Source organism: Pygocentrus nattereri, chromosome 7 (assembly GCF_015220715.1).
Source record: "Pygocentrus nattereri isolate fPygNat1 chromosome 7, fPygNat1.pri, whole genome shotgun sequence".
Lineage (NCBI taxonomy): Eukaryota > Metazoa > Chordata > Actinopteri > Characiformes > Serrasalmidae > Pygocentrus > Pygocentrus nattereri.
Genome location: NC_051217.1, coordinates 8,032,861 through 8,470,659, shown reverse-complemented (window position 1 = coordinate 8,470,659; position 437,799 = coordinate 8,032,861). Strand labels below are relative to the sequence as shown.

At 39.4% G+C, this 437,799-nt stretch overlaps 17 protein-coding genes and 1 long non-coding RNA gene across 31 annotated transcripts in view; 7 read left to right on the top strand and 11 right to left on the bottom strand.

The window, feature by feature from the left end:
- Positions 1-1,644: 1,644 nt before the first annotated feature.
- Positions 1,645-26,639, bottom strand: plcg2 (phospholipase C, gamma 2). Of its 4 annotated transcripts, none has more exons than XM_017681560.2 (34): positions 26,496-26,639; positions 24,739-24,830; positions 23,958-24,154; positions 21,799-21,948; positions 21,310-21,403; positions 21,166-21,213; positions 20,915-20,999; positions 20,691-20,774; positions 20,541-20,584; positions 19,566-19,638; positions 18,900-19,001; positions 18,707-18,825; positions 18,510-18,595; positions 17,233-17,353; positions 16,264-16,432; positions 15,702-15,797; positions 15,439-15,522; positions 14,586-14,764; positions 13,203-13,403; positions 12,831-12,950; positions 11,220-11,400; positions 10,847-10,915; positions 10,335-10,444; positions 9,772-9,868; positions 9,578-9,644; positions 9,189-9,355; positions 8,921-9,023; positions 8,567-8,770; positions 7,209-7,348; positions 6,122-6,236; positions 5,783-5,962; positions 5,609-5,697; positions 3,682-3,878; positions 1,645-2,898 (listed from the first exon to the last, which is right to left on the bottom strand). In XM_017681560.2, exons 3-34 carry the CDS (start codon positions 24,133-24,135, stop codon positions 2,856-2,858), a joined length of 3,795 nt encoding a protein of 1,264 aa, XP_017537049.1. In that variant the 5' UTR covers positions 24,136-24,154; positions 24,739-24,830; positions 26,496-26,639; the 3' UTR covers positions 1,645-2,855. The 4 variants fall into 4 exon arrangements, with proteins under 4 accessions (XP_017537049.1, XP_017536970.1, XP_017537132.1 ...); XM_017681481.2 differs by lacking the exon at positions 26,496-26,639 and adding an exon at positions 25,876-26,394; XM_017681643.2 differs by lacking the exon at positions 26,496-26,639 and adding an exon at positions 25,876-26,394 and having other exon boundaries at positions 24,739-24,826.
- Positions 26,640-26,983: 344 nt separating this feature from the next.
- meak7 (MTOR associated protein, eak-7 homolog) lies at positions 26,984-31,439 on the bottom strand. Of its 3 annotated transcripts, none has more exons than XM_017681840.2 (8): positions 31,302-31,439; positions 30,973-31,150; positions 29,833-30,060; positions 29,230-29,374; positions 28,606-29,004; positions 28,400-28,518; positions 27,775-27,957; positions 26,984-27,578 (listed from the first exon to the last, which is right to left on the bottom strand). In XM_017681840.2, the coding sequence occupies exons 2-8, from the start codon at positions 31,144-31,146 to the stop codon at positions 27,462-27,464; spliced, it is 1,365 nt and encodes a 454-aa protein (XP_017537329.1). In that variant the 5' UTR covers positions 31,147-31,150; positions 31,302-31,439; the 3' UTR covers positions 26,984-27,461. The 3 variants fall into 3 exon arrangements, with proteins under 3 accessions (XP_017537329.1, XP_017537408.1, XP_017537489.1); XM_017681919.2 differs by having other exon boundaries at positions 28,400-28,458; XM_017682000.2 differs by lacking the exon at positions 30,973-31,150 and having other exon boundaries at positions 31,405-31,436.
- A 14,971-nt stretch (positions 31,440-46,410) lies between these two features.
- On the bottom strand, positions 46,411-51,980 carry cotl1 (coactosin-like F-actin binding protein 1). Its single transcript, XM_017682194.2, has 4 exons — positions 51,592-51,980; positions 51,009-51,091; positions 48,089-48,246; positions 46,411-47,383 (listed from the first exon to the last, which is right to left on the bottom strand). Exons 1-4 carry the CDS (start codon positions 51,666-51,668, stop codon positions 47,273-47,275), a joined length of 429 nt encoding a protein of 142 aa, XP_017537683.1. The 5' UTR covers positions 51,669-51,980; the 3' UTR covers positions 46,411-47,272.
- Positions 51,981-54,845: 2,865 nt separating this feature from the next.
- Positions 54,846-62,269, top strand: klhl36 (kelch-like family member 36). Its single transcript, XM_017682308.2, has 5 exons — positions 54,846-54,989; positions 57,193-57,276; positions 57,594-58,667; positions 60,999-61,156; positions 61,251-62,269. The coding sequence occupies exons 1-5, from the start codon at positions 54,987-54,989 to the stop codon at positions 61,831-61,833; spliced, it is 1,902 nt and encodes a 633-aa protein (XP_017537797.1). The 5' UTR covers positions 54,846-54,986; the 3' UTR covers positions 61,834-62,269.
- A 5-nt stretch (positions 62,270-62,274) lies between these two features.
- Positions 62,275-69,303, bottom strand: LOC108411019 (aldose reductase-related protein 2-like). The gene is made up of 10 exons (XM_017682417.2): positions 68,993-69,303; positions 67,306-67,476; positions 66,989-67,105; positions 65,872-65,949; positions 65,663-65,779; positions 65,432-65,544; positions 63,165-63,252; positions 62,977-63,060; positions 62,618-62,700; positions 62,275-62,517 (listed from the first exon to the last, which is right to left on the bottom strand). Exons 1-10 carry the CDS (start codon positions 69,074-69,076, stop codon positions 62,484-62,486), a joined length of 969 nt encoding a protein of 322 aa, XP_017537906.1. The 5' UTR covers positions 69,077-69,303; the 3' UTR covers positions 62,275-62,483.
- A 6,519-nt stretch (positions 69,304-75,822) lies between these two features.
- LOC108411105 (aldo-keto reductase family 1 member B1-like) lies at positions 75,823-82,758 on the bottom strand. The gene is made up of 10 exons (XM_017682533.2): positions 82,586-82,758; positions 79,220-79,390; positions 78,880-78,996; positions 77,657-77,734; positions 77,460-77,576; positions 77,208-77,320; positions 76,899-76,986; positions 76,734-76,817; positions 76,183-76,265; positions 75,823-76,076 (listed from the first exon to the last, which is right to left on the bottom strand). The coding sequence occupies exons 1-10, from the start codon at positions 82,667-82,669 to the stop codon at positions 76,043-76,045; spliced, it is 969 nt and encodes a 322-aa protein (XP_017538022.1). The 5' UTR covers positions 82,670-82,758; the 3' UTR covers positions 75,823-76,042.
- A 10,301-nt stretch (positions 82,759-93,059) lies between these two features.
- LOC108411178 (aldo-keto reductase family 1 member B7-like) lies at positions 93,060-103,436 on the bottom strand. Its single transcript, XM_017682656.2, has 10 exons — positions 103,280-103,436; positions 98,129-98,299; positions 97,808-97,924; positions 94,894-94,971; positions 94,697-94,813; positions 94,444-94,556; positions 94,165-94,252; positions 94,001-94,084; positions 93,371-93,453; positions 93,060-93,264 (listed from the first exon to the last, which is right to left on the bottom strand). Exons 1-10 carry the CDS (start codon positions 103,361-103,363, stop codon positions 93,234-93,236), a joined length of 966 nt encoding a protein of 321 aa, XP_017538145.1. The 5' UTR covers positions 103,364-103,436; the 3' UTR covers positions 93,060-93,233.
- Positions 103,437-109,871: 6,435 nt separating this feature from the next.
- On the bottom strand, positions 109,872-120,938 carry tat (tyrosine aminotransferase). Its single transcript, XM_017682771.2, has 12 exons — positions 120,853-120,938; positions 119,810-120,193; positions 119,213-119,317; positions 118,527-118,594; positions 118,250-118,408; positions 116,091-116,229; positions 115,870-115,922; positions 111,943-112,095; positions 111,710-111,838; positions 111,541-111,624; positions 111,284-111,382; positions 109,872-110,588 (listed from the first exon to the last, which is right to left on the bottom strand). Exons 2-12 carry the CDS (start codon positions 120,174-120,176, stop codon positions 110,448-110,450), a joined length of 1,497 nt encoding a protein of 498 aa, XP_017538260.1. The 5' UTR covers positions 120,177-120,193; positions 120,853-120,938; the 3' UTR covers positions 109,872-110,447.
- A 2,321-nt stretch (positions 120,939-123,259) lies between these two features.
- LOC108411334 lies at positions 123,260-129,883 on the bottom strand. Its single transcript, XM_017682887.2, has 7 exons — positions 129,444-129,883; positions 127,524-127,747; positions 126,684-126,782; positions 126,450-126,551; positions 125,902-126,015; positions 125,625-125,733; positions 123,260-125,539 (listed from the first exon to the last, which is right to left on the bottom strand). Exons 1-7 carry the CDS (start codon positions 129,550-129,552, stop codon positions 123,972-123,974), a joined length of 2,325 nt encoding a protein of 774 aa, XP_017538376.1. The 5' UTR covers positions 129,553-129,883; the 3' UTR covers positions 123,260-123,971.
- Positions 129,884-130,540: 657 nt separating this feature from the next.
- Positions 130,541-131,604, top strand: zgc:112052 (protein C19orf12 homolog). The gene is made up of 3 exons (XM_017692995.2): positions 130,541-130,704; positions 130,908-131,090; positions 131,185-131,604. The coding sequence occupies exons 2-3, from the start codon at positions 130,931-130,933 to the stop codon at positions 131,448-131,450; spliced, it is 426 nt and encodes a 141-aa protein (XP_017548484.1). The 5' UTR covers positions 130,541-130,704; positions 130,908-130,930; the 3' UTR covers positions 131,451-131,604.
- Positions 131,605-132,271: 667 nt separating this feature from the next.
- Positions 132,272-134,699, bottom strand: LOC108411498 (cytochrome b-c1 complex subunit Rieske, mitochondrial-like). Its single transcript, XM_017683131.2, has 2 exons — positions 134,474-134,699; positions 132,272-132,953 (listed from the first exon to the last, which is right to left on the bottom strand). The coding sequence occupies exons 1-2, from the start codon at positions 134,634-134,636 to the stop codon at positions 132,343-132,345; spliced, it is 774 nt and encodes a 257-aa protein (XP_017538620.1). The 5' UTR covers positions 134,637-134,699; the 3' UTR covers positions 132,272-132,342.
- Positions 134,700-134,888: 189 nt separating this feature from the next.
- Positions 134,889-144,455, top strand: rxylt1 (ribitol xylosyltransferase 1). The gene is made up of 6 exons (XM_017683007.2): positions 134,889-135,090; positions 138,857-139,027; positions 142,112-142,214; positions 142,350-142,664; positions 142,787-142,957; positions 143,710-144,455. Exons 1-6 carry the CDS (start codon positions 134,952-134,954, stop codon positions 144,110-144,112), a joined length of 1,302 nt encoding a protein of 433 aa, XP_017538496.1. The 5' UTR covers positions 134,889-134,951; the 3' UTR covers positions 144,113-144,455.
- A 590-nt stretch (positions 144,456-145,045) lies between these two features.
- On the top strand, positions 145,046-273,742 carry srgap1a (SLIT-ROBO Rho GTPase activating protein 1a). 3 transcript variants are annotated; one of them, XM_017683241.2, is made up of 22 exons: positions 145,046-145,946; positions 180,951-181,146; positions 192,680-192,842; positions 200,404-200,466; positions 208,349-208,531; positions 210,075-210,203; positions 214,258-214,479; positions 215,632-215,733; positions 224,154-224,351; positions 224,613-224,697; positions 226,861-226,888; positions 231,104-231,137; positions 234,347-234,407; positions 236,210-236,287; positions 237,023-237,157; positions 243,520-243,625; positions 247,589-247,813; positions 250,049-250,128; positions 261,196-261,376; positions 263,597-263,731; positions 266,043-266,424; positions 270,631-273,742. In XM_017683241.2, the coding sequence occupies exons 1-22, from the start codon at positions 145,877-145,879 to the stop codon at positions 271,015-271,017; spliced, it is 3,243 nt and encodes a 1,080-aa protein (XP_017538730.1). In that variant the 5' UTR covers positions 145,046-145,876; the 3' UTR covers positions 271,018-273,742. The 3 variants fall into 3 exon arrangements, with proteins under 3 accessions (XP_017538730.1, XP_037395842.1, XP_017538805.1); XM_037539945.1 differs by having other exon boundaries at positions 266,043-266,488; positions 270,631-270,769; XM_017683316.2 differs by lacking the exon at positions 231,104-231,137 and adding an exon at positions 229,198-229,300 and having other exon boundaries at positions 145,814-145,946.
- LOC108411699 lies at positions 188,561-198,445 on the bottom strand. 2 transcript variants are annotated; one of them, XR_001856591.1, is made up of 4 exons: positions 198,391-198,445; positions 192,498-192,597; positions 191,918-192,037; positions 188,561-188,683 (listed from the first exon to the last, which is right to left on the bottom strand). It is a non-coding gene; the product is annotated as an uncharacterized LOC108411699 (long non-coding RNA). The 2 variants fall into 2 exon arrangements; XR_001856588.1 differs by lacking the exon at positions 188,561-188,683 and having other exon boundaries at positions 191,706-192,037.
- Positions 273,743-275,075: 1,333 nt separating the features above from the next.
- Positions 275,076-283,956, top strand: LOC108411777 (protein mono-ADP-ribosyltransferase PARP12-like). The gene is made up of 12 exons (XM_017683553.2): positions 275,076-275,469; positions 275,553-275,688; positions 277,911-278,208; positions 278,316-278,426; positions 279,132-279,264; positions 279,412-279,580; positions 279,669-279,789; positions 279,891-279,987; positions 280,267-280,342; positions 281,133-281,263; positions 281,678-281,829; positions 282,898-283,956. Exons 1-12 carry the CDS (start codon positions 275,153-275,155, stop codon positions 283,179-283,181), a joined length of 2,025 nt encoding a protein of 674 aa, XP_017539042.2. The 5' UTR covers positions 275,076-275,152; the 3' UTR covers positions 283,182-283,956.
- Positions 283,957-295,883: 11,927 nt separating this feature from the next.
- parp12a (poly (ADP-ribose) polymerase family, member 12a) lies at positions 295,884-307,393 on the top strand. Its single transcript, XM_017683670.2, has 12 exons — positions 295,884-296,254; positions 300,853-300,988; positions 301,134-301,413; positions 302,217-302,315; positions 302,401-302,533; positions 302,756-302,924; positions 303,883-304,012; positions 304,104-304,200; positions 304,617-304,701; positions 305,049-305,179; positions 306,409-306,560; positions 306,681-307,393. Exons 1-12 carry the CDS (start codon positions 295,962-295,964, stop codon positions 306,932-306,934), a joined length of 1,959 nt encoding a protein of 652 aa, XP_017539159.2. The 5' UTR covers positions 295,884-295,961; the 3' UTR covers positions 306,935-307,393.
- A 13,858-nt stretch (positions 307,394-321,251) lies between these two features.
- On the bottom strand, positions 321,252-409,813 carry tbxas1 (thromboxane A synthase 1 (platelet)). Of its 4 annotated transcripts, none has more exons than XM_017683788.2 (14): positions 409,748-409,813; positions 405,948-406,077; positions 379,561-379,654; positions 368,530-368,582; positions 364,665-364,761; positions 361,469-361,585; positions 351,916-352,004; positions 350,996-351,144; positions 350,579-350,709; positions 350,129-350,479; positions 323,770-323,858; positions 323,401-323,538; positions 322,459-322,621; positions 321,252-322,312 (listed from the first exon to the last, which is right to left on the bottom strand). In XM_017683788.2, exons 2-14 carry the CDS (start codon positions 406,043-406,045, stop codon positions 322,214-322,216), a joined length of 1,668 nt encoding a protein of 555 aa, XP_017539277.2. In that variant the 5' UTR covers positions 406,046-406,077; positions 409,748-409,813; the 3' UTR covers positions 321,252-322,213. The 4 variants fall into 4 exon arrangements, with proteins under 4 accessions (XP_017539277.2, XP_017539355.2, XP_017539427.2 ...); XM_017683866.2 differs by having other exon boundaries at positions 405,948-406,074; positions 409,748-409,797; XM_017683938.2 differs by lacking the exon at positions 409,748-409,813 and adding an exon at positions 406,208-406,230.
- A 1,239-nt stretch (positions 409,814-411,052) lies between these two features.
- The window catches only part of hipk2 (homeodomain interacting protein kinase 2), a 122,725-nt gene continuing 95,978 nt past the window's right edge, over positions 411,053-437,799 (top strand). For all 3 annotated transcript variants that reach the window (XM_017684584.2, XM_017684500.2, XM_017684424.2), the window contains exon 1: positions 411,053-411,420. In XM_017684584.2, the coding sequence (XP_017540073.1) occupies positions 411,402-411,420 (19 nt within the window). In that variant the 5' untranslated portion in view covers positions 411,053-411,401. The remainder of the gene's footprint in view (positions 411,421-437,799) is intronic.

The window sequence follows — 437,799 nt, the reverse complement described above, 5'->3', positions numbered from 1 at the left end:
CAAAATGTTCTGCACATTTATAACACATCAGACGTTAAGCCATCATTTGTTTTACAGTCTTGAATGAACAGTTATATTTGTTATTTTTCCCATCTTAATGTCATGAAATGGGCCTAACATTTCCAGATCTGTTTTACCATTGTTAGTTGATAAGTCAGGTGTTTTTCAGCAGTAGAAGGAAGAAATCACCAACTATGTTATTGCTTTGTGACACAAAATGTCTCCATCCATATTCAATATGCAAATGTTAACATAGGTAGTGGGCCTAGTCATTGCAGTTTGGGCTAAATGACATGCTTTATTTAGAAGTTATACTTCGATTACGAAGCCCTTAGAAGGTGTATAAGACTGCTTGCTTGTTTCTTCTCTCCCTTCACTTCCACCCACAGGCAGTCAGACTGTACTCTGGTTTGCTACCCCAGTCTGTGTGTCAAGTCTCTGATTGAACTATTTTACTTTGTTTTTTTTGTTGTTTTTTTTAATTATTATTGTTATTGTTGTTGTTATAATAATTATTATAATTATTATTATTATATTTTTTTTGATTAGCCAAGCTTTTGTGACTTTGTCCAGAAGTGGAACTATGCGGTAGCTTTAAACTGAGCATGGAGATGGACGCCGTCCACTGAGAGTTTAATACTGTGTGTGCCATGGATGGTAGTGGCACCAAGCACCATTGTGTTCTGCCATCTCGGGTCCTGATCAGGTCCCTGCGTGGTTGCATTCTGTATAATGTACATATAAGTGTATATAATTTCCCTCCCTCACTCTCTGTCTTGTGTATTTCTGTCTCTTTCTCTCATGTTTTTGGGAGATTGCTGATGCCTTCATTTTCAGGGTGTGTGTGTGTGTGTGTGTGTGTGTGTGTGTGTGTGTGTGTGTGTGTGTGTGTGTGTGTGTGTGTGTGTGTGTGTGTGTGTGTGGTCAGCCCCCCTCCCCCCCGACCAAGTGCACTGTAATTACCTTCTAACTGTCTGTGTTCAATGGTTATCTTTTAATTGTTTTTGACTGATTATCACTTTAATCTGTATTTTGTTGCTTGTGTTTTTATTATTTTTCTCCTCCTTACTTTTGTGCATGTACATGTTGCATTAGCAAAAGTTTTCATTTTGTAATATTATTTTGAAGGCTTAAAAGGATCAGATCACTAGCTGAGATGGGGCCCCCTCACCACCCCAACCCTGATTAATCAACGACAACCACTTAGCACCTAGATAATGCATATATAAGTAAGGGAGAGGCAGAGCAAGTGTGTTAATTCGAGACCAAGCAATTCATAAGGTGGTACCCAGCAGTAATGTAATTAGTTTCCATTACCATTTTAAATAAGAGCACAAGATGTGGTAGTGAGTGAACTGGATGCTACAATGGTAGAATACGTTGTCAGTTCAGAGGTGGAAATCTCTGCTCCTCCGGAGTCCTCATAGAGAAGGTGTTCGGGATGGTTCTAAAGGCCAGAGTGCACCATCCAAACAAAAAAGTTCTAATGTTTGCAGTTGTCCTTCAAAAAGAACAGACAAAAAGTGAATGAGTGAAATTGTACATCCACCCAGCCAACCCAGGTAAATGTTTGTGTCTGTATGACGGATGTAATCTGGCCTTATGACTCTACTCTTTGTTGTGGACCATTTTTCAGTGGGGGAAGTGAGGGCTGAAGGCATCCAGGTAGCTAGAAGGGTTTCGTAACCCTTTTTCTGCAGAAAGCATTTAAAAATATACTGCAGTTTTTATAAAGCAGGGGAGAAACAGGCAGAGGGGCTAGAGTAAGCAGGGGAAGTCACTTTTATTTTCTATAGTACATGGGGGAAACTAGATTTACAGAGCCGCTCATCCATTTGTCATATTTCTATCCTGTGTAGCTCACTGTGCTTTTTGCACTTACGTCTATCCTCACAGCCTCCTACTTTTACTCCTCTCCGAGATATTAGAACTTCTCTTTTTCTGCATTTTTTTTAAACAAGCTTTCTATCATTTTGAATTGTGACTGAGTCTTAATGTGGTGAAGATTGGGACGCCTACCACTGCGGTCCCCTCCAGGGCGCAGTCATGTACATAAATGAACTACATTTCCCATGATTCCTGGAGTTTTTGCAGATAGAACTGCCCTTATTTCCTCCTGTCTGTGTTTATCTGCTTCTACAGCTGGGTTGCTGCTGCTGCTGCTCTGTGGCTGTTGTAATGACAATACAAGACCTTCAACAGGAAAATAAGACAACTACGATGTGAAATAATTTCAATCAAAATAAACTGTCTGTGAATATGTTTCAAAAAGCTTCAGAATTCATCATTTTACTTAAATTCACAGTATTGATGCTGTTGTTTCAAACTGCAAATGACTGGACAGCAAGATCTTTATCTTTTTAAGCCACTATGGAGAACTGATGGGAATCATACTTTCTGTTAGTCTTGCATCAAAATTCCTCAAATGCTGGGGAAATCATGTATCATTAATCAGTTAAACAATTGGCAGCAATGAACCAAAACTATTTATTATGTTGCAAACAAGTGAGAGCTGATGGATTTTGATTAATACAATTCAGCCATTTTTTATTTTTTTTAAATTATAGTTGATAATGTCCACATTCCTAGCTCTGTGCATAGAAGCGAGGGTCTTCATCTTGGACTCTTCTTGCTGAAATCACTGTTCAGTGTCCTGCTCCAGCAGGCGTCTCAGCCCTGCACTTTCCATCCTGGATGGCTGAAAGCAAATATGGTCACAACTCCATGGAATCTGCTCTCGCCTGCCCAGTCTGCAAGAGCATCAGCAGTAAAGCAGCGGAGCCAAGGAGGGGAATCCTCATAAGCAGAAGTGAAGTGAGTGGGTGAGGGGCTGAAAGCTCAGGTGCTCTCTTCCCTCATGAGTAGAACCTGCTATTGTTGATTTTCTTCTCTTTCATCCTGTGAGACGGAAAGGCTAGACATCAATAGGTTTCCCACTAAATATGAAGTTTTAATAACGTGTTACAACTGTTTTATAAATGAATGTGTATCAAATGTTGATTTAGTACATTTACAGTATGTCTAAGGTCTCAGCAAACTTGTCAATCTTTGTTCACTCAAATGATAAGGTACATCAGACATGGCATTTTATTACTAAGGTTCAGACACAGATTTAGAATTATCCTTGTAGCAAGGAATCAAACATAAGCTTTGACTTTGACTTTGACTTTGACATGACTTTTAAGTAACATCCAAGTTGCCTGCAAAAATTTACATCTCAAAATAATCACAGCATGTCCAAAACTGACCTTTTTGCACTCTTTATATTCAGAATTCTAACATTTACTTAGTAAAAAACATTGAGTCTAAATCTATGCTGGTGGTGTGCTACTGTATGCAGACACCTCTAGTTTTGCTGTTGCACTTCTCCAGCATTCTTAAACACTGTTATATTTAATGTCCCTGTCTAAAAAAATCCTATAATGTAAATTAATAGAAAATGATTATACTCTAAACACATTTGGGAAATTTCTATTGGTCCATTCATCATGAAATGTTCACAAAATGAAAGGACAGCTGCTGTGTTCAAGCGATGTAGACAAAATAAAAAAAGAGACTTTTTTTGGGACAGTGATGATGGTGGTGTTCAGATATATGCTCTCTCCTGGTATCTTTTCATGCTGAATGTTAAGGCAGAGTGTGATTGGTTCGCTCAGGGGCTTTCCTGTACAGATCACTCACTTCTGTTTGCATGTGTCGTTGATCCTCTGGAGTTGTTTCTCATTAGAGCTGAACTCCTGCATAAGGTCATCACGGCGATGGGGGGGCGCTGAACGCTGCAGGCCGGAATGAGTGTCGTACAGGAAGAGCTCGTTGCTGAGCTCGGCCTGTCTCTTTCGCAACTGGCTGGAGGAGGAGTATAACTCCTCTTCTGCTTTCTGATAATGAAACATTTGGGCAGAACATTCACTTATCTAGACACTTGTTTGATCACACTTTTTAACACATCAAAAAAACACTGCACAATCATAAATTATATAAAGTTTTCATATGACATATCACCTATTTGGCTCTGACATTATATGAAGATGCTCATTTCAGATTTTCTTGATGTAAAGGTTAAAATAAAGACAAATCATGTCATAACATCACTATCCTCATGACATTTTTCACCTTCAACATTCTGAAACATGCAATGTTTAGGTGCAAACAAACATTTTAAAGCATCTGGCATTCTTTCTGGTGGAATTGTAACATGCAGAGGAACATTTTGTATCATCAGTTATGCTTCGGATCCCAGCAAGCAGATGAATCTGATGATTACAAACGCTTTGAAAGAGTATGCAAAGAGGACAGTGCAGGACGTTTCTTTTCAGAATGTAAGCAAATTATCTACAATTGTCATCATATCTTCATCAGTATACTGCAGATTTTGCATTTGAGATCTAAGCATCAAGTCAGACCTTCCTTCTTAGTCTGCACATGTGACGTTAATATGTGAAGAGGTTTGAAAAACTCCTGTGAAATCTGTCCTGACAACTCTGACTTTTAAATTACTATTTACAGGTTGACTTGTAGCAGCATACACAAATTATATTTTAGAGAAATATTACAAGATTTACAAGATTATATGGTTGAACGGTTCTGATTAGGCAAAAAGAGTTAAATAATTGAACTAGTTTTTAAATATATCACAAAACATAGTAAAGGTCATCATTAAGAAGGTCACAAATATTGATGCGAAGCATTAAAAGCTATTTGACTGCTAATGGTGCCCCCTTGTGGACAGTGTTCAGCCTGTTAAATGTGGCTCACTGAATGAGTGAAAGAGAGAGTTACACACCAGTTCTACGTGGTTTTAAAAATAAAAAGTGTAGCAAATATGCCACCACCATGTCCTTCCACAGTTGAAAACTGGGCAATGAGAAAGCTCATTAAGGAAGCTACCAAGAGGTCAAAGGCAACCCTAAGGGACCCTCAAGAATTTATGGCAGTAAATGGCCACTGACTGCATATTATTTCTCACATAAAATACTGCCCAGAATTTACAAGAAAATAAATCCAAAACAAACTCTACAAAACTATGTGGAAAATTTGTTTTATGGTCTGGATAGGCTAAGGTCAAACTTTTTAACCTTAATTCCAAAAATACATTTGGCAGAAAGACAGCATAGCTCACTCCCCAAAGGACACAATGCTTATGGTCATGCACTGTAGTAGCTGCATTCTGTTTTTTTTCTTCATCAGTTAGAGCCACTAGTTAACCCAGAAGGGAAAGTGAACTCCTCTAGATAAGATAGTTTACCCCACGGCCCTCAGCCAGAAAGTTTCAGTTAAGTCAAACAAGTAGTGGCTCAGGAAAAGGAAGAACAGTGGCCTTCAATTACACATTCAGAGCCCCAGCCTCAATCCTACTGTAAAACTATGGACTGACACTAATGCAACAACTGCAACGAAGGTGAAAAGTTTTTTTGTCTTGTTCTGTTTCTACATGACAGAATGTGACATTTCCATATCTGCTGTATACCCTGGTTTATAATTAATGAATTACATCAACTCAGAAAGGTCAGCATTTACCATGCTGCTCTACTTTCACCTCTTTTTGGTGTAACATGAAAAGTCAATCCCAATCTGGGTGTAAAGAGGATGTAGAAGGTGGTTTTCTTACCTCTACCTGTTGTATGTCAACATACACCAGAAGTGAAGCGAGCTCCAGGTTCTCGCTGTAACCATTCTTCAGAGGGACAGAGCGATATCCTGACAGACAGAGGACAGTTTAGACCAGTGTATGTGTGAAGGCCATGTGTGTAAGTCCATCAGGGATATCAAATGAGCATCCTACCTGAGCGAACTCCTTTCACAGGGAAGGTAGCCTGGGCCAGGAAGTTGGGATCAGAGAACATGTCTTCCTCAAAGACAACAAAGCGTAAAAAGCTGAGCTCTGGTTCATATACTGTGAATGTAATTGTTTCCGCATCCTGTCGATGCGGCCCAAGCCACACGGGGTTCAGCCCGTTATCATCTGTGGAGACAGTTACATCAAAATACTTTGTTACAGACAAGCAGGCAAGAAAAACAACTAACGACTACAGCCCAACCTTTTAAATATCAATCACTTTAATCTTCAGTGAAATACATTTTTCAAATCAGTCTCTGTTCCCTCCCTAAACCCATTCCTTACGACAGACTGTGGTCTTGAACTTGGAGCAGTCATCAGTCTGACCACACAGCTCAATCTCAACAAAAGGGCTGACAATACTGCGACCCGGCTTAGGGAGATGCCTGGCTGCTATCACCTACAAGGAACACATGCAATTACCAAAAATGTAACAGTCCTGTTTTATAGGATAATTCCAGTAAAATTACATGAACTTTCAATTACACAGTACTGTGCAAAAGCCTTCTGAGAAAATTAAGAGTTTCATTCCAGAAGTGTATGTCAATTTGTACAAAATTTGAATACAATGAGTGAATGAAAAGAATAACAGCTGATGTATAATGGAAAACACCTTTTTTCTAATAAGAGGGGTATTAATCATGATGTATAATTAATATTTTTGTTTATGTAAAGCTCACTGCCAATAAGAAAAAATCTTGAAAGTGATCTATAATGTGTTTGTAATGAAACTCATATGTTTGTAATGAAATTCATATGTAAAGCCATTTTTCTGGCCTGTAAGCATTTATTTCTTCAAAAACACTAACACTAGCATAAATAGTAGGAATCTCAGCACTTACAGTTACCATGTGATACCTAGTTCAGCTAGCTGATCCTTCATTAAATGATATCCTGTTTACACTGATAGAATTTAGCAAATCCATTCAGTTCCTAGAGTGCACCAAGAAGCCAGGAACCAAACCAAGCTACATGTATCTGAAGTACAGCTACTCATATGCACCATATAGAATATGCAGGTATGTTCTGAACTATAAAATGTCCCTGTCAGAACAAAGTCTCTAAAATAAAAACTTTTCAGAAGAAAGAAAAAAAACATTCCTAATTTAAAATGGAAGTTACTGTAAAAAGATTGTTTTTAAGTGATTTTGGCCCATATCAGTCCCTTCATCATGAATTTTCACACAGGGTGAAGGGCAGCTCATGGTTTGGCTCTGACAGTGACAATATAATGATTAGATCAGAGGTAAGATAAATCAAAAGTTAACAAAAGTTAAAAAAGGAATGGCACATGTGTTCAAAAACATTGACACTTTTTTATACATTAGTGGTAATAAGTAATATTAATAAGGTAATAAGAGTATTGTCTTACTCGAACAGACAGGGTGAATTTGACGGTGTTGTTATCCTGCTGAGGTTCATAGCTTTCTGAGCGCATGAGCTCAGGCTGCAGAACATAGCCTGTGCCTCCATTCAGACTGAAGAGGGCGCTGTTCAGCTGTGTAAACTTATCTGAGGAGAAGAGAGAGGGTGGAGGACAGAAGTTGGTCTTTCTACACCAGTCTGAGGTTAAGCTTAGGGATTTGTAAGTCTCTCAGTGTGTTTGTTTACTGTGCAATAACAAAATTCTGACTTTAAATATCAACTAAAATTTACCATGTAGATGACTCCACAGTGATTAGTTCATGATTTGCATGATGATGAAGGACATTTATTATTTTCCTACTTTACAGTAAAAAAGGCCTGATGGACACATTCATGCACATGCATATTGAGTCACACAGTAACTGTATATTTTTTAGGTCTTTTTAAGGCTTTGTAATAAGCTATTTTTGAGTCTCTATAAGGCTACGCATGGTGTACTCTCTCAAGTGCAGGCTTTTTAAAAAGAAACTCGGATAACTTAACTATAGAGACAGCACACATTTTGGTTTTTGACAAGTATTTTTAAATTTATTGGAGAAAGATTCATAATTTTCTCTGCTACAAACGTAAACATGAACATTGTTTTCAGCTCATGCAGTTTATGAATAGCTCATCTGAAAGTGGAGCAAGCACAAAAGTGGTCTGAGGACCTAAAATGTTTAGTAAATTGATTCAAACCACAAGTAATTCTTTACAGTACTATGCTGTTTGAACCAGATGAACGTCAAACCTAAATACATACAATTATGTGCGTTATTAGTAAACAGAGGCTGTGCTGAATGCAATTTATTGTTGACCACAAAGCAGAAAAGCTAATATCAGAACAATAAAACTGAAATATATTTTATGTGCATGACATCTATGATGTATTTTTGATTAATATGTGCATAAAAACAGACAGAATAATTACTGTTTTGAATTTATATGAGGAGTATGGACTTTTTTCTTTTTTCAGGAGGCTGTGTAAAGATGATCCTATTAAACTTAAGTCTGGCTAGCTCTTACCGTGAGTGGTATATTGGTATAAATGGTGCTATATTGCAGGCAAGAAGATAGGGATTAAAAATATAAGGTTGCCGAATAAATAAACGATATCTGACTGCTGTCAAAATTCACAGATAACGTTGATATGAGAAAATGAGTACGTGACTAAAAACACATTCTACTTAACCCTGTGTAGCTACATAAAATACCCATATTACACCTTGTTAGTTTGTGCCTTGCTCTCCCCTAAAAATAACATTGATGGTGATGCTCAAAAGTAATGGTAAAGGTGACAGCCCTACGCTTTCCTGTCTCACTCACCAGAGGTTTGAAAGTTGAGTGCCACCATGTGACAGCCGCACATCCACAGTGGATGAGGGTCATAGTTGGAGGAATCTACCCGCTGACCCTTGGGGTAGATGCGGCTAAGTGCCCTGCGGTTATACCTCAGAAAGTCACTCAACTTATTCTTGCTGGGAATTTTATTCTCCACAAAGGACCGGATCTCTTTATAACTAAAATTGTCTGTTAGGAAAAACAAAGACACAAGTTGAGCTCAGTTGAGTTTGGGATTATTTTGAACACATTACTATAGATAGCTGTTCATTTCCTGGTTAAACCACAATCAAGAATGACACACATAGGTTAAAAAAAGGGGTGACAATATCATCATACCAAAACGATCTTTATCTTTGCTGCGCGGCTGACAATATACCACCAAGTCAGACATCTCTTTGGCCACCACATCAGTTTTTTCCAACTTCTTTTGATTTGTTTCCTGCAGAGAAAGGACAAAGGCATGAGATTAGCTATTAAGAATACAGAGTCGTGCTTTCCTTTTGATCTGTCTAGATCAATCTGCCTAAATCGTGGGATCGCAAACCTCACACCTTTTCTGATAAGTCAACTGTTGGTGCTTACAAATAGTTTCTAACATTGTTACCTCAAACTCCCGGTTCTCCTCTCTTTGTGTGATGTCCCAGGCCACCTGATACCATTCATACAGCTCCTCTGTGGTCTCCGTGGCCAAATCGAATGGCATCATGTTCTCTTTACAGTCTTTATTCTGCAATGTTACCACCACGCTCTTGCCATGCTTAGCCGAACGCACTGAGGAGAAACAGCATGGAAAGAATATCAGTTCATTACTGAGCCCAGTAGCTTATATCATACATCTTTCCACAACTTTCCACAGTGCTTCATTGACCACTGTACTGAAAGCATTTTAAACACAAAGTTTTCTTAGTGCAAATTGCTGTATTCCTCGCATCTTTTTAGTGTCATGAAATTGCATTGCATTTTCTTCATCAGCACCAAACGTTACAGACTTACCAACGTTGCACTTGGAAATGTCCACCACACCTTTACACAAGTCACCCAGTGGATTATCTTCATCAGCCTAAAACAGAAACACATTAATGTGTAAGTATACAGTTCAATTATTTTACACAAATATACAGTGGCACATTTCCCATTGTACACTAGTTTAAATTAAACATATGAAGATTGCTCTGCATGTGACTCACAAGGCCTTTGGCCTCAGCTGCAGCATTGTTAACGACCTCTTCCACATAGTTAGCAGGGAAGTAGAGCTGCATTTTCCCACCAAAATCACCTTTCCACCTGTAGGGGTCAGCGGAGTGAGTGAGAGAGAGCAAAAATGAGAGAGAGTCAACCTAAAATCAAAATTTTGTTTTTTAACTTGTTAGTTCAGGTCTCTGGTCATACTAAGCATGATCAATCCCATCATACCACTTAAAAATAATCTTGTATTAATCTTCCATCAATGTAATGACTTTTGTCATCTCTAAAACATCTTCTGATTTTTGTCCTCCTTGTACAAGCAGGTGGGAAAAAATTATATTAACCAATAATATTCAGTTTCTCTTTCCCCTCCCATCCCCCTTCACCAATCATCTACTTTTCAGCTGACTCAAAGACCCTCCCAAATGCCTCCCACATGGTACAGAAGGAAAATCCATTTCCGATTCACATCGACTTTAAAACTTATAGAACATATGACAGCGTGCACAAAAACAGCCATAACGTACGGTATCTCTCATCACAAAGACATTTGGAAGTGTCTCACCATCCGTTGCTCTCTTTGATAACGTTGTGGATCACAGCACCTTTGCAGAAGCTGAGCTCATCTGCCCGCATGGCCCGGTAATCATACAGGGCTTTCACTGTGCACTGAGTCTGCAGAGGAACATATGACGACAAGATTACTAAGACAGAAGAACAAGCTGTATATTTCTACAACACTAAGTCAACACTGTCATTCTGTGTTTTTAAGAGTTGTCTCAAACTGAAGCTGGCTCATTACATCCCAGCTTAAAGACATTTTGTGAATCAGTCTGACAAGGCAAATAAAAGTGGACAAGTGAAACTGCGATGCAGCACAGATGTAAAGGAAAATATAAACTAAATACACTCAGGCATGACACTGCTGTATTAGCTGGTGCTCATTTCCTCTTTAGTGAAGATCCATTTCCTATCTGAGAGACAGAGATAGCAAACAACTGTGTTTCCTTTTTGAGTTGCTGCTAATAATGCAAATGACCTCCAGAAAATGCAAGTGTGGTACATGAATGTGCCTACTAGAGATGGTTCAATTTCATTGGCCTCCACATACTGCGTGCTGTCATAGAGTAAAGCAGATTTACACTCCTGCAATAAAAAAGGAAATGCATTTAACAGAAAGCTACACTTTTAATCCCACACTGGACCAAAATTAAGTTCTTCACTACCAAAACTATACACACAGAAAACATCCAGATACTTTGAACTTACATGTTAGTTGTTACTGAACAGTTTAAAGTAATAACAGAATAATAAATCCTAAGACTGAAACTGATAACTGAAAAATAATGTCAGTATTTAAGGAGATAACTCATCACATTGTCTCTGTCCTAAGACCGTGTACTGTAAATCAGGTTTTGAAACTTGAGATCTTTTCCACATAAGCACTGACCGTGCAGAAGCGCTCCACTAGCTCTGGCGTGACGGGGTAGCGGAGTTTGATTTGGCGATAGAGAGGTTTCTTGCGGAAATAGTTGACCAACTCCACCAGGCTCTCAAACTCGCTGGAGGTGCCCAACACGTACATGGATCCCTCTTTGTGGATCCGACAGTGCTTGACCATGCCTTCACCTCTGCAGCACCACAGAGACCCAACAAAAGAAGTTTTATTCCTCATCTGCTCTCATACCCAAAAGTCATCAAAGCATCTAATTTTTCCACTTGTCAATATACGTAAGAGTACACAAGTAATGGGGCTTCTTCTTTTATTAGAGCCAAGTCAAGAGCTGAAAAATCATTTTAATATTGAAATCATAATTTAAAAAGTGATATATTTTAAAAACACAAGAGCTGCCTTATTTTTCATAGCTTGCATTATAAATAATGTTGTTATTTATCCTAATAACACAGAGCTTGTGAACTGCCTGAAGATGAGTTACGGTACGTGTCCACTTGCAACTTCACCTCACCACATCCCACACCACATTTAATTTCAATACTCTGCCACATCACGCAAGATGGTTTGCGCTGTGGAGTACTCTGCCACACCATGCAGCGAAAAAAAGTAGACTCAACTTTATGCAAATGACCGCAGATGCAGTTGGGCATCAGTAAACTGGTCTTCATCATGAACGCCAAACAATATATAACTTTCTTCAACAGTACACAGAGAAAACATGGTCTCTCTTTCTCTTCTTTCAATATAAGACTGTTTTAGATATTTATTTATATTAGATATTGATTTAGATGTTTTGAAAATACCTTATTTGATTTTATGCAGGTAAGACATTCCTTTGGACTTACATTGTGTGAGCGAAAAGGAAACATTTAGAACATATGGAGCTCATATGTTACTTGCTGAAGTAGCTAGATTGCGAGAAACAATGAGCTACCTTACTGTCTTGCTTGAGTGGACAACTGATGCATTCTGAAAATTTTAAAGGCATAAAAAGCATAAATCTGTATTTTAGTCTCTTTGTGAACCTACGTACAACAGGAAACAGTGTATAAGACTGTTCACTGCTCCACATATGCTCAGTTAGTTTCCTTCCTTTTGACAATGAAATAGAAATGTTCAGAGGGATCCAGCACAGCGGAATGCAGTGCAAAAAACATCCAAGTGTTGTGACATCACAACCACAACTAACAAGCAGTCTTGCACACACTGTTCCGTGTTCAAACCTCAAGCCAGTATGGATTACAAAAGTTGATGTGCTTGTCTTTGTGGCCAAAATTACAGGTCTGGAGCTTAATTTATACAAAATAATCACAATTTAAATGACTATCTTGATATTGGTCTGGAAAAAAATGCAATTCAATATTTTCCCCAAATCACTCAGCCCTAGCAGAGCCTATTGCGTTTGCCAGTCACTGCAATAAACGCAATTGAGTCTTCAATGACACTTGTACAAGTAATGAGCACTTTACACTGTGTACTCTTGGCATTTGGGGGAAAAAATGACAAATTTGGCATCATTGCCTATCATCATGTCCAACTCTTCAGATCCTTGATACACTGATAATGAGGAGGAAAAGTGCGTAAGCAAGGGTAAGAGAGCAACACCTGAAGGTGATGGCGTAAGAGTCTGGCTCTTCTCTCTGTCTAATCAGGAACGCTCCATCTCGAGGGATCCTCAGCAGGTGGTCTTCTGCCTCGCCTCGACTCAAGTTACTATAAAACCACCTATGCAGAAGAAAACCACCACTGCTAAAGTCCTACAACACTACAACAATGAACACATTTGAGATCATATTCAAATAAGGTATGTAGGAAGGTATGTTAATAGATTTCCTTGGTATTGTACACATATGTGTGTACACTACCAGGAACTTCTGTAAAATTACAGCGAAACCTAAACAGCAACCTATTGTCTCATATTAAAAGGCATGGTGAGAGATTTTGCTGTGCATATGCATGTCTACTGTAATCACTCACCGCTCAGTAAGGTGCTGATTTGGCCGGGGCACAAAGTCGGTGAGGCGCAAGTTAAAGTCATGGCAGCGGAGAGGGTTTTCTCTGTAGTGGTGGATCAGGGCATACACACTGGGAAAGTGCAGGTTGTCCGTCAAGAAGAACACAATGTGGCCGTCCTCTGAGGCTGAGCGAATCCGGCAGTGCTGAACTCTCCCACTGCGCCTACACAACACAAAAACACACACACACACACACACACATTGTCTAAGATGTTTATCCTCCTGGGTCGCAGGGGGTGCTAGAGCTTATCCCACCAGTCATAGGGCTGAAAGCAGGTAACACCCTGGACAGGTCGCCAGTCCATCACAAGGCAGACACAGAGACATTCACACCTAGAGGCATTTTAGCATCTCCACTTTGCCTGACTGAATGTCTTTGGACTGTGGGAGGCAAATTGGGGCACCTGAAGGAAACCCATGCAGAGACAAGGAGAACATGATACACAGAAAGGACCCTAGTTGCTCCTGCTTTATATGAAATATCTCTGATACAAATACGTACATATCATTTATATAATTCACATCATTCAACAGCATTAACAAGTGCATCTATTTCATTAATCCAGACAACTAACAGGCTCTTGCACTATGGTAACAACCACCATTAAACTACCCAGATCAGGCATGTCTTATTTTACATATGACCTGTTGAATATACAAATAACACCAAACCAAGCACAAACAGTATAAAATTTACATATCTCACACATTTACATGTACTCATAACTGAAGTTAAATAGGACATGTTAAGGAAGTAAGGATAAAGAATGACTGTACACTGTAAAAAAAAAATGTGCAAGGACTGGCTGGTCTAAAGATCTATTAATCCATCCATTAATGCAAAAATTCCTCTTAGATTTGTGAAGCGCCACTAGATCCTTTGGAACTACTGCCACCACAGCATCATTGGACATCTTAATGCATTTGAAGGACTGGCAATTCTGTTATATCAGCAAAGCAGATGTTAGCAGTGGTTAGAATCGGAATGAGTAATGGGGAGAAGGAGGGCCATTCTGTTCACCCAGAGAGAGCTAGTTCAATTATGCACTCTTGACCTCCCGGCCATGAATCAAAATTACAATCACCAAACAATAGAGTCAACGCTCAGACCAACACTCATGAAATTCACTAGCCTAACACATTTTCAAAACAGCACTATGTATGATTGTTGAAACTAGCAGCATTACTGGGTCAGAAGACAAAATTCCGAGGGATCTGAAATACAACTGATTTCCACCAGAGAGGTTGTTAAATTCCCAACACTTACAAAGTAAAGAATTAATTTAAGCCAAAAAAAATGTTTCTCAAGGTATGAAGGAAAAGGAAGATAACAGAACTGTCATACCAGAAAGAGAGGGTGCAGTCAGTAACGAAGGTGTCACTTTCTCGCACCAAAAAGGTTCCGTCTTTGCCTCCAGACTCAGTGCAGAACTCCTGCAGCAGCCTCTCTGCCGTCTGCCTGCCTTCAGACAATCGTCCATGAAACCAGGGCTCAGATTGGTGCAGGTCTGTACAGCCCTGAGCCTGATCAGGAAAAGAAATGGGTCATTTTGGTTCCACAAGTGACATTACACACACCCCATCGGCGACTGTTTTTAAATCCAAGCTCAAAACACAGTTTTATTGGCTAGCATTCATCAGCTGTGATGTATGCATGTTTTGTGTGTGAAAGTAATGGCCACAGGGTGGAAATCTTCTTGTATTTTATTGTAAAGAATTTTGGCTTTAAATGTGGTAAATAAATACAATTTACAATTGACAAATTTTACAAGATGTAAGGTGAAACTCACTAATTGTCTTAAGCTATTTTTTTCCTTTAAACCTCTTAAGGTCACCATGGCATTACAATGGAGAAATTATGTCAAAATGCAGATTCTAAACATTCAGTTGTCACCAAATTTGTGTTTGTAAGCAGAAGAGGAGGTATTTGTATTATGATTTGAATTTGATAAAATGCTATTGTTTTGCAAACATCCACTACATTTCTGCAAAGTTTTTTTTTTCTTTCTTTTAACACCAGTCTCAGTCACAGCAGGCTTAATCCTGCTGATAGTATATGAATGTAGGTCATTATTTAACCATTTAATTAATCATGTCATTACAGATTACACATAAATAATTATGTAATGTAAATCAAATGTATAAATGTTTTAAAAAAGCCAGCAATAGAGAACCACTGTAGTGTCCAGGTGCCATACCTTCCCAAGCTCATCTTCTGGCTCATTCTCCTCTGCATAGTACAGCTTGTTTCCTGAGACCACGCAGTAGTGCTTATACCAGCGCTAAACACACATACATACATCAGAAACACATTTATCAGTAAAACAGCTACAATAACTAACACTGCACAAATGTATACAGGGCTACACCTACACAGCTCAATTTATTTCTTCAGGGGTTCATTTAACACTGGCAATTTTTCTGTAAAACTACAGAGGTGGCATGAAAAAAACCGATGTACCTCATCTATGGGGTCCCAGATGAAAAGCTCTCCCTGCTTATCCCCCTTACGCAGGTTTTTTTGGCCAAAGCTCTCACCAATATTCAATTTTTTGTGCTGTTTGGAAAAAAGGAGCAGATAGGCACAAATTAGCATGGTTGCACCCCAGCCTGTGACTTCACAATACAACCTCTATCCATACATCAGATAAATACTGCAAATTATATTTTATTCTGTCAAATGTAAAATAATACAGTTAATTTATGACTTATGTGCCTCCTGACAACATTAATCTCCATGTTTCTTCATTTAGAAGAAACGCAAAGTATTAAATCTCCAGTTCATGCCAATAAACAAAGAAGGCTACCATGTCCACTGGTCTGCAGAGATTAAAAATCAATAATCATAAAATAGTTGATTTGCATTCTGAACCAGTGACTGAAATTTACACTAAAACTACTTTCATTACATAAAGAATGGTCATTGCTATCTACATAATCAGATACACAGGACTGCTGAAACAGATCTACATTTGAACACATACTATCTTATCAGTATATCCGACCAGGCATTTAGTGCCCACCTTGATGATGATCTTGCCCTTGAGTTGATTGGGAGAGGGCAGCTGCTCGGCTTCCAGCTCCACAGGCTCAGTGAGGAGCTTGTCCTGGAACACTTCTCTGAACACCAGTGCCATCAGCTTCTGCTGCTTCACATCGCAGTGCTCCTCTATAGACAGCACTAGAGGGTACCTAGCCATAGCAGCAACACCCAGTAAACGTCTACACCTCTTTAAAATAAACTTACGTAAGTTTTAAATACAAACTGAAAATGTCGAATTTAAATAAACTGCATTTCATGTTTAGGTAACAAAGTCTGTACATGCTGTCAATTTGATCGAAATGGAAATTGGTGGCATACATAAACGTAGTTTATATGATTTGTATATGACTGCTAGCTTGATGTACTTTTCACAAAGATTCTGACTTTCACCAGTGTCTTCTTATTTGGGATTTGATCTTAGGTAAGAACAGAATCTACACACAATCAACAGCACAAAGATGTGAACTATTGTGTGCTTTAAGAACACATCATTAACCTGATGTGGACTTATTTTTAGGACCTTTCTCAAGTACAAATTTAAGGAAAAACTTAGGAAAATACTGGTGAATGAGGCCCAATGTTATTAATTTACCCACTTAAGCCAATGTCGCTGACAAAAAGGGCTATAACTAACACTGCAGTTCTTGCCATTTAAAAACTGCCCTCTTCCAAATTGTGATTTTGATATAAAACCAATTAATATTTCATCCCTACTATGCAGATTATCTAAACCATTTTTTCCTCAACAATGTTTGCTCAAACCTATCAATTATTCAACTCTACCAGGTGTTCAATGTTCTTAATGGCTTGGTTCAAGAGTGCTAGGAGCTAGCACAGAGCAATGTGAGCCCTGAGGACTGGGTTAAGAAACACTGTACTAAATCATATTCTTAAACCACAGAAAAGCAAATGTTCTGCAAATGTGTTAGTGTGTGGTTGAAAAACTCACTCAGATGCTACAAAGGCATGGTCATTGATGGCCTTCACCACATCTCTAAACTTGATCTTGGTTGTCCTTGTCCAGCCATGGTATATAATGGGCTCATCTGACGGGCCACCCCAGCAGTCCACTGCATCACCATTAAGCAAAGCAAAGAGCAGCTCTAAATTGCCATGCAGTTTTATACAGGGCCATATAGCACTACATAGTAACAGTGTACAGTTAATTATCGTCACTGTTATGAGAAAGCCTTGTATTTCTGTAATAGTAACTCTAAAGAACCCATATCATGGAAAACATTTTTTGTAAAAAAAAAGTTCCTTTAAGCTTTAACAAAGTTTACATACTACTTTTAACTCCTGTATTTATAGAGTCCATAGAGTCCATATAGCTGAAAAAACATAAATCATAAATTTACTGTCTTTGAGATAACATAGAAGTCAGCGCATTCACATGCACTAAACAAAAATATAAATGTATATACAAACAACTTTTTAAAAGAGTTTACTGAAACCCTGCAAAAAAAACAGGGTGGGTCATGAAACAGAATTCCCACATCAGTATCTGGTGTTACCACCACTTGCTTGTAGCAGTGCAGCACATTTCTAGACAAAATCATGTGTTCTTTTCAACAAACTGCTGCAAAATGGGAGCAAAAATAAAAATGTTCCATTCATATTTTTGTTTAGTATATATCAACCTATTCAGCCTACAACAATTTAGCCTTGCCTACTAATGCTGTAGCTATAAGGGGTGTTTCAGCCACTCTTACGAATAATGCACAATACAGGGCAGCCAATCCTAACAGGATTACAATATGGGCCCTTTAAAGCTGAAGGAAGATGTTGTCATTAATGTAACTTATTGTTGGCTGTTCTTTCATTATTTTTCTGTTCTTTTACATTTACGGCATTTGGCTGACGCTCTTATCCAGAGCAACTTACAATTTGATCATTTTACATAGGTAGGCCAAGGCAGTGTTAGGAGTCTTGCCCAAGGACTCTTATTGGTATAGTGTAGGGTGTTTGCCCAGGTGGGGATTGAACCCCAGTCTACAGTGTAGAAGGCAGAGGTGTTAACCACTACACTGTCCAACTACTGCTGTCCACCACTTTACATGATTCAAATCATGTAAAACATATGATGTTTTCAAAAGGTGCAAAGAATTAAAAAAATCTAAAAAGTCTAAAATCAGAGCTACAAGGTTTTCTTATGATAGTGTCATTATAAAAAGCCACTGTAGAAAAAGCTATGAAACAGGATATCTGAGAACTGAGGTCACTAACACTCAATACAACGGCAGCCAAGTCTCAAGCAGCGAACATAGGCCTCTGTGGACGACTCACTGCGCAACTGGTCACCAGTCAGATAGCTGCGAAGAAAAGTGCACATCACACAAAGTCACAGGAAGTGCATAATAAAAGGAAGGCAGTGAGTGTGAGTGTGAGTGTGGTGTGTGAACTCGCAGTGAGGCCATACTGACGTGTTGTGAGAAGAGTTGATCCAGTAGTGAGACAGAGGGTTATTCATGTCCAGGCTGGACACCCCTGAGTACTTCTCATCCCAAATGGAGTTCTCTTTGGAGAAGAGAAAGTTGAGGAACTAGGAAGAAAAAGGTATTAGTATGCATTGATGTAGGTTCATGTAACAGAATCACAGTGAAGCAACTCCTGTACCTCGCCAACTGTGAACTCTGGGTCATTGGTCTTCCTCATGTTGTCGTCGATGAAGGTGGTCATCAGCTCTCGCACCTGATTCGTGTTGTTGGCCCAAACCTCCTGCGGAAGACGTGTATTACATTTACATTTTTTTTTTTTACTTTTATAATATAAGCCCATTTATATAACGCATCTGATAAGATTAAAAGTGTGAAGTAAAGCATGACGCTTGACTACTCAAATTCCAGTTGCCCGTTGTGATGTAGTCAGTTGGCTACAGTTCACATGTTGGCAGAACAACTAAATAAACTGGAATTAGCCAGAAACTAACATCATACAATTAAGCAAAAAAAGATGGGCTGCGAAATGCCAAACAGATTGGCTGGAACAATAACGACATTCAGATTAATCTGGCAAGCACTGAAAAACCTAACCTGAAACTGATTTTGTCAACGGAATTGCCAATATTAAAGCTCATTTGATACAAAATTTGGGCGTTTTTGCTGTACTTTTTTCTCATTTTACAGAACATGAATAAAGCAATAACAGTATGACTTACATGAATACTAGTCATACACTATGAATATTAAATAAGTCAAATTAAGAATGACTGCATTTTAGAAGCATGGATGGATGAATGGACAGATCAATATAAAGGTATTTACAGAAAGATATAAATCTTACTTTCTGCTGATAGAGAAGGAATCTTTGGAAGTCATACAGGAGAACTGCTGAGGAATCTGGCTTATCTGAGTTACTACAGGAACAAACACATAACAGTCACATTATAATCAGAGAAGGGACCATTCTAAAAGTCTAAGAAAAAGCTATTGCTCCTTAATGTACAGCTTGCGCTAGAAACACTATAAAAATTCTTTTTATAGCTTAAGGTACAGCAGATTTATGTAAAATGGGTACATTCTTGTCAAAAATTTTAAAATGGCAGATTTTGCAGTAATTAGCTGTTATTTGCAAAACACATAGGAAAAATGGCCAGTATTTCATACAGTTTTGAACAGGGAAGATCTTCACAACATTTCTTGTGGTTTTTAGTCTTTGCTTTAATGTTATTCTTATCTCATGGTATAGGTTTGCATGCATTTCATATTTCCACTATGATGGTGCTTTGTGTTTAAGATAACTGGTTCATGCTGCAGTGTTGTATTGAAAGAAACATTGAGTTAAAGTCAGCAGTGTCATGTAACCAATAATGTTTTGCATATAATGCATGCTTGTAAAGAGCTTAATTAATTAGAGTGTACTTAATAGTACAATCTCACTGTTGGCATTAAATATCTAGAACTAGCTGAGATTCAACAATACATAAAATGTCCATAAGCTTCTGTCAGTAGTAAGGCATGTAATTACAGTATAACTATAAAAAAAGGAATTACAATACAGTGTAACAGTGCTGCATACAAATGATACTATACTGTAAAATAACAAAACAGTTAACTTCTGTAAATATACAGTTATAACCCTATATTTGGATTACAGTAATATGATATAATTATGAATATCAGCATCAATACTGTAAATAAACAGCACTATACTATTTAAACAGCTTCCAGGTAATTACTGTAATTTCACAGGTACTTTTTTACAGTACAGTTATGGGACAGCAATCATTGGTAAAGGAAATCAGGAGTGATATCTCACCCCATGATGAAGGCACAGGACTCCTTTTTAAACTCATCCAGTATCTAAAATAACATACAATGCACATGCACAAATCAGTAAAAGAATTACAGTATATAAACCTGAATGCCTCAAGATGAATGTCTTTTTACATATAAGTGTCATACTCACCGTCCTCTGGTTTTCAAATATCAAATCATTATAGAATTTGTGAAACTGCTCAAAGTCGAGAACATCTTTCTTCCCTCCAACAGCCTGAAATCAAGATGCAGACTTAAAGTAGAATGACAATCACCTACATTTGTCATCAACCTTTTCTTTGTAAGCCGATTGAACAATGGTGGACGGAGGATATTGCACATTAATTATGCTATACAGCTTAACATGCTTCCTACCACCATTTTTTCCTTGAGAAATCTCCCTCCAGGCACTTTAAAGTTGATCTGAGGCAACAAAGACTTGATCTCCTTCAAAGTGATGCTATAGACAGGGCAGACACAGATAGACTATGCTTCAACATATTATTTAAAAAATGTTTTAAGAGAATAACAGTAGCAACTTCTTGCAGACACATGAAAAATATAGAAACCATATATTTATATAGAAATTTAGTGGAAGATGATAGGGTTGTAAAGTAGAATCTTGCCTGTTCTTCTTTGTCTGATCAACAGAGTACATCTGCTTTCTCAGCCAACTATGGAGAAGAAGAAAAAAAAATATATGAAACTGGAAGACAGAGGCAGAAGGAAGGAGAATGTGTGTGTGTATGTGTGTGTGTGTGTGAGTGTACCTCTCTATAATCTCTGGAGTATGAGCATACATTGTCTCTTGTCTGAGTAGCTCCAGCCCTGTTAGCCATTTCTCTGCGTCTTCTGCTGAGTCAGCTACAAAACAGCACATACAGTCCTATTCAGATTCAGACCAATTCTGCCGTGCCCAATGTACATTTAATTATTAATAATAAAAGGGGGAGATCACAAGGAAGGAAAAGACAGGAAAGCTGTCACACAAAAATCATATAACTATATTTGAAAAAGCCAGCTGAACATTTCACAATGAATGGTCAAAATTACTTGGAAAAATCTTGGTAGGTTAACATACATTCACATTAATAACATCAATAAGAAGGTTTTAATATCACAGAAACTAAAATGCTTTGGTCTTTCCAGCATACCCATATTTTTAAAAAGTGGCATACATATTTACAGCTGACTCGTATTGCTCTTGATTCAAAACCTCAAAAATGGCGTAGTGCACAGTACACTGGTTATACACTAACCTCCCAGGCTCAGTGTGTTAAGGACAAACTGGTTGCCGTAGAATATTGTGAAGCATGTGTTGTCTGGATGCTTGTCCTTGCTCTCCTTAAATCTCTCAAAGTCTTTGGAGTTTTTTCCTGAACGGACCTCCCGGATCTCAAAAAGTTCCACTACAAAATAAGGATCAGGTTAATTATTTTCTGACTGGAGTTCAAGGAAAAATAAGCACACAAGCACACTGACTGAAACAAAAGACAAGCCTGACAAATACATTCATATCATAAACAAATGATACTCAAAACATTTTACATTAAACATTTAAGGTAATTATTTTAAACAGTTTTTAGCTTAAACATATATTTACATTGCAGCAAACAGAATGTGAACTGTGAGCATCTGTTGGGTTGAGGCTAAATACATGCAAACAAAAACAAGCAGAAAACATATTTACTTAGACACATCTTGGGTCTTATGAAAATTACAGCTGTTCCAACTTCTGACTAGGGCTATAACACCTTTATAGGGCAGTGTTGAGTCATATTTCTTTTTTGGGACCGGAGCTGTTTCTGCCATGAGTTTGGAGCTATTATGTATTGACAGCTAGAAAGCAAGATAGCTAGTCAGTTTGTTTGGCCATTTTTGGCTTGTACTTTAATAGTTGCATGAAATGAACAAAACAGCATAAAATGTTAATCGCATTTATTTATATGGCAATTCGTCTTCAGCTAACTTTTCACAATTGTGAAAGCAAATAAATAAGCCAGATACAGGCTACTAATAGTCCCACAAATTATAGAGCCCAACAATAACAGAGCCCAACCAAAAGAAACTCGAGACTGAAACAGTCAGGTGCAAAATCTGAGAACTGTTGCACACTATGCACTCTTAAAAACAAGGTTCTTCAAGAGTTCTTTAGCAAGAATAATGGTTCTATATTGAACCATGGACACTGAACTATGGTTCTTCTGATTGATGGAGAATGTGTTGTACATGGTTCTACATAGAACCTTTTTGAAAATGGTTCTACATAGCACCAAAAAATGTTCTGCTATTGTTACTACGTCAAGTTTTTAATAATAGAAGAACCCTTTGTGGTGCTATATAGAACCATACATTATACCTTCTCCATCAATCAGAAGAATGATTTCACAATGCAAAGAACCACTTCAGAATGCAGATGGTTCTTTGAGTGTAAAAGTCTATATAGAACCTTTGTCTCTACTACAGAACCTGAAAAAACATCTTTTTTAAGAGTATGGACAAAAAACACAACAGGGACAGGCTTAAAAAAGCAACAGAAGACATGGTCAATTATGGGGGGCAAGTGAGGTGGGTAGAGAAAAATGTGAAGTAAGACAAAAAGTGAGAGAGAAGAAAAGAGTGCAATGTAAGGCGTGAAATTTGAGATAAAGGTGTAACAAGACAGTGTGCAGCAACACTACACCATCCACTCTCAGCAACATTCATTCTAAACTAAGGGCTGCTTCCCAAACATGTAATACACTGTCTCAAAAAAGAACCTACTATTAGTCGACAGGACATCCTACATCATTTCTGTTTTTACAGATGACTCACCTCTTTCTCTCTTAGTATGCTAAGATGATGATAAGAAACAAAGGAAAGTTTAATGAAAAATAATAATAATACTCATCATTATAGGGGTAACTAAACTTGTTCTTTTAAAAAACAAGCATTTATGTTGAGATTAATTATAGGTTTATGTTATATTAATTGTTATATGAATTGTGTGGCCAATGTTTTGCCTAGAACTGAAAACACTGGCTAAGGCAACTAGGGATGCGCTGACATGGGAATTCTGAGATGATGCAGATATCCAACACTTTCTGGGTACATACATGCTGGCGCTGATATGAAAACACTTATAAAATGCAGAAATTAGAACTACATTTACCTGAATTAGCCTTAGATATCTAACATTTATTTGTAAAGGGTCACAAATACAGTCAATGTAGATATTATAGCGTAGTAGACCAGCTCTGCTTAAACATTATACTCTTCTTCAATAAATATGTCTTAAGTATTGGTTTGAAATATTGGTGAAATCTAAACATCTGTACAAGTCATACAATCACATTGTGTTTTCTTTGATATTCTTTACTTAAGTCCCCACCAAAGTTAAATAAGGAGTCAGACTAATTGAATTTAGACTTTTACTCACACACTCCATCAATCTTGTCGGCAGTGCGTGTCCAGGCCACCTGTCTGGTCTCCATAATAACCTGTACAGTGAGTCTCTCCATCTTCTGCCTATATACTGTCATCACAACGCCCATCTCCAAGTCTCGCTTTATGAGACTCCTCTTATACTCCGTCAGGTCTCCGTGTCGACCTGCCATCTCTGCTTCTGGTCACACACTGAAACCAACATACACAGGTATGGGTTCAAAGGCACACTGGTGTAAAGACATTTAAGACATGCGTTGTACTCTCTAAAGCATTTTGATGTAAGATTAGTGGCTTTACTAGTGGCCTTCAAACTGCTGATGCAAGACAGAGGGTTTCAGTTTCTCACACTGTCATTTCTAAAATTCAGGATTTTATTGCCATCACAAAATGTCACTAAGAAAATGTAAGCACACAGTTTTCAGGTTAGATTACACAACACATTCCATTTCCTTAGGGTGCTGTTAACATTGACATTCATGAAGCAAAGAATGATTCATCAAAAATGTGGCTTAACATGGTGCTATTAATGGTCATGATTAAACCAATGCATGAAGATACTGTACCCACGTTTTTCTACAGAAGAATATTAATAGAAGACATCTGAGTTTGGGGACTTAATTAAACAGTACTCCTTTTTACACTGAAAAGAGATAGATGTCTGTTTTTCCTAATGCTTTACCAATGGCATGCAAAACAGAAGGTGACACTGTTCCTACAGTAGCTAGTATTTGCATTGCAAATGAAAGAGAAGAGCAAATCATGGAGGGACTGACCCAGAGAGTTGGAAGATTAGAATCCTTCAGTTTTAGTAAAGCATTAACCCAGTGATCTCAATGTTGCACCAGTAGAAAACTTTGTACTCTGCCTGCCGAGGACAGAGAGAAACAGAGAGAGAGAGAGAGAGAGAGAGAGGGAGAGAGAGAGGGAGAGAGAGAGAGAGAGAGAGAGAGAGAGAGAGGGAGAGAGAGAGAGAGAGAGAGAGAGAGGGGGAGAGAGAGAGAGAGAGAGGGAGAGAGAGAGGGAGAGAGAGAGAGAGAGAGAGAGAGAGAGAGAGAGAGAGAGAGAGAGAGAGAGAGAGAGAGAGAGAGAGAGAGACTGAGTAAATGTGTCTGTATATAGAAACAGTACATACTTTACATAGATACAGTACATAGTGTAATGAGACAAGCAGAACATACAGCAATAATGTTTAACAATAATCTTTATTTACAGAGCACTTTTTATGCCAGTGGCAGCTCAAAGTGCTTTACAGACAGCTGATAAAACTTACCAGTAACAGAAGAAATTATGAGCATTAATTTAAAATCACATATGAGAATGACACAAAATAAAAAGATAAATACCAAGGAAGAAAGAAATGAAAGGAACAGACAGAAGGAACTTAGAAAGAAGAAGAAAAAAACCAAACAAATAAACAAACAAAAAGAGGAAAAAAATCAACCTGACAAGATCAATTTTAGGCCCACTATAATCTACCTTTCTGTCCTTGTACATGAACGGCTGGTTTCTCTGACATATATTAAGCCTTATGTTGGACTACATTGCACTGTCAGTGATGATCCACCATTGAGAATTCTCTGCCGAATAGCCTTAGTCTTAATCTGGGTCAAACCCATCTGAACTAATCCAGCTAAATTAACAGGCCACAGCATACCCTACATTCTTAACCTTCACACACACCACCGCAGAGGAACAGCTCAAAATAACGGCTTCTGTGTACAAGCTTTTCAAAAATCTCCATCATCATCTCTACTCAGTCTATACTGCCCTATGAAAAAGTCCCCTGACCCGTCCTATCCTGCATTCAGTACAGTTCATCCAGGCTGACCTACATACAGTCTACGAAAAGCCGCTCTTCCCCTTTCACAAACTCTCCTGTCCTCTCAAACACTTCAGCAGTTTAAACTTACCCGCGTCTGAGGAAAAACTCGCTCACATCGAAATACAGTCCTTCTGAAACGAGGGAATTCACATTTTAATAGGGAGAAGAGTGGAGAAAACAGCCTGTTAGAGATGATAAACGACCAGCTCAGTTACAAAGTGGTCAGTTCCTCTATTCTCTATACACAAGGAAGTAAAGCGAACCTTATAAGAATAGCCTTCATAAAAAGACACGGAAGTAAAGATGCTATCAATGCAAAGTCCCCAAGGAAGCCACGGCGCTGTGGGTCTCACACTTTCATATTCTCACACAAAGTTCGCTCAGAAACAGAAAAGGTGCCTGGAGAGAGAACAATGCAGTCTCAACTCGTCAGCTTGTTGTGCGAATTGTTCCGTTCCACCTTAAATGGTGCAGCAGGTGCATTCCCATAACGGTGATAAATAAACGGTTAGATTCTGTGCTCTCAGGCGCCAGTGTGCAACCATTTAAGGTGGAACGGGACAATTAGAATAAGAAGATAACCCTCGTGCGATATTCTCTCTCTCTCTCTCTCTCTCAGAATCGCTTCCCGGCTTCCTGCACTCTGTTTGAAGCCTCTGAGGGCAACAACTAAACCACCACGAACAGCCGACGTGAAAATGAAAGCACCTGTTGGCTTGCCCGCTGCTTCACCGAGACGTCTGTCCAAAAATTACCAAACAAGCAGCAAAGGACTAGTGAGAATAGCCTCCGCGCTTTCTGACAAGAAAATGCTGGCAGAAAACGGGAGCTTGTAGCAAAAAACCCGCACTGAAAGTGAGGTGACACAATGTAAATTTCGAGTCAGTATGGAAACTCATGATTTACATATCTAACGTCACTTTCCCCATGATTTGCATTCTCTAAGTGAAGCAAGATGAGCCAGAAGAAAGGAGAGAGGGCTGTGTGAACGACAGACATAGGCAAAATAAATAAATAAATAAGTCCCGCATTGTGGCCCCCTAAATGTGGCTGGAAACTTTGTCACGTTCGGATGTGGGTGGTGACATTTCAAAGCACTTAGATATGAATCAACTCTAACCAGTAAACAATTGTGCAGCAAACAATGTAAATACATGCCCCGCTGACACCTGATCAGGAAAAAAAAAACACTTGAATTCATCAGATCATTTCTCTTTTAATCAATAAAACACTTCTTCACACGGAAATTGTAACACTGCTTTGTAGAAGTATGCGTTTAAATACTTTTGAATATCTATATCCATTAAAGAGTGCAATCTTTTTACATGTTTATCATTAGTCAGTAACTTCTCAGTACGTCACAATTTCTTAGAAAGTCTTCCACAGATCCTATAGTGCTTCACACAGTAGGAATCCAGCTCCACTCATCTGTAGATCAACATGACACCTTCACCCATGCCTAAGTAGTACAGTTGAATTGAGTTTTGCACTTTTTCTGGAACATGGTCACACATCACTTGATTAAATTTTGCAAAAAGACCAAAAAAAAAAAAAAAAAAAGACCCCATGTTTTCTGACCACTAAAATGTCCATTTAAAAGCAGCAGTGCAGGTTTGTTATCCTTTCTGTGTTGAAAGAATTCATCCATTCTCTGGACTGTTCATCCTCTTCTTCTCATCCCTCATCGTCGTCTGGCTCTCTGAGGCCTTGGCTGTACAGAGTTTTTCCAGTCATCTCCATAATGGCCTGCACCTCAGGATCCATATCCAGAACGCTCCTCTTATTCTCATCCTGTAAACCAATTGCCCAAACACAAAACACTGAAGTTATTCTCCTGCACAGCACAGCATAACAGTTTTATCCTAGCTGAAACACTGTCTAGGAAAGGGAAAAGCAAGCAGACATAGAATGATAATACAGGACTCAACAGACAGATCGGAGTAAGGAAACTATTCTAAACATGTAATAATGCAGATGTATTACTGACCTGTTCCTGTTCCTCAGGGGGCAGACCAACCCCCCACACCTCTACTGTGTCTACTGTGAAGTCCTCATCTCCTGAGAGCTGAGGGCTACCATACGTGGTGCAGCGTGGTCGAGCCCGACTGTGACCACGACCAAAATCATAGTCCAGCCACAGGCCAAAGTAGCCGTGTTGTCCACCCATACCCTAAAACAAACAATGAGGAAAATGTATTCAGAGCAGAACAATGTCTCTAGTGCCCATTTTATATTTATTAGTTTAACATACTGGAAGAAAATAAAGTATAAGGCCAAAATGTATGTTTATTTTTTTCCCCCATTATGCTAAATTCACCAAATAAACAGTAACTGTGCATTAAAATGAGAAAAAGTGTGTTCTCTGTAGAGGATGTGCTAACTTGTTTTTACTTTTAGAAAATGAACAAAACATAATTCGACCAGGGGCACTCAATGTTTGCATACAACTGTACATTATTACTGAATAAAATAACCAGTGTTATTAAGTTGTTATAAAATAAAACAACAATTATTAATATGTCAAGTGATTCCAAACACTCAAACCATGGTATATGGCTGATTAGTAGCTACCCATCAAATGCTTTAGAATGAACAATGACAAACTGCCTCACCAGACCGTTCGGCATGGTCTGCTGGCCCTGGTTCAGGTACATGTAGTGCTGGTTGTAGCCTGTGCTTGTGAATATATGCATAGATGGGAACACAGAGAAGAGGAAGCACCTGGAGTCACCTGGTCAAAAGAAATCAGCATGGCCCACTTATACAGTAAAAACACAGTGATTACAATACTTTTGACTGTTCTGTTCCCTTTACTCACCCTGAAATTGAGGTTTGATCTCCCAGCTGTGAGAAATAAAGCCACCAAATATGTGACCCTTAGTGTCTTTCACCAGTAAGACAGTGGGGCCTCCGCTTTTGCAGTTGCCAACCAGGCGAGTAAAGCTTTCCCCGTGTATATTTGTGGAGAACAGCAACCTCCACTGAGCTCCGTATCCTGCAGGCATCTGAGGGCTCAGGAACATAAGAAGAGGTAGATCCAGCAAACAGCGGAGCTCACTCCATGGAGCGTCTCGACACTGGGGCAAGAGAATGGGCAATGGACATGAGGTCAGCCCAACCTCGAGACCCTCACCAATTAGGAGCTCCAGGAATGTGGCCACTCCCGAGACTCGGAAAAGCCAGTCCTCTAGACAGGCAACATCACATGTGTTCTGAGCTATAGAGGAAAAAGAGAGCCTTAGTCAGATACTTATAGATATGTTTTGAAGAATTAATGACTTCCAATATTCATAAATGTATCAATTTGAGGTTTGTCTATGAGGATAAAGCTGACAGGTCCTAAATCATCACTCCTATTCTGAGAAACTTTATACAGGACCACTGCGGCACAAGTGTAACATTTTAACTCAAAAATCTAATGCATCCAAGGGACACCACCAACCTGAAGGTTTTAACTCTGAGCTCAACTGCTCAGCCAGCAGCTTCACTCCCTGGTCACCATCACCCATGCGATCTGGTCGCCAGCCTCTAAGTCGCCCCCTATGTATGAGAATCTGCACCACAGCTGCAATCAAGTCTTCCAAGAACTGTAGAAAAAAAAATACTTTTAAGTCAAAATGAAATGTTCCCAAGACATCAAAATATCAAGAATTCAATCACATAACTAACTATAAACTAAATATGCTACATCTGGTTTTATGCAGGCCATTTCCAAAACATTAGAACTTTTTTTATGCTTTTTTCTCAGCTTATTTTAAATGAAGTATAATACACTAAGCTTTTTCAATGTTCTAAAGTTCCATCATTAGTGTTCAAAATCAGAGGCAAGCTATTGCTTTCCTCCACAGTGTAGGAACATAACAATAAGTACCTGACTCTGCTGCCTGAGCAAAGATTTGCCTGAAAGTCTGACTGGTACATTGCTCTGTCCTTCTACTAGGGCACAGACAGAACATCTGTGATTTGAATCAGAGGCTGTGACTGACCAGATGAGAGCCACTCAGGGCCAAGAGGAAAACATTTTGAAGTGTTAAATCATATATACCCCTCTAATCTGATCAGGGGAAGCAGTTCCCTTTGTCCCATGTGCCATTGCCATGACAAGTGGTGCCCGCTCCTCTGCTGTTCCCCGAAGAGCATCTGCCAGGAAGATCACCAGCTGCTCTCGACTTGCCCCACCACCAGGAGGCAGTGACACTCCGGGGTCAACACTACACATTCCTTCAAAGACTCTCCTAATCATCACGTCTGAGACCATTTTACCCATGGTTACCTGTGAAACATGAAATAGTTGTCAAGCATTAACCCAGAATGCGTGTAGCCTGTAGTATTCTATTAGTGATGGACAAAAGTCAAATGGTAATCAGCAAAGCCATAATGACACAACGTACTCTGGACAATGTTTTTATGATAGACAATGAGAAGTATATCCACAGTATAATCCATATTATTATATAAAATAGTGGTATTCCTGTTGCCAAAGATTTGTAAATATTTTTCTATTTTGCTATTTATTCCTGTATATTATGCAATGTATGCCATTAAACATATTACGTCCTTTCTGTAAATATTTGTTTGTAATTTTACTTTGTTATGATCCCTCTGGTGTAATTTCAAGTCATTCCTTGTTCAACGTTTGGGATTAAGATCCTTTTTGGTGTCGACCACAATGAGGTTTCACTTCTTTACAATTCTCAACAGTTTTTATGTGTGAATTATGTGAATATGCTTCTTTAGAACATATTATTTTTATGCCTATACATCCAGACACATCACATTGATTAAAAGGCTCTACTGAATGCACAGAACATATATGAATGTAATATTTCGAAGTGAATTTGAACATATTTTACTTTCAATCGAGCCGTCTCTTCGCACTGAATATCCGTTCCTGACACTATTAGCCTGTGAGGTCACATCACGTGAGCACGTGGGTTTCGAAACATCAGACAGATCGTATTCATTCATTTTGCTCGAACGGCTCAGTTTGAGCATCTCTAAAGGAAACGGAGTGCGAATCGCTGAATGAGATCTGCTTTGCTATCTGCGTGCCTTGATTTCGCCTGGTCTGTTGGCCATGGGGACCCAAATAATGCAAGAAAAGCAGACACGAAAGAAAGTTTAATTGAACTATTTGGACACAGCCATTTACTGTATTGCTGTGTTGACAACTACTGATCCCAACCTTGAGCGTGTCCAAGAGCAAAACCTTCCCTGCGGGATTTTTTCCCGAACTAGCAGAGGAGCAAGAGGAGCTCGCACTCTGGAGTCTGTCAAAGACCCCTTCGATAACGGGTCTCTCATGTGGGCGAAAGCGGACCAGCCGTTTGTGCACTACGGCACTCTCTGCATTTCCCATCGCTCTGGAGTAAAAAGAGAAACAACGACAAACAGCTGCAGCATGAACAGCATTTAGCTACAGCAAATAATATAACCCAGCTAACGCCAGCGCACAGCCGCATTATCACTGGAGATCAACTGAGCCAAACGATCGGATATAAAAAGATTTGATACCTGTGCGGCCTGAAACAGAGCGGTGGAAACTGTGAAACATATGTCAGCTAATATCACGGTCACTAAAGCTGAAGCTACAAGAAGTCCTGAGCAAAAACTACACCTGCATTGTGTAAACACACAGTCTCTTCCGGAACCGAGTGATGCGTCATCACCCGGAGACCAATAAGAACAGGGAGAGATTTGAGACGCACTCTGATTGGCTAGACAGCGTCCAATACATTACATCATTGCTTTCGGAGGCAATGATCGATCCCTAAATGTACCGCGCGTGCAAGTCACATTACATAATTTATGTGCATTCCAAATATGTCAATGTCATTCATTCATATGTGGACACCTGTTCATCCAATGCTTATTCCAAAAGAAGAAGGGGGGCAGTCGTGGGCTGGAGGTTAGGGAACTAACCCTGTGGCTAGTTCCGGAAGGTTGCGGGTTCGATCCCCAGTGCAACAGTCCGTGATTGAGGTGTCCTTGAGCAAGACACCTAACCCCCAACTGCTCCCTGGCCGCCGTGGATAGAGCTGCCCACCACTCTGGGCAAGTATGCTCACTGCCCACTAGTGTGTATGTGGTGTTTCACTTCACGGATGGGTTAAATGCAGAGGTGGAATTTCCCCATTTGTGGGATTAAAAAAGTATCACTTAAAATTAAAAAGGAGTTTGCCCCCCTCTGCACCAGTAACTGTCTGTACACTTCAGCAAATGTTGGAACATTGGTGTGAGGATTTGATTACATTCTGTGGACAAAACCAGTCCTGTGTGTTCGTTGATGCAAAACAAATGAGACGAGTAGATCAGACTGAAGTGAAACAAACGGTTGTATTACAGAATTCTGGAGAGGTTACAAACAGAGAACATGCATCATGTATCTCCCAAGTAAGCTCTGACCCCTTCTCATCTGACTCCCTTTTTTATAGTCACATGACAGCTCCTCCCTTACCCAAGATATCAGTAGATTCCATCAAGCCTCCAGTGTGTGCGTTAGCCCAGCTCATCAATCTATACCATAAAAGTTTAAGTATGTGCTCAGACGTGAGCGCGTCTGCAAGGTCAGCTTAAGGTATTCCCTGTGTTTATCAACTCCCCCCTTTTCCAGACAATGGCTGCTTATCTGACCAGATGAACCACATGTGTGGTGTGCTAATCCCAGTGTCTACTACTATTAGCTTTGAGGTATTTCCTGTTATCTGACGTCCTTGTGTATTCCACCGTTAGTCAGCACACAGCCTTATGTGCTGACTCTTAGCTCTTAGAATTGGACAATATGACCATTAAGGTTTCAATGCTAAACATAAGCTTTCTTTAATAAATCTTAAAAGAGTAATATGAACAATAATAAGGCTAATAATTCCGCAATTCAGCAGAGGGAGCACTAGCGAGATCAGGTACTGATGTTGAATGGTTAGTTCAGGTTCAGAAAATACCACCCCAACGCCTTCCTTAAGGTATTGATTGGTGATCCATCACCCTAGAGAACACAGTTCCACTGCTCCACAGCCCAAAGCTGAGTAAATTTATATCCCTCTAGGTACGTTTGGCATTGAATATGGTGACCTTAAGCTTGTGTGAGGCTGCTTCAGAGCATCCTGTTCTCTTGTCAGTGCTTTTCTATGGAGACTATACAAGATGTGTACATTTGAACTCCCGTGTCAGCAGTGGATGCACCTAAATGCAGCTGAATTATCTAATAAGAAGGGGTGTCCACAAACATTTGGACATATAGTGCAGGTCTAGGAAAGGCAAAAGCAAGCTGACATAGAATGATAATCCAGGACTCAACAGACAGATCAGAGTAAGGAAAATATTCTAAACATGTAACGATGCAGATGTATTGCTGACCTGTTCTTGTTCCTCAAGGGGCAGACCAACCCCCCCCACACCTCTACTGTGTCTACCGTGAAGTCCTCATCTCCTGAGAGCCCGGCTGTGACCATGACCAAAATCATAGTCCAGCCACAGGGCCAAAGTAGCCGTGTTGTCCACCCATACCCTAAAACAAACAACGAAGAAAATGTATTCAGAGCAGAACAATGTCTCTAGTGCCCATTTTATATTTATTAGTTTAACATACTGGAAGAAAATAAAGTATAAGGCCAAACTTTATGTTAACTTATTTTTACTTTTAGAAAATGAACAAAACATAATTCGACCAGGGGCACTCAATGTTTGGAATGAGCATCGATATAGATGAAATGATCACTGATAAATATGAAATGAACATGGATATATATTGAAGGACCATTGATACATGTGGAATCCATATTTATTTACAATGAAAAGAGGCATTTCTAAAAACAAGACATATGCTGGCAAGGCTTTCATGTGTCAGCATTGCTCCTAGGTTGAGAGTGGTGCACCATTCAAAAATATTCAGCCAAGAGCAGCTCTGTAATCAGAAACTACACAGCAAACAAATGAGCATCAACAAACACCAAGTGGAGCTTAAAGGGAAGGCTTTCTGATAAAGTGACCAGTATGTATATGTGTATAACAATCCCTTGGATAGAAGTATATGAAAGTGACTGAAAAATAATGTGTAGCTACAGATGGGTGGATCTTCACTATAGGCCTACAATGAATAACAAGCTTTTTACAACAATGTTGTCACAAAACAGCTTTACAGAAGTTTGAAAACATACAGTTATATTATATCCCCCAGTGAGCAAGCAAGAGGCGACGGTGGCAAGGAAAAACTCCCTCAGTCTGGAGGAAGAAACCTTGGGAGGAACCAAGACTCACAAGAGGAGACCCATCTTCCTCTGGTCAAACAGTATTTACAATTTAATTGTAAATAAATACCAAGCTAAATACCAAAGAAAAGCTAATAGGATCTCTGTTTAAACACTGGATGGTAAAGCTTTAGAAACTGCACTGGTAGAGGCAGTTTGTGACTGAGGCAGTTTCTGACTGAGTCTTTATGTGTAACATGTGTATCTCAATGCTGGTGCATCTGAATGGCACAGTGATGTAATGGAGGGTGTTGCAGCACAAATGACCAGGAGAGTGGGTTGGTGATGGTGAGGAGGAGGCCCTGATGGTCAGTCTTCAGCAGGATGGGAGGGCAGTCATTATCTCATGAAGCGTAAAGAGACAAAATTAGCTCTGCTCAGGAGTATGACTGTAATAAATATGATTTCCCCCAGAGTGTGGCTGGTGACACCGGCAGATCTAACTATAACAGCATGAACTAAAAGGAGAGAACCAGAAGGTAACATAGATATGAGAGTACCCTGAGACACTGGGGTCCCTCCACTCCACCGTCAACAAACCTGTTTGATCGTGTGAAGTGGTGAGTCAACAGCACCAACATCTCAGTTTACCATAAGCCTCTATGCCCATTAACCCCTGGATCTCCTGCCTTTATCTAAATGGGAAGCCTAATTATCAAAAGCTAGACTAAACAAATATGTTTTCAGTCTAGACTGAAAACATGATTATATATAAAATTGTATGACAGGCTATTTAGATTCTTTATGAAAAGTACACTGTGCAAAAGTATTTGGACACACCTTTTAATTTGTGAATTTAGCTATTTTTAGCCATAGCATCAGCCAGAGGGACATGAAGCACCCAGCAGGAGCTGTGTTCTCTGGAGTGATGAAGTACCAATATGGGGTGAGCTGGAGTGGCATCTGTGATCCAGAGCTAATCACTCAACTTCAGTTCCTGGCCTCCAGTACGCTCTTGTGGCGGAAAGCAAGCAATGTTCCACAATTTAGAGCCTTCCCAGAAGAGTAGAGATTGTTACTGCAGGAAAGGAGGAGGACAAACCCCCTATTTACCCTTAATTTAGGAAGAAACGCTGGATGAGCAGGTCTCTACAGACCTTTATACAGACTTTTACACAGTGATGACAAAGCCGTTCTAGTGATCGCCCTTCCCTCTGCAGATCTTCCAGTCCACCAAAAGGGGGCAGTCCTGTTTCAGGAGCAGGTCGCACGGTGCCCTGTCCTCATTCGCCGTGTCTTTGCGGCGCTTTTCCTCCGAACAGCGAGCGATGAAAAAACGCCTTTTAAGGGCATGAGATATGGCTGCGAGCTGGGCGTGATGATTGGCTGATCACAAACGCTGCCTGCCTTCAGCAGCTACGGACCAATACAATAGAGCTTTCAGTGACAGGGAGATTACTTATTACAATAGAAAAGAACTGATGTAACTACCGCTGGGTGGTATTGATGAACTCAGTATCACGATATTTTCCAAATATATATGTTTGATTGTGTTTAAGTTTGCGGTCGAAAAGATATCGATAACTCACTATTTGTTTATCTTTTAAAGATTTTAAACTGCAAAGCACATAATATGGAGCCATATTAATACTTTTCAGTAAGCTGTGATGACCTGGATACTATGTGTAAAGTGCACAAAATAGAATTTAAAAAATTTAAAACAAATTGCTTGACCACAGGGACAGTGCTATTTTATTATGTAGCCTATATCATGGATCATATGTAACCTTAACCCCAAGATAATATAAATAAGAGGCAAAACAGAATAAAAATGGGCTTTACATAAGAATATAATGCTCATTATCTAGAAAAATTCCCAAAACATCTCTAAAACTAAAAAGCATGGAATGTCAATATTACCAGCTGTATAGATATGTGTTTTGTCCCGTGTTAAATGTAAGATCCCAGTAATAGATTTTCAGATTAATTAATGCTACAGTTAAAAAAAAAGAAAAAAAGCATGCCTTAATAATCTGTGGCTCATGTGTAGCTCAGCCCACATGACTCTAGGTGGGCTATAACCACCAGAACACACTCAAGCACTTTCAAAGACTTAAATGGGATTTGGCGAGGCTCTCAGCATGTAGTCTTGATTAACTCTCTGGGCTGAAATATCTCCTGAAGGGAGGATTCCCTGCCTGCCTGTGATGTGACTGCTGACTGGCCGGGCCTGACCTAGTCCAAACACCTGCTGTTGAGCAACTGCCACTGGATGAACAAAAATGCTGCTCCAGTCTAGGCAGAACATCCACCTCAACATCTTTGATCTGTGTTTGTGACTGAGAACCAGACGTGTGATTAGATGTAATATGTGTATTTTTTTACAGTTAGATGTCTCAAGTGGAGTCTTGCACCTCCTCTGCAGTCACATTGTCAGCATGTCTCTGCTCTCTGTGTGGGCACCTTATAACCACAGTGCTGGTGCAGTACAGTTATAGGTGCAGAGCTGCATGTGAACAGTGCACCTTCTGCTTTATTTTGGTTGGACTGTTCCAGTAGACACCTTCACATCTACAGTCTGAGAATGCATGAACTTGATCACAGTAGTGAAACAGATATTCAACAGGAGCTACTAGTGAAAGAGAAACAAAATATGCATGCCTTAGCCAGGCCCACACAGGCTAAGCCTTATGCAGTGGTCGCATTGCAGAGGAACAGAAAGGAACAGAAAATGCTGTATTTGCTGCCAGAGAGACACAGCTTTTACAGTAAACCTGATTGGGCAACAACACAAATACATACATATACATACATACATATATATGTAGATATATATATATATATATATGTGTGTGTGTGTGTATGTGTGTGTGTGCGTCCGTGCGTGTGTGTGTGTGTATATATATATATATATATATATATATAAAAACCTCTTATATAAGGTTTACACACACATGCACACACACACACACCTACACACACACACAGACACACACACACACAAACACACATATATATATATATATATATATATATATATATGTGTGTGTGTGTGTGTGTGTGTGTGTGTGACTATATATGAATACTATATATAAACCTCTTATATAAGGTTTACACACACACACACACACACATATATATATATATATATATATATATATGTGTGTGTGTGTGTGTGTGTGTGTGTGTGTAAACCTTATATAAGAGGTTTATATATAGTATTCATATATAGTTTTCAAATAATGCAAAAAAAGACAAAAACAGAGGTACAAAGTTTTCAAATGACAGTGATGATATATTGTATCATATTGTCAACACTATACACTTTATTCACTTTGATGTTTTATACCCCTATAAACCCATATCATCTTAAATTTGTCCATGTATGCCACTGATGTCCTTAACTGTCTTCATTTATACCATTCTATACCTTCATATTTACATATTCTTTATTAACATGCATAGGCCCTAAGCTTTCTTATTGTCTCAATCCTCATTATAGTATCTTCTTAAACCCTATTACATTTCCTCATTTTTGACCAAGCCAGATTCATTTGGTTACTGTGTCATAAACCCGAAACTGACTATTAGTCCCTTATTTCCACTCACAGTGAGTGTATCAAATTAACATAAAATTACAACCTCTCAGATAGTTCATTTTGCTCATCACACTTTAATGTTCCCATCACAACATGGTTTTAACAGTGATGGACCATTATTTTCAGTAAGCAGAACCTCTAATGTATTGCAGATGTCATAAATAAAGCAGCAATAGAAGGAGGTAAGTGCTAGCCAGTAAAATGTCTCCATTTAAGTGATAGTTTGCTACTCTGACTCTTTCATATCTGAGGCCAGTGTCGTGTGGGCCTAGGCAGAAAGAAACGTAGTACAATTTCTGCTACGCACATGTGGATGAGCACATAAAACACTCTTCACTTGAAAGGTATTTCTGTCAGTACACTCACAGTCACAGCCCATACCAGCACCAGGCTGCAAGTTGAGACACGAGAGTATTCTCTCTTTTTTCTTCACTTCTTCTTTCCTCTTCCCCCTGCCTGCCACATTCTCTTCACAGCCCTATATGGTAAAAGGCCTTTAGCACAGCCAATGTGCAGGAAATGGTGAAGCGCCCACGCTTGCACACACACTCATTCATGTAGAACGTGAAATACAAATACAAACACAAATTAATGAACAGGAGTGTACACATATAAACACATGTACGGTTGTTTTCTGGATGGTTTGTGTTTATCTGAGGAAATAACAGCACTGACCAATCACCAGCTGTCATTATTTATTATGGCCAATCAACTGCAGCTTCACATAGAGAACTAAGATAACATTCACAGCACTTAACTTTTATCAATGCCCTTATCTCACATTGGTGCACATTCGCTGTCTGCCTTGAGCAATCTATGGCCTGTAAGGATCACCACACTGTGTGTTTGTGCATAAGAGTTGATTAGAAACGAATACTATCAACTGTCAGACCATATGACATTAAAGGGGAATTCTGATGCTTATTCCACAGTTCTGCACAATTAAATGTTTGGCAAATAAACAGTTATTCAGAGTGGTTTGATGTGAAGTCGTGCACTGTAAGGAAACAAATGTTCTTTACAGTGGTGGTGATAGGAAACGGGTAGCAATGTATGCAACACAAATATAGCCTTTTAACCATTCAAACAACAAGTTAACTTGCACATTTCTTGAGAGTTTTAATATGTTATGTTGAAAATGGTAATGATAGTGCAGAACTACTTTACCAATATCAAATGGGTAGGATTTTGCCATAGAAGGCCCTACTTGTACTGTAGCTCTCCACCATGGACTTCCATTACAGAGTGCTTTTCAAATTGATGGCAGCTCAAAGTGTTGATAAAGTTTAACAGTAATAGAGGAATGTCAAGTTGAGCTAGATTCTCTATTATTATGGTTGCTGTTTGGTAGATAATAAAAGGAAGAAAATGTAAATAAAAGCTAGGAGTATTCATTTAAAATCATATAAACGGAATGACATCGGCCATAATAAGATAAATACAAAAAGAGAGGTGGTATTTCAATTAAAAGCTGAATTAATGAGATAATAATTTGAAATATTTCTTTAAAATATGTGCTGAATTTGACCTTGTAATGAAAAATGGAAACAGGTTTCACAGTGTAGCAGCATATTAACAGAAAGAACGTTTTCTGTATTTTATGGAAGATGCTTGCAGATGGTAAGTATCTGTAGATCTAAGATCACATGTTGAAACATAAACAGAGACACATTCTGTGGAAGTACAAATGTGCTCAAAGGCCTTTTATAAACAAGAAAAGGACCTTTCAAATCTATCCTAAAAGATACAGGCCGCAGTGCAGCTCTTTCGAAACGAGAGTGATATGAGCTTTCTGTTTTGTTTTTGTTCAAGTCTGTGTTGCTGCATTTTGTACAAGTTGTAGAAGATGTATTGTTAAAAGAGCATTACTGTAATCAATTCTGCTTTTAACAAATGCATGAAGTTCTCTGCTTCATTCTGGGAAAGAAAAGGCTGAACTTTAGCGATATTTTGGAATTGATGTTACTTTAGTGACTGCGTTTACATGTGGGATAAGATTAGTTGGACATTGAACATTGTGGGACTCCACAAGAAATGTTAAAATATAGAAAAGGAAGGTAAGTAGGTTTTGAATTTAGTTTGTTTTAAATTGTATCCTCTTTATTTTGTTAATAAAATATGTCAAATTATTACAATTTTAAAAAAGAAAGTAAGAATTTAACAAAATATATATACACACATACAGATATATATACACACACAGAACGATAGACAATTAGACGGATATACAGATAGATAGATAGATAGATAGATAGATAGATAGATAGATAGATAGATAGATAGATAGATAGATAGATAGATAGATAGATAGATAGATAGATAGATAGATAGATAGTTGTTCTCTTATTAAGTGGGTGGAGTGAGGTCAAATTCAGTGTCCTCAAGGACCTACTTTGGCCAGTGGGCCACATGGGCTGTCCTGCAGTAGAGGCAGTAAACATTTCAAACGTTTGGTTCACCAGTGCTGTGAATAATTCTGACTCATTAATCTCTCTAACAAGGAGCATTTCTCATCAAACCACTCTGAATAACTTTATTTACATCACAACCATTTCATTATGCAGAAAGAAAAAAAACAGTGATCCTCTTCATAGATCAAATATCTAAAGATGTGTATGTGGTTTTATTTACTGTGTATTTTCTGTCTTACACAGTGTCTTGTTTTAAGCCTCATCACACTGTGTGTGTCAGAAATAATACAATCCACTTTCAAAGCACTCTGTGCAGTGTGACTAAGGCATGACTAGAGTGTCTCACACAGGATCGCAGGTCTTATCTGTCAGGTAGACTCTGAACCTGAGAGGTTGTAGTTAACCCATTTGCCTTGCAAATCTTTCTGATGTAATGGCCTTTGTTTCAGTCTTTGAGCTCCTCATACGGGTGTAACAGAGGAGAGTCAAAGCCAGCTTGATAGATTGTTAGGAAATTACAGCAGCTGAGGTTACACATTACAAAAGATCGAGTTCCACATCCCTGGTCACATGAGTCATGCTCAGCACAACACCCTAAGGGTCTCTTGATGAAATACTAAACCAATGTAAATAACTATACTATATAGAAAACAAATAGTAACTCATGGGTACTCGCATTACAAGCAGCCCCTTTACTGTGGAACTCTGTATGTAGTGTGCCTTACACATTCGTATTAGATCACTGTAAATAGGCCTAAGCTATTGTGTGATTACGCAATACAGTTACGCAGTTACTTGTGCTGCTTAAAGGCCCTTAGTGACCCATGTTGCAATGTTGTTATACTCCAGTTAACCCTTAAAAATCAAACATTTCCTGAAACCAGTGGATTGACATTCAATGTAAAGTGATTTATAATGTTATCACAAAGGCTAGTGGTGAGATACTTAAAGTGCCATTCCACAGCGCTCATCAAATCCATTGACTCCCTCTGGGACCCTAAAAGCTGACCTTTGTATATAATCTCTGCTTGTGACCTTTCATCCTGTGACATGTCTCATATCTTATTAGTGCATCCAAAGCACAGCCATGATCAATAAATGAGCAGCTATTTTACAAAGCTCATTGATCCATACACACAAGAGTTGCAGTTTAATTAAATGAGCAATGTCCAGAGTGACTACACTGTGTGTGTGTAGTGAGGGATGGGGGCTGTTGGGGACGGTCTGTTTGGAGACCTATAATGTGGGTTTGTCCTGATTCTTAAGATAAGTTGGGAGGCAATTACGTAAACATTCTGTTGGTTGAAAAGGACTTCATATCAAATTAATGCTTTCTTGGCTGTTATGACCTTGTTTACTACTTGTGTGTCTCGGTGGTCCTCTATCCAAGGTCATCAGGAAACAGCCGTAATTCATTTTCACGTGACTTTTAAAATTAAACAGTCTGTTTGTTACTGTGTCTTAAAGACTGATATGTACATGTTTTGTGCTCTGATTGGATACTCTTTATTATGCTTCTTTCTAAAAGCAGCGCAAGCTAAAACATTCCTTATAACTTCAGCATGAATGGGCTGCTGTAGGCTGAATTGGCAAATACATATAAATGCATTGCATTTTGTGTCATAACAAACACAATCAGTTCTTAACAGGTTGTTTTCACAGCTTAGTTTCAAAATATGGACTGTACTGAACAATATGTTTTGATACTTCAAACTCTTTTTTTTTTCAGTGAAGAAAAGTTGGTTTTCCTTGATATGGATCTTTTAAATAAAGTTCTGATAGAATGCCCAGTTAGGAATTAGCAAAACAGTGCAAGGGCTCCACAGCATTTGCATGGAGTTTAATAATAGCGAGTATGGTAAACCTACAGGTTGTCCCCTTTATTTCAGTGTGGCCATATCGGTGAGCATATTTGTTATTCAAAAACGTGTTGTTGAAGTATCAAAATCTGACCTGCGAGATGTAACATTTCCTGATTGAGACTTTCCATGCATAACGTTTCCTGACGTCTGATCATATATAGCACTTTTGTCCCCAGAGAAAAGTACAACATTGTATTACAGGAGGCACAGTTTGAGAAAAGGGGAGGATGCTTATTAATGACATTAATAAACAAGATCATAACTGTCTACTTTGTCTACCACTTAACACCCAAAATAAAGTAAAGGTGCCAGAAAGTGTTCTTTGGAGTGATGCCATTGAAGAGCCACTTTTGATTCACTAAAGAACCTTTCAAAGGATGGTCCTTCAAAGAATCATTTTTGTAAATAGGATGCGAAGAATCTTTTCACAACCCACATAATATACAGGTTATATATAATTTTTTTTCTAGAACCATTCATCCAAGCCAAAAAGTATTTAGAAACCTTTATTTTTAAGCATGTATTGATGCTAAAATTAGTTTTGTAGAGCCAATGCAGGTATACTGAAGAAAATTCTGAGTAGCTCTTCTAGCTTGACTAGCATTGCTTGGAATAAGGAAACTCATTGCACTCTATTGTCCAGTTCAGGGAGGTTTTAGACCAGGTTGCTGATGTATGTCTGTTATGACGAGGCCCTGGCATCAGCAGGTTGAGGTCTCTGCACCAATTTGGTGGCTGGTTGCAGCGCAGCTCGTTAGCTGCTAACAAAAGCTGCTCTGTGCCATAGCTGGAGTGGCACACAGGAGCATTGAGAAGCGACCCATTCACATTCGCATTCTCTCCCCCCATTCACTTGGCCTGAAAAGGTCCCCCCCCCCCCCCCAATGCCTTAGTTCACCCCAGCACCCCTTGTTCTCCCCAAAAAACGCAGCCCATCCAAAACAAGTTTCAAGGCTAACTCTGAAGCAGGCTGCCTCTCAATCCTCTCCTCCAGACCTGCATCTATTGAGCATGCAATGGCATGCCTTAAACAGGCTTTTGCTAACCAAGGCATAGTGCATGTAAATGCATGTGTTTGGGTGCATGCAAATTCCTCATGGACAACATGCCACCAAAGGTTAAGGATTGTAAAGCTTTCATAACAAGCATGCAACTGCAGTGCTCTGCGTTGATTCCTTGAATTTACATGGGAAACACAGCCTGCTGATCTGCAGGACTATGTGATTCATTCCTGTATTTCTTCACCAGCACATCTTAACATGAGTACAGAATGAAAAATAAATTGGCCAGAGGCTGACTCAAACAACTTGTCAGTACCTACTCACTTACTACGCACAGCGATGCAATTATCAGAATAACAGACAAGGACATAGATATATTTCCCTACCACTGTGCATGCACACACAAACACAACAGCAACGCATGACTACAGAAATGTGTGTGGGATATGAAATATTCCGGAGCTGGGAGGCCTCTGGAATGCAGGAAGAATCTGAGCAGAATAGCTAGCAGGGACTTCCTTGTGAATCTCTGTGTGAACATTATGCTAAATAGTCTTTTGAAATATGCGCCTTCTCTCAAGCACACATACAGGTTTGCTTTACAATGCAGAATGTGGGGTCATAGAGTGGGTTCCAAAGATCTGAGTTTTTTTTTTATTAAAACCTAAAAATAAACAACAGAACATAGTTTTTGAAAACTTTATAAAGTTAAAAAATGTTAAATAAAGAAGAAATATTCATGGTTCTGCATTATTTTTAGGTCACTTTTGAAACTGAAACAAATTTGGCCATATGACATTGACCAGGTTTAGGTCTTTGTGCAAAAAATTTCTTTTTTCAGTCTTATTCCTTCCACTGAGGTACATGTCCAGACAGCTCTCTGGTGGATTTAATATTCTTATCAGAGGCTGTTGCATAAACTTGTGCGTACCATGCCACACTGTCATTAAAGCAAAGGGGGGGCATACCAAATATTAAAGAATTCTTAAATTCATGTCAAAATTTTAAGACTGTACTTTTTTGCTCAAATTATTATGCTTGTAATATAAACTGCAAATGTAAAACTTTGTACTAAATTAGAAAGGACTGCAAATACTATGCTAGATTTATTGCATTTGGCCGCAAATTATCCAGAGTGACTTACTGTTTAATCATGTTACAAGAGTAGGCAAGTGTAGTGTTAGGAGTCTTGCCCAAGGACCCTTATTCATAGCATAGTGTGCTTAGAACTCCAGAATTCCTGTGTAGTACAGTGGTATTAGGAAATCTGCTGTACCAAGCCAACTACACCAGTCTCTACTGGTTGCTCTCAGTGGACTTTTGGACCCCACTGCATGTCCTACATATTAATTTCTTATATGTAACTATCTATGTGTAATGTGTATTTCCCAAGCCTACCCCAGAATCTAACCTAGCTTTAACTGCAGTAACCAATGAAAAATAGTTTTGCCCTTTTAAGCAAAAAAAATTAAACATAGCTTTAAAAAAACCACTACAAAGTCAGGACCATTTTGTATATTCTAGTTCTCTCTGTTTTGTTCTCCTTTTTAAGGACCTTTTTGCCACACACATAGATTTAGAGGGGGCCGAAAAGCAAACAGCAAATAAGTGAGGCTCTAGGTAGAATCTGTAGAGCTGTCTGGACATGCATCCCTCTAGAATCTCTGCAAACAAGCAGAGAGATTACAACCAGGCTGCATGTGGAGAGCAGAGTCAGTACACAGCTTGTGAAACTGTGACAAGAGACTAATCAAGGCCCAACAGTCATTAATCTCATTAATATAGTCCCAGCAGGCACGCAGCAACACCTGTCCCACCCCTAAACACAACTCACAACTCTCAGCTTAATCACATACACAGAGTCATATAATTACTCATACACATCGCTGTATTGATCAAGAGACTGTCAGCAACATACTCTGAAATCAAATAAATTGTTCAGGGACAACAATGTCTTTTTATTTATTTATTTTTACATCATTAGAAAAAAATCAGCTGCCTTTTACAGTCTGAACATTTCATGATAAATGGGCCGACAAACATCTTCCATTACCTGGAATCAAATCTTGTTATTGCCTTATGTTGAAATATAAGACTTTTAAGTCTACTATTTTTGAGACGATGATGATATGTAAACATGTACAAGGCACAAGTTTCTCCCACCCCCCAAAAAATTACCTTTAATAAATTACAAATTTATGTACACTTTTTCGTTTACTTGCTGTATTATCCCTATAGGCTGAGGACTAATGTAGACTAATAATTGAAATATATTATGAAATTATATTATAAGTTTTGCAGCTAAATAAGAGGCATTAATGTAAAATCATAGAAACTGGAAACTATGGGCCTGCCTTGTCCTATCTGCATTAGCAGTGCATACACTACTGCTCCACTGAAAAGTGCACATTGATTTTGCACTAGACTAGTTGGCTCGGCTAAATCCTTTCCTTTTGCTTTGCGCTCTCACAGCACTCTATAAGAACTAAACAATTCTAAACACCACAGCTCTAAACAGGCCATTGCATGGGATCATTTTCTATTCATTCCTTCTTCCACTCCACCCATTTGCCCTCTCTTGTGACCAAAACTCGGTGTCATAAAAGCTGCAAGAGGCTTATAGATTATAGATTAAGTAATTAGGTAGTCGAGTTCACATCTGTTGGACTAAATGGTGGACAGGGAGAGCAAGAAGGAGGGATTGGGGGAGGAGTAAGAGAAAAAGGGGGGCAAAATAGCAAACAACAGAGCGAGAGGAGGAAGGAGTGCAGGAGAAAAGGGGGTTAGTGGACTGAAGGGCAGGGGAAAGCAAGCGCCGTTATTGACAGGCTTTGGAGTAGAGCAGCTTGGCCTGAGTCTGTGATTGGCTGTTGGACTGACAGAAGTGGTGACCATGACAACCCAAGGGACTCCCCTAAGTCCCCTGGGGCAGTTAGCATGTGGGCAGTGCAGTAGTATTGTGATGAGCAGCTTGCATTACCTAAGCCTTAAAGGGACATTCAGGACTAAAGCTAGCATTTAACATGTCGTATGTCATATTTGACATTCTGTAGTGAAGCATTGCATCCTTTAGCCTCATCTCACAATGTCCACCATGCATTACAAAAAAAGTGTCATATAACCATTAGAAATCACCACGGTGATCAAGAATTCCACTGATGTACTTGACAATAAATACAGGCACAATACGCAGCTTCTTATAATGTTAGCTATCTAGCTTCCTTCTGAATTAACCGACCCTCATTTATCTTTCCCATAGCACTTGTTACTTCCACCTTCCGGATACATCATGAAAAGGGGTGTTCTTACGTTTTTATCTCACTCTTAGGACTTTTTTTGACACCCCTGTAGGAGAATAGGCACGATCACAACAGATGTAGCAATGGTTAAATGTTTCATTTTGGCCAGAATGTCCCTTTATAATCTTGAAAAGGAGTGACTTTTCAGTTTACTCAAGTGAATTTTTTTTCTGGCCCTGACAAGGTGCCACCTTTACCTTAGTTTTTGTCCTGAAAATGTTTGAGACACATTGCCATACAGACATTGGATCACACACAATAAAAGCACATCTTGAAAACAAACTTTATTCTGAAATGATTGTTTGTGCCCATGTTCATTTTTCTGTCTTTTATGGTTCATAGATGGCATCTGTTTCCAAAAAAAAAATTACAGATTAATTTTGAAAAGTAAATGAAAAACTGCTGTAAAAAACATTCTTGGGGTTTTCAATTTAAATGACTAAAAGAAAGGCTACACTCAGAGAAATGGCTACTCCACCGCTGGGTTGAGTGACAAAAACACAGCCTGGCAAATTGCTTTGAGGGCTGGAAAGTGTCCCAATTCTCACCCCAACCTGGAGACTAAGTGAGTCACAGTGCAGTGTCTGCAAACACATACACACATACACACATAAGCATACATCCAATGATGCCCCTGTCCCCATGAGAGATCGAGGCCGTAAACACAGTGCTCTGTAAAAAGGAAGTAACCAGGGAGAGTGAGATTTGAAAAAAAGAGGAATAAAAACCAATGGTGAGATGAAAGAAACTGTAATTGATTATAGATGTGACACAGTTATGTCCAAACAAAATCCAAAAAGAGGCTTCTTCACTTCAAAGTCAAATGGGTCTAATTACAGTTCGCATACAAAACAAAGCCACCCCTGAAGAAAATGAGGTCCGCACTCACAGCCCGGCTGAGATGAGAGTGAGATGATGCACAGTACAGTAGATAATCAACCATGACCACTGGAGAAAGGACTGAGAAGTGTACATATATATGCATGTATCAACGTGTATGTTTGTGCGCATACATGTGTTTGTGTACATGTGTCTGAGGAGGTGTGTGAGATGAAGTCTTCCCCTTCCTTTCACCCAGTTTTGATGACCCCCCCAACCCCATTCCTCTGTGTGCGCCCTGACAGGCTCTATTCCGCTTGGGCATCGTAGTTGGCACCGCCAGCCTTCTTCAGCTCGTTACGAATGTAGTCTTCTTCCAGCTCCCGGATGTCGCTGACCATGAACTCTTTAGCAAAGTTCTACAAGGAGATAAAAGGCTCAGATCACATCCTGCTGTACAGTAACAAAACCATACATGCTTATTAGGGGTATAAATATCTGCACAATGTTGCTGTTCTGTTATGATTCTTTAAGAAATGAGTACAATTTCTCAACTAAATTTTACTAAAATTGTCAGAACAAAATTTTCCACACTTTCTTTAACTTTTTCTTGATTAATGTAAATTAATGGTGTTATTCCAAGTAATTCTAGACCATGTCTATCGGTCCAATCCTCATGAAATGTTCATACAATGGTGAAGGCCAAGTGTCATTTTTAAATGATGTAAAATATAACAAATGCCAAAAGTTTCATTACAAGGTTTTATGACCTTATTATTTATTATGTATTTGCCAAAAAAAATACACTGTAGTGGAATATTGGCGGTATAAGCAATACATTAAGAATTTTTGATTACTTTAGTGAATATTTTGATAATTGATTGCAGCTGATTCTTAGGATTTATATAGGACTATTCCAAATTCTGCAGATGAATTGCCAGTTTGATCATTCATGCACTGATTCATCCTTGATATTCATACATTATGCCCTGAAGCATTTACGTGTAATTACAGATAAGTTTGCTATTAAGGCAAACAAATGAATCTTTTTGCATGCCAAACACTGTCTTTAAGTACAATACAAGCACTGGACTGAAGAGTATGTGCACATGTTTGAAACACACCTGAACAACATCTTTCACCAGTGTTTTGTCTGTACTGATCTTGGCCCTCTGCAGTCCGCTCACATTCTCTCCAATCCAGGTGATGAGGGTAAACTTGGCCCGCTTGCTCATCGCATCGCCTGTCGTGATCCGCACAAAACCAAACAGACGGACATCATCTGGAAGATGAACAGAAAGCAAAGGGTAAGAAAAAGGTTGGCCATGAGAAAAGATTGTATTGACTATCTGTTTGTGTCTGAGAAAATCAGATGTTATTGTAGAAAGCATTTTCTTATTTATGGCTCTGAGAAATAAACTGCTGTAAATGAAGCTGTTAAGAGTTGCAGGTGTTGTTGATAATAGCACACTGTGTAAATGAAGAAGGAGGGTGAGTAGCTGAGGCAATTTAGAGGTGTAATAACCATGAACCCAGGCGCACTGCTTGCTTGTGAAAGACCAATCTTTGGCTACACACAAAGCTTAAACAAGAAAACACTGAGAGAAAGGGTGAGAGCAAGAGGTATTCAGGTCAAGCAACAGATTTAAGAAGAGAATTAGGGGTGCGATATTTTTCTGAATTAGTCGCATTTCTCTCCATTGCTCCTGCATAGACACACTTGCTAACTGTTGACTATGAGCTTCTCAACTGGCAACAACTGCATTGCAGTGGCTCTGGGACGCAGTTCAGGAAAAAAAAATTCAAATCCTCTCAGTCCTACAGGAGAAATCACCGCCAACTGTTTTTCTTGACCTCTCCACTGCCATTATTCATGACCTGCACAAAACAGTTTAACTCCTTACACTGCAGTCTGGCTTACTGAAGACATCTAATCAGTTAAAGGTATCATTTGAATGTGTACTGACTAATGTGCAAACTTTGTGTCTGTGTTTGTATATCAGCATGCAACTTCTGAACTGATCAATATGCTTTCTTCAGTAGTACACCCGTCAATAGGACTACTTGGTTTACCTAATTACACAATAACCAGTGCTCTTAACATATTGTTAAATGGCCTGATTAAAAAGTACACACAATGTACTAGCATTACAACTGGTAGTACATGGGCACTGTAAACAATAGAGCACTGTAAAATGAGTTTAGTTCACATTAACAACCTTTTGCTCTGCACTGACCTGTGCCTTTAGATGCCATGCCACTGTTTAGAAGAACCTGAGTGCCTGTTCTTGCCAAAAAACATTCCACCCTTGGCTACCTTGGCACCACTTCCCACTGCAGTATATTAGATATTAAACATCGTTGTTCATTGACTGGGTTTAATGTTAACAAGCTTGTCTGTTGAAGAATTAGGTCACTGATGTCACTGTTAAAGAGTTGATTACATCAAGCAGTCAAGATATGAGATTACACTGAATGATGGATGATAACAAAATCTGCCCCAAGAATACAAAATGACTTGCAGTGCAGTCATCCCAAACCAAGTCTAAAACGTGTACAGCATCTAATCAGAACATCTGATCCTACAGTACAAAACCCAGAACTGTAGTAACGAGTGGGACCATTTCTTAGCATTATCTTTCTTTGAAATGGTTCCTGTTGCATTTCCTTTAGACTGCTTAGACCTTTCCTACTTCTACTTCCTTTTACAGTGCCACAGTTTTGAAAAGCGCTTCCCTCCCTGCTTGAGCCAGCCTGTATGCTTACGCTGACGTTGCACCAGCTTGTCCTTAGATCAACAGCGCAACTATGATGATGCAGCGAAAAGAGGTATACAAAGATTTTAACCCTGCCCTGTGATGCTGAGTTGCTAGGCAGTTGGGTAAGTCATGAGAATTATAAACTTTCAATACAGCAATACACAACTGCCAACACTGGCCAAGGCAGCAGCATACAACAGAAAAGACAAAGAGCGCCACACATAAAGGCTTGATGTCATTTACAGATTTACCTTATCAAATCCTAACATCTTCCTGAAGGTTTAGTAACCAAACTCCTCAACTAATCAATGTCACTCAATCAGATATACAGGCACATGCATCATTCTAGGTCTGTGTTTCCCAATCCTGTTCCTGCAGCCCCCTACACTGACTCTGCTCTGACACACCCAATTTAAGATCAGGAAGAATTTCTTAACTGATGAGCTGAGTCAGTTGTTTCAGAGCAAGTAAAACTCACAAAAAAATGCAATTCAGGAGAACTTCAGGTTGGGGGTTAGGAAACACTGCTAGAAGTTGATTACAGCCCATTTGTGCACAGCCAACTCATCACATTTTAGCCTAAACAGGGATTACTGCAGTATCAGAATTTCTAATTACAGAACAGATTGGCTAAATCACAGAATGCATCAGTCTGTCAAACATCAAAAAGTTTCAGCGTCCTTGTAGGTGCCCTCTGCTGCAGCCTTTATTTTGTACACACCACACCCAGATCAGATCAGCAGCTTGGTAATGGGGCGGGGGGGGGAGGGTGTGTGATATCATTCTCTCTCTGAGGGATGACTCTCTCGACTCGGATTATGGGGTCAGCCAATCAGAGATTTAGTCATGTGAACGTATCTTAAAAAGTTTGAGACACACATGAAAGATGATCTTGTCAGGTCCCAGCAAGAGCTGCACCTTCTCTTATCCCAACTGTTCATTTTCAAGCAATTGACTTGAAGCAAATAAGCATATAAGGCAGTCCACTTCCTATGTCTGCTTGGGAAGTTGAGACACTTGTTTTGGTGGCCTATGAAGTGAGAACCTGATACACAGTTCAGGAACGGAAAGCAGAAGTGGCCAATAAAATAATGAGAATATGAGAAAATAATGGGAATTTAAGCATTGCAGTTTAGCGTCAGAGCCCCCCATTACAATTAGGAAACCAATGAGTACTTGATACACTGGCTTCAGCTGTTCAATCTTATATGAGCCATTTATGCATATATCATTTGCAAATGAGTCTAACGGTCATAAAAATGCACCATGTGATCAGGGGACTTACCTGTACATAGACTTTTGAAGTCTGCATAGTCGACTCCGTGACCTGCTGGAACAATCATGGAGCCGTCGTACTTAAAAGCGGCCCTAAGAGCACATTAAAGAAACATACATTCATTCAAAGGCTCGTCACAAAACGTGCAGATCTCTTTACAGCTGTCCATTCACTGCAAGCAGCAAAGCTAATGAGACAAAGACGGTCCTATTTTCTCTCATTTCAGGACTTCTGATGATCAAAAATCAAAGCTAATTCAACGAGGCTGAGACTGGCTTCTAATTCACCACCTTCTTGCTTGAACTTCCCGTTCCACCTTTAATGGGGCAGCCGTTACATTCTAGCGCCTGAGGAAATGAATCGGGCAGCGACAGAACCTGAGGCACCAGAATGTAACTGCTGCACCATTTAAGGTGGAACGGGAAAATTCAAACAAGAAGGCGGTGAATAAGACGCCAACTAAAGCTACGTGCAAATTAAAGCGTATGGCAGACACTTCAATGAAATGAGACTGTCAAGCAGACAGACAGCTGGGAAACAGCCGCTCTGGACATCTCAACACTGAAATCAGCTTATGCTCCGTCACACTTACCAGTTAATGTCTGTGGTATCGTCTCGTACGAGGTTGTACGCTTCTCTGCAAGCCTCTTTGTCGATCCGTGTTGCCATTTTGACGGGCGCTGAGGGAGAGATAAAGAAGCTGGGGGGAGAATAAAACGAGAGGGAGAGGAAAGAGGAGGGCTGTAACGGGTGTATCAGCGGGAAAGGGCAGGTTAAATCCCAGAAAACGAGCCAGGCGAGAGTTAGTTACAGCGTAGAAGGGCAGCGATGCTAGCAGTAGCTGTGGGGAGTCTGTGCTCTCAGCTGCGGGCTGCAGGGAAAGAGGCGACTCTCACTACTCGATTCATTTCCTACTGCCGGTTTATGGGCGTTGGTGATATTTGTCAGTCATGCTGCTGTTCAAATGAATCTGGGTGCTCTGTAGCAGGGCTCACCACCTCCTAATGGCCAAGCAAGGGATTCTGCAAAATTAAATCCACCCCATTCCTTTGTGTGTCAGCTGAGTGAGTTTTTCTGCCATCTTGTGGATCATGACCGGCATCGTTCATGTGTCTGAGAGCAACGCAGAGCTCCAGCCTCTTATACAAGGTTTGGATTAAAGAGTAACCCAAGTAATGGCCATAACATGCGCTGTGAACAATAGACTATTAAAAGGAAAAGAGGGTGCGGAGGGAAACATTAACTATCACTCTGTCTAAGACTCAGATCCTGACATTTTATGGCTTTGTTCGAGCTTACAGTAACTCGAACACGCGCCCTTTGTAACATACTAATCAGAAAGTCATTTCAGAATGCACAGCACACCAAACCTTGAGGTGGATGGGCTACAACAGCAGAAGACCACAGCAGATTCCCCTTCTGTCAGTCAGGATCATCAATCTGAGTGGGCACAGGCTTACCAAAACTGGACAGTTGAAGACTGGAAAATGTGGCCTGGTCTGATGAGCAGTGGGGTCAGAATGTGGCGTTTTTACTGTGTCAACAGTTCATGCTGGTGGTGGTGGTGTAATGGTTAGTGTTGGTGGAATGTTTTCCTGGCACACAATGGGATGTGTAACACAAATCACTCATTGTTTGAATCCCACAGCCTATTTGAGTATTGTTGCTGACATATGCATCCCTTTATGGCAGGGGTGTCCACTCTTATCCACAAAGGGCTAGTGTGGTTGCAGTCATTCCAACAACGCAGGAACACACCTCATTTATTTAATCAACTCTTTTGAAGGCTGGCACCAACTGATTAAACAAGTGGGAATCAGTTGTGCTCCTGCTTGTTAAAAATGAAAACCTGCAGCCACACCGGCCCTTTGTGGAGTAGGTCGGACACCCCTGAAACATGCCAAGAATGGTCTCATCTTCTAATGGCTACTTCCAGCATGATAATGTGCCTAATCACAATCATCTTCAAGCTGGTTCCAAGAACATGACAATGAGTTCAGAAAGTTTGATGATCTCCACAGTCATAAGATGTGAATCCAATATAGCATTTTTTGGGAATTTGTTAGAAAAGGAGATTCACAGCCTGAATTTGCAGCTGACAGAACTGCAGCAATTACATAGTACAGTCATGCCAACATAGATCAAATCTTTAAGGAATGTTTTCAGTACTTTGTTGAATCCACGCCACACAGAATTCAGGCTGTTTGCAGAGCAAAGAGGATACAGGGGTAGTTGTGGGCTGGAAGTTAGGGAACCACCCCTGTGACCAGAAGGTTGCCAGTTTGATATCCTCGGCTGACTGTCCATGACTGAAGTTCCCTTGAGCAAGGCACCAAACCCCCAATTGCTCCCTGGATAGGGCTGCTCACTATCCCTAGTGTGTGTGTTCACTAGTGTGCATGTATGTGGGTGTTTCATTGCATGGATGGGATAAATTTGGAGGTCTGATTCCACAGTGTGCAAAACACAGTTGGCTGATGAATTCTCAACTCAGTATTAGAGTGAAATTATAATAATAAAGAGGCATTGTGTATGTATTTTGTACATTGCAATATTGTAGATTGATTTAAAATGCATGTGCAACTGATCAAAATACAGGGATGTGAAAAGGCTCTTTATTTAGGTGGATTATGGCTTTGGGAATAAAGTATGTAAGTGCCTGTTAGTCTGAGTCTTAACTGTACTTTTTCCAAAAGCTTTGCCATTATTCTCTATAGGGCAGTCATTAGCCTGTTACAATAGCCGCCCCAGTTTGCAAAGCCACTTGCAATGAGCCTATATTAATATGTATTCAGGATTGATTGATTCACTAGTTGACCAAAGACTAAAGCATTGTTAAAATGCACACAATGTCAAATAAAGTGAGTTTTCTCATTTTTCATGAGTGATTTTAATCAATAATTCCATGCGTAATCTTATAAACCTCTGAAGACACTGTCGGCATAATTCACTATAAACGTAATATTGTCTGCTAAAGATTTACACTGACCACTTTTAACAAACAGGTCTGTATTATATATGTGTTTAAATTTCTGTTATTAAATCGATGAATTGTTATTAATCCCCAAAATACAGTTGAGACACTGATGCTGTGGCTAATCAGCAGTGGAACTGCTTGAGTAACTGAACTTCAGTATTATTAAGTATCATTTTGAAAGATATGCATTTTACTCAAGCACTGAGTATAAATACTTGTACTTTTACTTACATGTCCAAGAGAAAATCATATTTTTTACCCCCTGCATTTACTTAGAGCTTAAGTACTCGTTTCCATGGAGACCCGTGTCCGCCACCTCTTGAAAAAAAGTATAGTCCGTCATAATGGAGTTGTTGCATAATAATGACAAAGTTTCTTATAATGATGACTTAAGGTGCATTTCAATCGCCCTCGTATCTCCCTGCAAAGTGTACGCCACATGGTATTGGGACATTTTAAGTGTGATTCCAAACCACAGGGACTTCTTTGGAAGGGAACTTCAAACTGCACATGAAATAGTGAACAACGGTTTGTCACATCACAGGAAGCAGCAGTAAAGTTTACCCATCAGTCATTACAAAGCTCTTGAACATAAGACGTTTGTTTGGTTATGGTGCTGCAGGACGTTCCGAATGAAGACATTTAGCAACTGCAGATCCCCCAAAAAAACAAATAAACAACAACAACAAAAAAATCTGCACTTTCCACTGCATAGGGACCTTGTGGAATGGAATGCTGATTTAGTATCTCATAATAATGAGAAAATTTTGATAAATTATGCTTCCACTAAAGCACAGTTTCTCTGTGCTTTTTCCACCTCCGTGGCTGACACTACCTACGTTCGTTTATTGACATGACTTTTATTTTGAAACGCTGAGATCCAAAAGGGAGCTATGTGCGCTAAAGTGTTGAAGTGAGCTTCACGTTTCCTCATGGTTTTCACGATCGAATTTGTTCATGCGAATTACAGCCATTTAAAAGAGTAATTTCCACAGGAATAAGATGATACAATGGTAAAATGTTTTATTCTCCTTGCTAGCTGGCTGTCATCAAAAAAGATGTGAGAATTATGCCGCGGTGCTCATTATCCAGTAACGCTGCCTTCGCCCCAGCGGGCTATTGTGCTGTCCGTCTGTCTCAGTGTGCGGCTGTATTGTTAGTTTGTGCTCGATTTAACAGCCCAGCGAGCTGAGTAACTAACCTCACTAACCGTCGGTTCTGATAGTTTTGCCAGTAGTGATGTTTTTTGCTGGATTCTGTAAGATTACACGTTCTTCTGTTGTTGTTTTTTATTAACTCGTATGCAGAGTCTGTATACAAACAGGGCTAACTTCCCCAGCCTCGCTGGTTAGTTAGCTAACCTAACCTGGCTAGGTTAGCGTTTGATGCTTGACTGCAAGTTAGTGACTGCAGTGAAAGCTTGTTAGATGGGCGCAGAGCCATGTAACTAGATTAATTTAAGCGTTAGAGTATTTGTGGATCTGAACAGCATGTTTGAGGACACTCTGCTCTTTTGTTTGAAGTTTGAACACTCGTTGTTTTGCGAGCGGCCGGAGAGTTTTAAACGTTTTTGCTCTAATTTATCGGCCTCAGAAATATTTTCATATTCTCATTACTAGTATCGTTAGTGTGAGAAATTATTTTACCCGATACTAACGTGTAGGCTTGTAAACAGCTGGACACTCCGTTTCTCTCCCACCGATTAAACACAAGAACTAAACCCAGTCAAAAGTAACCCAAGCAGCTGCATCTGATAGGGCCTTGGCTACAGGGGCTCCACTAGGGGGACACCGTTTTAGTAAACACACAGTTAAAATGAATTTATTCAAATAAACCTTGAATACTAACATTAAAATGACACTCAAGCCAAAATAAACAACTGTATGCATCACTACATCTGTTGTAAAGATTCTTACTCCTTTCGGATAACGTATCTTGAGGATGGGAATAGGTCTGAAAGCTTTTTTGTTGTGTGTTTTTTGGAGGGGGGGGTATTTTGATTTTTTCATTTGCTGGTGAAAGCAGATGGAAGGCAGATGACTATACCTTATTGCAACTGTATAACTGCAACTGCCTCCAAATAATAATTACATCTAAGAGAATGGATTACTCAAACAACAGAGATGTTGGCTTCTTTTCCGAGGCTGAAAGAGTAAAAAAAACAAAAAAAACAACTCTGATCCCAAAGGATGTTTTATGTATTTGTACAATGCATGCTGGATATTGTAGTGAGAGAACAAAATAGTGAATTCTGTCAAACTGATGAGGGATGTAAGGCTCCACTTCAGAATCCTGCATACCATGACAAATAACATTCAACTCTGAAAGGTCTTGAAGATCTAAAGTCCTATTTTAGCAGCATTAATACATACAGTGATTAAAAAGTATTCACTTCTTCCGGTGTATTGTTATTTTACATTTGGTGTTCCAGCATGGAAATGGACTACTTGTCAACAGTAATTTAAGTCATTGTGAATATTGCAGTTAGTGTTCATGTTCAGTTTTGGTCTCAGGCAATAGAATTTTGCTTCAAGTTGTTGGGCCTCTCACATGACTTTGGGCAAACTCCAGCCAAGATGTGATGAGAGTTTTTCCCCACCAAAGGCAGCATACATTCTTTTGACTCATGCACAGTTTCTGCCATCAGTGGTTGACGACACCTTCATGGCATCCTGTACTACAGCTTGCCCTGACCAGATGCTTGATTTTGGGTGACTGGTCAGTTTCTGGCAGATTTACAGACACAATTGCTCCATATTTTTTCATCATTGCAATGGTGGACTTCTCAGTGCTTCAGGGTATGCTCTGTGCCTTGGAAATGTTATTTTTGTGAATCACTGCATCTGCACAGTCGTCTCCAGTCAAATAAATATGGCTTGGAGAAGTGAGTTCCTACTGCACTGGTAATTAAGGTGTACACCAAGCAACTTGCTTTGTTCAGTTCTTTTTGGGTTTTTAGATTTTATTTAATTTAGTGAAAGTATTATTATTCCATGCTGTAACGCAAAAAATCTTGCATTTAAGTTCATCAGCACAAAATGTTTTATTGTTCAGTGTCTAAAGATGTTGGGATAAATGTCGATATCTGGTGTATTTGTATCTAGCTTGTTCAATAACAACATGAGTGGTATATTTATTTAAGAGCTCCTGAAGTGGTATCACCCACGTGTGACTGGTGATTTTGAAATTTATTGTATTATTTGCTGCATTTAATAGATAGTTCTAGAAGGAGATGACACGATGGATGGTGGGAGGCAGGCTCGTCTTTCACGCCCACACCGAATCAGCGAGTCTTCAAAAGTATGTATTTTTCCTTCTTTGGGCCATGTTCAAAATTCTTTTGAGTCTTTTAACATAGTGGATCTCCATCGAGTGTTTGGGGATAGTGCATGTCTTTTCTATATCCCAGCTTCCAGCACATCTGGACCAGGTATTGAATTCTTCATTGCTTGGTTCAGGTGTATTCAGAGCAGGGACAGAGCAAAATGTGGGCTATTTTGAGAAACAGGTTGGAGAAACGCTTTTTTAGAAAACAAGTGTTTCTTAAATACTTGTTGAGAAGAAGAATATTGGAAAAGTATACATCACCAGCGTCTGTTTTTTTTTTTTTCTTTCAGGTGTATCGATGGGCAGACCAAGCTAGCTATCTCCTACAGGGTTTGAATGAACAAAGAGAGTGTGGTCAGCTATGTGATGTGGTGTTAGTGGCCAATGAGCAGCGAGTGCCTGCACACCGGGCCCTGCTGGCAGTCTCCAGTCCATACTTCCAAGCCATGTTCACTCTTGGCATGCGAGAGGAGCGCCAAACTGAGGTAGAGCTGGTGGGAGCCTCCTACGTTGGTGTAAAAGCAGTTGTGGATTTTATGTACAGTGGTGAACTGCCACTTGACGGTGGAAACATTGACTATGTGCTGGAGACGGCTCACCTGCTGCAGGTGTGGCGGGCAGTAGATTTTTGTTGCCAGTACCTGGAGAAGGAGGTGAGTGAGGAGAACTACCTGTACCTGCAGGAGCTTGCCTTACTCTACAGCCTGGACAGGCTGGACGCCTTCATAGACCGCTTCATCCTGGAGCGGTTTGCCACACTCTCCTTCACGCCAGAGTTTTTAAGGGACGTGCGCTTGTCCAAGCTGTGCTCGTACCTGGCAAGTGAGCAGGTACAGCATGAGAGTGAGCAGGCCCTCCTCCAGGCTGCCCTGCAGTGGCTGAGCCAGAGGCCCGAGCGCATAGCCTTTGCCCGACAACTGCTGTCCCATATTCGCTTCACCCTGATCCCCCCAGAAGAGCTGATCAAGCAGGTGCTGCCAACTGTACGCTCTCTGCTGCTACCAGAATCTGGCTGTGAAGCTCTGGTGGAAGAGGCACTAGGCTACCATGCCCGCGTCAGTGCACAGCCCGTGCTGCAAACAGCCCGCACAAAGCTAAGAGGTGGGGTAGAGCGCCTCTTGCTGGTTGGAGGAGAAGTATATGAGCGTGGGGAGGAGCTTAGCACCGAAGTGTGCTGGCTGGATGAAGAAGCAGGAACATGGGAGGTGGAGACCCAGTTGCCAGCTCAGAGGAGTCACCACTGTGTTGCAGTGCTTGGAGGATTCATCTTCACGGCAGGGGGAAGTTCTTCACGGGACAATGGGGGAGGCGCAGCGAGTAACTTACTCTACCGATACGATCCACGCAACAACACATGGGTCAAGGTAAGCAGCCCCTAATAGTTTCACAAAGCAGTTTAAGTTTGATAAATGAATTGACTAAATGAAAAATCTGATTCTATATATGAATTAACACATCACTACAGAGATGTTGTTTAGAGAGTTGAGATGAAATCTCTTGCTGCAGTTTACACTAATTGCACTAATAAACCTATATGAGCTTGTTGGACATCCCATTCCAAAACCATGGGCATTAACAGAGATCCAGCCAATATTTGCCACTATGTTTGCACATAGAGATCTTAGGCTTGTGTGCAGCTGCTTGGCCATGGAAACCAATTTTAATGAAGCTCCTTACACACAATTCTTGTGCTGATATTGCTTTCAGAGGCAGTTTGGATCTCTGTAGTGAGTTATGCAACAAAGGGTAGGCGATTTTTATGCACTACACATTTCAACACTCAGGCAGCCCGCTATACGAGTTTGCATGGTCTACCACTCTGTGGCTGAGCTGTTGTTGGTCTGAGATGCTTCCATTTAACAATAATAGCACTTATAGTTGACCAAGGCATTGCCATGTTTAAAGTCTTCAGTACAACCCATTCTACTGCCTCTGTTTGTCTGTGGATATTACATGGCAATGTGCTTGATTTTAGCACTATGTGTGGCTGAAGCACCCGAATTCAGTGACTAGGAGGGGTGTCCTCATACATTTGGCCAAGTAGTATATCTTATAGTGATAGCTCAGTGAAAAATCTAATTTACTCAAAGTAAATCAGCTAAAGCATGTTTGGTGTTTCTGAGTTTTACTTTTTTAGTTTTGCATTGGATCTTTGAGGCTTATATACACTATATTGCCAAAAGTATTCACTCACCCATTCAAATAATTGAAATCACATGTTCCAACCACTTCCATGGCCACAGGTGTATAAAACCAAGCACATAGGCATGCAGACTGCTTCTACAAACATTTGTGAAAGAATGGGTCACTCTCAGGAGCTCAGTGATTTCCAGCATGATGCCACCTGTGCAAGTCCAGTCATGACATTTCCTCTCTACTAAATATTCCACAGTCAACTGTCAGTGGTATTGTAACAAAGTGGAAATGATTGGGAACGACTGCAACTCAGCCACAAAGTGGTAGGCCACATAAAATGAGTCAGTGGATGCTGAGGCACATAGTACGCAGAGGTCAGCAACTTTCTGCAGAGTCAATCGCTATAAACTTTATGTGGCCCTATAGATCAGCTCAAGAACAGCGTAGAGAGCTTCATGCAATCGGTTTCCATGGCTGAGCAGCTGCATCCAGAGTTCTCTAGAGTGACAAATCACGCTTCTCCATATGGTAATCTGATAGATGAGTCTGAGTTTGACGGTTGCCAGGAGAACAGTACTTGTGCATTGTGCCAGGTGTAAAGTTTGGTGGAGGGGGATTATGGTGTGGGGTTGTTTTTCAGGAGTTCAGCTCGGCCCCTTAGTTCCAGTGGAAGGAACTTTTAATGCTTCAGCAGACCAAGAGATTTTGGACAATTTCATGCTCCCAATTTTGTGAGAACAGTTTGGGGACGGCCCCTTCCTGTTCCAACATGATTGTGGACCAGTGCACAAAGCAAGGTCCATAAAGACATGGATGAGCGAGTTTAGTGTGGAAGAACTTGACTGGCCAATAGAACACCTTTGGGATGAATTAGAGTGGAGACTGCGAGCCAGGCTTTCACGTCCAACATCAATGTTTGACCTCACAAATGCACTTCTGGAAGAATGATCAAAAATTCCCATAAACACACTCACACTCCTAAACCTTGTTAGAAGAGTTGAAGCTGTTATAGCTGCAAAGGGTCGGCCGACATCATATTAAATCCTATGGATTAAGAATGGGATGTCACTTAAGTTCATATGCGTGTGAAGGCAGACGAGGTAATACTTTTGGCAATATAGTGTAGCTAGCAATTAGTAGAAGCTTATGCGTCACCAATTAGCATAATTAGCATATAGTGGTAAAAAAAAGATCACATACTTGCCTCAGTTCGTGCTGAGTTATTGAATGTTCTCCATGGGTGAGCGATATGTCAAACATATATCACAATGCTTAAAGACACTTTCACAATGTGCATCTCCACATTTTGGCACAAGCTGTGCCACGTTTAAATAATGTTATTGAAATATGAAGTCCATGATTTGCTCAGAAAAACATTGTGATATGATGTAATTTCTCATGGTAATGACAAACATCGTTGTATTGCCCACCCCACAGTAAACATTGTAGTTTCTAGCGCAAAGATATGACGTCTGTATATTCCGGTGTTATCATGTCACTGTCTAATCTTTAGAGTATGTTGCTTCAGTTTGTAAGTCTTGTCAGTTCTTTTGCTGTAGAGTGCCTCTATGAACCAGCGGCGGGTGGATTTCTATCTGGGCACCATGGGGGAATGCCTGATTGCTGTTGGAGGACGTAATGATAGTGGTGCGCTATCATCTGTAGAGGTCTACCATCCTGTTGAGGATTACTGGGCCTATGTAGCAGGACTACCCAGGTCATCTCTCTTCTTTCCTCTCTGTATTTGAAACAAAATGTATTTTGTTGCTTTCTTAAAAGTTACTTAAGCAGTTTTATGTGTCGTTTTTTAGATTCACATATGGCCATGCGGGCACTACACACAAAGATGTCGTTTACATCTCAGGAGGCCATGACTACCAGATTGGACCTTACCGACGTGATATGCTGAGCTATGACCCAAGCTCTGGTGACACATGGACAGAGCGGCAGGCAATGACTTTGGCTCGAGGCTGGCACTGCATGACATCATTGCAGGACAAAATCTACGTAATTGGGGGAAGTGACGACCACGAGGACAGCATGGAGCGCTTTGATGTGCTGGAAGTGGAGGCCTTTGATCCACAGACTGAGCAGTGGAGTAGAATAACACCATTGCGGTATCCCAACAGTGAGGCGGCAGTAGCAGTATGGAATGGCAAGATCTATGTCATGGGAGGCTACACTTGGGAGCACATGGACTTCTCTGAAAACACTCAGGTGTTTGTTCCAGAGAAAGGCCAGTGGGTGATGGGACCCAACCTGCCGAGGTACATTGCTGGAGCCTCTGCGTGTGTTTGCACTGTACGACCTCAAAAATCCTGCAACACAGAACAAAATAGGATAGGACAGAGGGGGAAAGACAAGCAGAATTCCAGTCAAGGACAAGACAGATAACTGTAGCAAGAAACCTTGTTATTTTATTGCCCTGAAAGCAGATGTGTGTTTCTTCCCAAAACGCAGACTTTGGCACTAAGGGCTTGAGCTGATCTGAGATCAGTAATTGTGAACTGCTGAAGGAGGAGATGAGCTGGATTAAACTGCTGTTTTGAGTCATTTCTGAATCAGTTGATTGCAATAATGAGTGATTTTAGAGGTGCCTCTTCAGGCCTTTATAAGAGTGTAGGCAATTATTCCATTTGTAGAAATAATGCGCTGTTGTGTCTGTCAAGCTGCTGGTGAATTTTTCAAAGCACAAATCTGAAGATATGTTTTCTACCACCGCATTGTGTGTAATGCTTGCCTTTGCAGTTAACGTTTCAGATAACTTCATTATGTGGATTAACACGGGCAGACATTTTCAATATTGCATTAAAAAATTGAACACACTGCATATTCTTGTTTTTATTAAACAGAAGTTTATTAACTTGGAATCATTTAAAATCATTTTATTCACTTCTCCCTCAGTTAACACATGCCTCAGATTATTACATTGAAAAAATACTTGTTTAAAATGTTCTTTTATCTGATTGGAACAGCAGCATTGTAGACTCATTCACAATGGAGACAGCCTCCCTGTATCTCAACCGTGCAATACTAACTGCATTTTACTTAAAAGGATAGAAAGGATGATTCTCCAGCCTGTGGAACAAAAGCACACCATTGTTAAGTAGTAAAGAAACGTGTTTTAGACCACATTGTTATACAAATAGTTTAATTGGGCTGAAAAGTGTGCTCTTACTGTTCTAAGATGCAGGCCTTCCAGCCACGATTTAGAGACCTGAGTGCTCTCATATCCTCCTCATCCAGGGAGAAGTCAAAGATCTGCATTTGAATTCATTCAAGACTTTACAGTAAAACATCTCTATATGCTATAATATACTTAATATTTTAAAAATAATTTTGGAGTAGGTCCAATGAAAGTACCCTTTAGTTAAGAAAGGATATGCAACTACTGTTCTACTTGTTCTTTTACCCCATTACAGTATCCAAGTGTGAATCGTTTTTTTTGTATTAGCACTTTTCAATGTACAAAGTATGGTTTGAAAAAATGCAGACCATGTTTTAAATGGTGAGATTATATTGAGAGTGATAAGTTACCTTTGTGTTTTCCAGAATATGGTTGGGCTTAACACTCTTTGGAATCACTACAATGTTCTGTTCAATGTGATATCTTAGCAAAACCTGCAAAACACCCCAAGATTCTACATTTAAGGTACACTGTAATACACATAGTGATGCAAATACAAACAACCATGTGTCTACGTGTTTGAGAGAGGAGGTATGACCTGCGCAGGAGTCCGTCTGTGTTTTGCAGCTATCTCCCCAACCACAGGGTCCTCCAACAGTTTTTCGGGGTCTTTGTTTCCTCTATGCCTGCACAAAAGACATTGTGGGAGAGTTTAATCACTTCAGACCAAGGCTCATATTCAGACTGAGATTGTAATACATGGTCATCTACAAACCTTAATTTCAAAACAATTGAAACTGTATGTGAAATGCAAAAAAACACAGAAAGCAGTGATTTGCATTTACAGGAAAACAGCACAAAGACAAGATGATGTTTTACCTTAACTTAATTGTTTTTAGAAATGTACACTCATTCTAAAATTGATACCTGTAACACATACCAAAAAAGATTAGGAACAATGCGAAATGTTCTATAAATTACTTAAACAGGTGATGCAGCCATGCTTGTTATGAAAGGAGGAAATTCAGGAAAGGCCTAGTTCTTTATGAGCAAGGATGGGTTGAATGCTCAATGCTTTGCCAAAACTGCATCAGAGAATTATTTAACCTGTTTAAGAACAACATTCCTCAAAAGTGATTGCAAAGATTGTGTTTTACCCACTGTGGTGCATAATACAAACATGTTGAAAGAAACCAGAGAAATCTCTGCATTAACAGTAAAGTTGAGTATCACAACTGAATGCCTGTGACCTTTGATCCCTCCAATGGCACTACACTAAAATCTGGCATGCTTATGTGATGGAAATGACCACATGGCAAACGTTGGCAGACGTTAATTTGGCAATGTTAATAAACATTGTTTGTTGCTACATCCACAAATGCAAGATAAAACTGCACTATGCACAGTGACATTTATGTGTTCACTAGACCAGAAAAAATCATCATATAGACTGTTACCAGTATAAAGTTCAAAATCCATCTCTCATGGTATGGGATGTTAGTGTCCATGTCATGGATAACTTGCACATCTATGTAAGTGCCATTAATACTGAAAGATATACATACATTTTGGAGCAACATATGCTGCCTTCTGGATGACATCTTTTTCAGGTACCTCCAGACTTATTTCAGCAGGACAACAGGAAGCCACATGCAAGTGCAAAATATGACAGTGAAAGCCCTGTATGGGTGCAAAGCTGAAAAGATGCAAAAAGTCTGCATTCAAAAGTGGATCAGTTGCATCTTCAGTACCCAAACGATTATCAAGTATTATTAAAAGGAAAAGTGATGTAACACAGTGGTAAGCCTGTTCCTGTCCCAGGTATTTGGAATGTGTTCCAGGCATCCAATACATGTACGCCAATATGTACACCAATCAGGTATGACATTATGACCACCTCCTTGTTTTTATGCTCATTGTCCATTTTATCAGCTCCACTCTATACTCTATAAGTGCACTTATGTGGGTGGTGGATAATTCTCATTATGGTGTGTTAGTGTTTGTTGGGCTGGTACAAGTGGATCAGACACAACAGTGTTGCTGGAGTTTTTAAACATTGTACACTCACTATCTATTAGACACTCCTACCTTGTCAGCCCACCTTGTAGATGTAAAGTCAGAGACAATAGCTCATCTGGTGCTGCACAGTTTGAGTTGGTCATCCTCTAGTCCTTCATCAGTGGTCACAGAATGCTGCCCACAGGACACTATTGGCTGGATATTTTTGATTGGTGCACTATTCTCAGTCCAGCAGTGACATTGAATTGTTTAAAAACTCCAACAGCACTTCTATGTATGATCCACTCGTACCAGCACAACACACATTAACACACCACCACCACATCAGTGTTAATGCAGTGCTGAGAATGATCCACCACCCAAATAGTACCTGCTCTGTGAAGGTACATGGGGGTCCTGACCACTGAAGAACAGGGTAAAAAGGGGCTAGCAAAGTATACAGAGAAACGGATGGTTAACTGTAGAACTACAAAATGCACCTATATAGTAAGTGGAGCTGATAAAATGGACAGTGAGCGTAGAAACAAGGAGGTGGTCATAATGCTATGCCTGATCGGTGTATATTTGTGTGTGTATGTACATTTATAAATTTGTAAAGTAGATTTACAAAAAAGCTGATAAGGTAAAACATCAAATGTCTTTGAATTGCTTTCATTTAACAACAGGTCAAACAGGATTTACAAGTCAGTGCTTTCTGTTTGCTTTAAATTTGCACTGCAGGTTTCTAGTTTGACAGGTGAAACCTGTCCAAGTGTCAGGTCCTTTAAATTGTACAAATTTGTCTCTAGTGATAAATTGAGATCAAATAACAATAAATGTGTTGTCAAATGAGAGGTACAAACTCACATCTCTTTGGGTCTCTCTGGTGAGCCAAAGGGACTGTAAGCTGTGAGAGCAATGTTCTTTGATTTACAATATTCAATCAGATCAGACTGAACCAGATAAGGGTGAAGCTCCACCTACAGATGACAATGTAATTATTTTACAAGACTTTTCCTTAATTATGTACATAAATGTTATTGTTGACACCAGAAGGTAAAACCTCTGTATTACTTTACCTGTACAATGTCTCAATACCTGATTCACAGCTGGAGGGACTTTAGCCACAGATAGCAGCCTCTCAAGTTGTAGGATTGAGAAGTTGGACACTCCAATACTCTTCACTTTTCCAGAAGCCTTCAGAGCTTCCATCCCCTGTAATGTATATACACAGGACACTGTGTAACAATCAGCAACCTGTTGGAATCGTTTTATGGGTTTTTCAGATCACAGGAGTCTCTCCTTACCTTCCACACATCTACATAGTCAATGTCTGATGCGAGAAGTTTTCCATCCTTCTCTGGAAAGAGCTCATCACCAATGTTCTGTAGAAACAGGATGGGAGCAAGTAAAGTAAATAAACATAACCACAAGGTTATTCTTTGTTAGACACAAGTTATTTGATGCAATGCCTACAAAAAGATGAGCCTTTGATATTCAGTGATGTTTTGTATCTCTCTTTTTCTGTCCTCTTGCAGCTCCACAATCCTTTGAGTCTGCCTTGGCCCTGTCTGTGTCCGTCTTTGTGTCCCTACCTCATTATTGTGTTGACCTGTGTCTTATCAAGTCAACTTTGTGTCCAAAAAAAAAACACACAAAAAAAACCCAGTGATCATTCTCTTTCACGCAACACATCTGTGCTGCAAATAAAACAACCTTTGTTAAGAGTACATTGTACATTGTTTTTTAGTAATTCAGTGGTGTAGCCCCATAGTGCAGTCTGTTGTAACAGGCTACGGGGCTAGTTGTTACATTAGCTAGGCCTCAGCCTCAGTCCTGGGGATCCACTGTTCCTCCCCAATACGCCTGATCCAGCTCATTAAATAATTGTGAAGGTCCTCATAAGGTGGATCCAGTAGGTTGGGGGAACAAAATACCTGAAACTGTGCAGAACAGTGGGTACCCATGACTGGAATCAAAAACCAGTGTACAAGACCTGTGATCCCACTCATGTCTCACAGTGTGAGCTATCAGTAGTGATAGCTAACTAGCTAGCTGGCTAGCTCATATTATCTGGTTGAAAATCTAAAAGTATTTGCTTTTTATGAAAGAAACAAGCTCAAGTGAGAGTACGTAGCAGATAATCTAGACATTATTCTTTGTGATCAGCCAGTTAACTTGGCAAACTTGTTGTGGTTGGCTAATGTTAATGTTAGATACAGCATTGAAGTGTTGTTTAAAGTCTTGAATTTTTAAATCATGCAACATTTCACACATGCTGCCTCCCTAAAAAACTGAATTCATTTCTGGTTGCTTTTATACACCTATATTTGAACCTTTTTTATTCACCTTTTCTAATCACTATTCACACTGATTAAAAGGTCTACCCTTGACTACAATCTGAATGCAGTGCGGTTGAGTAACCTGTAGTCCCACAGGGAAGTGCACCAGGTACAAGTCCAAGTAATCCAGTTCCAGGTCACTGAGAGATTTATTCAGGCACACAGGGATGTCCTCAGGGGCAAAATAAGTGCACCATAGCTGGGCACAACAAAACAGATATGCTTTATTAGTCTATTAATCTGCAGAGATTTGCAGAGCAAACATTCAAACCGTATGTAACTTCATACACCAGCAGGCACGGTGCTGACTGGATGAGACTTTTTTAGAGAGTTTATTTTCTTAGGGTGATTTACATGCCTTCTCAGTAATAATTACTTACAGTTATCACAGAGACTCACCTTACTCACAACAAACATGTCCTGGCGCCGAATGATGCCCTGCTGTATCTTGGAGCGGAGGGCCTTGCCCAACTCCACCTCATTCCGGTAGCTATGGGCAGTGTCCAAATGACGATAGCCAGCAGCTATTGCTGTCTCAACTGCTCCTTGACACTGTTCTGAACTTGTGCTCTGTTGACCAAGAAGTACAATATTTCTAGTTTCTGTGTTTATAACATACAGTATAACTATAATATATATGTGCGCAGAACACTACCAATAATATTTCATAAAATTAATTGCTTTCATATTTTAAAAATCCCACAACAGGTTCCTTTCATGGTACTTTTGAGTGGACTTTTTTATCAGAATGTGAAATATTTCAATTTTTAGCTAGGTTCCAGCACTCTTTTTACAGATAGAGTATATCATGTGAACAGTGTTTTCTAGAGTTTTGATGTGAAATGCAGAGAATTGCATTGCAGAAAAATTTCTTTACAGTTCTGGTGATAGAAACTTGGGACTATAATGCCTTTCATGAATCTCTCCCCCAAATACATTTTAGGCCAAAAACATGTCTCAAAACTTGGAAAACTCAGCCATCAGGAGTGTACTTGTAACCATGTCATGTAATAACATCATGTGAGGGTAGCTTATAGAGGCATTTAATGTTTTAAACATCTGGTTCATATAAACACTGTGAACAATTCTGACTGGATATGTTTTTCTAGAACGGAGCATTTCACATCAAACCACTCTGAATGATTTTGTTTGTACTTTAATGATTTAATTATGGAGAGGTTTTTAAAAAATTGCAGATTTCCCTTTTAACTCTACAAGTAGGCCTTGAATCCGCTATTGTATTTTACCATATGCCAGACAAATTCCTCCTCCAGAGGGCCAAGGTCCAGCACCATTTGACAGCTTTTTCCAGCTCAACTCTTTGCCAGGTTTAACCCTTTAGATGACCAAGACCTGCCAGTGGGTCCAAAGTTTTGTTACACACTTTTATAACCTAAGAATAACTCAGCCATTTTGCATTGTAGCCCTTCCAGTTACAACATAATAAACCTTAGAATTTTATTCAAAGTCTGGGATTTGCGATGGACTGGCGACCTGTGCAGGGTGTATCCTGCCTTCCGCCCAATGACCGCTGGGATAGGCTCCAGCACCCCCCAAACCACCACCCCCCGCGACCCTGAGGGGGAAGCAGCTTATAAAATGGATGGAATTGATGGAAGTCTGGGATTTTGAAGGTGGATGTTTTAGAGTTTAGAGCAGGGAAGTAACTAAACTGTGCCAGACTATTCAAATATATGATACCGTCTTAAAGAATATTACCTTTTCAATAACACTATTACTTTCTCAATATAGCCTTTTTACCACCAGCTTTATGATTTTACAGTTATGACAAAGGACTGCCTTTTACAACCTTATCACATGACAATCAATTTGTTCCTAGCTCATTTTGTCAAGGCGCAAGGTGTCTTGGGAATGCTAGGTAAATTCTTTCAAATTGATGTTAAATGGTTCTCTGATTTGTTGACAGTGATATTCATGCAAGTTCATGATTTTGTCCTAAATAGAAGCCAGCACACAGGAAAGTTGCTGTGAGTGAAGTAACTATGGCTAAAAGAGATTTATGATGATTACAAATCAAAGTAAAATGCTTGCTCTACATGCACAATTTACAAAAACGCAATCCTACCTTTGACTTCCATGTTCCCAGACCTAGCAGTGGCATGAAGTTGCCATCATTGAGTTCTATCTTCCTAGGTCGTTCCTCATCCATGGGGGAATGCTTTGTGCAACGTCAAACAAATGCCAGATAAGTGAACTAGCTGGTCCTTCCTGTCTTTTTCTTCCTCAAGTTCCTTCACTTCTTTCTTTCACTCTAACGTCTCCCTTGCTGTGAACTCCCTCTCTGCCTTCTCTCTTTATTTATCTTAACGGTTAATCATTGAACCATACTCTGAGGGTGTGTGTGTGTGCAAGCATAGAATCTTTACCTCTATTGTGCATGTATGTACTACAGCCTGTTGACAAAATTGAGGAAAGTGACCTTAACACCTAAGACCATGTGACACTGCCATTTCCTCCAGAGCAATGTAAAAAAAGAGGAAGTGAAGTTGTTTTTCACTGAAGGAATAATGTAGCACAATTATACAACTACAGCAAAAAAATGTGCTGTTAATCCAAAATCTTTCCATGTCCAGAGCACTCAAATCTGAGGAAGTGGACTGTAGTCCTGGAGGGTTGGATTCCTGCACATTTTGGTGATTTTTCTGCTCAAACTCTTCAGTTAATAATTAGGTTCAACTGTTATGTCAGAACAGTGAAATCAGCAAACTGCTGGACTCTGGTCTAGTGCTCAGGTCCTCATCTCTTTTTTAAATGTATTTCTGTTTGTAGTTCCTATACCAGTCGGTAGAGAGTAGCAGAGTATATTTCATCTAGTTTCATCTAGAGAAATATTTGTGACAACATGACTTTAGCAATCTAAGAAATGGAAATATCTCTCTTTTCTGACTTCTGAAAACAGATCAACTGCATTGTTGTTTAGTCAGCTGCAGCACGATGCTCCAAGATTTGGGGAAAAAGCATAATGTCTTGAAGGAAAACTGCTACACAGCTAAGGAGGCTTTAACCAGGTGCAGGATATCTGGTTGGATGTGAACTCAAGGGGTAGATTTTTCTTTTGCTTAAGAATAAGTTTCTTACACATAGGAATAATAGTTCTTTAGCTTTTGTGTCTCTGCGAGGCTTGTGACATGTTACTTGAGAGGGACACTGCGATAAGGACCTGTTTTTCCAGTTTATTGTACAGGATATGGCAGCTGGCTGGCAGCCTATTGCCCTGGATGAAATGACCATATAACTGGATGAAAGGTGACAATTTGATGGCTTTTGGCCTTACTGAGAGGCTTTGTAACTCCTGCTGACGTCAGTAAGTTGGGCACTTTTTTGACTGAATCTCACTAGTGATGCTGTGTTATGTTTCACGTTTGAGCGAGTATGAGTTTGCATTATAAAACCTTTGAATTGTAATGATGAATCAGCTATTTTATAGACAGACTGGAACCACTCAAGGTCATCGAAGTTAAACAACAAGGTATTCATTTGACGGCACATTTGGCCCTTGTTGATGAATGTCATTCAATGTTGTTTAATATAGTATTAAGCTTTGATATGCCTTAAGTACCAAACATAGAGATAAATATCAGTTCAATTTTAATATAGTGAATAAGAAGTCATGTATTTGATTATAGTTGATGTCTAGAATAATTTGCATATTTGCTTTGACCAAGTCTGTGTTGGAGAGGGAAAACCTGCAGGAGCTCTCAGCCCCACCTCTCTCTTTCTCTCTCTCTCTCGCTCTCTCTCTCTTATGTGTGTTATGTTGGTATAAGTTTTCTGTGTTTTATATATATTTCTTATTTTGTAATGTATTTGACTTTTGAAATTATTCTTTGGAGTATATCCTCAGAAATTGTGAATGGGTTTTTCATACATTTTTTAAACTTTAATTTTAGTTATGCTGTGGTAAATTATCCAACACTATTACTGGGCTTGTTATTTAGCTTTAAGATGTCTGATGTCAGTCAGTTTGCAATATCATAACCTACTAGCCATATCAAACCATTTGAGGGTCCAACATCTTTCAGGAATTAATACCTCACAGCTCCCTGTCTATAGCTAATCAACATTCACTGTTGGTTTACCTAGACTGCATATAGTAAGTACCAAGTTTTTTGTCAGTAACATGAGCCTCTTAGCTCCAGGTCAAAACTAAAGAAGCAAAATTTTGATAGCAAACGTATCTCGGCTGATGGACATGGGGTAAGTGAAAAAACATGTAAATTTGATTTTCATTGAAAATCTATTTCCTTTCAACCAGCAGTTCCCAATCCCAGTCCTGGTGATTTCACACTATGCACATCTTTGTTCTTTGTCTAATCTAGCACACCTAATTCACTCATTAACTAATTAACAAGCTCTTTGCGGGCTGTTTCCATTGTGTCAAGTAGGGAAAACACAAAAATCTGCAGAGAGAAATGCGATTGGGAATACTAGCCTGAAACTATTCAATAATCTCCAGAAGATTTGCCTGTATAGATTCAGACACTATGATGTGAAGTCTATAATTATTGTAGCATTCATGGTGCTGATTTCGCACAATTTGTGGGGCTTTATTTTTCAGCTGTTGTAGGCCACAGCCATGCTGGGGCATTTTCTAGCTCCCCACATGAAACAGTCTATGACAAATATAACCACAGTTCCAAAATTTCCATTTCCAAAAGTATTCGCTCGTCTGCCTTCTCATGCCTATGAACTTGAGTGACTTCCCATTCTTAATCCGTAAGGTTTAATATGATGTTGGCCCACCCTTTGCAGCTATAACAGCTTCGACTCTTCTGGGAAGGCTTTCCACAAGGTTTAGGAGTGTGTTTATGGGAATTTTTGACCATTCTTCTAGAAGTACATTTATGAAGTCAGACATCAGTGTTGGACGAGAAGGCCTGGCTCAAAGTTTCCGCTCTAATTCATCCTAAAGGTGTTCTATCGGGTTCAGGCCAGGACTCTGTTTTGTACACTGGTGCACAATCATGTTGGAACAGGAAGGAGCCGTCCCTCAAACTATTCCCACAAAGTTGGGAGCATGAAATTGTCCAAAATTAATTAATTTCACTGGAACAAAGGGGCTGAGCCCAATTCCTGAAAAACAGCCCCACACCATAATCCCCCCTCCACCAAACTTTACACATGACACAATGCAGTCAGACAAGTATCGTTCTCCTGGCAACCACTAAACTCAGACTAATCCATTAGATTGCCAGATGGAGAAGCGTGATTCTTCACTAGAGACCATGTCTCCGCTGCTCTAGAGCCACATGAAGTTTGGAGGTCTGTAGCGATTGACTCTGCAGAAGTTGGCGGCCTCTGCACACTATACTTTTGGAAATATAGCGTATTTATTCTTGTGGAGCTTTGCTTAACACAGCATGAATCTGTGTAACTGCCCCCATATTTCTGTGAGCATATGTGTGACCCTGCTCTGCCATTTTACGTGGCCTACCACTTTGTGGCTAAGTTGTTGTCGTTCCCAGTCACTTCCACTTTGTTATAATACCACTGACAGTTGGCTGTTGACTATTTATGTGTGTGTTTGTGTGTGTTATTGATAACCCTTATATTTTGAATTTCTAATATTATTCATAGTTGGACTTTTGGAAAAACAAGGAAAAATTCTAAAAATATATTCAGACAATAAATGATATAATAAATATCACATTTATCCACAAGTTACCTATATATTGTTGTATGTTTTTTTTTCTTATTCCAGCTTCTTGTAGTTTTGTACTTCCTTGGTCTATTTTTTAAATACATTTTTTTATATGCTAATGAAAAAGTAATGTTATGTTGATCATTTCTCATGGAGTGATAAAATTGACCAATATCTCAACAAATCAACAATCAAAATTTTAATTACCACTTCACACACACACACACACACACACACACACACACACACACACACACACACACACAAAGCACACAGAGTCTGTGCTTTATAGGACAATTCGAAACATTTCAATGGGAAGCCAACATGTATTTGAATAATTGAGTGTTTAAGACTTTCCTTTAAACATACACACACACATAGAAAAAACTTTTACATACACACAAACACATCCACACACACAAGACACTCCCTATTGTATGTATGCTTATCAGGTGGTTGTTTAGTGTTGTATGAGGCTCTGTTTTATTAGGTCCACCTACTTTATAGCTCCTCTATATAGGTGTAAAATTATATACTCTAGCTCACCTGTTTCACCTGTTGAGAATGGCTGTTAATGAAGAAGGAAAGGGAAAGCTAACACAAACCATGAAAGAAAAAAGATGAGCTAATGATATAGTTAAGTACCAACAACATTGTGTGCCCAGTTGGTACAGTGTATGCAAACCTTAACAACAGCAGTGTGTCAGATACACTTGTACCAGCACAACACACACTACCATATCAATGTCACTGCTGTACTTCGAATGGAACGCCACCCAAAACAGCGGTCCTGTGGTCAGAAACTGACCAATGAACAGCTGAATTTATTTTTAATTGTGACTTGTGGTTTGAAGAAATGCAGAATGATAACAAATCAGTCACTGATGGGTTCACTCATGTATTTATTTAGACATGGATCATTGAAAAAAATAAACAAAAACAAATCCGACAGAATTTGTTTTTGTTTTTGACTAAACTCACTGAATCAACTGATCAGCAGTGCCTTTTTCAGCTCCACCAATTAAATTATTTTATGATTAGATTCAATTTCATTGTCATTTTACAGTACAGGTACAGAGCCAATGAAATACAGTTATCATCTAACCAGATGTGCAAAATACAGTATTATTTACATATAAAGTGCAGGAAAGTAACCATGGTAAGCAGTACTGTGGTTACAATATGTACAATTAAGGATGGTACAGTGGTAAACAAAATATAGATATACAAGAATAAATAAAATATACATATATGCATAGACAGTGGAAAGAATGCAAATGTAGGTAGTATGTACTGTGAGAGCAACATATCGCTGTTGTTGGAAGAAAACCTTGTATCTCCAAAATGGTAACTTTACAGAAGAAGGAAAAAACCTACTTTACTTTCAATGTAAGTCAATGGAGCCAGGCGTCTTTCCAAATCATGTTGTGTCATTTCTTTTAGTCCATCCATCATAAAATTTACATACAATGTAAAGGGCAACAGTCACGTTCAAAACAAAAAATGACAAAAATGGAGATATGATGTTTTCTACCAACAACGGCAATATGTAAAATGATAAGCATGCAAAGTAAAAACATGTACTGTAACTTTGCTAATATGAATAATGCAGTAAAAGTCTGCAAACATGAATAGTGCAATATTACTAAGACATAAAATACAGTGACAGTGCAGTGAGTGCAAAGATAGATGCAGAGTGCAAAAGCTGTCAGCATCTAAGAGAGCAAGTGTTCAGTACTTCTTCATCATGTGGCCTAACATGGAGAAAAATTCAGTATTTCACTAAAGCATTAAACACACTGCATATTGTTTAGAAAGATTTTATTCATAGAATTCTCTCAGAGTTTCCAAGATTATCATAGTATGAATTGCAATCCTAGTGTAGCACTAACATTAATACAGTTATTTTATGAAAATTCAGTTCAGCTGACTTGTCAACAACACTTTAAAACCTGGCTGCTTGAAACAGCAGCACTGCAGACTCATTCACAACAGAGAGTTTCCCTGCACCTCAGCCATGCACTACTAATCACATTTTACTTACAAAGGTAGAAAGGATGAGACTCAAGTCTGTGGAACAAAAGCACATCATTGTTAAGTAGTAAAGAAAAGTATTTTGGGCCTCATTGCTATTAAAGTGGTTTAAGTGGTATTGCGGTGAAAAGAGAAAAAAAAAACAGCCACCTATGGAATATGGAATGAAAACTTTTGAAAATAGTTCCTTTTCAAAGAATTATGATGACAGCAATTTTCCCAGTACATTGATCACTCATAATGTGATGGCTGATGGTAAGATATCCTGAAACATTAGTAGGCTAAATCACTAACAAACTATTTGATATTACTTGGTATAATTACAAATTTTTATTATATCACTTTAATCTTTAGTTACTCATAAAAAAGCTGAATAAACTATGTTTAGTTTATGATAATTGATATAATATCTATTATAATTATTGAGTGCAGATGTCAGCCACACTCATTGCTATCAGGTATATAAAACCAAGCACATATGATGCACATCTCCATAGACAAACACACAGGAGTATGTGTTGTACTAAAAAAATCAATGACTTTAAGCATGGCACTGTCATAGGAAGCTACCTTTGCAGGAAGTCAGTCTGTGGAATGTCTGACATGCTAGATCTGCCCCAGTCAACTGTAAGTGTCATTACTGGGACATGGAAATATCTAAGAGCAATAACTGCTCAGTCACGGAGCGGTGTCTATCCTTGGATCACTCACTGCAGAGCTCCAAACTGCTTCTGGATGCAACATCAGCACAAGGACTTGCATCAGGTGCTTTGTAAAATGGCTTTCAAAGGCTAAACAGCTGCACACAAGCCTATGAGCACTATGCACAACAGCAAACCACTGGACACTGGAGCAGTAAAACATATTCTCTGGAGTGATGAATCACACTTCCTTATCTGGCAGTCTGACTGATGAATCTTGGTGTGGAGAATGCCAAGGAACGCTATATATGGGGTGCTTATTGCCAACAGTAAAGTTTTGTGGAAGCTTGGTGGAAACCAAATTTCTATATTCTATGACCTTTCCTGAAATGTTCTGTAATGCTCTGTAATGTGCTGTTCAAGCTGCTAGTGAATTTTGCAGAGCACATATCTGTCGTTACATTTCCCACCACCACATTGTATGTGATGCAATTAACATTTCAGATAACTTCTTCAATATGTGGACTAACATGGGCAAACATTTTCAGTATTACATTAAAGAATTGAACACACTGCTTATTGTTGTTATAAAAAGATTGTATTTACTCAGAATTCTTCAAGATTATGAAGAATAAATTGCAAGCCCTGTTTAGCCTGAGCATTCATTTTGTGCATTAATATTGTATACAAATTTTAATTCTGCCGATTTATCCATAAAACTTATCTGATTGAAACAGCAACACTGTAGACTCATTCACAATGGAGACAGCTGTCCTGAATCTCAGCCATTTACTACATTTCACTTAAAAGGGTAGAAAGGATGAGACTTCATCCTGTAGAACAAAAGCACACCCTTGTTAAGTAATAAAGAAATCTTTTTTGGACCACCTTGTAATAAAAGTGATTTAAGTGGTATTGGGGCAAAAAATATGTTCTTACTCATTAAAGGGAGCAGCTCTCCAGCCACGATTCAGAGACCTGAGTGTTGTCATATCCTCTTCATCCAGAGAGAAGTCAAAGACCTGTATCCAGATTCATACATGACATTACTCTACAGCAGGGGTGGCTGCAGGTTTTCACTCCAAACAAGCTGAAGCACACTTGTTTCTACCTGTTTAATCATTTGGTCTTAGTCTTGAAACATTTCATCAGGTGACCTCTTGCATTTTACAGCCACACCGGCCCTCTGCAGATAAGATTGGACACCCCTGCTCTATTGTAAAACAACTCTTTATACTGTCATATGCTTAATACTTTTAATTTTTCAACAAGTATTTTCAACGACAGTAGCATTTAGTTTGTCATGTGCAATTACTGTTCTATTGTGATTTGTTAACTTCATTACACCGAGTCTTCTAAGCTCTTTAACATTGCAGTATGCAACCGTGAAATAATTTTTGTGTATTACAACATTTGAATGCACAAACGATGAAGAAGAAGGAGCGAACCATGTTTTAAATGCTGAGACTATACTGAGAGGGATGGGTTACCTTTTTGTTTTCCAGAATCTGGATGGAATTAACACACTTTGGAATCACTGCAATGTCCTGTTCAATGTGATACCTCAGCAAAACCTATAAAACACCCTGAGATTCAACATTGGAGGACATACAGAACACCATGGATGTGTTATCTGTTGAATGAGGAGGTATGACCTGTGCAGGAGTCCGTTTGTGTTTTACAGCAATCGTCCCAACCACAGGATCCTCCAGCAGCTTTTCAGGATCTGTTTCTCCTCTATGCCTGCATCACAGAGATTAATTATATACTTAATCAAAGGCTGATGTTTGGACTGAGATTATACTATATGCAACATTTCAATTTGATGAAGACAAGTGACTCCAGTCCAGGAGCCAAAGTCATTTAAATTCTACTTTATTGGCTCTGGGGCTAAATATATCTTCAAAAGTCTTAATAAAAGATCAAATTACCAAAAAATATGGTCAACGGTTGTGTAAACTCACATCTCTTTGGGTTTGTCTGGTGAGCCAAAGGGACAGTAGGCTGTGAGAGCAATATTCTTCGACTTACAATATTTAATCAGATCAGTCTGCACCAGGTAAGGATGAAGCTCTACCTACAGATGACAGTGTGTTTATTTGATATGGATTTTGCTTAATTATGTATGCACAGTATGGACACTGAAGGGGCTAAGAAACATATTGACCACATCAGTAAAACCAATATTTTACTTTATCACCACAATGTCTCAGTACCTGATTGACAACTGGAGGCACTTTAGCCACAGACAGCAGCCTCTCAAGTTGTGAGACAGAGAAGTTGGACACTCCAATACTCTTCACTTTTCCAGTAGCCTTCAAAGCTTCCATCCCCTGTAATGTATATACACAGGACACTGTAACAATCAAGAACCTCTTTATGGGTTTTATAGATCACAGAAGTCTCTCCTTACCTTCCACACATCCACATAGTCAAAGTCTGTTGTGAGAGTTTTTCCATCCTTCATTGGAAAGAGTTCTTCGCTGACTTTCTGTGATCACAAGCCGTCAGGTTATTCTCTGTGATTAACACAATTATTGATGCAATACATACAAAAGATGAGCCCTTGGTGTTTAGTGATGTTTAATAGCATCTGTTAGGCTACGTAAATCCCACTCATGTTCACCTGTGATAAATGCATGCTAGTTTAGCACCAAACTAGTTTAGTTTACTAGTTAGCTGGCTGGCTTCTAGGCAAGCTACTTGTACTTTCTTGTTAAAAAGTGTACTACTTGTTTTTTGTGAGAGAAACAAACTGAGGTAAGACTATGTAGCTGATATTTTCCATGCTTTAAAACTTGCCGCAGCTGCTGGTGTTTCATTTGCAGCAAAGAATATGGCTCATCACACATTGTCTGTTTTTAGCTAATGCTTTTTTTGTTTAAGTTTTCCTTCATATTCATAACATGGAACAGGCCACGGTGTCATCAAAATGACTAATTAACCTTGCTTAGTTGACTAACTGTTCTGTCAATAAACACCGCCTCTCCCCTCAGTTTTTAACTGCTAATGTTTGTTAGCTGGTAATGTGAATTTGGGCAATAGTATGTATTACCCAAAGTAGTAATTTTTTTAAGTATATTCCTTTAAATAGTTTTAGTAATAATTCTTGGAGATCATTCAGTCATATTCAAAATGACTAAGTTTTGGTTGGCTGATGTTAGTGTTGGATATGGATTTGTCAGGTGTAACACTTGCCCTCGACACCAGAGGTCAGCCACACCTGAGTTCTAAACTGTTTGCTATTAATGCCTTGATTTCATTCACCTGCAGCTCATCTACCTCCTTTTATAAGGACACACACCAGCAGAGGCTCTCTGTGAAGTGTTGTCAGGTTGTCTGCTTACTCAGCCTTGTAGCTCCTTGTTTACTGGAGTTGTGCTTGACTTGCCTTTGGTGCTTTTGCTAGGTTTTGTAAGCTTTCATTGTTTTGTTTTTGTTTTTTAAATATTTTGGACTGTTCTTTGACTCTGGTTTTGAATTTTTTGATACTGTGATTTTAGGTAAACAGAAAATGGATTCAAACACGTATAGAGAACCTTCATTACAGGGGTTATCCATGTTAATGTTTTTTTTTAATTTTTTTTATTTAGTTGTACCCTTGACAGTAATTGGAATACAGTATTGTTGTATAACCTGCAGTCCCACAGGGAAGTGCACCAGGTACAAGTCCAAGTAATCCAGTTGCAGGTCACACAGAGATTTATCCAGACACACAGGGATGTCCTCAGGGGCAAAATATTTGCACCACAGCTGTTCACAACAAAACAGACACTTTATTTCATTAATATTCTTTCATTAATTCATTTAAAATCTTCAAAGATTTTACACAACAAACATTCAATCAAACAGCAGCGTTGACTGGGTGAAAGTTGTGTGAGACATTATTTTCAGTGGAGTGTTTTATTAACCTGCCCTTTGTCAAATTTATTTACTTACCGTTATTGTAGAGAACTGTTAAGTAAGAGTGGCTCACCTTGTTCACAATGAACAGGTCCTGGCGCTGAATGATGCCCTGCTGTATCTTGAAACGGACGGCTTTGCCCAAGTCCACCTCAGTCTGATAGGTGACAGCTGTGTCCAAGTGACGGTAGCCAGCATCTATTGCTTCCTCAATTATTTCTTGACTCCGGTTTGAACTTGCAACCTGATGATCAAACAGTACAATATTTCTAGTTTCAGTGTTTATCTGATAAATATTGGAGTCTCTCTACACCAATTTACCTACAACCTGGCAGTTCACACCATAGATTTGCTTAAAAAATTAAACAAAAATACTTTAATTGATGGAAAGGGCTGAACGTTAAAAAAAAAAAAAAAAAAAAAAAAAATATATATATATATATATATATATATATATATATATATATATATATATATATATATTTCCCCAACAGATTTACAAATTTCCATCGTAAAAATTGAGTTTAACTGCTTGCACAATTTTTCAGCTTAAATATTGCAAGTAAATATGATTACACTATAAATAAAAATATATGATTAAGTAAACACAATAATAACCCAAAATGTTAACTGAATATACAGCTACATTTCCAAAAAAGTTGAGCCGAGGGCATGTTTACCACTACGTTTCATCACCTCTTCTTTTAACAAAACTGTAAGCTTTTGGGAACTGAGAAGACCAAATGATGTAGTTTTTAAAGTGAAATGTTTTCCTGTTCTTGTTTGATACAGGATTTCAGCTGGAGTTCAGGGGCTCATTTGTGGTATTTTTCATTTCATAACCCTCCAAATGTTTTGTGTAATAACGGGTCTGGACTGCAGACAGGCCAGTTTAGGACCTGGACTCTTTTAATACAGAGCAATACTGTTGTAATACCTGCAGAATGCAGTTTGACATTGTCTTGCTGAAATAAGCAAGACCATTCTGCATTAATGGTGCCTTCACAGATGTGCACGTCACCCATGCCATATGCGCTAATGCACCCCTAAACCATTATGAATACTGGCTTTTGAACTGTGCACTGATAAGTTGAGTGGCCTTTAGCCCGGAAGACAGAGTGTCCATGATTTCCAAAATAAATTTCAAATGTTGATTCCTCAGATCACAGGACAGCATTTCACTTAATCTCAGTCCAGTTTAAATGAGCTTGGGCCCAGAGAAGGTGGCAGCATTTCTGGATCTCATTTAAATGTGGCTTCTTCTTTGCACTTTAGAGTTTTAACTTACATTTATGGATGCAGCTACGAACTGTTTTCAGACAGTGGTTTTCAGAAGTGTTTCTGAGCCCATGCAGTAAGGCCCAAAGATCATATATCAGTATATACTAGTTTTTGGCTGTTTCTATTGTATACAGAGATTTGTCCAGAGCTTTAGAATCTTTTAATGTTATTTTGCACCATAGATGACGAAAAGCAAAAGTTCTTTGCTGTTTTACGTTCAGAAACATTATTCTTAAATTGTTGCGCTATTTGATCGTGCAGTTTCAGTTTTTTCTTCTGAAAGGCTCCGCCTCTCTGGGATGCTTATTAACACCCAACCGCTTTACTGACCTGTTGCTAATCAACCACTTTTTTTTAGCATTACACAACTTTACCAGCCTTATTTTGGAACATGTTGTTGGTATCAAATTCAGAAGGGGCAAATATTTTTTAAAAAAGAATAAACTTTCTCAGTTTCAACATTTGATATGTCGTACTATTTTCAATTACATGTAGAGTTTAAATGATCTGCATATTATTGCATTTTATTTTTATGTACATTTTGCAGTGTCCCAGCCTTGTTGGAAATGGGTTTCTAACACTAACAACAATATATCTAACTTTACAATATTTTTAACTTTAAATGAACTACTTTCATATTTATAAATTCCTGCTACATGTGAGTTTTTTACACTTTTGAGGGTACAAGTGTAGAAACTTTGAAATGTAATGTAAATGTAACAGGTGTGTTGAAGTATGGAAGTAATCAAAATGTGCCAGACCATGTCTAACAATGAATAATGCTGGCAGCTTGATAATTTAGATTAAACAGGACTGTATAGTGCTCGCATTTGTGAGTACAACACTGTGTGTAAAGCTAAACATTAACTTGTACATATGCCAGCCTTTTTATTTTTGCATTTCAGTAACGTTTGCTGAAAGTGTAGTTTGTGTGTGTCCCATTTTAGCTAGCTATTTAAGCTAAAATAGGCCAGTACCTAAATGATTTTTTAAGAAGCAATTTCTTCTTAAAACCTACTTAGTCAGTTTTCACAAAGATTCTCACATTCACCAATGTTATTTGGGATTTGTTGTTAGATAAGAACAAAAACTACACACACTTAAGAGCACAAAGGTGAGAACAATTCTGTGGTTTAAGAACGCATCATGAATCTGATGTAGAACTTTTTTTTAGAAGAAATTTTTAAAAAGCACTTGAAGATAGTGGTGAATGAGGCCAAATATTTCTTTTTAAATTTCAATTTTTTAAAGTTGAAACAGTCTATCAAATGTTGCTCAGAAACATTTTGCTTTGTTGGAAAGCTTAGTTATGTTTTATCACTGTTAGTGATGAGTGAAATTTGCTGCGCCACACTGACTTAGCATACAATTTCTCTGACCTACTCCATTTAAGATTCTCCTCCACCCACCTCAGCAACCTCAGACTGGTCAAAACTATTATTATGTCAATTATTGTTGTAGCAATAATGCAAGATCAGTTATTGTAATTGTCTGTAAAATTTTAAAAGGTTATGATGCTGCAACACCATCTGGCCGATTTCAAATACTAGGTTATTTTAGTTGATTCCACCTTTCATTTTTGAGAAACTATAAAATCTGAACGTTTGGCCAATTTAATTTGAACAAAAAGGATTCTGGAAACCTGTTGACATTACCTATCACAACCTCAGGGTAAGTTTCAATGATTAGGCCATCTGCACTGAACATCAAAGCCAGAGGTGTGTTAGAGCAGAGAAGTAACACAACTATGCCGGTCTTTGGCACTCCAGGACAAGACTTGAGCACTACTACAATAGACTTACACTGTGTGTGTGTGTTTATGAATATACTTTGAAACGTTTTCAAATAAGTGATATAAACTTAAACAATATGTTTTATTAAAATATTGCTTTTTCAATATAAACTTTTGTAATCCCCTGCTTTGCGAATTTTACAGTTTTGATTAACTTCTGTTCATACTGTTATCATAATTTTACCTGACAAGACCAGAGGTGTTTATTTGAGATCAAATTTTGGCCCTGAGTAGAAGCAGCACACCAGATCCAAAGATCTGAGTGAAGTAAACACATAGCACACAGCAGAGAATTGTGACACTTTGTGGTTACCAGTCAAAGGAAAATGCTTGCTCTACACACAATTTATGTATGTGTAATCCTACCTTTAAATTGAATGTTCCCAGACCCAGCAGTGGCATAAAGTTGCCATCGTTGAGTTTGATCTTCTTAGCCTGTTCACTGCTCATGATGGAGATGATTATTAAAGTGTCAAACAGCTGTCAGAATGGTGGACTGGTCAACTGACTGGCTTTCACTCTTCTTCTTCTTCTCTGCTTTGCTGTCAACTCCCTCTCCACTTTCTTGTCTCTCTGTATTTATCCTATTGGTTAATCATTGACCCTTACTCTGAAAGTGTGCCAAAATCATTTTCATTTGATCAACATTGTGTGGAAAGATAAATATTAACTCATACACCTGCCATGTTTTTGTATTTTTTAATTCCATACAGTCAAACACTGCTCAGACTAGCACCAGTGTTAGCTTTAGCATTAGCTCATCTAAAGGAGTTTCAGTTGTTGATTTATACATGAGAACACATATGTAGCTTTAATATTAAGTGAATAAATTGTGTTTCTAAATTCATTGATATAAACATGGTTTCTGGAATAATTTGTTCACTTTCAATTGGCCAAATATTCACATTTTATATGTAATCAACCACATATCACTGAACTGAACATTTTTTAATTAAAACTTTCAAATTAAATATTCAGCTTTCAACAATATTTCTGCCAAAATTAGTTTAGCACATTAACCCTACAAATATACCCAGAAAGCACTACTGTGTTGTACCATAGACCACACCAACTGCTGTCCTATAGGACCAAGTCCAGTACAATTTGGCAGTTTTTCTCTGCTCAAAAACTTTACAAGGTTTAATCCCTTCAGACCTGCCAACATGTCCCACCTTGTATTGCTCATTTTTATAATGTGAGAGTGACTCAGCTACTTTGTATTGTAGTTTTTACTGAATAGTAAGAGTTAGAATGTAATAAGCCTTGGATTGTAAAGGTTAACAGGTGTGTTAGAACAGAGAAGTAACCAAACTGTGCCAGATTTTGGCACTCCAGGATAGCACTTGGGCACCCTATGCTGGGTAAATTCCTTCAAATTTATTTGAAATTGTATTTTAAGAGAAAAAAAAAACCCTGCATATATATGACACTGTTGTCATGAAAGTAAAGGGGGATTTTAAAGGGTGGGCTAGAACAGGTAAATAACCAGTCTGTCAGACGTGCTCTGAAACATGTATGACAGCACTAAACATCTTATGAAGCCTGTTCAATTTTAAATGAAAAATGAATGATACTTCATTTGATACTTTTACTCAAGTTGAGGTCTAGAGTAAGGACTTCTACTTTTACTGGAGTAATATTTTACCTTGGGTATCTCTACTTTAACTCAAGTACATGATTTGTGTACTTCGTCCACCTCTGATGAAAGGACATGAATGTTATTTATGTCAATTTTTGTTAATTTAAGGTATTTGTATATGCTACCTGTTGTTTTATGTCAGGCAGTGAGCTTATGTAGCTTGGTGGAGTGTCTACCATGAATCAGAAATGTATGGCTGGTGTTCCTCATGGTGTGTAGTTATGGCCTTTTTTGCTGATGTTTCAATTAAAACACTATTCACAGCAGAATCATGGTCTTCCTTGTATTTCCCTCTGTGACAATATAAGCATATATCTACCACTGTTTTACCAGTATCAACGTTACATGTAACTGACATATTTTCCAACATCATCCTCCCTTTCTTTCAGCGATTTAAGTTCTAAACAATTATCTCATACTCATCAATGCATAGTAAGCCAACCAATTTCTATCAACATCTATTAAGGATTTTTTTTTTCAAAGTGAGTTCAAAGTGAAGGGGTCAGCAACAAATATTTAAGAAAAATTAAGTGTACATTACACTTAAAAATGAATAATTAACATTTAAACATTAAACGTTATAAATTCCACACAGCACAAATTCACATTTAATTAAATGTATTTAAAATATAGGGTAAAAATGAAGAAAATATAAAATAAATAAAACCAAGATGTAGTGATTGGCAAAACATTTGAAACAATATGCGGGCTGTTATACTGTATATGTTATATGTTTATTTTTATTATTGTGGCCGTATAAATTTGGGAAGATGAAAATGAAATCAAATGTCATACTTTGTCTGAAGCTCCTGTTCTGAAGATGGATTTCCATGTCTTTCAAGGCCTGGATCCTTTACATCATCCTCCCTTGCATTTACTAGTGCCAGTGGAGTCTGCTCGAGGCTGCAGTTATAGGCTGGACCTGGAGCCGCAGTTACCTCAATACATCTAAGATGGCCCTCCCAGCTGCTGGAATGTCACACAACAACATTGCGGTAACTGACCAGTCCCTATTTCAACATTAACTAAGACAATTAAGAACTATTTTATAGATGTTTTACTTTAACTTACGTGTGCATTGACTTGGTACTAATCGGCCTGTAGACAGATACATTGGAGTTGCATTTGCAATCAAAAACAGGGAAAATGTGTTGGTCTACTTGTAAACATATATATACTATATATATTTTAAAAGGTATATATTACTGTTGCTGGAAGAAAACTTTGTATCTTCAAAATGTTAACTTGAAGGAAAAAAGCTACTTTACTTTTAATGGAACCAAAGTCAATGGAACCAAACCTTTTTCATCCCCCGAGTCGTTTTAGGTCATTTCTTTTGGTCCATTCATCATGAAATGTACATACAATGTAAAGGGCAACAGGTAGTTTCAAATTATGTCAAAAACTGAAAAATGTCAAAAATAGAGATACAAAGGTTTCTTCCAACAACAACAATATATTTATAATGCCATTCTCTTCCTGATTTGTTTCAGTGCTTTGAGCTTCTCTGGCAATGTTCTAACAACCTCACTGAGAGGCCAGCCAGGTTTTCTAATTAGCTTCTTTAGCTGGTGAAGATACAAGTTTAAACACACTGAAGTTGTGAAGCATCAAGCCTTCTGCCAAGTAAACAAGGTTGTGTACATTGCAGGGCATTCATTTTTTCTCTTGAAAATGTTTCGCAAATAAAAGCAAGTATGCCGTTATATGAGCATGCTGTTTGGAAGAACTGGCCCAGTGTAAAACAAAATCTGTCTGTAACTTTCAATCTATCCAACTTTTGCTCATCAGGAAAATTCCATGTGAATATTTTTCTGAATTTGTTCAAGGCCACTTGAAAGGCTGTCAGCAGCAGAGGCAGGCAATCTGCAGGACAAAGGACCCTGAAGACACAACAGGAGCAGCCTGTTCACAACACCCAGACATACAAGGTGCATGTATTTGGAAAGCCCGTTAGCCTTTTTAATCATGTTCTTTGCAGTGGTAAGGGATCGTACTGATGTTCCTCACCTGTTTCAGCAAAGCATCACTTTCAGGAAAAACAACTCAATTTTTGTATTTGCTCTGCTGGGTACACTTTACACAGCATTGTAGCCTGAGTGGCCTTTGAAGTTCTTCAAAAAGACACATGCCAGAGCATCACAAACCACTATGCACAGCCTTTAAAGACAGGAATTCTTCTTTGTTACCAAATTATATTTCCACAACAGAAATGCCTGACACAAAATCTTTGAGGTGGCCATCCAGTGACCCTAGTTTTTAGTTGCCAAAAAACAAACCAATTATAACAGGAATTGCAAATACAAATCCAGCATTTAGCTTAATGAAAGAGAATGAAAAACTATGTTGAATCCATCAAATGCAAAGCTTATTCTTAATATTCACAGTTTTTTGGGGTGTCATGTAAAGCCATTGTGTATTTTTTATTTAGTGACCTCTGCTACCTTCATGTAAATACTTGATGGAGAAGTCAAAGCAGAAAAAGTCAGATTTGAAATGAACATAACTCAATCTCAATCTAATGTGCAGGTCAGGTTTTATTGGATGGTGGAATCATCAGACTTTGGAACCCCTTTCAGACTTCTGTGAACTTGGGTGATGGTTAGGAGTGACGAGCCTAGAAACAGACAATTGCATGCAGAAGATTAAAGCTCCATCAGGACTAAACAAGTAATAATTAGCTAGTACTTCACAAGTAGGACTGAACCTGAAGGAATACTGGAACTGAAAAACAATTGAACTTACACTAAAGCAATCTCCATGTCTATATTTTTTTTTCCTTGTAAATTGTAAAGTGAATTGCATCTGAAGTGCTATCTTAATTAAATGTGTTTATTTTCTTGCCTCTTTAAGCCTCGGTCTAAGACAAGCACAGCCAACAAGTCAAATATTACTGACTCTATACATCTGCTCCACTAGTAAAATAATAGGAACAAGGGCCTTACCTTTTACATTTGAGATGAGGACACTTGAATGATGGAGCAGTGTGGCAACCTGGCAGCGTTGGTCACGGCCCTCCAGTGACACCTTGAGCTGGTGGCAGAGGTAAGTGTTATGGTTTGGGGGGGCATATCTGGTGTTCAAGAAGGCAGAAGGAGCTGAAATGGAGGAACTGAGACGGCACATGCAGATCTCAACTTTCAAGCCATCACAGCCAAGGCAAGGAGAACCACCATGCATGGGAAGAAGGACACAGCACTCCGTCTGTCTGCTATGGCATCCTGAGAGAGGACTGGGTCGCACATGGCGTCATTGACTTTGCTCAAAGTCTTTGAGGTCACTAGGACAGCTCACCTTGAACCGGGGGCTAGGGAGCTATGTAGCGACCCACCACTGGCTCGTGCTGCCATAAAGCAGGGGAGGCATCGTCATACAGAGTATATCTACCATCAAGGAGAGTTATATGGTTAGAAGTGACCTGCCTGCCCTCTCTCCTGTTTCAGTAGCACTGAGCAGTGGTTCTTCTCTGCAACTGTGTTCAAGAAAAGAACATTTGCTTAAAGCGTAATGTTTCCCCACATGGCACAGTATTATTTAGAACATCATCAGGTTTTGTTGATTACTGTTTGTGTGTTTTGAGCTGTGGACTGTACTCATTTTGACTTTTGACATTTGCCCCCTGGGGTTTCACAGTATTTAGAACATCATCAGGTTTTGTAGGACATTTTAGCCTTATTTTCTAGTTGTCTGTCAGATTGAGCTCTCATCTGATGTCTGAGCTCTAATCCATTTTCAGCAACTCCTCGAGCTCTCTATCAAACTCCTCATAAGACTCGAGTTTAATCAGGCTTTTTGTTTTAGAAATAAACTTTGGAGCAGGAACCTTTGCATCTTTTGGTTTAACATCACCTTGTTTCAGGTTCCTTTGCTTCAGCGTTTCATCAGGTGTGCACTGCAAAATTTCTGAGTCCTGTCTAAGCAGTGACTTCAGTTTCTCACTGTTTGGAAAAGTGACTGGAGGATCACTACACACTTTTTTAGCCTTTTGTTTCCTTTTCTTCTTGTCATGCTCTCTCTCCATTAGCTGATGTTCTTCAAAGCTGAAAGTCATCTTTTCCTGATCATTTGTAATTTCAAGATCTTTCTGAGATGTTTCAAAAGGCCCTTCTTTTGTTTCCTTCCCCTCGTTCTCTGTCTCCATCATTTCACTTTCCTCCCTCTCTCTCTCCACCTCCTGCTCTCTCAGTCGCCTCCTCTGCGTCTTTATCTTTCTTTTCTTGTCTGCAGTCCTCTCCATCTCCCCATCAACTGTCTCAGTCTCTGGTCTCCTCTTTTCTTTCTTTTTCTCCTTTGTGTTCCTCCTCTCCATCTCTGTCTGCATCAGTGGATTGTTTGTCTCTGTCTCTTCAATCTTTTGCTCTTTTGTCTTTTTTCTCTTCTCTGCATGGATCATCTCCTTCTCGTCCCTCTTTGCTTCTGTCACTCTGTTGGTCTCCTCCATCTTCAGCTCCTTTTTCTTCTTTTTCTCTATGACATTCTCCTCCCCCTCTCTCTCCATCTCTGTACTCTTCTTCTCCTTTCCCCTCTTCATCTTCACCAAAACCTTCTTCTGCTCCACCAGTTTGTTGAGAGCACTCTCTTCCTCCAGATTCTCAGACTCTTTCTCTTCTATCTCCTTCTGAAAGAGGATCTCCTCCCTAACAATGGCAAGGACATCCTCTCTCTTCATCTCATTGTGCTCTCTCCTCTTTCTCTCCTCCTCCTCTCTCTCAAGTGTCTTCCTCTGCCTCCTTATCTCTTTCTAGGCCCGCTTCTTGTCTCTTTCTACAGTGTTCCTCTCCTCTTCGATCTTAACCTTCTCTGCATCAATAGCCCTCCACTCTTCTTCTGTTACCATATTTCTCGCCGTCTCCATTCTCTCCATTTTTTTCTTCTGTTTTTGCATGTCTTTCTCAGTCAGACTCTCTCTGTAGACCTGCATCAGTCTCTCCGTCTCATTTTCTTTCTCAAGAGCCTCTTTTTCGAGCTCAATGTTCACCATCTCCATTCCAATAGTCTTCCATTCCTTTGCGATAATTCTTGTCTTTTTCTGTATCATCTTTCTTTCCTCCTCCACCATCTTCTTGTGTCTCTCTTTCTGCAGCTCATTCTCCATGGCGGCTCGCCTTTTCTCTTCTTCCAGTTTCATTCTCTCTCTCACCAACTTTTCATTCTTCCTTGCCTTCAGGAGCCTTTCTTCCATCTCTCTCCATCTCTCCATTTCTCTCTCTCTATCATGTCTCATCTCATGTTGATCTAAAGCAATTGTTTTCCATTGCTTTGCCACTTCCATGAGGAGAAATGTTTCCTGTGCTGCTATCCTCTCCTGTTCCTCTCTCAGTCTTTCTTTCTCTCTCTTGATCTCTCTTTTCTCTGTCTCAATCTTTTGCCTTTCTACCTGAATCTTTTTGAGTTCCTGCTGCACTGTCTGGTACTCGTCTTTCTGCTTCTGGAGCTCCTTCAGCATCCCCCTAACTTCCTCCAGTGTCACATCCAGAGCTCTATCCTTCTGCCTCATCTCATCTTCCTTGATCTGCCTCTCTCTCAAATACTCCTTCAACTCTGCAGCAGAGCATTATATTATGTTAGACCCTCTGAATGCAAGACACAATGGGAAGATCAACCTAAAAGTCAAAGTGCTGACTGTAACAAGCTACTGTTTGTTTACCTCTTGTGTGTATTCATGAACAGGGTCTAAAGCTTTGTGTAAGTGGCTTTTAACACATTTCAAATGAGCTTACACTATTCATAGAGCACTTTTCTTACATGCAGCTCAAAGTGCTGTACACTTAAATAGTAAATTAAAATAGTAAAAGCAGAAAGACAAGAACAGTAAAGAAAATAAATAAAGTTCCACTTCAGAGAACTAGACAATCTAGACCTAAACAATCAACTCCTGATCTTAGTCAACGACCCCCTTTCTTTTCAGCTTTAAATATTAATGTAAAATCTCCTCACCATCTACACAGCTGTTGTTTTCCTCCTCCTCTCTCCTTTTCTCCTCTTCTTTCTTCCAATCTGCCTTGAAGACCTCCATTCTGTGGTCCAGTTCACGGCTCATGATGTTTTGGAGAGCATCCACTCGCTCCTCCAGCCATATTCTCTCCTGGAAGAACTTCACCTGGAGGTGCTCTCTCCATTCCTTCCTCCACGTGTTTGCACTCAACCCGTACTAAGAGAACAAGAGACATTATACATTGAAATAAACCAGAACATTTTTATGTTAATGTGTAAAATATCTTATCATTTTAAATTTGTAATGAGTACCAACCATTTGGGTGAGGCAGTGGTGATGTTGATAGTGGTGAAACTCCGTTGAGGTCCGTCCACTAGACGGAACGAGCATGTTGTCCCTTCATAGAGTGTGACGTCATAGACACGGTCTCATTGTGACGCTCGACAGTCAGTCTTTTCGGTGTCTGTCCACTATCAGACGACCAAGAAGAAATAGAATGATGACAGCAGAGTTCTAGAACTTTCCACGTTTTAATGTTCCTCGGACAACCACCATCACTAAACTCACAGAGCAGCTCAGATATGTTTATTATTTCCTTTTTATTCTATTTCATTACATTTGTTTCCTTTTTATGCAGTTTTTTTATCACTTGTATTTATGAATGTTCTTTGTACTACATAAAAATAACAGTAATAAATATTATAATAAAAATATTTAATTATTATTAATGGTAGTAGTCGTGGTAGTAGTATTAGTTCTAGTAGTACTACTAGATAATAGTACTACTATTAGTAGTAGTTCTGCATTATGACCTCTAGAGGGAGACATAAACCCACTAATACCCACCTACTCATCAATGACTTCAAATATCTTGGGTCAACCATCCAGAGCAATGGACAGTGTAGAAAAGAGGTGAAGAAGAGGGTGCAGGCAAGATGGAGTGGGTGGAGACGGATGTCAGGGCTGATGTGTGACAAAAGGATAGCAGCAAGAGTGAAAGGGAAGGTTTACAAGACAGTAGTGCGTCCTGCTATGATGTATAGTTTGGAGACTGTGGCTCTGTCTAAAAGACAGGAGGCTGAGCTGGAGGTGGCGGAGATGAAGATGCTGAGATTTTCGTTGGGAGTGACAAGGATGGACAAGATTAGAAATGAGCAGATCAGAGGGACAGTGAAGGTGGAGCAGTTTGGAGATAAAGCCAGAGAGGCCAGGTTGAGATGGTTTGGACATGTGTTGAGGAGGAATAGTGGATATATTGGGCAAAGAATGTTGGAGATGGAGCTGCCGGGTAGAAGGAGAAGAGGTAGACCTCAGAGAAGGTTTATGGATGTAGTGAAGGTGGACATGGAGATGGTTGGTGTGAAAGTAGAGGAGGCAATGGATAGGGCAAGATGGAGGCAGATGATCCGCTGTGGCGACCCCTAAAGGGAGCAGCCGAAAGAAGAAGAAGAAGAAGAAGAAACCTACTCATCAAAACATCGGGCACTACTCAGGAAAGTCTTTATTTCCCGTCCGCTCGAATTACTGTCTGTGATGTGTGTGAGGTTGTGGTTTCTAAGCGAAGTTCTGGGGAACACAGAAGGAGGTGGAACAAAGTAAAGTTATATAGGCCTGTGATCACCCATTTTAGCTCCACCTTGTATGTTTGAGAACCTTAAAAATATGAACGTTTCTCCAATTATAAGTGAACAAAAAAGGATTCTGGAAACCTATTTACATTGCACACACACACACACACACACACACACACACACACACACACACACACACACACACACACACACACACACACACACAAGTCTCTGATTTGGTGACAGAGATGTTTATTTGAGATCAAAATTTGGCCATGAGTAGTGAGTAGATGCAGCACACTGGATCCAAAGTGAAAAAATGTAACCCTACCTTTGAATGTTCCCTGACCCAGCAGTGGCATAAAGTTTCGTCTTCTTAGGCTGTTTACTGTTCATGAAGGAGATGATTATTACAGAGACAAACAGTTGTCAGAATAGTGAACTGGCTGGTTGACTGACTGGCTTTCACTCTCTCTTCTCTTTGCTGTCAACCCCTTCCCTGCTGCCTTTACTCCCTTTATTTATTGTATAAGTTACACAGTACTGGTAACATCATGCACTCATCATATAGAGTCCATTTTCATCAAATGCAAACCGTTCTACTCTCCTACAGAATTTTCTTCTTTCATTCTGGTTGCTGTTTGTTTCTATTGGATACACTCATGAATGACATGCAGAAACTGCTGGCCAGTCAGAGAATGGAAGTAGAAAGAGGAAAGATGGAGCCACAGCACATCAGTCCTTGTTTCAGGTTCAGAAGATGAAACGGCTCAAGTTCAGATAATAAAATGTATAGTGATGACAGAATGCTGCAGACACCATGTGGGGAGCTGTACTTTCCCAAGCTAAAGAAGCCCCCTGTTTCTGAGGGTCCCAAAAACACTTTCAACAGTTTACTCAGAAACACCTTTTCTAAGGGTCCTGAGAATGCACAAAATGCAGCTCAGTAATTCAGTAGTTGAAGACAAAACAGCAAAAAGTGAATGTAATTCAGTCCAAGCTGTAACATCATATCATGGAGGTTTTGTCTTTTTAATCTAATGCAAATATGAACTAATCCAAAATTATCTCTACCTAAAAAAAACAAGGACTCAAAAACTTACACAAAATGCCACCATGAGCAGGCACACAAGTTCTTAATTACAGGAAAGAGCATCAGCAACTTTAAGAAAGCAAATTTTAAACCTCTGAATCCAACTCCCATCATTATGCAGCACAAATATGATCTTCCCTATATTCATTTTTTAAACTCTTTTAACACTTCTTCTACTTTACTGACTCCTTAAATCTTAAAAAAGTTAATGTAGCTTTTTTATATTAATCGAGAAAAAGAAAAATAAACATCAGTGTGCCAGTGATACTGGTAATAGCGGCCCTTTGCTGTGGCCTGAAAACAAACTCTGAACAGTAAGAGTGAATTGAAGAATACAAGAACTGAACATGCTGACAGCACATCATTTTATTTTGAGGATAAAAGTCTTCTAAAAGGATCTAACTCAAACACTCAGAGGCTCAATAAGTCAAAGTTTTTAGTACTGATAAAGATTTTAGTACTGATAAAATTAACTTGCCTTTGCATTTAATGTTTGAGAAAGCTTATTTATTATGTGGACTAACATGGACAAACATTTCAATGTTAAATTAAACCATTAAACACACTGCATGTTGTTATTTTAAAAAAGATTTTATTCACACAAATTTCTCAGTTTATGACAGTGTAAATTACAATCCCAGTGTATCTCTAACATTAGTCCAGTTATTGTATGAAAATTTAAATTCAGCTGATTTGTCAACAAAAACAGTGGTCTAAAGTTCTTCTGATTGAAATATCAGCATTCACAATGGAGAAGCTTCCCTGTATCTCAGTCACTAAAAAGGGTAGAAACGATGAGACTTCATGCTGTAGAACAAAAGCACACCATTGTTAAATAGTAAAGAAATGTATTTTGGGCCACATTGTAATAAAAGTGATTTAAGTGGTATTGGGGTGAAAAGTGTGCTCTTACTCTTCAAAGGGTGCACCTCTCCAGCCACGATTCAGAGACTTGAGTGCTCTCATATCCTCCTCATCCAGAGAGAAGTCAAAGACCTGTTTTCACATTTATACAAGACATTACGCTTAATACATTTTGAGTAATTTTCACTGACAGTACCATTTTGTCAAGTCATATGGAATTGGTGTTGTACTGGGATTCATTTACCTCATTAATTGACTCTTTTATCCTTCTTTTTTTTAATTTTGTCATTTTGTTTTTGAGATCGACCTACAAAGTTTTATGTATCAAAACATCATAATTCTTTTTAAAATGATCATATTACAACCTCCCTTTTCCCTTAGAATTAAAAATCTGTTTTTGTTATATACGGTATGTAAATAACCTCTGTTCTGATTGGCTGTTCTGTGTTGTGCCTCATTGTCTCGTCTAGGCTGATGGGTTGTGTGGCTATTTTTGTACATTAATTTTAACGTATGGACGGTATAGATGGAAGTGATGAAAAATGTGAAGAAAATTTGTTTTAATCTCTTTAACCTTATTGCATTATGCAAGCTTGAAGCAACTTTTATGCATATGCACAAATGATAAAGAGCACACAATGTTTTAAATATTCAGCCTATACTGAGAGGGATGGGTTACCTTTATGTTCTCCTGAATCTGGGCAGTGTTAATACCCTTTGGAATCACTGCAATGTCCTGTTCAATGTGATACCTTAGCAAAACCTGCAAAACACCTGAGATTCAACATTGGAGGACATACAGAAAAGCATGGATGTGTTATTTGTTGAAAGAGGAGGTATGACCTGTGCAGGAGTCCGTTTGTGTTTTGCAGCAATCTTCCCAACCACAGGATCCTCCAACAGCTTTTCAGGGTCTGTTTCTCCTGCATGCCTACAAGACAGAAATAGAAGAAGAGTTTAATTAAAGGCTGAAATTTGGACTGAGATTATAATACATGGTGATCTGCAACATTTCAGTTTGCTATAGATGTGAAACCTGCCCTTTATTCATTTATTGCTTTTGATGGCTAAAGATAAAATCAGATTTAAAAAAAATTGTGGTCAAATGTTGTGTGAACTTACAACTCTTTGGGTTTGTCTGGTGAGCCGAAGGGAAAGAAAGCCGTGAGAGCAATATTCTTCGACTTACAATATTTAATCAGATCAGTCTGCACCAGGTAAGGATGAAGCTCTACCTACAGATGACAGTGTGTTTATTTGATATGGATTTTGCTTTAATTATGTATGCACAGTATGGACACTGATTGGTCTTAAACAAATATTTACCACATCAGTAAAACAAATATATTACTTTATCACCACAATGTCTCAGTACCTGATTGACAACTGGAGGCACTTTGGCCACAGACAGCAGCCTCTCAAGTTGTGGGATTGAGAAGTTGGACACTCCAATACTCTTCACTTTTCCAGTAGCCTTCAAAGCTTCCATCCCCTGTAATGTATATACACAGGACACTGTAACAATCAAGAACCTCTTGATGGGTTTTATAGATCACAGAAGCCTCTCCTTACCTTCCACACATCCACATAGTCAAAGTCTGTTGTGAGAGTTTTTCCATCCTTCTTTGGAAAGAGGTCGTCACCAACGTCCTGTGATCACAAGCCATCAGGTTATTCTCTGTGATGAACATGTTATCTGATGGATCACATACAAAAATTCATTGTCGTGGGCTGGAGGTTAAGGAGCCAGCCTTGTGATTGGAAGGTTGCCGGTTTGATGCACTCAGCTGACAGTCCATGACTGAAGTGCCCTTGAGCAAGGCACCTAACCCCCAATTGCTCCACAGGTGCCGTGGATAGGGCTGTCCACTGCTCTGGGCAAGTGTGCTCCTGCCCCGAGTGTTTATTTTCATTAGCGTGCTATATACGGGTGTTTCATTGCACGGATGGGTTAAATGCAGAGGTCTAATTTCACAGTGTGCAAACACAGTGACAAATTCTCAGTGACTCAATGTCTCACTCAAATTAAACAAATTAAAGATGAGTCTTTCACATTTTGTGATGCTTTAAAACTTTCAATCTGGCCTCTTGCAGCTCCACAACTGTCTAAATCTGGCTTGGCCCTATCTGTGCTCTTCTAGCTCCTCACTCATTACAGTTTGCACCTGTTATTTCTGTATTGGGGTGGAATGTTTACCGGTTTTAATTATATAGCACAGTATAAACAACATAAATAAAAAATATAAATAAATAGCTTGTTCCAGTCTTCTACCACTGTCCCCCTACAACCAATGAAAAATTTAACTAAAGAAAACAAATTTTGCTCTGAGTACAATACCATTACTGACGAATTCAGTGTCATGAGTGCAAATGTTACACCTTAGCCCAAAGCAGGGTCACTTGTAAACAGGCTGAGGGGCTTTGTATAACCTGCGGTAAGTTATATAAAAATTCCCACTAATGTTTGCTTGTGATAAATGCATCCTAGTTTAGCAGTGAGCTAATTTTGTTCACTAGTTAGCTGGTTAGCTTAATCTACAACCCCAATTCCAATGAAGTTGGGATGTTGTGTAAAACATAAATAAAAACAGAATATGATGATTTGCAAATCCTTTTCAACCTGTATTCAATTGAATACACTACGAAGACAAGATATTTAATGTTCAAATGGATAAACTTTATTGTTTTTTGCAAATATTCACTCATTTTGAATTTGATGCCTGCAACACGTTCCAAAGAAGTCGGGACAGGGGCAACAAAAGACTGGGAAAGTTGAGGAAAGCTCAAAAAACACCTGTTTGGAACATTCCACAGGTGAAGAGGTTAATTGGAAACAGGTGAGTGTCATGACTGGGTATAAAGGGAGCATCCCTGAAAGGCTCAGTCGTTCACAAGCAAGGATGGGGCGAGGTTCACCACTTTGTGAACAACTGTGTGAGCAACCAACATTGAATGCCTGTGACCTTCGATCCCTCAGGCAGCACTGCATTAAAAACCGACATCATTCTGTAATGGATATTCCCACGTGGGCTCAGGAACACTTCAGAAAACCATTGTCAGTGAATTCAGTTCGTCGCTCCATCTACAAGTGCAAGTTAAAACTCTGCCATGCACAGTGAAAGCCATATATCAACAACACCCAGAAACACCATTGGCTTCTCTGGGCCTGAGCTCATCTGAGATGGACTGACGCAAAGTGGAAAAGTCCAGATTGTTATCAGCGCAAAGTTCAAGTTCATGGCATGGGTAACTTGTACATCTGTGAAGGCACCATTAATGCTGAAAGGTACATACAGGTTTTGGAGCAACATATGCTGCCATCCAAGCAACGTCTTTTTCAGGGACGTCCCTGCTTATTTCAGCAAGACAATGCCAAGCCACATTCTGCACGTGTTACAACAGCGTGGCTTCGTAGTAAAAGGGTGCGGGTACTAGACTGGCCTGCCTGCAGTCCAGACCTGTCTCCCATTGAAAATGTGTGGCACATTATGAAGCGCAAAATACAACAATGGAGACCCCGGACTGTTGATCAACTGAAGTTGTACATCAAGCAAGAATGGAAATAAATTCCACCTACAAAGCTTCAACAATTAGTGTCCTCAGCTCCCAAACGCTTATTGAGTGCTGTTAAAAGGAAAGGTGATGTAACACAGTGGTAAACATGCCCCTGTCCCAACTTCTTCGGAGCGTGTTGCAGGCATCAAATTCAAAATGAGTGAATATTTGCAAAAAAACAATAAAGTTTATCCGTTTGAACATTAAATATCTTGTCTTTGTAGTGTATTCAATTGAATATAGGTTGAAAAGGATTTGCAAGTCATCGTATTCTGTTTTATTTATGTTTTACACAACATCCCAACTTCATTGGAATTGGGGTTGTAGGCAGGTTGTGCACACTGATTAAATTGCAAAGAAGCAAACTCATGTAAGAGGATGTAGCTGATATTTTCCTTACTTTGAAACTTGCCACAGCTGCTGGTGTTTCATTCACAGCAACGACATTAGTGTGATGGAACATGACTCATCACACATTGCTTTATTGACATTTTTTTTGTTTGTTTTTCTTCAAATTTGTGAAATGGAATAAGTCAAGGGGTCAGAAGGCCAAAGTAAGACCAAATTTGCTAGTGAACCTTACTTTGTGTATTTATTGTAATGTCCTAACAGTAAACACTGACTGCCAATGGTAGTTAGTGGAGTTAGTTAAAGTCTGATGTTTAGACTGAGAAATTTGGGTAATAGTAAGTTATGTTTTTTATAGCGTATTCCTTTAAACTTTAGTATTTATTCTTGGAGATCGTTCAGTTATATTCAAAGTGAATAAGTGTTGGTTGGCTAATGTTGGTGATAGATATGGGGTTATCCATCTTAATGGGTTTTTGTTTGTTTTCTTTTGTAATTTTGCTTTCCTTACATCATTAACATTTACAATGATTTTAAAGGTTCTACACCTGACAAAAAGCTGAATGCAGTGCTGTTGTATAACCTGTAGTCCCACAGGGAAGTGCACCAGGTACAGGTCTATGTAATCCAGTTGCAGGTCACTGAGAGATTTATCTAGACACACAGGGATGGCCTCAGGGGCAAAATATCTGCACCACAGCTGCACACAACAAAACAGAGACACTTTATTAATTTATATATAATCTTCTGAGATTTTATACTTCAAACAGAGTTAAACTTCATTAAACAGCATTTGACTGGGTGAAAGTTGTGCTGAATGTTATTTTGTAAAGTTGGGATGTTTTATTACCTCAGTCAAATTCACCTATAGTTATTGTTGAGATGTTTTATAAGACTGGCTTACCTTGCTTACAATGAACATGTCCTCGCGCTTAATGACCCCCTGCTGTAACTTGGAGCGGACGGCCTTGCCCACGTCCACTTCAGTCTGATAGACGATGGCTGTGTCCAAGTGACGGTAGCCAGCATCAATTGCTTCCTCAAGTATTTCTTGACTCCGGCCTGAAGTTGCAACCTGATGATCAAATAGTACAGCATTTCTAGTTTCACTGTTTATCCAGAGATACAGAAAGAGAAACACAGCCGGGTCTCTCTACACCAATTCACCTAGAACCTGGCAGGTCATGCAATAGATTTCCATGAAAAAAAAATAGATAAAAACACTATATAAAATATACATAGTTTTATTTAAATAAAATATTGCGACATTTTAATTCATTGGCATTTTTAAGTTCATGTTTATTCAGAGTGTGGAAACTTAAATGTAAATTTTCAGTCAGTTTTCAACATTAATCTGCACACAGTAGTCCGGCACATTAACCCCTCCAGTAGGCGCAGAAACCGTTTCACAGTACCACCTGTATCCAACTTACCAGGTTTGAATTATTGAATTATAGGCATTGAATTATAAGCTGCACTTATATATTATATTTTATTGTATTGCACTGTGTATGGTAGTTTATTGTATTTTATTGTATTGTATTGCATTTCATTGAATGGCACAGAGTTCTGTGTTCAATTCTGTTCCTTTTTTTCTCTGTATCTACCGTGACTTTTTGTTTCCAGCAGTATCTGAGCTCAGGACTGTCTTTTTCTCTAAGCTATTGGTAACTAGCAAAGATACTTTCTCTACATAGACAAAGCATGTCTTGTAAGTCACTCTGGATAAGAGCGTCTGCTAAATGCTGTAAATGTAAAATGTTTTTCCCTCTTCAAACACGTCACAAGGTTTAATCCCTTTAGTATGTTATTATACACTTGTATAGTGTATCAGGTAGTTTGAACTGTAGTCTTTCTATTCATTACAAAATGAGATGTATAGAATGTAATAAGCCTCAGACTGTTGGGATTGTGTCACTCTTTCGGGTTCTCCTCCCTTGCCTAAAATGCTCCAGGATTTCCCAGAATTCCTATCATCATGACATCACTCCTTGTGCCAATGACAGGCCTTTGCCCTGTTCACAGTCACCTGATTACTAATGCACTTTAAAAGGATTCTGGTTTGTTCTCCTCATTGCAAGGTACTGCCACTCTGTTGGGTTACTGAGCTTTTCTCTTCTGATTTCATGACTACTGTGCTGAACCCATGGCTTGTTTTTCGACTCTTACTCTTTTGGATTTGCCCTTTTGCTCTAGTTGCTTGTGTTTTTGTATGTTCTGTTTTTTTTTTATAGTTTTTGGATTCTGATTTTGGACTTGCCCTGACTCTGTCCTTTCTCCCAAGTTTTCTCTCATTAAACCAACTTTATATTTGAAGATCCACGAGTGTCTTTCTGTGCCTGTTCACCGCTACAAATTAACAGATGTACCAGAGTATGGAAGCAATCAACCTGGGCCAGACTGTCTCTAGTGTCTAATAGTAAAACGTGTTAGCTTGATAAATTAGATTTTGTATTTTGTCTTTGTATTATTTAGTTTAACTAAAGTTTGATGAAAGTATATAAAACTTGTAAAAAGGTGACGAGTCTTCCTCAGCATGCAAGGCTGCTCTGACAAGCTTGTGTGTTAGCTTTAGCATTAGCTCATCTGAAGGAGTTTCAGTTGCCAGTTTAGACATGAAAACCTTCATGTCTCCTTTAATATTGAGTGAATAAATTGTGTTTTGTTTAATGAAGTAATATACTTCTGTGCAAGTGTTTGTGTCTTTCACATTTTAGCTTAAATTGCTAGCTGGTTTAGCTAAAATAGGCCAGTACCTGAAATTATGTTTTTACTTTTTAAATTTCAACTTTTTTATTTAAAATAATCTGAGACAACAATTGTTCATAAACATTTTTCTTTGTTGGTAAGCTTAGTTATTATTGCTTTAACATTGTTATTCCATCCATCCATCCATCCATCCATCCATCCATCCATCCATCCATCCATCATCTTCCACTTCTCCGGGGTTTGGGTCGCGGGGGCAGCATCCTAAGCAATGAGGCCCAGACCTCCCTTTCCCCAGCCACTTCCACTAGCTCTCCGGGGGGGATTCCAAGGCGCTCCCAGGCCAGCTGGGCAATATAGTCACGCCAGCGTGTCCTGGGTCTTCCCCTGGGTCTCCTCCCTGGTGGACTTGCCTGTGACACCTCACGAGGGAGGCGTCCAGGAGGCATCCTAACCAGATGCCCGAACCACCTCAACTGGCTTCTCTCGACATAAAGAAGCAGCGGCTCTACTCCCGAGTCTCTCCCGGATGACCAAACTTCTCACCCTATCTCTAAGGGAGAGTCCAGACACCCTGTGGAGGAAACTCATTTCGGCCGCTTATATTTGCGATCTTATGCTTTCGGTCATTACCCAAAGCTCATGACCATAGGTGAGGGTGGGAGCGTAGATCGACCGGTAAATCGAGAGGTTTGCTTTGTGGCTCAGCTCTTTCTTTACCACAACAGACCAGTAAAAAGCCCGCATCACTGCTGACCCAGCACCAATCCGCCTGTCAATCTCCCGCTCCCTTTTACCATCACTCGTGAACAAGACCATGAGATACTTAAACTTCTCCACTTGAGGCAAGAGCTTATCCCAACCCAGAGAGGGCTCTCCACCCTTTTCCACCTGAGAACCATGGTCTTGGATTTGGAGGTACTGATTCTCATCCCGGCTGCTTCACACTTGGCTACAAACCGATCCAAGTGGTCCCCTTTTTTAAAAAGAGGCACCACCACCCCAGTCTGCCAATCCTTAATGACTTCGGCCTCAGTAATGGACGAGCCTATTCCTGTGTCTCCAGACTCTGCCTCCTCACTGGAGAATGAGTCGGTGGGATTGAGAAGGTCCTCAAAGTATTCCTTCCACTGCCCAATGACGTCTTCAGTCGAAGTCAGCAGCATACCATCTCCACTATATACAGTACTAGTGGCACACTGCTTTCCCCTTCTGAGTCACCTGACGGTTTGCCAGAATCTTTTCAGAGCCGACTTAAAGTCACTTTCCAAGTCCTCACCAAACTCCTCCCACACCCGGGTTTTTGCCTTGGCGACGACTGAAGCCGCAGATTGCTTGGCCTGTCGACACCTGTCAGCTGCCTCTGGTGTCCCACAGGCCAACCATGCCTGATAGGACTCCTTCTTCAGCTTGACGGCGTCTCTCACCTGGGGTGTCCACCACCGGGTTCGAGGATTACCGCACCGACAGGCACCAACTACCTTGCGGCTACAGCTACAGTCAGCCGCTTCAACAATGGAGGAGCGGAACATGGCCCATTCTGAGTCAATGTCCCCCACCTCCCCCGATATCTGGTCAAAGTTCTGATGGAGGTGTGAGTTGAAGATCAATCTGAGAGGTTCTTCTGCCAGACGTTCCCAACAAATCCTCACTATACGCTTGGGTTTGCCTGGTCTGACCGGCATCTTCCCCCACCACCTGATCCAACTCACCACCAGGTGGTGATCAGTTGACAACTCAGCTCCTCTCTTTACCCAAGTGTCCAAAACACATGGCTGCAAGTCCGAGGACATGACTACAAAGTCAATCATTGAACTGCAGCCTAGGGTGTCCTGGTGCCATGTGCACTTATGGACATCCTTGTGTTCATGATGGACAAACTGTGGTTTGCACAGAAGTCCAAAAACTGAACACCACTCGGGTTCAGATCAGAGAGGCCATTCCTCCCAATCACACCCCTCCAGGTCACACTGTCGTTGCCCACGTGAGCGTTGAAGTCCCCCAGTAGGACAATAGAGTCTTCAGGAGGAACACTTTCAAGCACCCTTCCTAAGGACTCTAGGAAGGCTGGGAGCGTAAGCACAGACAGCAGTCAGGACCCATTCCCCAACCCGAAGACGTAGGGAAGCTACCCTCTCGTCCACCGGAGAAAACCCCAACATACAGGCGCCGAGTCGAGGGGCTATGAGAAATCCACAAAGCACCGAACCCCTACTACTGCCCTTCCCATTGGTGGTGGATCGATGGGAGGGGGGCCTCATGTAACCCCTTCGGGCTGGGCCCGGCCGGGCACCATGAGTAAATGCCCGGCCACCAGACGCTTGCTGGCGAGCCCCTCCCCCAGGCCTGACTTCAGGGTGGGACCCCGGTAACCCTGTTCCAGGCAGGGTACACAAGTCCTGTTTTTTTATAGGGGGGAATTTTGGATCACACTTTGTCTGACCTGTCACCTAGGACCAGTTTGCCATGGGAGACCCTACCAGGAGCTTTTGCTCCAGACAACATAGCTCCTAGGATCATTCAAGCATGCAAACCCCTCCACCACGATAAGGTGGTGATCCATGGAGAGGCACTGTTATTCCTTCATGTAAAAATTCAGTCCATTTTCAGCATTATTTCTGCAGAAAAGTAATCCAGCACTTATAACCCTACAAGTATGCCCATAAACCACTAGTGTATTTTACTATAGGTCAGATCAACTGCTGTCCTTCACAACCAAGTTCAGCATAATTTGCAGATCACAGGGTTTAATGTTTTAAGACCTGCCAGCAAGGTCAAACTTATCACACACTGATTTAATATGAGTGACTCAGCTGGTTTGCATTGTACTCTTTGTAGTTACTGATGAATGTGTAATAGGTGTGTTAGAGCGGGAAAGACAAACTGTGCGACACTCCAGGACATGACTTGAGCAACTCTGCGACAGGCCAACATGAAAATGCTTTGATAAGTCTTCAAATAAGTGATACATTATTAAACAATATTACTGTTTTATCAAGAATATTACTTTCAATATAACCAGTTTTAACCTCCAGCTTTCTGAGTTTTACAGTTTTGATTAAGGACTGCTCTTCACACTGTCACAATTTCACCTGACAAGACCAACAATTAATTATTGCCTTATTTTGTCCAGATGCAGAGTGTCTGGCTATTGCTGGACAATTTCCTTCTTCAAATTTACTTGAAATGATGTTTATTTAAGATTAGAATTTTGCCCTGAATAGAAGCAGCACATCAGAACCAAAGATGATGAGTAAAGGAAACACATATATAGACAGCAGAGAATTGTGATGGTTACCAATCAAGGACGCTTGTTCCACATACATAATTTCCAAAAATGTAATCCTACCTTTAAATTGAATGTTCCCTGACCCAGCAGTGGCATAAAGCTGCCATCACGGAGTTTGATGTTCTTAGGCTGTCCGTTGCTCATGACGGAGATGATTATTACAGAGTCAAACAGTTGTCAGGATAGTGAACTGGCTGGCTGACTGACTGGCTTTCACTCTGTGTTTAATGCTTTGCTGTCAACTCCCTCTCCACTGCCTTCTCTCTCTTTACTTATCTTATTGGTTAATCATTGACCTTTACTCTGAAAGTGTGCCAAATTCATTTTAATTTGATCAACGTTGTGTGGAAAGATAAATGTTAACTCATACACATGCCATTAAATTGACAAACACAATTTAACGTTGCTCTGTCTACCGCTTGTTAGCTTTAGTATTAGCTCATCTGAAGAAGTTTCAGTGGCTAAATTAGATATGAAAAGCCATACATAGCTTTAACAAGTGAATAAATTCTGTTCCTGGATTGATTAATGTAAAGAGGTTTCCAGAATCCTTTTTGCTCACTTTAAATGGCCCAAACATTCACATTGTATAGGTACTCAGTCATGTATATCTGCACTAGCATCCTATAAACCTAGTTTATTTTTGAAAGAAAACTTACAATTGAAAATTTTCAACATTACATTTTTGTTAAAGGTTTTAACACACACGCACACACACACAAACACACACACACACACACGCACATCTTTCAAGCAGCTTCTCCTGGCCTATCCCAGCTGTCATTGGGCGAAAGGTCGGATACACCCTAGAGAGGTCGCCAGTCCATTGCAGGGCAAGGTTTTGACAAAAAAGGCATTATTTTTGCTAAAGTATTCACACACTTTAGCCATATAAGTGTGCCCAACCATACATTTAGTTAAAGTTCAAGTACAAGCAATCAAGTAAAAGATACTCAAGTTGTTACATTTGTTAGTCAAGTTGAAATATCACAGTATGTGCTCCTGAATGTTTTTAAGCTACAAAAGCAAAAGTATTTCTTAAAAATTCATTTCTAATTCAGCATTTTACACAGGATATCTTTTTATTGTTTATACTAGAAGTACATCCACAAAAACCCACTCATCTAGAGCACCCAAACACATAGATTCAATAGATTGTTAAAACTAAAGTAATGCGTCTGTTGTGAAAATGTACTGAGTAAAAATACAGATTTTTCTTTTGAAACTTTTCATTTTGTCATGATTGGCTCCTCCCACTCCTCCATGTGCTTTTCTGTTTACTTTTTATCGTCCATGTGCTTCTTTGTTTGGTTTCCTCCTGGTTCTACCCCTTGTCTCTTGTCTCCGCCCTTGATTGTTTCCACCTGTTTTCCACCTGTGTCTTGTGAACCCTCGATAGCCCTCATGTATTTAAGCTCTGTGTTTGCCCTGGTCTGTGTTGGTCTTTGTACTGTTTGAGTGTGCTGGTTGTTTTATGTTTATGCTGGTTGGAGTTCTGTGTTCATTTTTGTCATGTCTGTCCCTCCTGCTGTTCGTGTCGGCTATATGAACCTGCACCGTTTTGACCATGACCCTGGATTTGTCTATAATAAAAATCTCTTATCTCAGCATGTGCATCCACCTCATCGCTCTCCGCCGTTACAAAAAGATTTTATTTTGGGTACATCCAGGGTCATGGTCAAAACGGTCCAGGTTCAAACAGCTGATATGGAGAGCAGGAGGGACAGACATGACAAAATGAACACAGAACCTCAAACAAGAATCAAACACCACGAGAATACAATACATCCAACACAATCAAACATATCAAACAAAGACCAGCACTAGACTAAGGGAATCACAGGACTTAAATACAAGATTTCACAAGACACAGGTAGAAAACAGGTGGAAACAATCAAGGGCGGAGACAAGAATCAAGGGCAGAACCAGGAGGAAACCAAAAAAAGAAGCACATGGATGATAAAAAGTAAACATAAAAGCACATGGAGGAGTGGGAGGAGCCAATCATGACACTTTTGTAATGAGAAAAGTAAAAGTATTAAGTGAAAGAAAATTGCTGTTAACCAAAACCTTTCCTATGTTCACAACCTTTCATAATAATTTTAAGGTAAGTATCTGTCCTGATATTTTTTCAAAACATAATTATTGCTGTCCTACAGGACAAAGTCCAGAACACTTTGGCAGTTTTTCTCTGCTCAAACAGTTAACAAGGTGTAATCCCTTAAGACCTGCCAACAAATCCAAACTTTTATTGCACATTTTTATAATGTGAGAGTGTCTCAGCTATTTTGCATTGTAATCTTTTCTGAATGATGGATTATGTAATAAACCTTGAATTTTAAGGGTTAATAGTTTAGGGAGGCGTCCAGGAGGCATCCTAACCAGATGCCCGAACCACCTCAACTGCCTCCTCTCGACATAAAGAAGCAGCGGCTCTACTCCGAGTCCCTACCGGATGACCGAACTTCTCACCCTATCTCTAAGGGAGAGTCCAGACACCCTGCGGAGGAAACTCATTTCGGCCGCTTGTATTCGCGATCTCGTTCTTTCGGTCATTACCCAAAGCTCATGACCATAGGTGAGGGTGGGAACGTAGATCAACCGGTAAATCGAGAGGTTTGCCTTGTGGCTCGACTCTTTCTTTACCACAACAGACCAGTAAAGAGCCTGCATCACTGCTGACCCAGCACCGATCCGCCTGTCAATCTCCCGCTCCCTTTTACCATCACTCAACAAGACCCCGAGATACTTAAACTCCTCCACTTGAGGCAAGAGCTTATCCCGACCCAGAGAGGGCTCTCCACCCTTTTCCGCCTGAGAACCATGGCCTCGGATTTGGAGGTACTGATTCTCATCCCGACCGCTTCATACACGGCTGCAAACCGATCCAGCGAAAGCTGAAGTTCATGGCCTGATGTCCCCAATAGGACGCAGCACACCATCTCCACTATATACAGTGCTAGTGGCACACTGCTTTCCCCTTCTCAGTCGCCTGATGGTTTGCCAGAATCTTTTCAGAGCCGACCAAACCAAACTCCTCCCACACCCGGGTTTTTGCCTTGGTGACGATTGAAGCCACAGATCGCTTGGCCTGTCGATACCTGCCAGCTGCCTCTGGTGTCCCGCAGGCCAACCATGCCCAGTAGGACTCCTTCTTCTTGACGGCGTCTCTCACCTGGGGTGTCCACCACCAGTTTAGAGGATTACCACCCTGACAGGCACCAACTACCTTGCGGCCACAGCTACAGTCAGCTGCTTTAACAATGGAGGAGCGGAACATGGCCCATTCTGAGTCAATGTCCCTCACCTCCCCAATATCTGGTCAAAGTTCTGATGGAGGTGTGAGTTAAAGATCAATCTGACAGGTTCTTCTGCCAGACGTTCCCAGCAAACCCTCACTATATGTTTGGGTTTGTCTGGTGTGACCGGCATCTTCCCCCACCACCTGATCCAACTCACCACCAGGTTAGTGATCAGTTGACAGCTCAGCTCCTCTCTTTACCCAAGTGTCCAAAACACATGGCTGCAAGCCAATGACATGACTACAAAATCAGTCACTGAACTGTGGCCTAGGGTGCCCTGGTGCCATGTGCACTTATGGACATCCTTGTGTTCAAACATTGAACAAGGATTGTTTTCTTTTTGTTTTCATAGGGGTAATTATGGATCATACTTTGTCTGGCCTGTCACCTAGGACCAGTTTGCCCTGTGAGACCCTACCAGGAGCTTTTGCTCCAGACAACATAGCTCCTATGATCATTCAAGCACGCAAACCCCTCCACCACGATAAGGTGGTGATCCATGGAGAGGAATACTACTAGTAATCATTTAAAAAGAATTCCCAAGTAACAGTTGAAGTATGACTTCCATGTTTTTTCTTTTCAAGTAGAAGTAGTATAAAATTATGTAAATGCACTTAAAGTGAAAAAGTAAAAGAATTTCATTAAAAAGCATTTCTCATTCAAAGTTCTAATCAGGATGTCTGTTTTTTGAGGGTTACAGATACTCATCCATGTTATTGCTGCATGAAACTGCTTATGTAAACAAAATCGTAAACAAGTGTTTGTATCTGAAATTTTCCGTTCTAGAGAAACTTAACAGATCAGAACCAAACACCTGAAGCATTTAATGCCAGTAACAGCTACCTCCCAGGAAGCCAGTACATAAAATGGTTATGGATGCAGTCTGATGCCTAACACCTGAAAATGCTATCTGGAGATATTATTTCACAATAGATTTAAGATAAGCATTTGGCCTGAAACATCCATCCATCCATCCATCCATTTTCTAAGCCACTTCTCCGTCAGGGTCGTGGGGGGGGGGGACAGGTCGCCAGTCCATCGCAGGGCAGACAGACAGTCACTCACACCTAGGGGCAATTTAGCATGTCCAATTGGCCTGACTGCATGTCTTTGGACTGTGGGAGGAAACCCATGCAGACACAGGGAGAACACAGGGAGGGCAAACTCCACACACTCCACTGTAAGGCAACAGCGCTACCCACCGCACCACCGTGCCGCCCACAATTTTTTTAAAACACATTCATGGCAAGGAGGTACATATTGCTATGTTCTGCAAATGGCTTGTGACTCTGTACAGGCCTTGGCTATGCAGAGGGCCAGGTGTAGAGGCTAATGGGAGGTGTGTGCTCTCCATATAAAATAACTTAAATATTGTTTGTCATTTTTGTTAGTTTAAGTTACATGTACATGTTACCTATTATTAAGTAGTTTGGTGGAATCTACTGTGAAGCAGAAATGTATGACTTGTAATGACTTCCCTGCTGTTAATGGTGTCTTATTACAGGCTTTTCTGTTGGTGTTGCAGTATCAAGAATGCTATTCAGAGCAGAATCATGGACTCTTTTGTGTATTTCTGTATGCCAATGCCACAATAAAAGAATAATGTTTTCAGTATATTATCAATATTATATATACTCAGGGATCAGTAGTTCAAGCTCTGACATCATACCCAAAATGTTCCACTTGTTCGAACTCTTCACTTTGCTTAAACGAGCAGCAGAGCTGTCCAGATAATTGCAGAGGGCTTTTACCTTCTGGACCTGAACAACTCAACTCTGAATAACTAAGATGAATAAATAAGATGTGTGTAGGTTCAGTTGTTGTTTTATTAAATAAAATGACTATATTTCTGTTGTAGACAGTGTGATCCCTGCTACCACAACTGCAAGTTTCTCTGCAATGAAACATTTGTTCATTCTGTGTGTATTTCTTAGACCAGTCAATAGAGAGTAGCAGAGTTCTATGAAATCCAAGACATTTTTCAAATTCCTATGACTCTGTTGAGGGTAAAGCCATAGCCATATTTCAACTTGTGTAAAACCACTGAGACATTATGCTAATAGGTTTCATTTAGAACACAGGTTTCCAACCTTGGTCCTGGAGTATTGCTCTGAAGGTTTTTGAGTTTTCAGTGCTCTGGCACTTCCATGTTAGCACTGAAAGGACTTGCTTATGTGCTGAGTAATTGGATCGGGTGTGCTGGGAGCAGGGAAAGCATTAAAATGTGCAGGGCAGGGGATTGTCCAGGAACAGGGTTAGGAACCACTGATCTGGCTTCAGATAATGATTTCATTTTAGCACTTTAAGAGACGTAAATCCTTTCTTTTACTGATTGAAGACAAACAAACAGCATTGATTTGTTCGTTAGAAAGGTTATTGGCCTATAAGCCACATTCAGTTACCTGCAGGGCAGGACTCCGAGATCTGGGGAAAAAGCCTTACATAATGCTTAGTAAGCATGTAGCTACAAAACTAGGGAGGCTTTTGCAAGCCTGGTAGGATGTCTGATTGGATATGAACATATATCCATATCTTAAGTAAGATTCCAATCTTGTTGGTAAAAGCCAAATTAATTTTTACAGACATCAGAAAGCACAGTCTGTAAAAAGTTACATACAGTCTCTGAAAAAGGTATTAAACTGTCACTGGGGTGGTACCACTCTGGGTGGTACACTCAGGGGTAGATCTTTAATACCTTTAGTAAGAGAACAATTGTTTCATATTCAATTGTTAAGCTATATTGACTAAACACACCCTGCTTTGTCTCTAGGCTTTTCATGTTGTTGTTCCTTTTAAAAATGTAGGAAAAGGTATATACATGAACTACAGCTAGAGGTTATACATTTACTTTGTCTGTAAACACAGGCAAAAACTTTAATAACATCATGCATGCAGAAATCTGTAACTCAGTCGCTATGCAAAGCCATTATATAAGTTATCAGTCACACTATTTAATCAATGGGGTTGTTAGCTGTGACCCAAGATAAGTCTGGTTCACAAGGGGGAAGGGGGGGCCTCCAAGGTACAATTTTGTCTACAGCCTCCTATAGTCTAGAGCTGGACTGGTCTCCAGTGGCCACTCTTATCTGCAATTAAACTACATTTTCATCAGTCCATTAGTTATCTGCATTTATTGTGAGGTTCCTCTGAAAGTGTGATCGAACATTAAGAATGTAATAATGTCTAATGTTTGAATTATAATAACATAACAAGAATAATTACAAGCCTGTTGAATGTAAGAATATATCCTGTGTTCTATACTGTTTTACCAAGTATTTGTAGTAATAATTTTGTTTGTTGTGCTTAAATCTGCACATGCAACTGAAAGACACACTTAATCCACCAGCAAATATTTCTCTTAGAAAAGATTTTATTAAATAGCTGTTACATAATACTGACACAAAATCAATACAATATAAACAGAGGCATGTTCCTTACTATATAAAAGTGGTAGAGCATGCAAATAATGAAGTACACCAAGATAATATTTTCAAACACATTGCCACTGTGAGGTGTTCAAAGACAAACACTACTACTGAAAACATAATGCATGTGTTCTGTGAGGCCTAGAGGGCATGGCCAACACTGTTTGGAAAGGAAGACCCAACAGAGGCACTTGATCCTGCGAGCTTATAACACTGCGACAGGCTCTGCAGGCCATGTGGCCTTTCTTTAGGAATGGATTTGAAGTGGGATTAACATAGTTTACAATGATAAAAACAAGATTTACATGACAGTTTACTTGTCCATACAAAATATAAATATAGGGTTTACATAGAATTGTGGGCTTCCACTAAATAAGGAACTCATTCAAACTTCCACAAGTCCACTTCTCTTTTCTCATGTGTAAAATCTCCTACTTTATGTATCACTTCAGTTTGTCTTCTCTTTGGATTTATGTTGCTTTCTAGCCCAGCCAAAGCCTTTCATTGGTCCAGGTCATTGCTTTCTTGGCTGAGAGGTCTGTAGTGACGCGCACAGAATTCCCTGATTCGCCCACATGCCTCCACCATCATTTCTTCTGGAACTGTCACAACAATCCGGAAAAAATTTGGATATTCAAAAGCCTGGAGGTAAAAGGATGGCAGAAATCTTATTATCAGGGTTGGGATATAAAAAACAGGTATTCAGAATACAGAAATGAAGTATCTATATTCAGTCTAAGCTACATTATGATGGGTGATGAAACTGATCAGGACATGTTTATGAGTAATAAGTTTAGCATTGGTGTTGTACTGGACTTTTTAGCAAGTTGTATAAATAAATCATTAACTGAAAATCACATAGCCATACATTTTGTAATTACATTTGCAAGATGCTGTAATTGAGTTTTGGCGAATTGTTTGCTTAGTTCATGGGACAACAGTGGGATTGTGGGAGCAGCAGTGGACTGAAGCAGGTGATAAGAGCCAAAATAATGTTGAGCATTTTGTAACTTCAGGTACATTTTTCATGAAATATATTATCAGAGGAATTACACGAAGAAACCTGACAACAGCAAAGAACACTGTGCATTGAATAAGCAGTTTTTCCCATGTGCTTTCTCGATATGTATTCTAAATGCATTCTGAATACATTCATTTTAATATATTGTAATAATATTTGTGTGTGAAACATTCAGGACAGTGTATTCAGTACTTAGCCATCACTACTTTTTCAAAGAGTGCCAAACTCTGCTCACTATGTATAATGAACAGATACTGCAGGTAGTTTTAAATCAATATTCTTTGTTTATAAATGAAAAGAGAACAGGGTTATGTACCGTGGCAGGCAAGCAAAACACAGATTGTTCGGTGACCAGTCGCTCAGTGAAATCCACATCATTCTGGAATTCTGGAAAGTGCTCCATTTCGATTCCGACCTAAAGTTGGACACAGATGCATTATCATCCTCCTTATTAGCTTTTTTGACACTGTGGACCAGGATTGCATCACCAAAGCTTAAAAACTATAAATGAAAAGTGTGATCAGTGTCACAGTCTTTTTGGACAACATGTTCTAGAGAGAAAATGGAACTCACCATGAGGTACATGGCTCCAGATGGCATCACTGGATTCAGCCCAGGAACGGTAGACAGCTCTGCGAAACAAATCTCTGAGTTGGACTGGTGGAGAAGATGACAAGTGTTAGAAAGCCATGTTCGCTCAGTGAAACCTCCATGGTTCATTCATATCCATAGCTTTTCTTACCTTAAGAAAGCCGATTGTGCTCTGGTAGAACTCTGCTTGGGTGTTGTTTAGGATGCTCTCTAGAGCTCCCTGGACAACAGTGCACGCACCCAAAATGCGCTGGCTGAGCTTCACAAGAGCTTCTCGAATCTTAGGAGGAAATCCAAGAGTAACATTACAATGTTTAGTAATTATACTAAATATGTAATAATTATATATTTCATACAAGGTCTTGGTAAGGAATGGATGGGCACCTCTGATCCAAAGATGTTGTTGCGATCATGGATGAGGATCCAGCCCATTCTCCAGCCAGGAACGAGCCAGCGCTTAGCCAGACCACCACAGGATAGGATGGGAACATCACTGCTGAGATTGGCCAGGGAATGAAACTCACAGCTGGGAAAGACCTAAGAAATTATCAGATTACATCATAGACATATTAATTCCATACAGCAGTATCCCAGTATTATAAGACATGTACATCATATCAAAGCAATGTTAATAGGTTATGTAACATTTTAAAGGGGTATTCTACCCTAAAACTAGCATTTTTTGTCATGTAATATTCTGTAGTATAGCATGGCATCCTTCAGCCTCACTGGTTTAACAGAATTTATCATTTTGTATCTATCAGTGTTTTTTAGCAACAATTCTCAGCATGCATTATATACATCATACAAATACATCATCAGAGGTGAACGAAGTACGCAAATCATGTACTTGAGTTAAAGTAGAGATACCCAAGGTAAAATATTACTCCAGTAAAAGTAGAAGTCCTTACTCTAGACCTCCACTTGAGTAAAAGTACAAAAGTATTTGCCTTCAAATGTACTTAAGTATCGAAAGTAAAAGTACTAAAAGATTAATTATGACTCTGATGTCCTGTTATCATTTTTATAACAAGACTCGCTTCATGAACTCATTTCAGTTGAAAATCCTCCAGTGTTTCTCTTGGTAAACCAGTCTTTTAATAGAACATCATTAATTAGTGACGCTGATGTCTATTAAAATGATCATAAGCACAAAACACTGAAGATAAACAGTTTCCATCAGGGAGAACCGAGTGGCTCTGAAATCACTTTTTGCACACAAGCAAACTTTCAGTTTAAGATTACTTTGTAACTTAGTTACAAATTGAATAAAAACTTGTTTTAAACTCAGGATCACAAATAAGTTTTCCTTTACTATGTTGATCTGTAGGAGTCTGTTCATAAACTGTTGAAAACTAATTTACTATAAAATGAAAGTGTTTGTATGAATTCAGAAAAAAAGAAACAGGCCAGTCACGACTGCATATGTGTACATATTTCTATATTGTGGTCTATTTACACAAAGTTAGGTTAGTTCCATCATTTAGGTAGACGTATGTATTTTTACGCTGCTGCACACACATTGAACCATGTGCTTGCACTGGGTTGGTATGACTAACAGGTCAAAACAAGCTCTAAACAAAGTGACTGCTGTGCCCTGATTGGTGACATGTTACGTTTTTCTACACATACAAACCAAAACGAACAACAGATTTCTCAAAATGTAGTGGAGTAAAAAGTAAGATATATGACTTTGAAATGTAGTGGAGTGAAAGTAAAAAGTCGCCCGAAATGGAAAAACTTAAGTAAAGTACAGATACATGAAAAAACTACTTAAGTACAGTAACGAATTGCATTTACTTAGTTACCACCACTGTCCACCACTGTACATCATACAATTTTTGAGCTTCTCCACACTGTGACAAAGAAATCCTGACTGCAAGCCTAGCCAACAACCTAGAAGATAATTCATACAGATGTGATATTTGGCTTTCTATCAGTACTAATGTAACATGCATGAAAGCAGTTGTAGTTTTTCAAAAAGTTCAAAAAGGGTTTTTTGTTAGTTAGTAAACTGTACAATTCCACTACGTTGACTCCTGCAGCACTGCTGTAATGCAAGTATGCATGTTTACAATAGATGTAGTAATGCTTAGATTTTAAACAAAGTTTTGTAGTCTTTTTTTCTTTCTCTTGTGCATTGTCTGTATTTTAGAGGGTTTTTTGCCAAAAGAGGGAATGAGAAGAAAAAAAATTACAATGAAAAGGGAAGGGAGAGAAATTTACTGGTATAGTCTCTGTGGCTGTCCGTCTGGCTTTCATTAAAGTGGGGCCTTGATGTTGGGTGGATGGATCCGCCCCACCTTCCATTGGCTGAGACAGAATCATTGGCAGTTCTGGCAAACAGCCCTCTTGCAAGCTCATTTACACATATCAGAATTTCCTCTGTGTGTGCGTGTCTTTTTCACAAGATCTAACAAGCAAGAGAGCCGGAATGCTTTAAGACATCCTCGGCCATAATAAAACCAGCACCAGCGGACGTACAATTCAGCTGCCTCCAGCAAGTTAATGCAGACCACACTATTTAATATGGCTCCTCCCTCTTCTCAGCCTGCCGTCTCTCAGAATCCACATATGTGCTAATCACAAACACATGCGATGAAAAATGCAAAGTCATTGTGGTATTCTGCACAAGATCCTTCAGAGACACAAACAATATAATTGTACATAGCAATGTGCAAAAAACTTTCAAAAGGTTTTCAAGAATACAAGCTCCTAAAAAACTTTACACAACAAGAAGAATCTTGTGCACAACAAGAAAATGATCATGTAGTGAAAAATAATGAAAGCTGCACAGTCACTGTGGAGATTCCAGGATGTTTTACAGCCACATCAAATGGACTGCTGTCCCTGTTTACCTGACATGAGTCTATAATATACTTTATGTACTGGCTATGATGTTCCTCTCTACATTATACTGTCTTCTTTCTTTACACTGGTCTTCAAGACACATCTTGAGCTGAAAGCTTGAGCAAGCAATTAAAAAACCCAGTTTAAACTACAACTCATATTGAAAACATGAAAACAACAGTAAAGACACTGAAAATCATGTTGACTTTTGGCCCCTAAAATATTTGTGCTCTTTAAATATGTAATATTTGAATATATGACGCCATTGTGAACTCAAAGGTGTACAAAAGCTTTTTGGACGCAAGCCTGCAAAAAATCTGCACAGAGTGTCACGACTGGCTCCCCATGTGTTTTTTGTTTACTTTTGATCTTCCACGTGTGTTTGTTTTGGTTATCAGTCCTGCCCCCTTGTTTTCTTGATTCTGCTCATGATTCGTTTCACCTGTTTCCCACCTGTCCCTCATCATCCTTGTGATTATTTAAGCCCTGTGTTTAAGCCCTAGTTTTCGTTGGTCTTTGTTTGTTTGTGCAGTTTGTTGGATGTATGTACTGTATTCTTGTGTTTGGTTCTTGTTTGAGGTTCTGTGTTGGTTATGTTTGCACCCCGATCTGTTCACGTTGGCTCTCTGACCATGGACCGTTATGACTCTGATTTTGGATTTGCCCACAGTAAAAGTCGCTTATCTCAGCATGTGCATCTGCCTCCTCGCTCCGCGTTACACAGAGGTCTCTACAATTGTCTGTTTAAGGAATAGCTCATACAAATAATTTGAAATGTGTACATTTTGAAGGATAGAAAATATTCTTGGAACCAGTGCAGATTAGATTTAAGACTATGTGATATCTTCCCATTACACCTGAAAGACATTTGCTACGATTCAACCTTCCAACAGCATTTTCTTAAGGAGCCAATTAGCTTTAAAGCCTAGAGCTCCTTCACAAGGGACAAATGTACTGTTTTTGATTTCAGCTCTCTCTGTGTGCGGACCCAGTACCCTGTGCTCATCCTTCACTTGTTCTTGATGACCTACAGCTTTGCGTGGCCTGGTGTATTGCCAACCTTCCGTTCATGCACACTCTGCTCTAATCCCTCCTGTGCTGATGTGGTCTCCAGCGCTGAGCTGAGCCAGGGAAAAGCTCTCAGCCCTCTTCCCTCTCTATTGCTCTGTTACAAAGAATGTGCCTTGCTAGTACTAACTGAGGTTTGCTCCAAACTGAGCCAGCACCACCCTGAAACTTGTTCCCTGAGGCTATCACCTTTCTTCTTTAACTGCAGCCATGATATGGACCAATGTTGTCATAGCTTTAAAACGCAACTCAGTCTGAAATTATTTTCAGGAGGTGAGGTTTGAGTGATTTGAGTGTTTTTACACATCAAATTGCTGGATTTGTGGCTGGTATGATATTAAATAGTAGAGATCCAAATCAGAGATTGCATGATGTTATGCACTCCTGACTCACCATGTCTCCATAGATTTCATCAGCAAGGATAGGGATGCAGTGTCTTGATGCAACTGGACCAATGAGGAAATAAATGTTAGTATTGTAGAATGTATACAAATATACATTCATGCATCTTAAATCCACTACAGATTAAAAAAGATAAGCAAATACAAACATAAGATTATATGGACTGAGGTGCAGCAAAGTCAATGTATTGCATAATTCTGCACAGCACACACCTGCAAGTATGTTTCGTAGGTGCTCTTTGGTAAACACAGAGCCGCAGGGGTTGGATGGGTTGTTGACGATCAGGCACGTCGTCCGGTCATCGATCAGACTCTCCAAATGCTGCAGATCGACCTCCCAGGATTTCTCTGGCTAAAGGCACATTTCACAGACAAAGAGTAAATGATTTGTCTGGGAACCCCTGCAAAACATTAATCTAACCTGATCTGATTCTTGCTTGCATGCATGTGTTTGACTGCATTTGCCCTCATTTGCAGCAGAGACAATCTCAGTTGTATTGGAAGTTTGAAATCACCATATCTGCAGTAGCCCTGCACACTTACAATAAAGCTGAAGGCCACCTTTTGGGATTCAGTAAAGCAGTGTGGACAAAACCTATCGAGCTAAGGACTGTATTGGTCCATGATACACCTTTGCACACAACTCATGCATCCATAATTTCAATGATCAACATGACCACAAACTTTTTGGGAAGACTTCACTGAAGGGCAGCATTTGGCACCCTTGATACCCACATAACCCTTTTTATGATAATCTACATTAACATTTATAAAGGTTTTTTCCAGCATAAGTTGCATAGAGCGCCCTGTCTGAACCCTGCCTAACGGTAGAATGAAAAACAGCCCTGTTTTGGTTCAGTGCAAATAATTTATCACATAATATGCACATTTCTCAATGTGGTCAAATCAGTTGTAATGACCGTTAGATACATTTTATGCTGTCTTCAACTCTTGATATTTTCATCACTGCCTGGTGAATCACTGAGTAGGACTAAATATACATACATTGCTGTGACATGATTTTTGCTGTTTTGGCTACATTTCAATAGCATGGTCATTCAAAAACATTCTACTTTTTGGTATTGAAACATCTACAACTGCTTTTATGGTATGTTTCTTGTCATTGTCATGCTGCACCTTAAATTATGAGGCCCTGTGGTCTTAGCAATTAAGCTGCTTCTCTGAACTTCAAAATTTATGCTACTACTAGTGTCAACCATCGTATAATCAATAAAATAAAGTGAATCAGTTCCACTGGCAGCCTACATGCCCTTGCCACCATGGTTTAGAGATGAAGTGGCAAGCTTTATATCATGAGCAGATTATTTATCCTCAATATTTTCCTCATAGCGTTCTGCATAGTGTTCTTGATCAAACATTTTTCTTCATGATTCTGCTGCTGTGGTGTTCTGTGGTCTGCTGTGGTTGTTCACTACTGCTGAGCTCACATGTGTTTATTTTTCTCGAACAGTTAGATTTTGCCCCACTTAACATTTTGGCTCTGACTCTGATTTATTTGTTCTGTCTTTTTTCAGCCTTATGACTGACATCTTTACAGCATTGACACTCCTCTGTTCTGTATGTATAATCTCAGAAATAATGGTGAAACCATCATTGGGGTGGTACCCTCAAGGGTACATCTCAGTACCTTTAGTGAGGGAACATAATAGCACCATAATCCATTCAAATGATATTTTCTAAGTTGTATTGACTCAACACACCACCTTGTCTCCAGGCTTTTTATTGTATTGTTCTGTTTTAAAACATTAGGTTTTGAAAAGGTAAAAATATGTAGGTTTTACCTGGGTAAAACTTATTTAGGGTACACAAGTGGACTTTAAACCACTGTTGTACCTTTGAAGGAAAATTTCACAGTTTGTACCTTGATCAACAAAAAATGTACCTGCACAGAACCTTTATTTAGAACAGTGTAGAGAGCAGCCAACTCCAAATGCAACTGCCACATCGACAGTCAACTCCAAGGTCTTTTGTGAATGAAATAATGATGTAAGACATATAGCTGGCCAAGAAACTGAAAATGTGTGGATAGTGCCTAAAAAGGGCTGTGAATTCTATAATGTTTACCTAATATTGAGTTAAATACACTCAAATCAAAATTCTTTCTGGACTGTAACCTTGTATCTGTATCCAGTGTGCTGGAGCACAGAGCCAAAAATCTGTATCACTGTCTGGTTACTTATTGACCTCACTGTATTTATGCATGCATATGTGCACGTATAGAATTAGAGTAGCAGGACCAATCGCCATGATTTAGCACAGCAAAGTGTGACCCACTTTTTTAAAAAACTTTTAATGCCAACTTTTACAGTGAAACTCTTGTGGATTCTGTGGTGTCAGCTGCAGTCACTCACCAGCAGGTTGTAAAATTTGACCTGGACACCCACAGACACTGCCAGAGTTTTGTAGAGGGAGAATCCAGGGCAAGGAACCAGGATGTTGTCTCCTGGGTTACATAAAGCACTGATGGCCAGCTCTATAGCCTGGCTGCAGCCACTGGTCAAGATCACATCCTGAAGACAAAATACAACAGAGTTAATTTTCTCATTGTTGTGATAGATTTGTAAAGTTCCTGTAGAGTGACTGAACACATTCAATTGGAAAGATAAGAAATTGATCCAGATGGCACACCTTAGCCTCCAAGGGGGCTCCTGCTTGACTGTAGAAGTTCGCCACAGCCTCTCTGCTCTGCAGATAACCTGAGAATGTTAATATTAAAAGTGAAAATAGTTATTCATAACATCTAGTTGTACCACTTTAATGACTATGTTTATAACTTTGTAACTAATGTCATTGGTCTGCAGTGAGAAGAGGGACTTATTAACCCTGTTATGCCAATAAACATGGAGTCAAGATTATACAAAGCATTTTGCTACGTCCTGGTAAGCACTTTGTAAACGCTTTAACAAATAAATAAAAATTGATCTTTGTTTGGTTTTGTGTGGTGGTGACTGTCCCTGAAAAGACACATTAGCTTAGTTTGTGCAGTTTCTGATATGAATGGTTGGTTGGAGAGTTTTAATAAAAGCAAGGGAGAAAACAATTCTTGGCCTTTAAGATTTGTAACATGAGTTTTGAAGGTCTAAATAAAAATGCAGTGAGTTATTTGTCTTGGAAATGTAACTGAGTAAAAGTAATGGTAAAAGGATTCAGTTTCAATAACATGCAAGAAAATAATAAACCATCCAAAATTTACTGTAGTAATGAGTGCAATTACTCATACTCTTCTGTGCCTATAGCTTACTATAACAAATGATTACAGTAACTCAAAGGTCTGATGTATACTGCCATCATTGATTTGATTTTTGCTGTCTCACCTACTGAGGGGGCATAGCCATTGAATTTGTGGGAATCTATCGCATCCTTCATTGCCTGGAGCACACTATCATCCGTAGGTAAGTTTCCAAATACAGTGGGATCACCTGAAGAAAGAAAAGATATGAGAGGCAAAAGAAAATAAGCAAATAGATGAGACTTTATGAATGACTCAGCACTGCCAGGGTGCTCCATAATATTACATCACACAAGTGAGCTATTAAAGATTAATAGATTGTGGTGTTAGGATAAGTAGTAATGAATGGCGTATTGTAATTATCCAGCTGAACATGATGACTTTCTGATAAGGACGTGAGTAAAAGTTTTCTATAGCATGTGCTTCACAACCTTAACACAACTTGTCACAAAAAGCCCTTTAAATGAATGGAAAAACAAATTTTCATATTCTACTGGGTTTGTACTTAAAATAAAAGGAGATTTTGGCCTTAAAGGAATACATAGACTGTTTCATTGTCTTTGGGCTTGGTTGCCTTTTTTGCTTTAACTGAGACTGAGGAACTGGAAAAAGTAGCTGTAGTTAAAAGGATTGTATATGGATTGAGCAAGCTGGGTGTGAGACCCTCTGAGTGTGTCTGTACCAATGGACAGGGCGATCATGGGCTTCTCTGGGTTTGGGGTGAGCTTCATGCCATCCACAATAGCCCGGATAGGGTTCAGCGTGTTTTTGGACATCTCGGAGGCTCTGACATTCCAGCGCTGTCTGCGTGCCTTCAGCTTTGCCGCGCTCACCGGGACACGTGCACTCACATGGTGAACTGAGATCCCTTTGAAACCGTTCCCATCAAACCCGTTCACACTGAAACTGTTTCCATTGACGCCGTTCTTGCTCACACAGTTTCTGTCAATGCCATTTTCACTGATACCGTTTCTACCAATGCCCTTTCCATTGAGGGCATCTTTCTGAATGCCGTTGCTGTTTCCATTCATTCTGATCACATAGGACATTTTCTTTGTTACAGTGACTGCAATAAAAAAAAAAAAGTACAAAGGTGAGATGAAAAATTAATACACATATAATAAAATACCATACATAACTTAAGTTAGAACACATAACGTGTTATTATGGACATGGTTTAAGAAAGAGCAGTTCATCAGTTACAGCATTCAGGCCACTGTTAGCAGAATTATTCAGCCCTTCTACAAGACTTTATGATAATGCAATGAGATACACAAGGAAATAACAGTAAGGACTTTAATGGACTCAGCCTAGGTTGCTTCTCTGTTTCCAAAGCACTTCTCTGACACATAAGTCATAAGTTAGAAAAACTTCTCATGTTACAACACGACATCTTTTTAAAGAATCCAGTAAAATTTGAACAAAAATGTATGCAATTGTAAAAAGAATAATAGCTCCATCATTTGTCATGAATCATAGCCGCAAAAAAGCAACAGAACTTAAAAGGGATGAATCAAGAGATTATTGCATAACACAATAAACCACTCTAAAATAACTTTCAGAACAGAACTTCAAAAGTGCTGTGATCTTCAGAAACATACAAACACACATGCTTACTTTATTAGACAGAAAACTGTTTTGTGTACTTTGTGCGTTTTTTTATTCATTTCTGTATGTGTGTGTAAAATTGAGTGTATATGTGTTTTAGTTATGAGGGATAAATACCTTCACAAGTGGTCCAAAAAGAAGTTCACCTTGCGGATGCAGGGGCAGAGATCAGACACAGAGCAGTGAGGGGGGAGCAGGATCTCGGCACCTTTATGTAGAGCCCCCCACAAATGGGTGTAGCACCATGTCCTTTCCCCCATTGGTGGAGACTGAGGGCTGTTCCAAACAGCCCACTTACATCACAGACAAAAACGTCTAACCCAAGTTTTTAATCTGAACCCCATCAATTTGGTTTAACTCTTTCCAGGCTTGGTCGTTTAGCTTTGCCACGAATGAGCAGGTCCCAGTTCGGTAACTGCTGTCCACTTATAACATTTTCCTCTGTGGCATACCGAGAGCCTACAGTCTCAGTTTGTCTCCACTTCCCAAATCGCACAGTTTGCAAGCTGATCAGACTTTGCGCCTTATGGTCTGCCCGGCGGAGCGGGGGGGGGCAGTTCAGATGTTTTCGTTTTTGTTATTTGACTCACAGACCTAACAAGAATTTATATGTTTTCAAATTTGTATAGAGAGATGCTGCATTACAGGACAAGATATTTTGCAAATCTGTGGACAGGTCAGGGAAAGTGGGAGGGCAGTGTGTCCAGTGCAAAACAACTAAGCAGAACATCTGTCCTGCACACTTACGTCAGCCAGCCTTAAGCAATCTATAACAACAAAGGTGCATGACCTGCACATAAACAGCTGTACAGTACAGTGCTGTCTGGAGGCCGTATGGAAGATTTTTGAGTTAGATGTGCTTATGAAGGTCAACTTGCCTTTTAATATGCATTTCTAAATAGGGTTTTAAAAACTCCATTAGGAGGAATAATGTTCGCAAGTGGCATGTCACAGACCATGGCTGGTTATGAACATTATTGGACATAAAAGAGACACTCACACTGCCATATAAGGTAAAATTCCAAAATTCCATTACATTATGTCACAATGTGCCTTTCTGAGCACAAGGTGGATATTGTCAGCACTTAACATTCAGCAACTGCATGCTTCATTAAAAAGAGAACATTATATTTTGCTACTTACAGTACTGTGTAGTCACAGACCACACTTTACGTATATTATTGACAATCAAAATAAACATTAGATACTATTATTATTTTTCAGGAGATATTTCTGAGGAGATTAGGTGTAACATAATCCACTTGCATAAAGAAGAGGAAAATCTGAGGAAAATGAGTGAACATTAGTTTCCTAAACTGGATTTAAAAAGTGATTAAAAGGTGCAAGAGTTGGCAGACCCCCAAGACCGTCATCATCAGATACACAGCACTTAAAGCTTCCATCTTTGAGAGAGGAGAAAGTCAAGCCCCACTCTCAATTCAGATCTGAAAAAATCCATCCTTCAACAGTCTGAATGGATGTGTAGCTATCAAGAGGTCATTACTGAAAAAAAAGGAAAGTCGAGACCTCAGCATCACTGTTTGCATTACTCATGTTGTGAGAGGCAAAAACAGCAACCAGGTTCCAAGACTGAAATTTGGAGGTGTAGAAAAATATCCCTGAGTATTTCTTTGAAAAACAGAAGACAAGACTCTTAAAAAGAAGAAATGGAAGCAGTAATAAAGGCAAACAGTGGACACGATACATACTGAAAAAAAATAGATTTAGTTGTTGAAGCATCTGTTTACTTTTCTGTGTAATTTGCTGAAAAAGAATCTATTTCAACTGGAAATTAAAAAAAGGGTGGTCTCTGCACAATACTATATAATTATGAAGGCTCACAAAAACAATCATGATATATGTTATGCATCAAAAAAAGGTATTGTGGTAAAGTTTTGCATCAAATCTACCTCACAGAACAAAATCAGATTTTCAAAATACATGAAGGGAGCATAAGATTATACGGAAGGTGCTGTAAAGAAAAATAGTAGTCTTTCCAGCAGGTCTTGAAATGTGCTCCCCTTATCTCGGCAGTCCTTTAATTAATAAACAATTAAATAAGGTACGTTTGGAATAAAAAAGGGACAAGCAGTGAATCAAAGAAATTGATGATATGTCTCATTACAGAAAGTGTGCCCTTGTTTGCTCATAACAATAGAAAATATTTTGGAAACTGTTTAAATGGGACTTAAGAAGCTGTTAATATACTTTGGGGAGGGTGCGTGAAAGCACCGAAGTAGGGGAAATAGGAGGGGAAACACTGTAGAAAATGTATTTTTCTTTTCCAGGTTTACTACTTTACCATTATTAACATTACATTAAAAAAACAACAATGCACTATTTCACATCAAACGAGCCTCTTTACAACTCAAAATTTGCATTATGGAAAAGCTAGGAAAATTAGTGGAACTCTGCTTTAATCATTTAAGTCAGTCAGTGCTAATGTTTGGTTTGGGTCTTTCTGAAATAGCAAGGATTTGAGATAATGTGTTTTTAAAATAAGCACACTTTGAAGAGGATGAAGTACAATAAAACCAATTTTATAGAGACTGTAATAGAAAGGTAGAGAAACGTAAATGAATAGAGAATGACATGATACTTACATAACAGACATTGCATCATATACTTAAACACTAGAAAACAAATTTACTCATTAGCCAGATCAAAATCAATACCGCATTAATGGTGCAAGATTCACAGGACTAACCTTGAACTTTCACTCTTCCAAAACATGCCCACTTCTCTCCTATTCTGGTTTGGCATCGTGTCTATTTAGAGTGACTAAGTCAACATCACGTAGCAAATGATAAAAGAGAGGGTCACTATGGCAATGATTTTGAATGGAAACTTAACGTATGCTTTAACAAGTCACAGGATCTCACAAACTCTTTTTCCCCAGAGGCAATGTACATGTTGGTAGGTCATGGTAGGAATAAATAAAACAGCATGAGGTTTAAAAAATTACATTCTTGTGACTTGCCTTCATCTTGTCTTGATTAAAAAGTCTTTTTTAAAAAACATGTTTGAACATCAAACTTACTGCATATTGTTTTGTTGAGCTATCCATACAACTGAATACAAATCTAACAGATCTTAAGGCCTGCATTGTGTAAAGCTGCCAGCATGGAAAACTGACAGTATCACAAACCTCTGGTTAATGATCAATAAGAGCTTGATATTAAGCAAATTATACAACTGCATGTGTCCTTCATGATACTCCTCACCCTGCAGTCCACCTAAAACTTGAGTCTCTTTGACGGAACATAATCAGGATCATCAGAGTCTAGTGCGTCAGATTCAGAGTCTGAATAGAGTATGTTTACATCAAATAATTCATTTTCTTCCCCATCTTCATCCACCTCTTCGTCAGATGACTGACTGGTGGCTACTTGTGGCAGCGTGGTCATTGAACAATCCTGCTTGCTCAGTCTGCAGAGCAGCACCTGAGGCTGTAGCCACCTGTTCAACAAGAGGAAGCCCTGCGTCTCCAAGGACAGTTTCAGCTTGCCTCCTGGGACACTGCTTGATTCAGATAAGACATCTCGATCTTGCCTTGTTGTAGGATGAACCTGTATACAATCGGAGCTTGAGGTGGGGGGCATTAAGGATAAGGGGTTTGAAAATGAACAGGGCTGATGGCGTAAGGATGCTGGGGAACCGGTGGTGAAAACTGGTGAGGAAAACTCCTGCTGAATTGAGGATGAGGCTGTTGGTGAAGGCAAGATGTCATGATCTTTTCCAAGAGTGGTCTGATTTACTGGGAATGCTAAAGGACTGTCCGAAGATGATATTTGTGGTGAGGGTGACTGGAGTGAGAACAATGGTGAGGAAGACTCCTTCCTGGCTGAGGATGAAGCTGTTGGCGAAGGTGAGATCTCATGAGTGGACTCAATAGTGATTTGGGTCACTGGAAGGATTAAAGGACTGGGTGCAGATGACAATATTTGTGATAAGGGTGGCTGAAGTGAAAACACTGAGGATGAATCTATTGGTGAAGATATCTGTGAAGATATCTGTGAGAAGGGAGGCTGCACTGGTCGTGGTGATGATGCGATTTGCTTAAGGTGAGAAGGTGATAGAGATAGTTCTTCTGAGATGTTCAATTTTTGGAATGAGGATGTTCTAGAAGTATTTTGCTGAACTGGGGGTATAAGCAAGGAAGAGGTTTGTGAAGAGCTGACTGGTTGGATTTCAGACCCTGAAAGATTTGTGGAGTCTGGATGAGAAGACAAAGATATGTTTGTAGAAGAGGAGTCTTGGAGTAGAGATGCAGAGGACCGTGTCAGCCTTTGAGGAGTAGATAGGAGAAGGGGTGCATTAGGTGATGGAGGAGTGCATTCTGAATGAGCTGCAAGGATGTCCCTTTCCTGAACCTTGAGCTCCTCAGAACATTCCAAAAGGATACTCTTCATTTTCTTACCATGTCTGGAGCACATGGGCTCAGTTGTGACCTCCTCAACTTCCTTGTGTTCTGCAGCCTGTTGTGGCTCTGCCCTCTCAGGATGCTGAGGATCCATACATGAATCTATATCAGCCTGGCTTTTTTCAGGCACCAGAACTGACCTGTGCTTCAACATCATCATTTGTCTGTCCAAATGAATCTTCTCTGAGCCTTTCTGGATCAACAAAGGTCTCTTATCTCTACTCAGCCATGAGCCCTGGGAGCATGCCTGCAATAGCCCTTCTTCCTCTGCCCTTGCCTGAGATAGTCTAAGAGCTATGCAGAAATGCCCAAGGGAAGGTCTATTAGCTTCAGCTTCATTCCCTTGCTTGGTATCATTATGTCCATAGTGGGTTGCCAGTGCTGGAAGAGAGGAAAATATAATGCACCATGCTCCAATATTTCACAGATTATTAGACACATACTTGAGTGAGACCAAAATCCGTACCACATCTTAGAAGCCTCTTCAGAGCTGTGGGCTGGGACGTAATGTTACAGGTAAGTAACTGCTGCAGTATGTCCTCTCCCTCCTCCAACAGCAATGGGTGTTTCAGTACCTGACATGACACACACAAAATCACTTAAATAGACAAGGATGGACAACAATGCAAACAATCTTTAATCCACACATACACTACCATGCAAAATCCAGAGACCACCCTTCATTTCTAAATTAAGTAACTGAATAGTGGTCTCTGACTTCTGCACTACATGAATGCCCATACCTGGTCAATACGAGTTGGTTGACGAAGGGCTTTGTCCAGCTCTTCTAGGTATTGTAACAATCGCTCTTCCAGTTTCAGTGCATATCGCTCTCCGTACTGCTCCTCCATCAAATCCTACAAAGTACAATAATAAAGAAAATGATGTAATAACTACATATATCTTGGAACACATATCTACATTATGATATTTTTCCTTTGAGTGGACTACTATTCAAAAAGCTACACCAGCTACAATACTTGCATTGGTACTTGCAATTAATATTGTCTGTGATAACCCACCCTGAATACTCGTGCTGTCTTTCTCAACTAGTGTGAGAACAGATATTTGTAGTTTTATTTTCCTAAAACATATTCATCTATATTGGAAAGAGAAAATTAATCTTCATAATTCCTGATACTTTGAATTGTTAAAATATGTAAAAATATATAAACAATCAGGAACAAAAAAAAAAAAACTCTTCTTCGGTCAATCAAAAAGAACAGGATAATGGATAAAAGTGATTATAGCACTGGAATGACAAAAGCATAAGCAAAAGCTGTTCACTCACTCTGATATAGGTTTTGCGCATGTCTAGGTTTCTTGCCAGAGACTGAGCAAAACTCCTAAAATCCTGCTGAGTCCTCTGCATTAGCTCAATATGTCTGTGACTCTAAGTGATGTAAAAAAAAAGAGGCAGTTCAGTTATGTTGAAGACAACAAATATCAATAAATGGCAGGTTATCTTTGCTAATCTCTGAGGCTTTGGTGACCCCTGGAGGACAAGGACACAAATTGCACTTACACTTCTGCGATACTGGGGGAGATGATCGGGAAAGAACCTTGCGATCTTGTCAGTGATGCTGTCCATGCTCTGGTCATCCCACAACATCCACATAATAACCTGAAATATAGAATGTACGGTCATACAAATGCCTGCACTGCATTAGCTAAGCATTAAAATAATGCTATGAGCTGGTTAAAGACATAGCATTACATGTACGACACACTGACAATCACGCTGTCATCAAATAAGCACTTCTCTCCTTCAAAAGTACTTGCTCAAACATGCAGATAGTAGTTAGCATTTGTACATCATTTTTGTTACCAAGCCCATGTAAAACGATACAATGACCATAAGAAGAAGTGCTTGTGGAAAATCTGTCCATTCAACATCTCTGGACAGTTATTTCAAGTTAAACAAGACCAGACTGCTTTCTCTTTGAATGATGAGAGATGTAGAAACCCAAAACAAGCTATGCTATTTCTTCAAACTAGTGAACTGTCCCCTCCTCCCTAAGAACTTTGGCTTTAATTAGCTTTATGCATTATATGTATGCATAATCACTGTAGTGTAGTCCCTTTGCAGTACCTGCTTGTTTTGGGTGTTACTAAGTTTTGGCTTTGTAATAACAACATGCAGCTGGCCAGAAACTGAGCAACCAACTGTCCAATTACATTTTGCCCCCTAAAATGGTAGGACTGTGCACAAAAAGGGCTGTAATTCTCATAAAATTCACTTGATATTGATGTTCACTTTAGTTTCATAGCCACTGTTTCATTTTCAATATGCTATGCTGCAGAGCCAAACACATAAATGGCCAGTGCATATTAAACACAGCACAGAATCCCAACAACGTCTTACCAAAGTCTTCAGGCCAAATATTATCTTCATGTGTTTGATGGAGGTCACTAAATGAGGCAGTAATGTGTGAATGACATCTAGGAACTCCAACACTCTTTCAAAGTGTTTAATGTCTCTGGCCCGCACGACCATCCAGGCTTCAGCCGCCACCACACGGATACTGCATGGAACCTCAAGACTCAGATGGCCCCAGTCACCTTCTAACCACAGTGGGGGGCCTAAAACTTTTACAAAAGACAAAATAAGACAAAGTAATGAGTAAATGTAGCACTGAAGAAGTATTAAGCACAAAGCTGTCTGGAAGGTAAGAAAGCATCTGGAATGAAAGAAACAGCAGATTTGATTTTTTTTCATAATGGTACATCAGTACTAGTATTTCAGTGCTATCAGGAGCTCTTAACCCAAGCAAATCATCACAGTGACCCACACAAATTATTAAATTCATTCCTCTCTGATCTCACCAGATTATATGTAGGTTAACTGCTCATATACAACTGATCAGACATTACATTAAACATCCTTGATTCTACACTCATTGTCCATTATATCAGCACCGCTTACTACATAGATGCACTATGTATATGCACAATTACAGACTGCAGTCCATCTGTTTCTCTGCATCCTGTGTTAGCTGCGTATACTCACAGAGCAGGTATTACTTGGGTGGTGGATCATTTTCAGCAGTGCAGTGACACTGATGTAGCAGTGGTGTGTTAGTGTGTGTTGCACTGGTCTGAGTGGGTCAGACACAGCAGTGCTGCTGTAGTTTTTAAACACCTCAAGAGTCACCCAAAAATATCCAACCAACAGTGTCCTGTGACCACTGCGGGAGGACTAGAAGGTGACCTACACAAACTGTGCAACATCAGATGAGCTACTCTCTACGACTTTACCTACAAGGTTGACTAACAGGTTAGGTGTGACTAAAAGAGTGTTTAAAAACTCCAGCATCACTGTTGTGTCTGATTCACTCGGACCAGCACAACACACACTAGCACACCACCACCACCATCACATCAGTTTACTGCAGAGCTGAGGATGATCCACCACAGATGAACTACAGTCTGTAATTGTAAAACTACAAAGTGCATTTAGGTGAAAAGTGGAACTGATCAAATGGACAATGAGTGCAGAACCAAGGAAGTGGTTTTAATGTTACAGCTGATCGGTCTATGACCGTGTCTGATAAGGTCTGTTTACATTCTAACAACGAAGCATAGGCATAATAGTTTATCATGAAAACATCGTTATTATATCTTCATAACATCATTTTAAATATCTTGGGTCAACCATCCAGAGCAATGGACAGTGTAGAAAAGAGGTGAAGAAGAGGGTGCAGGCAGGATGGAGTGGGTGGAGACGGATGTCAGGGCTGATGTGTGACAGAAGGATAGCAGCAAGAGTGAAAGGGAAGGTTTACAAGACAGTAGTGCGTCCTGCTATGATGTACGGTTTGGAGACTGTGGCTCTGTCTAAAAGACAGGAGGCTGAGCTGGAGGTGGCGGAGATGAAGATGCTGAGATTTTCGTTGGGAGTGACAAGGATGGACAAGATTAGAAATGAGCAGATCAGAGGGACAGTGAAGGTGGAGCAGCTTGGAGATAAAGCCAGAGAGGCCAGGTTGAGATGGTTTGGACATGTGTTGAGGAGGAATAGTGGATATATTGGGCAAAGAATGTTGGAGATGGAGCTGCGGGTAGAAGGAGAAGAGGTAGATCTCAGAGAAGGTTTATGGATGTAGTAATTACCCGTAATTGTACCCGTAAATGTACCCGTAATTACACAATTCTACACACGAAACTACGTATTTCTACACAAGACTCACATTTTGAAGTAGCCAGATTTGAAGCAGGCGGGAGGGGGGGGGGCGTCTTAAAGATCATTGTTTTGCAAAGTAAAACAGAATTCATCTTATCTCACCCTCTAAAACGTCCTCCATTCGATTACTCCAGGCATATTCGATGATCCACAGAGGCAGGTCAGAGATGAGGCTGGAGCAGGTCTTCTCTGACCACAAACTTTCATCCATCCCCTGAAGAGCCCACCAAACCGTCCACCACTACGTTCCTCCTACAGTCTCATCCCCATAACTGCTCTGCCCCCTCTAATGTCCATTCTGGGGGACTTGTACGGACAAGTTCTGCCAGCTGACTCAAGGCACCCCTCACATCCGGGTTTCACGCAAGTTTCGTGTAATATAAGACTGACTCCGAGAGTCAGGAGGTAAAACAAAACAGTTCTTTTACTTTTTAACAACTTTTCGTGCTTGTTCAGAAAGTTCTGTGTGAAATCAGCTCAACAAACCGGTCCAGTAACATACTGAAATAACTTCGGCAGCGTCAACCGCGCATTTTTAGAAATGGGGTGATGAAATTTTTCAAAATAAAAGTACCTTCAAAAGGGCTTGCAGAGGAACACTCAGAGGCGTTTATAAAACAAAGCATATCTAAACTAATATCTTAAACATAGACGGGACAAAAAAACATGTTTACACAATTAGTAGTTTAATCGAAAAATCTCATAATTAAATGATTTAATAAAAATCCAATACATACGTAGGTTATACCATTTAAGGATTCACACAGATTTACCTTTTTTTAAGAAGTCGAACTGAATTCCACTCTAAGTGGCTTTGCTGTAATCCAAAAGTATGGCCATAGCTCATGTTATTTGGCCGAGAAATTGTGACTTAGAACTTATAAAGAATGGCTTCGGTATTTCTATCTGGAGTATTACCAGAGGGTTTGTTTAGGTCATCAATCATTTAAAATATAAAAATAAAGTATGAATTTTATCTTGTGACCTTTTCAAATACATTTTGCCTGTATATAATTTTGAATATACTATTAAGGGAGCTAATTGACGTTTTTCTAATTTAGGGTAGCTTATACACTACTTGATATATTTCGATGATGTTTCATAATGACACCAAAGACAGCTAGAAGTTCAGCTTCAACGTTACTCCAAGACTTTTGTTTTGCAAAATATTGTACGCATGACCAGTGCAGCAGACTTCATGTGCATGACGTCATGACCAGCACGTAACGGTTTAGGTTATTTCTAGCAGTGATTCTGCAGAATGACTGTTTTGATGTAGCCAGCTGACCAGAATGGACATAACGCCTCGTCGCGTCGCCCAGAAAGGCCTGTAAAGATCTGTGAATGAAGTCTGAAATCTAAAGTATGTATAGGGTTTTTGTCTCTGTATTGATTGGTTGTGGGTTGGGCTTATAATAAAACATTATTGTAGAAGTATTGAATCCACTGAAAAATAGAGATCTATTTTTTCTTTTCCTGTGTTTGTTTTTTTGGCTTTGCTTAATGAACAGGTTAATATGGTCTATATCTTTGAATGTTTATCCTTCCATCTATCCCCCTCCCCAGAAACAGAAGGTCTGCTATCCAACATGTCCCAGCGTGTCGATGATGTGATGAAGCTGTGCTGCGAATTGTCTGCAAATCAACAAGTAAAAACCGCAGTGAAGCATTCCGGGAAAGGGGCATTGACTGCTGGGGGCCTTGCTTTTGCTGGTGGTTTGGTTGGGGGTCCGCTTGGCATTGCAGTAGGTGAGTATTCTTCAGGATTAATGGTAACTATATAGATTTTAATATAGACGTTATCCTTCTTGCTGTGAAATTGATCATTGTTTCTTATTGAAAGGTGGGGCTGTTGGAGGACTTTTGGGATGCTGGATGACAAGTGGTCAGTTTAAACCACTACCTCAAGTCATCATGGAAATGACAACTGAGCAGCAGCAGAAACTCTATGAGGACATCATGGCCATTGTGGGGTCAATAGACTGGACTGATGTAGCACAGTTAACTACCATAGTACTGGGAAGTGCATCACTTCAACAGCAAGTGACTGCTGCTTTACTGAACTACATTCACAAGGAGCTTCAAGCAGAGGTTCATTATATAGACTGAAACCAAAGCATAAAAACTAGATTAAGAAGGGTATTCAACTTTACTGCTGCACATACATTATGTATTGCCAGTCTCTGAGCATTAAGAGTATTTGTGGTAAAAAAAAAAAAAACAAACAAAAAATAATAATAAAAGAAGTGTTGAACTTTTAAAATGTAAATGATCAATTTAGATACATTCCATAATAGCATTATTTCAGTAGGAGTTCAGTGATGGCGTTATAGTTTTTCTGTGGTAGTGTGATATTATTTAGATTAGTTAGATGTGCACCACCAAGGCCATTATGCCTTACTTTGCTAGATCTCCTTCACTACAGTAAAACTGACTTGTATTTGAAAACTAAACCATTTCCTATAAATTGAGATTATACATCGCTGCTGTCCGAACAAAACCTTGTATCTTCATTTTTTACATAATTTGAAAATGTCCTATACATTGTGTGTAAATTTCATGAGGAATGGACTAAAAGAAACAGTCCAAAACTACTTGGGATAAAAATTCTGGTTCCATTGACTTGCATTGAAAGTTAGTAGCTTTTTCCTTCTCCTGTAAAGTTACCATTTTGGAGATACTAGGTTTTGTTCTGACAGCAGGGACATGCAGCTGAAGCAGATGCTCAGGAAACTGCATGGGGGGAAAAACCCATTTCACTTTTGAATTCAAGGATTCAAGGAGATTTTATTGTCATTCGCATCACATGGTACATGAGGTGGAACGAAATTAAGATCTCATGGTCCAGTTTACACCCAAGAGCTGTTATTAAAATAGATAATAAATAGAAGTACACATTACTGACCCAAGAATATGACAGGAATGTTTGATAGTTTTAAGAAACATATTTATTACATGTTTTGGCCAGACAGACATAAGAATAACTAGAGAATGTCCATATCTATCCAACAATCACTATGTTTTCATCAGGAAACTCATAATAAGGCACCTCCAAGTTGAGGGGTGCAGGTCCCTTTCTGATCCTGCCCGAAGCATCGTAATGCGACCCGTGACATGGGCAGTAGTACCCACCATAGTCGCCAGCATTCGCGATGGGAACGCAGCCAAGATGAGTGCACACACCAATGACAATGACCCAAGAAGGATTGAGGACACGGTCTTTGTCATGCTGTGGGTCCCGGAGCTCCGACAGGTCCACGCTAGCCTCAGTTGTGATCTCCTTCTCAGTTCTGTGGCGAACAAACAAGGGCTTGCCTCTCCACTTGAAGGTCATATTCTTCCCCTCTGGAATATCACTCAGCTTGATCTCAATTTTGGACAAGGCCAGAACATCAGCAGAAGCACTCATTGAAGAGACGAACTGAGTAACTACCGTCTTAGCTGCGTACACCCCCACTACAGCAGTGGATGCTGTCACCAAGTAAGAAAAAGCCCTTCGGTTCTCACTGCTGTCTTGAGCAGACTTCTTAGGGTCCATCACCTCATGACGGCGATAGTCAGAGAAATCGGGGATCCTGATATCAGTGTGGGCATAACGCACTCCAAAATGCCCTACCAAAAAGATAATTTGAGAGGGTCAACAGAAGTAGGATACAGATGTTTTTATGTAAAGAAATAACCCAAGAACAGACAACATAGCCACATTTTTTGTTCCAAAACATACAAGTTAGTTCACTAACTCAAATGTTTTCATATCCCTGGCTGAAAATATAGCTCTGTATATACAATGAGAAGCAAAAATACTGAGCCAATAAGGTGAAAAAAATCCTCCAAACAACATTGCCCATACGGTTTCAATTAGGGGTCACCTGTTGAAGAGGAAACTGAAGAGTGAGAACACTCAAAATAAGCACCAACTGAAAGAGTCTACCATAAAGCTTGGTCGAGTATTCCCATCTAACAGGAGTCTGGTGAGGTCCGTGGACTATAGACTATCTTGCTTTACTTTGATTTGTTCCAAAACTTAAGCTCAGCTAAAAATAAATAAATAAATTTTTTTTTTCTTCCATATGGATAATAATGTACAGAAAACATTGCACATATATAAAAGCAGCTATTTTGCGATTTAGTCTGGAATCTTTTGAACTGGAATACACATTTTATGAAGAACTTTATTTTTAATTGCTTACAAGTCCGTTCAAACTCCTGGCAACCATATGGGCGGATAGTGTTTCTACAGAACAGGAGTGCCCGACCCTGGACCCACAGATCTACCACCATTGAGAGTCCATCCAACACAGCAAGCTCTTAGTCAGATGGCCACAAAAACCTCCCATTACCTGGAAGTGCTAGAACAGGGTTGGAGATAAAGCTGTGGTAGATTTCCTAGACCAGGATTAGCCATCCCTGCTCCAAAAAATCCAGTTTTCCGTTTGGGTCTTGTTTGTCTGGCTTGTTTGTTATTACTCTGACTGTCTCCATCCACCTCCTTTTAGTTAACCGCTCCAAGCATAATTGCATTTTCCTATTAATTCACTCCTCTCATCATATTTCCAAAAGTGCCCAGTGACACATGAGGCTTGATTTGTTCAGTGATCCAATGAATAATCAGCCAACAGAGTCCTGTATAGTCCTGGATATTTTTGGTTGGTGGACTATTCTAAGTCCAGTAATGACACTGAGGTGTTGAAAAACTCCAGCAGCGCTGCTGTGCCTGATGCACTCAGACCAGCGCAACACACACTAACACACCACCACCATGTTAGTGTTACTGCAGTGTTGAGAATGATCCACCACCCAAATAGTACCTGCGCAGTGAGGGTCCTGACCACTGAAGAGCAGGGTGAAAGGGTGCTAACAATGTACGCAAAGAAACAGATAGACTACAGTCCGTAACGTTAACGCCTGAACTCCCAAGTCGTGTGGTAAGAGCTGACAAAATGGACAATGAGGTTAGAAACAAGTTAATGTTACGGTGCACATGCAGCACATTTTACAAAACATTAGTTTTTTTACAGATATCACTGACAGCTAAAGATAATTTACGCCAAAGCGCCCTTTTACCCCGTCTCTCTGCCTGAGCTAACTGAGCTAAGCAGATGTAGCCCGGTAGCTGAGGGCGCAGTCCGTACCGCTGAACAGAGCCGAGTCTCCGCTGCTTCCTCTCTGCTTCACCGCCGCATGTCCACTGCTCGCAGCTGCGGGCACTACAGCCTTAACCTGCCTGGACAGGAGGACCTTCGCTGTGTGCAGGTAAGGGGACAGAAAGCCCGAAGGTCCGGCTAAGGAGACCATCTTCTACAGACGGGAAAGCTGCGGTCACAGCGACCCCTTAGAGGGCCTTTCACAGACGGAAACCGTTTATGTAAGACTGCGCAGGACGCCGGATTAAAATGTGACATTTACCTGGTCTTTAGTTAGAATAAGCTGATGTTTGAAAAAAAGAGTTATAAAAGTAGTTACAAAAACAGTTATGTTTTTTGGATACCCTACTTAGGGAAGCTATTTCACTTATTATTGTGTACAGGCAGTGGATGGTACAGCTTTCTCGGGTCCGGGCTTCTGTCAGTGTTTACTGGAGCAGGATGGGCGCTCAGCTCGGGTTTAAGAATGAGATTAATCCGGAGAAAGATCGCGGTAGCTGTGGTTTTGGCGTATGTGTTTTTCTCGCTGTACGCTGCGTACAGCGTGTTCTTCAGTAAGAGGGTTATTTCTCGTGTTCACCGAGTGGTGAAGAAGAGCTCTGCAGGTGCGTTAAGCCGCGTGATGATCGCGTCTGATCACTTTACATCCATTCACTAAACCAGTGAGCGCAATAAATATTACACTGAAAAACGTTCATTTATAGATCAGAAAACATTCCTCTCACTTAAAATAAAAATAAATCCAGCACCTGTTTTTTTCATTAAGTGAATTGCTTTGCCATTATTATATATATATATATATATATATATATATATATATATATATATATAATAATGTCTCTCTCTCTCTCTCGCTCTCTCTCTCTCTCTCTCTCTCTATATATATATATATATATATATATATATATATATAGAGAGAGAGAGAGAGAGAGAGAGAGAGAAACGATTTAATCTATTTAAATCTATTGATCTAATTATTTTGAGAGCTCATTAGGCAGTATCTCAAAATAATGATATAGTATTGCGTAATAATGGATTTTTTTTATTCTTAATTAAAGAGGTAGGAATGGGCTTCCATAGGAAAGTGTGGACATATGTATGGACATTTGGGAAATGTTTTGGAAGAACATCTGTGTAGATCTATAGAGATTTAAGGTGCAGATGTGACTAAATATTCCCTTCTTCTCTGCTCCGACTCTAAAATGCATGTCACATTTCATACGACATTCATACTGAGTTTTTCCTATGTGCTGTAAAATTTGTAAAATTAGTTCTCTACAGGCATCGAATGAGGCTGCAAAATAGGCTTTTGAAACTATCATCAGTGGCTGTACTACTAACACAGTTGCTGTATACTCCACCAGTTATTATCTCCATCTAATGGTAAGGCCTGATAAAGAATAGAATGTATGTAATCCCATGGCCCTGGGTAGTAAGGTGGATTTATACATCATCTGCTGCATATTTCCAAATTTTACAGAGCAGGCTCAGTCATGCTTGATGATTTTGAGCCCAGTGTGAAGGCTGTGCTTCACCCCATTACATATTGAACAGGCTTGACTTCAGACTTCAAATGTTATGCATAATTGATTCTCTAAGATGAAGTCATTATAAGTGGTCTGATGTGAAATGGTGCGCTGCAGAGAAACGTATTGACGTTGATTTTCTTTATAAAGGCAGTGATCGCAACCAGGGGTTACAATATCTATAACACAAAAAGCCATTTTATTTGAGATCTGAAACAGCCTTTGCAGCTACATGTGTCTTGAGTTTTTTAAGTGTACTGCTAGTAATGATAAAATAGTGGTATATCTGAAAAAAAATCTTTGGGTACTATTTTGCCTTATAACAACTGGCATGTATTTTATTTTAAAATTCATTTTAAGTCACAGCTTCATCACAAAATATCTTTAAAAGACAGAAAAACTCAGTGAGGTTGCTTTTAAAGGCTGAATTTCTGAGATCGCCAGATAAAGTCTTTGTCCTTGACATGGATGTTTGTTATATTAGACTCATATAAACATGAGGACATTAAACATGCCGATAGACTGTGTTTAGAGTAATGTGGAAAATTGGGATTTGTTTTTGGTGAACTTCTTTAAAATTAAGCCCCATGGTTCCTGTTCACTGGTCTCTCCAATATGTTTCTCCTGAGCCCCTGTTTAGTGTCAACTTTATGCTGAAGATTTTTGGTAAATAAGTTAAAAGGTACTTATTGTATAATTCCTACAATAACCCAGAGCCATAACATTGTTTATTGTTTTTATTCTGAACCTGGAAGTAGGGGCAGTTCTGTACTCTAGGGAAAGTCATTTTTGTGCAGTATCTTTATTTACTTTAGAGGCATGTGTTATAAGGAAGTAAATCAATAAATAACTTGAGGAACATTTTTAGACTATTACAGCTGTCATGATCATGACATTTTGGCTGACGATTAATTGTCATAGAAATAATTGCAACTAGCAAATGAATTGTCTATCATTGTTCATTGAATGCAACTCAAAGTGGCTGATTAGCCATCTTGCTTCCAAGCTGTGTTTGATTAGTAGATGATGCTTGTTATACTGTCGAAATGATACACTAATACAAATGCTCAAATGCTCACACATATGGCAGCAGGTACACAGATTCATGCTGTGTTAAGTAAATTCCACAAGAATAAATACACTATATTTCCAAAAGTATAGTGTGCAGAGGTCGCCAACTTCTGCAGAGTCAATTGCTACAGACCTCCAAACTTCATATGGCCTTCAGATTAGCTCAAGAACAGCGTAGAGAGCTTCATGGAATGGGTTTCCATGGCCGAGCAGCTGCATCCAAGCCTTACATCAACAAGCGCAATGCAAAGTGCCGAATGCAGTGGTGTAAAGCACTGCCACTAGACTCTAGAGCACTGGATACGTGTTCTCTGGAGTGATGAATCATGGTTCCCCATCTGGCAATCTGATAGATGAGTCTGGTTTGGCAGTTGCCAGGAGAACGGTACTTGTCTGACTGCATTGTGACAAGTGTAAAGTTCGGTGGAGGGGGGATTATGGTGTGGGGCTGTTTTTCAGGAGTTTGACTCGGCCTCTTAGTTCCAGTGAAATGACCTTTTAATGCTTCAGCAGACCAAGAGATTTTGGACAATTTCATGCTCCCAACTTTGTGGGAACAGTTTGGGGACAGACCCTTCCTGTTCCAACAAGACAGCGCACCAGTGCACAAAGCAGGTCCATAAAGACATGGATGAGCGAGTTTGAGTTGAGTCCTGACCTCAACCCAACAGAACACTTTTGGGATGAATAGGGCATGGAGACTGCGAGCCAGGCCTTTTTGTCCAACATCAGTATCTGACTTCACAAATGCGTTTCTGGAAGAATGGTCAAAAATTCCCATAAGCGCATTCCTAAACCTTGTGGAAATCCTTCCCAGACGATTTGAAGCTGTTATAGCTGCAAAGGGTGGGCCGTCATCATATTTAACCCTATAGATTAAGAATGGGATGTCACTCAAGTTTATATGCGTGTGGAGGAATATAGGCATATTTGACAATATAGTGTATATAAGCAAAAAACCCACATTCATTCTGCTAGCATACATGCCAAACATGTAGAATCAGCAATATAGTTAACAAATACTCTAACATTACTCAGCATTGCCCTCTAAACATGTTAAAGCACCAAATCAGAAGTTGTAACTTTTTGTTTTCTTCAGCCCCAGTGTACCCAATTCACATTCTACTTGCTGCAGAAATTACTGTATTCCTGAATAATTAAAATCATTAAAAAAATTATGATCATTTAAAATAAGTACACTTAGTTGATTATGTTATGAGTTTCATGTTTTCCAAGTGTCTGCATGGGTTCCCTTTGGGTGCAATCAGGCCAGTTGGAGATTCTAGATTGCTCTAGGTGTGTATGTGTGTGTGGCTGTGTATGTCTGTGTGTCTGCCCTGTTTTGGACTGGCAGCCTGTCCAGAGTGTTTCCAGCCTTTAGCCCAGCGAGTGCTGGGATAGGCTCCAGCACCCCCCCTAAAACTCAGGCTAAGCGGCTATGATAAGTGAGAGAGTGAGAGATTATGGTATTATTTGAACAGCCTTTTTCTATTACTATTACGTAACAGGTTTGGTTCAATAGAACTTTCTCAGAGCTTGATATCTCGTGATTTTGCATTGCATGCTTAACCTATTCATGCACTTAACTGTTACTTAACTCTTATTAGCCTGTGATGTGTTCCAAGAGAGAGGAGACCACTTTGCATACATGATAAGAATAAAAAGAGATGTGCCTGGCTAGTAAAATGCAGATTTGGCATTGTATTATTATCATGAGTTGGAGTTTGTGTGCATAGTTGCATTTTATGATGATGTGGGGTTTTTTTGTTGACAGACAACACCAAAGCAGGAGAGGAAGAATGGAACCCATGGGAGGAGGATGAGCATGCAGACTCTATCACTGTACTACAGAAACGGAGGGAGGCTTATAGATCATATCAAGAGCGCGTTGCTAAGAGTAGGCCTAAACGATACAAAGTTCAGATCTTGGGAAAGGCAGCTATAGGTAAGTGCCCAGTTATCTTACTGCCTGCACAGTATACTGATCACTAGTGTTGTTACTGTGTGACTGCCTACCTTTTACAAGTGCCTTAATTCAGCAGAAGATTACATCTTTCTGCAGTGATCAGTTTTCAATAAAATATTGTATTTAGTAATGAATAACTGTTATGTTTTCATGAGAATCCACAAACACATTACATGTATTTCAACTGAATTTAAAGGGCCTATTTCCATTTTTCTTATTGTATTTTTTTCTCCTGAGGTCCACTTATACTATATGTGTGGTTTTATATATCAGTCATAATTCATGTTTACATGAGCATCTCCCAACCTTTCATTCTTATCTCTTATAATTAAACAGCCTGTACCTTTAAGACAGATACATGTTAATGAACACTGTTCTGATTGGCTGCTCTGTATTGTGCCTCATCCAAAAAGCAGTCTGGACTGCATCACTCCTTAAAACTTAGCATGATAGGGGGGACCTAAACTGCAGTAGGCTGAATAGACAGATGTACACTAACCAGCCACATTAAGTGCACCTACCTTGGATCTATACTCATAGTCCATTTTGTCAAATAGTCAAATAGACAATTTTGTCAATGTCAAATAAATCTGGTGTACATACTGTAAATTCTCTATATTGTCTTAAATTATTAGTAAAGTGTTTATTTTTACATAAATGGTTGCAACTGTAACAACTGCAATTTCCCCCTGGGATCAATAAAGGAATCTGAATCTGAATCATATAGGTGCACTATGAGGTTCTACACTTGCAGACTATAGTTTGTTGCTCTGCATGCATACTGTTCTTTATCGGTCTGGACCTGCACAGGACCACAATAGAAAAGTATTATTATTTATTATTATATTGTTTGGATCAGTCTCAGCTCTGCAGTGAAACTGACATGGTGGTGGCATGTTGGTGTGTGCTGCGCTGGTACGAGTGGACACAGCAGTGCTGCTGGAGTTTTTAAACACTGGCATTTACCTTACACCTACCTTGTTATTCCGTCTTGTAAATGTTAAGGCAGAGACAACAGCTGATCTGTTCCTGCACAGTTTGTATTGGTCATCTTTTATCATGTTATATCAAATGTTGAAACTGAGAAATGTTACTGTTTTTTTAAATATATGGCCATTTTCAATTTGATTCTGACAACACTTTCCAAAAAAGGTGGGATGAGGGCATACTCACTACTGTGTTACATCACCTCTTCCTTTAAAAACATTATGTAAGTGTTTGGGAACTGAGGAGACCAATTGCTGTTTTCCTATTCTTGTTTGATATAGGATTTCAGCTCCTCAACAGCTTAGGGTCTCCTTTGTCATACTTTTAATTTCATAATGTGCCAAATATTATCAGTGGTGACAGGTCTGGACTGCAGGCAGGTCAGTTTAGCACCCAGACTCTTTTAGTATGGAGTAATGCTGCTGTAATACATGCAGAATGTGGTTTGGTATTAACTTGCTGGAATAAGCAAGGCCTACCCTGAAAAAGACATCGTCTGGATGGCAGCCAGAACATGTATCTATTGTTCAGCATTAATGGTGCCTTCACAGATGTGCACGTCACCCATGCCATGTGCACTTATGGACCCCTATACCATTATGAAGTCTGGCCTTTGAAATGTGCACTGATAACAAGCTAATTGGTCTTTAGCCTGGAGTATACAGCGTCCATGATTTTGTGATATGGTAAGTTACCCTTACCTATCACCAGCCTTCTAAACGCTCAGTGCAGAGACAATTTTAACAAAGACATTCAAATATAGACTGGGCCCTTACTTGTATCCTTTGGGAGTGGCAGCACACGGGTCACCCAGCTTTGATATCCTTCACTGGACTGGGGGAAATCACTGGTGCAGGGGGATCCAGTTTATCTGAGGAGAAAGAAAACGATTAACATGTCTCTTCAGTATATAAATAACAAACAATATTTACCTGCGATGTTAAGGAACAAAGTAACCCGGGGGGGTTATTTTGGAGAAGAGGAAGGCTGAACAGATATATGGACGACTATGTCGTGTTGACCGAACGGCAACAAGCTCGAAAGACTGTTATGGATTGCGGTCGAGAGAACCTTAAGGTCTAAATGGTGGTAGCTACCTTGCTACTTTAAAATTCGGCCATCTCCAAGCTAAAGTGAGATTTTCTGTTTATATATGTTTTTTTTGTTGTTTTCCAAAATATACAGTACATACCAATAAAAACAAAAAAAAAAGGGGGTCGAACTCTTACCTGTTTGTGGATATGCTTTTTCGGGTGAACAGCTGCTATTACCTCCAGACTAGCCGGTCCACGGTATCACAGATTTCCAAAAAGAATTTGAAATTTTTATTTGTTGGACCACTGAACACTTCCCACTTCACTTCAGTCCAATTTAAATGAGCTCAGGCCCAGAGAAGGTGACTGCATTTTGGTATCCTGTTTATATATATATATATATATATATATATATATATATATATATATATATATATATATGGTTTCTTCTTTGCGTTTTAGAGTTTTGACTTGCGTTTGTGGATGCAGTGACAAACTGTTTTCACAGACAGTGTTTTTCAGAATTGTTTCTGAGGCTGTGTCCTAGATAATCATGTTTGTTTTTAATGCAGTGCTGCCTGAGGGCCCAAAGATCATGGCTGTACTGCTTTTTGGCCTTGTCCCTTGCATACAGAGATGTTATTATGTATTGTAGATGATGAAAAGCAAAAGTTCTTTGCTGTTTTACATTGAGAAATTATTCTTGAATTGTTGCACTGTTTGCTCATGCAGCAACCCCTCCTCAACTTTACTTCTCCTCAACTAATTGGCATATATTTAAAAAAAAACAATAACATTTCTCAGTTTCAACATTTGATATGTTGTCTTTGTACTATTTTCAATTAACTAGTTGATTTAAATGATCTGCACATCATTGCATTTTGTTTTTATTTACGTTTTGCCCAGTGTCCCAACTTTTTTGGAAATGGGGTTATACATATTTTTGAAAAAGCAAGGAAATTTTGAGTTAACTGATTTAACACATTACAATGAACACATTTACAATATGTTTGTTATACATATTATTTTTGTTTTGTTTTAGGACTGTACTTATGGGAACATATTTTAGAGGGGCCTTTAAATCCTACTGACAAAACAGGTCAGTGGAGAGAAGGAGAGATCCAGTCAGGAAAGATTAATTTCAGGTAAGCTGTCAGCAATACAGTCAACAAAGGTTGTTTTCCACCCATATTATTATTAGCATACTGACTGTCAGTTTTGTTACATCTTAAAAAAATTTTGACACATGCTTAAAAAACAACTGTTCTCTCTTCTCTCAGTTTCTACACAGGTCCAGCGGTAGTGCAGGGTCATGTTCCTCTGGACACTGACAGTGTGGTTTTGGTGTTGAATGGACGAGAACAGCAGAAGATCTCCTACTCCATCCAGTGGCTGCAGCATGTCCAGGCTTTATTCCAGGCCCACACAATCTCTAAAGTGGCTGTAGTCTTACTGGGCAGTGAACAGTGCACTAATGATTGGATCAGCCCCTATCTGAAGAGACAGGGGGGGTTTGTGGATCTGCTTTTTCTTGTGTATGACAGCCCCTGGGTCAACGATAAGGACGTCTTCCAGTGGCCTCTTGGCGTAGCCACGTAAGATCCTGTATAATTGTAAAATTATTAAGTATTTGGTTCGTGCTTAATTTAACATTCAATTCTCTCTAGATTCTCAGCCTTTAGCTTAGTATTATTATTTCTTTTCTCTTGGTTATCAGGTATAGGCACTTTCCAGTCGTAATGCCAAACACTCAGATGGTAAGCTCTGCAAGACCCTACATCTGTAACTTTCTTGGCACAGTCTATAAGAATTCTTCTCGGGAAACTCTCATGGGCATCCTGAAACAAAATGGCTTGGAAAAACAATGTCTCACAAACGCTCGAGAGAAGTAAGTTTATATGACAGTTCTATCCAATTGATTTTGAAGGTCTATTAGGCATTCAGCTCATCATTACGGATAACTAGATTGTGATTAAACAAATTTTCTTAGTTTTAAAGCCTTTATTTATAATGTACCTTCTCTGTGAAACTGTGCGTGTGTGTGCGCGTGTTTCCAAAATTTCGGTCTAATTTAATCTTATTATCTTTAATCTTAAGATATAAACAGAATCATGCGGAGTGTGGAGGACGTTATTGACACTGAGTCACGGTGTTCACAATGCAATTAGCCATGTAATTTACTATGAACATAGACGTGTTTTTATATGTAATGCTGATAATGATAAAATAGTGGTAAATCTGAAAAATGTTTTCTTTGGTGACTATTTTGCAAATTAATGCCCTGCATGTACCTCTGCCATGAATGTGTTTTAAAATATTTGTTTTAGGCCAAGATCTTAACAAGTATCTATCCTAAAACATTGTTATAGGCATTAGGTAATGTATTCAGAACCTTTTCGGGTCATAAATTTATGTATAGCTTTTAGAGGCAACTCTTTAGACGTCTTGTTCCTATTACCGTTATGAACAATTCTGACTGTATGTTTCTTCAGAAGAGAGCATTTCACATCAAACCTGTCTGAATTGTTTGTTTGTTTTCTCTTGGGGCTGGCTTATTGGTCATACCGTTTAAATAGGCAACACTATTTCCAACACGATTGTGTTCTTAGTGATACAATGCTTGTTCCTCTCCTGTGTTAGGTGGCTTCCTCAGGAGACAGCGGACACCTCCCGACAGTACCAGATGGCTCTGGCTCAGAGTGACCTGACCCTCTGCCCAGTAGGAGTCAACACTGAGTGCTACCGCATCTATGAGGCGTGTGCATATGGCTCTGTGCCTGTGGTGGAGGACGTCCTGACTCCTGGAGCCTGCGCAGACGGCCGCAGCTCCCCACTCCGGCTGCTCAAAGACGCAGGAGCACCCTTCATCTTCCTCAAAGATTGGAAGGAGCTGCCAGCCATCCTAGAGAAAGAGAGAGTGATGAGCCAGGCAGAGAAAACAGAGAGGAGAATGAGGCTGCTAGAGTGGTACACTGGATTCCGTCAGCAGATGAAGGACAAGTTCACAGAAGTCCTGGAGGAGGCCTTCTTTAAACTGAGCTAAGACGTCAGCACATTTGGACAAAAAACATTGTTCAGTTAAAGCGCTGCTTCGTGGTTATGACTCAACGTCCCTGGTTTTAGTGCATCATGCCACATGACCCAAGATGCTGCATGTCCAGAGAAAGTTATTTATTCAGTTGTTGAAATTTACTGTACTTTTGGTGTTGAAATGCCTTGTAAATTATTTTATGTTGTTTACCTTTTACATACATTTGCTGTTGTGCAATGATGTTTTTTATGGTCGTATTTAAATTGTTTTGCTTTCACATAACATTTGTTTTTTTAAAACAATTTCCATGCTTTGCAGTGCAATAGAATTAAAAAGAATTTAACCTCTAATGAAATGAATTGTGTTTTTCATTTAGAGGAATGTGTTGTGACTGACGTGGAGTACTGTATTGTGCACATAACAAACATAATTCATATTAAGGGGACCAATATAGAAAAACACACTTTCCTCACCTTTTTTAAATAGAAGAAATTGATGTAGTTTGTGAAGTTTCAAGACATAACATTCATTCCACAATACATACAGTCAATGTATGGAAAATGAGCACATAAGACCCATTTTGAAATCAAGGCCCACCTATTCGCACGTATGTTCTGAGTGTTTCAGCCTGGCCTGCCTTTGATTGAGACGCAAGACTGGGCAACCAATTACAACCCAGGTAATTTACATATGTCAGTGTTAAAGGTTGTAAAGGGTCATGTAAAAACGAATTATGACTGGTTTTGGTACAGAGCCATGGACCGCAGGGAAGATGTACGATATGGGCCTTTTAAAACTTCAGATAGCGCCGTCGCCTGAGTGAGAGAGCTTTGCTGAAGTGGTTAGTGCAGGAACGGTCGTGTCCACTAGGGAGCAGGTTGAGCCCATTTGACACTGGCCTGTAATGCGATACGTTTGGCCCCAGGAGGCTCAGTGAGTTACAGGCGCTACTCAAGACTGTTCGTGAAGATTTAAGAATCGAGTTTTAACGTCAAACCTGCGCTTTCTGTCGTCCTAACTGTCGTTATGCCGTTAGTCCAGCGGGGTTATAAAGGCTCAGGAGCTCGTGTAACCGCTATGGAGAGGTCGCTTTTTAAAAGTATCGGCTAGCGGCTCGTTTTGAGCGAATCCAGACCGTCCAGTCTCACTGTAGATGGAAGTTTTGAAGTACTTTGCTTGTGTGTCTTTTTGTGTAACTGGTTGGGGAAGTTGTGAATCCATGGAGTGTTTCCGCTCTCCCCTCTCCTCTCCTCCCCTCCCCTCCCCTCCCTTCCCTCCTCCCTCTCTCCCTCCCCTGCTTCTCCCACAGAGAGAGCTGCTCCATGCTGCCCCTGAGCCCGAGCCCGACGCTGCTCTCCACGCTGCTGCCCGCAAACTCCCGGACCACTCGCGCTTTTGGCCCACAGCTCGCCGCTGAGAGGTGCCGGTGGTCTGTTTAGGCTGTAAGAGCAGAGATTTGTCCGTAGCGAAGTCACACCGACCACCGGGGGCTTTCTGCGGCGAAGGGGAACCCAACACTCTTTCTCAGGCGCTCTGTGGCTCAGCCGTGTTTCCCCCCGGTGTCTGCGCTGCTCGGTTCCGCGCCGTTGGAGCGCCATTCCCGGGCTATTTCAGTCGGATCTCCGCTCGTGTGTAGCTGTGGTTTTTTTCGCTCCAAACTCGTGCAGATGTCCGGGATGCTACGGCTGTGTTAGAAGTGTTCGCTGTTAGCTTCTGGATCGGACTTGCCGGCTAACTCACTCACTCTCCCTCCCAAAGCCGCAGGAGCCGCTGAAAATGTCGCATCCTCCTGCCAAGTTTAAGAAGGATAAGGAGATCATCGCGGAGTACGAGAGTCAAGTCAAAGGTAAGCAAATGCAGGAGAAGAACGGCTTGGATTTGGCGCAGCACAGCCCAGCTAGAGCTCTCAGTGGAAGAAAAGAAAGAAAGGGAAAAAGTTCATTTACAGTGTCCAGTGGGGTCAAAATGGGGGAAGATCTAACAGTTTGTCTGCCTCACTATTTCAGCATTTATCTCCAAGGCTCTGAGCTCATTACTGAAATACACTGCAGTGACTTATTTATATATCCAAAAGTACTTGATATCTTGTGTGCTAGTTTGAAAACCAAATACTTGGTTCCAGGTTTCTCCTCTAAAAACTCCAACGTCACTGCTGTGTCTGATCCACTCGTACCAGCCCAACACACACTAACACACCACCACCGCGTCAGTGTCACTGCAGGGCTGAGAATGACCCACCTGCTCTGTGGTGGTTCTATGGGGTCCCTGACCATTGAAGAACAGGAAAGGGGGCTAACAAAGTATGCAGAGCAACAGATGCACCACACTCTATAAAGTGAACCTTTTTGGAGAGTGCAGCTGATCAAATGGTCAATGAGTGTAGAAACTAGGAGGTAATAATAACTTCCCCCAGCCTTTCATACTTCAAACTGAACTGCCCTGTCTCTGGACAGGACGGGATGGGACCATGAGAACATTGGGTTCTATAGGGCTGATACTGAATACTCTTTATTCGTATAGAGAGAGGGTTTCTATAGAGATGTCTAGTTGGAGGGTTCTGTGTTATGTTAGTTTAGCAGTCTCACATGGCAGGAATGTGCTGTGATGACCAAGTCCTTTAATAGTAGTGTGTCATTCACACAGCAACTCATTAGGCATGGACAGCAGGTCAGATAATAAGCTAATGACACTTCTCCTGTGGATCAGTAAGCTCTCCAACACCAGTGTAGGAAACAATAACAATAGAACAGAACAGATATTTTGGCTTTGTTACTAAGTTTAGATCAAGGGCTGATTATTATCCAGATTAACATGGGTGATTTGTCGGCTAGGTGTATGTGTGCAATTAGCTATTTGTATGTGATTTGTTTTGCTCCCTGCAGTAACGTGTCCACTGTAGCTTTGTTTATTTGCTTTGTGTCACTCAGATATCTGGTTCTTGAAATATACTGGCGCAGAGAGTGATACTGTGGGTCTCTGCAACACTGTGGATAAATATAATACAGTAAGACAGGGGCTTTGTGCTATGTTATGTCCAGCAAAGGCTGACCAGAAATTTGTCCTTTTTGGATCCTGGCTTTTTGGTACAGGAACATTTCTTACTGGCCTTCTCACCATATTCCTCACTTCAATTCTAGATGCTTTGAGATTTCGCATTATGCTTGTTTTGGTATGTCGTGGAACTAAGTTGAGTTTGCATATCAGGATCTCTATCAGAACAGTCTTATCAAATTGGATGTGAATATTGAGTAGGAACATATGTGTGTCTAGAAAGGCCAGGACACATTAGTGGTTGCATTGGTCGGATTGCCGATGGGACTAGGGTTGCATAGAACTAGGGTTGCACCGGTATGAATTTGTTGGCTGATAGCAATGCTAATATTCTGCTTTTTGAAACAAGTTCACTGTATAATACAAATAGAAAGTGTAGTGAGTATAAGACAACTTAAAATTCTGGAGATGCTGGTAGCTAATGCTAGCTCCTACATTTAGGACATGGGTCTTCAAATCTGAACCTTAAATCCAGTTTTTGGTCTTGGATTTTGTAATATAAAGTCATTTTTATTTTTTTATTTTTTTTTAAACTGAAGTGGTGATGTATTTGATGGGCCACCAATTGCCATCCTTAGTAGTGTTTATGAAGACTAAAAACAGAAACTGGATTTAAGACCTTTTGATTTAGGCTAGAAAGGTCTCTGGAATGATTATTTTTAAGAAGGATGTGCCGATATGGGAATAATGCCAATAGCTGATCATTTTCATATACATATCTTTCAGGGTAATAATGATGCCAATCCATAAACATTTATAAAATTTAGAAATTGTGACTAGATCCACCTGGATAAGCACTACAGAGAAATACAGTATCCCACAAAAGTCAGTACACCCCTCACATTTCTGAAAATATTTGATTATATCTTTTCATGGGACAACACTATAGAAATGAAACTTGGATGTAACAAAGTAGTCAGAGTACAGCTTGTATAGAAGTATAGATTTACTGTCCTCTGAACACACAGCCATTAATGTCTAAACAGCTGGCAACACAAATGAGTTCACCTCACAGTGAATATATCCAAATTGTGCCCAATTGTGTTGTTGTCCCTCCCTGGTGTCATGTGACTCGTTAGAGTGTGAATGGGGAACAGGGCTATTAAATTTGATGTTTTGGGTACAATTCACTCATACTGGCCACTGGATATTCAATATGGCACCTCATGGCAAAGAACTCTCTGAGGATGCGAGAAACAGAATTGTTGCTCTACACAAAGATGGCCTAGGCTGTAAGAAGATTGCTAACACCAGGAAACTGAGCTATAGCATGGTGGCCAAGGTCATACAGCAGTTTTCCAGGACAGGTTTCACTCCAAAATAAGCTCGCCAGGGTTGACCAAAGAAGTTGAGTCCATGTGTTCAGTGTAATATTCAGAGGTTGGCTTCCAAAAATAGATGAATGAGTGCTGCTAGCATTGCTGCAGAGGTTGAAGAATTGGGAGGTCAGCCTGTCAGTGCTCAGACCATACATCGCACAATGCATTAACTCGGTCTGCATGGCCGTCGCCCCAGAAGGAAGCCTCTTCTGAAGCTGATGCACAAGAAAGCCTGAAAACAAGCAGTCCAAGAATGTGGATTACTGGAACCATGTCCTGTGGTCTGATGAGACCAAGATAAACTTATAAATAAACTAGCTCAGATGGTGTCCGGCATGTGTGATGGCGCCCTGGTGAGGAGTACCAGGACAACTGTTTCTTGCCTCCAGTCAAGCATGGTGGTGATAACATCATGGTCTGGGGCTGTATGAGTGGCATCGGGGAGCTGCGGTTCATTGAGGGAAATATGAATTCCACCATGTACTGTGACATTCTGAAGCAGAGCATGATCCCCTTCCTTCGGAGACTGCTCCACATGGCAGTTTTCCAAAATGACAACGCCAAACACACCTCCAAGATAACAACTGAATTGCTGAATGTAAAGATGATGGACTGGCCAAGTATGTCTCCAGACTTAAACCCAATTGAGCACCTGTGGGGCATCCTCAAGTGGAAGGAGGAGGAGTGCAAGGTGCCTAATATACACCAGCTCCGTGATGTCAACCTGTGCAGCTCTGGTGAATTCCATGCTCAAGAGGGTTAAGGCAGTGCTAGATAATAATGGTGGTCACACAAAATATTGACATACTTTGAGCACAGTTTGGACATGTTCACTGTGAGGTGAACTCACTTGTGTTGCCAGCTGTTTAGACATTAATGGCTGTGTGTTGAGTTACTTTCAGAGGACAGTAAATCTATACCGCTATACAAGCTGTACACTGACTACTTTAAGTTATATCCAAGTTTCATTTCTATAGTGTTGTCCCATGAAAAGAAATAATAAAATATTTGCAGAAGTGTGAGGGGCATACTCACTTTTGTGAGATACTGTATTTATTTGTATTACCTTGAAAATGCAGGGAAATAAATAAAATGCATTTATTTTAGCTCAGTAGCCCAGCATTGACGGAATGTTGTGCTGTTTCGAGGAACAATAAACACATTTAAATATTGGTTTGATATGTTAACCAAATCTAAATATCTTTCTGATACTGATATTTTTTTAAAAAACAAATATCAGATACTGGTATGAAACTATGCATCTCTGATTTAACTAATTAGATTAGCGTTATTGAAAGCCTCACTGTCCATAACATCTGTTGCATACTGAAGTTCGGTTGTCCTTTACTGAAAAATTGGAAAACTTTGCTAAATTTTGTATGACTGTGCATTTAATGTGCTGATGAGCAAAAATGAGGCATTAAGCTATTGCTTGTAATTGTTGACTGTAATTGATTCCAACTTCAGATCATTGACACTAATCAAAGTTTTCCGATTATCAGCAAACAATTATGTCTCCTGTATGTTTTCTAGCCCAGACCTAGAACACACTGCTTTCCCACTGTCCCATCACAGTGGATTTAAAAGTGAGATTAACATCACTTTATTGTGTGTCCTGGAGTCCTCTCTTCCCAGTATCCATTGACGACATTGATTTCATGGGAGAACAGCACAGCAAGCACTCTTAGAGGGCGAGGGTGTATTAGGTTTGGCCTGCTGGCATGCAGTCCCCTCCTGGGAGGAAGAGGACATGCAGTACGGTTTCTGCATTTAGGACAGGGCTCTTGTACTACCTTATCCTGCCTCACTGAGCTTTGAGAGAATCCACACACCCTGCTTCATCAGCACATGGCCCTGTCTTATCAATCAACCCACACTCTATGCTGTGTGCGTGAGTACAATAGAGAGGAAGAAATGTGTCGCTTCAGTCTCACTCTGTGCCCTCCTCAGTTCTTGCAGACGGCTGTGAAAAGTGTCTGGAGAGCTGACGGAACAGTTTGCAAACTTATTCGGTAAGTTTCAGAATTGCAGTTCTGCCCTTTAATCGCTTGTCACTCATGGCCATACGATATAGGGGCTGTTACAATGCATTGTGGCATCGTGAGATCACTGTGACAGTGCACTGTAGAGAATGGATGTCCTATTAGTGATTTTCACCTAATACAATTACATTGTTTGAAAACCAAAGTTACCACCAAGCATCTCACTCCAGCACGCCTCCCAGCTCGAGTGTTGTTAGTAAGTCGTGCAACATCATGTTTCTGAGTGCATTGTTACACCCTTAAAATAACGTGATGTTGAGTCAGTGAGGGTGTAAAAACGCACAAACTTAGTAATTCAACTGCACTGATTTTATAATGTTCGAATCAATTATAGTCATTTATAATACTATTTATTGTTCAGATTTTCTGGATATCTTCAAACATATAAATTCAAAGTTAAGTCTTGTTTTTTTGTATTGTCTATTCCATTAAAATGTGTGTAGTTCCTCCAGTCACGTGTGTGTATTACAAATAATTCAGAATCATACTAAAAAAATCTAATCGTATACAAGTGCAGTGAAATTTGAGGTTTCATGATGCATTGAATCATTTCCTACAGACTCATAATACAATCAGATTATTCTTGAATCATTACTAATCGGGGTTTTGGGTTTGTCTCTCTCTTTCCCTCTAATGGAATGGGAGGAATGTTTGAGATTTGTTAAATTATATCATATGTATTATGTTCACATTTAGCTTTTATGCATAGGAGAAGGACTTCTGTGTGTTCACCAGATAAAGTTAAAATAGTGAAAAGAATTAGTTTCATATTTGGCACAATAAGAAAAGCCACTATTTTTAACAATGGACATTTCTGAGTGCTTATTTCTTCAGATGCAGTCTTCTGACTGAGTATGAAAACACTAATCTAGGCTACAGCCACTGTTTTGTACAAAGTAAAGTGAACGATAGAGATGCCACTGCCAGCACCCGTCTGGCCACATTTAACACGTGTTAGCTAGCTGTTAAACTAAGAAGCTTCTAGCTGTAAAGTACTACTGATTTTCTTCTAAGGTCAGTTAGAGTATACTGTGACTTTGTGACCACAGTCTATTCCATTTGCTGTCATGCTTTGAAAGAGGTAGTGGTCGGATGCAGTCTGCAGTCAGTTCAACAAGTTCAGTAATAAAAGTGCTTGATCAGCACTTGCTAGCCTGGCGGCTGAAGCTCGAGAGAGACAGTTACTCCATATCAGTAACTCAGCCATGAACAGAATGACACTGTGCTGCAACTCTGCTGAATGGAGAGGCTGGACTTTATCAAGCCATGCTATACTCTATTTCCCAAACAATGCTATCTCCAGACTTCATATGATTAAATCTTTTCCTCATAGGAAAGGTTTCCCTGAAAGTTATTTATTTCACGCAGAAAACTACACTGATTCCTAGATCGTTAGCCAGGAAGTTGTTGCTTTTTGTTTAGCTTGGTCGCTTTCCCCTGCAGCAGGTGCAAAAGAAAAGTACACGTGTCCTGTGGTGCTCGGGCCAGCTGAGCGGAATGCTGCACCGTTGTTTTCTTTTGGCCGTTAGTTTGATGTCACTTGGATGGCATTCCATTTGTGACTGTGGGTCATGGCCCTGCTGGCTGCTGACAGGGGCGCTGTCCCCAGCCGTCATAAAACCTGCCCTTCTGAACTTTGATATGTACTGCTTTCCAATAAGACTCTGAACGCTACTGAAAGGAGGTTTTAGTTTAGTAAGAGCATCTTTGCCATCTAGTTTTATGTACTTGGCACAAGTTAAATGGCTCCTGACGTTATATTTATCAGTCTTAGGAAAACTCCACTGATTTTTCAATAGATCCATGTGATGAAATGGTTGAAATGTAAACCTATTTAGAGCGGATTGGTGTGAAATGCTCTAGAGAAACGTATAAAGTCAGAATTGTTCACAGTGGTGATGGGAACCAGACATCCGAAGATTTTTTAATGCTTTGAAAAGCTCCCTCACAGAAAGTTATTACATGAAATTTATAGACAGCTATGTGCTGCCTGATGTCTCATGACTCATGTTTTGTGGTAAAGTTTTGACTTAAATGTATTTTAATCTATTTATGGTATAATATAATCTTTTCCCCCCAGATTTATTGGTTTTGGATTGTAAATAATATGCCTATATTTGTGAACATGGCGACCTCTGTTTCCTATCACCACCACTGTAAAGAAATCCGTTCTGAAACAGTTTCTCTACAGTGAACCTCCTTCATATCAACCCACTTGAATGACTTTGTTTGCATCTCTAGGACTGAATTATTCAGAAAATTAAAAAAAAAAAGTTGGAATTCTCCTTTAGTGACACAGTAACACAATGAAAGATTAAGCCATACATATATAACATACATGTGCTTTATGTTGATCAATAAAAAAAAATTAATTCAAAAAGAAATGTAGTACATAGCCCCTTTAACTACCAACAGTAGAGACCCCTGAGCTTTAACTTTAGGATGACCTCATGTGTGCTAAACATCAGTGTGGTGCTTGCCAGGGCTTTGTTTAACTGAGCTTTTAAGGGATGTCACCAGCTCCACCTGCAGTTTTTCGTTCTGACACAGACCTGTCTGAATTACAAAAGCATTGTGAGCACATTGTCTAAAAATGGCTTAGTGTAGTGTAACAGATAACGTTAGACTCTCTGTATGTGTTAGTCATTGGTGATTTTTTGGTTCTGATGTAATGTCAGTTGGGTTGCCTCATCACTCCTCACTGTGGTTGGAGATGAAGCAGTAGTGTTTGGATCATTATAATGGCATGTTAGGCACTTAAAGTTAGGTGCCAGTACATCACGTCCCCATGAACACTTCATAGCACCGTGTGCTGAGATGTTGCTCTGTGTTACAGAGGAGAATCCGCTGCAGTTTTGGACACATTGATTACTCACAGCATTTATGGCAGCTCGGCATAGCTTTAAATACAGGCATCTCCCTACAGACTGAGTCAGTGTAGTATACTGCTTGGAGCTAGTGTTTTGTGCAGGGAACTTAAGTATCCTAAAGCTTCAGCAGTGAAAGTTTTGCAGGCCTAAAAATAGTATCCTAAACTAAAAGAGAATGATAGCTAGGTATTGTTTGGAAAAGTTGCATTATTGAATGGACAGTCTGGCCAAAATGAAGTGTAACCATTACTATGTCTGTTTGCACCTATACAAACTTTGCACCTTCTACAGTGGGGTAATAGTGTCTAGGGTGAGATTTTCTGATTGAAAGACTAAATAAAAACCCTTGATGTGTTTTGAAGGTTGGAGGACCTTTTCGAAAACTATAAGCACATTTGTTCTGCTAACTGGATAATGTCAAAGTATGATAGAAATCTAATGTGACTAGGAAGCTGAATGTGCTAGCGGTCAGGATTTCTTTATCACTCTGGATAGGTTTTCTAATGGTTTTATCTGGGTATTGTAGTATAAGAAGACTGATTTAAGGAGAACGCAATTCTTTCAAACTAATGAAGGTTAGGGATGTAGTGCAGCAGTACAGAATACTCCAGTGTATGACAAATAACATATTAAATGCTGCTTTCAGGCTAAAATGCACATTTCGCATTTCTGAGCAATAAATTCTTGACTGAATAGTTTTAATTGCTGTATTTTTTTTGTGTTCAACTAGGATTTATTGTGTAATTTTTAGTTGCATTGAAGCCTTGTCTAAAAATGATTCATTGATGTCAAGAGTTTGTCATCTTTTGCTGATGTCGGAGCACTGTGGGCGTATCTGTTGCTAACATGTTAAATGGAAACAGCACTGAAATTACTTACTGGACAGCGAAAGGGTGTAATTAAAGCAAAACACTGAAGTCATAGCTTCATCCTGAGCTCTAAGTACTCTCTCAGTAATCTCTCAGTAACTCAATTAGAAGCAATTAGGCTGACATCACTTCTTGACAACTGTCCTCATCGTTCTTTCGCTAACAGCTCCGAAGTGCCTTGTGACCTCTATGTTCAACTAGCTTCATACTTTGTACGCTTCCTGCTGTAGGTACTTCAGATTAACTCTTTACTGTTACACACACCTACCATCTGCTGCGGCCAACCCCTCAGGCTTCCTACTGCATTCAAGTGCTCTTGGCGTGTTTGTTCCCTCTTGGTGGCTTGGTGGAGGGCATGGGGGTTATTGACGGGACCATCTGTGGCCACTCTCTCTCTCTCTCTCTCCAGTGTTTGATAGACTAAGCTGTGTTTCTGCCTGGATTCTCCACACATGCTGGGCTTTTAACTCTGGCCTATTAAAGCTGCTTCCCCCACATACTCTGGTTCCACTGTGGCCCCACTAGATAACCTGAGTTTTTTCTTTCCTGCTAGCATTGTTGCAGGATGCTGACATTCAGCAAAAGCTGACTTGGTCTTTGTGGTGACTTGAACTACATACATATTTTTTTGGATTTAGTGAATGTGTTAAGTACAGTATGCATATGTTCTACCTAATACTTTAATTTTGCTTTTAATACATTCAGTGTTTTTATTTTTTGGCTACTTCTTTTTTAGAGTTTTCTCAGTGACAGTGTCCTGATGGCTACACATGCTGGCAGACCCATTGCTTTGAGCTGTTTTTTTAATTGGTTCTATTGACTGTTATTGGTTAATCAGTCCATTGTGCCATCTGTGGTTTCCTCTCACCTTGCCCCCTTCTGAAGTTCTGTCTCTGAACATTATAGAATAATTATTTACACAAATATAAATATATTTCTTTATTTAATCTAATCAGCATTGCCATAAATAAATAATGAAGCCTTAAATAGGTTTGTGCATTTCTCTTGGATTCATTTGCACTTTATAGAGGTACAGCAGATTTGAAGTCTTGGAGATTTGCTGCATTGATTTCCACAGTGAGGAGCAGAAATGTGTTTCACATTGTGAGCAGAGCTGCTTGGGTTTTTCTCTGGCTCCTGTGACTGGTGATTCCTCTTGCTGAGAGGGACAGTAGATAGAGCCAAGAGCAGAATCAGGAGCTGGAACGTTTCTCCTGGAGGTGCAGAGGATCTCCACTCAGTGTTTCAGCTTTCATTTCCAACTCACGTTCTGAGGTTAAGTTGTTTATGTGTTAAGTAGTGCAGTGCCTCTTTGAAAAGGTGACTGTAAACATCCTGGAAGGCTAGACCCTCCCCATTTCCTCCATTTGCTTAAACAATTGGCTTCCTATTTCCATTTTTAAAGCCTGACTGACCACAGCAATCTGTCCACAAGCTGTTTCTCTTCCGCCCAGGTAGGCTGTCTAGCAGTCTGTGTTAAAAGTACTCAATCTTTGTAATCTTTAGAACAACATTGCCTCTCTAAGCCTTTTGAACGTTTTTGCAACCGTCTTAACAGGCTATACAAGTTGCTTACTGTGGTCAGAATGTCATATCTATATTAATTTTATCTTTGCTAGCTCTACACAATTCATTTTGTGTTAGATAGTCTTGTGAGTTTGTTTGCAGATATGAACCTGACCTCTAAAAATAGTTCATTTACTATTATGCTTGCTTCATATGTGTACTAATCAGCGCTGCTCACCCAATTAGCACAACCTCAGACTTTCTTGCTGAATGACCAGAGAAATCACAGGCCATCACTCAGCCTGCTGCACCATAAGCACTTTGGCATTGTGCATTGTGCCTATTTCTTAAAATGCGCCAATTACAGTTAATGACAATTAATAATCAGTCACAGTATTGCGTAGAATAATTATCATGTTTGAATTGCTTCATTGCTAATCACTTCATATTATGATGTACCACCATGAATTAACACTCCATCCATGGAATGAGGTTCGAGAGAACTCCTCCTGACAGAAGCACTTGCACATTTGTCAGACTAAATGAATGCCTCAGACTTTCTATGCACATCAGTCATAGGGAATATCTCAGATTAATCCTCCTGCTCACGCTGTACTCTGTAATGAATGTGATTTCTAACAGACTCACGCTGATGTGGTTGGCAAGAGCTGCAGTTGTTTTTAAGTCGGTTCAAATCAATTGTCTGTTACTCTGCTCCATTATGTCAGTTCACAGCTGTCTTCATCACTCGGTATGCTGTATTTATTTGATGAAATCCTGACTTCAAATAAGCAATTAAACATTCTAAGACCATCATAAGGCCTCAGCCTCATAGGTTAACTAAAACTGATTTAGTCACTCGTACTGCATCCAGGTGGCATTTGCAAGATGACTGTTTAATATAAATAAGCTATCAGGTCTAATCAGCTTTGATTGCCTAATTTATTCTGTCCAATCAACACTATAATGAGCAGTGAAGAATCAAGATAAGCCAGTTTGTGTGCTTTATTAGGTAATCATGATGGGCATCTCGCTCTGTCTCTCGCTCTGTCTCTCGCTCTGTCTCTCGCTCTGTCTCTCGCTCTGTCTCTCGCTCTCTCTCTCTCTCTCTCTCTCTCTCTCTCTCTCTCTCTCTCTCTCTCTCTCTCTCTCTCTCTCTCTCTCTCTCTCTCTCCACAATAAGCAGGTGCTGATGGTTGTGTATGTTTCCTAGGCAACCGTGTTGATTACCCCTGCTTGTTTCTAATCTGTTTCTCAAAGCAACCAGACATGGCTCAGCAAAACACCTGCACTGTTGCACTGTTCATCCCCCCACAGGCCCTGACCATACCATTGTGCTGGGTTTGCTCCACAAAATGATTAGATAGACTACATTAGTGTGTATGGTTGCTTTGATTGCTAGGATATTTGTACCAGTCTCGTCATCAGTGCAAGTCTGTATCCCTTAATGCCGTCTGGGTGCAGTCAGCCAGGGTCCACTAACTCTGTTGTTCCTTCAGTCCTCATCTTGGCGGTCTGCCCAGTCTGCCTCCCGCTACGCCGTAGACGTAAATGAATGCAATTTCAAACAATCAAATGTTTGTCAGGCACAGCGACCTAGCAGCTTTTATTGTGCTAACATGACTGCCTTTATCAGAAAGGTGGTCATATTTCATCAAGTCAACAAAGAGACAAGCCGAGAACACTTTGAACGCTCAAGCAATTTGCCCTCATTTCATGGTTTCACTTTGGTTTCAAATGGAAGAGTTAGACTGTCCTTGCCAAGCGAAGATTAAAACCTGTTCTGGACATTGAACTTGTAACAATTTTGCTTCTTTGTTTTTTCTACCATGACAAAGACAGCAGGTACAGTGAAGTGTAAGATCTTTTGTTTTCAGTGGTTGAGTGTAATAGACATTGGAATCATAGATTTCTTTACCCATTAGGCATCTGACCAGCAGCAGATTTCCACTATATTTAACTTCACAGAAATGATTTCTTTTTTGTGGATTAGGACAACTAGGGGAGGTCTTTGTATACAGAGATTAGGCCTGTCACAATCATGATATTTTAGCTGAGGAATATTTGTCATATAAATAATTGTGATTCGCAGATATTTATTTATTTATTTATTTATTTTATGCAGCTATAATAAAGTATAAGCATATGCTGCCTTTTTTTAATTTTATTTATTTGCCTCAGCCCAACTAATTAAAACACATCACTTTTAGAATCAGCTTAAAATATTTTGGACTGACTATTTCAGATCAAGGTTTCGTTTCAAACCCAGCTTGCATGATAGAAAAGAGATTAATCTACAGCCCGGTCACCTCTGACACACACACCCCCTCCTTTTTCTTGTGCCTTGACCTTTTGAACCTTAAAGGGGGCTAGGGGCTTAGGTCCAGCATAATCAATAGCCAAAGGCCATCTTTTCAGCAAGGCTGTCTTTAAAAGATGTCTGGGGCCTGTGCACTGAGTGGATGGGGGAGCTGATCCTTTAGAATGCAATAGTCAATGAAATGGCAGGTGAAATGCCTTCCCCCTCTTTGTCTGTTTTAGGCCTGATTGATTATCACTAGAGGCAGAGGCGTGGCCCTTGCCTTTATTTATGTAAGCCATACAATGCAGTGTCACCCCGCTGTACATAGCAGAATGTCCCCAGCATTTTCAGAGGCTGTCTTTGCCCCCAGACTTGAAGTATTTGCCATGGGCCCTGCCTATCTCACACTAAATTCTCCCTTTGTGGTCTAGAAATAGAGCTGCAGTCTTTGGCAGAGTCATACTACGCCCTCCCCACAGGGCAAAACTGGAGCTGGGGTTTGATTTCAGCTGCAAATGTGTGGGGCACTCCCATATAAAAGCCCTTCTGCAGATCCATTCAGTGCTCCATGCTATTATCCTCAGCATCCTTCCAGTATGTAGTTCTTGCTCTGGAAGAATCTTTAAACAGTCCTTTTGGCATATGGTGTTGGTCATGTATCATTCACAGAAGGTTTCTATTAGAGATGTGTCTTTACACTTCTTGTCCTCTGTGCTCCGTGCTCCGTGCCCCTCCCACGGCCTACACTGGGCTGCAGATGGCCCATTCAAACCTTTTTCATTGGTGGAGGTAATGGCAGTGCTTTTTCATTATGAGGAAACCGGGATGATTCACATGATTGGCCAACCGCAGAGAGACAGGCTGTGATCGTATTTTAAAGTCTGAGCACTCTGACAGTATGGAAAAAAAAAACTTGAAAATCTATTTAATTGTTCTATGATCTCTGCAGTGTCTGCTCTCCTCTTGAGCTTTCTGGATTTGTAATATTCTGTTAAAAGGAAAAAGATGCTTTTTTTTTTTTTTGGATGACCAACAAATGACCATGACAACATTTATAGGCTGAAGATCTACCATTCTGGAAAGTTCAGATTGAGCAAACCTCAGAGGCTCCTTTTGCCCCTACACTTGGAGAAGTATCTGCCATGGGTCCAGTCTATCTCACACAATAAATCCTCTCTTTGGTCAGGGGGTAGAAGAGAAGTCTTTGGCAGAGCCATACTTCGCCCTACCCATAGGGCAAAACTGGAGCTGTGGTTTAGTTTCAGCTGCAAACGTATGGGACACACCCACTTGAATTCAGTAAGGCAGGGGTGCCCAGTCCTCGTGCTGGAGATCTATCTCCCTGGAGAGTTTAGATTGAAGAAACCTGGGCTGTGTCTAGAAACTTTTTCTACTGCTCCTGTCCTCCCCTTCATTTCTACTAAAACTGGAGAAATAGGACAGCTGACCCAACTCGTTAAAGTTGATGTTGACTACTAATTAGCTGAGCCTATCACAACATTTGCTTGAAGGCGCACCCCTGATGCAGCTCCCCATTGGTGGCCTAGTCACATTTGTGTGTTTTTCAAGTACAAAGTACACAGTATATGAATATAAAAATGCAAATGCAATACAGACTTTGAAGTTTAGTTGGCTTGCTCCATGTTTGTTTGTCCTCCCTGGGCATGTCTGCAGTAATATCTCTCTAAAATCTGTAATTGTCTTCCTGGGTAGCATATACTCGTGTGTCCTCCACTAGAAACTGCTTCAGTGGCTGCTTTAAGCGGCTTCTCTTGTCTCTTCGGTATTCAGACAGCCTGTAAGATGGCATCACAAAAAATGGTTTTCGGGTCACGGAGGAGACGAGGAGGATTGGTAGGAAAACAGTCAAATTGAGGGGTTCCAGGCAGAGCCAATACTTGGATGCACTTGAAGGCCTTCTTTACCTGGATCAGGTGTGTTAGATTAGACGGAGCTACACTTTGCAGGGTAGAAGAGCTCCAGGACTACAACAGAAAATTAACTAAAATCAGCCATGGTGTTTACTGTGTAGCCTACCAAGCAGTACTCAGATAAGGATCACTATGCCTGTATGTTTTCATTTTATTTTTCTGCATAATTTAAACACAGGAGCTGCTCTTGACATTGTGTGAACATTTCACAATGATTGGACTAATAGAAATGCTCCAAAATCATTTGCAATAAAACCTCTTTAAAAAAAAAATCCCTATACTAAAAGTTAAGAACACTTTTGCCTTTTCCTGTAAAGTTACTACTTTAGAGATGTTTTTGCTTGGACACCGGCAGTGTTTTGAGATGTTTCATCATTCTTGTCATACCTCCTTGATTTACCAACCTCTTATCATAAATTTTGCATTGAGCATTTGATGGTTGTGTTATAGGCATGTTTGATCTTTTAACTTCAGTGGCCATGTGGAATGGTCCACGCACTTATTTGTACATTTATCACCTTTCTGATTTCCATTGTTCCTTAAACCTTTTCTAACAACTAGTTCTCTGTTTTCTATGGACCACAGAATAGAGTGACTCAGAAATGCTGTCAGTCCAGCAAGTGTTTTGTGACTCTTGAGTTGGACAGTCTATTTAGATGACAGTCCATTCCATTCAGTTCCATTTGGAGTATGCTTTGTTTTCCAGCCCCCACATAGAGCTCATAAAGGCTGGAATGGAACCTACGTAATTCTATAATAGACAGGCCCTCTGGCTACCAAGTACCATTTAGAGCAGTTGTCCTTATTTCTGTTTGGCTCATTGTCCTATGCTCTGGCCTCGATGTTTGCCTCCTACCCATGGGTGTTGCCTTGGGCATGGACAGCTGTGGCTGTGGATGTCCTGCGGTCATCCATATGCATTATTCATCACGTCTTACATCAAGTTTGGTACTTATCCAACAAGTGCCTTTCTCTCTTTTGGTTTTTCTCCCCGTGCATGAGTGAACATGAAGTTCCAGAGGCTCATGAAGTTACCGGACACCTTTCCTAATCATGTTCTCTCTGCTCCTTTTCTGCTGATTTCACTGTAAAACTATACTGAGCGTTGAGGCCCCAGCATGAGAAACTGAAGTGAGATGATACAGCTAGTACCTGCCGCATCCTCCCTGCTTTTATGTAGGTCTCTGTTTTTCAGGTTAGACGGAAAAGGAGCGCAGCTACTTTCCACAGCAGCTCCCTGAAGGCCTGGCTCATTTTCGTAATGGCTTTGAGGAGTGAGGATGACGGCAACACGAGCACCAGCTCTGAACAGTTGCTCAAGGACGCTAGAGCAGCGAGCTCTGAAAATAGACTGGGCTTGACACCTAGTTTTGCGCTGGAGTGCTCTGCACTTACTCATAACCCTGTTGCAGCGCTGTTCCTTTTTAGCTGGAGGAGAGACTCTTTAGTGAGAGGGAATAGAGCAGCACTACAACTTGTGCAACTCGCACTCCTCTAAAGAGGCTGAGCAAAAAAAAAAAAATGCTTTGTGTTTTGTGAATGTGACTTATATTATCTTTATGAGAAACACTCTTAAAGGTATAACCTTTATGTAAACCGAATTACTTCTAGGCGAGTTATCTCATTTAAATGAAAGCCTTTCAATGCCTAAGGATTATAAGTTGCAGGTGTAGTGCCTGTAGCAGAGGAATCCCAGAAGGTGCAGAGCCTGCAGTCTCAGCGGACCCACACCTATCTAGGTCTAGATGGAATTGGGTTGTTTTGCCATTACAATAGCAGAGGATGAAGATACAGTGTTTTGCTTGAAGCCACTTATAGAACCCTTATGCTTAATGCTTTCTTTGTGTTTTTTTTTCTTCTTCACATATGCAATTTTGTGTTCCTTTAATACAGAGACTCTGTATCGCAAACTCATACATCATACGCTCTTTCATCAGTACACGTCAAGGAAGCGCCACCTCTCCTGGGGCTCGGCTAATTTGTTGTGTTTAAGGATGTGTCAGTCTGGTGATGAATGGTCAGCTGGCCCACTGGCACATGTGTGACACAGAGGTGTGGCACATTGGCAGCGAGAGAGGGAGAGAGAGATGGCAGCCCTGTTGATGTATAGATCCTTCCATAAAATAGGCTGGATGTCCTGCCCGCCTTGGGTGAGAGAATGTGTCCGACAGACTAACTTTTGCTTGGGAAGGTTTGATTTTAATGTTTTATGTTTAATATTTTGGAACAATATGCATTAAGTATTAAACAATCTACTTTCAAAGGTTCTACAGATTTGACTGTTGATGTATCATGCAGTGTTTGGTAGAGCTGGCTTGTTCCAGAGGAGCATCAAGCATCCAAGTTAATCACAGCAGGCTTTAAAAAAAAAATGGCCTTAAAAGGTTTTTTATAAACTGAAATATTAGTTTGTTGTTTTATTTAAATATAGTATTAAAAAGATAATGAAATGCATGAAACTGTGATGTTTCATCTTTGCCATTTTATTGACCAGTAAAACCAGCAAGAGCTTGTCCTGGTTGCAGAGCCATCAACTTTGTAAAGCATTCCTCAAGCCCTGATAGTCAAAAGCAAATCTATTTGGACTTTCTCTTTGACTTTGTGATTTAACCAATATTTATTGTTGCTCTACACTTTTGCTATTAACAATATTCTTGTACGTTTTTATAGAAATCAAATTGAGTTTGGAGAAATTGGCCCAGTATGATGAGTAAAGCTTTCAGTCATACATGGATTTTTCTGAAATAAATTAACTAAAGATAAATGAACTTCTAATCACACCGTTGCACTTCTTAGTCAGAGGGAACATAATGTAACATATTAATGTTTGAATTATACTAAAATTGAGAATAATAATAATAATAATAATAATAATAATAATAACAGGTTTGAATGTCCATGTGAATGTGAGAAACACCGAATGAACCTTATTGCTAGGTCAGTTAGGTTAACCTGTCATTAGGTTTCTCATGATCATTTATTGCGCCTTGAACAAAGAGGAGGAGGATTCCTTTAGGGAACATTGTTTTGTTAAAGCTGTCTAAATGGGAAAACCCACATCAGCCTTTTGGTGAGGACCCTGCTTGTGTTAGCACTGCCCAATTTCTGTAGAGAGAATGTTGGCAAAATACATCAGCCATTTAGTGGGCATTGGAAAGTTATTCACTGGATATATTTGGTAAATGCATATTATCTGCCCACTAGAGCAAGATTAACCTACTTGGAAAGAAAACAAAGATTAAGGTTTCCTGGGGCTTTAAAACTAAATGTATTAAGACTGTAAAACTTTCACAGTAATCGTATATTCAGAGTGTTTTTAAAAATAATTCTGTGCTGTGATACTACCCTGACCCCACATGTGCTTCATGACAGCCTTGTTAGCTTCAAAGGAGAAGCTTCTTCCACATACACTCTACCTTGCTTCTGTTGCTCATCTCCAAAATAGGGTGTCAGATATTCTGCTTTGGGTTTGCTAAAGCAATGAAAACGAAACTCAGCAATAACAATGGTTTAGTGTTGCTGTGTATTTGGTGTGCAGTTTGAATAAGATAAAGTATTCAGCTGCTATATTAAGACCGAGATGGCATTTTATAACATGACTGTAGCATTTGGTATGGTGTCAGCCTTATAGCTCTACAGCAAAGCTGTCGAAACAAATGTTAAACTTAAAAAAATCTAACAATCTTAGGCCTTATTTTTCAGAACTACTATAAATTATTCAGTAATGTATTTGAAACTAGTATGCAAGTATGAGGTTTTGGTTTAAGGATTTAAATGTACTGATGTGTCTCGGTGCAAAACTAAACCACCAAAATAATTTATGCTGCCTTGTCTTGTTTAATTGCCCTGACTTGTTTTGCTATATATAGTGTAGTGATAGTAAATACAGTAATCGGATAATAGCTTACAAGCTAAGGCAGTCACTATCAAGAAAACACTTGTGTAATCTAGTATCAGGTTTTAGAGTGTAAATTTTCTATTGAGAGTGGGGTTTCTAAGTCCTTCCAAGGGTCTACAAGTCCATGGGAAAGAGGGCGGAAGACAACAGAGATGCTGTGAATATGCCCTGAAGCGACAGTTTCTCAAGATAAGAGGATGTGGGTTTTCTGTCACTTCCTCCATATTGCTTTCCACTGTAATTACCTGGGAATCCAGCCTGGCTGTGGCCTCTACAGATTTCTGGAGCCGGACTGGTGGGAGTATTGAGTGGAGGATGGGCCTGCCTTAACCCTTTAATGGCCTGCAGCGGAGGGGTCTCAACTCTAGTCTTGGAACCCAGTGTCCTACATAGTTCTCTGCTACGTTTCCCTGACTTGCACCTGATTCAGCACATGAAAAGCTTGACAATTAGCTAACAAGTTGGATGAGGTGTGTTAAGGCAGACAATACTTGAAACTGTGCAGAGCAATGGCTCCACAGGACTGGAGTTGACTGGCCTGCAGGAGCCTGCCTTTATCATGCTCACTGTGCCTCAGTTCATGGTCTCAGATTCCGACTGGGAACTTTATACCACTGTGGGGAGAGCACGTCCTGTGGTTTGCAGAGAGAGATGGATCTTAATAATCCAGAGAATGCTTTGTGACCTTATTTAAAATTGACTCTGATCAGTGTGGGCAGTATGGAAAAAATATAATCAACCTGTACCACAGTACTTCGCTTTTTGTAGTTTTGCAGAGGCCTGTCATGATTGTGGATTTTTTTTTAATGAGGACTTTCCATAGCAATAATTGCAATTAACAGTTTAAATGTTTTTTTTTTGTAGTAGTTGATTGTATTCAACAGTTAAAGTACAAACCTAAAGTGGCGAAGTCAGCTGATTAGTGTTCTTGCTTCCTAGCTGTTGATACTTAAAAGCTCCTTAATAGTTTGGGCTGTTACTGATGACAGTAACGGCCCAAGCTCAAATAAACAAACATTAGTCCCTTCTTTTAGGATGGGTTGTGCACCAGTCAGATGTTAGAACTTCTGTTGTTTTCATAACTTTCATAACCTGCTTCAATAAATACATTTTCTGCTTTCTCTTATCAACATGAATTTACCTCAGCCTAACTGATGAAACATATGTTGGTGTGTACACAGGTTTGTGAAAGCTAGAAATTGTGGTCAGCTTCAAAAAATGCAATCAACTCTTAAAATTGTGATGGAGTGATCGTGTAATAACAAAAGGGACAATATGCACAAAATTAGCACCACATTGCTGCTTCTTACAGTGCATTTACTGTAGGCTCATTGTTTGTGTGCAGACTAACTGGAATTGGTCTAAATCTGTTTTTTGTTTCATATTTTGATGTGATATGTGCTGTTCTTGAAGTGTAATATACTCACAAAAGCATATATTGTCATAAATTATCAAAATTGTTATGACATATTACCAAATTGCCCACAGCTCTCAGGAAACTCCATTCTTTTGTGGGAAATTTGCTGGCCTGTCCTTCACAAGCTCATCAGATATGTTCTGTTTTCTCGATCAGATCGAGGTTCTCATGTTCACAGATGGATAGACTGCTCTTTGTCTCGGCTGAAAGGACTGTAAATATTAGCATGCACCAGAGGATGTAATGCACCTGGGTTGCTCACTGTGCTTATACCACCAAGAAGGGACCATGGCACCACTGCTGTCTCAAAGCTTTATTATATTTGTGTCAACTCATGAATTGCCCAATCATGAGTCATCACACTGGCCAAATATAGGCTAATGAGTATGTTGTAGTTCTGTGGACATAAAATAAGGCGACTCATTCTCAGTCAGCGCTGAGATTAAGGTGCTGCTTGTTGTGGCATTGTAACAGACATGCTGATGGACACAGGCATTATTACACTGCAAAGTGTCTGTAGAACACCTTGAATTAACAGTGGACAGTTCATGGAAACCTTGACTTTTTTAAGAAATCCATAGTCAAGCTTTTTTTTGCTTTTTCACATATTTTCAATGTAGATCATTTGAGATCTGTGGCTTTTTGGAAGATCGCCTGAAGACAGATAATGCAAATAGTCCTGTATTGTCTAGGTGGTGTTAATTGGCCGGCTATTTGAAAGAAATTTTAAAACTTGTTCACTGTTTTTAAAAACCGCAAACACATGCATGTTAATCTCATTTAATAGTAGGCAAAAAACTTTTCCAGACATACTGATAGAGTCCAAGGTTGGTGAGCGTTTGTTCTTTAGGCTACTTCTTAAAGAAAGAGAGAGATAGGTGTGCATATCGTGGTGTGTGCATTTTTGTGCAAGGACATCTGTGAACTGCCTGAGGCTCATCTCCCAGCTGCTCCTTTGAGATAAGAAGTTTCATTCACATCAGCCCAACCTCAGAAAAAGCCCTGTCCTGTAAGATCAGCCTCTCACAAACTTTACCACTGCACAAACACAACGCTTTTTCATGCTACATGCTACATTTTTTTTTTTTTTTTTTTTTTTTTTTTTGTAGTTTTGAACGGAAACAATGCTTCTTTTTGTTTAAATAACAAAAGAAAAAACATGCACAGCCATGATGCAAAGTTTTGTACTGTCTGCTCCTGTATGTCTTTCATGGGGGGAGAGCAACTGACAAGAACTGCAAGAAACAAACTTCCCAAAATGTAGTCCGCCAGTAAAGACACGTCTGGTGTCAGAAGTTTGCTTCCTTAGTTCGTTCTTCAGTTTGACTCTGGAACTACAAGATTTAATAACTAACCATTAATGGAAGCTTGTAGTTGCCAGGTTAGAATTACACAGCTGACCTTCAAAATCATTTATCACTTGCCTTTAAAGAATTGTCCAAAACAAATTTGCATAAATGAACCAAACTTCTGAATACAGTTGAATAAACCGGTGTTTTACACAGCAGGAGTTTCTGGCAGATGTATGGACACTACTGATTGTGCTACAGGATGGTATGATTGTAGAATTTTTAGTGTTATTTTTAATGTAACTAATCATTTCTATAAGTCACTTTGATGCATTGTTGAATAATCTCAAGGATGCTTGTTTATACGGCTTCTGATACAATGGGGTATACTGTTATAAATAAAAAGTCACAAATGTGATCCAGTTTGGCGTAAGTGTGTGGTGATGTAGGCATTCAGTTTGCATTAATGTTGATAGGTGAAGTAAAAGCTTCCATTACTTTAGCTTTGTAGCTCCAGTGCTGAGCTAAAGAAGCAAGAAAACAAATATGTCTTGGCTGACCAACTACATTTGGGGAAAGGGAGTAACTGTGGAAAAACTTGGTCTTTTAAAGACCCTTCAAACAATTCAAAACAATTCAATGAGATCTCCTGCAAAATCATGTGGTTTCCTCCAGGCCTTCGGGAATGTGTAGCGACTTTGCTCCTACCTGCTCATAAGAATGTGCCCTTTTCAGTCTCACCACAGAGAGAGTCTCCTTTCCCACATTTCTTGCCCTGTAGGACAGGAATTCTGTAGCTTCTCTCTTTTTACCTCTTATAATGTCCCTGTTATTACTGTGAATCCCCCCCCCCCCAGGCTAACATAGCATGACAGATACTCTTGGGCTGCTGTATGGGTCTTGAATACAAACATTGTCCTAGGGTTGCTCTCCTGCTTTTGACTTATCCTGTTCAAAGAGACACAGAGTGTTTTTGTATGCGGGAGTGAGAAGGGGGTGAAGAATGTAGAGATGGGAAGGGAGACAGAGAAAGGGAAATGGGCTGCTTTTTAGACTAGGCCTATGGTAAATGTCCTGTTGGAGAGCCTTAATGGCTCTCATGTGGCCTGATGGTATTCATGCACTGTTGTTTCTCCTTGAAGTCTGTAATGATGTACTGCACTGTGTGGTTTGAGGTTGTCTTTCTGCCCCACATGCCGTCCTGCTGTGCATATTTTTGGGTAAATAGCTGTAGATAGTAGTCTCTAGCTCACATGCTATTTTTTGCCCAGACTTTGTCTTGGTACTCCATTGGGGTATTCAGTATTATTTATGCTTTGTGAAGTCACGCCTTTTTAAAGGTTTAATAACATCAGTTATCATTAGGCTAAGTACAACTAAACTAATTAAAGAACCCTACCAGGCATGATCTGATTAGACTGACTGATACTGCTTAATATTGCATAACACCTCACTGAGGGGTCGCTAAGGACCAGTGGTTCTGATGGAAAGGACATTAGGGGTCAGGAAGAGTCGCAATAGTATTTAAACACAAACAACACAATGGGCAGCCATTTGCTGGGTTAAAGAATAGGTACATGGCTTTTCTTTGAGCAAGTTGCCTGTAATTCGTAGGACGGTCATTAGACCTTTAAAGCGATATGTCTTACAAAATTAGTTTTTGGAATCATTCATTCAGTTAGTGTTATTCTCTCCTTCGTACAAATATAGTTAGCTGGCACGTGTTTGCTTCTTTCGTTTTGTGCAAAAGCTCTGAGGCTCATGTGGCTAACAAGTAATGGAAACCTATAGCCACTATTAGCGTAGTGCAAATTGTAATGCAAATAATCATGCAGTTGTTTCAAACCACATCAAGCGGAATCACTTGCTTATGTTGTTTCTGTCACTGTAATCTTTACTGTTATCTCTAACCACAGTGAAGCCTGAATTTACTCCCTAATATTGTCCATTGAGTATGCACAAAGCTAATGGGTGTCTAAAAGTTTCCATTGTTTGTTACCCACTGTAGCTTTGATGCTCCAGAGAAGCAGTTTTTGGACATCCATTGTATTTTGGCTGAACATTTAAATGCACTTAGATTTGTTAGTTCATGTTTACACTGTCCAAAGTTTGATTGTATAAAGTCCTACTGAGTCTAGCACAAAGAATATGACACCTTCCCCATCAGCTCTCTCTCTCTCTCTCTCTCCATGCTCTACTGAAGTGTACTTTTGTTGGCGCTCTCAGGTCGAGGCAGGTGGACCGCTCTTGAGTCTCTTGGGGCTTGTCTTTTACTGCCTGGTCAGTGGAGCAGGAGGACAGGGAGCAGAAACTACTGATCTCTCAGAATCTGTCCACTGATCAACAGAGGAGAGAGAAAAGTAGAGAGCCCTCTGTGAACTATCAGGAGGCCCAGCTAGTTCCACATCTCCAGTCTTTTCAGGTTTGGGCAGGGTTCAGACATTTACTCAATGAATTCAATTATTTCCAGTTTCATACACACAGGCTTGAGAGCACTTGTAGTCATCGAGTGCACTGATATTAATTTAAGTTTAAGCAGCTTGTGTAGTCTCCCTAGAAAACTTAATCAAAAGAACAGGATGCTCTGGAGTAGCTGCACGTAAGCCAACACTCACCATGCCTAATACCATGTAGGGTATAAAGCCTTGGGCTGTGACATAGTGGAACTGTGTTCTCTGGAGTGATGGAGCACAAATGAATACTTTTGAGTTGAGTTGGAGTGTCATTTGGGATCTAGAACTAATCATTTATTAGTAACTGACCTCAGTAATGCTCTTGTTGCTGTATGCAGTCTTTACAGCAGTGTACCAAAATATAGAACGTTCTCAAAAGAGTAAAAGCTGTTACTGCAAGAAATGAGGGGAACAAACTCCCTATTAAAGCAGTGTTTCTCTGGGGGCTAAAACAAAACAAATTTCTGCTTATCCTAGATATAGTCATGTTTGGTGTTAAATAGATGTGTTTGGTGTTCAAATTTAGCTACTTTAGCCCTGGAGCTACGAGGCTATTGATAACAAACAATAGAAGTCAGTAGTCACCAAAATCTTTTTTCATAAGTAAATGCCCAGAACGTCTCTCAACTCACTTAAATGTAATATGAGAGCTGTAAAAATGAACAAAACTTTACTTAAAATACGCCCCCAAACCTTCTGTCAGCTTGCTTAAACTGCATCCAGGTCTTCATGAAGGTCATGCAGACTTTCAGGCACAGTGTGTCAATGCTTTCAGGCGCAGTGTGACTTGCTGTGAACTATTAAAAAAAATAAATGAAACTATAATTAAATGCAGCAGGCACCCCTTTTGGACAGCTAGTGTTATGCCAAATTCCAACTTGGTGAAATAGTGTAAATTTAGATTTTTCCTCAAATATTTCCTTTAATGCCCTTGATTTCAGAAGAAACGGGTATCTACAGATTTTTCAACATATATAATACACAATATAATCTATAAAAATGTGAGGTGCACATTTTAAGGTATTGACTGAAATGGGTAAATTTGATGAATTTGTTCAATGAGTTGATTTCTGATTGTAAAAATGAAGCTTTTTGAATCTACACATTGAGTTGGAATAAAATCAAGTGAAATAATTTTAACAAAGTAACTTTGGTTACATTTGTGTTGACCCTGTATGAGATGATGGCCTATCAGATTTAAATAATACTCTTATAAGGACCAGATGTTTGGAGAAGTGCAGCTTAATGTCATGCGTGTGTGTGTGTGTGTGTGTGTGTGTGTGTGTGTGTGTGTGTGTGTGTGTGTAATGGGTTACCTGTTGTGGTATGTGGCAGTGATTGGGGTGTGATGGTGCTGCGTAGATGAAGCTTCTTAGAACTGTACAGGTGTAAATTTGATAGATGGTGTGAGAGAGAATGTAGAATAATGGAACTAGACAGGTGTCTGTGTGTAAATAGGTGAAAATATGTCCTGTGTGTGGTCCCTCTGGCCTGTAGGCCTCTCCAGGGTTCCTCTGGCACTGAACAACAAGCTTTTTTGAAACCATTCCTCATTTCAAACGATGTGCACTCTGTGGCTTTTGGAGCTGCTTGAGCAATTTCCTAATGACCACTGAAGTGCTCTGTTTAAGAGCTGCTTTTTTCCTGTCCTGCTCAGAGCATCCTTTTGATCTCTGGGTTATGGTTGGTTGCGTGGTTTTAAGAATGGAAGTAAACTTCAGGATTTGTTTATATTGCATGCAGGCGTTTTAAATGCTGAGGGGAAAACCCCAGCTAATTACAGGAGGACTGTCAGTTTTTCACCGCAGTGTAATTTAGCTCATAACATCAGCACAGAACTTGTCCTAACAGGCTCTGTCCTCGGTGTGGCCAGCAAGCAGTTTTCCAGGGAATGAAATCTGATATCCAGCCCCCTAATCCCACTTATCTCACTGACAAAGAAAGTAAATGAATTACTCCATCATGTAGTGTCCGTATTGAGCAAACATCATACAAAAAGAAGTTTCCATGCTCGTGTTTATTTTGTATGTATGTGTGCACATGTATTGAGTTGCAGAACTGTAGATTGCCAATGCTAATACGCTACACATTACCACAAAGCTTGCATGATTGTGTGCACAATTACATAATAAAGGTTTGATGATTTCAATACAGTAATGAAAAAACAAAACATGCTGATATTCTCAGTATGCCACTTGGTCACTTCCAGGGGTCTCTTATTTTCTGTCATTTGAGGAAACCACTGTGAATAATCAAAACTGGGCAATTTGGTACATCAGAGTAAGGCGAGTGGGGAGGAGAGGGGCTTATGCAACTTTGATTAGCTTTTTATTGTAGTGCTTGTCAGGTCAGGTCACGTGACTGTTCTCTCCCCCCCCCCCCCCCCTTTTTTTTCTTTTCCCCTTTTTTTCTTTGTCCAACTAGTCAGCACAGTGTAGAATTAGAATGCAAAACCAAGACATATTTAACGCATTAAATATTTAAAAATCTAATCAAATTTTGATTTGACATTTTGAAAATCATGTGAAAATGTGTATCATTACATTTAGAAATGACACTGATCTCATTCCAGGTATTGATATCGTGGTAATGTCAGAGGAAAATGCTGGATCAGATATCGGAGGGTGTGAAAAAAAAAAAGAATGAATCCAATCCAAACCTGTTTAGTCCAGTCCAAAACACATAAAATGGCTTACTTTTAGAAATCTTGGACTTCTGTCAGACTGAAAGAGTCCATTTAAACTCTGTAGCAGTTGATGGGAGGAGATAAGGAAAGCTACTGTATGCCATATGTTGGGCTAACTGTAATTTTAATCTGCACCCTGTTATGTCGCCTTGCTTCGTGCTCTCGCCTTCACCTTTCCCTTGGCTGAAAAGTTGAAGGATTAGCCCTCTCCAGCACAAACAGACCCTGTGGATATCGCACAGCAGCTGAATAAACACCTTCTCTTTTGCAGTCTGCTTACTTCTCCCGCGTCTCGTGCCTCTGTAGCTCTCCTCCTTTATTTGGCTTGGATTTGACTGATGACCCTTATGGGCCACTGTAATTATATGCAGTGATTGATGCTCCACACATCTGCCTGGACTTCTGCTGTCGGCCTAGTTTTTATTATAACCACTTGACAGTTGGCAAGTATGCCTTTGGAGCTAGGAAAACCTAATGGTGACAAAAATCTGTATAGTTTAATTGCAGTACTGTTTTTCATGGTGAGCGTTTTCAAACTGTTTGATGCTTGTCGAGTTGCCAACTGTGCACTTTTCACCTGGAGAGTCAAATTTTCAGACTGTCTTCAGGTTTTGACTGTCATTTGTCCATTTTTTTTTGCTGAGTTCTCTGAAATGAAGTGGGGAAAAGACAAGCAGTACAATCAGTTTGGTCACTTTGTTAAGCACTCCCCACTCTCCCCATCTCAGTGGCAATTTTTGGCCAGATGTGACATTTAGCATAATTGACATTTTGTGAATGCAATGACCAAGCATACTGAGAGCTACCTGAAGTCACAGTGTCCGTCTAAAACAAGGAAGTGCAAAACTGGCCAAAGAAGAAAGCTTCAAAAGAAAGTGCTAGAGCCCTTTCCTAGAAGAATTCCAAAATGACGAGTTCAAGCTGTGCATTACCAGATACAAATAGTTCAAAATATGTAAAATTAACAAAGTGTGTAATTTCTCCTTCACTGCAAACTTTGGATTAACATAAATGGAGCTGGTGTCCTCAACAGTCTAGTTGCACTATGTCAGCTACTAATCTCAGGTTAACTTCTACACACTTATTTGGAAGAACACAGCATTGCTGACTGCAGCAAAGTCAAATGCAAAATACAATTGGAGGAAACATTAGGGATTCTGATGGAATTTTGACTTCAAATATGTGTCTTGGCCAGGGGGCTGTCTGGTTTTGGCTTGTTGAAAAGGTGGCAACCCTAGATGTGTGAGAGGGTTACTGCTCTAGAATTTGATGGCCCATAGGCCTAATTTGTACCTACAGAAACAAAAAAAGCACTGTGAATCCGGTCTCTCTCGCTCTCTCTCTCTCGCTTTCTCTTTCTTTCTCTCTCGCTCTCTCTCTCTCGCTCGCTCTCTCGCTCTGTGTGTGTGTGTGTATTCATGCAAGCTTGTGTTCCTGCAGACATCTCAGGAAGTGGTAATGAGCTAATAGCCATATATACCCCCTAAGTACCTGCCCTCCCTATGCATGTCAAGTAGGCCAGCACTCAAACAAACAAACATTTTATCGGACACACTTTGTTCAGAAAGGTAGTCTGTGTTTATAAAAAGAAACTGCACTGCAGAGTTATTTTAGTCTACAGAATATGAAAGATAGCAAGAAGACTTTAGATTTGGTACTTTTAGAGTGTGTCACGCTATTGTGTTGCCTTACATTCATAGTTTAGCTGAGGAATAAGTGTTGAGTATAATTCCGGCTTCTGCAGTGTATTGCTAGATCTTTAGGGGAGGACTGTGGTTTGGCAGTGTTATGTGGCCCTGTCTATAATACCAGCATGTGACAACTGTTTCCATTTGAGGAAAAATACAGAAAGGGCCGTGACGTTCCTCTTTTTGATTTAGAAAATGCTTATGATGGTCATGAAACTCAGTCATTAGTGGGAAACTGCTCTCAGACAGTATGCCACCAAATTTAGAAAGTAGAAACACTCCTTACTTTTTTTACTGTCTTCTGTTGTCTCAAATTGGTTTATGACCGAATGGTCCCACCTACCCACTCATTTGTAGCTGGGCTGGTCTGTAATTGTATATGGCCTAATAATATGTTTTTAAAAAGTAAGAGCGTTTAAAAGTTTAAAAGTAAGAGCGTCTATTTCAAATGCAAGTTGTCGTTTTGTAATGTCAGAATCTTATCCATCTCAGAAGGTATTTAAAAAAGGGGGGGGGGGGATTATGTGTGTGTGTGTGTGTGTGTGTGTGTGTGTGTGTGTGTGTGTGTGTGTGTGTGTGTGTGTGTGTGTGTGTGTATGTATATATGTATGTATATATGTGTGTGTGTGTGTATATATATGTGTATGTGTAAGAGCAGAATGTATAGGTGAGACAAGGCTACTAAGCTGAATTGTCATTTTATTTATTTTGTTCTGTTTGTAACCCTCTACAAACAAGTCACGTTTCTCCGCAGTGCTACTCAAAGTAGATATAATTGCAATTTTGATGTTTAAAGAGGCTTTATGGTTTGGCATCAGCAGGTGAAAAATATTGAATATCAAATGTTGGAATTGGCCCATGGTTCTCATATCTGCTCAAACCCTTTGTTTCCAGTGTATAATGTTAGGGCTATCACTGACTCTTGCAGCCAGTTAGGAACCCATAGTTTCAAGTATCATAATGACTGAATGAATGTTACTCAGGCCTTACATGCCAAAGTCATGATGGGAGACCTTTCAGCACCCTAATGACTCAACAGTGATGCTGTATTACTGTTTCTAGCTTTAGTCAGACAGTGATGCCAGCCCACCTCCAACTGCAGGAAATAAGCTCTGAGTAAAGTACCCTAAACGACAGGACAGCGCACTTCTCCCTGACTCCCAGTGGAGGTGCAGTTAATTCAGGGCTGTGCTCTAAGCCCCATGTTGCGTGCAGAGAGAAGGCTATAATGAGGCGACCCATGAGAAGCACAACGCAGCCTCATCTGCTTCTCGTGCTGTCAGAGCTGCGTGAAGGTGATGAAGCGCCGGCAATCAGCCTGGCTGAGGGGAGCTGGGAAAGATCAGTGGGCGCGTGGGTGTTTTGGCCTGCATGCATCTGTGCTACGGCGTCCTGGCACCCAGCCGCGCCAGTCACAGCTCTGCAGCTGTTCTGAACTGACGGAGAAAGCAAATTTCCCAGAGCATGGTCTGCTTGTCCGTTTTCTCAGCTACTAAGATCATGGGTTTAGTATTAGTATTATTATCATTATTACAAGAGATGATTTGTTTACCAAATCTGTAGCTTAGTTTGAAGAGAAAAACGACGAAGCAGATACTTTATTACATTGTTTTTCATGTGTGTTGTAGTTTTGACAAGTAGTACCTACCTTCACATCTTTAGACTGGCTGCTCTGGCAGTTTAGTGTAGGGCAGGGGAGCTCAGTCCTGGTACTGAAGATCATCCACCCATTCAGATCCAGCACATGTAGCTTTAATATTCAGATGCCCTTGAGGATCTTCATTACCTGAAACAAGCGTGTTAGAGTTAGAGCTACACTCTGCAGGATGGTAGATCTCCCGAACCAGAATTGAGCACTGCTTGTGTAGTAGGTAATATTGCTGCCCTCCACGCAGCAATATTACCCCCAAGTTGGGGTTTGATTCCCTACCCAGCCAGGCACCACGCTATACCAATAAGGTGCTCTGGGAAGACCCTTCATTACAATATTATATAATTCAATTCATTACATAGTATACTTATTAGGTAATTTTGACACACTTGCTAATGTTTGCTCCTGCCAGTTTTGCTACTTAACGTTTGTTTTTTTCACCATACTGTTGACTTTGGACTTCTAGTGTTTGTTAGCATTGTTATACTCATAGCTCTGGTTTTCTATGACTGATTTTCTTAAAAAGCTGTTGCGTGTGTGAGTAAGTAAGAAAGTGTGGGCTGTATTCTCACAAACTGTTGTTACATAGATGGCAGTGTAGTGCTGGACACTGTTGGCCCTCTACATTAACTGTGATAACTGCTGCTATTTCAGGTGCTGTTGATGAGCCTCTTTATCATGAGGAATTCTGGTACAGTATGGCCTGCATAACAGTTGGCACCAACTTGGATGAGCCTGTGCAAAGGATGCTTTTGGTCCCAAACAGCAGAAGTTAATGATCCAGCTGGAAATGAGAACTTCACTGGGAGCTGCACTGTAGACCAGAATCCTTGCAAAAAAATAGAAGCTTGGTGAAGTAGGATACATTCTCCAGACCCCACTTCTTCATTCTTACTCACCTCAGTATTCCTGTGTTTTTAGCACGAGCATAAAGGAAGTGCAGTTTTGCTTTCCTGACAAGGCAGTTTTTTTAATATGCGCCATGTGAGGAAGAGGCAAGTGGTCAGTGGCCCCGTATCCCAGAATAAAAGGGGTCGTAGCAAGATCCCCTTTGTTTAGTGTAGTCTTCAAAGGACTGTGATTGCCTGCATTCAACAGAACAAAAGGCCTTTTGGTTTAGTGTCATATGCTGAGTGTCTGCTAAAGCTGGGCGTACACTACACCACTTCTAAAACCTTAACAGATTTCAAAAAAGGATAAGCGTAACAATGTCACTCTTTTACAGAACTTCTTGTCTTTTATTGGTGAGGGCGTACGCTAGAACGTAGTATCACACTCTACAAAAAAAAAGGAATTTAAATGTCCAGCAAAAGGAGTGCAAGACAAAACACAATAAGTAACAGTAAATGTATGTTTTCTCAATGACGGTAGATCATCTGTAAAATTAGTCATTTAAATAGTGCCTCTTACTGTACTTCAGCAGTTTCACTAGTTCTACAACAGTAGTGGCCATCAAAACAAATTCAAGTGTATGTGAAAGAGGTGATCATTTGTCTTTATGAATTTACATTCTATTTGATTAACAACAGTAGTGTTAACAAATTATACATTATCTATTATTTACATAAGCTTTCTTTAAAACAGTGCAGACATGATGAGTTTTGGCTAGGAAAAAAATACTCAAATCTCCAAATGTTACTTTTATTACATAATACAAACAAAGCTAACCTGGACCAGACCTATTTGAGCTTTTATGCACATACACAAGAAGCCAAAATGTAAACCTGGGTTGAATATGGGGTTAAGAAACACACATCACAGTGAGAGTTGGAGAAATATTGTTCTTCAAACGTGCAGCTCTTTGCCTGTTTTCAGCAACCAGCTCCTCTATCTCTGTAGTCCATTGCGTGCATACGTGTCTCTTCTCCTTTTTTTTTTTTTTTTTTGGACTCTCTTTCAGCTTTCTCATTGGCTGCTGAATCTGTCTTCAGTTACTTCGCTGACCATCTCACACTACAGGACTCATGAACTTTTTAGTTGTTTAAAAAAACAAACAAAAAAAACCCACCAGATGCTCAGCTTCAGATTGAGCTCCTGTCCTGTCAAATCTTCTTGGAGTGTGAAAATATTTTGGATGGAAATCAGGGTTAAAATCATACTGAAACGTCTTGTACTGTAACTGCAGCTGAAATGTACTGCCTTAATGGTTGCTTCTCATAAATTCGCTTCTTCATTTAGAGCCTTTTCTCAACTACATCGCTCGCCCTGCTGCACCCCTCAAGATCCCCCCCCCTACAGGCACTTGTAGGCCATTATCTTGAGTAAAGCCCATCAGTGATGTTCTGATTGCTAACTCTGGAGACTGAAGCAGAGCGACTCGTTAGCCTGCACTGCGGTTGACTCTTCTTACAGGTCTTGTTTGTGTAGGATTAGACTGGAGCACAGGTGTTCTCATCTGTGTCTCTTTTTGAAGTGGATCACAGGGGGCTTTGATCACACGCGCACACACACACACACACACACACACACACACACACACACACACACACACACACCCTAGAGCATTATGGCTGTGCACAGATGTTTACCATACAGATGACCTCACAGGTTGAGGAATTTTCTTTGTAATCTCAAGAGGGTCACTTGATACCAAGAGGTGATGAAGGAAGAGGGACAGAGAGTAAACCTTACACCAGCACTTTGAAGTGGTGATACAAAGCCTGTTTTGACAAAACACAGTTTGTCATGCTTAGCTTGCTTATGCAACAGTGTAGGCGTACCTGTTTTCCCCTTTTTTGTTAGTAGACTTTAAAGTTTAAAATGAGCCTTTGGAGTTTGTATATATAATGTTGATGATGATGATGATGATAATGATGATAATAATAATAATAATAATAATAATAATAATAATAATAATAATAATAATAATATCATTATTATTATTATTATTATTAAGCCTTTTGGTTAAATCCCCCAAAATATTTTGGTCCTAAACTTGTACTCAACGCTATTGTAAAACAGTGTGTCGGGCATCAGGTAACGTATTCATATCTATTACGTGATAAGATTTTGTGAGGGAGCTGTTAGAGGCATCAAATCATTGGTAAATGTCTGGTTCCTATCACCACCATTGTGAACGGATGCCGACGTAGTAAATTATTGTAGAATGTCACATTTCCCATCAAACTGCTCTGAAGTACTTTGCTAATGTCTTAATCATTAAATTATGCATACACTTAAACTGTCATCCATCTTTTATTACATTTGAGCACTTTGGTGCTGTGGTTTGATTTAAAACAAAATGACTAGAAAAGACATCTGGACAGTCTTTTGATCAAAGGGCTAACAGTACCTCGTTTCTCAAGAATGTGGTCATTTGAGTAGCCATTGAACTTAATATCCACTTTTTTATCCTCTCTTTCAAATTTCAGTTCTTTGTACTTATTTTCAACTGTCTTTATTCCTCATGCTAACTTTCTTGAGTATTTGGTCGGTGCCATTCTCAGCAGGTTGCAGACCGTAGGGTTGGTTTTAAAACGTGAGCCAGATTGGAGAATGAATGTTCGTCGTTCTGCCTTTCTTGAGTCCAGACACAGTGTGCATTTTTCCCCTCATAATTTTATCTTCATTTTTCTGCTAAATTACATAATTAAGTTTTGAAGTTTGTCTCTCAGTGAGACTCTTGCTGGCACAACACTTTGAGGTTATTAAAGCATGGAATGTAATTGTTCATTATCCAAAGCATGCGAAATAAGCTCACTTTCAGATGCCAAATGTTTTGAAGATTTCTAACATCATTAAGAAGCTTCCAGTTGAGCGCGTCTCTGTGGTAGTGTAGTTTGCCTACCAGAACTGGTGCTTTCCTATGCTTTGACAGAGTCTATGCCTGTATTTCACAGAAGAGATGTTTTTTGCCATTAAATTACTTGGAATGGGTACTTTTACCTTACGGAAACAAATATCTCTACAATTCTGTGATTTTTAAATAGTCTATGGTGAACGTGTCCCCATTTTCTTTTTTCTTCAAAATATTCCGTACTGTGTAAAAGTCCAACCTTTTGGTTTCCAGTCAAAACGGCCCTTAAGTATGAGTCATTCTTGTTTGTGTCAAATAAACATCCTTAACAGTAAAAAAAAAAAAAAAAAAGCCCCCAACATTATCTATAATATCTATCAGTACTTATCATGCCTATTCTCTTCTGTAAGTACTGTCTCTTTACCACTTTCATCCCTCCAGTCCTAAGGGCAGTGTTTATAACTGTGTCCTGACAATGAAAGCTGTTCCCAAAGGTGTTCCTGACATTGTTACCTTTCAAAGAGACTCATTCAAGTAACAGTCCAAACAAACTGTAGAAGCCTTGACTTCTTTCTCATGTGCATCAATAAAAATAAGAACAGATGTGGAGAAAACGGGACTCGTGCCAGCCATTCTAACAACCATGCAAGACCTAGTAGACCACCAAAACTGTCACCATGAGATAAACAGTCCTTAGAGCTTTCATCCTTGAGAGAGAAGATAAAATCAAGCTCCACTCTTGCTTCTGATCTGGAAAAAAATCTGGTGTTTGTCCATCCTTCCAGTGTGAGAAGACAACTCCATGATATGGGTTTAAAGGGATGTGTAGCTGCAAAAAAAGTTACTGAAGAAAGGAAATAGATTAAAAATGAGTATTTCTACTACAATGAAACTCAAAATCGGAGATGTAAAATAAGGCTATATGTACCCATGTGTCTAAATTTGTAATTAAGGTAACTAAGAAAATGTAACCAACTTCTAAGCCTGATCTTTGGAGATGTGGGAAGATCCCTGTAGATTTCTTTGACAAACAAATAAGAATGGAAGCTGTAATAAAAGCAAAGTGTGGACATAGTAAATAATGCAAAAATGCACCAGTGTGAGGTTAAAAGCTAATGGCAGTTAATTTTTTACAATTGTTGATGCTACTAAAGAAATGAGCTTTATTAAACTCCCACTCTTGGAATTTAGTCATTTTTTCTTTTCCCCTTTCTCTGAGCCTGTGTGCGTTAGGATCACCTCATTAATCTGTTTCCTAGAGTGGAAATGTCAAGGCCAGATATCCCACATTATGAGAAATGCATGAAACATGGCGTTCCTCTCAGGGGAGCTGTGAGAGGAAGTGCTTTTAGTATGTGGAGATCACTATAGAGCACTGAGGCCTCTGAAAGCTGCAACCTTAATGAGCTCCGTTTATGACAGGTGAGCTGTTACATGAGAGAGAGGGAGGGAGTTTTGTTTTTTAAAAAAAAAAAAAAGCTCTTGTTAAGTGTGGTTGTGTCTTGTTGCGTTGCAGTCGCCATGTTACTTTGGGGAAATGCACACCGAATAGAGTCGGTCAGGGCTGCTGCTCTGGGTGCCTTGTGAGACTGATTAGTATTGGGAAACATTCATCGTTCTGGTTACAGTACATGATGAAGTACTAAAGGGGAAGGCAGCTTCTACAGGGGTACATGCTCCAGCTAGGGCTGTGCAGAGCATTTGCATTTAGTCAGTAGCTCTGAAGTGTCGAATTGAGAGAGCAGTTGCTTTACTAGATTATAGCTCGCTCTGTATCACAGGGCAACATTTTGTTGATGTTTTGATGATGTTTTCATGTTTTGTCCAACCGTGAACTGGAGGTTAGGCAACCAGCCCTGTGAACGGAAGGTCGCCAGTTCGATCCCCTCGGCTGACAGTCCATGACTGAAGTGCCATTGAGCAAGGCACCTAACCCCCAATTGCTCCCGGGCGCCTTGGATAGGGCTGCCCATCGCTCCGGGCAAGTGTGCTCACTGCCCCCGTGTGTGTGTGTGTGTTCATTAGTGTGCATGCATGTGGGACTTTCTCTGCATGGATGGGTTAAATGCAGAGGTCTAATTCCACAGTGTGCAAATACAGTTGGCAAATGGTTCTAAATTCTGTTTGATTGTGTTTGCGCAGAGATTCGAGCTCAGCTGGTGGAGCAGCAGAAATGTCTGGAGCAGCAGACGGAGATGAGGGTCCAACTCCTGCAGGACCTTCAGGACTTCTTCCGCAAGAAGTCAGAGATTGAGATGGAATATTCTCGCAACTTGGAGAAGCTTGCAGAGCGCTTCATGGCCAAGACCAGGAGCACCAAAGACCACCAACAGTATAAGTAAGTTGGATTTTTCTGTATATGAGATGCTGTAGATTGGGTCACCACTTCAGTGGACCCTGTAAACCTGGTAATTATATTTGTTGAATAAGATGCATTTGATTATAGAACTGACTAAACAGTGTTGGTCTTCGATACCCCATGACCAGATGTGATATGAAGACCCCTGCCATAGATATTAGTCTATGCAGATTGTCAGTGTCTCCCCCACAGTGTTGGGTAATTACGTTTGTGCACTTTTTGAACCTATAGTGAAATTGGCTTCCATATGTGGATAAGAACTTTATTCAAATGCAAATAACAGACTTACAGTAAGCCTTCACCTCAGCTTAGGCATATTCTTTTAAAGCCTGATGAGGGACAGCACAATCTAGTTTGTCATCTATTACATATTTACTAAATGACACCTCCTGAAATTGCACTCTGATGCCACACTGCTCATTTCCTTGCCTGAGCTGACTGAAACGGATTTTGAAAAGTGGTTTTCACTCAGTTTTGAAAAATGTATTTATTCCTTTATGAATAAATAAATGTTGGGGAATTGAATTGCAATATTCTGTGAGGACAGGCATGACTATTTGGCCTCACACTATGAATCCATATCCATATTTTAGCCTTTCCTCAGCCTTATTTAACAGGCCTTTGTGTTTTTGTAGTTTCTTTTTGCAGAAAAGAAAGGCGGTATGATTTTCCCCATATTGACTTTTTAAAGATTATTCTTTTCCTCTCCCTTCCATAGCCTTTACTCTCAAAAATGGCAGACTTGGGACCTGTAAGTTTCTAGTGAAGACAATTTTAAAGACCATGATGGTATTGTCTCCACATTAGGCCACTGATTTATGTGGCTTTTACTCACTTGAGGGCAGCACAGATGGTATGGCTGCCACATTGATTACGGTATATTCAATACTGTGTTTTGGGGACTGTGGTCAATTCTGCTTCATCTTAGTCCAGTTTTCTTTCAACATTAGACTGTCAGAATCAGTAAAAGATCATGCTAAATGTTGCTTTTTCAGTAACGTGCTCTGGTTTATTTGACTGTAAGTAGATGTAAAACTTACTTTAATGGGCTGTATTTCAGTTCTGTCAGATCCAAGTACATTTTGTTTATTTATTCTATGCTAGGTGCTCTTCTCATTTTGTAATTTTTCATAATGTATTGGTCAATATTAGTAGTCCAGAATTACTCTGAATAAAATTTCTGAAGTTAACACAGAACCTTTTTGCTGTTCTTCTTTACACTCACCATTTTTGAAATATTATAGGATTTTATGCTACAGTACAGTAAGCAGTTCCCTTATAACTGTGGTAAGTTATTACCTACTATGGACTGCCAGACTATCCTGGGGTTCACTAGTTCAGTTCTCCCATGATCATATTCCATGGGTGGTGCTGCGGTGGGCTCCAGCTCGGATGGTGGACCCGCTGGAATGTTGACATGCATTTAAAGTAAGCCTGTGGTCTCATTACCCCACTAGAGTCCGCCATCATGGAGAAAAGCAGGTTTACATTTGCATAATGTTTGAACTGGTAGGATGGGGGGAAAAAATCTGTTGAGTGTTTGCCCTGCGCTTCTGTAAATAAAGCAGGCGGCTGACTGCCGACCCAGATGAGTCCAGCAGCTGCGAGTTGAACTGGAGCAGCACAGAGGCTTGGCCATGGTCCTGTTCGGTTGCATTGCATGATATACCGGTCTGTCAGAGCACAGGCACTGTGAACACTGACATTGTTTGCCAGCGTAGTTGTGAGATCTCGAGAAAAATAGGATGCTAAATGCTACCTGTGGTCTCAGGAACTTTTAAAATCACTGTTCAAAAGTTTGGAATTGACATTTTCAGTAATATAAAATTAATTTTAATGCCAATGAGTGTGATACTAGTGTGGTGGTGATACTGTGCCACAAGTTGCAAATACAATATTGTGTTAAAGACCGTCCTTTGGGTTCCAAAATGATCATTAACTACATGTTATTTGTGTTTCAGCATCTGAAAAAAGGACGAAACTCATTGAACAGAAAAATAGCCTAATTAAATATATATTTTCACTGTTTATTTGCCTTTAATAAAGTTCTCATTGTTTTTGGGGCAACTTGCTTTCAGGAATATTTTTCCACACCACCATAGTTTTGTCTTAAAAGTTGGTTACTCTTTCTGCTTCTCACGTTCCAAGTCATCCCAGACATATTCAGTGATGCAGAGGTCTGGACTCTGGGGTGGACATTTCATTGTTCTGAGAACACAAACAAGTTCTTCGGTTGATTTTCAAATGCTCTTCTTTTTTGTCTATTTCCTGTTTTCAGTAAGAGCTTCTTTACAGCTACAGCCTTTCTCATAGACTCATAGTGTTGAGTTGTCTTCACAGTGGAATGGTGAACAGAAACACCTGTGTATTGTTTAATACCTGAAGCAAGAGTGGAGGTTGATTTTTCTCCTGTCTCTCAAAGATAAAATCTTTACGCTCTGTTTATCTTTTGACAGTTTTGATGGTAACAGCTTTGGTGGTCTTGCATGATTTTTAGTATTCTGGGTCTTTTAATGTTTTTGAACAGTTTCATAAACTAGTGACAACTAGTGAATGCTGCAGACTGAAGATATAGTAAATCACAGTTTATTACAATTTACTTACTGTTTTATTATAGTTTGATTGTTTTTAGCATATGGTTTAAAAACGTTTAGTAAGGAATAAAACCTCTAAATGACTTTTGTATCTAGTTTATTATGTTTAAATCTATTTTGTATTAGGTGTAGTTGTATGTGTACTAATGTGGCAGTCTCTTCAGAGCTAGTGTAAACTATCCAGCTGTGTGAGACACCTAGCACTGTAGAATGCCAGTTTCACCGCTTTCTCTTGAAAGACATTTGGAGATTAAGAAGTCTGGAAAGTGCTGCTATAAGTCAGACTGTGATAGCTAAAACCAGCTTAGCACTGCTGTGGGTGAGAGGGCGAATTAGCATTAAAATGAGTGTGCAGATTGGGCTGTAATTATCTGGTATTTCTGCGCCGGAGAGCAGAAAGCAAGGCAAAGAAACTTTTTAAAGCTGTCATGGTGACAATGTTACAACCGACTACTCGGCTAATTCTAGAGAGCTTCTTTCTTTCGAAACACAAGATTTTATGAAAATAAAAATAGCAAGGCTGTTGTGGACAAAGTGCTTCTGTCCCAGTGGAGGACAGAGCTCATAGGTTACAACCCTGTGAGGAGACATGTCCAGGTCACTGCACTGGGGGGCGTGCTTAGAGAGCATGTTAAAGCGGGGGGTTGGGTTCAGATTTACCCCAAAAGTTGCTGATGAACTACGAGGCTTTGCTTTGCACCAAACTTCATTGTCCACTGGAGCTACAAAGCTAATGTAGCTAAGAAAAACTATTTTACCCACTAGTTAGCATCATGCCTAAAGTATCATAAAGTCTGGAATTTTTCCTTTTCTGTCTGTTTTTTATTGGCCATGATTTGAGGCAGGTGTGTGGTTTATGCATGCAGTTTCCTCAGTGCTGATTGTAGGGTGTAAGCTTCCATTACTTGCTGGCTCCAGCGTAAAAATAAAGAAGCAAACTTCTGACCTTAAACATCTCGGTTGGTTGCCTATATTTGGGGTAGGAGAAAGTTGTACAATTTACATTGCAAGGATGTTGTCATTTAATTGCAGGGGTTTGGCAAAAAATAAAATTTACACAATTTTTTTCACTTCTCAGTTATGGGTGATTAGCTGAGACAGGCTAGCATCGCTAACGAACGTTCAAAATCAATAATCACCCAATTTTCTATGTACATTTACATTTATGGCATTTGGCAGACGCTCTTATCCAGAGCGACTTACAGTTTGATCGTTTTTACACAGGTAGGCGAAGGTGGTGCTAGGAGTCTTGCCCAAGGACTCTTATTGGTGTAGTGTAGGGTGCTTACCCAGGTGGGGATTGAACCCTAGTCTACAGTGTAGAAGGCAGAGGTGTTACCCACTACACTACACCAATCACTATGTACAAGTCAAAACTTCTGTCAGACAGTTCAAAACACATTCTGGTCTTTATTCAGTTTGCACACAACTTGTCAGTGTGCTTTAGGACACAATATGACTTACTGTGACGTGTACAAATGAACAAACTTCACTGTGTAGCTGAACACTACAGGTCATTTTCATAATTTTTTAAATTAATGTAAATAGCAGTTCATTTTTGAGCTGAAAGTTAAAATTAGAAACAACAGAAGTCTCTAATGCAATCTAGTGTTTATATGCCTCCATGATGTCCTGCATGCAAAGAGGAGTCTAATTCTGTGGAGGCGATATTCAGTATGACTGCCCGCAGCATTGAGCTGTACATTTACGTTTCCTTTATTTTTATAGTTCACAGTGAGTCATAATGTGTCCTGAACCACATCAACAAGTTTGTGTGACCTTAATGAAGCCCTGGATTTGGTTATAGTGGGTTAAGACACATTTTGGGGATGTATTTACAGCAAAGATCTGGGTGACTTCTAGTGTCTGTTGGCAATGTTTGTCTTGTAGCTCCAGTTTAAAACTAAAGACACAACTTTTGGACTCGCCCTGACTCGCCAAACTTGCCCTGGCTGATAAACCCCTTCTTTACATCCTTCTAGTTTATTCATATATAACCATGTTTAAAGAACCACAAGAATAGATGTGGGGAAATCAGTTTGAGGCGGTAGTGAGAGGAATTCGAATGCAGTTGCCTGGCACCCCACCAATGTTTTATCTTGGGAGTAAAAGACTTTGTCTCATGTGAGTACACACCTTGTGTTTATTAAAGTGCTATTTATATATATATTGGGTATACACACCCAAGCATGCACGTAGACAATTAGAAAACAGCCATTACATTATTACATTACATTACATTAACAGAGAATTTTCTTTTTTGGATCACTGTCACTGGAATTTTGGTGGCCTGGTCTGTGTGAGAGCCTCAGTGGCTCTATTTGCTGAACTAACACATCAGGCTCTGTTTGTTCAGGGAGGTATACTGGGATACGGACAGCAATGATCTGATTTATGTCCAAAGTCTTCCTCCCACTCCTAGAGCCTTCTCAGAGATACCAGATTTTGTTTGCTTGTAGTACAACATGCACTGGGGCTTTGTGTGATCCATCCTGCTTTAGGGTTTTTGCATTGGGCCTACAGCTTTTGTACAGCTCAAATACCATTTGCTGCATCTTGGATATATGCCATTCTATGATACTGTATAAGCATTTGATGGACCAAAAAAGGCAGTTTTTCTGCATCACTGCCCTTGAATAAGCTGCCATTACAAGACCTTGCTGCAGGATGCTAAATCCCCAACTAAGCAAACTAAGTCAAATGGTTTTCCTAAAGACTGAAAGTAATTCACTGATATCAAATGTGGCCTCTTTATTTTTCTGCTGAGTCATGACTGTCTTTGTTCAGGCAGGAGGCAGAAGGCAGCAATGGTGTTTTTAAAGCAGCAGAATGGGCTAGATAATGAAAGATCATATCTATTCCACTGGTACTAAAATTCATCTACACTTTTCATAACCATAGGAAAATTATTTTTTGTAATGATGGTGATTCGTGTTTTGTTAATTTGGGGCTCCTGGACAATTTGTTGTTCAGTCTCTCTAAATTCACTTTTTTCAGTCAGGCATGCAGCTCTTTTCTGTGGAAATCTACTCATCTTGCAGAGCTTAGTTTCAGCCTTCTTATAACTGCTGTTCAGTGAGGTCAGCAATGTGTGGAGGCTTTGTCACTCAGTTGTGATCAAGATCTGCCTGTTTTGACAGGAAGGGGCTGTTTGATTGCCAACCACAAACTACAATGTTTAAGGGCAGAATGGTGCTACAGCAGAAACTATGTAGTATGCACTAGAGACTATATAGCAGTGGTTTACATTCCTAGTCCCAGAGTACCATCCTGCATGCTGTTGCATTTTCTTGCTCCAACACACCCAGTTCACCTCAGGGAGGGCTTGTTAATTACTTCATTAGTTGCATCAGGTTTGTTGGTAGCAAGAGAAACTAAAAATGGCCAGTGGTACCCCAGGACCAGGATTGAGATTCACTGCTCTGCAGCATTTAGCTTTGACAGACAAAAGTTTTCCCGTCAGACCGTTAAAATGGGGCATGGTTAGCCAATGAGAATGTAGCTGACCAAAACTCAACTCGGTTGACCATCTGAGTTTTTGTTATTCATCAGATGGTCCCCGTACCTCTATGGGTGGAGCAACTTTAGGAATATGTGATCTGACTTGTGTTAAGAATTGGGCTGACCAAGATTAGTTAGTTTATTAGTCTATTTTGATGTCATCATTTTCTTTCTTTCTTCTCACTCTGTATTTCTGAACTCACACATTTATTCCAAAAGTTCCAAAAATGAAGCTAATAAACTGCAGCCTTAGCCCATCACTTTAGTAGCTAACCCATTAGTGTGTAGTCAGTATATTCATTTTTAAAGGGTCAGTAATGTGTGCATTGCTGTTTGGAATTTAGTTGTCCTGCTGAAGTTGGAGGATGTACCGATGTCCTGAATTTAGTTCTAGCATGTGTTGTGTTACTAATTCTTTGTGAGATGAGGAGTGCTTACAAGCTGGTAAGATGTGCTTAGAAGAATTATTTTTCTAGTCATACAGTGCTGTTGTGTTTTTTTTTTTTTTTTTTTTTTTTTTTTTAATTAATTAATATTTTTAATTTTAGCTCACAGGAGCATTTGGCTACTTCCAAGTTTGCATCCAATGTGCTCATGCACTGATACGATTAGATTCACACACTTCCGCACGTGGAGGTCCTGAAAGCCATAACCTGTGAAATTGTCAGGTTGGAGTTTACGGAGTATTGACTCATTGTCCTCATTTCCAGCAGGGCTGGGCTGTCTGTGTGAAAGGGGTTAGTGTGTCATGTTTCCTTTGATTGTGTGTGGTATGAGGCTCTGGAGTGTCACTGAGGGTCTGTGCGGTCAGGCAGGCAGGGGTAAGACAGAGTAGTTGGGGCAGCAGGTACCCTCGTTAGGCAGTGCAGCAAGGCGCAAACAACCTCCCCCTGTATGTACCGGTTAAAGCTACGCATTCCCAATGAGCCGCCTTCGTCGCTGCTGCTTTCCCTGTCATTCCATTGATTGTTTTGGTTGGCAGGTACTCCCTGATCCTACTCTTGACAGTTTTAGAGTTAAATTCCACTCTGTTTCGTGACCTGGAATAGCACTAATAGCAACATATTAGCAAATATACATTAAATATCAGATGGTAAGGAGTCCATTCCTGATATTTCCATTGTTGAAATTAAAGCAGACATACATTTTAAGTACATTCAAGTTAATTAAACCAATCCAGTTTAGCTAAGAGATGATAGACAGTAAAATCAATAAAATACCAATTTCAGAATCAGAATCCTTTATTGATCCCAGAGGGAAATGTACATCACCTTTATGACAGTGACGTAAATTGGCCTTAAGAAAGAAAAGAACTAGATCAGGCTTGATCTTTATGTAGCTGGTACTGCACCCATTGAAATACTCTTCTACTGTAACTTTGACCACTGCCCGTTCTTTCTCTCTGGTCCAGATGTAGCCCCCTGGCATGTTGGATAAGGAGAGTATTTGTACATTATATTTTGAATATTTTGACTGAAGAAATAAAACAAAGATTAAATCAGCCTTTAAAATCAGCCTTAAATCTAACACTTAATTTTATATATATATATATATATATATATATATATATATATATATATATATATATATATATATATATATATATATATATATATATATATATACACACAGCACAGGAAAGCAAAGGAAACAAACTGTGGTTTTTATATATGTGTATATATATATATATATATACATATACAGTTTGTTTCCTTTGCTTTCCTGTGCTGTACAGCATAGATGTGTTCAAATGGATTGAGCTACAGCAGATAAACAGTGAAAATGTTGGCAGTGCTTAACCATTTTTGAGTTTCTCTAAGGGACAAGAGATTTATATAATAATTAATATATTTTACTGTTCATACCAAGGATCAAGACAATGTCCAAAAACTTTATACAGTTTTGATGCCTCTTTTTGACCCATTTGACCTGTATAGAAATGCCCATCAATGTGTGTGTTATCATAATCTTAAAAGATTTAATTTTGGCAGTTCCTTTATAAAAATGTTTTATTCTTGTTTAATAAATTCCTTATTCTCCTTGGTCAGCATGTACAGGTCAGTTAATCTTAAAAATAGGAACCGATTGCATGGTATTGTGAAAGTGTGTAGCAAAATTGCAGTTATGACATTGAGTCATTTAACTTGTCTGAATTAGATCAGGCTTGCTGATCTTAGCCACGTCTCGTTTCAGGAGATTAAGTTGCTTCCGTCTGGCTGTAGATACAGTTTGCAAACAATTTGATAAACAGACTTAAAAACTCATTTGTTGTGGCAGCTGCTGGCCTTTTAAATAACTCTGTAATTTTTATGCTGTAATTACCATCCATGGTTTATCGGTTTAATCCAGTGGGATTTTTATGTTGGATTTACTGTTTATTTCTTTCTTTTTTTTCCTGATGTTTTTGGATGAATACTGCTGACTATACAGCAAATTGCCCCTAATGGGTAATAAAGATATGCAGAATACAGCAGAAAGGACCATCCCAGCTAGCTCACCTTCACCAACTGTAGTCACAAACTGCAGAGCCAAAAATAATGGACTTTGTTACCTTGAATGACCAGCTGTTCTCTGTTGTTGATGATTTTGTGACACATACTGAGGCCTAAATACAGTTTATTTTAAGTAAAGTGTTATTATTTGTCTTTTTTTCCCAGAGTTTCTGGTTTTTGGCCCAGGGTGTCCTGAATTCTGGTTTCTGTTTCAGCCAAGAATTTTCAGTGCATTGATAATGTTCAGCCTCCTGGTTTTCTTGCAGTGCTTGCTAAAGAGTTATGTTCCTCTAAGAACAAGTTGTGGGTCAGCAGCAGTTTACCTTTATTTGACTTGTGTGCTCCTACATCTTTAACCACATGGTATAAAGCAAATGTTTGGCAGGATTTCATCTCAGTCATGTGCCCACTTTGGCCCACCCAGCTGCACCGCACAGCTCTGTTTCATGCATTCCATACATTACTCTGCATGAATGAAGGAAAACAGCCTGTGTGCTCAGGAGACTGATGCAGTCTCACAGAAGGATTTATGGTAGCTGCAGTGTGATGGGGCACGTGCAGACTGCCATAACTCCCTCTGCAATCTCAAATCCTCCTGCCATACAGTGTTCATATTGCAAGCCTTACTGGGCTTTTAGCTCAATTAGATTATCCATTTGATCCAGTCTGGCATGACTGATCCTCCAATCCTGGCTTTTTAGTCCTGCCGTTTACTCCAAGGAATGTATCTCATCTCTGGATCCTCCTATATGCTGGCAGTTGAAACAAATTGCTCAAATGCACATGTCACAAACTGATGTTTAGCAACTGTGTTTGAAGGCTTCTGTGCTGTTAATAGAAAGGAGCACTTTATGAAAAATGTAAAACATGGTATGGACATCCTTGCATGGAGGAAAAATTGCTGTTGTATGCTGACTGTTTGTTTAATATGTTACATTCATATTTGAAGGGCCGTTGCTCTAAATCATATTAGCAATTGAGTACTACTGATCATTTTAACTAGGGATGTGCATTCCAACAAATTTTGAAATTTGGATGGATTAATGGATTAAACGTGGGAATGAAAACCATTGCAAATCAGCAACAATTTTGGCTGATGTTAACGTAGAGCTGTAGGCTTACATTTTTAGGTGTCAGTAGCGGTGGAATATATTTTAAAACCTGTTTCTGTATTCAGAAATAGCTGGTAGGTTTTGTGTCATCTGCCTCTTCAGATGGACTGATAAGCTACAGAGCTAACTGGTGCAGTACTGGATGCTGCGGGAGACTCCTTTCCACAGAACAGGTGGTCTTTTTCTACTCAATGGACAATGTGTCAGCGTTTCTCAGAGAAATGTTTTTTACAGTTTCTGGAGTGGACCTAGCTAACATCACCTAGAGTATTTAGCTTTCTCTGTCACATGCTTAACAGTGTGTCCTTGGCAACGTGCTTACGGTAATATGTAGCTAAGTGTAATATACATACGTACTTGCCAATATCAGTAAAATTCACCAAATATTATACTTCTGTTAAAATGTAAATTTGCAATTTCACTCAATTTAGAGTCTTTGTTTTTTTCCAATGATTTAACAAATACCAAACTAGTGACTTTTTTTTGTTTGTTTGTTTTTTGTTTTGTTTTTGTTTTTCAAAAGGATTCAACTCTGGCACCTTGACCACTGATCAAGTAATCTGAGCGCAAACATTAAACATTTAAAAGCATAGCTTTTAAGAATTTAAAATATTTTATTAGGAAAGGTTAAGTCAGGAAGTCTGGAAATAAAGTCCAGCAGGTCATTTTACTGGACCCTTTAAATTACATATTACTGTATCACAGACCGGAAGGAATATGCAAAAGATGTATATTCCTTCTGCCAGCTATTATCACTGATTCATCTGATTCATGATTTTTTCAAATGTAAATGAGTAATCATAATTGCACCCTTTTTTTGTTTATCTCTGTGATCATCACAGGACGGCATGTGTAAGCTCTGCTTTTTGACAGTCAACGTTTTCGGTCATTCCATCGAAGAGGTTTATTTTTTTGTTCACAGGTTTGTTTAAAGGTTTCAGCTCAGCTGTTCAGGATGCAGGCTCTGGTCCCTCTCTCTTGCTGTTTGCTAGGCATGTGGATGTCCGTGTCCTGTGGTTCAGGGATGGGATGTGGGGTGACGGGCGCTCACCTGTTGTGTTGACGTGTGCTGACTGTTGTTTAAATGGAGACACACAGAAAAGAGCCTCCATATGGTTCCTGCCTTTCCAGGCACAGACTGTTTCCTCCACGTATTATAGCCACTATAGCCCTGCAACGTGAGGCCTGGTTTAGATTATCCTTAGGAAGCAACACACATGCAGAGCAGAGAGCTGATATACTGGGAATCATTTTCTAAACTGGTGTGGCCTTGAAAGCTTTCAATGTTAAGCTCAACTCATGATTTCTGTCCTGTTATTCTGTCCTATTTCATGTGAATGACTGGTGTAAGCATCTGTCTTTCTCAGTTCTCTTTTCCATTTTATGCTCCTCGTTCCTGCGGTGGAAATATCCCTTTAGCACAGTAGACTGTCTTGAGTTTCAAAAGGCTGAAAATGTGTGCCCTGTAGTGGACTGTGCTACTGATACTTTGATTCTGGCTCTGATTGTTTCTTTAATGTTGCTTACTTTTTGCTTCGATTTGTTTTGCTTTGGACCAGCTAACTTTAAGTATTTTTCTGCCCAGTCGTTTACTGTGCCTATGTTTCAGAGAGATCACTAAGTCTCATCACCTGAAAAAAGAGCTCTTGGAGCTCGGTTAGAAGAAGAAGATGGCTGATGGGTGAAGAGCTTCTTCAAGCCTTGATCTTCTGCAGAGATGGACCTGTCAGCCTGCAGACGAGAGCAAACATTATGCTTCAGCAAGGTCTAACTCATTTTGTTTCTCTCTCTCACTCTCTCGCTCTCTCTCTAGGAAAGACCAGAACCTCCTGTCTCCAGTGAACTGCTGGTATCTGTTGCTGAATCAGGTGCGGCGGGAGAGTAAAGATCATGCCACTCTGAGTGACATCTACCTGAACAATGTCATCATGCGCTTCATGCAGATTAGCGAGGACTCTACACGACTGCTCAAGAAGGTTAGAGCTGCTGCCCTCTTGCTTCCTTTTTCTCTGACTTCTGAGCTGCCACAACAGAGTAATGAACCGAGCGCATAATAGCTTCTTTAAAGGAATGATTATGAAAAGTCAAATGTACACAATTTTCCCCTTATCTCAAATGTAGTCGACCAGCCAAGACGTGATGTGGTGTCCAAATTGTACTCTCAAATAGACTTTATGTGGATTCTGTTATTGTAAGACATACTGTTATCTATATTATAAACCAGCAAAAAGAAAAACTATTTATTTGTTACATTACAACTTTGAGATGGAAGTCATCTTTGTTTCTTTTATCTATAAGAACTGTCTATCTATAAGAACACTAGAAGCAGTCATCTTGAAGCTTGTCTATTCCCCGAACTTGTCCTAGTCTGTTTCCTGGTAACTGTTAGTGGTTTTACCATCTCTTGAAGGAATCACTCCCCTTATGATAGACTTCTTTTGCCATTTGGCCTATCTGCGGTTCCTCTTTTCTTTTGTTTGTATTCTTTTCAAGTAATTCCCACTGTATCCCTCAAATATCAGACATCTGCTCTCTGCTGGTACACTCAGAGGCCAGTACCGTAAAATACCACCCACTCACGGGACACAGCTGACCTCTCTGCAGTAAGCCCTGCCTAAAACTGGATCTGGTGCCTGTTTTTTGTGGCGCAAGCAGTTTCTGTGCCAGTACTTTTTCGTCAGATTTGCGAGGTGGATCTGGCCATATGGCCTATAGTGGCCTATCGTGGTTCTTGTGGAAAAGCTCCCAAAGAGAAGCTCTAATCACACTCTCCTCCTGCCCATTTGATGTCTGAAGCCCTCTGGCCAAAGCAGCGTGGCTCTTTTTTCAGCCCAGACCACAGACCAGGGACAACTCCCAGACAGCTCATGTGCTCCTGTATGCCGGAGTCACACAAGCTGACCGCAGCACTAAATTACAAGGCCTGAAATTTTGGAGGGAGATGGCTAGTTTCAAATAAGGGGAGCTGAGGGGTTTCTCAGGCATGTTTGGCAATGAGGCCCTGAGATGGGAAAGAGAAATTCTCTTTTTTAGGATGGAAAAAGTGAACGAATGATGACAATAGCATCATACTGATTAGAGTTTGGAATTTTAACTGTTTTAACCATTTGAATATCTGCTTTTTTTAAACAAGGAAGTAGCACATAGAGCTAGCATAAGAAGTGATATCCATATCACTAGACAGTCCATATCTTCGCTCCAGTCCAACTCACAATATTTCGGAATAGAGCAAAAAATGTGGACTGTCTAGGGATCCCTGAGGCTACCAACTGACCTATGGAGCTGTAATTCAGAGTTACAGAGTATTACACGGTAAAGTTTGCCACCTTTTAGTTTTAAATATTTCCCTAGATGTTACTGTTTTATATAAAGCGACCTGCTTTGTGTTTTATCATTGATATATTAAATACGCTATAGTCCTGATGTGGGAACTGCTCTGCCTCCTCTTACTGTAGCACTGTGACATGAGGGGAAGGTGCTTATTACTGCGTGGAACGTTGAAGGGCTATGACAAAAGAGCAGATGTGCTGAGTGAGTTGCACAGCTGTTTTCAATGCTGTAAGTGGCTGATACTGTAGCCTAATATTTGGACATTATAGATGAGAAGCTCATGAGTCATGACTCTGACCTACAGCAGGAGAAACTCTTTGTTGACTGTAAAGCAGAGCCACCTTTTAGTCTCTAAACATGAATCTCTGAATTGTCTCTGTCTTTCATTTTCTGTCTCTTGTTCATTCTTTCTTTTGACTTCATAAGACTTTAAGATTCCTGTTATTAATTCAGCTATTATTTGATTATCATATGGTTACAAGGTTCCTGTTAATTAATTCATTATTTATTTCTGGTCTTGTCAACTTATGTGTAGGTATTCATACTGATTTTAAGTGTTTGTGCCCACTGAAATTATCTTCCTGCACTGCTTATTTTTCAGTAGATGGACCCAGTATCATTTAATCTGTTTTGGAATCTCTTCTCTGTCTATTCTGCTTTTTCTCCCTCTTCCTCTTTCTTCCCCTTTTTTCTCTTTTCTGTCTCTGTTGCTTTCTCATTCTGTCTCCTTGTGCCTTGCCCCTCTCTCTCTCTCTCTCTCTCTCTCTCTCTCTCTCTCTCTCATTCTCTCATTCTCTCTCTCTCTCTCTCTCTCTCATTCTCTCATTCTCTCTCTCTCTCTCTCTCTCTCTTTCTCTCTCTCTCTCTCATTCTCTCTCTCATTCTCTCTCTCTCTCTCTCTCTCTCTCATTCTCTCTCTCATTCTCTCTCTCTCTCTCTCTCTCTCTCTCTCTCTCTCATTCTCTCTCTCTCTCATTCTCTCTCTCTCTCATTCTCTCTCTCTCTCATTCTCTCTCTCTCTCATTCTCTCTCTCTCATTCTCTCTCTCTCTCATTCTCTCTCTCTCTCTCTCTCTTTCTCTCTCTCTCTCTCTCATTCTCTCTTTCTCTCTCTCTCTCTCTCATTCTCTCTTTCTCTCTCTCTCTCTCTCTCATTCTCTCTTTCTCTCTCTCTCTCTCTCTCATTCTCTCTTTCTTTCTCTCTCTCTCGTTCTCTCTTTCTTTCTCTCTCTCGTTCTCTCTCTTTTTCTCTCTCTCTTTCTTTCTCTCTCTCTCTTTCTTTCTCTCTCTCTCTCTCTCTCTCTCTCTCTCTCTCTCTCTCTCTCTCTCTCTCTCTCTCTCTCTCTCTCTCTCTCTGACCCCCCTTCTGTTGTGACAGTGCACTTGTACTTCTGAGGGGTCTGGGGTGTTGATTGTCAGGGGATGGTTATTCAGAGCAGGGTTAAAAGAGCCCTGGTCTGTAATCAGACCTCTCCACTGCCTTTGATCACAACATAGTTTCAGTAATGAGTCAGACACACAGACCCCTGCTGTCACCTCCTCATAGTCTCCGCTGTCACACACACAGCTGCCTCTCTGACACACACTGTTAGTCTTTCCTTGTCTGTGAGAGAAGAGAGAGCTGGACAACTGCTCTTAACGTAACTTTTGAGATCCTGTTTCCAAGTACAGTGTTTTGTGACTTTGTAGTGAGTGGTCTCTAAAACTGGTTTAAAAAAAAGTTTACTTTAAATGTGTGCTTGAATTTGCCTCTGAAAAAGAGTAGCTTCTCTTGAAGCAACTATATTAACCACCATGTTAATGTACTGCTAATTTCTACTATTATTTTCTGCAGAAGGTAAATTCTAAAATGCAATATTCCTTAATTTAATCTAAAATGGGAGTTTTGTATCAAAGGAATGCAAGCCCCCTGGAAATATTCATTTCCAGTGTGGATTTCTTTCATGGTTGGACAGGTTTTATTACATGCATTTTGTTTTAATTATTTATTTGGCTGGCTTTTTCCACACTGGTGGGTTATTTATGGAAGCAGCGGTGCGGTGGGAACTGAAGGTGGATTTTTCCTGAAAGCTCAGTGAAAGAACCTGAGCTTGGAGGCTCGAAAGACGGAAAGCTGAGTTACCAAAAAAGTAAAACACCCAAAATCATTAGTAGTAGCCTCAGGTAACTTCTTTTGGGGAAAAAAACATTTATAATTGCATGTTTTTAAACATATAGACATGCATAGTAATCAGTAACACAAACATTATAAGCAAAGATGCAAGGCCCTGTGGGTCATGAGGTTCTTCCATGTCTTCTTGCTGTAGTTTGACTGTAAAATAACACCAGGCACAGTAATATACAGGAAGCACTTGAGTGTCCTTTGTTTTAACGGCTCATTGGGAATGTGGTTTTGCAATTTATAACCCGCTGTCATGAAGCATCTGTGGGCTTCTGTATGGCAGTATATTTCACCTGTACTGATTTGTGACTGGCCTGCTCCTGTTAGCGTTCTGCCACAGCTGTATCATATAGACGACTGTAGTTGGAAAGAAGTGTTCCGCTGCTCCTTGGCTACAGTGATGTTAAAGCAGTAATTCAGCATAAAGTGCACTTTTTTCTTATGCCATTTGTGCTAGGACTCTCAAAATGTTAAAATTGATTATTTGTCGAGTGAGTACTCAAATAAGAGTATCTGAGTAGTGCTGACTTGGAGCGGCATGAATTTGTCCAAAGCATGGAACAGACAACAAAACCGCTCCATCCCATGAGCCGTCTTTTCGTTCCACACTGACTACTTCTGCCTGACATGAGTGATGTGACTGCAACAGGTAGCGTGTGAAATACACAGCGTTTGAACTGTGGACCAAAACAACGACAATCTATTTTGGCCTTAGAGTTGCTAATCATGTAGGAAGTCCATCCATCCATTATCTTCCGCTTCTCCGGGGTTCAGGTCGCGGGGGCAGCATCCTAAGCAATGAAGCCCAGACCTCCCTTTCCCCAGCCACTTCCACCAGCTCTCCAAGGGGGATTCCGAGGCGCTCCCAGGCCAGCTGGGCGATATAGTCACGCCAGCTCGCATCACTGCTGACCCAGCACCAATCTGCCTGTCAATCTCCCGCTCCCTTGTACCATTACTCGTGAACAAGACCCCGAGATACTTGAACTCCTCCACTTGAGGCAATCTATCCTATCCTGGGCCTATCCCCGACCCATAGATGAGCTATGTTGTCTGGAGCAAAAGCTCCTGGTAGGGTCTCCCATGGCATACTGGTCCTAGGTGACAGGTCAGACAAAGTGTGATCCATAATAACCCCTATGAAAACACAAAAACAGGACTTGTGTACCCTGCCCGGAACAGGGTTACCAGGGCCCCACCCTGGAGCCAGGCCTGGGGGAGGGGCTCGCCAGCAAGCGTCTGGTGGCCGGGCATTTACTCATGGCCCAGCCCGAAGGAGTTACATGAGTCCCCCATCCCATCGACCCACCACCAATGGGAGGGGCAGTAGTAGGGGTTCAGTGCGTTGTGGATCGGGCAGTGTCCGAAGGCGTGGGCCTTGCCGTTCTGATCCTCAGTTGCTGAAACTGGCTTTTGGAACTTGGAACGTTACCATGTAGCAAGTCATTTTGAATATTAGAATCTGAATAATCCCAAAAGGTAGAAATATTGTCTTTGTTTGAGGCAACTGAAGGGTCAGCTTCGCACAACAGACTTTTTCTCCAATGTTTCATCAGTTCTCTAGTGCGGATGTTTTTTAACGTAGCAAGCTGGTATTTACATAGATTTCATAAGGTTGCAAAGCAAGTTACTGGTTTAGCTGCTTGGTAAACGCTGCTACATGGGAAAATAAGTCATCACACACTTGCCTCAAACCATGTGAAGTTGTCTGTGATCCCAAATCGATTTGCTTAGGTGGTTTGTGACCCTGTATGACATGCTGTTGTCTATCAAAATGGACAAAAAATATAAAACACGCAGCTAAAAACAGTAGTAGCAGTGTTAATTTTGCCCATAGTTCAGTCCATTTTTATAAATAACACTTTGTAGATGACTTTATAGATTTGTAGAACTGTTCCTTTTAATCGAAGTTACAACACAGAGTCCACTTGGTAAGAACTGGCCTATTACTAATTTGTAGCACATTATTCAAGGTGGTGTATTCATGCTTCATCTAGTCAAGTTCACAGCAGTAAACAACAGGAACACAGTCACCTGAAGGTGCTGAAGTTCAGTGTCCACTCCTGTCTTTCCCCCAACTCCTGCTCCATGGCCAGAATGCGTGACTAGTCCTTAAATAGGCTTAGCCACTTTAGCCCTCCATACATGTGACTCTGGAAGTGTTTGTTACTGGCTGCAGACAGGAGTGTGAGAAGCAGAGGTGGGCAGGTGGGAGCCCGATCTGAGGTCAGCCCAAGGGAAAGGCTGATTACAAAGTGGCGGTTGGCACGGACCTGTGATTAATCTCCCTGCACCTGTTTGCGGCCACATGCCTGGACGGTGCTCATGCTGTCACTGAGAGGAAGTGTTGGGGTTTAGCACGGCTTATTGTTTGGATCTATCGGAGGCTTCACACACACACACACACACACACACACACACACACACACACACACACACACCTGCTAGCGCTTTACAGTACCTGAAAATCTGAGTTTGTTGGGGGTGTTTAGTTGGATTAGAGCGGTTCTTGACCTCTTTTTGACACATGGTGCCCCTCATTCTGCTAATGTTCTGAAACAACAGCTTTAGGGTTTAATTTAGACGCCTGAAACAGAATGAAGCCTTATGGTACATCTGTGTTTAATAGGGATGGAAATTGCAACCATTTTTGTTGTTTGTGTATATTTTTAAACAAACAAACAGCATTTTTATGACGTTTCAGTGCATTAAAAATCACACCCACTTTTTTTTCATTTGCAAACATAAGTGTGGCAAAAACTCCCATCTATAGATAACAATGAAAAACTCTGTTTCTGATGTTCAGTACTTTGTTAAATTTATCATTAGCTTTGTCAGGCTTGCTGTGTTTCAGCACTGTCAGTTTTAGAGATATATCAAAAGCTGTAGAGGAGGAATTGGCTTGCTGACTCCTTTACTGACTGAATGCTAGGAAAGGCCTTCAGAATCAGATTAGTAGAGGTATGATTGGGTTAGTGAGAGACTAGAGTAGCATGTAAGACGGGAAGACCTGACTATGGTGCTGCTTATCCACATTAGCTGCTGTACAGAGGCACCGTGCTGTACATCTCCAAAACCTGTATTTGTCTAGTCTGCGATTGCTTGCCTGGAATTTTATAAAGAACTCTGTTTTTAAGCCTTGAAAGTTAGAGACATTACTGTTGTGTTTGTTACGTAGTGAATTATATTCGATTTACGTTCTGTATTGAGAGGTTTGAATGTACATGATCTAGAGGAATAAAATCAAAAGTATTTTGTGTGTACAGGCTTTGTGCGTCCCACAACACGTGGAGCAGCACAGTAAAGCATAATAAAAATCATAATTCCTAATAAAACTCACTGTTATTTACAAATATTATATTTTTTTAAAGTTTAGAATCTGCACTTTCATCAGATTCTTCACATAATTGATTTAAAATTACAGTATACATTTCAGGTTATCATCTTAACTGCTAGAAATCGGTTTGATCTTTCTGCCGCAGAGTGTTTGAATGCAGAATCTTGGCATGTCTGCTAACTTTGCACAGTTTTCAGTTTGTTTTGAAGGCCTGCTGTTAGCTGTGGTAGATATTTTCTTTTGTTCTGTAAAGCTTTGGTTCTGTCAAAATATACTTCACTGAACTACAGTGCATATTTTAATTTGTAACATTGCCTTGAGCACAAAAAATCCATCATCTGCCAGTAAAGTTAGCACTCTTGTGAAGTTTTAAGAGTGAGAACACCAAAGCATCACATTATTTGTTATTGTTATAATGTACGTAGACATGAGTCTGCATATTCTTCATCTCTTGGATGTATTCAGTGTGATTGTGGTTGATGTTGGTGTTGTGCTAAGTGAAATGTCTGATTGTGTTGGGCAGGCCAGTGTTTGTCTCATTAAGCACCTAAAACAGAACTCAGAACATACACAAACACATCGTGTTGAGAGCTTTGTTTTGTTTGATTTGCTGAGGACAAGGCAGTTCTGTCAAACCTTCTGTCAGTTACTGTGAAGCTGGCTGATAATGGAAGCTTTTTGTTTTTCTCTCTCCTTTTCTCTCACTCTAGAGTAAAGAAATAGCCTTTCAGCTGCAAGAGGATCTCATGAAAGTCCTCAACGAGCTCTACACGGTGAGTACTGCAATAATTTCCAGCATTCTTTTGATAAATACCTGCCTGTCACATCCACCAGTACTGTGCATTTCTTGCTAACAGTGCATACACACAATACAAAATGTTTTGAGTTTAAACCGCAAAAAGTAGTTCATGTGTAACAAGCAATTTAACAGGTTTAACTCATTGATGCTTTAAATGAAACAGTGCAAAGTGAAATAAAGGTTAGATGGACAAAGACAATGTTTTACATCTGTTAAAACCTCAAAAACATTTCTAATAGGCCTGTGACAGCATTTAGGTTACTTTTTTTTTTTTTTATTCATTTCCACAAAACATTTTTTCAAAGCTGTTCTTAACACTGAAGCAGATGCAGAAGCAGACACCGTGATGGTGTGTGAGATGGTGTGAGCTCTTTGCCAAACAGAACAATTAGGCTACAAGACTACGTATTAATCTAGTAGGAAAGAATGGAATTACAAAATGTCACAAACTTTACCATATGAGGCTGTTTTGCCTCTGGCCACTTAGCCTGATGCCTTTGTGTCCAAATGTGTGAGAACCGAAACATGAGTGTTTTACCTGAAACCTGAAGCTGTTTGACCGATGCCTGAAAACTGATGTTATCATCTTACACTGTAAGATGTGTACACTGTACCATAGTCAGCTTTTGTGTAGGCATGGTATTTGCTGCTGCAACAGTACCCCTAACAGCCACATTTCTAAAGCAGTCTCATCTCTTATGCACAACAATTTGTTTTTTCAAACAGTAAATGAGGGCTCTTTGCAGGCCTAACTTGTTCCATGTTTTTACAGTGGACACTGGCAATCAACACTTTGGAGGTCTAACTTTCCAAAGACTTTTGAAAAAATAATATTTTATAATGAAATCTCACAAATATCACATTAAATATAATGATTTCAGGTCTTGCCCATTGTCTTTCCAAAATCTGCAAAACTGAAGGTGCAACTGACAAATGCTACCTCGGAAATAATTCTATAGCCCATGCATTTAATTGTGTTGTCTTGTTGTGATGTCTCATCAGTACTTAAATCTTTCACATACTTTATTTAAAACATTTCTGGGGTAGAAGAAAAGAAAACAGTCTAATCAGGGTAATCAGGTATCTGCTGCAACACTCTGCTCTGTGTTCATCAAATTAGTTCCTTGGTATAAAGAGCAAAGAAACTAATTTGTTGAACATGAAGCTGAGTGAGTGCTGCAGCAGACACCTGATTCATTTGTAAATAGTTGTTTAATGCTAACACCCCTACTGGTGTAACAGCAACAGTGAAAATCAAACATTGAACATTTGACAGATGTCAAGGGTGTCCCCAACTTGCAAAGTAAGAATGCATAGAAGCGAACAGATGATGTTTCTACACAGTGTTCCTTTCTGCGCAGCATAGCTGTGATGAATGTGCTGAATGTTTGCTTCAACATAGTAGCCTCAGCAGCCTCTCTCCATAGACCAGGTGTGTTCCAAGGCATTTAAGATCATATCTCCCAGCCAGCTCTAGCCTCAAGCTACAGTAGCTGTGAGCACCACCACACATTAGTAACTGCACTCTGCTTCCCACCATGAAGGTACCCGACCGCTGCAGGCACTCCTGGCCTGCATGCTCTGACCTTGCTGGAGCACAGTGCTTAAACCAGTGATCAATAGTTAATTCCCCTGCTTTAATTGTGGCCATCAGGCATGCTGTTAGTGCTCTGAAGATTCACGCCTCTGTTGTATCCCTGCAAACATGCTAATGTGTGCTGTGCTGTGCTGTCTGAGGCAGTCGTATAAAAGGAGACAGGCAGCTGTGTTTTATATGCAAGCAAAGTATTTGTAATGTTTTGAACTCTAATAATAATGCAAAGCTACATTTATTTGTTTCTGTCTTTGGCAAGCCTGATATTACTGACCACAGTAAAATAGGCTTGCTATGAGACATACACAGTCCTCAACACAGCAAAAGAGCACCAAGTCTAGTGCTTTCAAAAAGATAAAATAAATAGCAGTTTACTTGATTTCTTACTGCGGTCCTAAGACCGATAAGAAAACCTTGAGCATCAGCTGATTTTGAGCTGCTATTGTGTATTCTAAATTGAAGCACTTGCTATAAGATGACCATTTAACTTGCTCAAACTTGCTTCTTTTACTCATTTAACCACAAAAACCCAACAGACCTAGTACTGGGCCCCAAAAAAGGAAACTCATTAGTTTTAATCTGCCTGCAGAAGAGTTGTCTCTTTTGGCAATAAAAAAAAAACATTTTTTCAATTTTGGCATGTGAAACAGAGCTTTCCGTGGGCTTCTGTGTTTTCTACCACTATATAAAATATCCACAACACTTTCTTTATTGTTGGACACTTTGATTTTTTTTTTTTCTCTCCATGTGGACGTGCAAGTTTAGCACAGTTTGGATCATGAAGCTCTTATTTTTTATTTTTAATTAGTATGATGATAAAGTGTGAATGTCACATTTATGTTCTTAACTTTTCTCATTCAAAACGGTAGTTTGTTAGACAGACTGAAATAGCCACTGGCCTTAAAGGGTTAAACTCTTTTACAGTGCAAACATACAAAATTAGACTATTAAAAAATAATAGTGTTATGTTATCTTTCAAACTACATGTGGCCACTGGTGCTATCAGCTGCGTTGATCTTGCTGCAATATTGTAATATTTCAGGCTAGATTTCTTACGGAAACACAACAGATGAGTTTGTTTTTCCTCCTGTATCCATTCCAGGATTTTTGCTGGTATCAGGCCAAAAACTAGCTCTGTCACTATTATTACATAGTTTAATGTTTACAATTATTTGAGCTGATCACAGGATGATCCACAGTTGCTCGCTTTTACAATTGACTGTTTACATTGCTGTTTTGAGTTTGGAGTGTTTTTATGTGTTGGGTAGAGGCAAAAATGGAGGAAACTCATTTACTTTTACACATGATGGGTCTTACAAAAATGAGAAACTTCTGAGTTCTGACTGGGGCTTTGACATCTTTAGAGGGCAGCAGTGTGTAATGTGTTTATTTGAGTTTAAGCTGTGTCTATTGTCAGTTGGGGGAGGAGGCGTAGCCAAGGGGTGGCCAGAGTTGGTGAATACCAACCAAGCATGTAGTATGGCTGTGCTTCTGGCCACCTCAGGTATGGAGAGTGAGACCATCAGCTATTATCTGTAAAGCAGTTACCTAAAAAAATTGTCATACAAAGCCTTTGTGAATTGTTGTTATATTGAAAATCTGCCATCGGGTTCGTTACCAATCAGTTTTAACAGTCTGATGAGTCTCCATTTAATAATTAGCATAACTGGCTAATTTTGCTAAATAAACAGGTGAGTGAGTGTGTATGTGATTGCATGTCATGGCATGTACATATGAAGTAGGCTATTCAATAGTAAGATGAGTTAACTAGCAAAAATTAGCTATAATCATTTATTATGTGTAATTATTAACCACCTACTTTTACAGCTGAATACATGCATATTTTGTAGGCTAAATTACGTACAAAACACTGTACATGAAAGAATAAGTGTGTGCTAAAGCGAGGTCAGCCTTTTCTCTCATTACGTTCCATTGTACAGTGCAATCTGGTTGGCTTTCTTTAGGTTCTGTCTCTACTGTTCATTTATACACCATTTCTTTCTGATTTACGCTTATGAGGTTTGAAAGTAAGAGTCATTTACCTGCCGTCTCAGTTTACACCACATATTTTCAGTAAAACTCCATGGCCAGCTCAGAGATGGCCATTAGGCAGGAAAGAGCAGCTGTGAATCATAGGCACATACTCAGCAGGAAATGACACAGCTGATGAGCAGGCCAGATAAAATGTTTCCTGTGGCCTCCGAGCATTTGATATTGTTAATCAGTCCTTGAGTGGCTGGCTATGCGTTCTCCCATGCGATATCTTCCCCTGGTATATGAGCTCTCTTCCGTCTACTCTCAAGGTCTCCAGCCTGCCTGCCACTGGGCTTTTCCATTCACGCTGCAGCTGAATTGCAGTTACTATACTACCACTGGACAACTCTGATCCATTACAACATAGCGTCTGCTGCAAGTGGTTGCTTGCATTTGCATACACTATACTGTAGTTTTCAGAAAGACAGCACATATCATGACACAGTTAAAGCCTATTGAGCATTGTGTCATCTTCTCTTTGACCTGGTTTAGCCTTTTTTAAAAAATGTATTTAAGGAAATTCACTCCCCCAGGGCCATTGCATCAGAAACCCCATTCAATCAAGACCACAGCTAGTAAAATAACAGGTTTTGCGTGTTGCTAAAATGGCTTATTCTAAAAGGAGAAATATAAACACAGTTCCAGCCCAGTAAGAGGAGATCAAGGCCCACAGTTTGGTCAGCCATCTTAACCACGTTTCTAATTATATGGTCCTGGACAAGAGAAGCAGCCAGGATGGCCCAGAGAAACCCTGCTCCTGCTCCATATTTCTACTGACTGTGTTTGTTTTGGTGGCCATCTTATGGACAGGCAGTCTTTTGAGTCCAGTTGAGGCTTTACTGTATCATGCATTATGATTACAGTGACACGGTACAGTGGTAATGGCTTGGATTGACCTGAGAGAGGGCTATGCTTGTGAATGGAGCATTGTGCTATGGGGTCAGGTGGAACTTCAGCACATGCCTGTCCAACAGTGCCTATGCTATGCTTAATGAAGCAGCTAAGCTGAAACTAAAATACTTGACTCCTTATCCTTCATCTACATTATCCTGTTATATTTGTTGTACCCTTCTTTGTTTCACTAAAATTTGGATATTCTCTTTATATCACATACATTGTGGCAGATTGCTTCCCCTATACCACCCCCCAGCCCCCACCCCAATTCCATTTCAATTTAGGTAAAAAGGCATAATTAACTTTGTGGTACCTTCTTTGTGTCTTGTGAGTCATATCCTAATGCATGTTATTGAAGTCATCCTAGCGTTACTAATAGCCCACTAACAATAACAATGACTCAAGCAATGGGAAACGACTTCTAACAATATGCTCTGCATACTCATCGTTCCACGGCAGGTTTCCTTGTAAGAATAAGCGCCTATTCACCACAGTTTAGATCTCTGTCCAATTAAAGGTGTTTTGGGTGGTGTGTAGTATCTGGTTAGTATGGTTTGTTTGCATTTACATTTCCTTTTAATCATTTTATTTCATTTTAAAATGCATACAATACTGTGCAAAAGTCAATCTTTCATTTATTTAGTTTCCACTCCAAAAAAGTTTCTTACACACACACACACACACACACACACACACACACACACACACACACAAGGGAACACTTAAACAACACAATATAACTCCAAGTAAATCAAACTTCTGTGAAATCAAACTGTCCACTTAGGAAGCAACACTGATTGACAATCACATGCTGTTGTGCAAATGGAACAGACAACAGGTGGAAATTATTGGCAATTAGCAAGACACACTCACTAAAGGAGTGGTTCTGCAGGTGGGGACCACAGACCACTTCTCAGTACCTTTCTGCTTTCTGGCTGATGTTTTGGTCACTTTTGAATGTTGGTGGTGCTTTCACACTTGTGGTAGCATGAGACGGACTCTACAACCCACACAAGTGGCTCAGGTAGTGCAGCTCATCCAGGATGACACATCAATACGAGCTGTGGCAAGAAGGTTTGCTATGTCTGTCAGTGTAGTGTCCAGAGACTGGAGGCGCTACCAGGAGATAGGCCAGTACGCCAGGAGACGTGGAGGAGGCCGTAGGAGGGCAACAATCCAGCAGCAGGACCGCTAACTCTGCCTTTGTGCAAGGAGGAACAGGAGGAACACTGCCAGAGCGCTGCAAAATAGGTGCTGCAGTGGGTCAGTAATGGTGTGGGGTGGCATTTCTTTGGAGGGCCGCACAGCCCTCCATGTGCTCGCCAGAGGTAGCCTGACTGCCATTAGGTACCGAGATGAGATCCTCAGACCCCTTGTGAGACCATATGCTGGTGCAGTTGGCCCTGGGTTCCTCCTAATGCAGGACAATGCTAGACCTCATGTGGCTGGAGTGTGTCAGCAGTTCCTGCAAGATGAAGGCGTTGAAGCTATGGACTGGCCCGCCCGTTCCCCAGACCTGAATCCGATTGAGCACATCTGGGACATCATGTCTCGCTCCATCCATGCTTTAGTCCAGGTCTAGGAGGAGATCCCTCAGGAGACCATCCGCCACCTCTTCAGGAGCATGCCCAGGCGTTGTAGGGAGGTCATACAGGCACGTGGAGGCCACACACAATACTGAGCCTCATTTTGACTTGTTTTAAGGACATTACATCAAAGTTGGATCAGCCTGTCGTGTGTTTTTCCACTTTAATTTTGTGTGTGACTCCAAATCCAGGCCTCCATTGGTTAATAAATTTGATTTCCATTGATTTTTGTGTGACTTTGTTGTCAGCACATTCAACTTTGTACAGAACAAAGTTTTCACTGAGAATATTTCATTCATTCAGATCTAGGATGTGTTATTTGAGTGTTCCCTTTATTTTTTGAGCAGTGTATATACAAGATAATCCACATGCATTAGCAAGGGGGAAATCTAAGGAAAATGAGTGAAAAACAGAAGTTTCCAAAACTAGAAAGGAAATGGGACCCCAAACAACTGTTCAAGATCTGGTAGACCACTGCAATTGTCAACATCCGATAAACCGCATTTAAAGCTTTCGTCTCTGAGAAAGAGGAGACAATGAAGCTCCACTCTTGCTTCAGATCTGAAGAAGTCCATCAGATGCTTTCCACTGTGACAACTCATCACTCTGGGTCTGAAATGATGTGTCGCTGTTAAGAAGCTGTTACTGGAAGAAAAAAAAAAAAGAAGAATGATTCTATTGTATGTGTATTGTTTCGTTTACTTAAATCTTAAGAAGCAGAATTTGCAAACAACTTCTAAGACTGAACTTTGGAGGTATAAAAAAAAAAAGATCTCTTCAGATTTCTTTAAAAAAGAATTGCAAGCGAATCTCACGAAAGGAACATCAGCGGTAGTAAAAAGTGGTGGCAAAGGGTGGACACACGAAATACTGAAAAAAGTGTTATTTATTTCATTTAAAAGAATAACTGGTAATTTTGACAGGAAATTAAGTAAATGAATGGAAGTCTCTGAATTTTGTTCTACAATCATTTTTTTTGTTCTGTTTTATTATTTTGCTTGTTTTTCCTTTTTTCACTTGTAATGTTTTCTTGATTTTTGCTTTGGTTCTTTTTTACTTTTATTTAGCAGATATTTTGGATTGCTTTTTTTTTTTACACTGTTTTGTTAAAGCTGTTTTACTGTTTGTTTTCTGTGAAGCGCTTTGAGCTGAAATTTTGTGTATTTAAATATAGCTTTTTCAGCGTGTTTAATATCCTGACAAAGACACTGTAAATGATCAGCATGTCAGTCCATACCTGATTGGTGACTTATTAGTTCCTTTCTGCTCTCGGTCCAGACGATGACGCGTTGACTGAGGGTAAATAAAGAGCTCCTCTGTGGCCCATTACAGATATAGGGTTTCACATATAACTAAAGCTAGAGATGAGAATATCAGTCTGTGTGTGCTTAGAGTAACTCTATACTTTATAGTAATTCCATGCATGGAAGTCTATCCCCTCTAACCTAAACAGCAGAGATGGCACCTGAAGGTCAGAGAAATATGTGGATTTGCAATCTATATGGAGTTTTCAAGCATGCAGGCTGTCAAATGCTGTCATACTCATGTGAACATATGTACCCATTCAGAAGGGAATAAGAGCAAGAATTTAACAGCAGTGTTGGAGGTGAATTGGGCGGTGTTGAGTGGGTGGATGAAAGCTGTGCACATCTGTCAGGTGGTGCAACTCTGATTCTCTCATCATAACTCTGTGACTCATCACAGATGACTGAACATGAACTTTGTTCTTTGACCTCTGGGCCCCACAGGTGATGAAAACCTACCACATGTATCACACTGAGAGCATCAGTGCAGAAAGCAAGCTGAAGGAGTTTGAGAAGCAGGAGGAGAGGCAGATCGGCCGCTCTGGAGATCCGGTCTTCAGCATGCGGATGGAGGACAAGCACCAGAGACGTAGCTCTGTCAAGAAGATCGAGAAGATGAAGGAGAAGGTACTGAACATAATGTCTCTAGAGTTGTACCCTCAAGGCTTGCCCAACTCCTGTAAGACTTCAAGGAACAGTTTGTCAAAAAATGAATTTATATGCAGTTGTATACAAACTTTTGGGCGCCCCAGTGAAATTGCATGTTTTGTGGTTCTGAGTGATTCTAAGTAAAAGTGCACTTTACAGAGAACATAGTTCTGCACATTTTAATGCACAATTTGTGTTTATTTGAAAGTTAAGGCACAGTTCATTTCTTTTTTTTTCTAATATGATAAACTCAATAGAAAATGTGCACTAAAATTTGCAGAAAAATGTCTTATGTTTGTTCCTTGCAGAGACTATCTGTTATCATTTTTCAGGTAGAGAATCAGAAAAACTATTTTCCCCTTTACTCCAAATGATCAACCATTTGATCTTTGGAATTGGCTTGTTTGCGTGTTTTCTGAACAGTTTGACATGCTGTTGTTTATGGAAATGGACAAAAGCACTGGTATTTGTTTTTCCATTTGTATAGCAAGCAGTTTTTTGACATAATTTGAAAATGCCTGTTGATCTTTACATTGTTTGTAAATTTCATGATAAATGGACCAAAAGGTCCCAGATAAAAGTAGAAGTACATTTTTTCCTTCTCCTTTAAAGTGTCTATTTTGGACATACAAGGTTTTGATCCAGCAACAGTGATATGCATTGCTTATTGGTGTGGTATAAGCTGTGATATTAGCTACACAAGCCTTGTGGTTCAAGTGCGAAACTAAATTTGGGGTAAGGAGAACGGTTCGCTGAACAACTCCTTTAAAATTATCTCTTCGAATGGAGTAGATTATTTTATTCCTTAGTAATCGGGCAGGCTTATTAATTTTAGGCTTAATCATCACGCTCATGTTATCTCAGTCCTCAGATAAACATAATGGCTGACTCACATGAATGCTACTTTCCTGGCGTGTCGGGCCATTTCAAAATGTCAGGCCAGCATTTTATGCGCTAAACAAGTTTTAGATGGAAATGGTCATCTAAAAGTGTCATTTTCAGTGAGGAGGTCATGCTTTATGCTCTCAGCTGGCCTGTTTTCCCTTAAAACCTGTGACAAATGGTTTTATAGCTGTGGGAAGAAGCGTTTTTTTTTTCCCCCTCCTTTGACGCTTCCTGGAATGCAGGACTGTGGAGAGGTTAAAATATGGATGTCAGGATGAGTCACTGTCTGTTGGTCAGCCAGTCCAGTTACATGACTAGCATGCTTTTGCAGAGTTAGAGAGTATAAACTGGAATACAATAATATCTGGGCTGATTTGTTTGTTTCCTTTTTAATCTCTGCACTTTTGTCCCATTAGACGTTTTATCTCTTGGCTTGTTATAGTTTCTCTGATGTTTTTTTTGGTCTTGGATGGTCTTGTATTTCTTTGTTGTCTATTTTTGGACATGAGCATTCGCCAGTCATCTGGCGATGGATCTTATAAGCCACAAAGTTTGTACAGACATGAAAGCTCACAGCTTTCAGTAACGAATTATTTTTCTCATTGTAATGTTCTGTCTGTTTTTCCTCTCCTGTCAGAGGCAGGCCAAGTACTCTGAGAACAAGCTAAAGTCGATCAAAGCCCGCAATGAGTACCTGCTAACGCTGGAAGCCACCAACTCCTCTGTCTTCAAGTATTATATTCATGACTTGGCTGACTTAATAGATGTAAGTACTGAAGAAATGCAACAACTGTCATTTTTAGTTGAAGACACATTGTGTGACAAGTAGAACAGTTAAAAATGGAGCCTCAGACTGACTTCAGGTCTTTTGGGAAGAACAGAAACATCAGTGTTGCCTCATTTGCAGTCTGTTGGATTAAATCTACACTTCTGCTTCTGCTTTTGCTTCCACTTTGATCTTGAGAAACATATATGCTCAAGAGCAGACACGTCTGCCAGATTCTGCTCAAATTTAAGCTCTTAAGACTTCAAATGCAGGTGCCGTCAGACAGACTGAGAGAAGTCTTCGCAAACACATTGCACTGAATTGCATTTTGTTTAAGCCCGTCTTTCCCCAAACATTAGAGCACCAGTATTGAGGAGCATTCTCTCAAGCCTTTTGAATAGCTTACAGAATCTCTGTCTAGAGGGAATGATGAGTTTAACAGCATCTGTGTCAAATGAGGAAAAGAGGGGGAAGGTTCAGTTTTGGGATCAGACACCACTCCAGGAACGAGAGAAGTGAAATAGTGGTGCTGTGGTCATGTGGGTGGACCCTCACCTCCATATTTATTTCAGTCATTGTTCTTCTCTGTTGTATGAGATCAGGGCCTGTTTTTCTGCCTTGCCATGCACGTTTTTGCAGGTATGCAATTACTTTTTCAGTGGCAGCTTATGTTATTCATACATATTTAATTTAATTTTTGTTTGAGTGAAGCAGAAAAGTGTCTGCCATTGAAACCCAGTTTTCATGATTTACTTGATTTACATGATTTACATATTACAGGTCACCTGTGATCTATCAGAGGCAAATCCAGCCAAAAAAAGTAAATTAAAAACAATAAATGTTAATAAATTAACATCTATGCAAATTTCCTGCCAAAAGTGAAAATAAATCAAGATTTTCGACAGGATATTTGAGCAAATGTTTGGAAAAAGAAATGGCAAAAAGAGGTTTACATTTTAATTTTATTGTTTTAATTTTAACTTCTTTTTTGGCTGGATTTGCCTCCAATAATGATCCAGCATAATGCATCAATCTCGCCCTGCAGAAGCCCTCTCTGTATTTTCAGTATTGCAGCCATAGTCCATAGTCATAGTCCAAGCCTTTGGAAACATTACACCACTTGTCAAAAGTTTGGGGACCTTTTTTTAAACAATGTGTTTTCTTTGTTGGTTTGCTGTAACTTCAAATATTAAATAGAAATCTGATCTTAGTATTATTCTTGGCAAAAACTACATAACTGAAGGAACGATTGACAACAGCCTTGTCTTGAGATTGTATTAGGGATGCACTGAAATTTCAGCTGGTAAAAAATTTCCAGCCAAAAATGGTCAAAGTGCACTTTGAGTCCTTCCCCCACAATAAGATAAAGATAAGAATTAAATAGGCCTACAGTGTCACTGTAGTCTGTAGTGTCAAAGTGTCACAATATAAGACTTTTAATTTTTACAGTTTTCTGAATTTCACTTTTGATTTTGGCCACCAATTTTCATTTTGGTGCTTCATTATACTTTAATCTCTTGTTATGATCATTCAAGTACTTGAAGTGAAATATACCCAAATTAAATGGGTATCAATAGGTCAAAATGACAGTTTTATGTTTTGAAAAGTCCTGTCCAGAATGGAGCACTATTCACTTACAAGTTACCTTAATAAACAAGTGCATTCTAACTCGCACTTGAATAGCTTCTTCTCTGCCATGTTGGTCAGAAAGTTGTAAAGATACTTACTTCATTGAAAAATAACAGCAAAAATAAAGCATTCCAAACAGAAGACAAGGTGTCTTCCTTCTGTCAGTGTATTTTTCACCTGCAAAACTAAAGTGTCCCTGCAGGGCCTGAGTAAACAGAACTTTTGAATGGCATTCCTGTTTTCATCATTCAGCCTCCCTATCTGATGATGGGCAGTGTGACCTTGCCAAAGCATCATGCTGTGAGCTTAGATTGAGCCCTCTTCTCCCTGCCTCTACCTGGCTATTCAGTGCCAATCTCTGAATGGGCTGTTTTGTCCATGATGGAGAGAGAGAACAAGATGGACATGCTTAAAGTAGTGAGAGCAGATTAAATTTAGCAATCAGCCCTGAGGGGAAGAATCTGCGCGACTCATCTGACTGTTCCATTGTCAGCGTGTGCTCCAAAAGCACATCAGCAGACTGATCCCATTCTCACAGACATTCACACTCTGCAGGCCTGTGTCTCTCTTTGAGAGTGTAATCAGCGAAACGGTCTGCAGGCAGAGCACAGCGGGAGCCAGGACTCTTAGTCACACTGCAGTGATGAGTCCCATGTCAGGATCCATGATTTCTCTGTATTATCTGAGTATATAGTATCATTGTAATGGAATTGCTGTTGTACTATAGGAGTGCACTGACATGGAATTTCAGCCACAATAAAAGTAACTCATTATTAACACCTTCTTGTGGTTGATAACAATAACTTTTACATTTTATTTTATTTTTTTTTTAATAAAAATTGACTACTTTTACATAGCCAAAACAGAACTAAATCAAACTTTATGTCTATTTTATATGTTTATGTGTCTAAAAACACCCGAGATGTGGCATTAGCAGTCTTGCCCTAGAACTCTTATTTTTGCTGTTATGCTCCTGCCAGGATAGGGAATCAGATCTTGAATCTGAACCTTTTGGTGTTATGCATTATGTGGTCCAGTAGATAATATATATTTGTGAAAGAATTCATTTAGAGTTATATTTCATTTGTTTTGTGTGATCTCACTGTATGTCTGCCTTGCTCTTTTCCAGACTGGGAGTATCAGCTTCTATGTACTGTACAGTTTGATACAACAGTTAAAAGTTGTACGCTATTCCTGCACAATATGATATGTTCAGTTACTTCAGTGTTTAGCAAATATTATGCCTAAAATAGTTTTAGAACAATGTCTGAAGCATCAGTGCAGTTGTAACCATGTGAGCTTTTAGAGGCATTAGTTTAAGATGTCTGGTTCCTGTTGCCACCACTGCAGACAATTCTGACTCGACCAGCTTCTCTAGAAAGGAGAATTTCACATCAAACCACTCTGAATGACTTTGTTTACAATTTTGAAAGGCCTTGCCCTTGAAATCAATAACTGCTGTGAAATACATATGGATCATAGCCATTTTTTCATGTATTTTTTCCTAACTGAGATTCTGATCTTCTGATTGTCCACTGTTACTCTTCTGCTGAGACACAGCAGTATTAATACAATATAATATAAATTACAACTAAACTCAAATATGGGCCAGAAAGTAAATATTTTTATATAAACTGAGAAATAAAGCAAATTGAAGTGCCTTGTCCAGTGTAAAAACTTGTTTCATAAGCTCTTATCGTACGGTGATGGTAGTTATATTAGGGTGTGGCATGAATTTGTCACTCAGTCTGATTCTAGTGAATGTCTTCCCCCACTGCAACCCCCCCCTCCCAATTTGACTCCACTGAATCTGAATCAGAGGCAAAACATGAAAATTATCTACCAAATCTGTAAAGTTTTGCTCACTGCTGGCAGCTTGTATATGTAGCAAAGTCAGCATTTAAAGCCAAATACAGATGTACAACACAGAAAGCATTGTGTATTAGGTCATCTGATGCTGGTCAGCATCAGGGACCTGCCAGGGCCACAGCGACTGATAGAGAGCATGCCATACTGCATATCTAAGGCATTAAGCATGTCTTACATTAGCCATATCCAAATACTGTCCTTAGCTGAACTTAAAGGACATAACTGGGCTGTTGATGGTGTTATTAAACCAATAGCTTGCCTAACGACTCTTAACCAGTCACCATTGATTAGCATGATATAATTTGTATATTGCTAGTTGATGGATGTTCATTTTCATTTGCTGTAAATAACAGTAAATGTTTTGGCTAAATTGTACCTGCCATGCCTGATAGTGACAACAAAGTACAAACTGGCCACTGTATCATGGAGCATGTCTGTGCTCTAATTGTTAAGTGATAAATAAGAAGTGTTGCAGAAATAACTGGATGATGAGCATGTGTTAAATGTAAGGCTGTTTGAATACATGCTCTCACCTCTCTGTGTTTGTTTTGAGCAGTGCTGTGATCTGGGCTATCATGCCTCTCTGAACCGGGCTTTACGAACCTACCTTTCGGCCGAGTATAACCTTGAGACATCTCGTCACGAGGGCCTGGACATCATCGAGAACGCTGTGGACAGTCTGGACCCCCGCAGTGACCGCCAGCGCTTCATGGAGATGTATCCCACTGCTTTCTGTCCTCCAGTCAAATTTGAGTTTCAACCACACTTGGGGGATGAGGTAAGGTTCACATTCATTCTCTCTCTCTCTCTCTCTCTCTCTCTCTCTCTCTCTCTCTCTCTCTCTCTCTCTCTCTCTCTCTCTCTCTCTCTCTCTCTCTCTCTCTCTCTGTCTCTCTCTCTGTCTCTCTCTCTGTCTCTCTCTGTCTCTCGGTCTCTCTTGCTCTCGCTCGGGCTCTCTCTCTCCTGCTCTCGCTCTCTCTTTCCTTTTTCCACAAAACTTTTTTCCTGTCTGTCTTTTTTTTCCTTTTCCCTTTGTTTCTTTTTTTTGTCCCTCTCTCTCTGGCTGTCCCTTGCTCGCTCTCTCGCTCTCTCTCTCTCTGCTTTTTACCTTTGTTTATTAGTGCCTGTATTATATAAGGCCCTGCCCATATTAAGCATGATAACAACCATTAAAAGTCAATTCTTGTTTTCTTGTCATTTTTGTTCAGAGTATAGTGACTTTTGCTCACCTCAAAGACATTTAGTGATTTTTGATTCCATTATTCCACTATGCACCAGTGGGTGATGGAAAAATGCCATTAGCCGCTAACATATTTCACATCCCTCTACAACCACTCCACCTATCATCAAGTGAAACACTCAACTAGATCAAAAACCACGTTTAACTCAGATACCCATCAAAGTACAGAAGGAAACTGCCCTATGGTTCATGCTGACTTTCACATTAACCTCAGTGTTGTGATTTTCTAAACCTGTGATTTAGGTTACAATAGCTCAGCAGTGGATTGAAAAGGGCATGCTAATGAAGATTTGGATTAGATGTGGTTAGAGTGGTTTCATTTCCCAGTTTTAATATGTCTCAGCCGCCAGAGCAACATTTACACAGACAGCGTTCTCACCCTGAAGGTGTTTTTTTTTATTAGTCCTTTATTGAATTTTGCTCCCTAATTGGCCATTTTGTCACTGATATCATGTCTGCAAAGTTTACAACCAATTGTTGTGTTGGGCTGGAGTCCTGGTTGGTAAAAGCAGATTGGATTGAAATGTGTTTGGCATCTTAATAGCTAACCAAGATGATTGTTCCAGGGGCATCTTGCCCTTTCCCTGCAAAGAATTTTGGTTTTGATTTAGGGAGAATTATGGGTTGCCTCAAGCAAGGGAGCAAAGTGGTTTCTGAAAAGGCCTCTGACATGTTGCTTTATTCCTTCAGGTATGTCAAATCACTGCACAGCCCCCCGTCCAGGCTGAGCTGGTGCTCAGGTTCCAGCAGCTACAGTCCCGCCTGGCCACACTGAAGATCGAGAACGAGGAGGTGAGCAAGCCTGAGTTCCTGTCTTACCTCAACTCTAAATCAGTAGTTTTCAACTGCAGTCCTGGTTAGGGACAGAAATAGTTATTTGAATTTAAATAAGGCATGTCTAGTTTGGAATTAAAAAAAATAAATAAAGGTTTTTGAGCAGAACTACAAATTTTCAGGATATAAGTAGTTGATACTGAATCTCCTGTTAAATATAATAGTGACATCTACATTTTTTTCATCTAATTTTTAAAGCATATTCATGACTGAGAGAGAGTGCAGGGTGTTGAGGTCAAAATAATACCAAAAGTATGTTTTTGCTTTTTTTTTTTTTTTTTTTTTTCTTTCCAGATTCCAGATCACCACTATTGTAACATTCTCAACCCTGCATGTAAAAACTCCAGGTTCACTGTTTTGTTTTTTTTTTTGTTTTTGTTTTTTTCTTCAATCTGCAGTGTAGACATTGTAATTCCTGGTTCCTAACACCACCACTGTGAAGAATTCAGTGAATAAGTTTCTCTTCAACAAACCCTATCATGAAACCGCTCTCCTTGACATCTCAGATTGAATTATGGAGAAATTCCAATAAATAGGTGAAATTCTCCTTTAAGAATGTAGATATTTGAATATTAAAAGTAGTTAAAGGTGTTCTCAGGCTACAATAAAAATTAAAAAAATCACTACATCAACTGTAAACATGTTTGCTCACTTCTTACAGTGGTGCCACAGTAGTTTTTAGAGACTTTTGAAAAACTACAAGCACTGGTGTATGATAGGTGTTTTGTTTTGAGCTAATTCTTTTACGCTGGTGAATACAAAATGACTAAGCCAGATTGCTGAAGTTACTGCTAGGAAGCCGAATATCACATCTGTATTTATAAGCCTTCATGAATGGTACATCATGCTGAATTTCTTAATCACAGTAGAGGGTCCTGCCAGTGGATATATGATATTTGCCTAATGCATGCTGATTGCATGCTTTTGTAGTGAAAGAAGATTGAGGAAGGAAAAGACAAAAATCTGAATTCTCTCAAACTGATGCGGCTGAGCAATGCTGTGCTGCACAATATTACATAACTTGACAACTAATATATTTAAATTTAGGCCTTAATTACCCTGTAAATGACCATACCTCAGTAATGTGTAGCTAAACCTTTTCTGCACCAAACTTATTACCATGTGTGACTACATTGTGAAGTTCTTGTTGAGAAATGAAAGCCAAGTCCTTGAAGATGCATCGCATCTCTTTCTGTGGCATCCTAATGAGACAGCATTACAGTAGATTTGTGTGCCTAATTGAATTGCCAAGAGCTAATTGTAGAAGAGGCTTTGGAGGGAGAGGTGCAGGATAGCTGTGTCCTGACTGCAGCATTTCTGCTGTCCTCTGAATAACCCCAGTGACGTGCTACTCTCAATCACCCCCTCTTTATTTCCAAACTCTGTCTGCTTTTTTTTTTTTTTTCCCGAACCATCGTCTGAAGCTCATCTCAAGGCTGTTTCGTCTGAAATGGCCTTCAGACTACAGATATCTGGACGCCTGCTGAATTGAAAAGGTGGTGGTCAGAGAAAGAGACTGTAGCTCCCTTCTTGTGGTGTAATCACAGGCTTTCTACTCTTATCTCCATTTCTTCATTCTCCTGCTCCACATTCCCTCGCTTTTCTTTTTCATGCCTTGCATGCAGTGTGGTGGGCAACTGAGAGTATAGAGAAGAACCAAGATAGACTCTCATAGAAGGCTTTGGTTGGCAAGAAAACTAGATCATTATCTCTGCATTGTTCCATTTGCAAACAAAGGGGGATCTTTACATCATCTTCCTCGCGTGTATTTTTATGGCATGTTTCCACGTAAACATGGATGAGGCTGCATGATTCCTGCCAGGCATTGCTGAGTGCTTTCCAGTTAGCTTGCAGTGGAGCCTGTCCAGTAAGGGTGGGCGATATGAGGAAAATAAAATGATCTGTATTGTGGTATTTAGAGTTTCTGAGGTTTTCGGTGAAATTGGAGTGAAGAAAAGGCAGTGGCGAAGCAGTCTCACATTTAAAGAGTATTTGCACAATTATTGTTTTTACTCAACATTTACAAAAAAGTATTGATTTTAGTGGTGTCATTTTGAATGTATTAACACAATGAATTATTGCCACTGCTATTAATGTGTCTTCATAGTATGACCTTTTGAACAATCACACTGAAGCCCAGCTTCTTGCAACTGTAGCCCTCTTGATCAGATATAGCTTTTAAATAGTGAGATGTTATTTCCAGCTACTGACATGGTGAATTTGTTTATCACCTGAAGTACGCTGAGTCTTAAGTAAGACATGGCCATGAATAAGCAATATGTAACATAGCAATCTGATTTACAATCATGGAGGAGTTGGACGACGTGACTGTTGCTCTTACTCCACATCAGTGATGCCAACTAGAAATTGCACTCACAATATTTATGTTCAGTTCATGTGATGATATGAAAGTAGTAAATCCATCCTGATTTAACTTATTTTGGCAAAATTAACAGGGAAAGTCTTTCTTTATGAATAAATTTGAGCATGTAAGACAAATGTAATTAATCACAATTATCTGCATAAAATGTTGTGGTAAATCATGATTATGTTAATCATTTGACAGCCTTAATCCATTCATGTTCACAGGGAACAGCAGGAAAATGAAACAATTGATGAAATTAATTTAATAAAACAATGGTGTAATGGTTGGACATCTAATCAGCTGCTTGTTCTTTTGCAGTTCATAAATGCTGGTTGTTGTTGAAGTTTCGACAATGCCCATGATGTACTCATGATGTGCTTTGTGATGTAATTTATCACATTAATGATGGCATATCGTAATATTCCCCACCCCTACTGTCCAGCTTGTTTTTAGAGATGTGGGACACTAGGTTCTTGGCAGTCTTGTCCAGGATGGGCTTTTGAACTGTGTGTGCTGTGGGGATTGATGGCCTGAGCTGCTGTCAGTGCTTGCTCAGTGACCGGAGCGGAAGAAAAGCCGATTGAGATGCACCACAGTGGGCCATGGTCCTTTGGAGACTGGTTCTGTAGAAGCACACGAGGATGAGATACGAGGCCGGGGCATTTCCTGTAGTGCTGAAATTGCTGAGGGCATCATGGGACTGTGACCACTGGTCAAAAACAACTGCAGTGGTCAGGAGATGAGCACACTGTACATCCCGGATACGACGCAAGGTCTTCTCTAGCTGAGACGTTCTTTTCGTTAGCTTTTGAACTGAGTTGGTGCAGCTGTTTCCTGCAGCCTGCACCGCATTACAGTGGACAAAAAGAGAGAGCAGCTGATGAATACTTTATTAGCTTTACTGACAGACTCCATATACCACTCACCCAGAGACATGCGCATGTACACCTTCAGTAGAAAGCAGGGAAGACATTGGACTCTTCATCTCTCTTCGTTCTATATTCCTCTCTCATTCCGTTTGTTTTTTTTTTCTCCCACAGAGCTAATAATTTAATGAAGTACATAGTGTTTGCCAGAGAGATTAGATGAGACATCAGTGAGAGTGACGCACACTTTAAATCACTTGCTCTCGCTCTCTCTCTCTCTCTCTCTTTCTCTTTCTCTCTCTCTCTCTCTCTCTCTCTCTCTCTCTCTCTCTCTCTCTCTCTCTCTCTCTCTCTCTCTCTCTCTCTCTCTCTCTCTCTCTCTCTCTCTCTTTCTCTCTCTCTCTCTCTCTCTCTCTCTCTTTCTTTCTTTCTCTCTCTCTCTCTCTCTCTCTCTCTCTCTCTCTCTCTCTCTCTCTCTGTGTCTCTGTCTCTGTCTGTCTGTCTTTCTGTCTTTCTATTTCTTGTTCCCACCCTCCCTCCATTTTTCTAATAGATATTCTGTCAGCGTTTCACAGTAAAACCACAGCAGTCCAATCCGCCACTCTCTGTGGGAAGTATCTGTTTGTTTTGCTGGAGATAAACCTCAGGGAGGCACATCAAAGCTGAGATGTATGCCCTGAGCCTACTGCCGTGTGAAATCACTGATTGCTGATAGCTCATCTAACAGTTAGCCCTCTGCTGTTAAACGGACCACTAGACACATTAGCACACGTTAGCACCAGTTTCCTGCTCATCTGGTTATTCTGTGGGCTTTGGTTCTCACATCAAATGATCTTTTTTTAAAAGCCCTGGTGTAAATGGTGCAATCTCAGTGTCAGCAAAGCTGGTATCGTAATGAATTATACATCAAATCTAATGGTTTTTAAGTAGGGAGATTTCGTCTCATTTGTGTAAGGTCTCTGCAGTGAAGACAGTTGGTGTTGTGATCATAACTCGCTGGAAGGAAAAACAGCAGCTTAGAATGTCTGTAATAGAAAGTTTTAAAGGAATTGTTCAGTTAAAAATTTAGATGCATGCAAGTTTCCCCTTAACCCAAAAGCAGCCGATCAGCCAAGACATGCTTGGTGTCCGAAGTTTGCTTTTGTAGTTTTATGCTGGAGCTTATAACCACCAATTAGTGTCATGAAAATTGCATGCCTAAATCAGAAACTTGGCTCAAACATTGCAGTTATAAAGTGATGTAAATGAGTAGTGATGGATTAAAATGTAAATGATTTGCTAAAAAGAATCTGAGGTTCAGGACACACTTCGAGAAACACAAAAGCTGACAAATTAAAACAGTTCATTTAAATAAAGCTTATTAAAAATATTACTGTAAGTAGCCTACAACATGTCATGAAATCCTTTAACAACAGATAGCATTTGATCATCCAAAGTAGTGAATAATGAGTCCATTATATTTTAGTTATGCATCTTAGCTCTTGTGTTTATGAATATTTTAATAATTTCTCAGTATGCTGTTGAAAATGTGTAGACACTTGGTGTGTTTTCCAATTCATTTTGATATTCATCTTCCATAAGCATGAATGAATGGATACCTGGTTAACAGAGGTGGATAGTAGCTAGCTACATTTACTCAAGTAAAGTATTTGGATTTGTAGCTCTGAAAGTGTAATATTTGGGCTTCTACTCAAGTGCAATAGTGAATAAAGGAATCTACTTTGTACTCATTCATATTTAGTTCCTAATTCCTTTCTGTTTCATTATTGATGACATCTGTACTGTTTTGTGTTGGTCACAACTCTGACTTTGGGGCTTTAGCATTATATTTAATACCAAAATAATCCAGAAAGGAGAAAAATAGAGCTGTATCAACTTAATTTTCTGTGCTGATGGATGCTCCAGTTCCACTGGAGTTTTTCCGTTACTTAGTACTTAAGTAGTTTTTTGATCTGATGCTTTTGTACTTTTTAGCAAGTTGTCTTACAAAAATGTAGCTACACCTAAAAACACATTTTGTTATTCAGAAAGACCCGAGGGACATCGATAGGTTTTTGGTTTGATAACTGAAGCTGCTTTTTAGAATTAAGCTAACAGAGCTAACTGGTGTCACTGTATGCTGATAAAGACTCATTTTCTTCTACACACAGAATGTTCTCCTAAGTAGATGATGTGTCTGTATGTACATATTATTTTTGTTGTTTCTGCACCTTGCCAATGTCTACCAGCATATCTAGCCTTGTTTCTGTTACAGCTGCACTACATCTTCCTTCTTCATCACATCCTTAAAAACGTGTCCTCAGCAACATGCTTACATTAAAATAATCAGGCACTTAAACATTAAAAAATACTTTGGTGTCTAGCTCGTAGTATCTTTGTATATCGCTGTTGTCGGAAGAAAACCTCATATCTCCAAAATGGTAACTTTACAGGAGAAGGAAAAACCCTGCTTTAATTTTAATGTAAGTCAATGGAACCAGAATTTTTTCCAAGTCATTTTGGGTCGTTTCTTTTCATCCATTTATCATGAAATTTATGCACAATGTAAAAGACAACAGGCATTTTCAAATTATGTCAAAAACTGAAAATGACAAAAATGGAGATACGAGGTTTTCTTCCATCTGCAGTGATATGTTATTGCATAAAATAACAATTATGATTATTATAAGTGATTCCAATATGCAGTGAATACAGTTTCTTCAGTTTGCGCACACACTGAATAAACTGTGTTAAACATGTGCAAAGACAAAACTTCCTTCAACGTATTTAGTTTTAATGACAGATTATTTACAGCTCTCATTATTGTGCTTTGAGGGACTGTTTTCACACAGTCTTAAAAACATGCCAGGACTTCATGCTCTTCATCAACTTAAATGCCTTTTATTTTCTCTTCCCTAATGGTCCCGCATGAGAGTCATTGCTGGAGGCACCACGATCCTCAGAGAGTTCAGTTGCACAGGGTGTGATTGATTGAGTATAAAAATCTCTTTTTAAAGTGGCTTTGCGAGGGTCTTTCATTTGACACACTTGATATACGTGAAACAGATTGATTTCCTCTTTTCTGGTGCTTTTTGGGCCTGTTCTGGCTTGCTGGAGTTTGCCCTTGGTTATGGGCTGTTTGAAGCTTGCCCTTCAAACCACATCCATTTACAGTGCATACACAAACAGGTGTGGCAGCTCTGTGGAGGAAACCATTACCGAAACAGTCACTGAGAACTGAAAGGCAGAGGAGTCTGAGACATACGATTGGCTTTTAGTGCGTTCAGGCTGGAACAAAGGCAAATGAGTCATCCTGGTTGAAATAGACTAGTTACGAGACAGCCGTGATCCATGGTATTTGAGATAGGGCTAGGCTACTGGTCTCCATTAGCTTTGAGGTCATCCTCCATTGATTCATACTGGAGGAGAAGGCTTTAGGGCGCGGCTCAGCATGACCCTCAGGGTTAATGGGGGGTTATGAGCTCACTGTGTGTGCCGAACACTGCCAAGGCCTCACACTGCCTATAAAAACCTTGTGCTGCTGATGGTCATAGAGCTTGGTGGTTTTATTAATCTTTTGCTGAGGCGGAAAGGGTTGCATGGATTTTATTTGAGCTGTATGAGCTTGATAGCCTCGCAGCACTACTTGTATATGTCTGTGTGTCAAAGAGAGAGAGAGATTTGTTCTCATGCCTTTCTGCACTGAGCTGGTACAGAAGGCCTAAACTTCCACTGAGAAGACTGTTCTTTCTTTTCTGTCTCTTTTGTCTTTCCATCTCATCTGCTTATCTATAAAGTAACTGAAACTAACAGTTATTCCTCTAATGGCTATACTCTTATGTCATGGTATCTTTGCATATTGTCTTTTTTTTTGCAGCATATGAAATGGTTGTATAGAATAGTGGGTAATACCTCTGCTCTCCATGCTGCAGGCTGTGGTTTAATTCAGGCAAGCACCCTACGCTATAACAGTAAGGAGTCCTTGGGCAAGACTCCTAACACAAGCTTCGCCCACTTCTGAAAAAAGATCAAATTTTAAGTCACTCTAGATAAGAGTTTCTGCCAAAATGTCATACATTAAATGGAAAACACTGATAAATGAACCAACAGAAATGCCCTGACTGTAAGATTTACCAGAGCCCAGCAGTGTGTGACAGTCGTAAATGTAATGTTTTGACTTGAGAAATTTGAGTGTGACACAGCACAGTTTTTGCTGAGCCCAGAGAAGTCGCTGCATATTTATCTGCCTCATAGGTTTATCTGTGTATATAAGTACACTATACCTTCATATATTCCAAAATGGTCAGAAATTAATTTTTTTACTGTGACATAAATTGGGCCAATACCACCCACTGAAAAAAAACCCCAAAAAAGTCATATTGCAGTCATAGTGCTTCTTGTACTTTACTGCAGTCTGTTTGAATAACCATGTATATGTTTTGTCTAAACATTGAACATTCATTTTCTTTAAACAGTGCATTAACCTTTTTCCATAATCAGCTTCGTCATCTCATGGTTGCTGTACTGTAAGATTATTTAAGCTTTGCTCTCTATATATGGTAAAACCTTTATCTCATAAACTCAAATCTATTGCATGTCTAGGAACTATTAGTGAGAATACAACAAGCCTCAGAGGACTCATACCAGTGCTGTTCTCTAAAACTCTGTCTGATGGGATGTTCCGAAACAGTCCTTGACATTTATAAGCTTATGGAAATGCTGTGTGGCCGGCAGAGAAGTGGCTATGAAAATGAATTCTAAAAGCCTGAATGAATAACATCCCTTCCAGGCTTGCCGTCCTTTCCAAGTGCTGCAGATTGATTGCTTTGGTCTGGTGTTGTGTTCAAGGTCTGATGCATTTGTCACAGTGAACATGGCAGGTAGGGACAGTCGGAGAGCAGAGAAAGGGGTTCTGAATATTCTTGCATATTGTGTGAGCTGGTCACGTCTGTGTTTTTTCTGTTGGCTCTCCTCTTGTCGTGACACAGTGGTTTTGACACTATGCTCCTGACTGCATCTGGATGTTTCTTTTTTACTCTATTTTCTTTTGAACTACACTTGAACTTAGAGTGGCTGCTAAGTAGAAACATCTGAACAAGTACTTTTTATTGTTTGTCCACCAGTTTTTTTTTCTGCTGTTACTCAGTCTAGTCTTTGATTGTTTGTAGATTAAGAAGACATCTGAGGCCACCCTGACCACCATCCAGGACATGGTGACTATTGAGGACTATGACGTCTCTGAGTGTTTCCATCACAGCCGTTCCACAGAGTCGGTCAAGTCCACCGTGTCCGAGACATACCTTAGCAAACCCAGCATTGCCAAGAGACGTGCCAACCAGCAGGAGACCGAGCAATTCTACTTTATGGTGAGGAGGCATTCATCCAGTGCTGTTCTCAGTCCAGTTAGTGAGATCAGATCCTGCTTTATTAGCGTTATAGGGCAGTTGACCAAAGAATGTAGTGCCATTTCCCAGTGTCACTAAGAAGACCATACTCAGTGTGATTTGTTTGTCATCACTTTGCAGCCTTGCAGGCTAATGTCTCTAGCCAGAGTTTTTATTCCATTGGTCTCATGCTGGGCTTCCTTTTGTGTGTTTTTTTTTTTTTTTTTTTTTTTTTTCCCCCAGAAATTTCGTGAGTTTCTGGAGGGCAGCAACCTCATTGCCAAACTTCAGGCCAAGCATGACCTGCTGAAGAGAGCACTGGGAGAAGGTAAACATCACACAAAAGTCTAATGATTTTACACACGCTTCACCACATATGTTCACTTTGTAATGAAAAAAAAAAAAGATTTTGTAATAAATTAAAAAAAGATGATTACTCGATTATTATTAAATTACCGTAAATTACCCGATGATTACTCGATTTTCATTGAATCAGCTTAGTAATTAATTTGCAGTTTTGGTGATAAACAGGGTATATCTGCAGGTTATCATAAAGCATTCATTCTAAAAGTAAAAAAACTAGCAAAAAGTAGTGTATTGAGATAGCGCCGTGTAATAAACACTAATCTGTAATCATATGACACAATCATTAAATAACTGCAGTTTGTCTAATATATAGAAACATAGCCTGATGGACGCACATTGTTTATACGTGTTTTGTTTATAGTGTTTTCTTTGTATATAAAGTGTTTTCCAGTGTTTCCTTTTTGTCTATTTCAGTAAAGTGTTATGGAAGCGCTGAAAGTTAAACCCATTTTTATATATTCTTTGTGTGTCTTAACCAAACAATTCTCAATTCATCTTCAAAATAATGTGTATATTACATGGTGATATATTGATTATATAATAGTAATTGATTCATACAATAAATGCTTGGCAAAGAAAGAACACATTAACCAAAAAAAGAGAACTAATAACAGAAATTATAAAAATTCTAATAATTTAGTAAGAATTCTGATAACATTAATAATAAAGCTTAGTAGACTTTAGCAAAACAATAACGGAGTAAGTAAATATTTGTCAAAATAATATGATGTATGAAACACTGTCAGATGACAAATTCATTCATAATATTTTACAGGCTCTAACCTAGAAATGTATATTTTGAATTACTAACTAGAATACTTGACTATGGTGGTTGATACGATGATATTGTTTCATTATCATGATCATTTTTGTTGTCATGATGCACAATATGCTTTTATGAGTGTATCATGGATATTGTCAGTAATGTCAATGCACTAACAAACTGCATCAAACATCTATAACTGGATTTAGTGCAGCAACATATGTGAAATGTTGAGTAATAATCATTGTATTAATAGTTTTTCATTGCAGTTTTTTTTAGATGTGATACCACTTGCATACTTGGGTGAAAAAATATTGTGATGCATATTGTATATCACAAAAATGTCTAACTGTGTTTTATATGTTGTAACTTTTTTCCATGTTGCCAACCCCCCCCCGTGCTTGGCATATGTCTTGTGGAAGGGAATTCCAAAGTTTTGGAATATAAACACTGAAAGCTACCTCACAGCTTCTTCTGCAAGGAAAATGTTATGCATTTTACACATTGCACAGTATTGTCCTATTTCTAGCTTAAGAGATAAGATGAGTGAAAACAGATAAAATAAAAACAAATGTCAAATGTCAAAATAAAATGTCAACAACACTACATTTTGATCAGTTTTTTGAGAACAAAAAGAGTTGTTATCCCTTTTGAACACTCCTCTTTTTGGATAATAAGCCTCCAGTGTTTCATCACACTGTACTCTACACTCTCCTGGCAGGTCCGGAGCGGTGCTGCTGGCCAGGCTGCCCTGGAGCACGTCACAAATTTAGTGTAAACACCCAGCCACCTCTGTCCAGGCCTGCACTGGTGTGAGCTGCATGGGTGGGCTGTCAGTGGAGTAGGCATGTTCAGTTCCTGCTGTCCAGCCTTGGGCTGTCTGCCTCCACAACTGTCAGTCAGGCTCAGGGATAAGGAATCTCCACAGAGCCGACCCTACAGCTCACAGCCTGAGTCATGTCAGGCATGTCAGGAGATAGCCACTTAAGACCTAATGGTTAAAAGGCTCCAGAAAGGACTGAAAGATGGTAGTTTGAGAAAGTTGAAAGTTTAAAACTTCAACTTCAAACTCAGTAAGGTGTGAATGCATGCGTGTGCCCAGATTTGAGCCAGATGGCTGACCGCATATGCTTTGCCGAGTGTGCAATCGGCCGAGGCATTCTAGCACACCTCTCACTCTCTCACTCTCTCTCTCTCTCTCTCTCTCTCTCTCTCTCTCTCTCTCTCTCTCTCTCTCTTTCTCTCTCTCTTTCTCTCTCTCTAGCTCTCTCTCTCTCTCTCTTTCTCTCTCTCTATCTCTCTCTCTCTCTCTCTCTCTCTCTCTCTCGTCTTTGTCACTCTCTCTCACTTGTCTCTCTCTAGGTCACCGAGCAGAGTACATGACCACAAGGTAATCTCATTCTCTCCCTTATTCACCATTTCAAAGGAATTTTTTTTTTACAAAAACAGATTGAAGGTCAGCGAGCATGTAAGGTTGTTTCAGTAAAGTGCAGGCCTTTGAAAGAGCCGTTTTGTTTTTTGTCTTCCATTACTGTTATTGACTTTCACATCCTTTCTCCTTATAAAATGCTGTATGACTTTTATTGATGCATGTACTGTTGTTTCTTTTACAATATTAGAATGTACAATGCAATAATGGAAACCTTTTCAGGGAGAGAAAAATCATTATTTGCAGCTTTGTTTTGATACACTTGAAACTTTAAAAGTTGATCCTAAGTTTAGTAAGTTGAGCGGATGTTTTTGGACTCCCCTGTGGTTAAAAACGGTGCGGTGGGCAGGAGCAATACTCTGGTCCCTGGGGTTCCGTCCCTCAGTCCTGCATTACACTGCACCACCAGAGCTCTTTAGACTCGACTTCACTCAGAAATAGCGAGGGCCTTCAGGACATACTTTGTAAGCAGATGAAAACGGTCTCTCTCCCACTGCTATCGAGAGTTTAGCTGCGTTGTTTTAGACACTGAAGGTGACAGTGATGTGGCTCTGAAGGTGCTGACAGAATGTTATTCATGCTAGAGAAATACTTTCTCCTTTGTTGAAAACTTGTGTTGTCCTTTACTTGTGTTACTCCTTGTGTTAATTTATCTGAGTGTATAGGAAATTCAGACAACTCTAGCCTCTGCCAGTATCGCAATAAACAGAGAAAGCAATCAGTCATATCTAATCAGTCTGTAAGGATATACTAACTGATTGTTTATTAGTGGTGTGTTCTTAGTTGCATTAAAGTGATCGTTGGGCAAAAATTAAATACATTTGCATAGATTTTTTCTTATGCCTTATGATGTCGATCGGCCAAGTCATGTTTAGTTCTGTTACAGAGTGAAGGTATTGAAGGTAATGAAGTGAAGGGTTCAGTTAGCATTGTGCAAACTGAATGCCTAAATAATCACGCAGTTGTTGCAAACCATAGTAGCCTTGGGCAAATAATTAGGTGCATATTATGCAAATTATTCTTTGGGTGCATAAAATATAGGTGCATGTTATGCAAAAGTTTGTCTGTCCCTAATCAAAAGACATATTTTGTTGATTTTCTAAGAACACACTTCTGCACATTTCAGAATAATGTTAAAATACATCAGAATAGTGAAAAAAAAGTGTGTGTGTGTGTGTTAAAGGTGGGAAATGTGTGTTAAAATGAGCTGAAAATTGTGTGTCATATAATGTGTGTTCTCTAGGTTGTAGTGGAAGTGTTAACTTATTTTCACAAGTTCACGTGATTTGGGGTGCTTTGAACACCACTTGGAAGGTTAAAAAAATCATGAATGCACCAGTTTGGCAGTATTTTGGTTTATAGCAAGATAAACCCAGAACCACTGGATGTTAACAGTGTCGCATGACGTTATTTATCATACATTATTACATAATATTAGAAACAATTCTATAGTAATCAGGGAAAATGCAAGCTATAGGGTAAGACTAATGCTTAAAAGTGGTATACTGTAACTGAATTTGGATTATGATAATATTGTTAATTATAAAAATTCTGCAAATAATTCGGGTCGTTTGTCTAATTCACATTACCGTCCAAGCTTTTTGCGTAGCTAGTAGCAGCCATGGTGAAACCTAGATTCGTACATACTGTTTTTAATGTTTATTACTAACAGTATATTTGAGCTATAACAGTGCATCACCAGAACCCACATAGTGAAGTGTATTGAGAATAAACAGTACCTTCATGTATATTTAGGCATGCATTTAGGCACAATGCTAACTGGTGTCCATAAGCCACCATTCCTTGTATCATTGGAATACTTACTAAACCAAGGCCTTCATGTTAGTACAGCACAGCCACCTTTCTCAAATACTCGTCCCTGGGGCTTCTCTTCCACACGATATGTCTTGCTGGTCCCAGCAGGCCTGGTATTTCCATGGCCTTTGATGTGCTGTGGAAGTAAGGTGTATGGACAGGAGATCGGTGTGTGCAGTTCACTGAACTGGGATGTGTCCAGCCCTGCAGGAGTCTTGTACTGAGCAGCCTTAAAGGGCAAGCCCACACGTTCTTCAGAACTTTAGTGTTTTTTCTTTGGCAGGTTTCACAGTGTTAACTATGAACTTCATTAGTGATAGAGTTTTAAGATGTCAGAAGTGCCAACATTTTATATTATGAATGATCATATGTCTTTGTTTGTTTTATATGTTAATGGTGAAGTACATGTTGCTGTGTTTTTAGTGTGTATGTGTGAATGTCTCTCCATGTCACAGGCCTCCAAATCTTCCTCCTAAACCCTATGGCACCCGGAGGCCCAGACCTTGCTCAGTTTTTAACGTTAAGCTATTTAATGGCAATTTGGAGGCTTTTATTAAGGTACTAAAGTGCAGCAGTTAAGGCGGTGCACATGCCGACTGCCGTCTGTGTCATAATGATCCCAGTAACTTGCTTTAGCCTCAACTTTTCCGGAGATCATTATCGTCTGTCCATTCAGTCTCAGTGCACACAGAGTCCTCAAACAGGAGAAACACAGGGCTGTGTGTGAGTGGTGAGTGGTGATTGGTGTAGGGCCAGACTGATAAGAAAATGTATATTTTTTGTGCAATACTTATATTTAGGAGCTCAATACTCCAATACAGTGTAATGTAATACAGTTTAACATAATGGGAAATGTTAATAATAATAATAATAATAAACAGACAGTAGTTTAACAGGACACCACTGACTAATGTAACAACTAATTACTATGAGATATCAAATATGACTCTTTTTCACTGTTTTCAGTTGAAATATTTGTCATTTCAAATAATCATCAGAAACACACAAGGACTTTAAGTCTTTAATAATGTTAATATTGCATCATGGAGGAGCAGAGCTTTTAAGATTAACTAGCAAAATGATCAGTCTTCACAGAGTGATAGTTTATTACAACTGGGGCTGATCTAAACATCATTATACACGCTTCAAATACTTGTTGATATGAGTACTGGAATACTGATTCTTAAAACCACCTTTAAAGCAGTATTTGAGGCATTTTTAGTGTTTTTATTGTATAAGTATTTCAGTTCACACCAGGAGTACTAAATTTGCATCTTATAAACCCATTGTTCACACATGTGCCCAAATAAACTATAAAGACATCCAGTCAAGTTACACACCCACTTTCTATAGTGTTCTAAGCTATATTTATACAAGTCATTTATTTAAATGTGGTGATCTTTGTGTGTAGTTAATAAACAGCTCCTGTGCTGCCGATGTTTGGAGAATGTTAATCTCTGAGACAGCGGTGAAACATGATTTAATCGGGGGAAAAAACTTCACAGCAGTCTGTGCTGTTTTTAAACCCGCTATTAAACTGTTTAATTAGAAATGCAAAAAGAGAGCAAAAGAGTCAATATACAGGACAGCCAATCAGAACTGAGGTCATTTATCTTTTATCAATCTTAAATGCATAGTAACAAAAACAGCCTGTTTAATTCAAAGAAATTAAGAGTGGTTGGAAGTGGGCATGTTAAAATGAAATACAATTGTGGCCACTTTTGGCCATAAAACCACACAAATGGTATAAGTGGTCCTCAAAAGTACAAAAATATAGGATTATGCTCTTTAAAGTGCTTCTACTAATGTGATTTGTTTCTGAGGCGTCTCTGCTCTTTTAGCTTCAGTGGAGCTGGCATTTAAGCCTGGAATGAATTTATGATATGTTTAGCTAAATCAACTGCGACGTATTTATCATTTGTTATATATTTACGAAAACTGTCGCATCTAAAGACCTGTGCTGTTTAAATTTATTGTAGGCTACTTTTTTGTGGCTCAGAAGAGATGAAACATCTCAATACAAAATAGAGACGCAAATACCAATGTACTGAACGTTGCCAATGACTATAAAACCACAGGACTTTAGTATCAGCTGATGCTATCAGCCAACCAGCCTATACGTTTGGCCCTACCATGGGGTGTGTGTGTGTGTGTGTGTGAGAGAGTGATATTGTGTGCATGATGAAAAAAGAGAAAACAGCAGTGTTCCTGAGTTCTCCCTTTGTGAGGCTGACTCTGCTAGTGCCTTTGGCAGACTGATAATAGCTTTGCTGTTGGTGGCTTGTAGTGCTGGGACCAAATAACTGGGATTTTGCTCCTTTCTTTCTCTCTTTCTTTTCTTGCTCTCTTCTTTGCTCATAGCCGTGGACGGCGGAACTCTCACACCCGGCATCAGGTAGAGACTCTGATTGTCGTGCTCTGTTTGGCTCATGCCGCCTCTGTATCTAAACCAACATCCTCTTGCCTTGCCTTGCCCTCTAATGTGTCCAGCATGTGTATATAGCTATATTTGTGTTAATCATGACAGAAGAGCTTCATAGGCTTTACAGGCCCAGGTATCAGTTTTACCCACATTTTAAACATTTTAAACCCACATATTAAACTTAATATAAGGATTAGCTGAAAGTAGCCCGAGGATTTATGCCAATCTTTATATTTCTGCAGTTTGTCTGGGACACATGTTATTGGTAATTTGAACAGGTGCATGTTTATTCATGTTCTTTCTTTTTGTTTTAGTTATATAAGCACCCTTAACTGGGTCCTTGTCAGTATCATATTAAAAGAGAGTGGGTTTGATATAGTTCAGGTGCTGTGTAAATCAGACTAAATTTAGCATATAAATAGAAATTATAAAGCACTAGCAGACCTCTTGATATCTTGACAGATTCAGGTCAGAATAATTCTCTGGCTGGATCTGTTGAAGAGTAGCTGGTAAATTCAGTACACACAGGCTTGTCCCTGGCACTGCTGTAGCGTGCAGGCCATGCACATTCCCTGGGTTAAAAGCAGATCATAGCATTATTAAAAGCATGTAAGAGAGAATCCAGCCAAACCCAGAACAAACAGCCCTGGCTCCAGCCAAAAGGCAATCTGATCACAGGATTCCCACAGCTAGCAGGGTGCTCTCCAGCAGGCAGTAGTGCTCTGCTGACTGGTGAAGAAAACATTGTCTGTCTTCTTTTCTCGGCACACTGACGTCCTCAAGACTTGTTAGCGTAGCTTTTTGTGTTCTGTTGATTTGTTTAGCCCAAGCTATTACCGTGCACAATGAGGCGTAGAATTAGATATGTCCATTCATTATGTTCCCCGACACGTTAGTCAGAACTTTATTCTGAGCTGAATAACATTACCCTCGCTGGGTCTGTAATTCTTCAGCTTCATGGAGTCTTCTGTCAACAACTAACAGTCAAAACATAAAGCGTTCATAATCATTTAACCCTTAGAAGTCTGGTGTTAAAATTAAAGGATCATATATTTACATAGTTGATTAGTAACAAAAAGATTTACATGTCAATTCAATATAATATAGTCCATATATATATATATATATATATATATGTGTGTGTGTGTGTGTGTGTGTGTGTGTGTGTGGGTAGCGCTGACGTCTCACAGCAAGGAGGGCCTAGGTTCGATTCCCCGGCCGGGTGATCAGGGTCCTCTCTGTGTGGAGTTTGCATGTTCTCCCCGTGTCTGCGTGGGTTTCCTCCGGGTTCTCCGGTTTCCTCCCACAGTCCAAAGACATGCAGTCAGGCCAATTGGACATGCTAAATTGCCCCTAGGTGTGAGTGTGTGAGTGACTGCCTATGTCTGTCTGTCTGCCCTGCGATGGACTGGCTACCTGTCCAGGGTGTATCCTGCCTTCCGCCCGAAGACTGCTGGAATAGGCTCCAGCACTCCCCGCAACCCTGACGGAGAAGCGGCTTAGAAAATGGGTGGATGGGTGTGTGTGTGTGTGTCTCTGTTTATATATGCACACCAGTCAATCTCTTTTTCTATTCACAAAGAAAAATGTAGTCTAAAGTCATCACTTTCAACAGAATTCTCTACAGTAAATTACAACCTACAACCCTGTTGCTAAAAAGCACTTTGCAAAATGTAAATAAAGAGTGCAATGATGTGCAAATCATTTAAATTCTATATTTAATTGAAAATAGCAAAAAAGACAACTTTTTAAATGTTGAAACTAAGAGATGTTTTGTTTTTAAAAAAATATATGCCCATTTTAATTTGATGCCAGCAATATCTTTCAAAAAGTTGGGACAAGAACTACAAAAGACTGAAAAGTTGTGTAATGCTTAACACCTGGTGATTAATTAGCAACCAGTCAGTAACATGACTGGGTATAAAATTAGCATTCCAGAGAGGCTGAGTCTTTCAGAAGTAATTATAAGGAGGAGTTCACCACTCTGTGAAAGTGGAACAATTAAAGAATAACGTTTCTCAATGTAAAATAGCAAATAACATGGGGATTTCATCATCTGCAGTACATAATATTACAGAGTTTCAGAGAATCTGGAGAAATCTCTGTATAAAGGGACAAGGCCAAATACCAATATTGGCTGGCCATGCTCTTCAGGACCTCAGGCAGCTCTGCCTGTCAAAGTGACCGTATGGGAGTGCATGAGTGCACATGGCATAGGTGACTTTCACATCTGTGAAGGCACCATTAATGCTGAATGATATATAAGTTTTTGGAGCAACATATACCACCATCCAGATGATGTCTTTTTCAGGGAAGGCCTTGCTTATTTCAGCAAGATAATGCCAAACCACATTCTGCATGTATTACAACTGCTTTTTTGGAACATGTTGCTGGCATCAAATTCCGATTGAGCATATATTTTTCAACAAACAATACAATTTCTCAGTTTTAGTTTACTATTTTCAATTAAATGTAAGATTTACATGTTATTCCATTCAATTTTTATTTACAATTTGCACAGCGTCCCATATTTTGGAAATGGGGTTGTGCTTTATCACATTTATAACTGTGACTTCTAAGGGAAAAGGCAGTTCCACAAACTTTTTAAAATTTCTGCATGATTTAAGCATTAACATGTCAACAGTCATTCAGTTTTGTTTGATGTGAAATGATTAAATATAGAGAAACTTGCTTCAACACAATATTAGCCATTTTTATTATCCAAAACAACCAATGAACCTGCAGAAGTTTTATTTGTAATATTGGTCAAAGAAGTCTGAAAAAATTAGTTTCTTTTGGGACCATTTTGCCTTGTAGTGTCCTAAATGTGGCTCTCTGTCATGGACATGCTTTAAAAATATCTTTTAAGCCAAAATCTTTTCTCAAATCTATTGTAAAAATGTCTCACACATCAGGCAGTGCATTTATAGCCATTTTATATGATAACCTTCTGTGAAGGAGCCTTTAGAGGCAGTGAACTCTTCAGATGTCTGGCTGTCGTCTCCACCACTGTGAACAGTTCTGGCTTGGCAATAACTCAGACCATTCTGAATGACTATTGAAAACTTAACAAATTCATTATATAGAAAATTTGAAAAATGAGTGGAATTCACCTTTAAGGGGAATACAAACTCTTGGCTTGTTTTTTATTAAAAATTCACCACTGTGCCTTGCTTTTAAAGGACTCTGGACAGGCAATCCCGCGAGTGGTAGAGAGCTGCATTCGATTCATCAATCTTTATGGTAAGCTATATTACAGTTCTATCCTTATTTTGCTATTTTCACATACTTACAATGTGCATAATTACATGGAGTGAACTGTGGACTGTTTTCATTACAGCACCAGAATAGCTCTGAGGGGAAGTTTAGTGCAGAGCTTCTGTTCTGGCCTCTCTTTTCTTAAAAGTCTTAAGCTAACTGCCACCTGTCCTTTCCCTGGCCTGAACTGCTCTCTCCAGCCTGGCTCCAGGCACAGGGCCAACCATTGTCTGCACATTATTGTTTGGGTGTGTCTGTCTTTTTTGCACACCATGGCTGAATTTGTCGCATCCCAGGCCAATCAAAACGAGTCCAGTAATGCTGTTGGTCTCTGTGCCTATTAGTATCAGTACCACAGTATAGTGATTCCAGAGAAAAACAGGACTATGAGGCCATATCACTAGAAAATGTGGGATTATATATTTTAGCAAAATAGAACATCTGAAGCAATTCAAATCTAGCTTGAAATGTTACAAAATCGCTTCTACATCACATAAAAAGAAGTAGATCACACGATAACAGCAGTTGCACGTATTGTTAACATAGTGCAACGAACAGCTGGCTAATCATTGCTCTGCGATTACAATTTCTTTGCATAAAGTAATCTAACACTGGGCCTCGTTCACCAACCGTTCCTAAGAAGAAATGTCTTAAAACCCACTTAGGCAGTTTTTTATGAATATTTTGACATTCACTAATGTTTTCTTAATTTGTTCTTGGGTAAGAACAGAATCTTCACACACTCCAGAGCACAAAGGTGCGCACAGTTCTGCGGTTTAAGAACACATGAATCTGACATAGACTTTTGCTTAAGAGCTTTTTGAAGACCAAATTTAAGAAAAAAACTTAAGATGTTAGTGAATGAGGCCCATTGCCTTTGGATACTTTTGCAGTGTTAGTGATAGTTTTTTTTGTTGTTGTTTCATATGTGAAAGTGTTGAAGTTTCTAAATGTGTCATTACTTTCCAGTTCATATGGTTCAAATATAACTGAGCTGCAAAAACCACCTATTTTAAATTCATTATTTTTGTGTGTCACAAGAACAAACCCATTTGGACGTTTACACCTACTCAACCCACAGCAGTTTTGCCGCACCCATACATAAGTTTTTAGAAGCATTTCAGCTCTAAGTGCTTTTTGAATAGCCAATCAGAACAGATGTCATTAACATATCAGGCTTAAAAGCACAGTAGGCACAGTTGAATTCTAAAGGAAAAAGAGAAGTTGGACACTAGTCATTAAAAAAAGACCATGGTTGGTATATTAAAGCACACACATGTTTTAAGAGGACACCAACAGAAAAATATAATACAAAAAATATAATACAAGAACAGAAAAAAAAAGTGATATCATACCATCTTTAAATAAGATGAACACCTTAGTCTTGTCTGTTGAGGACGGTGCTGTAATAAGTTATGTCTCTGTGTGTGGCTGATGTTTCTAATTAATCTGTGCCGACCCTTGACTATGCTTCTTATTAAAAGCTAATCCAGGCTCTAGGACACTTTTGTTGAAGTTGATTGCAGCTTCTCTCTCCCTCATTAATTATCTTTGATTAGAGAAAGGGAGCTTTTCTAAAGCTGATGACTGGCCTTTTCAGTTTGCATTTCACGCTTCTGACTCTGAGCTGGCTTGTCTTTTCAGCCAGTTTGAATGGACATCTGGACTAGACTGCGTGTGGCATTGAGTTTTCACTTTTCTTACGTCTCTCTTTCTCTCTCTCTTTCTCTCTCCCTCTCTCTCGCTCTCTCTCTCCCTCTCTGTCTCTCCCTCTCTCCCCACCACAGGCCTTCAGCATCAAGGCATATTCCGAGTGTCAGGCTCTCAAGTTGAAGTCAATGATATTAAGAACTCGTTCGAGAGAGGTGGGTGGTAAAGTGCTGTCACGGTGTCGAGCTCACAGCTCTCAGAGGGCTAACATTTTCTAACATAGTAATGATTGCGTTATATAAGTGTAGTGGCTCTTACCAGCCTTCACTCACATGCAGAGTTCATACTGTGCGTGAAGCTTACAATAACTGCTCAGCCTGCTGTAATATATCCTGCTTTCTCTGCCATCACTGTGATTATTGTGTGCTTTCATGTGACAGATTTATGCGTGTATGAGTACTAAATGCCATTTGCTGCCTTTGTAACAAAACCTTGTGTGTCTAATTTGGTAACTTTACAGCAGAAGGGAAAAATGTTCTAAACTGTGATATAATTGTAATTTCTATCTATAATCTATATATACATAATCTATACATAAAAATACAGTTTATAAACTGTATTTTTATTTTGAGCACTGTTGGACCATTTCTTTTCGTATTGATCAATTTGTCATGAAACTTTAGCAAAATAAAAAGGTGGTGTTTTCAAATGTAAACAGAAAGAAAGAAAGATAAATATTGGAGATACAAGGTTTGATATGATGCCAGTGGATTGTTTCCATATTGTCATTTATTACTACTGACAGATAGGAAATTGCATTAAGACTTGGCATTATGCACTTGTTAACGGAAGCACACCTCCTGTGGTTATGCAGTACAGCACATCTGCTTAGATTAAATGCAAACAGTGAGTGCTGAATATAATATACTAAACCATGTTGTGTCTCCCAGGTAACGACCCTCTGACAGATGATGAGAATAACCATGACATTAACTCAGTGGCGGGGGTTCTCAAGCTATACTTCCGGGGTCTGGAGAATCCCCTCTTTCCAAAGGAGAGATTTAATGAGCTCATCTCTTGCGTCAGTAAGTAAATGCCTTTCACCTATAGACCAACCGAAGTTCACCCTGTTGACATAGCTGTGGAAATTTACGCGTGTTCGAGTTAAGTAGGCAATATAACAATATGGTAAATTATATCAAAATACATTTTTCAGATTATATCATGGTAGTAAAAGTTCTTTTAAAACAATGAATAACTGTATATATTATATGAAAATATTTAAACCACATATAAGGAGACGATAAATAGCCAGTATATAGTAACTGCACTTACAAATGTATAATTTGCTGATATAAATTTTTATCAACTGTTTGTTCTTAAACAGCATTATATAGCAAAATATCTTTGTACTCAGCTTTTCATAGCCTTTTGCTTTTGCTGCTGCATTTAAACTGTTGGCCAATCTCAAAAAAAATTATATTTGATACTTTTCATATGAAATATCAATAAAATATCTTAAAGTACTGTAAACGTTTTGCCATATTGCCCCCTCATAAAATTAACACCACCAGACTCAACACTCGACATAGAACAATGTACATCAACATCGATCATCAGCAGCAGTGTGTTGACCTTCATTAAAAACAATGATTCAGAATTTTTGGATGATTTATTTGGCCCTTATGTATCCAGTCTGCTTCGCTTATGGTATGTGCCTACATAGTCATCAGTACTAAAGGCTTTCATTCATTCCCACTGGAGGTCATCAGTCTTTGTGCTATGCTTGTGTTCTCACACTGAAGGCTTGCAGTAGATAAAGAGCAGGCCATCATTAGCTTCAGTGTAAGTTCTGAAGCTTTCCTTTAACAGTGGCTGCTTCACACAAATTGCTCTATACAGCAGTGTGTCAAGCCATCCCATGACGCATCCCAGCGTCAGCTCGGCTTTGTGCTGGAGTGAATAGTTCATTGTTGAGTTGCGTGTTTAAAATGACATTGTGATTGCTATACATCAGTGTGATCAGAGAGGCTTTACAGTGTACTTATTGATTTGGCCATTACTTAGTGTAATGGAAACTGTGTTGTGGTGGAAACCGACTTTACTGCACAAGAGGGAGAGAGAAGGGGTGTGTGTGTGTGAGAGAGAGAAAGAGGGAGAAATGATTGCACGAGGAAGTGCATGCATGTACATTTTTGTACATTTTCAGGACAAAATGTTCTGATTCCGAAAAAAAAAACTATATATATATATATATATATATATATATATATATATATATATATATATATATATATATATATATATGTATGCGTGTGTGTGTGTGTGTATACATATGTATCTGGAAATAATGGTTTTATTAAGAGGACCTTTTGCCATTTTAAAGCTGTATTTGTGTGAGAGGACTGGTCTTAGAGGCATATCAACAGTGTGGGAGCAGGTGTGCTTTATTCTGGGGCTGTGGATGGTTTGAAGGGTCATGCACAAAAATGCTTTAATCATTTATGGAATTTGCATGTTAAAGACATGTTAACTTTAACAATGTAATTGTAATACTAGAGTTTTTCTGAACAAATAAATTCTGCACAGATTATTAGCTTTTTAAATATGTATCTGTACAATTACTGTACATAATACATATGCACATATGTATGACCACACATTGTGACATTATATAAAAACTAATCTGTATGTGGCTGTCACAGGCAGCACGTGTTCTGTAACAAAGACCGGGTGTGTCAGTTGGTCAGTCAGTGTGACTGATCGGGATTCCCTGTTGTTTACATTCCGCTCTCCTGACCGCTCTTCACACTGCTCTCGTAGTGTGTGCCTGAAACCAATTCACTGCATACCACACACTTCTCCCTCACACACACTTCATTCTTCATTCTCTTTAGTGGATTGTTGAGATGTATGATCATTTTAGACCAAACAAATTGGCATTAAAGATAATGTTCACTCAGTCTTTCAGTTTTTAACTCCTCACAGAACTATACCTTTTCTCTCTTCTATCACAGATTTGTAACAAAAACGTCAGCAGCCCTTAACATTGTCTGAAAAAAAGTTTAGAATTACTTGTTACATACATTGTTAAAAATTAAGAATTATATTTGCTTCATTTTTATAGTTACTATGACAGATGTTTTCTGTTTCATTTCTATTCTATTTCTGTTCTATTCAATATTAACATTTCACACATTTGTAGTATTTACTGATTAAAACGTATTACATTTAATGGCTGAATAATAAACCTGTAGTTTAAAGTGAATAAACATATTTTCTGTATATTTTAGAGAACGATGTCTCCAATTCTCTAAAATGTCTTGCATGCACACAAAGCTTATCTCTTTCATTTAAAAGCCCTGCTCTCTCCACTGTATGTCATGTTGTCTCAGTCCTGTGGCAGAGATAAACCTCTGTTGTGTAGCTTGTCTGTCCCTGAAATCTGAGCAATGGCAGGCATGTACAGCATCTTTATATAGTTTCTCCTGGCTGGCTGGGGAGCAGCTTTTGAAGGCCAGTTAGGTACTTGTGTAAGACAAAATAACGTGGCATGGCGAATTCCCAAAAGCTCAAGCGTCAGTCGGCACAGAGAGGAGCTTGTTTTTTTTACAATGACATGGCTATTTTAAGCTGCTATCAGCGGATGAAAGGATCTGCTAGGGCAGATATGGATGAGTACAGATCCCATCAGTCTGTTTGTGTGCGGGTGCGACGGGATGGAAGTTTAGCAGTGCTTGGGTTTTTTTGTCTGGTAATTGCTAAATGCTTTTTCAGGGCCATCAAATAGGATTGAATCAGAAAGCTGCACCTCTAGTTGCTTTTGATCTGGCAGTCTGACACCATAAAGCCACTGCAATGGGTAGAGATGACAAATGAAGAAATAAACTTTGAAAGTATGTGTTATAAGGGCCCATATCTTGGCCTTTTTCCTGCTTTTTTGAAAGCATACTTATCACCCCTCAGTCCATACTATATATATGTGGAATTTAAGCCCCAAAACAGCCTGTTGTGATTTCATTGTTTAGTGATGTCACAAAAATCAGCACCTTTTCAAATATATTTATTCAGTACACGGCAGTTTGGCCCCAACCATTTAGACATGTTTTATCCCGGACAGCTTTTTTTGAATGAGCCACAATATAGAGCAGCCAATCAGAGTAGAGGTCATTTACATATATCAGTCTTAAAGGCACCATAAACATCCTGTTTAATCCTCAGTGAGCAAAAGATGTTGGAAAATGTTCATGGAAGAATTATGACTTTTTTTCCCCCCATGAAACCACATAAACATAAGTGGATCTCAGGCAAAAATCTAAAAGGCAGAAAAATGACAGTTATTGACCTTTAAAATAAAATGAACTTTAATCTATTTCATAGATTTGTTCATAGATATTGTGGTTGCCAGTCTGAGTTCAACTCTGAGCTGTTTTAAGAAATGAAGTTCATTAAGCTCCTGGCCTCACCTCATTGCCTGCTGTATTAATCAGCTTTATTAAAGCCATGGAGGAGGTTTGGGAGCTGGTGGTAGAATTAGAATTAATACCAGTGAATGGCTTAATTTATTAATCACCTTCCTTAAAAAGAGGATTTGTGTAGTGCTGATTGGCAGAACCATGAGATAATAAGACTGACTGTTATACTGCATCTGTACACACATCCTGTGTTCAGAGGCAAACATGTCTGTATTCTACATGAAGACATGAATGACTGCATTTCAGCCTGGAATAATACGCAGTAATATTGCCATCTCAATATAATCATCTGTCTGTGCTCAATCCACAAATACATTCTTGCATATTTTTTGCTGCTAGGTTGGACAAGCTTTACAAAGCATTGGTAAAACTCCCATTCAATCTAATGAGAAATTCATGTACACAATTATTTGACTATATTTACAAAAATACATAGATTATTCACTTAGGAGGAGCAGCTCCTCATGTTCAACGCTTTTTTGAGTTTTTCCTACTCATTTCCTAACACATCTGTACCAGCACAGGAAGCGCTTTCTGATTGGTCAGTGAGCTGAATAAGATGGGTTTGTTATGAGAGAGCACAAAAAGTGTATAATGTTTGGACAGCAGGGCTGGGGACCACTGCACTGCAGTAATTAGGCGGATAGGTAATTACAACAAATTTACCAGCTTGACTGACACAATAACAACATAAAAAAAGATACTCAATCTATTCTAGCATTGTGACCTTTCGTACAAAATAATTATCTTTTGAAATGATTAAAATACTTAAATGTATATGTTTTAAGAAAATGCGCCATACAATTTTGACAGTGTTGAAAACTAATCTTGTGACTACATCTATGAAAGAACACCTTTGTGGTTGGCTTGACTCTTCCAGTACCCATTTTGCCAGAAAGGACTCGACTTCTAGGTGTCAGACGTGTATGTTATGACATTTGATGAGTGTACAGCCTTGCTCAACTGGGGGGCTGCCAGCCAAGTGTATGTATAGTATTCCATAAGTGTGATCATCAAAATGGCTCAGATTCTGTTTCACTCAATATCACAGTGAAACTCAGACATTTAGACCACATTGATTAGAATTCACTTACTGGAATTGTGAATAAAGTGTGGATTTACAACACAGTAAACACATGCTGAATACTATGGAAAGGCATTTAAATACTGCTTTAGTCTGCTGCGCCCTGTACAGTTTGTGATTACTGTGGCATAAATCCCAGTCACAAATCTGTGCCTGATTATGAACAAGCAGACACGTTATTTATAGCCAGTGGTGACCATCAGTGAGTGGGCACATTCAGATGGAGAAGTGGCATTAGATATGCAGCAGCATGGCTAAGTGCCGTGGCTGACACATTTTAGCACAAGGACGAGACTGAATAATCATCTCTGAATGTCACCGTGACGGGACAGACTAAGAGTGTAACTCTGTCCTTTTTCTTCATTTTTCACAGACAGTATTATTGCTTTCTGTTCTATTGAGAAGGCAGTGCTTAAATAGCTAGCTGGCTTCCGTAAGCAGAGTTCATGACAGATTTCAGTGGCAATAGTGAATAGTGTGTAACATTGAGAAGAACAATAGATTAAATAGATGTTAGAATTTTTTTTTTTTTAGAACTGGACTGGAGAGTAACTAATACTTTTATCTGACTCACAAGCGTATTGTGTCTCATATTGTGATGAAAGTTGGTTCATCTGGATTTCCCTGCCCTTGGTTTTTTTTGTTTTGTTTTTTGCACCCCTCCTCTGTATCATATGAGTATATGATCTCTATATCAGATGAGTATGATAAATACAGGTAGACTGACTGGGCATAAAAATACACTTTAGACCACTATAGACTATAACCCACAACAGATTAGCCAGATGTTGTGAGACCAGATCCCCCATTCAATTAATTCCCATTAGTGCCAGAGTGAGTTGTTGTCCTTATATTATTATGTAATAAAGACAAGAAAACAAACATGCTAAAAACTAGTGTTCTTTTGCTGCAGTAAAGTCTAAATTAATAAAAAGGTCAGCATGGTCACGTCAAAAGGAAGGTTATAGTGATGAAGATGTGAGGACAGTAGCAGATAATTCACTTGCATCTTTGAAGGACATGTCGTTCACCAAGTTTTGACTGAGTTCTCTTTGAATACTCTTTCAGCGCTTTGCAGTTACACATTTCCAGCAAATTTCCAGCAAGTTTCCACATCTCCAAAACTTTAGCTTAAATGTTTGTATTTTCGGTTTCTGCTTTGACACAATAAAAGTTCAGTATTTCAAATGAAAGATGTGCTTTGTAATGTTCCGGTGAAATACTAGCCACAAGCTAAAATGTTAGTTCCAAGGTAACATACTAGCCACAAGTAGTCACGCTATAATGGGACACTACAATACAGTGATAAAATTTGATGCACACTATACATGTTGTGATACAGTTTGATGCACTGCAGTACATCAGGATATATTTTATTGTTACATCCCTACGTGACATCCATTGTCATTATTATTTTTTTTCTGTGTCATACCTGTAGGTTCATTGCATAAGTTACTGTGTTATTATTAGCATCATTAGTGTATAAGGCAGGTATGTGCTGACATATCAAAGCTGATGACTCATGTAACACCTCCACATGAGGCCTGCAGATTAAAAATGTAAAGAGCTGCCACAGGCTCTGCTTTTAAGTGTCACGCCACACTGTGTAGAACTAAAACCCAAAGCTCACGCTTATGAGTCAGGGTTGATTGCAGATTCTAACTTCTCTAAGGCCTCAAACCTGACTTCAGCTGGGATTTTAGGCTTGTCTTTTTCTCAACTCTTCAGCTCAAAGAGTTTGCATAGATTGTGCAGTGCATGACTTGTTCTCACTGCTCGTTCTCTCTCTCTCTCTCTCTCTCTCTCTCTCTCTCTCTCTCTCTCTCTCTCTCTCTCTCTCTCTCTCTCTCTCTCTCTCTCTCTCTCTCTCTCAACCTCTCTCTCTTAGGAATAGATAACCTGTATGAGAGAGCGCTGTACATTCGTAAGATCCTCCTGACAGTCCCCAGATCTGTTCTCATCGTCATGCGCTACCTCTTTGCATTCCTCAACCAGTAAGTCTGAACATACATACATTGCCTTATTCCATACAGGACACAGATACAGAATTGTCTGTTTATTAGCTACACGCTACCCCCAGCGTTGCTGGGGCATTTAATGCTCTGGGCCACATACACATGTACAGCCACAGCACAAAACATGACTTGATGCGCCCAAAGCACACACTCATAATGCCTCTGACATTTAATGTTTGATTTATTAACCCTGTAGCTAATCACACATCCTGCGTATAGGGCCACCTACTGGCTCTGCATGCTTGTGAAGTGCAGAATTTAAAAGGCACAGTGAAAAAGTGGAGCTGTCAATTTCAAGTTCAGTGAGGAAGAAAAAGTCATGTTAATAAATGGATAAATGGAGGTCTTTCCTACCAAAATATTCTGCAAATGTGTAATTACATTTTGGAATTGACATGGAGTGACATGGATTGACAAGACATGAGAGTATAATGCAATTGCATCAAGGCACAGTTTGCACAGTGCCTTGCCAGATACTTAAATTTGGCCGTGAAAGCTGCAAGTGTTACTGTGTTGGCAAATGTTCTTAAACATGTGTTCTTGGCCTCTGCTTCCACTGTTAAAAGAAGACTTTCAATAACACACTTTTGAGACAGTACAGCTAATTTATGCTGGTTTTAATTCCATGCAAAACTGGCCACTGCTAGTTGTCCAAACTTCAGTAAATTGAAGCAGAATCAGCTGCAAGTCTTATTTTTACACCTGTTTTTTAGGCTGTGCTCCCATATTTTTGCATGAGCCTCTCAAATGTAAATGCATAAGGGAGAGAAATGCATCTTGTGTTTTTTTGTGTACATGCCACATAAACTGCAAATTTAAGCTTGCACACCATTTTCATGCATAACACGGAGACAGGATGCATTGTGTTTGCACCTAAAATATCCCCTGTATGCACTTACTGGCCACATTTAGACACAAGTACCTTTTCAGTTCACCTTGTGGGTTTCAGTTAGAGCCTAGCTTATCTTTTCCATGTCCAATTTGTGTTAGTTACCTCATTATTCACTCATATGTCACTCATTTGTGCCTCTGGCAATGAAACTTCTTGATGTCAAGAGGTAATAGTTTGTAGCTTTGTGGGTTGTTCAGTATGCCTGATAATTGCACAAGCAGTGTTGTGCTGTGGGCCTGCATGGGTGGAGGTATGCGTGTTTGTTGTTTTAGGCTTTGTGGAATTTTATGAACTGTGTACAAATTTTATTTATTTATTGATTGGTTGATGGATGGGTGGATGGATTAATGGATGTGGACTATGTATGTATGTATGTATGTATGTATGTATGTTTATTTATTTATTTATGTATTTATTTATTTATTTGGATCACTTCTAGAGGCCAGCGCTAGTGAGCAGTGTTTGTTTATTTGAGCTCTAGCTGTGTTTCTCATCTGTTGGGAGCTTACACTAGCTAGGAAGCAAGAAAACTAATCTGCCAGTTTGGCTACTTTAGGTTTATACTTTAATAGATGCATAAAGTAAGCAAAAAAGGCAATACACCTGTTAAGCATAATTGTATACATGGCAAATAATCACCAGCTAAAATTTCATCACCATGACAAGTCTAATGACCACTGTTGGCCAGATATTTGCTGGATACCCACAGTACCATGCCACTACCATTCTGATGTGGCGACTGTGTCTAGAATGGAACTACTGTAAATGCTGCATAAAAATGCTGCATAAAAGTGTATAGTTTTTCAGAATGATCATCAGGACCAGAGATATTTCCACTCACTGACCTGGATTACAAAGATGCTCATAGCAACACCCAAATGTAAACTTCAGGATATGAAACAATGACATCCAGCAGCGTCAGAGGCTCCAGCTGTGCTGCTCACATTAATGGTGCACTGAGGTGGAGAGAAAACAAGCCCTGGAAGCCCTGTATCTAACTGTTCTGTTCATGCACCCACAGCATCTCTGTTTATCCTCAGTCAGTCCAGCTGATGAGCAGGGAAGAGAGGCACTCACTGTGAAATACTGATGTGATGTGCCTGGTTTCTGCAGTTATAACCAGCTTTCACAGATCTAGCTACATGTGTCTGTTCCGTATGAGTACAGTTAAATCAGTTATCCACACAAGCAAATTGATATGTTTACTGAGATGGTGTCTTTGATGTGGCTCAGCCAGGGAAGACCACCTCTAACACTTCAGTTTTTTTGAGTTTTAAGATGAAAAGTCCAGATGAAAAGTGTTGTTTTTGAAAGCATGACGTGGCCAGATTCAATGCAACACAGCAGGAGCGATAGAAAAAATGTGGTGCATTTACTCTCATATTTGGTCAACAAAGAATTACTTTGGTGAAAAATCTAATTTACCCAAGTTTAGTTGATCAGCCAAGATGTATTTGGTGTCTGAAGCTTATTTAATTTTACACTGGATCTATGAGTAAACTAACACTAAAAGCTTACTAGAATCACCATTCAGCATTGTTTAAACTGCACACCTAATCATCTCACGATTGTGTTAGACTACTTTGAAATGTTAAGTAATCTAAGATAGACTTGCTTATGTGGTTTCTGACTGTAACACTATCTACAGCCCCATTTCCAAAAAAGTTGGGATGCTGTGCAAAATCTAAATAAAAATAATGTGCAAATAATTTAAACAATATTTTTCATTGAAATTGTGCAAAGGCAGCAAATGTTGAAACTGAGAAATTTTGCCCATTGTGAATTTGATGCAAAAGCAAGTTCCAGAAAAGTTGAGTGAAAATGTGTAATGCTTAAAAAAAACACCTGGTGGTTTACTGGCAACAGGTCAGTAACATGATTGGGTATAAAAAGAGAATCCCAAAGAGGCCGAGTCTTTCAGAAGTAATGAAGAGGAACTAAAATATATTAAACACAAAAAGACAGAGATAATATACTTAAGTGGCTCAGTGTTAAAGTGTTGTCCACAATTCAAGAATAACATTTCTCAATGTAAAGTAGCAAAGAACTTTTGTTTTTCATCATTTACGGCAAATAATATCAGAGAAGATTCAGAGAATCTGGAGAAATCTTTGTATGCAAGGGACAAGGCCAAAAAACAGTATTTGCTGGCCATGATCTCTGAGCACTCAGACGGCACTGCGTTAAAAACAGACATGACTCTTTAGTGGAAATCACTGCATGGGCTCGGAAACACTTCCAAAAACCACTGTCTGTGAACGCAGTTTGTCGCTGCATCCACAAATGCAAGTTAAAACTCTGAAATATAAAGAAGGAATTATGTATATAAACAATACAATTTTTCAGTTTCAGCATTTGATTTGTTGCTTTTGTAAGATTTTCCTTTAAAAATATGGTTTACGTGATTTGCATATCATTGCATCCTATTTTTATTTACATTCTACACAGCATCCCAACTTTTTTGGAAAAGGGGTTGTATAAAAATAGACAAAAGTATGCTAAAAACAGTAGAAGCTGCCCCTTGATGCCTAAATGTCTCTGCTTTTGTTCATTTTTACAACATTGGGCTGATGAGCAGTTTTGAAAACTTGATAAGTTCTCACAGAATTAATAGCAAATATTCTTTTTTTTATTGTTTAAAAGTGTGTGTTTATTAGAGTTATATGCAGTATATCTAAGAGTGTTTCCATTTGTGCCAGAGTTGGGTGACAAAGCTGTCCCCCCAAAAAAGCACCAGTAAGACACATTGAGTTTTGAAGCAGACACTGTCATCTTTCACACATGGTTGCTATAATTAATCATGAAGACTGTAATTGTGTATGAAACAGTTTCTGATGGTGTCTTCTTGTGTTTCAGCACTCTATTGCAACACTCACACTGCATTTCATTACTGTGTATATAAACAAAGTAAAACCATTTATTCTTGTTTATTAGTATTATTCTTTCATAGCAGCTATGCACTTTGTCTGTGATCTGATGACTCATGCATCACTCTCTCTCCATGGCTTTAGTATCTGTATATCATTGTGCTTCTTGCTGTGTGCCTGCAGTCTGTCCCAGTACAGCGACGAGAACATGATGGACCCCTACAATTTGGCCATCTGTTTTGGCCCCACCCTCATGCCCACTCCAGACATCCAGGACCAGGTGTCGTGCCAGGCTCATGTCAACGAGGTCATCAAGACCATCATCATCCACCACGAGACCATCTTCCCTGATGCCAAGGAGCTGGATGGTCCTGTGTATGAGAAATGCATGGCAGGAGGAGACTACTGGTGAGAGATGCGTATTAAGCGATGAGACTGGTCTTGGGTGGGTATTTGGTGATGTTGGCACAGCTCTGTGAGAGAGACAAGTGAGAGGAGATTAGAGCATGGAGTTGCCAGGAGGCAAGGTTTGGGTCATTACTTTGGTAGGTCTGGCTGAAAATGTGTTCTGGGCTTGGAAAGCTAAATGATCTGACTGTGAGCCCAGTACCTTGATTATTTTGTTGTATGGCTTTCAATATTTTAAAGGATTTTCCTATTATAGCATATTTTTTTTCCAGTATATGTCTGCAGGAGAGTCAACAGTTATAGAAGTGTTCTTATTGTGATTAAAAGCTATTTTTATTTTGGAAAGTAAAAGTTGCAGTTTTTCTGTCCGTCTTATCTCAACACCACTTGTGGAGAAGTGTAAATTGTTTTTTTAGCATATTATTTCATAGTATATATCAATTTCCATTCTGGATAAAAAGGCCAGCCAGGGTTCATTTTAGGTTGCTTTTTGACAGTCATCTATGTGTTGCACAATAATTACAGCTTCAATGTGTATGAATTGTAATCCTAAGTCCAGCTTTTAGACGTTCAACAGATGTTGAATATATTTCCAGGTTTCTGAGGCTCTGAGCCAGAGGCCTTCATTAGGGTTACATTTTGAAGGCCAGGTGTGTTTGTGTGTGTGTGTCTGGGGGGAGGGCTGGAGGCCCAGCAGGGTCTGTGCTGGCTCTGGAGTCAGGGTGTGGGTAATTAGATAAAATGATGAGGTGTCTTTGACAGGACAGGACTCTTTTGTTGTGAATGGTTAAATGTCTAGCTGAACTAGGTGAGACAGACCCAGATGATCATGAAGATTATGGTCATTAAGGTGAGGAAAGCTCAGCAACAATGGGAAGGTAATTCCTCTGTGTGCTCCTTAAGGAGGAGCAGAGGAGAAGAACAAAGATCTTCTGCCAACTTCTACAGGGTGTGTGTGTGTGTGTGTGTGTGTGTGTGTGTGTGTGTATGTATGAGAGAAGTGTATCGTTCCTTCATCTTAAAGAAAACACTCCACCTCATCTAGCTGTAGCTTCCAGCTGTAGAAAATCACCGGCTCCTCCATACACACACTATAACTCCCTCTCATGCTCTCTCTGCGTTTCTGTTTCATGGTCTCTCTCTCTCTCTCTCTCTCTCTCTCTCTCTCTCTCTCTCTCTCTCTCTCTCTCTCTCTCTCTCTCTCTCTCTCTCTCCCTCCCTCTCCCCCTCTCTCTCTCTCTCTCTCTCCCTCTCTCTCCCACCCCCTCTCCCTCTATTCCTCTCTCCCTCTCTCTGTCTTTTGCATCTCTCTCTCCTCCCAGTCCATCTCTCTGTCTCTGTTCTTTCTTTTTCTACCCTTCTTTTTATGCCCCTCTCCCCATTTTCTCTCCCCTCTCTCACTTTCTTTCTACTCTCGAGAGATGTTTTTTCTTTCTTTTCATCTTTGTCTGCCCATCTCAATTTATCCCTTTCTCATTCCCTTTTATTTGTTGCTGTCTCTTTATCCCTTTCTCTCTCCCTATTCCTCTGTTTGTTACGTTTCTGTCTTTTTTTCTCTCCCCCTGACTCCTCTGTCCCCCTCTCTGTCCCCCTCTCTGTCCCCCTCTCTGTCCCCCTCTCTGTCCCCCTCTCTGTCCCCCTCTCTGTCCCCTCCTCCCCGTCCCCCTCTCTGTCCCCTCCTCCCCAAAGAAGTGCAATTCACAATAAAAAAAAAATTCTCTGTCACATGCTTGGACATGCAGAGAGCCTTGGTTCACAAAGTTGTGATCTTTTCTGTGATGAGATGCTGGTAGTGTTTAGTTGGAAGTGTCATATGGATGTGTCAGTGGTAATCTGTTTGGATGTGAGGGACATTAGTGCCAGTGTGTGTGCCCACACTGTGTCTCTGACGGCGTCCCAATCACCCTGATAGCAGCCTCCAGAATACTAATGACAGCCTGCTTTAGGCAGCATGCACATCCTCAGGCAACTGTAGCTTTACTCAGTGGAAAACTTTTATCAGATAAAATACCAGACAAATGATCAGTTGGTGACCTTTTATTCTTCCCTCCATCTCGTGTGTCTTTACTGTAATCTTGGTCTGGTGCACCTAGTTTAATAGTTTTAGTAACCATTGAGCTGGTTTCACAAGGAGATTTGTGTTTGTGATTTAGGTTGTGATATTTTTGCCATTATGTCGGATTTTTTTATTTTGGTACAATGAGTCTTACCCCTATGCTGCTGTCTTCTCCACAGTGAGAGTCCCTACAGTGAGCATGGAGTGCTGGAAGAGGTGGACCAGGACGGGGGAGCAGAGACCCACACCAGTGAGGATGGTAAGTGTCGTTTGAATTTCCAATCACCTGCACTACCATTCAGAAGTTCAGTAATATTAAAGACATTTTGCTTGATAGATGTTTAAAATGAGACCAATATAATTCTAGTACTCTACAAGTTTATATTAAGACCTATAAATGTGTAGAATAGAATCATATAACTACATTGGACCATGTATCAAGCAAATTTGCTTTAATATCACTGAAAACTGTGATTCTAAACTTTTGATACATGATAAATGAAGAAAAAATTGAGCAATTCTGGATGTGTCCATATGTGTGCAGAACAGTTAATACAGATGTAGATGATTCCACAATAACTGATAAAGCTATGTAGGGTCAAGAAAAAAGTTGTAATTAGGCCTGTCACAATTAGTACATAATTATCTGATCAAAATTATTTTAACTGATTGTAATTTGTTTTGACAGTTGTTTGCTTTTACAAGCATATGTTTACATCACAACAAATAGAATGTGACTTCGATCCTCCTTTATTCCTTGGTTTTGAGGCAAACGCAGCTACATAAAAGAAAACAACACGTTTATTTAGGCTCATTATGGGTATAGTGTTACAACACCTTTAGAGGACCACAGTGAGTAATGTTTGATCTCCAGGTATTTCTGTCTTTGGTTGAGAGTTAAGGGTGGGCAATGGGGCAAAAATATAATGTCATGATACTTCAGGAAATTTTCACAGTACAGGTATGTATCACAATATTTAGTATTTCTGGGTTTGATAACAAAACAAATCCCATGTAATCACATTTACAATTAATATCAAAAACTATGAGTACAGTGATTTTTTTTTTTATTGTGTTTCACATACTACACTTAATCCAATTAAACAGGACTATTTATGCTTGCTTTATAATGAAATATGCAGTTTTGAGTGTTCTTTAGGTATTGACAGTATCCATGACATGATAGGGAAAACATTTTGATGTGACACAGTTTATCACAATAGCAATAAATAATGCCTACTCCTTAAGAACAGCTCGGGAGCAAGATAGCTAATCATGCAAATCATTTGTTAGTTGCACTTATTTATATTTCAGTTAATTGTCAACAGAATGTTCGTGGTCATGACAATCCTAGTTATAGTAATAAGAGACCTCATAATTTGAAAGTGGTAACCCCTTTCTCAAGGCACATGACAACAAATTACTATAAATAACTAAGTACAATATGTATGCACTGTGTCTTTATTGTATAGTACAGCTTCTGCTGCTTGATTCAGAGTATAGTCTCATTCAGGCTGTATGCTGCACTACTGTGGTTATCCAGTATCTTAAATCCCTCACATTTCTCAACATTTGTGGTGACTGGATCAAGTCTCTGTCAAGTCTGAAGTAGAATTTCCTCCTCCCCTCACTATAATCCAGCACATTTCTACTCAAGTCAGCAAGAGACCTTTGCTATTATTCATGTTCACGTTCAGCTTGGACCCAAAAGTCTCTGAAAAGCTCTTTTGAGCTGTAGTGCTTTATTAAGATTCTAAGAGCATGCTGCTGTGATCATGGACTGGAAACCACCTCGGTAACTTCAGCTCTTCTCTGGATCTCTGTGTGAATGCTCACGGGTGTAATTGAGCCGACCTACATATCTGGGTTCATGCTAATGCCTGCCTCTTGTGCTGGGAATTGACAACAATATATTGAATTTGAGCATCAGTAAAAGTAGAGACCAGTACTGATTTTAATTTTGAACTCTTGGTTGAGTCTGGATACTTTGAGTATTGAGGGTTAAATGTACTGGCCTCTGTGGCAAATCCTGCTTTTCAGGGCTCGTAATGAAATGACCTGGCAGTAGGGGCAGGGAACTTGGGCCAGGGAGCTTTGGTCCTCCTTTCATATTCTAATCCTCTGAGAGGAGAGAAACATGGGTTTCGAGAAACAGGGAAACTTGCTCTAGCCTGCTGCGTCCTTACTAAAGCTCAAAACATGTGCCAGTAATCTTTTTTTTTTTTCTACTTGAGCAGACTTTGTTGTGTTGTCGTTGGGGATGTCCCAAGCAAGTTTTTTTTTGTTGTTGTTTTTTTTTTTTTCCCCACCCCTTAGTCTGCATCAGGCATTTAATAGTCTAATCTGATATCTAATCTGAAATCTTTGTTTTTGTAGATGTTATGGCAGCACTACACAATGCTATTTAATGGTCCTTAATATGTAAAAGCAAAATTTCCCTTTATTTTAAGAGCTTATCGTCATATGTAATTATTGTTAACGTTTCCAAAATGTACCATGCCATACCGGCGCGTATATGGAAATTCAGCCCCCCAAAAAATCTTTAAAATTAATTGTTTTCGATCAAAATGTATATCGCGCATGTTATCACTGAAGTTAGAAGTATGTCTGCCTGGACTGGTCAGTTACAAATATTAATTTTATAGCTAACAAAAACAAAAAAAAAGAGATAAATAGAGATGGAAATGGTCATGTGAAGAGCTGTGACTTTTTTGGTGCATATAATCAGACGAATGTCTTAAGTGGGGAAAAAATAGGTACAAAAAAATGTAGCATATGTCCTCTTCAAAGTTAGATAGGTCTTTATTGATCCCAAAGGGAAAATGCAGTGTTTCAGTACCAAGACACAATTTCACATAAGCTTACGTATACTATATGGAAAATATAAATAAAAACAGATAAGTTAAGAGAAGCAATAAAAGTATGTGTATTTGCATATTTACATAATAGCAGGCACTGAGTGGTATGAGGTAAACTAAAAGCACATTATAGACATAACTTGGAGTCGCAGCAATATTACAGTGTAAAGTGCGTAGTGAAAGTGTCATTACAGCAGCAGGTTATGATATATTGCATAGTATTAACATGAGAGATGATATAGTGATCAGTGCTGTCTCTGCAGTAAGGAGACTCATTTTAGAGCTACATCACTGTAGATACACCAGATACTTCAAAATCCTGCAGTCACATTTTAGTATGCGTGTAGTGTGCGCACTGATATATTTTTTTTTTTTTTTGATCCTACATTTTTGCACAAATGCTTTTATAGCATGTTTAATTATTGATTCAGTCTTTTAAAATATGAATGGATTGGCTCTGATCCTGATCTTTGAAATCATATTGGGACATCTTTATTTGCAGTCCATGTCAGGTTTCATCAAAGAATTTGTTTAATATTGCCTCATTTAACTTGAATCTCCCCACAACTTTTCTTTACACAGCTCTAACTTTGAGGCCTTCAGATCTACAAAACCTACAAAAGAACATGAGTTAAAAGTTTCATCAGACGCAAAAACAAACCAGTGTTCCAGGCGAGGTGCTGCATGCAAACAGTCTTTTCTGGAGATATACTGAATGTGTAAAAAAACAAGCTGAGGGTTCCAGTCATGGTGAACATCTGGATGTGTCTTCAATGTAGCTCATCAAACGAATGGAGAGGAAAAGCCAGTCAGAGCAATAAGCTGCACATAATCCTACTGGAAACAGTCATGTGTCTTGTCTTTTGCTCTACAGCTGAACTGCTCATATTCTCCTCATTTGTGTGAACAGAGGGAAGTCATCTTTTGCACTGTTTTTCTTTAAGGCTTCTCAGACAGATCATGTGTGATCATGGGTAGATTGTTTAAACCATGAATTTATAATGAGTTCAAGAGGGTGACTGAATTTTCCAAACTGCTACACTAATGCAGGACAGACCTTCCCAAAAGGAAGCCTGGACAGTTAACCATTTCAGCAAGTTTCCACTGTTATAAGAAAAACATGAATCTTTAAAATAGTAACGTTACAGTAGAAAAAACATTGCTATCATCTGTTATTGTAACATCAAGACCCAGTACAGTGGCTTTTTCTGTCAGTGTTAAAGAATTCACCAAACTGTTTCATACATTTCAGTTACCTTCCAAAATTTCCCAGGAGCACCATTAAAATGAGTTTTATACTTCGTATTTTCTTTGTTAACTCTTTTTGTGCTGCTTTGTGGGTGAGACCCTCAATCTGTTGCATATTCCTGACCACCTGATTGACAGCCTGTGCTAATTCAGAGTCCTTATTGGAAAGTCTGTCCACTCAGCAGACATTCCTGGAAAATTATTTCCAGTCAAACAGGACCAGACTTCTATCTCTCTGAATGAGGAGGGACCTAAAAACCTGAAATTAAGAGCCACTTTAACGTTTTAAAAACATATTCAGAAATCACGTATAGTCAAAATACATGTTTTGTTGATTTGAAGTCTAAATAGGTGAACACATCATCTACAGAGAACACACTTCTACACATTTTAATGCACAGTTACTGTTCATTTGCTGAATTTAACATATTGGGAGCAATTAAAAGATAAAATTTGGCTTGTGCAAAAGTTATGGCACATTTTTTTTTATTTTTATGTTTTCCAATATGCTGTATTTAAGTTTGTTCCCTGTAAAGGATGAGCTGTCTAAGACATGTAAATTGACTGAGGGTGTTCAAACTTTTGCATATAACTGTAGGCTACTTTATGAGGAAATTATGGAGACTTCACATACTGTGCTAAACGTCATCCATGTGAGGCGCCAGTGTCCGTTCCCAAAGCTCCGCCCTAATCATCTGCCCAATTAGTTTCTCTCCAAACACTGTCAAAAAGACAGATCTCATTTCCATGACGGCTGAAACAGAACCCATAACTTATTTGCCCCTGATTTGCTCTGACGTACTATACAAACCTGTCATTTACAACCATCGGTCATCATCAGCTCTATAGACAGCATTTCTACATGCAGAAGATTAGTTTGGCCTGTTATTCTTGCTACCCATTCAGACTCCATGACTCATATGCAGTTATTTATCCACTCAGACCCCATGAATCAAATATTTTTATTCACCTAGCCATCAGAACCTACACATACAGCTGATTAGCTTCATGTATGCCAGATTTTCCATCAGCCACCACAGATGTAGGCTATCATTTACAGGCCCCCATTCATCGCTGAGCTCCACAAGTCTGAAATCTCAGCTGCCATCATTTTACTCCAAATATTTCTGTCCTAGTGGGGTGTTTCGGGGGCGGGTCCTGCCAGCACACACTCAATGGGGTACTCATAGCTGGTTGAACCCAACTGACTGCTTTGCCTCAACACAGAATTCCCTTAGGTTCTCTCACAATTATGCCTGCCTTTCATAATAAGACGCTCGGGTCGAATTACTGGCCGCTAATCATTCGCCTTGAGAGAATATCTTTTCACTAGTTTTTCACTCCATGGTTGTAGTCATTCTGGAAACTTTACCCTGTCAAGCAGTTACGATTGGCTGTAGACCAGCACCTCATATCCTGAAAGTGTGTGAGCTTCTCTGACTCCATGCATTTGCCTTGGTCCTGAGAGCTAGTTAGTATGCTTTGCTCAGTATGTCTGAGACAAGTTGAATAACTGTGTGCTAGTCATTCTCTGTGTATTTGCTGTTTGAACAGGGCTGCAGTCCATTTTAAAAGATGTGAACCCCTGCAGTGCAGTCAGAGCCATTTGCTCTCATGGGTGAAGTGGAATGTACAGAGAGGGCTATTAGAGAGCAAAACACACTTGAGGAGGGAAAAAAATCTCAGCAATTGACTGTGGAGGTGAGAGTGAGGAAAATGGGCACATGTAGGGGAAAGACGAAATGAATGCTACATGTCTACATGCAAAACAGCAGGACCAGCCTATACACTTTTGTTTTAAATAAGTAGGTTTTATTTTAAAGTGCATTTTACAGAGCTTCACGTGTTATATAACAAACAGAGGAAAATAGCGTATAGGTGATGCACCTATCCCACACACTGAATCAGTATCGCCACAGATACTGCGCTTTTTAAAAGGACCAGGTACTGACCAGACATGACTGATCCACTATTGATGCTGATTCTTAGATGAAGTTGCTCAAAATTGAAGTCTCATTCCAAAACACGATACACATCAAATTCTCACTGTGGTTTTATTATTAGAACTGAATGCTCTACATACAGCTAATTATTGTGAAAGGTCACATTACAGGTTTGTTTAAGTAGATGTTTTGCTGGAAATGCTAAGTGCGCCTTTTGTGTAAAATAAAAGCCACCTTTAATAAAGCACGATAGCATGTCAGAATAAAAGCCCTTTCTAGCTGAGCATTTCTAATGTTCTTGTGCTTTACACCAGCTTTGCAAGTACCTATGCCAGACTCCTACATTTATATCACTTTAATGTAGGGGGAAAAAACTCAGATATTTGGTTGATTTTGATATAATGATGCAATAGTTAAGATGTCTACAATGATCAGTTACACTTCAAAGCCCTAAAATACATGAGAAAAACATGATTGAATACTTGTCCAGTGTGCCTCATTTTATAAATCCTTAATTACTTTTATTTCTTCAAATAGGTGTATCAGATTTTGTAATGATTTCTTCAGTGATAACAGCATGTTATGTGGGTATACAGATTTTAAAATGAAGAAGAAAAATCAGATTGTGATGTGGCATCAGCCAACATCCCAAATTCAGGTGTTAGAATCAGTATCAGAAGAGAACATGTCCCAGAACATGGTGTCTCTAGGAGATGTTACACAGTCTTAGCTCATGACTAAGACAGATCAGTGCAGAGATTAATGTCTTTCAATATGACTTTGTTGGCCAAGTTGGCCAAGTTGTACAAGTCTTTGTCTTGGTTCAATTGGTGAACTAATAAATGGACAATACAAAATACAAACAGTAAAAAAATGACACAACATGTACAAAGACACAGTCACAGAGTAAACATATTCATAAAATATACATTTATACAAATATCTACACCATGAAAACTACATATATAGGGTTTTACATTGTGGGTGAAATATGACATCACAGATGAAACGGGTGCAAATGTGCAAAGTGGAACATGACGCGTATACCGTAAAAGATAATATACAAGTATATTTATATTTTAGTGTACTAAGTGTATTGTGTGAAACTAAAAACTGTGTACGCATTTACCACTTATTAGTTACCAGCTTGAGCTTCTTAAGTAAAACAGCTGTCAGTACACAGACCCAATACTCAACTTTACCCACCTGTTTTTTCTACTGTTGTCAGTGCATCCATGCTCTGTTTGCTGGTAATATGCCCCTGAGTTCAACAGTCTTTGACATTGATTCACGTTAACTGCATGCAGTGCATGGCCTGTTTAAAGCTCTGTGTGCATGTGAGCTGGAAAAAAGTCAGCACCGTGTGTCTTTATTTGGACTACATAGTACGAGTCATTAGCTCTCCTCTAGGTCACCAGGAAGCCCATATGGCAGTGTGGTAGTCTGAAGTCAGTGGTGAGTGCGGTGGAACAAGGGCAACACATCATCTCTGGTTGGCAGATAGCGCTGTGTCATGGGCTTTTTAGCTATGATTATTTTGACATTTTATTTGAATTGGTATTATTCTATGGGAATTAGATTGTTCATCTCCTACTTGTGAATATAATCAGTAAATTAAGTAGCCAAAGTTATGGTTAAGATAATCAGTTCCTTGCATGCTTGATGTTCTGTGTTCTTATGTTTTGCCTTGATCTCATCTGGACCAAAAATAAATATCTGCAGTCTTTTGAGTTTCATCATTCATGAATCTGTAAAAAGATTCATAAAAATGTTCATTAAAATATGACTTTACAGAGTTACCAGTCTGCTGTTAAATAAATTGTAAACACTTTTTTGGTAGTGGTCCTCTTCATGATCCTGCATGGGTGGGTGACAGTAAACATCAGTGAGAAGAAGTTTTGAAAAAAATGGGGTCTGTGCTGATAAGTGGGTGACTCCTGTATGTAATTTCTGTTAGAAATCTTAATTTTCAATGCAAGTTATTCTGAAAATCAATAAACACAAATAAAATGAATACAATAAGTATTCTTTTTATGTATGTCAGTATGTTTCTTTTAGCCATTTCCAAGTCTATTCTAGTGATTATTTATCAGTAGAAAACAGACTGAATTGTTTTTCATGTCAGTAAAAGCAAAAATTAAAGACTGGAAAACCTGGACTACATGCACGACACAGCAGGTCTTCAGGAACATTCTGTGCTTCAGCTCTGCATTATGTCTTTGTTTTGTCTGCTTGGTGTTAGTGGTTATGCCTCACTATGTTTATGCTCACACTGAGCAGTGTGTTAGGCTTCTACCTGCAGGGCTGCCCTGGCAGTGTGTACTCTGCTCTATCCAACACCCTGACGGCACTCTGCTGTGTGGAGAGGTCAGCTGAGGACACTCTGTGAATGAACGTCCATCAGGCTGAGGTTCAGCAAAAGATACGAAGAGACCGACAGGAACATGCAACTGTATTGATCCCCCCTCTGTTACCTTTATTAACAGAGTGCCTGGCCTTTGACGAGCCCTATTAATCGAGAGAGAGCAGATTCCTGCTTGTCATGTTTCATTGACTGTGCAGTCCTGTTACAGAGCCAAAGAGAAGATGCCCTTCCACCTTTTCTCATCAAGGCCTTATTAGCCCAGTAGGCCTTTGAGTCTCCAGCCCAGCGCATGGTCTCCAAGGGCACCACTAGCCTGACTGCAAATGGGATTTATTCTTTTGGATTATACCCAGTTTTGAGGAGGAGTTTTCTTTCTCATCTTCTAGCATCTTATGGCACTTTTATCACTTGCAGAGATAGCACTACATTGACTTTACTTTTATGTACAGAACCTTATAAAGAAATGGTACACGTGCAATTCATTTTAATAGTGGATACTTTACACTTTTACTCAAGTATAAGGAAAAAATGCTTTTACTCCATTGCATTCGTCTACATTCTAATTTAGTTCATTGCCTATTTTATGCGCTTCATTCTTTCAGAGATTCATGCTGGTTGGTGTCTTTGTTGTCCAGCAGTGATGCCTACACCTCTGTCATTCATAATGAAGTCATATTTTACTTGACACTGGTTTACCAATCAACCCAAACCAGTGACATACATATGATGAACTAGCAGTGACATGAAACCACGTTGTGAAACTGAACTGTTGATCCCACTGCTCAATTGGATGACCATAATGGCTGAAATATGAGTGACATGAGACCAGTCCTGCATCACCTCATATTCTGGATGCGTTTGTATACAAGCTACCACAGCCATGTGCACATCAGTCCTGAAAGACTTTGAGCTCCCCTTAAAATAATAGTATATATCTGGGGTCATAGATATTGAAAATAAACCATCTCATTTATAATAATATTTCTTTCTGCTATGGCTCTTCTAAAACAAGGCAAATGTATTGCTTGTTGAATGTAAACTAAAGGTGTGTGTGTGTGTGTGTGTGTGTGTGTGTGTGTGTGTGTGTGTGTGTGTGTGTGTGTGTGTGTGTGTGTGTGTGTGTGTGTGTGTGTGTTTGCGCTGGAAAATAATATTAAGGCATGTGTAAGGCCTCCTACGTGAGTTTGTTGTGAATATGTTCTGATTTTCAATCTTGCCAGGCATTTCAGTAGCAAGTGTTGCTTGTTAAAAAATAAATAAAGGCACATGCAATTCCACGTAATATTAAGGCATGTGCAAGTTCTCCCGCATGAATGTTTTGAATATTTTCATTCTTGCCAGTCATTTCTGTCAGACAAAAATGGTAACTTTGTAGGAGGAGGAAAGACATGTGTTTAGTACATTATGCAAAAGATTTATTCTACTAGTATTACTACCACTACTAGTACCAGTAATAACAATAATGAAGTAGTTATGAAGTTTTATGGCAGTGATCCTGTGCAGGGACACTTGTGTATTGCATAGCTCTTCTTTTTTGTGGTCTGTTTCTGCAGTGTGAATCTGGTTGTGAGGGAGTGCAGTGTGTAGGTGTGTAGCAGCAGTGGAGTTGGTGCCCAGGGACCCCCTGTCTGACTTAATGGGGTTTGGGAGATAAAGGAGCAGGAGCTATTTTTAGTCCTGCTTTTCACTTGCCCAGCCCTTGTTGGCTGTGATGCTTCACTGCTATAAACCTAAGACTCTGCCTGCTTTTTTGTTTGTTTTACTCTTTCATACTTGCTCTTAAAAAATGCAATTTTTGTTCCTTTGAAGTAACTTTATGCTCCACATTTTGACACAAAAGTAACTGTGTGGTGAGTTGTACAGAGCAACAAATGGTTTGATATTCCACCCTTCCTCGGTGGAGACCTTCTGTATTGGGAGTGTGGTCTTGGGAGGGCTCCTGATCGCAGCCAGGACACGATGCTAATGTGACAGCTCAGGATGGGAACAGCCAATGCTGCCACGACTGCTGCTACTTTATATGCATCAAAGCCCTCAGTAGATCTAATGAGTCCTTACATAAAGAGGGTCATCGCAACGAAGGCAGGAAGTCATTAAAATCACTGCGTTCAGACACCTTTGTTCAAACACTGATCACTAACAGTACATGATCCACATCCCACATTCCACAGCAAACCAGCACAGCTTCTGTGTGGAGTGGCGTGAATTGTATGGATTTATTCCACGTGGGTTCTATAAATATCCTCTCCAGTGCCTGGATGGCTCTGCTTGTTGCCCCTTCAGGGATTATGTGTGGTTTGTCACCACCACTGAAATCAGTGGATGCACTCAGGCATGCCATCTGACTGATTCTGCCCAGGATCAAAAGTAAAAGTAAATCTGTAAAAATACAGTCTGATTGGAATTTGTTTCTGTGACATCATGAAAACCATCCACACTTGCACACATCCACCTGTTCAGCCTCTGAAACTTTAGCCCCACCATTCACTCAAGTTATAAAGAACATTTCAGGGTGGACTGCTTTTTAAATAAAGCACAGTACAGGGCAGCCAGTTAGAACAGCGGTAATTTACATAAATCAGTCTTAAACAGCCTGTTCATTTCTAAAGCATAAAGTTCAAAGAAAGGTCATGTACAAATGGATTACTACTGTTTTCGGTGAATGAAACCACACAATATGGTGCCTATGAGAGTAAATATACAAGAAGTACTATAAATGTTTAAGGTTTAACTGCTATGAAACTAATGCAAGTTATGCAGTTATAAGAACAAATAACTGTATTGTGGGCCTACATAGAGGCATTTAGGCTTTAAAAGGTTAATCATTTAAACCTCTGTAGGTCATCTATAGCGGACTTTCTACAAAAAGGGGTTGAATCATCACTGTTCTCTCTTTGGTGTCTTTTGTGCAGAAGGTGAACCCATTGAAGCTATTGCCAAGTTCGACTATGTTGGCCGCTCGGCTCGTGAGTTATCCTTCAAGAAGGGGGCATCTTTGCTGCTGTACCAGCGAGCGTCAGAAGACTGGTGGGAGGGCAGACACAATGGCATAGATGGCCTGGTGCCTCACCAGTACATCGTAGTGCAGGACATGTGAGTATATATCTACAGAAGATATCACTTGGTCTAGATGTCCTGTAGACAAAATGCTTTTACCTTCAACAGTAGCAAATAAGCTCATTAATGCTTCTACCTAGAGGACAAGTGCCTACACTCTGAAAGGCGTGCTTTCTCTCACCTGCTTCCCACCTGGATGTTTTATATGACTAAACACCAGAGATGGGTATCGTCATGTTGTATTGTCATTATCAGGTTTTTATTTCAAAATAATTTTATAGAGCTTTTTGCATTATTGCAGCTTTTTAGTACTCACATGATCTAGTAAGGAAATGCATTATGTAGTCAGACAATAGATTTTTTTTTTAAGCCGTCCAGCATGTGAAATTCTTTTCCTCTGTGCTCCAAGGGTGTGAAAATGTGCAGACCTCAAGCTTGTTCCTTACATAAAATCAGTTTGCAGAACTCAATATTGCTCCATGACCGGTTGCCTGTTTATGTACTTGATTAACTTTATCTCACTGTGGATGTTACAGCTGTTGTTACCTACTTTACAATATTACTTTTACATCCCACTATATCAGCACAGCACAGCCTGTGAATAGTTATAGTAATAGATTATCCAGACTAAAAAAACCGATGTCCAGAATCATCATTCCACTAATACATTTGTGAAAGGAGAATTGTTTATATTTTATTTATCCCCACTTAATGATGGCTACAGTTACCAGCACTATGCTGACTGTATTCGGGTTTGCCCCGAAATCTTAGGAGCGATTTAAGCTCAGCTTTTTGGCTCCGTATTTCCAATATGTTTTTGGCTCTGATGTTCTCTGCCTGTCATTCACATCTCCTGGGCAGATTCAAAGCTTGCCAAGTTCAAGGAGAAACAGATTCTTGGCGGGTGATATTAGCCCGTCAGTTACACTGTTCCATGGGATTACTCAGAGCTTTCTCTCCCGTTGGCCGTCCTCGTCTGCTTTGCTCATCTTGGCAGCAACAGGGGAGGTGCTCTTTCATTACATCACTCCAGTGCAACCTCTCTAAAATCTTCTTTAAACAAATCCTGTGGCTGTGACAACTGCTGCCCAGGCAACCTTAGACGCATAATCAACATATCAGATCTGTCGCTGAGAGGGCAAATCTAATGGATCCAGGCAAAGGGCAGAAAGATGCCAGATCCAAAGAAAAGCCAGCCTATCATTTTTATGTGTATGCATCAATAATTCATGGCGTGGCTCTCTGCTGATGTGTGTGCACTTAGATAATGGAGGTGAGGGTGAGAGAATTTACAGGCCAGTGTAGGGTTGGGCAGGAGGCAGATGATGTCAGGCACTGTAATGAGCTACATTTAGAGGCAAAGGAAGTCTGTGGGATAGCTCCCACACAGGCAGGATATCCTCCGTAATCTCGGGGCCATGAGTGCACTGTTAAGCACATATATCTCACATGCATACAACTGTACATATCTCACGTAATACCATTACCTATTTAGTGTACTGCGTGACTGATAACACGGCAGATGATCTTCAAATATTGCAACGGCTACCTTACACATGAAGCTTTGTTATGAAATAAAAAATATTTACTCCCGTTTTCCCTAAATATAATTTTTTCCTTGTGCCACTATACGTTGTAACAAGTGTTCATATCTGTAATTACTTCAAACTGGTGTTAAGGGTCATAGATTTTTTTTCAGTTGTATTTTGGTGTTATATTACATTTATGGTATAATAATGTTTGGTTACGAAAAGTATTTGACAAAAATCAATTCTTAAAAGAAAAGTAATAAATAGATCAGTCATCAATGTATAAACGTCCTTGTGGGCTAACGATGGGCAGTTCTGATGTGCACAATTCGATTGCACATTGTCCCTGAAAGAATGTAGCATCATTGTGGTCTATTGTGGATGTAGATTTTTCCTTGTCCTGTGAAGTCAGTATTTTGGATATATGTTTTTGATGAATTTGTAATATTGAACTGCGATGGACTGGCGACCTGTCCAGGGTGTATCCTGCATTCCGTCCGATGTCAGCTGGGATAGGCTCCAAGCACCCCGCTGCGACCCAGAAGGATAAGCGGTTTAGATGATGATGATGATGATTTTGTGTATGTGTGTAATATTGCAAAGGTTTGTCCATTAACCTTGTGTACCATAAAGCAATGCAGCACGTCCCATTGGAAGGAGAAACAGAAGTGACTGAACTGGGTTTTGATTGTACTTCTGTGTTTTTTTTTGTTTTTTTTTGTCTTAGGGATGACACCTTTTCAGACACTCTGAGTCAGAAGGCTGACAGTGAAGCCAGCAGTGGGCATGGAGGGGAAGAGAAGTGCTCCAGCATAGATTTGGGTTCTCCTGCAGATAGACTACCTGATGCCTACATCAGCAGGTGAGACACTTTTACCCATTCTTACAGTAATACAGTGTTCATTCTTATTCAAATCATCTTCATTGTACCAGAGCAGCATAATATAGTCTTTTTATTGTTCCCACTGATGCAGATAACACACCAATACTCTTGTGACTGAATACAATCAAATCCTCATAGGGTTGTTTGTAACACCTTCACAGAAGTGTAGAGGATGTTATTTCAGCAAAGGGGGACAAACTCTTTGTTAATACCCTTGACTTCCGATTACCCATGATCCTTCCTGTGCATAAGGCTTGAATGTGGATATAAAGGCATTCAAAGTTCATAGGCGCATATTCAGCAGGTTATTTACACGGGTTGCATTACGCACTAGTGATCTCATCAGTGTTTATTCTGTTAAATTATTAGGTTTTCAGAGCCCTCTCCAATCATGTATGGTCTTGATCTCGCTCTCGCTCGCTCTCTCTCTCGCTCTCTCACACTGTCTCTCTCTCTTGCTCTCACTCTCTCTCGCTCGCTCTCACTTTCCCCGTTCTGTGACTTGCAGCAATGTCTCCTCACTTCTAAATCATTCATTGCATTTGTCTTTATTTAGACTCTCTCCTCCTTCTGTGAGTACAGTTAAGCACATACTTCCATCAGGGAAAGAGAGTTTCCTGTCTGAATGAATGAATCACAGAATGAAATTAAAGCAATCAAATCGTAAAATGTAGTTTTCCGATGACAAATATCCTCACCTAAATATGTCACAGCTGTTGCCAGTAGCCCTTTGCTAGTTCTAGTGAAGTAGCAGCTATTTGTTAGAGGTCAAGCAAAATCCATCGTTTCCTTAAAAATGCTTTTTATGACTTGCTATATAGTCCTCGCTTATTTGTCCAGCTTTCACGTTTGAATTTGAGCACTACTTTCCTAAAAGCAGTGCCTCAAAGTGCTGCAGAAGTGTTTTGCCACAGTGTAGAGCACACTCTGCTGGTCAGAATACTGTACTACACGTTTGTGACTTCAAGTGTTGATAAAGAACCAGCCTCTTTGTCACCACTCTTTATAAGTAGCTATTGTGAGCTCATTAAAGCTTGTTTTAGATCAGTATCAAACCAGCTTCAGCCACCGTTCCCTATAAGCTCCTGCAGTTATGCTGCCCTAGAATAGGCAATGTAGACACAGTAATATTTGAGTCCACCTATACTGCTGTTGTAGAATTTAAAGGGCCCATTTTTCTTGCATTTGACCTTTTTCCCTGATATTTACTTATTATATTTTGTGGTTTTATGTAAGAAAAGCAGTAATAATATCATTTTTACATTATCATTTTCCAACTTAGAATTAAATGGCCTGCTTTTGTTACTGTGCCTTTGAGTCTGTCCTGTATTGTGGCTCATTCAAAAAGCATTCCAGGCTGGAACACTACTTAGGTCTTCAGTGTGAGCGGGCTGGGTTAAACTGCTCTAGGTTCAATAGGTGGATATATGTAAGCACATTGGTTTTTCACGGCATCATGGAAGCATTGGTATAAAAATGGGCTGTATTTGCAGCCAAGTTTCAACATATGAGTTGTATGGGGGATGACAGAATGGTACAGTTTGAAACTTAGGTCATGTTTACAAATTAAAATCTTTTATTCTAAAAGAAATTTGAAAAATTCTGTTTTCCTTGAAATGGATCCTTTATCAACATGTAATTGCACTATAAGTGCAAATAATTGCAATAGCAAATTAACCTGTTAAGCAGTTTTACTATGAAAATAAACATTGTCACCTCAACCAGTTTAACTGATTATTATCGGTCATGGACTGTTAGAACAGTTACAACCTTCTTATTATCTGTGAATTAATGAGAGACCCATTGAGGGTCAGATTATGCAGTAATGAAGGAAAGGCAGCTCTCACTAATTGACATAATTAACTGCTTGAAATTTTGCAAGGACACAGATTGGCAGTTTAACTGATTGTATTTCTCAGCCAAAACGTTATTTGCAACGCAAGAGGAATCATTTTAAAGCCACATTAGTCAAACTGCTCTGTTTGACATGAACAGATTGTATTGACTGTGGTTATAATGTAATGCACTTTCAATGACTAATTATTGCCACAATATTTAAATGTAAGTATGTAAATTAATTGCATATTTACATAATGAAGTACATTTATTAACAATTTACATTCTGTATTTAGATTTGTGACTTGGCAAAAATATTAAGTATTTTCAAATCAATGATTACATTTTTAAAAATCTTAATTTCTCTTCAACTTATGAACACAAAAGTGGTGTCAAGTAAACATTCAGAGTCGACAGACTTTCTATAATGATACCCCCCCCTTCTCCCCCTCAGCCGTCACAGAAAGAGGAGTGATCCACCGACCCGCAGGCCCCCGGCACGACCCAGCGACGCCCACTGCATGATCCACCCCTCTCAGAGCCACAGTAGCCATGGCAACCACAGCAGCCATGGTAGCCATGGTAACCCAGACCGAGCTTCTCCCGTGCTGGGCCACTACAGTCCACGGGAGCTGCTGCGGGGTCGGGCCGCCGTGCCCATGGACAGTCCTGAAAGACGCAGGCGCATGGGCCACGGCAGCCTGACCAACATCAGCCGCCATGAGTCCCTGAAGAAGATGGAGAGTCCCCCCATCCGCCGGTCCACCTCCTCGGGACAGTATACAGGCTTCTCCGAACCACACAGCAAAGGCCTGGACCCTGAGAGCATCGCACAGGTCAGCGGGAGGCGAGCGACGACGCCACTTACACCATGCTCTGCAGGCCCTGCCCTGTAACATAGTCAGTGACTGCCTCCTGTTACTAATGATTCACTGCTCTAATACAGACACAGACATGTACTTCTCACATACACAGTATTGTGCAAAAGCTTTAGGGACCTGAGAAAATTCACTTAAAAAGCTATTTCTCTGGGCTGGAAGCATTTATCGCCTCAATCATTATATTATATATTATATTAGAACAAATACAATTGATATCAATACAATAAGTATTTACTTTAATGTTTGTGAATGTGTTTGTTTACCCATTGTTTAACACACTCTTTGAAGCAGCCCAATATTATTTGTAGTTGTCAGCCAATACCCAGTTTGGTTAATCAGTGCTTCAGAAAGTTGATTAAGGTGTGCTACTCATGGAAGTGACACATCGATGGCTGAATCTCAATTGACTCACTATTACAGAGTCTATACCAGTATTAATCTCAGTATTATACAGTCTATATAGAGCCCTACATAGGCTATTATACTATGGCTTTCTAATCCCAAATAGAGCATAAGTCTATGAGAAATAATGTATACCTTTATGTTCAGCCAAAGCTGCACAACTGCAACATATAGTGCGCCATTTGAGTGTACCTTATAGAGAATGGGGAGCCATTTGAAATTCAACCCATGTGGTGGCTGGGGCATCTAAGAGAAATTGAGAACCTTTGTTCTCTTGTTGAACTTTGTTCTTATAATAATCTACATTTCTGAATTCAAGAAACCTTTTTAGTGTATAAATGTTTGCTTTTATATTAAAAACACACATTGGGAAAAATAAATGTTTTTGAACTATTTGTTTAGGTGCCTAAAACTTTTGCACAGTACTATACATACTATACATATGTAAAATGCTCAATTAAGCTACAGGCTGCATTCTGAGCATGTTCATAGATGGTTACATTAAGCCTAGGGACAAAATTACACTACACATAGAAGTTCAGGAACCTCCAAATGTTTTAAATACAAATTACAAATGTGATAGCTTAACATATTAAATTACCACTAACCCAACATATTAAAGACTAATCATATTTACCAAGAGGATGTAAATACTTGTGATAGTACTACTAAACTAAAAAAGCAGCTATTTCTGCCATTTAATCTACTCTTCTCTCTGAAATGATGCAACGTCACAATGCTCCTTTTGATTTTGTAGTAAAGAATATCATATAACAAAACCAAAATTCATAGATTTTATTTAGTCCATGTCATAGGCTACCCGTTTGAGCAGGCATATATAGAAATGTACTTTATACTTCACAGTCGCATTTTATTGTTACTCTGATGAAAAAAAGAAAAAATAACTAAAGCCCTTGTTGATCTGAATTCTGCCCTGAATGAGTGCTTTTAATTGTTAAAAAGTTAATTGGCTCTTCACAGCTCATACCAACGAAAACACTTTTTTAACACAAAGCTGAGTGGTGCAAAATATACAAGTATACACAAAATATATAAGTATTTGTCAGTAGTAGCTCTATCACAATTATTACATACTCTGATGGCAGTTATTTGAGTTGACCACAGCTGCAGTAACTTAACAAATTCTTATTTACTTGCAACAATGAATGTATATTGGGTGCATTTTCATCAGTTGGACTGAGACAAATGCCTGTAAATAAAAAACAGTAAAATACATTTATTGAAATGTGATGTGGATCTTACAAAAACTGCAAAACTTTTGGCTTGTTTCTTTGACACATTTGAAGCACAGCAGTAAGTAAGTTTATTTGAGCTCAAGCTATGTCATGTTCATTTTCAGCAGCAATTTCAGGCTTGTTACAGGCCTAGTCAATAGGGGCATAAAAAGCAAAAGAAAGAAAAATTACGTTTCAGTGGAAGGCCAGGTGTCTCAAATGTAGCAGGAAGTGTGTTCATGCTGGGATGATTGTCAGTCTTGAAACATCACATTGCGTCAAGTCCTGTCCTTACGGTTGATTCGTTTGTGTGAGCAGATAGTAAACTACATACTGTCTCATCTATGTGCGGTCACAAAGGAGGCCTGTTATGTGGAGCTGATGCTGTTTGACAGGCAATATGGGGTCTGGAGAATGTTGAGTAATGCTGTATAATTAGCTCTGATTCCTGGTGGGCTCTCATTAATATACCAGTAATGAGAAGGAGAGATGGTGCTGATGAAGCTGTGCTCCAGCAGCAGCCTGTGCAGTACAATAATGACAATCGCAGAGTTCAGACAGAGGACACAGGCTGAATCCACTGCCTTTCTGTCAGCTAGAAACTCTTTGCCATTCAGATTCTTCTCTGACATCCCTGTATATTACAGCGATCTGAGGAATAACGTGGAATTATTGTAATGCAGTCTGATTTGTTGTAGTCTGTTGGCTGCCAGGAATATTGTATTTTTCATGATATACGTTTCTGAGTACAAACAGATCAATTATGGAGTGTCTGTAAACAACATGGCAGTTTATTATAACTGCATGGTCACAAGTAGTTTGTTTGATGATGGCCTAATGTGTGATTGTTATTTAATTAATCTTCTTTACCGGTTATCAATTGTTTGATTGTTCTTTCATATATTATTTTAGGAACCATTTCATTTACAAAATATCGTGGCATTTTTTTAATGTGGCACATTTTCTGATGCGTTTTGTTCATCCCAAGTTTACAAATCGCAGAAAAGCTAAATATTGTAAGTTGTTAGGGGTGCAAAATCAGAATTGGGCGATTTTCACTCCTGACATTCGATCATCAGTGAACCTGTTTTTTTTTGTCTGTTCAGATGATTTCAGCCGATGTGTGTTGCGATTTTGACATTTAAGTGAGTACATGCTCTGTAATATGTAAAGAGTGTCATATAACAAAGGTAAAATTCAAGTTTTACTTTGTGTCAAAAACTACCGCTTGAAGTAGGCATATATAAAAATATACTTTGGAGTTCATTTGCAAAAACAGATATCTCTATTTTAATTAATTTTCATAAATCATGTTTTTTATTGTTCATTCCAGGTAATGAATTCTTTTGATTTTGTAAAAATAACTCAACAAAATACAGGCCATGTAATGGATAAAAGTATCTTTTACGTGCAATATTTAACATTCTTTAATATAAAACAATAGGGTAAAGTGCTGAAAGTTGCAACAAAAACAGCCCATTAATGGGCAATATTAAACATCTGTGAGATCTTATGATGATACAGATTAATCTTGTAAAGTGTGGCAACCTCAGAAAATCCTAAGGCTGAATCTCAAATGGCTCACTGCACCCTATATTTAGCTGCACTGTGTGAGTTATGAAATATTTACAGCCAAATATTGCTCTTTATGTCCAGTACAGAATTGTGCACACATGGCTGAATCCAAAGGGGCTCTTTGTTAAACATATTGTGAGCTGTTTAAGACCTACATATTGCACTTTGTAGTCAGAAGGGAGCCTATAAGATTGTGCCTGAAACAGCTGGTGGCAGTGTTGCATCACCTGACCTGAATACCGCATGATTGGCTGAACGAATTTATCAGGTTCTGCTGGTGAATAGCGCTGGTGTTTGAATGTTTAAAACGTTGTTGTAAAATGTGAACTTGCAACCCCTTTGATAGAGGACAACAACATCATTTGAGACAAAATGTATTCAGGGTTCAGAATGCTTTGTGTGCTAAGCTTGGTGCGTGCTAATGGAGATAACACTGTGCTTAATATTACTTAATATTATTTTTTTGTATTTTAAACTTGTAGGTGTAACAACTAATAATACTCTTTTTATGCTGCAGTTTTCAACTTCAAACTATATATTTCCCAGTACTTGTGGAGGAACCTTTTAGCCTGTTAAGTCTTCCAAGCTTGTTAACCAAAATTATATTTATTCATGATTTCAGACCATGTAGTACGTGTAATTTCCAACTGCAGGCATATATGCATTTGTGCGTTGTCTACTGTTCTGTCCTGCCTCTCTGATCACTTACTCTGAAGTACAGTTAAAATTCATCATCTGTGCACTACTAATACATATCTGTCTTTAAATATCATGTTGTATCTTTGCCCCATCACCCAACCTTAGCTGCAATTAAAGATATAATGGACTGATCCTGGTGTATGGTTGCAGTGTTTTTATATGCCAGTGTCAAAAACAGATTTCCAATTGATGTGATGTAATGGACGATAAGGTATTCTGGTCTAATCCTTTTCTCTTTCTCTCTCATTAGGACATAGAGGAGACTATGAACACAGCTCTGAATGAACTTCGGGAGTTGGAGAGGCAGAGCTCCGCGAAGCACGCTCCTGACGTGGTGCTGGACACCCTGGAGCAGATGAAGAACGCTCCCACACCGGCCAGCTCCAGCGAGTCTCTGAGTCAGCTGCCCACTCTGATGCTGCGGCCAGCTGCTGCTGACCCGCCAATGCGCCGTTCGACCAGCTCATCCAGTGACACCATGAGCACCTTCAAGCCTGCCGCAACCCCACGCATGGGGGTCCAGCTCAAGCCCCCTGCCCTCCGGCCCAAACCTATGGTTGTGCTGCCCAAGGCTGGTCCGACCCAGCCTCCGGCACCCCCACCCCATGATCCCCTGGACAAGTCCTGTACCATGTGAGCCAAGATAGGATGGCCTAAAAGAACCGCAGGACGACAAAGGGAAACTTTTAAACCTACCAAACAGCCTGCCATGAGAGCGGTACTTTTCTTCATTTTAAATACCACTGAACAACCTTCTGGCTCTCACGTATGGTTATATAATTCCCTGTGTAGCGTCCCTTGCATATTCCACAATAGGTCTGGACTAAATGCTGTAAACTCTGGTTCGGTATTGAAACTGCAGCTCCAGAATCAAGCCCCTCTGTTCCTGTGGTGCTTTGGAATCCAGCTCTAAAGGGGGGCAGGAAGAGGGTCGTTTACGTAGTAATGTAAGCTGTTATTCATGTGCTAATAAGAAATATACAGGTAAATAATAAACTGTAAAATAGACAGCCATGCTTGGACATGGAAAAAACTGAGCATTAAATGTAATTCAAGATACACGTTTACCTGGTTAAAAGGTTATAATGTTACCTAAGCATGTAGACGTGAGCTGTCCTGCTGTTTAGTCTCCAACAAAAAAACAGAGGCATACTTTGACCTAATTCTGATGTAAATCAGGTGCAGTATGTAGAAAGCAGTCTACGATATGCATCTGAAAACATCTTGCATGTACATAGAACATGTTAGGTTCTTCTGCAATTCTCAGTATAAATAGACAAAGAAACTGATTCAACGAAAGCAACAAATCACAAAGGCTTCCTGTGTGGTTAGGATAACTCAGTGTTGGTAGTTTATATCCATAGAGGACTGCTAAATGTGAATAATACAGAAACAAAGCAGGGTCTGTTGTTCTCTGTTTACAGCCTTTGGATTGTGGGAAATGTAGTTCTGTGTAAGGATTGGACCTGAGCCTGCAGTTGATGAGTTAATAAGCAATGAACGTGGTTTACTGGTAAAAAAGCAGCACTGCCACACGAACAACTAACCCTGTCTTTGACAGTGTTTCAAAAAAGGCTGCTATTTTCTCATTCTGAAAGGCAGTTGGGTTTTTTTTTAGGCCAAGTGAAATAGTGTGTGTGCAGGGCTTTACTTTGGATATTATATTTTTGATAGTAATCATAGTCATGATATGTATATGTGCAGTTATCATCCATGAGTTAAATAACCTTGATTTGCCTAATAAAACAGGAGTTTAGTAAACTAATTTTTCTATTGCAATGACTCAAATATAGAATTTTAGAATAAGAAAAACAACTGCTAAAACGCTTTGCTTTTTCAAAACCTCTTGCTTTTCATTCTCCACATGAACAGTTTTTCAGTGAAAATCAAATATATCTACAGCTGCTGATAAGAGGCATTATGAACGGTTCTGTTTAGCGGCAACTCTGGCAACTTTTGTGCTCTTCTCATAGACGGTACAGCGTTTCACTAGCTTCACTGTTCAGACTGACTAAATGCTTCTCTCTCACTCTTTCTCTCACTCTTACTCACTCACTCTCAAAATTAAGAACTCTTACTTGTAGAGCATGAATTATGATACTTTTTTTTGTTGTGATATGCAAATAAATGAAGTCTTTACAAAAAGACTCAAGGCAATATTTCTGTAGTTTCACCAAACAAAGGAATGATGCCAATAGCCATGGACTCACCGACTGTTACTGTAAAATTTCCATATTACCATCCCGCTTCTTGTGTGTAAGTGTTGGGATCTGATCTGGCTCATGTGACCAACTGCCTAATTTGTTAACAATTTGCAACATACTATATTTAAAGCTTTTATGTGTGAAGTGTATTGGAAACAGGTTGTCAAAGATTCTAAGAGGCATATTGGACATTTGTCCTGATTACTTTGATAATATAATCTGAATATACCCAAATCAGAAAGTTGTCAAACAGGTACCAAATGTGCAGATAGATGAATCACAGTGGCCATTTGTGTTTGGAAATGTGTTTCCTTTTTTTCACCGTTTCTAAGAATATAGTGTATGGTCTTTGCATACATTGTAAGAATCTGGCATTTCAAATAATGGCCGATTCTTAAAGCACAACAATTCCAAAAAAACACTGTTGGCATGGGCTGAGCTGAACAATTGTCTGAGTGGCTTACGTGTGTGCGTTTGAATGATAGCCATACATCATGTGCTCATACAGATGTTTAAGTTTATATTCAAATAAGAAGAAGTCTGTTATTGATCTTATGTTGCAAGCTAGACTTCAAGGGAAATAAAAGTAATACTTGTTGCATAATGTATAATAAACATGATAATTATTTTGCCTTTTAAATTACTAATTGTTGAATTCTAATAACATTTTAATATAGGTTGTTTTTTGTAAGATGGTGTACAGTGCATTGCAGAAGGAAAAGGCTTTATTAGATTAGTGTTAGATTTGTTTCAGGGTTTCTTATGGACCTTGAAAACTGATTTATCCCTACACAACTGTGCACAGTAGCAGAACCTTCCCCTGATTGCTGTTCTGTCAGTGTGTCCATGTACATCTGTAGTACGGACTTGTGAAAGTGCCTTTAAAAGCTGTTTTAGAGGAACTTGAAACCAACGTCCTCTGTGCTGTTGCGTTCATTCTTCAGACCCAGTGCAGTGCATAGGAAAAGACAGTGAATGCATTATTAATCAGTAAGAATGGTCAAATAAAGATACTGCTTATTCATTGTGACATTGCACTTTTATGTATAGGACTGTATATTTGGCATGTAACATCCTAACATCCTAAGTGGTAGAGCTCTGTAGGGGGGCTACTCCCTGGATTGTGTCTTTCTAATAAAGAACATAGTTTGGTCAGTCTGTTGTTGTCTTGTGGCTTTATTTATTTATTTATTGGAAAATCTTGTTACATTCTTTTCCATTTAGTAATGTTTTATCTTCTCCTGTAAAGTTATATTTTGGAGATTGCATAAAACACTAACGTTTATATACAGTTCTGCTCATATGTTTACACACCTCTGGTTAAAAGTTTTTTTTAGAAAATAATAAAAAATAAAGTCACCAATTAAATATGTTAAAGCTATTTAGCACATGTACATTGGATAAATCATAAATCACACAATGAAGTTTCTCAAGTGTTTTTTTTTTTATTATAGTTAATTTCTAGTAGCTTAATACATTTATTAATGTTTCTTTTTCATAAAGCAAGCAGGTTTAGATGTTATGTGTTTGTATATAAGTCATAAAATTGATGCTGTATGTTAACAGCATGTGACTGTGGAACTGCAATACGCAACACATGCACTAGAACTAAATTACTGCTGGATATGAGGATCTTAGGTCAGTTTGAAAGACACAGGGCAAACAACCATTGAATCATAGTGGCTGAGACAAGTCTTCCCAAGTCTACAGTCGAATCTGAGCTTGAAACATGTCTCAAATTATTCACACTCGCATAGTAAATGCAATGAAATACGTTTAGTCGATTTAATATTTTCTAATGACTTTTGGCGTTTTCCTTTTCCCTGCTGTTTTGTAGAATGTTTAGTTAAAAAAAGGTTCTATATAGAACCATGAACACTTAAAGAACACTTTGCATATTTAGAGGGTTCAGTGCATCATGAAATGGATCTTCAGACTGTAAAATATGTTGTGTATGTTTCTATAGAGAACATTTTGGAAAAGAGCCATTTAAGCAGTTTTTGAGTGTTCATGGTTCCATGTAGAACCCTTGAAGAACCATCATTTTTAAGTGTACTTGCCTTGTCAGTAATACTATGATAACTAATACATACTATATTATGCTAAAGAGTCTTTTTGTTTTAAATCAAAAACATAAGGTGTTAAAATATATGATTTTCTTGCACAACTTAAGTTAAATGCACAGATCTCTATAAACCAAGAACAAACAATTTGATCAACTGACCCTAAAAAGTTTCTGAGGCAATAAATCCAGGAAAGCGGTTCTTAAGGAAGTTCAGAATGAACTGAACTGTGGCTATTCCTTGTGTAATTAGGACAGAGAACAAGAGGGGTGACATCTTACTCTGGGGGGCTTCTTCTTCCAAGTTACCCTACACGGCAAATAGAAGCATATAATGCAGAGGAATGAAGACGCGACCGGGGAGGAGCTGGAGTGAGCAGAGACCCCTGACTCGCAGGGAGGAGCGGTCAGGGGGAAGAAAAGCTCGGCCCTCAGTTTCGTTTCTGTGGAGCGCTGAGGAAGCAGGCGGGGCGACTCTGGTGGCTGAAAGGTTCGCAGCCTCCACCATGTCGGACGCACTGTCGGCGAGCATTGTCAGGACCCTCTGTCAGCATGGAGGCAGTCTGGACTTTAAATGCCTGAGTCAGATTTTGAGTCAGCATTTCACAGTGGCGGATGAGGTTCTGCTGAAAGTGCTAACAGACTTCAGCAAGTTCGTCGTTGTGGAAGGCAAAGAGAAGAAGGGAGACTCCCCCCTGAGTCCCGACAGTGTGGTCCTAGCAAAGACGTCTTTACGGGTCTGCCGGACTCTGCCTGGACAGTGTGCTTACTGCCAGGATCTGCACCTCTGCAGGTATTTCGTGTGTGGAAACTGCAGATTTGGGTGAGTATCTCGGGATAAATCTGGTTTAGCCGGCCAGACATTTAAAATCCAAACCCTAAAACGTGTTGTGTCCTTTCTCTTAGGGCGAAATGCAAAAACGCCCATGCCGTAGATTCTTCTCACAACTCGGTTATCCGGAGTGAGGAAGGCCTGCAGCACCTGGAGAAGTCCGAACTTTTTCAGCTGTTGCTGCAGAATGACCCTTGCTTACTGCCCGAGGTGGGTGGCTCAGTCAACTGTGGGTGACAAAAAGTTTGTGGACACCTCGGTAGCCTCTGCTAATTATGGGCGTACTGTTATCCGTTACGCCTCACCGCAGGACAGCTCGGTGTACGTGGCCTCGACGCAGCTCAGCTTTAGAAATGACTCAACAGCCAAAATAGAAGACGCTCTTATTTTGGAAAGGAAGGAAATGTGCTTGTTAAACGCTCTGTGGCGCGGCCGTGGCCCGGTCAACAGCCGCAGTACAGTTGGCTCGCGATTAGCGGCTCAGATTTCTATCGGCTGTAACTCCGGAATGCAGGAACCACCTCCACAAGCTCTGCTGGCTTTGTTAGTCCTGATTTGTGAATTCAGATGACGTCATGTTCCACGCCAAACTCCGCCAATATTACACAGCGCGGTTTTATTTTCTAAAGCGTATAACTTCAAAAGTCGAGCTCTCAGATGAATGAGACCAGCCTCAGACTGACCAGGCCAATTTTCGCAGCTCTTATTTTGTCTGTCCCTGGCCTGTGCGAAAGTTAGTGAAATACAAGCGATTTCTGACCTTGGCAGGTGATTTTCAACACAAATGACTTCAAAATCTATGAAAATGTGTTTAATTAAGCAGAGGTTAACAAATGGAGCTCAGTATGTTTGACTGGAATAAGACTTTCCAGTTTAATTCTACATACAAACAATGAAAGAAACCTTGCAAATTCCCTTGTTGTCCATATTACATGATTTGGAAATATTTTCACAAACAGATTTTGTGATATTTCCTTGTTTTATACAGGTCTGTTTCCATTGCCATGCATACAAAATTGGGTATTTCTATCATTTACCCAAAAAGTGACACAGTAATCTACATGTGAGGAGATGGAAACATTATTCGTCAGTCATTGATTAAAAAGCTGTTGCTAAAAAAAAGCTGAAAATGTGGTTTGAACTTTAGAAGACAATTTAAAATATATACACAATAATAGCCATGCAGTGTAGGCGTCCACTGTTGAAGTCATGCAGTGTTGGTTATCGTCTGATTTGTGAAAACTTTCACAAACACAGTTTTCTGTATTCGAGTGATTTATGCAGTTCTAATCCCACTTTCATGAGTAATAACAGTTGGAGTTGAGTTAGCTTTTAGAGGCATATATAGATCATTAGTACATATAACTTGAATAACTGATTATATATAGAGATAACAGCACACTAATATAATTTTTTCTCATTTGTGTAAACTTTCACAAATACACTTATGTCTATCTTTCCTTTATTGATCAGTTATGACAATGAAAAGCTGAATATTTGGAGGGCTTGACTCTGATACATAATGTATACTTACAATAGCAATGATATTTCACTTGTTTTAGCCATTACCTGATTTGTGACTTTCACAAACACGGTTTGGTATAATTGAGTGATTTATGCAGTTCTACTCTCATTTTTAAATATACCAAAGCGTGTTTGTGAAAGTTTACACAAATCAGAAATTTTTAAAGATTAAAGTTATACGCACTACCAATATTTATTTTCTGCAAGAAGCTGGACTTCTGTGCTATTATACATGAAAATGACAGTAGAACTGCACAAATTACTCAAATGTACCAAACTGTGTTTGTGAATGTTTTCACAAATCAGAAAAGTTAATATTAGTGTGCTGTTATCTCCATATTTGATGAGTTATTGAAGTTATACGCACTATTAATCTGTATTTCCTGCCAAAAGCTGAACTACTGTATTATTACTCATGAAAGTGGGATTAGAACGGCATAAATTATTCAAATATACCAAACCTCCCTCTCTCTCTCTCTCTCTCTCTCTACACACTCTCTCTCTACACACTCTCTCTCTACACTCTTGGAGTTTTAGGTCACAGATTTTTTTCTCTTTTTATGCATTTTTTTAATTACGTTAATTACATGACCTTTTTCATGTTCCTGTAATCCTAAAAATAATCTTTCTTATTAAATTGTATTATCTGTTTGACTTTTGAGAATTCAGTGTGTGCTCTTCTCTTCTTAGTTTTTGGGGTACATCACATCACAGAAATTAAGAATGTGTTTTTCATACATTTCTAAACTTTTATTTCAGTTGTGCTGTGTTAAATTAACCAACAGTAGAGACTAACGTCCCATGTTTGCAGACGAAACACTGAATAGGTGTCTACAAACTTTTGACCCTGTAGGGTATTTCTCAAGGAATCACATGTCCATCCTGACTTGAGTTTATTATGATTTTAGGTGTGCTCCCATTATAATAAAGGGAACGGAGAGCATGGCAGTTGTAAGTATGCAACATCCTGCAACAACCTGCACCTCTGCCAGCACTACCTGCAGGGCGAGTGTAAATTTGGAGCTGACTGCAAGCGGGCTCATTCGTTTGATGCTAATGCTATGAGAATCCTGAATGGCAGAGGACTCAGCCCAGAAAACATCAGCAATTTCTGCAAGATTTACAAAAACAAGTCTCTGATTTCTTCTTACAAAGAGAAACCAGCTGTTCTGCCTGACACAGAAAAAACAGCTGCTCCCAGCACAGGTTAGACCAACTGGAGGAAAGACTGATGACTTCATTCTTCAGCTTGGTGCATATTTCCTCACTTTGTCGTCTTGTTTAGTAATGATTACATTTCTCTGGCTTTTTAGCGTCTCCAGCTGCAAGTGAGACTTTAAAGCAGCCCTCCAGCAGGCCAGTGAGTGAAATTGACTCCAAAGAGATCTGCCTTTTCTTCATCCGCAGAGGATGCAGCTTTAAAGGTAGATTACGACATGGCTTATATGATCTAATAAGGCTATCAGGTCTTGTAAGAAGACTTGGAATTAGTATAGTCATTTGGTTTCACTCTACCTCTATTTTACTATTATCAACATTATGTGTGAAAATTCAGAAGGCACATGTAGTGTCGCTGGTGGTTAAAGATGGTAAATAAAATGTATGTACTGAAGACTCCCAGTTTGTATCACCACCGCCGTTTCTCTTTAATGAATCAGTTCATATCAAACCACTCTGAATTACTCCATTCACATCTCAACGATAGAAAATTTGGTGGAATTTCCCCTTATTGCTGGTTCAGATGATCAAGTAAAAATATCCTCTTTTGTTAAAGGGGCAGTCCCCAGATTTTCCAACATTTCTGCATTTCATGCAGACATAAAAAAATATATTTTCATGTAAAATGATTCATTGTAGAGAACGTACCTCAGGTTTGGAGTTCTTTACAGTAGTAGTGATGTAAATCAAAGGGCAAATTTTAATTATCCAAAATGACTAGTGAACCTACATGACTCAGTTCTTCTCAGGATTATTGTAAAACAGATAATTGTCTCAGACATTAGAAATCAGTATTTGAGCATCAATGCTGGGCATTTTACATCAAATCACCCTATAGACCTTTGATTTTAATGCAAAATTTTGCAAAAATATGATTCTTTAACATAATTTTGTCATTTAATCTTTTTTAGATAAGTGTGTCCGCATTCATTACCATCTGCCTTATAAATGGCAGGTTTTAGATAAGGATGGAAAGACATGGAATGTCTTGCCGAATGGAGAGGACATTGAGAAGGCCTTCTGTAATCCATCTAACGATGTGAGGTACACATTCTTTCATATGGAGGCACTTTGACTTCATTTGTGATTATTTGTAGGCACATTTTAAGACGGGTAAACAGTCAAGAAGTTAAATATGAACTTTTTCATTGAAAGTGAGTGTAACATGAAAAGGTGAACTAATTCTCTCAGTCCAGGGCCTCAGGTAGTGAACTTCATCACGATGACCTGTGGAGGAGCATCAGTGCGCCGTCTGTCTACAGCATCTTCTGTTACTAAACCTCCTCACTTCATTCTGACTACTGAGTGGATCTGGTACTGGAAGAATGACCAAGGAGTATGGACTGAATATGGGCAAGGGGTCAGCGGCTTTTTCATATCATCAGACAGAGTTGGCTAGTTATTAACATGCTTTTCACTTTTTCTGAACATAATCATGTTGTCTGTAGATGGATACAAAGCATGCAGCCCCTCTCACCTCTGAGACGCTGGAGAATGTTTACCATGCTGACCCTCACAGTGAAATTCCTGTCAGTTCTGAGAAACATACATACATAATCTATGTAAAAGGTACTCTGCATAAAGCATGTACAGCTTTCGTATTTGGCATTATATTAAATAAATTTTGCGCTATATTGTTTTCATTTTATGATCCTGTGTTTTATCTATAGATATGTACCAGCAGAATGTTCTCTACAAGACCAAACGAGAGATTCGGAGGAGACCTCGATTTGTCTCCGCTCTCGAGGTTGAGAGCAAGCTGAAATGGTATCAAACTAAAACTGAACTGACAGATGACTGTGGTGTAGCATGTTTGCAAATGTTCAGTATTAGTTCATACTAACAGCTGGGTCAGGTGCATTTTTTTGTCATGCTTCATGCAGCCCAGAAAAAGGCACTGGTACATCCTGCATTCTTATGCCACCAATATTATTATATTCTCTACAAGAATAATGCTGATTGATTTGTGAAATAAAGACAATAATGCCAGGAGATTGAGGCAAATACAATCATAACACTTTCTTCTGTGTCTTTTTTCCCTATCAGCGAAACCTCCATGTCCTCCTCTGTGGTAGTTCCTGCACACTGGGATAGAGGAGCCCTGCCTGAATTCTCCTACAAGGTACTAATGAGTCTAGAGTTCCCACCAGTCTGGGATTTACCTGGATTGTCCAGGTTTTTGGTTGCTTGTCCAGGAAAAAAAGTTTCATTCCTGGAAGCAAAATGTCCAGGAATCCATAAATTTTCATATTTTTGTACTTCTTATGAAGTTTAAATGTCTTCTTTCCATCCATTTGAACCATTTGTATACAAAGAATGGGTTTAAGTAGTTCATATTACTCTCAGCAAAGGGATAATTGCTTGAGAATGGTGCACTGTTGGGGACGTTTAAATACAAGGCAACACTGCAACAACAAAAACTGGTTAGATTAGATTGCGTAGCTGAACTGATATGCCTTAGACTGCATTGTAAGCATAGCTACCTGTCTCTATTGATTTTAGTAAAAAATCAAACCACTGATCAAGTATCCAAGAAATTCATAGAGCTGATGTTGTTGTGGTATAACGTTCCACCCTTAGCTAGGCAGAAATATATGGCCAACAGCTTCTACACTCTTAAAAATAAAAGAAAGTTCTTTGAAGAGTTGTTCCAGAAGAACCACTTTTGGTTAGGTTTAAAGACCATATATGCTGTATATTGTAGACATACTTTAATAAGGCTTAATAAGTACCAAAGAAACAAATAGGAACCTTTAGTTTTACTAGTGTATGAGACTGTTGACTGACTGAGTGATTTTGAAGTTTTATTTCCCCTTGTGTGGGAGGGATGTGTCCTTTGTTCTGCTATGGTAATATCCATGAATTGCATATGTAATAGTATGATAAAACATAATTTGAACTTTGGTTGTCAGTTGGTTCCCTTGTCTAGGGCTGATGCTGAATTTGTCATGTTAGAGAAGATGTTTAAAGAGACCATGCCCAAACACACCATCATCAGCATTCAGAGGAACCAGAACAGCTCTCTGTGGAAAGTATTTCAGTGGTAAGGTCAAGGTCTACTTATTCAGAGTCATTATTCATTATCGTGGCATGTTTGATATGTGAGGTCATTGGAGTTATGAAACACGCATAGTGTGTTACCATTATTACAGAGCAGTTTGAGCAGTTGTGTCAATAAATGTAGAGCACATATAGAATGTACAACATTTCATGTATGTTTTGGTCAGTATTTTTAACATACTTGGAAAGGCTAAGGTTCAAAACACAATACCGTTGTCATTCTTAATGTCTGCAGACACTTGACTGAACGGTGTATTAAACTACACCTAAATCTTTGCACTGAAAAACTTTCTGGGGTATACATGCTGACAAATGCAGCATGTATATTACTATTGAGTGCTCTCTTCTATACCACGGTATCAACCCAACTTCATATTCTGAATGTTCTTTACAATAGGCAGAAAGAGCAGATGAAGCAGAAGAATGGAGGGAGAGATGCAGATGAGCGACTTTTGTTCCACGGCACAGATCCGTCTCTAATAGAGGCCATCTGTGAACAGAACTTTGACTGGAGGGTCTGTGGAGTTAATGGCACGTTGTATGGAAAAGGTGAGAGTAGAAGATTCAAAGATTATTGTCTATTCCATGTAATATTAGTAATAAAAGTAAGTATTACTTACTAATATTACTAATATTACATGTAATATTACTCATATTTATAATATTATCCTTATGATGTAAGCTTATTGCGCTGTAAATGTTTGTGGTCTGTAGTTTATGTACATGCACTTTACGTAGTAATGAAGAATATGCAGTGTGTAATATATGCTGTGTGGCCAAAAATATGTGGACACCTGACCATCACACCTATATGAGCTTCTTGGGCAGCCCATTTCAAAACAATGGGCATTAATATACAGGTGGCCCTGCTTTTGATTTGAAGGCCTGGCTTGCAATCAACAATCCAGTTTGTCCAAATGGTGTTCAGTTCAATCCTAGTCAGTGGGTCTGAGCAGGCCACTAGAATTCATCAACACCACACTAAAATCATGACTTTATGGACTCGCTGTTGGCACTGTTGGCACAAAGTTGGAGACATATAATTGTCTAAAATATCTTTGTATGCTGTGACATTAACATTACCATTCACTGGAATTAAAGGTCCTAGGCCAAATTTTTGGCATTCCACACAGTGATTTTAGGCTTGTGTGTAGCTGCTCAGCCACGGTAACCCATTTCATGAGGCTCTCAATGCATACTCTGAGTTTGTGTGGTCTACCACTTTGTGGCTGTGTTGTTGTTGCTTCTAGACATTTCCATTTCACAGTTATAGCCCTTACAGTTGACCATGGCAGATCTAGCAGAGCAGACATTTCAGGAACTGACTTATCATTATGCCTCATTTTATTCCCAGTCTTTGTCTATGGCAATGGCATGGCTATGTACTTGATTTCACACAACTGTTAGTAATGGGTGTAGCTGAAACACCTGAACATAATAATTAGTAGGGGTGTCCACATACTTCTAGCCATATAGTGTATGTGTAAGACCCCAAATGGAGAGTTTTCATTAATTTCATTATGTAACTTTAATAAGTTACATAATGACCATTTTGCAGTGGACACGGCAGCTGTTCATTAATATTTCAACATGGAATGTTTTTTTTTTCTTTCTCAGGGAGTTATTTTGCCAGAGATGCCTCCTACTCTGATAATTATGCTAAGCCTGTGGAGAACTCCAAAAAGACTATGTTTGTGGCACGAGTTCTGGTGGGTCACTACACCCATGGCCAGAGTGAATTTGTCCGTCCGCCTGCTAAAATGCCAGGCAGAGGCTTCTATGACAGCTGTGTTGACAATGTAAGCAGTCCAAGCATTTTTGTTATCTTTGAGAAGTACCAAATCTATCCTGAATTCATCATTGAGTATGGCCCAGAAGAGTCCAGATGCGTGATTTCTTGAGTGCACAAGGTCACAGGGTTTATAACAGTGCTGTTACAGCAGGTATTGGTAAACTATTCCATGAAAAATCATGAGAAATGTTGATTTTATAAATCTGTTTTAAAGAATCAAAACTTTGTAATTACATTGTTTTTATTTATTTTTCTTCACTTAAACACCAGTTGTCATTTACATTTTATCAGCGCTTCTGGATGAATGGGCTAATGAATTATTCCGGTAATGGTTTTTTTTTTTCTTCAAAGGTTTTGTATCATTAAATTGTTGATGCAAACCCAGTAATTCAGAGTGGTATGATGTGAAATAGTCATTATAGATGACCTTAGATTTATTTACTTAGATTTATTTACTGACTGAACAGGGACTAGGGGTCATAATGTCTACAATGGCTGTATTTGTAACCATTATATCTGATTATAACTTTCCGTGTGGTAGCTTCTGATTCGGTACACTTTAGAGGGGCTATGAAACAGTTTGGACTTGACTTTAGAATAGAGCACACTTAGAGTTACTTCACAGCTTCTCATAAATGGTGGAGTTGCCCTCTGAGACCATTTTTCCCTCCTCCTATAAAGTTATTGTTTAGACATGCAAGGTTTTGTTATTATAGCAGTGATATCCATGAGGTTGTAATCCATGTAAGCATACTGACACAGAAACTAGATACATGTTTTGCACTTGATTAAAGGATATACAATATATAACAACAATAATAATAATAATTTAAGTGCCTTAATTTCAGCTGTTTATCACAAAAATGCTAGCTGATTCCTCACATCAGTGAATGAAGTGGCATATGCACACTGTTTAATGAATTACTGAACTCAGATAACCTGTGTAAACCTGATTACGCATGTGATGTAAACTACATCCTGGTTTCCTGTGTATCAGGATGTATCTGAAAGAACAAGGAATTTGTGAATGAATATGGAGTAACTGATGAAGGAGATATTTTATTTGTTTTGTCATAAGTGAATGATTAAACACTGAAAATTTCTTAATGCTATGTGCTGAATTCATTTTCTCACGTCAGTTTTATTTGCATGAAATGTCACAAGTAAAGGTGAAGTTAAAGCCCCAGAGAGCTAAAGCTGTTTTGTTTATTTGTACTTAAAACACGTTAATCGTTCTTTTGTGAACACACAGTATTTGTATGGCAAAGAAATAAGGTTCCAGTGTCCAATAAACAAGCAATATATTTTGCCAAATTTTCCCCTCTCAGATAATTCTCCCACAGGTCTGATAACTGATTTTTATGCAGTGTTTGATCATATTTCCATCTTGTTTTTTCATTCAAACTTTGCTGGATATTTAATATACCACTCAATTTTAGTATCATGCAAACATTTTTAAAATGAGATGTAAAAGTGCACCCCGTTCAGTTTTCAGAACAGCCAGGGCTTCAGCACCTTGAAAGATATTGTGTGTAGAGACCAAAGGTGGCACCATTGCAGCTAATTAGCATATAACAAATCCATATAAAATCGGTGCTCACTGTCCTAAAGTCTAGGAAATCCTCTGCGCTCTGTGATCATTAGCCATGTTAATAGGCCCACAAGCTTCTCTGCTCCTTTGGTGCTTACCGGAAACATGTTAACATCCTAACAAAGACAAGGACGGGGAAATTCTTCTATTTTAGTGATGAACCCCCACCAGTTAGTGTTGGGTGTGACTTTATATATAGTGGAAAGAACAAACTGATGGAACATTCCCTTTGCTGGAGTGCATCACCAGAGCTCAGTCATTAGAGGAACAGTTATGAGTCTATATGCAAATGTTTGATCGCCCTGGTCAAATAATGTTTTGTTGATTCTCTAAGTGAAAATAAGTTACATATGTTCTACAAAGAACACACCTCTGCAAAATTTGATGTATAATTACATTACACTCATTTAAACCAGGGTTGGGTGTTGCTGCTGCCAGGAGAGAATTCTGAAAACCAGCCAGCAGCAGTTCACAGTTTTATTCAGCCAATCTATAGAATTTGTATTAAGCATTTATTGTTATCGGCAGAACTGAGATCTGCAGCATTTTTCTAAAGGTATTTGAATCAGGCGCTGTAGCACTGCATGTGCTACCCCGGGATCAAGGAGGATGCTGGAGGCAGGATTCAGGTTTGCAGCAGCCATATCTGTACTCTGTACACCACAAACAAACCAAACAAAACCTACGCTATGCTGGCCACTCTTCAGTGGCTTCAGCTAGCTAGCTAGACTTTTCAGTCTGTTATTCAAGCTTTTCAGCTCTTCAGTCTCTCTGCTGCTGCAACTTGTCCCTCTCTCCTTTTCTGTTCTCCCTCAGCGCTTTTTAAAGGCGCTCACGCTGCCAGCCAGGTCAGCATCAGCTGGCTCTCATTAAGGGCAGCCGCAAGCCGAGAGGGAATGAGAGCTTGCCACTCCTCGCTCCTTCTTCTGGTGCCTCTCGTAGCCAGCACCATCGTCGTCCTCCTCCCGCCGTCACTCCCGTGACTCGCGTCCGTCGGCGAAGCTCTGGCTTTGCGCTCCGCTTTCCTGCCGGCTCTCGTCATCGGGGCCCCAGGGGACAGCAATATAGTTTTTGACTATTTTGCATTTGATCCAATGCACTGGACCATCCTACATCAATTAGTTGTTCCCCTGTGTTTTAGTCTGAGAACTTTTAGTCTCAGAGTATTAAAAAAAAAAACTCCAGGGGAGTAAAGTGATTTCTGAACTTCAAGGTTTGAGTAGACGTGTCTAAACTCAAACTCAATGTATTACACTGGTATAGTATTTTTTATACTTTAAATATTTTTGGTTTATATTTAGGTTTGGCAGTTTGATAAAAGTGAGATCAGTGATGGAACGAATTTTAAAGTAGCCCTCTCAACCCTGATTTAAACTCCAATTGATATTTTGATACTGTATCCTTTGATACAGATGGATTATGAATACTATGCGTTACTTAATTTCAATTCTACTGAAGTATTTTTCAGAATGTCAGCTGATCATGCCCAACCCTGCATGACTACCTTAGCTAATCGCTGTGACTCAACCTTAAACTATTTGTCTAGCAGGTGGTGTGTGGTGGTGGTGTTACTGGTCTTAGCAGATTCATTTTACATTTATATGAATTCAGTTGCATGTTGTAATTTTAACTGACTTGTCATTAACTTGACTGATTGGCGAGAAAAAAGAGAAAAATCAAGGAGGTATAAATGAAGTAAAACGTACTTTTTCTCCTGATAGTACTGTTAAGTATGAGGAAAAGTAATCAGTTTCAATATAACTTGAATACAGCACAGCTTTTACAAAATAATATTTAGGTACAGTAACAAAGCACAATTACTGAAGCATTTTCCATCCCTGAATATCTAGTTTGTGTGACTTAAACCAGTAATATAAGTGCGTAGATTATGAATGTGAATGATGGGTTCTCACAACCATGATTACTGGCAGGTCCTGTTTGGGAGGACTAGCAGAGCTGATTAGAGAAACTCCACAAATAAGCAAAAGAGGCACAAAGACAACAATGTGCTACTATAAAATACAGTCATATTTGATCATCTGTAAATTAAAGTAAATTTTTACCAGGGAAAGGTGGAGTAGCTTAGTAGCGCGCTACTTTTTATAGTTAGCTAAATTTTCTGTAGTTAGTAGCTGTAGCCACTACGATTTTATGAAATGTAGCTAGTAGCCACAGTGGCTACAAATTTCTGTGTAACTATTGCGAAAATCTTTGCTACAACTTCGCTACAGGCATCAGTCAATCCATGCAAAACCTGGAATGATTGGCTTTGCCTTTAGTCTAAATTCTTGTTGGATATCACACCTTTGGTTGATTGTTAGTTACACTTAAACTTACTTTTTGGTGATCTTTTTGTATATTTGCAACTTGTCAATTGTATGTTTCTTTCTGGCACATGATTAAATGCAGTGTCCTGTTCACACTGTCAGTTGGGCTTGTTTGGTGTGCCAAGTGGAGATTCACAAACATTACCCACTAGTTATGTGTGCAAATCTATTTGTGCAAACTAGCCAAAGCAGGCCTATAACCCTGAAGGTAAATATATCAGTTAAATGCATAAAAATAGTGTGACTCATCATGTTTCCAGGTTTTTTCATTTATGTACAAAAGACTAAATATATTTTAAAGTCAACTTTAGTGTTTCCTTTTTACAGCAGACATTATTTGTAATATGTGTAATGTGTGCAGATTTAGGACTTACATGGCAAGAAACAACTCCCTAAAATGGCATGAAGGAGAAACCAAAACTGAAAGTAGGAACATGTCACTGGAGACTGGATTTATAATATAGATGAACTGGGCAAATTTACAAATGCAAGACTGAAGCAGCCAAATTAATAGAACACTGTAACCATATAACCAAATTAAGCCAGTGTCCAGGGCAAAATCTGTAAGAAAGATCTAGAAACAACACTGCATTTGGGCGGCTCATTCTCAAAAAGCACCACCATGCGTCCAGATTAAATCAATGCTCAAAGTTTCAGTTTCTTGAAAATTAGATTAAGGATGTATTGACAGCAGGGGTGCAACTACATACTTTCTGAGGTGGATGCAAACATATTATCGGCGTCCCCCCCCAAAACCCCGCCCCTTAACTTAAAGTGACTGAAAAAAATTAAAATTAAAATCAAATATTTAAGCAGGCAAGCTAAAATAAGGAACTTTATAAACAGAATACAAATTAAATGGTAAGAGCAAAAAACAAGCAATGAGGATTTAATTAAGAAGAAATAAAATAATTCAGAATAAACTGATAAGTGGACAGGCTAAAATGTAACGCAATAAAATACAGATTAATAATTAGAATAATAAAATATAAGCACAAAGTAAGAGGGTTAAAACACCAAGTTTATATAAAAAAGTAAATTATGGAAATAAAATAAACAGTAAAACAGAAGACAGAATAAAAGGAAGAAATAAATGAAATAAAAAGGTAAAAGGCGAAAAGTATGGAATAAAATAAATAAAAAGGTAAAACAGAAAATTAAATAAATAAAAGGACAAAATAAATAAAAATGTAAAGGAAAACTCAACTAAAACTGTTACAGGCTGAATGTGTCTGAATGTGGCTAGAAACTAAGAGTTTAAGATGATTTAGTGACACCAGCGAGCTGAGCTTTAGACCAGGCTACCACGGTTAGGATATTAACTAGAATGTTGACTAGCTAGGTTAGCTAGCTAAACAGGCTACTATAAAGAGCTATGGCTTGACTAATGTCACTCGTTTTGAAGTTAAACCGAGAAAATAACCAGTTCAGGGTTATCAGTTAATCAGGTTGTAGCTGGAGAACCAAGTTTAGCTTTAACGTTAGCTTGCTGCCTCACTGCTATCATTCATCTGGCTGGCTGGGTAATATTAATATGGCTAGCCTTAGCTAGCACAGTAACATACATCTTAAACTGAAAAGGCGATCTCTTCTGATTGTGTGAATCTATTCACGGTGAAATACGGGATCTTTGGGGAAACTATGGAAGGTTTGACCTCTATTAGATTCCTTTATTTTTGAATAAGTGCGTTTGGGAACGCAGCAGTGAGGCAGCTTTGCTAGAACCCAGTGGTCCAACGCTACTTTCGTACCCTACAGTCTCGTTTTGGTAGACAAAGGTGACGTAGGTGAATAAAGCGTATAAACTGACCAACCTGCTGTCTTTCAACCACTTTGAGAAGCTTTTCTTCATCCCTACAACATCTTTTTCTCTCTCCCTCTTCCGTTCCCTATGGGGCGCGTTCTCAAGCGCCTGTGTTTGGGAGCAAATGACAGGAGGGTAGGGGACGGAGTGGATGGGCGCCTGATTAGTGCTGTGCTGTTTTTTGATGTGTATTATCATACTTGAACAAACAGCTCTTACAGAAAATGCAGACTAGAAATAATTTTCCGGCATCGTTTTGGCGCCCCTCTAGTGCAGCGCCCATATGCGCCGCATACGCTGCATACCCCCTTTTTGCGCCACTGATTGACAGCACTTTTTTTTCCAGTGGTTGTTTTCTCTTATTGTTTGGTATTTGGTGCAGTGTGGAAGCTCGAAAACTGAATGAAAGAATGAAATCAAATCACATTTTTGCTTCAGCAAAAGTGCAATTTAACTGCAATGCTGTCTCATAACAGGATATATGGCTAAACATTCTCAGAAAGTCACAAGATTTACATTTTTTAGGTGTTACTACAGAAGGATTCACTCAATAATGGCTTTATCATTGGTTGGAACTAAAGGAACATCTTAAATTTAACACTTAATTTTAAACATAAGAGGATACATTGTCTTCCAGGTTGTAAATGAAAGGGAACCCCAAACCAGCCCATCCTGGGTGTGGATTGAAGTATGCAGGCCAAGTGAGTAAATGCCTTAAACTGAGCAAGAGGCAGGAAGTTCATTACAGGAGATACAGACAACAGTACCACTCGGTCAGAATAGCAGCGTATCATGGCGACTCAATGCCACATAATGAGACTTCTGTGTGAAAACGTGGGCTCTCTGGACCTGTGGCAAGTGAAGAGTGAGCTGAAGAAGAGCTTCACTGTGGACGAAGTGCAGCTGGACCAGCTGCTGTCTGACCACAGCAGCTTCGTGGTGGTGGAGCAGAGTCTGGGGTCAGGAGCACTGCTGCTGGCCAAAACAGAGTGCGGGGCACCTGTGTAGGTACCTGGTGTGTGACAAGTGCTGGTATGGGTAAGAAATCAGTCCTTTCTTCTGTTAATTATCCCTTTAGTACAGTGTAGTAGAGCCATATAGAGCTCTGTAACCATAGAGTACTGTAAATATAAGGAATCAGGTGAGAAATCAAGCAAGAAATTAGTCTTTTCTTCTATTATCTACCTCTTTAGCACACTGTAATAGATTCATATAGAGAACTGTACCAATGTAGAGTACTATAACTATAGAGTACTGTAACCATATAGAATACTGTAATCATAAAATACTATAACCATAGACTATTATAACCATAAAAAGTACTATAACAATAGAGTACTATAACCATATAGAATACTGCAGCCATATAAAGTATTCTAACCTTAAGGTACTATAACCATAGACTATTGTAAGCATATAAAGTACTTAGGCTTAACATACACCCAAGAACCCTAGATACATTAAAGACATATAGTTGCACAAAAGAACAGCAGGGACAGCTAGAAACACATAACGTTATAGGAAGGCTATAAAATTGCTATAAATATGGAAATAACATCACATGGAAGACTCTACATAGGCATTAAAGGTATTTACTGGCTCTCAGGTCCTCAGAAAGAGAATTCCAGCTTTTAGCTGCAGCCTTTCCAGTCCTCAGTCGTGTTTTAGGTACTTCCAGTATATTATTACCAGATGACCTAATTGCCAGAGTAGGAATCTGTTAATCATTTCATTAAGGTAGAGCACTGCAGGACAATGAAGACATTTAAAAACCAAAGAAAGTATTTTGAAATCCATTCTAAAAGAGACTGGTAACCAGTGGAGTGATGGAGTGCTGGTGTAATGTGGCCCCTTTTTGTGCAACTAGTTTTTTTCACGATGAGTGTATGTTTAGTGTCACAGCCCTGGCATCAAATATGATAACACTCTCCTAATTTACAATAAACTAGTCCCAGAGGAGTGGATCATTATGAATAGATGTACAGAGTAGATGGCTCAAAGATTATAGGAAAACAAAAACACAGGGTGTTCACCCAGAAAATTCTAAATGTGTTATTTCATCTCTTCTCTTGTCTAGTAGGCAAACAATGCAGCACTCAGCAGTCCAACAACTCAGTGAGTGAAGCAAACCAATATGAAGTCTGCCTGTTCAATATTCTCCAGGGATGTAGTTTCAAAGGTAACATTACTCAAAAATATAAACAAAACTTCCCTCCACAACCCCTAAAAAGAAAAACTAACAAAATAACAAACAATGACAACAACAAAAAAATGCTACACAGTTTTCTGGTACAAATTTTCCTGGACTTTACAATATCAGTGTAATTTAGAACTACTTTAGAACTACTTACTACATATAAGTTAAGTGATACTTTTTTAATCCCACAAACAGGGAAATTCCACCTCCGCATTTAACCCATCCATGAAGTGAAACACCACATACACACTAGTGAATAAACACACACTAGGGAGCAGTGTACACACTTGCCCGGAGCGGTGGGCAGCCCTATCCACGGCACCCGGGGAGCAATTGGGGGTTAGGTGTCTTGCTCAAGAACACCTCAGTCATGGACTGTCGGCACTGGGGATCGACCCAGCAACCTTCCGGTCACAGGGCCAGTTCCCTAACCTCCAGCCCACGACTACGCCTAATTGATATGTAGAGCTTTGCAGACATAGCTAGTGGCCACACTAGACCAGCTAGGGTCTAAAGGCTTTTATTACCCCAAGAGCCCTGTGGTTCCTTCAGTGTACCTCTCTAATGTTCGCTCCCTCAATAACAACCTGGACTAACGTTACCTTAGACTGTAACTGACTATACAGGAGATGAGTGATTGCTGAAAGAAGCTTGGCTCAGCTATTAAGGTAAAGGGCTCCCATTAACGTGTTTTGTACTGTTTGTATGTTGTGTTAGCTGGTTTATTTGTGGCACACCAGTGAAACGAATACCTTAGGAACTACTACTATTGCCTTTCCACAAAACACTGATTGTTGCTCGTCAACTAACACTGCCAACATACTGTTGTGATGCACATGCATGCATGTCTCATGGTATCAGTCATAGGTACTAGTTTCCTCATGTTTGACACAATACTGCTTATGGAATTGGCACCAACACACATACGGTATGAGTTTCAGTGCAACCACAGTTATTACATTAAATGGTTATAAATACATTACCAGATACCTGAAATACTGTTTTGATAAAGTTTTGTCCTAAAACATATTTTTAAGTACTTTAATGGCAGAGTGGTACATGCAAGATACGTGTACAGCATAACAGTACCAAAAGAAAACATATAAAAACACAGAAGACATGTGGTTTACTCGTAGTTTTAGATTGCAAATGAAATGACAATATTTGCTTCGACATCATGACCCCTGGTTCCTCTCACTGATACTGTAAAGAAATCTGGGCTAATACATTTTTCTGCAGTGAACCTTCATCAAACCACTCTGGACAAATTTGTTAACATCCCAGTGATTAAATTATACAGAATTTTGAAAAATCAGTGGAATACAAAACATGTAAAACAAACATGTTTTGACATACTGCTCCCACCATTGCCAGTGGTCATTTTAATCAATAAAATGGCTGTGATATACTATATTAAACAATGAAGGTAATTTAACAGAAAGTATCCCTTCAGATTGTTCCTGTGTCAAAGTCTGCAGATGACTACAAAAAAATAGAGCCACTGTTTAAACAGACAATGCCCAGCAACACAATTCACAACATCAGGAGGGTGCAGAATCCTTCTCTGTGGAGGGTCTTTCAGCGGTAAATATCTAAATAAGTATCTAAACCCTTTCACTACTCTCTAATGAGGAGGACAGCTAATGTTGATTCAAAAGACGGAATTTATAATCGAGAACTTGCAGCAATATTTTCATAATTTACAGAGAAAATGTACAGATTTACTAAAAGAGGCATTACACTGCTGACTCTTTGCACTTGTGGAGATGGCTAATTTAGCAGCTTATCTGCTAAGAACTTTCATGCAAACGAGCCCAGGCAGAACTTCATAACTAACATATGACAAGTGTGATACTATGGCAGCATATTCGTCATTTTTTTCAAATCCAAGTGCAAATTTAGAAATGCTAATGGTGCATTTACAAATGTGTTTCCCATGCATCATTTAAGACATAATTAAAATTCAAATGCAGAATGTATTTGGGTTTGCATTCCTGTGTATAATGGCTGGAAAAAAATGCAACAGAAAGTGCTTTTTACATTTCATTTCATTTTCATTGTCAATACTGTGATGTTAAAAACAAAACAGCAGTCACCCATTTGTAATTGCATTGCCTCATCATGGCCCTCCAGCTCTGCCAAAATTTAAAGTTATTTTACATTTGAGGCTTCCTTTCAATCAAATGCAGTGGGTGGGACATTGGAAGGGACTGTTTGACACAGCTTGTTTGAAGAGGGGGTAAAGTCTAAACATTGGTGGTACCCACACAGACGATAGACCCTTTTCACTCTGCTAAGAGGAAATAGCGACAAAGCATCCGGTTTGCCTGCCGGCTCTTTCAGAGATGTAGACTGATTTATAAAACAACATACACACAACACACACGTAAATAAAGGTGATATGCTGTTGTTCTTCTTAATATTTATAAATATTTAGTATATTAATGTTTTTATATTTACATGTCATTTCAAATATTGTGAATGAGTAGGTGATAGTGAGGGGTAGATCATCAGATTAAGAAATGAACAACCACACAAAGCACAGGTTTGACACAGTTACGGCTGGGAACAAAAAGAGAGCTGCGGTTGCAGCGTTAATGTACTGAGTTGGATATTCAATGACATCAACTACTAACACTGACCAACAAATGGGTTTAAATCTACTGTGGGAAGGTTTTGTTAGGTCCAGTTGCTTTTGCAATGTCAGTAAACTGTTAGACTTGGAACTTCTGATTAAGTTAAATTCGGTTTCTAAGTCAAATATCCTGAACCACTTAAATGGTGCTGCAGTTACGTTCTGCACCTGCATGCCACTGTAGGTGTTTAGGTGGAAATGAACATTTGAAGGAGAATTCTCAGTTACATTCTCCTCCTTATCCTGGCTGTTAATATCTGTTCCGAGCTGTATGGATGCTCCTGAATAAACAGATTCTCGAATATTGGGCTCTTGAAAGTTATTACAAAGGAAATAGCAGGGTACAGCACACACCCACCCATCCATCCATTTTCTAAGCCGCTTCTCCATCAGGGTCGCGGGGGGGTGCTGGAACCTATCCCAGCAGTCTTCGGCAGAAGGCAGGATACACCCTGGACAAGTCGCCAGTCCATCGCGGGGCAGACAGACAGACACAGACAGTCACTCACACCTAGGGGCATTTTAGCACGTCCAATTGGCCTGACTGCATGTCTTTGTACTGTGGGAGGAAACCGGAGAACCCGGAGGAAACCCACACAGACACGGGGAGAACATGCAAACTCCACACAGAGAGGACCCTGGTTGCCCGGCCGGGGAATCGAACCCAGGCCCTCCTTGCTGTGAGGCGACAGCACTACCCACCACGCCACCGTGCCGCCCTCCGGGGTGGGGGGGTACAGCACCACCTCTGAGAATTAAGGCAGAAGGCTGTCAGGACCGTTGGAGGACCTGGATGGGCAATGATGGATATTCCTGTTAGGACATGGGTTAGCCCATTCATTCCCCATCCAGGTCCTGGAGGAAAGTTGCACGACGAGAAGGATCTACCTGCAGAGCCACAGTACCACAGTCGCAGACATGGGCTGTCAGACCCATTTTCTCATTTCCAGACATGATGTTACACAGTGGTCATGAGGCTAAGTAGCTATTGCACCTTGCATTTTTTATGTGGAGGCTACAGAAGGTAGTGCATAATATTTTTAGAAAACCTTAAATACTGTGGCTGGATCTCAAATGGCTCACTGTCCCCTACATAGTGCACTGCAGAGGTCAGAAAACTGTGCAGTAATTAGTTAAATGTAAATGGCTTTTTATTCAGCATAAAATGCAGTAATTTTGTTTAGAAGCCATTATTTTCTAACCTACATACAGGGGCATACATACAGCCCCCTGAATGCAAATTTCAAAATAGTGATGCAGTTGTCACTGCAGAAATGGCAGGTGGAATCGTCTGGAATCTAGTCAGTACATCTAATTTCACATTCTTGTCTCTCTAAGTTGGCACATAATTTTGCTTGTCTTAAAGGATATGCTTGAAGCATGACTCAGAAAAATAAGTGGCTTAGAAAATGTGCGTGTGTGTGTGTGTGTGTGTCCCAAACCATATACTTCAGTACTTTACAAACTCACAGAATGAGTAAATATAACATAAAATTCAAACATCATGTTTTTTTTTATATATACTGAGTCACTCTACCAGAAAACATAATTGTACATCATCTAAAAGATGAAAAATATTCAGGCACAGGACTGAGAAACAGACAGACATAGGAGGAAAATAGACAAGATATGGGGAATGACAAAAGGAAAGAGCAAGGGAGGAGCAGGAAAATCAAAACAAAAACAAGAGCACACAGAGAGAAAAAAGACAAAAGCAAGGGCAAGTCAGGTCACATTATGGCAGCGATGATATGCATCAAAAGATAGATTCATTGGAATATTCCAGTCATTTTGAACACTGGAATAACTCATTAAATTATACTAAATAAGTTATTGTTGTGTTAAGTCTCTTTAGAACTGATCACCGATTTTGATTTCTGGGTACTTGACAGTTCCTGGCATCATTCTCAAACCATACAGCTCTCAGGTTTTTTTTTAGACGTCTTCCTTTTTATTCATTAATTATTAATGTTATAACATTTGCATTGTGCTAAATTTCTGAAACCTGTGATGAAACACGGGGCTAGCACATTAAATCACTTTGCATGTTTATCTGCAGACAGATGTCAGGTATTACACTGTTGAAAACTCTGATTCCAAACGTTTTCCTGGCGGGGTGTTTTATAAGAAATGGCTGGAAACTACCACTAGTTCGCAGCAGCACAGCAACGCTGCATTGTTCACTTTAGGTGTTGGTTGAAACGAAAAACAGCGCCACCAGCGTAAGCCGCCACTTACACTTTCAGTTTGTCGAAATCGAGAATAAACTCCGGGGCAGTCAGGAAGTTCACCACAGAAGACAACAGACCCCAGCTCGACATCTCGGATATATGAAATGGCGAAGGCGGTGTCTAACCACATCACGAAACTCTTGTGTGATAACTTCGGCTGTCTGGACCTGGGGCAGGTGGACACTGTGCTGAAGAAGAGCTACACTGTGGACGCCTCGCTGCTGAAAGGGCTGCTGTCAGACCGCAGCAGCTTCGTGGTGGCGGAGCAGAGTCTGGGGTCAGGAGCGCTGCTGGTCGCCAAAACAGAGCTGCGGGTCTGCAGCCAACAGAGCAAGTGCGGGGGCTGCGAGCAGCTGCACCTGTGTAGGTACCTGGTGTGCGGCAAGTGCATGTTCGGGTAAGAAATCAGTCCTTTCTGCTCTGCTTCATTCTGCTTCTAGGATGGCAGGATTGTTGATAAAATAGAAGCGATTCTGCTAAATCCGGGCCAGATTTTTTTAAATGCTTATTAAATATAATGTAATGCTCTCTGTGGTTGAACTAACCCTGCTAATTCTGGAAGAGACGAATAAACAAGCGACTAAATGAATAAAAAACACTTTAAGGCATTTTAGACGCACGATCGTTTGCATGTAATGACATATTGACAGCAGCCACCTGTAATTAAGTCTGTGTAAGAAAGTTCTGTGTTGAATTCAGCGATTTAACGAATGGCTCTTTTGAATCGGTTCTTTTCAAACGAGTCACTAGTTCGGTCTCTGTGCTGAATGACTCAAATACAATTTGAACAACAACCTTTAATATCATGAAATACATGAAACTCCCCCGTGTAAGAGCAGTCTTAGAGCCAGCTCTCATACATCTACCTCCTCGTAGACCAGCTGGCTCCCTCTTTCTGCTATGTTTGTATGTTTTTCGCGTTTTGTCCATCCTGAACCCGAGTCTCGTCTAGTTTCGGTTTACTGGGAAGAGAGGAGGTAGAAGATGAAAATGAATCGGACGATCGCTTCATTGAAATGAGCAGGTAAAGTGAATCGAGCTGCACACCGTCAGTTGGATCAGCTGACTGCTGCGAGTAGCGATGTCTGTGAGAGTCATTCTGCGCAGTCACTGCGATAAGCCTTCGGTTTTAACTAAGACTTCATTCAGCTCCTGCCGTCACGACTCAATTATCGACAAGATACCGCGGATGATGCGGAGCGCTGTCCCTCTTTAAATGTGAGGCAGTGATGATGGCAAACTGAGACATGCTGAACGCTGCTGGTACTAACATCAACGTCTAAAATGTAGCCTGCATGACCAGGTCATTATTATTAGTAATGTATTAGTAATAACACGGTAATACCAGAAGATCAGTGTATTTGTGTTCATGTACTTTAGGAATGCAACAGAGGTGGACGAAGTACACAAATCATGTACTTGAGTTAAAGTAGAGATACCCAAGGTAAAATAAGTCCTTACTCTAGACCGCAACTTGAGTAAAAGTACAAAGGTATTTGCCTTCAAATGTACTTAAGTATCGAAAGTAAAAGTACTAAACGATTAATTATGACTCTGATGTCCTGTTATCATTTTTACAACAAGACTCGCTTCATGAACTCATTTTAGGTGAAAATCCTCCAGTGTCTCTCTTGGTAAACCAGTCTTTTAATAGGACGTCATTAATTAGTGACGCTGACGTCTATTAAAATGATCATAAGCACAAAACACTGAAGGTAAAACAGTTTCCATCAGGGAGAACCGAGTGGCTCTGAAATCACTTTTTACACACAAGCAAACTTTCAGTTTAAGATTACTTTGTAAATTAGTTACAAGTTGAATAAAAACTTGCTTTAAACTCAGGATCACAAATAATTTTCCTTTACTATGTTGATCTGTAGGAGTCTGTTCATAAACATAAACTAACCGAAACTAATTTACTGAAAAATGAAAGTGTTTGTATGAATTCAGAAAAAAAGAAACATGCCAGTCACAACTGCATATGTGTACATATTTCTATATTGTGGTCTATTTACACAAAGTTAGGTTAGTCCATCATTTAGGTCGACGTATGTGCTCCCAATTTTTTATGCTGCTGCACTGATGTTGAACCGTGTGCTGCACTGGGTTGGTATGACCAACAGGTCAAAACAAGCTCAGAACAAAGTGACCGCTGTGCCCTGATTGGTGTTCTTGCTTTGCACTTCTATGTTTTACATGTTATGTTTTAATACACACAAAAACCAAAAGGAATGACCAATTTCTCAAAATGTAGTGGAGTAAAAAGTAAGGTATTGGACTTTGAAATGTAGTGGAGTGAAAGTAAGAAGTCACCCAAAATGGAAAAACTTAAGTAAAGTACAGATACATGAAAAAACTACTTGAGTACAGTAATGAATTACATTTACTTAGTTACTGTCTGTCAGCGGCTTAGAAAATGGATGGATGGATGGATGGATAGTTACTGTTCACCACTGGAATTCAAAACATATGCACAGTAATTAAACATATCTGTTGACTCACAAATCCAATTCCAAAAAAGTTGGGACAGTGTGTGAAGTGCCAATAGAAAAAGAAAACTTTGATTAGTACATTATGTTTGACCTGTATTACAACCCCAATTCCAATGAAGTTGGGATGTTGTGTAAATAAATAAATAAAAACAGAATACGATGATTTGCAAATCCTTTTCAACTTATATTCAATTGAATACACTACAAAGACAAGATATTTAATGTTCAAACGGATAAACTTTATTGTTTTTTGCAAATATTGACTCATTTTGAATTTGACGCCTGCAACACGTTCCAAAGAAGTTGGGACAGGGGCAACAAAAGACTGGGAAAGTTGAGGAATGCTTAAAAAACACCTGTTTGGAACATTCCACAGGTGAACAGGTTAATTGGAAACAGGTGAGTGTCATGATTGGGTATAAAGGGAGCATCCCTGAAAGGCTCAGTTGTTCACAAGTACCACTTTGTGAACAACTGCGTGAGCAAATAGTCCAACAGTTTAAGAACAACGTTTCTCAACGTGCAATTGCAAGGAATTTGGGGATTTCATCATCTACAGTCCATAATATCATCAAAAGATTCAGAGAATCTGGAGAAATCTCTGCAAGTAAGCGGCAAGGCAGAAAATCAACACTGAATGCCCGTGACCTTTGATCCCTCAGGCAGCACTGCATTAAAAAACTGCATTCGTCGCTCCATCTACAAGTGCAAGTTAAAACTCTGCCATGCAAAGCGAAAGCCATGTATCAACAACACCCAGAAACGCCGCCAGCTTCTCGGGCCCGAGCTCATCTGAGATGGACTGATGCAAAGTGGAAAAGTGTCCTGTGGTCTGACGAGTTCACATTTCAAATTGTTTTTGGAAATCATGGACGTCGTGTCCTCCGGGCCAAAGCGGAAAAGGGCTGTCTGGATTGTTATCAGCGCAAAGTTCAAAAGCCAGCATCTCTGGTACATACAGGTTTTGGAGCAACATATGCTGCCATCCAAGCAACGTCTTTTTCAGGGACGTCCTGCTTATTTCAGCAAGACAATGCCAAACCACATTCATGCACGTGTTACAACAGTGTGGCCTCATAGTAAAAGAGTGCGGGTACTAGACTGGCCTGTCTGCAGTCCAGACCTGTCTCCCATTGAAAATGTTCGGCGCATTATGAAGCACAAAATACAACAACGGAGACCCCGGACTGCTGAGCAACTGAAGTTGTACATCAAGCAAGAATGGGAAAGAATTCCACCTACAAAGGTTCAACAATTAGTGTCCTCAGTTCCCAAACGCTTATTGAGTGCTGTTAAAAGGAAAGGTGATGTAACACAGTGGTAAACACGCCCCTGTCCCTACTTCTTTGGAACGTGTTGCAGGCATCAAATTCAAAATGAGTGAATATTTGCAAAAAACTATAAAGATTATCCGTTTGAACATTAAATATCTTGTCTTTGTAGTGTATTCAATTGAATATTCTGTTTTTATTTATGTTTTACACAACGTCCCAACTTCATTGGAATTGGGGTTGTAGAAACAGCTTGTAGTTCATATTATAGTTCATTTTTTCATATTGAAATATATTGTAATGTGTAGTGTCATCACCTAACCCCGCCCCCCCCAAGGAGCAGCCATCCTAGTGTTCCTAGTGTTTTTCAGTCGCGCAGGTCTTTTGTTGTCATATTTTGCACTTCATAATGCATTGCACATTTTTAATAGGAGTCAGACGGGCCAGTCCAGTGCCCGTACGTTGTAACATGCAGAATGTTTTTTGACAATATCATTTTGAAATAGGCATTATGACCCATGCAATGGATCATAATACATTAAATACCCCCACACCATTATATATCCTAACACTGGCTAATAAGTTTTACACTGGTAACAATATGGATGATCTTTTAATTCTTTGGCCCAGAGAACAGGACACGTATTTTTTCCATAAACAATCTAAAAGATTGACCAGAGCACACATTTCTGCTGTGCATCAGTCCATTTAAGATGAGACTGAGCCCGAAGAAATCAGCAGCGTTTGGACATTGTTGACATATGACTTCTATTAAGCATAGTACAGTCTTGATTTGCATTTGCAGATGCAGTGACGCGCGTTGTTTATTGACGGTTTCTCAAAGTGCTCCCAAGCCCATGTGTTGATAACCATCACAGAAGCATGCCAGTTTTTAATGCAGTGCTGTCTGTGAGATCAGAGGTCACAGGCACTCAGTTGCTGTTTTTGGTCTCGCACTTTATGCATTTGTCCAGATTCCCTGAATATTTTGATAATAGTATGCACTGCAGAGGTTGAAATACCTAAAATCCTTGCAAATGTTTAATAAATATTTGTGTAAATAAATACACACATATGCATTTCATTTTTCTGTTCATTTTTTCTCTGCAATGTTTTTAATTTATTCATTTTTGTTCATTTGTAATCATGTCAATTTTGTGCATATAAGTGCGTTTCTTTTATCTCTGATGGCAGCAAAAATTCTAAATATATCTCCACTGTGCTGATTCCAGGTCTAAGTGCAAAAATTCCCACGACTTGAAATCGCCGCATAATTCTCTGGTCCTGAAAAAAAAAAATCTTCATTACCTAGAAGAAGCACAATTGTTTCAACTTCTGTTGCAGAATGACCCTTCACTTCTTCCAGAGGTGAGATTAATTTGTTTGTATAGCTCCTGGTTAAGTCATTATTTACATAGATACACTCATAAACACTGTAATAACCTGCTGCATATTAAAATGTGCAGCCCTTTATATGTGTCTGTATCAACAGTACTTTTATCGTTGTTTTTAGGTGTGTTCTCATTATAATAAAGGGAACGGAGTACATGGAAGTTGTAAGTATCAGACATCCTGCACCAACCTGCACCTCTGCCAGCACTTTCTGCAGGACGACTGCAAATTTGGAGCTGCTTGTAAACGGGCTCATTCATTCGATGCGACCGCCACGAAGATCCTGAACGGCAGAGGACTCAGCCCAGAAAACATTCGGAACTTTCACAAGATATACAAGAACAAGAAGATTTTACTCACTGGGCAGAATGACAAACCTGCTGCCAAAGGAGCAGAGAAAGGTATGAAAGATGCCGTATTTACAACAGAATGACAAAGACATGGTGAAAACAGTAGCTTATTCTTTTCTATGTTGTATGCTGACTTTTGACTATATTATATAACTAGATTTGGTTCATTGTTATAATACATTTTATTGTGCCAACTGCTCAGCTTCTCTGTCAGCATCACAGCATCACAAATCAGGGGATTTCCAGTGTCCAGTGTTATCTTCAAAGGGCCAGTGTGCCTGCAGGTTTTCATCCCAACCAAGCAGGAGAACGCATAAACGCAACTGGTTGAAGAACGAGACTAACCAAACAAATCTTGCATGCTCTTGCTTGATTGCAATGAAAACCTGCAGCCACATACATTTGTTAAGCTCGGACACTCCTGCATTAAATGTTAACAAATATACAACTATTATATATTATATTCACACAATGTGACCATGATTCAGCTCAGTTTACCATAAGCTGTTCCCAGAGGAGTGGAGCGTTACGATAAGATGTGCAGAGTACAAGGTCAAAGAAAAATACAATAATTTTCAACTGTGTTTTTCTTCCTTTCTCTACTCTTTTTCTTTTTCTCTCTGCTCTTTGCTTCTTTACTCTTCTGTACTATTCTATACTTTTCCCTTCTTTACCCCTCTCCGGAATTTCCTTTTTTTCTTTTCTCACCTTTCCCCTTTTTTCTTCCCTGCTTTTCTGCCCTCTTCTCCTTTCTTCTCTTTTTTCTGTCTTTGTTTTCCCTTCTTCTCTTCTCCTTTCCTTTTCTTTTCCTTCCCCTCTCTTCTTCTCTCCTCTCCTCTCTTCTCCTCTTGTAGGCAAGCAGTGCACCAGTCAGCATTCCAGCAACTCAGTAAGTGAAGCAGACCGCAATGAAATCTGCCTCTTCTTTGTTCGCAAGGGATGTAGTTTCAAAGGTAACAAAGCTCAACACAGTCCATTTACTGCATAAACAGAATTTTCAGCCTGTGATCTTTTCCTGATTATGTATCTCTCCATTAGAGAAATGTGTCCGTGTTCACCATGACCTGCCATATAAATGGGAGATTTTAGACAAGGATGGAGTGACATGGAGGCAGCTGCCCAATGAAGAGCATATTGAGAGGGCCTACTGTAACCCAGCTGATGACATGAGGTATTTCCTCTAACTATGTTATGATTATGAACTAACTTATTATATGCCTTGCCTGCTCGGCAGCTTCTTTTAATTAATGTCCATTTAGTTGAAAATGTCTGTTATAGACATCAAAATATGTTACAACTTTAACATATGCTGGGTCCTTCAGCATGTCTCAGCTTAATAGAACAGTCACCTTACAAAGTTAATTCAAAATAATGAGTTTATTCCTGGCCACAGCACTGGGCCTCTGTCAGTGAATTTCTTTACAATGACATGTGGAGGGGCACCAGTTCGTCGACTCTCTACAGCATCCTCTGTTACCAAACCCCCTCACTTCATCCTGACCACTGAGTGGCTCTGGTACTGGAAGAATGACCAAGGAATGTGGACTGAATATGGAAATGGGGTCAGTATGATTCTTGAGCGTTAATTCTTTTGGTAGTATTAAGTATCAGTTTTGCAGTTGTACACTCACACAGAATTTAAAGAAATGGTTTGGTGAAAAATCTAATTTACACAGGTTTTTTTCTTTTCCACTTACTGCAGATGTTGCTGATCAGCCAAGACATATTTGTAGTCCACATTTTGGTTCTTTAGTGCTGGAGCTACAAGGCCTTGATGGCCTATGAAGGCCTTGATGTTGACTGTGACCCATATCAGTTCCATAAATATATTCGCAAAACTTTTCTCAACCAGTTGAGACTGCATCCTGCTTAACTATAAACTAGTTTATGTGAAATTCAAAAATGAATAAAAACTACTGTTCAGCTGGATGCTGTCTGCAGCCATTTTAGACAGTGTCTTGCTCAAATCTGACCCCTATTTGAGGGCATGCATGTCATGGTGTTTCTAAAAAGAAACGACCATAATTGTGAACACAATCTGTGAGTCATATTTCAGGGCTTTGGACACTACAGTCTCAAACAGGTTGTCTAAAACAAGTTTTGCCCCAGCATTATTCAGCTATGTGGTGAAGTTTTATTTTTATAGTTCAAAAAAAGTCATACTGTGCAGTAAACCATGTTTAATAAATCATGCCTTAATAAAGATCTGGACGTGGTTTGAGCTGTTTGAGAGAAGTTTTGGGGTGTATTTAGAAAAAAAGATTTGGGTGTCTATTGACTTGTAATAGTTTGTAACATTAGCCTTGTAGCTCCAGGGCTAGCCTAAAGAAGCAAAGATTGGACACTAAACATGTCTTAGAAAATTGTGTAAGTTTGATTTTTTGCTAAAGCATGCTTTTAAGATATGGTGACTAATCACATATTTAAAGTTTCATAACATATAACCATGAATGTATGTTATGCACGTGGCATGTAATACTTCAAATAATTAAATATTGTATTAAATATCTTTTTATATAGGAAGACGTAAAGCATGTGTCCTCACTCACCTCAAAGACCTTGGAGAATCTGTATCTTGCTGAAGTAGAAACTGAAGAAACTGAAATTCCATTCAGCGTGGCGAATCATGACTATCTGCTCAGATTCAAAGGTAATTATTTCTCAAGACATGCGAAGACATACTGTTCTTGAACAATGTGTGTTCTCTGAGAGTTTATTTATACAAACCTTTTCATTTCCAGATATGTATCAACAAAACATAAAGTATAAGACAAAAAGAGAGGTTCGAAGGAGGCCTCTATTTGTTTCAGCTCAAGATGTCAAGAGCAAACTGAAAAGGTAGTGTCTTAACTGGAGGCTTACTGTACACGACTCCGATCCTGGACGGCTGGTGACCTGAAAAGTTTGGGGTTTTTACTTTACTGACACACGTGCAACATGCCAATTAATAGATAAGTGTAATGAGGTGTTTTGAGTAGGTAAATTACCAAACCGTGCTGGACACCGGCCCTCCTGGACCAGAGTTGTGCACCCCTGCTGTATCTATTCAGATTAGCTCTACTGCTTGCATAATAACATAATATCTAAGTTGATGATTATATAAGTAAGGTTAACCTGTTAAATGGTCAGGACCCACCATCTGTTTGTACATGCAATAATCATTCCTTTTATTGTGTTTTTTCATTATTGACAAGGTTTGATACATTGTAACATCTTGTTATAATATCTACATATATACATGAATACTGTTTTAGTGACACTCAGGAAAGCTCCAGTTCCTCCTCTGTGGAGGTCCCTGCTCACTGGGATAAAGAAGCACTGCCTGACTTCACCTACAAGGTACATACAAGCTCTTAAAAAATATAACAACAATTATAATAGTGACAAAGAAATACATTTCTCTCAGTGGAAGCTGATTATTAATGTAATTGTGACTGTGTGTATTAAGTTATTTCTGCTGTTGCTAGAATTAACATTGATTTTGCCAGTAGACTGTCTTTAACCAGTGATAACATTTGAGTAAAACCATTACCCTTTTAAATTGAGATTCTTATTACATCCTAAAGCTTAGTCAGTAATTACATGCAAAACAATGCAAACAGGCTGAGTTATTCCTAAGTTGATGGATCCTGTGCATACAAAAACATTAGACAGTAAAAATGAGCTAACTGAAATTTTCCTTTCAGATTATTCCTCTGTCAAGTTCCGCAGCTGATTACAAATCAGTTAGCTTGCTGTTTAAACGGACAATGCCTACAAGCACAATTCGCAGCATCCGGAGGGTGCAGAATCCCTCTCTGTGGAGGGTCTTTCAGTGGTAAGTGTATTTCTAAATCCTTTCTATATTATTCTACAATTTCAAAGAAACAGAACAAAGATTAAAAAACAGATTAAAAAAAACTGGTAACAGTGCTACGCCACGCATGATCTTCTGTGCAGCACAGAAAGAGCTATTCATGAAATCACCATGGACCTGTGTTATTTTAACTCTGTGGTATTTCCAAAATGTTCTAGAGTCAATCAAAATTAACATGTAAATGAGGTCATACATGTCAAGTAAAGCTCTGGTAGGAGCTACAAATAAAGCTCCTGTAGCTGCAAATTTTAAGAACAAAAGTGCTGACAAACAATATTACATTGTATGGTGTAGAAAATCTTTGCTCTTGCCCTGAAAGAGACTCAGGAGACCAGGGTTTGCAGAAATAATGAGCGTTCTCTTTTTAATAAAAGTCCACCATCATTATTTCTACAAACCCTGGTCTCTTGAATCAAGATCAAAGATGTTCTACAATGGTAAAGATGCTTTTAACTTTTGATCAAGAAACAAAGTTTACTGATCAAGAAATGTTTCTTATTTAAAAAATGACATTTCCTTTTATTTTTACTCATTATTATTATTATTTACATCTTTTTCCATTGCATTATAATGAGTTACTATAATGAAATGAAAGAAATTAGTATATATTAATAAATATTAATATCACTAATATAATAACTAATATAATAAATATTAGTATATATTAATTAATTAATTAATATTATTAATTTATTTTAAGTCTAACATTTGGTACTGTATGTTTATTGCAATGAAAAATTAAACAAACTGAAATTATAATTACTGTAGCACATTCTTTTAGCTTTTATTTTCTTTTCTCCTTGGTTTCAAACATTTCAATTTAAACATGTGAAATTAAATTTCAACTAGTAAATATTTCATTCTTGATATAACAAATTTGATTTGAATATTAAATATGGAATATTTATTTACTTGATTTTTTAAATTATTTTTTTTAAATGTCATTTTTATTTGTACCTGTTTATATGTGCAAATTGAAATCCACTGTAAACTGAAAATAGGATTAAAAGCTTAAACTGCTTGCAATCAAATCAATTTGAACATGTGATCAGAATCTCAAAATGTCAAATTACTCTTCACATGCTGCCATGCTATTCGCTCTTAACGTCACAGCACATCTGCAGCTGCGTTTTATGAAGCTTGCTCCATGTTTGTTCCGCTGGTGACGATATCTTTTCTGCTCCTTTCAGGCAGAAAGAGCAGATGAAGGAGAGGAATGCAGGGAGAGATGTGGATGAACGTTATCTGTTCCACGGCACAGATCAGTCTCTAATACAGCCCATCTGTGAGCAGAACTTTGACTGGAGGATCTGTGGTGTCCATGGAACTCTTTATGGGAAAGGTAGGGTGCTGTTCTAATCCTTAATGTGATCAACAAAATATGCAGTAAACTCAGCTCTATCCTTTTATGCTGTCTCTTCCACGACACCGTGAGATGTCTAATTTTTGCTCTTCTACACAGGAAGTTACTTTGCCAGAGATGCCAAGTATTCAGACAGTTATGCGAAATCCAAGGCTGGTCCTAAGATGATGTTTGCTGCACTCGTGCTTGTGGGAGAATTTGCCAAAGGGAAGAGCAGCTACCTCCGACCCCCACAGAGGAAAGATACACAGAGCTTTTACGATAGCTGTGTGGACAATGAAGCCAACCCTGCCATCTATGTCATCTTTGAGAAGTATCAGGTCTATCCTGAGTACATCATTGAGTACTCTTAGGATCCAGCAGTGTGCACGCATATCTACTGCTGAGAGAGGTGAAGGCATGAATATGACTCATCCTGCACTCACTTAAAATGGGTTTTATGAGAAAAGTCAATGTTTTACATTTTAATAGTGTTGCTTTTACAAAACCCACATAAAAACAAAACAAAACCAAACAAAAAAAACAAAACAAAAAACAAAAAAACAAAACAAAACAAAACAAATCTTTTGCATTACTGCACTTTTTCTGCACTTTTTTGCTGCACTGAGTTCACTTACTGTTACACCAATATTGTTTTAAATCCTAATACAGGCTTTAAGTAGATTAAGGGGTCTTAAGTAGATCTGGGTTTTACTTTGACCTATAATGTGACATTCTGCATAATTTTCTGAGTTTTGATGCATCTAATTTCAAATTAACTATCATTCCTACTGTACGATTCTGAACACAATAAATGACTAAACTTCAGTGAATGGCTGTGAAGTGTCTCTCTCCTTTTAGTAACATAACCTGGGCTGAATCAGTTCCCAGAAAAGGTGGAACAGTAGGTAAAATCCAGACAAAAACTGAAAGCAACGATTTGTAAACTGTCTCATATAAGAAGAGATATTCAAAATTTTACCTTAGCAACTTTGTTTTTTGTATATATATATTCCAAAAAAAAGTTGGGACAGGTGCAATTTAAGACTGGGAAGTTTGTGGAATGATCAAAAACACCTATTTTGGAACTTTCCACTGGTAAACAGATGCATAGGTGACAGGTGATGCTATCAGGATTGGGTATAAAAGGAGCATTGAAGAAAGACTCGAAGCATTCAAGAAAGACGCTGCTGCAATAAACCCCAATAAAAGTCAAACAGTTTACGGACAACATTCCTTAAACATGATTGCAAGGAATTTAGGGTTTTCATCGTGTAGTATTCATAACATTATTTAAAAATTCAGACCTGGAGAAATATCTGTGCATAAAGGGCGAGGCTGCAAACCACTACTGAATGCCTGTGACCTTCAATCTGAGATGCCTTAGATGTCTGGTTTCTATCACCACCACCGATGTGAAGAATTCTAGCTCAGTAAGTCTGTCTACAGTCATGGCCAAAAGTTTTGAGAATGACACAAATATTATATTTTCACATGATCTGCTGCCCTCTGGTTTTTATGTGTTTGTCAGATGTTTTTATCACATACAGAAATATAATTGCAATAATAATCATATTATGAGTAACAAAAGCTTTTATTGACAGTTAGAATGAGTTAATGCAGCAAGTCAATATTTGCAGTGTTGACCCTTCTTATTCAGGACCTCTGCAATTCTCCCTGGCATGCTCTCAATCAACTTCTGGACCAAATCCTGACTGATAGCAGTCCATTCTTGCACAATCAATGCTTGCATTTTGTCAGAATTTGTAGGTTTTTGTTTGTCCACCCGTCTCTTGATGATTGACCACAAGTTCTCAATGGGACTAAGATCTGGGGAGTTTCCAGGCCATGGACCCTGTTTTGTTCCCTGAGCCATTTAGTTATCACCTTTGCTTTATGGCAGGGTGCTCCATCATGCTGGAAAAGGCATTGTTGATCACCAAACTGCTCTTGGACGGTTGGGAGAAGTTGCTCTCGGAGGACATTCTGGTACCATTCTTTATTCATGGCTGTGTTTTTAGGCAAGACTGCGAGAGAGCCGATTCCCTTGGCTGAGAAGCAACCCCACACATGAATGGTTTCAGGATGCTTTACAGTTGGCATGAGACAAGACTGGTGGTAGCGCTCACCTCGTCTTCTCCGAACAAGCTGTTTTCCAGATGTCCCAAACAATCGGAAAGGGGATTCATCAGAGAAAATGACTTTACCCCAGTCCTCAGCAGTCCACTCCCTGTACCTTTTGCAGAATATCAGTCTGTCCCTGATGTTTTTTCTGGAGAGAAGTGGCTTCTTTGCTGCCCTCCTTGAGACCAGGCCTTGCTCCAAGAGTCTCCGCCTCACAGTGCGTGCAGATGCACTCACACCTGCCTGCTGCCATTCCTGAGCAAGCTCTGCACTGCTGGTAGCCCGATCCCGTAGCTGAAACACTTTTAAGAGACGATCCTGGCGCTTGCTGGTCTTTCTTGGGCGCCCTGGAGCCTTTTTGGCAACAATGGAACCTCTCTCCTTGAAGTTCTTGATGATGCGATAGATTGTTGACTGAGGTGCAATCTTTCTAGCTGCGATACTCTTCCCTGTTAGGCCATTTTTGTGCAGTGCAATGATGACTGCACGTGCAAGTGAGATAACCATGGTTAACAGAAGAGAAACAATGATGCCAAGCACCAGCCTCCTTTTAAAGTGTCCAGTGGTGTCATTCTTACTTAATCATTATAGATTGATCTCCAGCCCTGTCCTCATCAACACCCACACCTGTGTTAATGGAGCAATCACTGAAACGATGTTAGCTGGTCCTTATAAGGCAGGGCTGCAATGAAGTTGAAATGTGTTTTGGGGGATAAAGTTCATTTTCTAGGCAAATATTGACTTTGCAATTAATTGCTGTTAAGCTGATCACTCTTTATAACATTCTGGAGTATATGCAAATTGCCATTATAAAAACTGAAGCAGTAGACTTTGTAAAAATTAATATTTGTATCATTCTCAAAACTTTTGGCCATGACTGTAGAAAGAAGCATTTCACTTTAAACCACTTTAAATGACTTTACATTTTACCAACTGAACTATGCAGAAAAGTTTGTAAAATCTGTGGAGATCTCCTTCAGCCAGCAGCTTTAAACAGATTTTGGAGTATAAGCTGTATCAGTGTAGCACAGCATTCCAAAGAGTTGTGTGTTTGTAAACCAGATTAACTGGTGGTTTATGCTTGATTTCATGATGAGGTACATTTGGTTGTCATACAAGACACATAAGCTGTTAAGGTATGTATGTGTGCTGAGGGTGGGGTCAGACACACCTCTCCATTTCCCAGGAAATGAGAACGAGAATAAACTTGGTCGTAATTAAAGAGCACACATTTAGCTGCAGATTATTGTTCTTTTTACAACAGATGCCTGTGTATACTAAAACATGGTGCAGGATGATGGGGCATAAACAAATAGGGGAAATAAACTGGAACAGCAGTCAATTTTGTTGCTCCTCTAATAGGACATCTTGCCCCTGGTAGAATCTTGCACTGATTGTCATCTTTTTAGAGACCTTGGTTTCCCTCTTAAATTACTCTCCTCATAACCTCCAAATAATCATGCTGAGATAAAAAAAAGAACTTTCAATAAATAAATGAATGAATAAATGAATAAATTAAATCTATAACCTCAGATGTTTCCAAGGCAATAAATCCCAGGACTGCAGTTGTCCAAATTTCTAAACTTACACCTTGGGTGTTATGGAGTACAACCGTTCAGTGAGATTAAATTTAGCTCCATCATTCGTTGAACAGTGTAATTAAAAAAGGAGGAGGGAGTGTATCTTACTCCAGGGGCTGTAAAAACATCTTCAGTAGACTTCAGGAGAAGATATTCTGCTTAACTCCTGCAATAGTTCAAATATCCTTTTTTTTTTCCAAGACCAAGACCCAGACGAGAGAACAGGGCTGTTTTCCAGCGTAACACTCCAACAAAGCTGGCGATTAACTGATGAGTTGAATCAGGTGTGTTTGAGCAGGAAAATCACTATGCAGGTATCCAGTCCTCCAGGTATCAACTTGTATCAGCAAATGTAAGGTGGCAGTGCATTTAAGGTGGCAGTAGGTTTAAGGCATTAGTAAATTAAGGTGGCAGTGTTCATTTGTTTGTTCTGTGCTGTATTTCCAAGTGAAACACTGTAGTGAGAGTCTCTGAGCTAGCCGAGTGTTTCAAAAGGTGACAGGTAGGGGTGGTTGGAGTGGAAGGTGAAACATGATTTCAGGCAGTTGTAGGGGAGAAGAACAGAAGCCTAGCTTTGTCAGCAGGTCCTGTTGGAGTTACAAGGTCTAGGATAAAACATTTAAAGACAAAAACTAAAGCATGTCGTAGGATGAGTGTGTGTGTGTGGGGGGGAAGCAAGGACAAAAGAGCACAAAAAAGAAGCACTGATTATTCCCTTTTATTATCCATAACTCCCAAGGTGCAGTTAGGCTGCCACCCACCGCCACTACGCCGCTGCATGGGGCCATAACATCTGAATTAGTACACAGCTGTCCAGCTCTGTATTTGGGAAAACAGGAGGCAGGTGTTATTTTGTATTCAGCAGCATTATCAGGCGAGCCTCCTCATCCCAAAAGCAACCCAGTTCTAGTCAGTACAGAAACTGATAAAGGAGACAGAAGCTAAAAGTTCATGGAAGGACAGCTGCTCACAAGAGAGTGAATGTATTAGTGACAATTAACACAAAGCATACATTACAAAATTGGTCATGGACTCTTACATTATTTTTGACAGCCATGTTTTAGCTTCATTTTAAAAGTTTTAGGCATCCATTAAAATTCTTTAAAACTCTTTTTATCAGTAGTGTTTTGCGAAGTGTTCTGCCTGTAAAAACACTATAACAGATGAATAAACATAAATAAACAATAACACTTTACTTAAACCCTGCTACATAACATTAACATAACTATGCTTAAATAGGGCATGTCAAATGTCATATGCCAGAAGTGTCCAAGCATTCAAAGAAGGTCAGATCGTGTCAAAAAAGGAGGACCAAAATATTATTGACAAATGATTCAAAACTCTTAAATGCCAACTCTGGCGGAATACTGTGGCCCAACAGTGTGAATGAAAGAGGGACACAACACAATAAGTTTTGACAAATTCGTGCTTAGTTGATTTACATGTCAGTACTTTTGGCAGATTTCCATTTCTCCAAAGTCGCCGGTTCTCCGTGTTAAGTTTGAGCTTCATGGTTGCAATCTGGACTAAATGACATTCAGTAAATTAAGCTGCAGGTCTAGTCAGAGAAGAAAGCCTCTAAAACTTGAATTGACTTCATTACCACAGCGCACCACATTAAACAGTAATTTAACAGCACTGCAGCCATCATTAGGTACAAGCAAAAACTGCAGCATACTATTCGTCTTGCTGAAGAGAAAATTAAAAACATTCCCTGTTGGAAGATCAATTAATATAGTGTAGTGTTTTCTGTCTTTTCTTCATTGCTTAGGAAAAGTATAAAGGGTCTGATTGGCCGATTCATCCAGAATAAATTATCAGTCTAATTTCCTCAAATTACCCCAGATAGCCCTGACCAAAACATCATAGCCAGAATGCTCAAGTCAGTGTCAAGATTAAAATGAAATGGACCATAACAGACCACAAAAACTCCCAGTTAATGAAAGATAGAATAGCATTAAGCACATAATGTAATTAAAACTTAACAAATTCCAACCGACAAGACAGAAGCAGGGATGTAATTTCTTTTAAAACTCAAACTCCTCTTCCAATTCTTTTTCTTAAATAACTACAGGGCTTCAGATTCATACCTAATTTTGGCTGCTTCCACCTTCAATTATTTTTTCTGTAAAGCTCAACTCTTAACTTTAGTATGTTAATCTGACTACCAGCAGATGCAAACAATGCTCCACTAACTTTGCTCTTAAAACACCACTATCCACTAAAACACTTTTTACTGTTGTCAAGAGAGTTTCCTTTCCTCTTTCTTTTCGGCCTTCCCCCTCTGCAATGAACTGCAATTTCCTATTTATGCATTCCTCTGGCCAATCATTCTTACAATGAATTTGGCAGATTCTGCTCTACTTTTGACCAATTTAATCATTTCCTCATCTGCTCCTGTAGATTTGTGGTTAGATGTCATTTGGATGGCTTTTGCAACTTCTGATCAAAATGGCGACAGCGCTCTTTCAAGTATTGCAGTGTATTTGGGGTCATCAAAAACTCCTCACAAAACTCTATCTGTCAGCAATTTTAGCCAGTTCTGATATTTTTTACCAATCTTAGATTTTACCCTTTGGGCTCTAAGCCATTTTTCTCCTATTCTTGGTTCACCTGGACAATCAGAATATGTATGCTGCAGTGTCACATGAATGTATAAATATTTGCATGACTATAAAGCCAAAATTGAAACTAAAACATTTTATTTACAACATTAGTTGTGCCATGCCTCAAAGCACATCCTGTCTACAATGCAACAGAGGGCTACATCACACTCCTTACACTTCCAGGGGTAGACTGATGGACGTGCCTGGTCTGCCTAGTGTACACAGGTCTTGAATCCATATGCTGCCCTCCTGCCGGTATTAGGTTAGTTAGGGATTGTCACAGGTCAGTGTCTTGGTGGGAGGGACTGCAACTGTGACTCCACACAACTGGGCTTTCAGCTCCTCCAGGAAGATCCCGTGGGTCATTGGTTCCTCCTGCTTCTCTCTGCAAAGCTCCATGTGAAGGAGAATGCAGTTTGTGGCTGCAATGTCCAGGAAATGTAAAAACAATGTCCGGTACCTGCATGCTCTTGTGGTGTACACAGTAGTACTGAATTAGCTGGTCAGTCAAATCAACACACTCCCATATGCTTGTTATGTTCCATGACAGAAGTTAAGCATGGAATAGATATGGTGGTCCAGTTAGTTTTGGCTCTCCTCTGCACAGTGTTTCCAGACAGCGACCTCATGAGTCCATCCACTTCACAAAAAACGGTGAGTCACCATGGATCCAGCTGATGGAGCATCTTTTTTTGCAGAGCATTTGAGTGTGTGTAGGGGGGCATTCATTTTACTTCTATTGCCTCTACATGTGCCATATGCTCTGATACAGGCTACACAGAACCTTGAAGAGTTTTGGACTGGTGTAGAAATGATCCAAAAACAGATGAAAGATACTTTCTCTAGATTGACAAAGCACTTCTTGTAAGTCGCTCTGGATAAGAGCATCTGCTAAATGCTGTAAATGTAAATGTAAATGAAAGCCACAGTCCAGGTATACTGGGTTTATTAGGGAGGTCAATTATAAAGCACAATGAAGTGCAATAAAACAGCAAAAATCACTCTGCTTTTTGGGAATGATCCCCCTTTCAAGCCCACAGCTTAACAAATACTGTTCTATAATAAGGTATAGAGTGCCACCTGCTGGTTTTTGACAGGCAATAAATTTGAACGTTCTTTGGCCAATCACTGACAAACAAGGTCAAACCAGATTCTGACCAGTTCTGACCCGAATGTTCAGCAAGAGACAGCCAACCTTGTTTCACTGAACAGTACAGCCAGTGTACCTTTTGCATATTCCCCCTTGATCATAGTGCTGTTTGGGGAAAATGAGTTCGTAGGTTCTTTAACTGACCCAAACGTCTACCTTCCTGTAGAGCTGAATAATGATTGAAGACATCAGCTTAACATAAGGAAACATTTATTTTCTGTGCTGACATAAAGAACACACAGGACAGTGGTGGGTATGTTAAGGTGAAGTGTGTGGGCAGTGGTGGTGGCCTTTTCGCTGGTGCCAACACAACAATATACAAGCTACCCATTTACTGAACTGAACTATATTTGACCACAGTACAACTTGACATACAGTGGGGCAAAAAAATATTTAGTCAGGTACTGATTGTGCAAGTTCTCCTACTTAGAAAGATGAGAGGTCTGTAATTTTCATCATAGGTACACTTCAACTATGAGAGACAAAATGAGAAAAAAAAATCCAGGAAATCACATTGTAGGATTTTTTAAGAATTTATTTGTAAATTATGGTGGAAAATAGGTATTTGGTTACCCACAAACAAGCAAGATTTCTGGCTCTCACAGACCTGTAGCTTCTTCTTTAAGAAGCTCTTCTGTCCTCCACTCGTTACCTGTATTACTATTATATTACTGTGTTTGACCTCGTTATCTGTATAAAAGATACCTGTCCACAGCCTCAAACAGTCAGACCCAAAACTCAACCATGGCCAAGACCAAAGAACTGTCGAAGGACACCAGGAAGAAAATTGTAGACCTGCACCAGGCTGGGAAGAGTCAATCTACAATAGGCAACAGGTTGGTCTGAATAAATCAACTGTGGGAGCAATTGTAAGAAAATGGAAGACATACAAGACCATTGATAATCTCCCTCGATCTGGGGCTCCACGCAAGATCTCATCCTGTGGGGTCAAATGATCATGAGAACGGTGAACAAAAATCCCAGAACTACACAGAAGGACCTAATGAATGACCTGCAGAGAGCTGGGACCAAAATAACAAGGCTACCCTCAGTAACACACTACGCCGAGAGGGACTCAAATCCTGCAGTGCCAGGCGTGTCACCTTGCTTAAGCCAGTACATGTCCAGGCCCGTCTGAAGTTTGCCAGAGAGCATATGGATGATCCATAAGAGGACTGGGAGAATATCATGTGGTCAGATGAAACCAAAATAGAACTTTTTAGTAAAAACTCAATTCGTCGTGTGGAGGAAGAAGAATGCTGAGTTGCATCCCAAGAACGCCATACGGGTGGAAACATCATGCTTTGGAGCTGTTTTTCTGCAAGGGGGACAGGATGACAGATCAGTGTTGAGGGAAGAATGAATGGGGCCATGTATCATGAGATTTTAAGTCAAAACCTCCTTCCATCAGTGAGCGCACTGAAGATGGTATGTGGCTGGGTCTTCCAGCATGACAATGATCCCAAACACACCGCTTGTGCAATGAAGGAGTGGCTCTGTAAAAAGCCACAGAAAATTTGTGGAGGGAGTTGAAAGTCTGTGTTGCCCAGCGACAGCCCCAGAACATCACTGCTCTAGAGGAGATCTGCATGGAGGAATGGGCCAAAATACCAGCTACAGTGTGTGCAAACCTGGTGAAGACTTGCAGGAAACGTTTGACCTCTGTCATTGCCAACAAAGGTTATGTTACAAAGTATTGAATTGATGTTATTGTTTTTGTTATTGACCAAATACTTGTTTTCCACCATAATTTACACATAAATTCTTTAAAAATCCTAAAATGTGATTTCCTGGATTTTTTTTCTAAGTAGGAGAACTTGCACAATCAGTGGCTGACTAAATACTTTTTTGCCCCACTGTACCTGCATAAAGAGCAGACAGGGGCAATAAGCAGGCTTCACTAGGCTTTTTCTGTCTTCTCAGCTGGGTTATTTTCAGCACTGCTGATGATTAAAAAATGACAGATTGCAAAACACCAATAAGAAGACCAAAAAAGGTATTATGCATTATCACTTTGGATTTTAAAAATGATCAAATATTTAGGTAGATAACTAAACATAATTATTGAACATTTCTTGCTCTTCAAAATCTAGAAATGTTGGACAATACACCTAAAAATAACACTTAGTTTGTGGTTTATAGTATTACTAATAATTATTATAAATGTTTGAATAGTTATGTACACTGCACAGTGCTTATCCCCCCCACTGATGTTGTCATTTATGTAGAAGAGCAATGCAGAATAAAATGGGAGGAGAGCCTCAAAAACATATATAAACAGAAAGGTGCAGGGTTGGCCATTCATTGACCGTGGAAATATTCTGCAATCATGGTTCCTGGGGAAATGTCAGCTGAGCTCAGCCAGACAGCAGCAGCCTCATCAGCCAGGCAGGCAGAATCAGCACCAGCCATCCTGTTGGAATTTAGTCAGTCAGTATTCAAGAGCTACCCAGCATCCCATCAGAGGTTTCCCAAGCCCCTCTGGACAGCCAGCCCCCAGATGCCAGCCTTCTGCCCTGTTTCACAAAATGCTGAGGAAGGAGTGCTGGTTAACCTTTGAACAGTGAATGCTATTAGTAGTCAAAAGCCTCCCACCACCTTAGCACCCCTGGACAGAGTGTGAGGATAAGCTTTATTTAAAGTCTCATCCCTGTCCAAACTTCAAATATCCAGATTTGAAATTGAACTTTTGTTAAATGGTTTTTGAGACTGAAAGAAAGGAAGCCCTTCATTACCCCCATTCCTAACTACATCGCCTCCTGGGCTCTTTGAATGTTTTTTGGGTGGCTGCTGTTTGAACCGGTGTTAGGGATTAGGTTTTTTTTCTGGTTGGCTTAAACAAAAGACATTATAAATGGATAAATTACATAAAAGGATGTTCTAAACAATACTATGTGTCACTTTTATTGCTTGACAGTACAGTGGCCTTGCTCTGTTACTCTGTTCTGTAAAATGTTGACAAGCTACTTCAAAACAAAATGCCAGCACAAGGCACACAGAAGGAATATTAAGACTGGGGGTCGTAAAGAGTGAACAATGTTATGCCTTTTATCATTTTTTTGTTTACTGTATTGCTTAGAAAGTTTAGATGTTAATTATACAAATTATCAAAAACTACCTACTAAATTTGCCAAAATACCAATACAGCAGTAGTGGACAATGTATAAAAATCATGTATCTGAGAACATTATTCATAACAGAATATTTTTAAGTAAAAGCAGATGTCCAGAAGTACAAAAATATGTGCTTTTAATTGTAAAAAGTAAAGGTTATGCTATTATTTTGATGCACAATTTCTGTTAAGGAGACAAGTGTGACTACAGGCATGAAAAACTGTAACAGTGTAATAACATAACTGTAGTAATTCTCAGTATTTTTACTTTTTATACTTAAGTACAATTAGAAGCAAAATATTTTGTACTGAAGAAGAAACAGCATCATTTCATTCAGCTACAGGGTCCACTAGCAAAGTAATGCCCCTGTTAACTATAAAATGCGGTTGTATCAGTTCACATGCCTTTTGCTCTATTTAAACAGGACTGAAAGCACCTCTAGTGTGCATGCTGACTGTGGTGCAAGAAAGGTCTACATATAGATAAGCTCTGCTTGGTTCAGCTCTGAGTGCCATGACAGGATGAAACTGTATAAAATCAAGAATGCCCACCATTTTGTTGCTCATTTTAGTTGGTTATTTGGTTAAATGAAACCTTTCCTTATGTGGTTGTCTTTAATAATATCTGTAACTTGTGAAATATACTCCACTTCATTCGTCAGCTTCTCCTCCCCCATCACTGAGACAAGCTCACCATCAGACAGTAATCAGCAAGATACTATTATCCAGTGACAAAAAAGGGAAATCCCAGGAATGTTGCCATCCAGCTAAAAATTCAGAACAGGCCAAAGTATTATCATTCAGGCAATGTGTTCAGACGCCATCATTTGCCCAACAGAGTAACTGCAAATCTGCCAGCACTTTTCTGCAGGACATATTCTGTAAATTTCTTGCTCAGTCACATCATTAGAGGTTTATGGCTAGAGAAGCTAAGCCTTTACTAGGGGGGGGGGGGGGGGTCTGGGGGTATGGCCCCCTGAGATAAAAAACATTTTTATGCCCCCAAACTGTCTGTTCATCGTGAACATATACAGCAGCAATAGGCATAACATTTATGAAAACAAATAAATAAATGAAAAACAAATTAAATATGCTGGTGGCACAGAAGATCCGTCCCTTTACTGTACTAGGCACTGACCTAATATGGTTTACTATTCTAAACATCCACTTACAACAAAAAATCAAGCAAAGGTCCTGAAGTCAAGCAATGCATATGCAGATATGCTGCAGGTCCTAAATGTTATTCAAATGCACAGCCTATGGATTAAGACCTGAACCAGTTTCCTTCAGCTTCTTTCTCTCCCTCTCCCAGCCTGGGTTTAATAATATGTTACGTTTGCTGTTAAACTCAGACTTACAAGAACTCACAGCTTAACAAGAGATTAATCAGTTTATAGTTTTTACATGAATTGCAGGTTGAGGAATTGAGGGATATAAAGTTGCGTTATGACCAAGGACATGTGACCTTTTGCTGATATTAACCTACTGTAAACCACAGTTTATGGCTACCGTTAACGTGGCTGTCTCAAATGCTGAAGACAAATACAGAAACAAAGAATATAAAGAGCTGTTAATAATGGTATTTCTTATTTCTTAAAGATATTTCTTTCATTCGTTTACACTCTCAGTTTCTGTGAAGGTAGGTAAAATTCAGGTTTGGAGTAAAATTAAGATAAACTGAAACATCAGCAAGCCACCTATACTGACAACAATTTGTCATGACTTACAAGTACTGCAGGTATGTTCTCTTCACTCTGTAGCTACTTACTATCTCACTCTGTATGCAATGTATTTTAAAGAAGGCCTAATGTTTATTCTAGCATGCTTTAAGCCAAAATCCTGTCACAACTTTAGCAGCTGCCAACTGACATTACTATGCAGAGCGGATCGTGCCAGAGACCGTCCTCTGGGTCTAATATGATTGGCCTACAACTTACGAGGTCTGATATGACTGGCCTACAACTTACGGTCTGATATGATTGGCTGAGCCTGGAGTAATATTTGTGCTTTGTTTACCATTTTTTTTAAGGATTTCTGGTAATTTACTGTACAGAATAGATGTCAGAAAACAGCATGTGGCTGTAAATTGTAAATACCTTAAAATTACAGCATTTTTTTCCTACAGTATATAGTGTTATTTATGAATACTGGGTTTCTAGGAGAGGTTTGGAAGTAGGTAAAGTAACACAATGACTAATATGCTATCACAATGTGTTGTTTATATAAATTTAATATTGTAAAGCTATTGATTTTGTGTGTGTGTGTGTGTGTGTGTGTGTGTGTCATTTTCTTGGGGCCCAAGGCTTTTGCACAGTATTGTGTGTGAAACTTGTCTGTCTTCTACTCTAACTGAGCACGGCTGAAGCTATTTGTAACCTGTGTGCAATAGTGCCCACTTATGCAACTTCCCCAGGACTAACTCATGGTTTATTAACAACAAAAAGGGTAAACATACATATTGCAGTACTTTAGAGGGCACTGTTGTAGTGCTTTTGTTTCAGCATCAAAATCTGATCCCTCAATTGCATTGTTTTGCTATTTACTCAATCTACTATTACTTTGTTTTGTTTGATTGAAATGATTCATTTTTCTTTTAGAGTAATGCGTTGCCATGTATCATGACTTGGCTTAGAAATTATACATATATTTCAGACTTTACAGTGGAGACTGAGAAATGCATAAGAGGCATGATGTATTTCTAAACACAAATGATAACACAGGTGCACAAAGACCTAACTTGCAACAATAAGTGATTAATTCATTGACCAGCCAACTTCAGACTGTCAACTATATCTCAATTATGTGTGTGAAGCCCATTTGTCATGTTGCATATGGTCATTGGATTGACTGCTTTTTAAAGAAATGGTTTCTTTTAGCTTTGCACAGTAATAAGCAGTATGTCAGTATGCAGTATGTCTAGAAACAAAGCTTACCACACAATTTCCTACACAGGTGCTTAACTGCAGACTTACAAATGCCACATTTTCTTGTCTGTTCAGTACACGACAAGAAGTGCATTCTGAAACAGGCAGAAATCTCTAGTCAGAGACCTGCTATGAACTTCCTTGAAACATCCAGTGCCTTTTCAACTGTTGCTCAATTTAATATTTCAAATGTGTTGTGTAGGAGGATGCAAAGCGTAGGACTTCAGTCACCTCAGAAACCCTGAAGAGTGCTTACCTCAATGACAGTTAAAAGTGGACTGCAGCTCAGTTCAAAGAGTTATGAATGCTACTTGAAAGGTATTTTGAAAGGCCTAGAAGAGGTGATCTTCTGACATATCTTCAATCAAAATGCATTCATTTCAAGTTCATGTCCTCAAATGTTTTAACTGCAGGCATGTAACAGCACAACACTAAGCACAAAACAAAACGAGACTCTCTGGAGGCCTTGGCTTTTCTCTACTGAAGTGGTTGAGAGAGAATTTAAAAGGTACTAATTAACAACACGAACAGCTGAATGACAATTTAACATAACGCTGTGTTTTTAACCACTTGTGGGTAAAAAAAATGTTACTCTAATATGGCTGTTGGTTATCATAGATGTACCTGATTATTGTTGAAAATACATCTTAGCTTTGCCTACAGTGGAGTTTATTCACATTACTATTAGAAGGCACAGTATCATCACAATACAATACTATTTGAATTAAAAAATATTCAACATTGTCCACCATTCACAGACTCTAGAATGCAAATCTTCTCTCTGAGCATCTTTAGAGGTAGGAATACTTCCAAATTCTGTCACTTCACTGAGGATACAACCTGCTCTAGCCACTCCAGACATACTGTAGATGTGTATTAAGTCCATTATTCTTTGGATTCACTATTTAATTTATGAAATAGCAATTCCACCAATTTGTATTTCGTAGACAGATTCAAAATACTTAAGGAGTAATTCAGACAATCTTTCAAAAATACTGCATAATTAAATAATTAAAATTGGGAATAAAGTCATTCAGAGTTGTGTGAATGAGAAATGGTGCGTTGTGGAACTTACCAACTTGGATTACTTTAGGATCTAGGAATCAGGGGTCTATTAGGCTCATATTGCCATTCTAATTACTATCCAAAATAATCTGTGGTAAAGCAGTGGATGAAAATTAGGGAATTTCTTGTCTTCACTTCTTTCAGTGCTTCTTTTAATGGATTTATTTCAATGCTTCTTTCACTTCTTTCTTACATAGTGCATCTTTAAGTTGGAAACCACTCCATCTGTTATACATGAGTGCTGATACAACATCACTTTACTCTGATAGCTTGTTAGTTAGCATGCTAAAGTATACATGGCTAACAAGAACAAAAAGAAATGCATTACTCCTCGGTTCTTTGCCAACTTTACAACCAGATTAAAAAAAAAAAACACAAATGTTCTCATTGCATTGCAAAGCTTGCATGGCTAGCTGATTAGCTCACTGAGGCTTCAGAGAGTGATCCAATTCTTTCAGTCTCCTCCTCCACTTCTGCCCTGAGTGGCCACTTGTGTAACACGGGTTGAAGTGGACAGGAACATGGTAAAAAATAATAGTAATAATAATTTTTATTATTAAAATATTTTTAAAAAAGCACTGCAACATGTCCATAAACTTCTACAGTCACATAAGCATGGATGTAGAAATTATGTAGAACACATAACAAAGTGGAATCCAAGAGTGACGAGGTGAAATCCTTTTCTTAGAACACACGGTTAGTAACATATTTCATACTATTCATACTAAACATGAAGGTCTACTCCAGCTGTTTTACTAGAGTGGTCTGAGATGGCTTCATTCTCAGCGTTCTCAAAAATGCCCACATTGATTGGATACTGCTGATATCTCTGATCATTTACACTGCAATCAAAAAGCACCTCCAGTCCTAGGGGTCAAATGGTGGTTCTTAAGTGGATCTTCTTATAGAAATATTCCTTCCTCAGCCCTGCTGTAACATAGCAGGGTAAACATATTTTTGCACTGTCATCATTTTGATGCTGATATGTAGCAATTAATACAAATCACAATGTTATTATCCTAAATATAATCAGGTATTACATAGATATTCAAAACAGAGCTTCTTTTAAATTAGGCTCATGTGAATCACTGTCTACCATGATACATTATCCAGATTGTCCCTTGTGGTAATTTGAACAAAGATGCCATTCTTTGGTCCCAGGGTGCTACTGGATTTTAATTCAAGGGGAACCTGCAAGGCAGAAAGTAAGTGACGTATTAGGGAAGATTTAACTACCTTTAAGGCAAGTTGGTTATGTTTAGCAGAACGTCTTTGGTAAACTTATTTTTGAGTACTGTTAAGACTGTAGCTTTTGTAGGCGTGTAAAGTCTGCATACCTTAGTGTCTTCACTGGCCACCACATTAAATCTCTTGAAGATGTTGACCAGGGCCATCTTAATCTCCAGCTGGGCCAGCCTCATGCCCACACAGCTGCGAGGCCCTGCTCCAAATGGCAGATACACAAAAGGGTGACGGCTGGCCTTGGCTTCAGGGGTAAACCTGAGACAGAGGAGAGGAAAGATATCAGCCTGCAGCCAGAACCACAGCTCGAGCACAGGTGGCCAGATACAGTTCTGTTTACTCAGGTCCTTAGAAAGTCAGACAGACAAGACAGATTTAAAAATACCTTTAAAATATACCTACCATAAACTTAAATTATCATCAGTATCGGTTATCAAAATGACCACAGTCACATCCATGGCTAAGCAAAATGGCCCCAGACCAGATATGTTTTGTCCTACATAGAATTTTTTCTAGAATGTCACTGGATCCTAAAATATGAATAATGCTTCTATAAGAATCATAATAATGCTACTGCACACTAAAATACGTAATATATAAATTTATATTAACATCAGCTACTTTTGTTGTCAGTCTTTTAATGTGAATTCAATGCAGTTAGTTGGCATGTAGTACCAGTCGTATTTTGGGCGCCTAACAACTTCATAATTCAGAGAATCTGGCGACATTTGGAGGAAAATGTCTGCATGGCAAAACGTTTCGGGTTTGGCTCTTTTTTGTTTGCCTCAGGGCGCAACAGCAGTCACTCTGAAAACTGTAGTTCATTTTTTCCATAGAGAAATCAGCACTGACCCAGAGTTCCTAATATGGGTATGACTGAGACTACAAAATGATGACAAACCTCAGAGGTCTATTTGCTTTTTTATAGAGTTGTTTATGCATCACATGGGATATTTGATGTCTGTGTGCAATCAGTTTGCTCACATGCCACAGATGAGCTCAGAAATAAATAAATGACTGAACGCAAGAGCTCTTACCTTTCCGGGATGAATTTTTCTGGCTCAGGCCAATACTGTGCATCGTAGTGCAGGAAGCCTGCTGGGATATCCAGAGTAGCTCCTTTAGGCAGAAACTGTCCGTTCACCACACAATCCTGTTCCACGTCTCGTGCAAATCTACCAAACAACAGAAGAGCAACATGAGAACACAAATGATTTTTTCAGAAGACTGGAATTTGCTGAAAATATTAATCAAAGTGAAGGTTGCTGTGTGTGGTTACTGCTCGAATGTCGCTATATTTGGCATATAAATGTTATACGTTGCAGTAGAATTATAACTTGCAGTTACAGAGGAAAAAAACAAGTAGCTGTGTAAATTAGTTGAGCATGTGGTTGATGAAATCATACCTGAATCCGGGTGGGTACAGTCTCAGAGCTTCGCACACCACCATGTCTAAATATTTCAGCTCCTGAACATTAGAGTAATCTGCTGATCCCTACAAGAAACAGCAGGAAGAAATGTATCACTCTGGATTTAAAAAGAACAAAGTACTTTTTGTAGCAAAACACATCAAGTGATACCGTTTTTGATGGCAAACAATTCCTGAGACCAGGAAGCAGAATTCCACCAATTCTTCTGCATAATTTAGTCTTAGGAGTGGTTTGATGTGAGATGGACTTTCAAACTCAGATGACTTTACAGTGTTGGTGATAGGAACCATGGTTTGCGATGTCTATAGTTCAAAGATAAGGTTATTTACTATTTAAAACAACCAGTGAACCTACATGCCTTCTGAGTTTATACATGCTGAAATGTTGATAAAAGTAAAATAGTGGAAGATGCAATAAAAGTCACTGTATTCATAGGTTTTTGTGACCCTACTATATTTTTTCTTTTTCTTCAAAGCTCATTATCGGGATACGTAATGTGTAACATGAAAAGGTCTTAAAGTATTGTGATATGAAATGTTTCGTCATATTACCCATTTAATCTCAACCATTTAATTATGCTGATGTTTTGAAAAGTCGGTGTAAGCAAGAACCCCTTCTACATCCTACCTTTGCAATCATTTGGATTTGCCGTCATGTTATATATAACAGTACCACACTTATAATGTTAATGTATGCAACAACTACTCCACATCTTTATCTGTACATATTTATAATTGCATATATCACTGATATTTGTGACTCAACTCTACAGGTCATTTCTTTCACATTCTGTTTGTAACTGATAGTCACATGTACACATATCTACAATTCAACTATGCATACCATAACCATACAATGTACATACCAGCTGATATGAAATGTCTCATATTGAGTGTAATACTGTTAGAACTGTCAAACGTCTGGACTTATCATTGAGTGTCTTTACATGTACTCAATAATCTGATCATGATCGGATTTGTGCAGTTATCTGATCAGTCAAACAGTCATGTAAACAGTGTTCTCTGATGTCTTAGCTTAGAGTATGGCCTAGAAATCTGGTTACTCAATTTTACTCAAATTACTCAATTTACTCCAATTTCGTTCAGATTTTTCAATCTGCACATGTGTGAAAACACACTGCAGTACAGAAAATAAGCAAGCAGTGTTACCACAAGATGGCTTATAGAGTGACACTGATACCAACTACATGCCTGATGAAATGAAGGATTTAAATATTCTTCATCTTATAGATGATGTATGTTCATATTTTCATGTAAAGTGTTTTAAAAAAATGCAGCATGAAGTTTCACATTACATTTATATCACATTTTTTTCTGTGAGTTGTTTGGCTAGTTGCATAGCAGAATTCAGATTACTGTCTGACTCATGTAGACCTGGAGTTTTACCATTATCTGATTATTCAAGTCCACGCAAAGGCATTGGTCAGATTACTAACAAAATCATTTTCTGCAGTTATCGGATTATTCAGTGCATGTAAATCTGTTATCTGCAGTATGTGTAGCTGTCAAAAATGGCACATATTATCTGCCCACCAGTATATCAGTTAGGCCCTGCTGTACAAACTCTGTTTATTTTTAAATCTTGTCTATTCTATATTTGGTATTTCTGTTGTACTGTTTGATTCTGAATTCCTTTGTGTTAAATATAGTGTAGTGTTGAGAAAAATGTCCAGCAGGGGGCAATACTGCAACACAATTCAAAGTCCCTCTAGAAAGAAAGGTCATTTTGTGTAAATATCCCATAGAGACAGACTCCATCAGTACATCAAATCCTAACAATTTTTTCATAAGCTGAAACATGATCCAGTGACTGTATAACTAACTGACCTTAAAATCCAATACCAGACTAGTTTGCATAAGAGGACCTACCTTTTCATGTGTGTTATTTTTCGCTCATCCACTCAAACCTGTGTGTGCACTGCAGTGATGTAGCACTCTATTTAGGACTGTACTCAATCAGTATACGGCTTTGTGAATATGGGGGTCAGGGACTAGCTGTGAACCCCTCCAGCCTCTCCTCACACCCTCCTCCCATCAGTGTCTGGCAGACAGAGGATGTGGGTATAATAAATGGCCGGCCAGGCTGAAATCGCTCACTGAAGGCAGCAGGCAGAGGGGCCAAAGGAGCACTCAGGGTGAGCGAGGCTGCCACACTAGACACAACCTCCACACACGCCCTCATTGTCTGGCTGCGCTGTCACTTCTTGTTGGCAGCTGCACTGATTCCAGAACAGAGCGACATGTCCTTAATGAAAGGCTCAGTGCAGAGCCTGCGAGGATTGAAGCACGCAGTGTGTAAAATGTGCTTTTCAATAACACACTCAGTGAAAAGCACACTGGAACACTGTGGAATAATAGTAGGTTTGAGGGCAATCTGAGAGAGAGACTAGAACTAACACGAACTCTGTTGATAACTTAGCATGTTCTAGCGTCGTCCCCGACCTGTCTTGTCACTCCAAATCAGTCATTTCAGGTCCATATTCAAAAAACAAGTGTGAGAGAGGGGATGGTCTAGGTAACTGAGGGATGTATGATTCTCTCTGCTTGCACTGAGTTTTCTACACGTCTGTAGACTTGAGGTCGCTTTTGGCTTAAATAAATGCCAAATGTGATAAAAATATGATCACTGCCTTCACGAAAGGTCCCACAGCATCAGACAAGCATATCTTCGTTTGTCACTGAGAGAGAGGAGAAAATTAAGCTCCACTCATTGAGACTCATTGAGATTTGAAAAAAAAATCCACAGGCGTTTCTGTTCATCCTTCCACTGTGAGAAGACAACTCAGCTCTATGATTGCAAACTATAGACACACTAAATTATGAAAAAAGAAACCATATTGTTGAGGTGTCTGTGTCATTTTCTATTAAATACATGTTTGTGATGTTTCTTTTTTACTGATGCTGAAAAATGAATGAACTTCTACTTAAAACCCTTTTTTTTTTTTTTACTGGAAATTAAATACATAAGGATGGTCTCTGACTTTTGCACAGTACTATACATACACATTTTTTTGTGTTAAACAATGTTTTGAAGCTCTCACATTGCTAAAACAGTATATCTTAAATGTAGGCAATATATCTAATATCTCTCATTATATAAATGTTTCAGGAATGTTACTGGATTATTAAACCCATTTGTATTTTTACTATAAATTGATCTTAAATTACTTGATAAGATGACATCACTTAATAATATTACTTGAAATAAGTACAAATGTCTGGTAACAGGCTGAGTAGTCTTGCAACAATAACACAATTAGAAATATAAGATATATTGCCTATATTCAAGAAACTTACACTGTTTAAAACTGTTGTTTACACTGTTTTTCTCCAGTGCACCTGTGTGCTCTGATCTGTCTGATTAACCTTTCTAAAGTTCCCCTGGTGGCATAAAGCCTGTGCTCAGGTCTAGGCAGACTGAACACAAAGCCAAACAGAAAACAGACAGAATGACATCTGGCTGCATCCACAGCACACGGCATAGAGGGAATATTTCCGGTCTAATAAGCGTGCTGGGCCCTGTTTGGAATTACATCCCTGCCCAGCATGAAGCCACACAAGAATAACAGAAATTTGTGGACCGGCACTAAGCTGGTAATGGAGGGCCCAGCGAGGCTGGAGGGCTACCCATCACTGAGCCCTGGGCCACAAGAGGCCCAGAGTGCCTTGCTCACGCTCAGGAAACTGGAGCTTGAAAGGTTGTGCATGTTAGTTTAATCATGACTCACTTATTTATAAATATATATATATATATATATATATATATACACAAAGTATATTTATAAATAAGTGAGTAAGTATACTCTATAAGAATAAGTATATATATACACACACACACACACACACACACACACACACACACACACACACACACACACACACACACACACACACACACACACACACAACCCCAATTCCAATGAAGTTGGGACGTTGTGTAAAACATAAATAAAAACAGAATTCGATGATTTACAAATCCTTTTCAACCTATATTCAGCTGAATACACTACAAAGACAAGATATTTAATGTTCAAACAGATAAACTTTATTGTTTTTTGTAAATATTCACTCATTTTGAATTTGATGCCTGCAACACGTTCCAAAGAAGTTGGGACAGGGGCGTGTTTACCACTGTGTTACATCACCTTTCCTTTTAAAAACACTCAATAAGCGTTTAGGAACTGAGGAGACTAATTGTTGAAGTGACCCTTATTAGTCCCACAATGGGGAAATTTCACCTTCGCATTTAACCCATCTGTGAAGTGAAACACCACATACACTCTAGTGAGCACACACACACTAGGGGGCAGTGAGCACACTTGCCCGGAGCGGTGGGCAGCCCAATCCACAGCGCCCGGGGAGCATTTGGGGATTAGGTGTCTTGCTCAAGGACACCTCAGTCATGTGCTGTCGGTTCTGGGGATCGAACCGGCGACCTTCCGGTCACGAGGCTGGTTCCCTAACCTCCAGCCCATGACTGCCCCAGCTTGAAGCTTTGTAGGTGGAATTCTTTCCCATTCTTGCTTGATGTACAACTTCAGTTGTCTTGCTGAAATAAGCAGGGAGGTCCCTGAAAAAGACATTGCTTGGATGGCAGCATATGTTGCTCCAATACCTGTGTGTACCTTTCAGCATTAATGGTGCCTTCACAGATGTGCAAGATGTCGCCAGACAGTATTTTCCTCTTTGGCCCAGAGGACACGACATCCATGATTTCCAAAAACAATTTGAAATGTGGACTCATCAGACCACAGGACACTTCTCCACTTTGCGTCAGTCCATCTCAGATGAGCTTGGGCCCAGAGAAGTCGGCGGTGTTTCTGGGTGTTGTTGATATCTGGCTTTCACTTTGCATAGCAGAGTTTTAACTTGCACTTGTAGATGGAGCGACGAACTGTGTTCACTGACAATGGTTTTCTGAAGTGTTCCTGAGCCCATGTGGTAATATCCATTACAGAATGAGGCCTGTCTAATGTTTAATGCATTGCTGCCTGAGGGATCGAAGGTCACGGGCATTCAATGTTGGTTTACTGCCTTGCTGCTTACTTGCAGAGATTTCTCCAGATTCTCTGAATCTTTTGATGATATTATGGACTGTAGATGATGAAACCCCTAAATTCCTTGCAATTGCACATTGAGAAACGTTGTTCTTAAACTGTTGGATTATTTGCTCACGCAGTTGTTCACAAAGTGGTAAACCTCGCCCCGTCCTTGCTTGTGAACGACTGAGCCTTTCAGGGATGCTCCCTTTATACCCAATCATGACACTCACCTGTTTCCAATTAACCTGTTCACCTGTGGAATGTTCCAAACGGGTGTTTTTTGAGCTTTCCTCAACTTTCCCAGTCTTTTGTTGCCCCTGTCCCAACTTCTTTGGAACGTGTTGCAGGCATCAAATTCAAAATGAGTGAACATTTGCAAAAAAACAATAAAGTTTATCCGTTTGAACATTAAATATCTTGTCTTTGTCATGTATTCAATTGAATATAGGTTGAAAACGATTTGCAAATCATTGTATTAATGTTTTACACAAAATCCCAAATTGGGGTTTATATATATATATATATATATACATAAACTCAAAGCATCATGCCAAATATATAAATATACTGTCATATTAAAGGTATTATGTTGATTATTAGCCCTCTACAGGCCAGGAGATTTGAGAATAGGGGATGGGATCATATTTTCATAATGCTGTGGCTCATGAGACTTTCCCTCATTCCCCACTTTTAGCAAACAGATGCACGGTAGGAGCCAGATCTAGAATATAAAAAGAACTCCATTTATGAATAAATGTATCAGAATCCATGTCTGATAAGATTCTCATTGGGTATCTGTACCACAGTTACAAACTGTGCTTTGCAGAATCATTTTAAGATACAGTAATACCATTTCATAAAGTGAAAATAAACACATTTAAAAAAACAAACCAAAACTCTCCAGTGTGGTCTCTTTCCAGAGCCTTACCATGCAATCACTAGACAAAAGACTTCACCGGTACAGCCCGAAACCTCGACAAAAGAAGCTGCGACCTAAAAATAGTGCCTGAATATTGCATTCAAATTTATTGCTAAGGGAAAAAAGGGCCTTGCTACGTTCAAAGAAGCACCCGGCAAAAATAGCTCATTTTCTTTGCATATTTCTGAGCCCCTTGGTATTAATATCAGCCTCTTTTCAGCAAATGAGATTCATTTTGCCTGCATGTGAGGCATAAGCTGGGCTTAGAGCGGAGGCCCTTATCACCAGCCTGCCTCCTCACGTCTGCCTGCCTTTCTTATTTACGTCTCTCCATTCATTCACATCAAGGCCCACTGGGAACAACAGACAACTAACCAATTACTCTTTACATTTTAGAAGTACAACCGTCTGTTATGTATGCATGTGCACAGCTTCTGTTTTCTGATTACATTGGATGATCATAGCATATTTTGCATTAAAACCTATATTTCCTATTGCATTCCCACACAACTAACACTGGCTATTTATACTGGATTCCCACTTTTAACTATGGGCCCCTAAGTGCTACTGAGAAGTGTGCTTTAGATACAGCAAGCACCAGGCAGCTAGCAGGGCCCTTTGCTTATCGCCTCCATGCCGTAGGGTTTCCATAGAAACTGTTATTTATGGTTATTGATAGTGATGGAGGCATACATGTTCAAACAAGACATGCCTCAAGGGTGTTGTTAATGCACAAATGCAGTTAGCGTCAGTGTGCATTGTCTTCTAACAGCATGAAAAAGCATGGAAGGGAGCGAGGCTCTCTCTGTCTCTCTCTCTCTTTGAGCAGCCAGAAACTAGAGTAGAGACAGTGAAACAAGCAGCAGGCCACATCACATCTCTGTGTGACTTTGCATGGCCAAAGAACTGACCAAGCATTCAAAACCATTCCAAGACAACTGGATGCTTTTCAGTAGTTCGAACAGTATGAGCAGAAAAAGAATAAACGGTACTATAGCGCAGTCATATAAGGGACGCTTTCTGCCCACATTACAGATACTCTTTCACTTCAGAACAATACATCAGATGTATGACTCAATAGACACATTCATCACACAAAAGTCAGACACTGTAGCATGTATGCCCCTGGCTCACTTTACTCTCCCAAGTCTGTTTGTTTGCATAGCCAAATGGCTAATTAAAGAGGTTAATTGCAAGGGGCGTCACAGGCATTGACTGTGCTCTTATCAACTGGAGACAGGCCTGGCCTAAAGACTGACAGCTAGCTGGATGACTGATACAGTGCTGACCAAAGCTCAAGCCACAGAAGACAAAAACAACAGGACAGTTACTTACAAACAGCTAATTAAAATCACCTGGCTAGAAAATCAATGTACTGTCTTGGCCTGAAACAGTGACAGAACGGTGCTTGTGCCAATTCATTCTTCCAAAGTGTAATGGGAAAATGATAAGAGGGTGGGATTGCATTCACTTGTAACTACGAAGTTTTTGACTTCTAAATAGGAAAAATGTACTTGAAAGGTCCTAAAACTTGTGTGTCCCACTCAGAAAGTCAAAGACTGCTGTAAATCCATGATATAACTTCAACTTCTTTTGGACACAATTCAAAAAGGTCACTGCCTCTTGGTGCTTCTCACTGTGCAAAGAAAGAACAAGGAATAATAGAAAGGTTTAAGCTGTTTAAACTGACCTGTTCATGTCTTCTTTTCTTCTTGGGCATTTGTACGGGTTTGGCTTAATAAACAAACACAAGCTTACTGTGCATCAATTCTTTCTAATCTCAAACAGTTTCCAGTTGTCAGGAGGGCAGCCTAAGCTGTGGAAGCAAGAGGAACATGACTGAAAATACCCAATGCTAGCCTGCACTAGGAATGTGTAGCGGTGATCAATATGATCATTACCGTGATAAATTACATCATGATATACTTTTCTAAACATATAGTGGATAAAATTAGCTTGGAAAGCAGTCAGGCTCTATCTTCTCCTAAACAACCAGCACTTAACCTGATTGAACAGCAGCCTGTTTCATTACAGAGAGAGCATAATTAGGTCTTTTGGCTGGTTCTAGTGCAGTACAGTATGTGAAATACTGAATAAAATGTATTGTAAATTGGGGCTTTTTGTCTGCACCAACTTATCACACCTTAGGAAACGTAAGTCAGGTACTGTTATATTTGTGCCCTCCACTACAACACAGCAAATACAAAGTGAAATGCATCTGTAGGTGCCCTGCAAGGGCCATAGAGGAAGACAGAGGGTAAGCGCAGAGTTAATATAAGAGTAAATTAAGAAGCTGTGAAATACAGCAATACATTTTCTGCAACCTAAAGATTTTGAGATAAATATGAGTGTGACGAAGAAAGAAGAACTGAGAGAGCTCAGGTAACAAAACATTATGTGGGAACATCAATAAAGCACAACCATAACAATTCTTTAAACAGTTCTGAGTCTGTAGAGAACTTGGACAGATAGGGATTTAGGAGTAGACCTACAACATCTTTTCAGAAAAGAAATTACCATTTCAATCACACTGAGAGGGAGCACAGTTGATCCCATTTGCACACGCCTATGCACACGCTCACACACCTGCAAAAAGACAGTGCCAGGAAGTGGTTGCATTGCAAAAGGTGCTTTTCATTTGCACAGCTTACGTCTCTGACTCTGGGATCGCCCTCATGCATGAGAAAATAAAGCAAAGATTAGGCTTTCTGAAACACAGGAGGGTAACGCAAATAATAACAAAGCCACATGGGACGGACACAAATCTAACACATTTTTGCAATAACAATTCCAACAAACAGTTCCTGGAACCTCAGAAGCAATAAGTCAAATTTAGCCAGAGAGGCTTTCTGCCTCTTTAAAATGTTGTATTATTTCGAGCCCTGCTGTATTAAATGGTTTGCCCTGCTCTGGTTTATTTCAGTTGAGTGTTTAGAGAAGGCTCAGAGAGGTTTGCAGTGAATCGGCTGAACTTTGGAGTGGGTGGAGGGGATCTCCTCTCAATGCAATTCTCATGCTCCTCTCCATCTTCACCCTCGTCCACAAAAATCTGTTAGGAATGCACCCTCGGCCTGTTTCCTTCATGGTCGTGTGGTTGGCTAGGCTGTGAACTCTAGGCCTGACTCCACCAATGTATCTGAGTCTCATTATGGTCTTCTCATGGCCCCTCTGTGTGTCAGTGATGGAGCCATTAAAACAGCCAGCGCAGGCTCTGCATTTTGCACTTACTGCTACTCTGAGCACGTTTTATTCAATTTAGCTTGATGTGTCGGAGAATAGCCTAGTAATGGACATTCAAATGACAGGTCATAAGGCTCCCTGCAGTGAGAGCAATTATGTAGGCTTTGCCATAATGATAATAACATGCTGCTGGTGAGCATTGCGAAAATGACTATTACAGTCAATGCAACTTCATGCTGGACCACTAACATTTGCCAGGCTTCTAATAAGACTGCCTACATTCACTTAACACAAGGAAACAAGCATTAAAGAGCTGCCACAAACACTGTAGAAGCACTATGCTTTCATTGCGTGTAAATTATACATGTGTTTATAAACAAATAATGTGAAATCATTGTTTCTACCAAATCTGCACTCAGTGATGTACCATAAGACCCTTTCATACTGAACAATAGGGCTGCACGAGAAAACATAAAATACTTCTCAAGCTTTAAATGCGTTAATTATTTGTGCAAGTAACTGTGCATACAGCACTGTGAAAAAGTCAGGTGCCAGTCTTTATTTACTTTACAGTCAAACAGCCATCACATAGAAGTTACTCATTTTTCTGAATATATTACTGAGGTGATTAGATATATAATAATAATAATACACTTGTATAAGGAAGAGGAAAGTCAAAGAAAAGTGAGTTTCCAAAAGTGGACTGATTAACTGGAAAATAAGTAAAAGATATAGAGAAATTGCAACTGTGCAAGACCTGGTAGACCACCAACACTGTTCCCATCAAATAAACAGTACTGAAAGCTTTCACCCTTGAGAGAGAGGAGAAAATCAAGCTCCACTCTTGCCTCAGATCTGAAAAAAATCCATAGGTGTTTCTATCCATCCTTCCACTGTGAGAAGACAACTTAACACTATGAGTCTGAAAGGATGTGTAGCTGTCAAGAAGCTGTCAAGAAAACAAATTAAAGCTGCTGGTGTTTTCAGAACAATGGACTGACCACCCCAGACGTCAACATCATTGGCTGTCTTTGGGTTTACTTGGATTGTGCAAAGCAGAAAATGCAACCAAGTTCCAAGACTGAAATTTGGAGGTGTGAAAAAATATCCCTGCAGTTGCTGAAGATGGTGTGTAATTTCCCATTAAATATATACTGAATTTATGTTAAAAATATATGCTTTTTTCTGATGCTAAAAATGTAATTTGTAAATATATAAAATAACGGCTGTGTTGACTGGGAATGAAAAGAACAAAGAGTGGTCTCTGATTTTTGCACAGTACTGTATGTCTGAGTAACAAGAGGTGGCATGAGCTGCTATGAAAAAGGCTGTATGTTTATATGTTATCATACATCTCTTCTGAAAAAACACAGCCTTGTAGGAAATGCATGGGCGGGAAAATAATGCAGCACTTTTTTTAGAGGAAAAATACAAAAGCCACCACCAACACAGCAGCAGTAAAGTGGCTAATTTACATACCCCCCAGGAGTCTGAGCAAAGGGGGTGGGGTAACAATGGCTGGCGTCTGACAGCTGTTGATGTTCGAAACACATCAGTCAGGGAGGCATGGCTAAATTACAGAGGGCTTGTTCATGGAAGTTTAAGTTACAGGAGCATTTTGTCCCCAGGGTGCTAGCATTTTCATGGGGCCTTCCAATGTGGCAGCAGCATTTTGATGGCTTCATCTGCTCCAGTCCATTACTGGAGCCAAGGAAACTGAAATGGCCAGGGTACAAACACCAAATAAAAAAAAAGGAGTCATATTTGTCATCCACCAGTATAAACATTGCAACAGAAAAGCTAAAGCATCTGCTCGAAAGAGAACTTTGGGGTATTTTTTTCCAACTCTCAGACAAAAGACTGTCTTACATAATGCAGTCTAGGTTCAGGTGTTCCTGCAAGGGGGCTTAGTGCAATGATCTGTGCCTGTGTATAAAGACATGTCTTGGAGTGAAACAGTAAGCAAGGCCACTGTGGAAATGCAGAGAGGTAAAATGAATGAACAAAGATCAATGCAGGCTTTGGACTGGGCTAAAAATACCATTTGCCACCTTATAACTAACAGTAATTAGTGCAGTTGTGCAACAAAGGAAAAGACTGCTCCTACAAGGGGATCTGACCAAATTAGAGAAAACTGAGGGGAAAAAAAAAACACACCAAACAAGAGAAAATTGGGAATAAAAAGAACTATAGAAGAAGACACAGCTGACTTTATCTACAACTGATGATCTCTGCAAAATATCTGTCCAAAAAAACAAATTAATTGATTAATTCAAAATAAAACAGTCCTCACGTGCAATTTATTCATTTGTCAGCATCGGGAAAAAAGCAGAAATGTATTTAACAATAAACTGTAAAGAAGCCTCAATGATTACATTTAATATGAAATTTCTCAGAATATAGTTTTTCCACTGTTTGCACAATTGCAGAATATAGTTTTATGCCAGGGGATATTTCTCTACACCTCCAAAATTCAGTCTTAGAAGCTGATTGCATTTTCTGCTTTGCACTATCGAAGTAAACCCAAACACTTTTTGTGTTATCTAGACTCTTAAGTGGCCCATTGTCCACTGTCCTGAGAGCATCAGTAACTTCCCTGCTTGATTTTCAAATGTTGTTCTTTTTAGTCCATTTTCTTTTTTATCAGTAACACATTCATTCAAACCCATACTGTTGCCTTCTCACAGTGAAATGATATATATTTCACATCAGATGAGTGTTACTGCCTGTCATTTATCAGTAATCTTACGTTTATCAGTCTTACTCATCAGAAAGACCAGAGACTAGTCAATGTCACACACACTCAGAGGACATTTCTGTGGATGAGCTCATTAGATCAATAGAACTGCTACAAATAGCAACATTATTATCAAAGCATGCAAAGGCCAATACTGACAGCAAAAATGACTGACATGCAGTATAGTACATTGTGCAGCCCTAATCTAATCCAAGGGAGGGAGGGAAGGAGGGAGAAAGAAAAGGAAAGAAAAACAAAAAGACAGAGAAAAAATGACAGAGAAAAAAAAGACTAAATAAAAAGAATAAAAAGAGGGAGAGTGACAAAGATTAGCATATAACGAGAAAAAATAAAGAAAAAGAAAAGTAGACAAAATGGAGAAAGACATGAAAGAAAGTTTGAGAGAGGATAGAGTGAAACAGAAATGAAGGGAAAATGATAGAAAAGGATAGAAAGGGTAGGAGAAAGAGACAAAGAGAAAGCCTGAGAGAGAAATAGAGTGAAACAGAAATAAAAAAAGAGAGGTTGAGCTAGGAAAAGAGAGAAAAACAAGGAAAAAGAAATAACAAAAAGAAAGAAAAGGAGAGACATGCAGAGAGAGAGGAGAGATGGACAGAGAGAAAAATGGAGAAATGGAAAGACAGAGAGAGAGAGAGAGAGAGAGAGAGAGAGAGAGAGAGAAGGGGGAGGGTGGAGAGGGTTCTCTTCCTGGATCAGTGCTCTAAGCACTCCGCCCATCCTTCTGTCTTTCACTCTTTCCAGAGACCGCATCTCCATCTCCTCTGTGCTGCCTTTTCATCATAGCGTGACAAGCATCCTCAAGCGGAGCAGAGAAAGCTTCTCACAGCAACAGGATGAACACTCACACACAGAGTCTGTGATTTTAGATCAACACAAGACAGATTTAAACATAAAGTCCACGCTGCTAATCAGACCCTCCTTCATCTGTCTGAGACACAGTGAAGAGGGACACCTCCATGAAGGTCACACACTGTTTCATGGTACAAATCTATTCCTTACATTCTATGCATTGTCTTAATCCTCTCTAACTTTACACTTTTCTCTTTCTTTCATCTTTTTTTACCCTAAACTAACACTTCCGTGCCACTTTGATGAGATGCATAGAGCTGCTTCACTTCTCTTCTCGTCTTTCTCCCACGGAGCTTCTGCTCTCCTAATCAAACAGTGTCCAGGCTTTGCTACACTGACCCCAGGGGTTCAGGGCTCTTCACCCACCAGAGAGCCTTCATCTGAACTAAAGCCCCAGAGCCTACATGCCTCTCTCTCTCTCTCTCTCGCCTTCTCTCTCTCGCTCTCCCTCTCTCGCTCTCTGTGGTATCGCCAAACAAATGGAACTGTTTTACAAAAAGAGAGGATGAGTAGAATACGGTAAGTTCACTATCATATCATAAGAAAACCTCACAGCCTTGTGGGAGAAGCAAAAACCTTCTTAAGTTAACTTTTATTAATGTAACTTTAAAGGTTTTTTTTTTTCAAACATTCACACAGGTGCAGTAGGAGCAGCTTTCAAATGGTTTCAAAAGTAAGCAAGAAAAAGAAGCTTTTTTTTAAAAGGGAAAATATCATGACTTGTAACAAAACCTTGCATTTCTAAAAAGGTATTTTTCAGGACATAAAGAAAGCACTCTTAACCTTACATCTTAATGTTGATGCAGTTACAGGTATTGTGGACCATTTTTTGTCCATTCTTTATTAAATGTTTATACAATGTAAAGAGCAGATGGAGCGTTTAAAGAAAAAAAGAAACGCAAGGGGTTACAAGGTTTTCTTACAACAGTGGCAATGTTGTTGTAACAAAACCTCATTTTTTGTCTCTATATGTAACAAACCATTTTTATTGGCCCATTCATCATGAAATATTTACACAATGTAAAGGGCAGAAAGTTTTCATTTTAATGGTGCAAAAAAACAAACAAAAAAACAACAAAGAAAACACAAACAAAATTAAATCAACACTTAACTTGAATCATGCTACATAACACGTAGTCTTGCCATAAGGTTATAGCGGATATCTTATGCCGTCATGAGTTGTCATGACAGGTTATGTTCAGTAATACAACAGTATCATGTTGTCATTACTGGTCCTAATGTTTGTTGTCATAATTTGCAAAAGTCAGCATGTGATATAAGCTGTCATGGCTTCAAACATCAGGGCATTTGTCATTACCATTTCAGGTATTCTTCTTCTTCTTCTTCTTCCGGCTGCTCCCTTTAGGGGTCGCCACAGCGGATCATCTGCCTCTATCTTGCCCTAACCAATGCCTCCTCTACTTTCACACCAACCATCTCCATGTTAACATCCATAAACCTTCTCTGAGATCTACCTCTTCTCCTTCTACCCAGCAGCTCCATCTCCAACATTCTTTGCCCAATATATCCACTATTCCTCTTCAACACATGTCCAAAAAATCTCAACCTGGCCTCTCTGGCTTTATCTCCAAACTGCTCCACCTTCACTGTCCCTCTGATCTGCTCATTTCTAATCTTGTCCATCCTTGTCACTCCCAACTAAAATCTCAGCATCTTCATCTCCGCCACCTCCAGCTCAGCCTCCTGTCTTTCAGACAGAACCACAGTGCTACTTTCAGGTATTATTATCATTATTATTTCTCTCCCACTATGAACCATCGCGCCTACTTAGATCACAAGGCGCTGGCTTACTACTGGTACCTAGAATTAATAAAGTTACATCAGGGGGGAGCGCTTTCTCATACAAAGCCCCCCAGCTCTGGAATAATCTTCCTGTTAATATTCGGGAATCAGACACAGCCACCACTTTTGGTTTGACCACCACTGAGCTTCTTGCTTTACAGCGCTGTGCAGTCCTCACCCTCAGATCTTTTCTTTTCCCACTTTACTATAATACTTCATACTAATAATGTTTGCTATCTGGTGTCGACCTTAGGAGGATGGGTTCCCTTTCTGAGTCTTGGTTCCTCTCAAGGTTTCTTCCTCTTTTAGGGAGTTTTTCCTTGACACCGTCGCCGCTGGCTTGCTCATGGGGGCTCGGACCCGGATTTTCTTTTCTTTCCTTTTCTCTTCTCTCTGTAATACTGATTGTTCTGTAAAGCTGCTTTGTGACAACACCTGTTGTAAAAAGCGCTATAAATAAATTTTGCTTGCTTGCTATTATTATTATTATTTCAGGTAACTATTAATGAACAAAATGTGTCTCAACATTAACATGACAGCATCAGATATCTGTCATACATGTTTATGGCATGGTTATTTCAATGCTATGTAGCACAGTTTAAGTGTTTGTTTCTGGTACCATTTGAAAGTATTAGCTGCCCTTTATACTGTCTAAATATTTCATGATGAACAGACCAATAGAAAGGACTAAATATTGTTATACATTCTCACTTGCAGATATGTACTGCTGTCATGAGTTGTCAAGAGAAACTGTGTCCATTAAAATAACAGTGCCAGATACCATTACAGGTGATCGTAATGACAGTTATGATAGAAGCAATAAGGTTTGATGTCATGACAGCTGATATCCCATGCACATTTTTGCTAATTATACTGTAGTTGGCCATCATGATATCACATATTATGACAACAAACATTATGACTAGTTCTGCAAACATGACACTGTTAATAGACATAACCTGCCATGATAACCTATGAGGGGCAGGGAGGTTAGGGAACCAGCCCTGTGACTGGAAAGTCGCCGGTTCGACCCCCTGAGCTGACAGTACATGACTGAAGTGAGCTTGATCAAGGCACCAAACCCCCAACTGCTCCCTGGGCACTGTGGATAGGGCTGTTCGCTACTCAGGACAAGTGTGTTCACTAGTGTGTATGTGGTGTTTCACTGCATGGATGGGTCAAATGTGGAGGTGAAATTTCCTCGTTGTGGGACTAATAAGGGGCACTTAATCTTAATCTTAATGACAACATATTGTTCTTGCCTGAAAACGCTCAGCAAGTGTTGACCTTACATCAAAATAGACCAACAGAATATTTATGTTAATTTCCATTAAAAGTAAAGAACAGTTTTGTCCCCTCCTGTAAAGCTACCATTTTGGAGATTAGGTTTTTTTGGACTGTGACAATATGATGTTCATGTTAAATGTTATGCATCAAAGTTAAAGTATAATGAGCTTCTCTTATGACATTCTTATTATTTCCGTTTCAGCTAAAGTCTAAAACAGGTAAATGCTACAAATCTGGCTTCTAAACTTTCATTAGAAGGCTGTGGAGAAGCTACAAGACAAATAAGAGCAATATGTATGGGAACCGACAGCTCCGGTGCCGTGGCTGGTGCGGGATCAAAGGCAGGGTTATTGAATTTAGCGGCGGAGATGCGAGGTCTTTATTCAGGCTTGAGTGATATGAGTGAGGGGAGATGAGCGAGGGAAAGAGCCCCCCGGAGGCTCAGCCTCACAGGCACAGCACAGATGAATTATTCACACACAGGAAAGCCAGGCTACTCACTGCTCTCTCTTTCTCTCTCTCTCTCTCTATTTAGCTCTCGCTCAACCCCCAACCCCCCCACCCCCAATGGCCACCCTTAGTTGCTGTCTCTGCTTCTTTCACCTCTTCATTGTCTCAACTCTTGCCGTGCTTCCGCTTTTTCCTTCTGTTTCACACCTCCCTCGGCTCCACTGTTTATGTCACGTTTGCATTTTCGTTCTCTGTGCTTTATGCATTGCTGTCTCTCTCCTTTCCTCTCTGCTTCTTTCTCTCTGATGGAGTGCTCTACAGAACTGTCATGCTCTCCTGTTTGTATACATTACCTTTCCTTTCTTAATATTTCACTACCTCCACCTAAACCTCCATATTTTGCACCTCCTGTCAGATACTTATATTCCTGCTTCTGTTTTTCCTTCACCTGCGTGCTGAGCGCTAAGAGGAGGTAACCCTGTCAATCAAACGTCAGACAGCTGGTATTCATACTGATTATATGTCCAGTTTGTTTATCTGTTCACACATTTATCTTCTATTCTCTGTTGTTCTGCATCTTCTCTGCCTCCATTCCACTGGCTATGAGATGAGATGTCTCACAAACTTTTATCCTGTTAAGGACATTGTAAAATTTACTGGGCTGTTACATGAAAATAGGTGCGATGAAAGTCTGGGGTGGGGTGTCAATGTTTTATCATATTGTTAATGGAACCAAACTATACTTATGCCTTGTTGGTAACACCAACCACTATGTGGCCTTCAAATTGGTGATCCATCATGAGCATTAAAATCCATCAAAAACCTCAAGGTAATAGCCAATTCTTAAACTCATGTGAGCAAAAGTTTGAACACTCCTGGTCAAATTACGTCTTGCTAATTTAACATGACAACACATCCTCTATGGCAGGCATATCAAACCGAGGACCTTCTGAACCAAAGTGCTGTGGAGATTAGCGTTCACTCGCATCTAATGCTCTGAATTCAGTTCATGAAGGTCTTGCTAATTAGCTGATGAGCTGAATCTGGTGTGTGTAATGAAGTAGCATACTACACATGTGCTCTATGGGAAACAAATTTAAAGATTAATTCCACCAATTTTTCAAAATTTCTGTATTATTCAGACATTGAGCTGCAAAAGTCATTCAGAGTGATTTGATGTGAAACAATCCATTCAAGAAGTTTACTGATGTCGACAATATATAACATACACACACACACACACACACACACACACACACACACACACACACACACACACACACACACATATATATATATATATATATATATATATATATATATATATATATACACACACACACACACACACACACACACACAACCCCAATTCCAATGAAGTTGGGACGTTGTGTAAAACATAAATAAAAACAGATTATGATGATTTGCAAATCCTTTTCAACCTAGATTCAGTTGAATACACTACAAAGACGAGACATTTAATGCTCAAACAGATAAACTTTATTGTTTTTTGCAAATATTCACTCATTTTGAATTTGATGCCTGCAACACGTTCCAAAGAAGTAGGGACGGGGCGTGTTTACCACTGTGTTACATCACCTTTCCTTTTAATAACACTCAGTAAGCATTTGGGAACTGAGGACACTAATTATTGAAGCTTTGTAGGTGGAATTCTTTCCCGTTCTTGCTTGATGTACAACTTCAGTTGCTCAACAGTCCGGGGTCTCCGTTATCATATTTTGCGCTTCATAACGCGCCACACATTTTCAATGGGAGACAGGTCTGGACTGCAGGCAGGCCAGTCTAGTACCCGCACACTTTTACTATCGAAGCCACGCTGTTGTAACACGTGCAGAATGTGGCTTGGCATTGTCTTGCTGAAATAAGCAGGGACCTCCCTGAAAAAGACGTTGCTTGGATGGCAGCATATGTTGCTCCAAAACCTGTATGTACCTTTCAGCATTAATGGTGTCTTCACAGATGTGCAAGTTACCCATGCCATGGGCACCAACACACCCCCATACCATCAGAGATGCTGGCTTTTGAACTTTGCACTGATAACAATCCGGACAGTCCTCTTTGGCCCGGAGGACACGGCTTCCATGATTTCCAAAAATAATTTGAAATGTGGACTCGTCAGACCACAGGACACTTTTCCACTTTGCATCAGTCCATCTCAGATGAGCTCGGGCCCAGAGAAGCTGGCGGCGTTTCTGGGTGGTGTTGATATATGGCTTTCACTTTGCATGGCAGAGTTTTAACTTGCACTTGTAGATGGAGTGACGAACTGTGTTCACTGACAGTGGTTTTCTGAAGCGTTCCTGAGCCCATGTGGGAATATCCGTTACAGAATGATGTCGGTTTTTAATGCAGTGCCGCCTGAGGGATCGAAGGTCACGGGCATTCAATGTTGGTTTTCTGCTTTGCTGCTTACTTGCAGAGATTTTTCCAGATTCTCTGAATCTTTTGATGATATTATGGACTGTAGATGATGAAACCCCTAAATTCCTTGCAACTGCATATTGAGAAACGTTCTTAAACTGTTGGACTATTTGCTCACGCAGTTGTTCACAAAGTGGTGAGCCTCGCCCCATCCTTGCTTGTGAACGACTGAGCCTTTCAGGGATGCTCCCTTTATACCCAATCATGACACTCACCTGTTTCCAGTTGACCTGTTCACCTGTGGAATGTTCCAAACAGGTGTTTTTTGAGCATTCCTCAGCTCTCCTAGTCTTTTGTTGCCCCTGTCCCAACCTCTTTGGAACGTGTTGCAGTCATCAAATTCAAAATGAGTGAATATTTGCAAAAACAATAAAGTTTATCTTATATATAATAATAATTATCTTATTATATAATAATGTTTGGCGAGGGAGCTTTTAGAGGCATTAAGCCCTTCAGACATCAGGTTCCTATTAACACTGCTGTGAACAATATGGACTCATTAAGAAAGTTTCTCAAGAATGGAGCCCTTCACATCAAACTAACCTGAATGACTTTGTTTACATATTAACCTTTTCTATTATGCAGAAGTTTTGAAAAGTCAGTGGCTTTTCTGCAAAATTTGGAGCTTAATTTTAAATGAAGTTCAAAATATTAGAAAACAACTTAAAATATAAAATATGCCCTAACTTTTAAACAGCGACATTTTATGTTTTATTTTTCCCCCCAATATGTTAAATTCAGTAAATAAGCAGCAGTTGTGTATTAACATGTACAGAGGTGTGTTCTCTGTAAAAGATGTGTTACTTATTTGCCCTTCGAAAATCAACAAAACAGGTCATTTGACCAGGGCTGCCCAAACCTTTGCACATGACTGAATATGCAGTCTGAATTAGGTCAACAAACTCTCCAGCTGCACAACAAAGTATGAAGTTTCAGAAGTGGATGGATGAATGAATTTAACATATTTTGAACAAAAGCCAAACAAAATTAGTTAGACCGTTTTTCCATAATCTTACAGTGCTCGTGGCTTAAATCTTCTTGTTCTCCAAATCAACATTACGTCCTACTCTCTACTCCCCATCCTGACGTCTCCCATCCCTACCTCCCCCCGCCACGTTTCTATGTCTGAGAGCAGGAGAGCCTGAAAATGTGTAATTTTGCTCTGTAGCTCACCCTCCCGCCCCCATCTCCCACCTCTGGCTGACTCATTAGGTGACGCTCCGCTTCATCCGGCTCCGCTATTTATGCAGATAAAAAAGGCAAATTAATGACGGACCCCCTGGGGAGACACCGCACAGCCTGGGAAGAGAAAATGAGAGGCTAGACCAGCAGCCACATTGTGTGCAGCCAGCCACACGCTCCTTTAGGCAGCAAGGCATTTGCATGTTTGCCACTTAAACCACCCAGTGGTAAAAATGCAGTGTGCTGGAGCTCTGAGACAGCGCAGAGTCACCACCAGTGACACTGCTACAATAGAACAGAAAGGCTCAGAGTTTGTCAGGCTAAGTATTCATCTGTCTGTGTTGAGTGTCTGCTGCCAAGTAAGCTTAGGATAGATGAACACCTGAAGGAAAAGATAACTTTACATTTATGAGTAAACACTTTTTTGTGCTTAATTCAGTAGTTATTGAAGGGGATCCCCTTTTGGTGCATGATTTTATTGCTCTTCCTTTAGCATCATGGCTATGGCATGTAAATAAGGTTAACACATTACACAGGTTTGATCTATTATTGAGTAATAGATTAATATTTACATCCAAGGAAATAGAAATACATTCCTACCAGGAAGAGGAGACAAGAATCACCTACAGTTTTTTTCTCTGTTCTTTCTTCTGCCAGCAGTAGATTTTTGACTTAGTGTCTAAAAATACTTGTTTATATAATTATAATATATTATGGCTAAATCATTATTTTCTTAAGATACTGACTTAGTATGACTTGTAATTATGATGTATTATCTCAAAATAAGGACTTACTTCAAACTGACTTTAGGATTGTAACTCCAAATCTCAACAAGTGATTATTTAGACATATATTACTTTTATAAGAGGAAGAAAAAAAGTTTCTAAAAAGTGACCTCATTCATCAATATCTTTCTTAGAAAAAGTCTATAACAGATTCATAACATGTTCTTAAAGCCCAGAATTGTTTGCACCTTTTGTGCTCTTGTGTGTTCGTAGATTCTGTTCTTACCTAAGAACAAATCCCAAACAGGAAAACATTGGTGAATCATAGTGAAAGCTGCATGAGTGGGTTTTAAGAAGAAATGTCTTGGTGAGACTGGTTGGTGAATGGGGCCAAATATTTTGACATAGAATTAAAAAATTAATTGATCTTTTTCCTGTACACAGCAGCAGCGGATTTCAGTATAAGGCTGTCACAACTATGCAATTAAATTAAATTACTCAATTTTAAGCCATTGAGTACAATTTTAACATTTCAAAGCAAACTTGCAGTAAACAGTTGCCAATCTGCCTGATGACAATTCATATTTTATATTGTCCTACTGGTCTCCTTTAGTGTTAAAAGAACCTGGCAGGAAGGCCCATTTATAGCCATTTTTGCATATTTCCCAGTAAATCTCTGAAATGCTACAGGTCCTGTCAATCCATTTTTATTGTTTGGCTTTTTGTAACACTCTGATAACTTGTTTAATTATCAGAATACACAGATTACATGATTACAAACAGAATCACTAGTGACAGTCCTACATTTTACACATGCGTAAGTTTAAGTATCAAATAACAAAAATCTCTGTACAACAAGTAATGACTGGATAAACCTAAATGTTTTAAGTCATTTCACTGTGTTAGAGTACAAAGTCAATGCTGTGTACTGCTGATCAGGAGGGTGACATTTCAAAAGCTCTCAGTGCTGATGCATTCAGTTTGAGCACAGTGAGATGCATTTACTAAATAAACTGAACGCCACTTTGCTCCTCACTGAGCTAAATTCAAGAGCAGTGCCAGGCACTGCAGGTCCAGTCGGGGAGAGAATGACCTTCATATCCACTATAGTCTGATGTCTTGTGGACCGATGCCCAGCTGCTCTGTGTAAAGTCAGCGCGCATGGCTATTAGTGATTGTACAGCCAAGTCCTCCAAAAACACATAAATAGAAACTTAGTCTGGCAGAAACCACACAGGACTGCATAGCTGAGAGCTAAATGGGAAATATTTAAAAAAAAAAAAATAAGACCTGCTTTAAAACAAACCGACATTCCATCATACATTTAAAAATTAAAGGTGCATGCTTAATCGGTATAGAACCTTTGATACAGAATTTAGGTCCAAAATATTCATTTTTAGGAAATATTTCTGAGGGGATCAGATCCAAATCCACTTGCATAATGAAAGTCAGCATGTAGCTGTGATGCATAGCTGTTACTGGGAAGCAAAAAAAAGAAACAGACAAAACAACAAAAACATTTGCAAATCAAACAAAGAAGCTGCTGGTGCTCTCAGAATCATCAAACGGCCACAGCAGCATCCAGACCTCAACATCACTGAATGGGTTTGGGATAACTTAGTTTCTGAGAAACAAAAAATGCAATTTTTTGCAAAAAGTGTGGAGAAATATCCCTGCAGATTTCTTTCAAAAATTCCTACATATTTCCTGAAAAGAACAGAAGCTGTAATGAAGGCAAAGGGTGGACACACCCTGGAAAATTTAGTATTATATTTCATTGTTGAGGCTTCTGTGTAATTTCTGTTAAATATATGTTTGTTGGATTTTTCCCCAGACACTGAAAGATGAATAACTTACAGCTATTGGCCTTGTTGAATGCAAATTAAACCATTAAAAAGTTGCCTCTCCCTATTGCACAGTACTGTATCAGTATGTTATAATAATATTTGTATTACAAAATATCTTTAAGGAATTATCAGTTGAAAAGTTTTTAGAGAAGCAAAAGTGGTTCTTCTATGGCATTGCTCAAAAGAACCTTTGTAGTCAAACTGCAGGTGTGTCTGTAAAAGATTTGAAATATTTTTTCTTATACACACACACACACACACACACACACACACACACACACACACCGAGACACACATCATATAATGCTAAAGCAAGCATCAAATCAATGACTGAGCATGTAGGAATCCATGAAACGTTACCTAATGACAGTTTCCCTTTTTAGACCAGTGCTGAGTGAACCAAGTAAGCAAAAATTAATAATTTCACAAATTGCCATCTTGCAGAAGAAAAAGGAGGCATTTGATGTAAAAGCTGCCATGTAGGACACTTTCACTCACTACCAGAGATGAACGATGCCCAAAAAGCTTCAGAGAGGGCTTACATTTCAAACACTCCCTGCTGCTTGAAAAAAGGAAAAGGTAAAAAGACCCTGACTTCCTGAGCAGGGCTAAATGGAGCATGTGAGTGTCAATGGGAGCGAGTGAATAAGATGAAAGTGAAGAAAGGGACTCATTGAGATTGACTAGCCCTGCTGTTTGATCTGAGAGGCTGGCTGGCCTTGGCGGCAGGTATTAAGATTCAGCCGATGCAGGCGCGTGTTTAACAAGACTGGGTTTATGTGTCAGCCACTGTGGCAGCGTTATGGGAAAAGAAAGCGATGGGGCAAAACCGGTGACTGCAGAGTAGCAGTGCTACAGCTAACAAAGTTCCAGTCAGAACTGCTAAATGAAATCACTGTAAACCACTCCGTTTTCTCATTTCTCTTCACTAGCTGTTTATCTGAGCACTGAGACATGCTGCCCCCCCTCCTTCTCTTTTTAATCACAGATTTCATCAAAACCGCATTACGCAAAACCTCTGCCAGTGTTTTGTTTATCCAAAGTGCTGGCTTTGGAACATTAGACTGCTGGGTAATGTGACCTCGTGAAGATGACTGAAAATACACTTTGAAAAAAGGCAATGTGGGTCAGCATGAGCCACCTTTATTCCCCTAACAGCACACTAATATAGACCTGCTCTCCAACCCGTGCAGCTCTCTCTGCTAACCCCCCACCCACAGCATCCTCCCTCTAAGAGCTTTAGAGCTTTCTCTCTCTCCCCTAGATTGCAGGATTCAGCCAGGAATCAAATCCATACTATTCCCTATTTTTTCCATCACACGCACAGTGCTGTGCAAAAGTCACAGAGCACCATTCATTTTTTTCATTTACAGTCAAAATAGCCAATACGTACAAATGATTTACTTTTCAAGAGACATTTCTGAGGAAATTAGATATACGATAATACAAATAATCCACAAAAAGGAAGCAGAAAGTCAGGAGAAAATAAATGAAAAAACAGGAGTTTCCAAAACTGGACATCAAAAAATTCTTGAAGGATATCAAGGAAATTGGACAATACCTAGTAGACCACCAAAACGGTCACCACCAGAAAAACAGTGCTTAAACATTTCGTCTTAAGAGACAAGAGAAAATCAAGCTCCACTCTTTTGTCATTTCAGATCTAAAAAATCCACAGGTGTTCTTCCACTGTGACTAGACAAAGCTATTGGTTCGAAAAGATGTGCAGCTGTCAGGAAGAAACTAAAAAAAGACAAAAAAAGAAGATAATGGGCCTGTCAAACATTGGACTGACCATCCCAGGGTCCAGACTTCAACAACTTGCTTGAATCTTGAATACTTATACATATATTGCTGCTCTCCAAAATGATAACTTTACAGGACAAGGAAAAAAACATACTTTACTTTCAATGTAAGTCAATGGAACGAGACTTTTTACCAAGTCCTTTGGCACCTTTTCTTTTGGCCTATTAATCATGAAATTCATTCAATTATGTCAAAAACTGAAAAATGACAAATATATATATATATATATATATATATATATATATATATATATATATATATATATATATATATATATATATATATATGCCCAAGCAAAAAAGAAACAGAAATCCGACTCTTATCGAAAAACACGTGCTATATTTATAAGTGGGTCTCTGTGCTCCATTCCACTGAGTGCATGGATAGAAACAGGCAGAATACATGACAAATCTCAGCAGGCAGACATACTGTACTCACACCATCGAAGATACCTAGCCTTACTTTCAAAACACAGTACTAGCTCTGAATTTTTTATTTGTTTGTCTGCCATGCAGTATTTGCCCTGGAGAAAGAGGACAATGGATAGTAGCAGGGTGTAATGGAAGAGAAAATCTAGCCTGGTCCCACAGAAGGTATAGTGTGCCTATACTGAGAACACAGTACCACACACTGTTCAGGAATGAAGAGATACAGATCAGCTCCAAATGCCATCCTCCTTTAGAAATGCAACTCCTTATCTGCAATTCTGGAATCAATGGTGGGAGCAGTAAACAGAGTCCAACTTCACTTGATTAAGAAGAAAACAGAAAAAAATGTTACCAATACTGAAACCTGAATTTTGTCTGATACTGATCGCAATTTGACACTTCATAAAGAGCTATTTTTAATATATGAAATTATATAATAACACACACACACACACACACACACACACACACACACACACACACACACACACACCCCTGATCTAGAAGCACCAGGCTTGAACTGATCAAGCTCTACAGTCCTGCAAATGTAATGCACTGGAACAAAATGTTATTCTCTTTGAAACATATCAGTATGTGGAATTGTAACTTCCTATGTGCCGAAGTGTTTTCTATGAGTTTCTAGAAGCAGCAGATGCTGCTTTTTATTGTTTGATGCACAGTGAAATTTTCTGAGCAAATGTACAAGTACATTTAGAACAGAATTCAAATCAATAAGAGCTTATTATTGATCTGTTTCAATAGTAACAATGAAAGGTGACTGAATTGTACAGCTCAGGTTTTTTTTCTTGCTCATAATAGTAGTTCTGGGAACAAACAAAATTGCACATTTGTGGCTTTGTTAGATCATATTCTTTACAAATAAATGGAATGACAGCATTGAGAAATCATGTTATTGAAGGAGAAAAATCCAAAAAGATCTCCTTAATCTCTCAGTAGTTTCTCTTACTGAGAGGTCACACTGATCTGTCAATGTTGAGAAAAATCTGGTATTTCTCCTGAGCAAAAGACTTCAATAATCTCACGTCTCCTCTTGAGTTTTAGTAAAGATCTCATAAATGTCACATACCTACACGTCTTCTGAGTTTTATATGTAATGTTGATAATGGTCATAAATCTGAAACAATTATGTTGATAAACTATTTTGCTTTGTGAACTACCCTGCATGTACTGCTCCACCATAAAAGGATTTAAATGCTTTATAGGTCAAAATCTCTTCTCAAAACTAACATAAAACAATGTCTCAGACATCAAGCAGTGTAGCTGTAACTATTTCATGTAATAACATTCCTTGAGAGAGCTTTTACATCGATTTTACATTTTACATTTTTTTTATGAAAAATTCCCCTTTAAGTCTCCTGGGCCATCAAAGTGCAACGTTTGAGCAATACAATTTTCTGAGAATAGACACTTTTTGTGCTGGCCTTAAGATTTATATGGGATTCACCCTCCAATATCCAATCCAGCATTGTACTCTGGTATAGGTACGATACAGAAAGTAGCCATTGGGCTGGTACTCTAGAAGAAAACAATAGAAACAATAAAGTTTGGTGCCGGCTTATCAGTTTTGCCCACTCACGTGTCTGGTGTAGAAGTCGTCCACCTCTCTCTGCACTTTCTCCTGGCAGTCAGGGTGAATGGCCAACAGGTAGCAGACAAACGCTAGAGTATTACTGCTGGTCTCATAGCCGGCCAGAAGGAAGATGAAGGCTTGGCCCACAATCTCATCCTCTGTCATCACCCTCTTTTGCTGTGGGTGCCTCAGAGACTCTGCAGAATGATGTCCAGGGCCATTAGCTGCCTCTTCAGTTGCCTGAGGCCATGCATCAGCCTGCTCATCTGCATAGTTGACCACATCAAAGTGTTCCAGAGACACGCACTCCTTACTGCTCCTCACATCCAACATCAGCTGCAGGAAGTCTCGTCGCCGCTATGCAGACCCAGAGAGCAAAGGTCAAGATGGGATAGGTTTAGTTGGAATATGCATGGCCAAGGACAATTTTTCCATTTGTTCAAGGTTGCATTCTACCTGATTGGGTGGCAGCTCATCTCTCTGTTTTATGATCTTCCGAATGCAGCTGACGAAAAAGCTGTTCATCTCATCGCGGGATTTATTGGGTATCAGGGCACTGAGGGGTCCGATCAGAGCTGGGAAGGCCACTGAGAACAAAAATTGACACCCATGAGGCTTTTTCCCCCCAATATTCTAAAGTCATAAACACAAGGACAAAGGCATTTTTAAATGAGGACATTCTCCAGTCCCTTACAGTAAATGTGCTACATCTTTATACTGCCTTCATTAAAGTTCATCTCACATGATCATTTATGGGAGATCCCCATGAGATGTAATCTCCCCAGTAATACAATTAAAATGAAAATAACTCATTTCTAGATGGGCACTGAAGCTTTGGTTCAGATATGTGGTTAATGCGACAGTGTGACGTACTGAACACGAACATGATGGGTCTAAAAAAGGTGAAAGAGAAGAACTTGGAGGCATGGCGGACAAATGGGTCATCAGGGTCATTCTGAGAGTCCACTTGCGTGCCGAATGCCACGCTCGCAATCACATCCATAGTGAAGCAGCCAAAACACCTGCAAGAAAATATAAATATATAAATATGAATAAATATATAAATATGAATAACCACCACCACTACAATTTACAGTAACAGTCAGATGTTTGAACTCACTAAAAAATGCTATCTTTTAGAATCTTCAAACACATGAATTTTTATTTATGCAGCTTTGCACAGTCTTACTACCAATTTAACCATTTTTAACAATAGCCATTAAATGCAATTTACAGGGTCAATCAGTTTAACTACGCATTATTCCTTCAATTACATTGATGGGATACATTTCAATGGATGATTTACAAAACTGGAATCAAACAAACTGGAAAACTGGATTTTAAGCTTTGCAACACAAATCAGCATTTATAAACATGCTTATACTGCACTGAAGTACTATATTGTACTGTGGTAGTTCTAATGCTTGTTTTATCTCATTTATCAATCTTGTTTTATTAGCACAGCCATCTGCGTGGAGAGCTGAGAGAATTGCTTTCACAACAGGGGTTCTCACCTCCCATTGCTCACTAGCAGCTCAACACGGTCACATCTAACACATACAAAGTCAACAGTGTCCTAATTAATCTAATAAAGTTATGAAAAATATACAATTTGAGCTCAAAATGTCTTTAAAGAAACCCACATTCAGTTTGGGTTCAGATATTTGACTGTGGTAGAACTGGTTGCAATTCTGTAAGCTCACATGATTCTACAAACACACACACACACACACACACACACACACACACACACACACACACACACACACACACACACACACACACACTCATACCTGTGAATGTCAAAGCTTTCTCCAGACACTGCATATGCCTGCAGGTTACTCAGTAATGTTTCTGTGGCCGTATTGATTAGAGGAACCATCTGTGGGGAAAACATGCAAAAACATGCAGCCATCTGTATTCAAAAATAAAACGTATTTAACATTTAATCCTACTGGTCAAATACCTACAAATAAACAATAAATAAAATTGCAGATTATTTTCATTTCATATGAACACACATCTTCACAGCATAGATGCATCTTCACAATTGCCTTCAGATGACCCCAAAGATAAAAGTCTAAGGGGGTCAGATCGGGAGACATTGGGGGCCAATCCACTTTGGAAGCTGGCACGTTCCCTGAGTTTTTCCAGCAAGATGGTGCACCACCACATTATGGGTGTCAGGTCTGAGCATTCCTAGATGAACATCCATTCATCCATCCATCCATTTTCTAATCCGCTTCTCCGTCAGGGTCGCGGGGAGGTGCTGGAGCCTATCCCAGGAGTCTTCGGGCGGAAGGCAGGATACACCCTGGACAGGTCGCCAGTCCATCGCAGGGCAGACAGACACAGACAGTCACTCACACCTAGGGGCAATTTAGCATGTCCAATTGGCCTGACTGCATGTCTTTGGACTGTGGGAGGAAACCGGAGAACCCAGAGGAAACCCACACAGACACAGGGAGAACATGCAAACTCCACACAGAGAGGACCCTGATTACCCAGCCGGGGAATCGAACCTAGGCTAGGCTATCCTAGATGAACAGTTTCCTGGAAAGTGGATTGGTTGTTTTTCTTGTGAAATTCTCAATAAGTTTGATGTGTCACATGACCCTCTTCCCATTGAAAAAAACTAAAGTTGGATCCAAAATGGCCGACTTCAAAACAGCCGCCATTGTCATCACCCATCTTGAAAAGTTTTCCCCCTCCCATATACTAATGTGCCACAAACAGGAAATTAATATCACCAACCATTCCCATTTTATTGGGTGTATACATATATATATATATATATATATATATATATAGTGATTTTATGGATGTTAGTGTGTAACCATTTTCAAACCTCTCCCAGTATTATATGTAGTTAAAAAGCAACTCCTGGTTTGACCAACCAGTGCTTCAATAAATTGTAAAGTAAATGACTTTATATTGTTTTTATGTTTATTTGAATTATTAATATGACTTTATTCTAATGTATATTGTGATAAACTCACTGCTGAGGTGAATTGTTTAAAAATTTGCTTAGATGCCTAAAACGTCTGCACAGTACTCTATATATATATATGTGTGTGTGTGTGTGTGTGTGTGTGTGTATTATACATATATATGTATGTATAATACACACACACGTTTCTGTGCAAAACGTTTAGACAATTTTAGACAGTAATTACTGAAAAATATGCCTTAGGTTGTAATACGCCTGTGATTTTAAGGGGTTAAAGCCAAAATGATTATATCTAAATTTTTTCTCTAAAAAAACATAATAAACAACCATTAACTGAAACATAACAACACAAGTGAACTGAAGATAAAAAGTGTGGGTGGAACGAGAACTGCACTGATTTAATCAATCCCTTAACCTGCTAGAAAAGCGTGGGTGATGCCACTATAAAATGATGAATTAATTAAAATCCTGTCTAACTCTGTTTGATTTCAGATGTCATTAGCAAATGGAGAAAAGTTGATGGATCAAAGCCACGATAATTGAATCATTAACTAATTGTGTTTTATACTTCTGAAGATTACATGTATGTTCTATGCAGCTAACATTAAAAGCCTCTGTGTGCAGCAAGCTGGGAAGCAGTATATGGAAGGTGGGGCTGGTGATGACACAGCGGGCTCAAGTCAGGTCACGCTACTGTGGACATGAGATCCGGCAAGCTTTTAAACCCCATTCCTCCTCCTTCTCCTCTCTCTCTCTCTCTCTCTCTCTCTTCCACAGTTGCGGCACCGAAGCTTTCCCCTCAGACGCCCATGACTGCGGCTGTGATAAGCCTCCATCTCATACCAGACCTGCCTATTGATCCTGCCTGCTCAGGAAGAGAGAGATGAGGGCGCAAGCAAAGAAAAAAAATTGGAGAAAGGGAGGAAAAGGACAGAGTGGTCCTAGAAAAAGAGGGAGGGAGAGAGCACAAGATGTTCTGTCTAAGCCTCACAGACTTTTGTGGAGCATTGAAGCACGACAGACTGACAAATCCAGAATGGACGCAGCACAGCCAGACTGACCTTCACCCACTCTCCACCTCTGCACAGGGACCGGACATACTAATATCCTGACCGTCACCTGCTACCTTCTCACACTGACCCTCACTTTGCCTTCCTGCTAGAAAGCTACATTAGGAATCAATGATTGAAGTCACTGATATCGTCTTTAACAGTCTATCACTTTTATCTAATATCACATGTTTAATGCCTGTAGTGGTCTAACAGCCTACACGCCAGGTGTTTAACTGATAGTAGGAACAAGTCATAGGGCAGAATAATACCTTTCCATTGTGGTTAGCTTAATGCTACTGCTTTTATTTAGCTTTATCACTATGTTAAGGCTAGTTAAACAAAGGCTAGTTACACTAAAGCTACCCAAACAGCAAGAAGATAGCAGGCTACTGACAGCCCACTGACTTTTTGCTCAATGTTGTCCAGGTGGCCCACCAGTGATTAAGGAATATTAGATAAAATGTCTCTATTGTTCGCATATTTTCCCAAACAGTCCAATTTACTTATTTTTCTTCATTTCTTTTATTAGCCATTGTAAATTAGTTCAGTAATACATTTTAACAGTAATATCATAAATAGAGCCAGATGTACAGCTGCAGCCAATCTAGCACAGTATCAACAACATTTTCAATACAATGAGGCTTAGATATAATTTTTTTGAAGGACAATAATCTGGGTGGTCTAAGGGTGGACCAGCTTTGGTATTTAGTTAGTGGTTAGCCAACCTCATCAAGCCAGCGGACTGATATGCTTGCTCTCTGGGAAGTTAAACAAAGGCTAGTTAATAAAAGGCTAGTTAGACTAAGTAAACGCTTGTTAAAGAAAGGCTAGTTAAACTAAATTTAAGATAATCCACTAAGGCTAGTTATACTAACTGAAGGCTAGTTACTCTAAGGCTAATTAGACTAACTTAGTAACTGTTTTTAGCTAAAAGACACAATACCATCCGTAAAGGGTTGTGTTACCTTTGGAGTTTTAAGTTTTGCATTTCATAATTTAATTTTTTGTAAATGTTCACGTCTGTTTGTTCAGTTTTAAATATTAAAAAGTCAATTTTTAAAGCACACTTTTGTCACCAGATTCCACATGGTATGATGAGTTTATGCACATGCCTCTACTGAAATGTCTGAATACTGAATGGCTTACCATTAATATTGTAATATAATATGCCTTCATTTATACTTCATTAATGAAACTTACCTTATCAACATAACTTCTTGTTTTGCTTTAGCTCCTGTTTTGTATTGTGTCATGACTTTTGCGAGGAATGATTATTCTATGATTTCGCTTATTATACTTTAGATTTTGTTTCCCTGAGTAACAATTCCACGTTTTCAACATTTTATCTTTGATGCTTATTTTTAAATTTAGAACTTTTTTCAAAGGTTTTTCTTATTTTCTTTTTCTTCTCTTTTGCTGGGTTTTGTTTGCTGTCCTCTTTGTAAAGCAGAGAGGAGTGATTATGGGCAGATAAATTTTGCATGCAAAGGTATAAAATGAGTTCAACTTCAGGAAACTTTGAGTTTAACCATTTAAAGTGAATTTGCGTACTCGAGCAACAGCACTATGGCTTTGGCTGCGCTGACCTCTGAAGGGGCTGCCCCTCATAAAGCAGCACTGAACCTCCAAGACAGAGGAAACACTAATTTAACCAAAGACTTAGCTCAAACCTTTTTTTTTTCCTTTCTGGCTACAAGTGAACACACTTTAAAAACGGCATGATATGCAGTCAGTCAGAAGACTGCATGGTTATCTTTACTTTTGTGATGTATGTGATAAACCTAATGTTAGCTATTTTTTTGCTACAGATTTATGTTCCCTTTCGTGTTTTTACTGTCTATGACAGGCAAGTTATCCAGCTTGTTAACTGCAAAGTCACCCCACTGTCTTCAACCATGCCAGCTGTCTACATTTTTGCTACAGATCAGTGTGCAGCACTATACTCTTGTGAATATATAAACTGTTCACTTTTGTGTCATTGCTGTTCCTGGCTAAAGAGTTAGTTAGCATGCTAAGTGCACAAACTTTTGGGAGTAAGCTAGTAGATGGATTATTCTACAGAACTGGTTCAAAGTCAGAACTGAAAACACATCTCAGGCTTTCAACTGACTTAGACTTTAGACTAAGGTCCTTTTGTTTTGAGTGAACCCATTCTTTAATTATGCTTATTACATTAATACAAAAAATTGAACATTTCATTTTATCATTATCAAAACAAAAATAACATGGCTAAAACTTTACCAAATGTTTTCAGGAGTGTTTTTAGCTAAATCAAATACGTTATCCACTACATGAATATCAAACACAGCTTTGAACAGCTGTGCACACATAAAATCACAATATTTTTCACTAGAACACAAAAAAGTTTACCTATTTGCAGAAAAATGTGTTTTGGTAGTCACAATTCTTGGTTGAGTAGGTCTGTGATAAAAGAATCAGTGGTAAAGAAACATTTTCCCTGTATTTTGCAGCAGGTCACTTTTACATTACAAGGTGAGTGTGTGGTGTGGTAGAGTGTGTGTGTGTGTACGTGATGGCGTGTGTGTGTGGTGTGTGATGTGTGTGTGTGGGTGTGTATCAGAGCAAATCGGCGCTGGGCTGAGAGGCAGATGAAGAAGACTAGAGAGGCTGATGGAGGATGACAGGAGCAGTGTCCTCTGTCTCTTCCTGCAGTTCCACCACAACTAATGAAAATCAATACAGCGGCAAGACGCACATGCGCACGCGCACACACACACACACACACACACACACGTTTGAAGACACTAAAGTCATCTAGGTTGAACATTAAGAATGCAGCCATGTATCTGGCATAAAAATAGCACAGCTCTTTGCATGTGTGCAAGTTACACTCTTGAAAATAAATGTTCCTAATAAGCTCTTGGCTTGGATTCAAGGTTCTACAAAAACAATGCAACTCTTTAAAGCTACACTATGTATATTTAAGGGATCTGGAGACCACTCTGGTGAAACTGTGCAGAACAACACTTTGTATCGGCAGTTATGTTTGGACCCCTTCCTCGGGCAGAGACGAATCAGTTGATTGTATGTTTAGAGGTATTCAAAAATAACTTAAAACGTGGTGAAAGACGTGTCTTCTCATAATGTAAGTGACTAATTTACTATTATCATCATACTTTCATCAGAATTATGTTGGCTTTGCATTTGAGGCCTTAACATCAAGCAGGACCATCTCTCTAAGCCTGTGTTTGTGACATTAATGTGTAAAACCTCTGACTTTATTATTATTATACTTTATAAATTATTATTTAAGGATTTACAGGGAGACCAGCAGAAGCACACCATGTTTTAGCATGTTTTTCTTCTCCTCACTCAGTAATGCTACTTCTTTCGATTTTACCAAAAGAATCTTACATAAAATATCTATATGGCAGGTGCCAAAGTGTGACTATTTCTGCTGTTTAATCTGCTCTTCATACATCACAATATTTATATATCAGTGCATTCATTTCATATGTAAAGAATGAGACCTAACAAAGCCAAAAATGTGTTGATTTGTATTTCGTTTATATCACAAAGAATAGGAATATAAGTCACACATTAGTTGTTATATTACTTTAATTAAACAAAACAATAATACATGCTTAATATGCTTAAGGAAACTGCATCTGTTATATAGTGACACGATATATACCAAGTGCCGAATCTACACACTGATCCTCAAATTCTCAGAATGGATCACTGGCAAAACATTCAGTTTGACAGGGTAAACTGACAGAGGACCATGCATTATATGGAGCATCTTTCACATTTAAAAGAATTCCTCTCACCTGCACAAACAATGCTTGAAACAACCATTCACTGAAAGGTTCCTTAGGGAACCAAACATAAGCAGAAACAGAAACGTTTGTTTCCGACATTGTTCTAAAGACCCATTTTTGGGATCTTTATTTCTAGGAGTGTAGACTTTAAAGGGAGTTTCTAAGTGTTCCTGATAATCTCTGGAATCCTGCCTTCAACTATTAATTCATTAAAATCCTTTTTACTTGATAGATTTCATTGCAGTCCAAAGAACAACGCAATCACGAAAGGTGATCTACAGTGACGTGTTTCAAATGCAGAAGTCATAGATTTTCATTTTTTCAAGGTACATTAAAAAATACGACTGAAAGTCAGACACTCACAGGTTCTAATATCCCAGTCTTTCCACTGGATTTTGTATTATATAACAGTGTCATGCCGGTTTCCATTCCTAGCTGCATCGTGAGGTTAGGTCTAATAGTGAAACACAGAAGGAGAAAGGAATAATGCTCAGTGTGCTGTAATTAAGTTAACAAACATGCCTCAAGTGCCAGAGCTCAAAAGCAGGGTTTGGTGTTGACAGTAAAGATGTTTATGAGCTCATAAAATATTTATAACAGTGTCACCATGTAGCCAGTATTTCACTCTCCCATGCTATACTGGAGCTGGGGCAGAGTGCAATGATGCTTGTGGTTTTCTCTAGCTCGATGTCACCAAATGCTGAATTTAGTCTAATGTGATGTCATTCTGTTGCCATGGTTAATGAGTCAGTGTATGTGTGTGTGTGTGTCTTTGTGAGAAAAAAAAGATAAGAGACTGAAATCGCTCTTATCATCTCTGATTTTTGACAAACATGTTTATCATTTCACATGCACTGAGAAACTAATTTATATAAAGCAAACAGTCCTAGGCATATACTCTACACACCCAAAGATGGTCCCTTTTCCCTAGAGAGAGGCTAATCTGAGAGGTTTAGCAGGGGACAATAAAGGGTCTTGGCTAGATTAAAACATTGTGTTCATTAGGTTCTCTGGTAAGGCTCCTCATGCAAGCTGGTAGGGAGTGGAGCTGAGAGCTAACGTTCTGCTGGGAGGGCACAATGAGAATATGATGAGTGTAGCTACCAGCTCTTACCCAGTTAACTTCCACCTTATGCAAGTGTGTTAGTCACCAGCGGCGCTGCCTTTTCACTGATTTCACAGAAACCAACAAACTGACTCACTGACTGTCTTACTAACTGGCTGACTGCCCAACCAACTGACCAACTCACTGAATGACCAACTAACAGACCAATTCACTGAATGAACAACCAATTAACCAACTGACCAATTCACTGACTGAGAACTCACTGACTGACCAACGCACCGATTGACTAACCTACCAACTGCGCAACTCACTGACTGACCGACCCACCAACTCACTGACTGACCAACTAACTGACTAACTGACCAACTCACTGACTGATTCACCTACTGCCTGACTGACTGGCTGACCACCAAATGTAAAATAAAATGCACCAGTATTAGTGAAATAACACATTTTTCATTGTACTCTCTGGGGTATGATGTTATTGGCCACAAACAATTCAAATAAACAGTAAAATACTATTGAAATAAAAACACTTAGGATATGGACAAATACTGTAATGAACATACAGCACACCAAAGACAACAGACTGCCTGAGCTATTTTAACTCTTACCATCCTTTTCTACAAAACTGCTCTCTGTTCTTTTTCTTCTCTCTTTTCACTGTAACCTTTTTTGTCATTCCATTTCTTCCTTTTTTTTTCTTATTCTTAATGGATCAAGATCATGTACCACTTCCACTACTCTTCCAAAGAGTTCGCTCTCTTTGTGTCTACTGGATCTTGAGCAACAGAACAATAACAAAGGATCTGCCCTTTTCTGCCATATTGCATAGTTTTACTGTCATATGAAAACCTCATAACTTCAAATCAATTCAAATGAAAATCCCAGATGCACTTGACATTATGCGAACATTTATGGACTAATGGACCAACAAAAATGGCCCAAAATTATTTAGAATAAAATGATGTCACCTTCAGAAAAAAGAAAAAAGCATGTTGGAATTGCATTGTTATTTTTTCACAGTTAACAGTCACTGAAAGTCACTGAAGACTTTGTGTGTGTGTTTATAAGAAGTAGAGGAAATATTTTATTATGATTTGAATTTTATGAAAAGTTATTGATGTGCATAGTCTTGTTTTATGGAGAAAAAAATATTTTACTTATATATTTATTCCCTGATTTTGCACTTGTCTGATATCAAAACAAGCAGAAAAGCTGTAAGTGCAGACTCAAAGCTGGTGAGACAGAATCTCAGTCAAATGTAAATGCAATTTACTGTGCAACTTATTGTCTAATTAAATATGTAAACTTTATGTAATTTATGTATTGTATATGTATCATTTTTTCATTTTCATTTCATTCATTCATTCATTTTGCATCAAAGTAGTTTGTTGATTTATATATATATATATATATATATATATATATATATATATATATATAGTGTAAAATATATATATTAATAATATATATTATCAATAATTACAATTATTTTTTATAAAATGCTTTACAAACTCCGCAGCACTAAATCCAACTAAACAGGCCTAATTATGCTCACTTTGTAGTGAAATATGTAGTTAGTCAGCGTTCTTCGAATACTAATGATATTCATGAAATGCTGAGAAAAGTGTTATACAATTCATCTTGATAACAAGAAAATATCTTCCTATTGCCCACCCCTACATATTGCATATGTAATTACATAAAAAAGCAATAACTTCTGAGGGTTAACCTACATTATAGTTTCTTCTCATTTCAGGGACAAAAGCTTTTCTTATGATATACTATCAGAAACTGACTCACATGTTTAAACAGGCACTGTCACCTGGCCAGCACTATCTGAGCTAACATAACACAGGGCAGTCAGTGAGGGGAGACAGTGCAGTGTGAGAAGACACATGGTTATCAGATTGATGAAATGGACTGCTTTCCAAATGGCTCTATACCACGTATCATTTTCCCATTCAGTACTGTGTGCTTTTGTGAGCGCTTACGTTACTGTTCTAACCCTGCCCAGAATTTCACACCAGCCGTCTATTTCCAATAGCATGCTCCACTCAAGGCTGATGCAGAAGATGGATGTGCATTCCTCTCTACTGATGCGGTTCAAACTTCAAACAGTCCAGATGTGTGAAGGAGAAGGTGAAAGATACCATGAGCTATTCAGACGTCAGTGCTGGGAAGGGCCACGAATAGCTATTCATCTGACCTCTCATAGTTGTCATAATCTTTTTAGAGCTGGTAAAATCTCTGGTGTGGTGATCACAGATCAAAAGATAGTTACACTACTTCCACCAGAGGTTTGTCCAATCCCAAAAACATATGAGGAATAAAGCTTTTGTTTCCGAACCGATAATCTGATTCAGCTAATCACATTCTTACCTGCAGTTCCTGACTCTTTGAAAAAGAGAGCCTATCCTGATCAGATTTCACACATCATAGATTTCAATAACAAAAGAAGGTGAGGAAACAAAGGACAGGAAGAGAGCTTACCTCTTTCATCTTGGCTGCACTGAAGGATGGAGTGAGGATGCTGCGCACTCGTTTCCACTGTTCATTCCTCAGCATGAGTACACTATCGGTCATGGGCTTAGTAGCTACCCTGAGTTTCTGAAGAAAAGAACAGGGGTAAGTCTACTAAAATTAAACCCGCTCTGAGGACAGGCTGGAGATGTTACTGGATAACACTACAATAACACTTAAAAAGTTAAAGCACCTGCAGAGCACTGTTGTTATTAATAACTTAACTGGGTTCATATTGTAATTCCAGGCAGTTGTTATAGTGTTGCTTCATGGTTGCTATGGTATTCCATCTTGTTCTTGGGCATTGCATGGTGGTTGTTAGGTGTTTGCTATAGTATCCCAAGTGGTCGTTAAGTTGTGGCTAGGTCGTTCCTATGCTATTCCAGGAGTGTGCTAAGGTGCTGCTAAGCTGATGCTATGGTATCCCACAGGGTTGTAAAGGTGTTACTACGCCATTCCAATGGCATCCCAGGTAGTTTTTCAGGTGTTGCTAGGTCATTTCTGTTATATTCCAAGCAGTTGCCCAGGTTTTGCTAGGCTGTTACTGTCCTATTCCAAGTTGTCCTATTCCAAGCTATGGCATTGCTAAATCATTTTTATGGTATTCCAGCTGGTTAATAAGGTGCTGATAGCAGTGTATGATGGCACCATATAAGGAGTGTTGAAAACATTTAGTTAGCTTTTTCAATCCAATTTATCTCTAAGTCTATGGGGACGAATATACAGTGAAGCATAGACTTCCTTACTTAGGAATGACCTTGAGGTATTAGAATGCCCAGTTTCAGAGCATACAAGCTCTTATGTAGTTTAAGGAATCTTACTAGCAAGTGATTTTTAGTAACAAATGAATTTAAGGAGGTTTGGAAGGTGTTATGGGAACAATGCAAGATTGTAGTGGTCAGTCTGTTAAATAAAAAAAAAAAAAAAAAAAAGGATTTAACAGTACAATCAGTGATCCTCGTGTCTTAATATTTTTGCCCTTCCACTGTACTCTTCAATTGCACCACAGAAAGGTATGTCCTCCTGCCTTTGAAAGATGTGCTGTGATTAAGATGAAGTGACCCAAAGGCTAGCCCAATTGAGCCACGTAAAACCATGGTTATCTTGACCTCTATAATCCATTACAGAATCTCTCTGACACTAAAGGGATTGCTCCACAGGGGTTCTGTCTGAAGCTTGTTCTTTTAAGAGTGAACTTTACTTTCCCTGCACTAATAGCTCAGCCTGGCTTAATATGGTTAATTAAAGCAATTGTCCATCTGTTAGTCTGTGCTGTGCTGGCCAGGTCCACTGTGTAAGAAAGAAACAGGAAGTCTAGTAAAGACAACCAAGCCTAGGCAATAGAGCAGAGTGGCACTTCAGCTGCTGATCAGATTACAAATCTGTGCATGTGTGTGTGCGTTTGTGTGTATATCTGAAGATGGAAATGTACAGTATTTATTTTTGTGCACAGAAGCCAACACATTGTGTTTGTTTCTGGGCTGCCATGGTGATCCACTTTATGAGTTTTCTCCCGCTGTCTGTCACAGATGGTGCACGTATTGTGAGCTGCTCAGTAAAACTTACACACATACGCACAGCCATTTTCACTGCGCTGACTCAAGTCACACAGCAGAGCACTGAGTGGGTCACTGGTTGTGATATGGTATTTATAAACTCTGGGTTTTTTAAACATGAAAAAGGCATGCTCAAGGTACAGTGCTGCACCAGGTCTCAGTATTGATTTGGTCGTGCTGTCATCATTCCCCTTTGGCATTATCCAGCAGACTCTGCTCACAGACCAAGGCTAGCTCTAGACCTGCCCCTGTGCTTTGATAAATAAGTCATGTGATCATTAGCAGTGACCTCAGTGGCCTGGTGGAGCTGTGTGGTGCTCCAACTCTAGCCACACTGAAGTCTTTCGCTATGCATACAACTATTGGTTCTTCCTCCATGCACCAAAAGTGCAGAGCATGATTTATTATATATATATATACACACACATATACATACACACACACACTGTTTTTTCATGCCTATGTACAGACATTGTAAGGGGACACAGTAATTTTATTTTACAGCAAAATTTATTGTTTAAACAATTTACTAACCAAATGAGGATTAGAACCCCAATGTCCAGCATAAAAGGCTGCAACATTACCCTCTGCTCTTTATCTGCTATAAGCCATGGGGTTATATCTCTATATTACAGTCTAGCATAAATCTATGCTTATTACAATAACAAAAACTTTGTTTAGTAAGTTATTTGTGCTCCATACTGCTGTTTGTTTGGTTGTTGTTCAGAATAACCATATTATGAAACACAATGCTTTCTTAAACAAACATTACCAGTATTTTATCACTGTGATTCAGTGCAGTGTTGATGCATGTTTCCATGACAGGTTGGAGTAACTGAGTTGAAATCTCTGTAGGTGGTCAGTACTGCACCAGAGGGGGTGATTAACAAGCTCTACTTCCTTGGCGAGGCTGAGCTGAGGCTCAATGAAACCACTCTTAAAGAATGGCCATGTAAAACATTATTATTATACATGCTGACCAATAAGGCACTTGTATAGTCTGAGGGCAAAGGGGGAGAGTCTCTGAAAGTCAAGGAGATGTAATATCCTGATATCACTGAATGTGGGTGTGCCTGCATGTGTGTGTGTGTGTGTGTGTGTGTGTGTGTGTTTCTTTTGCACATTTTCAAAACAAAAATGTCCCAGTGTGATCAGAAAAACAAGGCAACAATCTTAATGTTAAATAAGAACATTTTTAAGAAATTTGCAAAAGTTATTGCAACTCTTTTTTGTTCCAATATGTTAAACTCAAATGACAAATAAATAAAAATTGTGCACTACAATTCACAGAAAATTCCTTATTAAAAGCTGTTCCATGTAAAGGATGTGTTAAATTATTCACATGTTTTCAGAAAATCAACAAAACATATAATATGGAGAAAAATTGTAGATTTTCAAACATTTGCATACAACTGTACAATTCTGTTGTATATTCTGTTCTATACTGTATATATTTCAAAACTGTAAAAGAAATGATGATGAAAGACCTGTAGACAATGTGATTAGAATGGATAAAGTTGTACAACATTGTACAACAATGAACTTCACAAGTGATTCCAATTTTGGAATGGAAGTGCATTCAATTGGATGTGTATGAATACATAACTCACCATTCTGTTGGGGAACTTATGAAACTCCTTCACCATAATCTGTCTGAGCATGTCTGGGTCAGCTACCACCACCACTGGCCGTCTACCTAGATAATAACTGGAAATAATCAACACGCGCACACACACACACACACACACACACACACACACACACACACACAAACAGAGGAATAAATGAATAATAAACAGAGCTCTGTATGATTTTATGGCAATAACAACAGACAAGTTAACAACGTGCATCATGTAAACATAGAGGACCTGCTGTATTGAGTCTTCTGCGGCAGTTTTGTGTGGAAATCAGACGCATTCTGCCTGTGTGTTATGTATGAAAACTGTCGCGCAATTCTAAAAGCATAGTTGCTGGGCCATGTGCATGACAAAATGTAAAATGTGCATATACATTTGAAGGAGGGCTGTCCAAAGCGTGGGCTGAGATTAAAAATGTGCGGCTCCACATTCTGCTCCATTTACTGAAGTTTGAGCAACTCGCAGCCTCTGATTTTACATGCATTTTTCTCCATAAACTTTACTTGCATTAGGGTTTCAAAAGACATGTTGTTGAGACACTTCCTTCAACACTATAATTTCACCATGTTATCATTTCACAAACAATTTTCTTAGCTGGAGTAAAATATCACCCCTACAGAATGTTTCAGAGGGAAAGAACTTCATTTATTACCACCACTATTACTTCGCTAGCTTTCATTTTCTGTTTTTGTCTTGAGCTTGTTAACAGCTTCATTATTTCACTCTGCTTTTTTAAACCCTGTGCCTCACAAGTGAGCAGTTTGTGGGTAGGCTATGCACAGTCTGTAAAATAAACCTTAATTTCAGATGCATCATGGACAAATATTGTGGTTCCATAAAGATACACTTTACTCTCTCTCTCTCTCTCTCTCTCTCTCATACACCCAGTCTAACATTGCAAACCTCTGAGAGACCCAGCCTCTCCACCATCACTTTGACAGGCCACTGGATAAATACTTGCCTTGCTCCTGCTTCATGTTAGTGCTAAAGTGAGTTCCCCAAAATGTGGCTTTGCTAAGGTTATGTCAACGTTCTGGCTTTCTGTTCATGGCTTTGTGCTGAGCTGTGGCTCATTCATATCAATAATGTTGTAAAAATGATCTTGTGTGTGTGTACTTGCATGAGTGTGTGTGTTCTGGGACATTCTCCTCTCTCTATATGGAAACTTGTGCTTATTAACTGGCCTTTTTTTAATGAGAATGAGTTTTGCAGGAAAAAGTAGATAATTGGACGTCTTTATTAAGCAGCGATAATTGGATACAAAACCTTACAGGCAAAAACTGAAACAACGAAATACTCCAGAACATATAATCTTCAGAAGCTTCTTGTTATGCAGAGGCCATAGTTTATATTGCTAGTGAATAGGCTTTCATTCTATTCAAATTTACACTCCACAGGCCTTATTAGACCAGAAGGACATAAACACTGAAGTCGTTAGCAGTTTGTCTATGAGTGCACCTGTTCTAATGGTCTGATAGTAGCCTTAAAGTGTGCTCTTTAGAGAGTCTGAATCCCTTGGGTACAGAGATGCCCAATGGCCAAGATGCCATGGCAGTGATCCCAGAAGCCCTGCAATCTGTGGCAATGCTTTTCTTCACACTGGGAAGAAAGCTTCTTTACGAATACTTGCAGCTTCTGTTCAGCAGACAGACTATTCAAGATGTTTCCAAAAAACAGTAGATGAAAAATTTTAGTCAGGGAAATACATTTTATCTCTAAACCAAAATCATTTTTGTTGGTCAGCACATTCTGAGTTGTTCTTGAAATGCTGTAAACTACAGAGCTATATAAGCTTAAGTGTTACTAAAAGTGATACAACTATAAGGCTATGTAAGCTTAACAGGTTCTAAAAGAGCCTAAACTACAGGGCTGTATAAGCCCAAGTAGTCCTACAATTGCTAAAACTAAGGCTATTTAAGCTTAAGTGGTTGTAGAAGTGCTGACACTATAGGACTATATACACTGAGAAGTTCTAGAAGTACTGAAACTATAGGATTATATATGCTTAAGTGGTTCTTGAAGCGCTAAAACTATAAGACTATATAAGCCAAGTGGTTCTAGAAATGCTGAAACTATAGAACTATATAAGCCTGAGTGGTTCTACAAGTACTGAAACTATAAGACTATATAAGGTTAAGGGGTTCTTGAAGTGCTGAAACCATAAGATTATATACATCTGACTTGCTCTAGAAGTCCCAAAACTATAAGGCTATATAAATCTAAGAGGATCTTGATGTTCTAAAACCATACGACCAATTAAGTCTAGGTGGTTCTATGGGGCTACGCTCTTAATAATAAATGTGCCCCAAAGCAATGTCATAGTAGAGACACTTTTGGCTCCCCAAAGAACAATATTTGAAAAAGTGTTGCATTAATGTGAATAACTTTTAAATAAGTTCTTTACCAATTTACAGGCTCTTCTAAGAACCTTTGTATTATGTAGGGGTCCTTTAAATTCTGAAAAGGCTCTTCACACTCATAAATCCACAAATTCTCTAGAATGTTTCTAAAAAAATGTAGGTAGGAAAAAACTTCTACCTTTATCCAAAAATGAGAGAAGAGCCTCCGTGTTCTCTGGTCAGCATAGGCTGAGTGATTCTAGAAGTTCTATTAACCTCAGCCTTTGATGACTGATAATCATGTACTGGAAGCTGACAAGTGCATAACTCAGAGTGCAGTACAGTGATATATATTTCAAAGGCTTTGATTTTTTGGGAGCAGTCTCAGGCTGTTGGATTACTCTAATTGAAAGCTGTAGTAATGACTTTTGACATATATCCACACATTTCCGACTTGTCTCCCCCCCCCCCTTTTTTTTCCGGTCCGAACACTAAACCTACCTCCCCTCCCTCTCGGCCCTTCCCTCCCAGATCCTGCGCTTGGCTCGTATTGAACACAGCGAGCCTGGTGCCTCCCTTTTTCCTTTGATCTCTGTGCAGCGGGCGGCGGTATCAAACACGAGCTAATCTCGCTGCCCATCGCACAGGGCAGAGCTAAATCAAAACACACTAGAAGCTCTGTGAGCAGCTATCACTGCCTGATTATGAAAAAGTCCAGGAGAGTACACTGTTACCCTGTTAGTGAGCATAAAGAAGAGAACACAGAGTGCAGACAGGCACGTGGGTCGCTGGCAGATAGTTAGAAGCCAACTTATCAAACCTGAGTGAAAGAACATGAGAAATAAAAGAAAAACAGTAGGAAGGAGACTTTTAAAATTTGATGAAGGTCTTTGGGTTGAAAAAGAAGTGATTAAAGGGATGGAACAGAAGTGAGGCCATCCGTATGGAAGGCAGAGCCATAATCTGGGCCAACAGCCTCAAGCCCCATATAAAAGTTTGGTGCCGTGGCTCTAAAATTGTAAGAACAAGAGCAGTTTGGAGAAAAGGGGCCACATGCCTGTAGCTATGTTTGGTTGTTCCAGCTTTAGGAAGAGCTAGAGAAATTAAGCTAGAATTAAGCAGTTTAAAAAGACTAAAAAAGACAGAAAAGGCAGAATAAACATTTAGAGTTGATATGCACCCTTTGAACTAGCTAGTATTATTTAGAAGACCCGAAAATCTCCAAACAGTCAAAATTGGAGCAGACAAATCCCTGAATCTGATTAGTTTTCACCTCTAAGAATTCCTGTTTAATTCCAATTGGAGACATATTCTTACAAGCTCACTTATGAAATGATGAGAATAATTCATTTCTTAAAAAAAAAAAATTCAACTGGCCCGACAGACACATTTAAAAGGCCAAAATGCCATCCAAATGTTTTATAACTGATAAAATTACTAATTTCATGGAAAGCACTGAAGTGTCTGTAGTTAGTACGTTCTATTCTGGCCTGACTTACCCACATACTCTGCCATACTGGTTGATCAGGTCTTTGTGGGCATCGAAGAAACCCTGCAAGCAAGAGGAAAAACACAATTACAATGTGCTCATGCCACAGAGGATATATATATATAACATAATCACCCAGAGAAATGCGCTTTGAGTGATGAAACCTGGGTGTGTGGAAGCTTGAGAATGTGTATTAGTTTGTGTTTGTGCTGTCTGCGTTAGTAACACTGAAGCTGCTGCCCAGCTTTGCTGTTTCTTCTATGAGAGCATGACAGCTGACTGACAGCTTAATAATTCTTAGAGCACAGTCCTTGAAAAACAAAGCTAAGTTCACTGTGTGTGTGTGTGTGTGTGTGTATTTGAGTGTCATTGTTTTCATATTTTTTTTTAATCATACAAAACAGGGTAACCTAAACTGTCAGGTGCAAACAATGCTTTTTGTTGCACATTACAGAAGCTGCATTCTGTAATACTGAAAGGGTAAACAATTTAACTTTTTTCTACTGAGGTTAAGGCTGCGGTTAACCTTAGAAAAATTCATTTTACACATTGCTAATTACACAACATATGTATCTACAGAGAATGGACCTTCTGTCAATTACACCATCTAATGCAGTTGCACCGCTTAAATCTAATTCAAAACACAAAACCAAATCGTAAACTGAATCATGGGCTAAGTGCATCCTTACTTTACTGTCCAAAATTTTGCAACTTTCATTTGTTTACTTCATTTCTTGTTGAAACAGTCACTAAGTACAATCTTTTCTGGAGATACTGCTGAGAACATTAGATATAAGATAATACACTTGCATAAGGAAGAAGAAAGTCAAAGTTACTAAATTATTAAGAAATACAGAGAACATGGGGCTTCTAGGAACTGTACAAGACCTGGTAGACCATTTAAATGATCACCATCAGATAAACAGTACTTAAAGCTTTCCTTTTTTTAAATATAAGAGAAAATAAGCTCCACTCTTACTTTGAGATTTGAAAACATTTTTGTGTTTCACTGTAAAAAACTCAACACTATGAGTCTGAAAGAATGTGCAGCTGTTAAGAAACTGTTAGCAAGAAAAAGGAAATTGATTTTGCAAATTCATTATGCTTGGACTATGAGAAGCAGAAAATGAAAGCTATTTCTAAGACTGAACTGGAAAAATGTCTATATATATATATATATATATATATATATATCTCCACTTTTTTTGGCATTTCAGTTTTTTAATAAATTCTGAAAATGTCTGTTGCTCTTTACATTGTGTGTAAATTTCATGATGACAGGACTAAAAACAAATGGCCCAAAATGACTTGTAAAAAAAGTCTGGTCCCACTGACTTACATTAAAGGTGAAAAAGGTTCTCCTTTTCCTGTAAAGTTATCATTTTGCAGAAACAAGGTTTTGTTTGTATATTCTGTCTAATTTTCTGCTAAATGTTTTGTGGATTTTTTCATGTACACACACACAAGGCATATGTATGATCAAGTCTGTATGTATGAGTAGTGTATATAAGTAGTTAAAGAGCACAGCATTTGAATTTCAAAGTCACGCATTTTCTGCTTCCTTTATCTGTAGTAAAAAAGCCCCAAGGCTGGACACTGTACTACAATAACAGTACGTGTTGTATGATCCTGTCACACCTTTCCTGCTCTGATCTGTGCAGTCTGCAGTGGTTAGTGATGAAAATGATTACCACTGAATTAAAACTGATTGCATGTTGTAAAGAATGCAATGGAAATAAAAGGAGACAGAAAAGGAAAAGCGAAGAAAACAAGACACAGCATGTATGAGAGAAAGAGAGCGAGAACAAGAGCGAAGGGAGGATAGGAGCTAGAGAGAGAGCTGATGAACATTCATTTCTTTTGTTCTCAGTGGGTGGGCACTTTTACGAAGATTAGCATATTCACAAATATTCATGTGCAGTGTCAGTAATTACTCTCGTGTTATCTTGCTGTTTAATCTGCTTTTATCAATCGCCTGCAGTCACATGCCATTGCTCACCTCTTGACACCAAGGTCAATGTATGCTCTTTAATATTTCAGATTTCACCATAATCCAGGATTTGGGGTGAGGAGCTCGGCACATTGTGATACAAGCTGCACTATATGGAAATTGAAAAATGAAATAAAATCATCCAAAAAGCCTCCAACATCATTTAAAACTTTTGAGAAAACTAGGAAATCTGTTAGTTGACCTTTAGGAGCAGCCTTAATTTTATGTTATCCTCTTTCTCAAGGGTAAAACAATAATGGCTGTCGCTGCAAGTGATGAAGTGCACTGAAACATCTGTAAGGCCATATTGGGAGCACAGCCACTGTAAAGTGGGTTTAAAAGAGGGACGTGACAGGTGTTCGCTGAGGCGGTTTGATGCAGAGGATTGCAGAAAGGCAGACGAGTGTATGGTGAGAGTGGTTAGGTTTTTGAAAGCTGTGGTCAGCCACTAGGGGTCAGTGCAGAGTAGATACTGGACTCCAAACTGCAAATCAACTCCTGAGGATTTCTGAGAGGGATTTGTTTTGAGAGATCGGTGCTGAGAGTGCTGTGACACATCTAAGGATTTTTTACTCTGAAGTGATGGAAGATGTTCATCTATGTCTTTAAAGAATGTTGACAATGTTTGATTTATCAATTTTGAGGCCAAGAGGAAACAAGTAACTCAAAATAGGCAAAAGTAAATAAACACTCATCTCACACAAATGTGCTTGCACACGCACACACAGCTGATTTTGTATGCATGGTGGTCTTTGACTCTCCCATCTCAGAGCTAATGAAGAAGCGGACAGTGCTGGCACCGTGCCCTCTGCCCTCCCCTTTTCTACCCAGAGATGCTGGCCAATGCCATTCCTACAGTCTCCCTGGTGGGCATTAGGCAGTGATGTGTGTGTGTGTGTCCATTCCTCAGTGAGTATTAAGCAGTGGGGTGTGCCCTTTTGTCCTGATCTCCTCTCCTCAAGCCTTTTATTACTGTTCTGTCATTTGGAAGAAGAGCAGATCTGTGCATTTGTGCGCGTATCTCCCTGAGTGTAGGCTGTGCATGAGACAGAAGGAGTCCATGTATTTAAGTTACTATTATAGTTACCCATTGCTGTACTTGAATATATTTTGAATATTCAAAAATGATCTTGAATGGTACTTTTTGAGTAAAACAAATATACTCTAAGCAAAAAGCTTTGTATACAGTACTTGTCTTTACAGCAGTCTTTGACTCATACCAATGATTGAACCCTTTTCCATGCTTAAAGGGGAATTCTACAGAATTTTCAAAACGTCTGTTCTGGAGAATTTACAGTCAGAATTGCCCACAGTGGTGGTGATAGCAAACAGACATCTGATGAATACATACATACATACGCACACACACACACCTTGTAAGTCGCTTCTCCCTCAGGGTCACGGGGGTGCTGGAGCTTATCATCTGATGAATAATTTCTTATAAAAATGAGATATTGTTTTATGATAGCTTTTATCATAGTTTTGCGATAAGGTTTTAGCCTAAAACATTTTTAAAAAGCATGGCAGAGAGGTACATGTAGGGCTTGCCAAATGTATTTTTTTCAGATTTACCAACACTGCATATAAAAAACTCCAAAGACACATGTAGATTTACTGGTGGTTCCAACACTGTAAAGAAGTCTGAATCTGCAAGTTTCTATACAACGAACCATTTCACATCAAACTACTTTGAACCAAATACACATACATACACACACACACACACACGCACACACATAGAAAAAAAGAATTAATGAATAAAAACTGGTTAACTAATGGATTAATGTGTTGTGTGCAACTTGGGTTGTTTTGGAATTGCACAGAAATTATGCTGCAGGTAACTCACAACATTAAAATAGCTGTGTGAAAGCTTCACTGTGCTCATCAGTCTGCCTCATCATTTTGAAACACACGATTCACTTCACAATCCATCTAGGTCCATATATGGGAAATAAGCTGCAAAAACAGCCCATTTTGAAATTTTCATTTTGTGATGTGAAAATACATCTACATATATCTGCCTAAACTACAGAAGTTTAGTCCTGCCCATTCACACTAAAATCACAAAGAGTGTTTCAGCCCAGAAGGCATTTTGAACACAATGCAGGGCAGCCAATCAGTACAGAGGACACTTATCATACGCATCAAGTTTGAATACCACCGGTCAAATGAAATGTTGATTTCCTATGTGAAAATAAGATAATGCATCCTCTCCTGTAAACAATAATTATGACATATATGCTAATTTTAGTGGACAATTTCTATTCATTATTTATTTAACAACCTGAAAAAAAATCTAAAATCTAACATGTGCCATTACTTTTGCACAGGCGGCATTTTATGTCCACCCTACCCATAATGTTATTTAATAGATTTAGCAAATGAACAGCATTAAAACGTTCAAAAAAATGTTCCCTGTAGTGGATGCATACTTATTTTCACTTGGAAAAGCAACAAAACATTGTCAAATTACTGTATATCAGTCTTCAAAAGCACCCTGTTTAATTCTAAAGGATAAAGAGATGTTGTAAAATGGTCATGTACAAATGAATTATTTTGGATACATAAACCCACAAAATTGTTATAAGTGGAGTAATACACGTTAAAAATGTTGGCTATGGGTGTGTAAGAATGAATTTTCTGTAATATTCTTGAGCTAGTCATGAACATAATCCAGTGCAGCATAGCTAAACCCAAATGAATGGGTCATTCCCCGCAGTCTGCCACAGGCCTAATTGAGGATTCATCACAGATGGAGAAGATCAATAAAGTGGGCCTGACTGAAGCAGACAGGCTGCATTCTAAAGTTTGTCCTATTGGAATTCTGTTAAAAAGAAGATAAGCTACTTTCAGTTGTTTAGCTAGTGCATGGTTTGTCCTTGATGTTCAAAAAGGTTTTCTTATATTGTCCATCTTTCTAATGGCCTTATATATGTCTGAGTGGCACAGTGTGAACACTGTGACAGCTACTGTGCATGGACCTTCATTAAACATGCAAGACAGGACAGCAAGAGAGAGCAATGGAGCTGGAATGGGAGAGAGAGCAAGGTGTGTTTGTGTGTGTGTGTGTGTGTGTGTGTGTGTGTGTGCACACCATACATGAGAATGTGTCAGTTTGTGAGACTGTAGGGAAGATGTTTGGGGCTCTATATGGACCTAATATCACCTCCATGAGCGTTATATTTCGTAATGGAGTGTATCTTGCTAATGTGCTGTTGTGGATTGGGAGTGAGAAAGAGACAGAGAGACAGAGTAAGAGAGATAAGCAATGGTAAGAGACAAAGCAATGCTAATGACCAACATTCTCAACATGTCACACTTCATCCTCCTGTCCTTCTTTCTCGGTTGTTTCATTCCTTCTGTCACCCTGTCTGTGTTTATTTCTCTTATATCTCCTTCTCCTCCCATCAAAGACACTCTGTCATTTATCTGGTCCTTTTGCTGTGATTTATATTTCCCAACCGCACGGACTGGATCTTCAGAGCAACTTCATCTAGGTTTGACTTCATGAATGATACCTTAGTTCTCTGACTTATGGGCTTGAGAGATCATGTGAAATATACTTAATCAGCTGATCAACTGACTCAATCAACTGTTTACATACCCAACCTAGAGCTGAAAGATTCATCTTTTTTTTTTTAAATCAAAATCATAAAATCACAATTTAAAAAAAGCGCAATTTGCAAATTGCAAGAGCTGCAATTTTTGTTATATCTTACATTAACAACAAACTTAACAAGGAAAAATTTAACCTACTTACACCACTCAATGTTCAAGCCTCAAGCCAGAAAGAGTGGATATTCTGGTCTTCTTGGTCAAAAAACAGACATGTACATTCATTCATACATAGAAAATAATTGCTAATTAAATTGCAATTTCAGTCAGACAAGATGTTATTAGATGTTCTTCACTAAACCTACTCATCACAATCCACTGCGTTTCAAACACAGCATTGCAGAAGGGCCTTATTAGGCATGATGACGGCAGGCAAATCAGAGCCGCATTCCCATTATGGCTAATATAGCAGGGAAATATCTGTGTATATGCCCCATCAGCACATGTTCATTAAGGTCACAAAAGCTTGTTGATATTTAGAGCACATGACGACTTACTGTGAACTACAAAAATGAACAAAACTTCACTGTGCAGCTGAAAACTGTGACTAGCCATTTTAGACAGTGAATGCATGGAAGGCAACAACATGGCTGTTTCAGCCTGCCTACAGTAAAATCTGCTTCCTTGATGTTTGCTGTTGTTGGATGAATGTTTTGTCGTCCTGTACTGAAGACATACAACGTATCATTTTCTGTCCAAAGAAAGATATCCATCTCCAAAACAGTAACTTTCCAAGCGAAGGCAAAAACTTTCTTTACCTTCAGTGCAAGTTTAATAGAAAGAAATGTTATTTCAAGCAGTTTTGGAGAATTTCTATTGGTGTATTAATCATGAAATTTTCATACAATGTAAACAATTAATGCTGCTGTGTTAAAATGATGTAGATAAGCACAAAATGAAAAAAAGAGAGATACAATGTTTTTTCATTTGATACGTTTTCTGAAATTTTCTTGCCACCATGCCTTCTGGCCACTTTGCATCAAAGAAAGTTCTTTTCTTCAACACACTTTTTCCTAACTACACTTACTCATTCCCTACCTGCTGTACAATGTGAAATACCTGTCACCTGATGCTTGGGGTGGGACTGTGTTCATTCTCAGTTTTGTTGACACACACACTCTCCTCACTCAATCTCCTACTTTCACACGCACATACAAGACTTGGCTCGGAGGATGGCCCCTAGAACTGGGTCAGAGAATTCTGTGAGAGCAAGACTCAAGAGACTATTTGTGAGCGAAGGTCTGCTGAGACGTGCTAAAATACAGGCACATACTGACACACGCCTGAAGCCCATACTCATTTCACGTAGGTGCACAATAATTGTGCAAGATAAAGTAAAGTGAATGTTTATTCATTGCTTCACCACCTTTGAAAGCAATTTAAAAAACAAAAGAAAAAACTGAAAGTGACAGGTGGATAGATAGACAGACTGATATACAGACAGACAGGCAGAGAGATAGATAGAAAGGTAGAGACAGGCAGACATAGTATTGTGCAAAAGTCAGGGACCACCTTCTATTTATTTAATTTCCAGTCAAAATGGTCACAAAGTACAAGTTGTCCGTATTTCAAGAGATTTTTCTGAAAATATCAGATACAAGGTAATCACACTGCATAAGGAAGGGAATGACAAAAGAAAACAGGTGAAAAAACATGAGTTTTCAAAACATGATTTAAAAAAATACATTAAAAGGTAAAGGGAAAAGGGGCCCTAATAACTGTGCAAGACCTCGTAGACCACCAAAACCATCAACACAGATAAACAGTATATAAAGCTTTCATGTTTGGGTAAAAATGAAGCTCCAGTCTGGCTTCACGTTTGAAAAAAATCCACAGGTGTTTCTGCCCATCCTACCACTGTGAGACAACAGCTCAGCACTAGAAGTCTGAAAGCATGTGTAGCTGACAAAAAGCTGTTACTGAGAAAATGAAACAGACAAAAGGGAAAAAAAAGAGGCAAATTCAACAAAGGACCTGCTTGTGCTCTGCTCTCAGAACAATGGACTGACCACCCCAGATTCCAGACCTTAACATCATAGAATGTGTTTGGGATTAACTGGATCATGGGAAGGAAAGGAAAAATGCAAAAGAAAAAAAAAAAAATCACAAATTAAACAAAGAAGCTGCTGGTAGACCTCAAAGTTCAACAACATTGAATGCGTTTGGAGAGTGAAAAGCAGAACTTCTAGAACTGAACTTGAGGTGTATAAACATGTCCTTACAAATTTGAAAGCTGTAATAAAGGCAGAGAGGACACACTAAATACTGAAACAATTGATGTATAATTAATTGTTGAGGTTTCTGTGTAATTCATTTTTGGTTGAAATATAATTGAACTTAATTATGTTAATTAGTTTAACTAAATTGCACTATTTAATTGTTAATTGTATGGCTGTTTGGACTGGACACTAAATAAATGAAAGGGTAGTGTCTGACTTTTGCACACTACTGTAAACACAGTAGTGGATATACAGATAGCGAGAAAGACAAAGATAGTCAGACAGGTAGACCAACAGAACCATAAACAGACAGACAGCTATATCTGAATGACCATGCCAATAAAGCTCTTCTGTTCTCTGAACTGACAGGCAGCTGTAAGGAAGAAAGAAAAAAAAAAAACAGAGCACAAAGAGGCAATCCTGTCATAACAGAGCGACAGAAAGATACAGAGACGTGAGGTCCATAAACGACAAGCCGTCCAGCCCACCAAGGCTGCCTGACAGAAACATATTGATCTGTAAATGTAATCACTGCCTGGCCTGCACAAGAGCAGTAGAAGCAGCTTCAGCTGCTTCAATTCCTCTCAGCCTAACAAAGAATTAAGCTTGAGCTAAACTCAATGTTAAGGTTTGGGTGAGTGTTAATCGTCAGAAGCTATAAAAAAGCAAGCTACAGTTTGATATTTATTTGTCATCTCAGCTCATATTGAAAAAAGCTAAGAAATGGATCTTGAACTTTCAGTCGATACCACACTTGTGATTGTAAGTAGAGCAGGAGATGTTTTATTATGATTTGAACTTGATGTCCATATGATTTGTGTGTGTATGGATGAGTTTTGTGGAAAGAAAAAACATCCATTTTTGCTGTGTTTGGCATTTTTGACATTGAATTAGATAGAAAAATGTCAGAATCGAACCTATTGATACTGAATGTAAACTGAATATAATTGTAACTCAATACATAACTATACAAGTGTGTAAACAAAAAATAAATCTACAACCATATTTGTTTTTGTTGCCTTCTGATCTACTGACTGCATGCTGTCTGTTTATCACACAAAAACGTGCTTGCAATTCTGATGTAAGTAGCTGTGAGTATTTCTTTTCTCATTGTCTTTTTTTTTATGAGCTTAAACCAGTATACTAAAATATTAGTGTTGGATAAAAATATGGTATCTCCATAACATTATCATAGAAGAAGAAGCAAAACATTTGTAACTTTTAATGGAAGTTAATGTAAAAAAAGATTTTATTCCAACTAATTTTGGGTTGTTTCTATTGGGCCATTCGTTGTGAAACTGCCAACACACATAAAGTATTTCCATACTGTGTTAAAAATTGAAAAAAAAAAATGGTGACAACATGCAAATATGAGGATTACTACATGGTGACAGGAAACACCTTACAACTGCAGAAAATGGCTGAGCTAATGTAACTTTCTTTGAGACGAAGTAAGCTAGATAACAAATATATTATAAAAGACAAATTATATTGGTATTTAAATGTATAACGGTATCAGATCTATATTCCACAGCTGTCGAATACAGTGTGCAGCTGTTTTAGCACAGCTCCACACTCCACCGCATAGGTTCATCCCAGCTCACTGAAGCTTCACTGACACAAGTTTAGAGAATAAAGACTCAAATCTGATTGAGTAAACGTGTGTTTTTGTGTGTGTGTGTGTTCTTGTTTGAGCTACTTTTGCTTCACTATTCTTGTTAGCACTAGAAGCTCATGTTAGCTTAGCCAGAAGGCCTAAACAGATTTCCACACCATCGCAGGTTCATTTCAGTCCACTGAAGCCTCAGTGACACAAGTACAGTGAATAAAGACTCAAATCTGTGTGAATAAATATGTGTATTTGTGTGGAGCTGTTTTTGCTTGATCTACTTTTGCTCCGATATTCTTGTTAGCACTATAAGCTAACATTTGCTTAGCCAGAAGGACTAAACAGCTTTACATACCATCATGCAAGTTCATTCCAGCCCACTGAAGCCTCACTGACACAAGTTAAGACACTAAACATTGTAATCTGAGCAGATAAACAAGTGTTTTTGTGAGTTGAACTTGCTTAAACTACTTTTGAAAATTAGGACCAGAGAATATGCTAGCTTAGCAAGAAGGCTAATTCTGGCTTACTGTGGCAAGTTCAGAGGATAAAGACATAAATATGAGCAAATGAGATCAAGTGACTGGTGTCAGGATAACAGAGAGGGAGAGTCTTTCTGATTATTAACATTACAGTGGGTGAGGCAGCGGGGAATGGGCTGGTTTTCAGAAATTTGAAAATAAGGGGGTGTTAACTATTTGCATAATCATAAATCTTCAACTTCTTAAAGGTTTTTGAGGTTTAGAGATACTCCTACGCTATTTTAATAGTTTCTTGCCCAAAGCAATCATACATAAAACATTTAACAAATTATATACCAATTTAATCTATGACTTTAGGGGTACTTAGGTTGTCCTCGAGAATATATATTCTCGTCATGAGATCATGTCTGGCATTATTAAGACTAGATAGCAGCATACAGCATTCAAGCCATGTCTATTTTCTCCTCTCTAATACTAATCAACTCATCTTCATTTGACATCATGCATCTCTGACATCATGAAAATGCATGGAAGAGATAAGTCAGCTGTGATGCTCCATGTGATGTGGTGGCTGTAACACATTAGGGCTTGAATAATCAAAGCTGCCTCTTTATTATTCAAACAGTCCCAGAGAAAAAAGGAGCATGCAGGACAGCATAAAGCTGAAGCATTTATTCAGTAATATTAAACCCACCCACTCATCTTCCCCCTTTCACATGCTCATCCTACAAGTAAAGCAATTAAACTAAGAGTAATCTGTTTGGAAATCACATGGTATTAGAAGTCATTACTTCTGAGCCATCTTTAATGAACAAATTTAATGAAGTGCAGTTACTGTGGTTTTGAGAAACAGGCTGGTTTTTTTTAGCCTTTGGGTGTGTGTGTGGTGTGTGTATGGTGTGTGTGTGGTGGGTGTGTGGTGGGTGTGTGGTGGGTGTGGTGTGTGTGAAGTTGTTGAGCATGAACATAAATATATAAACAGAATAAACAACATTTTCGTAATGATTTCTCGTGCCTCCAGAATACAAAAGGCACTTTTACAGCGTGCAACAGCACGGAAATTGGAGTAGGTGTTATGAGCCGAAGTCCTTTAGAAAAATGTGAAATGAATCAGAAGCAGCCTTACATGTCGAAACAGCATCAGGTTTCCAAAGAAAGGGGCTGGTTTGGGGTGTCTGATCCCACATTGCTGCAACACAGAGAACGGGTAGATTGAATACCTGTAGGAGAGAGAGAGAGAGAGAGAGAGAGAGAGAGAGAGAGAGAGAGAGAGAGAGAGAGAGAACAGAAGGTGTAAATAGATAGGGAGAGAGAGCGAGACAAGAGCCAGAGGGAGGGAGCAAGTGAGGGAAAGTGAGGTACAGAACGAAAGAGCATTTGAGAGAGAGTGAGAGAGGCAGACAAGCGAGAAAGATAGAGGGTGTAAACAGAGAGGAAGAGAGAGGGAGAGAACAAGTGAGACAGAGAAAGACATATGGGGAGAATAAAGAAAGAGAGAGAGAAAGTGAAAGTGACTGAGTTGATTGAAGACAAAAAAAGCCAATTCAAAGAATAAATAAATGGAAAGAAAAGTAGATGATATGAAATACCTGCAGAGAAAAGAGAGAAAAAAAAACAAGTGTGTTTTTTAAGTTACATGGATGTATTAATGTTGCAGCTGATATTAAAGGCTCTAATGGCATGGATTTGCTGTTAAAGCAGCACCTCACACAAACAGCCCAGCATCATTATGACACATGAGGGATCTATGAGCGCAGGGGAACGGTGAGTTTCCTTCATGTCTGAAAGAGGAGGGCTGCATTATGCATGAGCACTGCTTCTGCTGACACACCAGTCCTTGAAAACCAATATTTTTAGAGCAACACTTTGAAGCTGAGTTGTAGGAGACGACAGGTCAACTAGCATGGTGTTGGCTCCAACTTGAGAAGTTTGAAATGAGCTTTCATTAAGCAATCAGCCAAGTGAACTTCAATTACAGTTAGACAGTATTAATTTAAGACTGTGTGGGTTGCAACTTGTTCCACTCTTCTCAGTGTAAATCATATATCCAAATGTTTGCAGACAATTGCTCATTCAAACCTAGTCAAGGGTACTAATAAGTAGTTTGTCCTCCCTTTGCTGCAGTGACAGCCTCTACTCTTCTAAGAAGGCCTTACACTAGATATTGGAACACTGCTGTGGGGATCTGATAGCATTCAGCTCCAAGAGCATTAGTGAGAAGATTAACTCCACTCTAACTCATCCCACTGCATTAAGGTATATAAACATTTTAAAACACCCGCCAAAATATATTTCAACTCACTAAAAATGTTCATCATTGTTATTGTTCATAATCCTTTTCAAATAGGAAGGGGGGGGGGGGTGTTTGGAGTGACAGATACAGCAGGAGAGTGAGCAGCAAGTGTCAATACAATATTTGCATAATGTTTGCTTGTTAGCTAGCTAGCAAAACTATCCAGACCAGAACTGGCTTTGTCTTAGTTACCGTGCTGAAAAAAAATTTTTACATGACCATTTTCCAACCTCTTTTATCCCTTAGAATTCAACAGGCTGTCTTTGTTACGGTCCCTTTTAGACGGTATGTAAATGAGTTCTGTTCTGATTGGCTGCCCTGTATTGTTGCATCATTGTCGGCTGCCTCCAGTCCAGGCTGAAACACCCCTTAAAACTTCAGTGTGAAAGGGCAAAGCTATACTATTGTAGGCTGAATAAGTGGATGCATGTAAATGGCTCGTTTTTTGTGACATCACAAAAACAGCTTTAGTTGCTTAGTTTCCACATTTTGACTGTATGGACTGGGGAGTGATTTCAAAAAAGTGTGGACAATTCAGTGTCTCATGAGACAGGCCCTTTAAGGGGCTGCATAAGGAGAATGAGAGACTGGCCACTCAGGGTCAGTGTCAGTGAAGCACTTACTGGTCACTGAAATACAGTCTGAAGAAATGACTATATATATATATATAATTAGTCTATTTTGGTCATTTCGGCAGCCAATGTCTAGCATGAGCCTTAATTGTTGATAAGTTTTTATTAAAGGAAAAAAAATACTTACATTTTCTCATCAGTTATAAAACACTTTAATTCAGTAATTTCCCAGCCAGAGTGCATAAAATAGTTGCTGTTTTCATCCTTCAAAAATGTCCCTCTAATTGGCTGTAGAGCAACTTACTGCTAGAAACATATCTCACTTCTCATCCTTTACATCACTAACAAAGATGGCAGATAAAAACTGACTAAATTACATATTTTGTAGATTATCTAATAAGTCTATACATCCTCTACACAGAACACACTTAAATATGGCATTTTCAGCTCATTTTGGTGCACAATTTCTATGGTGGAAAATTCTAAATGTGCCATAAGTTTATGTATTTCATTTTTCCATTATGTTAACCTCAGCAAATAAAGAGTAAGTGTGCACTAAAATGTGCAGGAGTCTGTTCTCTCTCTGTGTAATTTATTTTCACAACAACATGCAATTTGACGAGAGGCGTCCAAATGTTTGCATATAACTATACATGCCAAACAGCAGTGCAGCGGATCAGACTGTTCATTTTTTGTCTACGTATGTACTTGACAGTTTGTTGACCGAAAGAAACTCTCTATGTGAACAAACTGACGGTAGCTCTTTAACCTGATACAGCTTCACTAGAAGAAAACCACAGTGTAATTGCGGTTTTTGCACCTGAAGTTTATTTCAAACGAGAATTCTACAAGCTGAAGGAGTGCAGTCAATGTTGGGCGATAGCGATGACTAAATACTTAATACACTGCCCTAAATGTATTCAGGAAAATATTCCATTACAACATTAAAATTAATACATTTAGAATACATTTAGAATGCATACTGATAAGGCACAGGGGAAAAACTGCTGCTGTAATATTTATTTATTGCACACTGTTTCTTGCTGTCATTGGTTGGCAGTTTTCTTCATGCAATTCTTTTCTTAACATGTTTCATGAAAATGTATCTTATTTAAATGAGGTTGCAAAATTCTCAACATTACTTTTGCTCATCACCCACATCAGTCCACTGCTGCTTCCCAATCCCACTGTCGCTTCCAAAACCAAGCAGACAATTCACCATATTTTAATTACAAAATCTTGTAAATGTGACTATAAAGTGAGTAGCTGTGTGATTTTCAGGTAATGAAATTTAACTTGCCATGACACGCATGCATGAGGGCAGCTCAATATCAACGCTAAGCTTCACTTGTGAACATGTCTACAACTTAGACTGTTCAGTTCCATCAAAAGACTTCAGTAATGTTGAGATTAATAACTGACTCCTCACATTGATTTATCAGTCTAGTCAGACTTTAGCAGGAACCAGCTTGTAAAGTAGAGTATGTCTTTACATGCCATGCACTGATTTTAAATTTTAACCACCATGATGGTGTTTCTTTTAAACATGGTGTGTATTTTTAATCTTCATGGGTAAGTATTCTAAAAGTATTTTCCTGTATAATTAAAAGGTAACTATATTCTGAATACTGCCTTTACAAAATGTAACTTGAACTGAATACAGATACTTAATCCTGTATTCTGAATACATATTCATCCACATTATATCCCAACCCTGAGAGCAGCTGAATGCCTTATAATGGACTTATAATGTACTTAAGACAGTTTACAGCAGATCCACATCTTAATGAATATGTTCTAGAGGCATGTTGTCTCTGATGTAGAGAAACTGGTAAGTTCCATCAATCAAACTCAATCATAATCTACTGTAAAAAATCAATAAAAACATTACTGAAATAAAAATCCAACAGCCTTTCTTCCAATCTCCAACTCTGCAGGAGTTCATTATCATATTAATTGTCAGATTTGGGAGAGAGGGGGTTTATCTGTACTGCAGAAAAGCTGAAACAGTAACTAATTTTATGACACCTCCTTAATTACTCTGCAGCACAAGGTGCCGTAACAGAATGACGATGAATCACTGGCTCAAGCTGCCCATGTTTGGATTCAGACTCCTTTTTCTCAACAGCACAGATATATTCACCATCAGCTGCCAGACACTGCCAAATATACCACTGACAGACAGCCCCAGTCATTCAGCTTGTAATTGCTTTCAAGCCAACGCAGGAATCCTGACAGAGCTGTCTATAACCAGGCATGCAGATTGCAGTCAGAGCAGAGAGACTTGGGGGGGGGCGTCTGTCAGCAAAAATAGGGTCAAAGTTGCTCTGGATTTTTAGACACTGTTTTGGAATCTGGGCAAACGCTTACTGCGACTACACTGAGGCTCCATTAAAATTCTCCTTAGGGAATGTGTGAGTTAGGAGGTATCTAACGATGGCACGCTGTGCCACATAATTGTCTGAACTATGACACAGCCTGGAGCAGCAGGTGAAACAGTGCTTTGCTGCTTTAGTCGATTCTGTAAGTTCCAAGAATTGTGTATCTCTCAGTAGAAATGCAGAATGTATTTATTACACAACTAACATGAATCCTGGAATATAATATAAATCTTTAAAGCAGTTTAATAAGACCTGTCCCAATGAGCATCCATAGTTCTGTGAAAAAAATCAAGCTTTTACAAGTGAACAGATTTCTTGGTTTGCAGTAGCGACAGAACTCATGACCCACACTCCAGTCCAAACACACCTGAGGCTCAAAATAAGAAAGAAAGAAAGAAAGAAAGAAAGAAAGAAAGAAAGAAAGAAAGAGAGTGAGAGAGAGAGAAAGAGAAAGAGAGGGAGAACGAGAGCGAGAGCCAGAAAGAAAGAGAACGAAAGAAAGAAAGAGAGAGAGACAGAGACAGAGACAGACAGACAGAGACAGAGAGAGAGAGAGAGAGAGAGAGAGAGAGAGAGAGAGAGAGAGAGAGAGAGACTTCTGACTGACTGTGAGTCACTGTATTGTTTATACAGGGAAGAGAAAAGAGACAGGTCAGCCAGTGTTCTCATTAGCCCTGCAGAGCAAATGCCACAGCGAGTGAGTGAGAGAGAGAAAGAGACAGAGAGAAAGAGAGAGAGAGAAGATAAAAGTGGGAGAGACAGAAGAAAGAAAGAAAGAAAGAAAGAAAGAAAGAACAAAAAAGAAACAGAGAAGGAAAAGAAAAATAATGAGAAGCTGACAAAGAAAGAGAGAGGGAGAAAGATAAAGGGCAGGGGGGAACAAGAAAGAAAGAAAGAGAGGTGGGGAAGAGAATAGTAACAACATGAGAAAGAGAAGAATGAGAGAAAGGAAAGAAAGAAAGAAAGAAAGAAAGAAAGAAAGAAAGAAAGAAAGAAAAAGAAAGAGAATGAGAAATTGACAGAGAAGAAAAAAGAAACAGACAGAAAAGAGAAAGAGGAAAAAGGTTGGGGGAGAACAAGAAAGAAAGAGAAATGGGGAAGAGAATGGGAAAATGAGAAAGAAAACAAACGAACTAAACAAAAGAAAGAAAGAAAGAAAGAAAGAAAGAAAGAAAGAAAGAAAGAGGATGTTGAGGTGTAACTGGTGGGTAAAGAGCAGAACACTCAGAAGCTGCTCAGAACACAGCAAAACTAAAAAAAACAAGAAAGTGAGAAAAAAACAAAAAAGATAAAGACATAAATTGTTATATAAATAATATAAATTGTTAGAGAAAGACAGACAAAGGAGAGAGAAGTGACGCAGAGAGAGACAATGGTATGGAGGAAGCGAGGACAGAGGCCAGAGCAGAGGCAGGACACTCTGTACTAGTGACAGATTGAGGAATAATAAGAGCAGCATCTGAAGCCTTTTACAGCCTCAGCTCTGCTGCTATTACACACATGCACATGTTGTGATCTCTCAGCAGGATTAACACGGAGATGAGCACTGGCATTCTCTAGTGGTTTCACTGTGAGTAAATGGCCCCAGTGTATTTGTGATTCAGCGACTTTGAATTGAACTGGTGAGATGAGCCATCTGAAATAGCTGTGCTGTTGACAGAGATACAGTGCAGGAAACATTCTGATAAGAGCCAAAACGACACACATCAGTGCCACACCACTTAATAATTAATGGTAATATATCCAGGTGCATCAAAAATATAAGTGAGAAGACCTTAAATGGCCATAATCTTTAATTTACTTACTTTATTTTGTTCCCCATTATATGTGAACAGTAATCAATCAGTTTTATTTGACCATTTTCGAACATTTGTTAATCTCTTAGAATTTAACAGGTTAAATGGGTCCTGATTGGCTGCCATGTACAGTGCCATTCAAAAAGCAGTCCAGGCTGAAATACCCTTTACAACTTTAACCTGAATGGGTAGGGCTAAAATGTTATATATCTGCATATATAGACAGTTAGACCACCAAGAGCCACCAGAACAGCCTCAGTGCACCTTGGCATAGATTCTGTAAGGCTCTGGAATTGTACTGGAGGGATGGAACACCATTCTTCCAAAAGGTAATCCCTCAATTAGTGTTTTGATGATGGTGGTGGTGAGTGCAGTCACAAACCCTGGTCCAAAATCTCCCATAGGTGATCTACATGTTTTGTAGATTATCTAATGAGTCTATACATCCTCTACAAGAACACACTTAAATATGGCATTTTCAGCTAATTTTAGTGCACAATTTCTATGGTGGAATCATGAGTTGAAATGTCTATGGTGGAATGAGTTGAAATCGGGTATCTGCCATAGTCTATGAGTACATCATTTTAATCAAACCATTTAGTGACCCCTCGCGTCCTGTAGATCACCCCCAACAGCATGGGAAAGTTGGGATAGGATAAAGGTGATCAGTCAGAATCAGTTTATACTGATTTGCAGTGACTCTTCCCTCTAAGGAAACAAACACATCAACTTAAGCAAATCTTCAACACTTTTTTTGCTGACGTTTTCCCCATGGATCTTAATGCAGATGTCATTTTAGTCAGGTTTCGCTTGTGTCTGTAGCTCCTGCCATCCACTAATAATTCCTGTTTCAAAGTCAGTCCAAAATCAAGGGCAGCTAGGCTTATACAAGACAGGCAGCATAGCAGAATGTTAAGGGCCCAGCTCTGAAAAACTGAATGTTCCTCACTATTTTGAAATAAAAATAGTTTGATGTAATATGTAAACACTGTTGAAGTTTCAAAACATACAGTTCGCTCCCCAGCCCATACGGCCTGTTTTGAAATCAGTTTTTGTGATGTCAAGCAAAACATCACATTCAGCCTGCAGCAGTTTCATTCCACTCATTTACACTGTGTTTCAGTCCAGGCACAATACAGAGCCAGACAGAACAGAGATCATTTGACAATCATAAAAGCCCAGGAACAACAACAGCCGTTTATTTCTAAGTTGCAAAATGGTCATATAAAAATGACTTTAGGGAGCATATTAAAATACAAGGATAATGTAGGATATGGGCCTTTTAACTGCTTAATTGCATCATGCAGTACTCCTGTCTGGAAGCATCTGCACTCATTATGTTTCTCCATTCATTTATTCATGCTTTCCCTTTAATTTCACACCCGTCTGTATGTAAATGCATGGCTTTTCATGACATCACAAAACAATGATTTCAAAATGGGCTTTTGTGCAGTTTAACATTCTTATAGGAACTGTATTGTCTGCGGAGTGAATGGTACGTTTTGAAACTTTGACAGCATGTATATCAAACTCTTATTTCAAATGATTCCAGCAGTCAGAGGCATTTGCTCTAATGCTAAAGAACATCCACTGCCTACAGAGTATATTTTTCCAAAGTCATTTAGGACACAGTGTTACATGGCACAGTATGTGTCTGAGTGAGCAGGTTTTTGAGTGTTTCACTTAGCATGGGGAATAGTTCTAATATGGCATTATTCTTCCTGTTTCCTCGGCTTTGATGCAGTTTGTGCGCTCATAAATAATACAGTGAGAGGCTGGCAGGTTGCCTGCTACGACACAGGCATGGAACGAATGCATGCACGAACACTTATCCAACATCTGGAAAATACTGTGCAAAATATATAGTGTTACATACTGTAAATGCACAAACTGCAAATTATCAGCAAACAGCTCCTGGAGCACACAGCCATCCACATCGATCGCAGCAGATATTAAAGCAGCGGCTTTAATTGTTCAGAGCTGTTTATAGTGCCTCTCTTTATCATCTGTGACACATCTTAGCCCTTTTCTATTGTTACGTGCCTGATAAAAATTAATATCAATGACAGCACATTGATTCACAAGGGATTAGTCTGTCTGACAGGACTTTTAGTGCAGCGCTCACAGACATATATGAATAAAAAAAATACATTCAGTTCAGCTGTACAAGAAAGCATACAGTTGAAACGTTTTTTCTCTCCCTCATAGAGACACACACACACACACACACACACACACATACACACACACACACACACACACACACACACAAGCCCTGCAGAGATAGCTGAGCTGTGTGCTGTCACAGTCACATGCACATGGACATGCCAGCTCCCCTCTCTGGAGTTTGCTGATGGGGCTTGTGCAGGCCTGGGAGGACTCCAGAGTGAGGCAGCGTGCAGGGACGGTCATGCCCAAGTCTGCCTGAGCAGTCTGCAGAGAGAGAGCAGAGAGCTGCCCCCCTGTGGAGCTGGTGCAGGACCTCTGCCTGGATCGGGCGGCTTGGCGGTCATGCTGCATTAGTGAGCTGAAACTATGTGCTTATCTGAGAGAGCAGAGAGCTGGTCTGATTGATCAGCTGCAGGAACTGAGAGAGACTGCAGTCCAACACGATGTCAAGCAACCTGGAGCTACAAGACCAGCAGCGCTGAGCGCACAAGACTGACATAAACAAAGAGAGAGAGGAAAAAAAAAATCTATTTAAACAGCCAACTTCCAAAACATTCATCACTCTTTTGTAGCCATATATTCCAAATCCCAAGATTCTGTTTGAAACGATAGTATCTCTTAGTTATGCAATAGCAGTGGGCGGTATAGACAAAAAAGTTTAGCACAATATAACTAAATACTTCGGAACAAACCCTCATATCTCAAAAATGATAACTTTGCACGAGAAGCAATAAACATACTTTGTTTTTCATGTAAGTAAATGTAACCAGAATTATTTCCAAGTAATTTTGAGCCATTTCTTTTGGTCCATTCACATGAAATTTACACACAATGTAAAGGTCACCAGGCATGTCAAAAACTGAAAAATGGAGATACAAAATACAAAATGGAGTTACAAGGTTTTGTTCAGACAGCAGCAAAATAGCTATTTTGATAGATTAACAGTGGTTCATTATTCTAGGATGTCCCATCAATTTTAATGAATACCCTATTTCACAGGTGAAGTGAGTTTAAAATATTCTTAATGCGCAAAATAGTAAAAACAGCACTGAACTTTGTGAATCTGAGTTTCTTGGATCAGCTCAATGTAAGGACCAATATCTGAGACCCCAGCGTCGTCTGATGCAGCTGACTGAGAGAGGTGGTGCTGCAGATGATGCAAGAGAAAATAGCGACGAGTGGGCAATTTTTTACGTATTTTTTGCTAATGTCTGCTTGCTTGACAATAAACTGGTGTGTGACTTTTTTACTGAAACGTGACAAACATCCCTGAGCCACTAGACATTCAGCTAAACATGTTAACCTTAGTGTCTTTTGCGATATGTGCTCACTACAGTATCAGTGCTTGTTTATGATATACCAGTATAACGGCTGACAAGACTCAATATTTCAACCTGTATACTGGACGACCCCATAGAAAAGAAAAATACAAAAGAGATCTCTATAATATCTCTGTAGTTTTCCCTAAGCAATAATGAGGTGAGATAGAATAACAAATGACACTATGATTCTATCCAACCAAACCCCACCCATCCTCAACTCTTTCCTCAAGATGCATTTTCAAGCTCTGAATGTAATTCTGGCTCTTCTATAGTCTCAAACAGCTGGAGGTGATCTCATAAAAAATTAAATTAGACTTATTAGGGTAGAAACTGGGTGGGAACAAACTGATTAGAATGTTTCAAAATTATTACAATGCTTTGTGAAGGCCCTGCTGGAACTAGGGGTGATGGTGTGCTTGTCAACATGGTCCGCCAATAAGTGCCACTAATGTAATGTAATACTCGACTGGCTGCAAAGTCTGTAGATAAGATTCAAATAAAGCATGTAGTTTTGTTTCATGTGTGGAGAACAATAAATACATAAGTTATAAATACATTAAAAATAAATGCTGCATCTTCAGTTGACTGTTCAGTTTAATACACTTTAGTCTTAGAAGACATCACTTTATAGTGGTAAACAAGTAACAGTGGGTTACTAGAATCTGCCGGGGATGCTTGCAACAACATTTACATTTACAGCATTTAGTAGACGCTCTTATCCAGAGCGACTTACAAGAAGTGCTTTGTCAATCTAGAGAAAGTATCTTTGCTAGTTACCAATAGCTTAGAGAAAAAGACAGTCCTGAGCTCAGATACTGCTAGAAACAAATATGTCACTGCAGACACCAAGAGAAAAAGAAACGTAGAACTCTGTGCCATTCAATGCAATACAATAACAATAATCTACAATACAGAGTGCAGTACAATAAAATAAGTGCAGCTTATAGTTCAATGCTCATTTAAGTGCTGTGTAAAGAGATGAGTCTTCAGTCTACGTTTTGAAGACAGCAAGAGACTCTGCTGTTCGGACAGCCAGTGGGAGTTCATTCCACCACCTGGGTGCCAGTACAGAGAACATTCTCGACGCTTGTCTTCCGTGCACCTTGAAGGATGGCGGGTCAAGCCAAGCTGTACTCTAAGCTCGAAGGGCTCGTGGTACAGTTCGAGATTTCACCATTGCCATCGAGTAGGTAGGAGCTGGTCCATTTTTGGCTTTGTAGGCAAGCATTAGGGTTTTAAATCTGATGCGTGCAGCTACAGGAAGCCAGTGAAGGGAGCGCAGCAATGGGGTGACGTGGCTGAACTTGGGCAGATTGAAGACGAGTCGTGCTGCCGCCCATAGGCAACAATACAGCTGAAGTAAATAGGATGTAGAAAGAATTGGCTGATACATTTGCATATAGTGTTTTGGTAGCTGGCATGTTGTTTTATTTGTGTTCCTTTCATCCCCGGAGCATTAAAAGTGCATAAATTTGAGGAATTTAGGGGCTGGTTTTAGAGGAAGTGCCTATGGGTGTAGCCTTGTTCGCGGCAGATTTCACCACCACTACCAAAACTTTTGCAAGCTGTCACCAGATGTGTATTCTCGTTATAATATGTCTGGCCCTGAGGACTAGTTTTCTTACAGCATGAAATTTTCTACTCCTCGAACATTTGCTATTTACATCATAAAAGGCCCAAGTATGTGAAGTCTGATCCGCTACTACTGAGACATTCTGGGTGATCTGATTCACCACCTCTTTGTGTGGTTTCTATCCCTTATAGGAGGGATTTCTGCTTTACAACAGATATACCCCTTAATTTAGAACTTCAGACAAATAAAAATGGCTTTCAGTGGCATAATGTGTGCTTCTCTCCACATGGTTAGTCTGTGCTGCAAAATTTGAAACTGATTTGACCACAGTACCTTTTTATAAGTTGATAATTACAACCACTGAAACACTGCTGATCTGGACAAGAACATAAAAAAGAAAAATAACAAAAATGTTCCAAGGCCAAGTAAACTGTTAGCTCAACTCCCCATTTAGTAATCCATGCTCAGTTGCTCAGGATGGTTTCTATCAGAAAGCCCTATGTCATTAAAGGTTGTTCCACTTGTATAATGCAAATGCATAACTCACAGAATAAACCCATCATTGAAACCCCCTCATGTATATGTAGCCACACTGTCAGAGCCAGTGCCATTAAGCCTAGATACCTGAGGCAGAACCTGGCTGGCAGACTTGTCTGGTCCATCTGACCAAGGATATTGTCTGAAAAACTTTCTCTACACACATGCGGCTGGACAAACGTTTCTCTTTTCAGGCATAAAAAACATGTTTCTTTCAAGGTTGAGCAGGAGCCATTTTGCTCGGCCCAAGGATCCTTGGTGTCCAAGTGATTCAGCCAAGCGAAGAGGTCTGTCTGTGACATGGGGCATATGAGGACAGTGAAAGTGAGGGGCAGTCATGGCTGTACTTCCATGGCAGACTTTCTGCAAGGTGTTACCCTCTTTTTTCTTGTCCTCACATTGCTGCTGTATGGTGAGAACAGCAGAACAAAAAAAGGCCTTAGGCTCCACAGGAACATCCAGGAGACGCATTAGAAGGCATGAGCAATCATGCTGTCTCCTGCATCACAATGGCAACACACAGCAACACATCTGTGCAAGCACAGGCAGCAATCAGTCACAATACAGATGTTATCAGATCATCAGTAATCTGACAGGGACAGCCTTTCCTTTTCCAGCTCACTTTGTATTTCTTTGCCCGAAGTTGTGACACGAGAAGCCTTCCAGATGCAGAGACTGAGGAGTAGAAGTTTTTGTTGGAAGTTGTCACACTTAGAGGGAAACTTGGGTCAGTCTAAATCACAGTCTTCTCACCTAGATGCAAGAAAAATGCTACAAGCATGATTGGAGGCAAATGAGAAAATGCTCTTTTTGCCTTGACCACCCAATATGGCACAGATTCTTCCCGGACAGAATTTTTGGCAAAGAAAGGCTAACTACAGGAACAGATGACCTTCTCTCACCATTCAGGGAAGAACAGCAGGAACCATATTGCATTTCTTCCCCTTTGTGTAGACACTTCCCTTCATAAAGCGAACTGATTACAGAATTCCAATAAGGCCATGCAACATTTCCACATACTCAACAGAGGTGGTAGTATTGTCCTGTTTGCATCATAGCTGTCAGCCCCTGGAGTCACTGGTTGGGCAACAGGAGGACAAAGGAAGCTTGATTCCTTATCGCCGTCCTCATCAGAGACTCCAGCAGCTGTCTCAGAAACCTACACACATTCAGCAGATAGATAGATAGATAGATAGATAGATAGATAGATAGATAGATAGATAGATAGATAGATAGATAGATAGATAGATAGATAGATAGTGTGCAAATCATACTGAGGAAGAGTACTGAGTCAAAGCAAGCTAGTTTTTTTTCAATAACAATTTTTATTTAATTTTCAATCATAGAAAAGAAAAGAAAAAAAAAAACAGAGGAGGGTAAGAAACTACAGAACCACTACCCTATCCCATAAATCTGTCAGATCGCCATCCAGGATTAAACCATAAAAACTAGGGTTTCCCAAAGAAAATGCTTTAGTTAGCAACCTGCTAAGCTGGTAGTAAACCAGGAGAGACCCTAAAGAGTTTTAAAGTATTTAATATAAATAAGAAACTAGCTTAACATGCCCCTCAAGACTGCACTGGAATCTGAGTGATCAGAGAAAAGTGTGATGGTGTCACTAAGCAGCTGTGTACACAGTGATGTAAAGTGTAATGCATGCCAGCAGCTAAGCGTTGCAGATATTCTGAATGGTTATATTATTAATCTTGCACACACGAAAGCCTACACTCTCTCTGCCATTAATATTAACATTAACTAAACAATGGCCTCACAGAGCAACACACATACCATATCAATACAAACAACACTTGCATCTATAGACCTATTAAATTGCCAGTAATTGCCGTGGTATAATGTGGTGTAACTTCACAGTAGGGTCTTCTTCAGTCAACACTCAAGGCCATTATGGATTCAAAGTACTGGTGTAGCAGCCCAGATACTCTGCTAGGCCTAGCGTGGACATTAACTATTTATAAAATGTCCAGTCAATGTTATTTGCTATTTACATCCTTAACGAGACTAAAACAAGATATTTGTGTAACATAGTGAAACTTGTGTAACTGAATAAAACTATTTCACAAGATTGTCATGCTTGATTTGTAGAGCATCACGTGTATAAGACAAATGCAGTCAAATAGAAAGTAGGCCTATTATTAGAGGTTATATTTGCAAATGGATACTTACTCGTAGGCTCCTGTGAAACAGACTGTTATGCAGACAAAGGCAAGAGGTGAAATTGTAATACTCATCGAATGTAGGTAGGTAACTGTTAAAGAGAACTGCATTCCATTCGCATTTAGCTGTGCAAATCATGAGAAATTACATTCAAATCAATAAATCATATACCATCAGTACTTGTAGTACAAACTATGTAAGCAAAGGCTAAAATCAGAATACCCAAATGAATCTATAGACCACTGCACACCAGACACACCATGTCACATTGCAGACACTAGCTCCAACATTTGGTGCCAACAAAAGGCAGCACTCATTGACTCAGAGTACTGTTCAATTTCTCTTGCCACTCAGCATTTTGCCATTACTCTGTTAAATTAAACCCAGATCCAAACTGCAAAAATCCATATTAGATCATTTGTGGCTAAAAAGAGAGAAAAGCAGTCATTCTTTAAGATAAACATGTCTTTAAGTTCAATAGACCGATGATGATCGCCGGTCACCTCTAGTAACATTAGTGGCCTGCCTTTTTTTCACCTTGTCTATTAGCTGAACACCAGCGAGCCTGCAAAGAGTTCGTTAGCTGACACCGAACAGAGCAAATTCATAAATGATGCTGATGTTTTATTCCATTAAATTGATACAAGTAAGGAGTAAAATAAGCCTGATGTGTATCTGGGCCCTTGTATTGTTTGTACAGCTGTGCTTTTGTACTGTATCTGTGTGTAGCCTTAAGTGTTGTGGGTGCAAAATAGTTTTAGTTAACTTCCTTATCTATAAGGAATATAATGTGATTAAAACATTACGAATGGGCCTGCCAAAACTGAGCGAGTAAAAAAGATACAAAAAAGTTGCTTTGCATCTAAAAATGACTGACTCCTAAATCTTTTACTGCTAAAAATATTCCATTTGGAACCATGATAAAGAGTAAAATTACATCCCTGAGCCCCTCTTTCCATAGTAGCATTCCATACTAATTCAAGACAGTATACTATAATTTATATATTCACATTTATTTGTAATATGAAAAGTTTCTCACAGTTTAAATATGGCCGTGTTCACCTATTCAACTGAACATAATGTACTTCACTGTAAGGACTGCATAGTATATACCATTGCTTATGGCAAATAAGGAGGCATTGCAGCCCCCATTTTGTACAAAGTATTTATTTTACTATACTCTACTCCAGTCATGAACTCTGTTCCAGTACAGAGCACTGTGATTTAAACCTACAAATTACCATACTGAATGGATTCAGCGGTCTCAGGTAAACAATAATTACCCATGGGCACCCAACACACACATTTGTCATGCATGCCTACACATATCATGACAGGTGATAAAGCATGTAGGCTGCAGAAGACAAAGCCTGCATTGCATCTTCATACTGAACAACCTCAATGTGGGAAAAAAAAAGTTTAGCGCCAAGTGTTCAGCGTATGTGGGCTGCATGCTATCTCTGCACTAGATGTCTGGTTACCTTTTTAGAAACATCCTTCACCATAAGCTTGCTCTCAAAAGTGTGTCTTTGAATGCAAAAAAAGAGAAAGAAACAAGGGAGTACAGAGAAGCATCTCTCAAGGAGCAGAACATGTTCTGTCACTGGCTCTCTCTGCAGCTGGAGTGCACTGAGCACGCAGGTGCATGCACATAGCCAGCTGTAAGACAACAATAACCAAAAATAGAGGTGAAACAGACGTATGAATGGTCCTGCTCTGACATCCCTCCGGTCTGTGTTAGTCATATGAGTCCCTCTAGTTCTGTAACACCTCTCCAAATCCCAGGCCTGCTCTCCTGAGCCTCCGCACAGCAAAAACACTCTGCTATTTCCAGACCTCAGCAGGGACCACACAGAGCTGTCTGCCTCACTCCACCGAAGATGGAGAACACACACACAGAGAGAGAGAGAGAGAGAGAGAGAGAGAGAGAGAACGAGAGAGAGAGAGAGAGAACGAGAGAGAGAGAACGAGAGAGAGAGAACGAGAACGAGAGAGAGAGAACGAGAGAGAGAGAGAGAGAGAGAGAGAGAGAGAGAGAGAGAGAGCGCGAGAGAGAGAGAGAGCGCGAGAGCGCGAGAGAGAGAGAGAGAGAGAGAGAGAGAGAGCGCGAGAGAGAGAGAGAGAGAGAGAGAGAGAGCGCGAGAGAGAGAGAGAGAGAGAGAGAGAGAAAGAAAACAGAGATATGGGTATATAAATAGAGAAAGTAGAGATAGACAAAGACATGGAAAGAGATTAGATAGATAGATAAATAGATAGATGTATAGAGAGAGATGTATACAGATAGTGAGACGGAGAAAAAGACAGAGCAATGGAAACGTGTGTGTGTGAGTATGTGAGTGTGTGTGTGAGAGAGAGAGAGAGAGAGAGAGAGAGAGAGAGAGAGAGAGAGAGAGAGAGAGAGCAAAAATGTGAGAGAAAGCAACAGCAAGTGAGAGACAGAGAACAAGAGAGGGGCATAGATAGAGAGAGAAAGAGAGAAACGAGAGAAAGACTGAGGCAGAAGTGAGAAAGGGAGAGCGAGAGAGAGCGACTGTGTCTGAAAGATGGAGAATGTGGGTGTGTGATGGTGGGTTTGTGATATTAGTTCTGGTACTGAGATGGTAAATAACTGAGACTTTCTTCATGCAAGTGTCCAACTTGATCCCATTAAAGACAGAAGGATTGTAGATGTAGAAGGAATTTTTTGAAAGTTATTTCCTCACAGGTGAATATGATCAAATCTGCAGTCGTATCATGACGAGCTTGTTGCCAGACAGTCCATCAGCGTCTGCAGGTGGGAACCGTATCAGTGTTACAGCAACCAAACACTGCTAACCAAGTCAAGAGCCTGGCAGGGGAGAAGAGTGATGATTTTCACTTGCTGCATTTACTGACGTGCCATTTGAGATTCAATCAACAGCCAGCATGATGACGATCTAGTCCCCATTGCTAGTGCTGCAGCTGCCTTGTACGCAGAACCGAGCTTATTTTCAGAGCTGGGTGCATTTCAGGGAAATCTGATTAAGTTACAATATATAGATTTATTAGCGTCTCATTGCTGTGGAAATGGCTGGGTGTGTGGTGAGTTCATAGGGAGGTGTGAGCACTTGATATGATTAACATCTGTTATGGATGGGCTGTCCAAGAGGCCTCAACTAAACAATAACTATTCCAATGACAAAGAAAGTCAATCTGGCTGCACAACTGCCAGGCTGCCAAGTCAGCTGTCCACAGCTTGATACAATATCTACTGGCCTGCAGCCGCAGCACGTGCTAGCGAGCAAGAGACAGCTTTTCTATCCATCTACGTCACGTGTGGTATGAATCATCAACAAACTAGGAAAAATGAATGGATTATGGATTATTAAACTTGTGTATAATATTTATGTAAAGGTTTTCCCAAAAATCATGGATTCAGGCACATATTTTTTCATCATTCAGTCTGCACTGTATTTTTCATCATTCAGTCATCAGTTCACGCAGTCCACATATGGAACATACTGTAGCTGCTAAAATTGCCCATTTTTAGTTCATGTTTCTGTGATGTCAAACCAACACAAACAAAGTACAAACCAACTTACATATATCCACCTATTCAACCTACAGCAGTTTAGTCTGAACAGTTTAGACATTTCAGCTTTGCTTTTAAATGAGGCACAATTCAAGGCTGCTACACACAGACACACACACACACACAATATATATATATATTTTCTTTTTCTTTCATCTTTCATATTTATATATATATATATATATATATATATATATATAAAGGGAACACTTAAACAACACTATATAACTCCTATTAAATCAAACTTCTGTGAAATCAAATTGTCCACTTAGGAAGCAACACTGATTGACAATCACATGCTGTTGTGCAAATGGAACAGACAACAGGTGGAAATTATTGGCAATTAGCAAGACACACTCAATAAAGGAGTGGTTCTGCAGGTGGGGACCACAGACCACTTCTCAGTACCTTTCTGCTTTCTGGCTGATGTTTGGGTCACTTTTGAATGTTGGTGGTGCTTTCACACTCGTGGTAGCATGAGACGGACTCTACAACCCACACAAGTGGCTCAGGTAGTGCAGCTCATCCAGGATGGTACATCAATGTGAGCTGTGGCAAGAAGGTTTGCTGTGTCTGTCAGCGTAGTGTCCAGAGGCTGGAGGCGCTACCAGGAGACAGGCCAGTACACCAGGAGAAGTGGAGGAGGCCGTAGGAGGGCAACAACCCAGCAGCAGGACCGCTACCTCGGTCTTTGTGCATGGAGGAACAGGAGGAGCACTGCCAGAGCCCTTCAAAATGACCTCTAGCAGGCCACAAATGTGCATGTGTCTGCACAAACGGTTAGAAACCGACTCCATGAGGATGGTATGAGGGTCCGATGTCCACAGACGGGGTGGTGCTCACAGCCCAACACCGTGCATGACACTTGGCATTTGCCAGAGAACACCAGGACTGGCAAATCCGCCACTGGCGCCATGTACTCTTCACAGATGAAAGCAGGTTCACTGAGCACATGTAACAGACGTGACAGAGTCTGGAGATGCCGTGGAGATCGATCTGCTGCCTGGAACATCCTTCAGCATGACCCGTTTGGCAGTGGGTCAGTAATGGTGTGGGGTGGCATTTCTTTGGAGGACCGCACAGTCCTCCATGTGCTCGCCAGAGGTAGCCTGACTGCCACTAGGTACCGAGATGAAGCTCTCTATACTGTTCTTGAGCTAATCTGAAGGGCAAATGAAGTTTGGAGGTCTGTAGCGATTGACTCTGCAGAAAGTTGGCGACCTCTGCGCATTATGACCCCGCTCTGTCATTTTACGCGGCGTACAACTTCGTGGCAGAGTTGCTGTCGTTCCCAATCGTGTGTGTGTGTGTGTGTGTGTGTGTGTGTAGACCTGGGAGACCAACTCTTTACCATCAGATACAACTCAGTGCCATGGATCTGAATGTATGCATAGCTGTCAAGAAGCCAAGCCAAGTTTGCTAATCAAACAAAGAAGCTGCAGAACAACGGAGTAAACACCCCAGAGTACAGGTCTTAACATCACTGAATGTGTTTAGGATTGATTGGATCAAGAGACACAGAAAATGCAACCAATTTCTATTTCTAGCTTCTATGTACATTACTGTTAAATACAAGTTTTTTGCTTTTTTTTCTGAATGGGAAAAATGAATAATTTGTGCTCAAAGGCTTTTTGAATGGAAATTAAATGGATAAATATTAATAAACTTGAGCTGATCTGGAATTTTGAAGAATTTCCTATCTCTAAAGTCTGTAAAGAACATACCTTATCTGTCCAGCCATGCCAAAATGGGAATAAAAATCAGATGAGGTCAGGTTTAATTCTATGTGGGGCATTATTTATGGACTCATACAAGAGCCAAAGTGTGCGTTTGTTGAAAGTGGTTTTATTGTGTAATTTATGATGATTGAGTTTTATTGTTCTCCATGAAAGCATCCAGAAAAAAAAAACAGAATTTATTGAACTGAAAACTGCGAGGCCAAGAATGGGTGAGAGAGGGCAATGAGTGACAGAGAGAGAGAGAGAGAGAGAGAGAGAGCAAGAGCAAGAGAGCGAGAGCGTTGTCTCTGCTTGACCACATCTGGTCCGATATCATATTGGAGCGTGTGACCTTTTGAAGCGGTGCCAGTTGTTTAAACAGCATGTGCAGAGAGACAGATGGACTTGCACTCTCCTCTGTTTCTCAGATTTTATGAGCAGATCTGTGTGAATATGTCATCCTCTCCACCCTGTCGTGCCAGTAGAGAGATTCGATGACTGGCACGAGGCCCTGGTCCACAGTTTGCCTCGTCAGAGATTAGCACATATTCAATACGAGGGGGGAAAAAAAAGCTACCCTTCTCACATTTCCCAGAAGGGGAATTCTCAACTCCACTAAGAGCGAGCTGTATTTTCAACATCATAGTAGCACCACGCCAGCACGGAAACCATCAAGCAACACAGGAAACAACACAACTGAGATTATATAGTGGTCCAGCGTGAGCACACTCTGATTGCCTTGAATCAAGCTACACAGAACCCAGTCGGCTTAAAGCGCATTCCTCAGCTCAGACAAATCAACTCAGCTCTCCCAGCTAAATTACAGCTTATCATATCAAAGCTTCAGATGTGTTGATTATATTTAAGAGCTCATTTTTCATTATTAAATATCCCATATGTTATCCCTTCTGTTCTGATTCCCCAATCATGCGTTATTTTTTTGGTTTACAAAATCCACCATCTTACCCAGTGTGGCCACTGCATTTAAAAACTTTTCAAAAGTAACATATGGCCTACATTTTCATTCATTTAAAAGAGAAAATTCACACCTACACAGACATGTCTAAGTGTAATAGCCAGCAGATGGCACTCTGATCTCTGATTGTCTGATATTATCGTCTTACATCAAAGAGAGATGGCTCAGGAGAGGTCTAACTCAGATTAACATACATTATAATCATGTGTGTCCAAGCAGTCTGTAAAAGCGTCTTCGTCGGTTGCTCCACAGGAGAGAGACCTACACTAAAGAATGAATTCATTTGATCACTGCTTGCGTTTTCTTCACTCAAGAGTGGTAAAAAAAATGAACATTCCTTTACAGCCGTAAGTTCAGCAGACATTTGAATTTGTGTCATCGTTCTCTAGTTGGTATTGTGCCCATATTACAAACTCCAAGCCTAAGCTGGTTTTCTCTATGAGAGAAATTAATGGTGTTTTTTTTTTCTTTTTTTCAGATTCCTGCTGTCGTGAAAAAGAGTTTTAAACTTGATTTGCTGTATGGACATTTTTTCCTCCAAACAATGCCAGATCCTCTAAATTACAAGGTTATTCAGGAGCCGAAATATAATTACCGCTACACGTAAGCTCCACTAAAGCATCCAGTGAACTGCACACCGAACTGACATAACATCAATAGACTGGCAATCTCACAAAAACACCCCAAACAAAACAGCAAACTTTGACAAATGTGGCAATTAAGTTTCTTTGGCAGGAGTAGCCAACAGTTTGAGTAGCTGATGTTGATGTAAAATAGTGTTGAAAGCTACAGTATCTAAGATTTGGGGATCTGGCGACCTCTCTGTTGGATATGTGTAATTGCACCCAACATGTGGAAGAACATTTTGCAATGTCAGTTGTGCTTCCCTGAGTGGATGAATGTGTTGACTGCGAGTGTGTTGAAAGAGCTTTCAAAGAGAAGTCAGCCTAAACTTCTTCTGAGGATGCAAGTGAATTATCTTCTACTGTCATCAATATATTGCTTACATATTTTCCATTTGAGACATAAACATCAAGTCCCAGTTTCTTTTTGCCTATGTGTGTGACAGTAATACATAAAGACGCATGACATGGTTTAAAAAAACTCCAAAATCAGACTCGACACGTCTGACTTTAAAATGATTATTACTAGCTGGCTCATTGACTCAGTAATGCTACTTCTTTCAATTTTAACAAAACTTTACATAGTGCATCTTCAAGTTTTAGAGTAAATGTACCTGTGCAATGACAATCACTATGCAAAAGTGCAATTTGTATGTTGATGGCTAAATAAGATCCACTGACATTATGGAGGAAAATGTATGTATGACAAAATATCTTGTTTGGAACCACTGTGTTTATCACAGGGTGCAAAAAACACATGATTCATTTCTTTCAAACAGAAATCTTCTACCGGGCTCTCTAATATGGGTAAGACCCCCGATTACAGAAGGACGCACAATTTCAGTGGTCTCTGGAGGCATCCCCACTCTTCAGTCAGTCAGAAAGTTTTTAGCCATAACAGCCTGTGTGGTTCGTAGTTTATAAGTGCACAGCATGAAACATGTTTGACAAGCCCAGTTTCAAGGACACCAGGCTTATATTTTACAGTGCAGTGAAGTTTCAAACCCGGAGACTAATCCTCTAATGTGGCTTATTTCTGCCCTGGAGGCATGCCAAAAAAGCCCACCGACACTGCCTCTCCTAAATCTTGTCTTTTTTTAACCTCAGTGTCATGGCTGCCTTCATGCGAGAGGGTTTCATCTTCCGATATAAATCTTCATTTGCAAGATGACAGCATAAGAGGCCCTTACATAACCAACCTCCTTCAGTCCAATGTGAATGGTAGCTGTGCCTTTGCCAGCCGACAGGAATTTACTTGTTCCCAAAAACCGAGCGTGTGCAGGACCGCTAAAGGTGTAACAGGACCACTTTCACCCTGTAAGAAAGAGCTGAGCGGTCATAATATGTAACACAAGAAGAATAAGCCATGCTGTAACTCCAAGCTGAAAATGATCTTACAGGGATCCCATTAATGCATCATTTAAAGTATTAATTATTATTGTTTAATATTCTATGCATTCATATTTTGAAGTTACTTTTCTTGTGAAAGAGAACTCTGTTTTTAGACTGCGCTCTATACATACTTCATACTAAAAGACCTCACTGATGGTAATCACAGTTGTCTTACATTTAGTAAGTCTTAACTTGTTCTTTCTCCATGTGAAATATTTAAAGGCTTGAAATGGTGTTATGCAAACTAAAAAGCAGCACACAAGGTAAGCACTGCTTCCACGATCATCAGCGCTGAAATGACCACTGAATTAGCCACATGAATGCAGAAAGTAACAAGAAAAAAGTTAAAAAAAAAAAAAAAAAAAGAAAGAAAGAAAGAAAGAAAGAAAGTGAATTACTTTAACCAGCTTATAGGTATAGGAGTTCTTAATTATATGAGAGAGAGAAGGAGAGAAAGAGAGCCACAGAGAGAGAGAGAGAGAGAGAGAGAGAGAGAGAGAGAGAGAGAGAGAGAAGGAGAGAGAGAGAAGGAGAGAGAGAGAGAGAGAGAGAGAGAAGGAGAGAGAGAGAGAGAGAGAGAGAGAGAGAGAGAGAGAGAGAGAGAGAGAAGGAGAGAGAGAAGGAGAGAGAGAGAGAGAGAGAGAGAGAGAGAGAGAGAGAGAGAAAGAAAGAGAGAGAGAGAGAGAGAGAGAGAGAGAGAGAGAAGGAGAGAGAGAGAGCCACAGAGAGAGAGAGAGAGAGAGCTTTTTCCATCTAATTGGCTGAGCTATTGAATAACAGGTTATTCCTCATCTATGACTGAATAAGATGATTACTCTCATCTGATACTGTTGGCATGTTTCAAAAGCTCGGGTCCTCAGTGGCTCTGTCCTACGAAGGCTCCTCCTCTCTAATACATTATGCAAAACAGAGCATTGTACCAAGGACGCTTTGTCTCCTCAGCAGAATGGAGAAATTTATAGGAGAAAATACTGCTGATGTGAATGATAGTAAACTTGGCAGTGATGTAATGTAGCAGAAAGAGTTTTCATTACTTTGTAATTAAACGCTATCCCGCAAATTAAACTGTCCAACTCACTAAAAGTGGGTGCATTTCTTCCCCTGCATTCAATATATACCCACAACTATAGAAATAGCGTACTGCATATATTTAAGCAACAGAACACTAGAGGTCATACGTTATTGTGAAATAACATCATGGCTGTGATTTGGTCACATGCACAAGCCGAAGGCGAGTGACGTAAATCATCACAGCCATGATGTTACAGTGATAACACATGACCTGGAGTGTTCTATTGCTTTTATATCACAGTTAAATAAATATAGTAAGAAATTAATAAATAATTCTGTACAATTAATTGCCTTTTTACACAACGTGTAGTAGCTGGTTTCATTCATCTTTATTTCTCTTAAACTTTCTTCAGATAAGGTGCATGCACAAAGGATAATGGATGACAGGAGACCATGAAGGACACTCTGGTAGGACCCTCCATTTGAAGGATACTTCTGATTAGAAGAGCCTTCAATGATGTAGCAGTCTAGAAATGCAACCCACCTAGACTGCAGAACAGCCTGTGCATTCCAAATATGTTCACAGTGTTTCCCACTTTTATCAATTTTTTTTCCAAATAATTTAGTGTTATTGTAACAATGAAATTTGTTTGAGTTATCTTATGCCTAAATGATGTTGATTTTATTAATGGAGAATGGAGAACCATTGATCTGCACAATTTAAATCTTCCCCTTCTCACATCACACCTAATGCAACTAAGGAAGTAATTAACAAACCCTTCCTGAGGTGAACGATGTGTGTTAGAACAGGAAAACACTAAAATACTAAGACTCCAGGACAAGGATTGAGAACTACCGAGAACTCACTGACTGGACACATTCAGCCCGTCTATTATAGGGTCTATTACAGGTGATTGCACAGTCTGAAATTAAGGCAAGGAGAAATGTATGACTAATTGCACAGCCCTATGTTTTACTAAAGTAATTTGCTACTGCTAGCACACTGACCGTCTCTGTAACTTTAAAAATCCTGCTGACCAGTGAGTGCAGCCCATATTCTAAGTATAAAATCAATGAATCACTGACCTGAACCTCTTAGCAATCACTTCCCTGCACCAAGTCAGTGGGAACAACTCCGGTTTTGAAAGGTTACAGTCCTAGCAGATAGTATCTACGCGTCTAAGGCACTGTTTACACTTAGCATTAAAAAAGGACACATGTAATCGTGTTTGTGTCAACCAGCTTGGCTACTTTTGTGGTCTAGCAACACATGAGCTCCACCCTCAACTTTCAACAATGTTCCTGCCTCTTTAAACAAGCTATTTTTAGGAGTCTGCATTTATATTCAGTGGTTTGGCTTACAAACATAAAAGACACCACACAATTTTCTCACCACTATGGATGAGTCCAGATTTGTGAATATTTAAAGAGTCATGACAGATTGAAGAATTAAACAGTAAATTAGGATTATTGATATACACATTAACTTCACTCTACCTTTATAAGCTCTCGTATTGAAGCACTATGGGATGTATGTAGTCCATCAAAGGGCAGTGTAGAGCCAGGGTCTTGTGTTTTTGGAGTTTGTTATCTGTTTAGTCCAAAGAAAAATCTCTGCTACTGCAGCTGGCTACAGGCTACCGCACACCAGACGAGGAGCGCTTCACTGCCAGGGTTTCTGGCGTGCAGCTATAGCACAAAAGCGTGCACTGATAAATAAAAAAGAATCTTAATGTACACTGTACTCTTATACAAACCCAATTCTAAAAATGCCATGGCTGGAAGTGAAATGCAAATAAAAACAGAATACTTAAAAAAAAATTGTCAGTAAACACTGTCCAATGCTGCATCCACAAAATGTAGATGTACAAAACAAAACATGCGATTTTTATTTTTCTGTACCATTTGACCTGATGTCCTCCACATCATGTGAACGTTTCATGATGAAGGGATCAAATAATATGCTCTAAAATAAGATCTTTTTACATTAACCTACGCTAATATTAAAGAGAATTTTTGCATTCTCCTGAGAGAAAGTTGCCATTTTGGAGGCATTTGTTTTTCTCTGGACAGTGATGAAATGCACGTTACTGTGCACTGTAGAAGTCATATGTCAGCAGAAATGCTACTGACTTGTCTGGGCTCAAGCACATCTGAAATAGACTGATGCACAGTGGAAATGTGTATTGCAGACAGACAAATCATATTAGATATATGGAAATAATGGATATCGTGCTCTCTCAGCCAAAGAAGAAAAGGAACATCCAGATCCAGTTACCAGCTCAAAGTTCAACAAACATGGTCTGTCACAGTACGAGGGGCACAAAAACACATAACTCAAAATCTTAAATAGCTTTTGTTTCCATTACTGTTACTTTTACGTTTGTATTGCGTGATTCCCAAAACAACAAATGTCAGATCTGTTGAATTAAAAGTATGACTGAATACAAGATATTACAGAGCTAGAAAAGGAGTAGTTCAATTGGTTATTAAAGCTTCAAAAGAGTTAATAAAACACCACATTAATAGACGATATATTACCTCTTCATTTAGTGGCTCTTAATATTTTTCAACTTATCTTCTTTCTTCTTTTCCCGATGCTAGCATATATTTAATTGCATATCTATTTCCCATTTTATATGATTCTAAATTGGGCACGTCTGCCTAAGTGAGGTGATATATCACTGACTAAAGGATTCTCCTTTCAACATTACCTGTGTTTATGACTGGCATGAGTGGCATGTTTATGATTTTATGATTGTATATTTTAAAGGGTTGAAGTGTTATTGAACTCAGCATAATTCTGAAAGCAGATTTACATTGTCTTGTGCTCTATTTTTAACCTTCCTGGAACGATAAGACAGTGTCGGTCTGGAGCTTTAACATTTCATTACTGAACCTCTCCCTCGGTGTGGCATTCACTTTACTACACTGTATTCATTTCACTGAAATATTTGTCTCTTCCAGGTTTTGTTTTCGAACATGTTCTTTTTTTTTCTTTCTAGATTGACATCAATCACTTGGGTTGGCTCGTTAAAAGCACTTTCCTATTATTGGTGGGTGCAGAAAACACTACCTCTGGTTTACATATCATGTTTTGTGTGAATTTTGTGCTTGCTTCCTTGAGTTTAGTCTGTGCCACTCATTTTTTTATGGTGCAAAAAAATTACAGAAGCCATGCTGCCCCCCATGTGTACAGAAATCTGTCAGAATTAACACACATATGAACAACATGCGGCACTTTATTAGTTAAACATTGTGTTGACAATAAAAAAAAATCAACACTGACAGCATTAAAGTCAAGTGTAAACAAAGCATGTGTGTCAGAGAACCATTAAAGTCATGGCTGTAAGGCCAGGTGCTTAAGCGTTCTGTGATTAAACTTTATGATTCAGGAATCCAGCAATGATTAATACTCTACTCACCAGTACAAAAGAGCAAGGAAGAGTAGGAAAAGTCCAAGGGAGATGGAAAATCCACTGGCATCAACTCCAAACATCTTCAGCACTGTGGCAACATCCATACAGGTCTCCAAAACAATCCACCAGAAACCTGCTAGATGGAGATAAGAGTGGTGTGTGTGCATTAAAATACAGCTGTTTACTAATTACCTTTTTAACAATAGTAACTCACAAATTACTGTCTACAAAGAAAATAGCAGAGACCAGCAGCTTGGATCACAGACCTGGACCTATCTACAAACAGCACAGCAACAGTGTGCTGACTGTGTTTGGTGTTCAAGGCGGTCATAACTAACCTTCATCAATAGTTGGGCTTTAAAACTGTGAATGGTTAACCAGAGGAAAATACCAGTCAGGACACAAACAATATCATCCTAACTACAGAGTCTTTTTTTTTGCACAGTCCCAAGACAAAGAGAGTGCTGATAGATCATTTGTGTGACACAATGACAGACAGAGCATTTGCGTGACACAGGATCAGTGAAGAACAGTGTAAATTTGCTAAAGCATTTCCACATATGTATGCAACCAATTTTGGCATTACACTACTTTAAACAAGTCCCTTTTTAAAGAAACATGATGGTACTCTAGACTGAATCATTACTGTACCATAGTGTGACACATATGGAAGAGCCACATGGAACTTCCCATCCTGAGTAAAGCAGAAAATCTTTAGTAAGTTGATGGGAATCAGAGGACACTTTTGGCTTTGGCTGATGATCAGGAATCTAAGGCATGCATGTCTGACACACACATTAACATCCTTAAACTCTACCCTTATAATATATTTAATGCACAATTACTGTTTATTTGCTGAATTTAACATATTATTTAAAAAAAAACAACAGAAAAACTAAAACAGTTAAGCACTCTTGAAAGTTACTGGCATTTCTTCAGTTTGTTTCTACAGCCTTAAAAACTAAAGCTTCCTAAATGGTTTTGGACATTTGGTTTTAGGAAAGCCCTTCAACTGGTGTAGAATCTTTTTAGAATACTTAGTGGACATTCCTTAAACTTCAAAAACACACATCTCTTTAACACAAATGAAAAAGTTCATTAGAGAACCAAATCTATAGTTTCACTCCACAGAACCCTTTCTGACTCCCTTTTTAAGATGTTTATAGTATATAGTGTTTTTTTTAATTGCGCATGGTGTTAAAACCCATAGATATTCTGTTAAGAATAGACCTGCAACACATTTTCAGGTTTAATATAATTTTTGATTCAGAAGTCAAGTCTATCTGATTTTTTTAAATGTATGTATTAAAATGTCTTCATTCTAAAAAGGTTCTAATTATATATTACACAGGTTTAGCTCAGAAATATACATATTTTATTTCAAAAACAAAGGACAGCAAAGTAGCATGTCTTGTGCAAAAAAAGTGAAAACAAATGAGCTACAAATCATTTAAAAAAGACAGGATGCACCCAGATGCCCATAGTACAAAAATCATGAAATATACTAGATTTATCTGCTCAAACATTTAATTGCTAAATTATTCTTAATCCATTGGTGCCTGGATTTTTCCTTATGAAGTCAGATGTAAAACAGATGTAAACAACTGTAGAGTATAATATATTATATGATCCTTCAAACCTCTCGAGGTGCTTAAACTCAACAGCTATGAGCTCATCTAAGCAGCTGACTGAGTATCTAAAGGAAAACCAAAAAAGCTGACTCTTACAAAACAAGAGAAGACCAGAAAACATATCTAAACACTCTCTGCTTGTAATTTTCACTGTCTGAAATGTCATCGAGGCAGGGAAGTTACAGCTGTTTAGGTCAACATTAAATTTAGAAAACCAAGGAAAATCTCAGAAAGAACTGCTTGTAGATTTATCAACTGTGCAAAGCAAAACTCCCACATTACTGTCAGTCAGAGACACAAAGATTTGACTGGAACAGAAATAGTGTTGCACTTGCCCCTGCGTCATCTACATGGAGGAGTCATCAGACGGTAGCCTTCACTGTGATCTCATCACAGAAGACAATGTCTGAAGGATGTATGAATACACTCAGATAACCAGAGGCATGTTGAAATCAAGTGCTGTAGACTAATGAAAAAACAACTCTTTGGCTAGAATCTCCAAAAGTCTGTTTGCAGAGAAAAGGAGAAGCGTTTCAAGAATCTTTTAAGCATGGGGGTGGATCTGGCATGGTTTTGTGTGAAAACCAGAGGCACAGGAAATCATGTGGGGATAGAAGGAAGTGGAGATTCTCCTGGACGCCTCTGTCACACAGTCACACTTAATACTACAACAAGATCCAAGATCCAAACCACAGATCATATCAATGTAGGTAGATTTTAAGATGTTTTATGAGTATTTCAGAACTAGAAGCATTCTGCATGGAAAAATGTAAAAACAATCCCAAATTCTGTCATCAAATAAATAATAATTATACATTAGAACTAACAAAAATGTCAAATTTAAGTTAATTCCATGTAGTATTATTCAGTTTTAAGCAGTCTTGCACTTTCACTTGTAATTTGACCAGGGGTGCTCAAAATTTGCATTTAATTGTACAGTATAGTGACACATTTAAACAGTATCAGCACCAACTTTGCTTAAATCTATAGACCCCTTCATACATTTGTAATCTTTCATGTATGAATGTTTAAAAAAGTGTTACACCTTATTAGACAAGTTTAGATATCAGTGGGCTAAAATTGGTTAAGAACTCTAAGAACTTTAAGAAACCAGGCTTTTCAGTCTAAATGGTGAAATCCAGAACCCACTAAACCATGAAGGGCTACTTTTATCAGTAGACTTAAAAGCTGTAGTTAGTTTAGTTAACTCTACAACAGATCTAAACAACAGATTAACTATTTTCTACAATAAGAAGCCTGACAGACCAGATTAGCAATTTCTCATTTTTAAAGGATGGTGTTTTACAATAATAAGAATTTATAAATACAGTTGTGATTATAAACAAAAGGTCATTTCAAAGATGTGGTTTCCCTGCTGAATCCCCACCGAGGGGGCAGCACCTTTCCCTGGACACACATTATAATGAGCTAATTTATTGTTTTTTTTTAAGCCTACATTTCCCACAAGCCTTTGCTGGCTGTCAGAGTTCATGTGCAGTGACAGAAAATGAATGAATGAGAATATTTACAGGCCTGTGTGTTACACATAATGTTTACATACATAAAATAAATGACACTGATGGGAAGATAACAATGACAGGTGTCATTAAACTTGCTCTGGTTTAATCCAGGCATTGTAAAACCAACATTAACCCCTTTTGTGATTAGTATTACTGCTGAAGTTTTGCACTGTTTCTAGATCCTGACCTTGGCTCACTTAGGTTTACAGAGCAGATACAATCATAAGCCTATACAGATTCATATTTCATTCCGCTGGAATTCTGTGGAGACGTTTGCGTCAGGCAGCTGGAGTATATTGAGTGAACCACAGGACAAGGCAGTCCAAGGTTCTCCTCTAAAACGCAGTAACGCGTGAAGATATCCCACAGGTTTAAGCAATGTTGAAGACCTGTTTGTGGCCTATTAAGTAGATATTTTCGACTTTTACACCACTCCCACCTAGACCTTGTTACGCGTTACGTGCGAGCAATAACTACAAATATTAGCTACAATCCCACAAGAGCACCATGCTACAGTTTATCTAACGGGACAAAGAAAAGCTTTTTCACACGTATTACATCAGCTCAGCTGAAGAAAACAGACGAGGGCATAACTGTTAAACCACCTCTGAGTAAATTACACCGGTAAATTGGGTAAAAACTTCGTCCTGCATACCTCTTTCCTTGCTAGCTCACGGTGCTGTTTGTTGACTAGGAAGCGTTTCTGGGTAATGTAGTTTTTGCGAGTTGAAAAAGAACTACATTTAAGCGCTTTGCACCCTAGTATTTGTAGTTCATCCGAACATCTGAAAGCCGGCGTTGGTCATTCGTTCTGGATGTATTTATTTGTTTGTTTGTTTTTAGAACTTCCGTTTGCTTCTTTTTGACCTGATGTTCACATCCAAGCCATATGAAACGAATATAATGAGCCATTATATATAGCATCTGTCCTTTCAGGCCATGTTTGTTTAGAAATGCCCAGGATTTGTTCAGCTGTAAACGTTAATCTAACACTTTGTCCCAGACGCGATCTATCATTTCGCGCTGGCCTGGGCTGTGTGTTGTTTCACAAAAGTCAGAAACACGTTGTTGCACCGTATCTAAACATTTCTTCTCGGATAAACATGGAATTAAATAAATTGCGCCTTTTTTTCTGGCGGTTGGCGGTAGATGACAGATTATTCCCATCTGTACGAGCCTTGTAATCCGATCCTGTCCCACCTCACTCTGTGAAAATCCAGTGGCGTCATTGGAGGATCTGAGCCAGGCATGAGTGGCTGAATACAGCATCATCCAACCACGGAGCCTGTGGATAATGAAGGCGCATCTGCAGAATACGCCGATGCTCAGAAGATGGGCTTCCTATCTTCAGAAAAAAATATCAGTGTGTAAATAACAGTGTCCATTCTTAATGGGCTGCACGGTGGATGACAAGCTCTTCACAAAAGGCTGGAGCTGTACCTAACTGTACCCCGGCAGCTGAGAGTGCTGCGCATTAACTAGCGCTATCTCTCTTCTCTTTCAGTTTAAGCGTTTTTGCGATTTGTGTAAAATTAAAAGTGCGAATTATTGAAATAGACGTTGTACGTATATTTTTAAAAGGGCTAATTTGCCTTAAAAGACATTCAAATAAACTGACAACTGCTACAGTAAGAGACTAATTCTGATTTTTTTTTTTCAGATTATTCAAATTATTTTGGGATTAGTTTTTCTGATTTAAATGATCAATATAGTGCAAAATGTGATTAGATATGTAATAAATACGTAATTGTTTTGTAATTACATATGTATATATAATGCATGCTTATACATGTATATGTACATACGTACGTGTGTATTTAATATTTCTGTTGGCGTTCGAGACACAGTACGCAACATGTGTAAATACAGTTTGTTTGGGGGGGCGGGGTGCATTCGTCCGTGATCGATGAGATAGTCGTTTGATTAGCACGCAGGCTAAGCTAAACTCGCTCTGCTCTCTTTCACCATTGCAACTTTTGCAGCCACTCCACGCACAGACATGCTCACCGCGGGCTGAAGCCCAACCTGCTGTTCGGCTCTGCCTCTGAGCCAGACAAACCGCTCGCGGCTCGGTAGCTGAAGTTGCAGAGCTCGCGTTTTGATTTGCTCCGCGGACCGTTAATGAGAAGTGCAGTTCTGGATGTGATTTTTTTCTCCCCTCTTCTGTCCTTTTCTCCCCGATGAACTGGGCTAGTAATGCAGGAGACAGCAGCGATTCTGTCAGCGGCGCAAGATGGCAGATTTTTATTGAGTTCTGAACTGAAACATCTCTTCATATTTTGCCATGAATAGCAGGAACCCTTGCACCGATGGCCCCTGTATACGAAGGTAAGGACCGTCTTCACTGGGGGGATGTTTTAGAGCAAACATGCTCGTCCGTTCAAACAATTAACGCTATTTCACTTAGCAGAATAGGGGGACTGGGGGGGGTCTCTCTCCTAAACATGATGTTCTGTGGTAAAATGACAGATTTGTCAGGTAAGCTATGTCGGGCACTGCCCCTGTGAGCTGGCCTCGTGAGGGCAGTTAGCGTTAGTTAGATTTGGCAGTTGGTTTTGTGAAGAGGTTTCTGATGAATTGATCCCAACACTGGCTCTTTGGCTCCAAGTGCTCTCCTGTTATTTCTTACGGCTGTTTTCAGTCGTTGTTGTTTTGAAGAGACCACGACAGCTGTTTGAACGAATTTGTTTCCTGGGTATTGGAGTTAAAATTAGAGCAGAGATAAACTGGAGAGAGAGAGAGAGAGAGAGTGCGAAAAGTGGCTGTCTATAAATCGAGCACTCAGCGGGTCCGTGTTGCAGAAATGAGCCTCATTCGTCCACTTTTATGTCCATGAACATTACAGAAACGACTCGGGTTTGTTCCGAGTTCGGTTTTGGACACCGCGCAGTGCCCATCGCCAATGTTTCTGCGTCAGTCAGAAGTGTTGACGGGCTTATGTGCGGTCCGTGTCCTGCTGCAGCAGCGCTGGGCTACGGGTGACTAATCCGAGAGCAAAATGGCCCACAGTGTTTAAGCAGCTCACGGCTGTAATCTAACCTACATTAGTTAAATGCATGCGTCCCGTGGCTCTGTATGCGTGTTATCGATCCAGTGGGCTAGGCTAAGGCACTGGCTCCTCTCCTAACGCTGCGTTCCTCTGAGGTAGCTTGAGGTAAAGACACAATGATTTGAGACTGATAAGAAGCCACCGTGATCGACAGAGGAAGATAGCAGCTATGAGGACAGTGTAAACTTGTGTGAGCTCATATTTCAGTCCTATTTCACTCAGGCTGCCAGCGCGGTTGATAAGGAAGGTGTTCTCGGTGTCCTGGCGTTCACAGACAGTTCAAACAGCCCAGTGAAAGACCCTGAATCCCACCACTGCTCGAAGGCGATTGAATTGTAGATATGAATAGAAGTCGGACTGTTGTTGTATGTTGGACACGCACCGTGTAAGTAAATTTACTGGAATTACCTTAAGTGTTTATTTTTCCTTGTCAGTTAAAGATGAGGAGCTTAATTGATTCCCAGCGCTCCCCCTGCTGGTGACAAAGAGAACAGCCTGAAGGACCCAGGGGTGCACTATAGTTCTCTCTCTTTCCCTTTCATGTTCTTTATCCTTATCTGTGGAACAGAACATGCATGTTCTGTTGTCACAAGGCGTGTAGGTTAAAATCTTCAGGGTGGAGGGAAATCAGCTTTCTTGATTATTTGCCTTTTCGTGGCACTGATGTGTAATTGAAGCACATCTGCTCTGCAGGGTGCCCACGCGTTGGACGTTGAAGCCTGATGCAATGGGATGATAGACTGATTAGAAGTCGCTGCTTTGAATTTGAAGACAATAAAGGTCTCGGAGGCCGTCACCCTCTGACACTCATCACAGCCATCAGCGAGCGAGCGAGCCCGCAGTGGCATTTGAAGAGAGAGATGGAGAGAGAGAGAGAGGGAGAGAGAGAGAGAGAGAGAGAGAGAGAGAACAGGCAGTGTAGTCATAAGTAAAACCCACCGGACTCATTTTACTGAACAGTTATAAGCAGAGTTTAGCTGCAGGAATTGCACAGGCGGTGAAGCCGAAAGTAAAAATAAAACTAAAACTGAAATTCGACACCTCACTTACAGGTGACTAGACACTGTGACAGTCTATGATGGGAACACAAGAGAAGACCTGAGTTTGACCTGTTTTGTAAGAAGGACGAGTTGTTATATGTTTTATATAAATAGAAAATTAGCACCTGTAATAACTTTTAGTAGCAACACTCATTGTGAAAGTACAACTCAGTTATTTATGTTTCAGTTCAGTTTTCAGGTTTTGGCAAATTGTTTCAGTGTCTATCTATAGTATTTCTGACGAAATCCAACGTTTTACTTCAGGATTTTGCTCTGTTTATCTCTGTTGCTATGGTGAAATGTCTTCTAAGTGAATCTTTCAAGTTGTGCACATTTAATCTCATTTAATGTTTAAGGGAAATTTGAGATGATGTTTTGTTTAAATTACTTTGTCGCAGTATCACATTGCGACAAGCTAAATTGTGGAGAGTTAATGTTTTCTTGCGATCTTTCATTTCTATAGTGCTTGTTCAGGTTTCAGCATTTGTCACTGAGTTTGGCATTAGAGCTTGTTCATGTGGATATGAGCTACAATGACAGTTTGGCCAGCGGAAGTCATTTAAACTTGGTAACTGACTTGGGCTAAACTTAAAACTCTTATATTTAGCTACTTGACCTTCTTTGTTGCCCCCACAAATATGGAGGGATGGAATATGGTTACCTTAATTGGAGGCGATGTCGCTTGTCATATTTGTAGTTTGAATGGTTGTCATGCATCCTAAAGTTGCACGATAGGTTTTAGCTTTAGGTTCTTATGTAGTGCTTCTGGATCGGAGGATCTGCTCATTTGTGCCTCGTGGTAAACTCTTTCAAATAAAGAAATTAATAGAAAAATCAAGTTTTAAATAAATACCATTAAGGTAGATGTTTGTCATTTTGGTCAGTAGTTTAAGTGCTCTGTCATTTCTCAGAGTGGAGGTTTGTGCATTTGGAGATTTGTGGTGGGGACTTGGTGTTCTGGCTCTTGTAGGCCAGACAGGCCAGTAATCTGGGGCCATAGTAGCCTGGGAGCCTGACCTCATAACCCAAACTGACACGCTGATGAATGCCTGTAGGGAGGAGGACCAGGATCACTTGTCTTGAGCTGTAGAAAAAGTTGAAAAGGTTGAATAGCTTCCAAATGCATATGACTGGGTGATAATAAGCACAGAGACAGACAATACATCCAAAACCGTGGTCTGTTTACTTTATCGTGGGTGCCAATTTGCAGTGGTGTCAGAAATCTGGCTTTACACAGTGAAACTTTCATGCAGTTAGTTGCATGTTGTCAGTTGCCTGGAGGACAATTCCATGCAACTTGACAGTTACACAAAGCAATTCAAAATTAATTGCACATAACGCCACTAGGTAGCTAAATTAGCATCTTGTTCAAGTATGACGCATGACATGATCACATGATGCGTATTTGGTATTTTGTTAGGGTGTTATGAAAGATTCTACAGCGGTGAGATGCTTGCAGCTTCAAGTCACAGGGTACCTTACATTATGCAATTCAGGTGTAATTTAGATTCATGTAGATTTCAAACAACTGAAGTTGCATGAGGGTTTCACCGTGTTAAGCCAGCCTTAAAGCTCCACATTGATTGCAGTAGGTAGTATGCAAATCGTGTACCCATATAGGGTAGCCGTAATGCACTGTGCCATATACAGCAGAATGTGATCAATGTTACAGAATGATAGTGAAACTGCTTATTTGAATATATATATATATGCTCCTGGTTATCCAGTGTAGGGAACAAGGGACTGTTATGCAGGCACAGTAGTAGTAAGTAGTAGTAGTAAGAAGTGATGCATTGAATTTATTAGATTCAACATAATTTTCACCCAGATAAAATTACATGAACCTGAAAAAACAACACAACAGTCTTTCAGTTTACCTGCTTTTGGCAAGGGTTGTGTTGATGTCTTCTATTACTTTCATGGGGATGAGATGCATTTAAATCAGGTAAATCCTGTGCATCACTTTATTTCAGTATTAGTCACCCAGACAGCCTTTAGATGTTGTGATCTGCAGTTTGCAATGCCAATTGAGTGTTATATGAGGACTATTTAAAAATATTTCCATGGGTTTGGCCTTGTTTTTTGGCTTTGCTCCCCCTCACTCTTCAGTAATCTTTCTTGTCATAGACTTCGGAAACCCCCTCTCAGTTGTCTTGGGCTGTTTTGGGCCTTTCGACTGAAATCTCCTCAACACTCAAGGCTCATCCAGGGCCTTCGCTTGAGTTACCCTTTGTTGGAGAAATGTAGGAAAATCCCCAAGGTTTTGAGGTCGTTGTCATGAATTTGTGTTATAGTCATCTCTACAGTGAGGAACTGCTAAGGTTAAAAGTATAAGGAGATACTGTTGCTTCTGCAGCATATACAGTGCTTTATATCTGCTTACATATATGATCTAGTACAACGGTCTGTCTTTTTTTTAAGCACTGGATGTTAATGAACATCAGTAAGTGATCTTTCCTGAACTCCTTAAAGACATTTTTGCTGTAGTAAATGGTGACCATGGCCACAGTAAGTGTGATTAGGCTGTCCGCATCTCAATTTATGCCCCTTTGAAGACTGAAGGATATCCGAGCCTTCAGATGTTTGAGGGGAAATGGCTCACAGGCGCGGTGGTACTGTGGCCGAGCCAACGGGGGGTTGAGGGGGTTTTTGTCCTACTGACATACACCAAAAAGCAGAGGGGAGAGAAGACTTACCCTGCACCTCTGAATACTGCTGCCTTCCATAACAGGATGTTGCTCAGTGAAAGGCCCGCAGGCCATGAGACACATTTGCATGAATATGAGTGGCATAGTAGATGCTGTATTGTTTTGTACTACATTTCTAATTAAGCACACTGCAGCAAGCCATCCTGCTACAACTCCACTTTGGATCGCTTGCTCCTGTTAGTATTAGAGGAGGTATTATTGTAGGGAAACCAGATTAAAAGAAAACAAATCCATTTGCGGATTAACTGACAAATATTTGCCCACACCGACCTTTGAGTCATACCTAGCACATCCCACCTTGTGCAGGCAGGCAGACGCCCCTGGTGCAGCAGAGTCCAGCATTGCTCTCCAGTCATGCAGAAAGATGATGGGATCTGGCCAGCTGCAAGCTTTGTTTCTGTCTGTTTGCTTTGTTTTGTTTGTAAATTTGAACCCCTTGAAACCTAAGGACCCTTTTGTGAGCCCACCATTCAACTTCCCGTTCACATTCTACATATCGCACAGTAGTCTTACTGCCAGGTAATAAAAGTACTGATCAATAAGGCTTAAGACTAGTAACTAAATTTTAAGCCAAGGGTTCAGGAGGTTAACCCTTTAAAATCCCAGGTTTATGACATACGAAGGCATCTGAAGGCACACACGGTCATGCACACCTCTCCAACTGCAGATGCGCTGTCTATTCTAGTGGTCATCATTCCTTCTCCTGGACATCAACCTTCAACCCAAATCTTGCCTGATCCAGCTAATCAGATATGCGTGAAGACAACAATTAACTGGATCAGGTCTGGTGGATTAACCGATTAAACCCTGTGGCTCCTTATGTGGGTTAACGCTTACATAACTTGCATATTAGTTTCATAGTAGTTACTAAGAAAAATCATAGTAGTTACTGAGTACTCATTTTTAGTATAAGGGAATACTAGTTAGATCTAATGCAATCAGTTTCAATACAGTAAAAAAAAAAGTGTTTACAACAATGTAATAAGAAATTCAAAACTGTGTCTTCTGAGGGTCTCTTGTTTGCCCCCTGTCATGGAAACTACTGTAACTACTATGTAAGCACCCATGCTTAAATAAACTGGGCTTCTCTCTTAGGTTTACATCATGATTCTGAGCAAATGAACAAAATGGTTCTTTTGGATAATAAAAGTGGTCCATATTTAAGAGTGCAGCTAAAGTCAACAGGGTTGGTAACCTCTGCTCTATCCTGTGGTCTTGTACTGGTAAGTTTGTGCTTGGCTGCCAGGCTGGGCTACGTATGTACACTTTTTCAGAGAAATTGGTAAGTGTGGTGCTGAAAACACCGAAGGGAATGCAGTGAAAGAAGACGAAGAAAGGGAAAGCAAGCATGAAAGCAGTCTTTTAAGACAACCACAAACGACTCTTTTTTTTTTTTTAGTTTATTCCTCCTGGTCTAGCGGTTGTGCTTTTTTTCTGTCCAGAGTGAGGGTCCGAACTGGCATGTTCCCTTTGATCAGATATGAGAGGATGGGTTCACGCTGGGGTCTCTCTCTCCGCTGCATTGTTCCGCCAGCCGGGGGAAATGAAAGGGGGCTTTGCTGCAGCCGGATTTGTTGGGCTATAATCACATGGCAATTACTCCTTCATGAAGGGCACCATTCATTCTGCCTTCACACCTATAGTTACTGCCACCAGGACTCATATCAGCAGCCACTGACTGATGGAATGTAAACAGCACGGTGCAACACACAATCCCTGCTTCATACAAAAGGGCCGCTGTTAATGGCAGTAAAATGCGAGGCTTTGAGATGCGCTGAGGTTTACATTGCATTTGGGCTGAGGAATGCCCCTGTTCTTTTTCCACATCTGTAGCTCCTATTGTAAACACACTTGGATTAACCCCCCAAACCCTAAGGACCTATCGGCTGGTCTAGACATTCCTTTCTCTACATAACTACATATGTATCAGTTTCACAGCAGTTATGATTTTCAGGTTCAATGTAAGGACAAGATCAGACTCGATTTTCAACATTCAGTATATGAACTTGTCTTGATTCTACAGCGCTCTGGTTCTGTATTGCACAGGTTAGTCTGGTGTAGAAAAATGCAAATACATAAATAAATAAATATGCAAAGTAGCATGTAATTGACAGTGAAACTGAGCTGAACCTGAACGGTCTTATGTAAAGCCTTACATAGCTCGTTCATGTTCAGTCATGCCAAAAACTGCTTTGTCAACAGTTCCCAAAAACACAAAATCTGACATTAAGCATTAGCAAGGTTATAGATCTCAGATTTGAATACAAATTGAATTTGCATTTGCAAATGGGAGGCTCTCAGAAAGAGCCTGAGACTTTTCATTTGTCATGCTGTATTGAAATAGTTACACCCTACGTAGTTACTGGGTACTGATAATAAGCTTTAACGTTAATAACTTAATAAGTGTGCAGTTTAAGGGACTGACCCTTAGAAGGTGCAGCTATTGTTGGTAATAACAAAGAGTGGCATCATTTTCTATTAAGTATTTCTCCCTTTTTTCGCTCATTCAAACAGTGAAACAGTGATAATTGTGCATTCAAAACTTTCAATCAATACTACAGTTATGTTCATGAGTATAAAGGGAAATATTTCATTCTGATTTTAATTTGAGGAAAAGGCATTATTGTACATACAGTCTTGTTTTGTGGAAAGAAGAACCATCCCTTAAACTTTAGCACGTTATAAAAAAGTTAAAAAACCTTTCAGAACAGAAATGCAAACGTACGCTGTGTTACTTTCTACGTAACTACATATTGCTGCTGTTGGAACAAAACCTCATATCTGGACATGTTACATCATTACATTGAGTAGTAGAGCAAAATCTACAATAACTCTCCACTTTTAAGCATAAGGTTGATGATTTTTGCTTTGGAGGCCCCCCTGTCTCTGTTCTTCAATCAGCTGCCTGCTTATGAGTGCTAATGTGGCTGGTCAGCAAAGATTTCGCCCATTTACTTACAGACAGCTTGATGTGCAGATTTTGAGCCTGGGGATGCCTTGTTTGTGTGTGTGTGTGTGTGTGTGTGTGTGTGTATGTGTGTGTGTGTGTGTGTGTGCCTGTGCATATAGACGACGGGGTGGAAATGTTGGCTGGACTGGCTCGCTATGCTTTTGTTGCTCTTTCAGCTCGTCCTCCCCCATTTTGCCCATACCATGCCAGCTTGTTGGGAGCGCATTGTCCATGCCCTAAATCCTATTGTTTTATACAATATCCCCCTGGCTTAGGCCATTTGACATGGGCAGGCATCGTCAGAACAGCCGTGTTGCTTTATCGGGACATAATTTAATATCAGGACATGACATGTCAGATTAACCTCACACATGTGCTGCTCTGAAATATCTTTCAGTTTCACCTATTACTGTACAGAAAGATGTTCTTAAAGCAAAAGTTCAGTTATAGCCCCAGGGGAAGGGAAAGACAGCCTTTTAAAACACATCTTCTTTGCCTGCTCGATGGGATAACTATTCACACTATGATGGAGACACCCTTCTGAGTGGGAGTGCAGTGTGGAGGATATACGAAGTGTAGGAGTGTGTATATCAGCAGGAAAGAAGAAAAGAGCAAGCTGCTGAGATGGAGAATTTGATAGTGTAGATAGTCTGTAAAACGTGGACCCCTACACTTTTAAAAATAATGGTTCTTGGCTTGAATGTACAGTTCTAGGAAAAACCTGTGCTTGGTACTGAACCTGTACACTGCGTCTGTGTTCACTGTTCAAAAAGGTTCCACATACTTGCACATTTAAAAAATGATCTTTGGGAGAACCAAAACCTTTGAAAAACTCTTTAGAGCCCATGTGTCAAACCCAAGGCCTGTGGCACAGTCCTGGTCGGCTTGTGAAATTATTTGAATGGTCTGTTATTAGCCCGTTTCACCCTGAGCTGCACTGCAGTCCCCAGCATGCACTGCAACATAATTTGTGCTCTATGTCCCTCCACTAACAATCTTTGGGCCCTGTCTGCAATAATATAGCCTTGTCTGCAGTTTTGCAGCAGTTCTAAATATACTTTATGCTAAAGCCTGACTGATAGGAACAGTTTGTGATTAATACTTTTTGAAGATGCTAAACATTCAGGTATCTGATATAATGTTATATTTTAATATAAATGTTAATTGTATATTTCCAGTAATTTTAATGAAACAGTGCATTAGTGACAAACTACTGACTGTCATGACTGTATGACTGGGCAAAATGGCAATACAGTAGTTCAAGACATTTTCATTTGATACAGTTTGACTTAGCGCCTCAAACTCAATCCAGTTAACCTCTTGAACTCTAAGGGGCTGTATGTGGGTCTAATTCCACACTATAGTTTTATAATAGCTACAGAATAATTCATCATTCATCGTAGTTTCTGAACAATTCTAAGCGATAAGCATGAAGATTAATGATTGAATAATCAGCCTGGAGTTTAAGGGGTTAAACAGGGTAAACTATGCTTGCTTTGTAATGAAACGTGCAGTTGTTCTGTGTTCTTCGCAATTTATCAGGATAACGTGATGTCCCCTTGCCCACCCACAGTCAGTTATCAGCTGTGAAATGTGACAGTGGTTTCTCAGAAACTCAAAGTTTTAAAGAGTACACACGTTGTAGCACTGGGGGCGAGGCTGCACAGGATTGTTTGGAATTTTGGTTTTGTCAATTACCTTTTATTTTTCCTTTTTCAGCTTCCTTCAGAGAAAAAGTTTTTTTCTGCTTTATAAAACATGATGATGATGATGATGATGATGATTTGTGTTTCATTTGACCAGGTTAGTCTGTATTGATGTCATGTAGTTTAAGAATGATTCCCTTTCACTGAGTTTGCCACTGAGGCAGTACCCCTCTTTTCACTGGCATGGTACCCTCAGGGGTACATCTCAGTACCTTTAGTCAGGAGACATAATTGTACCATAATCCGTTGAAATTATATTTTCTATTTCTATATTATAGCTGTATTGTCTCCACACACCCTGCCTCATCTCCAGGCTTTTTATTTTGTTGCTCTGTTTTAAAACATTAGGTTATGAAAAGTACAAATACGTAGTTTTCAACTTATTTAAGGTACACAACTGGACCTTAAAATTACTATTGTACCTTTTTAGGATACATTGTACATTGTTTGTACCTTGAAGACTGAAAAGTGTACCTGCACAGAACCTTCATTTCTGAGGTGCATATCGAGCTTCTCAGTGAATCAGTTATGTAAGGGTTCTTCTTTTTGTTGGGAGAAGTTTGAATCCTGGAGATGCCACATCCAGAAGAAACTCAGGTCACCCAAACTCTTCAGCTCCACTTTTTTGGACATGGTGAAGCACACAGCCTGATTCATTTAATGTGCCATTACATGTAATTCTAATAATTTACTCCTGGTTTGTGGGAACAGTTGCCGTGACTCATCTGGGTTCCTGTAACCTAATTCTCCTTTGTACTAATTAGTGCGGCATGAACCACCAGATTAAATAAGAACAGTATAAATGAGTCAGGGCTTATTCCTTTCAAATCAACACATTTATCTTATGCTCAGTGGAGTCAAGGCTTCGTCTTCCCTGGGTCCTGTGATGGATATGCTGAGTTCTGTGTGTGTGTATATGTGTGTGAACAGCAGACAGTGCTGAAGGTAAAGCTCTCTGCACACAAACAGTATCTGGTGGGGGGGTTCTTTTCCTTTCGGTCACCCAGGCTGAGAGTGGGCCCTTCACAGATGGTTGCAGGTAGCGTGACACGCTTGGCTGATAACCAAAGGACTTCAAAGCTCCAGACGGACAGAGCAGAGCGGAGAAGAGTGGAGTGGAGCACAGCAGAACGGTCTGTCTGCCCCATTTCTGTTGTGTGCCAGGAGAGAGAGAGAGAGAGAGAGAGAGAGAGAGAGAGAGAGAGAGAGAGAGAGAGAGAGAAAATGCTTCACCAGTCCAATGAGCTGGACATGCCTAAATTACTAGGGCTGCACAATGTATTTTAGGTTAATCGTGATATCGTGATATTAACCTTTCTAATACTGACATCCCAGAGGTGTGTGGGTGTTCTGATGAATCAAGGTCTCTACATGATTAAACCAATAGAAGTCATTTTAAGGGATTCACTCACTGATGTGGTGATTGTTTTGGGATTAGATTATATTTACATTTATGGTATTTGGCAGATGCTCTTATCCAGTGCAACTCACAATACACAGGTAGGGGATGGTAGTGTTAGGAGTCCAGCCCAAGGAATTTAATGTAGGGTGCTTGCCCAGGCAGCAAACTGAACCCCAGTCTACAGTGCAGAAGGCAGAAGTGTTACCCACTACAGTACATAAGCTCTCTCTCTGGGTTAGCATTTGAGAAGATGTAACTCTCTACGATAAATACATCGTAAGACATCGTTTAAAAATATTTAGAAAATCTAAATATTGGCCCAAAGTGATTTCACTTTTAAGCAGATATCTGCCGACACTGATATGATTCTGATATCTGATCGTTGTGCTTTGCTAATAGTTGTCTTGAAGAATTATGATTTTTTTCTTAATATTGCCACAGTTTCGGATGTATTATATAAACAAATTGGGTTGCAGCATTTTAAGGTAAACATAATAATAGTAATTTAGTGTCAAGAGCTGCAAATTTACAAATTAAGCAGTTAACAGATTCCGTTTCCTTTCTTCTCTGATCAGATGTGTCAGTGTTCATTTATTAAACTTACTGTTGTATTGTGGGCATTCTCTGCCCTGCTGTGTGTGTTTTAGGTGGCACAATATTAAGTATTTTGGCCTTTGAGCTTTGTTTTTTCCTGATACCGGCAAGGCATGTTTGCTATTGCCATTATGACACACACACACGCCACACGCTGATCTCCTCAGAGGATGGATCATCAGCTTGTGTTCTCTGTTGATTCTCTGCAGCAGACTAACCTAAACTCTCCCACACCTGAGTTTGACAGCTCTGAGGTGGTGCACTACAAACATACCAAAGAACAAGAAAGCAGTCTGATCCCATTTGTAGGCCATTGTTGCTCTAAATGAATGTGTTGTGTGAGCAACGGAGGGTGCAGGAGATGATGGTTCAGGGGAAATATGCTAGTTTGTGCTGGTGTATGAAATAGGGCAAGACTCTTCCCTCTTCATTTCAGGGCCTCTGGCTCTCTTCTCTCTGACCGCACACTGAACTGACCCATCATTCAGCAGGCATGACAGAGGGAGAGAGAGAGGGAGAAAGGATTGAGAGGAAAAGGAGGGGTGGGGATACTTTTTCCTTTTGTGCAGTGTTCAGGGCATATGACCAGAGCTTAATAATTTATAGGGTTATTGTGTGTGTAAATATGTGACCATACATAGGCTGTGTGTGTGTGTGTGTGTGTGTGTGTGTGTGTGTGTGTGTGTGTGTGTGTGTGTGTGTGAGCAACAGAAACCCTGAGCATTCCCTTGCAATGTCGATCAATGATACACACACAGTTTCTCTGTGTATCTGGCTTCATGTGTAATGGCAGCTGTAGGTTCAATCGAGCACAGAGAAAAAACTCTCTCTTTCTCTCTCTCTCTCTCACCCTCTCTCTTTTTCTCCCCCACCTGTCTCTTTCTCTCTCTGTCTCACTGTCTCTCCACCTTTCACTCTCTCTCTCTCTCTCTCTCTCTCTCTCTCTCTCTTTTTCTCCCTCACTATCCGCCTTTCTCTCCCTCCTCTCTCTTTTACTCTATCTCTCTACTCTCCCCCTTTCTCTCACTCACTTTTTCTTTCTCTCTCCCTCTCTCTCTCTCCCCCCCTTCTCTCTCTCTCTCTCTCTCTCTCTTGCTCTCTTTCTCTCTGGCTTGCTCTTACTCTGTCTCTCACTCTCTCTCTCTTTCTCTCTCTCTCTCTCTCCCTCTCTCTCCCAGAGAAAGGGCATGTGCTGACCTTTCGTTACAAAAGCGTGGCCTTTGCTGTCTCAGAGTTTGTTGTTTTTACCTGCCAGACAGGAGGAGTGTGAGCAGTGGAGAAAGAGGGGGATCTGGATTGTGTGTGTGTGTGTGTGTGTGTGTGTGTGTGTGTGTGTGTGTGCAATCTGTTCTTTTGTGTTACCTGTGTTCTTCCCGTGTGCTGATAAGACACACAGAGCTGTGTGAAAGTGAGGTGCTGACTAAGAGAACCAGTCTGTGGTGTTACAGCCACACAACCACTGTAGATACATCATCTTTTATCAACATGCGTGGTGAAGGCCAGCCTAAGTGACCTGTCCATGTTCCACCCACACAGGTCCTTTTTCATAGCAACTGCAGACCATCACTGGTACATTTTACTGTGTCCCCACTATACTGGAGGCAGTGTTGCTTTGTAACAAATTGAAGCTGGTGTAAAGTTGTTAATCTCCCACCAGAAGTTACTGTAAAAGAGCGCCTTTGTGGGCGGAGCTTAGAGAGGGCAATTTAGCTGGTTTACTTTCCTTATTTCTTATTTCATATGATGTCTTAATGCAGCATTCCTCTCATCACCGTGGAAGGCTGCAGGTTTTGACAGCCTCAAACACAGCACTGTTTTAAGAAGCTTAAACGCAAGACAGATCTCATAAATGATGTATGCAGCCCTCTCTCTGGCTCTAGAGAGGGAGAAATGTGATTGACATGTTAAGAGGGTGTGACAGAGACTCAGTGCCCTGTCCAGAGAGTTCAGTCCTCTGTGGAGACTTTAGAACTCAATGAGAGAGAGATAGAGCGAGAGAGAGGGAGAAAGTAAGGGAGAGAGAGGGCAGGGAGAGACTGAAAGAGGTGAGAGAAGTACCGAAAGAGTGAGAGTGACTCAAAGAGGGACAAAGAGACTAAAAGAAAGGGGGGAGGAAGAGACAGGAGAACGAGAGGGAGGGAGAGACAGAAAGAAGAAAGAAAAAACGGGGTTCGAGAAAGAGAGCGTGAGAGAAACTAAGTAAGAAATCAGTAGAGAGACTGAAAAAGGGAGAGAAAGACTAAGAAGGACAAGGGCAGAGAAAGAGGAGGTAGAGAGAGATAGAGAAGGGGGGGTGGAGAGAAGGAGAGAGAGAGACACAGACAGAGAGGATCAGAGGAAAAGACAGGGAGAGAGAGAGACAAAGAGGAACAGAGAGAGAGAAGGGAAAGAGAAACAGAAGATGAGAAAGAAACAAAAAGGGGCATAGAATGAGAGAAATTGAAAGAAGGAGAAACAGAAAGAGAGAGACTGGAAGAGGGAGAACGAGACTGAGAGAGAAAGAGAAAGCGAGAGTAAGAAGCAGAGAGAAGAATAATATTTATTTATTTTTAGATTAAAAAGACAAATAGAAAGTCCCCCTTACGTTTACACACAGGCACATGTGTGTGTGGGTTTGGGTGTGAGTGTGCGAGGGGCAGTTTGGCACCGCAGCCTCAAATATCACGCATGGCTGACTGTGTAAAGGCCATGTGCCTGGCCTCTGTTTTATTTGATGCTTAAACAGCACATTGAGAGCGAGGGCAGGTTACATTGACTGACCACACGCACTGAAAGCTCCAAAGAGCAGTAACCAGACTGCCTCGTGTGGAGAGTAGACGGGAGAGTGGGTGGACTCAACACTTTTATCACCATTATACATATTGACTGTGTGCGTGCTCATGTGTCAGACTCAGGCCTGTGTCGGTGCTGATCCTCTTACGATGATTGTCTCAGGCAGCATTCAAAAATAAACATGTTTGGAAATAGAGTGCTGTGTGGCCTGTAATTGGCCTGCTGGATGACGGATCAAATCTGACTGGTTTCTTAGCACTTCGGACCAGCCTGATGCTGGGTGACAAATCTTCCAGCTGGGCTCTGCGTGTGTGTAGATGTGTCTGTGTGAGCAGTCTAGATGTAGCCTATCACGACTATATGAGAAGATGTTGAGCCTGACAGCAAGTATGCTTGGCAGGGACTGTTCTAGTTAAGAAATATCACAGATTCATGCAGTGAATTCATTTTGGAGAAAGACTACCAACATGAAGTTAACAGTGCAGGTTGACTGAGTTATCCGTGAGCAACTAACATTGGCTTTTGTGCCACTTGGCACTATTTTGGATCCTATTTATGTCTATTTATATAATTACTTACAAAGTGAATAATGTCATGAATTGCGTTTACGCCTGTCACAATTGTTACGTTATATGACTGCAATAACTGTCCATCGCTGTTAGCTTTCCCATGGTACATTCATATACATAATACATAATGCATTCATTGCAAAACATTGCCAAGAAATTGAATATACATGAAAACGCAGACCTACTTTGCTCCGCTTTAAGCTTTAGCCAGTTTTCTCACATCTCTGGCAGGAAACTTTTATCTTGTAAATGTCTTGTAAATGCCTCAACATTTGTTTTTTTTATGAGGCTGAAGTCACTAAATGTTGTCATTTTTCCTTTCCACTTTAAATGGTGCCTGAGGTGCCAACTGTAATTGCTGCGCTACTTAAGGTTGAACAGGAAAATTTGAACAAGAAGCTGGTGAATGAGAAGGACTTTAGCTTCACGACTTTTTAGTGTTTGACAGTTTCTCGTTGCTGATTAAACCGTATAACATTTATCAGGAAACCAGCTGAGGTGCTTATAAATGCAAATAAGTCCATTTAGCTCCAAATTAACAATGTTCAACTTAAATCTTTCTCTTTGCCTTTTCATTCAGCGCTAAAGGGTGAATAAGCAGTTATACTTTAATTCCAGTGTTTGAAGCTATTTATTGTTAAAACTGCTAGGGGATGTTTTACTGTACAAGACGATTGTTTTATTCTTACACAAAAACCTAATTCTGCTGTGGAGCCGCAAACAGGTCAGAAAAAGAGCCGCGTGTAGCCGACCCCTGTACTGAGCATGGACAGCTAGGAAGTAAATGAACTAATCAGCCAGTTTGTCTACTTTAGGCTTGTACTTTATTAGTTGCATACAAAAAAGAAAAAAAAAAGAAAAGAAAATTGTCATCATTATCAAAATTTCAGTTGATTGTCAGCTAAAATGTCATGTTAATGGCAGGAATAATTACATCAGCTTTCTTTTTACATTCTGCACTTTGCGACTTCTGAATGTTCAAAATCTGCCCTTTTCAGTGAACTATAAGTGAAAAATGATTATTGTAAACATACATGTGCTCATAACAGTGACTCTTCAAGACTAGAATACATCTGAACAGTTGGTGACAGATTGCAAAGGCTTTCCCATCATTTCATAACACTAACGTAGGCAGAAAAAGGCAAAAGTAGCAAAAGAACAACAGAGATGGTTCAGTGGTGGTGGGAAAATAAGGTCATTCGATTCTGAGAAGTATTAGGGGGAGGGGTGTCCAAAACAAATGTTAGTGAACTTCTGCCACAGTCATAAGTCTGCAGCATCTGTGCCTGAAACAGAAAGAGGCCACAAAAAACTGAATGTGGACAAAACATCACAAAGACTGAGAACCTCCTCAGAAGACTGAGAACCCTGGATTGGGGCCACAACAAAGCCCACACACACATAAATGACATTACCCACCACACTCACGTACTGTATATTTACCCGTCTACAGTCAGGTATGAGGTACAGAAGCTCCGACCTCTGGATTCTGTAACAGCTTTAACCCACAAGCAGTGAATTACTGACATCCAGAAGATATGAGCTGAACTGACTCTGAGTCTTTTGTTAACCATGTCTTACTTAATTTGTTCTCAGTGATACTTTCAGAGAGTATGACTCTGTCCTCTTTAACTCAATCAGATCGGACCCTGGAGGAGTTGATAATCATAAAATGCATCTGCTTGTGGAATTGTAGCTTTCTGTTGGAGCTGCTGCCGTGTTTTCTACCAGTATGTAAAAGAAGGATGATGCTGCCTTTACTGTTGGATGCACTGTGATGGTTTCTGAGTGATTGTTGGTACACATTCAGAGCCGACTTCAGATCACTAAGAGCTTAGTACTAATTTGTTTCAGAGGTGGCTGAAGAGCAAAGTATAAGTATATTTACAATTAAAGAGTAGACTAAAGGACCAAACGTTTTTGTGCATCAGAATGAGCATCAGAAGGTTAATAATCCAACAAACAACCTGATGCTACATGCCTTTCCTCTGCACTGCTGTATTTTGCATAATTATATTTTTTTCTCTATGCCCGTTCCTTATACAATCATTTGTGGAGGTGGCTGTATATCCAGTGTATTTCCAAAATTATTCACTCACCCATCCAAATCATTCAATGCAGGTGTTCTTCACACTTCCATGGCCACAGGTGTATACATTAATGAAAGAATGGGTCGCTTTGAGGAGTTCCGTGAATTCCAGCATGGTACCGTGATAGGATGCCACCTGTGAAACAAGTCCAGTCATGAAATTTCCTCGATACTAAATATTCCACAGTCAACTGTCAGTGGTATTATAACAAAGTGGAAGCGATTGGGAATGACAGCAACTCAACCAAGAAGTGGTTGTGACCTTCAGATTAGCTCAAGAACAGCGCAGAGAGCTTCATGGAATGGGTTTCCATGGCCGAGCAGCCGCATCCAAGCCTTACATCACCAAGCGCAATGCAAAGCGTCAAATGCAGTGGTGTAAAGCGGCACCACTGGGCTCTAGAGCAGTCGAGACGTGTTCTCTGTGGTGACAAATCACGCTTCTCCATCTGGCAGTTTGATGAATGAGTCTGGGTTGGCGGTTGCCAGGAGAACGGTACTTGTCTGACTGCATTGTGCCGAGTGTAAAGTTTGGTGGAGGGGGGATTATGGTGTGGGGTTGTTTTTCAGTTGGGCTGGGCCCTTAGTTCCAGTGAAAAGGAACTCTTAATGCTTCAGCAGACCAAGAGATTTTGGACAATTTCATGCTCCCAACTTTGTGGGAACAGTTTGGGAACGGCCCCTTCCTGTTTGGTGTGGAAGAACTTAACTGGCCTGCACAGAGTCCTGACCTCAACCCGATAGAACACCTTTGGGATGAATTAGAGTGGATCCAGGCCTTTTTGTCCAACACCAGTGTCTGATCTCACAAATATGGTTCTGGAAGAACTGTCAAAAATTCCCATAAACACTTTCATAAACCTTTTTGAAAGCCTTGCCAGAGAAGTTGAAGCTGTTATAGTTGTAAAAGGTGGCCCGACATCATATTAAACCCTATGGATTAAGAATGGGAGCGAATACTTTTGGCAATATCTATTAAATTCAATGTAACTTTTTCCTCCTCCTCACCCTGACACTCTAATTTTAACCTTAACCACTGCCCAAAACAAAACTTAATTTTAGTCTTAACACTGTTGATTATCTATAATTGTTCACTATACAAAGTTATAAGTAGAAATTTGGGCATTCCTGGTAAAATTGTATGTTTTTCTTGATTTTCAAAGTGAAAATTAGTCAACATTTCCTCTACAGAGTACATTTAGTGCACAATCTCTATTTATTTGTTCACTTTAACCTACTGGAAAAATGACATATAAAATGTGGCCGGTTTAAAAGTTATGGCACATGTTAAAGTTAGCAAATAAATACAAATTATGCACTACAATTTGCTGGAAAATACCATATTTCAGCTTGTTTCCTGAGGTTGTGTTAGCTTATTTCCATGTAGACAATTGATAAAACATTTCATTTGACCAATGATGTTCAAACCCTGGCCTACAACTGTAATTTGTTAACAGTCTTAACATTTGTAGGTAACAGACTTTTAAAATAAAGTGTGAAAAACCCGCTGTAAATAAGGGACTGCTTCTGCTGATAATGTGGATCATACATAAGCTCTGAAGAAGACCATGGCCTTGACCATGTTTGCTCAAGCGCAGAATAAATGACACTGGTTCACAGGTCTGCATATTCAGGACAATAGCTTTACACTCTGCCTCTCCCTCCAGATGCCACCCACATGGCATATGCAAAGTGCTAAATTAGAATAAGGGAGAACACACCACAGTCTTGCTTTCAGATTAATTCAGTTCATGAACGTGAAGCTATCTGAAAATATGTTAACACAAATTTGTCGGTTTTTCATTTTCTGCCCAGTCTAGCTGCAGCTTTGTCTCCGTTGTGTATTCTCAGGCTTGTGATAAGGAGCATTAGAACAGGAGCAGTGAATGTGTGTCCTCAGAGCCCACATGTTTCATCAGCTGAAGAGTCAGGTATTAGAGTGTGTTTCTGGAATGCAGGGTTAGTCGGTGCACTTTGGTAGCTGTGTAGACATTGTGATTACTCGGAAGAGTGTGGTACAGTCGGTCACTAATAATGTGACGTTGTTAGGCTTTCACATGGAAAAACATTACATTTGCCTGATTGAAATGCATAATTTCCACATGAATAAAATATATTACATGGGACTGTCAAATGATTGGAATAATTGATGATGATTAATAGCGTTAATTTCTGTCGTTAATGCCCGTGTATCGCATTTGTTTTATTTGCTCAATTGAACATAAAGACAGATTTATTTTTATTTTATTTTAATAGCAGTGCAATTTGTTATAGTTATATGAGTTGACAAAATGATCATAATGAGAATGTATTTATTACATTCAGTGATTTATTATCATTACTTTCATCATGTAAATGCATGGTTCACATGAAATGAATATGAAAATCACATGAAATCACAAAGTGAACATGAAAGTAGAGTGAAGTTTATCATCACCGCCATCTAATGAGATAGACAGTGCCTACATGTTCCAGCTCCTCCACAGTTAAGCCTCTCCCTCATACTGTTATGTTACATCTTGTTTCAAGGTAACTGTAGCTCTCCACTTTGGCATTGCTTTTGTTAGCTTGCTGCTCATTGATTTATCCCATTAGTGCTGTCCACCAGTGCTAATGATAGTGATTTGACTGATCTAGCCAGCATCAGCAGTATGTCTTTTGTGGAAATGTTACTTTAGACTCTTTGTACTTCAGTGATAACCAAATTAATGGCGTTGCAGTAGCTGGAAATAACTTTCATTTAAAAGCTGTATTTGAATGACGTGGCTATAGATGCGGAGTCCTTCATAGCAACATAGAGCGCATTAGCAGCTAGGCTTCAGGATGGAACTACAGATGGTTTGAAGGGTCAAGCTAGGAAAACGCACTCAAATTAGTGCCGTTAATCATTAATCATGTCAGTGTGTTGGTAATATGTTTACTTTCACACCACTAATATTACACCAGCCAAATTATTTCCAGAATTAAGTAAACTGATATACACATGTACACATTTGACATACACATTTGAATCAAGTCTATTCAGTAGGATTAAAACAGGACACCACCAAACTCAGTGCACTCTCCATTTGAATCACCATAAATTCTTATTAAACAGAAACGCAGGCTTATAACAGGCCACTAAAGACAAGGTGTTTTTTTCCCTCATATGTCCCTAAAGGCCACAGCCTTACAATTACTTTTTCTCTTTGACGATGATTAAAGAAAAAAGATGTAAAACTCATTTAAAACACTGTGGCTTTTGTTATCCAATTTGTCTTTTATAAAGGGAATAAAAATTTACAACCCATGCACAAACTCATTCATCAGCTTTTCGCCAAGCCAATTAATCCCTGCAGACAGACTCTGATGGAGTCGCTGATTTCATTATTTTGAAGCCATTGTTTTGAGTGCGTGCGTGTGAGTGTATGTTTGCGTGCAGGGCTCCTTTGTTCTGTCTGGGCCTGTAATTTCATTCTTGCCTCCTAAGAAAATGTCAGCCTGTTCTCAAATCAGATTACTCTCTGGCTTTTTTTTGTAAGTATTAATGTGTTATTAACATTCTACTCTCCTTGCTGTGTGGGGCTCATGGGGATGGAGTTTGTTTTTTGGGGCTTGTGGGATTGTTTTTTCAGGGAGTTGAGCTCTCTGAAGCATCACGCGTGGCTGAAACTACTGTGGGGGCCGCCTGCATGAACTCATCACAGAGGATTACGCGCACACACACGCACACACACACACACGCACACACATGCAGAAGCACAAGCATCTCTGGATCTCTGGATTGTGATTAGGGTCAGACCAGTATATCAATTCACCATTTGCAAAGTAATGATGGACAAGCCTCTCAGCTGGTCACCACTGTCTGTAAGCATTACTTCCACCATAGAAAGGGACAACTCCCCCGAGCAAACCTGTAGTGAGAATGGCGGCGGCAGTAAATTACTCTGAAATTTTAGATGGAACGTGAAAAGATGTTACTGAGGAATATGTAATCCACATCCCTGCTATCTTGATCACCTGATGATGTTTTATTGATTCCTTAAGGTGAAAAGGTTTTGGATTAAACTGGGTTTTAATTGTGGACCAAACTCACAGCTTAATGTCAAAACTATTCCCAGACTCCAAGGTAAACTAAACTTCATCTCAGTTACTATAATTGCTACCACTCATCTTAATATCATGTATATCTAGTCTTAGCATGGATAGTCCTCAAACCTGGTTCTTGGACACGAAAACCTGCAACTTTGACATGAGATTAACAGGTTTCCTTGCTTTGATTGATGTCGACAGAATTTTCTGTGCTTTTAATTGGCCTGCATTCGTATGTTGTCAATTCCCGGCATGTATGTCTTCACTGAACATCTTGTGAAGTCAGTTTATTTTAGAATAAAATGTTTATAAATGCAAGAAAAAGAAATACTCATAAATAGAAACCAGGAATGCTGATGAGCTCAGCTCCACTCTTACAATACCAATATTATATAATCCTTCATGAGTTCCTCATGTGTATTTGAGTTAAAAACAAATGTACCAACTGAGAGCACATTCAGTCATGAAACGTTTATATTAATGGGGACTTAATTGATGGATTTAGAAAGAAGTTGCCATGTCGTGTATATCATTAGACATTAGCTTTCGTTGGGAGGAGTCAGGGTGATTCTGTCTGTTTATCTGGGCAGTATTCTCCAGAAAGGTCTTTGTGCAGAAGATTACGCTTCACAGGAAGCGCAGCCTGAGCCGGCAGTTGGCATATGTTCAGAATTCCTCTGAAGAGCGCAGTAATAAACTTATGGCAAAGAGGAAATGGACTTGTTCATGTTTTTTTAGACTTTTTGTTTGAGAAAAAAAAGTGGTTCAACCCTTATAGCTTAAATCAAAAGGCTGTTTATGAACTTTTTAGTTACCAATAGTGGCTTCAGTAATAATTCTGAGTTTGACCATGCCCTGCCTTTAGCATCAGAACTGCAGGGTGTACTTTGCATCCGCTCTGGCTGTACATGTCAAGGTGTGTGTGTGTGTGTGTGTGTGTGTGTGTGTGTGTATTTGTGTGTTGCTCTTGTTTCATCTTAGCCTGGTTTGGCTCTGGTGTAGTGGCTCTGTGGTTAGAGTCTGGCAGGCACTTTAGATTCTGCTCTTTGAAGAGCCACCCTGCACAGCAAAACCTGCAGAACACTTACACACAGACACACACACACACACACACACACACACACACATGAAAGCTACCACATCCAGGCATGTAAACAACTTTTAGATACTCATCTATAAAGCAACTCTGATAACTACTAGCGCTAAAACTAGTATAGCTTAGCAACACTATTGCATTATATTCCGAGCGTTTTAGTGCACTCACTATTTCAAGTGAAGTATTTAACCCATAAACCATAAGGCCTGTTTTTGGGCCTCTGCTTCAGTCCCATAACTATATAAATTATATATTAGGACGTAAACTGTGTTCCTCTGAACTTCTTGAATGTTGGCAATGTCCATAAGAGGGGCAATAAATTCCAATTAAAGTTGGGTGTCTGTGTCTTGTTGCACACAAGTACAAACTCAAATTTTTTTTGCAGTGTAATTAAACAGAAATAGAACGAATAGTTATCCATAATGATAATAGGTTAAACTTTCAGTTAGATGTTTAGATGTGCCTGATATTTCAAACTGATATGTGATGACATATTTATTTAACTCCAGAAGAACAGAATGCTTACTGGTCTGCAGTTACTGGTATTACTGGTCTGCAGTGCTAAAATATCTAGATGTTACTGCATTTGTTACCCCTGTAGAAATAAATGTTGTATTTCTCTGTAATGCTAATCCACGTGGCTTCAGATCTGATTTCTACATTTCAGAAATGTTTATGTGTCAGCATCAGCCCACAATTCCCATATTCCATATTCTCTTATTCTTATATCCTCACTAACTAACCTCTTCTTTATGCAAATAGCAAAAAATACTAAAGCTCTATAGATCTATACATCTATGTTAGGCAAAATAAAAACAGTGGATTGTAAAGCTGTTAGAAGAATAGTCGGCACTCACTGAAGAACCTTTTTTCTGTGTAAGTCCACAAAAACAAACATATGCATATGATGCTAACCCAAAAAAAAGTAAAAGTATCTCCATTTTTTATTTTTTTTACATTATTTGAGCACACCAGCTATTCCTTACATTGTGTGAAAATTTCATGATGACTGGACCAATAGAAATCTCATACATTAACATTAACTTAATCTCCTACATTAGCTTAAATGTTTTGGCCTTATCCTGTAAAGTTGCCCTTTTGGAGATACTCTTTCTTCTTTGGACAGCGATGATGTATTTCTCTTTCTTATATAGGCCTACAGAAATAATAATACATATTTAATTTCTTAATTATTGTGGTTCAAGTACAGCCTATGGGGACCACTCTGCAGCTGTAATATTACATAGGGCTCCTAGTGCTACATTCCCACCAGTCTAACTACATGATTCTTGCACTGCGCACATGTTATGTAACATGATATGTAAAGTAATATCATCATGCCTATAAAAACATGCTGCCCTATTACATAATTTCTTAAGTAATTCATAGTAGTTTCTGAATTAAACGTCTTAAAGTGCTTAACTAAATAATAAGCCCAGGGTCTAAGGAGTGAACAGTGATAGTTTAACCACAGGATGGTTGGAATAGTTCACAGAGGCACCTCTACCAGTGCAATGGCCTGATAACGGTACCAATGTCCCCACATTGCCTTGTGCTGGACCTGAGATCCGGTCCTGCTACTCAGTCACTCAGACTGCGAATATGTAAGCCGCTCATTGTGAACGGCATGTTCCTGTGAGTTATGGAAAATACTTACATTAGTCACGCTGAGCTTGTAAATGTTCATATAAAGTCCTCGCGCAGGCTTTGGCAGGATGTTAGTGTTTTGTGTGGTGCATTTTTACTGCCCTCATGATTTCATTAATAAGAAATCCAGCGTAAACTTCCCAAACACTGTTACTGCAATCGCTGACGGGATATTTCCCTCATATGTGCTCTTTCTCTCCCACACTTTCTTACAGTCAGTTGCACACACACATGCACATGCCCCCCCCCCCCCACCCCCCCCACCCCCATACCCCCATACACACACAGGCCTGATAAAGCAGTCAGTAACAGGCCGTGCTCAGGGCACTGCTCTGTGTGACAGTGCGCTGTTTGTTTTTCTTTCTCAGGGGCCGTTGGAACACATGTCAATGGCTTTAGCTTCTCTAGCCACAGCTGCTCGGCCTGCTTGCCTCCTTCTGATTCGGCTACAGGAAGATCAGAAACGGGCCATATCATTACAGGAAGGCCTTAATATGTTTATGGGTCACAGTAGTGCATTTGTGTGTGTGTGTGTGTGCGTTTGTGACACACACAGTCTAGTTGCCTCTATTGTCATTTTCCTACATGTTTGATTTACATTGCATAAGTACTAGGGCCTGACCAATATATCAGTTGGCTGATAATATCAGTCGAAATTGACGCCCCACAGTTTTACCAGTATCAGTGAAAACACAGTTGCATGCCAGTCATTTGTGACTTGCTTTGTTTTATTGCTTCATCATTCTGATTCAAACTTTTTTTTTTATGATGAGGCAAAACCAGACAGGTGTACCACAGGAGAATCAGAGAAGTTCTGATATAATATCTTTGTTATTTAACTATTCGTGGTTAGAAAAAAAAACATGAAAAAATGGATTCAGAGCTAAACATTAGGATGAGAGTAGCATGTTATACCACTATGTTAATCACATCTTTCAATAAAGCATTGACTAACTAAAATGATTGTAGTACAAAATAAAAATCTAACATATAAAAGACTGATACTAACAGTTTTCAGGATTTTCAGCCCCATAAAATAGGTTAGAAAATGTCAATATCAATTGGACCTGAATGAGTACTACCATTATTACATAACTGTGTTGTTAACCATGTAATAAATTAAAATTAAATGTAGATCCCGTATCAAAACAACAGTATACACTTTCCATATCGAACAATGAAAAGAAAACTCAATCAAATTTGTGCTTTTCTTCTTATGAACACAAATGTGGTATGGACTGAAACGCCATGTTTCAGTGAGCTAGGAGTGATAAATAATGAAACAAAATGTAAGAATATGTATTTTGCGGCGTATGTGCCTTAGGAAAGTTAATCTGGAAATATGCTGAGATGTGATCTTGAAATAGAGTTGGTGAGTTCCAGCCTGAGTGGTCAGCTCTAACCTGCAGAATAAGGAAATAGAGCAGCACTTAAACAGGGCATGCTTTGACAGCAGTAAGGCCAGTCTAGCCAGTACTACCCAGTTCCCCTTTCTTTAATCCCTGTCTGCCCTCTTAATTACAATACGTACCCCACCAAGCTCTCCTAAATGCTGAGGCCTGCATGTAAGCTCTGTGAGTGAGAGATACACACAGTCATGAACAAAGACAATAGCCAGACCTTCCCTGCCTCCGCTCTCTCAGGAATTATAGTGTTACATTTGATGAAAAAGGGAAGGGGAGGGGAGAGGAAGAGGGGGTAGAGGAGGGGAGGGGTGCGTGGTAGAGGTGAGAGGGGTCTGTGATACAGAAGAGAGGAGAGGAGGAGTTGAGTGCAGGGAAAAGAACAAAAGGGTGAGGAGGGCAGCTTGGCGATGAATGTGCAAGAAAGCATGAAAAAGATGGTTTGGGGAGTAGAAGGTTGAGGAGAGATCATTGGATCTAAAGAGAACGGTGGGAGAGAACGCAGTGCATAGGATAGTAAATAAAGCTAAGTTTGGTGAGTCCGGACCAGAGGACCATTACGGGAACAGGGAGTGCTAAAACATAATTCATAAAGTAAATTCAGGGGCGTAGACTTGGAAGAACAAGGTCACACAGTGTGTTAGATGTGAAGTGCCACTGTTTCATATTAGCCTTAACTTTGGCTTATCTACACAAGAACTGCAGAAATTAGAGCATATTAATGTTTGTAGAATTTCAATCAACATTGAAATTGGAGAACAAATTCTACCGTCTAGACTGTATATGGTTTATATCATGCTTTTGTACACGTTTAACAGAATAAAATTTGCCAGCTAGCGCATTAGAAGTTTTTGAGAAACACAATTATTGAAGTACTGGCATGCTTGGTTTTGTGATTATTTCCATTTTTTTCCACATTTCTTTCCAGGAATTTTAAGTGGAAGTTTGGAAATAAGTGAGCTCATCCAGCACATCCTACACATTTTTTGCTGATCACCAACAATCCAGAAAGCAATCCGACCCAGTAGTAACCTATTATATAAATGGTATATATATATATATATATATATATATATATATATATATATATATATATATATATATATATATATATACCACTAGGAGTCCTTGGGCAAGAGTCCTAACACTACCCTCGCTTACATGTGTAAAATGATCAAAATGTATATAAATGTAAATAAATGGATAACGTAAGTACTTAAAGATTACTGACAACTACATGTTTAATTAAAACACAAACAATGACCATTGGATTTAGTGCAGCACAGTATGTAAAATGTTGAACAAAAGTCATTGTACTCTTAGTTTTTACTATTAGTGCATTATTTCTGTGTGATAAAATTGTGATATGTATCATGATATGGTATTTTTTCCATACAGGGACATCCTACAGCATGGTTATGATGACACTTTCTGCCTCAGCATCAACACTTAATGAAACCACACAGGCAAAGCCAAGAGACACATTATGAGGGAGAGTCTAAGAGAGAATAGTGGTGGGGGTGCAGGAAAAATGTTTAGTTAACCCCTTTGTGGTCAACATTATAGTAAACGATACAGTGAGTTGCATGCGATGTTCCTGAGTTGCCTCTT

What these genes read in the sequence shown, in the direction of transcription:
- plcg2 (XM_017681560.2), bottom strand. Translation starts at nt 24,135, where the DNA reads ATGGCAGGTCGACACGGAGACCTGACGGAGTATAAGAGGAGTCTCATA. An exon ending in CGACAAGATTGATGGAGTGT is followed by an intron (nt 21,949 to 23,957) that starts GTGAGTAAAAGT and finishes CTTATTTTGTAG; the next exon opens with TGGAACTTTTTGAGATCCGG. An exon ending in AGGGCAAGATCATCATCAAG is followed by an intron (nt 15,798 to 16,263) that starts GTGGGCACTAAA and finishes TTTTCCAAACAG; the next exon opens with CACAAAAAATTGAATATTGG.
- rxylt1 (XM_017683007.2), top strand. Translation starts at nt 134,952, where the DNA reads ATGAGATTAATCCGGAGAAAGATCGCGGTAGCTGTGGTTTTGGCGTAT. An exon ending in GGTGAAGAAGAGCTCTGCAG is followed by an intron (nt 135,091 to 138,856) that starts GTGCGTTAAGCC and finishes TTTTGTTGACAG; the next exon opens with ACAACACCAAAGCAGGAGAG. An exon ending in CTCACAAACGCTCGAGAGAA is followed by an intron (nt 142,958 to 143,709) that starts GTAAGTTTATAT and finishes CTCCTGTGTTAG; the next exon opens with GTGGCTTCCTCAGGAGACAG.
- LOC108411334 (XM_017682887.2), bottom strand. Translation starts at nt 129,552, where the DNA reads ATGGATGAAAGTTTGTGGTCAGAGAAGACCTGCTCCAGCCTCATCTCT. An exon ending in TCCCCCAGTATCGCAGAAGT is followed by an intron (nt 126,552 to 126,683) that starts GTAAGTGCAATT and finishes TACATCACTTAG; the next exon opens with AGTCACAGACATATTGAGCT. An exon ending in TGCGCAAAACCTATATCAGA is followed by an intron (nt 126,016 to 126,449) that starts GTGAGTGAACAG and finishes TGTACTTTGTAG; the next exon opens with GATTTGATGGAGGAGCAGTA.
- parp12a (XM_017683670.2), top strand. Translation starts at nt 295,962, where the DNA reads ATGGCGAAGGCGGTGTCTAACCACATCACGAAACTCTTGTGTGATAAC. An exon ending in GGACTGAATATGGAAATGGG is followed by an intron (nt 302,925 to 303,882) that starts GTCAGTATGATT and finishes CTTTTTATATAG; the next exon opens with GAAGACGTAAAGCATGTGTC. An exon ending in TGCCTGACTTCACCTACAAG is followed by an intron (nt 304,702 to 305,048) that starts GTACATACAAGC and finishes TTTTCCTTTCAG; the next exon opens with ATTATTCCTCTGTCAAGTTC.
- srgap1a (XM_017683316.2), top strand. Translation starts at nt 145,877, where the DNA reads ATGTCGCATCCTCCTGCCAAGTTTAAGAAGGATAAGGAGATCATCGCG. An exon ending in CCGAGCAATTCTACTTTATG is followed by an intron (nt 224,352 to 224,612) that starts GTGAGGAGGCAT and finishes TTTTTCCCCCAG; the next exon opens with AAATTTCGTGAGTTTCTGGA. An exon ending in ATTTGGAGGCTTTTATTAAG is followed by an intron (nt 229,301 to 234,346) that starts GTACTAAAGTGC and finishes TTGCTTTTAAAG; the next exon opens with GACTCTGGACAGGCAATCCC.
- LOC108411498 (XM_017683131.2), bottom strand. Translation starts at nt 134,636, where the DNA reads ATGGTCTCCTTAGCCGGACCTTCGGGCTTTCTGTCCCCTTACCTGCAC. An exon ending in AGACTCGGCTCTGTTCAGCG is followed by an intron (nt 132,954 to 134,473) that starts GTACGGACTGCG and finishes TCTTTTTGGTAG; the next exon opens with GGCATTTTGGAGTGCGTTAT.
- LOC108411019 (XM_017682417.2), bottom strand. Translation starts at nt 69,076, where the DNA reads ATGGATGAGGAACGACCTAGGAAGATAGAACTCAATGATGGCAACTTC. An exon ending in ACTTCCCTGTGGGACTACAG is followed by an intron (nt 65,950 to 66,988) that starts GTTACTCAACCG and finishes CTGTTTCTACAG; the next exon opens with AACATTGGTGATGAGCTCTT. An exon ending in ACTATGTAGATGTGTGGAAG is followed by an intron (nt 65,780 to 65,871) that starts GTAAGGAGAGAC and finishes TATACATTACAG; the next exon opens with GGGATGGAAGCTCTGAAGGC.
- tat (XM_017682771.2), bottom strand. Translation starts at nt 120,176, where the DNA reads ATGTCCTATGTGATCAGAATGAATGGAAACAGCAACGGCATTCAGAAA. An exon ending in CATGATCGCCCTGTCCATTG is followed by an intron (nt 119,318 to 119,809) that starts GTACAGACACAC and finishes TTCTTTCTTCAG; the next exon opens with GTGATCCCACTGTATTTGGA. An exon ending in CTGGAGCCATGTACCTCATG is followed by an intron (nt 111,383 to 111,540) that starts GTGAGTTCCATT and finishes GTCCAACTTTAG; the next exon opens with GTCGGAATCGAAATGGAGCA.
- klhl36 (XM_017682308.2), top strand. An exon ending in GAATCAGCGAGTCTTCAAAA is followed by an intron (nt 57,277 to 57,593) that starts GTATGTATTTTT and finishes TTTTTCTTTCAG; the next exon opens with GTGTATCGATGGGCAGACCA. An exon ending in GCAACAACACATGGGTCAAG is followed by an intron (nt 58,668 to 60,998) that starts GTAAGCAGCCCC and finishes CTTTTGCTGTAG; the next exon opens with AGTGCCTCTATGAACCAGCG.
- LOC108411178 (XM_017682656.2), bottom strand. Translation starts at nt 103,363, where the DNA reads ATGAGCAACGGACAGCCTAAGAACATCAAACTCCGTGATGGCAGCTTT. An exon ending in ACTTCCCTGTGGGACTACAG is followed by an intron (nt 94,972 to 97,807) that starts GTTATACAACAG and finishes TTGTGATCACAG; the next exon opens with GACGTTGGTGACGACCTCTT. An exon ending in ACAAACGGACTCCTGCACAG is followed by an intron (nt 94,085 to 94,164) that starts GTCATACCTCCT and finishes GGTGTTTTGCAG; the next exon opens with GTTTTGCTAAGGTATCACAT.
- LOC108411777 (XM_017683553.2), top strand. Translation starts at nt 275,153, where the DNA reads ATGTCGGACGCACTGTCGGCGAGCATTGTCAGGACCCTCTGTCAGCAT. An exon ending in ACCCTTGCTTACTGCCCGAG is followed by an intron (nt 275,689 to 277,910) that starts GTGGGTGGCTCA and finishes TTATGATTTTAG; the next exon opens with GTGTGCTCCCATTATAATAA. An exon ending in CAGAGGATGCAGCTTTAAAG is followed by an intron (nt 278,427 to 279,131) that starts GTAGATTACGAC and finishes AATCTTTTTTAG; the next exon opens with ATAAGTGTGTCCGCATTCAT.
- cotl1 (XM_017682194.2), bottom strand. Translation starts at nt 51,668, where the DNA reads ATGGCAACACGGATCGACAAAGAGGCTTGCAGAGAAGCGTACAACCTC. An exon ending in GATACCACAGACATTAACTG is followed by an intron (nt 51,092 to 51,591) that starts GTAAGTGTGACG and finishes ATGTGCTCTTAG; the next exon opens with GGCCGCTTTTAAGTACGACG. An exon ending in CTTCAAAAGTCTATGTACAG is followed by an intron (nt 48,247 to 51,008) that starts GTAAGTCCCCTG and finishes TTCATCTTCCAG; the next exon opens with ATGATGTCCGTCTGTTTGGT.
- LOC108411105 (XM_017682533.2), bottom strand. Translation starts at nt 82,669, where the DNA reads ATGAGCAGTGAACAGGCTAAGAAGATCAAACTCAACGATGGCAACTTT. An exon ending in ACCTGTTCATTGTGAACAAG is followed by an intron (nt 78,997 to 79,219) that starts GTGAGCCACTCT and finishes TGTTGTGAACAG; the next exon opens with CTGTGGTGCAAATATTTTGC. An exon ending in AGAGCTGCTCCCTTTAATGA is followed by an intron (nt 76,077 to 76,182) that starts GTAAGAACATAT and finishes TTTGTTCTACAG; the next exon opens with GATGAAGTCTCATCCTTTCT.
- meak7 (XM_017681840.2), bottom strand. Translation starts at nt 31,146, where the DNA reads ATGGGAAATGCAGAGAGTGCCGTAGTGCACAAACGGCTGGTCCGCTTT. An exon ending in CTCAGAGTTAAAACCTTCAG is followed by an intron (nt 29,005 to 29,229) that starts GTTGGTGGTGTC and finishes TTTCCTCTATAG; the next exon opens with CTCAGAACACATGTGATGTT. An exon ending in GATCAAACCTCAATTTCAGG is followed by an intron (nt 28,519 to 28,605) that starts GTGAGTAAAGGG and finishes TCTTTTGACCAG; the next exon opens with GTGACTCCAGGTGCTTCCTC.
- zgc:112052 (XM_017692995.2), top strand. Translation starts at nt 130,931, where the DNA reads ATGTCCCAGCGTGTCGATGATGTGATGAAGCTGTGCTGCGAATTGTCT. An exon ending in TCCGCTTGGCATTGCAGTAG is followed by an intron (nt 131,091 to 131,184) that starts GTGAGTATTCTT and finishes TCTTATTGAAAG; the next exon opens with GTGGGGCTGTTGGAGGACTT.
- tbxas1 (XM_017683788.2), bottom strand. Translation starts at nt 406,045, where the DNA reads ATGGATGTTGCCACAGTGCTGAAGATGTTTGGAGTTGATGCCAGTGGA. An exon ending in ATAAGTTCCCCAACAGAATG is followed by an intron (nt 361,586 to 364,664) that starts GTGAGTTATGTA and finishes TCTTTTCTTCAG; the next exon opens with AAACTCAGGGTAGCTACTAA. An exon ending in CTGTACCCACCCGGATTCAG is followed by an intron (nt 323,539 to 323,769) that starts GTATGATTTCAT and finishes GTTGTTTGGTAG; the next exon opens with ATTTGCACGAGACGTGGAAC.